General features: G+C 38.9%; 22 protein-coding genes across 57 annotated transcripts; 12 read left to right on the top strand and 10 right to left on the bottom strand.

Moving 5' to 3' along the window:
• Window positions 1-22,341: 22,341 nt before the first annotated feature.
• Window positions 22,342-27,422, bottom strand: tgif1 (TGFB-induced factor homeobox 1). 4 transcript variants are annotated; one of them, XM_026913479.3, is made up of 3 exons: window positions 27,074-27,422; window positions 25,281-25,510; window positions 22,342-23,950 (listed from the first exon to the last, which is right to left on the bottom strand). In XM_026913479.3, exons 1-3 carry the CDS (start codon window positions 27,087-27,089, stop codon window positions 23,456-23,458), a joined length of 741 nt encoding a protein of 246 aa, XP_026769280.3. In that variant the 5' UTR covers window positions 27,090-27,422; the 3' UTR covers window positions 22,342-23,455. The 4 variants fall into 4 exon arrangements, with proteins under 4 accessions (XP_026769280.3, XP_034162163.2, XP_034162150.2 ...); XM_034306272.2 differs by lacking the exon at window positions 27,074-27,422 and adding an exon at window positions 26,859-27,037; XM_034306259.2 differs by lacking the exon at window positions 27,074-27,422 and adding an exon at window positions 26,669-26,834.
• Window positions 27,423-72,699: 45,277 nt separating this feature from the next.
• LOC113526425 (OTU domain-containing protein 1) lies at window positions 72,700-75,004 on the bottom strand. Its single transcript, XM_026913449.3, has one exon. It carries the CDS (start codon window positions 74,809-74,811, stop codon window positions 73,519-73,521), a length of 1,293 nt encoding a protein of 430 aa, XP_026769250.1. The 5' UTR covers window positions 74,812-75,004; the 3' UTR covers window positions 72,700-73,518.
• A 30,000-nt stretch (window positions 75,005-105,004) lies between these two features.
• On the top strand, window positions 105,005-227,268 carry si:ch211-285f17.1 (sickle tail protein homolog). 18 transcript variants are annotated; one of them, XM_034307491.2, is made up of 22 exons: window positions 120,480-120,624; window positions 123,867-124,141; window positions 139,730-139,816; window positions 143,554-143,746; window positions 148,278-148,476; window positions 154,869-154,962; window positions 176,665-177,341; window positions 187,070-187,177; window positions 187,367-187,416; window positions 192,402-192,568; window positions 192,702-192,877; window positions 196,586-196,722; window positions 200,034-200,181; window positions 206,949-207,357; window positions 208,059-208,281; window positions 209,214-209,539; window positions 213,240-213,389; window positions 214,808-214,885; window positions 215,223-216,797; window positions 218,203-218,340; window positions 218,965-219,088; window positions 219,391-219,522. In XM_034307491.2, the coding sequence occupies exons 1-22, from the start codon at window positions 120,564-120,566 to the stop codon at window positions 219,393-219,395; spliced, it is 5,400 nt and encodes a 1,799-aa protein (XP_034163382.1). In that variant the 5' UTR covers window positions 120,480-120,563; the 3' UTR covers window positions 219,396-219,522. The 18 variants fall into 18 exon arrangements, with proteins under 18 accessions (XP_034163371.1, XP_034163382.1, XP_053092193.1 ...); XM_034307475.2 differs by lacking the exon at window positions 218,965-219,088 and adding an exon at window positions 223,818-225,114 and having other exon boundaries at window positions 120,481-120,624; window positions 219,391-219,924; XM_034307480.2 differs by lacking the exons at window positions 120,480-120,624; window positions 218,965-219,088 and adding an exon at window positions 105,005-105,219 and having other exon boundaries at window positions 219,391-220,739.
• Window positions 227,139-230,607, top strand: si:dkey-96n2.3 (uracil nucleotide/cysteinyl leukotriene receptor; the record flags this gene model as incomplete). The annotated part of the gene is made up of 1 exon (XM_053236257.1): window positions 227,139-230,607. A coding segment is annotated over one exon (468 nt), but the record flags the coding sequence as incomplete, so codon positions are not given.
• Window positions 230,608-231,356: 749 nt separating this feature from the next.
• On the top strand, window positions 231,357-268,781 carry nphp3 (nephronophthisis 3). 3 transcript variants are annotated; one of them, XM_026913837.3, is made up of 28 exons: window positions 231,357-231,506; window positions 232,408-232,791; window positions 233,061-233,186; window positions 233,567-233,717; window positions 235,103-235,255; window positions 236,244-236,377; window positions 236,465-236,625; window positions 236,966-237,143; window positions 238,965-239,039; window positions 243,583-243,738; window positions 247,166-247,269; window positions 247,557-247,671; window positions 248,192-248,335; window positions 249,413-249,510; window positions 250,790-250,892; window positions 251,001-251,083; window positions 251,270-251,408; window positions 252,084-252,248; window positions 253,351-253,445; window positions 253,670-253,792; window positions 254,663-254,852; window positions 259,216-259,457; window positions 260,306-260,381; window positions 260,549-260,676; window positions 262,458-262,698; window positions 265,299-265,424; window positions 265,625-265,740; window positions 266,027-268,781. In XM_026913837.3, the coding sequence occupies exons 2-28, from the start codon at window positions 232,468-232,470 to the stop codon at window positions 266,193-266,195; spliced, it is 3,915 nt and encodes a 1,304-aa protein (XP_026769638.1). In that variant the 5' UTR covers window positions 231,357-231,506; window positions 232,408-232,467; the 3' UTR covers window positions 266,196-268,781. The 3 variants fall into 3 exon arrangements, with proteins under 3 accessions (XP_026769638.1, XP_026769640.1, XP_026769639.1); XM_026913838.3 differs by lacking the exon at window positions 231,357-231,506 and adding an exon at window positions 231,514-231,650; XM_026913839.3 differs by lacking the exon at window positions 238,965-239,039.
• On the bottom strand, window positions 268,734-277,919 carry uba5 (ubiquitin-like modifier activating enzyme 5). Of its 3 annotated transcripts, none has more exons than XM_026913840.3 (12): window positions 277,591-277,919; window positions 277,437-277,482; window positions 277,255-277,344; window positions 276,114-276,223; window positions 275,790-275,876; window positions 275,577-275,661; window positions 274,294-274,398; window positions 273,891-274,018; window positions 271,100-271,235; window positions 270,856-270,931; window positions 269,661-269,767; window positions 268,734-269,333 (listed from the first exon to the last, which is right to left on the bottom strand). In XM_026913840.3, exons 1-12 carry the CDS (start codon window positions 277,746-277,748, stop codon window positions 269,250-269,252), a joined length of 1,212 nt encoding a protein of 403 aa, XP_026769641.1. In that variant the 5' UTR covers window positions 277,749-277,919; the 3' UTR covers window positions 268,734-269,249. The 3 variants fall into 3 exon arrangements, with proteins under 3 accessions (XP_026769641.1, XP_026769642.1, XP_053092223.1); XM_026913841.3 differs by having other exon boundaries at window positions 277,260-277,344; window positions 277,591-277,692; XM_053236248.1 differs by lacking the exons at window positions 277,255-277,344; window positions 277,437-277,482; window positions 277,591-277,919 and adding an exon at window positions 276,356-277,240.
• A 977-nt stretch (window positions 277,920-278,896) lies between these two features.
• On the top strand, window positions 278,897-293,742 carry sh3glb1a (SH3-domain GRB2-like endophilin B1a). Its single transcript, XM_053236255.1, has 9 exons — window positions 278,897-279,082; window positions 284,829-284,970; window positions 286,249-286,377; window positions 286,910-287,043; window positions 288,122-288,214; window positions 290,684-290,773; window positions 290,885-290,985; window positions 291,113-291,335; window positions 292,379-293,742. Exons 1-9 carry the CDS (start codon window positions 279,020-279,022, stop codon window positions 292,484-292,486), a joined length of 1,083 nt encoding a protein of 360 aa, XP_053092230.1. The 5' UTR covers window positions 278,897-279,019; the 3' UTR covers window positions 292,487-293,742.
• A 5,318-nt stretch (window positions 293,743-299,060) lies between these two features.
• Window positions 299,061-303,627, bottom strand: nrros (negative regulator of reactive oxygen species). The gene is made up of 3 exons (XM_026914457.3): window positions 303,084-303,627; window positions 302,079-302,175; window positions 299,061-301,818 (listed from the first exon to the last, which is right to left on the bottom strand). The coding sequence occupies exons 2-3, from the start codon at window positions 302,160-302,162 to the stop codon at window positions 299,863-299,865; spliced, it is 2,040 nt and encodes a 679-aa protein (XP_026770258.1). The 5' UTR covers window positions 302,163-302,175; window positions 303,084-303,627; the 3' UTR covers window positions 299,061-299,862.
• A 2,123-nt stretch (window positions 303,628-305,750) lies between these two features.
• fbxo45 (F-box protein 45) lies at window positions 305,751-313,507 on the bottom strand. The gene is made up of 3 exons (XM_026914382.3): window positions 310,875-313,507; window positions 309,335-309,691; window positions 305,751-306,652 (listed from the first exon to the last, which is right to left on the bottom strand). The coding sequence occupies exons 1-3, from the start codon at window positions 311,154-311,156 to the stop codon at window positions 306,467-306,469; spliced, it is 825 nt and encodes a 274-aa protein (XP_026770183.1). The 5' UTR covers window positions 311,157-313,507; the 3' UTR covers window positions 305,751-306,466.
• A 304-nt stretch (window positions 313,508-313,811) lies between these two features.
• rbis (ribosomal biogenesis factor) lies at window positions 313,812-315,274 on the bottom strand. Its single transcript, XM_026914383.3, has 4 exons — window positions 315,129-315,274; window positions 314,820-314,936; window positions 314,252-314,368; window positions 313,812-314,045 (listed from the first exon to the last, which is right to left on the bottom strand). Exons 2-4 carry the CDS (start codon window positions 314,928-314,930, stop codon window positions 313,977-313,979), a joined length of 297 nt encoding a protein of 98 aa, XP_026770184.1. The 5' UTR covers window positions 314,931-314,936; window positions 315,129-315,274; the 3' UTR covers window positions 313,812-313,976.
• Window positions 315,275-321,149: 5,875 nt separating this feature from the next.
• LOC113526888 (carbonic anhydrase 1) lies at window positions 321,150-324,889 on the top strand. Its single transcript, XM_053237316.1, has 7 exons — window positions 321,150-321,343; window positions 321,924-322,121; window positions 323,256-323,374; window positions 323,575-323,667; window positions 323,795-323,861; window positions 323,946-324,097; window positions 324,679-324,889. Exons 1-7 carry the CDS (start codon window positions 321,310-321,312, stop codon window positions 324,796-324,798), a joined length of 783 nt encoding a protein of 260 aa, XP_053093291.1. The 5' UTR covers window positions 321,150-321,309; the 3' UTR covers window positions 324,799-324,889.
• Window positions 324,890-361,405: 36,516 nt separating this feature from the next.
• Window positions 361,406-370,742, top strand: tomm40 (translocase of outer mitochondrial membrane 40 homolog (yeast)). Its single transcript, XM_026913676.3, has 10 exons — window positions 361,406-361,564; window positions 362,412-362,626; window positions 362,786-362,853; window positions 363,923-364,015; window positions 364,408-364,509; window positions 366,349-366,454; window positions 367,271-367,393; window positions 368,499-368,575; window positions 368,779-368,881; window positions 369,090-370,742. The coding sequence occupies exons 2-10, from the start codon at window positions 362,413-362,415 to the stop codon at window positions 369,227-369,229; spliced, it is 1,026 nt and encodes a 341-aa protein (XP_026769477.1). The 5' UTR covers window positions 361,406-361,564; window position 362,412; the 3' UTR covers window positions 369,230-370,742.
• A 107-nt stretch (window positions 370,743-370,849) lies between these two features.
• On the bottom strand, window positions 370,850-378,094 carry nsmce2 (NSE2 (MMS21) homolog, SMC5-SMC6 complex SUMO ligase). Of its 4 annotated transcripts, none has more exons than XM_026913681.3 (7): window positions 377,916-378,094; window positions 375,358-375,486; window positions 374,624-374,736; window positions 374,399-374,552; window positions 372,131-372,225; window positions 371,342-371,448; window positions 370,850-371,168 (listed from the first exon to the last, which is right to left on the bottom strand). In XM_026913681.3, exons 2-7 carry the CDS (start codon window positions 375,470-375,472, stop codon window positions 371,057-371,059), a joined length of 696 nt encoding a protein of 231 aa, XP_026769482.1. In that variant the 5' UTR covers window positions 375,473-375,486; window positions 377,916-378,094; the 3' UTR covers window positions 370,850-371,056. The 4 variants fall into 4 exon arrangements, with proteins under 4 accessions (XP_026769482.1, XP_026769483.1, XP_026769481.1 ...); XM_026913682.3 differs by having other exon boundaries at window positions 375,358-375,483; window positions 377,916-378,092; XM_026913680.3 differs by lacking the exon at window positions 377,916-378,094 and adding an exon at window positions 375,842-375,906.
• Window positions 377,943-388,272, top strand: derl1 (derlin 1). The gene is made up of 8 exons (XM_026913679.3): window positions 377,943-378,095; window positions 384,228-384,339; window positions 385,005-385,069; window positions 385,174-385,200; window positions 385,684-385,779; window positions 385,869-385,921; window positions 386,394-386,504; window positions 386,917-388,272. The coding sequence occupies exons 1-8, from the start codon at window positions 377,943-377,945 to the stop codon at window positions 387,056-387,058; spliced, it is 759 nt and encodes a 252-aa protein (XP_026769480.1). The 3' UTR covers window positions 387,059-388,272.
• Window positions 388,273-388,463: 191 nt separating this feature from the next.
• Window positions 388,464-405,175, bottom strand: zhx2a (zinc fingers and homeoboxes 2a). 3 transcript variants are annotated; one of them, XM_026913673.3, is made up of 4 exons: window positions 404,802-405,167; window positions 394,450-394,593; window positions 391,001-393,544; window positions 388,464-389,281 (listed from the first exon to the last, which is right to left on the bottom strand). In XM_026913673.3, exon 3 carries the CDS (start codon window positions 393,384-393,386, stop codon window positions 391,011-391,013), a length of 2,376 nt encoding a protein of 791 aa, XP_026769474.2. In that variant the 5' UTR covers window positions 393,387-393,544; window positions 394,450-394,593; window positions 404,802-405,167; the 3' UTR covers window positions 388,464-389,281; window positions 391,001-391,010. The 3 variants fall into 3 exon arrangements, with proteins under 3 accessions (XP_026769474.2, XP_026769475.2, XP_026769476.2); XM_026913675.3 differs by lacking the exon at window positions 388,464-389,281 and adding an exon at window positions 389,288-389,912 and having other exon boundaries at window positions 404,802-405,175; XM_026913674.3 differs by lacking the exon at window positions 394,450-394,593.
• Window positions 403,329-415,213, top strand: zgc:110410 (uncharacterized protein LOC553618 homolog). The gene is made up of 11 exons (XM_026913678.3): window positions 403,329-404,772; window positions 408,060-408,207; window positions 408,616-408,893; window positions 409,338-409,416; window positions 409,595-409,648; window positions 409,974-410,064; window positions 410,153-410,190; window positions 413,319-413,406; window positions 414,425-414,514; window positions 414,597-414,644; window positions 414,801-415,213. The coding sequence occupies exons 3-11, from the start codon at window positions 408,674-408,676 to the stop codon at window positions 414,948-414,950; spliced, it is 858 nt and encodes a 285-aa protein (XP_026769479.3). The 5' UTR covers window positions 403,329-404,772; window positions 408,060-408,207; window positions 408,616-408,673; the 3' UTR covers window positions 414,951-415,213.
• A 1,055-nt stretch (window positions 415,214-416,268) lies between these two features.
• fam8a1b (family with sequence similarity 8 member A1b) lies at window positions 416,269-423,810 on the top strand. Its single transcript, XM_026914091.3, has 5 exons — window positions 416,269-416,756; window positions 417,026-417,146; window positions 418,549-418,672; window positions 418,945-419,084; window positions 422,877-423,810. The coding sequence occupies exons 1-5, from the start codon at window positions 416,300-416,302 to the stop codon at window positions 423,019-423,021; spliced, it is 987 nt and encodes a 328-aa protein (XP_026769892.1). The 5' UTR covers window positions 416,269-416,299; the 3' UTR covers window positions 423,022-423,810.
• Window positions 423,811-435,097: 11,287 nt separating this feature from the next.
• Window positions 435,098-447,165, top strand: atxn1b (ataxin 1b). 4 transcript variants are annotated; one of them, XM_034307198.2, is made up of 4 exons: window positions 435,098-435,203; window positions 437,318-437,398; window positions 439,169-441,260; window positions 441,743-447,165. In XM_034307198.2, the coding sequence occupies exons 3-4, from the start codon at window positions 439,377-439,379 to the stop codon at window positions 442,289-442,291; spliced, it is 2,433 nt and encodes an 810-aa protein (XP_034163089.1). In that variant the 5' UTR covers window positions 435,098-435,203; window positions 437,318-437,398; window positions 439,169-439,376; the 3' UTR covers window positions 442,292-447,165. The 4 variants fall into 4 exon arrangements, with proteins under 4 accessions (XP_034163089.1, XP_034163096.1, XP_053092513.1 ...); XM_034307205.2 differs by lacking the exon at window positions 437,318-437,398 and having other exon boundaries at window positions 435,102-435,203; XM_053236538.1 differs by lacking the exon at window positions 435,098-435,203 and having other exon boundaries at window positions 437,064-437,398.
• A 3,867-nt stretch (window positions 447,166-451,032) lies between these two features.
• On the bottom strand, window positions 451,033-457,088 carry mylipb (myosin regulatory light chain interacting protein b). Its single transcript, XM_026913736.3, has 7 exons — window positions 456,937-457,088; window positions 456,251-456,441; window positions 454,851-455,036; window positions 454,200-454,397; window positions 453,931-454,095; window positions 452,765-453,143; window positions 451,033-451,307 (listed from the first exon to the last, which is right to left on the bottom strand). Exons 1-7 carry the CDS (start codon window positions 457,021-457,023, stop codon window positions 451,218-451,220), a joined length of 1,296 nt encoding a protein of 431 aa, XP_026769537.1. The 5' UTR covers window positions 457,024-457,088; the 3' UTR covers window positions 451,033-451,217.
• Window positions 457,089-457,377: 289 nt separating this feature from the next.
• On the top strand, window positions 457,378-478,819 carry dtnbp1a (dystrobrevin binding protein 1a). 3 transcript variants are annotated; one of them, XM_026913738.3, is made up of 10 exons: window positions 457,379-457,652; window positions 459,392-459,445; window positions 459,704-459,754; window positions 459,884-459,944; window positions 461,583-461,715; window positions 465,129-465,261; window positions 466,582-466,604; window positions 473,577-473,732; window positions 475,352-475,486; window positions 478,086-478,819. In XM_026913738.3, the coding sequence occupies exons 1-10, from the start codon at window positions 457,597-457,599 to the stop codon at window positions 478,388-478,390; spliced, it is 1,107 nt and encodes a 368-aa protein (XP_026769539.1). In that variant the 5' UTR covers window positions 457,379-457,596; the 3' UTR covers window positions 478,391-478,819. The 3 variants fall into 3 exon arrangements, with proteins under 3 accessions (XP_053093860.1, XP_026769539.1, XP_026769538.1); XM_026913737.3 differs by having other exon boundaries at window positions 457,380-457,652; window positions 475,340-475,486; XM_053237885.1 differs by lacking the exons at window positions 465,129-465,261; window positions 466,582-466,604 and having other exon boundaries at window positions 457,378-457,652; window positions 475,340-475,486.
• Window positions 478,820-478,963: 144 nt separating this feature from the next.
• On the bottom strand, window positions 478,964-539,934 carry jarid2a (jumonji, AT rich interactive domain 2a). 2 transcript variants are annotated; one of them, XM_053237882.1, is made up of 18 exons: window positions 538,952-539,934; window positions 522,819-522,942; window positions 517,375-517,510; window positions 513,350-513,519; window positions 509,156-509,359; window positions 506,399-506,547; window positions 504,476-505,526; window positions 498,672-499,147; window positions 498,450-498,542; window positions 498,134-498,252; window positions 493,277-493,347; window positions 492,907-493,021; window positions 491,178-491,283; window positions 490,991-491,092; window positions 490,635-490,765; window positions 484,688-484,871; window positions 483,642-483,749; window positions 478,964-482,436 (listed from the first exon to the last, which is right to left on the bottom strand). In XM_053237882.1, exons 1-18 carry the CDS (start codon window positions 538,994-538,996, stop codon window positions 482,263-482,265), a joined length of 3,558 nt encoding a protein of 1,185 aa, XP_053093857.1. In that variant the 5' UTR covers window positions 538,997-539,934; the 3' UTR covers window positions 478,964-482,262. The 2 variants fall into 2 exon arrangements, with proteins under 2 accessions (XP_053093857.1, XP_026769534.1); XM_026913733.3 differs by having other exon boundaries at window positions 490,910-491,092; window positions 538,952-539,933.
• A 9,387-nt stretch (window positions 539,935-549,321) lies between these two features.
• zgc:136493 (uncharacterized protein LOC692276 homolog) lies at window positions 549,322-576,060 on the top strand. The gene is made up of 6 exons (XM_026913407.3): window positions 549,322-549,447; window positions 565,677-566,071; window positions 566,156-566,327; window positions 566,765-566,943; window positions 575,119-575,215; window positions 575,327-576,060. The coding sequence occupies exons 2-6, from the start codon at window positions 565,702-565,704 to the stop codon at window positions 575,478-575,480; spliced, it is 972 nt and encodes a 323-aa protein (XP_026769208.2). The 5' UTR covers window positions 549,322-549,447; window positions 565,677-565,701; the 3' UTR covers window positions 575,481-576,060.
• The last annotated feature ends 656 nt before the right edge of the window (window positions 576,061-576,716 follow it).

The following is a 576,716-nucleotide window of genomic DNA, read 5'->3' as shown; positions in this document are numbered from 1 at the left end:
TTCCAGTCTGTGTGCTCATAACAGAACTGAGATTGCTGAGATTGCTTCCTCAGACCGGGTTCTCACCTGTTTCAGAACAGATTTGGCACATTTCAGAAGTGGTGTGTATGTTGGTATTAGCATAACAGAGATGTGGTCCGAGCACCCTAAGTGGGTGTGGGGTGCAGCCTTGTAAGCTGCAATGTTTGTAAGAATATTTGTGTAAACAATGTTTCTATAATAACAAGCCATGCACAAGGACTTGTTGTTAATAATATATAATAATGCTGGCTAATAATGAATGGATTTAACATTTAATTGATTTAACCTTTTAACAGATTTAAACCTTTTTTGTTATTAAACAAAGAAAAATTGTTGATATGGTGAAGCTTCCTGTAAAGAGAAACATTTACGGAAGGAGTTTCCGGGTGTCACTGCTTTATGACAGGGACCAAGTTTTCCTCCACAGGAAAGTATTTAAGACAAAGAAGTTTGCATTTTTCTTTTTTCTGGTAAAATGACAAGCTATATTTTTGTCTTATTAAAAAGACAGAAAAAAGAGAAGATGTTGATGAAATGGCTGGTTATAGCTGCTATAATGTAAGCAATAACAGGAACTAAATTGCCTCATGGACAACAACATCAAATGTAACTAGTCAAGTCAAGTCAAGTGGCTTTATTGTCATTTCACCCATATACAGCTAGTTAGTACACACTGAAATGAAACAACATTCCTCCAGGACCATGGTGCTACATAAAACAACACAGAACTACAAGAAACTACACATTTCTACATAAGTGCACGTGCAAACATATGTAAACAGTACAAGACAGTACAATGACTAACAAAACAGAACAATAGGCACAATGCAGGACAATGGGCATACAGTGCAGCGCCGACTAGTACACAGTTCTAGTAAGAAAGTGAATCTGATATGACGGTAGTGCAAAAGAGTAAAAATATAATAGGTTGCTGTAAATGGAAAAACATAACATACTATGACATAGTAGTCAGCAGATAAGCTTATACTATATATGGACATAGCAGTTATTGGAGTAGCAGCCAGGTAGGGAGTACAAGTAGTGACAAAAAATTATATACAATATTTTATAAATACTGTATCAGCAAAAATGAGAGTGGGATGGTGCTCAGCTCTGTGTGTGTGTGTGTATGTGTGTGTGTTGTCAGTCTAGTCTCTGAGTATTGAGGAGTCTGATGGCTTGGGGGAAGAAACTGTTGCACAGTCTGGCCCGTGAGGGCCCGAATGCTTCGGTACCGTTTTCCATTGACAAATTGCTGAGGTATAACAGGAATAAAACGCTTCAAGCCATGCTGTAGCCATGTGGTCCCACATGGGATTCATGTGGGCATGCCAAAGTGTGGGCTGCCTACAGAAAACCCACACTGGGCCATTTTGGGATTTGTATGGGTTAGCCCTTGCCCACACTTCCCAAAACTAAAGGACTAATGTGGGCATTTTTTGCTGGGTAAGCATATAGGGATTTGTGGAGAAAACTGTGTGTTTGAGCATATTTAAACATATTCTAAACATAGTTTTTCATAGTTTTTACTTTTTTGCACTTTATCAAATTTCACATTTTAATATAAATGATTACATTTGAAATGATTTTTCATCATAATATGTGAAAAATGTATTTTCACAGTAAGTCATGCATATCTCCTCTTGCTTGAAAAATGACTTTCTTGACTGCATGGAGCCTTGAAACACTCTAAAAAACATTTTAAACATGGCTTTGAGATCATGTATGAATTAGATCATATTTGATCTCTGCTAGCTTTCCACACACCATTTTTGATTATTGATATATTGTCTATTTATTATAATTTAATACATTTTAGTATAAACAATGATACTTGAAATAATTTTTCATCATAGTTCAATTAAATTTCATTTTTATAGCTCTTATAACAATGGACATTGTCACAAAGCAGATTGTGGAAGTGGGCCTGGCTGAGCACCAGCTGCGGACGGAGAGGAAGCAGGTTGAACGGGAAGGTAATGAGTGATGATTCTCACCTGTGTCTTATTACCATCAGTTATCTTATGTGTGTTTATTTGTGCTTTCAGTAATTGCCTGTACCTGAGAGAGCGAGAGCGAGAGCGAGAGAGAGAGAAATTGGCATAGCTACCCGGGCTTGCAAGACACACATGCATGCGTGAGCTTGACTCTTGAACCTGAATGGGTGTTAGCTGTGAGCTAATGATTGCCCCTTTTCTGTTCATTTGTTCTTTTTGGTTGAGTTTTTGGAAGTGCACTGAAAAGCACAGTGAAAATAAACATGAGCCCACACAATGTGAAACATAATGTGTTGGAAAGATCTTCAGTATAAGCATCAGGGTCATTGTTGATTTTCAGTAGAGCTTTATGTTTAGGTCTATAGTATCCAGAAGTATAATGAAGTTATCCACTGTAAAATGAAGGAGATACAGTTTTTGGCAAGTGCAATCAAGGGATTGTAGGTGGGGGGAGTGAATGACCATCGCTCTCTTCCACCCTCAATACCACAACTGAGGTGAGACCCTTGAGCAAGGCACCAAATCCTCAACTGCTCCCCGGGCGCCGCAGCAAAAAAAAAAAAGGCTGCCCACTGCTCCAGGTGTGTGTTCACGGTGTGTGTGTGTGTGTGTGTTCACTACTGTGTGTGCACTTGGTTGGGTTAAATGCAGAGCACAAATTCCGAGTATGGGTCACCATACTTGGCCACAAGTCACTTCACATCACTTCACTTCATTAGACTATCCAAGTAAGAACATCCACAATCATCTTTAGGGTGTCACAAAGCAGATGTCTTGAAGCGTTTTATTCCGTGTGGTACCATCCACAGCAAACTCATGGCACATTTTAGGCTATCCATGGGTCATTCTCAGCAGCAAGCAAGTGATTCTCAGGTCAAGAAGGCTCCAAGCAGAAGTAGAGTATCAGGATGGGCCAGGCAGGACCGGAAGACAGGCATCTCATTACACGTTACAACACATGTTACTGCACATGTTACTCAGCAGGAGTAAAATGTGTGGCTTAACAGAAAAAAGGGGGGAGAAAACACAGAGTATTAAGTATGTTCTTAACCTGTTATGCTTTAAGATGATGAATATGATACGCAGAGTATAAGCAGGGACTGCGGCAGGACTAGCTATGACAACATAACTAAAAGGGAGAGGCAGAAGATAACACAGACATGAGAGTGCCTGGGACATAAAGCAGCCAGCCCCTCCACCATCAACAAACTTGTGTGAACGCATGTGAGTTGGGGGTGACAGCTTCAAAACATCCCAGTTTAGAAAAACATTCTATGCCCATGAACCCTCCAGATCTGCTCCTTTACCTAAGAGAAAAACAATTAACAAAAGGCTTGACTAAACAGATTTTCAGTCTAGACTTGAAGACTGAGACTGTATCTGCATCCTGAACACTAACTGGAAGGCTGTTCCACAACTGTGGGGCTTCGTAAGAAAAAGCTCTAGCCCCTGCAGTCTATGTTATACGAGGTACCAACAAAAAGCCTGCAACTTTTGATTGAAGCAGGCATGGCAAATCATAAAAGACCAATGGTTCGCACAGGTACTGTGGTGCGTGACCATTCAGAGTTTCATAAGTAATTAGTAATATTTTAATAATCAATGTGAAATTATACTAATTGTTTACAAACCACTGAAAAACATCATTTCACAGCAAGACATGCATCTGCAGTCTCCTTTTGCTTGATTTTCTTGATGGCCTAGAGCGTTATATGCTCTAAATGGTGATATGCTCTAAATGGTGTTTTCAGCTGTTAAAAAATTATTTTTATGAATAAAAGCTTTCTACGCATCATTTTTGATATGTTAAAATTTTCACTTTATCAAATAATGCATTTTAGTGTAAACATCATTTTTCATCATAATATAAAAATTGTCTTTTCACAGTAAGAGACTCAACTGCATGTCTCCTCTTACTTAAAGTGACTTTCCTGATGCCTATAGCCTTGAAACACTCTAAATAGTGTTTTCTATGGTTAAGCACATACATTTGTGAGCCAACAATGCAATGCAAAAGCAGTCTCCCAACGCATTAAATATTCAGTGGGCAGAAGCCTTTAGTGTCATTGCATGCACACAGAAGGGTGCCTTTGGCTTCACTATACTGACAAGCTCAGTAATCCTGTGGTTATCAGTGGGGAGCCATTTGCTTCATCTCTTCAATGCCAAAAGCCAAATTCATTTACTGGCTTTATGGATGAACCTTGTGGATGGATGAACAAGCTTCCCTTTCATGAAAGATGATAATAATAAGCTTAATGGGAAATGAAAATGAATGGAATGTTCAACAAGCACATATGTGAGTAATGACTGGAAAATTCTTATGAATGCATGGAACCCATAAATAGTGGATGAATGAACAAAGCACAGTCACAACAAAGCACAATAAAGAAAAACACTTTTGTGAATTTCCATAAGTGTTGTTCTTTTGTTTAATTATGATATTTATCAGTAGGCAACAGTTTATTACTTGTAAAAGTCTCTTCTTCAACGTTATTTTTGGTGCACTGTCCTGTTGGCCGATCAAAACACATTCCCCAAGTTTATTCCTTGGGGAAGTCTCCTGTAGCTAAATTATATTCTCTGGCCTTCATATATTGTCAAATAAATTCGGGTTAGCATGCACATTTGCAGAGTGAGCCATTCAGTTACTCTGTCGGAAGTAATAACTGGAAAATTCTTATGAACTCATGGATGCAATTTGATAATATCTCTCTTTATGTACACTATATGGCCAAAAGTATGTGGACACCTGTGGACATTAATTGTGATTAGTCAGGTATCCACATACTTTTGGCCACATATGCATCTTTTACTTTCGGTACTTCTCTTTTGGTAGGCATCTTTTACAATCATGTTTGCCAATGAAATATATTTGTGTTATAATGAATAACTGCCATATGTTTTGTTTAAATTTTATTTTTACTTTTCTGCACAACCATTCACAAAGACAGTGGGATAGTGTTCCAGTGGGATAGTGTTGTATTTAAAGTCTATCCTGCTGCCATGTAAATGTTTATTTTATTTCATTTCATTTCATTTCATTTTATTTTATTTTATTTTATTTTATTTTATTTTATTTTATTTTATTTTATTTTATTTTATTTTATTTTATTTTATTTTATTTTATTTTATTTTATTTTATTTTATTTTACTTTACTTTACTTTACTTTACTTTACTTTATTTTTGGCCATATTCAGCTAAGCCCAAGATTGTCAGGGGTATTTTGTGAGAACCCGAAGGGCCGTAATCTAAGCCTTTCCATTTAAAAAATAAATAAATAAAAAAAATGTATTTAGCATATTTTATTAATTAACTCCAGTAACCAAGGCTCCGAAATTAGAACAGGAAGATTGTAGGATAAAGAAGAGCTAACAGAATATATTTATTTACTCCAGGACATGATAACAGTTATTATACTAGCTACCTATTTATTTACTCCAGTACATGATAACAGTTACTATATTAGCTACCAGCTGCTAGGGTGTGAAACAAGATCATGCGTTTTCCCTGCATATACACATCTGAAAGCTACTAGCCAGATAGATACAGTGTACAGAGATAGTGAGGTCAGAGCAGCTGAATGAGCCTACTGGAGGTTTAGGTGCGAGTTTGACTAATGCAAAAGAGAAGGTGCTAATTTTAAGCAGCGGTTCGGCACAAAGTTGTGAGCTCTTGAGAGTTCAAGTAGTTGCTGCGGTACGGTGAGAATTCTAATTAGTATGACATGTAAAGTAGAAGATACTGTGAGCCGATTCAACATTTTCTTCAGGTTGATGGTTTTTGTTTAAACTGTTTACCGGGAGGGGAGTATAAGGTGGGATCGGAGGGTAGGGTTTTTATCTTTTTATTTTTAAATAATAAACTAATAGTAAACTAATAGTCTAATAATAAACAAGTTGTTGTTTAACAAATTGCTTTTTTTTTTTAAACAAATTCTCTATATTCTTGATAAAATAACAGGCTTTGTGTGTGTGTGTGTGTGTGTGTGTGTGGCATGCATGTGCATGCACTGGATGGTTTAGGTTTTCACTGTGAGGGTTGGGTAAAGCTTAATTACACACTGTCTCTTGTTTTTTTCAGAAAGGATCCTCTGTGTGTGTCAGATATTTTGGGAGGATACTTTCCTTCTTGTCATGTATATCAATTTAATCTGAAAACATGAATTTATGTAAAGCTGCAATTTTGCACCTTTCATTTGCAGAAAAGCAAGTGTACAGGATGTTGCTTTGATAGAAATTTGAGTGAGGTATGTGAATACAAATAGATTTTTAACAATATAATTAAAGATAATTACTGCTAATCATTAAAATAGGATAGCAGCTCTCCTGCTATCATGCAGCCCTTCAGTAATAGCATTGTGGCTTGACAGAGAATTTTGGGTAATGACTATTGCAGGCCATTGTTGCAATGGCCCACTAGGGCACTGTGTGTGTGTATGTGTGAAGACAGCAAGTCATTACTGCTCTCCTGCTGAGCTTTCTGTTTGTCCCCTGCATTCCTGCCCACTTACCCCTTTGTGTGCATGATGTGCATCATGTGCATTTGTAACACTCATAAAAAAGATGTTGGGTTACACACCCTTCCACCAGGTCCTCTCCCTTCCCCCTGGAATGCAAGGGTTCAAGCCTGGAGACCCAAAGAATTAATGAGAGCATGTTTAGAAGAATTATGTTATTATTTGTAACAGTTAACAAATTCAAGTTATTATATAGAAGTACATTTTCATGATTATCTCTCTCTCTCTCTCGGTGTGTGTGTGTGTGTTCTGTAATCATAGAGGTATGCAGACATAAGCAAGTTCCAGCAGACAGGCTGAGTGAGTGAGTATGTGAAGTTGAACTCAAACACAAAGCCTTCATTTGAAGCCATTTTGTGTGTGTGTGTGTGTGTGTGTGTGTGAAAGAAAGGGTGAGCGTAAGAGGCTAAAACAAGCAGGTCGCACCTTGCCAAGCACACAGCAGCTGGACTGAACTGCCACTCAGCACCATGCCTTTCTCTCTCTCTCTCTCTCTCTCTCTCTCTTTTGATTTAATACTAGCTCAAGGGGAGGGGGATATCAGGAGGGCGGTCTACCATTCACACCCTCAGATTGGCTAGCCATTTGAAGCATTTAACAAAGATACTGTATGTTGGCTGAGAACCAAAAAAGGCTTTTCTTCATTCACTGACTACTTCTTTACTCTCGGCCTGCATCATGGTTCCTTCTGTTCTTGCTCTTTGAGAATAGCCACTTTTTGTTTTGTCTGAGACATAGGAGAAATTAATCAACATACATCAGCAAGTTTTATCATACGCCTCATAGTTTTGCAGGAATGTTTTATTCTGAATGATTTCTTTTGAAATTTGGCTAAATTTTATTGGTTTTGTGAATAATATAATATTTGGGAGTGATGTTTGTTAGGAAGGATAGTTATGAGTTACTTTGTACAAGAAGGAGGTCTTACAAGAAGAATAAACTGATGTAGAGAGTAAAATTAAACATTAGGGGCCATTTTCAAAAATAATCATATCTTACCATTAAGAGTTATCTTCTCACAAAACACATTCACAAAATTGCAGAGAGGAAACTTTTTTAAGGAATCCTAAACAAAGATTAAAAAACTCCATAATCTGCCAGTTAGGAGCTATTTTTAGCCATAAGATTATTTCAATTAATCAAAAGGATACAGTGTATGGGAATGGAAAAGTGTTCGGTCTGTTGTAGTGCTGGGCAATTTTCACTACATGGCCAAAAATATGTGGGTACCTGACCATCACTCCCATACGTGTGCTACATATGCTTTCTCCAAACTGTTGCCACAAAGTTAGAAGTACACAATTGTCTAGAATGTCTTTGTATGCTGTAGCATTACAATTTAGATTACAAATAAGAAATGTAAGATCAATTAAGTAATGACACTAAAGCATTACTGTGAGAAAATAAAAATGTATCAGAAACTTTCAACTGCTGTTTAAAGCTATTTAAATTTAGGAGGAATGGTGGTGATTTGCACAGTGCTTTATTATTCTACCTTTCCTCCACAGTAGCTGTAGGTCCAGTGTACTATTTCAAAATTACAGCTTTATACAGGGCAAAATTCATTTGGGGCTGGGCTCAAAATGAAGTACCCTAGCTAATGCAGTTCCCTAGCAATGCCACTAGTGTGGCAGCATGCATAATAATCACTAATGGACATTTACAGTCACGTCCATAAATAAAGGTAAAAAAGGCATCTTGTGGGGTCTGCCCTGCCTTCTACACATATAGAAATTGCATAATTCTGTATCTAGCTGCACAGGTGCATGGTCAGACAGAATTTATAGCACCAATTTTACTGTCTATTATTCTATCACTCATGAAATTCAGGCACTGTATGCACACATTCATCCACAATCCATCTACTGGCTTTTTTGAATTGAAATTCAATTTGTTGTAGTGCTGGGCAATTTTCACATTGAATTCAGTTAATTCAAACTAATGTTTTAACATGATTTTCAAAATTGAAAATTAAAGTTCTAACTGAGATTGTACATAGATATACATATTTAAATTTTAAATTTAAAAAAAATCCATAAATGCTATTTGCTATTTAAAATTTTAAACCAATATGAAAGAAAAACAGTCAAAAATTGGTAAACGCTGCCTCCTACAGCTGCCCCCAAACACTGAACGCAAAACAAACAAACAAAAAAAAAAAAAAAAAAAACACACCAAGATAGAGACAGGCATCACCTGGATTGAAAAGTCAGATGATCAGGTTTATGTGTAATATAATGCTGCATTTGATTTACCTTCCAAGTGGTACTTCGCTGGTGGGAAGTACGTCATTTTCAACCTCGGCACGTTCAACCAAAGTAGTGGAAAAAATGGATGCCCCATGTTTGTTTTTTGTTAGCAACAAGTTAGACAGCTAACTGTGATGAGTGATGTATATTTTCCTTCTCAAAGTGCTAAATGTAAAGTCAATGTTTTAGATTTAACAAGCGACTGTGTCTGTATGTTGACTCATCTATACTGCATGCACAATTATTAGGCAAGCCAGTATTATGATCTGATCATTATTTTTATGCATATTATCCAACTCTCAACCATATACACCTGAATGCTAACTGGATATAATTATTTTCAGGTGAGGTTTAATTGCTTAATAAGGGAGGGTGTGGCTTAAAGTGATTAACTGTTATTAGGCAGCTTCTGTACCTCAGGAAAACTGAGCAGAAAAAGAGATTTAAGTGAGACTGAAAGGTCCATTCAAATGTGAAGTTACCAGGAACCCGTTAGCCTCCAGCGCCACCATATTTCAGAACTGCAACCTTCCAGGAGTGTCCAGAAGTACAAGGTGTCAAGTGCTCAGAGACATGGCTAAGTTAAGGTAGGCTGAAACATGACCGCTACTGAATAAGACTCACAAGTTGAAGCATCATGACTAGACAAAAGATTTGCCTGAAGACTGATTTCTCAAAGGTTTTATGGACAGATGAAATGTCCATAAAACATAGTGACTCTAGGATCAGATGGGTGGGCCCATGGGTAGATCACTAATGGGCACAGAGTACCAGTTCGAGTGTGGCACCAGCAAAGTGGAGGAGGGGTACTGCTGTGGGCTGGTATCATTAATGATGAGCTAGTTGGATGTTTTCAGGTTGAAGACGGAATGAAAATCAACTCCCGAACCTACTGCTAGTTCCTAGAAGACACTTTCTTCAAGCAGTGGTGCAGAAAGACACCAGCAACATTCAGGAAGGCCATGGTCTTTATGCAGGACAATGCATACATCAGGGTACACCACTACTTGGCTAGCCAGCAAAGGCATCAAAGATGACAGAATGATGACTTGGCCCCTTACCTCATCTGACTTAAATCCTTTTGAGACCTTCTGGGCCAAGTGTGAGATTTACAGTGAGGGAAGACAATTCACAGCATTTGGGAGGGTGTGGTGGCTGCCTCAGATAAAATTATCATGAACAGGTCAAGAAACTGACAGATTCAATGGATGGAAGGCTCATGGCAGTTACTGAAAAGAATGGTGGCTTTATTCATAACTGTTTTTTGTTAATTGTTATATGTTAATTTAAGTTAGTTATTTGTTAAATATTAATATAAGACTGAAGAATAAACAAGTAATAAAAAGACAAATCTCATTTTTTTATTTGTTAAATATTCTTCTTTGATGTAAAATAAACATTTAGGATCAACTGATACCATTGTATGGTAAATCCTACAAACATGTAACCATTTCTTCTTGAGATATTTCACTAATGAGAAGATATGACAGACACACTGTGAGTCTGATAGCTTACAAGCACACAGACAGTGGTGATTCAAGGGTTAAGGTTGTGGATTACTTATCAGAAGCTCAGGGGTTCAAGCCCCAACACTGCCAAGCTGCCACTGTTGGGTCATTGGGCAAGCTCTTTAACCCTCTCTGTGATATTATGGCTGACACTATGCTCCGACCTCAACCTCCTAACAAGCTTGGCTATTTGAAAAATAGAATTTCACTGTACTCTAATGTGTCTGTTACAAATAAAGGCTTCTGATTGCTGGATGAACTGCTGGCAAAAATGGACCTTAGGTTCCTGAACATGAATGTGTATATAACATCTCTAGATGACATAGAGGAAGGAAGCTATTGAAGAAAAACTATTACAGACATTTGACTTTGCTGTGACCTTTACCCTGTTTGGATCAATTCACCCGCTGATTACAATGATAATTCCATATAAATCCTACAATCGGATATCGTGCTAAAGAGAATCTCAGCTGGATACATGGATGGACAGACTGACAACCCAAAAAAAGAATGCCTCCCCCACCTAGTGGGGAGGCATAAAAACGTACAATAACCTGGTTGCATAAGTGTGCACACTTTTTGTTTTATCATTTACTATTTTTTATCATTTTTATCTATGCTCAGAATTAACCAATCACATTCAAACTCAAGTAATTATCATACACTTGTCATCAATGCCGTGACCCCAAATAACCCCAAATAAAGATCAGCTGTTATTGGGGGATTTTCTTGACATCTTCTTGGTTTTCATCTGACTGCTGAAGCCATGGTCTACAAAGATCTTACTAAATCTTACCAATCTATTTTGGCACAAAAGCAGCTGGCCTTTTTAAGACTGCTGAAGATGAAGAAAAATTTCACCTTCCACCATGATAATGACCCACAGCACAAATCCAAGCCAAAGGAATGGCTTCAGAAGATGAAGATCAGCATTTTGGAATTGCCCAGTCAGAGCCCAGATCTAAATCCTATCAAAAACCTGTGAAATGACTTAAAGATGGCTGTGCACAGGTGATCCCTTTACGGTTTGATAGATTAGGAGCATTTTACAAGGAAGAGTAAGTTTTTTCTTTTCCCTATTTTCTGAAATGTTTCTGTTTGTTTTCCACTTAAATTTCATTGGTTGATATATCACATTAAAGGTGGAAAAAGATCTCACATGATTTGTCATGGTTTCATTTTTTACATCACAAAAACTTGCAATTTTAACAGGGGTGTGTAGAATTTTATAACCACTATAGTTTATATATTGTCTGTATTAAGTTAATACTTTCAGTTTTCTGCTCTTACTATTTTTAATTTTGTCATGAAAAATACTGAAAGTCATTGCTACTATATATTGCTTCCATAGTCAATGCTACTATATAATGGATATAAAAAGTCTACACACCCCTGATAAAATGGCAGGTTTATGTGATGTCAGAACTGTTTCCACCCTCAATGTGAAAATACAACATATAAAAATTAAGCAAAAAACAATCAGAAACATTTTAGGGAAAAATAGGAAAAATAAAGTTACAATAACCTGGTTGCATAAGTGTCCGACTGCTGAAGCCATGGTCTTCAGCAGTCGGACACTTACAACGCATGCATGGTATCTCACTTGTTGAAAGGTATCAATCAGGATAGGGCTATAAAAGAATTTCCAAAACATTAGCTGTACCATGGAACACCGTAAAGCCATTATCGACAAATAGAGAAAATGGATCACCACAGTGACATCACAAAACAGGACATCCCTCCAAAATTTACAAAAGGACACGACAAAAACTTACCAGAGAAGCTGCCAAGAGACCTACGGCAACATTAAAAGGAGCTACAGGAATATCTGACAAGTACTGATTACTCTCTGCATATAACAACAATCTTTCATATTCTTCATATGTCTGGGCTATGCGGTAGGGTGGCTAGATGGAAGCCCTTTCTCACAAAAAATATCTAAGCTGAACTAAATCACCCCAAACCGTGTAGCAAAATGTGTTAAGGTCTGATGAGACCAATTCCAAAAGGTATAAAAATTCCGTAATTCCAAAAGGTATGCTTGGTATAAAGCACATCACCAAAAAAACACCATACCCACGGTGCAGCATGGTGGTGGCAGCATCATGCTTTAGGACTGCTTTTCTTCAGCCAAAACTACGGGTTTTATCAAGGTGAAGGGAATCATGAATATCTACAAATATTAGTTGATTTTAGTGAAAAACCTTCAGGTGTCTGCTAGTAAGCTGAAGATGAAAAGGAATTTCACATTTCACCACAACAACGACCCAAAGCATACATCCAAATCAAGAAAGGAATGGCTTAACCAAAAGAAGATCAATGATTTTGAATAAACTAGCCAGAGCCCAGACTTGAATCCAACTAAAAATCAGTGGGGTGACCTGTAGTGGGCTGTGCACACGAGATGCCCTTACAATTTGACGGATATAGAATTGTTTTTGCAAGAAAGAGTGGGAAAATATTGCCAAGTCATGGTGTGCCATGCTGATAGATTCTTACCCATAAAGGCTGAGTGGTGTAATAAAATCAAAAGGTGCTTCAACGCAGTTTTACTTTAGGGATGTTGCACACTTATGCAACTAGGTTATTGTAAGTTTTTTATTTTTCCTATTTTTCCTTAGTGTCATTCTTCGACTTTTTATATCCATTGTACATTTGGTAATTGTGCTTCGGTGGTGGTCTAATAGTTAACTTTGCTATTGGATTAAATAAGAATCTAAGATTAATTTTGTTGACTTCTTTTAGGGTGGAGAGATATGCTGATCTAATAGCAGCAGAGCCTTTCAATACTTAAGTAAGGTCTCCTTCCCTATGGTTTGGAATACTGCCAGTTTAGTATTACAACATTTACTTTCTAATGTTTGAGTGGTCTGTTTTAAGGTGCAGGTATTATCATTATATGGTGCTAGTTTTTTCACCCTAATTATTATTCTTTTAAGAGGAGCTACATTATCTGTAGCAGAATGCTGACTCTAAGCATTCAGTAACCTGATCAAGTTCTGTGGGGTCAGAGGGTGAACCAATAAATCTGGCAAAAATTTCAAGCAAAACTATGTACAGTAGCTGATGTGATTGTAAGCTTAATGAAGTAGCATGGCGACATGCATTATATTATGACTAAGAAACATTTTAGATGAAATGAGGTAGTAAGCTGAGACCATTTCAGACTGGGGTAGTGTGACTGTGTTTTCTATATTTAACCCAAATCCAATTAAATTAAGGGTGTATCTATAATTATAAATGGGTTATATTCTGATTGACCCCTACTGAGTCTAAAATAGATACAGACACTGCTCTCTGCGTCTTGCAGATTAAAATGAATATTATATTGAAGTCCCCAGCAATTACTGCTTTTTCTACTGAAACAACCAGGTTCAAGAGGAAGTCTGCACATTCTTGTAGAAATTCAGTGACCTGTAAATACTAATTGGTGGTTATTAATTAGTAACTTATTTTTTTGTGGCTATGTTCATTATGATAGTAAAAGGTACTTCAAATGAGTTTAATTCATATCAAGATTTATGTGTAACACCTAAGGTATCATTATAAATTCTAAACCTCCTCTGCCTATTATAAATGAAGACAGTGCATATAGTTGTATCCAGGAGGGCTAGCTTCACTTAAGGTTATGTACACTTTGGTTTATTCCAGCTTTCTGTTAAACAAAATTACATCCCAGAGCTCTTATACTTTCATTTACAGTAAGCAGTTTAGTTGAAAGAGAGCTAATATTTAGCAGTCCTCCCATCAAATCAAAGGTACTGGCTGTGCATTTGGTATGATCTATGCTTATTTTAATTATATAAATAAAACAAAAACTCAAAAAGACTCAAGGCAGATAGCAGTCAGTTTAGTTTGTTCGTCTGCTGCCTGGTCCCATCTCTAGATTGTTAATTAGGCTTAATTATCAAATAATTAGGCTGTGATTGCTTGTAGGTTTCATGGGATGCTTCAAAAGTGCCTAATATATTTTAACACCCTTATCACTTTATTCTGGGAGTACAAACATTGCCTAGCTAGGCAACCTTCTCTCTAACACAGTATTTTAAGTATTTGAATACATACATTGAATACATAAAGACAGCTTGCAATATGTGTTTTAAATATTGGCTATTCCTTCCGTGTTGTCATACATCGCCACCTCCAAGACGACCCCACTCAAATATATAAATTCTGGACATTAATTTTAAATTTATCAGTTTATCCCAAGTGAGCAAGCCAGAGGTGACGGTGGCAAGGAAAATCTACCTGAGACGACATATGGAAGAAACCTTGAGATGAACCAGACCCACAAGGGAACCCATCCTCATCTGGATGACACCAGATAGATTATGAATAATTTCTCTTCTATAACAGTAATCTGTAAGTGTTTAAACAGGAACTCATGAGCTTATGAGCAACTTATGAGTATGAGCATCAGAGTCTGAATTCATAACTTAACTCAACGTTTTAACTTAAAGTCTTGCATTGAACTGAACAGTAACTGTTCAATGATTGAGACATGAGTGCAAATTGTTCTTAGTAATTGCAGTCCTTAGGCTATCCAAGGAAGAATATCCACAGCCATCTTTATGTTTTCTGTATGGTGCCATCCACAGTAATCTCATGTGGTTCTTTAGGCTCCATGTGGGGTCATCCTTATCAGCAGCATGTGATTTTCAAAATCTCTATCAAAATGCAGAACAGCACAGAATGAACACAAGATGCATACAATGGGCCAGGTAATGATTTTGGCTAATCCATGACCTTAGGTGCTGATGGTGAAGTAGCTAATTTCACTGAAGCAGCTAACACTCAAATCCATGTGCCAGCTAGTCAAAAAAGCATGGCCAGCAAACATGACCATCACTATAATCACAACCACCACCTCTAACATCATGCACATTTCATAGGACATGAGAGATAGAATGAGGAAATGTCTGTCCATGTCTTGACAAAAAAAAAAAAAACACACACACAACAAACTACACACACACTGGAAGAGATGCTAGTTTGGAAACAATGATGTAAGATTATAATAGCAAAACATTTGACTACAGTCTCTCTGTGGTAATGCAAACTATGGAAATTGTATATGCACATAGGATGCCAATGTGCAGACGCCAGAGCTGGTGGCTGTGATTGTGGTGATGAGGATGCTGGCCATGTTTTTCTCACTGAGCATTAGCTGCTTCAGTGGCCACCATCAGCACCTTCATGCATGAACTTAGTATGTGGCTGAAGTGCCACATACCATCGTTGGCATCCTTCAAGCAGTGGTGCCACTGTGGCAACGTGTGGATCACTTGTAAGTTGAGGGTGGTGAGTACAGAGTCAACTGCAGACCAGATGGCTCCCTGGCCTGAGGCAATGAATGTTGTGCAATGAATGTTGTGAATGTCTAGCTAGAGTATTACCTAAATAGTTACTAGCATCAAGTGCTTAACAACACCGAAGAAAACTAGCTATTTGAGAAGAACATAAATGCTTCAGGTGCGCTTAACTCATTTTGATTCGTCTTCAGTTTTCTTTACTCTTCTCTTCACTTCTCTTCTCTTTGCAGTCATGCCACAGGTATGGCAGATGACTGTGATTGGCTAAATGTTAAGGTGTGAAAGCATCCAATTTTTCCTGGGAATCTCAGGATGACCTTTGAATTTTGAATTTTATTTAATGTGATGTGTATATGTAAAACGTACACAATTCAAATTCATATTCACTTTCGTCATTTTCCAAATGCCATAGTTTTCACTATATTTCCACCCTAACTCTCTTTATAGGGTTTCTTTCACCCTATATCAGCATGAGCTACATATTTATTACCGGTTTTATTGCCATCACACATTGGTAGGAGATGGATGCAAGTGCAGAATCTTTTATTTAAAGTGCAACACACATGAACAAGGATAAAAACCACTTAACATAAACACAAACATACATGAGCATGGCATGGCTATAACAACACACAAAAGCGAAACTCGCTACAGCAGCTAGACCAAGAGTGCCATACAAACATAACATAAATACTACTGCTCATTTAACAATCAAGTGACATGAGTGTCGTGATCAGGTGAGATGCAGTGGCCGATGGGAATCATAGTCCTGCACCATTACAGTGGCCTCTGTTTTTGTCATATGCATTTTAGCATGTCATCAATTTGCTAACTAGTTTAAACTTATCTTCAAGCATCAGATAAAATGAGAAAGTGTGAGAGCATTCAGAAACAGCTTATCCAAAAACCAAGCCCAAACTCTAACAGTTAGACCAAGTCAAGAGTGGTAGACAAAGCAGTCTATTTAAATTGAAATTGAGTTTCAGGTAAATACACAATAACCACAAGCAACAAAATCAGATTAAGTTGCAATCCATTTAGTGCAAAGCTTGAACAAAGCTTGAACGTGCACACACTCTGCTCGAGAGTGCGTACTCAGAGGTTGCATGTTGGGGTCTATTTGACTTCCACATTAGGAGGGTTTCCTCTGTATTTTCTAGTTTCCTCTCACCTCATGAAAACATCCCAGTAGGTGGATTTAGTTATGCTAAATTGCTCCTAGGTATGCAATTAAATTGCTCCTAAATGTAGCCTGTGGTTAGTGAATATCTTCAGTATTATCAATATTTTAACTGTCATGCACAGCATAGCTACAAGGAACACTGTGTAGTGTAGTGTAAGTGTGCATGTATGCATGTATATATGTTTGTTTGTTTGTTTGTTTTGTTCGTTTGTTCACTTATTACATTACAGTTCTTTCTAATTATTCCCATAATTGCTGTTTTTCTCACTCATTTTACCTTTATACAATATAAGGGTATGTAATACCCTTATACTACTATAAGGGTATTACATAATAAGGCCAAATGTTTGTGGACACATGATCATAGCACCCATATGTGGGTCCTCCCCCAAACTGTTGCCAAAATATCTGAAGCACAAATTGTCTAGAATGTCTTTGTATGCATTTGTATGCATTAAAATTTCCCTTCACTGGAATTTAAGGGCCAGAAACATGTTGCAGCATGACAGTGCCCTTGTGCACAGAGCAAGGTCCATAAAGACATGGTTTGCCAAGAATGGAGTGGAAGAAATTGAGTGGCCTGCACAGAGCCCTGACCTCAACCCCACTGAACACATTTGGGATGAATTAGAATGCTGCCTATGTGGCAGGCCTCCTCACCCAACATCAGTGCCTGATCTCACTAATGCTTTTGTGGCTGAATGGGAAAATCCCCACAGCCACACTTTAAAAATCCAGTGGATTTTTAAGCCTGCCCTGAAGAGTGGAGGTTACTATAACACCATAGGAGGGGACTAAAATTTAATGGATTGTTCAACAAGCACATATGGATGTGATTGGTCAGGTGTCCACATACTTTTGACAGTAATAGTGTAAATCATGAGTATTTGAACATTAGAACAACCTTTTTCCTCTAAATTGAAATATTCTCCCCTGGTAAATAACATGACCAATATGTACATTTAAACTATGCACACAATCACTAATGGACACATAAAGGCTGAATAATCAATATTCCTGTAAATTAAATACTATGAATGAGTTACTAATTGTCATGTTTTAATTTTAGAATATTAAAAAATATTTTTTATTTTTTATTTTTTATTCCTAAAACTTTTTAGAACCTTAAACAGTAATTGTGAACATTATTTTTGCCATTTTCTGTTCCTTAAGCATTAATTACAAAGGTAGATTTTGTAATTACAAAATCATGAGTAGAGGTCATCATGATCTACTCATGCAGCAGCTGACCTTTGGGCACCAGAGAAGGTGCAACAGGCAATAATGCCATAGTAGGCTATGGCATTATTGCCTGTTGCACCTTCTCTGGTGCCCAAAGAAGGTGCTGGGTCATCAGCCAGGTACCACCGTTCAACAACATTTCACTCCTTTAGCCCTGGAACATCTCCTAGTGGCAGAGCAGTAGCAGGGACGTCTCCCTGCCACCCCCTGCAGCTAAGCCTTGGGACAGGTGTTACTACTCCAACACCTCTCCTTTTTCCTCACCCAGAGCCAAAAAGCTGCTCTTCTCTGCCTCTTCAGCCAGGTCTTTCAGGGCTTTATGCTGGTTTGTTCCAGTTACTCCCACATCTCTCAGAAGGTGAACAGCTGATGGTCCAAAAAACCTGCAGCATCCTACCAGCCTCCTATCCAGCCAGCCTCCTTGCACTCAGCAGCGAGATCTAAGTACTTCAACCTCTTCCTCTCAAAGGCAACTTCTACTCCCTCCTACCATGGAAGAGTTAGCTCAATGAGGAGCATGGTCTTGGTGCTGCTGGAACATATCACTATATCAGAGTGGAGACTTGTGTTGGTGATTTCACTGGGGAACTGGAGCTTCCTGCTGAGATCGACTCTCATTCTCCCGTCCTGGGTGAAAGGGATTGTCCTTGGTGGAACCCTTGTCATGGCGCTTGTGTTGCCCCCACCTTCTCAGAGAAATTGAATATGATGGCACACCGGTGGAGGATGACCTCTACTCATGATCTGTCTACACCTCTCCAGCACCTCAACACCTGTAGCTCCCATGGGAGAGTGCAAATTTGCAGCCAGACAACGTGTGCTGGAGGCTTGCGTTTGGGCTGCTGCAGAGGAAGCAGCGTTCTTCCTGGCCAAACAACTGGTGCATATTATACAGTCCAACATACTGAAAGGTCATATACTGCCATGTATTTTTTGTAAACAAAACCACTTTCTTTAAAAACATGCATGCAAAAAATTTACATATTTATGGAATATTTAAAATAAATATGAGAATAATTTTCATCCTTGAAAATATATATATATATATATATATATATATATATATTATTTTCAATTTACCAGGAACTCTGTTGTTGTCTTTGACCATATCCTGTGTTCGGGGTGTTAATGAAGTGACACACATACTTTTTTTTTAAATTACCCATCACCATGGGGAATACCAAAAAAACCTTTCAACACAGAAGATACAGATTGGTGTTGACCTGGGTGTTTGAAAAATATATATAGGCAGGTAAAAATACCATTAAGCACTACAGTTTGAAACAGTTGGAAATTTGCTAAAAAAAATTGGATATAATCCAATCCTATAATCATACCAGAGTAATTGTAAATTCAATTGAAATTGTGTGTTATTGTCTTTAGCCATGCACACCATCAGCATGTTTGAAGGAAAAAGTGGCATTAAGTCCCCAAACCTGCTGTGAAATATCTTGAATAATTGAATAGTTGCTCCTGTTTGGTGGTCCATGGTCTCTTATGTTGATTGATGGTATCATGACTAATAAGTACCAGGATAACTCCATACCTGGTTGCCTCTGCTAGGAGGTTCCAAAGAGAATCTTGAGTTCCTACTGCCATATCACTGAATAATGCCTTGTAAGTGGTAATTCACAGGTTGGAATGACATTTTTGTCTTTTTTTGTCTTTGTCTTTTGTTAGCATCAAGCTAGCTAGCTATGATCTGAAGTTGTGATCTGAAGCACCATTCAAGTACAAGTTGAAACACCTGTATTGCTGTTATTTTTTCTACAAGCTAATAATCTTTTTTTAATCTGCAGTCATTGTATGCAGAAACACAAACATTTTAAATCAACTGATTTTAACTGTTTTTTTAAGACAATTCCTGCATCAAGAAGAAATTGGGCATATTTTGAACATCAACATTCTTGATGAATTAAAAATTGACACAAGAAAAACTTGTTTATACACTTGCTTATACACTTATGAGCCAAAACATTAGTATGACCACTCAGTTGGAGTGAATAACATTGATTATCTCGTAACAGTGACGTCTAGGATATATTAGACAGTACGTGAACAGTCGGTTCTCGTAGCTGATGTGTTAGATGTCGGAGAAATCATTATTGGCCAGACAACTGGGTCGGAGCATTACCAAAACAGCGATGCTTGTGGGGTGCTCCCAGTGATATCACATGGACCGCTGGGTACGTGTGCGTCATTTACCTGGGGAAGTGATTGCACCAGGATGCACCTGTGGAAAGAGGATAATCTGGTGGAGGGAGTGTGATGCTGTGGGCAATGTTCAGCTGGGAAACCCTGGGGACAGGCATTCATGTGGACATCAATTTGACACGTGCCACCTACCTAAACATCTGTCTGTGCACTTGAACCTTTATGGAGTTTTGTGGGCGTCATTACATGCAAATCAGCTATGCTTTGCATGCGCTTAGTAATTTACGGATGATTGGCATTCATCAACAAACACCCCCAAGTATGAAGAAAATCAGCACTTCCGAAACTTTTGTACATCCGGCAGAAATTTTTAGCTCCATTTGGTTTACACACAACTTTACTAAAAGATTGATAAATGAGGCCCCAGATTAGTGTTTGCAAAAAGTTTTGTAACAACATCCTATAGACAGATGAGACCGATCAACTTGTATCAGAATGAAGGGAAGCAGAGAGTATGTAAAAGGGAAGGACCTGCTCATGATTCAATGAACTGAAGCATACTTTGAAAGCAAACCAAGACTTTTTTAAAGCAAAGAAGTGAAATGTTCTGCACTGGCCAAATTAGTCACCTGACCTGAATCCAATGCAATTTACCTAATGTAGGCAAAATTGAAGGCAAAACACCCAAAGAACAAACACAAAGTGAAGACAGCTACAGCAAAGGCCTAGCAGAGCATCACCAGGGAAGAAACCCAGTGTCTGTTGATGTCTATGGGTTCCAGACTTCAGGCAGTCATTGGCTGCAAAGGATTTGCGACCAAATATTAAAAAAGACAAATTAAATCATTATTATGTTACTTTGTCGAATTAATTTGGGTCCCTTATATAGGTGACTACATATACAAAGTGCTGTAATTCGTAAACTGTTCTTGATGTAAACACCCTCAGATTAAAGCTGAAAGTCTGGACTTTGAGGTGGTATTCATTATTTAATTTCAACTCCAATATCTTGCGGTAGACAGCTAAAAACAATGCCAATGAAAAACTTAAATAAAAACTGAAATAAAAAACTTTGTCAGTGTCCACATTTTTATGTACCTGACTTTATATTCAGCAAAATATCTCATTCAAAACTGTTGTATTCTGAGCTTTTTGAAATGTCTGACTGAAAGAGCAGCTGCCTACCAGAGAATTAATTAAATATCTATGGTAAACGTGTCTACTAATCTGCAGTCATTGTATGCAGAAACACACAGATGCCACTGTGTGTTCTATATGTCACTATATGTGCTATCATATACTGTTGTTGAGGTGAAAGGATATGCTCATGATCCAAAACATACAAGCTCACTGGTCAGGCATGGTGGAGGTAGTGTGGCTTGGGCTTGCATGGCTGCTTCTTATCTTTATTGATGATATAACACATGATGGTAGCACAGAATGAATTTAGAATAATGAACCAAAACACACCGCCAACACAAAAAAGGACTTTATCCGGGTAAAAAGTGGAAGCCAAGTCTTGCCAAGTCAATCACCAGACCTTAACCCAATTGAGCATGCATTTCACCTCCTGAAGAGGGAGAAAGCCCCCAAAACACACAACAACTGAAAGAAGCTGCAGTACAAGCCTGGAAAAGCATCACAAAGGAGAATGCAACAGTTTGGTGATGTCAGTGGGTTGCCAGCTTGATGCATTTATTGCAAGCAAGGTATATGCAAACAAATATTAAGTGCTACATACTTTTGCTCATCTAAAAATTGGGTGGTCTGCCACCAAAGGTGCCGAGTTGTTTAACACATCTAGATGTAAATATCAGGGAATGAAAGCTGAAATTCTGATCTATCACCTCATATTCACCTTTTGATCTCAAACCCAAATGTCTTCAATGTATAGAAAAAACAGAAGAATTGGCTTGTATAAGCCATTCCAATACTACATAGGGCCAGCCAGTAGAAGGATCTTATAAAACAACGATCTTATAAAACCTCCTCCAGGTAGTATTCATCCATAGCCTCAACTTTTAACTTAATTTGTAGCATTGTGTTAGCTGAGCACATACCCACTTCATTTGGAGTAATTCAGAGTATAACAAACCTTATTGAATACCAGTGTTTGCACATTTTTTTCCAACTCCAGCAAGGTAGAGTACCAAGATCATTTTGTAGAAAACAAAACTTTATTTAAACATGTGACCCCTATTTGCCACAACCATTGCACAATATAAAAGAGGACTCACATCTGTTAGGCACCATGTCACATGACTACGATGCATGAACACAAAGGTCCCAAAACCATCTGGAATTAATTCTGTCTTCCTCTGTTTTGGTGATGTAAAAACATTTTCCTTCTATCTGTGGATAGTGATGTCTTAACACAATAAAAAATAAAGGCACATTCCATACACGTAAATTATGTAGTGTTCATTCCTCAAGCTCACTAGGGTGTAAGATGTGTGGAGAGGGTACGGGTTGGGGCTTTTGGGGACAGCGTGAAGCAGGCAGTCTTTTAGGTGTATGTGTGTGTTTATGTTGGGAGGAGGGGCACATTCACTGGCCGTTTTTACACTGAGTGTTCTGAGAGAATCCCAGAATAAAGTTGTGCTACATCTGAATATGCCTCAAAAGAAAATGAAAATGAACAAACTAAACACATCATTCCAAAAAGAAGTTTTTTCTTTACACTATGAAACAAAATAAAAAAACTTAAGTACATGTATGTATGTATGACCTGGAACAGTAGTGATTACAGTACAATACAGAAACAGGGAGGAAGAAAGATGACCTGCCATATTGTGCAAAAATATTAGGCAGAATAAACTGCACAACTGTTCTCAAAAATGAGGCAGAGTGGGGGGGAAAAAAAAAAAAATCACAGAACCAAACCTCTGCAAAACTGCAATGGAAAAATGGAACTGAGAAGATGCAAGTCTCTCTTCTCAAAATGTACAAAATCTTTGTCTATGCATTTTTGGTCACCTGTGTGCAAAAAAGAAAGATATACATATATTTATATACACAAATGAAATACAAAAAGATGTGGACTGCCAAGGCACCTTAAAATGTGTACTGTACTAACAAATCCGCACCAATTGGATTTACATTTAGCAAAAATAGAAATGATTAGGACTTTACAATTCATCAACACGTTACATCCCCAACAAAGTCACATCCCTAATCTCCCTGCAAAGTACACTTAAAAGGGGTTAGGGGCCAGGAATGAAAGTTTATGAAACATATCAATGCTCCACCTATCCATCCATTTCCAGTATTTAAGCGAGCACTCGTTTAGCTTGCAGCTCCATCTCGGCAGCTCTCTTCAATGCCACGTCCACAAGCAGCTGGAAGCCGCTGAAGTCCTGTGCTGTGAGGTCAGGGGGTGTAGGTGGTGGTGTGTTGAATTCTGTGCCCAGTCCTGTGCCTGATGGGCAGCTGAAGACTGCCAACTCCGTGGTCCCTTCGATCTTTGTGCTTGCAGCTGTGATGGTGGTGTGGCAAATGACAGAGGGACGGGCCAGAGTGGGTGAAGGTGGCATTGTGGGTGATGCTGTTTTTCTCGGGTAACTGGTGGAGATAGTCATGCTGTCTGGGCAGGCAGGTGAGCAAGACTCATAGCTGTCATTTTTGGGTGAGTGTGAGCTGTCACTCATGCCCTCGGGCCCCTTGCTGGCACGGCGTGAAATGGTAAATTGGTTTGGGTCTTTACCATCCTTCCGTAGCATCTCTGGCAAGAGCCTTCGACGAGCATTAATGAACCAGTTACAGACCTGAGACAGAGCACAGCATGTTAGATTATGTAGATGAAGGTTTTCAGTCACTTAAGGTTTATGGTCTAACAGGATATACAAAATGTGCTAAGACTGGTGAGACTTAAAAAGAATGACATGAAAATTCAGTATTCCAAATATTTTTATAAGATTTCCAACTTCAGTTTTAGGTTCCTTCCAGTAAAAAGGTTCACTAGTGTTACATGTAGAAAACATGTTGGCAGACTGTTTTTACATGCAAACATACTGATTTAGAAAGCATTTTGTTTTTGACTTTTAAAATGGTGACGTTCTTTGTTGGGGCTGACATCCTGTTTTTTTTGTTTTTTTTTTTATAAAGCGGGTAGCTCAGCACAGTTCAATGTGTGAGACTGATGTTGAAGATAGAGGTTCAAGCAAATGCGAATGTGACTCTTCAAACACCCACAAATTGGACTTATGCACATGTCTCCCCTGAAAGCATGATTGTTAACTTGAGGCAGTAACAAAGTATTACCAAATTCTCAGCGACACAGTTTTCAGATAGAGGTTCTATGTTAATACAAGTTTGTATTCAGGTGAAAGTGAGCTACAACAATCTGACCTGACCTGTACAAGTATTACTTTTATAACACTAATAAGGTGGCACTTGAAATCAAGGAAACAGCACAAAACTAATCCTGTATATTAACAAGAATAATTTTCTGTTTCCTTATAGTTTAAGTGTTTATAGACAATCTTAATCAACAGTTATTAAAGTACAAACTTTACCCTCTATCTGTCTGAAAAAAAGAAAAAAAAAGAAAAAAAAAAACATATGAGCATGCATCCATGGCTCATCATGCTTTCAGTGGAGAAGCCATCCACTGTTAATGTGTGTGCTGTCTCTATTGTTTTGCAGACAGCTGTCTGAGTGTGGGGGAATTCCTAAATACTGGTCTTCTCTCTCTGTCTCACTGAGGTGGATGTGGAGGTGGTTATGCCACTGATCCTTTCAAACCCCCACCCCCTCCCCACACAAACATGAGCTAAGTAAAAACAGACTGCTGTCAGCTGATTGCCAGTCTGTGAAGCATGAACAGATTACTGATCAACGACACTGAAACTGCTGTAATTCCCCTTCATACTGAACACGCTCTAGTCCTGTTCTATTTTAAGGTTATTCTTAAATGAAACTTGGCAATCATGTCAAAGGAGGAAAACATATGACCGTTCATTAAAATGAAATGTTTAGACTAAACTTTACTGGAGATTATTATTTTGTGCAAGACTGTCTGCTACACACAGCTTGACAAAGATTGTTATTTTGTGTAGACTTGCTGCTACACTCTGCTTAGAAAAATTTATTTACCTGAAGTGTGGAAAGATGAGTCTGTTTTGATAGCAGTGCTTTTTCCTGTTCTGAAGGGTAGGCATTATATCGGTGTTCGTAAAGCCAATCTCTGAGAATCTGTACAGATTCTTTAGGCAGGTTGCCTCTCCTTTTTCTTTTGGCTGCAGATCCGCGACTCGAAGACAGATCCAGAGGGACATCAGTGTTATCCTCATCTTCTGTCTCACTGCCAGAAGTGACCAGCATACCTACACACCACAAAGAAACAAGTTCCACCAATTAAGTTTGTGCAAAATTATTGACATTCAACAGAAATGGAAAATTCTGGCCAGCTTGCTATGCGGCGCAAGTTTCAAAGAGCTTGCAAAGAGTTAACATGTGAGCTGCTGCTTGACGAATCTGCATAGGTGAAAGAAAAACTGTATATTTTTGTGCAGTGTGATGAATTAAGCAAGTAGTAACTATGTTGATTCAGTGTGTGGTGTGGTATGCGTTAGAAAGACAAAAGACTACCAGCCATCGTCCCCTCCCCCAATCCTAGTACAAACTCCCTCCAACTCCAAAATCACCATGACACACACACACTCAAGGTCTATATATCTGAATGTTTACGTGCATGTACAGCTGATCTGCCACATGTATGCTGTATCCGATCATGTGGAAAAGGACAGGCAAAGTTACAACGACTGTTATTAAACAATGTCAACAAAAACTTGTGTAGGAATAGCACACTAAAGATATGCTAAATACATACTGGCCAAGTTATTAACACATAATACTGTCTGACAGTGATGTTCTAGTATTAGGGTTACAGGTCTCATAAAAATTCAAATTTCACACAAAGCGAAAATATATATAAGTGCATGCACAAAGTGATTATGTTGGTCTCGGGAAAAAAATGCTATCTGCAAAATGACGGGACCAGCAAATCTATATAACTGAAGACAAGAAACATTATACCACATACTATAAGTAAGTAAAATCATTTTTCCTGGTCTTTGACGCGTTTATGGGAAAATGGCTCTGCTGACTTGGAAGTGAGACTCTGTAGAAGGGGGAGGGAGGACCTGTTGCAAATCTCGGTTGAACAAAAGAATGCAGCTTCTCACACTCTTAAGTTTTTCCCCCCACCTTTTTGCGGCGGGAATACTTTAAAACTGTTCTACTAGTGTAGCTTGACATGTTTTCGTTGAATCTCGTACAAATACTACGTTAAAAAACCGAGAAGACGAAATGTCTTTATTGTGTATGAGTAACACGAGGTCGGAGACGCGAAAGCGTAGCCTGAGGAAACCAAACTAAACTCAACAAAGGATCTCGGGAATTAATGCCACGCTGTTCCACATGTTCGCAAAAAAATTAATAATAGTAATAATAATAATAATAATAATACGAATCACGCTTACAGTTTTCATCAAACAATTACAAACCGTAGCTCTTCCGCTATACGCATTGCTTTTGAACTTTTGCCCAAATCCCTGAGAAAAAAAACTAAAGAGGAAACTATGTAAGTAGTGCGACTCGGAGAATGTCCTCAAAACTTAATAGGTCGACGCACAAAAGTATATTTGTGCAATGGTGGTTGTTAAATATTACATGCGCGCGAGTCAAACGAGGGAAGCGGATCGTTTTGACAGGGAACCAGCACATGGTGAGAGAAAACGGAGCTGTTTTGTCTGAAACGGAAACAATAGCGAACACGAGGCGCCGGGAAAAAAAGCCAATCGAACAACTTTGATTATGAATCTGTGTTCTGTACGGATACTGATAGGTTAGGCTAGAGCTCAGTTTTGATGAAAAACACTACATACCCTTTTTAGTCTTCATATCCGTAAAAAAAAAAATTGCCTATTCACGTCCTGTCGTGGCGTGCTGTCGAGTTTATTCCTAAAGTGGTGGTTTTTCCTTGCTAAATCCTCAAAGGTGTGGACTCCGTAATGCCATAGGTCGGTTCTCGGTCAAATAAGCGTTGTAATTCACTTGTGAGAGAGCTGACACCTTGTCATGAACCTGAGACAATGTGCTCCTCTGCTCTTGCCCGTGTGTGTGTTTGATCATGAAGCTGGGTGACAGCTATCTTTGACAGCTGCGTGACTCAGCCGTCCAAAGGTCCGCCCACAGAGCGGAGGGAAATCTTTCATCAGCGCGGAAAATCGGGCAAGAAAGAAACAGGCGAGGAATGAAAATCTTGTAAACTGTAACTGACGATTGTTTTTGTGATAATTAAATTGTTAAAGGTTTTGCCTTCTACGGCAGTGATGGTGTTTTTTTTTTCCTGTTGCGACAGGGAGCTGGAGCAACGGCAAAATGAGTTAGCATTCTGTATAGATAGAATTAAGACAAATTCCAGGAAAATTTTATGTATATTAATGGACTACCCCCCTCCCAACCAAGTGGTCTGCAGCAACCCAAGTCAATAATAAATTAAAGCATTGCTTCTGGGTTGCTAAAAAAAATCTTTTCGTTCCTATTATATGAAGGTAAAACAAGCCAGCGAATGAGTGCCATTTGAGAGACAACTTGTGCTTGTGACAGCGCTGAAAGTCTGTTCTGCTTCACAGCCCACTCTGTGAGGACCCATGTTCTTCCTGCTACAACGCAAAAACACGCCAAAAGACCGGTCTACAATTTCCCCTCAATAAACACGGCAAATGAGCCAATGGACGCATGAATCTGGAATGACTGACAGTTGTTGCACGTGTTTCTAACTAGCCTCCTGGAAGCCTCGCCCCCTTCTCCCATAGTAGATTATAATCTCATCTTGAATTGATTTTCTCGCTTGAAGGATGCGGCGCCTTCACTTCTGTCCCAGTACAAGGACGATGTTGTGAATTGATTAATTTGAAATAAAATCTATCAAAGTGTTGGACTTAGCTAACCTACGGCACTTATATCATCAGCTTACTATATTTATTAGGTATGCCGCTGAAAATTTTGACTGAAAAGAACTTTCAAATAGGCCTGTAAGGAAGTATTACATCTAACGCTTTGCAAAAAAATTTAAATGGTAATTCTAATTAAACAGTGACTAAAACGCTGTTTCTTTCCTTTGTGCTCCTGCCCCAGTCAACGCTCATACACGTTTGAGCAGAGCTAGGGCACAGATACTCAAAAAACTAAGTGGGCCTCACGGAGAAAAAATTTATATACGTCTGTGTAGTATACTAGGATACTAACATACATGCAGCTATAAACAAGCTTACATGCTTTGTGATTGTTTTATTTAAGTATAAATCAGCTGCATCAAAATATTGCATATTGCACTAAATTTATTTAGTGATTAATAAAATACATGTTAAACTGTGTAGTTTATTATGTAAGGAATGCAAAGGGTCAAGGGTCAAGGGTCCATCCTCTCTATTGCAATCTACAACAGGGAAGAAAGAAATACATGTGAAGAAAGAAATACATGTGATGCTATTAAGAGTGTCCTGACAAAACTGACATCTATGCTGGACCATGAGTCCCACCCCCTGCGGGACGTCCTGTCAGCTCTGGAGAGCAGCTTCAGTGACAGACTGCTGTAAAGGAGAGATTTCGTCGGTCTTTCCTTCCTGCTGCTGTAAGACTTTATAATGAACACTGCTGATTTATTTATTTATAAAATCTCAGTGCAGTATTTACACTCACATTTATGTGCAATATCAGTGTGCAATATTTTAATGTGCAATACCGTCACACTACTGGCAAGCTACACTGTTCTCAACCAACCTGTACTTATGTGTATATACCCCTCTCCTTTTTTTGTTTCGTGTTAGGATTTTTGCTTTTAGCACTATTTAAGCCATTTATGTACAGAATAGTTTTTAATCTACCTTGTTCTTGTGTGCATACTCTTTCTGTACTGTACCCCTGCTGTTCTTGTGTGCATACTCTTTCTGTACTGTACCCCTGCTGTTGCTAAATGCAATTTCCCCACTGCGGGACAAATAAAGGAATATCTTACTCTTACTCTTACTCTGATATAAAGACTTTTTCATGAATATACAGTATGAAGTACAGATAGTTTTATACAGACATCATTATCATTTTAGTATCAGTTAGATGCACATGCACACACGCACACACACAAACACACACAGACACACAATTGCAAACACTTTAAAATGTAATTCCTCAAGATTTCACTAATGTGGTATACAATTACTGTGATAATTACATATTTGCCCCCTTCTACTGCATCCATTAATGGACACATCATGTCCATCAAGAAACACAGGTCAGTTTTCAATTCAATTCAATTCAATTTTATTTGTATAGCGCTTTTAACAATGGACATTGTCACAAAGCAGCTTTACAGAAATAAATGGATTCACAAAAATATATTGTAAATATTTAAATTTATCACTGTGAATTTATCCCTAATGAGCAAGCCAGTGGCGACGGTGGCAAGGAAAAACTCCCCGAGATGATATGAGGAAGAAACCTTGAGAGGAACCAGGCTCAAAAGGGAACCCATCCTCATCTGGGTGCAACGGATAGTGCAATTATAAATAAATCCCTTCTATTGTGTACTATATGGACAAATAGTGCAATTGTGCAACCAATAAATTCATCACAGTATTTGCAAGAGGTCCGGCTGGTTAAAATCTATCCACTGTCCACTGATGGAGTCCTGAGTACGAAGCTGCTCGTGGCAACTGCAGCCCCAAAGCCACTACAGCAATCGCAGTCCCAAGCCATTACAGTACAGCTCCCCATATGTGATCCCCAAGCCATCTCCACAGCCCCCAGGTGGCACCATCCCCAGCAATCCAAACAGTTCTTCAGGCAGTCCATATGGGGCCACCCCCAGCAGCAGCGAGCGAACTCAACCGATGAGAACTCCAACCAGAAGTAGGGCATCAGGATGGGTCAGGCAGCGAGGAGGAGCAGAAGGGGTCAGGATCACTGGCATCACTGGCATCTCAGAAGTAGCATGTGTAGCTCGACAGAGAGTGAGGGAGAGAGAGAGATGGAGAGAAAGGAAGAGATTGTTAGGTGAGCTTTTGTCCTCTAATGGTTAAGCACGATGTACTTTGCATGCAGAGTGCAAGCAGGGACTCCGGCAAGACTAGCTATGACAGCATAACTGAAAGGGAGAGCCAGAAGCTAACACAGACATGAGGGCACCCTGGGACATAAGGCAGCCAGCCACTCCACCGTCGACAAACCTGAGTGAACGTGTGAGAGTGGGGGGGCGACAGCATCCAAACATCCCATTTCACCACAACACTCTATGCCTGTGAAACCCTCCAGACCTGCCCCTGTACCTAAGAAAACTATTCACAAAAGGCTTGACTAAACAAATATGTTTTCAGCCTAGACTTAAACACTGAGACTGTGTCTGAGCCCCGACCACTAAGTGGAAGGCTGTTCCATAACTGTGGGGCTTTGTATGAGAAAGCTCTACCCCCAGCTGTAGCCCGCATTATTCGAGGTACCAACAAATAGCCTGCATCTTTTGATCTGAGTAGGCGTGACGGATCATAAAAGACCAAAAGTTCGCTCAGGTACTGTGGCGCGAGACCATTTAGTGCTTTATAGGTCAATAGTAGTATTTTATAATCAATACGAAATTTGATTGGGAGCCAATGCAGTGTGGATAAGATAGGGGTGATGTGGTCATATCTTCTGGTTCTAGTAAGGACTCTCGCTGCTGCATTCTGGACTAACTGGAGCTTGTTTATGCATCTACTGGAACATCCAGACAGTAAGGCATTACAATAATCCAACCTAGAGGTAACAAAAGCATGAACTAATTTTTCTGCATCGTGTAGTGACAATATATTTCTTATTTTAGCAATATTTCTGAGATGAAAGAAAGCAATCCTAGTTATATTATCTACATGAGCTTCAAAAGAAAGACTAGAGTCGATAATCACACCAAGGTCTTTTACTGCTGCACATGATGAAACAGAAAGGTCATCCAGAGTTATTATGTAATCAGAAAGCTTACTTCTAGCTGCATGTGGTCCTAGTACAAGTACTTCTGTCTTGTCAGAATTAAGTAAGAGAAAGTTAATAAGCATCCAGTTTCTAATGTCTTTTACACATTCCTCAACTTTATTAAGCTGGTGTCTGTCATCTGGCTTTGCTGAAACATACAACTGTGTGTCATCAGCGTAACAGTGGAAGCTAATACCATGCTTACGAATAATTTTGCCCAGAGGTAGCATATATAAAGAAAAGAGCAGTGGGCCTAAAACAGAGCCTTGCGGAACACCAAACTTTACCTTAGCATGAGAAGAGAAGTCACCATTTACGTTTACAAACTGATAACGATCAGTCAAATAAGACCTGAGCCAGGAAAGGGCTGTTCCCTTAATGCCTACTACATTTTCTAGTCTATTGAGGAGAATAGCATGATCAATGGTATCAAAAGCTGCACTAAGGTCAAGCAGCACCAGCAAGGAGACACAACCCTGATCAGAGGCCAGTAGTAAGTCATTTACAACTTTTACCAGTGCTGTCTCTGTGCTATGATGAGGCCTAAATCCTGACTGATACATTTCATGAATGTTATTCCTATGTAAGTATGAGCATAGCTGCTGTGCTACAACCTTTTCAAGGACCTTGGAAATAAAGGGGAGGTTTGATATTGGCCTGTAGTTGGACAGTTGACAGGGATTGAGGTCAGGTTTTTTAATCAGGGGCTTGATAACTGCTAATTTAAAAGATTTAGGTACATAGCCAATGCTAAGGGAAGAATTGATTATCTTTAAAAGAGGTTTGATTGTTTCAGGAATTATCTGTTTGAGGAAACAAGTAGGTAAAGGATCTAGGTTGATGATTTTGATGATGAAATTAGTGAAATTAGTTCAGTCTCTTCAAGGGGACTAAAGCATTGTAGTTGTTTATCTAATATTATCATATTATCATCTACAGGGTTAGTTATAGAACTGTCCGGTTTTAAATTAATAGTCTGAATTTCTAGCCTGATATTTTCAATTTTACCATTGAAAAAATTCATGAAGTCATCGCTGCTATATAATGATTGTGTGCGTGTTTCTATTGTGGTCTTATTCCTAGTTAATTTTGCTACAGTATTAAATAAGAATCTAGGATTATTTCTGTTATCTTCAATTAGGGTGGAGAGATACATTGATCTAGCAGCACTAAGAGCTTTCTTATAGCTCAATAGGCTCTCCTTCCATGCTATTTGAAATACTACCAAGTTAGTTTGACGCCATTTACGTTCTAGTTTTCGAGTGGTCTGTTTTAAAGTTCGTGTGTGATCGCTATACCAGGGTGCTAGCTTTTTCTCCCTAATTATTTTTCTTTTAAGTGGAGCTACCTTATCTAGTGAGTTGCAGAACGTTGATTCTAAACATTCAGTTGCCTGGTCAAGTTCTTCGGGATCAGACGGTGATCCAATCATGGTTGATAAATCTGGGAGATTACTGATAAAACTCTGTGCAGTTGTTGACGTGAACGTACGTTTGACACGGTGACGTGGCAAGGTGCATATACTATGATTAATACACATTTTAAATGAGATGAGGTAATGATCTGAGATAGCTTCAGACTGTGGACATGAGACTATATTTTCTATATTTAATCCGAATGTTAGTATTAAATCAAGAGTGTGACCACCACTATGGGTGGGTCCTATTACATTCTGATTAACCCCTACAGAATCTAGAATGGACACAACTGCTGTTCTCAGAGGGTCATCTGGATTATCAAAATGAATATTAAAGTCTCCAACAATTAATGCCTTGTCTAAAGAAACAACCAGGTTAGAGATGAAATCCGCAAATTCACACAGGAATTCAGAATATGGCCCTGGGGGTCTGTAAATAATAATTACTGGAATCACCTGGGTAGACTTATTTTTAGTGGCTACGTATGTTATGTTAGAATAAAGAACTTCAAATGCGTTGAATTTATGACTAGGTTTTTGTGTGACGGCTAGATTATCATTATAAATGACTGCGACGCCTCCTCCTTTGCCAGTTAGACGGGGCTGATGTATGTAACTGTACCCGGGAGGACTAGCTTCATTTAATGCTACAAACTCGTTTGGTTTAATCCACGTTTCTGTTAAACACAGTACATCAAACTCCTGATCAGTAATGGTTTCATTAACAATAAGCGCTTTAGACGTAAGAGATCTAATATTCAACAGTCCTAGCTTCAGATCAACGGTGCTGGCTATGCATTCGGTATGGTTTAATTTTATGTTAATTAGATTACTAAAACAAACTGTCTGAGTATGTCTATAATTTTGTTTAGCTCGGGGAACAGACACAGTCTCAATACGGTGGAACCTAAGTGACGACTCAGTGCAGCTAGCAGACGGTCGGTTTAGCCTGCTTGTCTGCTCCCTGGCCTTGGCCCTGGATTGTCACCGATTAACTAGGCCTGTTCTGAGACTATGTGCTATGCTGCAAGAAATGAGAGCAGCACCTTCCCGAGTGGGATGGACACCGTCCCGCCCTAACAGGCCAGCCTTGCCCTCAAAGTTAGTCCAATTATCTATAAAGCCCACATTGTTTTCGGAGCACCACCTGGACATCCAGCAGTTCAGCGACCATAACCTGCTGTAAGCTACATCGCCATGCCGCATTGGGATGGGGCCAGAGCATACTACAGCATCGGACATCGCCTTCGCTAATTTACACACCTCTACCAAGTTAATCTTAGTAACCTCAGACTGATGAAGGCGTATATCATTAGCTCCTACATGAATAACTATCTTTGAGAACCTGTGCTTGCCTAAGACCCTAAGATTACCTGCTATGTCCGGCGCCCTGGCTCCCGGTATACACCTAACTAAAGCTGCTGGTGCCCCTAAAGGCCTAGCTAATTTCACGTGCCTTAAGATAGAGTCACCTATGACCAGAGCTCTTTCAGGTTTCTCAGCGGGTGCTTCACTGAGGAGAGCAAACCTGTTGGACACGTGAAGCGGAGAGGAGTGGTGCTCCTGTGGGCGAGCCTTAGCGTTAGCTTTGGCTTTGCGATTATGCCGCCGAGTCGTCACCCATTCGCCCCGCTGTGAGGGCTCTAATGCCGGAGTTGGGGGATTACTAACTCCGCCTAAGGCATCCAGACTTTCCCCTACAGAAACTACGCTGCTCTCACTCTCACTAACCCTCTCTAGAGACTGGATGCGCACCTCTAATGCAGCAATCTTCTCCGTCAGAGAGCTAACTAACATGCATTTATCACAAATAAAGTTAATACTAACGACGGAGGAAGAGTGACTAAACATCCTGCACTCAACACACTGAACAAGCTGAATGTTAGACATGTTGTTTAACGCACCTTAGTCGAAGATTTGTTGATATTATTGTAGACGGCGTGGATCCGGTGTGAATGGCCTCCGCTCGCTGTCTTGACAAAATACAAAAGCGCACTTCGAGAGAAAAAAAAAAAAAAAAATGAAAATACGGTAGAAGAGAACGTGAAAAATACAACAGATGAAAAACATTTTAAAAGTTTTACTGTCTAAGATCTGCTCAGTGGTGTTCCTGAAAAGAGATGTGTTTCCTGAAGTTATCAATCACCTTCCAATCTGGATGTAAAGCCAGTCGTAGAAATCAGGTGATACAAAGGGAGTTGATTATTTATGTACTGTGAGGAGGAAAACACATATGCACGATGAGCACATTTATAATCACCCTATAATGCAATAGATATAATCCAAATGAAACTCCTATTATGTACTACTAAATACAGTGTGTAAGAATATAGATAAAATTCGTAATTTAGACAACTATGATAATAACTCGACTTTTTACATTGACTTCTTTTTTACAGTTGATTTTTTTTTTTAAGGTGCCTTGCCCTTCTGGGCCACAGTAGTGTTAACAGTATAAAGTGCCTTTTTCATCGCGATTGGTGAATCTCACGCAGCCTTTGATGTATTTTGTAAAACAGAGATCTACTACCACTATATGTTGATAAAAGAAACAAAAGAAACAAAACCCCACCAAGAGTAATGCAGTTCATCTAACAGTACAAGATTCAATAATCATAGTGACACAGTAGGCTAATACAGTTAAAATATGTGATGGTTGTGCCTGAACTCTCTCTGTCAGTAAAGGGGTTTCTTGTGCTTGGCCAGGAGATGGCTAGAATGATGGAATGAAGACTCAGTAGCAGCTTTAGCTCTCTCAGTGGGTTTTGTGAAATGTGATTGCTGGGTGTTTAAAACCAGTTTTAACTCTTGAATTCTTTTCTCGTATTTCACTGGTGGGTGGGAATGAATCCTTGAATTTCAGATGGTAAGGGATGTGATGGCGGTGCAAATTACTCCTTTTCAACAACGCCAAAAGCCTGGTGACATATCAAGCAGATAGTCTTTTTTTAACCACTGTAAAAGCAAATTTATTTTCCCATTAGGCATGAAAATTATATATTTTCGCCTTCTTTCATTTCTCTGCCATAGTTTTCTGAACAGAGGTCTCTAATTGATAGTACACAGGGAAGTTATCAATGAAGTTAACGTTAGCTAGCTACATAGTGTAACAGCAGGTTGATGTGACGCAGCCGGAAACAGTTGTCTGCAAAGGTAACCTTATTTTGCAACTGAATTGGCCAGAATTTATGTTTTTCTTGGGCCACTTCCCCCCATAAAGTTGTACACCACCAATTACATATGCAGCGGTATTTCAATCTAGACAACCAGTGGATATTTAACCACTGCATGTTTTTAAAAATGTGTTGCGATCATGGAAATGTATTAGAAGACCATTTTTTAAAGAATCGTATCGTATCTATCTATCTTATGCTAGTGATCTTGAACAGGTGCTCAGTTTTATCTCTCAAACAACATGCCATAACCATGGAGATGTCTCGGTCCCTCAAACTGGCTGGCAACGAAAATTTTGCCCATTCAGGTTTTTCTACCCATTCAGGATCACTATAGTGTCCACAACGGTATAGTTACAGTTTTCTCAGTAGCCTTCTCAAGTGACAGACAGTAATATGGACTTTTGGGGTGGAATTTCATGTTTTTGGGGACACATGTTCCCACTGCTGTGATTGGTCACTCTCAACCAATTCCCTTACTTCCAACAGATCTTGATCTCATCCAATGTAAAATTCCCAAAATCAGACTTTTGCCATGTGGTTTAATATACACTGATCAGCCATAACATTAAAACCACCTTCGTAATATTGTGTAGGTCCCCCTTGTGCCACCAAAACAACTCTGACCTGTTGAGGCATGGACTCCACAAGACCACTGAAGGTGTGCTGTGGTATCTGGCACCAAGATGATTCTTTAAGTCCTGTAAGTTGGGAGGTAGGGCCTCCATGGACCGGACTTGTTTGTCCAGTTGATCCAACAGATGCATGATTGGCTTGAGTTCTGGGGAATTTGGAGGCCAAGTCAACACCTTGAACTCTGTGTCATGTTCCTCAAACCTTTCCTGAACAATATTTGCAGTGTGGCAGGGCTGAAAGAGGCCACTGCCATTAGGGAATACCGTTGCCATGAAGGAGTGTACTTGGTCTGCAGCGATGTTTAGGTAGGTGGTACATGTCAACCACCTGTCATCCACATGAGTGCCAGGACCCAGGGTTTCCCAGCAGAACATCATCCAGAGAAACACACCACCTCCTCCAGGTTGCCTTCTTCCCATAGTGCATCCTGGTGTATCCATAGTGCATCCTTGAATGGTTAAAATGTCAGATACCAAAGAGTGATCCGTGCGTTGACATCCTCCATGTGGTGGAGCCATTGAAGTGTGATCGGAACAGAGGGTAAAGGGGCACTCCAGAAGGTACTACCAGGGGGTTAGGACCGCACAGTTGATGGCCCACATTTTCTCTATCATGCTGTAATTACTCTCTCTTACCAAGAGCTTGTGGCTGATGTACAGCATGGGCGCACCTTCCCCTCCAAAACCTGGGACCAAATGGCCCCCAGCCCTCTGTCAGATTTGGCAGTCTGCAGAACAAAAGGGAGAGAAAAGACAGGAGAATGCAATAGCAGGCCCCTACACAAAATCCCTTTTATATGGCAAAACGCCCGTCCACATGACTCCATCCACTGGAACAGATCTGGCACTCCCTTTTCAGTGAGGTCAGTCAGAGGACTGGTGACATCCAAAAAATTAGGCACAAACCTACAATAGTAGCCAGCCAGCCCCAGGAAATGTCTCACCCCCTCTTGGTCTTGGATCTCAGGCAGGCCGCAATTGCTGCTGTCTTATCAATTTGGGGATGCACCTGCCCATGGCCCAAGTGGAAGCCCTGATACCATACCTCCACCTGTCCGGTTACGCACTTCTTTGGATTTGCTGTGTCAGGACAGCTCTCAGATCTTGTAAATGCCACTGCCAGTCATTACTGTAAATGATGATGTCATTTAAATAAGCAGCTGCATATGCATTGTGTAGTCAGAGTATTCTATCCATGAGACTTTGAAACATCACTGGGGCTCCAAACAAACCAAACAGAAGGGAATTGGTATAACAAATTGGTGTAACCCAAACAGAGTGGAAAAGGCCATTTTTTTCTCGGGATATTGCAGTCAAGGAAATCTGCCAGTACCCCTTGTTTAAATCCAGTACTGAACAAAAGCAAGCCGCACCTAACCAATCGAGCAGTTCATCAATGTGTGGCATGGGGTATGCATCCAAATTTAGACATTGTGTCGACTTTTCTAAAGTCCACACAAAAACTGTCCGACCCGTCACCTTGGGCACCAAGATCACCAGGCTGCATCATTGTGAATAAACTTACAAATCGTAGAGCTTTCTCTTACAAAGCCCCACAGTTATGGAACAGCCTTCCACTTAGTGGTCGGGGCTCAGACACAGTCTCAGTGTTTAAGTCTAGGCTGAAAACATATTTGTTTAGTCAAGCCTTTTGTGAATAGTTTTTTCTTAGGTACAGGGGCAGGTCTGGAGGGTTCACAGGCATAGAATGTTGTGGTGAACTGGGATGTTTGGATGCTGTCGCCCCCCCACTCTCGCGCATTCACTCAGGTTTGTCGATGGTGGAGTGGCTGGCTGCCTTATTTCCCAGGGTGCCCTCATGTCTGTGTTAGCTTCTGGCTCTCCTTTTTAGTTATGCTGTCATAGCTAGTTTTGCCGGAGTCCCTGCTTGTACTCTGCATGCAAAGTACATTGTCCTTAACCATTAGAGGACAAAAGCTTACCTAACGATCTCTCCCTCTCTCTCCATCTCTCTCTCTATCTCCCTCTCTCTCTCTCTGTCGAGCTACACATGCTACTTCTGAGATGCCAGTGATCCTGTCCCCTTCTGCTCTCTGGACCCATCCTGGTTGGAGATCTCATCGGTTGAGTTCGCTCGCTGCTGCTGGGGGTGGCCCCATATGGATGGCCTGAAGAACCATTTGGATTGCTGGGGATGGTGCCACCTGGGGGCTGTGGAGATGGCTTGGGGATCTCATATGGGGAGCTGTACTGTGATGGCTTGCTGTGGTGGCTTTGGGGCTGCTGTTGCCACGAGCACCTTCGTACTCAGGACTCCATCAGTGGACAGTGGATAGATTTTATCCAACCGGACTTCTTGCGAAAACTGTGATGAATTTACTGGTTGCACATTTTCACTATTTGTCCATATAGTACACAGTAATATAAAGGTTTTGTTTATAATTGCACTATCCTTTGCACCCAGATGAGGATGGGTTCCTTTTTGAGTCTGGTTCCTCTCAAGGTTTCTTCCTCATATTGTCTCAGGGAGTTTTTCCTTGCCACTGTTGCCTCTGGCTTGCTCATTAGGGATAAATTCACATATTTACAATATATTTTTTGAATCCATTTATTTCTGTAAAGCTGCTTTGTGAAAATGTCCATTGTAAAAAGTGCTATACAAATAAATAAAGTTGAACTGAATTGAATATTTTTAAGCGTTGGATTAAACCATATGACCAGTCCATCCTTTTGTGGATGGTAAACACTGGGGTAAATCGATTAATCTCTAATAAATCATACAGATCACAAAGGGTGTGTGACAAAGATATGGCCCTGGTCAGTCAGGAACTCTTTTATTATCCTTACTCAGGAGATAACACGGCAGAGTGCCTCTGCAACACTGTGTGCTGAGATGTTGCGAAGAGTCACGGCTTCGGGATATCGCGTTGCATAGTTCACTAGAACTAACACAAAGTGATGCCCTGATGCGGCCTGTTCTAATGGCCCAATGTGTTCCATGCCAATCCTTTCGAAGGGGACCTCAATCAATGGTAGTGGACACAATGGCATTTTTGGGGTGGCTGGCAGATTCACCAGTTGACATTCGCATCATGCCACACACCACCTGCGAACATTGCTGCAAATCTCAGCCAATAGAAATGGGCCATGAGATGCTTTAGTATTTTATCCTGCCCCAAATTCCCAGCCATGGGATTATAATGAGCCACATAGAACAGGAGTTCCCAACGGCTCTTTGGGACCAACAATTGAGATTGACAATTGAGTCATCTCCTTGGTTTGACTGTCCTGCATCACTCAATATATCCTATCCTTAATAACTGAAACTGGGTGGGTTAGTGCTGGATTTGTTGACCATCAATTACTTTCATTTGGTCGAAGTGTATCGTCGCACAACTGCTCCCAGGGGAAATCCCAGAGGGGAATCTCCATCAAGGGTGGAGCCCTCCCTACCCTCCGTGTCACCCTGACCCAGAGCTGACATCGACAGCCCCTGCACCACCTCCCCAGCTAACACTGTACATTCCACACCATGCCTCGCTACTGCAGGACCAATCCACAAATATTTCTCTTACTAACGCCTGAAACTCTGGCCAATTTGTCCCAAGAATTAATGAATGGGTGAGGTGAGGACTAACCGCCGCCTCCAATTTATTCTTTTACCCCCAGAATTTAATAATGACTCGCACCAGTGAATACTCGTGAACATCCCCGTGCACACGCCTCAGCTTCACCAATCGAGCAATTCCCAATGCCCCGCAATGAAACAGGCTTTAATGGATGTTGGTCTGATTACACCCTGAATCCACCAAGGCCTGATGGGTACTCCTTTGTATACTCACTGATACGTCGTATGTTCCTGCTTGATCGGGGGAGGCCTGTGGCATGTCAGGGATCCAGATCAGTGTTCCTGCTTCCATGAGGGAATGCCGATCCTGGAAATGCCTGGCTTCCCCGCTGCGCCAGCAAACCACCCCAGGCTTTGTCCTGGTCCTGGTGGGCATGGTAGGTTTTACCTGTCTGGAGAGAGAGGGAGCTAGGGGAGACATCAGAGAAGGGCGGGGGAGGAAATGTGGGGAGGGACTAATTCTTGGGACAAATTGGTCAGTGTTTCAGGCATTAGTAAGAGCAATGTTTGTGGATGGGTCCTGTGGTAGCATAGCATGGTGTGGAATGTGCATTGTGTTAGCTGGGGATGCAGTGTGGGGGCCGCCGAAATCAGCGCCGTGTCAGGGTGAGGCAGATGGTGGCGAGGGCTCCGCCCCTACACAGCTGGTTTCGGGGGCCCCGGCACCTCGGTTCTGGGGAGCTGGGACCAGGGGAGGTGTATGGAGAGGAGAGAGAGAGAGAGAGAAAGAGATAGAGACAAAAGGGAGAGACGCCTGGACCAGGGACCACCACCATGTGATCCTCCACCATCTGAAAGGCTTCATCCAGGGATGTGGGCTGGTGGCACTGGACCCACTCCACCACTCCTGTCTGGAGTCAACAATGAATTGCTCCAGTACCACCAGCTTGATGATCTGTTCCGTGTACCACCATCCTTCCTCCACCATCCTCCACCATCAACCACCGGCGACAGGAGTCCTTTAGCTTTTGCGCATAGGTGAAGTGGCAGCAAACCTTGGGGAGCTGCAGCAACCAGAAGTGTCGGTGGTGCTCCTCTGGTGTCCGGCCAACCAGCTGCAGGACCGACATCTTGATATTGAGATACTCCAGCTACATCCATGATGGCAGCTGCTAGGCAGAAAGCTGGCCTTCCCCTGATACCAAGGGGAGGATTGAGCAGCACACTCTAAAAGCTCCAAGAAGGCCCCAAGATTGATTGTGGATGAGGAAGGACATCTTGGTGAGTATCAGGGGTGGAACAGTGGCAGGGGACACAGCTGGAGATGTGGTGGGCTGCAGCAGCTGCTGCATAAGAGCTTTGAAGTTCTGCTGCTGCTCGTTGCATAGGTCAAGAAGCTCAAAGCTCTTGATATTGGGTTTGGTGGAGGCTGGCGAAGGACTGTATGATCTCATCAAGTGGGGAGGCTTCCATGGTGGAATCTGAGTCTTCCTAAATCCCAGGTTTTGCCACCACTGTAGAACCCCGGTGTGTAAGGGTGCAGAGGAAGACTCAGGAGACAGAGCTCTGGGCTCGCATTTATTTGCATCATGATTTTCAGTGCACCTTCAACAACTCAATCAAAAAAACAAACCAACTGAAGAGGAACCATCACTAGCTCACGGCTTTCGCCCTGTTCAAGTTCACGAGTTCAAGTTCATCAATCAGAAACAAGTGAGAATCATCACGCTGTTCGACCTGCCTCCTCTCCATCCGCAGCTGACACTCAGCCATGCCTCCTCTGCCACAGTAACCTTTATTTACAAAGCACTTTTTGAAACCAAAGGTTATAGTGGTTCACAACAAAAAGAGTAAAATAGGATAAACTAAATATAAAATATATAATAAAATAGAATAAGTAAAAGTAAAAAAAAAAGTATTTAAAATATACCATTAAAAGGTGGCCAGAAAAAGCAATGGTATAACAGATGAGTTTTAAGATGCTTTATAACAGGCACACATGTTAATTCTTACTAATTGGATCACATTCAACAGAATTTCATTGATTTATTTATTTTTTTTTCAAATTTACATTTTAGATTATAAGTTATTGACGTCTAACGGATGTTTTACTTTTGCAACAAAATTTTTTTATGAATTTTGATTGTAAACTTCAACAAGCGCATAGTTATTAAATTACAATCAATTATTCTTGGTATTTAGTCTCCCACAAACACTAGACAGGACGAGACCATGATTATCACCTTCTATAAGACCGTCACCTTCTATAAAAACAAACAAATATGACCAAATAAAATATACTACATATCCTACACACATACCTGGAAACTTTATTCTATTATTTTAGTAAAAAAGCACACAAAAGTTCAACCCATTGCCGCTCAGGTTGTGACCGTTCCTAGATTTTTTCTCTTTCTTTTTGTTAAAGGGGAAGTTCACCTTTTTTTTCCACATTAGAGCAGTTCTAAATATTTATTCACTGATTTCTAGTCACCTCAGACAGTTTTTATGTCAATACATGCAGTTTTACGATTTTTTTTTATTTTTCTCCATTAATGATTGTTTTGCTAAATTAATTACAATGAATATACAACTCTGAGTACGCTAGTTGTCGACGTCAATTTCCTCAAAACATAATTTTTAAAACATAAAAAAACAAAGACCTATTTGTCTGGATGTTCATTCATGATCAAGTCATAATAATACACTCATTCTGTCTAAACTAGTAACACAAGGAGCTCTTAATTGATTTTGATTAACAATTCACAACCCTGGCTGAGAAAATGATCTGAACCAGTTTTATTAGTAGAAGTAGTAGAACATCTTTTAGAAGTAAGAACCTCTACCAAAGGTTTCCTGTAGCTGCTGATAAGAATTTGCTCAGTGAGAAGGAATTTTAGGCCATTAGTTACTACAGCAATAGGGTGAGGGTCAATTGCATGAACAGTCCTTTTTCAGGTCAGCATCTAAAATAGGTTCAGACTATACTATGACTTGATCATCATAAAACATTAATTTTCTTATTTTTAAACCATGGGTTTTGGGTCATTGCCTTGTTGCATCACCCAACATTAAATAAGGTGATGGAGTTCTTGAAAGTTGGGTGATACAGCCCCAAACCATGATGCTCTGGACAAGTTGTTAGACCAGAGCTTTACATACATTTTAAAACTTAGACTATGAATGTTTAAATGGTGTACAAGGGTTTGTTTATCAGTTAGGTTGAATGGGTTTGTCTATTATAAATTACTTAGATGAAGCTCAGACAACATGTTATGAGTCATCCAGTAATCCAGAAATGTTTTAAAGGATTAACTTTCTTTAAACTTTTCTTTTCACTTTTCTTGCAACTGTACTTGGATACGAGTTGAGTAAGGAGATAAGGAGGTGATGGTAGAGCATGTCAAGTCAAGTCAAGTGGCTTTATTGTCATTTCATCCATATACAGCTAGTTAGAACACAATGAGACAACGTTTCTCCAGGACCATGGTGCTACATAAAAACAACACAGAACTATAAGAGACTATATATTTTTATATAAAGTGCATAAGCAGACGTGTGTAGACAGCACAGGAGAGTACAATAACTACCAAAACAGGACAATAGGCACAGTAAGATACAGTGCAGTGCAGACTATTACACAGTTCTACTAAGAAAGTGAATCAGATATGACAGTAGTGCAAAAGAGTAACAGTATAAGTGGCTGTAAATGTAGCAGCCAGGTAGAGAGTATAAACAATTATAAAGTACTTTATAAATATTGTAGCAGCAAAAAGGGAGATAGTGAATACAGAGATGTGCAAAAATTGCAAGAGAATGGGATGGTGTTCAGTTGTGTGTGTGTGTGTGTGTGTGTGTGTGTTGTCAGTCCAGTCTCTGAGTGCTGAGGGGTCTGATGGCTTGGGGGAACAAATTGTTGCACAGTCTGGCCGTGAGGGCCTGAATGCTTCGGTACCATTTACCAGATGGCAGGAGGGTGAAGAGATTGTGTGAGGGGTATGTGGGGTCATCCATAATGCTGGTGGCTTTGTGGATACAGTGTGTGGTGTAAATGTCTGTGATGGAGGGAAGAAAGACCCTGATGATCTTCTCTGCTGTCATTACTATCCGCTGCAGGGTCTTGCGATCTGAGAAGGTGCAATTTCCAAAACAGGCAGTGATGCAACTGCTCAGGATGCTCTTGATAGTCCCTCTGTAGAATATCATGACGATGGGGATGGGAGATGGGCTTTCCTCAGCCTTTGCAGAAAGTAGAGATGCTGCTGGGCTTTCTTGGTCTTGCAACTCCTCTCTGTATGCTGACTCATCGTTCTTGCTGATGAGACCCACCTCGCTCATGTCATCAGCGAACTTGATGATGAGTTCTTGATGATGATGAACTTGATGATGATGATGATGAATGATGAGATTCGAGCTGTGCATTGCTGCACAGCCGTGAGTCAGCAGAGTGAACAGCAGTAAACTGAGCACACAGCCCTGGGGGGCCCCAGTGCTCAGTGTGGTGGTGTTGAAGATGCTGTTCCCGATCCGGACTGACTGAGGTCTCCCAGTCAGGAAGTCCAGGATCCAGTTGCAGAGGGAGGTGTTCAGACCCAGCAGGTTCAGCTTTCCAATCAGATGCTGAGGAATGATTGTGTTGAATGCTGAATTGAAGTGTATGAACAGCATTCAAACAGAACACATGTCTTTTTTGTCCAAGTGGGTGAGGGCCAGATGGAGGGTGGTGGTGATGGCATCATCCGTTGAGTGGTTGGGATGAATTGCAGGTGATCCATTGATGGGGGCAGCAGGGTGTTGATGTGCCTCATGACGATCCTGTCGAAGCACTTCATGATGACGGTTGTGAGTGCAACGGGACAGTAGTCAGGGAGGCAGGATACTGAAGACTTCTTCAGTACGGGGACAATAGTGGTGGCCTTCAAGCATTTTGGAAAGACGACGCTACTCAGAGAGGTGCACTCTGCTAGGAATGTTGTCTGGTCCAGCAGTCTTCTGTGGGTTAACTCTGTGTAGAGTTTTCCTCACATCAGCCATGGTTAGACACAGCACCTGGTCATTGGGAGGAGGGGTGGTCTTCCTAGCTGTCACATCATTCCGCACCTCGAAACAAGCGTAGAAGTTGTTCAGCACATCTGGAAGGGAGGCATCACTATCACAGGCAGGTGGTGTTGTCCTGAAGTTGGTGATGGCCTGGATGCCCTGCTATATGTGCCGTGTGTCTCCGCTGTTCTTAGGGCCACCTTGTCGCCTGCTCTGAAGGCGGAGTCTCAGTTCCTCAGCAGTGCACACACCTCTGCAGTCATCCAAGGCTTTTGGTTGGAGCGTGTGGTGATGATCTTGGGGACAGTGACTTCATCAATGCACTTGCTGATAGCGAGGCAGAAATGTGCAAAATGTGCTCTTTATTTTCTAAGTGGAGGTTGGGGAAAAGTGGAGAAGGGAGTGGTGAAAGGTGGCATGAAGGTGGCAGTGAGAGGTTGTCCCGGTGTGTGTGGCGCAGTGAGCGAGCAGCAGCGGCACAGCGGCGGGACAGAGGATGCACGGCAGGCGCTCTGAGAGGATGGCGCGGTTGTCGCGCAGAGTGTGAGGCTCGTCTTCTCCACTTATATCTCGGTCTGCATAGATAAAAAAGGACAAAATTAGCGGCCATGTAGAGCTCACCTACCTCAACTCGAGAGCGGCCGCATGCTCCTTTTATATCCCTTGGTTTCCTCTGTGAGGGTAGATTTTGGCCGCTGCTTTTATTGGCTGCCAGACACACTGCATTAGGCTGCTCCGCCTTGCGGCCACGCTCACTCCGGCTGTCCAAAACAATGGGTGCTGAAGCGGTGTTGTCCTTTCAACACCCTGCCAGCAGTTGTGTGAGGAGCGGTGGAAAAATTATGTACGCGGGCCGCAGGCCCGCCGTCACACATGTATTCCTCCAAGTTGGCGAAGTCACCATCAGTTGCTGCTTCCCTGAACATGTGCCAGTCAGTGTGCTCAAAACAGTCCTGAAGAGCAGATGGCTCCTGCTGGCCAGGTTTTCACCTGCTTCAGAACCGGTTTGGAGCGTCTGATGAGTGGTCTGTATGCTGGGATTAGCATAGCGGAGATGTGGTCTGAGTAGCTGAGGTGGGGATGGGGCTCTGCCCGGTATGTGCTGGGGATGTTTGTGTAAACAAGGTCCAGTGCGTTAGCCCCTCTCGTTGCAAAGTCCACATGCCGATGAAATTTAGGAAGCACTGACTTGAGATTTGCATGGTTGAAATCTCTGGCAACAATAAACAGTCCGTCAGGGTGTGAATTTTGCAGTTCGCTAATAGCCCCAAACAGTTCACAGAGTGCCTCCTTGGCAATAGCACCGGGGGGAATGTGTTCTCCGATTATAAGGACAGGAGGCCTGGTTCCTTCAGCAAGTCAAGATTACATAGCTTCTCCAGCAAATCATTGTGCAAATTGGTTGCTGCATGGCTTCTGTACTTTATTAGTGTCTGGCGATGGTAGACATGGACACCAGTTGCTCCAATGTCCATGTGTCTTTAAAAAGTTGGGCTAAAAACAAAAATAGCACCATTTTGGATCCGGAGCGGCCGCCGCATGCTACTTCCGCACTGTAATCTTGGATCAATGGCTGTGCATGTAGTATTAAGGTGACGTAACATCTGGGAAGGGGGCAGATATATGCCGGTAAATGCACATATTTGAACATACAGGTTTAGCAATAGAAAAGTGTTCTGTATATAAACCATATTGCCAAAAGTATGTGGACACCTATGGGGTGGATTTAGGGCCTCCCAACCACAAGTATTTACCTTATTTCAAGAGCTAGGAAATCTTGGTTCACCTGTATTTGTCTTTAGCCTTTCCAACAGACTGTGCCAGTGTTCCATGTTTGTGATGTGTTCAGAAGACCTCTCATGCTGTTTTAAGTGAGCTGCAGAAATTCTCAGATGACTCTGTGGTGGTTGGGTGCATCAGAGATGGACAGGAAGAGGAGTATTGGGACCTAGTGAATAACTTTGTAATTTCACATTGAGGGTGGGAAAAAGTTCTGACATGATTTATCTTGAATTAATTTTTTTCATCACAAAAACCTGCCATTTTAACAGGGTGTGTATATATGTATATATATAATTTGTGTGTGTGTGTATGTGTGTAGGTCCACCTTGTGCCAAAATGATTTATCACACCCTACGAAAGGACAACCTATTTTCCTGCCCTGTTGTTTCCGCCCTGTTGGCTTTTCAAGTGACAAATGAATTCTTTCACGTTTTGCAAATGTAAATTACTGATTTTAACCCCGAAAATCTTTACAACCAACACGATGACGTTTTAGTGTCTGTTTCTTAATGCAGCTATCTAATCACTAGAAATCTAAAATTGTTTAGCTAGAATAATCATTAAATAATATAGGCTTGTTGATAAAATGGCAGCGAAGTGTTAGAAAATGATCTAGCTAATAATCTCGAGTTTGTAGCCTGACTAAACTAACAAAAATATTTATTATTTACTATTTACTTGTTGTTTACTTCTTGGCTATCTATGTTAACCAAAGAACCAAAAAGAGCTCCACTGCTTCGAATTTTTACTTTTTGCTATCATAGATAGCTCAGCAATTAACAGTAATTTCTCTCTAGCTAGATGTTAGCTACACCAGCGTATTCAACCAATAATGATGGAGACGAAGCTCGCAGCACAGACTGAAGCATGCACAAATGTTGCTAAGTTCATTGTAACTTGTTTTACATTGACAAGACAGTAGTTATGGGTATTACAAAGTACAAACTCCTGAAGATCACCCATTAAAGAAATCACAAGAAATTCAATCTGTTCGGTTTTATCTGAATTAGGCAGACAAGCTAGATAACATGCTTTTCAAAAAGAAACTGTTGTTTTTACTTACGAAGACTGAATTTCACAGTCTCCAGTGCTGCAGTTAATGCAACGTCTGACAATGTAACAGTAAATCTTTTGGAGCTCTCATTTCTACAGTGGAAATTCTGCCACCTGTTTTTTCCTCATGTTTTAGTGGTAAATGCACAGTTGACAACTGTAGTCACATGCTGACCCGAGATGCATTGTATTCTACAGTATTACAATGGAAAATCGATAAGCAGTGGTTTACTGTTGCATTTTACTGTAAAAATTACAGCAATTTGTTACAGCAATTTTAAAAACAACAGTTTCTTTTCAAAAAGCATGTTATCTAGCTTGTCTGCCTAATTCAGATAAAACCGAACAGATTGAAGTTCTTGTGATTCCTTTAATGGGTGAACTTCAGTAGTTTGTACTTTGTAATACCCATAACTACTGTCTTGTCAATGTAAAACAAGTTACAATGAACTTAGCAACATTTGTGCATGCTTCAGTCTGTGCTGCGAGCTTCGTCTCCAACATTATTGGTTGAATACGCTGGCGTAGCTAACATCTAGCTAGAGAGAAATAACTGTTAATTGCCGAGCTATCTATGATAGCAAAAAGTAAAAATTCGAAGCAGTGGAGCTCTTTTGGAGCTATTTTTGTTAGTTTAGTCAGGCTACAAACTCGAGGTTATTAGCTAGATCATTTTCTAACACTTCGCTGCCATTTTATCAACAAGCCTATATTATTCAATGTTTATTCTAGCTAAACAGTTTTAGATTTCTAGTGATTAGATAGCTGCATTAAGAAACAGACACTAAAACGTCATCGTGTTGGGTGTAAAGATTTTAGGGGATAAAATCAGTAATTTACATTTGCAAAACGTGAAAGAATTCATTTGTCACATGAAAAGCCAACAGGGTGGAAACAACAGGGCAGGAAAATAGGTTGTCCTTTCATAGGGTGTAATAAAACATTTATTCTAAAGTCCTCATTTGCCTCTCATATATCAAGAGCACACAGAAAAAGCTCAATTGAGCAGTTGCATGAAGCAGTGCTGATAAGCCCACATGAAAATGTTAGGGTTGCTGAGAGTCTTGGCACACCTTTAACTGAGAGTGAGATAGAATAGGTTTCACATGTGGATGAAGATCCTTTCTTTAAGAATTTTACATCTTTCTTTGAAACCTCAGGCAAAGCTGCTTTTGCCTGCATCAGTAATTCAGACCATTATTGAAGAATTTCCAAGTAATTCATGACCTTGGACAGTCCCAGGTATTTGCTAAGTTGACTGAGCAGTTGACACTACTTGGAATTGGTGACGCTACTATCAAAAAACCAAGGGAAAAAAAAGTTACCAAGGAACTTGAAAAAGATGATCTTCTTAAGGATTGTAATAGGGTTTTACAAACAGATCATCGTCGGAAGACCATGTTCAAAACAAGCTTTAACTATCCTGATCTAATGCCATGGAGTAAAAATGGCTATAGCCATAGAGCAGCACCCTACTCCTAGAGATCGTAGGGAGATGGTTTGAATAATCACAGATGTAGTGAGACTTATTGAGCTTAATCCTACAAGATCAGACTGCCTTACTGTTGCCAAAATGGTTGTAAAACAGCATCCAAAAAGCTTTGCAGACATTTAGAAGGATGGTACCAGAATTGGGAATGGATACGCCTCCCTTGTGAACCAGCGTGAAAACCCATGTTGAACACCTTAACTGAGAACACGTTACCATGACGCAGGAGATCTCTAGCTCTTCACCTAAACACAGAGCGAGAGGACCATTGGACCAATATGGTTGTGTCAGATGGTAGCCTGATTGTCCTCCAGGGGAAACTGAGGCAAGTCTAGAAAAAAGCAATAGGAAATGAAAGAATTGTATTCTCATGAGGGTCCAACAGGGGAGGAGAGAGATCACCTCACACAGCTTATAGAGATAACATACTGCATGCAGTGTAGGGCCATCAGTGCAAGCCCAGCACCATCAACAGTGGTCTTCTTCTTTTCACACAAAAGGGACTTTACAATCTCTTTAAGCTGACATTTCCATACTTGAAAAAGTGGATTTTGCAAATAAGAACAAAGGAAAGATGATTTTGCAGTTTTTCCAGCAAAAGTTAACACATGATGAAGTTAGGCACATCCATTCAAGGTTTGATGCCATTGAATCTACCATCTTAGAACCATGTGTGGTCTTCTTGCTATTGGCACACTTTAAAGGTGCTTATTTTACAAATTGATGTAATTGTTAATTTTATTTGATTTGATTACATTTTTAAAAATAAGATACATAAACTACTGCTTTCTGTTAATTTTTGTTTTTATTTCAGAATTTTGTGATCTTTGTCAATAATGTTCAACTTTTTTGTGTTTCATCCCACAGCTACACCTACAGATGTGGAGAGATCGATTTCTTTACCAGTCTCTACAAGACTGAAAATTCTAGTGTACTAATTTAGATCAGAACCTAGTCATGGCTGTGCATCTTTATTATCACAATTATTATTAGCACTGTCGTCACCACTATTGTTGTATTGTGATGTGAGTTGTTTTTTGTGAATATTCCATATAGGATCATTGGCACTGAGCATGCATTTTTAGTGCCAGTTAGGATCGTAACAGCCTTTTAACAGCCTCAAGGTGGTTGTGAGGAAAGTGGATGCAGTAATGAAGTAACTCTTTGTGTGTAATCCCCACTCGTACTAGCAACTGGAATTTTTTATGTTTAATGTTGAAATGTATTGTCTTCAACAAAGTTGAGGCTGGGTATAGAGGGTCATGTGGTGCTGTCTTCACAGCACAACTTTGTGGCAGGCCTGGCAGCTTATTTGCCACATTCTACAATTTCAACCTGGAATACCAAGATGAGGCCTGCTGCACTCTGGAATTTTTCCAAAAGTAAATTGTTTTAGAGTATAATATTACATTAATAACATGTTGCTTATACTTGTTGATATTTAATATGTTCATTTGAAAAAACAAACCTCATAAAGCTATATATATTATACAGTATATGGGGAACTATATATATTATAATTCACATCTATTTCTTGTATGATTTTACAGATGTTTTGTGGGCATCAATCCGACCACTGGCTCAAAGACATCCACTGACAAAGAAAAAGCACTCCATGAATACCAGTGTTCGCACTCTTCTAAGAAAGGTAATGTACTTTGACTGGCTGTCAGTTTAAGTGTTCTTGGAAGGTTGTGTCTACAATATAGTGAGTTGTACAATTGAGTTTCTCATGTGTTTTTGATGTTTTAATGAAGTTTCACTTATTTAATAAGGATTGCAGTGAGTTGTTTCCAAGGTCAAGATTTCATGTCTTTTAATTTATGAGTAAGTACTATGGGAATGGTGTTCCTGTAGTTCTTTTTTATGTTTTGACACTATGACACTATGACACATGTTTAATATGTACGTTTAGTTTAGTAGTGCCACTTTATAGGCAATGTTTAGTTATGGACAATGTTTAGTTTTGCTGGTTCAAAAAAATGTCTGTTACAATAGTATTTTAAGCCACTGATGGTCAAATGTAGCCCTGGAGTTTTGACAGGGTTTAATTCCAATCCTAATACAATTGATCCAGTTAATTAGGACCTTAAGGAGCGTCTTTAGCTATACAGTGGGTGTGTTAGAACTAATTTTTGCAGGGCAGTAGATGGGCAATAGATTTTCATTTTGCATCTGAGTAAACATAAATGATCCTTATAAAGTAAATATTTAAATAAAATATTTAAATAAATATTCTTTATTGGCAGCTTTGTGCCAGTAGTTTACTGTAAAATTGCAAGAAATCTTTTTACAGTGATAGTTAACTGATTTTATATACTTATTTAATGATAGTTAAGAAAGACACACATTGATAGATTTTATTTCACATTCACAATGAACTGAAAAAAATTCTGTCACTGTGACAGAAAGCAAAAGCACTGCATCAGTGATTTTTTCACAGGGAGAGCTCAAAACACCTGCACAACTGTCAGTCATTCTGGATTCACATATAGATTGGGTCATCTGCCCTTTTTATTAGAGAAAAAAGGTGACTGCTCTTATGGCATATTTTTGCATTTCACTGTTAAAACAAAGTAACAAAGAAAAGCAAGAGTGTGTGAGTGATGGCGAACACAAGGAGTAAAATGGCACAGATCTCTCACTCCAGTGTGTCACAACATGGTGTCAGAGTGCTACTTAATTAGTATACTATGAGCTCACGAAAAAAAAGTGGATGAAAATGGAAGCTTTTAGCATACCCATCCTGATTCTTCAGTCATCTTACTTCTTGTAAAACTGCAGTATTTTTGACCCTCCAGAAAGATTTACAACAATTCTTGGCGGAGTTGGCAGGATAGTGATGTTCTCCAATGTGCTGTGACGACCCAAATGACAGACATCATTATCAATAACATGAACATCATCTGAGTTGATCCAGTGATCCTGTTCCTGTGGTCCTGCGAAACATATGTCAGCATGGGTGAGTGAGTCATTCTATCAAAAAACTTGCTTGATACTTGAGTCGAAGTTTCTCAGTACCGCATGACTTGCATTGTCAATGAGTATTCAGGATCCTAAGGGTGTTGGAGAGTCTTCCTCACCAGTTTGTGAGTTATTTTCACTTTCTGAGAGGGAGCTAGGGCAAATATCAGACAAGTTGTGTGTAAAAAAAAAAAAGATTAAACTATGTAAAGAGCTTGGTATTCCAAAACAGACAGAGTGGAGTAGAGAGCAATGTTTTTCTGCTTTGAATAAACGTGCCAAGCATAAGATCTTGAGGCAGTGGTGCAGGTGTTTAGACAGTGGCATGCTTTCCTAACGCAAGATAGGGATGAGGAAGTTGCCACACTGGTGCAGGAATGTGCTAATCACAAACCTGCCACTATCTCCGCTCAAAAAAACTTCAGCTCCAGCACTCCAATAACTCTTTCCAAGCCAAGACTGAGGTTTTGGAAAAACAGACACTGCCTTTGACTAAAGCAAAGAAGCTGTATCCATCTCTTAAAAGCCTTAACAGCCAATCTAAAACACGGACTCCAGATTTGTGATCCTCTGATGATGATCCAAATGGCCCTGGCATAGATACGGCAACCATCGTGGCAGCCCCAATGGTAATTAAAGAGGCAAAATCAAAAAAGGACGAGGAGGCAAAAGTAACAATAAAAGAACATATACATTTTACTGTACACCACAAATAAACCAGAAACAACTTCAGGGTGGAGCAAGGCCAAAACAATAAAACAAAAAAAAAACCATTGTTTTTAGGAACTAACTTGCCTAAGAAAAGAAAATACAAAACAAAAGACAAGTCTCTTCCCTAAACTCCCTTAACAAAAACCGAGACAAAAACCAGTGAATATGTACTATATGTTGATATTTACAAAAACATACAGCAGTGTGACAATTTACAAATCTAGGCGGCAGACAGAAACCAAGGGACAGATCAAGCTCGTAGTCAGGATAGGTACAGTTCAAAACCAGAAATATAACAACAGAATCATGGAGCGTACTAACATGCATCAACAGTTCGAAGCTGGGGGCACTGGCTTTTTCTCGCCTCTAAATACTGTCGCCCATTGATGACATCATCTTGGGGCAACACAAGGCTAATGGAGCAGCAGCTGAGGCAGAGTAGGATGGCCCTGACTGGAGTCTGGAATGGACCAACCTGTACAAACTGAGCACACACATACACAAAAAACATACTCGCAAAACCTCATTGGTTGTAGCACACATAAATTTCAGTTCAGAATACAGAGACTTGAATGTGAAAATGCATGTGTCTGCTCTGCTGCAAACAACTGCTAATATGGTAAATGTTCAATCTGTACAGTGGGATGTGTGTTGGTATTGTCATAAGCAGGGGCATTAGAAGCATGTGTGCCATAAGAAAAATTGAGAAAAAAACCATTGAGAAAGCTGAGTGGGAAACGTAATCTGAAATCCAGAGCCTCTTAGCCTGACCCTTGGGCAGGGCTATCTTGCCAGAGGTGGTGGGGCAAATAATTAAGCTGGTACAGTGCGCCTCCCACCACCCACCTCCTCCTGCTGCACATTCTTTTTAGTCATGTCTGCTGTGAGAGCCTATCTGCAGCCAATTATGCATGAGCAGGATAATAGATTGTATGTGATAATCATTGTGAATAATTATGAACACAGCTTTTTGACTGACACTAGTGCACAAGTTTGGTCCTATGTAACTTGACATCTCTCTTATTTTAGGAGGGCTCGATGATCTCACAGCACCCAACATTACCCTGCAAAGGGCCAAGATAACCAATCCGTTATCATTAATGATGACTGCAATGTCTGATACACAAGATGAGAGTGTATTGAGTGACCATGATTGTGTGGTACTTTCACACTCACCATCTTTGAGCATTTCTGAGATTCCTATGGAAATTCCAGACATGATTTTGTTCACAGACGGTTCAGCTAAAATCCTAAACAGCCCGCGTTGCTGAACTTGTGGCTTTGACTAATGCCTACGTCCTAGCTACTGGTTGTACCAATACGATTTACACAGATTCACGATATTCCTTTATGGTTCACCGATTTTCTTCTACTTGGTGGAACCAAGTTCTGCGCATATGCATTCGACATTGTGCAACGCTGTGTTCTGTGCCAGGCTAACAACAAAGCAGTTCACACACAAGCACATGCAGGACCATTTAAACACTTGCAGGTTGAATACATTACCCTTGCCCTATGTCAAGGTAAAAGAGGTTTGCTGGTGGTGGTGGATAAGTTTTCAAGTTGGGTTGAAGCCTGTTCAACCAAAACAGGGATAGCCATGCACACGGCAAAATCACTGGTTAAGGATTTCTTCCCTCGCTGGAGAATTGCTGAATGCATTCATTCAGACCAGGGAACTCACTTTTCTGATCAAGTTGTGCATAAAGTCATGAGAATGTTGAATGTTCAATGGAAGCTTCACTGTCCATATAGGCCTCAGGCTTCTGGACAGGTCAAGTGTCAAAATCAGACTTTGAAACAGTGATTGTTGAAGTTACACCAGAGTGGGGTGTCGTGGGTGGATGTGTTGCCAGCTGTTTTGTGCAGTATTCAGTCCATACCCATGAGAGGGGTCAGTCTCAGTCCGTATGAGATCATTACGGGTCAACCGATGGCCCTACCAGGGACAATCACTCTAAGACAAGCAGATGTGCACCTTACATCTGATGAGATAATAACGTATTGTGAGCTAAGTCTATAAGCTCTGCGTAATGGTGTGTCCAAGAAGCGTAGACCTCAATCCAAAAGGGGAGACATGCTATCATACTGGGACAGGTGGTCATTATCAAAAACCACACCGCTGGTCTGTTAGGGGTGAAATGATAAGGCCCATTCCAATTCCTCTTAGTGACTGTGCAGTGCAGTGTTGTGCAGTGCAGTGTTTTGTCAGGGATGTAAGACTTGGATACATGCCTCACACTGTAAAGTGGTGTTATCGCCTAAATAGGGACAGTTTGGGTGGCTCTGAAAGGTGAGCTTTGAGAGGATCCCCAACATGCGATTAGTGCTCCTTACTCCTTTCAGTAGACAGGACCCAAGTTAGGCAGGGAAAGACAGTAACCCTTTACAGTGGTAGTTTCTAGGATATTTGATCCTAAAACCTCTGGTTAAAGTCTATATATGTTTTCAAATAAAGTTCTGGAGAGATTTAAAAATCTGGAAAAGGAAAAGAAAAACCTAAGTTGCTCCTGTGTCTGCCACAAGATACTGCTGTCTTTTGTGTGTGTGTTTCGTAGGAAAAACCAAGTGAGGCGTATTAGGAGTTTGTGTAGGTGCTATGAGAGAACCAAGACTCTACTACTGGATCCATTGTGTTTCCACTCACTCCTAATTGGCCCCACGCTGCGCCTCGATGCCGTGCTGAAGCAACACCCATCCATCCTCACCATCATCACACTACAAGAGACTGACTCTGACTCTATACTTTGAGCAGAACCTTCAAGCAGTATCACTGATTACAAATTAGTCAGAATCAATGGTCTCACATTATACAACAATACATACGTGGCCACTGCTGCATATCTATATCTATATCTAACACCACCTTAGTATATCACTTGCATCATCAAATGACCCTAGCCCTAGTGTTGAGTGTCTTACCTGTAGTCAAACTTTTTGAAGCAATTTCCTAGGTGCTGTCATTCCTAATTATAGTCATGGTTAGCCTTGATCAAATCTTTATATTATCTTAACAATGGGTTACCAGTGCAGTGGTAGGCCGTGAGTTTTGTACGGATATTTTCGACCCTACCATAAATTCGAGTAGGTACACTAAAGATCTAGATGAGTTGCATGACCTAGATGGCTCCTGGTGGTACTACAGCCATGAAATTCTACTGTGTTTTATGGTATTCTTTGTCATCCTTATGTCATGATTTGCTGTTGCTGCATATGTGTTTCTAATAGCATGAAACAGGCTCGGGTAGCAGAAACTACAGTTATGTTGACTCCCACTGTTAGGCCTGATGCCTACATTTAATATGACATTATTACTCTATGCTTGGTATGCGGATAGAAGGTTAAGACCTATCCGTATTTTTTGGATATGTAGACAGATTATCACTTGGCCAGTGGTTATAGTATGTAGAATTGTACAGAAAGTTAAAGGTTGCCTTAAGTATGGATGACTTACAAAAGGGGAATTGTGGGATTATTTCCTATTTTTCCCTGATTAGGTGATGATGATATATGATTTAATCATTTAAGATTAATTAGGTAATTTTTGCTTACTCCTGAGGCATATGTTTCTGTCCTTTGTTCACTCATAATATACTTATACTTACATAATATACTTATATACTTATCTGTTTTTTTGGGTCACAAGGTTATTGTCCCTGATTATGTTTTCTCTTATGTTTTCCTATTAGTCTTGGGTATTACCTATGTGGTCCTCAGTGTGTCCTTTGCACATACACATTAGTATAAAGCTGGCTGTGTCCAGCTTATGTTTAGAGTATATAGTGCCCAGGTTGTCTTTGCGTATGCAATAAACCATCTCTTTCATTATAACATGGCTCTTAGTCTCTTGATTCTTTAGTCATATTATTCAGATTCTTCAGTTTCTGGTGCAACTGCAGTATATTTGACCCTCCAGAAAGATTTACAACAATGCTAAGCTCATTTTTTTCTGGCCTGTTCCAGAGTAATAGAGGAGGAGCAGTGTAGCTTTCTCCTGCTGTGGATCAGGGATAATGGAAGGGACATAAGTTACACATGGACCTTAGCAGAGGCAGAAGTTAAAAATGTACTATGACGGCTTCATAAAGTACCTCAAGCGAACCCCATATTTGCTAGATACAAGTTTCATGAGAAGATGTAATGGAGTGGTGAGTCATTTGAGCACTTTGTAACTGAAATGAAAATGCTCATTAAAGACTATGGTTATGCAAACAGTGATGAAATGGTCCGGGACCATATAGTATTTGTGACAAAATCACCAAGAGTGCACAAAAAGTTACTTAGCTAGGGGCTGGAGATACCGCTAGCGGTGTTGAGCTAGCACAGACACAGCTAAAGGCTATGGGTAATGACAGCCATGAAATGTATGCAGTTCATCGTAAACCAGCAAAGCCACAAGCAACTAGATACGTTAAAGAGTACAAAAATACACAGAGAATGACAAACATTCCAAGATGACAAAGTATGTGGTGCTTGCGAAACAAGGACTCACATGGAAAAATACACAGGGTACAATGATGTACACACTGTTGAGGAAGGAAATGAGGACTTTGACAATAGTGAGCTGTATGTGGATAGTGTTAATGATGAGGAAAAATATGCAGAAAGTGTTTATACTGAAATTAGGCTGGGAGCACAGAAGAAAAAACTCGCATTCAAGCCAAACACAGGGGCCCAAGCCAATATTGTACCAGACAATGACTTTGCTTCACTCATGTCTAGCACACCAGTCATGACTGACAACCATAGACTCACTGGATATGGGGGGCAAACTTTAAAAGTAAGAGTGCAACCCAACCTAGGCTACAAGGTACAAGGCTATCAAGGCTACAAGGCTATCAGGGTGATGTATGCCATCACCTACTCCCCCATTGACAGGGAGAATGACATACTGGGTGAATCCCCAGATGTGTTCCAAGAGATTGCTGAGTTCCAGGGAAAGTGTAGCTTCAGTGTAGACCCCAGGGTAGCACCAGTCATTTGCCCGCTGCGGAAGGTTCCATTTGACTTCCAAGACTACTTCCAGAGGAGAGTATTCGAAACCTACGAGGGTCTTCAAGAAGTGGTGGTCAATGTGGATGATATCACTGTGTTTGGCAGGACCAAGAAGGACCACAATTGCAAACTCAGAGCCATGCTAAACAGGACCAAGGAGTAAGGGGTCAGACTGAAACTAGAGAAGTGTTGCATCTATGTGTCTAAGGTGAGCTACTTCAGACACAGGCTCACATCCAATGGTCTCAAACCAGACCCCCTGAAGGTAAAAGCCATCACTGGAAAACAATGTAGAGCTAGATACAATCCTAGGCATGATGAACAACCTGGCCAGATTAGGCCCAAACTGGCTGAGATGAGAGCACTCCTCAGACACATGCTCAAGAATGAGTTTGCATTTCATAAGAGGACATCACTGTGTAACCCGGGCCAATACTAACCCAAACAAAGAGGTGATACTAAGGGTGGATGTATCCAAAGTGATCTGGGTGCAGCTGTACTGCAAGAAGGTAGGAAAGTGGTGTATGTATCAATGCTGCTAAATAGCACAGAACAGAACTACACCCAAATAGAAAAAGAGCTGTATGTAGTACTGTTTGGATGCAAGCAATTCCATAAATACCTCTACGGACACTTGTGTGACCATGGAGACAGACCACAAGCCACTAGAGTTGATACTTCGCAAGCCACTAGCTGCTGCACCACCGCGTTTAGAGCAAGAGATATCATGTTTTGGCCAGGCGTGAGTGAACAAATTGAGACAAGAGTAGCGAAGTGTGAGATATGCCCAAGATACCTCAACGCTAACAGGACAGAGCCCATGCTCTCACAGACCATTCCAGAGAGCCCACGGCAGATTGTAGCAACAGATTTATTCTCCTGGAACTCTGAGAACTACTTCATCAGGTATTTAGAAAAAGTCATCAGTGACTTTTTCAGGGTCCACTGTCACTGATACGCCATTTCGAGCAAACATTGCTTTCATCTTGTGAATGATGGTGGTGGTGGTGATGTTGTGCAGGTGCTCTAGTTCAAAATATCTGCTGAGGTAGTCAGCTATGACTATGTAGTTCTCAGAGTTCCCTGGGCCCTTTTCTGTGAGCAAAAGAGCCCTTACTGTTACAGCTTGTGTGATTTCCAACAATTTGCAGAGGCATGGGCATTCAGGCACATGACTTTGAGCCCATACTACCCACACAGCAACCGTCTAGCTGAGAAGACAGTTCAGACAGGAAAGCGCATCCTCACAAAAGCCAGAGGGGACAAAAAGGACTCATATCTCAGCCTGCTGGAGTACAGAAGCACACCAATCAACAACCTCAATTGTCCAGCTCAACTACTGCTGAGCCATAGACTGCACTCCATCTTACCAGCAACACTGATACAGCTATAGCTTTAGGTAACCCTTCAGAATGCAGTGAGAGGTGCTCTCTTGCTTAGCATCCTGCTAGGCAATGTCCAGTCTCTGGAAAACAAGCTCGATGACCTCAGGGTCAGCGTTAAGTTCCAGAAGGACATTTGGGACTGCAACCTCCTCTGCTTCACCCAGACATGGCTGAACTCAGCGACACTGGACCACGCCATCCAGCCAGCCGAGCTCTTCTCAGTTGACCAGATGGACAGGACAATAGAGTCAGGGAAGTCAAGAGAAGGTGATGTGTGTCTGATGGTAAATAGCAGCTGGTGCAACAGCGCAAGCATTGTTCCTCTCACATGCTCCTGCAGTCCAAACATGGAGCTATAACGCAGGGCTTACCACTGGGAACATGGACGAGTACAAGGCTGCATCCCAGGACGTATGCAGAGTGGTAAAGGAGGCGAAGCGGTACTAAGTGTTCACCATAACACTCTATGCCTGTGAACCCTCTGCTCCTTTACCTAAGATTGACTAAACAAATATGTTTTCAGCATAGACTTAAACACTGCTTTATATCTCAATAGTAGTATTTTATAATCAATACGAAATTTGACTGGGAGCCAATGCAGTGTGGATAAGATAGGGGTGATTTGGTCATATCTTCTGGTTCTAGTAAAGACTCTTGCTGTTGCATTCTGGACTAACTAGACTAACCTACTGGAACATCCAGACAGCAAGGCATTACAATAGTCCAACCTAGAGGTAACAAGAGCATGAACTATTTTTTCTGCATCGTGTTGTGACATTATGTTTCTTATCTTAGCAATATTTCTGAGATGAAAGCAGGCTCTCCCATTAAAATTATCTACATGAGCTTCAAATTAAAGACTGGAGTCAATAATCACACCAAGGTCTTTTACTGCTGCACATGATGAAACAGAAAGGCCATCCAGAGTTATTACGTAATCAGAAAGCTTACTCCTAACTGCATGTGGTCCTAGTACAAGTACTTCTGTCTTGTCAGAATTAAGTAAAAGAAAGTTAATAAGCATTCAGTGAATAATGTCCTGTACACATTCCTCAATTTTAAGCTGGTGTCTGTCATCTGGCTTTGCTGAAACATAAAACTGTGTCATCAGCATAACGGTGGAAGCTAATACCATGTTTACGAATAATTTTGCCCAGAGGTAGCATATATGAAGAAAAGAGCAGTGGGCCTAAAGCAGAACCTTGCAGAACACCAAACTTTACCTTAGTATGCATAGAGAAGTCACCATTTACATCTACAAACTGATAACGATCAGTCAAATAAGACCTGAGCCAGGAGAGGGCCATTCCCTTAACGCCTACAACATTTTCTAGTCTATCAAGGAGAATAGTATGATCAATAGTATCAAAAGCTGCACTAAGTTCAAGCAACACAAGCAAAGAGTCACAATCCTGATCAAAGGCCAGTAGTAGGTCATTTACCACTTTAGCCAGCGATGCCTCTGTGCTATGATGAGGCCTAAATCCTGACTGATATGTTTCATGAATGTTATTCCTATGTAGGTATGATCACAACTGCTGTGTTACAAACTTTTCTAGGATCTTGGAGATAAAGGGGAGATTTGATATTAGCCTATATTTGGAGAGTTGACAGGGGTTGAGGTCAGGGGTTTAATAACAGCTAGTTTAAAAGATGTAGGTACATAGCCAGTGCTAAGGGAAGAATTGATTATTTTTAGAAGAGGTTCGATTGCTTCTGCAATTATCCATTTGAAGAAACACGTAGGTAAGGGATCTAGTATACCTGTTGATGCTTTTGATGAGGAAATTGGTGAAATTAGTTCGGTCTCTTGAAGGGAAGTAAAACATTCTAATCGTTGATCTGATGTTGTTATATTATTATCTACAGAGTTAGTTATAAAACTGTCTGGTTTTAAATTAATAGTCTAAATTAATTTTTTGCCTGATATTTTAAATTTTACCATTGAAAAATTCATGAAGTCATCACTGCTATATAATGATAGTGTGCATCTTTCTACTGTGGTCTTATTCCTAGTTAATTTTGCTACAGTATTAAAGAAGAATCTAGGATTGTTTTTGTCATCTTCAATTAGGGTGGGGAGATACATTGATTTAGCAGCACTAAGAGCTTTTCATCTCTAACCTGGTTGTTTCTTTAGACAAAGCATTAATTGTTGGAGACTATAATATTCATTTTGATAACCCAGAAGAGCCTCTAAGAACAGTTGTGTCCATTTTAGATTCAGTAGGGGTTAATCAGAATTTAATAGGACCCACTCATAGTGGTGGTCACACGGTTGATTTATTACTAATATTCAGAGGGAATATAGAAAATATAGTCACATTTCCACAGTCTGAAGCTATCACAGATCATTATCTCATCTCATTTAAAATGTGTCTTAATCATAATATATGCACCTTGCCATGCTACCACATCAAACGTACATTCACGTCAGCAACTGCACTGAGTTTTACCAGTAATCTCCCAGAGTTATCAACTATGATTGGATCGCCGTCTAATCCCGAAGAACTTGACCAGGCAACTGAATGCTTAGAATCAGCATGGTATGGTAGCTCCACTTAAAAGAGTAAATAGTATTATTTTCAATAATCTCAATTGAAAATAAAGACAGAGCTATACATTTGAATTACTCTTGTTGACAGTATAAAAAAAAAAAGTAGGAGTCAACTCAGTGTCAAAGTACTTTGTTTTTGTACTCTGTTGTTACCATTACAGAACACCTTTCATAAAATGAATTGATTATTGTTTTGTAAAAGAAAACATTAACATAAATACCAATCATCTACAGCTACCTACAGTTTTCTCTTTTTCTGTGATTTCCCACTTGGCAAATTCTTCCAATGAGTGGAGGCCTCTTCTCCCCAGCATCGGGCTTCACCCAGCCAGGGGGTTGATCTGTGGGGCTGCAGCTGGGTGTCACACAGTTAACCTCCTTATTATTGCACCACACGTCAGAAGAGGGCACTTAAGGGCTTTCGCAGATTAAAGAAACAGTAAAATTATATTATTCAGGGAGATGAACAAACAAACAAACAAAAAATAGGTATTAGCAGCAAGTTATAATCCATCATGGGTTGTTCATGTAGCTGTAGTTATGCTGCCTTCTGCACGTTATTCTCCTTTCAACAATCTGTTTGAAAGAATGGTTGGAGTTTATGTGTGTATGTCTTCACTCATCCCTCTGACTATGTGCTGCACCACACAACTTAATATAGAGCTAATGTGTGTTTGAAACAGAGAGGGAGCATTTGGACAGCAAGGCATGTTTGTTTTTGTGTGTGTGTGTGTGTATGTGTGAGTGAGTGAGACAGAGAGAGAGTTATGGAGTGAAATCTTAGCAGAACCTTAACCTGAATTTTTATGGTACCTGGTGGAGGACCAACCCAGTGGTGCTACCCTTTCTTGATAGTAAATCAAATTAAATGCCAATGTTACTTGTTTAATTAGCTGTCATTAAGAGAAAAGTAACTGCTTGATTTCTAGATGACATTTTGTTCAGTATACACAGCCTGGGCTGCTTTCGCATTGGCCATGGTCAAGCCATCTGCCGTATAAACCCAGGTCTTATAAATATATATATTTCGATTCAGTAACGGTCCACAAGAAAATTTTAATTTAGAACACAGATTTAAAATTCATTTGTTGGACTAGATTAGCACCTTTATCAGCACTGGGACTGGGACTGTCTGCAAGCAACGTTAAAAGGCAAGCCACTACCATAAAAGTGGAGTTCAAATTAAAGCTAAGATTCACACTGAAAATGTTCAGGTTTCAAGTTCTGCTTGTATTCATGGACATACAACTCATTTTAAAACATTAAATATTTTTTTGTTAAAATCAATCACATTTAGCAAGTGGAACTCAAGATGATTTGTATGTTTAAGTGAATGGTGTTGCACTTATTTACAATTTTAACCTGTAGAGGGTTGAGGGGCAGAGTTGTGACTTCAGCCAACTATTTGCATTAACAATCTAAAGTTGTGTTGTTTTTACCGGGTCAGAAAGTATTCAAAACAAAGGCAAGAAGCACGAGTCTGATAAGTATTCAAATACAGTACCTGTAATATCCACTCTGATTAGAGTTCACCTTAAAATAGTTTTAATCCTTTATTACCATCCTGTCATTTGACTTCCTTCTTAGACATCAGATGTAGTCTACTAGTTTAACTAATAGTCTTATTATTTCAAAATGCAGATAGTGTGCAATTAGGCAATATGTGGTGTGTGGAAAAAAAACTGACGTATTTCATAGATTGTGTGAGGGCTCGCCAGAGACACCACATACAGTCATGGGAAAAAGAAAGCAGACCCTCAATGTTTTTATTTAACTGCCAAAAGTTCTGCTTTTCTAGAGGTAGTCACAGTTCTTGATTAGCATTTCAGTAACACAATTATTCTCTTAATCATTGTGGAAGCAGGAAGGGTGTACTTACTTTTTTCTCACCTGGTTTCTGAATGTTGGTTTACTTTTTGGGGGAAAAAATGACTACATATTGAAATCTGTTGTGGTTTTTTTTTTTTGTCACCTGAGGTTATTTGTTTATTTATAGAAGCTGTTGAGACCCCGATAAATTGAAGTATAGAATTGAAGGAAGGTATACTTTCTTTTTCCCATGACTGTATGAAGAAAGAAGGGGGGAAATATTTTAATGGTTAAAAAAAAAAAAAAATCAGTTTCATACCAGCCTTTCCCTTTTACTGTAAAAAGCTCTAACCTTAACCCTTCTAAAATCTAATCCCTAACCGTAACCCTAATAGGGGTGTTACATTTCAGAAAGATCTGAAAATTTTGCTGGACATGCTATCAGTATCTATCAGTATCAGTGTCAATAAAATTGGAATCCTTTATGTGGCATTTCATTATAATGCCCATTTCAGTACATTGGACAACGACCATATATAAATGCGAAATTACATCTGAACAAACCACAAAGTTCTGGAGCAATATCCTTTAAACTGATGAGACCAAAGTCGAGATGTTTGGTCATCATGAACAGTGCCATGTTTGGTGAAAACCAAACACGGCATATCACCACAAACCTCATACCAACTGTCAAGTGTGGTGGGGGAGGGGGGGAAGATTTGGACGTGTTTTGCAGCCACAGGACAAGGGAAATTGCAGTCACTGAGACAATGATGAACTCCATTTTATACCAGAATATTCTTGAATCAAATGTTAGGCCATCTGTCCAGCAGCTTAAGCTGGGCTGAAATTGGTCATGCAACATGACAGTGATCCCAAGCACACCAGCCAATCGACATCCAAATGCCTAAAGAAGGAAAAAATGAAGGCGTTGGAATGGCCAGGCCAAAGTCAAGACCTCAACCCCAGTGAGATGCTGTGGTGGGATCTTAAGAGAGCTGTGCGTAAACAAATGCCCTCAAACATCGATGAACTGAAGCAATGTTGTAAAGAAGAGCACTTCTAAAATCTATCTCCTAACCATAACCCTAGTAGGGGTCTTGTATTTCAGAAAGATCAGAAAAGTTTGCTGGACATGCTATCAGAATCTATTATAACACTAGGATTGCACTTCCAGTGCGTGGCACCAATGACTATTGTCTCCTGAAATCCTGACAACACGCAGTTCCAAAATCCAATGGCACAACCGTACCACCATACAGCAGGGAAATGCTGCTGTGGGGAGCATGCACCCTGGGTCTGCCACCCCGGTTCTACCACCCCAATGTAAGAGTAGGACTTTGTCTCTGGAGCAATTTGAAACTTGGGGAATAGCTCTGGAGGGCAGTGGCTGACAATACAGTTCTGAAGATATAGGCCATGGAATTTGACATTTTTGTCCAAAAAAGCTCCATTTTGGGTAAAAATGATGCCAGCAGCACTACCATGGAGCTCACAGGCTTTGTGATGAAATATTCTTGAGAAAGTCCTGACTACTTTGCATATGTGAATTGAGATTTTTTCTATAAAGTGCTCTTGCCTCGGCTAGCTCATGTGCCTTGCCTCACTCAAGCTGAAAACTTAATGCCACCAGACCCTGGCAGGGGAATTTCAACATACAGTACTTTACACTGATTTTGGGCACTTTTCCCTAGACACAATAATCCAAATCTCCCTGCCTGACCTTTGGAGGGGACTTTTTTGGGGCAAATTAACTCCAGACCCAGGCATGGGAATTTCTACCTACTTTACCCCAATTTTGGGCAGTTTTCCCCAGAATAAAAAGAATAATGTATTGTTGGGACCGATATGGAAAATAATTTAAAATTTAATATCCCCACAACCAGCCAGGAGAATGTTACCAAATGTTACTATAGATTGATGCACCTCACCCCAGACACACCCCGGTTCCAACAAGCTCTCCCCCAAGGTTCTACAACCATGGTCTCATGTAATATTTTCCAAAGGAACTTCTCTGTGGGGTTCGGGAAACATTTACAAATTATTTTTGTCAGTAGGCAGTGCAAAGCCACAAAAATTTACCAGACTTTAGTCCACTCTGCCCTGGTTGGAACAAGACAGGCCACTCTACCTACTACAGAGCTACAAAAATTAAAGAAAAACCCACCTGACTTTTCCACATATCCTGCCAAATGCCCACTAGATGGTGCCACAAGAATGAACCATTTTTCTCAGCTGAAACGTATTCAGGTTCCTTTAAGCTTAAAATTGGGCCAAATAAATTATAGATATTGAACAAAATAAATTTTAAAAAAAACAATATATCATTATTTAGTTTAATTATTATTACCTTAAAAATAATTATTTGCAAGGCTATTATTTTATAATTATTTTATTTTTATTTAGCTCGCCAGACAGGGATCCCTTCTGCCTCCAGGCATGTCATCTTCAGGCCCACACACCCACAAATTGGGATAGTGCCTTAGCCTGCAGATGAAGAACTTGTCTGCTCACCCGAATGCCACACAGACTGTACCAAAATCATGCAGCACATCAAAGGAGTACAATAGGTTATATAGCCTTGCAAAACCCAGGCCATCAGGTGATAGGAGCTGACAGGACTTGTAGGTGGGCCACTTGCAGGTGGGCCACTTGCCTCTAGCTCCCAAAGGGAATGCACACCAAGCATGCTTTTCCTCTATCCTCCTGTCACATAGAACTGGGCTCTTCAGTGAAGTTACCATGACTGTGGTGTCAGTCGGGGAGCCAGTTCAATATTCCCTTTAGCACTGCACCATAGCCTCTCAAAATCCATTCTGCCCGCCTGTCACTGTCACTATTCTCCTTGTTAGCTCATCACTGGAGCTTAGCAGCTGGTACAGGTGTCTCACTTGGATAAATAGAATTAGACTGGCCAGCCATTGGATTCCCAAGCCATCATATCAGGGCCACAAGTAGGATAGCCCATCACAGGTTGACAGTGGAAGGTGTAGCCACACCATCACTGCTTTCCTGATTATTCCATCCAATGCCACTAGCATCATGCCCTTTGCCCCACAGTGACCCGCAAGGTATACTGGCCTAGACACTGCATAATCCTTAAGCATCCTGACCTCTTGCAATAACTTAAGGGAGGCACTGCCGGGTCTATTCACCTATAGACATAGTGGAGCACCCCTATCTGGTTTGGCTATCCCAATTCAGGAATTCATCTTTACACCCAGACATTTTTCCACCTCATTAGGACCAGTGAGGTGAATGGATTCCCCTTCAACTTGACACTCCCCACAGTTGCTGACTATGTAGGAGGCGCCTCCCTTTTTATCAGGAATCCGTGGCATTTACTGGGCTGAACACTAAGCCCAGTTTTATCAGAGAATGTGTCAAGAATCCTCAAGTTGTCATTCATGCCCACCCAGGAATGCTGATTAATACTAGATCATCCATGAAAGCCAATGTAGTAACACTACTACCTCCTACTGCATAGCCACTTCCAAGGTTTTCCAGGGCTTGGATTAGGGGATCCAAAGCCAGCTTGAAGAGTAATGAAGGCATTGGTTCTCCTTGCATCTAGATCTCATGACTTTGGGTGTTATGTGATTGATGAAGCACTCATTATCAGCTTCCTTCACTGAATGAAATTGACCCAGTCTGTTACAGCCAAAATACCCTTCCCTTTAAATGCTTCATAAATCTCTGACAGTGGGATTGGACAATGTGCGTTCTCCACCCTGTCCAGAAACATTTCAGCCAACTCAGCCTGGGTTCCTAGAGAACATCATCTGGTGACTCCTGTAGGTTGCCCATCTAGTAGCATAATGCCAATGGGAGGGGTTTCTGGACACTCAGCCCACCGTAACTGATTATTGTCTGGCTAACAAAGTTAACAAATGACCAGTTAACAAAGGTCATTGTTTCAGGAGGGGTTCCTCCCCATCCATACTGACCTGAATTGACCTTACATCAATCCCACATGCACAGATATCCTTTAAGGAGGTTTGCTTTCCAATGCTAGCCAGGTTCAACCTCCACCTAGGACATGGTGACAAATCCCCAGATATGCTTAATTCATTGGGGTTTTGTCTGTCAAGGATGAGCCCAACCCCTGACTCTCCCTCGTGACCTTGCAATAATGGTGGGAGCACAGTCCCAAGTTCCACCATAAGGCTTTGTGATGAAAACCCAACCCAAAATGTCCAGAGCCCCAGTGTAGACCCCCTTGTGGCTGAACAATGCTGAAGAAGAGGGCAAGGAGAGGAGACAGGGGGCACCCAATGCTTTCCATTGGGAGGCAGAGAAACAGGATGGCTGCTTCCCCAGCTGCAGCTTCAGCCCAGCCTGACCAACACAACCCTTAGACCCCATCCTTACCCCAAAGGTATGGATCTGACTTGCCGATGTCCCCTACCTACACTGTTCCAATGCCAGAGGCTGTTCAACTTGGAGACCTGCTGCCGATATGGGTATAGCCTGGTGTGAGATTTACACCCTCTCCCCACCAAGAGCTCACTGGATACTATTACCACCAAGGGCTCCACCTCGGCCCACACCTGAGGTTTCCGCGCCACTACAGCAGCTCTCTTTCATGCCATGGCTTAGGTCCAGAAATGGAAATGATTGTCAGTGAATGCCAGCTATGGGCCCAATGCTCCAGCTCCATCCATTTTCAAGGCTAGTTGATTCAGCAGGTGAGTCGTTACACACTCCTTAGCAGATTCCAACTTCCATGGCCACCGTCCTGCTGTCTATATCAACCAACACCTTTCATGGGGTCTGACGAACACTGGCATCAGGTGCCTTAGCCCAGTTCTGCTCACCAAACGTGGCCCACTGATCCAGGCCTGGCTCCAAGCAAGCAAGCCAAACTTTTTACCCATTTAATGTGTGATAATAAGGGACTGTGTGGACACAAACTGTTTACCTCTTAGCAGTTTCATGCCTTGTTGAAAACTCTCTTCAAAGTTCTTTTCAACTTTCCCTTATGGTACTTGTTCGCTATTAGTCTCATGCTGGTATTTAGCCTTAGATTGAGTTTACCACCCTCTTTGGGCTGCATACCCAAACAACCTGATTATGTGAAGTCCACACCACAGCGGTGCGAGGGCTGGTACTGTCCACTGTCCATGGGCTGAGCTTCCATCCCAGATAATGCGGCCCACAAAGGAATTCAGGATTTGGTGCTGGGCTCTTCCCTCTTTGCTTGCTGCTACTCATGGAATCCTGGTAAGTTTCTTTTCTTCTGCTTAGGAATATGCTTAAATTTAGCGAGTTGTCTCGATTTGAGGTCATGTTTGGAAAGTGTCTGCCCCCGAGTAAAAAGAGGGACTGGTCAAAAATATAGATACCCAGAACACATGCCCTGGTGCCGCAATGGAGCCCAGCTTCCCGTGTGCACAGGAAGCCAAAGTGGAAGAGCCACTGGCAGCCACACATGGACAGCCACCACTGGTCAGCGAAAATGTGGTCCCAAGAGGATTGAGCGTCTGTGTTTGGGAGGACAAAGCTGCACATGCCTGCAAGCCCCCAGCTGCAATCACACACAGGAGTCCGATCGATGGGAATAGAGGGATGGACCCAGGGCCGCAGAGCATGTTCAAGGTATTGATGATCAATGTGTCCTGCAATGCACATAGTTATCACAGCTGGCTGTGTACTTCATCAATGTACAAGCCGAATTTATATTTACATTTATGGAATTTGGCAGACGCCCTTATCCAGAGTGACTTACAGAAGTGCTTGAAGTTGCTGGTCTTCTTTCGGCTGTTCCCGTTAGGGGTTGCCACAGTGGATCACTGGATGGCATATTTGATTTGATTTGATCATGGTTGTTCATCGGATGCCCTTCCTGAAACAACCCGCCCCAGTTTTATCCAGGCTTGGGACGGGCACTGGGAGTGCACTGTCTTGTGCAACCTAAGTGGCTGGGGTTGGTTCCCTAGCCAGGAATCAAACCCGGGCCGCAGTGGTGAGAGCGCTGAAGCCTAACCACTGGTCCTCCAGCAACCCCACAGAAGTGCTTTGAAGTTTCTATCAGTGAATACATCCTCATACTGGTTCACTAGGTCAGGGACAAAGATCTAAAATTTATCAAAGATCAAAGATTTATCAGTCTAAAAACCCTGTTGTTATTTTTTAAATAACAAAGTGCTAATTTAAGTACTTCATGAAGAGATAGGACATTCAGCTTTAATATGAGGGTATTTACATCCACATCAGGTGAACAGTGTAGGAATTACAGCACATGTAATTGGACAACTGCCTGCTCAGCTGTTCCATGGCCAGGTGTGTGTTATTCCCTCATTATTTCACTTACAAGTAAGCAGATAAAAGTTCTAGGGTTTATTTCAAGTGTGGCATTTGCATTTGGAATCTCAAAATGAAATCCAAGGCGCTGTCACTGCCAGTGACGTAAGCCATCATTAGGCTGAAAATCTAAACAAACCCCTCAGAGAGATAGCAAAAAACATTAGGTGTGGTGAAATCAACTGTTAGGTACATTCATAAAAAGAAAGGATGCAGTGATGAGCTTAGGAACACAAAAAGGCCTAAAAGACCACAACTGAAAAGAAAACAATTTTGTTAGATGATAACAAAATGATAATCTGGTGAAGAAAAACCAGTTCACACCAGTTAGCCAGATCAAGGTGTATCTGTGTCAAAGTCAACAATCAAGAGAAGGATTCACCTAAAAACAAAGGCTTTACCACAAAATGTAAACCATTGATAAGCCCCAAAATAAGAAGACCAAATTAGAGTTTGCCAAAAACATCTTAAAAAGCCTATACAGTTCTGGAATAACATGTTATAAACAGATGACACAAAGGTCAACCTGCAAAGGTACAAAGGCACCTGAATGATGGGAAGAGAAGAGCATGAAGAAGGGAAGGACCTGCTCATCCGAACCTCATGAGGCTACCTCCATTTTATGGCACGAGTATGTATGACTGCCAGTGGAACTGGTTCCCTTGTATTTACTGATGACATGACTGCTGGCAAAAGCAGCAGAATTAATTCTGAAGTGTATAGGGCTATATTATCTGTTCAGATTCAGCCAAATGCTTCAGACAGAACTCACTGGATGGCACATCACAGTGCAGATGGACAATGACCCGAAGCATACTTTGAAAGCAACCCAAGACTTTTTTAGGCAAAGAAGTGTGGAATGTTCTGAAATGGCCAAGTTAATCACCTGATCTGAATCCAATTGAGCATTCATTTCCCTTGCTGAAGGCAAAACTGATGGCAATACGCCCCAACAGCAGCAGCAGGAACTGAAGACAGATGTAGTAAAAGGCCTTGCAGAGCATCACCGGGGAAGAAACCCACTGTCTGGCAATGTCTATGGGTTCCAGACATCAAGCTATCATTCACTGCATAGGATTTACAACCAAGTATTAAAAATGACAATTTAATTCATGATTGATAGTTTGCCCAATTACTTTTGTTCCCTAGAATGCCTAAATTAATGCTCAAAGTCTGTACTTTGAGCTCATTATTTAATTTCAACTCCAATATACTGTGGTAGACAGCTGAAATAACAAAAACTTTGTTAATGCCCAAATATTTATGAACCTGACTGTACTGACTATTATATTTATGTATTTAATGGTATTTCCTAGTTTTTGAGTATATTTACAAGGCCCCAAGCATAAATTTCAACATGGCATATTGAGGTTACTTCACCCTGTTACACAGTGGTGCTGGACTTAATACTGCTCCTTGCTCAAGTTGATATCACACCAGAAAAATTTACTTAATTCCAAGGTCAGAATATTTGGTAACTGAGACATGCCTCTGTTTTATACAAGCCTCTGTTTCACACAACTCTCTGAATAGCATTGAAGTCTGTAGTTACATGAGCAAAATCAATATTAACTTACTACAAAATCAACTCCTGTTCTTTGCTAGATTTTTAGGTGATGTACGTGGAATGTGGAAAACTTTAACTTTAGAGTTTATTACAATTCTTATATTTGTCATCATCATCCAGTCAGTAAGGTACAATATGAACAAGAGCACACTACCTTGTTTGCTACCAAGTTCTTTTTCATGGAAGGGGAAAAAGACAAGACAGTGGATTTGGGCACCCAAGTATTTTTTAAAACTTTTTAAAACATTACCCCCAAAACATACATCCCAAGGGCTAATAAAATTACAATTAAGATGATTTTATAGAGTATATACCAAACATCAGGATACAGAAGAAGCACCTAGAACCCTTTTAGAGCCAAGAGGATATTCTAAAAGATGTTTAAATATGGTAAGGCAAAAAATACATATGGTGTATAACAGTCATCAAAGATCACTCGACACTAACCCCAACCCCAACCTCACCACTAATTCTAATTCTTTGTACTCGAACCCTAACCATAAGCCTTCAAACTGGAATATCCATAAGAAGTGATTTTCATCACTTCAGGGCATTTGCACTGCAATTCACCCACTGCCCCCGAAATTAGGCCTGGAGCTCCTGCCAGCATGAACACACACCCACCAAACAACTGAACACTTCTCTTGTCATACAATAATGATCTTTTAACAAACAATATTATGCATCTGCATCTTTTAAGTAGATAGGTAAAGGTCATGCTTTCTCATCTAGGGTCCATATATTGAGTTGAGTTACACATATGTAGTGAGGAGTTAGTACCAAAGCAGGGTATATTCCCACCTCACGCCCAGTGTTCCCAGGATAGACTCTGGCTCTACCATGACCCAGACCAGGATAAAGCAGTTACTGAAAGTCAGTGAGTGAAATAAATACTTATAATTAAATTAATTAAATTGTTATTTGATTGGATTGTTATAACTCATTCAAAAGATCTCACTAACCACTAAACTATTGCAAAACCTAGTCACACAGCTTTAAGGGGCGTGAGACTATTTAAATATTTTAGCCTCAATATTTCTCTAGGAAAAACAAAACCACCACCCACTCCTAAAAAAGAGATTAACAACAAAATAAAATAGTATTGATTAAAAAAATGTATACTTTATTTTCAAGGACAAAATTACCTGGCCCTTTTTAAACTAGCTGATTTAAAATCTAACAGCTACAGAAAGCTCAGGCTATATATTATTCAATATGTAATATATACAGTGCATTATACCCTTTTTTCTAAAGAAATAAGAATAAGAAAATATGCAACAATGTAAAATTCTTCAGGTATTTACACAATGGCAATATTCATGCACTTACTCTGCATATTACACTCCTAATGTGCACTGCACTTAAATACATACATATAAAAACACCAGGCTAGAATAAATAAAGAAATAAAAAACACTTGAGGAATCAGAAGTGCAACCCATTAAAATCTATAAAAATACAGCATGAGGATAAGATAGCAGTACAGTATTCCACAGTAAAGGGCTTCTTTGTATCAGTGTCTCTGATCATGCAGAAATGCACTTCTTAAAAAAACAATTGTTAAAATTCCATTAAAATGCATCAAATCATAAATCAAAACATAAATCAACCCATAAATCACATCAATCCATTTAACCAGTCAGACTATGTCTTGTTTGACCAACATTTCTGGCAATAGCCCCATAACCAAACTTTGGTTTACAAAAAAAGGTGCCATGGCAATTTTATGTTGTACTTGGAAATAAATAGCCTGCAAAGCCTTTTCCAAAAAGTACTATATAGCTAACTATATAAAAATATCTACTTAGACAGCTATTTTCTAAAGATTTAGGTCATTTGAGCCATCAGTTTTTAAAATCAAAACACCATGGAACCAGCAATGCGTTGTACAAATTACAAAATTCTACAAAAAAAAAAGGTTACTGAAGTCCATTCTTCTCTATGTACATTTTGGACAGAGTAGCTGCCATGGACTTGGCAAGCTCCTCATCACGTTTTCGTTGCACCTGTGTGTGCAGGCACCAGTCATCATACTCTGGGTTGGGCAGGCAGCAGTCCAGCAGCACATCGTAATGACCATTACTCAGCCAACTCAACCAGATGGCTGGTTTTGTCAAGTCCTCCTCACCCAGATAGTGTATCATGGTGGAGACAGTGGGACTTGCTAGACTGCCTCCTGTGGTCAGGTAGATGTTTACATTCAGCATTTGGCTCATGGCCAGTAGCTCAGGGTAGCCAGCCCAGGCACCATCCTGTGCGGCATTGATTAGAAATTCACCCACATCACCTTCAATAATAGGACTGAACTCATCCAGGTGGTCAGCAATGTGATGCACTGTATGCTCTCTTAGCTCACTGTGCATTGACTGCTCACCATACGCTGCTTTTGACACTGCCCGGTAGAGGCAATTTCCATCTGGGATGATGTGAAAACGGTACTTCTTTCTCTCCTGGAGGTATTTGTTCTGTTTCTCCACCTCAGCCAGGTACTGGCTAACCTTCTCATTGAGGTCACTCCTGCTTGCAGGCTCCTGGAGCACATGCAGCTGCAACACTGGGTCCTCTGACATTTCATCTTCATCCTTCTGCCGACACTGCAGGTTACTTTGGTTTTTGAATACTTCAGAGGAGTTTTCCCATTTGCAAGTGAATGGAATGCTCTGTGAAAAACATTTTGTATTTTCAGCCTCCTCAGGGACATACACTAGCAGTTCTTCATTATGCACTCTACAATCATTTCTTCTTAACAAGCTATGGAAATTGAGTGAGTTGCTCTCAATTATCTCACTGTTATCCTTTAAAATGTCCGAACTGCTCCTTCTCTGCTTAGGAAGGTCACTGCTCAAATCGCCATCTGACAGATCAATCTTGCACTCTTTACACGGAACTCTATATGTATTTACAGCATCGCGGGTTGTGTGCAGATCCTTCATGATCTGAATAGGGACACATTTCTCCACACCATCCGGCCTTGTGATAACAATCTCCGCTTTGGACGTATAGAAAACGGGTCTCACTGAGGCCTCGTAGCACGAAAACGCAGGCATGTTCGCGTCTGTCCAGTTCTCCCTGCCTGAACTTTCTGCGCTGGTTTCCTTAACGGCGTTAAAACTCGATTCGAACTCTGTGTTGCCGCAACTCGCCGTAACAGTCACTTTAAATTTTCGCGACGAGCAGGGGTAGTGTGTTAGCGCGCTGCTGTACAACTGCATTTTGGGCGTCTTCCCTTTATACTACGCGTTAACGCAAGATGACAACACCTGCTAAAAATACTTTCCGTCATTCACAGTAGCAGAGTTGTGGGGCGCATTTCCGGGGCCTTGCTCTTCCCGCCGTCATCGATGAACCATTTCTCGCGTCAGTCACCGCTAAATTTAGAAGAAGGGAAAGAAACTGTGCTCTTCCACTCCGAAGAGGGACGCAGCACCAGGCCTAATGATGAGTGGCTATGGAACGCCAAAAGGGCCATAAACGTTTCAGAATGCGTCTTTTCATTTAAGACACATGCAAAAAACGCCAGGGGAGTTATATATATATGTATATATATATATACATATATATATATATATATATATATATATATATATACACACACATATATGTGCATATATATATATATATATATATATATATACACACACACACATATGTGCCTTTTAAACATCTTTTAATGTCCTTTAAACCCCTTTGCTCTTACAATAAACCCACTCTTCTGGGAAGGCTTTCCACACTTTTGGGTAGCTGTGGGGATTTGGCCATTCAGCCACAAGAGCACTAGTGAGGTCAGGCACTGATGTCAGATGAGGAGGCCTAGGACACAGTCAGAATTCCAGTTAAGTGGGATTGAGGTCATTGGTCTGTGCAGGCCACTCAAGTTCTTCCACGCCAAACTTGCCAAACCATGTCTTCATGGACCTTGTGTTGTATATACAGGGGCATTTTCATGCTGGAATATGTTTTAGCCCCTTAGTTCCAGTCAAGAAAATTTGTATACTACAGCACACAAAGACATCCTGTACAATTGTGTGCTTCCAACTTTGTGGTAACAGTTTGGGGAAGGTCCACATATGGGTGTGATGGTGTCCAAGAACCATTGGTCATATAGTCAATAAACACATATATCTAATTTGTATTTTCACTGGGCCACTGGCTCATGGCAGCCCTAGAAGGCTGCTTAAATTTGCCTAGTGCGAAGATCAGCCCTGTGTGTACCTGTAACAGTGAGGTGTTTTTGTGTGTAGCCTATACAGTGCCCTTTTGCATTCAGCTACAGAGGTATTTCTATTTCCTCATTGTTTGCACATCATACATTAATACTGGGAATGGAGCCCCCTAGAAGTTAAACCTCTGGCATCACTCTTGTTGCCAAGGATTGAAACAAAATCTTGGCCAGTGTTGTAAACATGCTTAATTTGAGTTGACTGATGTCACACAGCTGCAATGTGAAGTTCTGAACACCCATGCTATATTCAACCATGAATCATTCATCTGTTCTCTGATGTCATAAGGCTGCAGGCCTGTACACACATTAATAGGCTTCCCACACATATATAGACAATAGAGAATACAGAGACAATAGTAAAACAGACATAATTGAGCAAACACAATATCAAATTACCATATCTGTGCTTAAGTTGGTTTAGAAAATTGGACTTTTGTTTTGTCTGAAAAGGTACAGCATAAAATAAATATGGATAATGACGTAGTTACAAAAAAAGGATATGACCGTGCCTATTTAGTAGCATGTTTAGTATTACTGTGATGTCACCAATAGTCAAATTGTGAGAGATCTTGTCTGGGCCAGAAATATGAAAGTTAAAAATTTTCTAAATGTTTGTCATATTTAATTGCGGAACTCTTTCAACAAAAAGTTTTTGATGTTTAAAGGAAATAATTAAAAAGAAAGAAAGAAAGAAAAATTAAAATTATATCTGAAAAAAAAAAGGCAAAGAAAAATCATCATCTTCAAATCAAGTTCAGATTCTATGGATGCTAGTCTGTCTGTCTAATCATAGGTCCTCACCTTTTACCTCTGTTCTGAGGTGAGTCACGTTCCTAATTGGAAAATTTTACTGTCTGCTATGTGCTGTCTGTGGCTAGATACCCACTTTCTTACTTTTAAGTCTTAGAGAAGTTATATTCCATATAAGGTTAACTCTGTGCGATCATTTTGTTTTTCAGGGCAGGACTTTCTCATTCGTGGAAGAAGAGTAGCGTTTTGCTTTTTACTAACAGCCAGCTGTTCACTGCCAGCCCAAACTCGCGGATTCGTGACAAAGTCGTGCACATTCCGTTACCGTACGCCGGATTCACACGCCCTGCCAGCGTAAACTCGCACACCGACGTGGAACCTCAAAGGGGTCATACACGCCACAAAATACGTCTTGTCCTTTAATACACACGAGAAAACTCCACAACTACACGATTTTCACGCCTTATGAGGCATAAATAACGTTGCGCCATGGCGATAGGCATAAAACAATCAAATAAGCGTTGATCCCCAGAGTGATGCATTAAAAACACGTCAAATAGGCGTTAATCAGGTGACGTAAAATGTGTAAAACAGGGGTTAATCAAGCCTGAAGTTACACTTAAAAACATGTAAAATAGGCAATGTATTTAAACCTTTCTAACTGCCAGGGACTGTTTAATACTTAGATACCTCCTTGTGCATATGTGCACAAATGCCTAACCCTTACGACAAGTTTCTCAGACTGGTGTTTTTAATAACATTTCTCCTCGATGATGAAACTCACGGACTGCACAGGTAGTATACATGAACAATATAAGTGAGTATTTGCCTCTGTGTTTCATGTTTGCTTTGCAGTGTTTGCAATGTGATCACATTACTGGATACTGGAAACCCCCATTCATGAAATTACGTTATATGTGAATATAAAGTATGGGACTTTATATGGGCTCTAATTCAATATAATGGCCAGTTTAATCCTGAAGGAATGCACACTTTACTTTCACTTTTTTCTAATGGACTCCCAATAAAGACACAGTGTAAATAATGAAATATAAGTTAATGTAAATATTAACTGTAAATGTTAAATATAAATGTTAAATGTAGAACTTAAAAATTTCATTCATATGCACATTGACCCCGCCCTCTTGGAGTGGAGTCACTGGTAAAACACATCAATGATAGGATTGCCAGTTTACACAATATTGTGCTAGTTTTGGAACAAGGTTGACAATGTCCAAGTCCACAAGTCCACAGACACCAAGATCTTGTTTTAAAGCAAATAATCCAAATTAAATCAAATCACTTACTGCAAACATAGGGAAAATTTAAATGTAGACAATGTAGGCCTATCTACAATATACAGAAAAATTTGTTTTCAGATACATTCCAAAATTGATTCAGGACACTCATTTGGGATGTGATGCCCTCACTACAAGTGATAAATCCTGAAATTGGTCATTGCTATGAAACTACAGATGTACAGAAATATAGAAGTAAGAAATGTAAAAGTAGATAGTGCCTGTAGCTCTAGCTAGTCAGGTAGCCAGGTCAGCTACAACTAATGTGCTGATAATGCACTTGTCTATGTCTGTAATTTCATAGCAGAGACTAATTTCAGGATTTATACAGCTTGTAGCTGTAATCACTCAATTGTATCTACCTAAGAGTGTACCCGAGACCCGAGTTGAACTGGCTGATTTTATTGAACAGCACTTAAGCACTAGCGTGCACAGATTCAAATCACTGAGCATATTACAGTAGTGATGGCATCACAATCCCAAATTAGTGTCCTGAAGCTGCCAAAAAATCACCTCCAGCAGATTTTTTTTTTTTTTTTTTTTTAACAACACCCGCTAACTTGTTCCAGAGCATAATATGGGGTAAAACTGGTAAGCATTGCTGGTGCTGTGTTTTTCAAGTGAGCATTGTAACAAAAATTTAACTGCTCCATTTAACATTTAGACTTATATTTAATATTCAACATTTATGTTTAACATTTATATGCATATTTAACTTTGTAAAAGGTTGTTTTTTTTGTTTTTTTTTACATTTGAGGCAATTCTGACTAATTTTGATAGTGATTTATGTTAAACAGGGATTCCCAACTGGTGGCTGAAATTACATTAAATAAAATTATATATGTATATATATATATATATATGTATATATATATATATGTATATATATATATATATATATATATATATATATATATATATATATATATATATTGACTGACAAGAAGTTAATTGACCAGGTGTGGTCCATTCCCTTGATACGTCAAGACAAATGAAGCAGATAAAAGGTCTGGAGTTGATATCAGGTATTGAGTTGGAATTTGGCAGCTGTTCGACTGGAGCTACCAATATGAAGTCCAAGGAGATCTCATTGCAAGTGAAGGAGGCCATCATTAGGCTGAAAAAAAACCAACATAAATCTATGAGAGAGATAGCAAAAACCTTAGGTGTGGCCAAATCAACAGTTATGGATACATTCTTAAAAAGAAAGCACTGGTGAGCTCAACAACATCGAAAGGCCTGGAAGACCACGGAAGACAACTAAAGTGGATGATCGCAGAATCCTTTCCTTGGTGAAGAAAAACCCCTTCACAACATTGACAGAAGTCAAGAATACTCTGGAGAAGGTAAGCGTATCATTGTCAAAATCTACAATCAAGAGATGCCTTCATGAATGTAAATATGTAAAACAACAAGGTGCAAACCACTGGTAACATTCAAGAACAGGAAAGCCAGATTAGACTTTGCCAGAAAACATCTAAAAAAGCCTCCCATGTTCTGGAATAAGATTCTTTGGACTGATGAAACCAAGGTTAACTTGTACCAGAATGATGGGAAGAAGAGAAAAGTATGGCGAAAGAAAGGAACAGCTCATGATCCAAAGTATATCACATCATGTGTCAAACATGGTGGGGGCAGTGTTATGGCATGGGCATGTATGGCTGCCAATGAAACGGGATCACTGGTGTTTATTGATGAAGTGACTGCTGACAGAAGTAGCAAGATGAATTCTGAGGTGTATAGGGCTGTACTCTCTGCTCACATTCAGCCAAATGCTACAAACCTGATAGGATGCTGCTTCACAGTGCAGGTGGATAATGACCCTAAACATACTACGAAAGCAACTCAAGACTTTTTGAAGGCAAAGAAATGATCTCACCTGATCTCTACCCAATAGAGCATGCTTTTCACTTACTGAAGACAAGACTGAAGGAAGAAAGACCCACAAACAAGCAGCAACTGAAGGTGGCTGCAGTGAAGGCCTGGCAAAACATCTCCAGGGAGGAAACTCAGAATTTGAGTTTTGAAAACATGGGCTCCAGACTTCAGGCAGTCATTGACTGCAAAGGATTTTCATCCAAGTATTAAAATTTTGGTTATATTTACAATTATGTCACTTTGTCCAAATACCTTTGAACCCCTGAAAATGGAAGTACTTTGTTGAAAAGGGTAGTAATTCCTAAATGGTAAATTTTGTAGAATCTCTTATGACTTTTGTAGAATCTCTTATGACTGTATATATATATATATATATATATATATATATATATATATATATATATATATATATAAGATATATATATATATCGTATATATATATAGTATGTGTGTGTGTGTGTGTGTGTTTGTGCATATTAAACCCCTTGAATTAAAGCTGAAATCTTACACTTCAAACACATCTTGATTACTTCATTTCAAATCCATTCTGGTCGTGAACAGAAGCAAAATTACAAAACTTGTGTCACTGTCCAAATATCCCTGTTAAAATGGCAGGTTTTTGTGATGTAAAAAATGAAATCAATATAAATAATGTAAGAACTTTTTCCACCCTCAATGTGAAATTACAAAGTATAAAAATTAAGTGAAAAATAATCAGAATTATTTTAGGGAAAAATAAGAAAATGAAAAAACAATAACCTCTTTGCATAAGTGTGTACAACCTTTTATAATTGGTGAAGTGGCTGTGTTCAGAAAGAACCAATCACACGTAATCTTACGTACAACAGTAATTATCATACAGCTGTCAACAATGAAATTATTATGATTAGCCCCAAGTAAAGACTAGCTATTTTCATAGGATATTCTTGATTTCTTCTTGGTTTCATCTGACTGCTGAAGCCATGCTGTGCAAAGAGCTGACAAAGCCTGTATAGGGTCTCACTGTCAAAAGGAATCGATCAGGAGAGTGGTACAAAAAAATTTCCAAAACATTAAATGTACCTTGGAACACCATGAAGGCCATTATCAGCTAGTGGAGAAAATGGAGCACCACAAGAACAGGACGTCCCTCCAAAATTTACAAAAGGACAAGACAAAAAAATTTACCATGGAGGCTGCCAAGAGACCTACCGCAACAAAAGGAGCTGCAGGAATATCTGACAAGTACTTATTACTCTCTGCAAGTGACAACAATCTCTCATATTCTTCACATGTCTGGGCTATGTGGTAGGGTGGCTAGATGTAAGCCCTTTCTCACAAAAAACCCCAAACCTTGTAGCAAAATGTATTATGGTCTGATGAGACCAATTCCAAAAATTATAATAATTACATAATTCCAAAAGGTATGTTTGGTGCAAAAAAAAGCACATCAACAAAAGAACACCATACCCACTGTGAAGCATGATGGTGGCAGCATCTTTAGGGCTGACTTTCTTCAGCCAGAACTGCAGATTTTATCAAGGTGTTGGGAATCATGAATAGCTACAAATGTCATGCTGATAGACTCTTACCCAAAAAGACTGAGTGGTGTAATAAAATCAAATGTGCTTCAACAAAGTATTAGGGGTGTGCACACTTATGCAATTATTCTTCCTCTACCAACACTTATAGAGTGCAATGAAATTCCCAATGACCAATCAGAAATTCCCACTTATGAAGCCACCCTTCACCATCCACACCCAAGACCCATTGCAAAGCACTTTCATCCAAGTATTCTTTATATGTAACAGTTTTTCTAGGCATTCACAACTGTTTATCTAGCAAACTATTACTCAATTTCCAATTTTTTCTTGAGAAAAAGACATTTTGTTACAACTGTATTGTTACAACTGTAATAATATCACCAGCAGTGGGGGCACCAGCTTGGGACAAAGGTTCCTGGCACAGACAGGTAAAGGGAATGCAGTCAGCTACTCTGTATGAGACCACCTCTTTCTCAATCTTGACCATTGACTTGTCTATCTCCTGGTCCGTGAGCAGCTCCCCAAACATCTCAGCCAACACAGACCAAAAGTATGTGGACAGCTGACCATCACACCCACATGTGGGCCTTCCCCAAACTGTTGCCACAAAGGTGGAAGAACACAATTGTATAGAATGTCTTTTTATGCTGTAGCATTAAGATTTCCCTTCACTGGAACTAAGGGGCCCAAACCTGTTCCGGCAAGACAATGCCCCTGCGCACAAGGCGAGGTCCCGAAAGACATGGTTTGCTAGTTTGGTGTGGAAGAACTCGAGTGGCTTTCACAGAACCCTGACCTCAACCCCACTGAACAGTTTGGGGTTGAATTGGAATGCTGACTGTGCACCAGGTCTTCTTGCCCGACCTCACTAAGGCTTTTTTGGCTGAATAGGCACAAATCCCCACAGCCATGCTCCTAAATATAGTGGAAAGCCTTCCCAGAAGAATAGAGGTTATTAAAAATCACTGTGGTATAAGAGGAATAGTAACTCTGACATCCAAACTAAAAAACTTACTCAAAATACTAAATTTTATAGTTTGTTTGCCTGTTTCTTTTTTGTTTATCCAAATATTATTAGCAGCTGCAGCTTCATTTGCAGGTAAAGGAGTCCTGAAAGTTGGGCTGCTGCAGCACCGTCAACACCCCTGCTTCCTGCATCCTGCATATCTCTCAAGCATATCATCACTTAAATTCCCTTTATTTTGGAAAATCTTGGATAAGTTTGTGACCTGGGAGTTATAACTCCTGTGTTGTTTTCACTACATGGGCAGCTAAAAGAAGGCTACAGATTTTCTGATTCCTGCAAGCAGTAGAGAGATCTGGCTCACTTCTACTGCTTTCTAACTAGATTGATAATATGTGCTAAGAATTCTATGTATACCATTGACAGTAGTCACAGGTGATGGTGATGTCTTTAGCCCAATTTAGACTGAATCTGGGAATGGCTGTCTGAATGCTGCAGGTAGATTTTGCTGTGTTTGTGTCTGGTGGCTTTGTGTTTTTGTCTTGTTCCCCCAACCAATACAGAAGGGTGATGTGTGGACATGTTTGTGGTATATGGTATTCTTGGCGTACCATAACATTTCAGTCGGCTTTGTGTTTTTGTCTTGTTCCCCCAACCAATACAGAAGGGTGATGTGTGGACATGTTTGTGGTATATGGTATTCTTGGCATACCATAACATTTCAGTCCATCGCTCACTGGCTGTGAATGTTGTAACTCAATGGGAAGCCAAAGTGGTCCCATTAAGGGGCAGTCGGTGAGACCCTTGAGCAAGGCACCGAACCCCCAACTGCTCCCCGGGCGCCGCAGCAAAAAAGGCTGCCCACTGCTCCGGGTGTGTGTTCACGGTGTGTTGTGTGTTCACTACTGTGTGTGCACTTGGATGGGTTAAATGCAGAGCACAAATTCCGAGTATGGGTCACTTCACTTCACTTCATACACCAGACAAATAAAGACACTGGGGAAATCCTACAGTCTCTGCTTGCTGCTAACTGAAGACATTTCTGTTTTTGTGAACAAAGTAGATAATTTGTATAGCGCTTTTAACAATGGACATTGTCACAAAGCAGCTTTACAGAAATAAATGTATGGAAACAGGAAATGTGTGGAGTTGGGAAAAATTCTGTTTAAATGTCTTTAGCCTAGGTGTATGTAAACTTTTGGACTCAACTGTATTCTCTGCTCACTGCACTTCATACAAGAAGTCTTCAGTTTTTTTTTTTTTGGTATTCTACAGTGTTTATGCAGTTTTAATTGTATTTTTTTCTGCAGAATTTTATGCTAGCCTGCAGAGTATGAATTTAAAAATACAATATAACGCCACAAGAAAGAGCTTTACAGTATATTATCCCTTTCTACAGGGAAAAATTCTTCAGTTTAATGTTCCACATCTTTTAGGAAATTCGTTTTAAATGTAGTTTTATCTTTACTTTTATGTATAAGGTCTCCTCCAAAGGTATTGGAACAGCAAAGCCAATTCTATTGTTTTTGCTATACATTGAAGACATTTGGGTTTGAGATCAAAAGATGAATGAGACGACAGATCAGAACTTCAGTTTTCATTTCCTCATATTTACATCTAGATGCCTTAAACAACTTAGAACATGGCACCTTTTGTTTTAACCCAGCCATTTTTTTCAAGTGATCAAAAATATTGGAACATGTGACTTATATATGTTTCTCGCTGCCCAGGTGTGCCCTGCTAAATTGACTGTTTAAAGAATTAATAGCTCTGAATGTCCACTCTTGGTTTGAGCCCTAGGTTTCACCTGTGAAGAATGCTTTTGTTGTTAAAAAGCTGAGAAAAGCAGAAAATCTATCAGAGCCACTGCACAAGCATTGGGCATAGCCAATACAACAATTTGGAATATGCTGAAAAAGAAAGAACCCACTGGCGTGCTAATAACCAGACATCGAACAGGTTGGCCAAGGAAAACAACAGCAGTTGATGACAGAACATTGTGAGAACTATGAAGAAAAATGCAAGAACAACAGTTAGTGACCACCAACAACCTTAACAGGGCAAGGGTGTAGGTATCACAATCCACCATTCCAAGAAGACTTCAAGTGCAGAAATATAGAGGCCATACCACAAGATGCAAACCACTAATGAGCAGTAAGAAACACATGGCCAGATTGGAATTCACAAAGAAATACAGAGACGAGCTACTAAAGGTCTGGAACCAAGATTAAACTCTACCAAAGTGATGGAAAGGGCAAAGGATCTGCTCATGATCCAAAACATAGAAGCTCATCAGTCAATCATGATGGAGGTAGTGTTATGGCTTGGGCTTGCATGGCTGCTTCTGGAGTAACCTCACTAATCTTTATTGATGATGTAACTCATGATGGTAGCAGGAGAATGAATTTAGAGGTTTACAGGAACATGTCGTCTGCCAGTTTACAGAGAAATGCATCCAAATTAATCAGGAGGAACTTTATCATGCAGCAAGACAATGATCCAAAACACACTGTCAACACAACAGGACTTCATCAGGGTAAAAAGTGGAAGCGTTTAGTTTCACCAAGTCAATCACCAGACCTTAACCCAATTGAGCATGCATTTTACCTCCTGAAGAGGAGACTGAAGGGAGAAACCCCCCGAAACAAACAACAACTTAGTGATGTCAGTGAGTCGCAGACTTGATGCAGTTATTGCAGGCAAGGGATATGCAACAAAATATTAGGTGTTTTTAATTTACTTCAAGACTTATCTGTTCCTATACTTTTGCTCGCCTGAAAATTGGGTGGTCTGATACAAAAGGTTCTATGTTTTATGTTCAATAACACATCTAGATGTAAATACCAGGAAATAAAAACTGAAATCCTACACTTTCATCATATCCATCTTTTGATCTCAAACCCAAATGTCTTTGGTGTATAGGACAAACAAATGAATTGACCTTGCCATTCCAATAGTTTCAAGGGGACTGTAATTATTATGTTGAGTTTGCCTATAAAGTATGAACTGAGACAATTTAAAGAAAACAAAAAAATTTTAAACTTTTTTTTTCAGGCTTGTTTGTCAAAGGTTTAAGTATTTAAAAAAAAAAAAAAAAAAAAAGTACAGATTAATTTTTTTTGCCCCTAGAAAAAATTCAGGACGTCCTGAAAATATAGCAAAAACTTGATTTCATTAGAGGCTTGCTATGTAGGAGCTATGAATGACTTACTACTGGCCTCTGATCAGGGTTGTGTCTCCTTGCTGGTGCTGCTTGACCTTAGTGCAGCTTTTGATACCATCGATCATGCTATTCTCCTCAATAGACTAGAAAATGTAGTAGGCATTAAGGGAACAGCCCTTTCCTGGCTCAGGTCTTATTTGACTGATCGTTATCAGTTTGTAAACGTAAATGGTGACTTCTCATGCTAAGGTAAAGTTTGGTGTCCCGCAAGGCTCTGTTTTAGGCCCACAGCTCTTTTCTCTATATATGCTACCTCTGGGCAAAATTATCCGTAAGCATGGTATTAGCTTCCACTGTTACGCTGATGACACACAGTTGTATGTTTCAGCAAAGCCAGATGACAGACACCAGCTTAATAAAGTTGAGGAATGTGTAAAAGACATTAGAAACTGGACGCTTATTAACTTTCTCTTACTTAATTCTGACAAGACAGAAGTACTTGTACTAGGACCACAAGCAGCTAGAAGTAAGCTTTCTGATTACATAATAACTCTGGATGACCTTTCTGTTTCATCATGTGCAGCAGTAAAAGACCTTGGTGTGATTATCGACTCTAGTCTTTCTTTTGAAGCTCATGTAGATAATATAACTAGGATTGCTTTCTTTCATCTCAGAAATATTGTTAAAATAAGAAATATATTGTCACTACACGATGCAGAAAAATTAGTTCATGCTTTTGTTACCTCTAGATTGGATTATTGTAATGCCTTACTGTCTGGATGTTCCAGTAGATGCATAAACAAGCTCCAGTTAGTCCAGAATGCAGCAGCGAGAGTCCTTACTAGAACCAGAAGGTATGACTACATCACCCCTATCTTATCCACACTGCATTGGCTCCCAGTCAAATTTCATATTGATTATAAAATACTACTATTGACCTATAAAGCACTAAATTGTCTCGCGCCACAGTACCTGAGCGAACTTTTGGTCTTTTATGATCCGTCACGCCTACTCAGATCAAAAGGTGCAGGCTATTTGTTGGTACCTTGAATAATGCGGGCTACAGCTGGGGGTAGAGCTTTCTCTTACAAAGCCCCACAGTTAAGGAACAGCCTTCCACTTAGTGGTCTCAGTGTTTAAGTTGAGGCTGACAACATATTTGTTTAGTCAAGCCTTTTGTGAATAGTTTTCTTAGGTACAGGGGCAGGTCTGGAGGGTTTCACAGGCATAGAGTGTTGTGGTGAAATGGGATGTTTGGATGCTGTCGCCCCCCCACTCTCACACGTTCACTCAGGTTTGTCGACGGTGGAGTGGCTGGCTGCCTTATGTCCCAGGGTGCCCTCATGTCTGTGTTAGCTTCTGGCTCTCCCTTTCAGTTATGCTGTCATAGCTAGTCTTGCCGGAGTCCCTGCTTGCACTCTGCATGCAAAGTACATCGTGCTTAACCATTAGAGGACAAAAGCTCACCTAACAATCTCTTCCTTTCTCTCCATCTCTCTCTCTCCCTCACTCTCTGTCGAGCTACACATGCTACTTCTGAGATGCCAGTGATGCCAGTGATCCTGACCCCTTCTGCTCCTCCTCGCTGCCTGACCCATCCTGATGCCCTATTTCTGGTTGGAGTTCTCATCGGTTCAGTTCGCTCGCTGCTGCTGGGGATGGCCCCATATGGACTGCCTGAAGAACTGTTTGGATTGCTTGGGATGGTGCCACCTGGGGGCTGTGGAGAAGGCTTGGGGATCACATATGGGGAGCTGTACTGTAATGGCTTGGGACTGCGATTGCTGTAGTGGCTTTGGGGCTGCAGCTGCCACGAGCAGCTTCGTACTCAGGACTCCATCAGTGGACAGTGGATAGATTTTCAACCAGCCGGACTTCTTGCAAAAACTGTGATGAATTTATTGGTTGCACAATTGCACTATTTGTCCATATAGTACACGATAGAAGGGATTTATTTATAATCGCACTATCCGTTGCACCCAGATGAGGATGGGTTCCCTTTTTGAGCCTGGTTCCTCTCAAGGTTTCTTCCTCATATCATCTCGGGGAGTTTTTCCTTGCCACCGTCGCCACTGGCTTGCTCATTAGGGATAAATTCACAGTGATAAATTCAAATATTTACAGTATATTTTTGTGGATCCATTTATATCTGTAAAGCTGCTTTGTGACAATGTCCATTGTTAAAAGCGCTATACAAATAAAATTGAATTGAATTGAATGAAGGTGACCTGTTTAGCTGAGAAGCAACAGTAGCTCAACAACCCGTAACAACAATTTGTAATGAATGGTTAATGGATTTTAAATAATTGTAATCATTAATAATCGATGCTGATAGAGAAATATAAAATGGTAATCAGATTCAATTAATGTATGAGAGTGGCTGCATGGTTGCTATATCATAAAATTGTCTGCTAATCTCATGTCATCATGATATTTTCTGCAAGGTTTATGTTGTTGCTCCAAAACAAGTTGCAATATTATGCACCTTCTCTAGATTATACTGCACCTCTTTTTTGGGTTTTGTATTTAGTTCCTGTCATGCATAGTTTATTAAACGATATGTGTTCAGTTTTGATCCGAGTCTTGTCTCTGCCCCTGTCTTGTCATTAGTTTATTCTCCCTAATGCGTCATTATTGTTCTCACCTGGTTTCAGTTCATTCCTAATTTGTTTGTCTATTTAGCCCTTGTCTTTCATTGTTTTGATGTCACCTTCATGTTTATGTGCATTTCCGTGTTTCATCTTTCCCATGTTTTTTGTTTCTATAGTGTTCTAAGTTTCCTAGTTTTGACCCATGCCAGTTTTGTAATTATATATTATCCCTGTGTTATGCTGCCTGCCTATGAGTTGACCAATGCCACAAATTTACTATGACTAAGTTTTTTTGGATCTCTCTCATTAAACACCACATTGAGTTTACACACATGTCTTGCATCGCACTCACGCGCGACACAACCTCTTCGCTTGGACACACTTTCCGATTGTGTGATTTTTTTTTTTTTTGTGTGTTCCAATATACCACTGTATCTTGCTTCAAAATGAGTTGTACAATATTGTACACCTTGTCCAGATAATGCCAACTCTTAAGCCTTATTCACACCGGGCTCATTGTGTCATGTGTAGCATCCCATCAAGTGTCAATTTTAAAAATCTTTTCAGTTCACACCGTTGCAGCTAATTAAGGGACGAAACCTACTTATCTAAGCATATGCAAATGCCAACACCTGTCCAAAACTTTGCTAATAACACTTTTTTGGGTTGGACTGGAAATGAAGAGACGGGAGGCAGGCTGGGGACAACTCAAAAGGGGGCTCTTTATTTTTCCTTTTAATTTTCCTTCGCTTTTCAGCAATTTTATATCTATGGATATGCACACACATGCAATTTGATTAAACCACTCAACCAGGCCAGCCGTCTGAGGATGGTAAAAGCTGGTAAGAATCCTGCGGTCCCCTCTGGTAGCCAGGAGACGAACTGCTCCAGCACCACAAGGTCGATTATGTCTTCAGAGCCATGCAGGAGGGCCAGGTTTCAGCACCAGCGTGACATTCTTTCGGGTTGGACCAGAAATGAGGAGATGGGAATCGCCATCTTGACTGAATTTGCACTGATGTGCCACTATGGTCCTAGTGAAAAAAACTCCTGGGATATTGATCTGGTCAGTTAAGTAGCAGAGGGGGTTGTTAATCAGTTTCAGCTGCTTTGGTGTTAATGAAATTAACAACAGGTGCACTAGATGGGCGACATTGAGACGACCCCCAAAACAGGAATGGTGGAGGCCACTGACTTTTTTTCCCTACTCATCTTTTCTGACTGTTTTTCACTAGTTTTGCATTTGTCTAGGATCAGTGTCACTACTGGTAGCATGAGGCAATACCTGGACCCTACAGAGGTTGCACAGGCAGTCCAACTCCTCCAGGATGGCACATCAATACATCCCATTGCCAGAAGGTTTGTTGTCTCTCGCAGCACAGTCTCAAGAGCATGGAGGAGATTCCAGGAGACAGGCAGTTACTCTAGGAGAGCTGGACAGGGCCGTAAAAGATCCTTAATCCATCAGCAAGACCAGTATCTTTGTGCAAGGAGGAACAGGATGAGCACTGCCAGAGCCCTACAAAATGACCTCCAGCAGGCCATTGCTGTGAATGTCTCTGACCAAACAATCAGAAACAGACTTCATGAAGGTGGCCTGAGGGCCCGACGTCCTCTAGTGGGCCCTGTGCTCACTGCCCAGCACCGTGGAGCTCGATTGGCATTTGCCATTGAACACCAGAATTGGCAGGTCCGCCACTGGCGCCCTGTGCTTTTCACAGATGAGAGCAGGTTCACCCTGAGCACATGTGACAGACTTGAAAGGGTCTGGAGAAGTCGTGGAGAACGTTATGCTGCCTATAATATTGTTAAGCATGACCGGTTTGGTGGTGAGTCAGTGATGGTCTGGGGAGGCATATCCATGGAGGGACGCACACAAAGGGCTAGACAGTGGCACCCTGACTGCCATTAGGTATCGAGATGAAATCCTTGGACCCATTGTCAGACCCTACGCTGGTGCAGTGGGTCCTGGGTTCCTCCTGGTGCACAACAATGCCCGGCCTCATGTGGCAAGAGTATGCAGGCAGTTCCTGGAGGATGAAGGAATTGATACCATTGAATGGCCCCCACGCTTGCCTGACCTAAATCCAATAGAACACTTCTGGGACATTATGTTTCGGTCCATCCGACGGCACCAGGTTGCACCTCAGACTGTCCAGGAGCTCAGTGATGCCCTGGTCCAGATCTGGGAGGAAATACCCCAGGACACCATCCGTCGTCTCATTACGAGCATGCCCCGACATTGTCAGGCATGCATACAAGCATGTGGGGGCCATACAAACTACTGAGTACCATTTTATGTTGCTGCAATGAAATTTCAGCAAAATGGACTAGCCTGCTGCATCATTTTTTCACTTTGATTTTTTGGGGTGTCTTTGAATTCAGCCCTCTGTAGGTTGATAATTTTCATTTCCATTTGGCATCCTTTTGTTCCTAACACATTACCCAGTCCATATCAGTATAGATATCCAGCATGATATTTTTCCCCATTGAGATCTGATGTGTTTTCAAAGTGTTCCTTTAATTTTTTTGAGCAGTGTATATAAAATGCTAAATTGTGCAAATTATTTTTGCAAGTATATTGATTTGTTGTCAGAAACAGATTTTAGAGATTTGAGTCATGATTGACTGAGCTACGATTTGCTCTTCTTCTAGGCTTGGCTTTGCAAAAGAAGATCAGGAAGGGAGTTTTCCATGTCATGCTGAATCGGCCACAGCATCTGCAGATGAAGGTCTGGTCAGGGTTGTGTGCTGTGGTTGCATGGTTCTTATGCCTGTCTGTTGCCAGCCTTATGGTCAGTAGCTAGGGCAGACTCAATAATAGTGACCTCTGCTTGCTTGCGGACTTCAACATTGATGATGAAATCACTCCAGTGAATGTTGAAGATGGTATGGCGGCAGCACTAGTTTAAGCATTCGAGGAGTTGCAGGTGATATAATAATAATTATATAGTTATATAGTGGGGGGGGGGAGACCATGAAGTGCTTTGAAGGTGATGAGGAGAATTTTGTGTTGAATACGAAAACGAATGGGTAGCCACTGAAGTCTGTGTAGGACGGGAGTAATATGAGAGGATTTCTTAGAAAAACTAACCCTAGAAGAGAACCCTAGCTGCAGAGTTCTGGATATACTGGAGCTTATTTAATGTTGTGTTTGGTAGACCATAGAAAAGAGAATTACAGTAGTAGTGTCGAGAAGTGATGAAAGCATGAACCAATGTCTCAGCGTAATTGATATTTAAAAAGGGACGTAAATGAGCAATATTATGGAGGTGAAAGAAGGCAGATTTAGTGAGTGAAGAAATGTGAGGGGCAGGAAGGAGAGAGAGGAGTCAAAGATTATACCCAGGTTTTTAATGGTGGTGGAAGGTCAAACCAAAATCCCAGCAATGTTAACATTATCAGCACAGAAAGGAGCAACATTTTTTGGTGAACCGACAAGTAGTAGATCTGTTTTATCAGTGTTGAGTTTGAGAAAGTTACTGGTCATCCAATGCAATGGACGTTAAAGCCGTGATGACGGATAATGTTACCTAAAGGGAGCATATAGATGATGAAGAGTAAAGGCCCAAGAACAGAACCCTGAGGAACACCGTGAGAGACAGGAGTAGTAGAGGACTTAGCCTGGCGGACAGAGATGTAATGCTGATGGTCAGACAGGTAAGAAGTGAAGATAAGGCAGTTCCAGAAATACCAAGAGCAGAGAGTCGTGAGATTAGAATACTGAGAGAGGTAGTGTCAAAAGCAGAGGAAAGATCTAACAGAATTAAAATGCTAATGGAGCCAGAGTCAGTGGCCATAAGAAGGTCACCGACAACCTTAAGAAGAGCTGTCTCAGTGCTGTGAAGAGTGCGAAAACTGGACTGGAAACATTCATAGAGGTTATGAGATGACAAATATGACTGAAGTTGAGCAGCAACAACTTTTTCAAGTAGCTTTGAGAGAAGCAGAAGATTTGAAATTGGTCTGTAATTGGCCATATCAGAGGGGTCAAGGCCAGGTTTTTTTAACACTGGTGTGACAGCTGCAGTTTTTAATTCAAGAGGAACAACACCAGTGCTCAGAAGCTGAGAAAGTGAAATAGGCCAGTAAATAACAGGTGCAGAGTTTTTGAGTAGAGCAGTAGGAGCAGGATGACAAAGATGGATGGATTTTTTGAGTAGCTCAGAGATATAAGCAGGGGTTGGAGGGGTTGAAGTCATGTGAGTGGATAGGGGAGTTCATTGTTGGAAAGAGATTATATATGCGATTAATTTTATTGTAGAAGAAGTGTAAGAATGACTCACAGAGGTCTACTGAGTCACTCATGACAGGTGCAGGAGGGTTGGTGAGTTTACTGACTACAGAAAACAGTGTTTTAGGACGGGAGGATGCATTGGTAATGAGGGCAGAATAGCAACTGGAGCGTGCAGTATTTAAAGCAGATTTATATCGTTGAATATGGTCCTTGTATGCAATAAGATGCACGTTCAAACCAGTTTTCCTGTAAAGGCATTCAAGGCGATGACCAGTAGTTTTCAGTTTGCAAAGTGCAGGGGTAAACCAGGGAGATATATGTGAAGAAGGTATAAGTCTGCATTTAAGGGGGCGTGTATATTAAGGGCAGTAGAAATAGAGGAATTATATTTGGCAAGGATAGCAAGGGCACTAGTGTGTTCAGTAATGTCAGAAAGATATGTTTGTACAGATTCAGTAAACAGTAATGGATTAACAGAATTGAGGTTACGGAATGTTATGGTAGATTTCACCCTAAAGCGAAGGAGAGGCGTTTCACAGTTTAGTTCGACGAAGAGGTGATCAGAAAGTCCAATCAGAGAGCCAAGCACAAAAACATTACGTAGACCAGTAGTACAAACAAAATCAAGTGCGTCACCTTTAAAGTGTGTGGGAAAGTCAATATGCTGTACGAGATTGAAACATTCAAAAACTGACATGAGTCATGAGACATGATCTCAGGCTGACTTTGAAGAGCTGAGCAGTCTCTGCAATGTAGGATGTTATGTGCTGCATTGCTGTGTAGGCAATGAGGGTGGCATTATCAACGAATTCTTTCTGCTGTTGAATGCTTTAGATACATTTACCCCTTTGTTCTTGTACAAAGTGATGATGACTGTGTTGCAAAGATCCTGAGGAAATTTGACCTACTACCAGCAGCATGTGAAGAATTCATGAGGTTTGGTATGAAGTGCTGGGCCTCCATTTTCAAATCTCTGGTGGAATGCCATCAAAACCTGCTGCCTTTCCAGTCCTTAGCTGTTCTATTGCTTTAAAGGTCTCTTGTAGAGAAGGAACCTTGGTTGGTGCTGAAGAGGGTCTCAAAATATTGTCTGCACAGTGCAATGGTCTATGGACTTGTTGGGGCTTCACAGAAACCCCTGTAGTCACCATTGTCAGGGCAAATCTGAGTCCTCTCTGCGAGGTCTGTCCACCATTTATTCTGAATCTCTCGAAGCTTGCACTGAAGACTGCTGAATTTCTTCAAGCAAGGTGGCTGGGCCAGGTGAGCCTGGTGTGGTGATCTCTGCCCTGCCAATAGGTTTTAGGTCTCCTGGTTGTCATCATCAAACCAGTTTTGATTCTTCTTGGATGTGAGCCCAAGGACTTCTTTGGATATCTGCAAGATAGAGGCCTACAAGTGTTCCCATAGCTCTTCTAGGGGGAGTCTGTATGACAGCTGGGATCTTGAAAAATATGAATGAATTTGGAAAATATTGAAGAGTTTCTCAACCCTGACATTGTTCTCATTGATGTAGGAAGTTAATTATATAAAGCAACTTCTTGCAACATCTTAATATGTAGTAATTATTACTCAGACAATGGGTCTCCATTTATCAATTTTCTTAGTAAAGTTAATAAATATTTGTGTAAACCAAACCAAACAAAAATTTTCCACAGAATATACCAAAGTTTTTGTTTTCTTCATATTTGTGTGCATATGTTGATCACCTGTAAAGTGGAAAACACATTCCTGACAAAGCTCATTTGCATGTAATGCTGACAAAACTCCATAAAAGCTCAAGTGTACAGACAGCTGGGCACATGAAATGAATGATGATAGTAAAGGCTGAAAGGCAGAAGTGGAAAATATTTCAACTAACTTCTATAGCAATAAAGATATGTAATAATATTTAATATTAATAATAGTAAGTGAGCGCTAAATTTTCCTTCAGCTGAGGCATTTGTTTACGGATTATGGCTAAATAATTATTAAATAATTAGTTTTATTTGTCTTAATTTATGGGTTAATGTTGGCTTGTGAACTAGCATGTATTTATGCGTTTTTGATAGAGACTCCAAAGCACTTCTACAAGTTGCTCTAGATAAGGGCACCTGCGAAATGCTGTAAAAGTAATGCAAAACTAAGCAATTAAACCTTGGCAGTATAGACCAAGGTTTAATTGCTGTATACATTTATCAATGCAAATATTGTATTATTATACAATTATTTTAAGTGCACATCACTTATCTAAACCAATGGGAGTATATTCCTCTACTTTAGAAAAGGCTGGTCATAGTGCCAACGGGTCCTCATAGTCCATTAACAGTGTTAATGCTATGTAGCTTTTCTGCAGAATTCAGCATGACCAAGAGGGCTAGGGAAATTGTCAACAATCTATTGATGAATAATGATTTTATTGAGTCAAAAACAAAAACTGATTACACCAAGCATGTTTACTGATTTAGTCAAATATGGAAAAATTAAGAGCTTGTCTATGACTATGCTTGATAAAAATGTAATAATATATAATCTGGGTTTATAACTACATATTCAGGATTTACATTTACATATTCAAGATTTATAACTATATGTTCAGATTTATAAATATATATTCTGATTTACATTTATATATTCGGAGTTTTTACTATATATTCAGGATTTATAAATATATATTCCAATTTACATTTATATATTCACAATTTACATTTATATATTCAGAGTTATAACTATATATTCTGATTTACATTTATACATTCAGTATTATAACTTTATATTCAGGATTTATAAATATATATTCATTTTTTTAATATAATTATATATACAGGAGGGTTTTTCCATAAAGAATGAATTTGCATATGTAGCATTAAATAAGGCTAGTCCCCCTGGATACATTTATATACACTGCCCTCATCTAACTGGCACCGCTACACTCTAGATAATGTACCTCCACTTAAAAGAAAAATAATTAGAGAGAAACAAACTATCTCCCTGGTACAAGAATCACATGTGCACCTTAAAACATACCACTCGAAAATTAGAATGTAAATATCATCAAAGTAAATTGGTAGTGCTCCAAACAGCATGGAAGGAGCAGTTTAGCTATAGAAAGGCTCTTAGTGCTGCTAGATCTACATACTGTACCTCTCCAACTTGATAGAAGATAACAAAAAGAATCCTAGCTTCTTATTTAATACTGTAGCAAAGTTATTATTTACAAAATTTTTTCAGTGACAAAACTATTAGGCAGACTATTAATTTAGTCAGGTCCAAAAGTATTTGTAAACAATTTTTGTAATTTTGCCTGTGTACACTACCACAGTGGATTTGAAATGAAGCATTCAATATGGGATTGAAGTGTAGACTTTCAGCTTTAATTCAAGGGGTTTAACAAAAATATTGTATTAACTGTTTAGGAATAACAGCCATTTTTTACAGATTCCCTCCATTTTCACAGACTCAAGGCTCAAAGTCATTGGACAATTGACTAATAAGTAGATTAATGGCCAGGTGTGGCCTGATTCCTCATTATTTCACGACAGATTAAGGAGATAAAATGTCTAGAGTTGACTCCTAGTGTAGAATTGGCATTTGGTAGCTGTCCAAGGGTGGTTTCAATATGCAGTCCAAGGAGGTGTCGATGCAAGTGAAGGAGGCCATCATTAGGCTAAAAAAAACCCGAAAAACAAAAAAAACAAACAAACAAAAAAAAAAAACAGGCCTATCAGAGAGATAGCAGAAACTTTAGGACTGCCCAAATCAACAATTTGGTACATTCTTAAAAAGAAAGAAATGCACTGGTGAGCTCAGCAACACCAAAAGGCCTGGAAGGTCACAGAAGACAGCTAAAGTGGAAGATCGCAGAATTCTTTCCTTGTTGAAGATAAACTCCTTCACAACATCTAGCCAAGTCAAGAACACTCTGGAGGAGGTAGGCGTATCATTGTCAAAGTCTACACTCAAGAGACGCCTTCATGAATGTAAATACAGATGGTCCACCTCAAGATGCAAACCACTGGTAACACTCAAGAACAGAAAGGCCAGATTAGACTTTGCTTAAAGAAAAAAAACAAAAAAAAAAAAAACATGAGTTTTGATGCAAGATTAACTTGTACCAGAAGGGGATGGGAAGAGTATGGAGAAGGAACTGAAGGGCTCAAAGGGTCAAAATTGTTATTATTTTGTCTTCTGGGAAACATGTAAATATCTTATGTAGCTTCTGAAGGGCAGTACTAAATGAAAAAAATAAGATCTTTAAACAAAATAATATCAATTTACACAGATCATCCTGTTCAAAAGTTTATATCCCCTAGTTCTTAATTTAGTGTGTTGCCTTCTTGAGCATCACATTTTGCAGATTCTGCAAGGCATGTAAACCTATGACCCCAACTGTAACTCCTTTCAACTGGCAGTTAGCAGTCAAACCCCTGATTATAAAACCTGACCTTGACCCCTGTCAGCTGTCCAACTACAGGCCAATATTAAACCTCCCCTTTATCTCTAAGATCCTAGAAAATGTTGTAGCACAGCAGTTATTGCTCATCCCTACATAGGAATGATATTCATTAAATCTATCAGTCAGGATTGCTGAGACAGCTACTGGCCTCTGATCAGGGTTGTGTCTCCTTGCTTGTGTTGCCTGACCTTAGTGTAGCTTTTGGCACCATTGATAATATTATTCTCCTTAATACACTACGACATATTGTTGGAGTTAAGGGAATGGCTCTCTCCTGGCTCAGGTCTTACTTGACTGATTGTTATCAGTTTGTAGATGTAAATGGTGACTCCTCCATTTACATACATACTGAGGTAAAGTTTTGTACCCTTAGTTCCACAAGGTACTGTTTTAGGCTCACTGGTTTTTTATCTATACACCGATCAGCCATAACATTAACAACACTGACAGGTGAAGTGAATAACATTGATTATCTCGTTACAGTGGCACTTGTCAAGAGGTGGGATATATAGCAAATGAACAGTCAGTTCTCAAAATTTGATGTGTTGGAAGAAGGAAAAATGGGCATGAGATTTTGACAAGGGCCAAATTGTGATGGCTAGATGACTGGATAAAAGCATCTCCAAAATGACAGATCTCGTGGGTTTCCCCCGATATGCAGTGGTTAGGACCTGCCAAAAGTGGTACAAGGAAGGACCAGTGAAAGGGTCATGGGCATCCAAGGCTCAAGGCTCACTGATGTGCGTGGGGAGCAAAGACTAGCCCATCTGGTCCAAGCCCACAGAAAAGCTACACTGCTGAAAAAGTTGATTCAGGCTATGATAGAAAGTTGTCAGAGTGCCCAGGCTGACCCCTGTCCACCAAAGAAAGTGCCTAGTGACCATCAGAAATGGAACATGGAGCAATGGAAGAAGGTGGCCTTGTCTGATCAATCACAGTAGAAAAAAGGCAGATCTTGTGGGTTTTACTGGTATGCTGTGGTTAGTACCTAATAAAAGTGAGCATCAGAACTGGAACATGGAGCAATGGAACAAGGTAGCCTGATGAATCACATTTTCTTTTATATGGATGGCCGGGTGCACATGCATTGCTTACCTGGGGAAGAGATGCCACCAGGATGCACTAGAGGAAGAAGGTGAAAACCTGGCCAGCAGGAGCCATCTCTGCTCTTCAGGACTGTTTTGAACACACTGACTGGCACATGTTCAGGGAAGCGGCAACTGACGGCGACTTCACCAACTTGGAGGAATACGCGACATCAGTGACCAGCTACAGTCAGGTCCATAAATATTGGGACATCGACACAATTCTAACATTTTTGGCTCTATACACCACCACAGTGGATCAAATGAAACGAACAAGATGTGCTTTAACTGCAGACTGTCAGCTTTAATTTGAGGGTATTTGCATCCAAATCAGGTGAACGGTGTAGGAATTACAACAGTTTGCATATGTGCCTCCCACTTGTTAAGGGACCAAAAGTAATGGGACAGAATAATAATCATAAATCAAACTTTCACTTTTTAATACTTGGTTGCAAATCCTTTGCAGTCAATTACAGCCCGAAGTCTGGAACGCATAGACATCACCAGACAATAGGTTTCATCCCTGGTGATGCTCTGCCAGGCCTCTACTGCAACTGTTTTCAGTTCCTGCTTGTTCTTGAGGCATTTTCCCTTCAGTTTTGTCTTCAGCAAGTGAAATGCATGCTCAATCGGATTCAGGTCAGGTGATTGACTTGGCCATTGCATAACAGTCTACTTCTTTCCCTTCAAAAACTCTTTGGTTGCTTTTGCAGTATGCTTTGGGTCATTGTCCATCTGCACTGTGAAGCGCCGTCCAATGAGTTCTGAAGCATTTGGCTGAATATGAGCAGATAATATTGCCCGAAACACTTCAGAATTCATCCTGCTGCTTTTGTCAGCAGTCACATCATCAATAAATACAAGAGAACCAGTTCCATTGGCAGCCATACATGCCCATGCCATGACACTACTACCACCATGCTTCACTGATGAGGTGGTATGCTTAGGATCATGAGCAGTTCCATTCCTTCTCCATACTCTTCTCTTCCCATCACTCTGGTACAAGTTGATCTTGGTCTCCTCTGTCCATAGGATGTTGTTCCAGAACTGTGAAGGCTTTTTTAGATGTCGTTTGGCAAAGTCTAATCTGGCCTTCCTGTTTTTGAGGCTCACCAATGGTTTACATCTTGTGGTGAACCCTCTGTATTCACTCTGGTGAAGTCTTCTCTTGATTGTTGACTTTGACACACATACACCTACCTCCTGGAGAGTGTTCTTGATCTGGCCAACTGTTGTGAAGGGTGTTTTCTTCACCAGGGAAAGAATTCTTCGGTCATCCACCACAGTTGTTTTCCGTGGTCTTCCGGGTCTTTTGGTGTTGCTGAGCTCACCGGTGCATTCCTTCTTTTTAAGAATGTTCCAAACAGTTGTTTTGGCCACGCCTAATGTTTTTGCTATCTCTCTGATGGGTTTGTTTTGTTTTTTCAGCCTAATTGATGGCTTGCTTCACTGATAGTGACAGCTCTTTGGAGCTCATCTTGAGAGTTGACAGCAACAGATTCCAAATGCAAATAGCACACTTGAAATGAACTCTGGACCTTTTATCTGCTCATTGTAATTGGGATAATGAGGGAATAACACACACCTGGCCATGGAACAGCTGAGAAGCCAATTGGTCCGTTAACTTTTGGTCCGTTAACATTTGGGAGGCACATATGCAAACTGTTGTAATTCCTACACCGTTCACCTGATTTGGATGTAAATACCCTCAAATTAAAGCTGACAGTCTGCAGTTAAAGCACATCTTGTTTGTTTCATTTGAAATCCATTGTGGTGGTGTATAGAGCCAAAAATGTTAGAATTGTGTTGATGTCCCAATATTTATGGACCTGACTGTATATCAGCAAGTGCATTGATGACGTCACCGTCTCCAAGACCATCACCACATGCTTCAACCAGAAGCCGTGGATGACTGCAGAGGTGCGTGCGCTACTGAGGACCTGAGACTCTGCCTTCAGAGCAGGCGACAAGGCGGCCCTAAGAACAGAGAGGGCCAAACTGTCCCGGGCCATCAGAGAGGCAAAGCGCACACACGCTCAGAGAATCCACAGCCACTTCAAGGCCAGCAGAGACACGCGGCACATATGGCAGGGCATCCAGGCCATCACCAACTACAGGACAACATTGCCTGCCTGTGACAGTGATGCCTCCCTCCCAGATGCGCTGAATGACTTCTACGCTCGGTTTGAGGCACAGAATGGCGTGTCGACGAGGAAGACCACCCCTCCTCCCAATGACCAGGTGCTGCGTCTAACCACGGCTGATGTGAGGAAGACTCTACACAGAGTCAACCCGCGGAAGGCTGCTGGACCCTGCCAGGAATGCCACAACATTCCTGGCAGGGTGCTCAGAGGATGTGCAGACCAGCTGGTAGATGTCTTCAAGGACATCTTCAACACCTCCCTGAGCACCTCCCTGAGCAGCACCATTGTTCCGACATGCTTCAATGCCACCACCATCATCCCCGTGCCAAAGAAGTCTCCTGCCTCAAAGACTACCATCCCGTTGCACTCGCACCCATCATCATGAAGTGCTTCAACAGGCTCGTCATGAGGCACATATCAAGACCCTGCTGCCCCCCTCACTGGACCCCCTGCAATTCGCTTACCACCCCAACCGCTCAACAGATGACGCCATCACCACCACCCTCCATCTGGCCCTCACCCACCTGGACAATAAAGACACATATGTTCGAATGCTGCTCATAGACTTCAGTTCAGCATTCAACACAATCATTCCTCAGCACCTGATTGGAAAGCTGAACCTGTTGGGCCTGAACACCTCCCTCTATAACTGGATCCTGGACATCCTGACTGGGAGACCTCAGTCCGTCCGGATCGGGAACAGCATCTACCACACTGAGCACTGGAGCCCCCACAGGGCTGTGTGCTCAGTCCAATGCTGTTCACTCTGCTGACTCACAACTGTGTAGCAATGCACAGCTCGAATCACATCATCAAGTTCGCCGAGGACACGACCGTGGTGGGTCTCATCAGCAAGAACGACGAGTCAGCATAGAGAGAGGAGGTGCAGCGGCTAACGGACTGGTGCAGAGCTAACAACCTGTCTCTGAACATGGACAAAACTAAAGAGATGGTTGTTGACTTCAGAAGCGCACAGAATGACCACTCTCCGCTGAACATCGGCGGCTCCTCTGTGGAGATCATCAAGAGCAAGTTTCTTGGTGTTCACCTGGAGGAGAACCTCACCTTGTCGTTCAACACCAGTTCCATAATGAAGAAGGCCCAGCAGTGCCTGTACTTTCTGTGAAGGCTGAGGAAAGCACATCTCTCACCCCCCATCCTCACCATGTTCTACAGAGGGACTATCGAGAGCATCCTGAGCAGCTGCATCACTGCCTGGTTTGGGAATTGCACCATCTCGGATCGCAAGACCCTGCAGCGGATAGTGAGGACAGCAGAGAAGATCATCAGGGTCTCTCTTCCCTCCATCATGGACATTTACACTTCACACTGCATCTGCAAAGCCACCAGCATTGTGGATGACCCCACACACCCCTCTCACACACTCTTTACCCCCCTGCCGTCTGGTAAACGGTACCGAAGCATTCGGGCCCTCACGACCAGACTGTGCAATAGTTTCTTCCCCCATGCAATCAGACTCCTCAATACTCAGAAACTGGACTGAAGGAACACACACACACACACACACACACACACACAACTGAGCATCCTCCATCCTCTCTGCAATTTTTTTTGCAAGTATTTCCACATGTTTATGCTGCTACAATACTCATTATATTATACTGTGCATAGGCTGCTACTCTTATGTTTACACTTATGTTTACACTATTTCAGCTATTTGTATCATACTTTTGTACTATTTGCACTATTGTCACTAGGTTCACTTTTAAACAGAACTGTGTACTGGTCGGCGCTGCGCTGGGACTTACTATGCCCATTGTCTGTCCCAGTAGTCATTGTACTGTCTTGTACTATCTTGTGCTGTCTGCACATGTTTGCACTTGTGCACTTTATGTATAAATTATGTAGTCCCTTGTAGTTCTGTGTTGTTCTGTGTCATCTTACGTAGCACCTTGGTCCTGGAGAAACATTGTTTCATTTCACTATGTACTTGTATATGGCTGAAATGACAAACTCCACTTGAGATCTGTATCATCTCGACACAATCCTGTCTCTGAGCCCTGCAGGCAGTTCCTTTGACCTCATGGCTTGGTTTTTGCTCTGATTTGCATTTTCAGCTGCTAGACCTTATATAGACAGGTGTGCCTTTCCAAATCATGTCCAATTAATTGAATTTTCCCACAGGTGGGCTCCAATCAAAATGTAGAAACATCTCAATGGTGATCCAGAGAAATGGGATGCGCCTGAGCTAAATAACAAAGGGTCTGGGTACAAAGGGTCAATGTGATTTCAGTTGTTTCTTTTTAATAAATTTGCAAAGTTATCACAAATCTGGTTTTTGCTTTGTCATTATGGAGTATGGAGTGTAGATTGATGTGAAATTTTTTTTTACAGCATTTTAGCATAAGGCAGCATAAAAAAAGGGAAAAAAATGAAGGGGTCTTAACACTTTCTGAATGCACTGCGTGTTTCAGCAAAGCCAGAAGAGAGACACCAGATTAAAAAAGTTGAGGAAAGTTGAGCTTTCTGATTGCATAGTAACTCTATGCAATCAGAAAGCTCACTTCTGGCTGTCTTGGTCCTAGGTGGCCTTTCAGTTACATCATGTGCTGCAGTAAAAAGACTTGGCCATTGTATGATTATTGACTCCAGTCTCTCATTTGAAGCTCATGTAGATAATATTACTAGGACAGCCTTCTTTCATCTCAGAAATATTGCTATGATAAGAAATATAATGTCAATACATGATTCAGAAAAACTAGTTCATGCTTTTGTTATGTCCAGGTTGGATTATTGTACTGCCTTCCTGTCTGGATGTTCCAGTAGGTGCAAAAACAGGCTCCAGTTAGTCCGGAATGCAGCAGCCAGAGTCCTCACTAGAACCAGAAGATATGACCACATCACTCCTATCTTATCCACACTGCATTGGATCTCAGTAAAATTTCACATTGATTCTAAAATATAACTGAAGGACCGGGACCGCAAGACGTTTTGTCTAAATTCACATCTGGTGGCACTATAATTCAAAAATTGCAATTAGCACAAAGACTGCTCATAAATTTTGAACCATTCAACATCAGCTCAAGATTCTTGTGGACTCCCTGGAAGGTCCTGAGTGTTCTTTTGACATAAAGAATTTGCCAGGCAGGAGGTTGGGCATTTTGAAATTTAATAAAAACTGTTTTGTGTCTCTTCTTCTACAAAGTTTGTCCAATCGTCATGAAATTTGGATCATAGCATTGTGAGACCAATTCCAACAAAAATTATGCCAGTTTGAATTTTTTCAAAACAGTTTCTCTTCTTCTCCTACAAATTTTGTCCAATTATCACAAAATTTGGAAGACAGCATCAAGAGACCAACCCAAACTCGAATTTCTGATTTATGGGGCAGTGCATCCATGACATACAAACAACAAATTTGACAGTAAAGTTTGCCAAACAGAAAATCAGGGCATACAGTATATTGTCACTGCTCAGACTAAACTGTGTACTTGAGTAAAGGACCTTGCCCTACCTTGCTCTAAGAAGGTTTTTTTCTAAATTCACCTCTAGGGGCAATATAATTCACAAATTGATGAGGCCCTCCAGGCCTGCCTGATCCATCCAGATGCTCTACTTCTGCTTGGAGCCTCCTTCACCAAAGAATCTCTCGCTGCTGCTGAGGATGGCCCCAGCCTAAAGACGGAGTGAAAGCCATGAGTTTGCGACAGACCCTTTTCTGTTGATTTTTCCTTTTTTTGTTGCTGCGTCTTGAAAGTGCGATGGAAAGCACAGTGTGAATAAATGCGAGCCCGGAGCTCTGCTAAAATTCCGCCTGACTCCCGAGTTTCCCTCCACACCCTCACACACGGGGTTCTCCAAACTGCTTAAAATCATGATTCTTTATTCTCTTGACACTATGGCAGGTGTTGAGTGTTCTTGATGTAGGCTAATATATTTGTGATTTGCCAAACAGGATGTCATACATTGAGTTTTAACAAAAAGTATTTTTGCTTTTTCTCCTACAAATTTTGTCCAGTCAACACAAATTTGACTGGACAAAATGCCAAACAGTTCGTGAGGACACATCTTGGCAATGGTGTGATGTATTCAGATCAAACTTCGCAGGTGAGTAAAGATCCTAAAGCGGTTATGTCTAAATCCCTTAGTGTGCTATAAATCACAAATAAATAAAACTGCTCCTAGCTTTTAAGCCGTCCAACATCAAATCATGATTCTACTTCTGATGATTCTTTGTCGCATGCCGAGTGTTCTTTACACAATGAATTTTTGACGTGCAAGTCAGCCATTTTGAATTTTTTGCTTCTTCTCCTAGAACCTTTGTCTAATCTATGAAATTTGAACCACTGCATTGTCAGACCATGCTGAACAAAACATATCTCTCTGAATATTGATATTCAACACGGTTCATCGGTATAATGCAATGTGCCATCAAATTTACTATTTTGCTCTTGTGCAGAAAAGAAAGATGAACTTGGTCATTAGGAAAACCATTTTTTTCCTCTTCTGTTTTTTTCTCTTCCTTCACTGTTGATTACTGATGAATCATAGGATAAAGAGATGGTTAGGGTTCCCGTTAAGATAGGGATAGAGCTATGTAAGGGTTAGGGTTGAGGAAGTTTTAGGGTTAAGTTTGGGTCTGTTTGTATGATTTGTTTGTATTTGGATCCTTTAGGTGGCAGTTAGAGGGATGAGATGAAGAAAAAGAGCTATCGTGGTTCAGGGTTTTATGTGTTTTTGTGTTCCTGTGTCTCTGTTTGAAGTAGAGAGTTTAGGAAGAAATGAGAAACCAAAAAAATAGAAAACAACAATCAATCTCGTGCACACATGCACATTTCAGTACACTCAGGTCAGTTTGTTGAGATCATATACCCATGAAGGAGATCTGGCACTGCTTGTAATAGCAAACTGTGAGATTTTCTGAGAGCATTTGAAAGACACGCACACACAAGTTTCCTACACAGTTTAGATCAGAAAGCCCCCAGAAGAGGAAGTTCTAAACATGCTTTCCTTTACCTCTCTCTCCTTACTACACTTGGCTGCAGTATCCCTCTCTTATTCCACTCTATGTGAGGTGAACCAAGCACCAACAGAGGTACAAAACATTCAGGATGACACACACACACACACACACACGCTGCATGAGTAATATGTCTTGGCTGAACTAGGGAGAGAGGATTGATTTTAGCTTGTGTAAAGGGACTTTCCAGGAAGTGTATGTGTGAGAGAGAAGCATCAGTCCTCTCTCTTACTTTTCAGGAGGAAGAAAAGTTATTCGGCTGCAAAGAAAAGGAGTAGGAGAGTTTTTTGTCTCTTTTCATTCACACATGGATTGTATTGGATGTATAAGCTGACACAGGGCAGATAGGGTAAGTTATATCCACTATATGCTTTTCAACTCTATCCTCATAGATCATTGCAAACAAATTACATTTAAACATGTAAACATGTTCTTAATAGTGTTGGACACCCTGAGTAGGATTTGTCAGTTCTACTGTCTAGAGTGTAAGGAGGAGCGAGTCTTGTGAGTTTGTCTTGTGCAATGCCTGGCTGAGCTAAATATTCCATAATAATTGAACTATAATTTTTAAGTCAGGTCACATTCTGAAAGTTGTTTATGAAATCTCTGCTCAGAAAAGAAACTGCCATTCTACACAATTCTGTTTAAAACAGGGGTGTCAAATATATAAATATATATATATATATATATATATATATATATATATATATATATATATATATATATATAAAGAACTAAGAGAAACTATTAAAGTTTATGCAATATTAGATAATAACATTTATTATAATGATTATAATGACATTTTTAATGAATGCATTCCTTTGTTTAATTACATTTTATTGGATACCAGCTGCTGCGGTGAGAAACAGAATTAGCTAATTGGATGATGCATTTTCTGCTCGAAAGCTACTAGCCAGATAGCTACACTTTAAGCACAGAGATATGAAGGTGGGAGCAGGTGAAGTAGGCTGCTAGAGTTTACTGCAAAAGAAAAGTAGATCAGGATTTATAGTATTATTTTTATAGTATATTTTCAGGATTAAATCAGGATTTATTGTCTTATTTTTTATAGTATAAGGTGTAATTTCCCCTATTACTAACTTTATTTTCAGTGGGACTGTCATAAGGGTGTTTTTATGGCAAAATTATTACTATACAAAGATTATTAAATACGAAAGATTGTTTGATGGTAGATTGTGCCATAAATGATTAAACAAACAATTTCCTGTTATCACCGCCCCACTACTGTCTGGCATCCACCTGAAATGCGTCACACTCCCCAATTTAATTGTACAGCTCAGGAAAACAATCGTGATTTTATTTTGTATATTTCCTCATACAACCGAAATTAATTTCTGGTTAAGCCACTGCCAGCACAACACATGACGTCCTTCTGAATCGTTTTTAGACGTGAGTGTGATTTACATCAGCGCAGCGCACATGTCAGACCGCGGTCAAGCCAGACGCTGTAGAAAACGTAGTGCGCGTACAGTATATACGGCGGTTTATGATAACTACTCTTCGGATATTTTAAAAAGGGTACCGTTCGCTGGTTTAATGCTGCATTCGAGGCGAACCTGCAAACTGTAATTCCCCGCCTACAATCGGTAATTGCCACCGAAAACGCCCCCTCAGCTTGAAATTTCAACTAGTCAACTTGGGGTAGTCTTCTCAACTACCAGTTCCTTCCCCGTTTACGGAGTGACTTCAAGTCAACACTGCCACGTACACTGTGAACAGTGTAAAGTGCCCCTTCTCAGAATAAGAATAATTTAATTCGCCATATTAGGAATTTTTCTTGGTGTTTGGTAACAACACAATACATTCAACACACACACACATCACAGGCAAACAAAACACAATTACCATTCTAATATACAAATATTGCACCTAATATATTAATATTGCACCTAATATTGCATCTTAAGCGGAGATGGTAGGCTCAGTTGTAATTTACATTACAGTGGTGGTATAAAAAGCAGCTGGATGCAGTTTAGGGTGCATTAAACGGAGTGGAACAATTGTGATATGTAATAAATAATAGTAATGATATATAGTAATGACAATATGAATAAATAATATATTTAATAAATAATAATATACAGCACTATGTATTAAATATATTATTTATTCATACTGTCATTACTATATATATCATTACTATTATTTATTATCTATAGTAATGACAATATGAATAAATAATATATTTAATAAATAGTAATAAACAGTACAATATATTAATATTAAAAATAATAATATTTAACTTGTAATTTAATAATAATATTAATAATAAAATGCAAGTATCTATGCAACAATCAAGATGTGATCAAAGTGTAGACTTTCAGCTTTATTTTAAGAGGTTCTACAAAAATATGGCATTTACCATTTAAGAATTACAGCCATTTTAAGCAAAGTACTTCCATTTTCAGGGGCTCAAAGGTGTTTGGACAATTGACTGACAAGAAGATAATTGACCAGGTGCGGTCCATTCTCTCGTTACTTCAAGACAAATGAAGCAGATAAAAGGTCTGGAGTTGATATCAGGTATTGAGTTGGCATTTGGCAGCTGTTCGACTGGAGCTACCAATATGAAGTCCAAGGAGATCTCAATGCAAGTGATGGAGGCCATCATTAGGCTGAAAAAACAACATAAATCTATAAGAGAGATAGCAAAAACCTTAGGTGTGGCCAAATCAACAGTTGGGTACATTCTTAAAAAGAAAGAAAGCACTGGTGAGCTCAACAACATCGAAAGGCCTGGAAGACCACGGAAGACAACTAAAGTGGATGATCATAGAATCCTTTCCTTGGTGAAGAAAAACCCCTTCACAACATCAACAGAAGTCAAGAATAGTCTGGAGAAGGTAAGCGTATCATTGTCAAAATCTACAATCAAGAGACACCTTCATGAATGTAAATACAGAGGATTTACAACAAGGTGCAAACCACTGGTAACATTCAAGAACAGGAAAGCCAGATTAGACTTTGCCAGAAAACATCTAAAAAAGCTTCCCATGTTCTGATGATGAAACCAAGGTTAGCTTGTACCAGAATGATGGGAAGAGAAAAGTATGGCGAAAGAAAGGAACAGCTCATGATCCAAAGTATACCACATCATGTGTCAAACATGGTGGAGGCAGTGTTATGGCATGGGCATGTATGGCTGCCAATGGAACGGGCTCACTGGTGTTTATTGATGAAGTGACTGCTGACAAAAGTAGCAAGATGAATTCTGAGGTTTATAGGGCTATAATCTCTGCTCATATTCAGACAAATGCTACAAAACCGATAGGATGCCACTTCACAGTGCAGGTGGATAATGACCCTAAACATACTGCGAAAGCAACTCAAGACTTTTTGAAGGCAAAGAAATGGAATATTCTTCAATGGCCAAGTCAGTCACCTGATCTCAACCCAATAGAGCATGCTTTTCACTTACTGAAGACAAGACTGAAGGCAGAAAGACCCACAAACAAGCAGCAACTGAAGGTGGCTGCAGTGAAGGCCTGGCAAAGCATCTCCAGTGAGGAAACTCAGAATTTGGTGATGTCCATGGGCTCCAGACTTCAGGCAGTCATTGACTGCAAAGGATTTTCATCCAAGTATTAAAATTATGGTTATATTTACAATGTCACTTTGTCCAAATACCTTTGATCCCCTGAAAATGGAAGTACTTTGCTTAAAATGGCTGTAATTCCTAAATGGTAAATGCCATATTTTTGTGGAACCTCTTAAAATAAAACTGAAAGTCTACACTTCGATCACATCTTGATTGTTTTATTTCAAATCCATTGTGGTGGTGTATAAAGGCAAAAATCACAAAAACTCATTGTCCAAATACTTCCAGACCTAACTGTATATACAGACACAAATCTCACTCACGCTTTCTGACAAATTAATAGCAGTAGATTGAGTTGGGTGTTTTCTGGAAAGTTTCTTGCCCTGCTAACAACTTTCAAGGCCACTTCAGTCTGGCTTTTCTGCATTCAGTTCTCAATAGAAGGAAGCAGGAAAAGCTTGAGGAAGCACAAACAATGGCAACACCGCAGGACACATATCATGTTCGTGATATTTTCCTCATACACTGCTCAAGTGTTTAAACTAGCTTCCCTCCTGTGGCTTTTTCCTGACCAGAATGCTCAACAATGGTCCATTTTAGGCCTTCACTCTGATACTCTTGGAAAATTGGAAAATCACATAGCAGATCTCAATCATTCATTCATTCAGCTATATAATAATAATAATAATAATAATAATAATAAAATCCTGGGAATACAGGGAGCAAGGATGGAATATACCATGGAGACACATTTGCACACTCATTTGGCTGATATTTGATTTATTTATATTTGTTGTTAATATAATTGTTAAATAGGTATTCAAGTGCTTGTCATCTCAACTTACTCTGGTATTTATTTTTGAAGCATTTTTTTTTTTTCATTAACTGCTATGAATTATTCAGGACCTATGGTGAACGTGTGTAATAACTGAATCCATTAGCAAGCCTTGGGAGTTAGATAGAAACTGCTCAATTAAACAGATCACTTCTTTAGAAAGTTCTTTAACAACATAAAATAAATATCACATACTTCACTCATGTGATACTGCAGTGGCCCAGTTTAAACTGAAAACAGTATTGAATCAAACAATATAGAAATATAGCAAATAGTAACGGATATTATGCAATCTTCAGCTTAGAAAGCATTTCAGCCAGGTTTGCTCTGGGATGAGACCTGACAATGTATTCAGGCAAAGTGTGTGCTAAATCAAATAAAAAATTGTGATTTGGTAATAAAGAGTAGTAATTTGGATGGGAAATATGAATGGCAAAGTGTTTGGCTGTAGTCTGCATTACATCGCTGGCATGCTTTGACGCTGATGACATTGGCTTGCTGTGATGTGGCCTGGAGGAGATGAAGTCATAGACTGCAAATCAAATTTGTCCTTTAAAGCTTTTAGGCACATTCTCTCTCTTCCTCCGTCTCTCTCTTTTTGTCTTTCTGTCTCTCTCCCTTGCCTCTGTCATTGATCTTTCTCTTGTTATTTATTTTTTTTTTTGCTCTTGTTTTGATATGCTTTGGTTATTCTAAATCATGTCATTAGATACCTTGTTTCATAATTCTATTGCTTAAAAGGTCAATTCAATATACAAGCTATTTAGATAGCTCTGCAATTTAACTTTACTTTTTAATAGTTACCATAAGATCTGTGTAGGCTTAAAAGGTTGGCAGAACTGTATTAAAACAGTAGTTTAATTGGTTAATGTTGCTTGCCTAACACCAGAGGGAGCTAGTGTAGTGATGCCAACTTAGCAATTTTGTTGCTAGATTTAGCAAATTTTCAGACTACCCTGCAACTTTTTTTTTCCCAAAAAGAACCTAGCAACAAATTTAGCTACTTTTACAATTTATTTGGAAGTTTTGAAAAGTGCAGCTTTTGCAAAGTGACTCAAATGCTAAAATGCATGCATTTTCCCTCTAAATAACACAAAAACGATTTTCTCTGTCACACTTTCAGTCACAACACACGGTCTGTCTGCCTGGCTGCAAAAGTGCATTGTGAGTAATATCAGCAGTAGTGACGGCTCAGCTAGCTCAATAGCCAGGCACAGAGGCAGCAGCAGCAATCATTTTTGGCTGACTGCAGCTGTAGTAGCATGTGTTCAATGAGACAAACAATTTTTTTATGAATTAAGTGAAAATTAAGCTAGTCTTGAAAAAGGTTTTCAACATTTGATGTAAAGATATATGTATTTCTCTGGTGGTTTGTTTGCTAAACTTACTTGATACGTTTAAATAGTTCAACAACCACAGTTAAAACCCAATGAATAAAGTTGGTCACGAATGTTTGATCTCGAACAGAACTTACAATATCAATCAACATGTCTCAATCAAAATTGTACAGCCAGAAATATAGAAAAGATTGGGAGTCTGCACCTGAATTTAAAGGGTGGCTGAAGCCAGTAATTGGGGATGATTGTCAGGCATACTGCGCATACTGCAAATCAGATATGCTTGCAAAAATGTATGACATCAAAAAACATTGTGCTACAGCCAAGCAGAATTCAAGCATAAATCAAAACTGTACAACCCCGCAATGCAGTATACATTACCACAGTTGGTTATGAAGGTGGATAACTGCAAAACTGCAGAAGATACTATGGCAAAGGCATTGTTCGCTGCTAGCATGTGACCAATATAGGTATGGCATGCAAAGCTGCCTTTTCAGATTCTGTGGCAGCAACAAACTTCCAAGTGCACCATACCAAGTACACAGAAATGATTAGGGGAATACTGGCTCCTTATTTTCCTCAAAAGGGTAACTTTAGATGAGAAGTTCAGGCTCCTTTTGGATGAGTCAACTGAGGTCAGTGTCTCGAAATACCTAGGCGTGGTGATTTGATATTTCAGTGTTAAGAAAAGAACACTTGAGTCCACATTTCTTGGGGGGCGATGCCAGATCAATAGCAAAGGCAGTAGTTGAGTTTCTTGAGAAGTGTTACCTTAAAAAAGGTACTTAATCAGGGAAACCTACAACTGGTTTTCGATTTCCCCAAAATGGCAGGAGGCAGTGTATCCCACCATTAATTGTGGCCAGTAACCCCTGCAGATCACCAAAATGTGTGCCACACGTTGGCTATAGATTAAAAATGCTGTAACTAATATATTGAGCCAGCAGGAATAACTGAAACTCCACTTTGAGTTGACCAAGACCAGGGAGCACTGCTACATGGCAGATGTGCTGCATGTCATGTACATGGACAATACCAACTATGTCTACCTGACATTCTTGAAATCAATCCTGACTGACATACAAGTTGCAGTGAAATCATTAGAGGGAGCGTAAACAGATCCTGTCAAGCTTTTGGACAATCTAGTACACCACTTAACATCGGTTTGCAGCAGAGTAGTAAACCCTATGGCAAAAATTTATGTCCTGAAGGCTGCCATTGATGGACATCTCAGTCCATCACTATACCTTGGGTACCTTTTCAAGAGCACAGACTCCCAACTCAGTCTTGTGCCAGAGGACAAAAAGGTCATTCAGGGCAGTGCATCAACTACATTGTTGATTTAACCAAGGAGCTGCAAGCAAGGCTCCCAAACAACCTAGAAGCCTTGAGAAACATGGTCTTTTTCAGTGTTTAGGAAATGCTAAAGCACAATAAAGGCTCTGCTGAAATTATTAAAGTAGCTGAGCTACTGGGGTACCAGCCCCAAACAACTGACAAAATTGTTTCCCAATGGAGAAACGTCAATCTGTTTAGGTGGGACTCAACTGAAAATGCAGTCAAGTTTTGGAGTGACGTGAATAAGTACACGGACTCTTCCAGATCAAATCCATTTGAAGAACTGTTCAAAGCTGCACTCATTGCCCTCTTCTTGCCACACTCAGATGTGGAGGTTGAATGGCTCTTCAGCCAAATTAGTGTGGTCAAGTCAAACTTAAAAAAAATAGAATGTCACTGCACACTCTCATCTGCCTACTTCTGCTGCAGTATGGACTGAAGTTGGCTGGTGATACCTGTTACCAGCATAAACTACCAAGTGAAGCTCTGCACCAGTTTGGCACCACAGCAGCATACAGCTTTAAGGCCACTCCATCCTATTCCGCTGGTTCCAGCTCAGTGATAGTCCAGTTGGACAGTGAAAATGAAGAGGATTTCCTTGCCAATCTTTGATGCATCATATTTACATATGCAAAGAGTGGACTTTCTGGAACTGGAAGAGACACACAGCTGATGGTGGCAGTGTGGCACTGCAGTGTGAGTGAGAACATTGCCAATATCTGGAGGAAAAAATTGAGCAGCTAGCCAGCCAAGCAACACAACAGCCTGGAGAGAGCTGGAGATAGGTTCCTAGCATACACTTCATAATTTAGTTAAGTTGCTAACTTTAACTGTTCAGTAAGTTAGCATATATGATACACCTTGTTATTAGCTTGTACCTGTAATTGTTGATCAGTTAGGTAGCATGTTGACTATAACTACCAATACACTGCTTAAAACTAATTGCTCACAGTGTGTAGTTTTACTAATTAATAGGAAAATACATAAAATGTAGTTGATTAAATGGGTAATTTTTCAATAATTCAATGTGTTGTGTTTAAAAATAAAAATATCTGATAAAAAATGTTGTGTTTATATCACTTTTACAATTAAAAATATGTAATAATAAACAAACAAATCTAAACTAACAAATTTTTTATAATATTTTTTAAGAAATAAAAACTTTAATGAGCTCTAGGGAGGACTAGACTTTGTGTTCCACTCTCTTATGATTCTTTGATTACTTGGCTCACTAGTCTGTCTCACCCTATGAAAGGGACATTTCTGGACATGGATATGCTTATAAGGTTAATCTGTATGTGTGTACATTTGTATTTGGACTCCTACCTTCCCTTGTCTATAGGCAGTATTTGCATGGTGTACGCAAGCTGCTTTTTCTTTTTCTCCAGTAATAGCAGGTTTGAATGGAACGGTGGCTAGATATACTGTATTCACTAGTATAATTCAGACACAGAGTTACTAAAAGTTAAATCCTCTTGAGTGGGTGATCTTGGTTTGTGTTTGGCTCAAATTTTCTAACACAGAGCAAAAGTCACATTTTCTGTTTAAAACAAGGATTTTCCCACTACTTTAGTGATAGACTTATCTCTGTGATGTCACTAAATAGGCTCATTAACTGAAGTGCCATTTGTGCTTTCTTTGCTGCACAAATAAAACAGACTAAATGTAGTGATGTCCTGGAACAATTTTTGCTTTGATTTTTGCTTATGGAAAAGATGACTTTTGAATACCTGGTCAACTAGTCCCCCTAATTTATGGTATGAGGTCTGAAAAATGCCAATAACATTCACAAGTGTGATTTTAGATTCACGTGTGAAAAAAAGCACCTGTATATCACCTGTACAACTTCATGTGCACCTGTATAACAATATCTGCAAATACACACTGCCATGTTTCATGGGTATAAACCCTGTTTTGTGCATTAAGTCTGTGTCTTTGCATTGTTGATTTTCCTGTGTGGTTCTCTCAAAATACAAGACACAAATATTTTTGGCAGCGCTTTTCCACGCACTTGTGTAATCAGAAGGTGTCTGCTTCTTAAGCCAGGCAGAAGAACTCTGTTTTATGCTATCTACGCTTCAGATCAGCATACCAAACAACAACATAAGGCAGGGTTCCCAAACAAAATTGTTGGAGGGTTGCACAAGCCAGTGTACTCTCAGTGCCGGTCACAAGCCCAGAAATGGGGAGGGTTGCGTCAGGAAGGGCATCGGACGTAAAAATATGTGGAAAAATCCACACTTTATGGAAAATAATGGCCCTGCACAAAAGAGAGAGGTCTGGTTTATACTTTATGCATGACTTTGTGTGCACATGCAGAAGCAGCGGCAGGACGAGCTGCATTGTTCAGTCACTCACTGCATATCTTATGTGCATCCTGAAGATTTCAAAGCAACATTCACTATGGCATGTTAGAACCAAAACATCCTTGTCTGTCTGGTTTCCAAGTCGAACTGTAAAATGTTTACATTTTTTACAATATGCACTGCAATTGTAGGGAAAATTTAGCTCAATTAGATTAAGCTGATGTATTCTCCACCAAAATATGTAGGACATTAGCAGATCAGCTCAAAAGGGGAAATTTATAAACTTAATATTTTAATAGCTGATCAACTATTCGTCCAGCGATAAGTTGAAACAAGTGTATTTATTAATTGTGCATGGGATACTACCTCCGTGGCCACCGGCAATAATATCTTAAATATAGTGAAACACTATATTGAGAGCACACTAACAAGATCGGCAGTTTAAGGCAATAAATTTGAAGCACAGAGACACAAGACACTAGCCTTTAAACATCAGACGAGACTTTATTATACTAAGCTACTATACACATATACTAAACTACTACACACATATACTACACTACTACACACATATCCTAAACTACTACACACAACCAACACACACACAGACATACACATTCATACATGTAGGGATATGGAATGAGAAGAACCAGTGAGAATAATCAGAGAGTTGAGTTCTTAGACCTAAACCTGACAAATCATGAGATCCTGACCTGAGTGAACCATCAACATAAATCATCATTAATCGGTGAAAAGAGTTTTAGGTTTACTGCACCAGCTTAATGAAGTTGGGAGGTATCAATACTTGCTTTGCCTAGGTGGTGAATGGAAGGAGTTGGTGTGGGTCAGCAGGTTCTAGTCGGACCGGAGTTGGAGGGTGTTGGAGAAGTTGTTGATCGTCGCCGGAGAGGGAGGCTGGAGTCTGGAAGGCTGGGCGAAGGGTCGAGTCAAGCGAGGTTCGGTGATGCAAGTCTTGGAATCTTCTGGGGCAGGTTCTCTTCCTGTTCCAGTTTCAGCTCGAGCTCCAGCTCCAGCTCTGTTCTTTGCTCTTTGTTGTTGCGTTCCTGTGTTTCTGTGTTCCTCTGTGCCCGTCGTACTTGCTTGGGCATGCGGTTTTTATGTTAGTTTAGATGAGCCGGCCTCTTGAGGTCTTCAACCAACCGCAGGCCGGTTTGGAGATGATTGGAGAGTGGCTTGGCTGGCCCTCCAGCTAATTCGCAAGCGACCCCTCCCGGGGTGCCTCCTTTTTAATGCCCATGTAATGTGGTCTTATTTACCTTTAATGTTTATAATAAATGTATGATATGAGGTACTGAGAATTGCAAATCATCAACAGCTTCAGCACATGAAGACAAGCATGCAGATACCACACATGACATACATTAGCCATGGCCATTAGCTACTGGGTATAATGGCATGTTTACAGAAAGAAACAGACTTAATATTATACAATTCCATTAATAGTGGGGTTGTAATATAATGCTGGTTAGAGTACGTGATTTGGAGGTAACACTGGACTTCCCACCATGTGAGAAGTCGCCGTGGCTGAAGTGTAAGTTAACTCTTGCCCTCTGGTTTAATACAGGTTGTGGGAATGCATGTTCCCCATACAGATTTAACACAAACTCAACGATTATATGGAAATAAAATAAGGCAGATACAGAGAAAGAAAAGAACATTCTTAAAAATGGAGGAGTCTTTTTACTGGTTCAGTTGGGAACAAAGGTCACTTGAAGCTGAGTAGGGTGTAGTGTGATAAATCTCAACCAGTTCCCTAATCCAAACAAAAGGCATCTGTTAAGGGTGGTCAATTCGAGGTTGGTTCCACGGAGGAGTAATTTACACCCTTTTTTTGGGGTTTTCTGCATTCCGATGACCGTTATCATCCCTTAATGTTTTACGACCTGCCGTTGAGCCTAGATAGGCTGGAGCCATGAGAAGCAGCCTGTGATACCTTCAACCCTGCCCTGTGGTGGTTATTGGTGATGGTACTGACTGTTGTTTTCAGGGTTAATTTCACAGCACTCATAATGTTTCAGTCCTCAACTGCTGCTATAAGTCTGATGGTCAGGTGTCCATATATTTTTGGCATATAGTGTATATTATTGTATATGGGGGAAAGCTCATTTTCACCAGTACCAGGTAGCCCAGTTCCCTCTGTGGTCTAGTGTGAAAGAATGTGGTTTGGATGGAGCTTGCTGAATGAAACAGTGAACAAGATATATTAGTACAATAACAGTAGGGTAAGAATGCAATCTAACTGCAGCATTCTGCAGGAAAACACATTTCTATGTTCTCTTGTTCCAGAGTAAAACCTAGTAAAGAACTCCGCATTTTAACTTAACTTAGAATTGATGCATTACATCTGATTTGTTACAGAGAGAAGCTGAAAGCTGTGCAAAACCTGGAATTAGCAAGTATATCCAACTAACAATTGAGTAACATAAACCACTGACAACAATACATTCTATACATTAAAGCATGCATTTAACCAAAAAATATTCTAGAAGTGTTCAAGCGTTACAAATATGCTGGCTGGTCTTTTATTTGTGTATGTACTAATTTTTGTGACACCTTGTTTCATTGTATTATGGACAACATCACCAAAGATGATTTTTCAATGATTTGACAGACACTTTCCCAACAATGTATTGTCTGTACAAAATTACTGCTACAGGTGTCCAGTTCCTTAGGAGATTTCAAAAGACCCTTAGACCATGCTTGTCTCTGAAATCAAACATTTGGCTACTAAAGCATGGGAGACATAGTATGGAGGAGATACCCAAGTTTATGACAGAGGCAAAGTCCATGAGGTGTGCCATCTTCCACTACAAGTGCCAGTAACCGACTGCACTTTTCTAAATCAACAGAAAATGTCAGTAAGAACTGTTGAAAAGAAGTTCCAGGAAAGGAACTCTGCACTCCGATACCAAGAAGGAAAGAAAAGAAAGGGGTCTCTTCACTGGTGAAGGTACTTCTGAGGGTTCTGTGTTACCCCCTGGGTTTCCTGACACCTGAAAAGTCTCCATGTCTCCAATTTATTTATCTGAGGCCCTGTTCACACCAAGCATTAACATGTGTCCGTCAAGAACTAAATACAAGAGTAAACAGGGTCAAATGTGTCAAAGATGCATTGTGATCTGATAATTCAAACCACATTTGGAGGTGGGCTGGGATGCATATGGCCACATCACATTTGTAGTGTGAACACGAATGCATCTCAGTGCATCCCCAACAGCAACAAAAGACCAACTAATTGACTGCATCATTGCCTTAGCCAGAAACTATGTAATCAGAAAGTGTTTGGAAACTGCACTAAATGGTAGCGCCTTCTGCCACTAGGTTAATGGAGAAATGCTTTAACAGAAGAGACTAAAGAAGCTGCTTTTCATAGCTTCATTTGTCATCTCATCTCTCATTCATTTATAAGTTTCATTAGCAGACCACCAAACATTTGAAATGAGATATGATTTGTGGGACATTTCTGCCTGATAATAAATGCTGCATGACAGCCTTCCTCCAGCAGAAATGATGTATGAAATCTGATCACAAGTGGTCATTGAAGCCGCATTCATAATGGCAGGTGTGAACGGACACAGGAGGCACATGGGTTTCTTGGTGCAGGCAGAATATTTTGTCCATGAGACATTGAAACAGGGCCAGGGCTCCAAACAAACCAAAATGAAGCATGAAAAATTGCTGTAAAACAAAAAGAGTGGAAAAGGCTGCTTTTTTCTCTGGACTTTGGAGTCAAAGGAATCTGCCAATAATCACCGGTTAAATCCTGTGTTGAATAAAGGCTTTGGACCAACCCTTCAGCCTTAGGAACCAAGACAATGGGGCTGCCCCAACTGCTGTCGGACTCCTGGATTACTCCCATGATGAGCACAGCCATGAGTTCATCCTGAAATACATTCTTCTTGTGCTTATGTAAACTATAGCTGCAGCTATGTACAACCACAACCAGATGAGTCTCAATGTGGTGCTCTATTTAGTTTGTGTGATTGGGTAGAGGCAAAACATGTCGAAAAATTCCTCTTGTAACTTGGCAAGGGGAACTTGATTAATGGTAATTTGTCACAGAATGCATGGAGTCCCTAAAAATGAGTCCCCAAAATACAGTAAGTTTAGCCCGGAAATTTTATTAGGATGGACACAAGCAGATATTTGTACATCCTGCATGGAATCAGGCTTTAGTGGATTGAGGTCTGATTAAAACCCAAGTCCATCAAGGCCTGAATAATCACTGATATCGGGTACAGTCCAGATCAATCAGGGAAGGCCTGAGGCATGTCAGGGATCCATATGTGTCCCCTCTTCCATAAGAGAAAACTGGTCCTGGAAATGCCTGGCTTTCACACAGTGCCAACAAACCTGCTTGGGCTTCTTGAGGTTCTCCCTGTGTGGAGAGAGAGAGAGCATGGGGAGACAATGGGGAGAAAGAAGAGGGAGTAAAAGCAGGGTAAAAGCTGGGTCCCCGCCCAGGGAGCTGGAACAGGAGGGGGGGGGGGGGGGGGAGAGGGAGGGAGGGAGGGAGGGATAGAGAAGAGCCATCTGGATCAGACATCACCAACAGGTGGTTCTCTGCCAGCTAGATGGCTTGACTGAGGGATGCCCGGCCAGTGGCACTGGATCCACTCTGCTCTTCTTCCTGGGATTTGATGAACTGCTGCATGAAGATGAAAGGCCGGCCGAACTCCACGAGCTTCAGGGTCTGGAAGCTTCAGCAATGTTCCTCCAGGGTCTGACTGACCCACTGCAGTACTGCCTTCTTTGTGTTCTGGTACTCCAGCTGCATCCAAAATGGCAACTCCTGGGAAGCAAGCTGGGCTTCCCCTGACAACAATGGGAGAAGTCTGAAACTTCAGGTTCAAACTCAGGTTCAAGTGCTTGTGGTGTGTTGGCTCTGCCAGCCCCATCTCTCTCTAATTCACAGCTGTTCACTGCAAATAAGTCACTTTTCTTATCTACAGGTGTGGCTCAGGGTCAGACTACAGTAGAGTAGAGGTATACACAGAATTATTAAAGTCCCAGACGGAATTCTGAGCAATTTCCACCCTAATCCCACAATGATTGTTAAAGTCAAACAGTGCTAATGTGTTGAAAGGATCTTCAGTATAAGCATCAGAGTCATTTTCAGGGGAGAATTGTAGATTTTGGGACTGAGGACTGAAACTCATGGAGTGGCAAAAAGTTGAGCTGGTTTCAGATTTATGCAACTTAGAAGTGGCTGCTATATAGTGCTCACCAGTCATGACTCAAGAGAAATCACTGTTGTCTGACTGCAAATAGTGGTCTGTGAAGACACTTCTCCCAAGGCATGGACAAAAATTATATTCAAATTCAAAAAAGCAGTATTTGGTTCTTTATAATGTATCTAATTATCTAAAAGTAAGCTGGGTGTGGCTGAACTGCATTAAATTATTATAAACTGACAGCAGATGTGTTATTTTAATCACCCACCTAGGAGGTTAGGTAATATAAATAAAATAAATATATTTAAAATCCCACACTTTTATGATAAAAAGTTTCATTTATAAACCTTGTAGACAGACACACCTCTTAAGCAACATGTACACAAGCAGTGAGCTGAAGGCAGTGCATGCACCCATAAGACAAAATAAATGTGATACTGAAATGTTAATCAGTTTGAGTTTATATCTGACTGCACATTCCCACCTGCATGAACATAAAAACTGCCAACTCTTGGTTTTTACAAAGTGTAAAATGTCTACTGTGTATTAGTGTATGTGTATGAAATTCATTCATTCATTCATTTATTAACCAATTCATCTTCAGTAACCTCTTTATTCTTATCATGGCTGTGGTGGATCTGGTGCCTGTCCCAGGAACACTGGGAATATGCTGTTTCCTAAGTACATCAAAACATATAACAGAGAGAAAAATTTAAATAATGGGTATTTTTTTCATTAGTTATTTTCTCAGGCATTGTTTTTATGTGAATTTTAAATTTCTAAATAGAAAACCTGACATTGTTATCACATGAAAGTTGAAGAAAACATCCTGGATTAATCTCAGATACAAACACACAGACACACACGCAGAGAGAGAGAGAGAGAGAGAGAGAGAGAGAGAGAGAGATAGAGATTGGAGCTGCAAATAATCCAAATTACAAGTTGGCAGTGTGTGATTGCAAATGATCAAACATAGGGGGCCAAAGTAGGGTGAGCTTCAATGACACCTGTTGGTGAGGGGCTCTTGTTAAACCTGGCATCACCATCACTTTCTTTTAGCAGACCCTGGGAACACACACATACACCAGATCAGACTTTCAATCTGCTAAATTGTCTTGCTGAAATGGAACTAACTGACAAAAGAGGGGAAGTAGTGAACTGCAGAAGTAACTCGTCTGATGAAGGTAATGACTGCTAGAACATGAAGTAGCTTATATTGTAGCCACAAAGCTCTGTTGTTCCCATGGCACATATTTTCACTGGTTCACTTGGTCAACTGGCTTGAACTGGTGTGTGTGTGTGTTGTCTATAAATAGCACTAGGAACATGCTTGCTGTGCTATGACACTGACCTTAAAGTATTATCAAACACATTAACACTGTAATTACTGCTTACAGCTTTGCAGTTTTTGTAAAACCCCAAAACAGTAACAAGTACCTCAAATAAACAGTAACCCATGCTGGCCTAAATACAGTAGAAATGTGCTATATCTGATAATATTGGTATAAAGACCCTTCCTGACCTGAAATGCTGGATTGGTATCGGGCTGGATACAACGTAAATCTTGCATAGGAACATGGCTTGCAAGCTTCAAGACAAGCATTTATCCTTTGATTTTTCACATGACTTTTCACACAGCAGAAAAGAATTTGACAACAAATTAATTTTATTCCCTGTTTTTTTTTAATTACAAACAACCTAATACACTATACAATATTTCATTTGAACCTTCGTAAGAAATAGTATAATCCTTCCTTACAATACATTATAAGGAAGCATTCCTTCCTCTAAAATCCCTCAGGGATATTTATTAATTATTGTCATTCTCCATGAGAGTATAACCTTCAGCTGCCCTCTCTTAATTGTAGACTTTGACAATGATACACCTACTAAATGTTACAAAGGATTTTTTTCAGCAACGAAAGAATTCTGCAGTCATCCACTTTAGCTGTCTTCCATGGTCTTTCAGGCCTTCTGGTGTGCTGAGCTTGCCAGTGCATTCCTTCTTTTTAAGAATGTACCAAACTGTTTACTTGTACCAAACTGCCTCTCCTAAAATTTCTGCTCTCTCTCTGGTAGGTCTGTTTTTTGTTTTTTCAGCCTAATGATGGCCTCCTTCACTTGCATCAACACCTCTTTGGACTGCATATTGAGAGTTCCCATGAACAGCTACCAAATGCAAATTCAACACTTGGAGTCAACTCTAGACCTTTTATCTCCTTAATTTGTCATGAAATAAAAAGGAAACAAGCCACACCTTGCCATAAACCTGCTTTTCAATCAATTGTCCAATTACTTTTGAGCCTGTGAAAATGGAGAGACTATGTAAGAAATTCCTGTAATTCCTAAACTGTTAATACAATAATTTTGGTAAACCCCTTGAATTAAAGCTGAAAGGTCTATACTTCAATCACATCTTGATTGTTTCATTTTAGAATCCAGTGTGGTGGTGTACAGAGGGAAAATTACAAAAATTGTGCCACTGTCCAAATACTTATGAACCTGATGGTATTTGCCAGTCACTGGACAGTAGATATGCCGGAATTAATATATGGCTCTCAAAGAAGAAGAATGACATATCACACTGTGCTGATAGTTCGTGAAAAAACATTTCTTTACACATGTCTGTCATTTTATTTTGAATGTTGTCATTTTATTTTCTATGCAAGTTATGAATCATTTGATTGTTACACCCACATTGTCTACCTAAGATCACCTGCACACTAGCATAGCACAGCCACAAATGATAGATAGATAGATAGATAGATAGATAGATAGATAGATAACTTTAATAACTTTATTAATCCCAGAGGGAAATGGGTAAATAGGTAGAATTTTATACATTCTATATGAGACACTGTGTTGTTAAAGATACCACAATGCAAGAACAAAGTACAGTATACAGTCAGGTCCATCAGCATTTGGACATTGACAAAGTTATTGTTATTTAAGCTGTCTTGAATATTGATTATTGAACATTGATTTAAGTTGATATACAAAAGATGAATAATACCTCAATGTTTAGGAATTGCAGCACTTTTTTGTGTGGCTCCCCACTTTTTAAGGGACCAAAATTAACTGGACAATTGACGGTTCAGCTGTTTAATAGCCAGGTGTGTATTATACCCTCATTATTTCACTTACAAATTAAGCAGATAAAAGGTCTACAGTTTCAATTGTGGCATTTGCATTTGGAATCTGTTGCTGTTAACTCTCAAAATGAAGTCCAAAGAGCTGTCACTGCCAGTGAAGCAAGCTATTAGGCTGAAAAATCAAAACAAACAGCAAAAATATTAGGTGTGGCCAAATCAAGTATTTGGTACATTCTTAAAAAGAAAGAATGCACTAGTAAGCTCAGGAACACCAAAAGACAGTGGAAACAGCTGTGGTAGACGAAAGAATTCTTTCTCTGTTGAAGAAAAATCCCTTCGCAACAGTTGGCCAGATCAAGAACTGTGTCAAAGTCAACAATCAAGCCTTTACCAGAGTATGTACAGAGGGTTTACCACAAGATGTAAACCATTGATAAGCCTCAAAAACAGCAAGACCAGATTAGAATTTGCCAAAAACATCTAAAAAAAAAAAAAAAAAATTAAAAAAAAAAAAATAGATCTGGAACAACATCCTATGGACAGATGAGACAAAGGTCAACTTGTACTAGAATGATGGGAAGAGAAGAGTATGGAGAAGGGAAGGAACTGCTCATGATCCGAAGCATACCACCTCATATTATGGCATTGGCATGTATGGTTGCTAATTGAACTGGTTCCCTTATATTTATTGATGATGTTACTGCTGACAGAAGCAGCCAGATGAATTCTGATGTGCATAGGGCTATACTGTCTGCTCAGATTCAGGCAAATGCTTCAAAAGTCATTGGACGGCATTTCATTGCCCAGATGGAAAATGACCCAAAGCATACTTTGAAAGTAACACAAGACTTTTTAAGGCAGAGAAATGGAATGTTCTGCAATGTCCAAGTCAATCACCTGACCTGAATCCAACATGCTGACAGCAAAACTGAAGGAAAAATGCCCCAAGAACATGTAGGAATTAAAGAAAGCTGCAGTATATCCCTGGCAGAGCACAACCAGCAAACATTAAAAGTGATGTAATTCCTACACCATTCACCCTATTTGGATGTAAATACACTTAAAGTAAAGCTGAATTATATACGAATTATTTATTATTCATTCAACTTCAATATACTGTGGTAGACAGCTAAAATAATAACTTTGCCAATGTCCAAATAGATACATAGCTAAATTTATTACAGTCATAGAAAATTAAATAAAATAATAAGGAATGTGGCAGTGAGGAGTTTCAGTTCATGAACCATTCTTTCACTGCCATAAAAAATGTTCAACTACATAAACAAATCCCCTACAGATCTACTTCATTGTAATTTCCTTTCTCTTATTTCCAGAGCATCTAATGGACAATCTGAAGGTGACATTGCTTAAGGGCACTGAGCAACTCCAGAGCAAGCAGCCCTCGGGTAGCACTGTGTTGTGTGCCAAGGACGCCGGGCACTGCAAGTCAAGCCACATAGTGGGAGGGGCAAGGAGCTCACAGGAGATTCTGGCCATGCAGCCTTCAGACATGGACAAGAAGAGAGAGGCCTTCCTGGAGCACCTGAAGCAGAAGTACCCTCACCATGCCTCAGTCATCATGAGCCACCAGGAGAGACTTCGAGAGCAGGTCAAAGCCCAAAACACACACACACACACACACACACACACACACACACCACCTTATACCATGTTTCTCTTCTAGTAGCTCATCATCGTCTATCAGTAAGAACCTCTATGGATGAGCCCTGCAGGTATTGTAAATGCAGAGAAGTAGGGCAAGAGCTACATTTCGGAAATTAGGCTACTTATAGGAGCCTCTGTATTCATATATGACAATGACATGGCCAGAAATTAATTTCAGTGGGTGTTAGGAATATACTAAATGTAATGCCTGCAGGTTCTGTACAGTTATAGTGATAAATATGATTGTGTACATGTATTTTGGATGGATACCAGACAATAGTAGAAGTGATGGTGGTTTTCAGAATTAGTCATTTAATTATTTAAGGCAAAATCTTTAATAGGAACAGGAAATAAAATGACAGTTCCATTGAAAATTATTAGAACATTAAAGAACCTACTAGTAATAGGGGTAAATATACTATATGGCCAAAAATATATGACACCTGACCATCACACCCATATACTGTATGCTTATTGCAAACAGAGTTGGTCCCCTCTTTGCAGCTATAACAGCCTCCATTCTTCTGGGAAGGCTTTCCACTAGATTTTGGAACATGGCTCTGGGGTTTTTTATTCATTTAGCTACAAGAACTTTAGTGAGGTCAGGCACGGATGTCAAATGAGAAGGCCTAGGGCACAGTCGGCTTTCCAGTTCAGCCCAGAGGTGCTCAGTGTGGTTGAGGTCAGGTTTCTGTGAACGCCACTTCTGTGCAGGCTTCTGTGCAGACCACGCCAACCTTGGCAAACCATGTCTTCATGGAATTTGCTTTGTGCACAAGGGCATTGTCATGCTGGAAGATCTTTGAGTTAGGCCCTTTAGTTCCAGTGAAGGGAAATTGTACATCATACAAAAGTCAATCTAGACAATTGTGTGCTTCCAACTTTGTGGCAACAGTTTGGGAAAGGTTCACCTATAGGTGTGATGGTCAGATGTCCTCATACTTTTGGCCATATATTGTATTATTTATCTTATAAAACAACATCTGACCTTATTTTTCTCCTACTGCAGTAGACCTCCTGTACTATCCCAGAGTGCAGAGTGTAGCCAGCTGGCTTTCAAACAGAAACAGTAAAAATGCATGCTCCTGATTGGTTAATCGTGTTTCTCACCATAGCATTTGGTAGGCAATAAAATGTAATTAAACAAGCTAAGGGACACGTTTGTTTGACATTTGGGGAAGTTAAATATGGAGGAATCGTAACAATAACCTTGTTGAGTTTTCATGAATATCACTGTAGAGCAGTTACTGCAATTTGAATGCTAATCAGTAATCCACCTCCCTTAGCTACACCTTTGATAGGTGAGGAGTCAGGTGACTGGCAAATAAAGTGGGAGTGAAAAGGAAAGTGTTTGAAATAGAAGAGAGACTTTTTAAAGCTCTGAACTCCAATTGGTATAGCTATGTACAAAAACATGGATATTAGGCATTTTTCAAAACTTCACCGCATGCCCATGCAGGGTGGAAGAGGTTTATGTCTAAATTAGGTAGGAACTTAGTCAGTTAATTTTATCTTCTGTAACAAGTAATATTGTTACAGCTGTTTTCTGCTGTTATTGCAAACTGATATTATAGGAATCACCTGACTTCATTTAGTTATTTGGTTTGTAAGATTAACATGTGAGAGTAAAATATCAGTTTGCAATAACAGCAGAAAACAATGAAGTGTGAAATGTGGAGTTTTTAAATTAGACTGCTGAGGCCTAAAGAAGGACAGTATAGTAAAGAGTGAGCAGTTGAAGTTGAAGAGTGACAGTATAGCAAAGAGTGAGTACTCTTTGCTCAAACAAACTTTCACACAAACTTTCTTACGCACACTAGTGAACACACTCTTACACACATTGGGTCTGTGGAATGCTGTTTGGATTTCTCCAGGGTGGGTGTGTAAGGCCTGTTTCACACTGAACGCATGAGCGGAGCAGAATCAGTGTGTATTTTTTGCGCCCACTTTAACAGATTAGAGTATTCACACTGCACGCTGAGGCGGCGCGGCAGCGCGTAGCAGGAGCAGAGCGTAGCAGGAGCAGAGCAGAAGCAGCAGTGCCGCGATCGTTTTGGTGCCGAGTCAGTTTTAACTGCGCTGCTCATGCTGAATTAAAGAGACAGAGCATTGTTCCTGGTCAAAATAAACATGGGTTGACATGAAAAATTAACAATTTCACTGTAAAAGCATATAAGTGATGTCTACTGTATTTCACAGTCACCATTTGACTTTCAACACTGAAAAATATGAAAAATACCCCAAAACACTATTGCCAGGATTTTTTTGCCCAAACCCCAGAAGCATGTTTAAATGATTTAAACTACAAGTCTAGCTTAAGTTGAAGATTAATTTTATTATAAACTACATATACACAGCATGTTCCATGTCGACCAAAATCTCTTCATGTCCTTCTCTGAATGTGAATTTTCTTTCTTTTGTTTCCCACTAGCACAGAATATTTTGTGTTGGCTGCTGTTATTAAAACAATGCTATTCTACTACTTGCACTACATGGAAAACAAAGAGAACGAAAACAATGTGGATCAAACAAATCAAAGTTATATAAACTACATCAATAAGAGGTTTTCCTCCTAGATGTATTAACTTTAACACGGTTTGCATTTAAAATCAAAATGAAGTAATGCGCATTCTTGTATTTGCAGTACACAAGCCGTGATTCAGCTGCGCGATACAATCGCTACCATTGTGAAAGCGCATGCTGCTTCCGTGCTGCTTACACACTGCTCACGCTTCCAGTGTGAAACAAGCCTAAGACAGGGGTGACCAAAGTCCGGCTCTAAGGCCAAATACGGCCCATGGACAGATGCTAACTGGCCCGTGGCTTTTCTCTTAGAATGTATGATTAGGTGGCCTGCAGGCTAACACATTGCAATTTTTCCTTTCACCTGATGGTGGCAACAGACTGTGTTAACAGTTTGCTAAAATGCCTTTTTTTTTTTAAATCTCTGACTACACTTGCAAATGAATTTACAGAATGATATTTTGTCATGGCCGCAGACAAAAAGAGCAAAGTTAACAGTGAGAAGGTGTGATTTCAAAACAGCTGGAAACAACTAAGCATAGCAAACCTTTCGTGAATTCTTGTTTTGTTATTTTATGACTTCGTTTGTGATTATTATTTTGTTTTTGCTATATACTGAAGACATTTGGGTTTGAAATCCAAAGAAATTTTAGACGATAGATCAGAATTTCAGTTTCACTTCCTGATATTTTCATCCAGATATGTTAAAAGTTAGAACATGTCACCTTTGATGGCAGACCACCCAATTTTTAGGCGAGCAAAAGTATTGATTTTATAGTCTTTAAGTAAATTATAAAGTATAGTCTTTAAGTAAATTAAATTAAATAACACAATATTTGGTTGTATATCTCGTTTGCAATAACTGCATCAAGCTGTCGACCCACTGACCTCACCAACTTGCATTTTTGCTTTGTGATGCTTTTCCAGGCTTGATCTGTAGGTTCTTTCAGCTATTGTTTGTTTTGGGGGGTTTCTCCATTCAGTCTCCTCTTCAGGGGGTGAAATGTAAGTTAAATTGGCTTCAAGACTGATGATTGACTTGGCCAGTCTAAAAACCCTACTACTATACTAGTATTACTAGTTAGGATATGGACAATAATAAAATACTGTGTATAGATATGACTATATCTCTAATGATCTACAGGTCCAATATATGGTGCATTGGAACCCATGACTACTCCTCTGGGCCATAGCCCTTCCAGTTTACGAAGTGCTGGGTTCTACCTCTGACCTGGCAGTAGTCTAGGAGTTGCCCAACCATATAGGCTGGGGCTCCATCTATAAGATGTGGACCAGGTGGTTGGAATGGGGTGCCGTTTTAAGAAATGGTTTAAGGCGCAACACATGGAATGTGGGATGGATGCACATGGACTGGGGCAAGTGCAGCCATTAGGTCACTGGGTTTATGTGCCGGGCAATCTTAAAGAGCCCCACATAGCGCGGAGCCAGCAATTCTACGTACTGTATCGCAGGAGGTCTTTGGTGGGACAACGAGACCTGCTGACCTTGGTGGAAGGCCGACAATGTCACACAAACTGGACGGCTGCCGGGACCACAAGTTCACGCTCCTGCTCTGGAAGCATGGGCAGAGGGAACCCAAACTGGCACTCAAATGGCGACATGCCCAATGACGAATACCAGAGGGTATTATTCAATTCAATTTTATTTGCATGGCGTTTTTAACAAGGGACATTGTCACAAAGGATCTTTACAGAAATTCATTTTAAAAAAAAATTTAAAATTTAGAAACTTATCCCTAATAAGCAAGCCAGAGATGATGATGGCAACAAACAAACCGGACTCAAAAGGGAATGCATCCTCATCTGGGTGAGAATGGACAGTGCAATTATAAATAAATCCCTTCTACAACTGTGTACTACATAGTGTAATTGTGTAACCAGGAAATTCATTAGTTTTCACATGAAGTCTATTTTGCTGAAGTTATCAACTGTTCACTGATGGAGACTTGAGTGCAAAACTGTTCTTGGCAATTGCAGTCCTCGTAGCAAACTGTTCGTCCAGTCCAAAGCCATCTTCCTGGTTTTTAAATGGTACCATACACAGTAATCTCATGCGTCTTTAGGCTGTTCATGTGCAGCAGCGAGTGACTTCTAATTTTGTTTTTACAATATCTAGCCTTGCAATTGCCACAAATCATTATCAAAAAAACCGCATCACTTACACGTGAAGTCTGGCTATCAGCTGCCATCTCCTTACACTAATTAAGGCATAATGCGCAGTACACAACCAAAGCCAAAGTTATGCTTCTTGAGTCTAAGCATTGAGCAAAGCGTATTATGATTGGCTGGATTGAAAACTCACATCTGATTGGCTAAACAGAAATATATATATATTTTATATATATATGTATACACACACACACACACACACAGGAGCCTGGGAGGAAAGTTTCAATATAGGCACACGCAAATCCAAAGCGATATACACACGTGATGATTTACAAATGCAGATTCAATAATTAATTCATACACATAATTAATTCAATACACACTTGTGTATTTATGAATTGTTTTTGTGAATCGTATTTTGTGAATATGAATTAAGTTAGGAATTGGGGATTGCTGTTTGTGAATTAGCATTTGTGAATCGGATTTTATAAATGTATTCATTAGGGCCAGAACGCGTAACACTTCGCTATATCGCCACCATTAGGTCGATCGGGTTCATCTCTGTCGCCTGAGTAGCGGAAGGGAGTAAAAAGTTATTGAGCACTTCAGATTTTGGGCTAGTTTCAGCTTGTGGTAACTCTGCACACATGCGCGCGCGCGTTCCTCGCGAATTTTCCGGGAACAGGAATGAAAGCGACGGCATGGCGCATTAGTCTATACACGCGTCTGCAGCGGAAAAGAAAAGTTTAAATTCTTACTGAGGAAGGATCACCCGAGGAATTATTGTCAAGGTCGAGAGAAAAAGGGAAGGTATTGTGAAGATTTTACTTTTGCGTCTCTTTAATGCGGTGTCTGCGCTTTGTCTGGCTGGTAAACGGAGAAGAGGCGGATATTTGGAGCTTTTGTTGTAGCTGCTGTTGATAAAGTAACCCGAGAGCCGGTGTTTCTAAACGGACGTGGGAGAGGAGATTCAGCAAGCCACAGACTTGCTGTTTCCGTGCTGAGGGTGAACCGCATACAACCGCACATAATGTCAGAAATAACTCGGCATAACATGTTTCCATGCAACTTGTTGCTAATGGTCCAGGTTTCACGAAAACGAACCTTTATCTAACCAAACCGTACACTCCCATACTAAATAATATGTCAGAATAGTACGTTGCCGATGGCACCATATGGTCTCGTACTAAGTTAACATACTAAATTAGTAGCTTGCGGAAGTCTGCGGCCTAGGACGGGTCCATAAACTTCAGCTCTAGTGTGCCAAAGTGTGAGCGGCGTCTGTTTAGAATGCCTTTTCCTGCGCAGTTCCGGTAGGTAGATGAACAAGAGCTACGCTGCACATGATTTCTACTCAGTATGTCTTGTATCTTCTTTTTTTTTTTTTGTATCTCTCCCAACAAAAATAGGGTCAAAAGGTAAGGTTTCAAAGAAGTATAGCGCACCATGTTTTGTTTGCAGTTACAGGTACAGATGTTCCCCACTGACCATCGCATACATTTATCTGGATTTCACAAACATGCTACAAAATATATAAGTTTCGGTGGTCCAAACAATGTTTATTGTCAAATTATTGATGCATAAGAGGTCACCAAATTGAAAGCAAAACATGAAATGAAAAATAAACCCCTTGACCCTTTTTCTGATATGTACAGTACTGTCCAAGTCTTAGACACCCTATATTTTATACAACCTTTGTTATAGATTTTTATTTTATGACTTCTTCGTTATCGAGTCAGTACAAACAATGTTTTCCAAACACTAGTTTTCCAGCACAAAATTAAATGTTTTTGTATGTCAGTAAAGAAAGCAGAAAAATGTTTGTATGTCAGTAAAGAAAGCAGCATTATGTAAGAGGCCACTTCTCAGACAAAACTTACCAATTAATTTCCTTATAAAACTGCACAAATTGTGCCTATATAATATATATATATATATATATATATATATATATATATATATATATATATATATATATATATATATATATATATATTTTACAGAGAGAGAGAAAAGAGAGAAAGATAGATATATTTAAAGCAAAGGGACATCACACCAAATATTGTCTTTGTTTCATTTATTACTGTTTACTGCTCTTTATAGTGTTTTTTTTTTTAATGTAGATACATTTAATTTAATTATTTTTTGAAGGCATCTTTGGTCTCCAGCATTTCTTTGCATGTGACTATGACTTTTGCACAGTACTGTATATGGATTCAAAATGTGGATGTAGTTAATGCTCACAGTAGGGCTGAAATGATTCCTCAAATTAATCGAGTAAATTGACTGCAAAACTAATTGAAAATTACTCTGATTTTCCATGGCGTGAGCCCCATTCTTGTTATGTATTATGACAGTCAGACACACACATTTATTCAAAAATATACACCCTCTCCTACACAAAAAGGCTGCTCCCCCCTACACACACACACAAGACATTTGTGCATGTGCACCACACACTCCAAAATACATGCAGATGCAAAATGTAAGGTGGTGTAAGTGGCAGTTGGAGGTTAAAACGTGCCAATCTAAAGCTAAGGCATATTTACTTTTATTTGTATATATATATTTTTATTTATTTATGTTTCAGCATTTTAGCATTTCTACAAATAATTTTGTAATATGCCATTCATGAAATATAAATGTAAAAGGAAACATAGTAATTTGTATATTATTGGATTACTTATCACTTAAAGCAAATTTTTCTTATCTGATTATTTGATTAATTGACCAAATACTCAATTACGAAAGTAATCGATAGTTGAGCCTTAGTTCACAGAAGATGATGACATATAGCCTACCATAAATAAATAAAAAGCCATTAAGTACAGTGTTTAATATCCTTGCATTCTTTATATTTTTGCATTTAGCGCTCTGTAATGTTTGGCAGTTTGGGACATATAGCCCCAATTTCAGTGTAAGTATACTGTCAGTGCCTGGAATTGGTGATCATGGTGGTGTGCCTCAACTTGCATTAGTGACTCACGAGTGCAACAAATCTAAGATATAAACATGAGCAAAGTATTATGCATTCTTTGCCTACTATTGTATTATAAATAATAAGGAACATGTTGGTAATTCACTACTTGTCCAGTTTTGTGCACACAAAATGCAGCCAACACCTCAGGTGTACTGATTTAAAGTTACTTGAAATTCAGAAATATAAATTTTTGTATTTTTAGAGTAACCACGCTTCTTTCTTCCTTATCATGTGACATGCCACATAAATGCCAAATATTAACATGAGTTATTGAGGTCAAGCTGTGACTTCATGGCAGTTGACACATACAGTGATAGCTGCCTGTGTTGGCTTTCGGTACATACTGGTCTCGGTTTAAAATCATTACAAAAGTGAAGTACAAGTGCTGTCATGTACGCATGGTTGGAAACACCCATTAGGCACCCTTCCCCTCTGAAAAGCACCCTTGCCTCTGTTCTGTGAGGTTTCTTCATTGTTTCCAGGAGTCTGTTAACAGTGTGTGAATGTATATGTAAGAAGGCTTGAGGGTTATTTTGGGGTCATGCACTCTCCCTGTATGTGCCCAGCGGTCTAAACCAGTCTTATATGCATTTCAGAAGGCCAGTGATGCTCAGTTAAGCATGCTTTTATTTATATATAAATGTGTATATCACATTTGTCTGCTTACTATATCAAATTTCGAATTAGGAAATTAGACAGTTTAGTACCACTGTGATTATTAAATCAACTGCTAGATGTCTACCTTTGTACTAGTATATAGTCACATACTAATTATCATTGAAACTTCTTACTTGCTATTGCATTAGGAACATGAAAATGTTTTATGATAAAGTGGAGGATAAGAGGAAATCATGTAATTATTTCTGTTGTGGCTTCAGCAACTCTAATGACAACATTTAGTAGAAGATGGTAAAATATATATATTTTTTTTAAATAAAGATGAGTTTTTAGGGCTACAACTAACAATTATTTTGATAAATGAGGAATCTATTGATTGTTTTGTAAAGTACAGTGGCAGGAAAAAGTATGTGAACCCTTTGGAATTAGTTGGTTTTCTGCATTAATTGGTCATAAAATGTGATCTCCATCAAAGTCAGATCTGGGCTCTGACTGGGCCACTCCAAAAGGCATTTTTTTCTTTTTTGAAGCCATTCTGTAGTGGATTTACTTTGATGATCATTGTCCTGCTGCATCACCCAACCTCTACTGAGCTTCAGCTGGCGCACAACCAGCCTGATATTATTCTGTAGGATGTCTTGATAAACTTGGGAATTCATTCTTCCCTTGATGGTCATCGAAGATTTGTTTTTTCCCTCAAAGTGTTCCAGGCCCCGAAGCAGTAAAGCAGCCAAATCATGATGCTCCCTCCACCATACTTAACTGATGGGATGATGTTTTCATGTTGGTATGCGATGCCCTTTTTACAACATACGTGGTGCTGTGTGTTCTTCTCGAACAACCCAACCTTAGTTTCATCAGTCCACAAAACATATTCCCAGTAGCGTTGTGGAGTGTCAAGGTGGTCTTTGGGTTCTTTTTTTACCTAATTGAGAATTCTGTGGTGTGCCCTTTGAGTCATCTTTGCTGGATGGCCATTTATAGGGAGAGTAGCCAGAGTACTAAATCGTCTTCAATTATTGACAATTTGTTTAACAGTGGACAGGTGAATATCTAAGCTCTTTGAGATAACTTTGTAACCCTTTTCAGCCTTATGCAACTCAGCAATTCTTGATCGTAGGTCTTCTGAGATCTCTTTTTTGCAAGGCATGGTTCACATCAGCAGATGCTTCTTGTGAATTGCAAACTCAAAATGTTTGAGTGCTTTTTATAAGACAAAGTAGCTCTAACCCACACCACCAATTTCGTCTCATTAATTGCACTCCAGGTTTGCTTCCAACTCTAACTAGCTTTTATTGAAGTCATTAGGGTTTCACATACTTTTTTCCAACCTATACTGTGAATATGTGAATGTATTGTTCCTGTACATATATATCAATCAATCACAATACTATCATTTGTGTATTATTAGTTATAACAGATGGTCTTTGTTGATTACTGTAACTTAGATAAAGTTCAAACCAGATTTTAAGACAAATTTATACATAAATGCAGGTCATTCCAAAGGGTTCACATATATACTCTGGCAAGAAAAAAATGAAATACCTCAAATATTTATTTAAAAATATTTCTTTGCAACCTATCAATCAACTAGTACTGCTACAGAACTGTTAAATAAGCTTAATTAAATAGCATGTCACTAACTGCGGTACAGTATTGCTGACATTTTCTGTTCCAGCATGAGAATTGATACTATAGAGAATATCAAGTGCTTAAGCCTTCAATTACTATGCCTTCTCTGCTTTTCAAGTCCCCATTTGTTCCATTCTGACCAGACAGTTTCAAATAAATGCAAATTAAATATCTGTTGGCTTTCTCTCCAACTAAAACAATCCAATGCTAAATTTATTTTGCATGCTTTGTGCACGCGAAGCATTTTCAGTGTGTGGAATTGACTCCAGAGCCTTGGGGTTCACAGTTATTTTCAATGCCTGGAATCAGTTAATCAACTCTTTTTGGGATCGACTTTGATGTGAGTAGGATGGTAAAAATACTCACCGTCCACTTTAATAGGAGCACTTGTACACCTGCTCATTTTTGCTGTTATCCAATCAGCCAATCATGTGACAGCAGCAAAATACATAAAATCATACAGATAAAGGTCAAGAACTTTAGTTAATATTCACATCAAACATCAGAATGGGGAAAAAAGTGTGATCTCTGTAACTCTAACCGTGGTATGGTTGTTGGTGCCAGATGGGCTAGTTTGAGTATTTCAGAAACTGCTGATCTCCTGGGAATTTCACACACAACAGTCTTTAGAGTTTACAAAGAATGGTGCAAAAAACAAAGAACATTGAGTGAGCGATAGTTCTGTGGGTGGAAACGGCTTGTTAAGAGAGGTCAGAGGAAAATGGCCAGATTGGTTTGAGCTGCCAGGAAGGATCTAGTAACTCAAATAATCACTCTTTACAGCTGTGGTGAGCAGGAAAGCATCTCAGCATACACAAAACATTGAACCTTGAGGTGGGTGGGCTACAACAGCAGAAGACCACATTGGGTTCCACTCCAGTCAGCCAAGAACAAGAGTCTGTGGCTATCATGGGCACAGGCTCACAGAAACTGGACAGTTGAAGATTAGAAATTTTCCAGTCTTCAACTGTCCAGTTTTGGTGAGTCTGTGCCAGTGATAGCCAGCTGACAGCAGTTGAACTTGATGTGGTCTTCTGCTCTTGTAGCCTCAAGGTTTGATGTGTTGTGTGTTCTGAGATGATTTTCTGTTCACCACGGTTGTAAAGAGTGCTTATCTGAATGCTATAGACTTCTTGTCAGCTCAGACCAGTCATTCTCCTTTGATCTCTCATCAACAAGGTGTTTTAGCCTGTAGACCCTCCACACACAGGATGTACTTTTTGTTTTTTGCACCATTCTGTGTAAACTCTAGAGGTTGTATGTCAAAATCCCAGGAGCTCAGCGGTTTCTGAAATACTCAAACCAGCCAATCTGGTGAGAACAACCACGCACAATCAAAGTGACAGATCACATTTTTCCCCATTCTGATGTTTGCTTCATTAACTTGAAGCGCTTGACCTGTATCTGCATGATTTTATGCATTGCGCTGCTGCCACATGACTGATTAGATAACTGCATGAATGTACAGGTGTTCCTAATAAAGTGGATGGTGAGTGTATATTGCTTGATGAATTTTTCAATCAGATTTTACCGTCAATACAGTCAGGTTGATGGGCTACTCGGGTCTTTATGCAACCAGGTTGCATGCATAATTCTTTTTGTTTATAAACACCAAAGGGGTTTATACAGAACAGGATTCTCAGGACGCATACAAAGTTTGGGGCATGGTCATACATGGGGCAGAGCTAAGTTCAGTTAACAGTTTCTCAGGAACTGTAAGTCAGAGAGTTATAATTTGGTATACTGTGCCTCTATGCTAATCTGCAAGAAGGTTTTTGATGATGACCTGATTACTTAAAAAAAAAAAAAAAAAAAAAAAAAAAAAACAGCCAATCAAGTTTCAGCAGGTATTTGACAGGGTAGTGCTGCTCCACTGTTACAAAACCTCGATGGAAGGTCCCTCTATAGATCCGCTTGTAACTGATGCAAGTCGGGTTCAGGGGTTTCAGGGAGGGGGTATTATACATGTTTTTGCATGTAAAAACAAACATATGTCTTAAAGGGTGTAACACTGAGTTCACTATTCGATATTGAAAATTTTGGACAAAATTTTAATGGAGAAAATTATGACTAAAACGATTCCTTTTTTCTTTCTGAATCATAAACAATGCAAAATAATGTGCATTTTTGTCTGTATAAAACTGTAAATATATTTTAAAATTGCTACAAGTAGAGGTTAAATATTGTAAACAAAATGTACTACAGGTTCAGCATATATATATATATATATATATATATATATATATATATATATATATATATATATATATATATATATATATAATGTATGTATTTTTTTTTATAAATTCTCAAAATTTGATTGAATAAACAAAGTCTATGACCTATGAAATAGAGCTCCAAAGTTGACGAATATGCCTGAATTGTACAGCCTACAGCAATTCTACAGGGGCATTGCAGATCGTGTACGTGTGTTGGTCATTGTGATCCAGAACCCACCCATTTCTTAATGAAGGAACTGATCGTCCTCTCCATCAGTCTGAATGATGGAGACTTTGTAAACAGTCTGTGGCCACAACACCGAGGTAGCAATCCAAACTGTAGGCACTAGAGCTTATGGTTTGCTGGCAGCAAGGTCTTATTGATGATTTTAAGGCCCTTGATGATTTTCAGATTTATTATTTTGAACATGTATTGAAGCATTAAAACTGGAAATGTAATTTCTAGGTTGTATACAGCTGATAACTAGTGCAATTTGGCATGTTTGTTGCTGCTTTTTAGATTCTTGCTGTTTAGATTCTTCCCTTAAATTCAAATGTGGCTGCTAGTAGCACAGTGATAGCTACTGTAGTTTTAGCTGCTCTGAATTAAATATGCAGTCATGCTATTTTGTGTACATATGCCTGCATACTATTTTAGGAGGAAAACATCCATAATAGATTGTCGATCCAATAATAGAAGGGATTTATTTATAATTGCACTGTCCGTTGCACCCAGATGAGGATGGGTTCCCTTTTGAGCCTGGTTCCTCTCAAGGTTTCTTCCTCATATCATCTTGGGGAGTTTTTCCTTGCCATCATTGCCTCTGGCTTGCTCATAAATTCAGAGGGATAAATTCACATATTTACGATATATTTTTTGTGAATCCATTTATTTCTGTAAAGCTGCTTTGTGACAATGTCCATTGTTAAAAGCGCTATACAAATAAAATTGAATTGAATTGAATATTGTATTGTACTCTGACAATAGATGAGAGACAACTAATGGTGAAAACGTAGAGGTCTGGTCCTACTATCTCATGTATGTATTAGTGTTTACATCCCAACAAGAAGATACACAATATGCCCAAAAGTTTGTAAACACCTCACCATCACACTTTGAACATCCCATTCCAGATTTAGTACAACCCCCTCCTTTGCTGTTACAATAACCTCCACTCTTCTGGGAAGCCTTTCCACTAGATTTTGGAGTGTGGCTGTGGGGATTTGCCCATTCAGCCACAAAAACATTTGTGCAGTCAGGCATTGATGTCACGTGAGGAGGTCTGGGGTGCAGTCAGCATTCGAATTCATCCCAGAGGTGTTCAGTGGGGTTGAGGTCAGGGCTCTGTGCAGGACACTCAAGTTCTTCTACTCCAACCTTGGCAAATCCTGTCAACATGGACCTCGCTTTGTGCACAGGGGCATTGTCATGCTGGAACATGTTGGGCCCCTTAGTTCCAGTGAATGAAAATTGTAATTCTACATCATGCAACGACATCCTATTCCATTATGTGCGTCCAACTTTATGGAACAGATTGGGGAAGGCCCACATATGGGTGTGATGGTCAGGTGTCAGTACCACCTACTTAGATGTTGTTGTAGACCATGTACCCCCCTTCATGGCAATGGTATTCCCTAATAGCATTGGCCTCTTTCGACAGGATAATGCACCTTGCTACACTGCAAAAATAGTTCAGGAATGGTTTGAGGAACATGACAAAGAGTTCAAGGTGTTGACTTGGCCTTGACTTGTGCTCAACAAACAATTCTGATCCATGAAGGCCCCACCTTGAAACTTACAGGACTTAAAGGATCTGCTGCTAACATCTTGGTGCCAGATACCACAGCACACCTTCAGAGGTCTTAAAGAGTCCATGACTTGATGGGTTAGATCTGTTTTGGTGGCATAAAGGGGACCTACACAATATTAGGCAGGTGGTTTTAATGTTATGGCTGATCAATGTATGTATTATACAATAAAGTTGAATTGAACATGTAATTTATACATGCACTTCTTTATTACAGTCTAATTTGGAACAGATTTTTCTGCATTTTAAATATTCATGAGATTGTGATTTGTAAATATATTTATAAATTATTCTTTATATTTACTTTGACCTCATTAGAACTCACTAAGTTGTTCTTTGTGTCATCTGTCCATAGGAAGTTCATAAATTGTATAGGCTTTTTTGTACGTTTTTGGCAAATTCTAATTTCCTTGGTTCTTTGTCTACCATCTGCACAATCCTTCTGATCAACCTGGGGTTTTATTTCTTCTTGCGGCCACATCCTGGGAGTTTGGCTACAATCCCATGGACCTTATACTTTTTTAATAATATTTGCAACTGTAGTCACAGGAACATCAAACTGCTTGGAGATGGTCTTATAGCCTTTACCTTTAAGATAGCTGTCTACAATTTTCTTTCTGAGCTCCTTAGACAACACTCTCCTTTGCTTTCTCTGGTCCATGTTCAGCATGGTGCACACAATGATACCAACCTACACAGTGGCACGTTTTCTCTCTTTAAATAGGCTGTTTGGCTGTTACAAAGATTGAAGACACCTGTGACACTAATTAAGTTTAAACAATTAGTTTGAAACATGATTAGAATGTAATGATTTCTAATCTTTTTTAGGGGTACCAAGAAATCTGTCCAGGCTGTTAGATTATATTATCTTGGTAAAAATATAAATATTAGATTAGATTAGATTATCTTGGTAAAATAAACAATAAGTCATTTCTCTTCACAATTTTATTGGTTTAATCTATCACACACTATGGGCAGGCAGGTATATATGAGACTATTGCTTTTGGTTTAATCACTTTTCAAGAGCACTGAATCATTGTTTCAAAGAACTGTAAGGGTACCAACAAATTTGTCCTTTATGCTATAAGTTACTATCTATCGTATGTATAAAACTGCTCAAAAGGAGTTGCTAGACTCTCAACTACCAATTCCTTTTGAGCAGTTTTATACATACCTTTTGTCAACTGTGTTTGATACAGCAGGTGTTTGCCAAAGGGCTGATATTATTAGTCAGGTTTCAGTAAAAGTTCCTGCCCAATTATGTCTCGAAAGCCACACGGAAGACCTGAAACTAGCCAAATATTTTGGGCAACATCTTTGTGAAGTGTATGAGAGAGATAGCTGATGTGGCTGGGCTCATATGTGCATTGACTCTATGAACACACTCCTATTGACAACTGGTAAAATTAGGAAACATTTTTAACGGATACACTGAACACTGCTGAGTGGGTGAGTTTGTTTAAGAATTTGCTTGTATATCTCCTGTTGTCAAATTATGCTGGTGCTCATTAGAGAATTAGAATTATTAAATGGTTTGTTCATTCTGTCTTATGTTTGTTTTTTCAATAAACCATTTGCCCTCACACTCCTTCTTTCACTCTCTTTGTCTGTCTGTATCTGTAGTATTTGCAGGGGATGTTATCTTCGCTGCAGTGTGAACTTAACATTCAGAGATATCTGCTAAAAATTGAGTCACTCCATCAACCCAGAGTCAGTAATTGCTAGGGCAGTGAAGCACATGCACCCCAGTTAACCTTTGTGGGCATGTGTGGGTGTGTGTATCCATCCCAACCCATGATATGAAAGAAACCAATTCTTTGTTTGCCACGGGTGTGTGGATTGCCTGTTTCAGGGTCTGAAAATCTGAGTTGATCACCAAAAACAGTTTTTATTTTAGTAAACGTTATAAAATAATTTATTTAATAAGCCTATATGACTCAGTAATCAGATTTCTTCTAGTTTAGCCTCATGTTCTAGTGGTGAGATGTTAGCATCACTACTTCAAGTAGTATCAGGCAAATAGTAGAGATGCACTGATAGAAAATGAAATGATACACTATCTTGCACAATATATTTTTAATCTGATGAACAAAATTAAATTAAGCTCACCAGTTGCTCTCTAGTTGCTTTAATTGTAAATATTTATTTGGGAGTTTTTATGGTTGCAGAATTTTTTGTTGGAGCTGTCTTTAGTTTGATCTAAAGACAGAGGCATTCTTTTTCTTCTAACTGTTTCTGTTGCACACATGCCAATGTGTAAAAATGAAAGATATCAAATGAGCAATATACTAGTGTTGAATAACCTGATTATTGGGCTAAAATCTAGGTGTCTTCTTGAAATCAGCTTTAATACAATTTAAGATGATATTGTATGCCATTTACAGGCCACATGATTAATCTAGTAAATGCCGAAATAAGATAAAGATGAACTGATTTTTAGTTGAAATGATGACTGTTGTAGGTTGTGCACTCAGACATCATTATTTCAACTAAAAATCAATTCATCTTTAGTTGAAATAATGATTACTTTGTTGGTTGTGCACTCAGACCTTTTGCTCTGCTGTGTGTTTGGATGTTGCACTGATTATGATGCCTGAAGAATGGATGGTTGGGTTTTGCCTGTCTGTTGATGACTAATTGACATTTATGCTACTGTAAATGGTCTCATGATACATATGTATGGGTCATACTGTATCAACTCAACTAGAGGTCCCCAACTAAAAAATTTGGTAATTATTTTTTCTGGTGAGAGGAATACGTAAATGAAGATGAAAGCCAAAATGTTAAATGCCATGGATGAATATTTACTGAATAATCCACTACTCTGTAAGGGATGGGGGCTCAAAATGGCAATTTTCACCTGTGATTTTGAAGCAAAACCACAGATAATAAAAAATATCCTTAGAAAGGTTGCAGCATCATTATTTTATTTTTACACAGAGATAGGTAGGTCTGTTACTAACATCTGTTGACTTTAGCAATCCTTGTTGCATTATATGCCAATGGTGTGAGTCCAAAAATTGGACAAAGCACTCTTTTTTTTTTTTTTTTTTTCCCCCCCTTTCTTTTCTTTCCCCCAAAGTTGGCATGCATACAAGAAGTACTAAAGATATCTTAATATCCTTTTAATTTCTGGTTCTTAACAAACTTTTCTTTTGGTCTTCTTTTATAAGGCCCTATATGGTTCAATACTAGAGATATGGGGATCTCAAAGTGGCACCATGTGCAAATTTTTTAATTTTACCCATTTTCAATGGTCGAAAACCAAATGTGGGTCACTGTGTATAAAGGTGATAATTATTGTATTTAAAGAGGAATGTCTGAGGAATTGAAGAACAAATAATGCTGAAACTAGAAATGTACCTTTTATTTATTCACATAAAAAGCAATAATGTCAATATCTTTATTTTTGTGAGTCCAAAAATACACCGTTATTAAGAATAAGGAAATCATGGTTATTTAGCTGTTGTAATACCTTTATTTCACTTTTGGATTTCAGAAATATACATCTACAAAGCTCTGGAAGGCATCATTTATCCTTTGAATGTCTTCTTCCTCAAAGTGATACGGTCTAGCAATGGTGGTTAAAGGCACAGAAAGATGACATAGAATGTGGCTCACTGGTACATAGCACTCATCAGCACATCCTGGCCACATGAATGATGTGGAAGTTCTCACTTGGGCCATGAAGGACACAAGAACATCCTGTCTCTCATCATCACACTCTACAATGCTGCCAATATACCACTTCTCATCATGCATTGCAGCAATGTATTGTCAAGGCATATACTGCTTCATGTTGGGCAGATCTTCAGGAACCTGGACTAAAGTGCCATTGGTGTCAGTAGAAATTTGAAGTTGACCTTTTGCATCAGGTGTGAAACAGTGGAATCTTCTTCGCTATGGCAAAATGAAGTTCTTGAGCTTCTATCTTTTTCTCTGCTTGCTCCCTGGGAACATGTGATCCCTTTAATATGATTTTCAGCCCACTGGAACAATTGGTGGCTCACAATCATTTTCAGGAAGATCAAAAAGTTTAGTAAGTCCACATTTTCTGGTAAAACTCTGTGGTACTCATTGTCTTTACCCAGATGTATTCCAATGCTACAGTTGTCCATGGTGAGGTGTTGTGAAGATGTTTCAAAGTTTGATCATTGATTCTGTTAAATATACCCCTTAGCAGTGGATACTACTTGATCTAGCATGTCTTACAATGCTTCACATTTTATAACAAGAGGAAATTCTAATAACTAAACGATCCAGGTGAGGCAAATCTTGGTTTATTGAATACACCTGTATGGGGAGAGCTACCAAACTGCCCTAAGAGGCATGCACTTGCTTCAAACATGTAGCTATGATACAGCAGCTATGATACAGCAGAAGCAGTTAAAATGAACAAAATCCCTTGTTCCAAATTTCCCTGAAACTGATTCAAATATAGAATGTTATTATTGCACTATTGAGAGCAATTTAATGTGCCTCAAGTTGACCATATCAGTGTATTTTTGGCACTTGGATATTGTTAGAAATTGGTATGCAATTGATGGACGGAAACAAGATACTGTTCTAATTTCAACATTATTTGTTCTTCAGACATTTCTCTTGAAAAGACCAAAAGTATCAGCTGTATACAAAGTGACGTACATTTGGTTTTTGACCACTGAAAATATGTACACTTTAACAATTTACTAATGGAGCCTCGTTGAGATCCCCATATCTCTGGACTGAACCATACAGAGCCAAAAAAATACTAAAAGAATACTAAAAGAAAAGTTTGTTAAGAACTGAAATCTAAAAGGATATTAAGATATTTTTAATGCTTCTTGGGTTACAGGCACGCCAACTATGGTAAAAGAACACAAAAAGTGCTTTTTCCCGTTTTGAACAGTCACCATTGGTATATAAGTCACCAATGGCATATATATATATATATATATAAAATGTCAACAGATTTTACTAATAGACCTTGCTCTCTTTGTGTTAAAGTAAAATAATGATCTTTCTAAAGTCATTTTCCCCATCCTGTAATTTGGCTCCAAATCTCTGGAAAAAAATTAGACTTCCTTCTACAAAAGAATGGATTACTCGGTAAATATTGATCTATGGCAATTAATATTTTAGTTTTCATCACTATTTATGTTTGTCTTTCTTCAAAAATATAAATTAACAAAATCAAACATTTTAGACTGTGAAATTCTGAAAATTTGGTTGATTTGACACAGAATGACCTGTATTCCATTGTGTGTGTTTATTGTGAGTCCTGTGCATTTTCACATCAAATAGTTTTGGAATTAAATTAGTGTATGACATTTGTGATGAAAGATAAATTTGCTGTGGTGAACTGGATTGCTGAAGCGATGTCTGTCACACTGCTTCTAATAGAACATTTATTATTTATATTAAACTGTATTATTTCTATATGTGTCTTTCTCCATTGTTGCTTTCAGAACCGGCGTGCCAGGGCAGGTGTGGCGTGTTCAAGTCTAGTATTGCCACCAGATCTCAGGACACTGGTGTCTCTGGACTCTTTAGAGGTCATGTCGGAGTGTGAAGTGCCCACTGCCTTCACCCGTGGCTCCCGCTCCCGGGCCAGCCTACCTGTGGTGCGCTCTGCTAACCAGACCAAGGACCGCTCACTAGGTACATACATACATACATACATACATACATACATACACAGAGTCAGTCAAATTGTGTGATATGGCATTAATAGTTTGATTTGAAACACAGTCACTGCAGTCAGGTACTGGAAAATTATAGAGGCACATATTTGTAGAAAGTGCAGGACATTCAAATCAAATTGCAGCTTAAATACAGTCTTTGAATTACAGAGGGTTACATGAAAGTTGAAAGTATACATAATGTGTATGTGTACATTATTTATGCAGCAAATGTTCACTTTTCTCTGTCTCCTTCAAAATGATTTCTTGTGTGTGTGTGTTTTGATGCAAGTCATAAGGGTGAATGCAATTTTGTTATTTTCCATCCAGCCAGTAAGAGCAAAGGCTCTACTTATGCACACACAGGCACATATTACGGGTTAGAGCTAGTTTGTGGATAGGCACACACAAACACACGTATTTCCTCACTAATGTGCTGGTGCTCAAACACGCAAACTTTTCACACTCTTTCAGGTTTTTATCATCAGTGCTCAAAACACACCTACCTACCTTTTCCTTTCTCCACACACACACACACTTTGAAAGAGAAGCCTCCACTTGGCCCGAAAGCTCTGATTCGTTGGTTTAAATGAACAACAGCTGGAAAGAGACAGAGAGGGAGAGAAGGGGAGGGGAAGAAGGAAGTAGGGGGAGAGATTTCTTCTCTAAATAAAGCCTGTGAAAGAATATTGTGGTGAAACAGACATTGTGGAATTACAGAGCTTTAAACAGATAGAAGATGTGTTTTTTCTGCACTGCAAGACAGTAAGTGTGCTTTTCACTCTGTTCACTGAAGTTGAAGTTTGGATGTATGCGTCTTTTATGGAGATGCTGCCATTGTTTAGCTGTATGACTCTTTTAACTTTAATATGCTTTAGATTATTAAAAAACTTCAGCTGAATTTTGTTTGCTCTAATTATCGTCTATAGTAAGATGTTTGGAGGCAGAAATGTTCAGAAGTGTTTAACTTTTTGAAATACAGTTTTAAAGCATTGTGCTTGCTTTACAAAGAAAAAACTGTTAAGAGTGCAGAAACTGTAGACACTCTTGGATTTTCCACATTTTAAATAATATTATCTATTGTAGTATTGTTTAGCTGCTCTATGGAAAAGGTTTGTTCAGTTTCTGAGCTGTAGGGCATTTTTCACAGCATCTTTCTGTTTTAATTATTTAAAACTGTATTTTAGATGCGTCTGTGATAGGATCTGAAGTTAATCTTCTGATTTTTCATTTGGCTGTGTTGAACATTTGTTTCTCGTTTATAGAGGCAAGCACGAACACACTCGGGCTGCAGCCTACAGTCTTGCTGAATGGATTCATCTCTGAAATCTGTGTCTGCTAATCCAATTCAGAATTAAGTTGATGTTTCATATCTGGCATAATAGTGTACTGCTCATGATTCTGAGACTTTCAAAATTAGCATTTTTTTTTATTCCCCCCCAATTAGTTTAAATCATTTTTTGTATCACATCCAGAGTTTATTTTCTCTTTTTTGTTCTCTGGTTTTGTGGCTGGAGGACTCAAGTCCAGACTTGGACTCGAGTCTAGTCTTAAGGCACTTTCTGCATTGACTTGGACTTGTCTCGGGCTTGGTGACGGCTGTACTTGGACTTGTCTCGGTCTCTGGCATTGGTTTCGCCAAATATGGTCTTGACCGAGAGTTTGTAAAAATAATGTTTGTGGTGTTTTTTTCTCTTCATGTGCACAAATTTTGATATGCAGCGCTCCACTTATAAGGGGCCCCCCAAATTATTCAAAAACTATGAATACATATTATAGTTGATTTGCTTAATTGTATATCTGTTATATTTGGCTTTTGATTATTGGTTTGCATTTTGAAAATGGTGGGGAATGCAGGTACAGTGAAGACTTTTGATATTAGCTAGCTAATTTTCATAATGTCGGATAACAGATATGGATGCTGCCACTCCCATGCTTTACCGTTGGGATGGTTTTAATTCTTTGAATTAAAAGCCTCACCCTTTTTCCTCCATACATGGCACTGATAATTATGGCCAAACAGTTAAATTTTTGTTTCATCTGACCAAAGAACACTCCTTCAAAAGAATGGTGATCACTGGCAAACTTCTTTCTGGCTCTTTTATGCCGGACTTAGAGTAGGGGCTTCTTCCTTCTGCAACGGCCTTTCAGGCTATGGCAATGTTAGATGTATATATTTGGTGCCTGATGCCTCGAAATACTTTGTCTTTGTGATCAGTTGTTTGGACTTGTGGAGGTCCACAATTTTTTCTGAGATCTTGGCTGAGTTGTTTGTATTTTCCCATGTTATCAAGGGCAAAAAGGCACTGTCTCTCTAAAGGTAGGCCCTTTTACAGCCACAGCTCCCATTGACTCCTAATTTTGACATTTGCCCTATCTGTAGCTTCTAAAAGTCATTACATCAATTTCTGGAGTCTTCCAGACTGTTTAATGAGACAGTCAACTTGGTGTATGTAAACTTTACTAGTAAGCTGACTTACTAGAATTCTAATATAGTGACTTAAGTCTGAAATAAATCTGTCTGGAATTTGGAATGGGATGTTCAAAAAGCACATAATGGTGTGATGGTCAGGTGTCCACAAACTATTGGCTGTATAGTGTATAGTCAACAAAAAAAACCTGGAAAACTCTGGGGAACAAGCCGCACATACAGTGGCATTGCATAACGCTGAAACACTCATACTCTTTGGTGCCTTGTAATGATTTAATACCATGGTGAAATGTAAATATATAATAAATAATATAAATAAATAAAAAAACAAAGAAAGAATAAATAAGTTTGTTTCTTCAATGCACACATTTTATTATCCCCTTATATATGTTTTCTTTTCTTTCTGTCCTTAGTCTCGGATCAGCTCGATGTAAGACTCTAAGGCTGTCTTGTGATCCAAACAGTGGGCCTCATTTATCAGTCTCTTAGTAAAGTTATGTATAAATGTTTGCAAGCCAAGCCAAACCGAACCAAACATTTTTCACGGGATTCACAAAAGTTTCAGAAACGCTGATTTTCTTCATACTCGTACACGTATGTTGATCACGTGTAAAGTGCAAAGCCCAACACAGCTCATTTGCATTTTGTGATGCCCACAAAACTCCATGAAAGATAAAGCACACAGAGGACTGGAAATAAACAAAATGAATACTGAAAGAAAGAAATGGCAGAAAGGCAGAAGAGGATGATGTGGGCCAATTCTTCCATCAGCTAAGAGCCTCTGCTAAATGCTGTAAACATAATAAAAATAAGCATTTATAATTCACAGTACATTCCATATATAAAAATGTAGTTCATACAATACTTAGACTTCTTACGATTAGGATACAAAGGTTTTTCTGAAATTACAGGATTTACAAATAAATATGGAAATTTTCAGCTTGATGAGGCCCATTGTCATTGGGATTACTCTGTGTCTTTACTGTAAACATAATATGCCTGCTGCACAGCATCTTAGATGCAGCAGAAGCTTAAAAATCTACAAATTCAAAAAAAAACCTCAAAAACATAAATGTGGTTAAAATTGGATGTGCCAAATATATATTTTTAATTATTTATTGAGTAAGTAATTGAAGAAACACATTATTGGAAGAATAATATTGGCCAATCAAGAATGCTCACACTAAAAGCATAGATGCCACCTATACATTTGGGAAGAAGAAGAGAATTTTGTATTTTTTAATTACATTTTTATGTTCAGCCAACAAGGCAGAACGCAAAACAACGTTTGGTGTCATGTAATTCCAGGTAAGATTTGAGATTATTGATAAGTGTTAGCTATTTGATTCCATCCCTGTGTGTGTGTCTGTGTGTGTGTGAGAACAGGCCGATGCTATTACCTTAGAAGTAAATCAATTAAAATTGAGTAAAAAAGTAGTTAACTTGCCTTACATTGCACTGCTTTGCACCGTTTGCTACATGAAGAGACAGAACATCTGTTGTCAGGCAAAATGTTTTTGACAAACTCAGAAAAGCCAGCTGTCTGTGTGGGACGAACATATATAGTATATAGCTAGCTCACTTAACTGGAGGAGGAAAACATAGTGGTGGTCTGCAGAAGGAGCAAGTCTCACAAACACTGCTGGATTATTTGGAGTTGGCCTCCAGATAAATTACATTTTATCTGTCCATTCTAGTGGAGATTGTATAGACCCATGTTTTATACATTTATGGGCAGTGGTTTTCAAGTACTCAGATCATTTGAATTGTTGGCTACAGATGTATGTGCTGCCTCTTAAAATATTCACCCTCATTTAAGCAAATAGCACAAAGCCATCTCTTTCTCACAAACAGATTGGATCAAAATGAGTGGAAGCTCAATTTCGGATGTTTGTTCGAATTATTTGTGAATTTAGGGACATTGCAATGATTAAGAGCTGTCTTCTACTTACACTTCTGTTGAAGCAGAAATATAATGAGAAGTACTGTGCCCTTAAAAGCTTTAAAAATTAAATTTTGGGGAAATTGATTCTGAATCTCTCTCTCTCTCTCTCTCTCTCTCTTGCTCACTCTCTTTCAGGTGTTCTGTACCTGCAGTATGGTGATGACACAAAGCAAATCCAGATGCCCAATGAGATCACAACTGTAGACACGGTGCAAGCTTTGTTCGTCAGCGCCTTCCCACAGCAGCTCAGCATGAAAATGCTTGAGTCACCCAGCACAGCCATCTATGTCAAAGATGACATGAGAAACATGTACTATGAGCTGAGTGATGTCAGGTATGCAGTGTGTGTGTTATGGATGTAATCTTTTATTCTCCAATATTATGATTCTGTACCATAATAGTGAAATATGAAATACATTCAAGCCCATAAGTATTTGGACAGTGACGCAATTTTTGTAATTTTGCCTCTGTACACCACCACAGTGGATTTGAAATGAAGCAATAAAGATGTGATTGAAATGTAGACTTTCAGCTCTAATTCAAGTGGTTTAACAAAAATATTGGAATTACAGCCATTTTTTACATAGTCCCTTCATTTTCACAGGCTCAAACGTAATTGGATAAACAATCATAAATATTAAGTTTATGTTTAATACTTGGATGCAAATCCTTTGCAGTCAATGACTGCCTGAGGTCTGGAACCCATGGACAATTTGCCAGGCCTTTACTGCAGCCGCCTTCAGTTGCTGCTTGTTTATGGGTCTTTCTGCCTTCAGTTTGGTCTTCAGTAAGTGAAACGCATGCTCAATTGGGTTGAGGTCAGGTGACTGACTCAGCCATTTAAGAACATTCCATTTCTTTGGGTTGCTTTCGCAGTATGTTTTGGGTCATTATCCGTCTGTAGTATGAAGACCTGTCCTATCAGTTTTGCAGCATTTGACTGAACCTGAGCAGAAAGTATAGCTTTATACACTTAAGAATTCATCTTGCTACTTCTATTAGCAGTCACATCATCAATAAATACCAGTGACCAAGTTCCATTGGCAGCCATACATGCCCATGTCATAACATTGCCGCCACCATGTTTGACCGATGATGTGGTATGCCTTGAATCATGAGCCCTTTCTTTCCTTCTCCATATTCATCTCTTTCCATCATTCTGGTTCAAGTTAATCTTGCTTAAGAACTGGTGAGGCCTTTTTTTAGAAGGTGTTTCTGTTTTTTTTTTTTTTTGTTTTTTTTTTGTTTTGGTTTTTTTTGTTTTTTTTGTTTGTTTTTTGTTAAGCAAATTCTAATCTGGCCTTTCTGTTCTTGAGTGTTACCAGTGGTTTGCATTTTGAGGTAAATTGTCTGTATTTACATTCATGAAGGCGTCTCGTGATTGTAGACTTTGACAATGATACGCTAGAATGTTCTTGACTTGGCTAGATGTTGTGAAGGGTTTTTCTTCACCAAGGAAATAATCTGGTGGTCATCCACTTTAGTTGTCTTCTGTGGCCTTCCAAACCTTTTGTTATTGCTGAGCTTGTTAGTGCATTCCATCTTTTTAAGAATGTACACTTTGAATGGATGTACTCAACACTTAGAATCAACTCCAGACATTTTATGTCCTTAAATTGTTATGAAATGATGAGGAAACAGGCTACATCTGGCCATGAAAAATGCTTATCAGTCAACTGTCCAATTACTTTTGAGCCTGCGAAAATGGAGGGACTATGTAAAAAAAAAAAAAAATGGCTGCAATTCCTAAACGGTTAATGCAATATTTTTGTTTAACCCCTTGAATTAAAGCTAAAAGTCTACACTTCAATCCCATCTAGGTTGCTTCATTTCAAATCCATTTTGGTGGTGCACAGAGGAAAATTACAAAAATGTTGTCACTGTTTAAATACTTTTAACCTTATGCAATGCTTGTGCTTCTGTTGGTTCAAGTTAATTTTATTTGTATAGTGCTTTTTAACAAAAGACACTGTCACATAGCAACTGTACAGAATTCCAAATGTAAATTTGTGGGGGGTGGGGGCAGTTGGGGGTGGTTCCCAAACACAACCTGGAAGGCTGTTTCATTGCTGTTTGGCTTTGTAGGAAAAATCTCTGCCCCCTGATGTAGTCTTCATTATGCTAGTTACTGAAAAGGAATCTACACCTTTTAATTGAAGCTTGTGTGGTGGATCACAATCGTAAACCAAAATTTGCCCATGTACATTACTGTAGGGTGAGACCATGAAGTGCTTTATAGGTCTTTAGTGTTATTCTGTTATCAGTGAAATATATTACTGGAAGGGAGTGTAATGTGAATGAAATATGGGTAGTGTGGTCAAATTTTCTGGTTCTAGTAAGAATCCTGGCTTCTGCATTTTGGACTAACTGGGGCTTGTTTATGTAATGTTTCTGACATGGAAAAAAGATATGCAATAAGATCTTCTGTTAGTTTCAAACTAGAGATCATTAATCACACCAAGGTCTTTCACTGCTGCACATGATGCAACTAAAAGGCCATCCAGAGTTACTACATAATCAGCAAGCTTACTTCTAGCTGTCTGTGGTCCTCGTAGAGTACTTTTGTCTTGTCAGAATTAAGTAGGAGGAAGTTATTCAGCATCTAGTATCTATCTAATGTCTTAAACAGCAGCTTAATAAAGATGAGGAATGTGTAAGTCATCTGGTTTTGCTGAAACATATTGTATGCAAATGTCACCATTAACTCCAATGAGATTTTCTAGTCTGTCGACTCTACCTTTCTGAAGATGTCTTCAATATCTACAATGTTATGTGGTGGTGTTTAATGTCATCCTCTTTGCTGATTATAGACTGATAATATCGAACACCGAAATATCAAATATCAAAATATTGGGCTGTATGGGGTAAATGTATATAGTGTATATAGTGTATATATATTCTCATAACTCACTTTATTAGGAACACCTGTATGCCTGCACATTCATGCAGTTATCTAATCAGCCAATCATGTGTCAGCAGTGCAGTGCAAAAAACCATGCAAGTACAGGTCAAGAGCTTCAGTTAATATTCACATCAGACATCAGACAGAAAAATTGTGATCTCAGTGACTTTAACTGTGGTATGGTTGTTGGTGCCAGATGGGCTGCACTGAGTATATCAGGAACTGCTTGTGTGTGTGCGTGTACGTGTGTGACCTCTGAAGGTGTGCTGTGGAATCTGGCACCAAGCTTCTTTAAGTAGCAGATCCTTTAAGTCCTTTAAGTTGCGAGGTGGGGCCTTCATGGATCGGACTTGTTTGTTCTGCACATCCCACAGATGCTCGATTGGATTGAGATCTGGGGAATTTGGAAGCCATTTCTTGCCTCTACACCTTGAACTCTTTGTCATGTTCCTCAACCCATTCCTGAACATTTTTTGCAATGTGGCAGGGTGCATTATCCTGCTGAAACAGGCTATTGCCATTAGGCACTACCATTGCCATGAAGGGGTGTATTTGGTCTGCAACAATGTTTAGGTAGGTAGGTGGTACATAATACAAAGTAAAATCCACATAAATGCCAGGACCCAAGGTTTCCCAGCAGAACATTGCCCAGAGCATCACACTGCCGCCACCGGCTTGTCTTCATCCCATAATGCATCCTGGTGCCATTTCTTCCCTAGGTAAGTGACGCACACGCACCCGGCCGTCCACATAATGCAAAAGAAAACGTGATTCATCAGAACAGGCCACCTTCTTCCATTGCTCCACGGTTCTGATGCTCACGTGCCCATTGCAGGCACTTTTGGCGGTGGACAGGGGGTCAGCATGGGCACTCTGACCGGTCTGCTGCTATGCAGCAAGCTACGATGCACTGTGTGGTCTGACCGTCATAGCCAGCATGAACATTTTCAGCAATTTGTTATACAGTAGCTCTTCTGTGGTATCGCACCAGACGGGCTACCCTTCGCTCCCCATGCGATTCAGTGAGTCTTGAGTGCCCATGACCCTGTCGCCGGTTCACCGGTTGTCCTTCCTTGGACCACTTTTTGTAGGTACTAACCACTGCATACTGGGAACACCCCACAAGACCTGCCGTTTTGGAGACGCTCTGACCCAGCGTTCTAGCCATCACAATTTGGCCCTTGTCAAAGTTGCTCAGATCCTTATGCTTGCCCGATTTTTCCTGCTCCTAACACGCATACATTGAGAACTGACTGCTGTTTACTTGCTGCCTAATATATCCCACCCCTTGACAGGTGCCATTGTACCAAGATAATCAATGTTATTCATTTCACCTGTCGGTGGCTCTAATGTTATTGCTGATTAGTATGTGTATGTGTGTATGTGTATATATGTGTTTTTATATATATATATATATATATATATATAATATATATAATATATATAATATATATATACACACACACACACACACACATACTTCTAGCAGTATTGTGAGATCACTTATGGCTAAATTCCTTCTCTCAAATGTCCTTTATTAACGTACACAAGAAATGGGAGGTCAAAGTTCACCACTTCTCACTGTTCCATTTCCTGGGAGCTGGTTCAATCTAACGTTCTGATGAAGTGGTAATATGAACAAAGAGTTGAAAATGTTTTATCCCTGTGTTTTTACACAGACTGAGTTTTTTTGGGGGGGTTTTGGGCAATTGGTGAACCATTAATATGAAGAAATAACTATTGCAAATCTTTCACTTGCTAAAGTGCATATAAGACAGATTTGAATTAGCCATATTTGGTTTAATTTGTGGGAGGGGAAGGAATTAATATGTGAAAACCCAGTTGTCATGGCTTGTGTTTTTATGGTCACACTTCTTTACCATCATATACACATGCATGTGTAGCAGGAAATTTTAAAAAATTAAAATTAAAGCTGCACAACAGAGTTAGGATTGCAGCTGCTGCACGTAAATATCTCAACAGGCACAACACGCACGTCTCTTTAATCTTTGATAAGCTGGCAACCACCTCATGCCCTATATACACTATATTACCAAAAGTATTCGGTCACCCATCCAAATGATCAGAATCAGGTGTCCTAATCACTTGACCTGGCCACAGGTGTATAAAATCAAGCACTTAGGCATGCAGACTGTTTTTACAAACATTTGTGAAAGAATGGGCCGCTCTCAGGAGCTCAGTGAATTCCAGCGTGGAACTGTCATAGGATGCCACCTGTGCAACAAATCCAGTCGTGAAATTTCCTCGCTCCTAAATATTCCACAGTCAACTGTCAGCTTTATCATAACAAAATGGAAGAGTTTGGGAACAACAGCAACTCAGCCACGAAGTGGTAGGCCACGTAAACTGACGGAGAGGGGTCAGCGGATGCTGAAGCGCATAGTGCAAAGAGGTCGTCGACTTTCTTCACAGTCAATTGCTACAGAGCTCCAAACTTCACGTGACCTTCAGATTAGCCCAAGTACAGTACGCAGAGAGCTTCATGGAATGAGTTTCCATGGCCGAGCAGCTGCATCCAAGCCACACATCACCAAGTGCAATGCAAAGCGTCGGATGCAGTGGTGTAAAGCACGCCGCCACTGGACTCTAGAGCAGTGGAGACGCGTTCTCTGGAGTGATGAATCACGCTTTTCCATCTGGCAATCTGATGGACGAGTCTGGGTTTGGAGGTTGCCAGGAGAACGGTACATTTCGGACTGCATTGTGCCGAGTGTGAAATTTGGTGGAGGAGGAATTATGGGGTGGGGTTGTTTTTCAGGAGTTGGGCTTGGCCCCTTAGTTCCAGTGAAAGGAACTTTGAATGCTTCAGGATACCAAAACATTTTGGACAATTCCATGCTCCCAACCTTGTGGGAACAGTTTGGAGCGGGCCCCTTCCTCTTCCAACATGACTGTGCACCAGTGCACAAAGCAAGGTCCATAAAGACATGGATGACAGAGTCTGGTGTGGATGAACTTGACTGGCCTGCACAGAGTCCTGACCTGAACCCGATAGAACACCTTTGGGATGAACTAGAGCGGAGACTGAGAGCCAGGCCTTCTCGACCAACATCAGTGTGTGACCTCACCAATGCGCTTTTGGAAGAATGGTCAAAAATTCCTATAAACACACTCCTCAACCTTGTGGACAGCCTTCCCAGAAGAGTTGAAGCTGTAATAGCTGCAAAAGGTGGACCGACATCATATTGAACCCTATGGGTTAGGAATGGGATGGCACTTAAGTTCATATGTGAGTCAAGGCAGGTGACCGAATACTTTTGGTAATATAGTGTAGTAAGCTGAACTTTGAAATGCTCTCCCTTCTCTCTCTTTTTCTAATCATTGTGTGGTGATATTATATTATGGTCCCATGACTAGAACCTACCACATAATTACACACACACACACAAACATCCATCAGAAATTTGACACAGTCACATGATTGACAGTGAGAGTTTAGTGTGCTCTCTCTCTCTCTGAGATTGTAGTGGTAGTTCACTTCGTCACAAAGTTAATGTTAGAAAGATCAGAAAGACTACAAGCGCAGTCTCTAGTACACCCCGCAGAAGAGTCAGTAGAAGAACATTTTTTGCCCCGGGCTTTTTGGGGAAACTTAACTTATAGATTCCACACTCAACAAAGAGTCTACCATTTTGTCTCTCTGCTCTGTGCCTGATGGAATGTTGTCTCTCCTGTTGCCCTGCTTCTCTCCTCTTTCCCGTGGCTACGTTCAGGAGCCAAAATTATTATCGGCACACTCGACTATGGTCTGATGTTGATGTTTTGGAGGCATTTATGAACAGTTTAGATCTCTCCTTCTACAGGAGCATCACAGATCAGTCATGCCTGAAGGTTTACCACAAGGACCCAGCACACGCCTTCAGCCATGCAGCTCGGCCCAGTAATGGAGACCCCAGGGTGAGTGCTAACCTCAATCAAAATAACTTCATCAGGATACAAAGAGTGGCTCAGTGGTTGCTCATGTCCATCTGCTGTGGTCCAAAATCGAGATTGAATTGCTCTTATTAACTAAAAGCTATCATGATGATAATGCACAATTCATAAAAGTCTGTCCTAATTGAGTCAGTGTCTGGTTAATCATTAGGAGATGATAGCATTTAACATTGCAGCTTAATAAAGTATGTGTGAGGTCATGTGAAATATGTGGGTTTATATCAATTTAGAAAAAAATCAACTGGTATGTGAACAGGTTATTGAGGTGTATTTTAATTTCATACTCAGTGCATCCTCAAACAGCTAAATAATTTTCATTTGTTTTAACCAATGTGTCCTTTAATAACTATCAGCTTAGTAAGATGTAATATTTGATTTAGAAAAAAATACAAAGTTGTTGTTATTGGGCCTTTGGACCTACTATATTTATTTACAATACCTCCAATGGATTTCAGTTGACCTTCTGACCTTCCCATGATGCTGATAATTTTGATTAGAAATAAATAACATTTAACATTTGTAGATAACACATTGGGTTTTTAGGGGATTCTGGAACAAACATTTATTTTTTCAAGTTTATTATATGTCTTCTTTGTGTGAGATTCTCCCAGCAAATCTGTTTTTTTTTTCCATTGGATTTTGTTCACTTTTATTTCCACATTAATAGATGTTCTCTCTTTGCTCTCTCTGTAAAGAATTTGATTATCAGACTCCCCAAACATTTGTTACTTTGTTTCCTAAGTCTAATTTCAGGAGGATTGGTGTGGACCATGCGTGTCCTCATTCTGTGCTCAGAATAGAAGTCAGAGGCCATTCTCCTGCTTTATTCCTCATCATAATCCTCTCTAATCTCCCACAATGCTTGGGACCAATATAACCATTTCCTGGTGTGTATGTGTGTCTAATCTGCAGTGTGTGTCTAATCTGCAGTCTGGCTTTGACCACCATGCACTAATACCTGTTTGATTTGAATTTTGTCTTGCCTTATGTGTGTTGCTGAGGATTAAACTATTGTGCAAATATTTGTAGTTTTGTGTCTTTACAGCCAGTACTGGCAGCTCTGGTGTTTTCTTTGTTCAAATATCCCAGTTTGATAGGAAGCGGGGGTCAGAGTTCAGGGTCAGCCATTATACAGTGCCTCTGGAGCAGATAGGGTTAAGAGCTTTGCTCAAGGGCCCCAACAGTGGTGGCTTGGTGGCCACCATTACTAAGCCGAGAATAATCACACCAAGGTCTTTTACTGCTGCACATGATGAAACAGAAAGGCCATCCAGAGTCACTATGTAATCAGAAAGCTTACTTCTAACTGCATGTGGTCCTAGTACAAGTACTTCTGTCTTGTCAGAATTAAGTAAAAGAAAGTTAATAAGCATCCAGTGTCTGTCATCTCAACTTTATTAAGATGGTGTCTGTCATCTGGCTTTGCTTACACATAGAATTGTGTGTCATCAGTATAACAGTGGAAGCTAATACCATGTTTACAAATAATTTTGCCCAGAGGTAGCATATATAAAGAAGAGAGCAGTGGGCCTAAAACAGAACCTTTCAGAACACCAAACTTTACCTTAGTATGCATACAGAAGTCACCATTTACATCTACATACTGATAACAATCAGTCAAATAAGGCCTGAGCCAGGAGAGGGCCGTTCCCTTAATAGCTACAACATTTTCTAGTCTATCAAGGAGAATGGTATGATCAGTGGTATGAGTGGATCAGCTGCACTAAGGTCAAGCAGCACAAGCAAGGAGACACGACCCTGACCAGAGGCCAGTAGTAGGTCATTTACCTCTTTAACCGGCACTGTCTATGTGCTATGATGAGGCCTAAATCCTGACTGATGCATTTCATGAATGTTATTCCTATGTAAGTATGAGCCTAACTTCTGTGCTAGAAGCTCTTCTATGATCTTGGAGATAAAGGAGAGATTTGACATTGGCCTATAGTTGGACAATTGCCAGGGGTTGATGTCGGGTTTTTTAATCAGGGGTTTGATAACTGCTAGTTTAAAAGACTTAGGTACATAGCCAGTGCTAAGCAAAGAATTGATTATTTTTAGAAGAGGTTCAATTGCTTCTGGAATTGTCTGTAATTAAAGGAGAGCCTTCTCAGCTACAGGGTGCACGCTTTTTCTCTCCAATTATTTTTCTTTTAAGTGGAGCTACCTTATGTAGCGTGTAGCATGAAGAAGACTCTCCACAGGCCCAGTATAGAAAGCCTTCAGCACCCTGTGAAAGACCTTGAACCTGGCCAGATGTCGTAGATGGTAGAGACACTGGTGCGCCCTTGTCACAAAGCTATTTGTGTGTATTGTCCATGTTCTTTGAGGTGGACCCAAAGGTATTTAAACCTGCTCACCCTCTCGACTGTGGACCCGTTGATCAACAGGGGTGCTGTAGTTCCTCACCTGCTTCTTCCCATAGTCAGTAATCATTTCCTTAGTCTTGGTGACATTCAGGGAGAGATTATTTTGACACCATGTGGAGAGGATGTCCACTTCCTCTAAGTAGGCCTTCTCGTCATTGTTGGTGATGAGGCCTACCACCAGTTTTGTCTGCGAACTCCACCAGCTTGTTGGAGCTGTGTGTGACCGTGCAGTCACTGGTGTAGTGGGAGTAGAGCAAGGGGCTGATGATGCAGCCCTGAGGGGCTCCAGTGCTGAGGGTGAGCGTGGGAGAGGTGTGGTTTTCCATCCCGACCACCTGGGAACATCCAGTCAGGAAGTCCAGAATCCAGTGGCAAATGGAGGAGTTCGGTACCAGATTCTGGAGCAGAGGTGTGAGGGGAAGATGGTGTTAAACATGGAGCAGTAATCCAGCATCCGCATGTAATTTCCTTTCCTTTGGTCCAGGTGGGAGAGGACAGTGTGTAGGGTGTGACTGATGGCATCATCTGTGGACCTGTTGAACCAGTATGCAAACTGTAATGGGTCTAGGCAGCTGGGGAGGAGGGAGCAGATGTATTCTCTGACCAGCTTTTCAAAGCACTTCATCACAATTGAAGTGTGTGTTACAGGACAGTAGTCATTCAGGGAGGTGGGATGGGCGGTTTTGGGGACAGGAATATTGGTGGAGGACTGAAAACGTGGGGACAACATGTGAGGGAGAGGTTAAAAATGGTAGTAAAGACTGGTACTAGCTGGTCAGCACAGACTTTTAGCACACGTCCAGGGATGTTGTCCGCACTGCATGCTTTTCTGGTGTTAACTTTGTGTAGCAACTTCCTCACATCCAGTTCTGAAATGACCAGTCTTTCCTCTTCCCCAGCTTGACCTGATGGTTCATATGCATGGTTTTTCTGGTCTGTGCTGGTGCTGGTAACCTCAAACCGTAAATAGAAGTTGTTCAATTCGTTGGCTAGGGAGGCACTACCGTTATTAATGGTGGGGCTTGGGTTTGTTGTCTGTCACAGTTTGCATGCTCTGCCTGGAATCTGCCTGCTCAAACTGGGTCTCAATCTTGTCCCTGTATTTACTTTTAGCTTCCCTCACCGTTTTTCTCAGGTTGTAGGAAGCCACTATGTATTCGTCCATGTTGCCAGTCTGCAGCCCTGCGTTGTAGGCAGCTGTGCTTGCATTAAGAGCTTTCCACGCGGATCAGTCTACCCATGGCTTTTGATTGGGGAAACAGAACTGAGCACCGCTGCTGTAATCTCGCTGACGTCATCAGAGCTGTGCCAGAACATCTCCCTGTCTTCGTCCTCCAGCGCGGCTTGTAGCGTGGCTTGCGATTGTTCAGTCCAGCACCGCCCCTGCTGCATCACCGGATCTTCCCTCCGCAGCCTTTGTTTATATTTTGGGAGTAGTAAAATGGTGGTGTGGTCTGACTTACCAAGTGGTGGTGTTTTTATTGCCTTATAGCAGTCTCTGTGTTGTGTGCAACAGTGATCCAGTGTCCTTTCTCAACGTGTACTGTAGGTTATGTGCTGACAGAAATCCGGCATGACTTTTTTTCAAGTTAGCCTTGTTAGTCACTGGTAATTACCAGCGCTGCATCCAGGTGCAATGTTTTTGTAGGAGTCCAGCGTCCTTGTGCAGTGTCGATGAAGCAGTGTCTGTGTGTGCCTGAGTGTGCCCTGACATGTATCCGGTTCCTCACGTAGTCTCTTTTTCCTCGTCGTTGTCGCCGCCATCTCAGGAGAGTAAGTCCATTGTTTACCTGGCTCAGAGTGATCTCCAGAGGCCAGTCAGCATAGAAAATGAAAACAGGAATTAGAGTGGTGAGTAAAGTCTATTCCAATGTTGATTAAAGCTTGTTGGTCATATGTTATATGTCCGTGGGCTAACTCAATGATGGTGCAAAAAATAAGGTAAAAAAACAAGGTAAAATACACAAGTTGCAGTGTGGGTTGCGAGCACTAACATAGGCAGCCTCCCTTAGTGGCACCATCTTGTTACTACCAAATGCTACATACTTATTTGGTTTAATCCACGTTTCTGTTAAACACAGTACATTAAACTCCTGATCAGTAATAGTTTCATTAATAATAAGCACTTTAGACGTAAGAGATCTAATATTTAACAGTCCTAGCTTCAGATCAAAGGCTGTGCATGCGGTATGATTTAATTTTATGTTAATTGGGTTACTAAAACAAACTTTCTGAGTATTTCTACATTTATGTTTAGCTCGGGGAACAGACACAGTCTCAATATGTGGGAACCTAAGTGAAGACTCAGTGCAGCTACGTTACAAGAACTATGTCACAGGACCAATCACTGCTGGCAGGGAGAGTTCTTGATGACTCGTGAAACATGACGACAGCATCAAACAGAGGTCCTGGGCCTCTGGGCAGGTGGTCTCCAGGTAGTTAAGGCCTCAAGGGAGGCATTCCTTGGAGGAATGACAACGTACCCTGTGGAGGTGGGACAAGGTGGAGTGACATCATCCCCTGCAGAGTCCGGGTGGGGGACCTGGTGCAGTCAAGGGAACTGAGAGGGGAAAATGCATAGAGATATTGGTGTCGTGAGAGAGGCTAGACAGCTTACCAGGCTTTAATTTTTCAGTGTGAGAGTTCCTCGTGGGGCTCATGGATGGAGGTGCATCTTTAGGAGTGCCAAGAAGCACTGGTTTGTTGCTCCAGCAGGAAAGCCACCTGCCATCATTCCTTTGTGGTGTCAAGCACTTCAGACACTGATTCATTGCATCCTTAGTTGGCAAAGTTTTCTGTAATGTTTAATAATTGGAGTCAGGAAGCAAGTGTGTAAAATCCAGGAATCGTGGTAATGAAACATACCAGGGTTCTCGGTCCAGGCTGACAGGGCGATTACTAATTAATAATTTATAATATACCGCAGTAGACCTGTTAGTAAATTGGGATTCAGCAGTCTTAATGTTTTCTTTTACTTTTAACATACTTTTGTTGCAAAATAACAGGGCACTTTCGAAAGGTGTCCTGGTGTGGCTGTGGTTAAACTGTCTATCTTTGGCCACCATATCACCCAGCCCAGAGACAATAAATTGTTGGTCAGTTTGAATTTTGGGGAAAGCGCAATGCTCAATCATGACACCATTTTGTGATTCCTTGCTCAGTTTCTTTTGGTCTCCTTTCATTTTCATCTGTCAATGTGTTAGGAATGCTTTCCAGTTTAAAAAATGACAAACATCCCCCTTGTAAAATGGAAGATTATATACTGTATGTAAACATGGTTGTAGGACTGAATGTAAAACCACCATGCAGTTTACTATTGCCCCTCAGTCACAGAACCATGGTTATATATGTACATAACTTATCATTCTGTTTAATTTTGTTCTTACCCACCAGGGTAGATTCATTCTGTACTAGGCTCCCCTAGATTCAAGTTAGCATAAATGTCTTAACACCAAATCAATACATTAGTTATCATAAGTGTTGATAACACTTCCTGATAATATACTTCACCAGACAATAATAGATAGCACTCCTGATTAGTACTGATACCTTACCTTTCCTCCAGTGAGGAAGAGAATCACTCAAGTGCAATTGCTTTTCTCTATGCACTGAAAATGGCAGTTTGTACTAATTTCTTAGTACCAAATCTAGATTTCACTGTGTGTAAATGTTCTGTGGGGGATATTGAGGTTGGAGACAGAACATGACTTCAAGAAAATGTTTTACTAGTTTATGCACTCCCAGTAGTCTCCAGTGCACAGACAATGCGGCTATGCATCTTTAGGGTAGACCAGAAAGAGACACTTCTGTGTGTATACTCAGTTAACACCATAAGAGAATGTTCTACTTATTTGCATACAACTGGTGCTTAGATAAGAACACACCCTCTTAAAAGAATGTCTGACACTTTCAAGCAAAATGCAAGTATGCTGGGGTTGCCAGACTCATAATTTCAGGTTGTGTAATTTACTGTGCCACTTTTCATCTGGGACTATGGGTTCAGTCTTAGAGGAACCGTGTTCTGCTCATCTCAAATGGGGTTATAAGTAAACTGGATACATCGTCTGTAGGTATTCCAGATTTGCTGAGCAACCTACTTATAAATTGGCCAATAATCCCTATGCAGGAGTATGCACAGACCCTGGCATGACAGAGGATTCTAAGGTGACTTGCATATTGTTTGTGAATACCCAGTGACACAAACCCAAAGGGAAGGGCTATAAACTAGTAAAGGACAATGAAGTGGAGAAATTTCCTATATTTTATACAAATTAAAATGTGGATCTATGACCTCACCATTTGTGTTTGTTGACTGCTTCCATTATACTTGATATTCACAGTGGTCAGAATGGCAGATATTTTAAGAAAGTTTTAAGCTTCTTAGATCCAGAATGGGGGTTCTCTGCATGCCTTTTTGGAATCAGAATATATCTTGAAAATAACTCGGCCAAACGTGCTCTATCCCATGTACTGTGTGTATTGCCTATTTCTCTGTTGGGTACTGCAACAGAGAATAGCCAATTTGTGTGGGCCTCATGCCTCACATCAACAAAGAAACTTAAAAAGTAATGTATTTTCAGATACAATACCGAGATGCCTCTGTACTTTCAGTGTATCATACCTTGGAAGCGTGGTCATACCCTGGAATCTGATATAAACCATTTTAGTCTTCTTGCCCTGTGGAACTGTTGTGGCCCACTCTATACCCTGTGTCACTCCAGCCAACCACTGTTGTGATTTCTGAAAACCAAATTTGCAGGAATAATAATTTATTTTGTAATATTAAATTTATTTGTGCGTGTGTGATATTCCACATTGCCAAATGAGACACATTTGACTCATCCTTTACAGAGGAAACTTTCATTAATACATTCTATATGATCAGTTCAGAGAAATGACACTCAAACGAATATGAAAATGAATAGATTTGCATTTACTCACTAGTTTGCAGACATGCAATAGTAAGGTGAGCATTTATTTAATACATTCATTATTTATTTCCCCAGACCAAAGACTTGGACTTAATTTGACAGAGAACCATTTTATTAAATTATTGCAATAAATTATATTGTTGGTATTTCAGTTTTTCAGTTACAATATGTTCAAGCATTGTAGCCTGAATTGTATCATTTCTTGTATTTTCCCCATTTATGATTTAGATCACTGTTTAATATTATGTAATAGGTTAAAGAACCAAATATTAATGAAATTATGGATTATGACCAGTACTTACTGTAATTCAAAAATTTAAATTTTTTTTTTTGTTCATGTTGACCATCATTATGGGATGATGGAACACAACACAGTTTGAGTGACTCATTGGCACAACGTGAACTGTATACAATGCTACTACTTTAGTGGATCATCTACTCCATTGACAGCATACCTTTTCAGCAGTTGCTTGGTGTTCTTCTCTGGTTCTTATTGGAGTAGTATCTGCCTAATGACTCTCATTGGTGGAGACTCTTTTTCTATTTCCTCATGCCTCTTTGATGCACCCTGTTTGAATCATGTTTAGTGGTCATTCAGTTGTCTGAATGACCACTATGTTGCCAAAAGTTTGTGGACACTTGACCATCACACTCACTTGTCCTTTTTGAACATCTCATTCCAGATTTAGTCCCTCCTTTGCATTTATAATAACTTCCACTGTTCTGGATAGGTTTTCTGCTGAATTTTGGAGTGTGACTGTATTCATTCATGCACAAGAGCATTATTGAGGTCAGTCACTGATGTCGGGCAAGGAGGTGTGGCACACAGTCAGTTTTCCAACTCATCTCAGAAGTGTTCAGTGGGGTTGAGGTCAGGGCTCTGTGCAGGCCACTTGAGTTCTGCCACTCCAATCTTGGTAAACCATGTCTTCATAAACCTCTCTTTGTATATGGGACATTGTCATCCTGAAACAGGTTTGGGCCCCTTAGTTCCAGTGAAGGCATAATTCTTAATGCTATAGTGTACAAAGACATTCTAGAAAATTTTGTGGCAACAGTTTGCAGAAGACCCACATATGGGTGCAAAAGTCAGGCGTCCACATGCTTTTGGCCATATAATGTATGTTTATTTGTTTCATTTCCCCATACCCCATTATTCTTTAACATGTATGTAATTAATTAATTGGTGATATTTTAATATATTTTTTATATAAGCATAATCTTTCCTAATGTGTAAAAAACTGACCATACATGAGAATGATTAAGTAAAAGGACTTAAAGTAGAAGTAGCACTCTGACAAACTATGAAAGTGTGTGAAATGTCATTGCCCCTTTATGTAAAAGAAAGAACTTTGTGCCAGATTTAAATTTTCTCAGTTTTATTGACTCTTCATTAACATAGGCACACCCACTGACTTCACACTATGTAGACTGTAAAAGTTTACACTTGTGGTCTGGGTGTGCTTGGTGGAAAACGCAAACGCACGCACACACACACACACACACACACACACATACACACACACACACAAACACACATCTCACTCCCGATCAAATCAGATATGTTAACATAGGTTTAATAAGCACATCAGTTTTATCCCTGCATCTGTGCAGACATGCTGTGTGTATGTACTAAGGGCAGGGCCTGAATTTCGTTTTTTAACTGGAGGGGAACTCCCCCCTTACATGGGTCACATGGGGGGATTTAAAGATTATGGGAGGGGGGGGAGAATAAATTTTGACACATTGGGCTAAATTAATAATCTTCATTTATTTATGTCTACAGATTTTAATGTATGGTGGTTTTCAAAACAGCTTAATAACAAAATTTGTCAAGCTCTCCTCCAAATTGACATTTAAGAACTGTATTAAAACTATGTATTAATGCCTTTCAGAATCAGTGAATTTCATATATTCCAGTTTCAGTTCAATTTCTTTGTTTTTGTGAGTGAAGAAGAGATGTTTCAGCTTTCTAAGATACAGCCTAATTATTTTTTTCCTAATATTTAAGCGTTGTGAAATAATCTAGTCAGAGTGTCATTTTTTTTAAGAAAAAAAAAGCTCTCTAAGATTAACCATTTTAGTGAATTATGTTTATTTCAACATAAATTAAATAACAGTTAAGGAAAAATATATTTCATACCAAGCTATTGGCGTCTGCTCGCGGTTGAAACGTGGGTCGTTACATGAGAGATGATGAATATCAGTAAGCAGGAGACTATTTTTACATATTGTATTATGTTCATTCATGTTAACCTTCAATAAAACGTGCATTTTAAGACAGGGAGATGATGATTTACTCGCGCTTCGTTGCTGCTGTGTTGAGTCGGCAGGCGCGCTCTATCCGCTCACACACTATAAAGAGCAAAACAGCATTTAATGTTAGAATTTCGGGATTAAAATAATATAATTTGGAAGCCGATACTATCTTAAGCGCGTCACAAAGCCTTGTGTGAATAAGATGAGTGCGCCGCAGGCCACGGAGAGCACGCCGATGCGCTACAGGGCTCAACAGCAGTCAGAGATGGCCGGTGCAGCGCTGTTTGTGGAATTAAACTCTAAAATAGACAGACTGTTTGAACCAGGGATTTCTTTTTTCGCGTCTGTTGATGTATTTCATAATTTGATCTGAAATGAAGCAAATACGTTTGTGCGGAAACTTCTCGCATTATAAAAGTTAAACTTGTTGGAATGGTTTATTGCAATCCCCGCAATCCCGCGCCGAAATTCAAGCCCTGAAGGGAATATGATTGCAGGAGCAGAGCAGTAACTTTAGCACATAGAGACAGAGAGAATATGAGCACAGAAACCAAGAGTCTTTTAAACCATATTCAGGTCAAATCAAAACCATATGTTTTGATTTGACCTGAACCATGCAACCAGAACCATGTATTTGTAGTAAATATGACATTTTTGAATGTATGTTCAAAACTACTGTAGAATGGGGAAAGCTTTTATCTTTTCGTGTGTGTGTGTGTGTGTGTGTGTGTGTGTGTGTGTGTGTGTGTGTGTGTGTGTGAGGGGGAGAGAGAGAGAGACTGTCTAGTCAACATCTGGATATAATTCTTCCTTTCCACTGGGTCGTATATTTTCCGAAACTGCAGTTGGTGTTGCTTCAATTTGGTTTCAATTCAGGATGCTAGGATGTGATTATAAAATTATTCTTTATGCAACTTTTATACGTGGATCTCTGTTTGCCTAGGAAATATAAAATTGAGCATAAAGCATTTAAGTACTGAACATGTTTTAGGGAATATGACAGTCTTAACACATAGTCTTAATTTTTCCACTGTGTTCCTTGGTACTGTTGACATTTTTAATAAAGAGAACTGTGTGTCTTAGTAACTACATGTGTAAGTCCACACTCACAGAGCACTTTATTAGGAACACTATATTCATACTTGGTAGGGTCTCCCTTTGCTTTGTTCTCAAAACAGCCTCAGTTCCTTTGTGGCATGGATTGCATAAGATGCTGGAAATATTCCTGGTCCATGATGACATGATTGCATCACACAATTCCTGCAGATTTTTCAGGTGCACTTTCATGCTGCGAATCTCTCGTTTTACCACATCCCAAAATTGTTCTATTGGATTCAGATCTGGTGAGTGGGAAGGCCACTGAAGAACATTGAGCTCATTGTCATGTTCATGAATCCAGTTTGAGATGACTTTTGCTTTGTGATATGGGGCATTATCATGCTGGAAGTACCCAACAGAAGATGAGTAAATAGTGGCCATGAAGGACTGCACATGGTCAGCATCAACACTTAAATAGGCTGTGGCATGCAAGTGATGATTGATTGGTATTAATGGGCCCAAAGTGTACGAAGAAAACATTCCCTACACCCTTACACCACCTCCACCAGCCTGGACTATTGACACAAGGCAGGCTGGGTCCATGGATTCATGTCCTTCATGACAGAAGTGGAACCTCACGTGGTCTTCTGCAGTTGAAGCCCAGCCACCATAAATTTTGACACATTGGGCCAAATTAATAATCTTCATTTATTTATGTCTACAGATTTTAACGTATGGTGGTTTTCAAAACAGCTTAATAACAAAATTTGTCAAGCTCTCCTCCAAATTGACATTAAGAACTGTATTAAAACTATGTATTAATGCCTTTCAGAATCAGTGAATTTCATATATTCCAGTTTCAGTTCAATTTCTTTGTTTTTGTGAGTGAAGAAGAAATGTTTCAGCTTTCTAAGATGCAGCCTAATTATTTTTTTCCTAATATTTAAGCGTTGTGAAATAATCTAGTCAGAGTGTCAGATTTTTTTTTATTTTAAGAAAAAAAGCTCTCTAAGATTGAAAACCATTTTAGTGAATTATGTTCATTTCATTATTAAGGAAAAATATATTTCATACCAAGCTATTGGCGTCTGCTCGCGGTTGAAACGTGGGTCGTTACATGAGAGATGATGAATATCAGTAAGCAGGAGACTATTTTTACATATTGTATTATGTTCATTCATGTTAACCTTCAATAAAACGTGCATTTTAAGACAGGGAGATGATGATTTACTCGCGCTTTGTTGCTGCTGTGTTGAGTCGGCAGGCGCGCTCTATCCGCTCACACACTATAAAGAGCAAAACAGCATTTAATGTTAGAATTTCAGGATTAAAATAATATAATTTGGAAGCCGATACTATCTTAAGCGCGTCACAAAGCCTTGTGTGAATAAGATGAGTGCGCCGCAGGCCACGGAGAGCACGCCGATGCGCTACAGGGCTCAACAGCAGTCAGAGATGGCCGGTGCAGCGCTGTTTGTGGAATTAAACTCTAAAATAAAGACAGACTGTTTGAACCAGGGATTTCTTTTTTCGCATCTGCTGATGTATTTCGTAATTTGATCTGAGATGAAGCAAATACATTTGTGTGGAAACTTCTCGCATTATAAAAGGTAAACTTGTTGGAATGGTTTAAATTATGTGCAATCCCCGCAATCCCGCGCCGAAATTCAAGCCCTGAGTAAATTCATCACAGTTTTTGCAAGAAGTCCGGCTGGTTAAAATCTATCCGCTGTCCACTGATGGAGTCCTGAGTATGAAGGTGCTCGTGGCAACTGCAGCCCCAAAGCCACTACAGCAATCGCAGTCCCAAGCCATTACAGTACAGCTCCCCATATGTGATCCCCAAGCCATCTCCACAGCCCCCAGGTGGCACCATCCCCGGCAATCCAAATGGTTCTTCAGGCCGTCCATATGGGGCCACCCCCAGCAGCAGCAGCGCGCGATCTCAACCGATGAGAGCTCCAACCAGAAGTAGGGCATCAGGATGGGTTAGGCAGGTCCGGGGAGCAGAAGGGGTCAGGATCACCGGCATCTCAGAAGTAGCATGTGTAGCTCGACAGAGAGTGAGGGAGAGAGAGAGATGGAGAGAGAGGGAGAGATTGTCAGGTAAGCTTTTGTCCTCTAATGGTTAAGGACAATGTACTTTGTGTGCAGAGTGCAAACATGGACTGCGGCAAGACTAGCTATGACAGCATAACTGAAAGGGAGAGCCAGAAGCTAACACAGACATGAGGGCACCCTGGGACATAAGGCAGCCAGCCACTCCACCGTCAACAAACCTGAGTGAACACGTGAGAGTGGGGGGGCGACAGCATCCAAACATCCCAGTTCACCACAACACTCTATGCCTGTGAACCCTCCAGAACTGCTCCTTTACCTAAGAAAAAACTATTCACAAAAGGCTTGACTAAACAAATATGTTTTCAGCCTAGACTTAAACACTGTGACTGTGTCTGAGCCCCGAACACTAATTGGAAGGCTGTTCAATAACCGTGGGGCTTTGTAAGAGAAAGCTCTACCCCCAGCTGTAGCCCGCACTGTTCGAGGTACCAACAAATAACCTGCACCTTTTGGTCTAAGTAGGCGTGGCCGATCATAAAAGACCATAAATTCGCTCAGGTACTGTGGCGTGAGACCATTTAGTGCTTTATAGGTCAATAGTAGTATTTTATAATCAATACGAAATTTGACTGGGAGCCAGTGCAGTGTGTATAAGATAGGGGTGATGTGGTCATATCTTCTAATTCTAGTAAGGACTCTTGCTGCTGCATTCTGGACTAACTGGAGCTTGTTTATGCATCTACTGGAGCATCCAGACAGTAAGGTATTACAATAATCCAACCTAGAGGTAACAAAAGCATGAACTAATTTTTCTGCATCGTATAGTGACAATATATTTCTTATTTTAGCAATATTTCTGAGAGGAAAGAAAGCAATCCTAGTTATATTATCTACATAAGCTTCAAATGAAAAACTAGAATCGATATTCACACCAAGGTCTTTTACTGCTGCAAATGATGAAGCAGAAAGGCCATCCAGAGTCACTATGTAATCAGAAAGCTTACTTCTAACTGCATGTGGTCCTAGTACAAGTACTTCTGTCTTGTCAGAATTAAGTAAGAGAAAGTTAATAAACATCCAGTTTCTAATGCCTTTTACACATTCCTCAACTTTATTAAGCTGGTGTCTATCTTCTGGCTTTGCTGAAACGTACAACTGTGTGTCATCAGCGTAACAGTGGAAGCTAATACCATGTTTACGAATAATTTTGCCCAGAGGTAGCATATGTAAGAAAATAGCAGTGGGCCTAAAACAGAGCCTTGCGGGACACCAAACTTTACCTTAGTATGCGAAGAGAAGTCACCATTTACGTTTACAAACTGATAACGATCAGTCAAATAAGACCTGAGCCAGGAGAGGGCCGTTCCCTTAATGCCTACTGCATTTTCCAGTCTGTCGTGGAGAATCGCATGATCAGTGGTATCAAAAGCTGCACTAAGGTCAAGCAGCACAAGCAAGGAGACACGACCCTGACCAGAGGCCAGTAGTAAGCCATTTACCACTTTAACCAGTGCTGTCTCTGTGCTATGATGAGGCCTAAATCCTGACTGATACATTTCATGAATGTTATTCCAAAATCTCTGAGATAACATTTTTTCCCCCATTCTGATGGTTGATGTGAACATTACCCGAAGCTGCTGGCCCATATCTGCATGATTTTATGCATTGCACTGCTGCCACACCATTGGCTGATTAGATAATTGCATGAATGAGTAGGTGTACAGGTGTTCCTAGCAAAGTGCTCTGTAAATGTATATACAAAACTCCAAATACAACTGTTTTTTAATTAATACAGAATTTTTCAAGAGAGACTCAAGATCCGAGAATCAATTTTTTTTTCATCCCTATATATTGTAAATACTACTGGGTGTAGATTTTATGTCACTTTTAATGGCACTAAATATGTGTGTGCGTGTGTGTGTGTGTGTGTGTGTTTGCCTTATTGTATTACCTTGTTTGACAGTCTAGGAGGACACACCCATCCTTTTCTCAGGCGATATTGTTACCCTTAGTCCCATGGGACAAATTTATGTGACTAAATTTACTTCAATCCAGGCCAACCTTATTTTTGAGTTCTTCAATACATTGCCTCAAAGTAATTTTGCAGAGATCCAGGCCCTTAATGAGCCTTCCACATTGCAAGGTTATTATAATAACATACTGAATAGTAAGATTTGAAAAATGTTAAGTATTTAACCCTCATGTTCTCTTCTCTGCTTTGCATTGAACATCCCAGTGATTCTTGAGATTTGTATAGAAATGGAATACAATTATATACAGTCCATTTTAAAATAAACAACATTTCTTTATTAGCAAACATGTAACTAATTCACCTGCTGATAGCAGTGTATGTGTACAGATTTGAGTGTGTGTACAGAGACTGACGGAGACCAAAAGTACTTATTCCATTTCCTTTCAGGTGGAAAAAATCCCTATGGTTAAAAAAAAAAAAATCATGTTCCGTCGTTTTGTCTGGAACAAAGTTAAAGATTTAAGGTGTAGTTAACTTTGTGCTCTGCAGTGTTGCTGAGCTAAAGTGACCAGAGACATGGGCCTCACCTCTGCTGGGTGTGGTTCTGGTTCAGCATCTGACTCAGTGCTGAAATAAAGCCTTGATTGTTAGAAAAGAGAGCAGCACAATGAGTGATTGACTGTCTGACCTTTCAAAGAATACCATGAAAAAAGCTACAGGTCAAAAGGAGTTTTAGATTGTTTTTGCTTTTGTCTCTGGTTGGTGCTTAAGAACTTTCAACACAGATGTGAAATATAAACGTATCGGTCATTTATTTACATTCAATCCAATATATGTCTTTCTCTTATATAAAAAGTAGTGACCGTGTTTCATAGTTAAACGGTTCTAACATTATTTCCAAGTAACATGATGTACCAAAAATGTGATGAGTTGTATGTTTGTAATACAGTGCATTTATCATACTGTTCCACCTCAGTGTAGATTATGTGATCAAACCCATTATTTGATAGAATGATATTAATATTTCTCATATAAAAGTCATAAAGATTTTAAGCAGTTACCTGAATTCACATGTGTATATATGTCTTATTATGGTATTAAAGAATACTTTAATAATCTAGTACAAACAACAGTACATCATATTTAATGCCAGAACACAGACACACTGAGTATCGTTCCAGCTAGTTTTACCTTCAGGTATGTTAACACATTCTGCTAGTATCCCTGCTTACACGGTTATTCCTGTTGCTCCTCATTGCTGAGGCAACAGGAAGGAAACATGATTTTGTCTTTTACTAATGTTCTTAAGCATTCTGGGGAAGATTTGTAAAAATTAACAACCACAGTCTCATAGCAAATTTCTCTCTCCAAATATGGAGAAATGCTTGTGGCACTTCTCATTTGGTTGAGTCAGCATGGCTCAGTGTGTGTTGCCTGTGGAAGACTGCAGGAGTTAGAATCATTTATGTGGTGTCCCAGAACACATTTACCTACCCAGCATTCTCTCTCTCTCTCTCTCTCTGTCATTTCACATGTCTAACACACAAGTAACAATGTAGAGTGAGAAAGCCAGCACCAGAGTTCAAGAGCTGGTTTGATACTGGTTTGCTAGATCATGGACTAAGAATACCATCAGTTTAAAAACTGTTGGGGAGGTAATAAAGTAAAAAGCACACAGCCAACACTTTTTTTAAGTTCTAATTTAAGTACTTTAGAAAGAGTTACAGTGCTCTCCGCTAATATTGGCACCCTTGGTAAATATGAGCAAAGAAGGCTGTGAAAAGTTGTCTTCATTGTTTAACCTTTTGATCTTTTGTTAAAAAAATTCACAAAAATACTCTGCTCTCATGGATATCAAGCAATTGCAAACGCAAAGATTTATTTGCAAAAAAAAAAAAAAACTTTGTTAAATATATGTGTGACACAATTATTGGCACCCCTTTGAATTCATATGGAAAAATATAATTGAAGTATATTACCTTTTGATATTTTACATTTTTTAGTACACCTCGGTGACTAGGAACAGGAAATTGTTCAACCATGACTTCCTGTTTCACAGGGGTATAAATATGAGGTAACACATAGGCCAAATTCCCTTAGTCATTCAGCACAATGGGTAAGACCAATATAACTGTCATGTGCGGCAAAAGGTTGTTGAGCTTCATAAAAAGGGAAGTGGCTATAAGAAAATAGCAAAAGCATTGAAAATACCCATTTCCACCATCGGGGCAATAATTGAGTTCCAGTCAACTGGAAATGTTATGAATCAACCTGGAAGAGGACATGTGTCTATATTGTCTCAACGTACTGTGAAGAGGATGGTTTGAGTGGCCAAAAAATCTCCAAGGATCACAGCTGGAGAATTGCAGAAGTTAGTTATGTCTTGTGGTCAGAAAGTCTCCAAAACTACAATCCGACATCACCTACATCACCACAAGTTGTTTGGAAGGGTTTCAGGAAAAAAGTATCTACTCTCATCCAAAAACAAACTCAAGCATCTTCAGTTTGCCAGACGCTGTTGGAACTTCAAATGGGATCGGGTTCTATGGTCAGATGAAACCAAAATAGAGCTTTTGGCAGTAAACTCCAGAGGTGGGTTTGGCGCACACAGAGAGGTAGCCATATGGAAAAGTACCTCATGCCCACGGTTAAGTAATGTGGGGGCTTCCTAATGGAGGAATGGTCTCAGATCCTTTGCCATGTATTCTCCAACCTCATCAGGCATTATAGGAGAAGACTCAGAGCTGTTATCTTGGCAAAGGGAGGTAGCACAAAGTATTGACTAAAAGAGTGCCAATAATTGTGCCCCACAAATTATTATAATTTTTTTTTTTTTTTTTAAAAACCTGTGTTGTGTTTGCAATTGTTTGATGTCCATGAGAGCAGATTATTTTTGTGAATTTTTTTGAACAAAAGCTTAAAAGGTTAAACAATAAAGACAATTTTTCACAGCCTTCTTTGCTCATATTTACCAAGGGTGCCAATATTAGTGGAGGGCACTTTAGACATTGTTTGAGGACTGCCAGTGACTCAGCTATTCGGACATCTAGGGGAAGCTCATTCAACCACTTAGGTGCCAGAACAGAGAAGAGTTTTGATGCATGCCTTCCTTGCTTGCATCCCTGATAGATGGTGGGACCAGTCGAGCAGTGCTAGAGTTTACATGGCTCTTTAGGGAAATAAGTGCCTTGTGCAAACTTGTTTTTGCAGTAATGTGTGTTGAAACCTAAGCTTTTAAGAATGTGGTTTATAAAAGCAAATTCAAACTAAATTGATCTTCTTTACTGTTAGCTTCAGGTTATGTGGAACTTAATGTAGAATTTCGTGGTGGAAGACATATGTTGATAATTGTGTTTTAAAGCATCAAAATGTGTTGCACTGATTTATCTCCTGTCTGTAAGATTATTTATGTGGCCCCAAATGATGTGTAGTTAAAAGCTGAGATCATAGCCATTGAGATCTGATATCTGTATCATATTAAATATAAAAACATGGGGTTGGCAAATCCATGGCAGCATGAGTGACTGCCAAAAGCTACGAAGATGATTAATTTTTTAATTTTGTTATATTTTGTTTGATTTCATTAAAATGGATTAAATTTACTTTTTTGGCTATCAATCCACACAGTGGAATGACAAACTAAAACAAGGTTTTAAATTTTTTTTGCAATTTTATTAAAAATCAAAACTGAAATCTTTCATTTAGATAAACATTCAGATCCTTTATTCAGTGATTTGTTATAAGCAATTTTTGCAGCACTTACAGCTTTGAGTCTTCTTAGGTAAGTCTCTACAAGCTTTACACACCTAGATTTGGGCAGTTTCTCTCATTCTTCTTGGCAGATCATCTCATGCGCAATCAGGATGGATGGGGAATGTCTATGAACTGCAATCTTCAGATCTCTCCACAGATATTCTATAGGACTCATTTCTGGGCTTTAGCTGGGCCACTCAAGGACAGAGACTTCCAACACTGTTTTGTCTGTATACTTCAGATCATTGTGCTGAAAGGTGAAACTACACCCAGTCTGACATTGTGTGTCCTCTGGAGCAGGTTTTCTTCAAAGACCTTTCTGTGTTGGGCTTCATTCATCTTTCCCTCAATTCTGACCAGTCTCCCCATCCTTGCTGTCGAGAAACACCTGCACAGCATAATGCTTCCACCATGGTATTAGTTACTTAATGAGCAGTTAAGTTTTTGTCTCATCAGAGCAAAGAATCCTTTAATCCTTAAGTGCCTGCCATATGCCTTTTATTCAGGAGTGGCTTCCATCTACTCTACTGGGCTGATTGGTGGAGTATTTCTGCAGGTCCTGGAGGTTCCAAAATTCTTTGATTTGACAATGAAGGAACCCACTATGTTCCAGGTCTACACACGGAGGTCAACAAAAGTATACAGGAGATCCTTGAACCTTATGTCTTATCTTTTGAGCTGACATCCGCTGTTAATTGTGGGATCTTTCTAAGTCATATCCAATCAGTTGAATGTGCCACAGGGGGGACTCCAGTCAAGTAATAGAGACATCTCAAGATAATCAAAGCAAACAGGATGCACCTGAGTGCAATTTGGAGTTCTTTGCCAAGAGTGTGAATACTTAGCTAAATTGAATATTTCAGTTTTTGATTTTTTTTAATACATTTGCAAAACTTGCCCACTGTATGTTTCAAGCTTAGTATCCGAGTTCTCTTGGCATTATGTATTCCATGTGAATAGTGTACATTCCATGAAAGGTTCTGTAAACATTCTTGATACGGTTATGTCACTGTATATGCAACAATTTATCCCCAATCTTTAGTTTTTTAGATAACCCTTATGATCTGTTCCACTTAACAATTGATCCCATTGACCCTTTCATTTTAACCCATTCACTCCTAATCTCTTGATTTCTATAGCAATGCATCTATGAACAGTATTTTAAAATACTCCTTATATTATTTTGCCTTCAGTGATTAGTAATACTTATTACATACACCCATGAAAATACAGTCAGGCCCATACATATTTGGACATTGGCAAAATTGTTATTTGTTAATTGTTATTTTAACACAGTATATTGGAGTTAAAATGAAAAGATGAATATATAAGCACAAAGTACAGACTTTCATCTTTAATTTGAGGCTATGAAGATCCAAATCAGGAGAACTGAGTAGGAATTACAGCACTCTGTCACTGCTAGTGATGCAAGCCATCATTACGCTGAAAATCATCCCAGTTCACCACAACACTGTGCCCATGAACCCTCAAGATCTGCTCCTTTACCTAAGAAAAACTTCACTAAAGGCTTGACTAACCAAATATGTTTTCAGCCTAGACTTAAACACTGAGACTGTGTCTCAGTCCCAAACACTAATTGGAAGGCTGTTCCATAACTGAGGGGCTTTGTAAGTGAAAGCTCTGCCCCTTGTTGTAGCCAGTACTATTCGAATTACCAGCAAATAGCCTGCACTCAGTATCTGGTGATGTCTGTGGGTTCCAGACTATAGGCAGTAATTGACTGCAAAGTATTTGCAACCAAGTATTAAAAATTACATTTTAATTTATGATTGTTAGTTTGTTCAGTTACATTTGTTCCCATTAAAAAGGGAGCCACATATGAAAGTGCTGTAATTCCTACACCATTCACCTGATTTGTATGTAAATGTACTTAAAGCTGAAAGTCTGCTCTTTCACTTTTGGACCATATTCATTATTTAATTTAATTGTTAATGTCCAAATATTTATGGACCTGACTGCATATAAATAAATAAATCTCTTACAAGAATTGGATCCTCCTTATAGCAGATGTATGCACAGTTATGAGAGGTACAAAAATAGTCATAGTAATATTATAATGTAACATTAATGTGATCTTTTTTAAAATGATACCGTATGTTCATTAGAGAAAGTCATTTTAAGACATTTTAAATTTATTGAATGCTATTTACTAATTACCTCTTTTTATTGACCAGTGATTTTAGAAATGTTGCCATTTGTCAGATATAAGCTGATGTTCCATTAATTTGCTTGTCTTTCTAGATGTTGTGGGTAGCTGCATGCTCACGGGCCAATTTAGATCCATAGAGTTGTTATTATTACACCTAGTGGTCAAAATGGAAACTGCAACAAGCAGTAATAGAGGAATCATGCTGCCCCATGCTTGCTCTTTGTACATTTTCAGTAAAGGAGAAGCATCACACAGAACAGTTAATGGCAGGGTTGACAGAGGGCTAGTTTAAAAAATATTCTGTGCCCACTGAAGTCATGTTTTATAGCAGATAAATCTAATAAATTTCTGCCAAAAAAGATAAATTGTCAGTCTAGACAGTGTGTCTATGACGTACAGAACCATCGCTAGTGTCGGTACATAAGAAATTCATGCACACTATGGTGACCTTTTTCCCAACAAAAAGGTTGAGAAAAAGAAGAGAAACCGTGTCTCCGTGTTCTAGTGCTCAAATATTTTGGGTTAGTTTCAATTAATTTTTATGGTTTTGTGTGGAGATGCAGTTGGCTAGTTGGGTTGGAAATTTTGCTGAAACTTGGCAACCCTCGTTAATGATATTAGCTCTACTGTTTTTGTCTCAAACATAATGACATGGTGACAGGAAACAGACACAACAGGTGTCAAACAGTTGAACAAAGGTGTATCTAAAAATCTTCAGAATGAACTGCTAGAATGTATGCTGGATGACTATGTTGTTGACACTTGACTGTCTATTACCGTGTGCCTACTACTATAAAAAATTAACTAGGTAGTAATCTGTAGCATAAGTCAAGTGTGGTGGCCTTTTTACTTAATTGTGTTTGAGACTATGTCATTATTAATGTTGTCATGAGCCTGTACTGGAGAAAAGCATTAAAGTATTATTTTAGAAGAATCCAAAAGTTAAATGAAAGGAAAGTAAGAATGAAATGGCCTGGTGTACCCTGAACAAAACATAAGAGTTATACCAGCATTTAGCCAGCTGGAGACTTTTCTTATATACATTTGTTACTTGGGACAGCAATATTTCCAGCAAAGTAATGTTTTAATATGGAAATATCTTCTTTCTTCCCTCAGATGCACAGAGAGGCAATGTACACATGTCGAGATGCTCCTCCTCTGATACGTCAGACATCAAACAGCCCATCTATGCCCCCTACTCCCCACTTGATAACTGTTTTGCCGTCACGCATCCCTTTTGGGCCCCGCTCATCAGGGGGAGGATCCACCGTGCCTCGTGAGAGAGCAAGCCACCCACTGGCCACACCCGCTCGCTCAGCTTCACCATGCCCCAGTGCCATCCTTGAACGGCGTGATGTCAAGCCTGATGAAGATGTCTCTGCCAAAGGCATAGGGAGGGCAGGAGAGGGAATCTACAGTGATCCCTTTCTGTTACATCACCATGCTACACCATCAGAAACACTGGAACAAGGCTACCATCGCACTTCTATCCGTTCTTATGGCATTTCTGGAATCACTATGGAGCCATCAGAGCATCACTCGCTGTTTCGGCAGAAAAGTTGGAAGACTCCACCCCCGTCACCGCACAGGATGGGCGAGATGAGGATAATTGACATCCAGGCCAGCCAATCTCAAGGCACTTTGGGTCTTGAAAGATCTTCACCGGTCAGACAGTCATTTAGAAAGGAAGGGCCTATTGCTGTGGATAAGGTCAGGAATGCAGTGGGGTCCCCTGTGACGTCTGATCTTCAGGGTAATGGTCCGCAGGCACCGCCTGGTGAACCTCAGACACGGTAAGTGCCTTGGGGAGAAAAGAAGGATGGACCTGCGTACATATAACTCCTTAACATCATCATGCAATTAAGCATACTAAACCTGAATTAATGCTATAACTCAATATATTCTTCCACAACAAACTGTAGGGGAAATGGGTCTGTTTATACAGGAAGCACTAGAAATACAAGGTACATGCCAACATTATAGGTGCGTCACTGTAAATTGAATTGATCAGTCTCATAATCAGTCTCATTAAATCAGTCTCATAGAATATCCCCTTTTCATTTAAAAATTTTAATTAGAAATTAAAATAAACTTTCAATTAAGTCAGAAGGACTAAAACCTTAATTTTAGCAGAAAGCAATAATCAGTGACTTGGTTTCTGAAGGCTTAGTTCTGAATAGTTTGGCTTCTTGAATTATATCAAAGTAATAACCAAAAAAACAAAATGTTCAGTAAAAATGTGGTTAAAAAACAGAGATGTTAGTAAGCACAGAGTGAGATTGCTTGTAAAGATAGAAAGAGATCAGTGAGGGAAGGGAGATTCTTGGCTGTGTGTGCAATTCCCTTTGTTTAACAGAATGTTGATTTTAAAGGCAGTTTACAGATTCAAAATCAGAGCAGTTGAGACTATACACAACAATAGGAAACAATACTATCCTTTGCTGTCCACCTGTACACTTGATGGTTTGTGGACACCTGACCATCACAACCATATGTGCTTTCTGAAAATCCCATTCCAGATTTAGTCCCCCTTTGTTGTTATAATAACCTCCACTATACTGGGAAGGCTTTCCACTAGATTTTGGAGCATGGCTTTGGGGATTTGTGCTCACTAATGCTCTTGTGGCTGAATGAGGTCAGGCATTAATGTTGGTTGAGGGAAGTCTGGGGCACAGTTGGGATTCCAGTTCCAGAGGTATTCATTGGCGTTGTGATCAGGGCTCTATGCAGGCCTGTTGAGTTCTTTCACTCCAGCCATGGCAGACCATGTCTTCATGGACCTTGCTTTGTGCACATGGACATTGTCATACTGGAACAGGTTTGGACCCCTTAGTTACACTGAAAGGAAATTGTAATGTTATAGCATACAGAGACATTATATGTCTTTGTGACAGCAAATTGGGGAAGGCCCCTGTCTTCATGTATGTGTTCAGTTTGCAGTAGGTGGTTTACAATAACACTGGGAATCGCTGATGAACTTCCAAGTATTACAATAGCTGTCAAGTTTGACGATTTAAATGTCTGTCGGGAAAAGTGGTATCTGCAGCTATAATAGCAACAAAACTAAAGGGTGTTGTCTTGTAATATGTTTTCACCTATTTTGCATTTTATACGAGCCTTAATAACCTGCTGTCTGACTTCGGAGCAGAGCAACAAATCATCGTTCTCTGATGTATCTTAGCTTTTCTTTTCCATGCTGCTGAACAGATAAAGCAGTGAATGTGTTTGGTCTAAAAATGTGAATAGAGATTTAAATTAAGAAAAAGACAAACACGCAATGCTGTTTTGTAGCATTGATTGATATTACACTGACGAGTAATGTGATCCATTCTCTTGTTGTGGTCCCAGGGTTAGACCAGAGAGAAATGTGAGCTTTTGCTTTGTGGCCACATCGCACGGCAAGAGAATGAACTAAGACTGATGGATTCTTGTTGATGGTAGTGTGAGTGACATATTGGGTTGCATCTGAGTGACTTTGACAAGGGCCAAATTGTGATGGCTAGAGGAGTGGGTCAGAGGATCTCCAAAACGTCAGGTCTTGTGGGGTGTTCCCAGCATGCAGTGGGTAGTACCAACCAAAAGTGGTCCAAGGAAGGACAACCGGTGAACCGGCGACAGGGTCAAGGGCACTCAAGGCTCACTGATGCGCATAGGGAGCAAAAGCTAGCCCATATGGGACTGTGTAGCTGCAGACCAGTCAGAGTGCCCATGCTGACCACTGTCCACCATTGAAAGCTCAGCTGCAGTGGGCATGAGGGCATCAGAACTGGACCATGGAGCAACGGAAGAAGGTGGCCTGGTCTGATGAATCATGTTTTGTTTTACATCATTTGAACAGCTCAGTGCCTGTGCATCGCTTACCTGGGGAAGAGATGGCACCAGGATGCACTATGGGAAGAAGGCAAGCCAGCGGAGGCAGTCTGATGCTGTAGGCAAAGTTCTGCTGGGAAACCTTGGGTCCTGGCATTCATGTGGATGTTCCTTTGACACAGACGACCTACCTAAACATTGCTGACCAAGTACACCCCTTTATGGCAACGGTATTCCCTAATGGCAGTGGCCTGTTTCAGCAGGATAATGCGCCCTGTCACACTGCAAAAATAGTTCAGGAATGGTTTGAGGAACATCACAAAGAGTTCACGTGTTGACTTGGCCTCCAAATTCCCCAGATCTCAATCTGACCAAGCATCTGTGGGATGTGCAGGACAAACAAGTCTGATCCATGGAGGCCCCACCTCGCAACTTGCAGGACTTAAAGGATCTGCTGCTAACATATTGGTGCCAGATACCACAGCACACCTTCAGAGCTCTTGTGAAGTCCAAGCTCTGGGTCAGAGCTGTTTTGGTGGCGCAAGGGGGACCTACATAATATTAGGCATGTGTTTTTTTTCTTTTGTTTTTTTAAATTATTATTTTATTTATTTTTTTTATTATTATTTAACTTATTTTTTAGTCCAACTCTTTCTTACAAAGCATGCATGTTGTTCACATAAGGTACATAACATTCTGTTTTACTTATATGTTCACAAGGGAAGTATTATTTTATTCACCAAAAAAGAACAATACAAAAAAAAAAGAGAAGAATATATAAACAAAACATCAACAATGGATGGGATCTTGTGACACAAAAGGGATTACAAAAAGCAATATTTAAGTAATAACCAGCCTGTCTATTCAAAGCCAGTAAAAGTACTAAAATAGGACTTGCTTGCCAGAGGCCATTACCCCGAGTCCTCACCCAGTCCCTCCATTAAGGGTCTCCATTTCTACATAAACTCATTCATTTGAAGTTTTAAACCACAGTCTATTCTCAAGGGTAAAAAGGTCCTCATCTGTATTATGGCTGTTAATGATGAAAGCCGCCAAGGAAGATCATATGTATCTTTTGTATCTCCCTCAATTCCAAATAAGCCACTTCAGACCATTTTCCCAATTTACCCTTTTACTATCTTTTTTTCTTCACTAAGTGAAACAGCTGCTAAAGGAAATTGAGTGAAGTTGGGCTTTTCATTTTCTAGCCACCTAGTCCCACTATCATCACACAGCCATATGTAGGAAATTAGCTATTTAGATTAAACTGTCCGCATCCTCCACCAATATATATAGGGAAAACTAGCAGATCAGCTCAGAGAGGGAAATTTTGCAAGCTTAATATTGCAACAACTAATCGTCTAGTGGTAAGTGGAGATTAGTGTATTTATTGTAAGTGGAGATTAGTGTATTTATTAAGTCTGCATAAGATATTACCTCCATCGCCACCACTGTGGCCTCCATGGCCACGTTGCAGAAGAGCATTGATGAGTGAAAGAGTGGTTCTCGGCAGTGGTTCTCTGCAGGAGGCAGGAGTCTGAGGCTTTGCAGGAACCAGTTTTGATGCTGAGTCTCATAGCGAGCATGATCTCCTCGTGATGTTGAGGGGTGAAAACTTCTGGAGCTCTTGGCGACTCTTAATGGATGACTCAACTCCGCTCGACTCATCTCCTCTCCGATTACTCAATGACTCCCAATCGACTCTCCGTGGCGTCTAATCAACCAAGATATGTTAGTGTTGTAGGGTTTTAATCCTTTCTGGCTAGTCCAACCCCAAAATGTTTTCTCCAGTCAAATGTTGTCTTAGGGCTGAGTGTAAGCCATATTCTCTGCCTATGATGTTAATCAGTCTATTGTTTCTGCAGTCCTGTGGTTTCACACTTTCATGGAGTGTGGATCAAACTTTATATCCCAAATATTAACACATGTATATAATGACATTCTATCAAAATTTCATTGCTCTCGTCATTCAGAAAATTTTTCAATGAACACCTATAATAAATGCCTAACAAGCCATATATTGGTTGTTAATACACTGATCAACCATAATGATGCATAAATAATCTAAATAATCAAATGTGTAATGGCAACCTTGTGGCTATAAGCATGCTAAGTTAAAAAAAAAAAAAAAAAAAAAAGCATGGAAGAAAATAGGCAATTGCATTGTTAATGTATTAATTTCAAAATCATTGTCCCTACAGACTATATGGAGTGTTCTGATACAGTCTGTGGAATGTGAGAAGTCAAGAAAGAAGTCACCCCCCTTTTGGCCTTAGGTTATCAGATTTATGGCTGAGGGTTATTGGGTGTTATCCTTTGGACCAACCATCTGGTATTGGCCAATGGCCTAAATTTTGACAGGGTTCCTCTTGGGCTGAAATGGTCAATCCTCTGATCAATGATGTCCTAATGTTTGCCCTATTGTTCACTGGATAGCTGAGATTAGGCAGACCCTCCTCAGGGTCTGCTGAGTGTGGGTCCATTGTTTTATGGTTCCTGTGGCAAACTAAGTAGAGTTCTTGTGTAAAGTTTGGTCCAGGTTTCTGTGGTTTTGTTGCTGCCTGTTCACTTGCCTGTTCAGTCCTGCACATACTACCATGGCACTCAGTTGGGATGCTACACTATATTACCAAAAGTATTCGGTCACCTGCCTTGACTCACATATGAACTTAAGTGCCATCCCATTCCTAACCCATAGGGTTCAATATGATGTCGGTCCACCTTTTGCAGCTATTACAGCTTCAACTCTTCTGGGAAGGCTGTCCACAAGGTTGAGGAGTGTGTTTATAGGAATTTTTGACCATTTTTCCAAAAGCGCATTGGTGAGGTCACACACTGATGTTGGTCGAGAAGGCCTGGCCCTCAGTCTCCGCTCTAATTCATCCCAAAGGTGTTCTATCGGGTTCAGGTCAGGACTCTGTGCAGGCCAGTCAAGTTCATCCACACCAGACTCTGTCATCCATGTCTTTATGGACCTTGCTTTGTGCACTGGTGCACAGTCATGTTGGAAGAGGAAGGGGCCCGCTCCAAACTGTTCCCACAAGGTTGGGAGCATGGAATTGTCCAAAATGTTTTGGTATCCTGAAGCATTCAAAGTTCCTTTCACTGGAACTAAGGGGCCAAGCCCAACTCCTGAAAAACAACCCCACACCATAATTCCTCCTCCACCAAATTTCACACTCGGCACAATGCAGTCCGAAATGTACCGTTCTCCTGGCAACCTCCAAACCCAGACTCGTCCATCAGATTGCCAGATGGAAAAGCGTGATTCATCACTCCAGAGAACGCGTCTCCACTGCTCTAGAGTCCAGTGGCGGCGTGCTTTACACCACTGCTCGGCCATGGAAACCCATTCCATGAAGCTCTCTGCGTACTGTACTTGGGCTAATCTGAAGGTCACGTGAAGTTTGGAGCTCTGTAGCAATTGACTGTGAAGAAAGTCGACGACCTCTTTGCACTATGCGCTTCAGCATCCGCTGACCCCTCTCCGTCAGTTTACGTGGCCTACCACTTCGTGGCTGAGTTGCTGTTGTTCCCAAACTCTTCCATTTTGTTATGATAAAGCTGACAGTTGACTGTGGAATATTTAGGAGCGAGGAAATTTCACGACTGGATTTGTTGCACAGGTGGCATCCTATGACAGTTCCACGCTGGAATTCACTGAGCTCCTGAGAGCGGCCCATTCTTTCACAAATGTTTGTAAAAACAGTCTGCATGCCTAAGTGCTTGATTTTATACACCTGTGGCCAGGCCAAGTGATTAGGACACCTGATTCTGATCATTTGGATGGGTGACCGAATACTTTTGGTAATATAGTGTATCTGGTAGATTTTAAAATTCGCGAGCACCCACCCCCCTCGGGACTTTGGTATCTGTAATGTTTTATGCCGGCCTCTGTGACACCGCCTTTGCCAGAAAACCTAGAAATCAACCTATCTAACAAGAGAAACATAGACAAAAGGGGGAGACAATGGAAAAGCTTGGAAAGTTAAATCCTTGGTAAAATATTCATTCTTACCATTTCTATTCTGCCAGATGGTGAAAGAGGTAATATAGTCCATCTCTTTAAATCTGAGGTAATTTTATCTATTAATCTAACATAATTAAATTCATATAGCTTATTTAATTTTGGAGGTATAACTGTTTTCAAATACCTAATCCCTTATTTTGGCCATTTGAAAGAGAAAGAAGACTTTATCTGTGTCGTGGTAACGGTATTCATGGCTAAAGCTTCAGTTTTTCCCATGTTGATTTTATAAGCTGAATATTTGCCAAAGTGGTCTATACATTTCATTAATGTGGGGACTGAGTGTACTGGATTAGAAATGTATACAATTATGTCATCTACATATGATGACACCTTTATGTATCTGGTTTCCTACTTCTATTCCCTGGATATGAGGATTGTCTCTAATCAACTCAGCTAGTGGTTCTATGCAAAGAGCAAACAGAAGTAGTGATAAGGGGCACTTCTGTCTTGTTCCCTTTCATGTACAATGGGTTGAGACATACATCCATTGACCCTTACAATACCGTGGGAAGCAGATTAAAGCGGCCGTACCCAGTAGATGAAGTTAGGGCCCAAATCCAAATTTTTCTAACCATTTATGATCTGTATTGAGAAGAGATATGGGTCTATATCTGGCACAGTCAGCAGGGTCCTTTCCTTCTTTGTGACCAGTATTGTTCGTATCTAGATATTGTCCAAGTTCTGACTAAGTGTATATTTGAAATGCTGTCTGCCCTATCAATTAAGTGTTTAGCTGCCATATGTTTATCGATACATTTCCTCATATATCCCATACCACTGATATCGGCACATGATCTGACAATGTTATGTTATAAATGTTACATTCCAAAACTCTGTGTTTTTCATCTCCCTGTACAAAGAAATAGTCTATCCTAGAATATGAAGTGTGTGGATGGGAATAAAATGTATAGTCTTTGTCTACAGGGTGTAGATGTTTCCAGATGTCAATCACCCCTAATTCCAAACAATTGCTCTTCAAAGCCTTACTCACTAAAGGGAGGGGTTTTTGTGATGGAGGATTCCTATCCAGAGGAGAAAGCACACAATATCACCTCCATAAGCAGCTGATTTCTCATTAACCAGGCTAAATATTTTATTTATAAAGAGGGGATTTGTATCATTGGGCGCATATATGTTAAACAGTGATACCATAGCCCCAGATAAAGTGCCGTTAACCAAGATAAATCTTCCCACATTGTCCGCGAATTTTGAACATACATTGAATTGGATTGATTTATGACATAATACTGTCACCCCCTCCTTCGTCCTGAAGGGTGTGGGGAGAAAAACACCTGAGACCCCCATGATCCAGACAGTTTCTCATGTTCACTGTCAGACAGGTGCGTCTCCTGTAAATAAATAATTTGGCTATTTATTTGTTTAAGCTGATTGAGAAACTTCTTTCTTTTTATGGGGCTCTGCAGGCCCCTGATATTATAACTTACTATCTTAACTGTAATCATAATACAATGCCTTGAAACATTTATGTGTCCTTTGACTACAGAAGTTAGCCAAAACAAAAAAAGAGATATAACATCCCATCCTTTTGTATGCATACTATATCAAATAACCTTGAAAAAATTCTAATTGTATACAATGTTGAGCTTTCCCCCTTATAGATTTCCACAATATAGTTCCACCCAGTGGCTCCTCCCTGCTATGAACAGATACCCCACATAAAGTAAATGAAGCATGTAAGCAGTATTGTGGGAAGAGTTTGATGGAAAATCCAGGTCTTAAATTTAGCGGCCTGGACCTTCGACTGCATGATGTCAGTAACAGTCAGGTGAGTGGTCAGCATAGCCATTGCACACCTACCCACCTCACAATCTTTCCCCCTCCTGCCTCTCAAATCACCCGACAATGATCCTCGAGATCAAACTCATCCATATACTCGTCCTGTATACATAAACAAACATAAAAAATAGAAAGAATAAGCTGTGCTCCATTCTTCTGATGGCTGAACCATTACCTGGACTGCAAAATATACCCTTACATATTCATACAACAAAGTGTGAACATAATGACATTCATTACTGTTTAAGTGTGGAAAAACAATACAATCACATGTCTAAACCAAATTCTTCCCTTATTATTTACTAAATCCAAACCTCAATTCCCTCATGGAGATGATGACAAATTGAACATAACTTACAACTCACCCATGTTATCTCCTTTGAATGAGTGGTAAACTTAGCTGGCTTAAGGAGCCAGCGCTTTCATGTCCTTCAGTACTGCATGCGTGAGGCACCTGCCACCGGCCTGTCCTTGTGTCAACCATCCCACCTGGGTTAATTTCTTTTCCATCTGTTTGTTGTCGGAAAGATTTACAGTTATTCCCTGATGTTTCAGTTCTTCCTCGGCTTCCCACACAGAGTGAAAGGTCTTCTTGCCAGTATCTAAGAGCACTTTGAGCGATACGGGTTAGGGTGATCTAAACTTTGTGTCATTCTTTCAACTGTGTTTTGATGTCTCTGTATTCCTTGCACTTGTGTAGAATGTGCAGAGAATAATCATTATCCAGGGAGATAATGTTGTCTTCATGCTTTAGTCCTCTTTTGCTCCTTGCCTTGTACAAAATTTGTTGCTTGGTCAGAAAATGTAAGAACTTTACCACAATTGACCTAGGCAAGGCTTTAGAATCTTCTGGTGCCACAATAAGCGATCAACACCATGGTCTTGAGGGAGATCAATATGGTCCTTTAATAAACGGTCCACAAATTCAGTCGTATTCCTATCTCCATTGGTTCCTTCCTTAACTCCGTAAATACGGATGTTTGACCTACGTGAGCAGCTTCTCGCACTTTCCTTCCAATTGGCGCTGTCGTGTTAGCATGTATACGAGCAGTCTTTCCGATCTGTCGTTGCGATCTTCGGATGCATTTGTTTGCTCTGATTACTCAGTTCTTTTCTCGAGATCCTTAACCACCTCCTTGACTTCTTTCACCGACTCCTCTATTATCTCTAATTTTGTGTCTAATGTCTCGCCTCTTGGCTCTCATTTCAGTTAGCAGTTCAGCCACAACGAGGCACATGGCTTTAATGTTATGGCTGATCGGTATATTTAACTACATCCAAAATATATTTGTACAGGAATTGCATTGTGTCAAAGCATAGTGGACTTACATGATGGACTTACTACTGTGATGAGGACATCAAAAATAGTTCCACTGTTAACATTTTCACATGGATAAAATATTGAAATATTCTAAAGTAGTTTACAAAATATGCTAGCATATTTTTTCAATAACCAACTTGCCATGCAAAATCAAACTACTAACTATCTCCTAATTAAGTTTTTGCTTATTGCTGCCTACTAGTTAATAGGTGCCACTGCATCTCTTTAAACTGCAGCTCATGCAGTATTTTATACTTTTAGAGGAGAGGGCTAGCAGTCAAGGCCCACCTTCACACCCATACAGCAGGGACAGTTAGGGATGGCTATGGCATCTTTTGATCTTCAATCTCCTGACCTGCCGATAGGGTAAACAGTTAACTTTCAGTGGTTTATCATCAAACAAGACTGAAGACTGGCACAAGTCTCACTAACTAAATTAATGCTCACAGTGCAGCTGTTATTGTACTGTGAATTTTTATTACTGTTGCACCCTGTTGTGCATGCGTGCACATACACACAGTTAGTAGTGAGCATGTGCATCTGTGTTTCCTGTCTCTCTGCAGAGAGAGAATGAGGGCTATGGAGGAGCAGATAGCCAGTCTGACTGGCCTTGTGCAGCATGCACTACAAAAGGGTCCCAGCATTAACAGAGGTGACAGGGAGCATGCCAGGTAAGCAGGGCAATCTGGGTAGTGTAGTCTAGTATGAGTACCTTGCGTAACTACTACTTGTCAGCATGCACTGGCTGCTCACACTAATTCATGGAACTGTGTGAATATTTGTGCTTGTTCTCATGTAACCCAGTGTTATGTGGTGTTTTTGTATGTGTTTGTTATATGCTGTATTTCCTGTTATTTCAGTGACAGATCAGTGAAGTCGGGATCACCTGTACACAGCACATCAAGCACAGGTCAGAGATCTGTAGTTTTCATTTATTCTGTCTTGGGCTCTTTGTTTTCTGGGTTATTCTTTTTTCTCTTCATTTCTATATCTGGCTGACGCGCATTATAATGTAGAGCCCACCAACAGAAGGCATAAATGCATACCAACAATCTTCTCATACAAAAATGCAGTGTATCAGGTGTTATCCCACTCGCTATAGACAACACACACAGTGTAAGTTACCAAATAAACATGTACACAAAGTGGCATTTTCACTCTCATGCAAATATCTGGTTAAATCTACAACTGTGTTCCATATCTGCACTACTACATTTAATTTAACTTATTGTATTTTACATTTTGTGTGGGGTTTTTTTTTTTTGGGAATGAGCAGACTTGTACGTGTACGTATTGTATCTTGCTATTGACCATGCTGCTGTAACACAAGAATTTCCCTCATGGGATCAATAAAGTATATCAATCTATCTATCTATCTATATGTGCTGCCACAAGCATTGTGTACAAATATGACTCATAATGAATCCATTATTGGCAAACAGGTTTCAAGTATTTGTTTCAACACTAACACAATACCTGATTTTAGGTGTATTCATACGTGTGTAGCAATTTAATGCACATGCTTGGTTTATACAGGTACAGTGGTTTGCAATAGTATTCACCCCCTTAAACTTTTCCACAAGTTACAAGAACTAAAATGGATTTAATTGAGATTATATGTTATGAATTTATACAAAATAGCCCATAATACTGAAATAGGGGGAAAAATTAGTATAGGTTTCCAAATTATTTTAAAAAAATAAGAAATGTAAAAGCTGTGATTGCTGACGAGGTATTCAACCTGTTACTATGAAAACTTCAAAAAAAATAAATAAATAAATAAATAAATAAAATAAAATAATTGCCATCAGCATTTCACTTGTCGTGTGATCTCTGTATAAATACACCTGTTCTTGGAAGGCCATCCACCAAAAAAATATCAGTGACCAAGTGTAATTCTGAAGGAGCTGGAGCTCCTCAGCTCAGCTCATATAGAAGAAGCTGTTCACAGGACAACCGTAGCGTAGGCTTTATGCTAGAGTGGTGAGCATTATGCTAGACTGGAGACTCAGTAAACATGTGGACAAAGGTTCTCTAGACTGATGAGACCTTTTGGATGTAACTTTTTGGACTTAGCACATAGCACTTCTTTTGGTATAAATCCAACACTGTTCATCACACTGAGAACACAGTGATGGTAGCATTATGTTGAGTATTACTATTGGCCTCTTTCTGGGATATATGGGATATATGGGCTTTTTTTTAAATAATATTGTTTTTTTTAAATTGATACTTTTCCAGGCCTTTTTCCCTGAATTGTTTTGATAGTTCCTTGGTCTTCACAATGCTGTTTGTTTAGGTATGTTCCTGAGGCCTCTGAGTATATTTATATTGAGATCACCTGTGTACTCCACTCAATTAATTATGACTTCCAATGGCAATTTAATGAGGTAACAGGGGTTGAATGCTTATGCAATCACAAATTTTACTTTTTTTGTGTGTGAGTGTTTGTTTTTTGTAAATAATTTTGTGAATTATATTGATTATTTTTCTGGTCACTAAAATATTATGGGCTATTTTATGTAGATTCATGACATAAAATCTAAATTAAGTTTATTTCTTAGCATTACAAAATGTGGAAAAGCTTGAGAAGGTGAATACTTATGTAAGCCGCTGTAGTTCAAATAGCATTCAAGAAAACAAAAGTATTTTAGTTTCACAACTAGATTTAGAGCTATTTAATGTCAAATGCTTATGTCCTTGGTAACATTACACCATTATACTGAGCTGCACAACTTAAATTGGCTAGAAAATGAAAGTCGGAGAAAGTAGTTCAAACAACCTTTCCATAAGTTTACTGCAAGTTCAGTAAGAAATTGAAACATTTATACTTTGTTAAAAAAAAAAATAGCATTATATATGTATTATAATAACATTAGCTTTTAAAGTAGCAGCATTTCAAGGTGATCAGGACTTTTTTGTTCAACACTTTCAAGTAATAATCTCATTACTGCCAAATCTGTGCAGATGTATGTTAGACCTGAACACCTGAACTCAAAACTGACCTTGTTAGTTTATTTCCTTGCTCATGTAGCACATCAGTATAGTCTTCTTTTTTTTCAGTCGTCTTCTTTTGACATTGACTGTTGGCCACCTCTATACATTTATTACTGGGAAATATTTGTACGTAATCAAAATTCAAATTTATGCCATATTCTCCCTCTCTCTACCCCAGCTAGTATTGTTTCTCTCAGAAATAGATCATGTTATGAGGAACAAAGTCATAATGTGTTGTAATTTCAATTTGATGTTGTGTTCTTGATCTGTGTTATACTGGTATGGTCCAGTTATCCAGATGAAAGTGCTGGAAAAATGCTTGATTTTCACTTTCTAAAAACTGTATGAACCCCAAACATTAATTGTGATCAGTATTCCTTGTTTGTAGATATACAGGTTTCCACACCTTATTGCCTAAGGCAGTCTGTTATTTGTTGGCTACTTATCTTCTGGTAAGATAAATGTTACCCAACAGGCTGGACTGGACTGATCAGCAAACTTTTCCCTATATACACTGACTGTCCACTTTAATAGGAACACCTGTACACCTGCTCATTTATGCAGTTATCCAATCAGCCAGTCATGGGGCAGCAGCACAACGCATTAAATCATGCAGATACAGGTCAAGAGCTTCAGTTAATGTTCACACATCAGAACAGGGAAAATGTGATCTCTGTGACTTTAACCATGGCATGGTTGTTGGTGCTAGATGGGCTGTCCAGGTTGGTTGAGCCTGTGCCCATGATAGCCTCAGATTCCTGTTCTTGGCTGACAAGAGTGGAACCTGATGTGGTCTTCCACTGTTGTAACCCATCCATCACATGGTTCGATGTTTTGTGCATGCTGAGATGCTTTTTTGCTCACCAGAAAAGAGTGTTTTATATGAGTGTAAAGAGTGATTATAAGAGTTACTATATGCTATAGGCCATTTTCCTCTGACCTCTCTTATCAACAAGGCATTTCCACCCACAGAGCTGCCACTCACTCAATCTTTTTTGTTTTTTTTGCACCATTCTGTGTAAACTCTAGAGACTGTTGTATGTGAAAAGCCCAGGAGATCCGCTGTTTCTGGAATACTCAAACCAGCCCATCTAGCTCACCAGGCACCAACAACCATTAAAGTCACAGAGATCACATTTTTCCCCATTTTGATGTTTGATGTGAACATTAACTGAAGCTCTTGACCTATATCTGCGTGATGTTGTGCGTTGTGTTGCTGCCACACGATTGACTTATTTGAGCTGTTTAGAGCAGGTGTAAATGTGTTCCTGAACAGGTGTAAATGTGACGGGGACGGGACGAGCACCTCGGGAGAGAGAGCCGACCTCCCGTGTCCTCATTCTTGTCCCGACCAGAGCATGTGTCACAGTGTGTCTCATGATGGTAGCAGCAGAATGATTTCAGAAGCCTACAGAAACATTGTGTCTGCCAATTTACAGAGAAATGCAACCAATCTAATTGGGAGTAGCTTCATTATGAAGGAAGACAATGACCCAAAACACACTGCCAACATAACAAAGGACTTCATGAGAGTGAAAAGTGGAAACTTTTAGACTGGCCAAGTCAATGACCAGACTTAAACCCAAATGAGCAAGCATTTTAACCCCTGAAGAGGAGACTGAATGGAGAAACCCCCCAAAACAAACAACAACTGAAAGAAGCTGTGGTACAAGCCTGGAAAAGCATAACAAAAGATGTATGCAACAGTAGTGATGTCAGTGGGTCACCAGCTTGATGCAGTTATTGCAAGCAGGGGTTGTGCAACCAAATATTAAGGGTTATTTGCTTTAATTTACTTTAAGACTATCTGTTCCTATAATTTTGCTTACCTAAAAGTTGGGTGTTCTCAAGTTGTTTGACACATCTAGATGTAATTATCAGGAAATGAAAGCTGAAATTCTGATTTATTATAATATTCATCTTTTGATCTCAAACCCCAATATATGTGTGTGTGTGTGTGTGTGTGTGTGTGTATATATATATATATTGTGTGGGTGTGTATGTGTATACATACATATATGGTTCAAAATATGTGGACACCTGACCATCACAACCATATGTGGACCTTCCCCAAACTGTTGCCACAAAGATGGAAGCAAAAAAAAATTCAGTGTAACTAAGGGGCCCAAACCTGTTTCAGCATGACAATGCCCCTGTACACAAAGTAGTGCCCATAAAGACATGTGTAATGCTTCCCAGGTTCAGGTGGGGAATGAGGAAGCTGGAGGCAGGCTTGGAACAACTCAAAAGGCGCTTTATTCTTTCAGCGGCTTTATTATATAAATACATACACATGAACACACGCACACACGGCTCTGTCCTGGTTGTCTCTCTCTCTCCTTTTTATCCTTGCCGCCACTCACTGCAACAGAGAACGTTCATTAGTAGAATTCCCCGCAGGTGTGCATTCCTTACCACTCACCTTCTCTGGCTCCGCAGTCCATTCAGATAGTACCGGAGGTTGAGGACCACCCATTTGATGGCCAGATGCTCCTTCTCTCTCCGCTTCCACAACATGGTTTGCCAAGATTGTAGTGGAAGAATTTGAGTGGCCTGCACAGAGCCCTGACCTCAGCGCTACTGAACACTTGGGATGAATTGGAACACTGACTGTGCACTAGGCCTTCTTGCTCAACATCAGTGCCCGACCTCTCTAATGCTCTTGTGGCTGAATGAGCACAAATCCTCACAGTCACGTTTCAAAATCTAGTGCGAAGCCTTCCCAGAAGAAATGGAGGCTGTTATAGCAGCAAAAGGGGGGATCAACTTTGGAATGGGATGTTCAACAAGGACATAAGAGTCTGATGGTCAAGTGTCCACAAATTTTTGGAAATATGGTTTATATGTTTTTTGTGAGAATTAGGTCACTGATATTATGTTAAATCTGTATTTGATCAGTAGGTTCTTCTCCGGTGCTTGGAACCAAAATTGCCAAAGTCACAGCTGAGAGTAACTCCGTCCCAACTCCTCCCATTAGTACCATCCCTTTACAGGTGAACCTCCTACATTTCAGGAAGAACATCTCTGGGCTACGCCTCCAGTTGCAGCAGATGAGACAATTCCAGGTACTGTAAACAAGTGTCAATAAATAAATGGGCCAGTCATTTTGTACATACAAAGTGTGTGACATGCACTACACCTGTTCCGTGTTGTATTTGTGTTATCTTGTCTGTATCTGTGTGGGTGTGCCTTTTGCAGTTGCAGAATCAGGAGTACGTGCGTGTTCAGATTAAACAGGCAGAGCAGGAGATCAGTGCAAGGCTGGCTGAAGTGTTGAGACGACAGGAGGATCCTGCCCAGAGACAGCGAGCTCTGGTGGAGGAAGAGAGACAAAAATATCTCAGCATGGAGGAAACAGTTCTTACACAGTTAGGGTGAGGCAAAGAGCTCTGTTCAGTTGTACTCTGCCTACTGAGGAAGAAAGTGGTAGCAAAAGCACTAACCACAATGTTATAAAGTACAAAGGAAATTGATTTTATGCTTTATCATTTTTATCTTACAAAATTCAAAGTTTGGATTGTGGTGATACTGTGAATGAATGGACATAACAGACATCGGAATACATACTTAAGAAAATGCAGCCGAAGTTGATCCATGGAAATTGGTATAAATCTCTTCTCCTAACCAAATAAGGAAGTCAATCACCATTTATTTTGACAGTCTTTCTGAAATGTTGGAGGTTTACCTGTAAAGGGATGGTACTAATGGGAGGAGTGGGGTGTAGTTACTCTCAGGTGCACCGGAGAAGCGGAAAACATCAGTGACCAAACTCTCGCAATAAACATATGCACTATATGGCCAAAGTTTGTAAAACTAAATGGTATTTTGAATAGCTTGCGTGTGTGTGTGTCTGTGTACACATGTAGAGCAGAGGTCTCTTAAAGGAACAGTTCAGCTGAATGCAATCTACACAATTTCCCCTTAACAAAAATGTACCAAAACATGGTTGATATCCAGCTTTTTTTTTTTTTTTTTTTTTTCTCAATTTTTTTCACAATTTTTTTTTTTTTTTTTTAGTTTTGAACTGAATCACAAGACTAAAAACAAGACTAATGCAACTACGCTTGTTTAATGCTAACAATACTCAATACTCTTTGACAATCAGACATTCCTTGGCTCAGTGATTATCTGCCAGTGTAAATCAAACTATGCAGAAGAACTATGAGAAAGAAAGTGATTCTGAATTCAAAATGCCTGCTACTATTGTTTCTTTAGATATAAAAATTCATTTTGTCCATGTTTATGGATAACTGTTTCATACAGATTCAAGCAACCTGTTTTTAATCCTTTACATCTCATTGCTGTTTGAGGCAAGTGTTTGATGATTTAGCTTGCATACTGCTAAACTGGTGCTAATTACATTAGCCTTGTAACTCCAGTGCAAACTGAAGTTCAGACATCAAAGATGTCATGACTGACTGACTACATTTGGGGTATAGGGGAACCTGTGTACATTTCATAATTTAAAAAATACTATGCTCAGAAAGATACTTTTACACAGTCAGTCCTTAACCTCTATGCCATGCCATACAAAAGAATAGGCCAATAAGCCCTCAACACATTTTAATCATTAAATAGCGTTATTCAGGGAAGCGTAATACACTCAGCTGAAAGTGCTGTTTGCCATCTTCCACATGCGTGAGCTCACAGATGAGCTGTGAACTGTCACTCTGATTGACAGTGGGTATGCCATTCATTCCTTAGCATTGTCAGGATTCGAACTTGAAATCTGTAGCTCCACCAAGAAGCCAGAAGCTTTTATTTTAAATCTCTTTTGATTACAGTCACACATTCTATCAAGAAGTGGTTTACGTATCTGCAGTTATAAACATACCACCGAAATCGAAAACACTGGCTTGGGATTTAGAGCTTTGCAAAGCATGTTCCAGAGTGCTCAGGCCAGTGCGGAATTTAGCATGAAAACTCCCCTTGCTACATGAGCAAACATATATAGGTTGGCTGAGCTATTTGGGCTTTAAATATACTGCTACATGTGCACTGGGCAGTGTTCAGATGTTCTGCGAGTGTTTAAGCAGTGTTTAGAGACTACCACAAGCTTGCAAATATTACTTAACATGTATGTGAGGGCCCTCACTTTCATTTTAATAAAATTAAATCACACAGTGAGTCTGTAGTGAAATTGTTTGCACACCCTCTAGAGTGAAAAAAAAATGACATTGCAATTCCACACTGAAGGTCTGCATGTGTAAAACATTTGCAAGCCAATTTACTAACAAGGTCTAATGTCATCTTTTATGTCTGTGTTTGCCTTAATGAATGAGTAGTGTGCCTTAATGAATATGTGTCACCACCTAAAATGCAAAATACAATGAGGTGCCAATGCATATAGATTTAGCATTTACAAAGTGATGTAATAAGTCCCTTTTTTAAGTTCCCTCTGGAATTCCAAGTCCTCTTCTACCAGTTAATTCAGTGGGTATTTAAAATGGGGAGGTTTATCAGGTTATGTGATAGTATGTCAAAATGATCAGAAAGTTTCTTAAATAAATGCTAAATAGTACTGCAGTAAAGTTCTTTTTATGTAAGATTAATGGTTAATAATTAATGGTCCTCAGACTGAAAATTTGTTGTAGTGTAATGTGGCAGCACTAAGACAGGAAAGATGTATTGCAGTTGATGCCAAACTATCCTTTTTTTAATATCATAGAATTAATCAGTAATCAAATATTTTCAGCTACAATATAAGAAACACACAATAATGTCTGATTGAAAAACAACATTAATCTGGCTGTTCTGTTCCTTTGATCTCAAAAGTAAACTGGTACAGTGTAATATGTGGATTGTGAATATGAATAAACACACACATTAGTTTCTGTTTTTAGCTGATTACTCAGTGTTTACTCACACTATCTGCATAACATTTATTATACATTATTATTCTATTTAACTGTAATACTTTCAGAAGTAAGGCTATCTCTATAGCTGTAATGGTGCTGTTGGAGTGACTGATAACAGAATGAACAATTTCAGGCAATGAGTCAACCTCTGCCCATGGACCAGTATTGATACTTTATGTATGGGTTTTATATCTTGTGAGCTTTATTTGATAGCACATAATTTGATGGCACATTTTGACACGAAATGTCAGGGAATAATGTGTTAATTGTTTGTATCATCTCATGGCAAACTGTTTTCTTATCATGATTCATCACTAATCAGTTGAATCCAAATCTATTCAGTTCAGTTCACTGATGCAAGGGTGATATCTGGGAATAAGCTGTTTTTGGAAAATGCAATCTTTAGGGTATCACAGTAGGACCATCTACAGCTTCAGAAAGAGTTACCAGTGCAAAAGCTGCAAGCAGAAGTGCCAGGATGAATCAGGCAGATCTAGAGGGTGAGAGAAGTCACAGCAATAGAAGTGTTTCAAGATCAGGCACTGGCATCCCGTCAAACACCTGGAGTACATATATCACGTAACACAGACAAATCTCCTCTTTATACAATTAGATAGCTGTCCAAAGTGGAATTGGCATTAAATCACTCATCATTTACACTGTAGCTTATTAAATGTTGGGGGGTTGGCATTTATTCATTTTTGAGTTTTTGTTTTTTATAAAAATATTTTTTTGTAAACTGAATACAACACTGGTGTGATTTTGATTTGCATATGTCCTACTTAATACGCAATTCTGTTGGTTCATACTATGCAAATGGGACATGGGTGATCAATTTACAGCAATGGTACTGAATTCACGCATAAGATTTTCTCCTAGGATTTACCCCTACTCCTTGCTAAGAGTTCCTGTGACAACATTTATAACAATATTTTACTCCTAGCTTTTAAGTAAGATTTTTTTTCTGTCTTTAAGTAGATTTTTTAGGGGAATTGTCAGAAGCTTTATACATACCTTCCCAAGTTTTTGAAGTAAATGTGATTCTATTCATTTTTTTTTTTTATAAAATATCTCAAGTTATAAAAATGTGGGGACTGTAATATGGTGTAACTGATCAGATTTGCAGTATTTCTCTGCATTACTAAGACTTTCATATAATAAATTGTGATCATGATTCTCTGGCATCTGTGCTGATGTAAATAAAAGCATTAAACGTGTTTGCAGGGATCTGGAGCAATATGTAGAGTCTGTGAGAAGGGACTCAAGCTCAGCCACAGCTACGAGACCAATCACAATGAAAGAAGTAGAAGAAGGAGCGGTGGGCCTGAGAAAGATTGGAGAAAGTCTGGCAGCACTCAAAGGTAAAAGACTGTATTTCCGGGAAATGAGCATATACAAGTATGATTCACTACTGTTATAAAGAAATCCCAGTTGTTTGTCATGTGAAATATGCTTCAGGTTTTTTAAAACAAGGTATACATTTTAAAAGACAGACGTAACAGGTGAAAATCAAACTGCTAATGGTAAAAAAAAAAATGGTAGTTACTTATGTGACTGTGATTCTGTGAACCTAAGAATATAGTGTGCAACACATGGATATCACCTTGTGCTTGTGTTCATGCATGCTAACAACACTGTATTTGCAATAAATGCAGTCATGAATGGGCTCAAATGAGAAGATTTTGTTTAAGGCAGGGAGAGACGCTAAACCTCAGCTGATTGATTATGGTTGATGGTCATTACTGTACCAAACTGTATAGTCTGCTTGGACTAGCTTCATCTTTGAGCCAAGATACACATCTGCCAGCCAAGCATGCCTAGCTGACTTGGGCATTGCTGTGTAGTTTTGTGCAAGGAATGTTCCGGCATCTTTGAAATCTGAGGCAGGGAGCACGTCTTGAGCCCATCTCTGCCTTCCAAGAGATTTGACTGCATGAGCACAAGTTTTGTAGCTTGTGGTGCTTTTCCACTGGACAATGCTGCATGCTTTGACTCCTCAGATTACACATAATCACCCATGTTGTTATTGTTTCCACTACAAGTGAGCCATGCCATACTTAAGTAACCATGCTGTATTTGGGTGACCCAACCCAAGTGTAGAGAAGAAAATGTTGTGTGGAGATAAACAAGGACACTTTGATTTTTAGTTTGCTAGTATTTTTGGCCTGGTTTTAAGGTGTCATTGGGTTGCCTTTGACAGATTTGCACTTGTAATCAGATCACCCTAGACAGATGTCAATATCAAATGTGAATACGTCTCGATGCACTAGTGCAGACTGGTTGAAGTGTCTCCCAGAACATAGAGCTTGCAAACACTGTATAACATTAAGTAGACTTTGAACACTCTATGTTGCCATTGACCAGACTAGCCAAAATGTGTTAATGTGGTAAAACAAACCAAACACATTTTAAACAGTTCACCCAGAGGGTGATAAGACTGTAAAATAACTGTCATTTGCCATTTTAGACAAAATACTTCACCTTTCCATGTGTGCATCTCACCTCTTGGCAAAATACAGCAAATTATAAAGCATTTTCAAGAACAAATTTCAAGAACTTTCAAGAAATTTCAAGAATGTTAAAATCAACACACTGTTCACTATGAAATATCTGTTAAAAATGACACTAAACATGATATAAATAGAAATGATGCAAATACAAATGACAATTAGCTGTGAATCTAGCCCACATTTATGACTAAACTGCATTTGCAAGTTCCAAAGGGTGTCTGCTTCAGGATTTGAATAAAGTTATGTTCTGCAAACATATTTACATAAAAAAATGCCCCAACTCCCTATATATGTTAAGCAACTTCCCTTTAAAAAGCCCAGTAGCTTGTTCATGACATTGCTTGATGTGGACCATGTTAAAAGGTCTAAGAAGAACTGGTTTATTTGGGACTTTTATGAGTGTTTTGTCTAAAAATAAATAAGAAATAAAATGAGCCAGCCATCTCCAATACCACTTTGCTGAAGTTGAAGTCCCACTGTGCTGTTCAGCACAATCAAAGAAATGTGTATTCCACCTTATTCTGATTATGCTTTCCTGTCACTAGAGTTTCTGCAAATGCATAGTCAGGAGTAGCTCTACATGTATGCACATCCTCACATCCTCAAGAATACCTTGATAAGTCATATCAACAGCTTACCAAACACCAACGAACTAAAATACAGCCGCAAGCGGCAAGACTCTGCTGAGTAATTTGACACCAATTCTGGGAACATAGGCCAAAAAAATCCTAGGACTAGTTTGCAAAAATATATTTAGTATATTATGCAAATTGTCATAAATTTGAGTGGGCGTGGCTAAATGGTCCAAAAGGCAAATTTTTATGTGTTCTGTCAAAGGATTACAAGGAAAAAAGAATTTCACTATTAACCTAATTTTTTATTAACCTAATTTTTTTTACTTATGTTGTGTAGAAAAACCATGAACAGCACCCCCAGTGGCCAATTTGCATGAGTTGCATGGCTTACTAGTCTGTATGTGCTGTTCAAGTTTTGCGTGAAACCATGCAAGCAATCACGCGTTAGAGTTGTATGTGTAATGTGTCTCTCCCTCCTTAGAACCGATTAAAGTGGGGGCCATATTGTTTACAAATATCAATGTGCTTTTGATAATTATTGAGGTTCACAATCACCTGAGTATTTTGACATCAAGATTGTGAAGATCCTTGTGAAAATCCCAGGACCAGTTTGCAAAAGTATGTTTCACAAATTTTCACAAATTTCCATAGGCACCAAATGCTGCAAAATGCAATTATTTAGAGTTTGAGCAAACGAAACGATCTAAAAAATAATTTTTGCTGTACATCTATTTTCTAAGAGAGATGCTTGTTTTTGTGTACACAAACAAGATGACATAAGATAGTAGTGGTTCCCTACCTGAACTTTTCATTCAAGTTTCATGAAAATAGGTCAGTGTTAACCCTGATAAATGCCTGTGGAAAGCTGATTAGCTGATGGCGGCCATCAGCTCATCATCAAAGGTCCACTTACAGATCAGCCCAGCTATGCACTCTACTCTAATTTCAGCTAAATAGGACTTATGGTTCCTGAGAAACCGTATTCCTTTATTTGAACTTGGCCCAGTGTTGCCCCGCGTGTCTGGCAGCCATGTTTTTTAATTAGTTATGTCATCATCAAAAATCCACTTACAGATTAGCACATAGATGCAGCATAACCAAATTTCAGCTTAATGCGATTTACAGTTCCTGAGAAACAGTTATCTCACCAAAGCGCTGCCTCTGTGAATGACCACACCTCAAAATTTGCTTATGGCCTCAGAGTCTTGTCCTATATGAGCCTTAAGTTTCATGCAAATCCGTTCAAGCAATTAGGAGTTACAGCTGTGTGAGTAAATCAGACCCCGCCTCAATAGAATTGATTGATTTGCGGTGACCTTATTGGTTACGTGTCAACATGAATCATCATGTTATTTATAATTATTTAGGTTCACACTCTGCTGAGTAGTCTAGCACCAAATTTGTGAAGATAGGCCAGGTTAGATTTTGAATATTATGCTAATAATATTTAATGAGTAATCTAAAATTTGAGTGGCTGGAGCTAAATGAGGCTTTTTTTTTGTTGTCTTTCTATGACTTATGATGATTGTGATGATTCTATCTCTCTCTCTCTCTCGTGTGCGTGTATGGGTTGTGGATATTATTCAGGAGAGTTCCCAGCATTGCAAGGGCGAATGCGGGCTGTACTCAGAGTGGAGGTGGAGGCTGTGAAGTTTCTCAAAGAGGAGCCACACAAACTGGACAGCATGCTGAAGAGAGTCAAATCACTTACTGAAACTCTCAGCACTTTGCGAAGGTGCTCTTGTGTGTGTGTGTCTGTCTGTGTGTTTGTGTTGTGTGAAACTGTGAAGCTGATATGATGTGATACACTATATGGCCAAAAGTTTGTGGTCACCTGACCATCACACCCATACAGTGGATATAAAAAGTCTACACACCTTTGTTAAAATGGCAGGTTTTTGTGATGTAAAAACATAAAACAAGATAAATCATGTCAGATCTTTTTCTACCTTTATTGTGAAATTGCAACTGATAAAGTGAAAAACAATAAGAATAATTTTAGGAAAAGAAAAAAAAAAAAAGTACGATAACGTGGTTGCATAAGTGTGCACACCCCTAAACTAATGCTGAGTTGAAGCACCTTTAGATTTTATCACTGCATTCAATCTTTTTGGGTAAGAGTCAATCAGTTTTGCACATCTTGTCTTTGTACTATTTTGCCATTCTTCCTTGCAAAAGCATGTCAAATTGGCTGGGCGTCTCCTGTGCACAGCCCGTTTCAGGTCACCCCACAGATTTTTGAATGGATTTAGATCTGGACTCTGGCTGGACCTTGATCTTGTTTTGGTGAAGCCATTTTTTTTGTTGATTTGGAGATGTGCTTTGGGCTGTTGTCATGCTGAAAGGTGAAATTCCTCTTCATCTTAAATATTTTGGAAGAAGTCTTAAGGTTATGTACCAAAATTTACAGCTATTTGGACCTATTCATTATTCCCTCCACCCTGATTAAAGCCCCAGTTCCAGCTGAAGAAACGCAGCCCCAAAGCCCGATGCTGCCACCTCCATGCTTCACTGTGGGGATGATATTCTTTTGGTGATGTGCTGTGTTTTTTGCGCCAAACATATTTTTTGGTATTACGGCCAAATAGTTACGGCCAAAACTTTGGTGTCAACCGACCACAACACATTATTCCACATGGTTTTGGGAGATTGGATGTATTTTATTTTTGCAAATTTTATCCAGGCTTGGATTTTTATTTTTTATTTTTTTGGTTAAAAAAGGCTTCTGTCTTGCCACCCTACCATGTAGCTTTGATATATGACGAATTCGGGAGATTGTCACAAGTAGGGAGCAACCAGTACTTGCCAGAAATTGCTGCAATTTTTTTAATGTTGCTGTAGGCCTCTTGGTAGCCTCCTTGATCAGTTTTCTTCTGGTCCTCTCATCAGTTGAAAGGGAAAGTTCTTAGTAATGTCAGTGTTGTGCCATATTTTCTCCACTTGTTGATTATTGTCTTTACAGTGTTCCATGGTATATCCAATGCCTTGGAAATTTTTTGTAACCCTTTCCTGATTGATATTTTTCAACAGTGAGGTCCCGTACCTGCTATATATGGTCTTTGCAGCCATGGCTTTCCAGTTGGATGTTCCCAAGATGATGTCAGGAAGTTCCTATAGGAACAGCTGTACTTTATTTGGGGTTAATCAGCCACTTTAACTACTTTTCTTCAGCCAGAGGTACGGTTTTATCAAGGTGGAGGAAATCATGAATAGCTACAAATACCAGCTGAATTTAGTGCTAGTAAGCTGAAGATGAAAAGGAATTTCACCATTCAGCATGACAATGACCCAAAGCATACATCCAAATCAGCAAAGGAATGGCTTAATTTAAAGAAGATCAATGATTTTGAATGGCCTAGCCAGAGCCCAGACCTGAATCCAACTACAAATCTGTGGGGTGACATGAAGTGGGCTGTGGACAGGAGATGCCCTCACAATTTGATGGATCTAGAATGTTTTTGCAAGAAATAGTGGGAAAATATTGCCAAGTCAAGATGTGCCATGCTGATAGACTCTTACCCAAAAAGACTGGTGTAATAAAATCAAAAGGTGCTTCAACAAAGTATTAGGTTAGGGGTGTGCACACTTACGCAACTAGGTTATTGTAATTTTTTTATTTTTCTTTTTTTCCCTAAAATGTTTCTGATTGTTTTTCACTTTATTTGTATATTTGCAGCTGTACATTAAGGTGGGAAAAGATCTGACATGATTTATCTTGGTTTTTGTTTTTAAGCATTAATGAGGTCAGGCACTGATGTTGGGTGAGGAGGCCTGGTGTACACTTGGTGTTCCATTTTATCCCAAAGGTGTTCAATGGGGTTGAAGTCAGGGCTCTGGCAGGCCACTCAATTTCTTACACTCTAACCTTGGAAGACAATGTCTTTATGGACCTTACTTAGTGTTCGTGGGCATTGTCATTCTGGAACAGGTTTGGGCCCCTTAGTTCCAATGAAGGGTAATGCTACAGCATACAAAGACATCCTATAAAATTGTGTGCTTCCAAATTTGTGGTAACAGTTTGGAAAAGGCCCACATATGGGTGTAATGGTCAGGTGTCCACAAACTTTTATCCATATAGTGTATTTGATATGTACTCACCTCTTTAACTTTGTTCGGTTTGGTGGCTGTGTCTGTCTGTCTACATAATGACACATCTTGATCAAACCCTTATGTAGCTTCTTTGAAGGCTGGCATCTGATTTAATGTTACTGTAGTATATTTCAGATTATAAATAATTTCCTAACTTGATGACCCAGAATTTTAATTCAGTTCAATTTATTTGTATATTGCTTTTAACAGTGGACATTGTCACAAAGCAGCTTTACAGAAATATATAAATTCTGGATATAAATTTTCAACCAGAGGCAATGGAGACAAGGAAAAACTCTCTGAGACAATGTGAGGAAGAAACCTTGAGAGGAAACAGACTTAAAAGGGAAAACATCCTCTTCTGACTGATAGTGCAGTTATAAATAATGTCCCTTCTATAACTGTATACTATTTTGTCAAAAAGTGCAATTTTGTAACCAGGAACTTATGAGCTTATGAGCAACTTATGAATTTAAGCATCAGAGTTATTTCTGAATTCATTATAGTTTTACCATAAACTCTATTTTGTTATCAACTGTTCAATGATGGAGACTTGAGTGCAAAATCATTTGTAGCGATTGCAGTCCTAAGGCTATTGTAGAAATTACAGTCCTAAGCCATCAAAGCAAAACTGTTTGTAGCAATTACAGTCCTAAGCCATCATCATGGTTTCTAAGTGGTGCCATCCACAGTAATCACATTGATCTTTAGGCTGTCCATGTGGGGCCATCCTCAGCAGCAGCAAGTGGTTTTCAGGTGAAGAGAACTATAACCAGAAGTAGGGCATCAGGATTGATCACACAGGTCTGGAGAGCAGAAGGGGTCAGGATCACTGTTATCTTAGGAGTAGCATGTTAGCATATGTAGCTTGACAGAGAGAGAGAGAGAGAGAGAAACACGGATTATTAGGTATACTCATTGTCACGTTAACTTGTTAAAGACTCATAAATAAATACTCATTGGTAAAGACAATGTACATCGTGTGCAAACAGGGACACTGGCAAGCAGTGAGAGCCAGAAGGTAACACTCTATGTCCATGAACACTCCAGATCTGCTCCTTTACCTAAGAAAAAACTATTAACAAAAGGCTTGACTAAACAAATATGTTTCCAGCCTAGACTTTCCACTGAGACAGTGTCTGTGTCCTGAGCACTAATTGTAGGGCTGTTCCATGACTGTGGCGCTTTGTAAGAGAAAGCTCTGCTCCCTGCTGTAGCCTTCGAGGTACCAATAAAGAGCCTGCACCTTTTGATTGAAGTATGCGTGGCGGATCATAAAAGACCAGAAGTTCGCTCAGGTACTGTGGTGCAAGACCAATCAGTGCTTTATAGTTCAATAGAACTATTTCATAATCAATGCGAAATTTGATTGGGAGCCAATTCAGTGTGGATAAGATGGGGTGATGTGGTCATATCTTCAGCTTGTTTATGCACCTACTGGAACATCCAGATAGTAAGTCATTACAGTAATCCAACCTAGAGATAAAAAAGCATGAACTAGTTTTTCTGCATTGTGTAGTGACATTATCTTAGATGAAGGAAGGCCATCCTAGTAATAATATTTACATGAGTTTCAAATGAAAGACTCGCATCACTAATCACACCAAGGTCTATTACTGCTGCACACTATGAAACAGAAAGGCCATCCAGAGTTACTATGTAATCAGAAAGCTTACTTCTAGCTGCATGTGGTCCTAGTACAAGTACTTCTGTCTTGTCAGGATTAAGTAGAAGGAAGTTAATAAGCATCCAGTGTCTAATGTCCTTTACACAGTTCTCAACTTTATTAAGCTGATGTCTCTCATCTGGCTTTGCTGAAACATTCAACTGTGTGTCATCAGCATAACAGTGGAAGCAAATGCCGTGTTTATGAATAATTTTGCCCAGAGGTAGCATACATAAAGAAAAAAGCAGTGGGCCTAAAACAGAATCTTGTGGAACACCAAATTTTACCTTAGTATACATAGCGAAGTTACCATTTATGTCTACAACTGATAATGATCAGTCAAATAAAACTTTAGCCAGGAGAGAGCTGTTCCCTTAACTCCAATAGTATGATCATTGTTGTCAAAAGCTGCACTAAGGTCAACCAACACAAGCAGGGAGACACAACCCTGATCAGAGGTCAGTAGTAAGCCATTTACCACTGTAACCAGTGCTGTCTCTGTGCTATGATGAAACCTAAATCCTGACTGATAGAATATAATGTTGTTCCTATGTTGGTATGAGCATAACTGCTGTGCTACAACCTTTTCTAGGATCTTGGAGATAAAGGAGAGCTTTGATATTGGCCTAGAGTTGGACACTTGACAGGGGTGGAGGTCAGGTTCTTAAATCAGGATTATTTTTGTTATCTTCAATTAAGGTGGAGAGATACGTTGATGTGGCAGCCCTAAGAGATTTTCTGTAGCTCAGGAGGCTCTCCTTCCATGCTGTTTGAAATATTACCAGTTTAGTTTGATGCCATTTACGTTCTAATTTTCAAGTGGTCTGTTTTAAGGTGTGTGTGTGTGATTGTTATACAAAATGCTAGTTTTTTCTCTCTAATTATTTTTATTTTAAGTGGAGCTACATTATTTAAAGTATAACGGAATGTTGACTCTAAGCATTCAGTTGCTCGATTAGGTTCTGTGGGGTCAGACAGCAATCCAATCAAAGTTGATAACTCTTGGAGATTATTGATGAGATAATGATCTGAGATAGCTTCAGACTGTGGAGAGGAGATATGACTATATTTTCTATATTTAATCCAAATGTTAGTATTAGATCAAGAGTGTGCCCACCATTATAAGTGCTTCCTATTAAACCCTATTAAACATTCTGATTAAACCCTACTGAATCTAGAATGGACACAGCCACCTTTCTCAGAGGGTTTTCCTGGTTATCAAAACAAATATTAAAGTCACCAAAAATGAATGCTCTGTCTAAAGAAACAACCAGGTTTGAGATGAAATCTGCAGAATATGGCCCTGGAGTCGGTAGATGATAATTAGCAGAAATTGACTGGGTAGACTTATTTTTTGTGGCTACATGTGTTAGTATAAAGAACTTCAAATGTGTTGATTTTATGTCCAGGTTTTTGTGTGACGCCTAGATTATCATTAATCACCTCCTCGTCTGCCAGTTAGAGGAGGCTGATGTATATAACTTTATCCAGGAAGACTAGCTTTATTTAATGCTACGTACTCATTTGGTTTAATCCATATTTCTGTTAAACACAATACATTAAACTCCTGATCATTAATAGTTTCATTAACAATAAGCGAAATAGATGTAAGAGATCTAATATTTCTAGTAACAGTCCTAGCTTCAGATCAAAGGTGCTGGCTGTGCATTCAATATGACCTAATTTTATATTAATTAGGTTACTAAAACATACTGTCTGAGTATTTCTACATTTTTGTTTAGGTCAGGGAACCGACACAGTCTCAATATGGTGGAACCTGAGAGACGACTCAGTGCAGCTATCAGACAGTCGGTTTAACCTTCTCCCTGGCCTTGGCTCTAGATTGTCACCAATTAACTAAGCCTGTTCTGAGACTATGGGCTATGCTGCAAGAAATGAGAGCAGCACCTTCCTGAGTGGAATGAATACCTTCTCACCCTAACAGGCCAGCCTTGCCCTCAAAACTACTCCAATTATCTATAAAACCCACATTGTTTTTGGAGCACCACCTGGAATTTCACATCTCATAGACACAATCTCCTTGTACAAAAGCCCAGCTTCAGACTTCCCCCTTGTAAAAACGCTTGTAGTTTTCTTCTTTTTCAGCCAGGGTTGTTGTTGACTGTGTTCTATTTGTATTCCCTATTTTGCATTGAATCCTTGAGTTTGAAAAGATTTTATAAATAACCTGCTTGTGCATGCAATTATCAAGCCAATCATGTGGCAGCAGCACAATGCATAAAATCATGCAGATACAGGTCAAGAGCTTCAGTGAATTTTGACATGATACATCAGAATGGGGGAAATAATTTGATCTCAGTGACACTGACCATTGTTGCTGGTGCTAGATGGGCTGGTTTGAGTATTTCAGAAACTGCTGGTTTTTCACACAAATCAGGATCATTCAAACTTGATGATTGAAAATTTGAAAATCAGTAACAGCAACAGTTTCAGTAAGCCTGTGTCCTCTGTAGCCTCAGATAAATGTTTGTGCATGCACTGTGCCCTGCACTAAACTGGCATCCCATCTAGGATGTGTTCCCACCTCACGGCAGTGTTCCTGTTGCTCTCTGGGACCCTGACCAGGATAAAGAGATTACTGAAGATGAACTTAATGAATGAATTTTTTAATTAATTCTGGAGGTGAATGAGTGTCTCTTAAATCTGCTAGTAAGGAGCTACTTATAAGATTCTTTGTTAATATGGCCCTTTACTGTTTTAAACCTGTGTATATGTGTATTCTGTAGGTGTGCCACAGAGGGTTTACTGAAATCTTCAGATTCTGTCATTACCACAGTGGTGGATGAGGCAGAGCCAGTGCCTCCTGCTGATTTCCACAGCACAGTCACTCTGCTTGAGCCTCAAAGATCCTCTGTAAGTTCAGAGCTTGTCAACTCCCAGCCTCTTGTACCCCACTGTGTCCAGAGCTCTTTCTCAACCACTCCTGAGTTGCCTACAATGCAGACCAGCAACACGAGGCATGTTGAGATATACAGCTCACCTCAGCCAGAATACACACCACCACTGAACAGCAGCAGTGGAGTGGCTCTTAACATTTCCCGTTGTAATGGATCTTCCAGCAGTGGAGCTTCGAGCCTATATATCGAGGAGGTCATCAGTCACAGCAAGGCCAAAAACAGAGCCCCGTCCATTGAGGTGAGCTCCAAAGGAAATGTACATTAAGCAGCACATACCACAGATTTTCCTTATTGCAAAAATCAGGTGAATATAGGCTTGAAAATCCAGTGCTTAGTGCTCAGTTTTTTTAAATTTCGTTTTTAATGTTTTCTATTGTCTTATATTTGCCAAATTTTAATGTATTTTTTTTATTCAAAGACAATCATTTTAGTTTTTCTGTTTTGTAATACATTCTCTACCCAGTCCAACCTATTGTACATTACACAAAGCTATATATAAACAAACAACTTGTGAACAAACAAGTTTAAAGGTTTAATAACACATCAGTGGAAGATATGATTAAAATGTAATAAGGACCAAATTTGAAACTTGTAAACAAATCGTCAAATTTTAAAAGTACTTATTTTTGAAATTCTATACTTTCCTTGTAAGGGTGACTATTTCCTGTGGTGAAGATTCCAAGTGGGGGGGTTATAGATTATAGTCAACCCTCTAATAGTACACTTAATCATTTCTAATCTTAGATATAGAGTCAGGTCACTGAGCCATGCTCAGTGTTTTTGGTTTTTATATTCTGTTCACCACAGTTAAGTTCACCTTGATGAATTTCATGTAAATTTGATCTGTCTTACTCTCTCCCTGTCCTATGTTTTTTTCTTATTTTGTTGTCTTGATTTTGTGCTTTATTTAGTTTTCTCTGTCTGTCTGTCTCTGTCTAGGTGGCTGAGAAAGAGTTGGAAGAAAAGCGACAGAGCATGTGTCATTATGACAGGTGGAAGTTTGAGAAGATGCTGCAGGAAGCAGAATCCAACATGCTGAGAGGAATACCAGGCATGGAAGTTGCAGTTGAGGGTGGCATTATGCCAAGTCCTGCTGCAGCACCTCATTCTGCCACACAGGAGCGAGTGGAGAAACCCAAGGCTTCTGCACCCCCAACACAAGGTCAGAGGTCATTCTCTATGTACTTCTTACTTGCAGTCTTGCAGTCACACTAATACTCTTAGTGTGCTAAAAAGGAACAACTATTTTGTACTTAATATGCTTTCACTCAATAGTCCCCTCTGAGAGTGTTAGAACAGCAAGAAAATAAGTGTTATTTACTTCTGTTCAGTACCTTTGCTGACCTAAAACTGAGTGGTCTTGCCATGTTCTAAGTTGTTTAACAACTTTAAATATTAGGAAATGAAAGCTGAACTCACAAACTCAAATATCTTCAGCAAAAACAAAAGAATTGGCTGTGCTGTTCCAGTAATTTTGGAACTGTATGTATTTCATTTCCTGATGCATATAAGTGAAATTAAATTTTATATTTTAAAATATATTAATCTCTTTTATAATTATTACAGATACATTACTACTGAACAATTTCAAGTAAATTTTGTTAGCATGCATTAAGTGCCTTACTCTTTTTTTGGCAAAAATACACAATGCATGAAAAAAATATACACGTGTTTTTTACTAAATTAAACTACATTTTAACTGAAATTATATTTCACTGTAATGTATTTATTATTAAAAAAATTATAATTTTATTTCAACTATAGTCAGTTTACTTGCAAGTGTTTGAGATTAATATTCTTAACATATTTCAATTATATATCTGTTAGTATATTTAGAATATACAATATAGTTAAATTGTTAAATTGCTTTATTGTTAAAATAAAGTGTTTGCATTGTGAGGGGGACAAAAAAAGTAGCTGTAAAGGAGATTTGTCCATAGGTTGCTTCAGCAGAAAAATCCAGTTCTGTTATCTCAGAACTTACATGATTTCTTGAATGATGGCCAAGTATGATTTTTCCCTTTTGTCAGATTTTAACAGTCCTTATGTACCTATGTACTGTACTACATTATGATTGTATTGATTGTGTTGCAGAGTACAAGCAGTCTGATGTGCCCAGCTCTGAAAAGTCCGCTAAAACAGGACCTGATAAATCTCCAAAACCCCAACTTGAAAAGGCCACTAAAGCAGCAGCAGTGTTAAGTAAACCTGTAAAACCTAACCTGTCAATCAAAACAAGCTTGGAGAGACCACCAAAGTCTCAGGACAAAGCCACTAAAGCAAGTCAGAGCTCAGAGAAGGCCAACAAATCTCCCCCTCCACCTCCCCCACGCAGGAACTACATCAACAGCACAGGACCCACCACCACCTGCTCAGGAGAGGTCTTATACACCTGCAGGAAGGAGTCTGGATCTGCACAGGTTTTGTTTGTTTTTGTGTATGCATGTGCCCTGGTTTATATTCCGGTATCAGAGTATTTGTGAATCGGGAAGGCATCATGCATGATAACCACTTGTGTGTGCCTTCACACTTGCACATAACGTAGTGAACATGTCCACTAGGGAGCAGAAAATGAAAAAGTAAAATGGAAAAAAAAAAAGTCTCATGCTCCACTGCAGATGACTGGAGAGAAAAAGCAGATCAATACTTCTTACTTTCGCATTCTAAATGAATGATGGGTATTATTTAGGTCGACCAGAGAGGAACCAGTTTGGGATATTTCAGATTATTTCCAGAAAAAAAAAAATGAGTCTAAGATGGGCATGGATATTGCATATTAAATGAGAATATATAATAACCCCTCTTGCCTTCCATCAGAACAATAACCTGAATAAGTTGGAGGAACGCAAATTAAAGGGTTGTCACAACATAACAATTTGGGGTACGCAACCACAGACATATTAATTATTAATTTTAATACTGTTTAACCAAATTTGCAGTGATTAATGTGATAAGTACAACTAGGACTATTCATGCAGCAATATATTGTCAATATACTACACTTCTGTCAGATGATTATTTAAATGCTTGCTTTCTACTCATTCATATATCATCCTATTATTATTATCTTTTATTTTTAGATTTAAATTGTCTCTTGCTCGTTACATCATATATTTGACAGCAGAGAAAAAAAATTACATCTTCTTCTTAAAGCCAAGTGCTTGTATTTAAAGCCTATGGTCTAGATGCTACTGAAACACCCTGTCTACCTGAACTACTCAGGAATAATCTGGAATAAGAAAAACCTTCAGAGGTCCACGCAGGTGATTTGCATAATCTGTTTGGAGAGCAAAGGAAATTCACCTACCTGACTCTGAATACGGAGGACTTTTCATGCATAAATATTGATGTAACTTCAGTTGGACTTGACATGCTAACTCAGAATACAGTCCTAAATGTTGTATCACAGTTGTGCAGGTGTTTCCTTTAAGACTACATGAGAAGCACCTCCTCTAAAATGTTATTAATATGCGGCAATGATATGTTTACCAATGTGTCTGTATTACTCATCACTCTCAAGATTTACTGGAAAGTATGCTTTGTGTAAATGCATTTTTGTCCTGCCTGGACGCATGGCTTCTCCATATGAGGATTGGCAGACCTCTCAAAGGGGATGAACCTCATAACCAACTGCCAATCATTGAAATGGTTATGAACATGTTTGACATATCAAACGGAAATATCAGTGCCACTTAAACTAGCAGAGTGCTTGGAGCTGCAGTGGTCAGTCAGTTGAGTATCTTTAATATGTAACAGTTGTACACAGCTAGTATAGTTGAATTCATAGGTGTGTTAGCTAGCTAATTGTCACTTTAGCTAGCAACTTAGCTGCTTTTTGCTTCTTTCGAACTGATTTTGGGAAAGTGTTTTGATGCTCTTACTTAGGAGGAGAGACTGAGAATTAAACACCAGGGCAGACAAGTGCCCAAGATTGATTTAATTCAGAAGTCAGGGACAAGAACAGGTCCTTTCAGCTCTCTTGGTACAGTAAAGTTGGCTGGCTGACTGGTAGTTCATTGACCAAGTGCATGTACTGCTGGCCTTGTCTGTTTACAGACAGCCATGCTTCCCCTATTTAAAAAACTTTTCCACTCTGATAGCAGGGTATCTTGTTTCTGAGTAGAAGCAAATTTATCCACAGTAATAGTTACTTTTCTGTCAGTCTTTCAGAAGGATTAAATGTTAGAATATTCTCTATATTTGGAGAGAGCCTTTCTCAAAAATCTTTAAACTAACAAACTCATTGATTTTATGTTATGAGTTCATAGTTTCTCTAGCAGATGAGCACAAAAAGTCACACTGTGATGTGGTCACACCCCTCACCACCACAGTTTCAATTCCGCTTTCTTGATAACCTTTGAGACACAGCTTGTTAGTTTCCAAAGCCAGTTCATTAGACATGTTATACACATTTTGTCACCAACAACAAGCAATCATACGTAGCTGTTGAGCAGTGTGCTTCATGCCTTATAAGTACTGACCAGGAACTAAATTTATTACAATAAAATACAAGAAAAGTGAGAATTGCAGTTTATTATTTTGTTGCAGAAAGTATTAAAAAATGTAGAAAGAAAATGGTTGAAAGAATTGGAGGTAACAGATCATCTTCATTTTAATAGCCCAAGATGGAAAAAAGCACTTGTGTGCACATATGGTGAAGGATGTCAATGCAGGTCCAGAATGTCTATTTGTATTGTATGAGTGTGTAGAGCCTGGTGGGTGGGAAGGATTCAGGAGACATGCGGACTTTGACAGAGCTTTGGGCTCACTTATTTTTTCCAAATAGCACTTTTCAGCGAGATTTCAACACTCAATGGAAAAACTGAAATAAAACACTGTCCCAGTATTTCGGGGGTTCCTCAACGTTTTCCACACTCACTCTCCGGTGGGCATGTGTGTTATGTGTGACCTCTGTCAGCTCTATCCCCCCCTCTCTTTCTGTTTCACAGCGTTCACCTGCCCATGGCCCAAGTGGAAGCCCAGATACCGTACTTCCACCTGCCTAACTGCACACTTTTTTGGGTTTGCTGTAACTCCCACCCATCTCAAGGATCTCAGGACAGCTCTCAGATGTTGTAAATGCCACTGCCAATCATTAATATAAATCATTGTCATCTAAATAAGCAGCAACATATTCGCTGTGCAGGTGGAGTGTTCTGTCCATGAGATGATGAAATGTTGCTGGGGCTCCAGATAAACCAGATGGAAGGGTGACAAATTGGCATAACCCAAATGGAGTGGAAAAAGCTGTTTTTTTTCCTCAGAATATTGGAGTCAAGGGAATCTGCCTATATCACTTGGTTAAATCCAGTGTTAAATTAAAACAAGCTGTGCCTAACCAGTCGAGCAATTCATCAATGCATGGCATCGGGTATGTGTCAAATTTAGATACCGCATTGACTCTTCTAAAGTCCACACGGAACTGGACTGACCCGTCTGGCTTGGGCACCAAAACCACAGTGCTGTTCCAATCTTCCAGGTCTAGAATGTACTGAATTTTGTTCAGTCCCTCCTCCCAATGTCACATCTGTCCCCCTCTCTTTCCCGGATTCACAGCATTCTCTTTTTTTTTTGTCTCCTGTAAGGACAAACAAAGCACTCATAAGTAAACTGGTTGTGATCACACACAGGTGAGAATCATCACTCATTATCTGCTGATTCAACTCGCCTCCTCTTCGTCCACAGCTGATGCTCAACCATGTCCCTGCTACCACAGAGTGTAAAAAAAAAAAAAGCATGTTTACTACAGTGTTACTTAAAACATGACAGTCTTGTGAGCTTCACAACTGACTTGTGTGTCAGTTGCTGGTATATGTGCATGTATACATAGTCAGGTATATTTATTAATAAGATAACTGCCAGTTACCTGAAATATACTAACAGACAGCAATCCCTGGTTTGCGTGGGTCATTTGGCAATAGCTAAACTGTGCCATATGGTTTGCAGTTTTATTATTTTACAACCATCTTTTCATGCTTGACTAGGACTAATTGTGTGTTAGGGCAGGGACATTGTGTTAAATTATTTGTTTTAGGATTGTTTTTGGTTATGTCTTTCACTCTTACATTTATAATTCTGACAAGATGGTTGTTTAATGAATCATATTATTTTACTCTACAGGAAGGTGAAGTCGAGGCTCCAAATACAGCACCTCAGCAGAACACAAGGAGCTCTCCAGAGGTGAAGCCCAAGCAATGCACTCCTCTTCCTGTCACAGCTTCTGTCATTCTGCAAGAGAATGAGGGGGACAAGATCATGGCAGAACAGCAGGTGGGATATAATACACACACACACACACACACACACACACATACATATTACATATATATATATATATATATATATATATATATATATATATATATATATATATATATATATATATATAAAATTATAAGCCATAACATTAAAACCACTGACAGGTGACGTGAATAGGAAATGCTTCCATATACAGTACTGTGCAAAAGTCTTAGGCACATGCAAAGAAATGCTGTAGAGCAAAGATGCCTTCAAAAATAATGAAATTAAATGTTTCTACATAAAAAAAATACTATAAAGAGCAGTAAACCAATATTTGGTGTGACGATCCTTTCGTTTAAAAAAAAAAAAGTAGTAGTCTCAGGTGCAGTTTGTGCAGTTTTTATAAGGAAATGAGCTATACGTTTTACTGAGCATCTTGCAGAACCAGCCACAGTTCTTCTGGAGACTTTGACTGTCACACTTGCTTCTTATTTTTGCAGCAAAACCCAGCAGCTTTCATTATGTTTTTTGTCTGAAAAGTGTCTCTTATGTAATATGCTGCTTTCTTTACCGACATACAAACATTTTTCTGTAACATTTAATTTCGTGCTGGAAAACTAACGTTTGGAAATCTAAAATGTTTTTGTACTGAATCAGTAATGTAGAAGTCATAAAATAAAAATCTATAACAAAGTTTGTACTAAAAAAAAATAGGGTGCCCAAGACTTTTGCACAGCACTATATACACTATATTACCAAAAGTATTCGGTCACCCATCCAAATGATCAGAATCAGGTGTCCTAATCACTTGGCCTGGCCACAGGTGTATAAAATCAAGCACTTAGGCATGCAGACTGTTTTTACAAACATTTGTGAAAGAATGGGCCGATCTTCTCACCTGCTGCACGCCCTGCTGTAAGCCTTTTATTTATCTTCTGGGTTTATTGCCTTTTCTTTCCTCTGCATCTCTGCTCTTTTACTAAGTATTATTTTACTACATCTTCAGAGAGTATATTTGATATGATGGCTAAAATGTAAATTGTATGTAAGTTTTATAAAGGTGTAATACTTTTCAAGTTTAAAGATTTTGAGATTTCAGAGTTATTTTACAGTAACTACTATGAATCATCCAGTAACTATACTGAAATTAATAGGAGCGGTATATAGTTGACACTGAGAAATATGGGTCTGGAACTGTTGATGGGTCTTGGGAGTTTTAGGGGTTAATATAATTTCCCTTACCACCAGCTTTTAGAAAAGATCAGAAGAGAAATATATTGGAGTTATTGGATACATTAACTTAATGGTGGCAATAATTTATCTTCTCAAAATGATGCAAAATGAGCAGTTTTGACATGAAAAACATTGGTAAACTCTTAAGATATCACCAGGTAGATAATTTAGTGGAAGAGGCTGTGTGTGACATGTTATTCCTCATAAACCTCTAGCAGAATACAGAAATCCAGGAGAGCAAAGATCTGGTCATGGATGAAAATGGCAACAATACAGTACATCAAAATACAGGGGTGAGCATATACTTTACAACTGTATTTGTCATGTGTTCTTTTATCTTCCATTCAGTGTCAATAGGCAAAAAATTATAATCACAGATATGTGTACTTTAAAAGCGTATGTAGTGGTGGAATGTGTTCTTTCCAGTAAACATCCTATGTCACTATAATAGGTCAGATTTGTCAAGAATGTACTACTTATTTTAACTTTTTGCCTGTGTAAATTCAGCGGCAGTCCTTTTACTCATTATTATTACTAAAGTATTAGTATAATTAATAAAATACTTACAGGAGTATGAAGCTCCCTGTTAATACCTTCATTCTCTCTTTCTGTGACCTTTAAACCTTACAGGTCATCTATTACGTCACAGCACAGATCACCAAGGAGCCTCCAGAGGACTCAACTGACCACAGAGCTGCATCTCAGTCATCCCCATCACAGGTGTCACATGTAAATACTTATGAGAAATCCCAAAACAAGCTGCTGGTATCCTCAGATGGCCCAGACAACACTTGGAGCCTTCCTAGTGATCTACCGTATAAACCACTGACCTATTCAAATTCAATGAGGACAAAAGAACAAGGCCCAGGTAGCCCTACACAGGGGAAAGTCCATGTGGTCAAGGTTCCACAGGTGCAACTTAGCATAGAGGAGACAGTGGAGTCTCCAACAGCAATTTGTACACCGGTCTCACTGGGTGACCCTGACCTCATTCACTCCAAGGTACCTGCAAACCATGGTGAGTTGAGTTCAGCAAATCAGCAGAAGGTGTTTAGTTTGCCCAAGACTAGGGACAGCAAGTATGAAGAAGTGGAAGATGAAAGTGAGACTTTCCTCAGTCCTGACTTGCCAGGAGAAGAACCTCCTCCTCCTCCACCTGATAATATTGCCTTCATGATCACCAACACCAAAGTGCAGGCTTTGTCCACTGGAGAGTACCAGGAGCTTGTAAATGCCAAGAAAGGAAATGTGCAAACTGTGACTGTAGGCAGCAAACCACAGACTAAACATGGCACTGACATTTCTACTGTCTCTTGTAGCAATGGTTTCGGTGATACTGAAAATACTGAATTCAGCAAAAAACCTGTCATAATCATTTTTGATGAACCAATGGATATACGCTCAGCCTACAAACGCCTCTCCACTATTATTGAGTGTGAAGAGGAGCTGGAAAGAATGTTGGCTGAAGAAAGGATAGAGGAAGAAAGTGAGGAAACTGAAGATGAGGATACAAGAGGTGGGGGAGTACAGGTAGCACAAGATGGGGATAAGATGAATTCTGGGAAAGCACAAAATGGGGCAAACTCTGTTTTCTCATCATCACTGTTATCTGATGGGGGGACTATCACACAGGCCACTAGTGATGCCAAACAGGATGTTAAGAAGAAGTTCAAGCTTAAATTCCCTAAAAAGCAGTTGGCAGCTCTAACACAGGCCATCCGTACTGGTACTAAGACAGGCAAGAAGACCTTACAGGTGGTGGTGTATGAAGACGAAGAAGAATCAGATGGTACTATTAAACAACACAAAGAGACCAAGAGATTTGAAATTTCTTGCTCCAAGCAGGATAGCTCAAAATCAGAGTCTGTTGCCCAGGAACCTCATGGAAGGACAGAAGAGATTCGAAAGAGCACTTACAAGACACTTGATAGCCTTGAACAGACTATCAAACAGCTTGAGACCACAATCAGTGAAATGGGACCAAGGTCTTCTGATGACCTGCTGCCCACTGAATATTCTAAACCTCATGGCAGCCAGGGTGCCAAGGCTTCAGACAAAGTAGTTCCTCAGAAAACTTTGGTCACCAAACCTTCCAAATCCAGCAAGCACCCTAGCCTTCGGAAGAAGCCCAAACCACAGCTTCTTCCTCGGCCTCCTGTGATCACCACAACAGGCGTGTCTGTCACCCCAGCTCCTCCTCAGCAGGTCTCTCTCTAGCTCTAACCGCCTTGGTAGTGAGGACTATGGGTTTCTCCATCTCCTATTCCACACAGTAATCCCAATCTAACCAGTGGCTTTCACAGATCCCTAACCTCCTCTTCTCATTCAGAACAATTACTATGGGATCTCTACTTTTTAACCCTATATGTAAATATAATGTCTGTATATGTCTAGTCTGGTGTTTTGTGGGTGATTTTATGAGAGCCTACACAACTGCCTTCATATATTCACTGGAGAGTTTCTAACTTTGGGTTCAAGCAGCCAAAGAGATTACTCACAGACTAAGAAGCACATTCTCACTTTGTCTTTTTTCTGATTCTTTTAAATGGGCCCTAAGGTACAAGAACAAAACATTTTTCTGTTGGTGTAATGGTTTGCATGCATCTTTTCCTCTCCTGGGGCCATATTCACAAAGAATCTTAAGGGTAAAAGTAGCTTCTTACAGTTAGGGCTTTCCTCCTAGTGTGTTCAGTTTCCCTGTGACACAGCATGAGCAGTAATTTAATGTTTGGCTTCATGTGTCCTGGAGGAGGCAGGAGCTAGCCTTTACCCTCCCTGGTTGGTAGCTGTTGTGTGATAGGGGAGAGTTAGTTAGTGGGTGGGAATTGGGAAATGGCCAAATAGACAAAATGGGGTTTAAAAAAATGGGTGTGTTAATCCTAATATTCATTCAACGTCTCTTTTTAAACACTTTTTCCTGGTCACGGTCTACTTAGCCACATGAAAACTACAGTTATACAGTGAATATTGTCAATGGCATCCACAATAAATGGCCTCTGCATACTGCTGAAATCGAACGGTTGAATTGATCAGCCAGTCACTGTCAATATTCATTCAATGAACATGCATCATCCAAGATCAACCCTGCCTTTCCTCCTAGCATAGGAATTCATTAGTAACATATACTGTCTGCAGTTGTGAATGGTTTTTAAAGAGAAACTCTTAGTTAGGCTTACTGTCTGTGTGGAGTTTCCTCTAGGTTCACTGGCAAAACATGCATGTGTGTGTGTGTGTGTGTGTGTGTGTGTGTGTGTGTGTGTGTGTGTGTGTGTGTGTGTGTGTGTGTGTGTGTGTGTGTATGGTGCCCTGTGATGGGCTGGCATCCCATGCCTGTTGTTCCTTGGATAGGCTCCAGATCCACTGCAGGATGATCAGGATAAAGCAATTAATGAAAAAGAATGAATGAGTAACTCTTAGTTAGAAACTTAGTGGTAACACATGATTCTTTGTGAAATTGGCCCCTGATGTATATCCAATTAAATGTCATAGAATACCACAGAGATTTTATGCAGACATTGTTTCTCTTTTACAAACCCTCCAATACACCATATTTTGAGTTCCTTTATTTTTATTCCTGTTTTCTCCTGTTTGGTTTGAATCCCTCTTGCAGAATGTCAGCGTGGCCTCTCCTACTAGTCGGATGCCAGTGCCCATGTCTGCCAAGACCAGGCAGCAGCCGGGCACCTCAGACAGAGAGAGGGCAACAAAACAGCTAAAGCTGCCAGACTCACAGAGGCAGTATCGCCAGGTAGTCTTATAATAGGACCATTGGTCCACTCAGCCAGGGATCACAGATTTAGAGAATTTTTACATAAGAGTATGTATCTAATAGAACAAAGAGCTATAATAGGTATTTGAATAATGAAGAAAGACTTAAAAAGAGAAATTGGAACAACTGTCCATTGTGTGATCAACTCAGTGCTGACAGTCACGTTGGATAAGATCTTGATGACTGTGCTTTCATTGGCTGTGAAGGCATGTCACAACTGCAAGGCATGATGCATCTGTTATCTCATAACATAATTGAAAGCTTCTGCTTATTCATTCTGCTTGTGGCTTTGATGCTATGTAGGTGACAAGGACAAAAAAAACCAAACTTCCTTCAACCATTTCCTGAGTTGCTGTCACAGCTTATTCTCTTTCTTTTCTTACTCTGTTACCCCTTACCTATACTGTGCTTTGGATAGATGCTGCTTGAACTATTAACTAAAACATCATCATATGTCTTATATTTCACTTTTGCACCCAAACCTACATAACTGATCTCTAACACCACAAATATCGTTGTTTCTCATGACACAAATTTCCTTGCTAGCCAAGGTGCTCCTCCACTAAACCCAATATCAGACACTTTCCCCTGTTCACCTCTCAGGGTATGAGCCCCCTTTCCCAATTCCAGGACCAACCCCCTACTAAACTTCCACCACCCTCCGGAAACCTTCCCACAGTGCACCTCCTCCACACTTCTTGGAGCCTCTTCTGGTCTTGTATAACTGGTTGGTTTCTATCACACTTTGGATCACTCACTTCAAAATATGAATGTTCTGTCTTTCCCCTAATTTTCACTCTTAGCTTTCACTTACAGCCCTGATCAAAAGGATGATAATGTACTTATTTGTGTGTGTGTGTGTGTGTGTCTGTGACTTTCAGTTAGTTAATATATTTTCTGTCTCTGATTATCTGTGATAATTGACTGTTAACTCCAATTAGATTAATTTAAATGTGTTTGAACATCTTCACATCATCATGAGAAACCTTAGGTATGAAAATCCATGTTTTCTGACATCTTTGTTTACAGGCTAACGGAAGTGCTAAAAGATCTGGAGGAGATCCCAAATCCACTTCCCCTACAGTGCCTGCCTCTAAAATCCCTGCTTTTTCCTCTAGTGCAGGAAAAGGTGCTTCTCAGTCTGATGCTACTAACCCTGTTAACCACTGTGCTGTTCTATGTTCCACCACCTCCTCCCCCTCCTCCTCCTCTAAGTCTTCCATCCCCAACCCTCGCTCAATCCCCAACTCTTCCTCTCATATTCCCTCCCTTTCTAATGGTTCTCTTAAGCTTGCACAGTCCACTCACAACACTAAAAACCTGCACTTGTCCACACAGACCCAAAATGGACGATATTCCTCCTCTTCCTCTTCCCACTCTCCTCTGTCCCCCACCATGTTGTCACAGGTTTCAAAGAGTATCAGAACCATTCACACACCCAGCTTCATCAGTTACAGTCGGCCACATAATGGGAACGCTGGGAAATCAGCTATCCCCACAGCAACAAGCACGAAGGACGCTTCGTAGATTGCTCAGTTCATCATTTGCTTCTGTCTTAATGAGGTAGTCCTGCTCCTAATTTGTTCAAATACAATATACCTTTTTTCTTGTTTTGTTCTAATTATCTTGTGGTCACATAACATCCAGTTCTATATACTTTCAGTGTGTGTTCAATGTATATTGATTTTTTTTTTTTTTTCAGACTTATGGCTCTTGCTTATTCATACACTACTTTTTACTTTTTTTTGCATCCTCACTCCCTTTTAAGTGTTTGAATATTGAAATTTCTTGATATACTCATAAGTGACTGCTTAATAAGTGTGTTCCTAATAAATACAATATAAAACTGGATGTTCATATCATATTTTGATATGTTGAGCTTTTAGGCTTGACAGATGGTTGCAACAGTAGTGATGATTTGTCTGGTTTAAAGTACCAGTAGTGTACCTATAATTTTTTTCAATCAAATTGGCATTTTCAGTTCACTGCCAGTGTATTTCACATTTTATTAAATAAGTCAGTAGTGTTTATAACTGTTTGCCAGAGTTGTTTTCATTTTCCATCCTCGTTATTCAGAAGGAATGATGTAGGTTCCAGCAGAACCTACCTATATGAAATTCTCTAGTTTTACGGTAAGACTATTGCTTTTAAGTTAATCCCTGTATATACTAACTTCCATACTGCACCAAAGTTTATTTCTGCATCTTTCTGAATCCGTAGAGAAATCATGCAAGAGCCATGTAAGCGAATAACCATGTCTGCACAGAGTTTGTAAATAGATTTTTTTTTTTTTTTTTAGTTTGTGTAAGGCTTTAAAAACCAAACAGCTTAAACATATCTGTGGACAAGGCATTAAACATCTGCATGTTTGTCATCTGCATTGTCTCTTTTTTTATTTTGTTATAATTTTTCATGTGTTTTTAAACGATTATTAAACAATTTTTTATTTATTCAATTCTATAATTATTGGCACCATTTAAAAAATTAATCATTAACACCCAGAAACACCAAGATCAGTCACTGGCACACCATCAGGCATCAGGGCTAATGTGTAGCGAGGGAGTGAACAGCTTATTAGGTATGCTCTTGACCTATAGCAGTTTAGAAGGGTGTACAGTTAAGACCAAAAGTTTAAATCACTTAAAAGACTTTCAAACTCAGTTTTTAACAACTCTGCACATTTTGTTATATACACTCACTTTCCACTTTATTAGGAACATGTACACCTACACATTCATGCAGTTATTTAACCAGCCAGTCATCTAATCAGTTGTGTGGCAGCAGCACAATGCAAAAAATCATGCAGATACAAGTCAAGAGCTTCAGTTAATTTTAATTTAATGTTTAATATAATCACATCAAACGTCAGAATGAAGAAAAAGTGATATCTGTGACTTTGATCGTGGTATGGTTGTTGGTATCAAATGAGCTGGTTTGAGTATCCTGAAACTGCTGATCTGGGAATTTCACACACAACAGTCTAGAGTTTACACAGAATGGTGTGAAAAACAAAAAGCATTGAGTGAGTGACAGTTCTGTAGGTGGAAATGCCAAAACTGGTGTTTCAGCCTGCAGACCCTCCACTCGCAAGATGTTTTTTCGATGTGATGTGAACATTAACTGAAGCTCTTGACCTGTATCTGCATGATTTTATGCATTTTGCTGCTGCCACGTGATTGGCTGATTGGATACAGTTGGGGTCATAAGTTTACATACGCCTTGCAGAATCTGCAAAATAATAATTTAAAAAAAAAAAAAAAAAAAAAAAAAAAAAAATCATAAAAATTGCATTTTGCTACTGCTCTGAATAGTCTGTTTCACATAGCAGAAGTTTACATATAGTCCACAAGACACAGTAATAACTGAAATACACAAATGAACCAGGTCAAAAGTTTACATATGCTTGATTCATAACACTTTGTGTTGTTAACTGGATGATCAATGACTATTTTTATGTTTAGTGATAGTTGTTCATGAGTCCCTTGTTTGTCCTGAGCAGTTAAGTCCACTGTTCTTCAGAAAAATCCACCAGGTCCTGCATATTCTTTGGTTCTTCAGCATCTTCTGCATATTTGACCCCTTTCCAACAGTGTCTATATAATGTTGAGATCCATCTTTTCACACTTAGGACAACTGAAGGACTCATACACAACTACTACAAAAGGTGCAAACATTCACTGATGCTCAAGAAGGCAACACACTACATTAAGAGCCAGGGAGGTGTAAAATTTTTAAACAGGATGATCGGTGTCAGATGAGCAGATGTACAGGTGTTTCTATTAAGTGGACAGTGAGTGTATTTCCTGTGTTAATTCAGGTAAGTAGGGTGCCTGTTTTATTTCCAAAGGAGATCATTTTGAACTAATAGCTAAGAGACAGCTTTATTTCAGCTTTTATTTACTATATCAGATTTTCAGTGGGTCAAAATTTTACATACATTTAGTATTTGGTGGCATTGCCTTTAAATTGCTTGAACCTGAATCAAATGCTTGGCGCAGCTCCACAAGCATCTCACAATACTTTGCTGGAATTTTTGCTCATTCCTCCTGAGAGAACTGAAAGTGTGCAGGGCCCTATTGTTTTCCTAAGGATTATTATTATTATTATTATTATTATTATTATTATTATATAAAGGGTAGCACTAGTGTGGTGGGAGTGCTCTGCAGCACCCCCCTTTTACATGGTACATAAACTTGGTGCATATATCGGACATACTTGTATGTATATGTATGAAAACTAAGTAACACGCATTATTCTCATTGACCCGAACAACTTTTGCACTGACAATCATTAGCTCCACCAGGAAGTCGGCCATTTTGGATTTTGTGAAAAGTTCATGCGGTGAACTTTTAAATACTCCTCCAAGGGATTCACGTGATTGTGACCAAACTTGGTCAACATTATGCCAAGACATTGAAGATGCTAAAATGCGAAGGGATTTTTGCTATCTTGAACGGTTTCACCATGGCGATATTTATAGCAAAAAAGGGGAAACAGGAAGTGTCTCATATCTTCTGCATGCATTGAGTGATTTTGATGAAAGTTAAGCTGTATGTTTGGTCACAGGGGCTGATCACATGGATGTGGCTACTGTGAGTCACAGTCATAGCGCCACCAACTGGCAGCAAGAAGTGTGTGACTTTGCAATAATCCTCTTATATTTACCCGAATTGCCTCAAACTTTATCAGCATAATGTCAAGACATGGCTGATGAAAACTGTGAAAGGATTTTTGATATCTTAAATAGTCTTGCCATGGTAACCCATCAAACACTAATGCTCTTTTCAGGTGTTTTTGAGTTTCTTAGCATGCTTAAAATTTCATGAAAATCATCAGGCTGTTAGGCGTAGGCAAAGGCTAAGATATAAGCGAAGAGGGGGGCTCTGTAGTCTGTAGTGCCCCCTTTTGGTGGGGTCAGTTTTACCTACAGTCACCAAGCTCAGTACATATATTGTTCTCATCAAGCCGGAACTTTCACAATGACAGTATTTAGCTCCGCCCGACAGGAAGTAGGTCATTTTGGATTTAATGTGGATTTTTTGAAAATTGCAGGTCCCGAACTTTTAAAGACTCCTCCTAGGGCATTCATGAGATTGTCACCAAACTTGGTCAACATTATGCCAAGACATTGGAGATGCTAAATTTTGAACAGATTTTTGGTGAGGCAATAAATCTATGGCAAAAAAAGAGAAACGGTAAGTGTCTCATGTCTTCTGCATACGTTGAGTGATTTAGATCAAACTTGGGCTGTATGTTTGGTACTGAGGGCTGAGCACATGGATGTGACTATTGTGAGTCACGGTCATAGTGCCACCAACTGGCAGCATGTAGTGAAGAAACAGTCTTCTTATATTTACCCGAATTGCTTCACCCTTGATCAGAGTATTGTCGAGACACGGCTGATGTAAAATCATCACTGCCTGTAGCTAGCATTTTGTGTTTCTTTCTGCTTTCAGTAACGGCTGCAACTAGAGAGAGCAAGTGATCGAACTGGCAGAGGGCCTGCAACAGACACACATGCATGCCGAGGCGCTTGAACTTGAACGGAGCGACGGCCACGAGTTTGTGACTGACCCTTTTCTTTTCTTTTCTTTTTTAAATTTTTTTTTTTTAGTTTTTGAAAGTGCGCAGAAAAGTGTGGTTTGAATAAATGCGAGCCCGGAGCTCTGCTAGAATTCCGCCTGCCTCCCGAGGCTTTCTTCCCACCCTCACACACTGGATTCTACAGCCTTATTGTTTGGACATACTTTTTCAGTTCAGTCAACAAATTTTCTATGGAATTCAGGTCCAGTCTTTGTGATGGCCACTCCAATATGTTCACTTTGTCTTTAAGCCATTTTGTTAAAACTTTGGAGGTAGGATTAGGATGATTGTTCTGCTGGAAGGCCCAGTTACAAGTTTTAACTTTCTTACTGATGTCTTGAGGTTGCTTCAGTATTTACAGATAATCCTCCTTCCTCATGATGCTATCTATATTTTTAAGTGCAAGAGTCCCTTTCCAGGAAAAACACCCCTATAGCATGATGCTGCCATCTCCATGCTTTACAGTTGGGGTGGTGTTCTTCGGGTGGTGTTCTTCGGCCTTGCCCTTTTCCAGCCATACACAGTGCTGATCATTATGGCCAAAAAGTTAAATGTTTGTTTCATCCGACCTGAAAAACTACTCCAAAAGTCCGGTGATCACCATCAAAATTCAGTTTGGCCTTTTTATGCTGGTCTATGAATAGGGGCTTCTTCATTGCATGATAATCCTTCAGGTCATGGTGATTTTGGACTCTCTTAATGATGGATCTATGTAAATGCTTAAATGTTGAAAAAATTATCTGCAAATAGAACAAGAACATTTCAAGCTTGAAATGTAAAAAATAAGAAAAAAGGTCTAGAAATAGGTTTAATAATCTTCTATTTGGTTTATTGTAATATAATATTAAATACTAGATACATTTGACTATATTCAAGATATTTTCACTGTTTTTTTTTTTCCTTTTTATGTATTTAATGAATTCAGTCTGCACAACAGTCCCTGGGCTACTAGCTATATAACAGTCCCCCTTTTCCTGCAAATTTCCATCAGAGCTAGACTTTCTAAAGCTCCAGCTCTCACAGAGGCAGTTTCAATGGCCAGGTACTGGACCTGGTCCACTCATCCAGGGGACACACATTTAGAGAACATTTACACAAATGTATGTATCTAGAACAAAGAGTTAAATTTGGGCTTGAGTAATGAAGGAAGACTAACAAAGAGATCTCTAACATCACAAATTTCCTTAACAGCCAACATGCCCCTCTACTAAACCAATTTCAGACACTTTCCACTGTTTGTTTCTCAGGGAATGAATCCCTTTCCCCACAATCCCAGGATCAACCTCCTACTAAACACTGTAGTGATCCTTAATGAGTTCAGGCTTCACAAGAGTCCCTGCACTACTAATTGTAAAACAGCCCCCCTTTTCTGCAAATTTCCATATCATATGATTCAACTTTCACAATATTGGTTATGGGCCAATAATACATCATTCCATTTATCTAAGCTGAGAAGTGATCTGTTTGCAAGTACACATAAATGATATGTTAGTTTATTATATGGACATTCCACAGTGAAGCTGTATAAAAAGGCATATGCTCAGTGGTTTTAGTACATCATGTGAATAACCACAAGAGGAAGAAGGTAAACATAGCTAAAGAAGAGTCATTTGAGAAGCCTGCTGAAGCATTAGTCTAAAGAGCATTAGTCTATCAGAAATCACCATGAAAGAAGAATTATTCAACTTCTCAGTAAGTACCTAATTGCTGAAAGTACTGTCTTTTTCAATGAAATATTCTTAAAATTATAGAATTGTGGTTTTATGAAATGTCTCTGAATGAAACATCAGTATTTTAAATACAGAGGAATAGTGAAATGTATGTTTTAATTGGAAAGTACTGTATATGACACTACTGAAGCAATTCTTTTGTTCAGGAAAATGCTGTGAAAAATTAAGGCATGTTCTGAGTATGAACAGCAAACTTTATCATCAGCAAATAACTATAAGCATAAACAGTATAAATAGCTCTTTTACATTTCTAGTTTACTGTCAGATAATGGTGACATCCAAACATCCAAAGTATTGTTTAAACTTCTGTCCTCACTCAGCACCTGGGCACAAAGTTTTGTCTTATTTTATGTCGCTTTCATTAACTTAATGTAGGCAAATAGAATGTTGCTAATATTTTGAAGAGGGGAAAGTAGATGCTTCTGGCAGCTAATACATTCTAGAGTCCATTCTTAATAGTGGGCCAATTTTACATTTCTTTGTAAAATTTATCATTCATAAGACACCTCTAATGTAAATAATCAAAGTTAGAATGAAAAAAAATAAAGGTTGACATTTACAAAGGCATCTCAGATTGTTTGGGCTAGTTGTCTTGGCTCAGACTTTTGATATTTGATTAATGCTGGTTTAAATGCACAGACAATCAATTCACTTTTATTTACAAAGTCCTCACAAGAAACATAAAGAATTGTTGGAATTGTGAGATTCTATATTGAAATGCTGTGATTTTAAGATTATAGAGACCTAAAGTTGTAACCCTCTATAAGGTCAAAGCAGTCGCTTTTTTAATTAATAAAATTAATTAAAATATATGCAAAATATATTCAATGGCATGTAAATAACATTTAACTTTCAAGTCAGACAGAACCATAGAATTTCAAAGTCTTGATATACATTGATGCATACACTTCTATGTACAATCAACTGTCTCTTTTCCACCTCTCTCTCTGTCAGACTCAAAGTGAAGATACAAGTATGAATTTCTCAATGGCGAAACAAAATGGCATCTACTCAGCTGGGTCCCATGAAGAGAACATGTTCTTTGCCACCTTATACATAATTGTCTTCATTGTTTCTGTTCCGTGCAATGTGCTGGCTCTGTGGGTTTTCTTTCATAGCAAGAGTTCTTCCTCTTCCAAGGTGTTCCTGCTGAACCTGGCTATAGCTGACATGTGTTATGTTTTGGTGCTGCCCATGCGTGTGATTTATCATGCTTCTAACAGTGACTGGCCACTTGGGGAGGCATCTTGTCGCCTGGTGGGATTCCTGTTCTTTATAAATCTCTACTGCAGCATGTACCTCATAACTTGCATTGGCCTAGACCGCCTGTTGGCTATCAACCTGCCTCTGAAGTATCAATCCCTGAGAAGAAGTAAAAATGCTAAAGTGGTTTGTGCCATTTTGTGGGCATTGGTGACTTGTTCATTGGTGCCTGTGCTCTTCTCTCCCCAAACAGTGACTTTTTGGTCATCAGGGAGGAATGTGACTATTTGTAATCAGCTGTACTTGGAGAAAAGATCTTTAAAAGCCCTTGTGTCGACGGTGGTTGCATTTGCTGTTCCTCTGGTCTCTCTGACAGTGGCTTACATCCTCATTTATCGCAAGCTCAGATTGATGACATTTCACCAGAGGACATCTGTCCAAAGTAAGGCAGTCAGAATGATCCTGCTGACTCTGGCTACCTTCATAGTGGCCTTTGTGCCCTATCACGTGCACCGTTTCCTTTACATTGAGTGCCACAGACACGGCAAGTTATCCGATTTTGAAATTAGATCTTTGGCCTTTGGTAACCGCTTAACCTCTGCTCTCACATGTGTTAGTGGTATAATGGATCCGGTTATGTACTTCTTCCTGGCTCGTAATTACCAGAAGACTCTGCTTCATCTGTGTGGAAGAGCAACAAACAAAGACAGGCCACAGTCCACCACCTGAACTTAACCCTTTTTTCTCACTGTATTTTAAAGCTTACAAAGCTTACATTTAATATAATTTAAGTTAATGTAAGAAGTAATTGGATGCTATGGTCATTGTCATAAACAATTTAATAAGGAGTCACTGAAATGATTTTTTTAAACAAGACTGCCACAGCACTTTTGTGCAAAGGAGCACTCCCATTGTGATATACTGGCTTTTTGCACATTTGGCCTCATTTATTAATTAACTAAAAATGTCTACCAGATTTACAAAAGTTTGAGAAACACTCATTTGCTTTGTACTGGCATGTGTATGATCACCCATATTAGTGCAAATAAAACACATTTTTGTCACTGCTCATTTCCAATTAATAACGCCCATAAAACTCTATAAAAGTTAATGCTCACCGATTACCATGGTGAAAAAAATGGCAGAAAGGCAGAAGTGGAAGTTATTCTGCCTCACTTCTATGCCAATAAAATATTTAGCAGTGTAACAGATAGACAAATTACAGAAGATGTGAATTAGGTGTGAATTAAGTGAAGCGACAAGAAAATGGTGTCATGCACTAAATTTTCTGTCATGTAAGCCATTTGTTGACAGCTTATGTCTATGGCAGACAGACCGGCCTGTCATCCATTTATACAGTCGCACTTCTTTTGCATAACTGAATGATTAGTTTTATTTGTCTATTATTTCATATTCTTTAATTAATGCCAATAATATAAGATGACTGTTTTTTAAACATGACAGTATATTCCAAATATAAAATTGCAGTAAAGCAAATTACATGATATGAAGTTGATCAATCAAGGTTTACATTAGTCTTTTTACACGTAAATTTACATACCATCAGGAGCACAAGTAGGATACAAATTTTTTTCCGAAATTGCAGGATTTTCATGGATACCACATTTCTTGTGTAAATGCTCCTATGAACGATTTTTGCAAATAAATCCCTTCGTATTGTATGTGAATTGGAAACAGGGGCGGCATTGAATCTGTGTAACCAAACTGTTTGTTTTTTCTGTAAATATTGCTTCCCAAAACGTAAAAAAAAGCAGATTATTTTTTCTCATTTGTTTCTTGTGAATATATGTATTGGTCATATAATGCCATGTGTGGAAAAGCAGGAATGCTTTACTAGAAACCAAGTACATACAGTATGTGTAATGTTTGGCTTACATATGAATAAGTTTGGATTATATATGACTCATTTCATCACCAGTGGTTTAAAAGCCCATCTGACTCTGTGTTGATGCTGTATAAATATGATAACACTGTGTGTCAATTAAGGCATAGATCGATCTATGGGGTAAATTTTTTCATTTTGACACTGTTCTCTGAGCTAAACAAAAATGTAGAAATACTCAAAGTCTGTTTTAGTAATCTAATTAACCTATAATTGGATCATTCCAAAAGCACAGCCAGCACTTTTGATCTGTAGCTAGGACTAATAATTATTAGATATCTTACATCTAAAGCACTTATTGTAAATCGAACTCTTACTCATAAAGGATTTATTGTACTTTGTTTAACAGAATCTTGAGTGACAGAAAATGTTGTTTAACAGAAAATACATATATGTATATACAGCTGTATACATAGTCCTCATCTAACTAGCAGTGGAGTCATAGTTATTTGTAATGATACCCTAGAAATCTAAGAAATCCAGACTAAGAAATCTGGATATGAATTTAACTCCTTAACAGTACTTTTTACTAACAACAAATTTAGCCACAAAAAGATTTCCTCTCAGATAAGGTTATTTCTGTAGAAAAAGCAGTGGTTGTTGGAGAATTTAATATTCATTTTGATAATGTGCAAGACCCAAAGCCGTGTCTGTGTCTATTTTAGAGTCACTAGGCCTTACTTAGAATAAAAAAGGACCTGCTCATTACAGCAGACACACCTTTGATTTAATAGTGACATTTACATTCACCATCCACTTCAACAGAAACACCTGTAGACCTGTTCATTTATGCAGTTATCCACTCAGCCTATCATATGGCAGCAGCACAATGCATGCAGATACAGGTCAAGAGCTTCAGTTAATGTTCACATCAAACACTAGAATGGGGAAAAAGTGCGATCTTTGTGACTTTAACTGTGGCATGGATGTTGGTGCCAAATGGGTGGGTTTGAGTATTTCAGAAACTGCTGATCTCCTGGGATTTTCACACACAGCAGTATCAAGAGTTTACATAGTATGGTATTCCTATTAAAGTGGAGAGTGAATGTAGATTAAATGTAGAAAACATAGTCACACTTCCCCAGTCTAAAATGGTTTCAGATCACTACTTCATTTTAATTAAAATGTGTCTTAGTCATAATATATGCACTTTGCCATGCTACTGCATTATGCTTACAATCTTTTCAGCTACTGTATACCATTTTATTGAAGATTTATAGGCCTTGACTGGATTGCCCTCTGACCCACAAAACTTGATCAAGTGACTGAATGCTTAGAGTCAATGTTCTGCTACACTCTAGATAATGTAGCCCCACTTAAAAGAAAAATAATTCATGGAAAAAACTACCACCCTGGTATAACAATCACACTCACACATTAAAACAGACTACTCAAAAGTTAGAATGTATCAAACTAATTTGGTAGTATTCCAAATTACATGGAAGGAGAGACTTCTTAACTACAGAAAGGCTCTTACTACTGCTGGATCACCATATCTCACTCACTTACTCACAATAGCTGCTCAGTGTTGCAGTAGATCCAAAGTCTATCCTGGGATCACTGGGCATACTGGCCAGAAATACACCCTGGATGGTACACCAGTCCATGTCAGAGCACCATGCGCGCACACACACATTAACCCTTATAGGCAGTTTATCTTAGCCAATCAATCTACTGGCACGTTTCTGGGAGGTGGGAGGAAACCGAGCTCAGATTCAAACCTGGAACCCTGGAGCTATGAAGCAGCAGTGCTACCCACTGCGTCACTGTGCATCAGCATATTCTCTCTATACCTAATATTAAATTCAATTACATTATCACAAAGGAGCTTTACAGAATATGGATATGGATTTAGATTTATATCCCTATTGAGCAAGCCAGACACAGTGGCATGGAATGACTCCCTGAGACAACATGAGGAAGAAACCTTGAAAGGAACCAGACTCAAAAGGGAACCATCCTCTTCTGGGTCACAGCAAATCTAATCTTATATTCTTATTTAATACAGTAGCAGAGCTAACTAGGAATAAGACCACCACAATCACAAATACTAACAGTGTGTTGTGGTAGGCCTCTTTCACCTCCGGCTTGCTAACTAGGGATCTAACTCTTAATCCTGATTTCTGTGAAGCTGCTCTTTGACACTGATCATTGTCAAAAGCGCTATATAAATAAAATTGAATTTTCAATTTCATAGGATGTCTTGTTGAAAGGGCCCAAGCAATGTCAATCATTCATTTACTCTAAACATTCCTGTAGCAGAAAGAAAAAGAACACAGGAAATGCCTCGCCCTGTGGAGGGAACCGCAGTGCATGCGTGATGAAGCCACTCTGACCAGGACACATGAACCGACCGTTCCGGTTGGACTTACATTGCTGTTACATGCCACTTCCTCCAAACGACTGCCACTTAGGCAATTTCGAAAGACAGAATTAACATGCCACAAAAAGTGGAAGAAGAAAGGATAAATTTTAAATAGGTTTTAAAATTTCAATTTAATATACAGCACACTATAGTGGCTGAATAGTAGTGTAAGAAAACAGAGCCATCTGATATTCAGCCTGAGGTTCCGGGACGACACTAGTTTGTCCTCAGAGGAGATTCGTAGAGAAAGGCGTGCCCAGTTGCCCGGTTTATCCGGAAGAAGCGCATGACTGTTTACCGCTGAGCAAGATGAAACGTTGCATATGCTGTTTGTATGAAACTCAAGTGGTAAAATGTTAACGTAAGTTACTAATTAGAATCACCTTGTCGATATGTTTATTGTCATCTCGTATTCTCACTAGCAATTATTACTTGGGTGGAGTGTTTTGAGCACAGATTTTAAATAACGATAGTCCTCATCACCCTGAACAGCAGTAAAGGACAGGTATTTACTTGTTTTGCTCACCGGACTCTTGGCATTATTACAGTGGCATTATTGCACTGGAGTATGTATTTTTCTCGTCATATACTGTAACCTGTACACAGGCTCTTGTTTCCCTATACAGGGCACTGTTTGGATTAATTAAAGTAGTCCACTTTTGTGTCGTTTCTTTCCCTGTAACTTTTCCTCTAATTTATCTGGACAGATAAAGACAGATCTGGACAGCTCTTTAACCATGTGTACCATCTAAGATCCTCTCCGGGCTTAAGACTCAAATACTGTGGACTCAAATATTTTGTTAGAGCGACGAACTGTTTGTGGTGTTACCTTTAACCACTGGCAGTCACTGACATCGTCATTTAATAAAGTTAAACTTAGTGTAGTAAATAAAAAAAGACAATTCTACAAGATACATTCTGGAGACTGGCAGAACCAAATTCACATATTGCTAGTATATGCTGTCCTACTGTTAATGAGTTGGTGAAAAAAATTACCTAAAGTAAGTATTAATATAAATTTCAACAGTGTCCATGTTTCAATGATCAATAACAACTTGACATCAAGTTCCATATTTTGTTGTAACAATGCAGAGGATCATTCAATGCTTACATTTCTAGGTAAAATGTTTAAAATTAATATGCCATTTCTAGGTAAATGAGGTCTGTCATTTTTCTCATTGTGTCAGTGAGTCACTAAATACAATATGCAAGTGTCTGTCATTCTTTCATTCTTCATCTTGTTTCTCTTCCATCTCTATCAGCCGGACCAGTGATGCCACTAGGTGTCCCCAGGGTGCTAAATAGAGTTTCACAAGAGCATTATGGGTACAGCCTCATCTTTAGTAAGTCCCGGAGATGTGATTGAGGATGGGTACGGGGCTGAGGGTGGAGAAGCGTGTGAGATTCCTGTGGAAGTCAAGCCAAAAGCACGATTGGTACGCAGCTCATTCCGACGTGGCCCACGGGTCATCGGTGCCAGCTTCAAATCCACAGGCTCTGTGGAGCTGGAATACGCTGCTGAATATGAGCGTCTCCGGAAGGACTATGAGATCTTCCGTGTAAGCAAGAACAACGAGATAGCAGCCATGCAGAAGAAAGAGGCCAAGCTGGATGAGGAGAACAAGAGGCTACGTGCTGAGCTGCAGGTACCAGAACAGAACCAGATCTCAACTAATGTGTCTGTCACAGGTGTCAGTAATCATGATCAATTTAGTCTAATAGTATTAGCCCAAAGCTCCTTGACTCATTATGTGATCGTATAATACTTTTTACCTTTCGCTAGAGGAACATATTCGTGAACTGTTGAATATCAGAAGTGATGGAGCCCCTGAACTGGAGAAAAAGATTATAACACAGTCACTTTCTATTACAAGTTGTCTAAACCTCTATGTCCTCTATGTGCTGTGCTTGTCAGGCTTTGCAAAAGACCTACCAGAAGATTCTCAGAGAGAAAGAAAGTGCTTTGGAGGCAAAATACCAGGCCATGGAGAGAGCAGCCACCTTTGAACATGACCGAGACAAAGTGAAACGGCAATTTAAGGTGTGAAACTTCATCTGATCTGTGGTTTGCACTTTCACAGATACAAAGAGGATACAATTTCATTATCTGAAAACTATTAGCTCATGTTATTTATCTTTCTTTCTCAGTTCATATAATTGTGTCCCTCCCAATCAAGGTTCTCTGTCCAAAAAAACCCAATTATATTAAGGTATATTTTTATTCCCCAAAGTATAGCTGTGCTCATTAAGGTCCAGTTATGAACTCTAATGATGGTCCTCTAAATAGAGATACAAAAGGCCTTTAAAGATCTGTCAGGATACTATCCCAGTGACAAGCTACTATCAATCCTAGTTTAGTACACATTTTTTTTATCTGAGGGTGTTTATCGGAACCCCTTTCTCTTCTCACTTGAATAACAGATCTTCCGTGAGACCAAAGAAAAGGAAATTCAGGATTTGTTAAGGGCAAAGCGTGATCTGGAGTCCAAACTGCAGCAGCTGCAGGCTGCAGGTATCCAGCTGTACGAGCCTTTTGACTCCGACTCTGATGACAACAACACAAGTGTCACAAGTAAGATGTACTTATCTGTATAAGTGTGCTCCTGATCTTCCAATGTTGGGAACAATAAGTAGTTCAGATACACTAAGTATCGTGTCAGTGGAATGCTCATGAAGTTAAGCTTACTCAGTAATAAAGTACTTCAGAGGTTTAAAACATGTTTAAACTCAAGTAAATGTCCTGGGTTCGTTTCAGTTTTTTTTAGGTCGTTATGGAAAATCGATTAGGCTCAGATATGGAAATGTGGCAGTAGGTCTCTAATATATATCTAATATATATATCATTCGTTTATAAATTAAACATGAAGCACCAAGCTTAAACACTTATACAATCAGTATCATGTGGTATTCAGTGCCTGGCACAACTGCTGTCATATGACTCTGCTTTGTCTTAGTTTTCATGAGATGGACTAGGTGAAATCGAATGTAATGAACTGAACCGAAGAATTCTGGATGCAGACAAAATAGAACAAAGATAAATTACAGAAACAGAAGGGCCCCAGAGTGGTGAAACTGAAAAACGTTAATCCTATTGTCAGGATTTGAACTCACAATCTCCATATGATAGAGCAAATGTTTTTTCTGTTGCCCAACTGTGGAGCCCTTCCTTTTCTGCCAGAGACCTCCGTGGCCAGGAGCCAAGGGAGCAAAATTGGCCATGGAATCATGGTGGGAGGAATGGTATAGTCTCACTCCCCTGTCATTCAGAGTGACACTAGAAATACATGGGCATCCGTGAGCTCATGTATGCGAAAGAGGATGGATAGTGCTTTTCTCCACATGTGTAGTGCGGCCTGTGATGCAGCATGTACAGCAGTTTAAAAATATGTGGTTTATTGGCTTCACGTGTCTCGGAGGAAGTACGTGTTCACAAGCCTTCACGCTCCCTGGTTGGTACCTGTCGTATGGGAGAGCTGACTGGTGGCTGGGAATTTGCAGATGAGCAAATATCAAATGGGGAAAACTTAAAAAAAAAAAAAAAAAAGAACGCAGAAAACGGTTGTAAGGAAATATTATTTTGTATTCTTTCATTTCCAACGGTGGCTGTAACCAAAATGATTGCAAAATAATGTCAACTCCAAACACCTCAATTACAAAGTATATCACTACACTGAGCCAACTTTTTGCTTTGTTCATCAGAAAGAAAAGACGGGTATAATTGAAGACACCAGTTACACTGGGTTGCTTCATGTGTCTTTTATCTGCATTGTATCCTTATAAGAGTTTAACCCCTTTATTTACACCTGCATTTATGTGTGTATAGTGGAAACCTGTATATGATCCTGACACTCGACACAAAAAATCTAGGTGAAAATGGGCTATATAAATTTTTTCATTTGCTGGCTTTCAGTCTGTATATTTTTTTTCTTCCTCCTTACCCTATCTCTTTGACTCTAGCTGCAGGCACTCAGTGTGAGTACTGGAGTGGAGGCATTCTGGGTAGTGAGCCTTCCATGGGGAGTATGATGCAGCTGCAGCAGGGTCACAGAGGGCCTGAGTTTGCCCACAGTCTCATCGATGTGGAGGGGCCATTCGCCAATGTCAGCAGAGGTTAAAGTTCCTCATAGAACACCTAGGCTGTGATTTACTAAAGCTTTGTTTGCGTACAAATGCATGCCAACCTGATAACAGGGTCTGTGGATGATCAACCTTGTGTTTTTGCCTTAATGTATATGCAGTTTTGACCATTTCTACCTGTAGTTGCTTTGGATATGAATGAATTAAGTCAGTTTGCACAAATAAATACAACTGAAGGGCAGGTGTTAAATTAGTGAAAGCCTCTTTGCACAAGTTGAAGACAAAATAAAACCATGTACCAAGCCTAAATAATCAGAAAGTTTCAACATGATGACCTAATATTAGCATGGTAAAGTTGGTTATTAGATGTTTGCTGCATATGCCAAAAGCATTCAAAGAGAACCTGCGAAAAGATGTTCATTCACATATTCCTTAGTAGCCTAGTGATTTTATTTTATTAGGTTTTAGGCATGTCTCACTGCTTTTACTCAACATTATACTTACACATACATGGGGCTTGTTTCCATGTTACAGCAAGTCTTTGTGAGATACAAACTCGCTAGAACTATTAGGAGCAAATAGCACATGCAAAAAACTCCTTTACTTATTGTTTCCTCCCCCTACTTTGCATGTAATGTCATTTTTGGAATTAGTCTTGCAAATAACTTGCAACATGCCCCCAATTACATGCACAATGTATCTAATTGTACACTCGAATTAGTACTCATAATTTCAGCTCTTTATGTTAGGGTCTTTGGATCTTGTTGAAAGTCCCAGTTCTGTAATTAGTAAATGATGAGATGCAAGTCTTACTGCTAAGATGATTATATTCCAGTTGTGGCATCATTCAATAAAAGTAAAGTGCATTCCACAAAAAGGCATTCTTATATTGTTAACTTATATTATATTCTCCTAGGCCTGGAACATCTTAACCATAATTTAACCATCAACTAATCTTAATAATAGTGAGCAGATGTATTTAACTGAAGGCCATTACATTGACACTGAGCATGTATTTCAGATGATTGGGATGCAGCAGTGGCCAGTCTGCTTCAGGTTTCTCCCCATGTATCTCAGGCTTTATGGAGTAACACAGTCCGCTGTTACCTCATCTACACTCAAGAGACCAGAGCAGAACTCCAAGCCTTTTTACAAGTACACACATACACATTCACATACAACCCCCTACATTTCCAGGACAACTGAACATGGCATGACCTGTATTTTCTCTCTGTCTCTCAGACTCATTCTCCTGGTTTGAAGAGGTTTTGTGAGAATTTGGGCCATTTCTACTTAACTGTGTGTTTCCCCGAGGAAGAAGCTGCTCTGTACGCTACTGAACGCCAGCTGGAGCTTGAGAGGAGCTCAGTGTGTGTGCTGCTGCTCAAGTCCTCAGTGTCAAGGCAAGACACCACAGAAATATTGAAACGAAATGTGTAACTCCTTTGTGAGACTTTTGAAATTTCATTGCAGACAATGAGCTGGTTAATCAAATGGGTAATCAGACAAAGGCAACACTGTGTACATTTTCCACGGTAAACTTAACAATCACAAGCTGAAATGCTAATGCAGTCACTTTTACTGTAATCTCTGTGATTGCAGTCTCTAAATGTGGTGGAAAATTAATAAGAACTAGAACGCTAAGTTCTCTTGGTTCCCATTTGAGTCATTTCTTATTTTGCATGCTTAGTGTAAAAACATCCTTGTTGTTATTTGTGAATGTTGATGTTGTCCTTTTCTTAGTTGTGTAATGGAAGATGTGGAGGAGGCATTTGTACGCACTCCAGACTCTCATCCTTTGCTAGTTTATCTAAATACGGGAGAAAAGAAAGTAGAATTTGCGGGGGCTTCCTGTCTGAGCTCGGCCACTAGAGACCTGCTGGAGAAAGTTAACAATGCAGACAAGGCCGCTAAGGTTAAGGTAGGATACACTTCTGCTCACCCTTTCTACAATGCTTAGACAAAAATCCCACAATATAACCTATATATGTGTGTCATATCTGAAAACATAGTGGAAAATGTTGTAACATACTGCACCCTTTAGTAGTTCTAAACCCTGGACCCACAAACACACAAAAAAAAAAATGTAAGATGAGGTTGATGACCCTCTACCCCATTTTAGCACTAAGCCTGTGAAAACTTGGAGGTAGTCCAGAGGACTCCATCACTAAACAATAGCTGTACTGACATGACCTGTATTAGGTGTAACTAGGCCGCATTTTGTGTGGAAAACCTATGGGTTATAAATGAAACTGATGTACAATTTTAAATTCACAATTTAACCACTATGACAACATGCAAATTGTGCTTCTCCTGCTCATACATATGCATTTGAAAGAGAATCACACAAAAGGTGGTTAGTCAGCACAAAATGATTAGCAAGTGCCACTGTACTTTCAGTCCTAGAACTTCTACAAGTGAGATCAGTAGCTCTGTCTGGCTCATCACTTGCTGTTGGGACTGTCCACACAGCAGCCAGTTGTCCATATGCTTCATCAGCCTGTAAACTGATCTCATGCCAAAAGTTTCTACATATGTCTCTACAGCCAGTTTGCCTGCCTTGCTGCAAGATTCTATACATGCCTGTCACAGATGTTCAGGTCCCAAGCAATTTGGGTGGTGTCCCACTGTTCAGTTTCCTCAGGGCTTGGCAGAACAAGCAGCTCACTATCCAGCCCTGAAAAACACAACAGGTTGACAAAGTTTTAACAATTTATAAGTTATAATATAATGGGCTTGTGATGGTAATAAGATTAGTTACTCTGTGTCCACAGCACCCACGCTGCTACATGCCATCTCAAACAGCAGGCCACATGTCTTGTTCAGCAGCACAGTCAATCATGGCAAAAAAGTAAAAAGTCAAATGTTAGATTCCATCATATCTGACTGCAGATTTGACGATAACAAAATTAACAAAAAACAGGATTATAGGATTAGAGCACCTTACTGAAATTCCTCAACTAGTCGAGACAAGACAGGGCAATGAGAATACAAAAGAGGATGAGCATGGCATAGGAGCGATCTTTGATAGGCTACCCACAAGGGGTCTAGGTCATGACTTTGTGACTTGTATTCAGCAAGGAAACGAGCAAACAGGAAAACTCAACTAGTTCCAAAGGAAACCGCCCTAGTGATTGGGAATGTAAGGAAGTAAGTAGTCTAATTTTAGTTAGAATTTAAAACATTATAATTAAAATTTGTGGGAATCTGTACACCACAACAATGGATTTGAAAGCAATTATTCATAAACAACCAACAACTGGTTTTAAAAGCATGTGGCACAACTGAGCCTGTTTAAGTACAGTGTATAAATCCTAAAGGGCCTGTAAGGCCATTGGCCAATAGTTAAGTTTCATTAATTTTAATTAGTTTTAATTAATGAATTAGTTTTTAAGCAGTTAGGCCTAACAATATAAACTTATATTAAGTTTAAGCTCACAGTACCAACTTACACGGTGATGGATGGGTACTATGTTCAAAGTTGCTTTTAAAAATATGTTATCAGAGCTATAGGTCTGTGTACTGTTTTTTTTTTTTTTTTGCTCTATACACTATACAAATTAAATTTGATTCAGTTTAATTGAAGATGGCCTTTTTCTTGGTTAGCATTTCACTTTTTACAGATACTTCAAGAAATGTAATTTGTTTGAGTTTACCATTGCTTTCTGTTCTACTAATTCATTTATGCACTGACAGTGTATGCAGCATGTGTACATACTCAGAGATATGTTTTGATGTGCAGGTGGTGAACCATTCAGGCTCAGCAGAGGAGGGAGCAGCACTTATTTATGCTCAGCTAGAAAAGATTATAAAGCAGGTACACACACTCTCTGACAAATTAGGACAGAAATGTGGGGATTTAATGGAAATGTTTAATCACAGAGTGATGTCTGTTGGCATTACATTTATCTGAGGTTTTATAACAGGCAGTTTGCGTGTAATCTTCTGACAATCATACATACAATAAGTTATAGATGTTATAACTTTTAAGATGTTATAACTCTTCAGCTGCATTTATTTCTGTGTCTAACTATGACATTTAAAGCAGGGCTTTTCAGCATGAGGGCTATGCCTCCCAGTATTTTTTAAATGTATATGAGACAGTAGATTTGGGTCCATAAATGACACAATCTTCATAATTTTGCCTCTGTATACCACCACAATGGATTTGAAAGATGTGAAGATGTGTTTGAAGTGTAGACTATCAGCTTTAATTCAAGGTATTTAACAAAAATATTGCAGTAACTCAAAAGTGATAAACTCAAAACTGATCAGCCATTTCATGGCCAGAAGAGGACTGTTTCCTTGTTATTTCATGACAAATTAAGGAAATAAATGGTCTGGAGTTGATTCCAAATGCTGAATTTGCATTTGGTAGCTGTTCATTGGAACTCAATTTGCGGTCCAAATATGTGTCGATGCAAGTGAGCATCCAAATGAAGGAAGCCATCATTAGGCTGAAAAAACAAAACAGACCTATCAGAGAGATAGCAGAAACTTTAGAAGTGGCCAAATCAACAATATCATACATGCCTAAAAAGAAGGAATGCACTGGCGTGCTCAGCAACACCAAAAGGCCTGGAAGACCACAGAATACAACTAAAGTGGATGATCGCAGAATTATTTCCTTTGTAAAGTAAAACCGCTTCACAATATCTAGCCAAGTCAGGAACACTCTGGAGGACGTAGGCATATCTCTTCCTGTACTTATGCTCACCTTACAATTGGGTGGTCTGGTGGACAGAGGAGACTATTTTTCTCCCCTGAAAGTATTGGAATGGCAAGGCCATTTCTTTTGTTTTTGCTATACATTGAAAACATTTGGATTTGAGATCAAAATATGAATATAAGGTCAGAATTACAGCTTTCCTGATATTTACATCCAGATGTGTTAAAACAAATTAGAAGATGGCACCTTTGGTGTCAGACCACCCAATTTTTAGGTGAGCAAAAGTATAGGAAAAGAGAGTCTTTAAGTAAATTATGTAACTAACACTTAATATTTGGTTGCATATTCCTTGCTTGGTTGGTGACCCACCGACATCATCAAACTGCTGCATGCTTCTTTTGTGATGTTTTTCCAGGCTAGTACCACAGCTTCTTTCAGATATTGTTTGTTTTGGGGAGTTTCTTCTTTCACTCTCCTCTTCAGGAGGTGAAATGCCTGCTCAATTGGGTTAAGGTCTAGTGATTGACTTGGCCAATCTAAAACCTTCCACTTTTTTCCCTGATGAAGTCCTCTGTTGTGGTGACACTGTCTTTCTTTGCAAAATCCAATCTGGCCTTCCAGTTCTTACTGCTGATAAGTGGTTTACATCTTGTGATATGGCCTCTATATTTCTGCTCTCAAAGTGTTCTTCAAATGGTGTATTGTGATAACTTCTCTCCTGCCCTGTGGAGGTTGTTGGTGATGTAACTAACTGTTGTTTTGGGGCTTTTCTTCACAGCTCTCACAATGTTTTTGTCATCAACTGCTGTTGTTTTCTTTGTTTTCTGTGGTTTCTTCCCTTTTCGAGACATTCCAAATTGTTGTATTGGCAGTGTCCAGTGCAATGGCTCTGATTGATTTTCCCTCTTTTCTCAACTTCGACATGGCTTGCTTTTTTCCCCATATACAACTCTCTGGTCTTCATGTTGGTTCATCCTTTCTAACAACAAATACAGTCTTCACAGGTGAAACTCAGGGCTCAGACCAAGTGTAGATATTCAGAGCTATTAATTCATTAAACAATCAATCTAACAGGGCGTGCCTCGGCAACAAGAAACACCTGTCAGTCACATGTCATTCCAGTATTTTTGATCACTTGAAAAATGGGTGGGTTCACACAAAAAATGCCATTCTCCAAGTTGTTTAACGCATCTATATGTATATATCAGGAAATGAAAGCTAAAATTCTGATCTATCATCTCATATTTTTTATATCAAACCCAAATGTGTTCAGTATATAGCAAAAACAAATAAATTGGCTTTGCTTTCCAATACTTTCAGAGGGAGCTGTATATAAAGACAGTGGGCCTCATTTGTCAAGCTAGATATAAAAAATTTATTTGTAATTTCATAAGAACTTTGGGATTCATAAAAATCCTGTTAGTTCGAAAGAACATTTGTATCATAAGATCTCCTGTGTAAATTTAAGGAGACTCATTAATGTAAACCTTGATTGATTGGCTTCAAATCATATAATTGGCAAGGAGTTACTGCGATTTTTTATGTGGATTATGCTGTTAAGCTGAATATCTTATGTCTTTCGCTTACAGACACAAATTCAGTGTAAATTTTATGAAACCCAGTCATTTCATATTAATGGCATATTGTACCCATGTACTCGCTAGTGTCCTTATGACACATGCCCTCCTGCATTTCCAGTATGGTGTCAGGATGCATTGGTGCACAGGAGGCTGAAGAGCTTGTCGACTTCTGGTTCATAGTTGCCAAGACACTTAAAACAATTATAAACATAGCACCAGGTGTTAGGTGCTTGTTGTCAGTAATCACCTTGGATACAGTGTATTTTTTTTTCTTCATTTTTTCATGTCAAACCATTTTCATTTCACCTCACTTAATTCACACCTTAATTCACATTTTCTGTAATGTGTCTCCAGATTTTGGTCTTTTCAGGCGCTGTTACGCTGCTAACGCTGCTCTGTCACTTTAGTCATCATGTGATGCTTTCATGTCTCTTTAAGTTTTACCTTATGGATTTTTGTTGGGGGTGATACTGAATACAAATGTACTTTGCACTTTAAGGCTGATTGGCATTCATTAACATACGCACATGAGCATGGAGAAAATCAGCATTATCAAAACATTTGTAAATCTATTGGATATTTTTGTTTAGTTTGGCTTATGCAGACATTTGCGCACACACAAAAAAAATTGATAAATGAAGGTCCTGAGTGGCACAACAGAAAACAGAATAATAAATCACCCTCTCATTGAGAGATCATGAGTTTGAATCCCAACGATGCCACAGCCATCTGTGGCCAGGAGTCTAGAGAGCAAAGTTGCCCATGCTCTCTGGGCGGGAGTGGTGTCATTACTCTCTCACCTGTCAATCAGAGCAGAGTGTTATGCTGAGCAAAATGAGCAACAGTTCAAAAAAGATGTCAGGATAGCTTCATGTGTCTCAGAGGACGCACATGTTGGTAGCTGTCATATGTTAGAGGAGAGCTAGCTAGTGGGTGGGAATTGGCAAATGACCCCCAAAAACAAGATAAATGAGGTGCAGTGTATTTTGTGTACATTTATAAGTTATGTTTTTCTTTCATATAAATTCAGCAAATTTGATCATTACATTCATTTGAAAATGAAACCTCTAACTTCCATAGACTTCAACCATTGCCAGACAATGTTTCTATTGTGTTTTTTAATTTGCAGATATTGCTAAATCATTATTCAAGTCAGGAAGATTGCTTGGATTGATATCTATTAAGAGAAAGTGATGTATCTGTAGAAAGTCTACCAGTGATGTCATTCCAGGTATATGAGTTATATAGAAGAATGACAATAAAAACCCACTTAAATTGATGTCTTTATTTTCTCTGATTTTCAATTTTGACTGTGGTGCTAAACCTGTAGTTACATTTTTGTTCTCAATATTGTTCCATTTGTCGCTGGTTGTGTGGGTTGCAAGTTGGTAAAGGTTTGGAACTTCTGATGTAAACATAAAGACTTCATAACAAGGACACAGTTCTGCAGAGGAACAAAACAGTTTCACAGGATTTTTGGGGAAAACGTTTTTAAAACAAGTACAAAATTTTTCCTCAGACTAACTGATGAGAAAGTACTAATTAATTATTTATTAGATTTTGAGATTTTGAGCTTCATTAAATAATCACCGATCTGATTTTCTGTCAGCTGATCACTAATGGGGGTCCATATGTATTAGACCTAGAGCTGTAAACATGGTCCACTATACCCAGCAACCCATTGAAATAATGCGGTAATGTCTGGAATAAAGGTGACATTGTCCTCACTGGCATTGGGAAAAATAATGTGATGTAAATTTCACATTTCAGCTACAGACTTCCTTCACCCCTTCATCTAGTTCTTGTTCACTATTTTAGAGTCTTGGAAGAAAAGTAACTTGCCAAAGGAAAGTGAAATCAGATACACTAATGCTTTTTGTAGATGATTTTTTTTTTGTTTAAAATATTGTGTTTAGTTCTAGTTTAGTTTAGTGTTTATGTTTGGTGTTTTGGTTTTTGACCTTCTATTGGCCATTTCTTTTTTATATCTGTTAATTTAAAAATTGCCAGTTAACTATTTTTTTATTAGATTTTTAAGTTTAAATTAAAATCTATCTTTCTTATTTCTTTCTTTCTTTTTTCTGTGATTTCTTTTCTCTCTCTCTCTCTAGGAACTGTTGGGTTTGGAGCTAGAGGACAGCACAGGACTGGAGGACAGAGAAGAATCAGACTCTGGTGATGTGCTGTGGGATTTACATGATGAACAGGAGCAGACTGAGGCCTACCAGCACATTTGCAGTGCTTCACCTAGTCTCAGCTTTCAGAAGGTTTTTCTGTCCTTGCCTCCTCTCTCTCTCTCTCTCTTTCTGTCTCTGGCTCAAAGATGTTTTCCTTTGTGCCATAGCACAATTATTTTTAATTAATAAAATAATTATTTTATTAATTGTTTTATCAAGACATTATATATATATATATATATATATATATATATATATATATATATATATATATATATATATATATATATATATATATATATATATATATATATATAAAATATTCCGGACACACACACATATATATATATATATATATATATATATATATATATATATATATATATATATATATATATATATATATATATATATATATGTATGTATATATATATATATATGTATATGTGTGTGTATATATATACTGTCAGGTCCAGAAGTATTTGAACAATGACAGAGTTTTTGTGATTTTTGTCTTTATACACCACCACAATGGATCTGAAATAAAACAATCAAGATGTGATCAAAGTGTAGACTTTCAGCTTTATTTTAAGAGGTTCCACAAAAATATGGCATTTACCATTTAGGAATTACAGCCATTTTCAACAAAGTACCTCCATTTTCAGGGGCTCAAAGGTATTTGGACAAAGTGACATAATTATAAATATAACCATAATTTTAATACTTGGATGAAAATACTGCCTGAAGTCTTGAGCCCATGGACATCACCAAATTCTGAGTTTCCTCCCTGGAGATGCTTTGCCAGGCCTTCACTGCAGCCACCTTCAGTTGCTGCTTGTTTGTGGGTCTTTCTGCCTTCAGTCTTGTCTTCAGTAAGTGAAAAGCATGCTCTATTGGGTTGAGATCAGGCGTCTGACTTGGCCATTGAAGAATATTCCATTTCTTTGCCTTCAAAAAGTCTTGAGTTGCTTTCGCAGTGTGTTTAGCGTCATTATCCACCTGCACTGTGAAGCGGCATCCTATCAGTTTTGTAGCATTTGTCTGAATGTGAGCAGAGATTATAGCCCTATACACCTCAGAATTCATCTTGCTACTTCTGTCAGCAGTCACATCATCAATAAACACCAGTGAGCCCGTTCAATTTGCAGCCATACATGCCCATGCCATAACACTGCCTCCACCATGTTGGACACATGATGTGGTATACTTTGGATCATAAGCTGTTCCTTTCTTTCGCCATACTTTTCTCTTCCCATCATTCTGGTACAAGTTAATCTTGGTTTCATCAGTCCAAAGAATCTTATTCCAGAACATGGGAGGCTTTTTTAGATGTTTTCTGGCAAAGTCTAATCTGGCTTTACTGTTCTTGAATGTTACCAGTGGTTTGCACCTTGTTGTAAACCCTCTGTATTTACATTCATGAAGACGTCTCTTGATTGTAGATTTTGACAATGATACGCCTACCTTCTCCAGAGTATTCTTGACTTCCGTTGATGTTGTAAAGGGATTTTTCTTCACCAAGGAAAGGATTCTGCGATCCACCACTTTAGTTGTCTTCCGTGGTCTTCCAGGCCTTTTGATGTTATTGAGCTCACCAGTGCTTTCTTTTTAAGAATGTACCCAACTGTTGATTTGGCCACATTTAAGGTTTTTGCTATCTCTTATAGATTTATGTTGTTTTTTTATTGGTAGCTCCAGTCGAACAGCTGCCAAATGCCAACTCAATACCTGATATCAACTCCAGAACTTTTATCTGCTTCATTTGTCTTGAAGTAACGAGGGAATGGACCGCACCTGGTCAGTTAACGTCTTGTCAGTCAATTGTCCAAATACCTTTGAGCCCCTGAAACTGGAAGTACTTTGTTGAAAATGGCTGTAATTCCTAAATGGTAAATGCCATATTTTTGTGGAACCTCTTAAAATAAAGCTGAAAGTCTACACTTCGATCACATCTCAACTGTTTTATTTCAAATCCATTGTGGTGGTGTATAAAGGCAAAATCACAAAAACTCTGCCATTGTCCAAACACTTCCAGACCTGACTGTGTATATATGTGTGTGTGTGTGTGTGAGTGTGTGTATATATATACAAGCGGAATATATAATTGAATTGAAGAAAGGAAAAAAGAAAGATGAAAAGATGCCTGGGGTGTTGCTTGTATAATGAAGTGGGAAGAGAAGGGCCATTGTCCTCTAAATATTATTCATTTACACAACTAGTCATCTTGCTGCTTTTTTTAATTTTTTTTTTAAGTAATTCTTGAATATAACTGCAGTAGAATGAATTAATAATCACACACATAATGACTGTGCATGTTTTTAGATTTTAGTATAGATGCTACATTAGTGGAAGGGGTGAAAGTATCATATATTTGTTGATAAGGCAAAGCATAAACGTATGTATTAAAACCAACTTGGTTATTAGGAATGTAAATTGAAAATTACCTGGAACTTTAGTGTTATTTTTGTGGGCTCTGTGTAATTTTATCATTTAAGCAAGCTTTGGTCTGGCTTGTTTATTGTTTGGTGTGTATGATTTTTGTTACTTCCATTTCTGATAGCTATATGATTGGCTATTTCAAATTTGTCTCTGTTCTGAAGAATCTGCTGTGTCGGAAAACAGTTACAACGTGCTGACACATGAGATTCATTCCATTGATGTTAAATATTTTCAAATCAATTTAACTTTATTTATATAGCATTTTTTAAAATGGATATTGTCATAAAGCAGCTTTGCAAAAATACAGATGTACATTTAAATTTAGATCCCTAATAAGCAAACCAGAGGTTACAGCAGCAAGAAAGAACTCCCTGAGATGACTTGAGAAAGAATCCTTGAGAGGAACTCGAACCCATCCTCTTCTGGGTGACACCAGTGCATATATGAGTCATTGCTCATCCACAACTGTTTACTATAAAGCCAAACAGTGTTGAGTGTGTTCAAGGGATCCTAAAATGAATATCAGAGTCATTTTTTTTATTTAATTAGCGTTTTTTTCTTTAAGTCTATAGTATGAAGTTATCCACTGAAAAATGAATAAACATCTCCTTGCAGAAAACTTCACGATATCAATTATTATTAATTTTTATTTGTTAAAAACAACACATTTTATCCATTAATTATTAGTCTTAGATTATGTATATAGTTCCTGCAAATTGGGCTGTTACTGTAGAAACAATAATGTATTTCAAGAAGCGCATTAATATAAAAATATCATTTGAAATTATAGTCAGAATCAAGAATGAATCAACACCTGACAAATCAGATTTAAGAATTCAACATTGTAATTACAGAATGACCAATTTCAAATCACATTATTTTTTCCGACAGTGCCTATAATGTTATATTATATCCTATTTGCACTGCAGTTGAGCCAGAATGTAAACCAGACAAATGCCAGTTTTTTTCCTTACTCTTGGAGTCTTGGGGAACCCAAGAGAGCTAGAATAAAATGTGTCTATGTTTCACACTCTCCCTTCCCCCCCCCCCCCCCCCCCCCCACTCTGTCTCTTTGTAGTACATTGATGGTCTGAATGATATGGTTGCTGCTCCTCCCCCCACTCCTCCTTTACTAGTGTCAGGAGGACCAGGCTCGGGCAAATCTCTCCTTCTTGCTAAATGGTATTTACTACTGCAATTGAAACCAACAGCTCTAAAGTTAGTTTATATGTATATAGTTCCAACAGACTGTACTTATCTTACATATTGAGAGCAGGAAGTGTTTGTTTATTTATGCTTGAATATTCATTTGATTGCATTCAGCCTTTTTTGGGGATTGTTTTGAAGAAAGATGTCTTGGACTTAAATTGTTGTAATTGTAGAAGACATAAATTCTACAGCATGTTGGCTAGGTTGAACAATAAAAATTATTCCATTATCAGTTATAAAATGCTATAAATGTGTCTCAGGATAGAGCTACAGCAGAAGCGCTCCCCCAACACACTGATTCTCTATCACTTTGTGGGTCCTGCTCTATCCACAAGTGCAGAGCCCGTCCTCATCATCAAACGCCTCACTGTGAAGGTGAATACACCTGTGGCACTCACTGTAATTGTAAAAGCTCTCCAATATTGATATGACACTTCATAATGCAATTGTTTCATAGCAATTTATCGGTAATATAATTAATAGAAAACACATTATGCTATTCCTGTCATGTTAACTCATTATGTCACCACTATTGAAATTCAAATATAAAACAAGTATATAAAAATGTACTAATATAAAATATAACAAATATAAAACAAAAAAAAATATATAATGAATTTAGAATAAGTAAATCTAAGATGTTGTTATACCTAACTCCAGTTCACTATGAAAAGAAGAAAGAGGTCAAACCTGTTTCAACATCATTAGCTTAAACAAACTATGATACTCAATTTCATCTCGATGGACACTTGACATGCTAATAAGACTTACAAAATGATTATACATGCCTATACAGTACCTTAAGTTTCAGTTCAGGCTTACTTGTTATGCTGCTGAAAATATAAAGATGTAAATCAATGTAAGTCAATTTTTCTTTATTGGTCTTTTTTTCCAGCTTCTGCAGCATTTCTGGTCACTCTCAGGCTTGTCCATGGACCCCTGTAAGATCCTGGAGGAATTTCCTCGCTGGCTGGAGAGACTGTCCTCACGCCATCATGGCAACATTATTATTGTCATTGACTCCATTGACCAAATCCAGGTAGGTGTAAACATACAGGTGTATACATACACATACACATACACACACACACACACACACACACTCACACACACATTCAGCCATAACATCCCACAGATGCTCGATCGGATTGAGTTCTGGGGATTTTGGAGGCCAAGTCATCACCTTGAACTCTTTTTCATGTTCCTCAAACCATTCCTGAACAATTTTTGCAGTGTGGCAGGGTGTATTATCCTGAAAGAGGCCACTTCCATTAGAGAATACCATTGCCATGAAGGGGTGTATTTGGTCTGCAACAATGTTTATGTAGGTGTTACCTGTCAAAGTAACAAGTAACATTCCACATGAATGCCGGGACCCAAGATTTCCCAGCAGGACATTGCCCAGAGCATCTGCCTCTGGAGCTTGCTTTCTTCCCATGTGCACCCGGCCGTCCACATGATGTAAAAGAAAACGTGATACATCAGACCAGGCCACGTTCTTCCATTGCTCCATGGTCCAGTTTTGATGCTCACATGCTTATTGTAGGCACTTTCGGTGGTGGACAGGGGGCAGCATTGGCACTCTGCCTGGATTGCAGCTACGCAGCCCCATACACAGGAAGTATTGTGTGTATAGTGTGTTCTGACACTTTTCTATCATGGTCAGGATTAACTTTTTCAGCAATTTGTAGCTCTTCTGTGGGATCAGACCAGATGGGCTAGCCTTCACTCCCCACATGCATCAGTGAGCCTTGGGCACCCATGACCCTTTTGTTGGGTTACTGATTGTCCTTCCTTGGACCACTTTTGGTAGGTACTAACCACTGCATACCGGAAACACCACACAAGACCTGCCATTTTGGAGATGCTCTGTTCACCTAATATATCCCGATGCAATGCTATTCATTTCTCCTATCAGTGATGTTATGGCTGATTAGTGTGTGTGTGTGTGTGTGTATATATATATATATATATATATATATATATATATATATATATATATATATATATATAATATAAAATATAAGATGCAGAATAATTTCTGTAATGTTTCATGTATGTTGTGTTGTTTTTTTCATAAGGGTGATGTCTTGCTCTTGCTTGTTTTGTTTCCCAGAATGCAGAGCGACATATGAAGTGGCTGATTGATCCACTTCCTGCTAACGTCAGAGTTCTGGTGTCTGTCAATGTAGAGTCATGCCCACAGGCTTGGAGGTACACACACAAGACCACATTAGCCTAATGTGTGGCCTGGGGCTGATGAGTATGAGTATCAGTAGTAGTCCTTGGCACACCAGTGTCCAGTGGACTTAATCCAGTGACATTAGAGTTAAAATGCTCAGACAGTGTTTTAGAGCCCTGCTGTTAAACCTCTTTCTTGACATTTGGAAACACATCAAAACTGCCAAACTACAGTATAACTAGCCTACAGGTTTCCTGAGAGGACCAAAATTTATCTTAATTATTGTGTTTTCTGTATGAGTACTGATTATCTGTCCATAGTAGAGAATTTAAGACAACAATTGTTAATAAAATTAAAATTGTTTATTGTTTATTTATATATTTTTTAATCCATTCTTTATTTATTTGAAATTCATGTAATTTAAATGACACTACTGTTATATCATGGTGTTATGTAGTGGCCTTTCCTGAGGGGCATGGCCTGGTAGCCCACTAGCTTAACAACTTTACCAATAATATTGTTACCAAATGATATTTTACCAAAATGTAACTGGGACTGGAGGAGACTGGGAAGTTTAAAGAAGTGTTTTTGAAACATGTTTTTGATCAAACACTCATTCATTATTTTTCATCAAGCAGATGAGAAATAAGTGGAGTGTGCTTATCAATGTCAAAATATTTGTGGACCCTTACTAAATGTATCTTAAATGGAAGAGGAAGTATTTTTCACTGTCAGCATAAATCTAATCATGGCAGATCTGTCAGAGAATGTAATTATTGTTTTCAATGACAGAGAATGAGCTATTGATTGAAAGAAGCAACAACAGTAGCAGTCATTTAGATTTTTTTTCTATTACAATTTGCAATTCTGCACCGAAAGAGCAAGATTTCTGTGAGAATTGCACATATTTCCAAATCAATAGCAGATACCTCAATTTCATTTACTATTTTAGCTTGTGTTATAGGTGTGCATTCATACTTACACTGTGCGTATATTAATTTGCCATGTGGCCACGGTTTACTCTGCTTTCACCATTAAATCTGAGCAGAAGATTAGGGGCAGCAGCTGGCATAACATTGCAATTTAGAGAAATAATCCTGGTTTAACATCCACAGCAATTCAAGTCCTTAAGTATCTGAGAAATCTTAAATTTGCTATGATTCGATTTGTGAGCTGCTTATGTTCGGTTCATTAGCTTAGTTGTATGCACACACCACACACAAGCCACATTCCCAAAGAGAAACAGGAAACTTACAGAGAAGTTTTCTTCATATATGTGGAAAGACAAAGCAGTTTTCTTTCACTCTTCAGGCTGTGGCCCACTTTACACTTGGACCCTCTCAATCCACGAGAAGTGAAAAGTGTCCTCAACACAGTGTGTCTGAACACTGACATGAAACCCACAAAAGAGCAGGTGTGTGTATACTGTATTAGATATACAGTATGAATGTTGTACATTTAGCTGCCATGTCTCAGGATCATCATTGTGAATGCTGAGATTTCATTCATTGTTCTCTCACAGGAAAAGAAATTAGAAAGACACTGCCGTTCCGCTTCCACCTGCAGTGCACTGTACGTCTCACTCCTGGCCAGGCTCCTCACCTAGTGAGTGACAAACCCAGTTCAGTATATAAAGTCATTATGAGTGTGAGAAAGGTGCATTATAAAAGCATACAGTATAAATGGGATTATTATGTGTGTTCATGACATGTTAAGCCTTGACTGGCTTGCTGCATGTTACCTAAAATGATCCAGAAAAGCACACATTCTTCATCAAGTCCTGTTTCTTAGCACTAGATCATCCTGGACATTGGACAGAATGCTACATCAGAGTGTGTTATGTCAGGACACAGTGGCTTTGTACAGACTCAGCCTGAAGGTGGTACTGGATTCACTGAACGCAGACAGAGAGAGACATGTCATGAGAGAAGTGAGTTTACATCTTAACCTATATGAGAGTATACCACGATAGTGAATAATTAAAAACTCCTTTTAAACAACAGATACACCAAAAGTAGAATAGAATATTTCGAAGTAGTTATATCAAAGTAGCAGTTTATGGAGATTGTAAAAAAAAAAAAAAAAAAAAAAAAAAAAAAAATACTGTATCAATGCATCTATTATCTATCAATGCATCTGGTTTCTCTCTTGAAATATTTTACAGCATTACGCATTTAATTGAAGAAATTCATCAGTTCCAAACCTTTCTGATAAAAAACACTGTTGAATTCCTTAAAAATTATTTAGAATTTTGTTTTATTTGAATACACTTCAATATTAATCTGTATTTTTATACTAACCACAGGCTGAATAGATGTTAGTTGTAGTTCTAAACTTTGTGTTTGTATCACATAAAACATAGATGGTGAGAATTGTGTTTAAAAAACAGAAAAAGGATCCCATAACTGGCATGCATTTATATTGATCTTTGCATTTATATTTAGATTATATTACATCCCTACATAAAGGGCCACTTAGACTAAAAGGTTGTCTTATATATTTTAAACAATTGAATGTGACTTTTTTGCTCTAAAAAAAAAAATAGGTTATTTTCATTTGTCATATTATAGGCCTAATATGGTGCGTGTGTTCTTTTCTTCTGCAGTTATTGTGCCTGCTCTATGCCAGTCATAATGGCATTAGTGAATCTGAACTCTTGGATGTTTTTCCAGAGCTGCATTTCCCAGCGCTCTCCTCTCTGCTCTGCAGTCTGCAAAAACTCCTCATCATCACCTTCAGATGTGGCCTTGTCCGCTTTCAGCACCCGCAGGTCCTGTGTGTGTGTGTGTGTGTGTGTGTGTTAATAGTAATAATAATAATAATAATAATAATAATAATAATTGTCCTGAAGGTAGTGGTGCTGGATCTCCCTCACTTCTCACATCTCTGTGTGTTATATGCACTACAGGGTGTCCCAATGTCTCCATACATAGGGGACTATGTATGCCAGCACCACGTTGGTCGTGCCTTCATCAGTGGACATTTGTGGACGTCCACTTCTCAGTTGGGTCACAACACTTCCAGTCTTTTTTAATTAGTTAATAAGTTTGGCAACAGTCTCGTATGTGATGTGCTTGCCATGTTTCCTGTTAAAGTCCATCGCAACCTTCAGTCCATCAGCTTCCCAATCCAACCATGAGAATGATTTCAATATGTTCTTCTTTTATCAAAGGCATTCTTAAAGGCTATCTGAAAAAAAATATGTAAACTAAATATGAAAAATTTTGGAAGAAAAGTGTTAATTGTATGGAGACTATGTATGGAGACTTTTGGGACACCATCACTGTGGCCAAGGTGATGGGCATTTTTATCTACTTCCACTGTCTGTCTTATTGTCCTTCCTTGGACCACTTACGGTAGGTACTAACCACTGCATACCGGGAGCACCACACAAGACCTGCTGTTTTGGAGACGCTCTGACCCAGTTGTCTAGCCATCACAATTTGGCCAATGTTAAAGTCACTCAGATCCTCCCCATTTTTCCTGCTTCCAACACATCAAATTCGAGAACTGACTTTTCACATACTGCCTAATATATCCCACCCCTTGACAGGTGCAATTGTAATGAGATAATCAGTGTTGTTCACTTCACCCCTCAGTGGTTTTAATGCTATGGCTGATCGGTGTGAGTGTGTGTGTGTGTGTGTGTGTGTGCACGTATGTGTGTGTATGTGTGTTTGTATGTGTATATGTATGTATAAAATAACATTTTAAAGTTTTTGTGTTTAAAGTGGACATGTCAAAATGTTTGCAAAATGTCTGCCTTTGCAAAACCTTTTATGTTGGGGTATCAGGCTTATGGTTTTGCGTGTATGTGCGTGTGCGCGTCTGCACGTGTGCGCGTGTTTTATTTTTCTGTATACCATGTCCAGGCGTGTGAGGCTGTAATGCAGGAGTTCCTTGATGGAAGGAGATGTTGCTCGTTGTACAGAGAGAAACTCATTCAGTATTTTAACCAGAAGCTTAGGTCTGTATGTTGTACGCACACGTACACACACACGCACACATGCATAAATGGCAATGAGCATTAAATGACTAATAATAGCCAAAAGATACATGACATATTTTAAAACACAACATGAGGAGCCTTTGTGTGTGTGTGTGTGTGTGTGTGTGTGTGTGTGTGTGTGTGTGTGTGTGTGTGTGTGTGTGTGTGTGTGCGCGCGCGCGCGCACTCGTGCGTGTGTACAGTGAGAACAGAGTGACCTGGCGTGTTGCTGATGAGTTGCCATGGTTGCTGCAGCAGCAGGGGGACAAATGTAAACTACAGTTCAGTCTACTCAACCTGTTTGTCTCCCAGAATCTCTACAAGAGGTGCCACTTTCTTTTCTCCAGCTGTCATTCATTCATCAATATGTCCATTATTCTATCTATCCTTAGTCTGTCCATTGGTCTGTCCATTAATCTGTCCTATAGTCTGTTCATCAACATATTCAGCAGTCTGTTTGTCAATTTGACCATCAATCTGTCATTGATTAACCCATCGATTACTCCATCAAGCTTAGTCATTAGCCATCCTTCCTTACTTCATATTCATTTTTGTTCTCCCTGTCATTCTTCCAGCCTTCCTTTTTTCATACTTTTCCTGTCTGTCATTCTGTTGATCAATCTATGAATAAATGAATGAATGACACACAGACAGATAGACAGACATTTAAATTAATCTGTGTACCTCAAAACATCCAGAAACCAAGCATAACATTTTCAGGACTTCTGAACACCCAGGCTTCTATTTTCATGATCATGGCACAACCCCAAAAATAAACCATAACATTTCAGGGCTGTATGTTTTCATAAACCATGGGAGCTGATGTAGAGTGGTCAAAAATAATTTTAAAGATATTATGAAACTTGTTAACATCAGTGGTGGTCACTGAAATCTGGAGGATGGATGAAATTGCTGGGGTTATTTGTTAGGACGTTTTGTTTGATTCTAGGGATTCCAGGATTCAACATTTGTATTTGTATTTGTATTTGTACATTAGATTCCTTGTCTATTAGATAAGAGAAGGGTTTTCAGTGCAGCAACTAGTAGTATTGTATACTACTTATATTAAGCTTAGTATAAAAAGAAGTTTATGCTGTCTATGACAGTGTTGCAATCTGTAACGTGTTGTTTGACCGCTGAACTTATATATAGGCTAACATAATCTCTAACTTTTCACTGTATATGGTATTTGTCAGGGGTCATTTCGCAGAGCTGCTGGCATACTGGCAGTTTGTTGGGAAGGATAAAGTGTCCATGGCAGCTGAATATTGTGATGCTCTAAAGGAGTTTGAGCGGAATTGTGACAGTGAAGAAAGCATGTGCAGACTGGCCAACCTGTATGAGACCCTCGGCCGATTCCTTAATGACCTGGGTCTCCTCAGTCAGGTACACACAAGCACACACACACACAAGCACACACACACACACACACACACACACACACAAGTTTTTATATATTCACTTTCTATCTCTGTGCACAGGTTCACAAAAAAGCTGTTCAGGAGTGTGGTGTTGTGAATGGAAATTGTACTCGGTTACTAACATAACCTCGGTTCCCTGAGATACGGGAACGAGTACTGCGTTGCTAGACGCTATGGGGAAAACTCCTTTTTCTCCGATGACTGAAGCCTTTACAATCACGCAGTGAACCTGCACGGCCATTGGTTCGTGCAGTGCAATAAAGCGAACCAATGGCTCGGCAGTGGAACTGCACGCCTATGGCAAGGAAGCCCGCCAGGATGGGCGGAGCCATCTGGCTATATAAGCGGGCATAGCGCCATGGGATCTCAGGTCAAATCGATTGAAACGACGACTCTGAGTTATGCAACGTAATGGCACGGCCTGCGACGCAGTACTCATTCCCGTATCTCAGGGAACCGAGGTTACGTTAGTAACCGAGTACGTTCCCTTTCGATACTACACTCGTACTGCGTCGCTAGATGCTATGGGGAACCAATACAATCATGCCGTGCCATGAAAGTGGAACGATTGGCATGAACCGGCCTTGAGCAGTAAGGCGCTCAGAGGGACCAGTTTAAGAAGGGTGAAACCTGCAAGATGGCTGAACTCACCGAGGACAGCCCAGCCTAAGATAATCGTTCAAAAATAATCCTGTGTCGTCTCAGCACTTTTTAGAAAGGGCCAAGAACGCGCAAGGAATATGCCTGTCATAAACAGGCGTGTGCCCCTCAGGCAGATAGGATCCGAGGCCGAAACGTCCAGGCTATAGAACCTGGTGAACGTGGACGGCGAGGCTCAGCCGGCCGCCGCACAAATGTCTGCCATGGACACCCCCGCTAGACCATGCCCAAGACGAGGCCACGCCCGGAGTGGAATGGGCTCTAACTCCTATGGGGCTTTGGAGGCCCAGGGAGGAGTATGCCAGCGCAATAGCGTCAACTAGCCATCGAGAAATTCTCTGCTTTGTGACCGGAGACCCTTTGGTGCGGCCGCAAAAGCACACAAAGAGTTGTTCTGACTGGCTGAATGGAGCGGAACGCTCGATGTAAATTTTCAGTGCGACCTTGGAGTCGTTAGGCCCAAACACAAGGCAGGCAGGGCTCACCGAGAGCGCCTGTAAGTCACCTACTCGTTTAACCGATGTTAACGCCAGTAGCAGGGCGGTCTTTAATGATAGGGTTTTTAGGTCCACAGACTGTAGCGGCTCGAAAGGGGACCCTTTGAGGGCCCTCAGGACCGTGGGTAGGTCCCACGCAGGGACGGTAGGGGACCGGGGTGGATTAAGGCTCCTGGAACCCCTCAGGAAACGAAAAACTAGGTTGTTTCGGCCCACAGACTATCCTGCTATAGGAGCATGGGAAGCTGCTATAGCTGCCACATAGACCTTGAGCGTGGAGGGGGAGCGACCCTTGTCCAACAACTCTTGTAGAAAGGACAATATCACTGATATGTTGCAGGAAATAGAGTCTTCGCCGCGGTTGCGCACCAGGCAGAGAAGACCGACCATTTAAGGGCATAGAGGCATCTCGTGGACGGGGCTCTAGCCTGTGATATAGTATTTAGGACACTTTCAGGGAGATCTACTGATAGCTGCAGCTGAGATAGCTCCAAGAACCAAAGTTGGTTTCTCCAGAGCGGGGCCAATAGGAGGACTCTGTGTTTGTGGTCTCTGATTTGTCTGATTACCTGAGGGAACAGAGCGATCGGGGGGAAAGCATACAGGAGGAGGTTGGGCCAATCGTGGGCCAACGCATCCTTGCTCTTTGAAAAATCGGGCAGTGAGAGTTGTCTTTTGAGGCAAAGAGGTCGAACTCTGCCTTGCCAAGATTTTCTGAACCGTCCGAGATAGCATGTCTGCTCCTTGGTTCAGCACGCCAGGGACATGTGCTGCCCTCAACGACTGCAGATTGAGATGTGCCCACTCCAAGAGGCGTTTTACCATCTCGAAAAGGCGTTTCAAGGAGAGCCCGCCTTGGCAATTTATATAGGCGACCACTGTCATGCTGTCCGAGCGGACTAGCACGTGGTGCCCCTTCAGGTCCAGCAAGAAGGTCTGAAGGGCTCGACATACTGCCGTCATCTCGAGGCAGTTGATGTGTAGCCGACCTTCTGCAACCAACCAGGAGCCGAAGGCCGGTTTGCCCTCGCACAGAGCTCCCCAGCCCGTGTTGGAAGCATCCGTCGAGACAACCTTCCTTCTGTGAACAATGCCCTTGGGTACACCCTGCTTGAACCATTGGGCGTCCTTCCAGGGGGCCAGAGCTGCTACGCAGGCCTGGGTCACCCTGATACGAAGGCAACCGTGACGCCACGCACTTGGCGGCACTTGTGCTTTCGGCCAGTACTGAAGGGGTCTCATGCGAAGCAGGCCCAACCGTAGTACTGGTTATGCAGAGGCCATGAGGCCTAGCATCCTTTGAAACATTTTGAGGGGGCGAAGGGCTCCAATTTTGAAGGAGGCCGCGAGCTGCTGTGTGGCTAGCGCATGTTCTGGCGCGACTGCAACCCTCATGTGGGCTGAGTGGAAAACTGCCCCCAGGAACAAAGTTCGTTGGCTGGGGGACAGTGAGCTCTTGGTGAAATTGACCCTGAGTCCTAGGCACTCCAAGTGGCTGAGGAGGAGGGATCTGTGGGACATTAGCTTGGCCTCTGACTGGGCTAAGATGAGCCAGTCTTCGAGGTAATTCTGAATGCGGATTCCTTCCTGTCTCAGAGGGGAAAGAGCCGCATCTATGTACTTCGTAAAAGTGCCAGGGACAGTCCGGAGGGCAGGACCGTGTATTGATAAGCCACTCCCTCGAAGGCGAATCTCAAGAATCGTCTGTGCTGGAGGGCTACCTGGATGTGAAAGTATGCGTCCTTCAGATCCAGAGAAAAGAACCAGTCCCCTGGGTGTATTTGCGAGAGGATCTGATTTCAAAGTAGTCATCCTGAACAGCCGCTTCATGAGCACGCGGTTCAGGTGTCTGAGATCGAGTATGGACCGAAGGCCACCACCCTTTTTGGGGACGAGGAAGTAACGGCTGTAGAATCCTGACTCGTTCTGCACTGGCGGGACCATTTCTACGGCACCCTTCGCCAGTAGGGCCATCACCTCGGAGCGTAGGTCGTGAGCGTCCTTGCTCTGCACTAAGGTGGGAACCACACTGCTGAATCGCAGGGGTCTTCGAGCGAACCGGAGTGAGTATCCTCGTTTTATAATCCCAAAACCCAATCTGACACTCCGGGGATGGCCTGCCAGGCCTCTGCCCATGTGGCGAGGGGTTGGATTGGTTTGAGTGGCAGATCGCCGTGAGTGGACCTGACACAAGTGGAAGAGGAAATTTGCTCTCTTTTCTCGCTATAACAGCAGCTGCTTGTGCGGGCGCTTTCAGAACGGGCCCAGTGTCCACAATAGCATTTACAAACCCACTGCCACCGGCACCCGGAGCAGAACAGGGTGCTTGGGGGCATAACAGAGATCGTTTGGGGGTGGTCCGGCGATGGCGAGACTGCGCCCCCTCCTCTTCCTGTCTGGTAGATCAGGACGACGCCCGAGGCGCAGGATCAAGCGTCAGCTTGGGCCGGGGTCCTTGGTGTCTCATAAATGAGTGGCGTCTGGCTGAGTGGCAGCGCCGCGGAGGCTCAGGCTTTTGAGTAGGCAAGTAGCTCTTGTCTGCAGCGAGGCGTGTCAACGGCGAGTGGCTTCAAGTCTCATAGCTCAGCGGAGAGAAGATCTTCGTCGCTGAAGGAGAATTGATGTGAGATCCTATGGTGCTATGCCTGCTTATATTGCCAGATGGCTCCGCCCATCCTGGCGGGCTTCCTTGCCATAGGCACGTGCAGTTCCGCTGCCGAGCCATTGGTTCACTTTATTGCACTGCACGAACCAATGGCCGTGCAGTTTCACTGCGGAGTTTTCCCCATAGCGTCTAGCGACGCAGTACGAGTGTAGTATTGAAAGGGAACTTTAGTGAGCTTTCTGTTCAGCTGAAAACAGAAACCTCTACAGATATCTGCAAAATATTGCAATAATACCTGAATGCTTGACTGTATACTCAATACAGATAAGATTCTTTAAAGGCTGAAGGAAACAAAAAAAAATTCAATCCAGAATGATAGCAGACAGTAGCAGAAACATACAGTATGTCAGTTTGTTTAGGATGTTATCTTGTGGTTTTTGATTAATGTTTGTGTTCTTGAGGCACTCTTTTTTGTTGAACAAGTTGAAGGAAATCCACAATGATTACCATTGTCTTTCCCAATTTTTTGTGAATGTGCATGTGCGGTGTGTGGTTTTTTTTTCCAGGCAGTTGCACCCCTGCAGCGCTCTCTAGAGATTCGTGAGACAGCTCTGGATCCAGATCACCCCAGTGTGGCACAGTCACTGCACCAGTTGGCTGGAGTTTACGTCCACTGGAGGAAGTTCGGCAATGCAGAGCAACTGTACAAGCAGGCACTGGAGATCACTGAGAATGCATATGGAGCTGAGCATTCAAGTGTGGCAAGAGAACTCGACTCCCTCTCACTCCTGTACCAGAAACAAAACAAGTACATCCTTTGCTAAGAGCCACGTCCATTGACTAAGGAATAAAATACAACAGGGCATGCTGTTATGTGAAAATAACAGAGTGGTGATAAAATGGAATTTCTGTTTGTTTATTTTTTTTTATAAATTTATAGGTTGATTTTTTTTAAACACATCTCAAAGTGTTTTGTTCCTCTTTTGCCAATTTGCCACAGCAATTTGCCAAAATTTACAATTTTTCTTTTCTTTATTAAAGAATGACAACTTTTTAACCATTTATAGTTACATTTAATGATCTGGAACATCCATGAAAACAAGTTAGTTCCTGTTATCACTTACATTACAGCAGCTATAAACAGTCATTCCCTCACCAGTCTCTCTTTTTTCTCTCTTAAAATTAATAAGACAAAAAAAGGCAGCTTTATAATGCTGGAATGTCCTCTGTCCTGAAAATATTCCTGTGATGGAATGACTGTTACAAAGCACTGACACTTGAGACTCCTTCCAAAAATGTTCAGTTACAGAAAACTTCACCATATGAACAATTATGCATTTATATTTATTAAATAACATGTTATTAATCCATTTATTTTCATCTTACATTATGTATCCATCATGCAAGTCCCTGCGAATGAGCTGTTACTATAGAAACAATAACTTATTAGAATGACCATGTTAATACAAACCTGTGACTTTTCTTGCAGCCAGCATTATTGTCAGAGCTGCTGTTATAGAAAATTAATCAACACCTTCTGACCAGCCATATTTGAGAATCCAACAACACTGGGGTTTAAAATCTGTCTTTTCTAGATGCAGCCCTTATGTTTGACTTTTGCTAATTTTTTTATTTAATTGTGGTTTTCATTGTCAGATATGAGCAGGCTGAGAAACTGCATAAGAGATCAGTCAAAATCAGGCAGAAAATGGCTCGTCAAAAAGGCCACATGGTGAGAAAAGATTAATAATTCTTATTTTATTCTAAGCATTGCAGCTCCTGTCAGGATTTTTCTTGTCTGAATATAAGGGTTGTCTTTTATTCATTACACCCATTTGTCTGTGTATGTTTGTGTATATGATTGTGTGTGTGTAAAACTGTGTTTTTGTGTGTGCATAGTACGGGTTTACTCTACTGCGTCGCCGAGCGCTGCAGTTGGAAGAATTGACTCTCAGTAAAGACTCAGCCGACTGTGCCAAGACTCTCAATGAACTTGGTGTCCTCTACTACCTCCAGAACAACCTTGAGTCAGTAACTCCCTCTTTTGTTTACCTCCAAAATATGTCCACTTTCAGTGTGATGGGATTTTGTATACTAATCCCATCTTGTGCTGGTGGAAACCTGTGATGGTTTTTGCAATAAATGATGTAGCAGTAATATATTGTGGTCCTGTGGCTATATTCAAAACCACAAACGACTGTACTAACTAGTGCACCATGATACACCATAGGACTGTGGAAGCAGCTTATTATAGTGAACTAATTTTTCATATGTTTAGAGTATGATGCTGTTTTATATAATTTACAGACAAATCCACTTCTTATTCAGTGTAGAAGAATCAGTGTGCATCAAAAATGTTAAATGTGCATGAAAGAGAATCTCTCCTCTTTCTGAAGGTGGTGTTTCAGGTCAGTAGCGTAGTGAAGGAAATGTTTCTGAACATGATTTTGTATTATTCGGGTAGCACTATAATAGAAATATTGGGCTAGTTCAGTACATTTTTGCATTTATGATGAAATAATATGGGTTCCTTTTTATGCAGAAAGGTCCAAATGAATGAATCTGGTTCAGAGAATATTTTTTACACTGTTTTTTTAAAAAAAAAAAGTGCTCTAATTAAGAAATCAATGTGCTCTAATTAAGAAATTAATGTGCTCTAATTAAGAAATTTATTTAAGAATGCATAATTTTTAATTACTGATGACTGATAACAATGTAGTGTGACTTAGTACAGTTCTCCATGCATTATTATACCATTGCACTGTTGAATTCCCAATTCTGATTGGTCAGAAGGTGTTGAGTAATTTTTCAACAGTGGTTCTGACAGAAGTGCTGGCTGTAATTCAAATCACAGATTTATATTACTTTGCTCTTTCTAATAAATTATTGTTTCTATACAAACAACTTATATAGAGACGCTCCATATGAATGGATTTTAAAAACCATGTATAATTTTTAACATGGTGAAGCCTTCTGTGAGAGTAAATTTATTTAGCATTTTTGGAAGGAGCCTCTATTTTGAAAGGTGTCAGTGCTTTGTAGTGGTCAGAGGGAAGTCTCTTCCGCCACAGGAGGGTCTTCAGGATGAAGGGTTTTGCAGTTTCTCGGTAACATGACAAGCTGCATTTTTTTGTTTTATTAAGAGAAACTTCAAGAGAAAGAAAAAGAGGGGATGATGAGGGAATAACTGTTTATAGCTGTATAACCTCAGTGATAACAGGAACTAACTTGTTTGGATATGCCACAACATTAAGTGTAACTATAAACTGATAAAACATACCATCTGTTGTATGTTAATGAAAAAGGTGAATCATTTGCAAATGGTTGTGGTATAAGAGGAAGAAAACACTTCAGGGTGTGTTGTTGTAAAATAAGCAACTGCAGGGTGGTAATAGTAACTGCACTTCGTTTTGGACCACACCACCCTGTTATTGATTATTTTCTTACAGCAGCATGCCCCATTGTGTTTTATTCTTTTCGTGTCACTACCATTTTCAGGACAATATGTAAATACATATTTCAGTGAAGAATGATCTTTTTTGAAAAATATAATTTGCCAAAAAAAATTCAGGTTCATAATTTGCTAAAATAAAAATTTTAATGGACTTAAACCTGGACTCAAATTTTTGACTATACTGCGTTTAGTCACATTTGAGCAATATTGTTAAACTACTGTCTGTTAAAGGTTTCTACCTGCACTTTAAACTCATGTGGCTAAATGTGTGATCCTGTTATTTTGCTTTGTAATAAATCATTGGTTTGTAACAGTTCTTGGATTGTAACATGGATTTCTTGCATTGTGTTAAAGTGCAGCGAAGGTGTTCTTGATGCGTTCATTGGAGATGCGGCAGCGTGTGTTGGGCGCTGATCACCCGGACTGTGCACAGTCTCTGAATAACCTGGCTGCTCTGCACTGTGAGAGGAGGGATTACGAGAGCGCTGAGCAGCTGTATGAGAAAGCACTGGAAATCCGCAAACGAGCCCTCGCTCCAGACCACCCATCTCTAGCCTATACCCTCAAACATCTTGCCATGCTCTACAAACGCAGGGTGAGAGAGATACACAGACTGCAGCACTCTGTTTTTAGACCAGCTGAGAAATATAAGAAAAAAAATACATTATTTCTAGAGGCAGCTTGTGACTATAAATATGCTATGAGCATATTTTCTCTAAAAGTAAAATTTATAACATGGTCATTTTCTCTGATAAAGCCTACAAACTGACATAAAAATCAACAACAGGGTGGTGTGATTCGGTCCAGCACAAGGGTTGTTACTGTAACCCTGTAACCACCCCAGAGTTGATTACAACTCGAATTCCGAAAATGTTAGGACGTTTTTTAAATTTGAATGAAATGAAAACTAAAAGACTTTCAAATCACATGAGCCAATATTTTATTCACAATAGAACATAGATAACATAACAAATGTTTAAACTGAGAAATTATACACCTTTATCCACTAAATGAGCTCATTTCAAATTTGATGCCTGCTACAGGTCTCAAAAAAGTTGGCACGGGGGCAACAAAGGGCTGAAAAGGCAAGAAATTTTGAAAAGATTCAGCTGGGAGAACATCTAGCAACTAATTAAGTTAATTGACATTAGGTCTGTAACATGATTAGCTGTAAAAGGATGTCTTAGAGAAGCAGAGGCTCTCAGAAGTAAAGATGGGCAGAGGCTCTCCAATCTGTGAAAGAGTGCGTAAAAAGATTGTGGAATACTTTAAAAACAACGTTCCTCAACATCAAACTGCAAAGGCTTTGCAAATCTCATCATCTACAGTGCATAACATCATCAAAAGATTCAGAGAAACTGGAGAAATCTCTGTGCATAAGGGACAAGGCCGAAGACCTTTGTTGGATGCTCGTGGTCTTCGGGCCCTCAGACGACACTGCATCACTCATCGGCATGATTCCGTCATTGACATTACTAAATGGGCCCAGGAATACTTCCAGAAACCACTGTCAGTAAACACAATCCGCCATGCCATCTGCAGATGCCAACTAAAGCTCTATCACGCAAAAAGGAAGCCATATGTGAACATGGTCCAGAAGCACCGTCATGTCCTATGGGCCAAAGCTCATTTAAAATGTACTGTTTCAGAGTGGAAAAGTGTTCTATGGTCAGACATTCTTGTTGGTAATCACGGACGCCGTGTCCTCCGGGCTAAAGAGGAGGGAGACCCAGCGTGTTATCAGCGTTCAGTTCAAAAGCCAGCATATCTGATGGTATGGGGGTGCATAAGTGCATACGGTATGGGCAGCTTGCATGTTTTGGAAGGTACTATGAATGCTGAAAGGTGTATAAAAGTTTTAGAGCAACATATGCTCCCCTCCAGGCGACGTCTATTTCAGGGAAGGCCTTGTGTATTTCAGCAGGACAATGCAAAACCACATACTGCCGCTATTACAACAGTATGGCTTCGTAGTAGAAGAGTCCGGGTGCTGAATTGGCCTGCCTGCAGTCCAGATCTTTCACCTATAGAGAACATTTGGCATCATTAAACCAAAAATACGTCAAAGACGACCACAAACTCTTCAGCAGCCGGAAACCTATATTAGGCAAGAATGGGACCAAATTCCATCATCAAAACTCCAGAAACTCATAACCTCGATGCCCAGATGTCTTCAAACTGTTTTGAAAAGAAGAGGAGATGCTACACCAGGGCAAGCATGCCCCTATCCCAACTTTTTTGAGACCTGTAGCAGGCATCAAATTTGAAATGAGCTCATTTTGTGCATACAATTGTAAAATTTCTCAGTTTAAATATTTGTTATGTTATCTATATTCTATTCTGAATAAAAGATTGGCTCATGTGATTTGAAATTCTTTTAGTTTTCATTTTATTCAAATTTAAAAAACGTCCCAACATTTCCGGAATTCAGGTTGTAATAAGATTCCTGTAATAATGTAAGATTCTTTAAGTAGTAAGATTTTCCTGTAATAACACATTTTGAAGGGTTTTATTGAACTTATACCACAGCAATTTGCCAAGGATTACATTTTTAAACATTTTCTAACTGACCAAATCAGTTTGTAGGTATGGTTAATGTTGTGGACATGAAAACACCTATAAACAGCTATAAACAGTCATTCATGTACCAGCCACTTTTTGTCTCTTGATATTAATAAGAAAAAATGCAAGCTTTCAGGTTAGAGAAACCAAAATATAATAAACATCTCCTCACAGAAAACTTCAATATATCAACAATTACACAATTCAAAGTCTGTGTGAAAGTTGTAGACTATAGAACAAGCTCATTTATAATAATAAAAACCCTGCGATTTGCAGCCAGAACCACTGTCACAGCTGCTGTTAGAAAATTAATCAACAAATACTGACTGATCAGAATAAAGAATTCAACAGCACTGTGGTATAGTAATTAATATTGTATTATTAACACTACATTGGATGTGCGTATAAAAGGCAGCTGGAGGCAGATCTGATGCTGATTTTGCAGTACTGCAGGTTTCTCTCATATCCTAGCTACAGTTTTTTACAGTTACGTAATAGTTATTAGTACCTAGAAGAGTAACTCAGTCCAAAATTCAAAATGTGTGTATGTGTGTGTATGTGTGTGTATGTGTGTGTATGTGTGTGTATGTGTGTGTATGTGTGTGTATGTGTGTGTGTGTGAGCACCTTTTAGGGGAAGATGGAGAAGGCAGTGCCTCTCTATGAGTTGGCTCTTGAGATCCGAGAGAAGAGCTTTGGGCCCAAACACCCCAGTGTGGCTACAGCTCTTGTTAATCTCGGTGTGCTCTACTGCCAGCTGGTGAGACTGGAAACCACAACTGACACAGATTTCATGCCAAAAGAATAACTGAACTGTGGTATTAATACGTGTGCTGCTACTGTAGCTGATGTGATCTAGCAAGGATTCATGATTTAGTGAATAACTGGAACTTATTGACATATTTCATTCATTTATGCCAAGGTACCACTGTTTGGCATGTGTGTGTGTGTATATTGCAGAAGAAGCACAACGAGGCATTACCACTGTATGAGCGGGCTCTCAGAGTGTATGAGGATAGCCTTGGGCGACTGCACCCTCGAGTAGGAGAGACCCTAAAAAATCTGGCTGTGCTCAGGTTTGTTTTCTCTCATTTTACAATACAGAACAATTAAAATCCCTTGCAGGAAAGATCATGCACAGTAGTGAGGAGTATTAAACCCTATTTTCTCTTCACTGCAATGAATGTCTTAGTGACCATGGCCTCTTGGTCTCTTTTCATATTATTTGAACTGTGAAATATATAGATACAAAAAGACCTATTCACATGCTTTGGAAGACAGGGTGAAAAGATGGGAGTAATTATCTAAGGCTGTATTTTTGAATGAGTGACCTGAATCTGAATCTCTGAATCTCTTCCAAAGTTACGAGGAAGGGGATTTTGAGAAAGCCGCTGAGCTGTACAAACGAGCCATGGAGATCAAGGAGGCCGAAACGTCTTTGGTGTGTGAGAAAGCACCATCTCCTCACTCATCCAGCGGCGACACATTCAGCTTGCAAAGCCCCACCCTCCTACCTCACACCCCCAGGTGACCTCTGACACTTCCATCTGTCCTCTTAAAAAAACTGACTTGTGTAATACACCAAAGGAAAGTTCTGGTCCAAGCAATTACACCTGTGCCCTGTGGGGAAATAACACGTGAACTGAATGGTAATTTTTGTTACTTGTCATTTATTGGGCATTGTCAGTCCTGCTTACTGCTGTAGATAATACTATTTTAAAGTGTTATTTTTCAAAACCTTGGTATGCAGAGATGGTATTTTTTGGTTTCAGTTACCTTTAATGTAAAAAAACTGAATATGTGAGTGTAAATCAGCTTTAGAAAAACGATAGTGTTCTTGTGTACAGCAATACAATGTTAGTCTCAGTGCTACAGGTGAAAAGATCGTTAGGAAGTGAATGATAGTCTAGAACATAATGTGCCTTACAAAAAATCTAACATAGGAACATGTGCATAGATCTGTAACATTAAACTGGTGACATCTGAAGTTGTGCAACTCGTAAAGTTGTCAGAGCCATAAGTATACAAACAAAGCTGCTGCTTAGACCTGTTTGAAGTATGTATATGAAACATGGCAATCAGTTAATTATAAACATTTAACACAGTTCTAAATGGCTCTGAGTCTATGTAATAATGGAGAATCAACATACTTGTAAAGCCATTTATGCTTAAAATTCCACAAGATTTCCAGTAAGTCTTAAAAATAGCATGTATTATTTAGCATCTTATTGTAACGCAACTGAAGGATGTTTTGGTGTTATTTAAAACAAAAATTAGCAAACCACTTAAACTTTTTTTGTCATTTCCAGATGACATTTACATTCTTGCCTGATTGTGGCTTTTATGCAGGCTTTCAGACTTTCTCTACTTTTATTTTTTCTTTATTTAAAAATGCTAAATGTCAGAATACCCTGCCTTCTCATACATGCTATTTCCAGTGATAGATTTTAGAAAACTTTGAGTAATGTGTCACAATTCTCATACCTGAATACATTGTTAAAATGATGGTACACACATTTATCCTAATCCTTACATAGGACAAATGTGTGTTCTTGTTCAGTTATGACCCTACAGAGAAACTGCTACACTAACATCAACATTTTCTGCCATGAGAAAGAGAAGTCGTAAAATGTTACTTTTTGTGTTGGTATGTGTTTTGATATTTGTACTTTTGTTTTATAATGATAAGAGTACTTAAACACTACATTAATTATGTAAATTACATTTATTAATACAGTTTATAAAGATGACTGAATATTAAACAATATCTTTTTTAAATCAAAAATACATCATGAATTACTGAATTAACTTTCCTGTTAAACAACTTTCAGTGTCTAATGAGTCCTCCATCCTTAGGCATTACCAGTCTGAACACAGTGCCAGCTCATGCCTTTGGATAATCTTTATACGTAAATATCACATAAGATTAGGCTCATTAAGATAGCACTTTACTGATCCCAAGGGGAAATTAGTGTGTTCTAACAGCATACATAAAAGGCAAGGCACAAATACAAATAAGAAATAAAGTAAGTATAAAACGTTAAGGATAGAGTAAGAAAGTAAATAAATATTGAAAATATAGAAAAATAAAATTGCTGGAGGTGGAGGGGACTTTCTGGAAATCCACCACGAGCTCCTTTGTCTTCCTGGTGTTTAGTTGGCGATGGCTGCACTGACGCTGGTCGACAAAGCTGTTTGCCAGGCTTGTGTAGGCCACCTCCCTTCTCACACTAATACACCCCACAATAACAGTGTCATCAGAGAACAGTATTCTGTAGTAGGTCAGATACATTTATATTTATATAAATAAATTATATAATGTAAATAAATTAAATTTTAAAGTTTCATAAATTCAGCTGAGTTTTTGGTCTCAGTTTCCAGTCAGTGTTTATATAGCCTTAGTCTCGCATTTACTTCATTTACTGTAGTTTCAGCATTCGTAAATTGTGCAAATTTTGTTTCAAACTTACACAGCCAAATAAAATTCATATAATGGGCCAAGTGAACTCTAAAATACAAACTTCTGCAAGTAGTGATAAATATTCCTTTTTATAGTTATACTCTATATTACTTGAACCATCCAAAATACTGAAATGGATTATTATTGCTATGGAGGCAACTTTAATGCTTATGTACTCCAAAACCCAACAAATGGTCCAATGTAACAATAAGTGCAGTATTGCTGATGTTGAGTGTTACATGCCTTTTTGTTTCATCCCTGTTCACATACAATTCATGTACATTTTTGCACATGAAACATGGTGTATGTTTCAAACCTTTTTTAGTCATTTACAGTAGTTCAGAATGGAAGTATACCAGTTCCCAAGGATGCAAATATACAATTGACTGAGCTGCTTAAAGAACAGTCATGCTTACATGCATTTGCAGACCTTTAGTCTGCTGAAACCCTGAATTATACTGCTACCATTTTATAGTGAAAATACCGGATTTAAATTTAATGTCTGCAGGCAAACACTACACAATACAACTACAACTATTAGATCATGTGCAAGCATTAATAAAGTGAACTATTTAATGTGTGTGTACAATAAATGACAAAAACATATGATTGTGTATGATGTTCCCTTGAATGTCAATAAATAGTTTATTGAACAAATACTTTTATTGAACAATACTTTATTGATCTAGCTACGAGCTCAAAGATCTTTGAGCAATTGAAATGACAGAAAATGTCCAGTTCGAAAGATTTAACAGTGATGGAAAAAAACAAATCCTCACAATTCTCTGTGCTACTTCATTTTCAGCTGAGCAGTGAATGTTTAGCACTATGACTATAGAGAGCAAACAATAATGAAATCTCATTAATACACAGTTTTCATTTACAGTGTTTAAATAATCAACATCCCCATTTATCTTTCTAGCCAGGGTTTGGAAAATCTTGATGAATGGAGAAATCTTGGTCAGTGTGTGCCATTAGCTGCAGCTGTAATGTCTTTGTAAGTAAAGAGAAGATTCTTAACGTGAAAAGAATAAGACTGTATATAATGTCTTCATGTATTGTAGTGCCTCAGAACACAGTGAGAGGAGCTTGTGTCTGTATGCGAAATCAAGAGACAATCTGCCTTTACAACTTCTTCATATGAGCCATCAACTCCTCTAAACTCTGGTCTGTCTCCTCCACAGTCTCTCCTGAATTTATTTCTCTATCCTGAGGAAAATACAAAAGACATACATCAATGTTAAAATGTTTAGAGGAAGGCTGGTAGGCAGGGTCAGGAAGGGGGTTGGGGAGGATGGGGCAGGGTCGAGGGCAAATGGGTATGCAGGTTGGGGTGAACAAGGTTGGCAGGCTATGTGGGGGAGGGGTGATGGGTTCAGGGGGAGTCCTGTGAAGAATACTGCTTGTTACGGCAACCAACAGCATCATACAAGCAATAAATACAATCAGATAAAATATTTTAAACAAAAAGTACATTGTTATAATACATGTGAGATAATGATGGTACAAGATGAGGCATGCTCATGTTGCGTGTACCTTATTGGGGATGGTGTAGGCTACAGTTATGCCCTCTGGTAAATCTGGCTTTGGACCTGATGCATCCTGAAGCTCTGCCGCTGTGATCTCAGATACCAGCTCTATACCTAATCAGAGCACAGGTAGAACATGATTATACACAACAAACACCATACAGGATTTTATCTTCTGCTATGTGCTGTATTCTGTGGTCATTTTAACATGACACTGAATTATGTCTCTGACAAGAGCCTGAAGTAGATAGAAAGAAAGAAAGAAAGAAAGAAAAAGATTTTGGTTTTTACTAGATTGATAGACAGTTGAATTGCATCATATATCAGAGCACAATGGCCGAAAACTCTTAACAACTCATGTCATATGAGTTATAGTAAATTGATGACATATTTTTTTGTAGTTTGTTTTGAGAATGTCATTGTTGACTTGCCCTTGCTTGGTAGTGGTAGTTTTACCACATTAGTTTATCAAAAGAACTACAAAAAAATACTGTGTCATCAGTATACTATAACACACATGGTCTTGAAGAAACATTTTGTTCCGAGTTACAGAGGAATATGTACGAGTTATGTAGAGGAATGTATACGAGTTATATAGAGGACTGACAAAAATCCACTTGACTTCCCTATTCCCTGTGGAATTTTACCAGATTTTCAGTTGGGCAGAAAAAAAATTAGCTTGGTCCTAAGCTCCATCTCCACTGTGGGTTTAAATAAGCATAAGCATCTAGTAATCTCTGCCCCAATGGTTCCTGGTCTGTAGAGAAGTAGCTACACTGGAGCAGGAAGTAAAAGAAGGTTCCTGGAACCATATGCTTGGTTCCTCTGTTCCTGAAAAAACTCTTATGGTGAAAAAGTATCGCTTACAATTGGACTCGGTTCACTTTCTTGCTATTTATGTGAAATCATATAATAAAAACTGTTATTCTACCAACCTGAAAATCTGGTAAAATCTCACAGGGAACAGTGAAGTCAAGTGGATTTTTATTGTCAGTCCACTATATAACTTGTATACATTCCTCTATAACTCAGAACAAACTGTTTCTTCAAGACCATATTGCAACTCATAATGTAGTACTATAGTACACAGGACTACAAATACATGGCAGTGTGAGAGTGCAAAATATATAATGAATAAACAGGACAAAAAAGGTGAAAATAAACCTAAAATACACCACACTGTATGTGGGTTCTTCACTCACCCCAGTCATTTTCTTCATGCACTACTTTCTCTTCCTCCTCCGCTACTTCCTGTTTAGGACGCTCAGCTTCTTTTTTCTATTTAAAGAACATCATTGGAACTGGTGTTAGGTTCAAAGAATTTCACTCAAAAGTAGTGATGTTCTGTATGTTTGTGTGTGAGGGATTAAATGGGCTCCAATGAGGTTAATACTATAGATGACACCATCATGCCAATGACTGAGTGAAGAAAGAAGAGATGCTCACTATGTACTCCTCCTGTTGCCTCCTGCAGTGTCTGTCATCACACTGTGGGTTGGCTTTCATGGCCATAGTAGGGAAAAAGTCCTGCATGGCATTATAGCCCAGGTAAAAGCTCACTGTTCCAAACCCAAGCAGATACCTACAACACAGTGTCCATATATTTTTACTTAAACAATAACTGTAATTAAATAATTCAACCTGTTATTCAATAACCATCATATTAGACAATTATAATCAATCATGTTACTTCAGTATGTTTTTTCCAGCGATGATATGGTGTCAAGTCAGAGTGACCAATTCACATCTGCAGATATGACATGTCTATGATATGATGTACTGATCCAATGTACTTACAAAAGCCAAAACTCTGTGACCCAGAGTTTGCTTCTCTCTGGTTTGTATGTTACTTCCTACCATGTGTCTGCTGACCATAACATAAAATTAAGGCCTAAAAGCAAGAATTAGTGAGTAACTTTTGGGACAGAGCAAGAAGGAGGTAAGACACAAAGGCTGAATCACTTCTGAACATACAGAAAAATTAAGCTGACAGACAACCAGTCCTAAAATTTGAACCTCATTTAAAGTTGATGAATTTTTTACTTCTTACACAAATCTCCAGTTTCAATCTTCCTTTATTCATTTTTTCTATATTTACTTTTCTTTAAGATTAGATATGTAGGAGTAAAGCAAGTATGGTCAAAGCTGATACTGTAAAGAATATTTTGGTTTAAAAATTCTCACATATATTCAATGGCATGTAAATAACATATTTGTAATATTAACTAATATTGTAAAAAGTCAGAACTGTATCATTCCAATGTGTCTGTATGCAATTTAATGGCATTTTCCATGAAACTATGATCAGGGTTTTCAATCATATTAAGACATCATTTTTCAGGACTTTTCCAGGATTTTTTAATGACATACAGCTAGTGTGATTGCCAGGCATCATGCTCTTAGGCTGCAGCTTTAAGAACCAAAATGAAGTGTGTAGTATTTTGTAACCTAAATACCTTAATAACCTTCTGTCTGACTTCAGAGGAGAGTGACAAAACATCTTATGCTGCCAAACAGATAAAGCCATGAATGGCTTCACTCACAAAACATGAACGAAGTCTTAAATTAATTTAGTAAATTAATAATGACACCAAGTGTTGTTCATCAGGGTGATTTCACTATATATGCATGTGTTTTATATAATTTTATTAAAAATTTTTTAATGAGCTTAGTTACAGCTAATAACGTATGTTTATTTACAGTCCCTACTTCAGTTCTGCAAGCGTTCCTGTCCTTGTTAACGAGTAATTAAGCAAAAAAATAAAAATAATCTGACTAAATGCTAACACTAGTGATTGCAGCTACAGTCGAGATGCACACAATATGCGTTATGTATGTCTGATCACGCCCCTTCATTTCCCCCTCAAAGCCACACCATGTCGGATTTCCCGGCCTGAAATTGTGTCCCAGTCCGGCCCTGGCCACAGGTGATATTTTTGTCAATCAGCAATAGTTATGGGGCATGAAAAGAAAATGGTATGTTACACACGATCTCAGAAGCCTATTTTGACTAGTCACAATGCTAATTTTAGATAGATATAGAAAAAAAATAACTGAGACATCTTTAATGGAGATATCTTTATTTAGTACTCCATAAACTCAGTGGTGAAACTGAACCAGTCAATATGCAATTTTAAATAGTTTAAGAGTTTTGGCTAATCATAAATGAATTACAGATACACTCATATATACAGTATATATACACTATTATATATTTGTTTCTAAATTATTTTTAATTATTTTACAAAGTTAAATATTATTATTTTGAATATTATTACAAAATAGTAGTATTTGTTACTGTTTATTAAATATATTATTTAGTAATTGTCATTAATATATAGCATTGCTATTATTATTATTTTATTATATTATATTATTATATATCACAATTGTTCCACTCCATTTAATGCACGCTGAACTGCATTCAGCTGCTATTTCTACCTCCACTGTAATGTAAATTACAACTGAGCCTACCATTTCCACTTAAGGTGCAATACATGTATATTAGGATGGTAATTTTTTTTGTACATTTTGGATGCATCGTGTTGTGACCAAACACCAAGAAAACTTCCTAATACATGTAAATGTATATGGCAAATAAAATGATTCTGATTCTATATGGCCAAAGGGTTGTAGCACCTGACCATCACACCCATATGTGGACCTTCCCCAAACTGTTGCCACAAAGTTGGAAGCACACAATTGTATAGGATGTGTTTGTATGCTGTAGCATTACAATTTCCCTTCACTAGAATTAAAAGGCCCAAACAGGGTTCCAGCATGACAATGTTCCTGTGCACAAAGCAAGGTCCATGAAGACCTTGCTTTGTGCACAGCACTCTAAATTTGTTTACAGTTCACTCTAAACAAAAAAGTACAAGGTTTAAATAAGGAGCCTTTCAGACAAAAACTCACTTGTCCCTGTTTCCAAGATAAGCTCATTCTTGAAACTGCGTCTTTCAGTTCTTGGGCACATGCATACATTTTATGTCGCAGTGTGATTTTCCCCAAGGAACTGATCAGTCAGCATTCTCAATCTGCCGTTTACTTCGATCTTGAACAGCTAACATTCCAGGACAGCACAGGATTATCCTGGACATTTTACTTTTTCTCCCATTTTCCATGTGTTTTCCATGATTGGAAACTTAGTCAACAATTTTCCAGGTTTTCCAGGATACTTTGGATCCCTGTGTGATGTACAACCCCTAGCCTACCCTGAGCTGTGACTGGTTCTTACTTTAGGACATTCTGCACAAGGATCCCAGCAACGACGCCCATGGTGGTGGGTAAACTGGCAGCACACACTCCATCCCTCTTTAGAGTCTTCTCATCAATGTTTGCTGCCACTACCAGCGGAGGGGCACACTGCCAAGCAAAAGCAACTATATATAAACCATGTCAATCTCTCCAGGTCAAAGGAGGCACTTAAAATTTCAACATTAAATGACAGCATAAACATAGTCAATATGCTTCTCATCAGAAACGGGTGAGTAAATAAAGGTCACTGTTAAAATCAAAGTTTCACTGAATACTAGAGGAACGTAACGTTTTGCACAATTTTCTCCCATATGTTTGCCCTAAAATAACATACCAAATTCAACTCATCAGCTGCTTATTAAACAAGTAAATAGTGTACCTACAGCAAAGCATGCTGTTTGCCCTGGAATGATGAGTTGTATGTGTCCAGACACGGCATTCTCACTCACTCCAGACTCCATCCATGTCTGACCCAACTCATTACAAGCCTAGACAGGGAGTAAACACACAGCATTTTGGAAAAGGCATACCCAGATTCTACACAATTTAAGATAACAGGATTCAGCAAAAAAATAAATGTTCAAATGCAGTGGATCGGCCAAGACATGCTTGGTGCTAGACATTTCCTTCTTTAGTTTTGCCTGAAACTAAGTCTAATGCAGCTAACAAATAAGAAGAGAAATAATATCTATCCAAAAACACACCTGCTTCAAACTGCATACAGTTCAGATGCCACACAGACTCAGTGATATAGTTTAGGACAGTGTGACATAGTGTAATCTATAAACATTAACAAAACCATGTCACTGAATGCTGTAATGTTATGAGGGCAGCCATCTTTAACAACCAGAACTTAAAACATCCTTTATCTGAAACAATGTTACACTATATGGCCAAATGTTTGTGGATTTGTGACCATCACACCCATATATAGGCCTTCCTCAAACTGTTGCCAGAAAGTTGGAAGCACACAATTGTACAGAATGTCTTTGTATGCTGTAGCATTACAATTTCCCTTCACTGGAACTAAGTGGCCCAAACATGTTCCAGCATGACACGAACACATGGTTTGCCAAGGTTGGTGAGAAAAACTCAAGTGGCCTGCACAGACCACTGACCTCAACCCCACTGAAGATGTCTGGGATGAACTGGAACACCGACTGAGCCCCAAGCCTCAGTGCCTGACCTCACCAATTGCTCTTGTGGCTGAATGGGCAAATCCCCACAGCCACACTTTAAAAAATTTTTATGCCTTACTATTAATATTGTGGCTCTGGTTTGGATTCTACAGCAGAGAATACGGCTTCTTTCAGGAGTCTGCTAAAACCTCAGGGTTTATAAAGGATTATAAATCTCTTACCGGGGATTATAAATCAGAATGAAGACTGAATAATCCAGAAAACAACCCCTCATTCTGAGATGCTCAAGCAAACCTGTTACACCAACAGTGACGCAATAAATGAAGGAAGCATGTGTCTAATATAGGCCAGTTTTTTTGCAAATGAACATAATAGAGACGTGACTAAACAATCAGACTTCACTCACATTCAAACAGCACTGAAGAACTTATAACTCTTTGGGTTCAAGACTTAGTTACTGATGTGTTACTTATATGTAAATACAACAAAATTAGGCTTAATCTGAAATAAATAAATAAAATACCCACCGTGTTAATGGCCATTCGAGCTTCAAAATTATCCACACAACTCAACACCAAATCCACACACTTTCCTTCTTGAAGTCCACCATTACTGAAACACACACACAGACACACACGAATAAAAAGCAGGTGTGAGCAATACATTAAAATGAGAAATAATTACCTTTCAACGTAAAAAACATAAATGCAATTATGGCCAGTGGATCAGGACACATTCACCTGATGCGGTCCATGAAATGTGTGAAGTTGTCCATAGTGGTTATGTTGTAATTGTGCGTCTCAAATATAACATCTGGATTGATATTCCTGCCGGTCAATGAGAAGTGAGGATGAGTCACGTGACATTATTTTTTACCACATTAAATTTTATATCTAACTGGCTTCGGATATGATTGATTATGGTATGTCATGTTAACAATGTGTTCAGCTCTCATCTCTTCCTCCAGGTAAAGTGCATGTCATAATGCTGATGACAACTGATAAAAAGAAAAGCTGCAAACACTTCAAACACAGCCTTAAATAGGTCTTTTGTGTCTCCTTCACCTCAGTGTGTGCTCTGCTGCCTCCACTTTGCTGAGCCCTGCTTGATGCGGCTGGAAGAAGAGGCGGTTCATGTTGGCCAGCTCCACTTTGTCATAATCAAACAACAACAACTAGAGCAGGAAAAAACAAGCATACACACAGCAAAATAAAGCACATCTGCCCATTAATGGAGAGTAAAAAAGGAGGGGTTGCTTTCAGGATATTCAATTTCTCCTAAATACAATTATTCAGCTGATACCTGCCTTACTGGCTTCACTTTATTATGGCAACCTTCCATATAGCTGCACTCTGTAGACATACAATCAGTGATTATAGTCCATTTGTAGCTGTTCACAGCTTATCAGCACATCAGTGTGAAAGCTGGGTAGAGCAATAGTCCACCAACCAAAAATATCCAGCCAACACTGGTCTTCTGAGTGGTAAACATCCGCTTAGTGGCACTTCTCCAGGTGGAAACACCTTGTTGATGAGAGAGGTCAGAGGAGAATGGCCAGACCGGTTCATGGCAACAGAAAAGCTACATTAACTCATATAACCACTCCTTACAACTGTGGTGTGCAGAAAGGCAAATCAGGGCTACAACAGCAAAAGACCACTTTGGGTTTCATGAGTGTCAAAAACAGGAACTTGTGGGCACAGGCTCACCAGAACTGGACAAATGAAGATAACGTAACAGAAAAATGGCACCTGGTCTGATAAAGCTAGATTATTGCTGCAAAATGTAGATGGTAGGGTCAGAATTTGGTATCGACACCATGAATCCATGGACTCAACCTGCCATGTGTCAACAGTTCAGGCTGGTGTAATGGCGTGGGGAATGGTTTCTTGGCACACACTGGGCCCCTTAATCAAGCATCATTTAAATGCCACAGCCTACCTGAGTATTGTTGCCAACCCTGTGCATCCCTTTACCCATCTTATAATGGCTACTTCCAGCACGATACTGCGCCATGTCACAGAGCTGTCTCGAACTGCTTCTATCAACATGACAGTGAGTTCAGTGTACTTCAGTGGCTTCCCACATCAGTCACCACATCTGAATCCAATAGAACAGGAGATTCGCTCTCCTAGCCAGTGTGGTGTTCCTAAAAAAGAGGCCAGTGAGTGTATGTACCGTAATACAATGAGAAAATTGCATTACCTTACCAATGCCACATCTGGTGAGCATCTCTGCAGTGACGCTGCCCACCCCTCCCACTCCCACCACGGCCACAGCAAACGAGCGGATTTTCTACACACCAACACAAACACATGGTGATCAGCACAAACACACAGCATACACACACATTTTGATTTATATACACCAAAGTACACCTGCATTACCTCATAGTCTTCAACTATTCCCATGCGTTTCAATGCCATCAGCCGGCTGCGAGAAGATGAACACTTGATTAATTAATATTAGCTAATTCACTGATTAAGACCATACTGTACAGTAAGAATACAGAAACGACAGTTTATCTTGAAGTCCGCCTACCTATACGGGTTTGAATCCACCACTTCAGCGCTCATTTTATCAATCTTTGCTCTAAGCACTGGGTTTTGAAGATTCTCTTGGCTTCGCTGTTGTTTGCACTTTATTAGTTCGTTTTCTAATTCACGGATTCGTAGCTTCAGCTCTTCGACGGTGGCCATTGCTCCTGCAGATGAATACCGCTCAGTTCAACACACTTCAATTTTACCGGAAAGCCAAACTTACAAAATACAAACCAGTCTGAATGTACACGTCTACAATTGTACCATCAGCTGACACACGGTGTTCTACAATAACCGGACCGTGTGGAAACTAACACTTGCTGGTTAGTTCCGCCATCAGTCATGTTCAGACAAAAGTCTCAGTCCGTCTGTGAATAAGCCTCTGACTGGCTCACTAATGGCTTTAAGAGATAGCTGGGATGTAGGAATAGTTGTTTGGATACCTGACCCAGTATCCAATTTAGAAAAGAACATGGTCTCAGTGGTCAATAAGAGACACAAATCCTCAACAAAAAATTAGTATGCAGTCAAGATTGATTGTTTTTTAGGAAGTCTATAATTCTCTACACTGTCGTGACATTGTGAAACCATCTAATGCTTATAGAGTCCTCTGCATAGAAAGTGTGTTCTCTGCAAGTACTGCAGCAAATTAGTTCACATTAAATCACATATTTGAGAGGTTTATTACTCCTACGCAGTTCATGCAGATTTGAATCATATCCTGTTCAAGTTTATTTAAATAATCATTTTAGCACTGTAGCCTATATTCATCAAAATCCCTTAATAATGAGGAACTATAGAGCTATAGCTATATAGAGCAATAAAGTCAGTACAGCAATACCATTAAGTAGCCTACACAGTAATGTCATTCTGTTAGCTATAAATTTGAATCAAGGTCTTTTAGTGTTTTCAGTGGATAAATCTTTATCTTATCTTAGAGAAAAACACTGGACGTGGCAACTGAATTATACTGCTGTTGATATTGTTATTCAAGTGAGTGAATTCTGCTCAGTACATTTGCTTGATGGTTTTTTGTCTAGTGATCTTAGATTACTTTATAACCCGAAGATATTCCTTTATATAAAAGAATGATTCAGAACAGTAGCTGAAGTGTCCTGTATATACACGCAGGCGTTTTACACAACTTCCGCTCCAGATGGACAGGCGTGGAGCTGTGAGGGGGAATTTATAAGATATTTAAAGCATAACATTTATTATTTGTCGTTGTGAAACAGCAGTGATGTTTTTGTTACGCGCACCGCTCGCTCTCTGTGTGTGTGTGTGTGTGTGTGTGTGTGTAAAACAGTGAGAGGAGGAGCTTTTCCTCAGCCGGCGGTGATGTGTTGTGTGACAGCTGATACTGGTGTGTGTGTGTGTTTCGCAAGTGCCTCACTCACACAGTCTGTAGTTTTATGGTTCTGTAACACAGAATGGACTTCAGTGTTAAAAGACTGGCAGCGGACGCGGGGACTTTGCTGAGTCGGGCGGTACAGGTACAGTTCAGTGCTGACGCTTTGGCACAGTAATGTGTTAGCGTGTTTCTAGCTGTGGCGTGGACGACTGGGAGGGGTTCGATTAGCCCGTTAGCCAGCTAGCGACTACAGTACAGAACACAATAACACCACAGACTGTATTATTATGGTGCACAGAGTCAGCCTCAGGTCGGGCTGTGGTTGCACAACTAGAAAGCCTGCACAGTTCGCTAGTGTAGGTGTAAGTATTTTAAGAACCAACTAACCCTAGGTATACTTTCACAAAAGGACTCAGATTTCACGGGAAAATTGAATATTTCTGGACTTAATTCCATCGAGCATCATAAATAAACGACAGTGGTGTTATCCTTCTCAGTTTCATTAATTGTCTATAGTATAGACGCGAATAGGCTGAACTAGCTTGCCATCTTAGAAAAGTTTGGGACAGCACACTCAGCACATCCGCTGCCGCGTGCTCCTGCGAGCCACTGAGGTGTCGCTCGTGCACGAGTCGGCTCTTTGACCTGACTCTTTTAGGGTTTTTTTTATTATTATTATATTCTGGTTCTGTTCAAAGTATCGCAAACTTTAGACAACAATGGCAATGAGCTGTTTGGGAGTCGAAAGAGTCGGCTCTTGTTTGTGAGCTGATTCGAATGATCTGACTCATTGACAAGACCGGAAATCCCATCGCTAATGTGAGCGCTCTTTGTCCCGCCATGTCCCGGCAGTATGGAGTTTGGGGCGGGGTTACAGCCGTCACCCTGAAATCAGTCAAAGTCAGCCATCTTTAAGGAAGTACCAGTTCTGCACCCCTATGAATCACACAACAAGGATAGAAGAGGCTTTTAGATCAAGTGTATACAGCTGCTTCCTTCATGGAAGTCTAACCCTCTCCCTAACCCTTATTTTGGTGCAAGAAGCAAGCCTACGGTATAAATACTCCACTTTTCCCAAAAAGCAAATGACAATAAATGATACAATAATAAAAAGAAAAATACAAAATGAATGATTTTAATCTTAATAAAAAATGGGTACAAATAAAACCCTTGCATGGAAGTTGATTTATAATCAGGGAAGTCTAGGCTAAAATATCAGCATTTAAGCATGTGATGTACATGTGCAATATTGTTGTAATCAAGCATAATTACAGTGTTTAATCACTGTATAGCGGTTTGGGAACTTGTCATCAATGAGTAAATTCACTAAAGCCACTAAACTGGTGCTTCAGTAAGCAAAAATGTCTCATTTGGTAAAAATGTTTGTTCTTTGTTACTCTCTTCCTCATTTCCTTCTCTTGCAACCTTAAAGCTAAGAATCTTTTGGCTAAGAAGTGTGCAAGGGAAGCAAGGAAAGGAAACAAGGAGGTGCAATTAAAGGAATGAAAATTACCACTTATTATTACATACACTCACTGTCCACTTTAATAGGTATGCTGGCACATTCATCTAGTTATCTATTCAGCCAATCATGTGTCTGCAGCACAATGCATAAAATCATGCAGATACAGGGCAAGAGTTTCAGTTAATGTTCACATCAAACATCAGAATGGGGAAAAAGTGTAATCTCTGTGACTTTAACATGGCATGGTTGTTGGAGCCAGATGGGTGGGATGAGTATATCACAAACTGCCGATCTCCTGTGATTTTCACACACAACAGTCTCTAGAGTTTACACAGAATGGGGTGAAAAGCAGAGGGTCTGCAGGCTGAAACACCCTGTTGATGAGAGAGATCAGAGAAGAATGACCAGACTGGTTTGAGCTAACAGGAAATCAATAGGAACTCAAACAAATACTCTTTACAACCATGGTGAGGGGAAAAACATCTCAGAACACACAAAACATCAAACCTTGCGGTAGATGGGCTACAACAGCAGAAGACTACATCAGGTTCCACTCCTGTCAACCAAGAATCTGAGGCTATCATGGGCACAGACTCATCCAAACAGACAGCTGAAGACTGGAAAAACACCAGGTGATCTTTTTTCTAATCTGTCCAGTTTCTGTGAGCCTGTGCCCATGATAGCCACAGATTCTTGTTCTTGGCTGACAGGAGTGGAACCCAATGTGGCCTTCTGCTGTTGTAGCCCATCAACCTCAAGGTTCGATGTTTTGTGCATGATGTCTGTTCACCACGGTTGTAAAGAGTGACCATATGAGTTACTGTATCCTTCCTGGCAGCTTGAATCAAGCTGGCCATTTTCCTCTGACCTCTCTTATCAGCAAGGAGTTTCCACCCACAGAACTTCTGCTCACTCAGTGTTTTTTGTTTTTTCACACCATTCTGTGTAAACCCTAGAGACTGTTGTGTGTGAAAATCACAGGAAATCAGCAGTTTTTGAAATACTCAAACCAGCCCATTTGAGACCAACAATCATACTATGGTTAAAGTCACATTTTTCCCATTCTGATGTTTGATGTGAACATTAACTGAAGTTCTTGACCTACATCTGCATGACTTTATACATTGTGCTGCTGCCACATGATTGGCTGATTAGATAACTGCATGAATGAGCACAGGTGTTCCTATTAAAGTGGACAATGAGAGTATGTTACTAGCTCCCATGTGTATCCCTGCCTCGAGCTCGAGGGAGCAGCGAGGGGTCCTTGGGGAATGGGAAGTGTACTAACTGCAGCAGTGTGAATATTGCCCTCTGTTCCTTGCACCTTCAGCTCACCACTTGATGTGCACACTGTGTGCAACGCTTACCATGTAAGAGACGGGTCTGTCTACAACTAGATCTACAAATGAACCTTTTATTCATGAAAATGTGAATTTCAAATACATAGTTATTTTATTTATGTAACATAGCTACCAAGATAGGTGAATTAACAAACTGCCATAGATTTTTTTTTAATGAACTTCAGCTGCTACTTGCTTTAAACTCACCTTGAATATCAACAGTTTGGGAAACCTTCTGCCACATGTAAAGAATAGCTTTACATATGTGCAGTTTGGGGTCATACATTACAGAGAATCAAAATACTGATATAAATTACTTTTCATGCACGATTTCTTGGGAGAAATGTATGACAGGTGGATCTACCTATATGGATCATTATTTGCAGTTGGACAACAGCAGTTTGTCTTCATGAGTTATGATTGGTCAGCAGTACATGGTTGCTGCTTCTAATTTGGATAAAGCCTGGCCGGCACCAAGGTGCCACCTAATAGTTCCAGGGTCTCTTGTTCAATTCTGATATGTGTTGCGTGTCCATGGGGGTTTCCTCCGGGTACTCCAGTATCCTCCCACTGTCCAAAACAAATGAAACAAAGTCAATATTTGGTGTGACGATCCTTCGCTTTAAAAAAAAAAAGTAGTCTCAGATACAATTTGTGCAGTTTTATAAGGAAATGAGCTGTACGTTTTACTGAGCATCTTGCAGAAGCAGCCACAGTTCTTCTGGAGACTTTGACTGTCACACTTGCTTCTTATTTTTGCAGCAAACCCATCAGCCTTCATTATGTTTTTTGTCTGAAAAGTGGTCTCTTATGTAATATGCTGCTTTCTTTACTGACATACAAACACTTTTCTGTAACATTTAATTTCGTGCTGGAAAACTAACATTTTTCCATCAATATCATCAATAATGTAGAAGTCATAAAATAAAACAAATTTTGTACTAAAATTTGTATCTATAACAAAGTTTGTACTAAAAAAAAAGGGCGCCTAAGACTTTTGCACAGTACTGTAGATTTCACAGTCCTACAGAAAAGAAGGAAAGTAGATAATATACAGCCATTAGCTAGCTATCATACTGATTCAAATTAAGAGTGCATGCAGATATACACAGTTGGGCCAAACTTAAAGCAGAGTGACCAGACATTATTTCAGTCTATGCAGAAATGGTAGCATTAGTTTTAGCTTTGCCGTGGGTGGAAGGCAAGACATCTGGAAAAGTATTCATTTGTTCCGATTCGAACTCATGTCTGCAATAGTACATGTTTCATTGTCTTCATTGTTCATTTATAGCATTTTTGGCTTCATCTGCACTTTTGTTTCCCTGCACTCCCTGATGCACTGAAACAAACTAAACTTCACTTTATATCTAGACTGAACAATCTGTGTGTATATGTGCAAAGCTTCATTTCAAATATGAAGCAGGATATTTTAAAAGAAGCTTTACACATATATACACAGATTGTTGGTATTGACTGGATGTACTGAATCTACTGCAAGAAGAAATTACATAGCTGCAGAGCACTTTTTATTTTGATCTAGGACACATGGTAAGAATAAAATCAACATTAGACTGGGTCTTTAACGTCTCTACCCACAATCAGTTCAGTAGGTGGCAGTAAAAATTCTTTCGTTTAGATGTGAAGAAGAAGAAGAAAGCAGAACTTGAGCTCACAGTCACTGATCTGTCTATCATTTTTATGTTAAGCTGACAGAATTAACAGGTCTAAATTTTTAGTAACTTTAAGTTATTTTAGTTGTCTATTAGCCAACAAATTAGCTAATTAACGTCTTAGCAATGTAATACAATAAAGTAATCACTTGTTTAAAACCATATTGTAATGAATGGATGTGATTTGCACACAGTATAGTTTGTGCTGTTTGGTTTGTATTTTTTATTTTATTTACTTTTTATGTGACTCAAATCAGTAAATTGTTGAAATCTATTTTTCCCCACTACTGTACTTAGGCTTCTAAGCATTTTAAAAAAAATTTATATTTGTTTTTCTTTGATAAACATGTTACTAAAGCCCCAATCTCACCTTGTGTACCAACGAAACAGGCTGATGTCATTATAATTGCCCCACTCTCATTCCATTAATAACAGATTATACATTTATTGTTGCTTTTATTACATACTTCAAACTCTTTTTAATTTTTTTATGTAATAGTCATAAAAAAGTCACATAAACATGTAAAAGAATGTAAAAGTCATCTGAGATACTGTTTTCCCTGTTTTTATACACTTTATAAATCTTTATACACTTGAAAGAATAAACTAAGAGATAGTAATGAAATATGATTTGACAATGAATTGTAATGAATTTAGCTGTAAATAAGTGCCAGGTGAAGTTTGGTCCAGGCCACCTCACAGACATCATTCATAAATTTGCACACTGTTCATAAACCTAGTCAAACTGGAGCACACTGTATCTCAAAGAAATCATAACTTTAATATGTTCTCAAGCAGTTTGGTCAGTCATTGTTTATTTGTTTAGACAGTGTGGGGTTTTTCTTGCATGATAAATGTTTCTTCATTTTCTTCAGCGTAAAGGCTTTTACACACCTTTTGTATATGATGTACATTGCACCTTGGCCCTCTGAACTGGGGTTTGTTTAAAAACATGTTCTCTCATTTTAATTATTTCATTTTTCAGCTATTAACTTTGTTGTGTATTTCATGTTTCACTGAGATATTTTGACTATAATAGCAATATTTTTGTTTGCTTTTTTAAAATTACCAGTGCTAAAACAATGATACACTTTAAAAACATGGTGTGTTTAGTGATATAAGTCTGTGTTTGTGCATTTTTACATTCTGTGTGTCAAAGGAGGTCATTTTAACTAGTTTACAGCTTTGGCAATTAGGCAGGTAGATCGATAACTTCCTCATAAATACTGACATCCCTTATAGGTAATTTGCAGTTATGAATTGATTTTATTAATCTGCTAATATTGTTATTGAGATGATCATAAATGCTGTTGTTTTACTGATGGTTTTGTGATTAACTATACCTATTACTATAAGGAGCACAGGCAGGCAAATATTATCTGTATGTTTTATTTATGTGTTTTTCTTTACTAGTTCACAGAGGAAAAGCTGGGCCAGGCTGAGAAAACTGAGCTGGATGCACATTTGGAAAATCTTCTAACCAGAGCTGAATGCACCAAACACTGGACAGAGAAGATTTTGAAGCAAACAGAAGTGTTATTGCAGCCAAATCCAAGTGAGGTCTAATACTAATATTAGGGCTAATGTAATATTAGGCCTCGGAGAGCTTTTGGAAAAGTAGAATTCAAGGACACTGTTAGTTAAATAAGCAATACATAAACAGTGTACTTTGTGCTGTCTAGTACATAGCAAAAACAATTATTGCTGAATGTAATGAATAATATTTAGATTTATTAAACATAAACATTGCTGAAATACATATTACGCTTCAAATAAGTGTAACCATAAAATAGGTTTATTTAACATAAATATTTATTATACAATTATTATTCAGTTTTGAAAAATTGCTATTCTACATGTTAAAATCCAACAGGCTCGAAATAAACTGTGTATGAGTAGCTACAATTTCACTGAACCCAAACTCGCACAGATAAAACATCTGCCCTTTCCTCACTTAATATGTTTGCATTAGCATTACTTTACAAACAGTATTTTTTATATTATTTTTTTTTACAATGTATAAATATTTCTGAGTGCACTTTTTACAGAAAAATAAATTTCCTGTACGACTACTCTTAATAAAAAAAAAAAAAAACAGAAATAGGCCAAACTTAACTGTAAACAAGACAATAAACATCATTGACAATAGCTACTGAGTGACATGAATAAACTGAATGGAAAAAGCTTGACCTAACTGTAAACATGCTAAATTAACTAAAATGGTGGCAAGGAAATTGGGCTGCTGTTTATCCAAATGAAAGTGTAGACTCACACACTGATGTTGGGTGAGGAGGCCTGGGTTGCAGACCTCAACCCCACTGAACACATTTGGTATGAACTGGAATGCTGACTGCACCCACTCAAGTTCTTCTGCTCTACCTTTGGCAAACCATGTTATCATGGAGCTCACTTTGTCCACAGGGGCATTGTCATGCCGGAACATGTTTGGGCCTCTTAGTTCCACTGAAGGGAGATTGTAATGTACCAGTATACAAAGACATCCTATAAAATTGTTTGCTTCAGCTTTGTGGCAACAGTTTGTAGAAGAACCACATATCCACAAACCTGTCCACAAACCTTTGGCAATATAGTGTATATTACTGAAGGCTTTCTCAGAAGAACTAATTGGAACTGCATGATTACTGATGCACATTCACAGACATTTTCTCTCCAGTCTTTACATTTTAATCAGTGGCTATCAGAAGCTTTTATTTGGATGTTTGATATCTAAACACTGTATATGTGGATTATGCTCATCTTTGTATTTAATGTGGATAATGTTTTGCTTTTTTTGTCCTTTTTAATGTAGTTTCTACCTCAATTTGCTTTACAGACGTGCGGATAGAAGAATTTTTCTATGAGAAATTGGACAAAAAAGCCCCCACACGTATGAATAACCATGAGATGCTGGGCCAATCCATGATTGATTCTGGGAATGAGTTTGGACCTGGCACAGCCTACGGTTAGCATCTGATAGTAATTAGACTCTTCTGCAACACACAACACACAAAAAAAACCCACACAAAATTATTCAAAAAATGTAGCTATGTAGATATGGTTTTATTTTCATACTTTGAATTAGTGATGTGCAGATCAGCCATATTTCACTCCCAGCTCTAAATAGGATTCTTTGAAATGGAGCTGATTTACATTTTACTCAAAGTGACTTGCAAATTAAGCAAAATACTATGTAGTCTATTTGGACATTAAAAATATTGCTTAAAGGCCTAAAATGGATGCTGATCAATCTGGAATTTGAATTCAAACCTTCCAGTCACTAGTACTGTACTTTACAGCAACTTTAGACCTCCACTGTCCTAGTATTTATCTCCATCCCATCCAGATACATGTGCACAGTGAGGTGAAATGTCACACGTCCAGGAACATGACGCAACATAGACAGGGCTACATAAAGTCCAAAAATCCAACCGTCAATTTATAGTTCAGTTCTGAGTTTGATGTTTTTAGTGACAAAGCTGCCTGTGCGTCGATAGGAAATGCTCTGATGAAGTGTGGAGAGACAGAGAAGCAGATTGGAGGAGCTGAAAGAGAGTTTATCCAGAGTTCAGCTAGTAATTTCCTCACACCTTTCAGGAATTTTCTGGAGGGTGATTTCAAAACTATACTGGTAAGTTCAGTCTAAGTTTAGTTTTATGTTGTTTTGGTCCCAAAGGAAAGTTCAGCCTTGAATCCATGCCTTAGTGTAGTCAGTTCTTTTCACTATATTTTACAATGATTTAAAGCAGGCGTGTTTCTCAAAAGCCTACGTTAACAGAGATTTAATAAGTGAGATCTAAATACTATTTTACTGGCTCTGAGTCTTGAGAAAAACAGCATGTAAATAATCTCACAGTTAAGGTAAAGTCCAGAGGTAAATTCTTCAGCTGGCTTTCCACATTACTCAGCAGTGGGCTGTAGGTAAGCAACTGGTATTAGCAAATATACACGGAGAGGAAATCCACAGAGTTTAAAGAATGGGAAGCCACTTCTAAGTCACCATTCTTCACTCTTTGGAAGACTATACACTTAGATGATGTCCTCAGGAGTACTCCATGGCCACATGGCCGCAGTGAGTGGCATATGGATTCCTTGGTGGACTCAGCTACACATTGAGGCTGGATGTGCATATTAGAGTTGAGTGTCCTGTCCAGTGTACCTACAGCAGCCATAGTTCCAGTCACATGAAAATTTCTTTTATTTAACGCAAGCTGTCCTAGCTTTATTTTAAAAATGTAGCTGTGTCACTGAATGCATACTGAGACAGCATATTCCCATATGATTCATTATGACACCTAATGATTAGAGTGAATTAATTTAGTAAAGTAAAAAATGAGTTAAAAAGCAAAACCAACAAGCAAGCTCCAAAGGGAAAAAAGGGATTTCAACCCTAGATTTTTCTTAGATTTCTCAGGAAAGAAAAAGGCTGCCGTGACTGATTCATTATTTAAAGCATGGCATGAATTCAGCAGTCAGGTTTTACGGTGAGACTGTTTGAGAGAATGTATTCAGTAATTTCTAAAATGGAAAATCTTTTCTGAAATGCTCATATAGATGGTCATACATCATATTCCATAGATATGAATGACTGATATAGCACTTTAGAGTTTTGCAGTAACGATAAACATTGAATGATGAGCAGAGCCCAGAGAAACAAAAGTTTGAAGTGTTTTGTAACAATGTGATACTGGTGTTTTTCTTCACAATAGAAAGAACGCAAGTTGCTGCAAATCAAACGACTGGATCTTGATGCCGCCAAGACGAAGTTAAAGAAAGCCAAAATGGCTGAGGCAAGAGCTGCTGTGAGTTATTGTTCATTCCTATGAGTTAGTGTCTAAGGTTTCACATAGACATATGATGGTTAAATCAAATATGTTTTTCTTTTAGTGAATTAGCTTCACTAATTAAAGGTTATTAGATATTGCTATTAGGTAGGTTATTAGCATATTATTATGTGCTTCAATGGCTGCTTGGATTAGATTGGTAATAAGTAAGGAATAAAATAATTGGGGGTGTGCTGTTATAGAAAAATAATCAGCAACAGGGTGGTGTGATGTGGCTCAACACAAAGTGGAGTTTGTTACAGCCCTGATTATTTTCCCAAAACAGCAGTGTTTTATTCCTCTTATACCACAGCATCTTGCCATTGTAAATTTATTAATGAATGACACGTAATGGCTTTTACCCATAGTTTCATTTAATTTTGTGTTGAGTTAGTTCCTGTTATCACTTATAGCAGCATATTTCCATCACCAGCCTTTTATTTTTCCTTTCTTGAAGTTTATAAAACATGAAAACAGCTGGTCATTTTACTGAAAAACCACAAAAAGCACAATGTCCTCTGTCCTGAAGAATTTCCTGTTGCAGAAAAATTAATGGCTGTTACAAAGTGCTTACACCAAGACTCCTTTCCTAAATGTTAAATAAAGATCTACTTACAGATCAACAATTCAATGTTTTTCTTCGTTAAATAACAATTTTTAAATTATTTTTTTAATCCATTTATTTGTCTGATATTATGTCGAGTCTATTGTCTCTGTTCTACAGGTCCCTGTGAATGAGTTGTCACTATAGAAACAATATCGTATTGGAACAAGCACATTACAGCTGGCACTATTGTCATAGCCGCTGTGGTCTAGAAAATTAATCAACCCTTTCTGATCAACGAGAACTGGGAATTCAACAGTATTGTAGTGTAATAAAACCTAGCTCCAGGAAGGAATATCTATTATCACAGTCCTTTTTCTTCCCAGCTAGAATATTGAATCCTCTTCATTTGGTGGGTTTTTAATCTGCCTCTTTTTGTCTAGTTTATTCTAGACAATTCTAGAATTGTAGTTACAAATTTGTTGCATAGGTTTTTTTGTTTCCATCTAGCTTGAGGGTGTTAGGTTCCTCTTATATGCTGCTGATTAAGCTCATTTTAAAGTGAGTTGGTGAGTATAAGCAGTCAGCATGACTCTAGCTTCCTTTTACGTACTTTGCTTTTATGGCTTTAGAGGAGTTCCATGTTTGCTTAACAGCTCTAAGACATTTCAAAACTCTATACAGACTTGTGTAAAGCTTTTGGAAAAAGGAGTAGAAGCATCTTGTGAGGATGTTGTTCTCATGATTGGGACAGACCTGGGAAGGCACATCATACCCTACACACACACACACACACACACACACACACACACATGCTCTCTGTCTCTCTCTCTCTCTCTCTCTCCCACACACACACAGCAGCTGACCTATTGAGCAATTCCAGATCATATGATCAAGCCTCTTTTTCGTAGCAGCATTACAGTGATGCGATTCAGCAGTTCGTATTGGCCTGTACAGTGAGCAACTTCACAGAAATCCAGTTGCAGGGAACCTATCCTCTTCTGGGTGACACCAGATAGTGGGTGAAGGGGTTAATCATAACCCCTTCACAGTTGTATACTTGAGTAAGTCAGACAGTACTAAGTGTTTTTAAAGGATATTCAGTATGAGCATCATAGTCTTTTTGATTACAGCAGCAGTTTTTAGGTACAAGTCTACAGTATCCAGGTGAGATTATCCACTGAAGAAAGGGTGAGACTTGGGCATAAGATGTTTTTGGAAAGTGCAGTTTTTATAGTTTCAGTAACCATCAATAACCAGATGCCCCAAGCAGAAGTAGGGATGAATCAGTGAATCAGGCCTGTCTGAATCAGACACAGCCATCAGGCTGCAGGAGTACACGTATTTTGTGTGGGTGTGGATGTGGGTGTGTGTGAGAGAGTGAGAAAGTGAAAGAGTACATATTTACAATGGTATGCATTGGGATTAGAGTGCAAGCAGGGACTCTGTTAGGTTTAGCTATGACAGCACAATTTTAAAGGTAACACAGGCATGAGGACACGCTGGGACATAAAGCATCCCACCATTGCACTGTCAACAAACCACAGATGGTTCTCTCCTGAAGGAACAGCATTGAAAAGCTGGAGGGAGCAAAGCAAAGCAGTCCTCTGCCCTTATCGATGCTTCATATTCAGCAGCTGAAATTTATATCACTTTTACTAATTTTGTTACTTTTTTCAGATCTTCTTCAGATCTAAACTATAATCTTCCAAATGTTTAAAATCTTCTTAGTATCTGTCTGTTGCATTACTTTCCTTGTATCATGTATAGTGTAAAATATCACTATACATTTTAGGGACGGCATGGAGCCATTCTTTGTGCATTATCTAATATCACTGTGCCTGTATCTCTCTCTCTCTTTCTCTCTCTCTCTCTCTCTCTCTCTCTTTCTCTCTGTCTCTCAGGCTGAACAGGAGCTGAAGGTGACACAGAGTGAGTTTGACAGGCAAGCTGAGATAACCAGACTGCTGCTGGAAGGAGTCGGCAGTACACATGTGCGCACTGCACCTGACATGAATTTCTCATCCAAACACAAAAAACACATGTTCTGTATTGATCATTAGCATTTATTTTGTATGTCAGTGTTCCATGTGTATTTCTGTCAGGCTCACCACCTTCGCTGTCTGAATGACTTTGTTGAGGCTCAGACGACATATTACGCGCAGTGTTATCAGTATATGGTGGATCTGCAAAAACAGCTAGGAAGGTGCAAGTCACATTTCGTAAATCATTTTTAATATTTTTGTACCACAGTATGTTGAATTATCACATGGACAAATGGTCAGTTTTTAATTTTATATGACTCATTCCTGTACTCTTCCTTCCCATTACAGCTTCCCTTCCTCATTCTCTTCCAATAATAACCAGTGTTCAGCAGGGGCGGGAGCCAGTGTCTCTGTACCCACTCTGCCCGTTTCCACTGTTCCTTCTGCTAGTGCCAGACAGAGTCACCCTGGCTTCAGCGAGCTGTTGAGCTCAGGTGTGAGCCGCAAGGCACGGGTACTGTATGATTACGACGCTGCTGGCAGCAACGAGCTCTCCTTATTGGCCGATGAAGTGAGTGCTCATTGTTTGTCTAGATCACCACTATAATTAACCTGCGCCATCGTTCTGATTCACCTTGACCTAGAACAACATGTGAGATTTGTTGTAAAGTAGGAATGCTTTTCGGTAACAGCAGTACTCCACATATGAGATAGGCTTCAATTCAATTTTATTTGTACAGCACTTTTTAAAATTAGACATTGTCAGAAAGCAGTGTAGATCTAGGTATGTGCATTTAATAAAACAGGCTCTAAAATTTCAGTCAATTTCCAATATGTTAGAACATTTATTCAGACATAAAACATTAACTATTTTTCAACCAGGAAATATAATCCAGCAGTCTGTGGCACACGTTGTGAATGTAAGTTTGATCATAAATCAGCGTGTAAAGTCGGTCCTATACGCTGAGAGTAGTTAGTTTAAAATTAGTGCGGTGTAGAATTCAGTTGCACAACAGAGATGTAAATTATGTTGCAACTAGTAGTGTCTGAAGTGATCATAGATCAAAACTTGTGATTTATTTCTCCATCACTAACCAACAGAAGCATATTCAGACATAAACAGGAAATACTACATCCTTGATCGAGACATGTGGAGACGTTAGGAATCCTCCTAACAAAATACAAAGAAAACAAAATGTTTTTATAGGAGTAAATGCTATTCTTACTCTGTGCATGACGGCATTGTTCAGTTTGAATTGAATCACTGAGTAGGTTCATGTTTGGTAAACGTTGCACCTACTATAGGGTAGAAGTAAGTTTAAAGTTCTAACTTAAGGCTGTGTTAAAACTGTCACTTGGTGCAACCGTTAATTTTTAGTAGTAGAACATAGTGACCATTTATGGTCAGACTAGACTAACTTGTGTTCAGCTGGTGCAGCAGGCTGTAGGAACTCATATTTCAGTACTTGCGGTTGTTTATTCAAAATTTTTGATGAATAAAGATTGAACACACTTAGACCTTCAAGTTTTACTGAGACAATATTTACAGAGAATATGAAGCATTGAGTGTTGGGCCTACTATGAAGTGGTAATTGTGTGTGTTTTCTTCTTCAGGTGATTATTGTGAGCAGTGTCCCAGGCATGGATTCTGATTGGCTCATGGGAGAGCGCAGGAGCCAGAGGGGCAAAGTGCCAATCACATACCTAGAGCTGCTAAACTGAGTGGCAACATTTTAAAAAAAACAAAAAAAAAACCCACAAAATTCAAATGGGATTAAACCATATTCAATATGTATATGCAACTGTGCTGCTTCTGTGAGCTGCTTTCATGCCATCAGTATGTCATGGATAAGCTTATATAGCTTCAGCAAGGGAAGAGTGTCTCACCCAAGTCATTTCTGTTTACAAGCTGGTTAACGCATAAGTGCTTCTGATGTAATGTCATTATTGCCAACACTCTGTATTATAACTTAAAAGTGATAAGAAGAGCTTGCTTTTGTATTGAAATGTTACTTAACCCATGACTCACTTATATCGTACTAAAGTCTGTCACTTTATGAAAATTTACTTCAGCTAGCTGTGCCATTTCTTATTGGCAGGGATAGAAACTGAAATGATTTATTATATTGTGTGCTATCTGGTTTCTAATAGCCACAGTAGCCATGTGCCTCAGATATTATTTATCTTTTTATTTGTGAATTTTGAAAATGCCTTTGATTTTAGTACAGATTGTAAACCAGTGCATTTCAAAGACTGTTATTAGAAACAGATATACTCTAATTCTTTTTATTTCTAAAATAATTAGAACAGTTGTTCAGACATTTGTATAGAGAAAGAGAGAATAGGCAGTGTTCAGCACTTGACCATGGTTAGAGAAATCACATTTAATTGTGAGGTTCTGTACAGTTTACAGGTTGTTGTAAGGTGCAGCTCATTAACTTGATTTTATACACTTACTTCAAGTGTTGTGTGCCTTAAATACCGCTGTGCCTTTTTATCAAGCCATTTTTACTTTTTAGATTTGTAAAGCAGGTCTAATTATCAGAGGATGAGCATTAGGACTGTATAATATCCAGGCTGCAAAATGTTTTAGCTGCACAACCTGTTTGAATAAGTCCAAGTCTTAATATGATCACTTGTGTGAAATTGTTTGTTTTGATTTATGATTTAAAAGTTATAGCCAAGTAATTGACTCCAAAAATACAGCTGGGTCAAACCAAACACATTCTTAATTAATATGCTTGGTTTTAAGGCCATCTCAGAGGCAGTAACAGTGCACCAAACTGCATTTACTGATACAGTTGGTGGTTTCTTTTTCCCATCCTCCTGAGACAGCTTCAGAATACTTCAGAATATGGCTTCACCTAACTCGAGTTTCAGTTTCTGTATCATCCTGTCCCAGTCCACCATCTCAACTTGTCTCCTTAGAATTTGTCTGCCATTTTGCTTTATTGCAAATAAATACATTTTACATCCTTTACCATATGCATGCATGAATTGTAACTGTTTTGTGGGAGGACACAAGTGGTTAATTTGTCTTATCTCATTTCGTTTGACAGAGTATGTATATATATATATATATATATATATATATATATATATATATATATATATATATATATATATATATATATATATATATATATATATACAGTCAGGTCCATAAATATTGGGACAGTGACACAGTTTTGGTAATTTTGCCTCTGTAAACCACCACAGTGGATTTGAAATGAAGCAGTCAAGATGTGACTGAAGCGTAGACTTTCAGCTTTAATTCAAGGGGTTTAACAAAAATATTGCATTAACCGTTTAGGAATTACAGCCATCTTTTACAGAGTCCCTCCATTTTCACAGGCTCAAAAGTAATGGGACAATTGACTGAGAAGCAGTTTCATGGCCAGCTGTGGCCTGTTTGCTCTTATATCATGATAAATTAAGGAGATAAAAGGTCTGGAGCTGATTCCAAGTGTTGAATTTGCATTTGGTAGCTGTTCATGGGAACTCTCAATATGCCGTCCAAAGAGGTGTTGATGCAAGTGAAGGAGGCCATCATTAGGCTGAAAAACCAAAACAGACCTATCAGAGAGATAGCAGAAACTTTAGGAGGGCCAAATCAACAATTTGGTACATTCTTAAAAAGAAGGAATGCACTGGCGAGCTCAGCAACACCAAAAGGCCTGGGAGACCACAGAAAACAACTAAAGTGGATGATTGCAGAATTCTTTTCTTATTGAAGAACAACCCCTTCACAACATCTAGCCAAGTCAGGAACACTCTGGAGGAGGTAGGCCTATCATTGTCAAAGTCTACAATCAAGAGCCACCTTCATGAATGTAAATACAGACGGTTTACCTCAAGATGCAAACCGCCGGTAACACTCAAGAACACAAAGGCCAGATTAGACTTTGCTAAAAAACCTCTAAAACAAGCCTGACCAGTTCTGATGCAAGATTAACTTGTACCAGAATGATGGGAAGAGAAAAGTATGGAGAAGGAAAGGAAGGGCTTATGATCCAAAGCATACCACATCATCCGTCAAACATGTGGAGGCAGTGTTATGGCATGGGCATGTTTGGCTGCCAATGGAACTGGGTCACTGGTGTTTATTGATAATGTTCTTAAATGGCCGTGTCAGTCACCTGACCTCAACCCAACTGAGCTGCTTTTCACTTACTGAAGACAAATCTGAAGGGAGAAAGACCCACAAACAAGCAGCAACTGAAGATGGCTGCAGTAAAGACCTGGCAAATCATCTCAAGGGAGGAAACTCGGCATTTGGTGATGTCCATGGGGTCCAGACTTCAGGTAGTCATTGACTGCAAAGGATTTACCTCCAAGTAATAAAAATAATTTTAATATTTATGATTATATTATATTTGTCCCATTACTTTTGAGCCTGTGAAAATGGAGGAACTCTGTAAAAAATGGCTGTAATTCCTAAACAGTTAATGCAATATTTTTGTTAAACCCCTTGAATTAAAGCTGAAAGTCGATGCTTCAGTCACATCTTGACTGCTTCATTTCAAATCCACTGTGGTGGTGTACAGAGGCAAAATTACCAAAACTGTGTCACTGTCCCAATATTTATGGACCTGAGTGTGTGTGTGTATATATATATATATATATATATATATATATATATATATATATATATATATATATATATATATATATTCAATTCAATTTTATTTGTATAGCGCTTTTAACAATGGACATTGTCACAAAGCAGCTTTACAGAAATAAATGGATTCACAAAAATATATTGTAAATATTTGAATTTATCACTGTGAATTTATCCCTAATGAGCAAGCCAGTGGTGACGGTGGCAAGGAAAAACTCCCTGAGATGATATGAGGTAGAAACCTTGAGAGGATCTCAACCGATGAGAACTCCAACCAGAAGTAGGGCATCAGGATGAGTCAGGCAGCGAGGAGGAGCAGAAGGGGTCAGTGGCATCTCTGGCGTCTCAGAAGTAGCAATATATCATATATATATATATATATATATATATATATATATATATATATATATATAATGAAAAAAGTTGTAATTAAAAGATTCTGCCTTTTCAGGTGTGGTGTTTGAATTTCACTTTTTCAGTTGTACATGAATGGACCAGCAGAGGTCAGGCTTTTCATTTCGACATTTTATCGATGTTCTACAAATACTTTTTTTTTTAATGAGTTGCAGTGTTTTAGTCACAATATTATGAAGCAGTTCTCATTTTAGTGACATTTTAAAAGTGACTTGATTAATTAGCTAGTCGTTTCTTGTCAGAGTTTAACACTGGACTGATGTGGAATCATTCTATAATTCTGAAGTTGAGTGTTTCATGATTTGACTCATTTATGGACAGTTTTGTATAATTCGCCAGTGCCTTCACTACACTGTTGTCGGTGCACAGAGGGTTAAGTGGAAGTGGAGATGAGCATGCTGTTCACTTCCTGTGCTGTGGTTCTGCAAGCCGTCCGTTCTTGGTGTCCGTTACTCACTCTCACATGCTAAAGTAGAGCCATGTTCAGTTCCTTTCCGAAAATATGAATGTGAGTTCAGCCCTGGTCAGCTTCCGCTCCACCTGTTTTCTGTCTTCTGTGTCTGCTGTATGGATTAATCTAATGCTGTCTTTTATGGTTTGAATGTTGGATAGGTGTTGTATTGTCTTTGTGTTGTGATTATTTCTGCATTGTAGGCTTGGGGTCAAGTAAAATTTTGTTTGACTTTGACCTCAATAAATCTCAACAGACTGAAAATCAGCTCTTTGGTTATGCATACTGATTCCTACTGATCACTTTAGCGTGTTATAAACAGTTATAAAATAAAATTAATAATCAGCCGCATACTGTTTTAGTTTGCGGTGAAGGAAAATGTTAACTAACGCAAGAATTTGCAATCAAATGCAACATTAACTGTGCTAAATGCAGCTTGCAAACAGTTCTTTCAAATCTCGTGTCTCTTTTAGTACAGAAAACTCAAATCAGAACACTGAGTCAGTTTCAGTTTCACTAAAAGGAATGTTTCCTTTTGTTTGCTTTACTGTTTTTTTGTTGTTGTTGTTGTTGTTGTTATTTCATTTAATAAACATGTGAATTTCTGCCACTCTTGACTTCATGTGACACCATGTGAGAATCACAAACAAGAATTGTCAGAAGTTTCATAAAATCCTCCAACACTTAAACTATGTTATTAGGGTATAAAGAGAAACATTTGTCCACATTCTCTCCTCCCCATGATATAAACACTTTGAACTACTTTATAATCTTAAACTGGGTTTAGTTTGTAGGAAATTATGTCAGTGCCACAGAACCCAGTTTTTTTTTTTTTTTAAACTAAACCCAGATTATTAAGGGTTGAACCCTCATGGTGGCAGCTGTGGCCTTCCTCTGAGATCTCCAGTTTCTCTTTCTCACCGTGCTCAAACCACCATGACCCAGAGCATCACCACAGTGGTATTCTGGTTACGCTCTGGTTTAGCCTCCACACTCTGTTTTCAGTATGCTTCAAACATACAAGCAAAGGTTCCCATGCCTCAGGTCTTCATCCTTCATTCAGTCTCATTTGCCTCCATTTGCTTTTTTAGGCAAGTTAAGACAAAAACTTTAACATGGAATAATCCCAATGAGAAGTGGGTAAACAGTATTATGTGTTATGTTCTGTGGTCTGACCCCTTTAAGGCTGAACCTGACACTACAGCACCACTTTGGTCTCTGTGGATACTGGTCATGGCCACACAGGACCCCACCACTAAGATGGTTTCACAAGCATATATATATATGTATATATGTATATATATATATATATATATATATATATATATATATATATATATATATATATATATATATATATATATATATATTGCTCATACATATATATGTATGAGCAAAATATAATTTTTTCTGCATTTCTGCAATAGATGTTATCTACAGTATTTTGTCTCACCTTTTTCACTAATTCTAACTCTGCATTTAAATTTCCCAACCAAAGGAAATTTAGCCACATTTGCTGTTTGCGAAAACAAGGAACTAGCAATTGCTTTATGACAAACTTCAGGTGACCTTTTGGGTCTTCAGAGCAAGAAGAACTCTTCCACAATCTGACTAGTTTTGCAAGGGTTGTGTTTCTTTAATTCTTGAGGTATAAACTGCAAACTGCAAAGTTTTTGGTTTTGTGTATTGAGGAAAAAGAAAGTAAAAAGTAGCCATTTTGGTGATTTTGGGGAACAAAGCTTAATCCCACCTCCCCACCCCCAGTCTCTGAGACCTCAAATTGGGCAGTTGCTACATACTGCATCACAACAGGAAATTTCAGTTTCCTCTGCTGTTTTTGGTACTTTTGCAACACACAGTGCCTGGGCATCCAACAACCATGTGTATATGCGAACGCCACAGTGCTCCTCATGATAATCAAAAGGCGTGCAGTTTAAAAATTTGATGGAAAAACAAACCACAGTGTATGGTTTCATAAACTGAGTGACTCCCAGCTGACATTTTGTTTATTTGGGTTAACAGTCTGTATATATAGATAATATTAGTAAGATAATACAGCCTAATACAGGCTTAATGTGTGTGTGTATGTGTGTGTGTGTGTGTGTGTGTGTGTGTGTGTATGTGTATGTGTATATATATATATATATATATATATATATATATATATATATATATATATATACACTTTACATAATTCAATAGCTGAATGCATTAATTTTTAGGCTTTTAACTTAAAGGTGCTATTATTTTGTAAAATATCATCTAATACAGCAAAGATAAAGCACGATATAATACATTAGATCCCCTAAAGAAAATATTTTATATAGAGCCATATCTACACAAATGTAATTGCCCAGATCTAATGACTCAGAGCAAGTGGTTTCCTTCAGCTGTAGTTCTCATGACCTGGCACCACCTTTTAATAAAAAGACTGAGTTTGTGCTTCATGTATGTGTGCAATGCTTGTGTGTATCTTCAGTTCTTCAGACAGGTCAGGGTATATTAATGGGCTCCTAACATTTTTCTTTAATAACAGGCAGTAGGTCTGGTTGGGTTTTTGGTTTTATGAGAAAAAGAAAGCTAAAAAAGAAAGCTATATTGTAGAACTCTACACGCAACACAATCAGGGAACAACAACAACATGGCATCACTAAATTTACCAAAATGCTGCGGAAAATTGATAGAGAAATGCCTTTCTTTAAATATCCAGTGGCCAAACAAACATCACTAATTTTAAGTATTCTGCTGTGCTATCTATATCATCAATATTATCATTAAAATTATACTTACTCAAGGAAAATAACACAGTCTTAAGCAGGCATGTATGTGTTCAGATTTAATATATACATCATCTGAGGTCATGTACATACATTAATGAAATGATATTTCTGTTTTCAAATAACTCAGTGAAAGTCCACAACCCTGTTATCGGCTTTAAAAAACAATTATAACATGCCATAAGCTAAAGTGGTTGGAAACTGCTTTCATTGTGGCTTTAAATTAAAGCTTTACTCTCTTTTACTTAAACTAAGGCTGGAGCTGGCCCTAGAATATGGAAGCATATTTAGAAAAATGTATAATGTTAATGATGAACATTGTCAAATGTACATAGAAATACTGTGCCCCCCCCCCCCCCCCAACCTTTTTTTTGACCATAGCAGTATCTAAACAACGAAACATGAAAAGACAAGCTGAAACCAGAACTGCACTTCCTGAAAGTATTTGCAAGTGTAGTAAAAGAAAACAATAGCATTAAACCTGTTTTAATTCAATTAAGTGAACACTGAATCAGTCCATTCATTTCATGATTTGCAGCATTTCCCAACAAATAGTCTGTGATCATTACATTTAGTTTGTAACTAAAATTAAATCTGACCTTAATGAACTTTGCCTGTGCCAATGTTCTACGCAAAAACAAATCCTGTTCAGAGTCTCTAACCAAAGCTGGCAATCATGCACATCTGTATCCCATTTGCCAAAAAAAGACACTTGTAATTGTTTTATTACAAAAAAAAAAAAGAAAGAAAAAAAGGGTGACCTTTTTGGTCCTCAGATTAAAGTCAGATTTCAGCATCTGTAGATTTATTTGACCAGTTGTATTGTTGTGCATTTTTAATAGGTTGTGGGCTTCCAACATTTCTTTTTAATTACACGTGGCAGTAGCCTTGGTCTGAAAGTCAGGAAATAAATGACAGAGACACCCACCATGGACACACCAACGGATATAAATAGCAAAATGTACCAGAAAATAGATTCGTCTGTGCTTCTGCCCCCACAAAGAATGGAGTCAAAAAGACCAGCTTTTAGCCTCCGCTGGTGTAGGTCTACACATGTAACCTCTAAAAGATCAGCAACATGGAGGATTTTGGACTCCTCAAATGTCCTGTACCACTCTAACTGGCAGCAGTTGAAATAATTTCCATTTATATAAGCAATCTGCACTCGTTTAGCTAGCACAGAAGCATGTTCTGGTTTAAAAGTGGACAACATATTGTCCCTCAAGTCCAGGAGCTTCAAGTTCAGGGTCATTAGAGATTTAGGAAGCTCTGTTATTAAGTTTTTTGAGATGTTTAAAAATTTTAACTGTTTAAATGGAGAAAAGTTAAATTCCTGCAAACCTGTGTTGCTCAGGCCTAGGTGCTGTAGAGTCCCACTGAGACCTGATAAACAGTCTTGGCCAATATGCAGGTCTGGGTTGTTGGACAGGTCCAGGTATGTTAGTGGTGTGCCATCGAACGCTAACGGTGGAATATTGATCAAGTTGCATCCAGCAATGTGGAGCTGTTTTAATGAGGAATGATTTGTCCAAAGAGCACAGGCTGAAGAGTCTGAGTTACGTAACTCTTTAGGATGGCACAAACCGACTGTGTTATAACTGAGGTCCACAATGCTGAGGCTAGGGAAAGTAGTGAACAATCTAGAGGGAAGCTTCTGTATGTTGTTTAAGCTCAGGTTCAAATGTGTAAGGTTATTTAGTTCACTCACTGATCTGGAATGTGCATGCAGTTCAGTAAGTCTGTTGTTGCTCACATCCAGCTCATACACAGTTACAGGAAGATCTTCCCCTGTTAGATTCAGGGATTCTAAGCAGTTGCTCCTCATCCTCAGCCAGTAGAGATGAGGCATTTTCTGAAGAAACCCCTGAGGGAAGTATCTCACCTGGTTAACACTGAGATCCAGCAATTCCACAGAAGATATATCTCCATGAAGGTCATCACTCCAAAGTTCTGCTGTAACATTGCTTGCATTTCCACCCAAATTGTAGAACTCAACACTGTTGGTCCAGTTTGAAGAGGTGTTCTGTGAGAGATGACTGTAAAAGCCAATATGGTTATTGGGTAATAACAGTGTTTTAATGCAATTGTAGGTTGGAAGGAATGGAAAATACAGGAGCCGGTTATCAGACAAGTCCAGCGTCTCCAGCGCAAAGGTTTCTGTGAGGTTCTGATTAGTTATGAACCATTCAATGAGGTTGTGACTGGCATTTAGTACCACCAACTGGGTCATCTCAAACTTAACGAGGCATGGCAGAGAATTGAATGCCAAGTTAAGCCGTTTGAGCTTTTTTAAATGATCAAATGCGCCATCAATCTCAAACAAAATATTCCTTTCTAGATTCAGTTCTTTGAGCTGATGAAGATCTCTAAATGTGTACTCGTCCAATCTCAGTAGAACGTTCCCGGACAAATCCAGGAACTCAAGACTTGTGAGGTTCTGTAAGAGCTCAGAAACCATGTCCTCTGTGAACCCATTGCCAGAAAGATCCAGAATTCGTAGCCTGGTCAAAGAACCAAGAGACTGGGCAAACTGCTTGTGCTCGTTGTGAAGTTCATTGCCGGCAAAATTGAGGCTCTCTATCAGAGGTGAACTGGAGAACACTTGCTCATCTACTGCATTTAAAAGGCAGTTTGCACAGCTCAGTGTTTGAAGGTAAGGATACCTTGAGAGGCATCCATTCTGTAATTTTAAAATAATGTTCTGATTTAAAAAAAGCTCTTCTATTTGCTGTGGTAAGTTGCTGGGAACAGAAGAGAGTCGGAGGCTGTTACATATAGCCGTCCTTTGAGTCTGGAGAGAGAGAGAGAGAGAGAGAGAAAGAGAGAGAAAGAGAGAGAGAGAGAATTTACATTTATAATTCATAAATTACTTAAAGGACTTATTAATTACATAGAAGGCTATCTGTAGACAAACTATTAAAATACTCAGAGCACAGAGATGCATGTCTCATTCTGCATGTAAAAAAGTTATTTTTTAAATATGCTTCATTTGTTCTAACTTCTATAATCCAGCTGATGCTTTCTTTACATGTTTCTATACATGGTACTTACCAGTGTGCAGGGGGTATGAGGATGGCAAAGAGCTGGCAGTACAGCCACCAAGCCAAAGTAGAGAAGGACTCTGATGCCCGGCATCTTTTCATGCTCACTAAAGTGAACGTAAAAGAGTCTATTAGATTAATATGCAAAGAAAAAGTAGAAGTAAGTGCCAATCAAACCATGAAGACTGCATTACTATCAATCACAGCTTTAACAGATGACTTGTCACTATCTCATGGTCACTATTTTGTTTTAACAGTGTAGGTGACAAGTTATTGTGTATGCTTTATAGACATAAATAATAATGGTATTGAACAGTGTATCTGTGGCAATGAATAGAGTGGTGGGTCCCGGGTCCGGGTTTTCATGATTTAAAAAAAAAAGATTGTTACGCTGGTGGAAATCACAACCCACCATTATCAGAGTTATTATATTTAATATTTTCATAGTTATTAGCCGGTTTAATGGGTCACTTCAACTGAATGGGTTTAATCCAAACCTCAAAAACACACAGGCCTATAAATAATGTAAATTTGGACCTAATGTGGTCTGTGAATGGAAACTTATATAAATACATAAATAAATACATCATCACAATACGCTTTTAAATAATGAGAGTAATATGAAAAAATAAAAATAAAGTACTGAGGGGGTCTGTGGAATTTATTCTACAGTTAAAGGGGCTCCTGGATGCACAGACTCTTCAGACCCCCTGCTATAGATAAAGAATATTTATCGATTTATTTTTACATGACTAATGCAGTGGTTACGGAATAACGCCAGCAGTATCCGTTTCAGATTTAGTCAGATTTGTCACGTATAACATTAACGTTTATGCGAAACGGATATGAACGGACACGCTACGGTTTTTTTTTTACACGGATGGTGTTTGGGAGCAGTTTGGACAGAAAGCGTAATATAAAGCAACCTGGCAGCTGTAAGCCAACATCTACAAGGCAGCGTTTAGCTGGAGCTGAAGTGAATGGACAGAGTGCACAGAGCAGAGCTGCTTCTTACCGCGGCGGGGTGGTTGGTGTGCTCCTGCCCCACTGCACACCATCACTGCAGCACGAGCTGATGGAGAAGACTGAGCCGCTTCCTCGCCTCGGACTATCCAGTGTGCTCTGCTAGTGTGCAGAGAGCTCTATATGTATTTGCGGAAGCAAGAGAGCAACGGAAGCCAAAGTCACATGGAGAGCTGTCAAGATCGCGCAGTGAGATTCACAGTGCAAGCACACAGCTCCATCCCCATTTACACATGCAGCAATGCACTTCTGCTTCACTTACTGCTCTTTCTCCACGCTGTGGAGCAGATACAGCCACAGCACAAAGCTGCAAAGACACTTTAATAACAGCTGAAAAACTGGGCTTGTGTAAAAGTTGTTTGCTTTCTGTCCTGGATTGGGCTACAATTCTTCATTTCTGCAAGTGGTTAAATATCACACTACACTTTTGTGCAGAGTTCATATGCAAGTGCAAAGACACTAACAGAACAAAAGCTTTGACAATACACTCTTTCAGGTGCGATTGCTTTTAATTTTTTTGTTTTAAACTTTAGTCTTGTTTAACAGACCACACGAATCTTTGAAAGGAAACACGCCCATGTCAGCCACTACTGGTTTCACTCGTCAGATACTACTGAAGAGGAAACCGCTGAGAGCTCACACCCTTCCTGTCAAAAGCAAAAAGCCATCACTTTATGCTACAAGATAAAAACAGTTTTCTGGCACCTTCATGCACTGGTAGTCACACTTGAGCATCCGTGTGAAAACTCTGTCATTTATCCGCCTCTGCAAACGCCTAACACTACTGAGTGCATTTCATCTGTTAATGGATTTGAAGAGATCTGGACTTTAATCATCCTGATTTAGGGAATTGTATAAGCTTATTAGGTGTGTGATTTAAAAAGAACACATTTCACATTTTAAAAAAAGATTAATAAACAAACATATAGCCCACATATTCTGCTTAACCTCCTGGCCACTTGGAGTAATATTTCGTCATATCATTTAAAAAGGCCTTAAAGTAGGGAAGCCAAAGACGACAGAAAGCAGTTTAATAGTACACAATAACCAAACGAGACCATGGACAATAAAGATAAATACTTGTGCACTATTGCACTGAATGCTTCATCTCTGCCTTAGCTGTGTTACAAGTGAGTATAAGCACAGTTGTGATTTTTATTGCTGCAGAGATTTGAAATCCCTCATTACAGCTTTAGAAAACCTCTTTCTATTAGAAATACTAGGAAATTGGCAAACCATTGTAGTACTTGATGGAGCAAAAGTTCTTAATTAAACTCACTGTTTTAAGCCATAACCAAAGTATGGTGTTTATAAATTTTGTATAATAGTAGCTATGACAAGAGTGCTGGCTGCAAGGCAAACCACCTGAAGCTTGCTGCACTGATGGCATATGATTGACTGATTGGATAACTGCATAAATGAGAGCAGTGGTACAGGTGTTCCTATTAAAGTGGCTGGTCAGTACATATACTGTATATATATGGAATTTTATTCTAGTTTCCTTTAAGGATTTTTCCAGATCTTCTTCTGTGTGTTTTTTTAATAAAACTTTTGCAAAGGTTGTCATTCCTTAAATAAGGTACACTATATGGCCAAAAGTTTGTGGACACCTGACCATTGCACCCATATGTGATTGTTGAACATCCCATTCCAGATTTAGTCCCCTATTGCTGTTATAATAACCTCAACTCTTCTGGGAAGGCTTTACAGTAGATTTTGGAGCGTGGCTGTGGAAATTTGCCCATTCATGCACAAGAGCATTAGTGAGGTCAGGCACTGATGTTAGGTGAGAAGGCCCTGGAGGGCAGTCAGAATTCTAGTTCATCCCAAAGGTGTTCAGTGTCAGGACTCTGTGCAGGACACTCGAGTTCTTCCACTCCAACCTTCGCAAACCATGTCTTCATTGAGCTCACTTTGTGCACAGGGGCATTGTCATGCTGGAACATGTTTGCGCCCCTTAGTTCCAGTGAAGGGAAATTGTAATGATACAGCATACAAAGACATTCTATACAATTGTGTGCTTTTAGCTTTGTGACAACAGTTTGGGGAAGAACCACACGTGTGTGTGATGGTCAGGTGTTCACATACTATAGGCCATATAGTGTATTTTATCTAGTTACTTCAAATAAAGTGATTAGACCATGTTAGAGTTAGATTCAACTACTGTAATATTTATGTATAATAATATTTAACAGTTTTTTTTGCTAAATATTAAATCAAACACCATTAAATCAACATGGAATCTGGAATTGTAAAATATATTTTTATATATATTTTTTTAAATTCTATAACTCAATGGAACTTGTTCACATCCTCTTCCAGTTCTGTATTTAAAAAGTGAGTAGCAATCTCGCCCGTTTCATCACATTAACACAACCCTACATTTTTACCTACTTTTTAAGTTATCTTATTAAAAAGTGCTCAGGTTTTTTAAAAAATATAATACATTCCACCTCTCTTCAACCTCCTGTTGCTGTATGCGGAGTGCATTTGTGTGCATAAAGACTGTGTAGTTGGATTATTCGATAAATGTGCATTAGATACCCCCTTGTGGCAGTAAAAACACAACAACTCTGTCACCTTATATATTCCATCTAAATGTGATGGAATGTTTTTAAAAACAAAAAGAAAGAAATGGCAAAAAACTTTAAGCAGTTCGTACACTTTCACAGACTGGCACCTATATAGTTTATTTACCGGTCCCATAACCTCAGTGATACTGAGGATAAAACCTAATAAATTAATATCATACACTAGTACATCACAATTAAGTATTACAGTAACAGGACAATTTCTTTTGGATTTCCTGCACAAACACCAATGGCAACAGACAGCTTCAACTACACTGCATGCAAAGCACTAACTCTAGTGAAGCAGTCTTGCATTAAAGTTAAAAATGGTCAAGCTGTGTAGAGGTAATTGGAACATTGTTTTTGGCATGTCATTTGCCTACATAAGTGTTGTATTTGTGGTGCAGAGTAAAATTCTAAAACCATCCAGTTACTGTATAAATGCAATACTTACAGTCCCTCATCGCTGTAACATGTTATAAATGTATTCTGTGCCTGGGGTTAATGGTTCAAACCTGCCACTGAATCAGGCTGGATTAATTAACTATAAATGGGACATAGCCCAGTGTCTTTTCATAAATTACATTAAAATCAGTTTTAAAAACAATCGTCCTCAGCCATCCAGAGACTTCCTTAATCCACAGAGGCATGCTTTGGAGAGTCTCACCCATTATCCCGGTTTATAATCTGCACATTTCTGCCCAGAGGAATCGGCTCTCACACTGTGGACTGCTCAGAGTCATTATTATGCCGTCTGGATGTCTCCTTGGCATTTGGTTTTGTCAGCATGGCACTGAGATGCTCCTCAGCCGTCTAGAGGTTTTCCAAGATACACCATCGTGACTTCGGTGTTACCATAAACAGCTGAAACAGCTGGGAAGAGGCAGGTCTTGGGCAGCCCCCTGAACGCCACGCCGAGAAACTCGAACCCTCGCTCAAACGCCAGCGTCTTGTCATCCATGTCTAGAATCACCCGTATTCGCTCTCCTATCTGGAACATTGAAAAAGCAGAGCCATTAAGGTTTCAAAAGAATATTCAGTATAAAACTCCTATTCTTTGCAAGCAGTTTGAAGGGAACTGGTCAAGTCAAGTGAACACCTCTAAACCAGTGGTCAAGTGACCTAATGACTTGGGGCCTTCCTCCTTTTGAAATAAAAAAATAAAAATATATATTTACTTATATTAATAAATATAAAAATAAATAAATATATAAATATACATACACAGTGTATATATATATATATACACTGTATATATACACTATATACAGTATACAGTGCATTCAGAAAGCATTCAGACCACTTCATTTTTTTCACATTTTGTTATGTTGCAGCCTTATGCTAAAATTCTTTAAATTGTTTTTATTTTCACAACAATCTACACTCCATACCCCATAATGACAAAGCAAAAAACTGAATCTGAATACTTTCATAGTGTATATGGTGTGTGTGCGCGTGTGTGTATATAAAACAAACTACTAAATATTATATTGATTTATATGATATGATAAATATGCATATTGATTTTCCCCCTGATTAATCGATTAGTTGGATTTTTTTAAAACATAATAAATCACAAAAAATATTTATTTAAATTTTTTTTGCAGCATTTCAATCAGCTAACACTACTAACTCTTACTAGTCTTAATTAAATAACGTGTCACTAACTACAATACAATATTAGTGGCATTTATCAGATAATCTGTTACAGCATGAGAATATTATCAAGTGCTATCCAAATGAGACACTCACACTAACACAAGGTAATGGAATTCTGTACATTCTGTGCATTTCAAGCCCTGATTTGTTCAGTTCTGACAAGACAGTTTGAAATAAAGGCAAAATAAATATCTGCTGCCTTTCTTTCTAACTGAAACACTCCAATGTTAATTTTATTTTGTTTGCCATGTGTGTGCAGTGAATCATTTTCATTGTGTGGAACTGATGCTACTGGGTCAAAAAATAATTTAACTACTTACAAGCTAATTGACTAAAGTAGCTGCCCAACACTGCATAATGCACATGCTTCATGACATGAGTTGTGTTTTGAAATAAGAAAATATTTTCTGATAGGGCATGAAAGATAAATAAATATGATCATAAATGCGTGCTACAGCTAGAAAACCAGATAACGTGGTTAATAAGCATGATTCATTGCTCCTCCACTCTTTCTCACATTACCACAAATGATTACAAATTAAAAAAAAAATTATTACTCTTCTGAAAACACAAATTATGTCATGATACCAAAAGCATAGTGTAATATAAAGAGTTCCCATACTTTAGGAGGTTTTTCCTCAAATACGGAAATGAGGTTACGTTGCATGCCGCAGGGTGCTTCATAACACAGTCCATCTAATCAATGATGAAATTCATTGCCAGCTATTTTTATTATCTCAGAATGATTTTGTCAATGACTTGTTGCAGCCCTACTGGATAGCATAGTTAAATTTATTTTACAACATATATATGATTTATTATAATACCGAGAAACAGTATCACGTAATATTTATATGCCAAATGGCCAATGTAGTGCCTTCCTTAGAAACCAACTGAACATCATCCATGTCTGCATCTGTTTATTCAAGGATAGTGTCATTTTATCAAATCCCTGTTTTATTTCCTTAATTTACTCAGTTTACTCGACTCAATATTATTCATTATTATTCACTATGTGAGTTAAGCCAATTTTACACTGTACAATTCCAGCAGTCTTTTACGACTATTACTTGTCACACTGTACAAAGATGATCCCAATAAGAATTCTGTAACAGGCTGTGCAATAACGTGTTCTTCATGTCAGATTACACGATGATAGCTATGCGGCACAGAATGCGGCACAGATTTGTAGCTCTTCAACCAGAAAGCATAAAAACAGCTTCATGTTGTCAAAATAGTAAATAAATGAACAGAGCATTTGCAATAGCTCTATGAACAGAGCATTTCCGTGCTAATTAGTGAGTGTCATAGCAGCGGTCACATGCCGAAATTTTAAGCAAAGTTCTGGTAGTGTCAGAAAACGATGTCATCAGCTGTCTTTGGTCGTAGCTACACTAAATCAGCCACCAGTGAGTGTGTCACATTATACATTCTAAGAAAACCAATCTCAGCTCACGACCAAAGATTGTCCTTGACAATGTACGATTGTGCCTGCAACAGGAAAATCGGGCCGAACATTGTACAGTGGAAAACAGCTAAAAATAGAAAAGATTATTGATAATCGCGATATTTCAATAAGGAAACACTGTGATAATTACTTTAGATATCATTGCATATATCTTACCATCGTTCCTGAATGATCATTCTCCATCGTTATTAAAAGAAATCTTACTGGAAAACCCTATGGGTATTATAATAGGAACCCAGTCTGACTAGTAGCAACACTGCATCCCAGCTTCATAGTATGTTCTGATACTGTGTCCAGCAAACATTTCTGATCTTTCTGGAATGTAGCAAACTCAAATACTAAATCTGATAATTATTAGGGGGTTATTTTTTTCAACTATAAACAATAGTTCCTTGATTTGGGAACGACAATGTTTTGAAAGCTAGTTCCCTAGCTTACTCAGTCACAATAGATAGAAAGCTTTTGAGAAAGGTGCACAGAGCAATTGAAACTGCTTGCATAAATTACATCAATAACTGGCTCATGGCAGGAATTTTGCCAGCTTACCTGGTACTTGGGTGCGTTATTGCACTGTGGGAAGTTTCCATTGACTTCACCGTTGTGAAGCAGGTTATTATCAACAAGATTCCAGCCCCAGCTCTGATCATCGCTTCCAAGCAGTGCAACATAGCCCTGGCACTGCATGGGCGCTCTCTTGGTTGCGATGCCAATCACTGCCACTGTGCCTAGCGGCCCCTCCCACCAGATTTCCCAGGCATGTCTGCCCTCTGTGAAGCCAATTTTCGCACGAGCGCCATCAGTACTCTGCGCAATAGGGTTACGGTGGAGCGTGAATCCGTTTTTCTTAACGTACACGTTCCTGGAGCAGTCGTGGGAGCTCAGTGCATGCTGAAATGACTTCAACTGAGGAGACAACAGAAAGAAGAGAAAAACAGTGGTTTTTGGGCATCCGCTATATTACACTTCATTTATGCTTCAGAATGTTTCCTTTTTATTTAGATAGTGGTGGTTTGAAAATGGTGATTTCACTGTGGTCTCATTAACTAAGGTTTTCAACGTTTGTAAATGGAGTATACATATTGTATTAGGAACTATAACTTATTTTGCAACTTACTGAGACAGAGATAAATTGTCATCTTTGACTGGCATGAAATTTGGTTCTCCCCAGTGGAGCCAAAAAGCACTCTGGGACGAGACACACTAGCCCATGACTTATAAATTTACACATGCAGTTAATAAAAAGGTCTACATTTTAGCTGAGGAGAAGGAAACTTAATGGGCCCTGTTGCCTTATTAAATGAGTTAGTTCCAGCTCAAGCTGTAACATTATTTCAAGTATATGATAATTCACTGGGCCAGAATATATGAAAATATAACATCAATATTGCACAGCTATCTTAGGTATCATCAGTATTTCATGACACTGATTGACTTTAATGTTACTCTCAAGCACAGGCAGCTGAATGGACATTAATATTTTGTAACAAATGTTTCATTCTCTCTCATTTAACATGTTAAATAATATATTTTTAAAATATCACTTTTTAAAAATACTGTTAAAGAAAATGACTGTGGGTCTTCACTGTTTTTAAACGCACACACACGAAATGGTAGACAATTGCAGTGATTCAAATAAATTCCCAACTACATATCTTGTTCTATTACTGTAGTATAGGTGTGTGTCACAGGGAATTCGCTTAAATCGTCTCGAGGACGTGCTAGAATCATTAGATGTGTGTGTATAATCCAGTGACGTCGTGTATAAAACATTGTGTTATTGATTCTGTACTATTTACAAGTGACGTCATGAATAAGAGGTGAATTGCTGTGCGCTTCTCCAGCTTTATATCAGCGGTGCACTGTGTTTAATGTGTTTAAAAGCATGATATGTGTCCATGTCGCATTCTTTCTGACTTTAATATACATTTCATGCACACAGTTACTACAACACAGATATTACAAATCCGTGTAGCCTGAAAGCTAATATTTATTAAGCGACTTCTGGTCACATTATAGCCAGTTCATGCAGCACAGCAAGAGAATACGAATTAACAAATTCAAATCTGTTTGTGTTTTTATAGCTTACTTTTCCTTTGTAAGTGGCGAGGTTGCAGAGGATATCGGAGCGCAGCGCCTCTTCGCTGAGTAAGCGCGTGCACTGACTTCGCCACACCTCGCTATTTTCATCCGCCAAGCAGTTGTTCCAGTGCCAGCAAACCAGCGAGCATCGCATCAGGTCCGATAAATCCAAATAAGAGAAAATGTGCTCCAAAACGCGGCTCGGCAGCCGGCCGGCGACCCCCGAAGCCCCACATGCCGCGCCCGAGCCGCCAACGCTCCCGACAGCAGCAGCGGCCACGCCGGACATGTCGAGCTGGAGCTCCGCTGACAGGACTTGCTAATGCTAAGCGCCAATGCGCCGAACAGCAACCGGTCTCGAGCTACCGAAGCCGGTCAGGACCAAGCCTCGATTCCTGCAAGCATATTTGGGCTGGGAGCGGCTAACCGAAAACATCTAGTATGTTTGTAGGGAAAGCAGCAAATCTTGGTACCATTGTAAAGGTCCTGGTAGGGTGTACGCTAAAATACACTGCGTTCTAAAATATGGAAACAAAGTAATATATAAACTACAGATATTTTTATTTATACACAATTACAATTTTCTTAATAAAAACACATTTCTTTTACATACGCTGTTCGGAACTAATGCAACATTATTGTCTCTAATTATATTACATTCCTTTAAGGACCTGGTTAACGATGACGTCTATATTATTCGGGTCGTGCTTCTCCGACAGAGGGCGCACAAGAGGCTTAGACACTAACAGCCGCTGGCTACGTCCCAAACCGTATACTGTACTAAATAAATAGTAACCATGAATAACCATGCATGAGGTTTAAACATGTCTTGGACATTGTTACCAAGAGGAAAAATGCAGAAATATCTTTATTCTGTTATTTGTATCAGAGTAGACAAGAATAGCTGAAAGTACCTCTGAACAAAATAATACATGTACAAATTGTTTAATGGTTTTTAAGTGCCCAGTAATATACTAAAGAAATGATATAGAAACAACTCCTGCACCTTTACCCTCAGCATCTAGCCCTCTGCTAACTGATAGTAAACAGATTTATTGCATGTTGTCATGATTTAACAGTAGCCAAACCTGTCAAAACAAAGTTATATAGCCAGCTAACTTAGTATGCAGGTTTCAGTTTAGCACATCCTGTGGATAAAGAAGCCCTAAAGAGGAAAGCTCAGGCTTTGGAATCATATAGCCAACAGAACAAAGAAGAGCAGCCACACAGCACCAATATTTTACCGAGGGCCAAATCAACGCTCTGACGTTATCTGAAGGTCCACAGACCTGGTCAGAGCTGCAAGATCACTGGATCCTGATGACCATGTCGCAGACCCATTATTGACCCCCCAGCCTTCTCAGGGCTCAAAGCCTCACCAATTTCAGGCCTCGAAAAAGTTACCGCTTTGACCCAAGAAATTCATTCCTTCTTGGACAAAAGCGCTATCCAAAGAGTAGACCCCACCGTTTAGAACAAGTGGTTCTACTAATTTTATTTTCTTGTTCAGAAAAAAAGAATGGCTCCTGTCCTATTCTAGATCTTAGGGGACTAAATTCGTTCCTGAAAGTCCCCCCACTTTTGCTTGGTCAACCTCTGATTCTCATCACAGCAAAAGGGGCACAGACCCTGACCCACTGGAACCACAAAGCCTTTCTCACAAAAAGGGTATGCCTAGGAGCAGTCGCCCTTCTGAGAGATCACCTCCCTCACCAGATGGGTGGCAGTGTGGTATAACAGAGGCACAGGGGGCGTATGGACATGAAATGTGAGGTCAGAACACAGTAACCTGCGAGAATTGAGAGAAAAATTCAGGCAGACACAGGTGGACCTATTTTCCAACAGCGAGTGGCCTCCTTGTCGAATTTGGTTCTCCCCAGTGGAGCCAAATGGCACTCTGAGACAAGACTGACTGACCTCACAGCATACTATGTATATGTGTTTCCACCTCACTTGCTGATTCTGCCCACACTACCAGCAGCTTCACTATCTGCAAAACGGTGGGGGAACTGCATGCCTTGGCAATAAGATTACCCTCCTTGCACTGGTGGCTGGATGATTCAGGAGTTGCCAAACCCTGTGTTCCTGCCTAAGGTTATTTCACCCAAATGTGTGAACCAGGACCTTGCAGCATTCTACAAAGGTCAAACTGCAGAATGTTCGTTACTGTGACAATTATGCACCTTCCAGGTGTACCTTAGCAGCTGTTCGCTCATCAGACCAGTTATTGATCGGTCACATTGCAAAGACACAGGTTACCTTGTCCCCAGGGTAACACAGGTCATCACCACTGTCTACGAACGGGCTGGACACTCAGCCCCTACCCTGACGTCCCATGATGAGTGTAGCAAATAATACATCACTGTCACTTTGTGACTTTGTTGAAAGTCTCATGACATGTATGCATGCATACAAGAGGACTTTCAGGGGTTAGACACTGTGCTCATAGAACAACAGTTACATCTGTAACTAGCGTTCTGTAGACTCCATTGTATAAAGGCCTTAAAGTGTTGTTTAAAAAAAATCTTCACCATCTCAAGTGCCTTAACTTTAATACATTGAAGCTATATAAATTCCAGTTATCTCCATTGGAACTGTACACTTTATTTTTACTATCTTGAATTTCCAGTTTTGTGTTTATAAACATACCAAATGTCATAATTTCAAAACTGTACAAATGTCCATTTTAAAATTATCATGCTGATGATTCATACCCATTTTTGCATTTACTAAGCAGAACTTGTTCATTTTGTCATATTTTTCTTGGGACAATGACAAAAACACAGTCAAATTCCTGAAACCCACATTTTTTTTTTTATACAGACCAGTTAATCTAGCTGCCATTTACAAACATGACACAAAATGCTAATTCAGAAACTTTCTCCTTGTAAGGACCTGCCATTTAGGCTTGAATGTCAGTTGTTCTTGAATATAAAACCATACACATTGTTAACACATTTATTATATGAAATCTGACTCTTGAGATCATTTTCCTATATATGGCGTATTCATTTGATCCAGGCCTCATTTTCAATTAACTGGCTTCATAATGTGCATAATGTGTGCGGATCTTGCTCATATGACATATGTTTTGAAATAATATATGTTGTTAAAGTTGAGAGAAAAGTTGGGCAGCTCCATCCACATTCACTGATTCCTGTAGTTTCTCCCTTGAGATCTGTAAAACAAATTTTTAACAAACTTTCAATCAGCTATCATGATGTTTACATGACTGTAACTATACTGTCCTGTCTATATACCAAGACATTTAGTTCTGGAGACTGCTAAACTCTGCTGTGCCTTCCACAACTGCAGTCCTGATCAAACTATCAGATGTCACAAATGGAAAATAATATTGTGTAAAAGACATTGTAAACACATTACCAGTGTTTTTCCTGTAGATTCTTTAGCTGTAGATTTTGAAATACTCTTCATATCCCTCTGCACCTCAGAGAAAATCTGATTCAAGTTCTCCACTCTCTCTTTTTTCAGGGTGTTTATCTAGTCAAAAAGAGAGTGATATTTCAAATCCCATGTATCAATGCACAGCAAAAATGTCAGTTCACAAAAATCGCTTGTCAAAAATCCACAGAAAAAATGCAGTTGATACTGAAAATCCACTTTTCCACAGCCTAACACAAATCAGGTTTTCTGGGAAATAATTACATACATTTTAATAATTTTGTTTATACACAATTTATTTATTCTTTCTTGTTGTGATGATAAACACACTCTCAGGTATACCAGGTAGATGGTAACACACATATGCACTTAAGATACTATTGCTGCCGCTTAGTGACTAACATCTCACATTTATTCAATTAGTACTATTCTCTATGTGTTACTTTCCCTATTGCATTTACTGTTTTGATGTAATCTTGTCGGATAAATCATTTTAGACTTTTATGGCTAATAACACTTCTTGGACGTAGACTCTGGGAAAAGTGCTTACACGTTTTAATGAAGTCTTCACCGGCTTAGTTTTGGACTTGGGCTTGGACTGCTTGTTAGCCACCTGAAACACATTCTGCTGTTTTTTACCCTTCTGTTTATTTTTCGCCATGTTTTCCTGAAAAATTGTCGTTAGGAAAAAGAAACAGCGAAATGAGTCATATAGTAAACAGCCGGTTGTAGATGGCTAGCCGTGTAGCAGAAAGAGACTAGAGTGAAGCTGAACCGTTAGCCACAGAGGACCTGTCTACATGTCTACATAAACAAACATGCTTTGCAAAAGAAAAGTGTGAGAAACTTCAGCACTTACAGTAGATATCCTTCTTATACCGTCTCAGCACATGTATTTAGGGAAACGTTCCCTAAGCATCTTCTTCTTCTGCTTAGTGTGAGCTGGTGACTAAGAGCAAGGAGCGTTACTGCCACCTGCTGTAGCCAGTCAACTATAGACCAGTAAGCCTGCAGCCTTACAAAACTAAACAAACCTTTCACTCTTTTCCCTTCTTGTGTAAAAGATAAAATGGTTATTTATTCTCTCTTCATACAGATCTGTTATGTAAAGAATGAAACACGACCTGTCATATTAACAGTTTGGTAATCTATAAGGGGGTGGTGTGATGGAGCCATGGTGAGAAATGAAGTTACTGTTACTACCCCAAAGTTGATTATTTTTCTATAACACCCTGTCCTGTGTTTTATTCCTCTTATACCACAACAATTACAATTTTGTTATTACTCAAAGAATGACGCATCATACGTTATTATCTTATAGTTACATGTGCATGTTGTACCAGCCTCTCTTTTTTCCTCTTTCTTGAAGTTAATAAGTCAAAAAATATCATGTTACTGAGAAACCACAAACCGCTGACACTGGAGACTCTTTCCAAAAATGCCAAATAAATGTCTCCTCACATAAAACTTCACCATATCAATGATTGTTCATGCTTTTCTTTTGTTTGTGTGGAGTGTCCACCACACAGTTCCCTATGTTGGTTTCTACTACTATGGAAATGATGACATACAAGAACCAGCACATTAATATAAATGTTGCTGTTATAACTATTGTCAGAGCAATTGTTTATATAATATAATATTATATATATATATATATATATATATATATATATATATATATATATATATATATACACCGATCAGCCATAATATTAAAACATAAAAACCACCTGCCTAATATTATGTAGGTCCCCTTGTGCCACCAAAACAGCTCTGACCCATCGACACATGGACTCCACAAGACCTCTGAAGGTGTGCTGTGGTATCTGGCACCAAGACATTAGCAGCAGATCCAAGTCCTGTAAGTTGTGAGTTGGGGCCTCCATGGATCGGACTTGTTTGTCCAGCACATCCCACAGATTCTCGATTGGATTGAGATCTGGGGAATTTGGAGGCCAAGTCAACACCTTGAACTCATTGTCATGTTCGTCATTTTAACTCTGAACAATTTTTGCAGTTGCTGAAAGAGACCACTGTCATTAGGGAATACTGTTGCCATGAAGGGGGGTACTTGATCTGCAACAAAGTTTAGGTAGGTGGTACATGTCAAAGTAACATACACATGAATGCCAGAACCCAAGGTTTCCCTGCAGAACATTGCCCAGAGCATCACACTGCCTCTGCCTATTTTGCCTTCTTCCCATAATGCATCCTGGTGCCATCTCTTCCCCAGGTAAGTGACACACACGCACCCGGCCATCCACATGATGTAAAAGAAAACGTGATTAAACGTGATTCATCAGACCAGGCCACCTTCTTCCATTGCTCCACGGTCCAGTTCTGATGCTCACGTGCCCATTGTAGGTGCTTTTGGCGGTGAACAGGGGTCAACATGGGCACTCTGGCCTGTCTGCAGCTACGCAGCTCCATACGCAGCAAGCTGCAGTGCACTGTATGTTCTGACACCTTTCTATCATAACCAGCATTAACTTTTCAGCAATTTGTGCAACAGTATCTCTTCTGTGGGATTGGACCAGCTTTCACTCCCCATGCACATCAGTGAGCCTTGGGTGTCCATGACCCTGTCGCCGGTTCACCTGTTTTCCTTCCTTGGACCACTTTTGGTAGGTACTAACCACTGCATACTGGGAACACCCCACAAGACCTGCCATTTTGGAGACACTCTGACCCAGCCATCTAGCCATCACAATTTGGCCCTTGTCAAAGTCACTCAGATCCTTACGCTTGCCCATTTTTCCTGCTTCCAACACATCAACTTCGAGAACTAACTGTTCACTTGGTGCCTAATATTCCCCATATATATATATATATCCCCATATACACATATATATATATATATATATATATATATATATATATATATATATATGTGTGTGTGTGTTGTGTGTGTGTGTGTGTGTGTGTGTACAACAATCAGCCATAACATTAAAACCTCTGACAGGTGAAGTGAATAACATTGATTATCTCATTACAATAGCACCTGTCAAGGGGTGGGGAATATTAGGCACCAAGTGAACAGTTAGTTCTCGAAGTTGATGTGTTGGAAGCAGGAAAAATGGGCAAGCGTAAGGATCTGAGTGACTTTGACAAAGGCCAAATTGTGATGGCTAGATGGCTGGGTCAGAGTGTCTCCAAAATGGCAGGTCTTGTGGGGTGTTCCCAGTATGCAGTGGTTAGTACCTACCAAAAGTGGTCCAAGGAAGGAAAACAGGTGAACCGGCGACAGGGTCATGGTTTAAATTTTATTTAATATTTTTAATACTAATTATACATTTCATAGTGTTTTTATGCATTTTTACATTTATTCCAAAATAATAACTAAAGTAACATTTATTGCAGTAACAATTTGAACAATATTTTGGAAACACTTTACAATAAGGTTTCATTAGTTAACATTAGTTAACTACTTTAGTTAACATGAACTAAGAATGAACAATACTTCTACAGCATTTATTAATCTTATTTAATATTATTTTCAACATTTACTAATGCATTATTAAAATCAAACGTGATTGTTAACATTAGTTAATGCACTGTGAACTAACATGAACTAACAATGAACAGCTGTATTTTTATTCAAGTTATTTCAAGTTTTCATTTTTGACGTGACACAAAGCAGTGATATCTAAGCGGGTGAGTTGTTTACTTACTTTATAATTAGTCAGTAACGCCATCATTTTGTCCATTCGGCCGAGAGCTCGCACGAAAACAAGAGGGGGAATTTATCGAACGAACCTATCACATCCAATCATAACCAATCGCATCCAATCATAACCTATCACATCCAATTATAGCGCGATGGAGGCGTTGCCTCCTCTCACGTGACTTTCCCCCATTCATTCTCCATTACCCCGCACTAAACCCACGGCACGTTATGGGGTCTATGTTATAAGTCAATGGGCTGAGGGGAGGCAAGCCTTCGCTGTATAACTTTACCTGCGGGTGTCGCTGTTGGACAGTGTTACTTTATAAAAACGAGTGACTTTTATACTTTTGATGTCATTTTTAGTAATATTTGCGTCGTTTTATTTTTGCAATATCGATTATTTTCTCATCCAATTTTTTGAGGAGACACTGCCTCCCTTGCCTCCTCGGAGGAAACGCCCCTGATATATATATATAAATATGAGATCTGATACCTGTTTTGCCCTTGGGCATCCCAAGAGGAGAATTTATGGCCTGGTGCTTTACTTTTGACAACGTCCTTGAGAGTATGTTGCTGACATAGAGCAGCATACAGTTCTTCCCTCTCCTCCACAACCTGAGATAAATTTGAGGACAAAAATGCAGTATGTATTTTATATTTTTTAGTCCACAAGACTAAAGATAAAATGATGCCCTCAATCTGACCAGTCTAATGTATAAAATGAGACACACATTATGTGGCCAAAAATATGTGGTCACCTGACCTTCGAACTCTTCACCAAACTGTTGCCACTATGTTGGAAGCACACGATTGTACAGAATGTCTTTGTATGCTGTAGTATTAAGATTCCATTCAATTGAACTAAGGGGCCCAAACCTGTTCCAGCATGACAGTGCCCCTGTGCACAAAGCAAGATCCATGAAGACATGGTTTGCCAACGCTGGAGTGGAAGAACTCTATGCACAGAGCCCTGACTTCAACCCCACTGAACACCTTCGAGATGAATTGGAATGCCGACTGAACCCCAGGCCTTCTCACCCAACATCAGTGCCTGAGCTCACTAATGCTCTTGTGGCTGAATGAGCACAATTCCCCACAGCCACACTCCAAAACATAGTGAAAAGCCTTCTCAGAACAGCGGAGATTATTATATTACATTTACATTACAACATATGCCCTTATCCAGAACAACTTACAATTACATTTATACAGCAGAGCAGTTGAAGGTTAAGGGCCTTGCTCAAGGGCCCAGCAGTGGCAGCTTAGGATTTGTGCTGGGATTCGAACCCATAACCTCCTAATTGAAAGTCCAACATCTTAGAGATACTACTGTCATATAATAGCGAAGGGGAACTAAATCTGGAATGGGATGTTCAAAATGCACATGTGTGCAATGGTCAGATATCCACAATCTTTTGGCAATTTGGTGTACTTATTATTATTTAGAACATTCTATAGACTTCATTGTTTTGATTTGAAGTTAAGACAGTTTATTACTGTTTATGCTTATTTTGAAACCTTTTAATTCCACTGTTAGGCAGTTCAAGCATATATCTGTAAGTAATTATCAATACTGTTAATTTTGGAAGCTTAATATATAGTGATATTTACTCTATATTTTTTGTAATTGAATTGGTAAATGCTTTTAGATGGCTGATTTCTATATGGAAGAATGTATACTTGTCTGTATAACAAAATCTTAAGCCTTATTCTAATACTGATTGTGTATGAGTACGGACATTTTGTATTTATAGTAGGTAAACTATATGGCCAAAAGTATGTGGACACCTGACCATCACACCCATATGTGCTTGTTGTACGTCCCATTCCATAACCACAGCATTAATGTGAAGTTGGAACCCGTTTGCTGCTATAACAGCCTCCTCTTTTCTGGGAAGGCTTTCTACTAGATTGTGGAGCGTAGTTGCGGGGATTTGTGCTCCTTCAGCCACAAGAGCATTAGTGAGGTCAGGCACTGATATCAGATGAGGAGGCCTGGGGAGCAGTCAGTGTTCCACATCCCAAAGGTGTTCAGTGGGCTTGAGGACAGGGTTCGGTGCAGGACACTCATTTTCTTAAACATCATTCAGGACTTTATGGACTGCACTTTGTACACAGTAGCACAGTCATGCTAGAACAGATTTGGACTAGGCCAGTGAAGGGAAATTGTAATGCTACAGTAAAAAAGACATTCTAGACAATTGTGTGCTTCCAACCTTGTGACAACATTTTGTGGGAGGCTCATGTATGGGTGTGATGGCCAGGTGCCCACATACTTTTGTCTATATAGCTTATTTAAGAACGTGTTCTTTGTATGTTTAAGTTTTACTGTTATTCTTCATTAAAGGTTTTCAGCTGAACTTGACTTACTGGAGGAGACAGTTAAATATCAACTAAGCAGACATATAGTGAGGGCAATACTTCTGATCAGATGCAGCCTACTATAAATCTTTCACCATTTTACAGACTGTCTAAGTGTTAAAAGTTTACAAAGTTCCATAAACAAAACAAGTAAATCTAGTTTTGCAGTTCATAGATATGGGTTTAAATCATTCATTCCCACTTTCTATACTCTGTTTTAAACTATATTTAAAATTATCTGCTCTGGGAGCCTGTAGGTTCAAATGAAAGTGTTTGTAGGGTTGCACTGCAAAAAAAAAAGTGCTTCATGGTTTTAGTTACTGTCCACATACCCCACTCCTTACTGACAACGTGTTATTGGTTAGTTTATTTGTTAAAATGGGAAATTACGCACATTGCAAACGTCGAGAACTAACGTTTCGCTCCACCACCAGATGGCATTGATGACTGCTTTTGTCGAGTGGGTTACTGCTTAGTCTGTTCATTCACTGCAAAGCCATTTGACCCTTTATTTCACACTCAATGTGTCACTGACGAGTGTATTTATTCATGCGTTTGTTTTCCCCGTTTTCACTCTGTGAAACTCTAGGGCAGTTCTGCACATTTGAGGTCTCAACCAATGAACAGTAGAAATAGGCTAAGTGTGTAGTAACTAAAAGCTTAGTAAGGCTTATACAGCAAATGTTGACATTTTGACAAAAAGAACCACACAATATAAGCGCTTTAAAGGTCACAGACGGCACAGATACAGGACGAAGTGCATTATGGAGAGAGAGAGAGAGAGAGATGTGTCATCATCGATTACGCTAGTACCTCCTCCTCCGTGTGTGTGTGTGTGTGTGTGTGTGTGAGAGAGAGAGAGAAATCACACAGGCAAAACCACTCCAGTGAGAGGAACGGTGTTTAGGGATCGCTATATAAACCGCGGCGCGTCTCTTCTTGGTCACTGGCGCTTTACGCACTCAAGCCATCGCAAGCGGAGCAACCTCAACCCGATTAAACTGTGACAATGCCTCACAGATGGGGATACGGAGCGGATGACGGTAAGTCTCTATCAGCTCTCCATACCACTGACTTCACGGAAGAGTGAGGGAAGGAACGAATGGATGAATGAAAAATTCCCATGCACTGACAGCGCATCACGTTTCTGTGACCTTGTTCACGCACCACACGACACAGCAAAACCTCTCCACGTCGCATTCACACCCGCAGTGTTGAATTAAACTCTTGCAGTGCGGAATTCACATCCACAGTGCTGAATTCACTTCTGCAGTGCGGAATTCACATCCACAGTGCTGAATTCACTCCTGCAGTGCGGAATTCACATCCACAGTGCTGAATTCAGTCCTGCAGTGCAGAATTCACATCCACAGTGCTGAATTCAGTCCTGCAGTGCGGAATTCACATCCACAGTGCTGAATTCAGTCCTGCAGTGCGGAATTCACATCCACAGTGCTGAATTCAGTCCTGAAGGGCTGGAATAGTTTCACAGGGCTCGTTTTGTCCAAATGGATGTTATTTTATAAGACCATTTTCAACATTAGGAATTGTGCTGCGTGTGTTAATGATTTCACTGATGCTATACTGAGCTGATTCTTAATATTCCCTCATTTGTCATTGCAGGCCCGGACACATGGCATGAGAAGTTTCCGATAGCTAATGGACCCCGCCAGTCTCCCATTGACATTGTGACTGGTGAGGCTCAGTATGACCCTGAGCTCAGGCCACTCATACTGCGTTATGATCCATCAGTTTCGATGGACATCATCAACAGTGGCCACTCCGTCCAGGTCACTTTCGCAGATGACGAGGACACATCAAGTTAGTGCATAATTTTTTAGAACACTAGAAATGGCACCAAACTACAGTGTTATGTTAATAATGTTCATTTGACCCTAAATACCACCTATAGTATTGAGTTGTCACTTATATTGTTGAATTAAGACTTTTAGAGTGATTGATTTAGACCTGTAACTGTTGTAGTGACACTATAAGTATAGCATTTGTAGGTGTTAATTCGGTACAGTGAGAGTTAACTCAGTACTGTTGGTGTTAATTTGGCACTGGGGATTTTGCTGTGTGCCTTGATATGATGACATGCCTGATGGACCTTAGCAGCTTTGAACAATAGTCTAGAATGAGTTTTCCAAATGGAATATTTTGTTTTGTTTTTTGAAATCTGGACCATGAATGTATAAATTTACACACTGGATTGAAGAGTGGCCTGTGTTATTTTGCCCAAAATGATTATGTTTTTTGAATCATGTGAATATTGTGATTCATCAGATCGCCCTGACAAACACTTATCTTGAGTGTTTGAGCTCATTATATTAAATAAAACATTTAGTGGGTTCATTTGTATATTGTAGCATATTAAGATGTCAGTAAATTAAGATGTATCTGTAATCTAAGCTAACTGAAAAAACAGGATATTGCAGATCATGTGCAGTTATTCCTGTGTGTCTGCTGGCTTTGTGTAGTCATATTTTCCCAACACTCAAATGTCCTAATCGGGAAGTGTGTACAGAAAGGCTACACACAAAAAGGTCCTAGTGAACTTTTGACTCATACTCAGTTAAACATTAAACACTACACTTTATGCAAATGTGCCATTCTGTGGTGGAAGTGCGAACTGTTAGACACAAAGGTGTTGAGGAAAACAACATAATTTTAATGGACTATAATGTGTCACCCTGTTGCAGAGACACACACATAGTGTTATCTGGGTAAACAAATCACAACACTGAACATGCAAGAATGTGTGTTAGGGGATGGTAGAGGTGGTTGTATCATTCTCCATTCTCTTGAATTGGTTTTCCATAACTGTAGCTATTTGTAATTATGACAGAAATAACTTTATTTCACCAATCATGTGGGATTTTTTACAGATTCTTCTTGTCAAACATTAAATCATGGCCTGAAACTGTTTTTTGTGTTTTGTGCTTGCATCTTCAGCTCTGACAGGGGGGCCCATAACCGGCACCTACAGACTTAAACAGTTCCATTTTCACTGGGGATCTAGTGATGATAAGGGCTCAGAGCACACAGTTGATGGAAAACTGTACCCTGCTGAAGTATGTACCTTCTATATCCTAATTCACATCCTATTACACAAAATTAGATAACTCAGTAGAATTTGGGGCTTACATGCTGCATCTCTTTTGTCCATGTAGAATATATGCACAGTTTTAGAAATGATAAACTGTGGCAAGACCTAGACTACATTGTGGGTTTTGGTGCAAGTAAAGATGTGGGTTATTTCCATGTCTTCTAGCTTCATCTAGTTCACTGGAATACTACGTATCCCAACTTTGGAGAAGCTGCTAGCAAGTCTGATGGCCTCGCTGTGGTTGGAGTCTTCCTGGAGGTCCACACATATTAAAACTTTTTATTGCTTTATTCTTATTCTTATAATTTGTGATAAAAAACTGAGGCACAAAGAACATCTCTATTGTGTTTCAAGTGTGTTCATTTCTGTATTTTACGTTCAACAGATTGGTGATGAAAACCCTCAACTCCAGAAGGTTCTTGATGCACTGGATGTCATTAAAGCAAAGGCAGGTTTTCTTAAAATTCTTTGAGACTTTAAAGTTAAGGACTAATTTTGTAGATTAATCATGATTTTCTGACTTTCCTCCCAGGGAGCGCAGACTTCGTTTGCAGACTTTGACCCCACTATGCTGCTGCCTAGCACACTGGACTACTGGACATACGATGGCTCCTTGACCACGCCCCCACTGCTCGAGAGTGTTACATGGATTGTCTGCAAGAAGTCAATCAGTGCTAGCTCTGCACAGGTCCTGTCCATTTCTTTAACACATTATTCATAGAACATGTAACAGTGCTAGCTACTCACCATATACATATTGATATAAACAAATCAGCATGTTTCAAAATAATCCATAGCAGTTAGAAGCAAGGTTAGTTCCTGAATAAACCTTTGGTTGTATAATTATGCTCACTGGATTTTAACCAGACTGAACGCTGGCTTCATCTCAGAGCTTGAGTTGTTTGAACAATTCTAGACTATTTGGCTGACTCATTCTTTCAGTCTGCATTCTTCTTCATGTGATCTGCTGGTCTCTCAGGCGTAGAGGCCTGTTGCACCCTTGTGAAAGTTCACACTTCCCAGGGAAATGTTATGATGGCATGGTCTGACTTTTGCATTCTCATACTGGGAATATATTTAACTTTTATTTGCTGCTTTGGTTTTTTAAAAACTGATTATATTAGATACTACACAAAGAAGTCAATGGGATTTATGAATGTTTTTGTGAACATTACCATTCAGTACATGTATATTCCTAATCTAAGTGTATCTCACTATCTCTTATTTTATATCGTTTTTTTGTGTCTGTTTCTTTTTTATGGAAAACAGATGGAGAAATTCCGTGGCCTGCTCTTTTCGGCGGAGGGGGAGCCCGAGTGCTATATGGCGGATAACTACCGCCCACCACAGCCTCTGAAAGATCGTAAAGTCCGCACATCTTCCAAATGAGCTGCTCTTGGATTCTTAATCCTGCCCAAATCCTGTCATGTTGTTTTGTTTTCATATGAGAATAATATTTCCCTGCCATCTGGCAAGAACACTACTGAGTCTTTGCTTTTTTTTTTGCTCTCCACTTTTTATATATATAGTCGGAGGAAGATTAATTTGCTTCTGTATATTGTGGGTATGGTGCCTGGTCGATCACCAAAATCACCAACACATGCACACAAGCAAACCAAAAGTCCAACTCTATGCTGCAGGAATGTATTAAAAAGACAGTTTTTTAGTGAAGTGGGCCATCTGCCATGGTTACTGCCAGTAATCTCTCTCTGCCTGCTTCAGGATAATGGCAGCTTAGCAGAAACCACCACAAGATCTCTAAAAACATCTCTTTCACAGACATACCATACAGTGCAAGCCTTTCGGTCATGCAGTTTTCTAAGGAAATCACTGTTCCAGGTTTCTTGGAGAACTTGATACAGTTCTTCTTCTTCTTCTTGGTTTCTTACCTACTATGGTCCAAATAAGGAATCAAATAAAAAAATTCTCTGTAACACTGATTTTTTTTTTTTTTTGAAAAAAATGTAATCTTTTGAAATCTAATTTCTTTCTTTTCTACTGACACTAATGCAGTAGACACAAAACAGGCAATGTAAGACAAAATGTATATAAAATGTGTTGCCTAAAATATTTGCACAGTACTGTATATGTGTCATGGCATCACACCTACACTGAAACACATGTATGATATCTCCTCCCTCAGAGGAGATGTGTGGTGGTTAATGCTTGAGTGCTTGAGATTCTAATGCTAGAATCCTCAAAACAGAAGTTTGTTTTGCATTTGATGTCTTTTAGAGCAGCTTAGAATGAACTGTGATCTTTGTGTGAAAGCATATGTAGTGTATGTTCACTTCCCTAAAGATATCTAATGATTCACTAAAGATATCTAATGAACACATATTTGCTGCTGAAGGGAAGGGAAGGAAGGGCTAATGCAAAAAAAATATGCATACTATTTTACTACAGACCACAGTCAGCTCACTGAAACATGTTCATTCAGCAAAATATTATGTTTTTAAGGTTTCCTTCCTTTTCTCATTTTATCCCATGAAATGACAGGACCAGAGAATTTATGGTGATTAATTGAACTGAAAGTGTCAGATGTGTTGATTATATTAGATTTGCAATGTATGTGACTTACTACTATTTAGGATATGTTAGGACTACGTTATGCTAAATGCTAAATTATTAAAGATTTAAATTATTAAAGATTTTAATTAAATATGTTAAACATATATTAAATTATATGTTTTAATGTCAGTTTTGTGCACTAAAAAGCTAATAAAAAAAACCAAATGATGATGACTGTTCAGTCATAATAAAAAATGATATTTTTCTCTATAGTGAGTGTCTCAATGTTTTACGCTTTTATAAGGAGTAATTTGTTCATTCTAACCCTAGTCCTTGGTCTCTGCACTCCAGACTTTGAACACTTATTTCATGGTTGAATTTGGCAGGACTGATAGTGACTATGCAATGGGATTTGAGGAATAAGGCTGTCATTTTAGCTGCATTACAGTATACATTGCTATTGAAAGGTTTTTGAACACCTATTGCCACACATAAAACAAAGTATTACAGAATAGAAATTACATAAGGAAACCTAAACCTTTGTGGAAATTATTAACTCTTAGATCCTAATGAGTAATTTATTAAAGGCAGGTGCACTTGAAGGATAAACCCATTAAGCCTAAAAGATTCAATGACACTGCTGGTATTGACTGTAAAACATAAATATGTTGTGTGCCTAAAGTTTTTAATTAGAGTGATTTTGTCATTAGTGATTAGATCAGATTAGATTAGATTGCTTCAATACAATAAGTAATTTCTAACATTCCTCAATTAATTTAATAATACATTAAAAACATGTAATAATATACATTTCTTGATTCCCTTATGCCTAGTCATTGGTTATGTATTTTCACAATATAGATTATTTAAAATGAGGTAATTTAAACAAAAATGCTAAAATATAGGGTGTACAAAATTGTTTGACTGGCACCGTCATCTTCCTTCACATGCCCTCAGAACTGAACCAAATCCCAATGTTACCCCTTACCTTCAAATAGAATCTCAGGTCCTCATGTCCAAGTTTATCATAAGTCATTTCACCTACATCCAAGTGGACTTTGACAAGTCAAGTAACCCTGATGAAGTGATTACTGAATATAAATGAATGGTATGATGGTTCCATAAATCCCTGTGGCTACCACATTGAGTCCCACTCCTGTCAGCCAAGAAAAGGAATCTGAGGTTACAGTGGACACAGCTTCACTGAAACTGGATAGTTGAAGTTTGGAAAAATGTTACCTGGCCTGTGAATCTCGATTTCTGCTAAGATCAGCAACCATGGTTTTGTGTGTGTGTGTGTGTGTGTGTGTGTGTGTGTCTATGTGTGTTTGTGTGTGTGTGGAAATACAGTGTCCCTAGGGATTAATGGAACCATCTTACCATTCATATTGTGGACAATTATTTTTTTTGGCACACATTGGTCCCTTTAATACCAACTGAGCATTGTTTGACTGCCTCGGCCTATTTGAGCATTGTTGCCTCGGCCTATTTGAGCATTGTTGACCACATCCATTCCCTTTATGATGACAATTTACCCATCTTATAATGGCTACTTCCAGGATGATAATGCAGCATGTCACAAAGCACAGATCATCTCAAACTGGTTCTATGAACATGACAGCAAATTCGGTGTAGTTCCGCGGCCTCCTCAGTCACCAGTCATCAGTCACCAGTCACCATCAGTCACCAGTCACCAGTCATCCAAAAGAGCACCTTTGAAATGTAATAGAACAGAAGATTCACTGCATGAATATGCAGCTAGCAAATCTGCAGCAGTAATATAATGGAATGATGTCATCATGTACCAGAATCTCAAAGGGATGTTTCTAACACCTTGTGAAATATATGCCATGAAGAACTGAGGCTGTACTGAGAGCTGTTCTAATCATATGATAAAACCAGTCAGTGTAGAAGAAATCACAACCTCATCACATGATCTTCAGTCAAGCACCTATCCCCAAACTGTTTCCAATCACTTCCAAGATCCTTCTAAGTGCCAAGGTTTCCTACTGCATTGTTCATTGTTCTCAAGACATTAAATCCAACAACGAGAGTAGCCCATCTCACCACTGACCAGGAAGTCCACCTCTGTGGGGTTGAATGAGGGTGAAATGTTGCACTCATATAACTGGTTCTTTGACCTGTATATCAACACATTCCCTCATCCTCCCAGTGGCAAAGCAGCAGGTGAATGACTCATGTCCCTAAAACCATGTTCACAATCAGCAGCTGAGTACACCCTAGAGTTTTACATGTTAGCTGGTGAAAACAGATAGAATGAATCTGCACTCATTCTCTCATGAGCTGAAAAGGAGCATGGAAAGTTGACTTGAAGTTGATTTATTATTCCTGCCCAAGCACTGGATGAAAAAAACAGTGGGTGAGGTGTTCGGAACCTATCAAACTACTGAGCTATGCCTTCACAACCACAAGGAGATAAACTGTTCTGGTCACGGAATCCCCTAAAAACCCCAGTGGAGTTATTTGTTTTACCCTGGCTCCAATGTCAAAACCAATGAATATCATGGACTAAGCAGCCTGGTATCCTCATTGTCATGTGGACTGTCTGTCTAGTCCCACAGTCACCAGAGCCTTCATGTCTATAGAGACAACCAAGCACTTATGATACCTGAATGCTATGCTAAGTTCAAGGAAGTATTTTAAAAACACCGTAAACCAGGTTTGACATTCATAGTAGAGCTGGACACCTTCAAATGGGGGTGGGAGCTATATCTAAGAAAAAAAAATCACATCCACAGAAAGAAATTACCATTTTTATGCTGGTAACAGAAATTAATGTTGGCAAAAGGGAGCCACTAGCAGTAAAATTGACGCTGGAAGAATAGCGACATTGGCTGGAATAAGCCAAATGGTACTAACTATCCTCTCTCATGTTTGCTCAGCCTCCGTTAACCTCCGTTAATTGTACTGTAATACACTGAAAAATTATTGGAGTTAAATTTTCTCAGAAAAGGTGTGGTACCAATTTCCACACAAAAATCTTGAATTTAAATAAGCACATTTAAGTAAAGGTTTCATGATACCAAGGATTATTCTCACAAAAAACATTAAGAACCACAAATGACATCTTCTTTTCACACACATACACACCATACACCTGACTGAGAAACACAAAGAGGGTGAACCAATAAAACTTTTCCAAAACCCTCGACCTTTCAAAATATTTTATAATGTAATAGCCTTAGGCCTTAAAGGCAACATAAAACAAGAAATATTAAAAACAACCCATCCACAACACTCAAAATTAATTCAGTTTAAAGTTCTGTGAACGCATATACAAATCAAGTTCAAAAACTACACCCAGTTTAGTTCAAGTAAACATTATTTCTTTTTTCTAGTTCTGTGAGCACTTGCAAAATAATATTAAATTTAACCCATTAAAGTGAATAAAATATACACTTTGGGGGCACATATTTACATGAATGAATTTAGTACATTTAGTACATTACTTAAAGCAATTAAGTAATTCTAGTTGTTTGCTTTTTTTGTGTAAAAATCACAGATTGTTTTTGTCATATTTACTGAACCACTGAATCATTTTTTCAAGTGTATATATGTGACAAATAAAGGCTTCTTCTTCTCACCATAACTGCCATGAACAAGCTTGAAAGCACTGAGATATGGCCCATATGAAATTACAAACTGATCTGACTCACAAGCTAATGAAACTGGTTAGACCAATAATGTGCCTCTTACACAAAATGAGGAGATACCATGCTATACTATATTACATAAGAGCAGTGTCTGGTGAATTATACACATCATTCATCCAATTAATTTGGATCTGCTGCAGGGAGGTCAATAATCCTGGACAAGCTTAGCTTCATTATTAACCACAGGAGCCACATTTAGGGTCAGTGCTTCATTGTAACAGGATACTCATACAGATACATTTCCTGCAGCTGTGTGCATTATGCATTACATCCTTATGAAATACAAATGAGTTCTAAATAATGAAAGTAGCCAGCTAACATGAAGAATTTTCAGATAAACATGGCATGTCTCTTTGGGAATGAAGAGCCTACAGTCCAATGGTAGAGGTCACGCTGAAGGCCACAGAACTAGTTACAGTACAGTGTGACTGCAGGCACCAGGATTTATTTCTGTATACACATCAGGGACAGTCAGGAACCACAGGCTAAGATGTACATGTGCTTGCAGCTACTGGAGTCCTTGAGCACTAAAGTACAAATATACAATGTTTGTGGATTTATTTGCTGAACTGTTGGTTCTTTAAACAAAAGATATCAGTACCCAAATGTCTGCATTTTACAGAGCAGTGCATGTGTTTTTCAGTGACGTATCACAAATGTTCCCACATTATGGCAAAAACATTTCACTAAGCTCAGTTTGCTCTTCTGGGCCAAATATACCAGTGCACTTCTGGGCCAAATATACCAGTGCACCACAATTTGTCATGTGTCTTTGAATGAACAATAATTTAACCTTAGATATGAAGGTACAGCAAATGTTTTCCTTATCACTAAAGCCCAGATAAGAAATTAATTGGATGAAAGGTTTGTCCTTGTCCTTACTCATACAATGTCGTACAGCTTACAAGGCACATACAATGCAAAAGTTAAATAATATATAAGTTTAAAGGTGTCCTTTATGTTTGTACTACAAATGCATATAAACATTTATTAGTCCTAAATTCTAAGAATGTTATAATATATAATACCATGTGGTCATTAGTCATGATTATGTTGGCTCATCTAGTTCAAATAGAATTTTCTTTTTTTTTTTTCAGTATTTCACATTTTTCAAGCTGGTTGTTTTTACTCATAGTTACTCATATATTAACTTGCATAATCTGTGTAAGCCTAAGTTAAACTTTATGTTTAACCCATTTATCTAGCAACATAAGGAAATTTGTGTCAAACATCAGCTTAAATGTTATTATATATTAATCCCTGAGCATCCAAACAACCCTTTTCTCAAGACCCCAAGACATTTAGTGGATCTCAAAGGGTCCAGAGATTTAGTGGATCTCAAAGGGTCCATGTGCGTTATAAAAAAAAAAATCCCTGTGCTGATAGTGCCTTGAACTCAAACCTGCCTTAGTGCAATAGCTGCACAAGAAAGCACCCCACAAAAACAGTGCACAAAACTTAATTAGAGCAGTGCAGTTTTTTTTCATTTCTATGACTGGTGGGGCAATTTACTGCTGTGTCACCTGAGAGGCCACAATATTCCACACACACTATCCCACTAGATCATGTTTCAAATAGGTCACCCTACTTATCACTGCATTTATCCAAATGGAAGCTTAGCAAGGGCTCACAAATATATAACAAGAATTAGACCAGCAAAGACCATGGTTTGCTGAACATTGCTCACGTTTCTTGTCTCCAATTAGCTTACCTCTCTTGATCATTTGCTTTCTTATTTGTTTGTTTCTCTCCAGTAACCTTGAAAACTGTGCGTGATGAGGCTCTTAATGCACATGCTATGGATAGCAGCTGGCATTTCTGAGTGGGGTAAGGTTTCTCTGAACTCTGATCACATTTCCTGGCACTCAAAAGGTCATGCAGAGATGAACTGAGACATTCTTAACAAGGAGGTACAGCAATACAGAGTTTAACAAAACAAAAAACACATCTTTCTATGAAAACCTAATAAATATTAGCACTGCTAAACTCCATGGATTCATCAAGGGGTCCAGACTCACATTCCTCACTCTTATAACTACATCATTGGTGTTAGTTTCACTGTAGTCAATATGCATTAAGAAGAACAACTGAAAGTGATTAATACTATAATAAAGTTGAGTGGTATAGTGGCACACTGGGTAGCATTGTCCCCTAACTCTAGGGTCCTGGGTTTGATCCTGAGCTTGGCTTACTGTCTGTATGGATATTGTGTGTATTTCCTGTGCTCTAGTGGGCTTCCCTGGTTTTCTCCCTCTGTCTAAAAACAGGCAGGTAGGTGGACTGGCTACATGAGACTGCCCCTACTCGTGAATGAGAATGTGAACATGTGTGTGAAAATGGTGCCCTGCAGTGAACTGGCTTCCTATCTGGGGTGAAATCTCCCACCCAGTGTTGCTGTGATATGTTCCGGCTCCACATCAACCATGACCAGGATAAAGTGGTTACCAAAAATAAAGGAACGAGTAACCATTTTAGATTTTCTTATCATACAATTTCTTTACCATTTCCTACCATAGAGACTTATTGTCACACCCAAGAGGGTTTAATAAACACATCGGCTGATATTAAAAGTGAGTGAAGTGACTTGTGGCCAAGTATGGCGACCCATACTCGGAATTTGTGCTCTGCATTTAACCCATCCAAGCGCACACACAGAGTAGTGAACACACACACACACACCGTGAACACACACCCAGAGCCTTTTTTTGCTGCGGCCCCCGGGGAGTAGTTGGGGGTTTGGTGCCTTGCTCAAGGGTCTCACCTCAGTCGGGGTATTATTATTGAGGGTGAGAGAGAGCGCTGGTCATTCACTCCCCCCACCTACAATCCCTGCCAGAACCGAGACTCGAACCCACAATCTTCAGGTTCACCTTCGGGTTGCAAGTCTGACTCATTAGGCCACGACTGCCCCCAAAAGATGACCTCTATACCAATCAGCCTAAAAATGTTTCTAAAGACTCACGTGTAAGTGTGAATATTAAAGTATTAGTAGTTCTAGAAAGTGTTAAAGTTGCTAAAATTTCAATATAAGGGAATTTGTTTTAATGTTATTTGCTAATTAAAATTGCAGCAATGAGTGAAAGCATAAATTATAAAGCAAATTAGCACTAGAAATAAAATAATGATCCTACACCCTGGTTCCATTAACACCCTCAGTTTTTCCAGTTAATATCACACAAGCTATCAAAAGAATAGCACTATGTGGTGTGGAAGTGAATACACAAATGGATCAAGATTAATCTTCAATACCCCAAATACATTAGGTCCAGTGGACCTAAAATAGGGCTTATTAACCTTGTTTTTCAGGATTTTGTCAAAGGACAGTGCTGTCTGCATTTCTCAAGTAAAGCCAAAGAGAAACATTGGTTAAACTGTAGTTATTAACTGCCTGGTTTTTGAGGGTGGTACCTTCCATTGCACACAAAAATCATTGCTTGTGTATGGCTTATGGCCAGGAAACACCCTCTTTATCATACTGTACATGTAAAGTCCATTGCCATTGCCTGTTTCACACATTTTATCAAAACATATCTGGGTGATGAAGAAATGGAAAACATATGAGATACAGTACATTTATTAGCAGATAGTTAAAATTTAGAAAAGCACTGCTTTCCTATTTGACACTGGAGCAAAATTAACTTCAACACATCTGAATCTGTTGAATGCTGTCAACTGCAACTGAGCAAGAAGCCATACATGAGTGAGATCATGTGAAAAGGCCTCTCTGGACTTTTAGTGTGATGTGGTTAAACCTCATCATGGATTATACTCCTTGGGGCGGTTTCCCAGACAGGGTTTAAATTAAACCAGGAGTATGCCTTATCCCAGAATAGTTAATCAAGGAATTCTTCAACTCATCTTAAGTAACTTCCAGACTATCCTGAACTAAATTACACTAGACTAATTTTAAATCACATGTGCTACTGTGGATTAGTGAGATTGTGCTGTACTAAGGTTACTTCTAAAACCTGGAATGGATCGAGAAAATCATAAAATTCTGTGGAACTAGAAGTTAAAATTCACCCAAAAATAGGCAGAAAATGACAGGGACCATAAAACACACAAAAAACTGCAGCAACAACCCAATAAATTTCATCATTATTTCCTCTTTCGTGAAATTACTGGAATTACATTGCATTTATTATTCAGTGCAGGTATTGTGGAAGAGCATGAAGATAAATCTTTAAAAAAAAACAGCCTAAAGGGTGAAATGTAAGGCCAATGGGACATTTACAAAGAAAAGGCACTGATTAGTTAGATGACTGCCTGACAGGAATAATAGAGAGAAATAACCAGAGGAGGACCTTCTAGGCAAGGCTTCTTCAAACGGCTGGTGTAGCTGCAATCTTTCATTCCAGCAAAATAGGAGGCACACTTCATAGCTGATTAGAGACCCAGTTGAATTGATTAATCAAGTGGAATCAGGTGTGGGTCCTGCTTGGTTGGAATGAAAGCCAGACACACCAGCCCTTTGCGGATAAGATTAAGGACCACTGATCTAAACAGTTCAGATGAAAGATCAGGAACACCTACACTAGGAATATATAATTATACTCCTTTGTTTGAAATGCATTATTTCTCCAAAGGCACTAGAATAGCATTTTCCAGACAACAAATATTCACTCTAGTAGAGCCCTACTCGCTGACTGTGAGCCCTGTTATAAGGCCAGTGCTCAGGGGTTGTTGGTTGTAAGTAGAGTGGATGCACCTTGAACTGGCTTTAATTGAAAACCAGTTTTTGTAATTGCTGCATATTTATTGGAAATATAGGATCTATAAGGCCTATTACTCCTGCAAAGTTTCCACCTTGTATTTTGTACATGGCCTGGGATGAAGCATCAGGGAACCAGATGTAATAGCCCTTTATTTCAATTTAATTTTATTATATTTATTCTATTATTATATTATTATATTTAGTATATCACTTAATTTTATATATATATAAAAAGTCTTAGGCACATGCAAAGAAATGCTGTAGAGCAAAGATGCCAAAAATAATGAAATTAAATGTTTCTACATTAAAAAAAATACTGTAAAGAGCAGTAAACAGTAATAAATGAAACAAAGTCAATATTTGGTGTGACGATCCTTCGCTTAAAAAAAAATAGTAGTCTCAGGTACAATTTGAGCAGTTTTATAAGGAAATTATTAGTTTTACTGAGCATCTTGCAGAAGCAGCCACAGTTCTTCTGGAGACTTTGACTGTCAAACTTGATCTTATTTTTGCAGCAAAACGAGACGACATGAGAAAGAAACCTTCAGAGGAACCAGACTCCTCAACACTACTCGCCCACCATCCTCTAGGTGACACCGGATTTAAAATGGGATTATAGCTCATTACTCCTCTACAACTGTATATTATGAAGACAAACAGTACTAAATGTGTTGGAAAAGATGCTCAGTATGAGAATCACAGTCTTTATGGTTACAGCTTCAGATATTAGGTACAAATCTACTGTATCCAAGTGAAATCTTCCACTGAAGCAAGCAACTGTGAAGTACAAATCATTACAAGATCCATTTGAGGCCATTCACAAGCAGCAGAAAGCGGGTCATAACTGCAGAAGCTCCAGGTAGAAGTAGACCATCAGGATGAATCAGGTAGGTATAGAAGTTGAGAGGAGCCACAGCAGTAGAAGTGTGTTAAGATCTGGCACCGGCAACACATCAGGCAGCAGGCGGACATAGGAGATAAAATTCTTCAATCAGCAAAAAATATGCAAACAGCTACTGAGAATCTTGAGGGTAACTTTGTTGTGAAAAGTACTAAGGACGAGAAAGATGATGGTGAAAAAAAGCACGATCAATTAGAACTGCAATTAGAAAATACAGCTACAGCTGATATAAAACCTCACAATTTATGTTCTCATATGCCACAATATCATAATTGTACTATTGTGTAAATATGTTTCTGCTTATTGTCCAGCCCTTTGGTTTGTCTGCTTCATTGGTTTTATTAAAGCAAGAACCTTCATGACAAATATTTCCTGTCTAGAATCCTCAATCCTAGTCATGTATACATCTACTCACTTTCATGCTCACAGCTGCCTATTTCTGAACCTTTCTCATTTCCCTTAGATTGAATTTATTTTCATTTTTGGTCCATTCTCTTTTTTTCATCCACTGTTTTAGCTAAATTTTAATTTCTAGTTCCACAGAATTTTCTGCTTTTCACTCTCACTAATCTATACTAGCACAGGTTCAGTTTGTTTGATTTAGTTCATGGCTTCACAGTCTGGAAGTGTTTCAGAAACCCAATTTTAAGGCCTTCATTAACTACTCTTGATTAAGACCTACTTCTTATTTAAGCCCTATCCAGGAACTGTTCTATGATCTAACCTGTGGTTTGACAACATTTAGCAGTGGTGTAGTCTACGTGATATGCAGGTATACGCCGTATACCCACTAGAAAAGGTCAAGGATTTCTGTATACCCACTTTAAAAAGCGCAAGGATATGTAACAACATCGTATTGTGACAGAATTTTCACACTTTCATTCATAAATTAACCACGTCTGTCTTGCGAGGCGTTTGTTTGACTTGAAGCGGCGATGTGCAGACCAATTGGCTGCTTCAATTCGAACACTAATGATATATGGACTATTAAGGATTCCATAGCCTGCTGTGACCTGGATCTGACATCACCTACCAAGCTTGGCGGTCATTCTCGGCGCGAGTTTGAAATCAAGTTATGCAAACCAGTAAAGGATATATGAAACGAAAGCAGACTCAAATTACACTCTCCCAGTGCTTTCGTAAGCCTGTCCTTGAAGCTACTGCTGCTTCGTGTGACGAAACTGAAATGATCTCAGCGTTCTGGACACAGGCAACTGGCCATCAACAGCTGGCATACGGCATGGTAAGGCGCAAGTAGAATGACTGTGTAGGTGGTTCAATCTTTGTGAAGAGCAAGCAGTTAATGGTATGAGAGATTTCACTGAGCACACAGACAGTGAGCCTGAAAGCCTAAAACCACTCATACGATGCATGCAGACCATCCCTTGCAGCACTGCCGAGTGTGAAAGGGGCTTCAGTCTCATGAACAATGTATACACGGACAAAAGATCTACACCGTTGTTGTCTAATGTAAGTAATTTGATGGTGATCAGCATCAATGGGCCACCTGTAAGACTTTTTGAGCCAAGGAATTACATTACAACATAGTTGCCATCGCTCTGCTACGCAAGCAAGGAGGCAATGCACACCTCAGATGCCTGAGTACAAACATACCTGGAAAGTTTTGTAGATTACCAGGCACTTTTTGTGTCCTCCTAATTCAGTGCATAATAGTTTATAATATTCTGTGATGAATGAGTGTTGGTGATAGAACTGCACAAATGTTCATTGTTAATACTGCTACCCATAAGCCTAAGTTTTCCTTTATTGTTAATAATAGTTCCAACTTGCACCCCTAAATGTGCATTGAAAATTGCCAGCTGATAAAACCTGCTAAAAATAAATCAACATGTTGATAACACATAAGCAGTCTTTCAGAATGCTCTCAATTACATGTAGATGCATACAGTATGCATTAGTGAGTGTGGGGGTGTTGCTCTGGGATGGGTGAGTATGAGGCTGGGAGGGAAAAATCACAGTATACTCACTACAAAAAACTAGACTACACCACTGGCATTTAGCTAAGTCAAATGTAATGCAATTAGTTTTGCTCCGATGTCTGTTAAATAAATAAATAAATGAATGAATGAATGAATGTTTAGTTGATCCACTTGTATGGAGATATAATAAATAAATTTTATGATGTTTCTGCTGTAACAGGGCTATTGGTGGGCTGTAAGCAAAGCTCTGTTTGGTTTTGGCACTTCTCCCAGGACTTGCATCTGCTTTGGTAACATTTCCTTAAGTTTCATTACACGTTCCTACACAGGCACAACCTGCTGATTATTCCATTGTCTTACAAAGGTTTCAGAGGTCTTTAGGTACTTTCTCAGGCCACTTCCACGGTTAGCTCTCTTAATTTTCATTTACATTTATTCAGTTGGGAGATGCTTCTATGCAAAGTTAGTTATAACTGTGGCAGAATTCCATGCAAGCAAAGTTGTGTTAAAGGAGCCAGTGTCTGCTCCTCCAAAAGGCTTAATCAGTAAAATTCTTAATTTGCTGTAATGTCCATTGTGTGCTGGTTATGTTATAGCTTAGTCGTATGAACACAACACACACGGCGCACAATCGCTCAGCCTTGGCCCATTACACTACTTGAGATGGCTCTGCTGCAGAATTACAGTTTTCAAACATAATCGAGGCACATTGTTTTTGAAGCAGGTAGTATACAGTAGTTCAAATATACAGTAGTTTAATTAAAAACCATATCTGTTTTTTGTGTTTAGGTTTGTTCTGTTGTTCTTTTCTTTACAGCTTTGATTGATTTTGAATTTAGCTGAATGTAAAGAGTAATATGACATAATAGGACACCAGGGACTCATCCATTTCCAGCATTATTCCCTGGATTTTATTCACCAAGTCTATTTGGTACATGTGGTGTACTGTGTTTTCTAAAAGTTCCAAGATGGTGGCTAGGTATTTAGTGATATTATATTTCATAGAGTTGATGCTGGTAACAATACACCTGAGAGGGGCTCCTCATATGAGTATCTTTGGAAAGCCATAAAAGCATGGGATAGCCTTCCCTCTGTAAAGTCTGGGATATAGGCACTGGTTGATGGCAGTCCTTGCCCTTCTTCCTGTTGTAGCAGTTAGTGCAATCCCTTTTCAGTGTTTCTTATGTTCTGATATCGCTAAGTATTGCTGTGACGTTGATGAGATAGTCCAGTGTGTTAAGTACTATCAGGGAGGCAGGAAGGTGTTTTGCATTGGAAATGCTAGAATCTTTAAGCATTCATGTGGTATGTGCTGAAATTCATGTGCTGTCATGAAAAAGTGACAGTCAAATCATTTTTAAACAGAGAATGTGTGTTGATTACAATGATATATTATTATATTATTTCATATGTTACAACTTTAAAGAAAACATTGCAATGAGTATGCAGCAATACTAAACGTTATAAAAAAAAAGTCCACACATCTTACCTTAAAAAAAAACCTTACCTTAAGTTGATGGTAGCACTCCAAAGGTGGACTTGCGGTCCAACATACAAATCCAAAACTACTCAAAATATTAAATTTTACAGTTAAAAGTACGTCCTTATATGACGATGATAATTATTATTATCCATCCATTATCCATACTGCTTATCCTACACAGGGTCGCAGGGGACCCTGAAGCTTATCCCAGGGAGTTAAGGGCACAAGGCAGGGGACACCCTAAACGGGGTGCCAACCCATCACATTGCACAATCGCACACACACACACACACACACACACACACACACTCATGCACCCATTCACTCACTAAAGACAGTTGTTTCCAAGACATGTTTTTGGACTGGAGGAGGAAACTGGAGTACCAGGAGGAAACCCCCGAAGCACAAGGAGAACATGCGAACTCCGCACACACAGGGCAGAGGCGGGATTCGAACCCCCAACCCACTAACCACTAAGCCACCGTGCCCCACTATTATTATTATTATTATTATTATTATTATTAATATTAATTTTTAATTACTAAATAAGTAAATGAGGTCATCTATGTCAAACTAAAACAACTGCCTGTGATCATAATCTGCAACTCTACCCATCACCTATTTAAAGTACTAGTAAACTTTAAGTAAAGACTTAAAGTCATAGTATGCTTACTCTGGCAGTTTTAGGCCAAGTGTCACTTCCAGACCATGCTGCTATGTTTATATCTTGAGGTCACACACAGTGTTTATAATGAATGTTTGGTCAGATCAAACCACGGCAGATTTTCTTTACAGGAGATCACATCAAATTAACCCAAACTCTGGCATTATTTTATTAATTTGACATAAAATTGCATTACAATTCCATGATCTCGATTTATTATTGTGTGGTTTTATTAAGTTGTGTGCACGATTAACTGTCGACACCTGATATAAAAAAATTAAATGCTAAATAATACAGTGTGCTGGATCAAGTGCTATTTTATAAGCTTCTGCATAATGAGGATGAAATCCATATAATTAAACCAAATTAGATTAAAATAGATTAAACCCAATTAGATGTTTTTTCAATGCTTGCCATCTTCTCATTCATATGTCATGCTGTTAGTCTTTTATTTTCAGGTTTAAATTTTCTTTTGCTTTCATATTACATCATATTACATTTGACTGCAAAAAACAAACAAACAAATTTAAAAACTATTTCCATCAGTCTGCATTTTCTGTCCCTGTTTTTTTGGGGCTTTAGGGCAAGTTCTTGCATTTAAAAGGCTGTGGTCAAGAAGATATTGAAAAATCCTGTCTTGGACACTTCTATTCAAGGAAAATCTGGCAACTTTGGACGTGAAAAGAAAAAAGTGATTTGCATAATCTGATTGGGAGCAAAGAAAAGTGGTGTGTGTGACTCGTCTCTGAAAAACAGTATATGGTCCTCAGTCACCAAGAATTACTACTACTTCTACTAGATGTTCATCATGAAAGTTATCTCACTTAGAACACTTATAAAGCTTGACATAATGACTGTTTAAAAACAAATAAATATAAACAAGAACGCACAAACTATAGTTTGATTTTTCATGTATTGAAAACGGATGTTCCTATACATAAATTCATTGCCGTATGTATGCATAGCACAGCCTCTATCCTGCTTGGTGCAGTACTATCTATCAATGCAAATTAAAATAAGAGCAAGCACAAAGGCCCCTCAACAGACAGAAGTTACATAACAATGGTGCATTTAGTATTAACCCCAAGAGAGTCAAATAAAAGAAGTCAAACTTAGTGAAGTTACTTTAGTGTTGCGGAGAGTATCAAACACTTTATATTATAGTACACTGGTTAGCTTGATGTGTGCTTAACAAAACTAAGTCAATTAATTGAGTCAAAAGTTGCATTTAAATGAGAGTTTTATATAGAAACTCTCAGATGAACCAGTGTCATGCTTAAATTATTGCAAAATTAGGGAACTGTATGCATTACAGTTGTACTGTGAATTTCTCATGAGGACATTAATATCTTGACCTTTGTGTAACTTTGTGCTTTGACTTTAAACATAATACATTTTGACACAGAAGGTTATTTATTTTTCTGTTCCTGTCCCTCATGCAGGTGTTTCACATGTAAACTTATCAGGTTTTATTGGGTGGAGTTATGTGTAAAGCTGTTTGTCTTTGGGACATAACACCATACATACACCATTGCTCATTCTCAAGAATTCAATTCATTAAAAAGTTAGAAGAATTTAAGATTATGATGTGGGGCAGGTTTAATGTCCATTTCTCTTCATATGACTTAATTTGTACGAGAGCGAACAACATTTAAAAAAATCCTACAAATCAGGACAACTTCACAATATTTAATATTCAAAGTATTTTATTGAATATGAATCTATGGGTAAAGTAGAATAATTTACTGTAAATTAAAGGGATTTTTAAAAAATATGTTCTTCTAATTGATTTGGATTTTTCTGTCATATAAAACTATAATGCAATAACAAATATAACATACCAATTCTGCAGAAATACGTATAATTTAGTATAATGTATAATAGACATGTATAATCATAAGCTATAAATAACTAGCTTGTTTTGGCTTTTTTGTGATCATGCCATTTACCTCATTCTAGAAACGTCCCTTATTCCCCACGCTCATGAATCAGTGCATATCCACTAGTGTTGTCTGTTCTCCTAGTGGCCCTGATTTAAATCAGTTGAACAGACAGTGACAGTACATCCTAATCAGTAGAAGAGAGAAATCAAGAGAACCATTTGGCTTCAGTGGGTGGAATGGTTAAAAATGGTTAACATCCCCATGTCCCTGTAGTATAACTGATGATATATTTTAGGAATGGGCCTTTTTCCATAAGGAAGGAACATTGTCATTTTAGATGTCTGCATATTAGGAGATGATTAAAGTAAAATTGTTGATGAGTAATTATAGTAATATTGTTGGTGCATTGTTTAAGCAATGACCACTGGAAAAAGGATGACCACAGGACATCTGCTGCGCACTAGGCATCTAACACAATTCTATTATGCCTTTAAAACCAATGAATAAATTTTATACTGAAATACACAGAGCTTTAGTAATTTGGATTTGTTCCTTGAGCTGTACAGACATCAAATTAAATGGTAGTCAGATGTACCAGAATGTGTTTGTAGTTCAGAATCCCAAATTACTTTTATGATTCTTGGGGTTGTGTAAGAGAAGTATCTACAGGAGTTCCTTAGTGAATTTGAGAACTCTCTGGCATGCAGTATTGTACTTAAAAAAGATCAAGGGCAAATTCTCTTCCAAATTAACATGAGCCTCTCCATACTTCTCTTGCTCCCTTTGTCATAAATTTAGGACAGACCTCTGTTAATGAAGGAAACGATTTTATAAAAATAATAATAATAATAATAATAATAATAATAATAATAATAATAATAAATAAAAATAATATTATTTTATTTAAAGAACCCACATGAGTTAAATTGACAACAACAACTGAGATAGTGGATCTCAAAAACCTACATGCACAGAGAGGTGTGAAACTTTGACTATCATAACATGTTTCATAATTGGTCATGTAATAATCGTTGGTGAGTTTGCTAGCTTATCATAAAGAATTCACAAAGCCTCATGTTTTGATTTGGTCAGAATGACCACTTCATTTATTTTTTACTATTAGTGTAATGCAACTAAAAGATTATTAGTGCCATTTATTTGCTTGGCTTAATGTTTTGCACATTACACAGCACTACATTTAGATCACCTTTAATGAATGAATCTTGGGAATATCTGAAAGAAAAAAAGAAGATTAAACGTATTATATCATTACTTTGTATCTAAAATTATATAAGTATAATATTTATAATAATACTGTATATCTATAAATAATCTTGAAGTAAGTATGACACATATTACACTACTACCTGTTCACACACACACACACACACATTATCTGGTACTGCATTGAATAGCTCGATTGATTCTGATGGAAATAAGAGATCATGGTGCCATTAAGAGGAAGAGGAAGGGCAATCCAAAACATGTCAATTGTAGGAGCATTGTCCTGATATCTAATAAAGGGGTTCTTCACTCCAGTCCTTGGAACCTCCTGTTCTTCAGAGTTTAAGGTTTTCCCTACTGCTGACACACCTGAACAAACTGATCAACTAATTACTAAGCTCTTAATGAGCTAGGCCAGGTATGTGGAGAGTAGGAGAATTTCAAACTGTGCCAAGCAGGGGGTCCCCAGGCCTGGAGTTAGGAACCCCTAATCTAGTACCAGTTGGGCCAACATAGAGAATTTGGGTTGTTCCATGCTAAATTAACTAATGATAAATTTACACAGCCAGCTTGTATGTTATTTACTTTATTTTATTATTTTAATACTATTCCTGCCAACCTCACAATTAAGTTTCAAAAAATATACTTAAATTCAGTGAATTTGCCAACAACCAATACAACAGTAGTTGACATTACTGACATAGTTTAACCAAAAAATCTTTATCAAAATATTCCATTAATTTGTGAATTTGTGGATTTCATCTCTAACCTGGCTGGTTTGTCTTTTTTTAGACAAAGCATTAATTGTTGGAGACTTTAATATTCATTTTGATAACCCAGAAGTCCCTCTGAAAACAGCGGTTGTGTCCATTCCAGATTCAGTAGGGGTCAATCAGAATGTAATTGGACCCACTCATAATGGTGGTTACACTTTTGATATAATACTAAAATTCAGATTAAATGTAGAAAATATAGTCACGTTTCCGGAGTCTGAAGCTATCTCAGATCATTATCTCATTTAAGATGTGTCTTAATCATAATATATGCACTGTGTCACGCTACCCCGTCAAACGTACATTCATGTATATAAATTGGTAGTATTTCAAACAGCATAGTAGGAAAGCCTCCTGAGCTACAGAAAATGTATTAGTGCTGCTAGATCAATGTATCTCTCCACCCTAATTGAAGATAACAAAATTAATCCTACATTGATATTTAATACTGTAGCAAAAATGACTAGGAATAAGACCACAACAGAAACATGCACACAATGATTATATAGCAGTGATGACAATCAAACCTCTTCTAAAAATAATCAATTCTTCGCTTAGCACTGGCTATGTACATAAATCTTTCAGCTAGCAGTTATCAAACCCCTGATTAAAAAACCTGACCTCAACCCCTGTCAATTGTCTAACTATAGGCCAATATCAAACCTCCCCTTTATCTCCAAGATCCTAGACAAGATTGTAGCACAGCAGCTATGCTCATACTTACATAGGAGTAACATTCATTAAATATATCAGTCAGGATTTAGGCCTCATTATAGCACAGAGACAGCGCTGGTTAAAGTGGTAAATGACCTACTACTGGCTTCTGATCATGGTTGTGTCTCCTTGCTCGTGTTGCTTGACCTTAGTGCAGCTTTTGATTCCACTGATCACGCTATTCTCCTTGATAGATTAGAAAATGTTGTTGACGTTAAGAGAACGACCCTCTCCTGGCTCAGGTCTTATTGACTGATTGTTATCTGTTTGTAGATGTAAATGGTGTCCTCTCTACGCATACTAAGGTAAAGTTTGGGGTTCCGCAAGGTTCTGTTTTAGGCCCACTGCTCGTTTCTCTGGGCAAAATTATTTGTAAACATCGTATTAGCTTCCACTGTTATGCTGATGACACACAGTTGTATGTTTCAGCAAAGCCAAATGACAGACACCTGCTTAATAAAGGTGAGGAATGTGTAAAGGACATTAGACACTGGATGCTTATTAATGCCCTTTTACTTAATTCTGACAAGACAGAAGTACTTGTACTAGGACCACATGGAGCTAGGAGTAAGCTTTCTGATTACATAGCAACACTGCATGGCCTTTCTGTTTCTTCATGTACAGCAGTAAAGGATGTGATTGGTGTGATTATTGACTCTAGTCTTTCATTTGAAGCTCATGTAGATAATATTACTAGGATAGCCTTCTTTCATCTCAGAAATATTGCTAAGATAAGAAATATAATGTCACTGCACAATGCAGAAAAATTAGTTCATGCTTTTGTTAACTCCCCACGCCACTTCGATCAAAAGGTGCAGGCTATTTGTTAGTACCTCGAATAGTGAAGGCTACAGCAGGGGGTAGAGCTTTCTCTTACAAAGCCCCACAATTATGGAACAGCCTTCCAATTAGTGTACGGGACTCAGACACAGTCTCAGTGTTTAAGTCTAGGCTGAAAACGTATTTGTTTAGTCAAGCCTTTTGTGTATCATTTTTTCTTAGGTAAAGGAGGAGATCTGGATGGTCCACGGGTATTGTGGTGAACTGGGATATTTGGATGCTGTCGACCAGCCAAGATTACTTTCAGATTTTAAATTATTATGTGTTTATGATGGGACATGAGTTCTTTGATTAGCAGCATTGTCCACATCAGACTCTGTGTCATCAGCTAAGGTAAAAGTCACTCTCAGAGTTTAAACATGACCCACTCAACTGTCTGCTCTTACATCCAATATGAAATAATCAATGATTCATTCAGTCAGTACTGTTGACAAAATTTCTTGTTGTAATTAATGTCTTTATTAGGTGATTAAAACACTTTAAAACTTTGCCTGGTGTCATCTGCACAGACTGTATAAGTGCTCTTTTCTGTTTTGATGATCATGTGATTGAGCAAGGAGCATTGCAGACAATGTGACAACTGTTATTTCATTAGGTTTTTGCCCTTTTTGCTATGGAGTGTAAATATTCATAAACCTAATAAAATTGTGAGAGAAAGACACTTAGCTAGTGATCTTTATAGGCAGAGAGCCAAGGGAAGTAGAGACGTAAAGGTGTATTATTGGCAGAAAAACTCAATTTTGGTCAAACCCTGATTTTCCAGAATTTAGCCACTGTGGCATGCAGTGGGTTTTTGCAAAGTGACAGAACTTTGGATTTCATATTGAGAGTTAACAGCAATGGATTCCAAATGCAAATGCCACACTTGAACTCAACTCTAGAGCTTTTATCTGCATACTTGTAAGTTTGAACAGGATGCTCGGTGTAAACTGTTATTATTTTGTCTTTTGGGAAACATGTAAATATCTTATGTAGCTTCTGAAGAGCAGTACTAAATGAAAAAATAAGATCTTTAAAGAAAATAATAACAATTTACACCGATCATCCTGTTCAAATGTTTACACCCCCCCTGGCTCTTAATGTATCGTGTTGCCTTCTTGAGCATCAGTGAATGCTTCCACCTTTTGTAGTAGTTGTGTATGAGTCTCTCAGTTGTCCCCAGTGTGAAAAGATGGATATCCACATCAAATAGACACTGTTTGGAAAGGGGTCAAATATGCAGAAGATGCTGGAAAAGCAAAGATTGTGCAGTATCTGGAGGATTTTTTTCTGAGGAACAGCAGGCAGTTTAACTGCTCAGGACAAACAAGGGACTACAACTACTATCACAAAACATAAAAACAGTCATTGATCACCCAGGTAAAACACATAGTATTAAGAATCAAGCATATTTAAACTTTTGAACTGTTTTATTTACTGTGTTTTTTTTTATTATTAACATTTTGCAGATTCTGCAAGGTGTATGCAAACTTATGACTCCAATTGTATAAGCTTTTGAACACCAGATATGAGTCCAAATTGGTAAGACACACAAAAAATACACAAACACTACATTTCCTTTCTATCATGCTATAGAACATTCAGGATGTGCATATGCCTGACACAGCCACATGTCAAGCGAGATTTGATGATGCAAATGCATCACTGACTGTCAAGGCCTGTCAGCATTTTCCACAGCCTGCCATCTCTCCCCCAAGGCTCTCATCCATGAAGCTCCATGCCAGCTGCATATCTAAGGCCCAGCGTGGTTCAGGCCCAAAATAAAGCCTGACTTCAGGGTCCATACTGGGCTCTGTGGGCAAGGAAACAGCCCCAACCACACAACTTCTCTCACTGCAGGCATCCCGCTCTGGGACCAATAAGCATAGATGCACAAACACACCTGATTTTCCTCTCTACTGCACATAATTCACTTAGGGGCGGACTGTGGTAACACCACCATACCCCTGTATTTTTTTTTAGCATCTGTTTTGAACATCAGATGTCATACAATAATTTATTGGATTTGGATCAAAGTAATATTAGTATGCATTGTGTTACATTGCATTGCAACTATACCATAATTCAGCAAGCTAAAACTATTATTATTGCAATACATTATTATTATCACATGAAATGCTGCATACAGGAAAGAAAGTTTGCATGTAAATACTGCATTTCCTTAACACTTCAGCTAAAGACAAAAGTAGTTAAAGTTAGAATGATATGTACAGCCACTTGTAAGTTGGTTCCAGAGTCTTTAATGATCATTTGACTATGCAAATACTCCTTAAAATTGTACTGCCTCAGGTTCTGCCACTGTGAAAGCAGTGTAACTCTTCTCTGTGTTGAGAAGAGATATGACAGTAATTTTCCAACTTGTAGTGTGTGTATCCAGAAAGACACAGTGAACAATGTGTCCTTGTCGGAAATTGAATGAGTGACAATACCCAACACTTCAGTAGCTGTATTAGTGTTAGCTTCATGCATCTCTGTGTTTCTAATCTTCTGTAACCTAAGATACCTGCTTTAATAACTGGGCTTTTAGGGGCTTCAACTGCACTATTAAAACAGCTCTGCTCCCAACACTATTCTGTGATCAGAGTGATGCCTCCAAAAAATTTAAGTGAGGTGGCAGAACAGTACCAGCGAAAATCTTTTGGTGGACACCACAAAGAGTATCATAGTTATTATTTTATGTTATATTAAGGATTGGCTGCTGAAGAGCTCTAACTGTACTCATATGATACAAATTAGCTATCTAAGTTACCATGTTAACATGGCCAGACTAGCAGAGGGCCTGCATACACTGTAACATCATGGTAGTTTTTACAGTTCCTTTTTTTTTTTTTTTTTTTTTTTTTTTTTACTGATTCTGCACACTTTTCGCAACTACTATTTACCACGTAGTTTGCAACTACTTTTCACCATTCTGAACCAAAGGTGTCAAATTCTGGACAAATTCTGCATTTCAGCCACTGACCTGTTTCAAATAGTTAAAATTAAAATAAAAGCCAATATTCTCTTATTGAGACTGTGTATGAAATGCTGGAAATATAAACAGGTAACCAAACAGCATGAAAAATGTTGCCATATTAACCCAGATATTGGACTCATAGGTAAATAGCATGATCTTGTGCAGGTACAAAGTTTAGCCATTTTATAGAGTCTATAAACAAAGCTACAACTGCTATATTCATGATCCTCAGAAAACACTGGTGTTTTGTGTTCCTGGGATCATTTCTGTCAGAACAAATGTGGCCTGAATTTCCCGGGGTAAACAGCTCTGAAACACCATGACAAATAACCCACAATCGAACATGTTTTCCCACACCCGTCACCATCCATTGCCCCAGCTCAGTAAATTAAAGATTGATTAATTTTTCTCCAGGGTATAGAAATGTAGTCAGTGGAATAACCCAGTTCACTGAAGTGCTGCCTTAAATTTAACCCTGTAAACTGGGGCATCATATGTCCCTCCCCATTGTTCTAAGCTTTTATGTGTTTCTTAGCTAAAAAAAGCTCTTTTCATTGTAATCGTAAGTTTGTCTGTGAATAAACCTCACAGACAATGACAAGAAACCAATTCTTCCATCCACATCCGTATCCTGTCTTACTAAGCTCTTATGTGAAGCTATTCTGTCCATCTGGGTATTATTTTTGGAATGCAGTCTGAGCAGGAGCCCCAGGGCACAGGAAAGGCTCAGGAGAAGTTTATTTTCTCATTCAGGTGGGAAATACGGTCCTATCTACATGGGCTATCTCCTGCCACTGGCTCAGGTCACTAGTCCATGACTAATGCAAGCTGTCAAGAGACAGAGTCAGAGACGGATGCAGTTGCAGATGAACTTTTTATTAAAAAGACACTGGCAAACAATTCCAAAACTTGAACCAAAACCATAAACAGGGACAGGCAGAAAGTCAGGTGATCAGCAAACAGAGTCATATAGGCAAATACCAAATCTTAGCAACAAGGCAAGATCAAAAACCAAAACAGTGAGACACAATATGCAAGGCTTTGTAAGTCAGGTAAATGTACACTGAGCGCTACTTAATCACAGTCAAGCACTGATTCCAATGCAGGCACAAAAGCTACATTATTGTCCCATATATTTCATACAGAGTAACACAGGTTAGTCCTTATGTTACCTTATTTACAAATAAGTATAAAATGAAGACAATTCTGAAGAAAGTTCTGAATGAATACTGCAGACAACAGAACTTTGACGAAAGGAATGAAAGTCTGCTCTGGCTGGAAATTCAAGGCAGGCATGTTAACACCAACAGTGTGTGCTCATTTAGGAGGCAGCCCATTTAAAGAAGCAAGGGCGTTAGGTTCTGTGCAAGGGTCTGCTAAGTCTTGTTTTGTTTGAATTCCAGCCTGTAAGGAGTCACTCCTCCTTCTCCCCTTTTCTATTTTCATATTTTTAGTTTTACTTTAGTTTTTAATTAGATATTTACTAATTATATATCTTTTAATGTTCTAATGTTCTATTTACGTTTTTCTTGTATTAAATGCTATATCTTTTACCATTTATTCTTTTACTTTTATACTTTACTTAATTGTCATTTTGTAAAGCACTTCTTTTTGTATGAAAGCTGGTATATACTTAAAGATTGCTTTTATTATTATTATTACTATTATTATTATTATTATTATTATTATTATTATTATTATTCATAAAAAGATGCTAGGATGGGCCATATTGTATTGTGGATCACTGGCATATAAAAGAGCATGCTGAAATGACCAAGAAGGTGAGTAGTTAATGACTCTGAATGCTTTTACAGCAGTTTTCTTGGCTAAATAAATCAGAAGACAAGAAAATCAGCAAGAAGCCAGGGGAGGCAGCTGTTTCAGCTCTGCAGTCACTGTTGGCATACTCTGTGTACTGAGATACATTTCCAGACACTTGGCACTTGCTTCCTTGCAACCTAGGGCACAGAGGATCCGGAGCCTATCTCAGGAACACTGGGGGTTCTGAGGCTGTGCTGAGCAACCTTTCCAGACTCCTGTCATTACTCACTCCCCTCATTTGGCCCTGTCTTTTCCCTTGCTTCCTTTATGTTTCCCTGCTCTGCTGCAGTCTTTTTTCTATAAGTGCAGAGAATCTTTCATTGAGTTCTGTCAAAGAGACTCACACTAACAATCTCCGTTTACATTTGGAAGATGCTTTTATTTAATTTTATCAGTCTCAATTTTCTGATCAGTCCCCTACAGCCTTAACCACTGAGCCACGACTGCGGTCACCTTCATGACTTTCTGAATTGTTTTGTAGCTCCTGTTTGGCTCAGTGCAGCTCTGGTTCAGCCTCTGCACCTCCTGTTCATGATCACTTACACCAGCTCCTACAGTATGACGGTACAGCTCCTACAATATCATTAGCACAGCTATTTGTGCACTTTTATTTTTGTAACTCCTTCATGAGTTCTTGCTTCTGTTTTCTTAGCATTTCTAAACTATGTTTGTTTTCTTTAATCACCAGGATTTTTTTTTTTTTTGTTCAGACCAGTCATCTATTGCCTGATTAACAATTTCATAACACATTGCTCTATCTGCTGGTTTCTTTAAATGTATCTGCCTGTAATGACAATGTAGCTCCCCCTGTGTTACTTCGTACTTCATATTTATGTTCATACTGCACTTGGCCTGAAACAGTATCACAGCCAGCATGACTTTAAATCCAGCTACTCGCCACTGACCTACAAACATGATATCTTCAGATTTCTCTAAAAATAGCTCCTCCATCGAGCCTCCTGGAGTTCATTGCACACCTTCTCTGCAGTAGCAACCTTTAAGACAATTACCAAGTTATAATTTAATTACTAGCTAGTCCACACAGAGATTTTACCATCCACTGATTGCATTATGGACAGGTGCTGTCTTTCATACGGAATCAAACAGGTCAGATCAGACACTGTAGATTAAACAGAGGATGGTTTAAGGAAATTGTTACTGGGTATGTAACATGTCAGAGCAAGTTATCTGGGGAACTTCCTGGACAAACATTAGGAAGACAGGAACAGATATATTTTTGCTATGCTCATGAGGAGCATCACATAGGCTAGACTGATGTTCAACTGGTGTTCAAAAGACAGGTATTTTATTTGGTTTTGTCAGTATTTATTTAAACATGCTTTTGATTAAACACTACTATTTGGAATATCTTTTTCATTGTTTGGTATCAATGTTTTCAACACATGATCCATTGTTTTGCAGATGCATGATGAAGTAAAGTATTGTTGCCTAAAAAGATAACAGCATGGCAAAAAAAGGATGCTACTGGACAGATATACACACACATATGCACTTAGAGGGGCAGTGCTGAGGGTATTTCTCCCTTGATGTTAAAGAGCTCTCAGAGTCTTTGGGAGTTTTTCAAATTTCATGACGGAATCTGTTAGGCAGTCCAGCTGTGCCATTTATTCCACCATCCCAGAATCACAAGTAAAACTAATCTGGCTTTAGACTTGTTTTAACATTCAGTGTTAATATCACCATGTGCTGTTTATTCCTGGATCATAGTTATACGGGACATTGTGAAGACTAAAAATGGAACCCATCGTTTTCTGTGTGACACTGGATAATGGGATTATAAATCATTCAACAACTGTATATTACAAAGTCAAACAGTGCTAAATGTGTTGAAACGATGTTCAATATGAGCATCACATTGTTTAGAATTACAGTAGTCGTTATTTGGTACAAAGCTACTATATCCAGGTGAAATTATCCATTGAAGCTAGGGTGAGATTTGGGCATAAACTCTTTTCACAAAGTGCAAACCTTTAGGGGGTTTATGTTTAACCATAAACAACAGCACAGAGTGAGTCACAAGTGAAGAAATCACAAGTGGAGAGAGACGATAGATTGTTGAGGCTTGCCAGCAGTTATCTGATGTGATTTGGACTCCTGGCTCCTCCAGGACATGTTTACCCACATGTTTACACCATTACAGACCAGGTTCATTTATTACGGTTTATTAGAATCAGTTATGAAAATGGTGATATGCTGTATCAGTGTTTTCTGTGGCTTATCTCAGTTAATAATATGTTAAGCATGTTTGTAGCATAAATTTATTGCAAACGACTTGTTAAAGCTTGGCTTTAACCTTCTCCTTGATACAAAGCTATTAAAATAATAAAAGTGAAAGTAAATAGTGACATTTCACTTGACCATGCTTTAGGTTTTGGTTATTTATTCACATTTTGACCAAGAATAAGAAGAATTTCATTAATTATGCAAGGAAGAAAATGCAACAGGGTGTGCTCTTATATGAAAATAATTAACTGGGTGGTGTGATGCAAGCCAATGTCTTATAAAAGCACGTCCTAAAGTACTTTATTGCTCTTATCCTCCAGCAATTTCCTAACATTTTTTTATATATCAAAGAATGACACATCATACTTTATCTATTTGTAGTTACATTTAATGTTCTGGAACATTCCAGGCACAAGTTAGTTCCTGTTATTACTTACATTAAAGCAGCTATAAATATTTGTTATAGCTATCAAGCCCTTTATCTTGAAGTTAAGAATAAAAAAGCAGTTCGCTACCACAATGACTTCCATCCTGGTACAAACTGCTGACAAACTGCTAGAGTGCTGTGGTTCAATAAGTGGCATAATAAGAAGATACTTTTAATTCATAGCTGTTGTTTCACTTGATACACAGTGAGGGGAACTTATTCGGATAATTTTGTTTTTGTTATTTAATATTCTTTCAGTGCACTCAGTGAGTCCACTTCAACTCTACACACATAATGCCTTTTTTACTGCTTATAAGTATGAAAAAAGTTTAAAAAATTAAATATATATATATATATATATATATATATATATATATATATATATATTTATATATATATAATTTTTAAAACTTTTTTCATATTTATAAGCAGTAAAAAGGCATTATATATACATACATATACATACATACATATATATATATATATATATATATATATATATATATATATATATATATACAGTCAGGTTCAGAAGTATTTGGACAATATTGGAGTTTTTGTGATTTTGCTTTATATGCCACCACAATAGATTTGAAATAAAATGATCAAGATGTGATCAAAGTGTAGACTTTTAGCTTTATTTTAAGAGGTTCCACAAAAATATGGCATTTACCATTTAGGAATTACAGCCATTTTAAGCAAAGTACTTCCATTTTTGGGGGCTCAAAGGTATTTGGACAATTGGCTGACAAGACGTTAACTGACCAGGTGCGGTCCATTCCCTCGTTACTTCAAGACAAATGAAGCAGATAAAAGTTCTGGAGTTGATATCAGGTATTGAGTTGGCATTTGGCAGCTGTTCGACTGGAGCTACCAATATGAAGTCCAAGGAGATCTCAATACAAGTGAAGGAGGCCATCACTAGGATGAAAAAACAACATAAATCTATAAGTGAGATAGCAGAAACCTTAGGTGTGGCCAAATCAACAGTTGGGTACATTCTTAAAAAGAAAGAAAGCACTGGTAAGCTCAACAATATCGAAAGGCCTGGAAGACCACGGAAGACAACTAAAGTGGTGGATCGCAGAATCCTTTCCTTGGTGAAGAAAAACCCCTTCACACCATCAACGGAAGTCACGAATACTTTGGAGAAAGTAAGTGTATCATTGTCAAAATCTACAATCAAGAGACGCCTTCATGAATGTAAATACAGAGGGTTTACAACAAGGGTTTACAACAAGGTACCAGAATGATGGGAAGAGAAAAGTATGGCGAAAGAAAGGAACAGCTTATGATCCAAAGTATACCAGATCTTGTGTCAAACATGGTGGAGGCAGTGTTATGGCATGGGCATGTATGGCTGCCAATGGAACGGGCTCACTGGTGTTTATTGATGAAGTGACTGCTGACAGAAGTAGCAAGATGAATTCTGAGGTGTATAGGGCTATAATCTCTGCTCACATTCAGCCAAATGCTACAAAACTGATAGGACGCCGCTTCACAGTGCAGGTGGATAATGACGCTAAACATACTGCGAAAGCAACTCAAGACATTTTGAAGGCAAAGAAATGCAATATTCTTCAATGGCCAAGTCAGTCGCCTGATCTCAACCCAATAGAGCATGCTTTTCTCCAGGGAGGAGACTCAGAATTTGGTGATGTCCATGGGCTCCAGACTTCAAGCAGTCATTGACTGCAAAGGATTTTCATCCAAGTATTAAAATTATGGTTATATTTACAATTATGTCACTTTGTCCAAATACCTTTGAGCCCCTGAGAATGGAGGTACTTTGTTGAAAATGGCTGTAATTCCTAAATGGTAAATGCCATATTTTTATGGAACCTCTTAAAATAAAGCTGAAAGTCTACACTTCGATCACATTTTGATTGTTTTATTTCAAATCCATTGTGGTGGTGTATAAAGGCAAAATCACAAAAACTCTGTCATTGTTCAAATACTTGTGGACCTAACTGTGTATATATATATATATATATATATATATATATATATATATATATATATATATATATATATATATATATATATCGATTAGCCATAAAATTAAATTATGATTTATAATGATAATCTAGGCATCACACAAAAACCATAAATTCAACGCAAGTTTTTTATACTAACCTAACAAATGTAGCTACAAAATTAAGTCTACCCAGTCGATTCCACTAATTATTATTTACAGACCTTATTCTGAATTCCTTTGTGAATTTGCAGATTTCATCTCTAACCTAGTTGTTTCTTTAGACAAAGCATTAATTGGTGGAGACTTTAATATTCATTTTGATAACCCAAAAGAGAGAACCCTCTGAGAACAGCAGTTGTGTCCATTCTAGATTCAGTAGGTGTCAATCAAAATGTAATAGGACCCACTCATAATGGCCATCACACTCTTGATCTAATACTAACATTCAGATTAAATACACAAAATATAGTCACATTTATGCATTATCTCATCTCATTTAAGATGTGTCTTAATCATAATATATGCACCTTCCCATGCTACCGCGTCAAACATACCTTCGCATCAGCTACTGCACAGAGTTTTATCAATAATCTCCCAGAATTATCAACTATGAATGGATCACTGTCTAATCCCAAAGAATTTGATCAGGCAACTGAATGCTTAGAGTCAATATTCTGCTACATGCTAGATAATGTAGCTCCACTTAAAAGAAAAATAATTACAGAGAAAAAGCTAGCACCCTGGTATAACAATCACGCATGTACCTTAAAAGAGACCACTCGAAAATTAGAACGTAAATGTGTTGCTTGACCTTCGTGTAGCTTTTGATACCATTGATCATACTATTCTCCTCGATAGATTAGAAAATGTTGTAGGAGTTAAGGGAACAGCCCTCTCCTGGCTCAGGTCTTATTTGACTGATCGTTATCAGTTTGTAAATGGTGTCCTCTCTACGCATACTAAGTTAAAGTTTGGTGCTCCGCAAGGTTCTGTTTTAGGCCCACTGCTTTTTTCTTTATATATGCTACCTCTGGGCAAAATAATTTATTAGCTTCCACTGTTATGCTGATGACACACAGTTGTATGTTTCAGCAAAGCCAGATGACAGACACCAGCTTAATAAAGTTGAGGAATGTGTAAAGGACATTAGACACTGGATGTTTATTAATTTATTTTAGTTATTTTACTTCATTCTGACAAGACAGAACTTCAATTTAATTAAATTTTATTTGTGTAGCGCTTTCAACAATGGACATTGTCACAAAGCAGCTATACAGAAATAAATACATTAAAATTAAATTAAATCAAAGTAAATTGTAAATGTGTGAATTTATCCCTAATGAGCAAGCCAGAGGAGACGGTTGCAAGGAAAAACTGAGACGAAATGAGGAAGAAACCTTGAGAGGAACCAGACTCAAAAGGGAACCCATCCTCATCTGGGTGACAATAGATAGTGTGATTAATAATAAATACCTTCTGTAACTGCGTACTAAATGGGCAAATAGTGCAATTGTGCAACCAGTAAATTCATTACAGTTTTCACATGAAGTCTGGTTTGTTGAACCTATCCACTGTCCACTGATGGAGACCTGAGTGCAAAACTGCTTGGAAGAGCCGCACCCCCAAAACCACCACAGCAATCACAGTTCCAAGCCATCACAGTACAACTGCCCATATGAACTGCAATCCAAAGCCATCTCCACAGCCCCCAAGCGACACCATCCCCAGCAATCCCAATCATCTTCAGGCCCTCCATGTAACTCTGGATGGCCTTTCTGTTTCATCATGTTCTAGCAATCTCCCGGGTTTGGGCGAAAAAAAGGGAGCAGGAGAAAGGCTTGGCACAACTCAGTTTCTCAGTTTCTCTTCTGTTTTGCACAGTCTATTTCAGTTCCACACACATACACTCGCAATCGCACACGCACGGCTCTGTGCTGGATCGGGCTCTCTCTCACGAGGTGCTCGTCTCTTTCACTCTTATCCTCGGCCCAGCTAACTGCAACACAGAACACTCGTTAGTCAAATTCCCCACAGGTGTGCACTCCTTACCATTCACCTTCTCCAGCTCCGCCCTCCATTCACAAATCGGCACTTGACCACCCCCCGTTTCCACACGTGCAGCAGTAAAAGACCTTGGTGTGATTATTGGCTCCAGTCTTTCATTTGAAGCTCATGTAGATAATATTACTACGATAGCCTTCTTTCATCTCAGAAGTATTGCTAAGATAAGAAATGTAATGTCACTACACCATGAAGAAAAATTAGTTCATGTTTTTATTACTTCTAGGTTGGATTATTGTAATGCCTTACTGTCTGGATGTTCCAGTAGATGCATAAACAAGCTCCAGTTAGTCCAGAATGCAGCTGCAAGAGTCCTTACTAGAACCAGAAGATATGACCACATCACCCCTATCTTATCCACACTGCATTGGCTCCCAATCAGATTTCTCATTGATTATAAAATACTACTTGTGACCTATAAAGCACTGAATGGACTCACGCCACAGTACCTGAGCGAATTTTTGGTCTTTTATGATCTGCCTCGCCTACTTCGATCAAAAGGTGCAGGCTCTTTGTTGGTACCTCGAATAGTGAAGGCTACAGCAGGGGGAGAGATTTCTCTTACAAATCCCCACAGTTATGGAATAGCCTTCCAATTAGTGTTTAGGTCTAGGCTGAAAACATATTTGTTTAGTCAAGCCTTTAGTGAATAGTTTTTTCTTAGGTAAAGGAGCAGATCCGAAGGGTTCACAGGCATAGAGTGTTGTGGTGAAATGGGATGTTTGGATGGGGTCCCATGCTACACATGCTGCTCCTGAGATACCAGTGATGAGCACAACTCCTCTGCTAAAAAGAAGCAAAGACATGCACATCTAAAAGCATTTAGACAAATCAGAACTCTTATAGAATACTATACTCTGGTCAGAAGAAACAAAAATACAATTGTTCGCAATAATTCAGCTCATCATGTTTGAAGAAAGAAGTGTTGTGCATATGATCCCAAGAACACCATACCCACAGTGAAGTACAGAGATGGGAGCATCATGATATGGGGCTGCTTCTCTGCAAATGGTACTGGGCATTATATGTCATTAAAGGAAACATGAATGGAGTGATGTAACAGGACACATTAAAGGAAAACTTAACCTCATTGGCCAACAAACTGAATTTGTAGAGAAGATGGACATTTCACCAAGACAATGTCCCCAAACATATAGCCAAAATAACTCAACCTCCTGACTTGAATCCTATTGAAAATCCAACTGATTTTGAAATTGCAAGGCCACCAGAGAGGAATTAAAGATGATTTGCCAAGATGAATGCACCAAAATTGAACCACAATGTTGCGAAAACCTAAATACTTCCAAAGCTGTAATTGCCAGCAACAGCTTTGCAACAAAGCACTAATGCTGTTACTTTGTGGTGTCCAAATACTTTTCCCCATAACAATTATGTTTCTTACACATATATTTTTATGCTTATGAATACAGTGTTTTTTCATATTTAGAAGTACAAAACCAAAATACATTATGTGTGTAAATTTCGTGTGTGTAAAATGGATACGTGCACTGAAAGTATATTAAATAACAAAAACTAAAAAGTACTTAGTTCCACCACACTGTAATTATTAAATAAAACATTTCAATTGTGTATTGTGCTAATAAATATGTACAGAGTCACTGAAAGGAAACATTACAAAATATAATTACCTAGCTTTTTGCTGGCAATACCCAGCAGGATTATTATTTACCCATAATGCCAGTACTGACATGATACACTATATGACCAATGTTTGTGGACACCTGACCATAACACTTATATGTGCTTGTTGAACATCCCATTCCAGAATTAGTACCCCTCTGCTGTTATAATAACCTCCACTCTTCAGAGAAGTCATGCCACTAGGTTTTGGAGCATCACTGTGGGGATTTGTGCTCCTTCAGCCACAAGAGCAATAGTGAGGACACTGATATTCGGTGAAGAGGCCTGGGGTGCAGTCGGTGTTCCAGGTCATCCCAAAGTTGTTCAGTGGGATTGAAGTCAGGGCTCTGTGCAGACCATTCGAGCTCTTCCACTCCAAATTTGGTAAACAGTGTAATCATGGAGCTTGCTTTGTGCACAGGGGCATTGTCATGCTGGAACATGTTTGTGCCCCTTAGTTCCAGTGAAGGAAATCTTAATGCTACAGCATAAAGACATTTTATACAACTGTGTGCTTCCAACTTTTTGGCAACAGTTTGGGGAAGTCCATAAACTTTTGGTCATATAATCTATTTTATGTGCAAACCCTAAGGGAAGCCACATTAGAAATATGAAAGAGGTTTATGATTAAATGGTTTACAGAAGTATGATATTCAATGCCATGATAAAGGTGTGGCAAAGAAAGGACAAAAAATACATAATGCAGTCATAGCTGTCTCTGGGGCACTTAAGTATTCTTGCCTATTGTTAAGTAGCTATAATGTCAGTCCCTACAAGTCTATCAGAGTTTACACCAAATGAAGTAGTAATGATCACAACATACAATCTGAAATATTTGATGTTGACAGTTTGTTCATGTTGTTCACAAAAAAATTTTTTTTTGTTTCTTTTCCTTCTAAATTTGACTTTTTTTTGTTTCGGAATCCTTGTTAACACGAGGAAACTGTTCGCTGGCACAGTGCTGTTGTCCCTTGTGTTAAATTTACATACTTTAGAAGGAAACAAATAGGATTGCCAGAGTTTCACACAGTCATAATTCACAACCAGAAATAAATACTGCACTATAACAGGACCGTCAGTTTGATTTAAAACCCCCTTATCAAGTAATACAGTTTTTCATCCATAACTGATGCAATCATTTATCAAATAGAAAGATACTAAATGCTGTAAAATAAATCATTAACACATACAACCATAGTCCTAACAAAGTCCTATTCTGTACCTTAAATCAGTCTCTGTAATCATAAATGTGTAATATAAATCAAAAAGGGAGAAGCAGTACAATATGTATGAGATCGTAACACATTTTCTCACAGAAATGTAATGAGTGTATTTGTGCTATTTATGGCTTCCTCTTTGTAACTGTCTTGCTCAAGAACGGGGAAGGAAGTGTTCACTTAATCACAATCAGCTGACGAATGGCAACATACTTCCTGTTTCAGAAATGCCAGTGAACCAGTGAGGTGAAGCTTACCCCTGCACTGATGTAGGTTTAATCAACATGATCAGCGCTGGTTGAAGACATTTATTTAAGAAGAGGGCATGCCTTTAATACAATACTATTTCATTGGTTATCATTAATTAATTGGCCCAAAAGAAATGGTCCCCTTGGCCTCCTTGGTGTTAGTGAATGACAATGTTGCACATCATTGTGCATTTTTCATCTATTGTTCTCTGTCTCAGAGGACACTGCTAATGCAACAGTGTGTTTTTCAGTACTGTAGTCTAGCTTTGCTTTTCAATACTAGTGTAAAATTTTTATTCTTGTAGTAAGGTGTTGGGGCCAACACAAGCCACCAGAACAGCTTGAATGCATCTTGGGATAGACTGTACATGTCTTTATAACTGTACTATAGAGAAGAACACCGTCCTTAAAAAAGATATTCTCCCAGTTGGTGTTTTGATGATGGTGATGGAGAGTACTGTCTAACACTTCATTTCAAAATCTCCCAGAGGTGTTTAATTGGGTTGAGATCTGCTGAGTGTGAAGGCCATGGCATATGATCTACATCATTTACATCCTCATCAAATCACTCAGTGAGCTCTCATGACCTGTGGATGGGCACATTGTCATCCTGACACCACTCCTATTGGGACAGAAATGTTTAATCACAGAATAAAGATGATCAGTTAGAAGAACTTTGTATTGATGTGCAGTGATTTCTCTCTGTGGGGACAAGTGAACCTTTATGCCAGCAAAATGCCCTCATGTTGCATAACAGAGCCATTTTTTTCCCTTAAATTTGTCACCTATTTGCATCTATAGCTCTATTTCTGTTACTATTACTGTTCAATACTGCAGAATTCATGTTATTCTGCACATGTTATTCCAGGTTTTTAAATATATATTTTATCCTGCTAAAAACTGATACAAGATTACAGGGAAAAAAAATCAAATGCTACCTTAGATCTAGACAAAACGACATTAAACATAAATGACATGCGTACAGCTACTGACCTCTTGTGGTTAACACAACTGAAAGCGATCTGGACTCCTCGAGCAATCTGATGGGCTTCGTATTTTTGAATATGAGATATTTATTACAATAAATATTCTGTTTATTGTTATCTGCTCAAACATTCCGTTATCTGCTCAAACATTCCGTTATCTGCTCAAACATTCTGAACACTATGGTCTTCAAAGTGACCTCAAATCAGACATTATTAAATGATCATCCATTTGTTCTCAGCAAAGAAAAAAAAATCATGCGGGAGAGAAATGTTACTTTTTCTACATGTGGCAGTGTAGCAGTTGTTATTGTAAGTATTACAGCTTTGAGATACTCAGTAATTGATTTTTTCCCTACATTCAGTAGACCCAAACACTTAGTCAGCTGATAACAAATGGCTTCTGCATTTCCTAGACGCAGGACAAGTCTTAGCATCACTCAGATTTGGATCAACATTATTATAATTTATTTATGAATTCTGGGTTTGTTTGAGTTGTGCTCTGTTATTCAACAGACAGATTTCTTTCTTACTTTTTGACTCAGTGTGTCTCAGTGTGTCTTTTTAGAGCATGATGTTACATTAGCACTCAGGTCTTCACCTGGTTTGTTCTCTTACTGTTCAGCGTTTTGCAGTAAGTTTCTTTAATCTTTGTCTCATCCTTATGTTCACTAAGTCTCACTTTTCCCTCAGTAACTGATTTTAGCAATAAAGTATACTGCTTAGCACTGTCAGTCTTCTGTGTGCTTTACAGAGTCCCTCATTAAGTGTAAATGAAACAGAGATTTCAGTATTAAGTAGAAATGAAAGCTTTTGTGTAATTGCAGTTCACCACTTTCAGCTGCCTGAGCTTGTTTTTATAGATTTTTATTTTGAGCTACTCTGTTGTGGTTGTTACTTGTTAAAAGCATCTAAGGCTTTACTAAACGAATAACGTTCATTTTTTCAGCATGGGTTTAACATGGAATAACCGCAGAATACCCTTGAAGTGGAGTATTGAATGGTGGTGAATGGATGAGCGTTACGTCGCTTCCTGACTCCTGTTCTTCACCTCTTACCTCTGAAGGAAACTCAGCAGGGAACCAATCCCCGTACAGTTACAGTATTCTTCATCCAATCAGCTTGCAGTTGTAGCATGCTGTACCCAATCCCTTTCCAGAGCTTGACGAAGTGGGCGGGGCAAGACGTTGGTCTTGTAGGTTGTCCCACACATCCTACCGGTGCTTCATAGCCGTGTAACTGGACTGCATTCCACAACGTGAGTAGAGCACGAGGCCTTATGAAGTCGTTAAATCAATTAGTTTACGGATAGGCAGTGTTTTAGTGTTCTAAATGCTATTATAGGTGAGGTCAGGGAGGCTTAGTGCGGCACTATAGTTTTCCTCCACGACTAAAGGAAGTGTAGCTATTACCAAGTGTTAGCATATTGGCTATTTAACGTTAGCAATTTAGCTCACCTGCTGTCCTGCCAAGTGAACCGTGCACCAAGCATTTCTGTGTACTTTATTATCAACTGAGCTTTTGTCCTCTACTTGGTGTTGATTAAAGGAGGTTGTTGACAAAAAGCTGCTAGCTGCGTGTTATTTGTGTCCTTTGGTTGCATGGCTTGATACTTCAAAACTAGCACCAGACCTGACCTAGGTCAAGGGCCACTCTCCAAATGGCTACAACTGAAAACTTAGCTTACTACACAGAGTGTTTAAGCCTTGTATATTATATCTAATGTAGTTCACTTGTATAGGAAGTAAAGGCCATGAAAGATTCAGCCCATGGCACACCGAAATAATATGCCGTGTGATAAATTAGTTCAATTAAAATGATTTTATCTTTTGGGATTTGGTGTTAGTATTTGTGATTAGGTATTGTTGGCACCCACAGAATACAAAAAATAAAAGCATCAGACTAAATTTCATCTAAAACAAAACTAGTTTCTAAATATTTCTAACTAGTATTTGAAACTACATTTAGTTATTTAGACATTTTAATTTATATTGTATCAGTTTCATAGGATTTACTTGGAAGAGTGGTTCTCATCCTACAGCTTCAAGGAGTTTAATGTATTATTTCTATCATTAACCTGAATAGCTATAAATTGTGTGTCTCAGCATGGGCAGTGTGTTGGCTGCCACTTCCCCAAACCCCCCTGCTTCAGGCAGCAGCAGCAGCAGCAGCCAGGGGGGTCCAGGCCTGACGGTGCCTCCCGGTTTCACCATGCCCAGCATGCCGGCTTCTCTGGGCACCGGCGCACAGGCTGGCACTGACACAGAGCCCTCTCTCCCCAACCCAGGCACATTTGAGGAGTGCCATCGGAAATGCAAAGGTACTGAGGATGTTGATTCTTTGACCAGTTTTCGGTTGTATTTCACACACGGCCCATAAGTGCTGAAATAGCATTAAGAACAGTAAATCCAAAGGTCACACTGTTGAATGCTGAGTAGATACTGCCACTTTCTCACTGTGTCCTTTTTCTGACCTTCAGAGGTCTTCCCATTGCAGATGGAGGGTGTGCGACTGGTGGTCAACAAGGGTTTAAGTAATCACTTCCAGGTCAGTGTTAATGCTATCTCTTGAGTTATAAAATATGCTGTGAGAATTTCCTTATTACAACATTTACTCTGTATCATAGTTGTTTTAATACCTTCTCATGATACTGTATTGCAAAACTGTCTCATGTTCAGGAATCTAGTGTGATGATTGTTTACTAATAGTTGCTCGCTAGTTTCTCAGCATAGACAGACTACACAGCTAGACTTACGAGTGAACCAAAATGGCAAACTAACTAGCAAATTATATATCCTGTTTCACAGGTCACACTATTACTTTTACCAGAGTGGGCAAATCATAAACTCATTAGCTAGCTCACTGGGCAACGTGCTACCCAGTCCCATGCTATGCTTGCACCGAAACCCAGTTAATTAGGCTTAAAAGCAACTAACATAGTTTAACTCCATATAATGAGCTAACTATAGACTGTAGAAAATAAGTGAGTACTTGAATCACTGGGAAAGGTGACTTTATGATGTAGCCAGCTAAAGTATTTGTCTAACATTTCACCTATGAGTTCTCTCGCACACCTAAAGACGTTATTTGGATTCTTGATAATGTTCAGTGTAGAGTTTAAATGTGAGGTGACTGTGTTGTGCTAGTATTAGTTATAGTTTTTGTGCAGCACTATATTGTGTTGTGCTCAGTTTAATCAGAGTTTTCGCATCCCTTCATATTCCTGATTCTGGGAAGATTGTCTACCATCTATTCAAGCAAATTAATGTTTATTAAAAATGATTCCTTCCTACAGCCAGATCGCATCCTCGGTTTGTGTGTGTAGTGCAGCAGGTGCTAGGGTGTTGTGAAGTGTGTACCACAACATTCACAACACTAAGAATGATATGAACCAATTAGTGTGTTATGTTTAAACATGCATAAGAAGTGTTTTGAATGAAAGTCAGTAGGGGGTGTGATGATAATAATAATAATAATAATAATAATAATAATAATAATGACAATAATAACAGCAAGGTGAACTGATCATTGGCACATGCCAAGTAGTGAATGATCATTTCTCTTGATGCCTAAGAAAAGGAAGAAACACATGTGACCTCTGCCTTTGTTGCTACAGGTGAACCACACAATTACACTAAGCACCATGGGAGAATCTGGCTACAAGTTTTCAGCCACGTACGTTGGGAGCAAGCAGACTGGACCTGCTGAGGTGAGTGTTTTTACTTTAGTTATGTAATAAACTGTTTCAGAAAATTATTATTCTAATGGTGTTTCTCAAGAGCACCTCAGTATGTAACCTCTGCATTTGTCACGACATGTAACAAAATACTGGTGGTGTGATAAAATTGCCATATATTAACAAAATTGATTAGGTATAATTGATATAGTTAATTTTTAAAGCAGACCTTTTACAGGCCAACATTTTTTCCATACTGATCCATATCACAGTTGATTTTGTTTAGTCGTGGTTGAGGAAACCAACAATTCTGTCCATAATTAAGGTGCTATTAATTGTGCAGCACTATAGTTTTTTTATTTCTTATAAAGCAGAGACAGAAGTGTTGTGCAAAGTTCATATGTGCAATTCTTAATTTTTTATAGTCATTTCCAGTAATCGCTGGTGACATGGATAACACAGGCAGTCTCAATGCACAGTTTATCCACCAGCTGACCACACACGTACGCTCCAAAGTTGCTCTGCAGGTAAGTACTGCACACTGGAGGAATGCCTCAGCCAACACAAACACACTCATTTTGTAGTCTATTATTTATGCATGGAGTTTTATTACCTCCATAATAATAAAATGGAGTCAGTGAGATTTTCACATTTGTAAGTATTTGTACTCAAAGGCACAGTGTCAATTAAAGGATTGAGAAAAGTTAGCGGAAAGATAGCTTTCCCCCTTATATCATAAGACTTTGTCTCCACAGTTGGAACCTGAGCATTTACCACAAATATAACTGTGAATAAAAAATTTACAGGATAATCAATTTGACCCCCTGGGTCAACTACAACAAACCACAGAAAAAGACTTGAAACTAGCCAAAAATGTTTGCACTTAGGAAAAGGTACACACAGTTTTCTTCTGTTTTTTCAGCCTTTTCCTGGGAAACAAGTTAACAGTAGCATGAATTTATGATTAGCAGTATACAAACACAAATGTACAGAGCTGCATTTTTTTGTGCATTACTGCATGTATTGTCATCGCTCTTAAATGATCGTCCTCTGTTGTTATTAAAAGAAAATTTCCTGGAAAATCATAATGAAATGCTGCCCAGAAGCACTCTGAGTGCGTCCAGCTTTATGGAAGATTCCGATAGCGTGTCCAGCGATCTTTTCTGATCTTTCTGGAAACTAAACCTAATAAAGTATTTTTACATGGCTGTTTTTGTCAACTGTAAATAACAGTTTCTTGATTTGGGAAAGACATTGTTCTTTTGAAACATAGTTAGCTTTCTTATTCAGTCACATTTGATAGAAGATAGGAAGCTTGCCAGAAAGTTCCACAGGACATCTGGTTCAGCAGGTGAATGACATTATATAATAATAATAAGAAGAAGAAGAAGAAAAAGAATAAATAAATGTAAAGAAAATAAAATTGTAATAATTTGTGAATGAAAAAATTACTTCTTTTCCCAACAGCTCTGTGTCCAGAGCATAGTGATAGGGTTCACATTTAAAAAACAAACAAACAAATAAATCAACTATCTAGTATAGCCCATGGCCACTCCTGGTTTAAATAATTTTAAAAATAAATAAATAATCATCATCATTATTATTATTAAAAAAAGATAATAGTTTGAGCATTAAATAGCTACAGATACAGCTGCTGATACTGGCATTGTGTTACACCACTAAGAGGTGTGTTTGAGCCTAATTATACATAGATATATCTGTTCAAACCCAGATCCCACTGAACCCAAATACCGAGCTGGAAGAACTAAAGAATAAATTTGAATTAAACCTGACCAGTCAGGAAAAGAAAATGGTTTGCTGTTGAAATAGTAGAGGTGATTAATACCTCATATCCTACTGCATTGCTCAAATGAGTGCAAGGCACAGACAAGTGAAATGCTCTACTATTTCCATGTATAACTGACTGTATTAAAACCCATACATAAAGTATCAATACTGGTCCATAGGCGGAGGTTGACCCATTGCCTGAAATTGTTCAGCGTTAACTGTTATCAGTTTGTTATCAGTCACTCCAGCAGTGCCATTACAAGTATAGAGATGGCCTGGGACCCCACACTTCTTAAAGTATTACAGCTAAAGAGAATGCATAACATTTATTATGTATTAGATAATGCACGAGTAAACACTGAGTAAATAACTAAAAACAGAAAGACTTTATAACTAATATGTGCATTTATTCATATTCACAATCCACATACACTGTGCCATTTTATTTTTGAGTGTAGTTTAGTAGTATATTTACTGATTTATAAGAATATTTTGGAACATAAGAGCACAATGTGACTGAGCTGCTTTATACATAATTTAGACTGGTTTTCACTGGACTGAGACGTCTTGTGTTTCAGACACAGCAGCACAAGTTTGTGAACTGGCAGTGTGACGCAGAGTACCGTGGAGACGACTTCACTGCTGCTGTAACACTGGGAAATCCAGACGTTCTTGTTGGATCTGGTATTTTCTCTTTAGATTCCAATGAAATGAACTGATTAAGTATAATTAATTAAATAATTATTGATTAGGGCAGCATGGTGGTGCAGCAGGTAGTATTGACGCCTCACAGCTCCAGGGTCCTGGGTTTGATCCTTAGCTTGGGTTACTGTCTGTGTGGAGTTTGTGTGCGTGTTCTCGGCATATTCACGCGGGTTTCCCCTGGGTTCTCCGGGTTTCCGCCAAAAAATATGCAGGTAGGCGGATTGGCTGTGCTAAATTGCCCGTGTGTGTGTGTGTGTGTGTGTGGTGGACGACTGGGGTCCCATCCGTGTTAAATTCTCCCACCATGCACCCAGTGTTCACATTATAGGCTCCAGATCCACTGCAACCCTCGCCAGGATAAAGTTCTTACTGAAGATGAAAGAATGAATTACTGACTAGTTATCTCCTGAATTAGATGTTGCCAAAACAGCAATTTTAGGATGTTTTTTCACATACGCTGACTATTTCATTTGACCAGAACTAATATTGAGATACCTAACACCAAGTGTTATTTTTGAAATGCAAATCCCCACATTGTTTTTCAGTGAAGAGGGCACATTTTCTGCATGGACTAATGAAAGAATTGTTTGGTGTGCATTGCATTGTTCATTTTCCACAAAAAGAAGTAGAAAAATTGCAAACAAATAAGGTTTCCTCTTGGTATTGAATTAGTTATTTGGATTAAGATAAATATTACAGAATTATAAATAATAGCCCTAATCCCTAACCATGTGGGGACTGAATGAAGGAAAAGGGCAAGTGGATGTAACAGCATCTTCACGGTTTGTCTACTAGGGATTTTAGTGGCTCATTACCTTCAGTCTCTGTCGCCTGCCTTGGCTTTGGGGGGTGAGCTGGTGTACCACAGGAGACCTGGAGAGGAGGGTACGGTCACCTCATTCATGGGCAGATACACAGGTAAGAAACAGACACCACATATTTGGACATGATGGGTGAGTTGGGATGTCCAAACACTAACTTTAGTAAGGAATAAAACACTTTGGGACATGCTGTTATAGAAAAATAATCAACTTCATGGTGATTGGTGATTATTTTCAAATAACAGCATGCTCCTAAGTATATCATTCCTTAACTATATTGGATATAAAAAGTCTACATACCCCTGTTAAAATTCTAAGTTTTTGTGATGAAAAAATTATACCAAGATAAATCATGTCAGAACTTCTTTCACCCTCAGTGTGAAATTACAAAGTATAAAAATTAAGTGAAGTAGGGTGGAATTCCATAATTCCAATAGGTATGTTTGGCGCAAAAAAAAAAAATCACCAAAAGAACACACACCCACGGTGAAGCATGGTGGTGGCAGCATCATGCTTTAGGGCTGCATTTCTTCAGCCAGAACTGGGGTTTTTATCAAAGTGGAGGGAATCATGAATAGCTACAAATACCAATCGATTTTAGTGCAAAACCTCAATTTTAGTGCAAGATGAAAAGGAGTTTCAAATTTCAGCACAACAATGATCCAAAGCCTACATCCAAATCAACAAAGGGAAGGCTTAATCAAAAGAAAATCAGTGTTTTTGGATGGCCTATCCAAAGCCCAGACCTGAATCCAACTAAAAAATCTGTGGAGTGACCTGAAGCGGGCTGTGCACAGGAAATGCCCTTACAATTTGACAGATCTAGAATGTCTTTGCAAGAAAGAGTGGGAAAATATTGCCAAGTCAAGATGTGCCAAGCTGATAGACTCTTAACCAAAAAGTCTGAGTGGTGTAATATAATCACAAGTATTAGTTTAGGGGTGTGCACACTTATGCAAATAGGTTATTGTAAGTTTTTCTTTTTCTTTTCCCTATAAAAGTTTCTTACTGATTGATTCACTTTATTTGTATACTTTGCAATTGCACATTAATGGTGAGAAAAGATTGGATTTATCTTGAAGTCATTCTTTTACTTAACAAAAACCTGCCATTTTAACAGGGGCGTGTAGACTTTTTATATCCATTGTATAACATCCCCCAGGATCTATAGTGATTTTACAGGGTGCCTTTTTTCCTCTCAGGTAGCAATTACGTGGCCACACTAACTGTTGGAGGAGCAGGTGCTCATGCATCATACTACCACAAAGCCAATGATCAGGTAGCCTTTGATTTTATATCAGCTTTATTTACACAAACTCTGGCTCATTTTAATTGAATGCACCAATTTATCAGCCAGTGTAGTTACGGTAAAATATCCACACTTCTATAATGTTTATGTTCTGTAATAATAATTTCAGTTGTTTAATTTTATGAAGTGAATGAAACTTTTCTCTGAACATCACAAATGTTTTGTTTCTGCAGTTGCAAGTTGGGGTGGAGTTTGAGGCGAGTACACGCATGCAAGAAACAAGTGTGACTTTTGGCTATCAGGTGGACCTGCCCAAAGCTAATCTTCAATTTAAAGGTACTAATTAACATATAACTTCCTGTGAAAATCCTGTACACTAGGACAGTAATGAATACAAACATGATTGAGTTTAGTTTGTACTATAAACTAAAACTTTTTTTGTGTTTTATATTATTATGAATAATATAACTTTAGACACTGAAGAATTTGTAGATTTAGTAAAATGTAGTAAAAAAAAAAAAAACTTTCACATGAAATTCCGCAGGTTCGTTAGACAGTAACTGGGTTGTAGGGGCTACGCTGGAGAAGAAGCTGCTGCCGCTCCCATTGTCTCTGGCTCTTGGTGCCTTCCTGAACCATCGCAAAAACAAGTTTCAGTGCGGTTTTGGAGTTACTATTGGTTAGACTTGCACCAGGAGCAACAAATCGCAGCAGATCTGCATTTCAAGCAGACTTGGACTGGTGCAGAGAGACAGGGGGACATGGACCAACAACCAAACGGACTCAGATGCTCCCACAAGCACTGCGGTTAAACCTCACATGGATGCATGAGGACTACAAAAAATAAAAAATAAATCAGGCAAAAGTTACCGGCATTTCATATTTGCCGATCTAGTTCATGTGAAAAGAAACAGATTATAATCAGACATTAAAATATTTAGGGAAAAAAAACAGTTTCATGTTTACTGCCAAAATGGTGCATCCAGATTACGCAGAGATGCAATTTTCATGTGTGTCCCTGATGATTTCTAAAGTTTGTTAGACTCGACATCTGCATTTCAGTCACACGTGAAAGGGAAGCATTTAATCTGTCAGCCTTTTCACTTCTATTCACAAGAAAACAAGATATAGTTCCTACATCCCTCATTTATTAAAACTTAATTTACTTTCTGTCCCGGTCAAGATAAAAGCAGAGAATAAGCCGGTCCAATACCTCTCATCTCCAAGTCATAGTGCACTGCACTGTACTGTAATGCCACGACAGTTTCCGTGTCCCTTTGTCTCTAATTAGACAAAACTGTCAGAGCTTGGACCGGCCTTGGCCAAATTTATATGCTGGGTTCATATTCATAATCACACAAGTATTTTCAATACCAGGTTAAATCAGGAATTCCTTTTTAAAGTCACAAGTTGAATTTATTGTAATTACTGTAAATCATTGTAAGAGGCCGGAATGACAAGAAGAAAAAAAAATCTGCTTTGGTCATTTCATCCATCATGCTAAATGCATCGCTGGCAGACTGGTTTGTGTCACTTTTCCACCGGGTTTATACGCAGTGTTGGCATTACCGGTGTTTAAAGAGTTTCAGTCCAATTTACAGGTAAACCTTGGGAGCTCAGTCCCAACAGGAGACATGGTGAAGGGAAAAACTCCACTGGAGATTATTGTCTTGTCCTAATAAATTCTGCTTGCAAAATATTTATAGGTTTGATTTAAACTTTACAGAAAAAATAAGATATGGACACCCAAGGTGCTTGAATGAGCTACTGCAGTGGAATTGAGAAATTGTGTTTCCTAAAACACTCAATTTCCTCTAGTAGTTTGAATAATCAAGATAAACTGGGATACCTGGAAGGGTGCAGACAACCAATAAGATTTGCACTGTTTCACTATGAAATGTCACCAAAAAGTGAAGTATTTGTAGAACCCCTGATGGTGTGCTTCATCCAGGCTGCTGTGCATCAGATTTGTCTGTCTGCATGGAGTGTGTAACTATACTATAGTATTCACTTTCTCATGCAGTGATGTGATGATTTTGTAACATGGGGGAAAGACAACTTTCATGGCTGTTGTAATAGATTAATCATATTACAGTAACATTATATAGAATTAAAATCAGGCTCTGGTTTGAATTTTGTGAATGTGCAACCTATGCTGTTCAGATTTGAAATAAATAAAACAATATGAACAATGTTTTACAGGGATTAAAAATTACTGAAGTCCACAGTGAATAAAATCCCTGCATGCGTCATGTATGAATATGTATAGATCGATGAACCCGTATGACCGTGAAAGTACATATATTTAACATTTAATTTGTTTTATTTTTAGAAAAGCTAACAAGACACACATTTTATGATCCAAGAGAATTTAATTTACATTTTTTGCATTTGCTCAATGAGTGAAGTAATATCAAAACTCTCTCTCTCTCTCTCTCTCTTATATTCTCTCTCTCTCTTATATATATATATATATATAAAAATATGCATGCCTGAGTCCATGAGTCCAACTCAGCTCTTTCCACTCTGTCTTTTATGGTTCTGTATCATTCTTCTCATAACCAGGTCTAATTCCAAATCCGATGGCTTGACATCAGTGTTTCCACAGCCAACCACAGGACAGCTGATGGAATAAACAAGTCCAAGAAAAGGGAATGTTAGTGCTGCTTTTTGGTATACTGTAGAAACATTTCCATGTGTTACCTGCTACTAATTGAAAAGTTATTCCATGTAAGGTTTTTTTTTTGCAAAGGATAGGACTTTAACTGTAGCAGTTTAAAGTTTGCTTCAACTTACCGACATTTCTTCTTATTGTTTTGCTTTGTCTTAATGAGGGACAGAATGGCTTCTTTATCATAGTAATGCTGGCACTTCTTGTTTTTCACTGGATTGACCATTTCAACCTGTCAACAACAACGTACATATAATTAATCTTTATGTTCAGTACAAAATTAAACACTTCTTTTATAAAAGGAAAACCATGTAAAAAAAAAATTATTTAACTGATTGACTCTGCTCTGATAAACATAAATGATCATTAAAAAAAATTGTATGTCTATTACAGAGATTATGTTTTGGCCCTTCTCAACTGCGAGTACAATGTTACGTGTTATTTTTAAACACTTTAATCTTAAAAGGTTTAGTGTGATTTTAGTCCTGTCACATTCCGTCCCTTTCTTATTTAAAACACACCAACTGTAAGGAGGATCCTTAAGCATGTGTAGGGATTTTGTGCATCTTCCATGAATTTTCATTATCGGTTTAGCACTAATAACTAAGATGAAGATAAGATCGACTGGGGATTCCTGAGTTTACACCCACATTGCTGTTTAAAAAAAAAACAACACTATTGTGATTAAAACACATAAGTGTGATTCTGATGTCCAGCTTAAATTGCTCAGAACTTCACATTGCTCTCTTATTTCAGGGCTGAAAATATTAAGAGAAAGTATTCATTTTAAGATGAATATTTTACATTAATATTAATATATTAATAATATTAATAATATTAATAGCATACTGTTACAGCTAGACTGCATGCTGATTGGCTGAGACATCTAGGCTTTTATGGATGTGTTAATATACCTGGGTAAGAGGGCATGTGAAGTTCGTCTGGCTCTGTGTTACAGCAATGTCTTCATCCAGCTCCTCTTCCACACTGCCACATGCCATTTGATTTGCTACACGTGTAAATAACATGCACATATAAGTGTACAAGTACTGAATAAATATCTCAGATTAGTGTCAAGCCAGTCTGTCATACTTTTAGACACAAAATAAATACAGGGAGGTTTATCACCTTTTGGCTAAATAACACACTGGTTTCTGTCGTCATAATTATACCACAAAACTCACCATTTTTGTTATTTGACAATGCTGAATAAATAAACATGCAACATAATTCATTTTGACATTAGAACTTTTATATCCATTTATTACATCCTACTTTTTAACTTAGAGCTCTTTAAGTTGTTGTCAGTGCATCTCAAATCTCTAAACAGCTATTCATTATAATCATAATCACAATCAACCATTCAAGCTGCATTTGAGGATGAGTTAGTATGTGATGATTTTTATGTGTTAATACTTAACCTTGACAGAATAATATGAGAAAATCTGAAATAGTTACACCGTTAATTTCCTGCCATGGTATGGATACAGTCAGCTCCAGAACTACTGGCACCCTTGTTAAAGACGGGTTTTAAAAATGTAATGAAAAAAAAAATGCTTTAAAAAAAATGATTGAACATATTTTAACAAAACCACATGTCATAATTATTGACACCTCTTAGAAATTCACCATAGTCTTTGGGAGCACTTCATCCATGACTTGTCCCATTGGGGTATAAATATGTGGTGACACAGAGGCCAAATTCCCTCAGAATTCATCAACATGGGGAAATTTTTTTATGAAAACACCCAAAAAAATGTGTGCTTCTGATGTATAGCTTAAATCATCTAACCATAAAATATAAGTGCCTACAGTTTGCTAGGCAATACTGCAGCTTTGACTGGAGCTGTATTCTATGTTTAGACAAAAATAGAGGCTCTTTTTTTAAGCAGCAAACACTCAAGGTGCACTTGGTGTAAAAAGAAGGATGATTACACAGGATACAGAAAACAACCAAATCCCCACTGTATGGTGGAGGATCTGAGATGTTGTGGACCTGTTTTATCTCCAAAGGTCCTCTAACCCTAAGGTCCAAAGGGATACACAGCATCATGCAGTAGTACCAGGAGATTTTAAATGAAAATCAGGTTGCCTCTGCCAAGAGGTTACAACTGGGTTATGGCTGGGTCTTTCTACAGGACAATGATCTGAAACATATGTCCAAATCTATACAAATATGGTTCACTGACCACAAAATAAAGCAACTGACATGGCCATCCCAGTGCCATGATCTTAAAAACCACTGAAAACCTGTGGACCGAACTGAAGAGAAAAGCGAAGAGGCCACAAGAAAGAATGAAGGATCTGGAGAGACTCTTTACTGAGGACAGGTCTCAAGATTCCTGCTCTGCATTCTCCGACCTCTCAGGCATTATAGGAAGGTGTTATGTTGGCAAATGAAGGTTTCACAAAATATTATATCCAGAGGTTCCAATAATTGTCACGTTTGGTATTGTTACAAAGAATTAAAAAAAAAAAATTAATAATGAGGATCTGGGATGTTGCTGGGCTGTTTTATTTTCTTAGAATAAATACTTCGATTAAAGGTTCTCTCACATTTTTTGTGTAATATTAAACTAATTAACAACAAAGACATTGTTTCATAACCTTCGTAAGCCATGAATGCCGATAAAAACCAGAAAAAAAAGTGTAGTTCTACATTTTTATGAAATCAGTAGCAGAGAATCCTTAAGTTTGACCACATGTTCTGGTTCCAACACAGTCCTAACAACTTCAGTATTCACCCTATCATTCGGAGATCACGAGTTTGAACCTCAACAATTCCACAACCATCCGTGGCTGGGAGTCCAAGAGAACAAAACTGGCTGTGCACTCTGTGTGGGAGGGATGGCATACTGTCAATCACAGCAACACTGGCCAATCATGAGTGTCTGTGAGCTCATGCATGCAGAAGGGGACTGACAGAGCTTTTCTCCGGGTGTGTTACGCTGCCATGTGACGCAGCATGAGCAGCAGTTTGAAAAGATTCAGCTGACCAGCGTCAGGTGTCACAGAGGAAGCACATGTTAGCATTCGCCCACACCAGTAGATAGCTGTCGTGTAATAGGGGAAAACTGACTGATGGGTGGGAATTGGCCAAGACTAAATCCCCCTGAACCAGAAACTTAAGGGATTGAGCAAGAGGGAATCATCATATCACCTGCAGGAATAATAAGTATTACCTTGTTGCAGAGATTTCCTGATGCTGTCTCTGAAGGCTACCACTTTACAGTGTCTTTCAATGTCAGCATCCGAGACTGCAGCCGTGAGCTCAGTGAATCGCTCCTTTACAGAGTCTTTCAGCTTGAACATGGCGTGTGGAGGCTCATGTCTCACCTACAATACGTGGGAGCTCAGTGAGAAAACTGGAAAGCAACAGTGATGTCATATGGAGCAAATAAACTAACCTGAGCAATCATCTGTTCAACAGATTCCACAAAGCAGTTGATCTCTCTGTCCAGTTTGGCACATTCCAACATCATCTGCTCCAGTTTCTTCAGACCTGGACTGTCATCAGTAGCTGGAATAAAAAGTGTGGACAATATTAATACATTTTACTACTTATATATATTAGAATCTTTGATTATGAAATTTCTTCTGCTCAGTGAATTGTATGAAGCAGTCCCTACTGAAGACATATCAGACATATTATTCCACTTCCTAAAGGGACTTGGCCTAGTGGTTTTCATCAAACTTTTTTTCCCTATTTAAATAGGAAAGCGAGTTAACTTGTGAAAGCTAAGACACAGGTCTATAATCACAGGTTTATAATATTAGACTGCGCACATTATGTTCTATTGTAGCAACTAATTCATAGGTACTTGTATGACGGACGCTCCACAGGTCTAGTAATAAATGAGCCTTTTAACAAAGAAAAATGTATATATGAGGGCAACTGAGGGCACTGTATACAACTGTTACAATGTTAAGCGATAACAGACATTAAATGGAACTATAAACGGTTTAAAAAGTATGACGTGTTGTTCTTTAATAAGTAATAAATCGTTATTGTTGGTAAACTGCTGTAGTATAATAGGAATAAAACACTTTGTTGCCGCATCACACCACCCCGTCGCTGCTTATGTTCCTATAACAGCATGCCCCCAAAGGTTTATTCCTCACTTATTACTGCTCAAGTCACCTTGGGCTTCGACCAGATCCAGGGCGACTTCTGACACGATGTCCATTCCTGTGCTGATATCGCTCTGACACGTCTTCAGAGAGGACAGCTGGGGCTGAATGGAATTCAGGGACATCTCTCTGTAAACTGCTTCATTAAAAAAAAGAGACAGGTGAATACTATCGAAGGCGTTAAAGTAAAGCTACGTTCTAGGAGCACACTACTGTACTAAATAGCACGTGCACTACAAAAGGTACTCCTGTATGTGGACTACAGTTCTGTCGTACTGTTAAGTGTGCTAGTGCGCACTTTGTGCTATTAGCCTCTGAATTTGGTTTGTTTACAGGTTAGCAGCTAGCCAGCTAAGCTAACGTAAGTGGTTGTGAATTGATTATCCTATTGCACGGTTAAAAACGCAATAACACTATATCCATAATATTTCTTTCAAAATGTTATTAAAAACACCTAGAACTTTAAGAAATTTATTTAACTAGCGGCTCACTACCTCTCCAAAGTAACGCGCCACAAGAAAAGCTTCCGGGTTTTTGCGCGTGAAGTGAAGACAAAATAAAAGTCTCTAAAATTAGTTGTGAATTTTTTCAATTGTTACTACTACTACTACCAATAATAATAATAATAATAATAATAATAATAATAATAATAATAATAATAGGGGTGGTACAGCGGGTAGAATCTCACAGTTTCAAAAAAAAGTTGCCGAAAATGAATGAATGAATTAATAATTATATTATATTTTCTAGATTCAAGTATACTTACTTTTCCACAACAAGCATAAATTTGCTTTTTGCCCCTTAACTATTAAAGTACAACTGACCTCAAAATGTGCATTAAAAAGATCAAGTTCATGTTTATTTCAAATACAGAGCAAACATCATGCAGTGAAATTCTTAGGCTACAACAGCATGCTCCTACAGACAGCATCTACTATAAGGTCAAAAGTATGTGGACACCTGACCATCAGACCCACGTGTGGTTCTTCCCCAAAAAAGTTTGAAGCACACAATTGTACAGAATGTCTGCTGTATGCTGTAGTATTACAATTTCCTTTCCGGTAGGGGCCCTAAAGGGCCCAAACCTGTTCCAGCATGACAATGCCCCTGTGCACAAAGCGAGCTCCATGTTGACAGGATTTGCCAAGGTTGGAGTGGAAGAACTCGAGAGTCCTGCACAGAGCCCTGACCTCAACCCCACTGAACACCTTTGGGATGAACTGGAACGCTGACTGCTCCTCAGGCCTCCTCATCTGATATCAGTGCCTGACCTCACTAACGCTCCTGTTTCCCCACAGCCACGCTCCAGAATCTACTGTAAAGCCTTCCCAGAAGAGTGGAAGTGGAGGGACCAAATCCGGAATAAGATGTTCAAAAAGCACATGTGGGTGAGATGGTCAGGTGTCCACGAACATTTGGACATATAGTGTCTAAAGTGTAGTGTGAAGGGTATTGCTTAGAGGACTGGGTATTTCCCATGGAAGGTCAGAAAACAGCTAAACAACAAATGACTGCAAAGGCACCGAGTCAGTACAGAACCAGGCACAGGGACAGAACAGGGACTATGTATAGCAGAAAACAGTTTCTAGGATGGTACACAGATCGATCGCAGGACATCACACACACACTTGGCAATTTAGCATGTGACTCTCTGCCCATGGAGCCTAGTCTGCCAGGTAGACACACGACTACAAGGATTTTGCCTTAGCTAATGTTTGTGTTAGACACAATAATTGTGTTTATGGTATTATCTGACATGTTTGATTGTTTCATGTGTTCAATACATTGCTGAGAATATAAAGACATTGATACTAAAATCTCCCTTGTGTCTAACTGACAAACGCGAGCTAGCAGTTAGCTACACTGCTAACTAGATTAGCTAATGGCAGTAGCTGAGATGGAAGGGGAAAATGGAGTCGGTTCATTGTTGCATATTCTGGATATTTACACGTTTTGCCATTTTCTAAGAATAAATGTGTATTTGGTGAATACTAAAACATCAAACATATTATTGTACATATTTTATTTGATTAAATGGATATGCTTAGGGGTATTTATAAATTATAAGTCATTCGTTAATTCATCTTCAGTAACCGCTTCCCGTTGCTCAGGGTCGCTTCAGCGCTTCTCTGAAACACAGGGGCTTTTATCTTGACACTAACATGCAAAAGCAGAAAACCACAACTAGGACGTCTCAATTCACTTTATTTTTGTCCCCACTCGTGTTCCGACAATCTCCGCCTCCTACGCTGTGATTGGCTAAAGGCAGGAGCAGTACCCACGAGCAGCTTCCTAATTGGATATTTCCTTAAAGGCGTGTGAATTCGGTCCTATGAGCGAATCCCAGCAGCTGATGCGGGACTCTCGGGGCGCAGGAGGAGCGATATGCCAGAAAACGGGTGGGGAAAAGTAGCGTTTGGTGCGCTGCCACGTCATTGTAAATGGAGTCAAAGTAAGATTGAACCAAAATAGAAGATACCGAAACAGGATTTAGCAGCTGCGATTACACTCCACTGCGGCTGTACAGGGACTATTTATACCCAAATCAGGAGAAGTTATTAAATCCACCTGTCGGGCTCTGTGTCCTGTGGAGAGATGTCAGACCTCGGGGACTGGTTCAGAAGCATCCCGTTCATCACGCGCTACTGGTTCGCCGCTTCAGTCGCTGTGCCGCTGGTGGGGAAACTGGGCTTGATCAGTCCCGCACATCTCGTGCTGTGGCCGGAAGCGTTCTTTCATAAGTTCCAGGTGAGTTAAAGCAAACAGTTGATCAAGGTAAATATGATTAGAGTGTTAATAAGGCCGACAGGCCTCCTCTCATTACTGCGGTGAAGCGGCCACCGAAAAGCGCATAGATCCCGGCTGTATCCCAAATACCACTGTTCTCCACTACATAGTGCACTGGGTGGGGTGTGAATGAACTGCTATTGCTAATATATCAGACACGTAATAATGCCTTCTACGCCTCTACGTGTTGTTAGCAGACTCTGTGTAATTGGTCCAGAGCTCACTTTTTCTGCGACATATTTAGTGCACTATGTGTTTAACAGGGTTTAGGATCCAACCATAGCGAGTGCTTCCGGGTTCTGGGCTTCATATTACTCAGTGTTAGTTTCTGTTGAGTGAAATCGTGCTGAGTGGAAAAAAATAAAATAAAATAAAAAAAATAATAATAATAATAACCTGTCCAGGTTTCCATGAAAGATAGTAAATCTCGCGAGAAAACCTCACCATGAGAACAGCTCGAATGAGGAGCCACGAGTTTGTGTGAGAGTAAAACAGAGAGAGTATAAAAGCAGTAAGTACAGGCATAGAAAGAAGTGTAAGTTTGTTTTAACAGTGAAGGAGTGCACACACCACCGAGCTGCAGGTGGCGCCCTGCACACACCTTGTGCAGTGTGGACATCTGTGGACCCTGTGGCGAGAAATAACACGTATATAAATCTTTTTAACTTGTTTGTTTAGCATCAATCAGGGCGAAATCTCAAATGGCTCCCTGCTCCTTACACAAGTGTACTATACAGCAGTGTTGGGTCCATGACCAAGACCGAGTCATGACCAAGACCACAGCCAACAGAGTGTGAGTCAGGAGCCGGTATGACACGGCTTCAAGACCAGCACCACACATGGCCAAGTCCAGACGCTTAAATGTGTTAATTTGCTGGTTGTGGTAACTTCCTAACCCGACATGAAACCTCTGTTGAATTAACTAAAAGAACACACTTGTACAAATAGGTACACAGGACATACATAGGACATGTTAAACATAGCCCATTATAGCAAGCACTGAAGTGTGTTTTCCTAGTTATACAAAGGATTCTTTTTTCTTTTTCTTTTTTAAGAAATATAACAGGAAGCAGTATAACACATAAAGCCAGTTTCCTTTGATTCAAGCACACAATAGGTAGATAGAAATGCATTAAAAACTAGAACTTGTTTTGGCTCATACAACTTTCTGAGACCAAATACAGCTGTGCATTACAAGTACTTGTGCTATATGAACATAAGAGGATGATGAAAGATGGTCACTTGAAATGTATAGGAGCTGTTTAACTCCACATGCAGAGGTGGACATTTACATTTTGTACTGCAACTGGATTTGTTCATACAAACAATGTTATGGTCTCGGGTGGTCGAAAAAATATTTCGAGTCTTTGTAGGGCGAGACTGAGACAAGGCCGAGTAAAATTTCACCAGAGTTTATGACAAGACCAGTCTCAAGTACCTCAACACTACTATATAGGATATAGGTTTGGCTTCCCCTCACCTTCGTGTTCCGTATAATTTGCCTCTTTGCTCCCAAAAACCTGTCATTAGTGTACATATTTTCAGCTTTGAAAATTTTTTTTTTTTATTATAAATTTTGTGTCTTTCACGTAATTTAATAAGAGTTAACAGTAAGACTTTAAGTGTTCACACCAGCATTTGTTCTCCTGGACAAATGTTATTTTGGGCCCCGTGTCCACTCAGGGCCCTTGGAATAGTGCTCACCTCCACCTCCTCCCCTTTCCTTACTGCAGCCATGAATTTAGTGGCCTGTACCCAGTTTGCTTTTTTTTTTTTTTCCTGTCATTTTTCTTTCACTTCAGTTTCTAGAAGCTGTGTGGATATTTTCTTCTGCAACTGAAAGTTTCAAGTCAAAAACATTTGCATTAGATTTAAGTAGTCAGGCTGTGTGATGAAGACATTTTCAGAATATAGTACATGCTGACAAATACAAAGAACACAATAGACCAAAAAAGTAAAAACAGTAGTGCTACAGTTAAAACAGCAATACAAAACTGTTGGCTCTGACTCAAACTGTGTCATATGCTCTATATCTTTACACTATATACAACGTACATTGATGTTTGTAGAGATCATCCATAGATCACCATGTGATTTACATGCAGCCAGAGCAGCTGCTATGGCACACTGATGCTAACATGGTACCTGCTTTTTCTGCAGTGAATGATTTGGATTGAAAACAGAAGTCATCCCTGTGCTGCTTCAGAGCTGCTGTTGGGTCCTACGACAAGAACTTTAACCCTCAGCTCTTTGCTCAGATTGAATTCAGCCTCACTTTAAATTGCTTTGGATAAAACATCTGCCCAGTAAATACATGCAAATAGTGAATCAGTCAGGCAAAGCAAGAATTTCTTTAAAGCAGAGAATGTGTTAATAATGTCCAACAATATTTCCTATTTCATCATACAGAGCTGGTGTCCAAGCTGCGCTGCACTTGGTTTAACAAGCACGTCGTTTTCTGTTGAGAGACTATTAGATTTGTTTCTCCTCTCTCTCAGACTCATTCTCTTCCCATGCAGTCCTGTGGTGTGTGTTTTCTCTAACTCACTTTTCTCTGCACTGCAGGCTGCAGCTCAGCGCACAGAGATGTAGACCTTCAGGACAGGGTGGAGTGGTGTGAGGTGGTGAAGTGTATGATAACCAAACACACCAATACCACTGCCTTCACTATATCAGTTTACAGTGCAATATCAGTGTTATTAGGTTAGGGAAAGTGCCACAATATTTTTATAACAGGATTTTTAGCAGACAAAAGAATTTGGAGCAGAGATGGCAACTCGAGTTACGGGCTTGGAATCACACTTGAGTTGCACACTGACTGCCTTATGACTTGACTTGATGTTTTGGTCTTTATAAAAAACATGAACAAAAATCTAATAAATCTGGATAACCAAAAGTGTTCTGTTCTGATCCTCCTGTGTATGAGGCTGTCTGTTAGTTCTGTGATTGCCCTGTGCAGAATAAAGCATGAAGCAGTGCTGAGAGCTGCTGTTTTTATAGTGCGGATGGAGCCGAGTTAGAAAGACATTTTTGAAAATCTGTATCCTTGGTTAAAGAAGATTAGAAAAGCTATCTGAAATGTACAATTTCTAAAACTACATCCAAAACATGTTTCAAACAGAGATGTTCTGTTTATCCTCACAGATATGATTACTGCATGAAACATTAATACTGAAGTGTTGGTTATTGTTACTCATTCACTTTCTGACAGTGTGGCTACACAGACAACACATATTTGTTGGGCATATTACTGTAATAACACTTCTCACCACAGAGAAGCACACAGATGTGTAATGATAGAAATGATTAGCAATTAACAAAAATTATTATCCTGAACCAGGATAAAAACGTGAAAATAAAAGACCCTCCATGTCATAATGTTTGAGTCTGATACTCTTATATGGTGTTATGTTTCTGAGATATTAATTAGTAATGCAGTAAAACGTGAGATTAGACTTTATCCGCAATCCATTTTAAACAGTAGAAAGCATCTATCATAGGACAATCTAATGAGAGGAAATCAGTGCGTTTTCATGAGGAGTAGGGTATTATTTTGATTATTTCACAGGGGGTCCGGACTTTAAACATGGTTGGAAATGTATTGTATACTTTTAAAGGGTAAAAATGCCAATACCATTATGTGACAAGAAAACCTAGACTGCTGATAAAACATTTTGGAGTGTGTGATTAGAGTTTGTAATGTTTTATCCTGTAAAAGTATACAATACGTTTCCAACCAGAGCACATAGTGCATCACAGCGCGCAGAGCACATAGTGCATCACAGCGCGCAGAGCACATAGTGCATCACAGCGCGCAGAGCACATAGTGCATCACAGCGCGCAGAGCACATAGTGCATCACAGCGCGCAGAGCACATAGTGCATCACAGCGCGCAGAGCACATAGTGCATCACAGCGCGCAGAGCACATAGTGCATCACAGCGTAGCACAAGCATTTTCAGTCTGAGTCCGAGTGAACAGTTTTTTAATTCACTGTTAAAAGAGCTGCAGATGATGCATCTTGTTGTGGAATCTCCTGAGGACTTGTCCTTCCTGGAAGAGCAAAACAGGCGGCCAGTGTATTGCCATAGATCTACTTGATTAGGTCTCTCATTTCCAAGATCATCTGGAGGCTGAAGTTGTGGTCCACTCACACCTGATCCCCCGTGAACCAATGACAGCGGCAGGACTCCAGCCACAGGGCTAACGTTAATTTTAGTTAGGTAACTTATTCATCACCATACATTACTAGCTCCCAAAATTCCCAAACTGTGCAGCGTGCTTAACCTTTAACGTCGAGGGTAATCTTTAATCTCATAGTTATGTGCGAGATTTGATGGTCGACAGTCTTCCATCTAAATTAGGCTAAATCATAATAAAATTATGACCAAAACAGGTTTTATCAGTATAATCTCCAGTGTAAACACAAATGCAAAACACACGTTTTTTTCTTTTAAGTAGAAAATTCATTTTGTCAGATGAAGGGTGCAACATGGCATATGTGGGTGGGTACGGGCGAGGGGGCACGATTTGCGCCACAATTTGTTCTTTAGAAAATAGTCTGAACTGATTTATTGCAAATTTCAAACACTATCACAATATAACTATTGCAGATTTTGTTATAACAATATATAAAGAAACTATAATTGTCATAGCCCTACTTCACACTGAAGAGAAGTAAAGAAACTGAAGATGTACAGGGAAAAGGGTGGGGGAAGTGCCCGTTCTTTCCTGACCCATTTTCCATGCCAGGGAGTTACCAGGCTAAAACGAATGACTGAGCAGATGGATTTTGGCCAGTTAGATGTGCGGTGCAGTTGTAGCTCAGCAGTCAAGGCTCTCTTTTAGCCATCACAACGTTTGGAGTTCAAATTCCAGGATTACCAAAGAGTGCTTAACTGCTAAACTGGATACATGGAGCATTTCTGTCTGTCTTGTAAGCTGTATTTCCTTCTACAAAACGAATAATGAATAAAAGGTTCCTGTTTTATTCCTGGGAAATCAAAGTGGATGGTAACTAGAGCTAACCCTTTATCACACTATGCATGGTGGACAGTTTAGTGTGAGTGCCCATGTCAAATAGCAGCATGGTGTTTCTCTGTATGTAGCACACATTTAAATAACCTCTGTATGTATGATACACAGGTACTCTCCTACTTGTACATATACCATTCTGAATGAGAAATATGTACTGTATCCTAAACACTGGAGTTTAGATAGAAGAGTTCTTACTAGCAATAGAACATAATAAGAGTTGTGCTTATTAGCCTTCCTGTACTTTCCTAATAGCTGGCTAGGTAATCAGCTAATAAGTGGTTAGAAGAGGACACTCTTAAATAATGCCACTCATAAATAAGGCCATTTAGTGCCACTACACAGAGAGCACAGCGACTATAAAATATAACCTCTTACTTGATGTTGTAGATAATAGACAATCATTTGTGTGTTAAAACGGCTCATGGTTCATCGAGCCATTGAGACTACACTGATGTGGAAAATAATGACTGTAAAGTATTGTTACAGATGTGCCCTAGAATTGAGAACATTTCAATTCAATTTTATTTGTATAGTGCATTTAACAATGGACATTGTCACAAAGCAGCTTTATAGAAATATATAAATTCAAGATATAAATTTTAAATTCATGATTTATACCTAGTGAGCAAGCCAGAGGTGATGGTGGCAAGGAAAAACTCCCTGAGACGGTATGAGGCGGAAACCTTGTGAGGAACCAGACTCGAAAGGGAACCCATCCTCATCTGGGTGACACCGGATAGTGCGATTATAAACAAATCCCTTCTATAACTGTATACTATATGGTCAGAAAGTGCAGTTGTGTAACTAGGAAAATTCATTATAGTTTTCACATGAAGTCTATTTTGCTGAAGTTATCAGCTGCTCACTGATGGAGACTTGCAAAACTGTTCATGGGAATTGCAGTCCTAAGTATTAAGCCATCGTAGCAAAACTGTTCATATCAGTTGAAGTCCAAAATCCAAAGACATTTGAATGATGTGAATTTTAGAGTTTGGGACAAAGCTGTGAAGTCCAGTAACTTCATGGGTCACTAATCATTTGGACTGTCTTTCTGCAGATATGGAGACCGATATCTTCAACACTGTATTTCCCAGTTGGTCCAGGAACAGGTTTTCTATATATGGTCAATCTGTACTTCCTGTATCAGTACTCATCCCGACTGGAAACAGGTATGACTAACTGTACACCCTCCATGTAGCAGATCTACACCATGAATAACAGATCTAAATAAATGTTGATAGTTAATTAATAAGGATGAACAATAAGGGATGAAAAATGCTCATATTTTTCTATTAGACTAAAATAGTGATACAGTCAGAGCCAGTATCTGAAATGTTTAACTTAATGCATTGTCTTCAGTTCTTCAGTTATTTGCAGGGAAATTTGTCACAGATCAGTTTAGGAAGTAAATAAAATTAAAATCAATCTGTTACTAATTTAACATTTAGCTGTTTTAGCTGTAAAGAAACAAAAGATTATAAACACACATAAGTCAAATGATTTTTTGTTTAGAGAATCATGACACAAGGAATAGTGAAATAATTGTAAATGGTTGAAATAAACATTATGTGATTTTTCATTTGCATTCCACCAGGACATTGGCTGCAATATTTGAAAATTAATTGCTTTATTAAAAAAAAGTCTCATTTTTCAGCTTGCACAGGTCCACCATTCCTAATGTATGTTGTAAATGTAAGAAAAAGGAGTTAAATTAGTTGCAAACAAGTGAAAACAGCATGAATTTATTACATTACATTCCTTCCATCACACACACTTAAACGTCATTGCTTTATAAAGTCAGAACTGTTCCATTAAGCTCCTGTTCCTCCACTAGGGGCCTTTGATGGAAGACCAGCAGACTACGTGTATATGCTGCTTTTCAACTGGATTTGCATTGTTGTATCCTTTTCACTTTTGTGTGTGTGGAGGTTGCAAAAAATGTTGGTTAAATGTTGGGTTCTTGTTCTGGAATGGTTGCGATTGTCCTTATCTACATGATTTAGATAACAGGATTGATGATGGACATGCAGGTTAGTCGTCCGTTGTTTTATCGTTTATTATGTTATTATGTTAATTTCAGTACACATTAGGAGAGCTCAGCGTAAGTAATGGTGGAGTGCATTTCATCATTTTATGCCCTGTCTAGACTAAGCTCTCAGTTTTAAATGTTAAAAATTTGACATGCTTTTACATTTATAATCACACACGTGGTCTGACATACTGCTGGACAAATGAAATAAAGGAGTGTATGATGAGTGACTGTAGATAGACAAGTGCATCTTGGTTCAAATGTGAAATTCTACTTAATGTAAAAAATGGGATCTTATACAAGATCTGCTACAATCTGTCCTGGAAAGACGGGAGTGCTTATGGCTGCTTCATGTGCTTGGTTACAAATTTCAGAGCCTCATCTGCCTGTACAGCTGGCAAAAGAATAATCTATGTGTAGCTCAGGCTAAATTACAAATCCTCTAGATGAGGTAATAATTTAAAAAACATATTCTTTTTTCCAGCTCCTGATGATCCCATTGATCATGTCTGTGCTGTATGTATGGGCCCAAATAAATCGAGACATGATAGTGTCCTTCTGGTTTGGTACAAGATTCAAGGTAGAAATCCAATTTTGCAGATTCATTATCTCTTTGCACTCCATATAAATACCTTAAAGCATTCTGACACTTGTATCAAATGTTCGCAGGCCTGCTATCTCCCCTGGGTCATTCTGGGATTCAACTACATCATCGGTGGCTCGTAAGAACCTTCTTATTTTATTTTCTCATGGTGTAGAGTGTGTATTTTATAACATTTTGTCAGACAGGGTAATGCCACTTATGTTTCAGTGTTTAAGTGTCTTTTGTAGAAAGAAGGAGAAAAGAGGTTAATAAGGTTATTAGCTGTCACCACATTAACGGTCTTGTCCTTTGCTGGGGTCATCCTCACAGCCCCCCCTGTACAGAGTCAGCTGAAACATGGCTTCCTCTGTTTATGGAGTATATAGAAGACTCATATTTTATGCTGACTTCTGCAACTGATATTTGAATTATCACTGTACTTTAATTATAACAAATGTGAGTGCATGTATTTTGATTAGTGCAATAATGAAATCTATTGTTATATAATTATTTTGGAACAGTTTTAGATTTTTGTTGGTGAAAATCTAACAAATGATATCTGATCAATCTGAACGCTGTACACTAAGAGTTTTATCATAATCTCTCCTCAGTGTTGTGAATGAGCTGATTGGAAATTTAGTGGGCCATCTTTACTTCTTCCTCATGTTCAAATATCCCATGGACCTGGGCGGCAGATCCTTCCTGTCCACTCCACAGACCCTGTAAGCACACAGTCTGCATTTTCAGTCTCTATCAAAAACAGTATTCCATATTCACCAAGTTATCATTTACTTTTGCCAGTGATCTGATAAAGCTGTATAAACCTCAAAGACCTTCAAAGAAAGACTGTGTACTAAAAACTACAGATGTGCACTGGGAGGTGATCAGTTGAGATGGCCCTCCAGACTTTATTCTGCTACTCTTTTTATACTATTTCCTTTACATTATTTCCTTTACTGTACCACAGTGACACAATGATCATTACAACACATTTGTTCAGCATCTGCTGATGGTACACAACAGAGCATTCTGCTGTTGTTGTGCTTTAAGACACAACAAACACCTGTTACATTACATCTGTTTTGACTAAACAGTCTAGTCTAGAATACATTCAACAGCCTTGTTTTTCAACAGCTATCGGTGGTTTCCAAACCGACGTGGTGGGGTTTCTGGATTTGGCGTCCCACCCACCAGGAGACGCACTCCTCAGGAACAAGCAGGAGGAGGTGGTGGACGTCACAACTGGGGGCAAGGCTTTCGGCTCGGGGAAGATTGAGGATGTCCTCCTACTGAAGCCTCCATGGACTCTGATGCTCACCAGGCACATAATAAAACATTGATGCTGCAGAACACAAGTTTGCATATGTTTGGGCTTCGGTTCAGTTTCTGTATCTCTCCTTCCGACTACGAATGAAAAGAAGGTAGTCCTTCCAGAGCTCCTTCACACCATGTCAGCGTGTTTGTTTACTCTTTGTGATATTGTATGTCACACTGTAACTGGGTTTCTCACCATGCATGAGCAGCCCTGCAGAAAGAGGAGCCCGGGCAGTGTTTGTGTAAAGGAGATGATTTAGAGGTCTGAAATGTGTTTTTAAATCTAACACACTGTGGCAGTGTGTGATGGCTTCAGATTAGACACTTTTGTGGAATGCTTTAGTTTTCACTGTCCTGTTGATTGTTATGTACAGAATATTTACTTATTTTTCTTTGGACTAAGAAATTTGAAGATGTGCAAATCTTGTTTTAATCGCTTTTACTAGTAAATTTTTGTTCAAACTTGTTAAGTGTAACCTTTGTCCTAACACATCCTGTCACGTACAACACACGTGTCTAATGAGCTCTCCTATTAAACTAAACTTCATTACTGAAATTAAGACCACTTAAACTAGATTCAGCCTGTAGGTGTCAGTATAGCATATAAATTCTACCTCATAACTTGGTGGTAGAGAGTAAATTGAAATAAAACTACAACAAAGTGCCAAGTAAATAAAGTCTGATTATTTAAAACACTTGGATAGTCACACTTAAATGAATATGAACTATAAACCCTGACATAATGATTGCCTTAAACAACTACCAGGGCATTTTACAGCCACATTAAGCAGATAGTTAACAAAGCAAGCACTGAAATTCAATAATTAAGATATGAAGAGGCAGTACTGAAAGGTAATAGCCTGAAAGGCAAAAGGCTGTGGTTCAGTAGTTTCATGCTCCAACACTTATACTGAATAAATAATTCATTATCAAGCGTTTTGTAATGAGAAGGGAGTTTGAGTGTAGAAATGACAATGTACAGTGATGTGGCCTGGACTGTATTCTGTAGTTATCTAATTGAACAAGACAATGCAGCCTTTGGAAAAAGAGAATAATTTTAGAAAAAAAAAGAAGACTAAAATGATGCTTTAAAAACAATTCTCCATGGTGAACATGGTATGTGACTTGTATAAAGCAACAGGACGTTAAATAAAATGTTACTGCTGTTCAGTCTAACTATTGTACTGTTCTGTTTTTTTTTAAATAAATAGTTACAAGGTTAAGTGGTGGTTGGACGAATTGTTACATTGAAAAAAGTGCTTTATTTTAAGGCGGTTTTTGCTAAGCTGAAACAAAACCAAAAAAAAAAAAAAATAACACACTATGGATGTATAATGGGGTGTAAGTATATATCATAAAGAAAAAAATTCATTTCAATCGTTTGTTTTATTGAGTTACAGCAGACTGTTTTAAAGAAAGAGCAAGCATGATTCTTGATACCCATACAGTATTCCTGATACATGTCTGAACATGATGAGCAGAGTGGCAGGAGGGGACGAGATACACTGAGCTATCTTAAAGCAGACCACAGCTGAGACAGTGAAATGGAACTATACCTTAAATGCGAAAAAATGCAATTCTTCTGTGAGAGTAATATTGCAAAGATGAACTACAAATAAACATGATTTGTGCCTCACTGCATTGATTTCAGTTTGGATTATATCCATCATGTGCAGGCAATGCTTCTATGGTCCAAAGAAAAGTCCGTACTTTCACTTTGTTTGAGGAATGAGATCAAAAGAGCACCGCTTGTCTTTGTCCACTTCAAATATTAAGTGCCATAGTGACCAAACTTATCAGCAGGTCAATCAGTTTACCGTCCTTTCACAAGAAGGCCAAACGTTCCATCAGGAGCGTTAAGCAAAATGGCTTGGGGACATCTACAGTATTATAAATGTAACAAAACTCATCCTCAGAAAATTTTTACAAATCTGTCAAAAACATATTTACATGGGCTCTTCTGCTATAAAATAACAAACAAACAAAAATCCTCAAACACCTAAGTAGTAATAGTAGCATAGCAGTCTGACTTTGGCACTCCATGGTCAGTGCTAACACACACTCATAGTCCTTTTATTCCTCTGATGAGATCAGAGTCCAGGCATGAGATCATTGGTTCCAAGTATGTCAACGCAATTATTTTCCTTCCCACTTCAGGGTTAGTCATAGCAGACTAGTCTCTGTCCTGCAACAAAAACAAATCTACATTATAGTTTTAACAGAGATACTACATGGACATAATGATGACGTGTGTACTAGATCATTTAACTGGTAAATACCTTACAGAAATATGACAGTACATCATATTCAACCTGTCACTCGGCAGGCAAAGATGTTTTATTTCCTTCATAACATGGAGGTTTACATACTTAATTATCACACTTCATTTCACATATAGAATAATCACTGGTTATGTCCAGGAACGAATGAAAATGGAAAATGGGCAAGTGGGAATCAATGAAAATGGAAAGTGTTTTTGAAACTGCTTAAATTCTAAAGAATATTCTTTACTGAAGTATATTTGAGGGTAGACATTGCTAGCCTTGGCACCTGAAACAAGCAGATTATCAGTATTAATATACGAATCAGTTTTTCATTCACAGCTGTCCAGCGTTCACGCAGGTTCAGTAGGCTGTTAAAATAACCTGGAGTTTTTTCCTTCACTGAGCTCTTTTCTCAACAGGGAAAGAAAAAATCATTCATTATTCATTCATTAATCTTCAGTAAATGCTTAATTCCACTCAGGGTCACGGTGAATCCGGAGCCAATCCCAGTAACACTGGGTGCAAAGCTCTATTCCCTATTCCCTCTATTCCCTAAAACAAACAAACAAACAAACAAAACAACAAAGAAATGTATCAAATGAAATTATCATAACACACACCAATCAATTTATAAATTTCCTGTAAATGCTGTGGCGCTACTCTTTTCCAAGTCCCAACGCACACGTGGTACACAGTACACAGTCTACCTGTAGGAAGGAACTGTTTTTACTGGACTGTTTTTCCTCTTAATTTGCTTGAATGGATGCTAGACAATCTCTCCAGAATCAGGAATATGAAGGGACGTGGAAACCGTGACTAAACTGAGCAAAATACAGTACGGTGTAGCACAAAAACTATAACTAATAACTAGCACAACACACAGTCACCTCACATTTAAACACTTCATCAAGCAAAAATGAAGACCTAGCCAGGCTGAAAATCCTTAAGTGTGATGAGACTAAACCACAGGTCATAGATAAAATTTCAGCCAAACACTTTCTGTCTTTTTTGTTGAGGGGCGGAAAAACACGATGCTTCATCAGCAGAGACATTATGAGGAGAGGACAGTGACTGCAGCTAAATAAATTCATCTTTCCCAGACATTTGAGTACTAACTTATTTTCCAAATTCTATTAATTGCACACAATCAGCTCATTGTACTTCTGAGTTAAATTACCTGCAAAATGTTATCTAGCCATGTGGCCAGCTGTAGTCAGCAGCCATAGCTCACATTCAGTCAACTGCTAGGCTTCTTATTTCTGTTAGTTATTTTAGCTGGCTAGTATGTGGCAACACGGTAATGGTTTACCAGTACTATTCCTCAAACACTGAATGAACTGCAGCACTGGTTACCGGATTCCTGGACTTTAGTCATTACAAAAAGAGAAAATAAATAATAAAACCATTTGTGCATTTGACAGAGGTTTGGGGTAATTAAAACCTTCATGATCTACAGGTGTGTCATCTGATTTGTCATCTACCATATTACAAACTTGAAGCTTTTGCAAAAGATATTTACTTTGTATCGCTGCATGTTGAGGTGTTTCCAATAAATACAAAGTTAGAAATTAATATAACATCTGGAACCTTAAAATAGCACATAGTCGCACATTGAAAATGCATTGCAATGCTGGGCCTACCTTTCTTAGTTCATCCTGTCACTGTGTGTTCTGTGGTCAGAACCTCAAGTTCGGTGGTCACTCTCCGTGCCTCAGAGTCTTTTCTTTCATTCTCAGCTGCCACGGAAACTTTAACCCATCTCCCACTGTCCATAGTCACCAGTCCATGTTGGTCCTTGCTCCTGCTAATGTCCTGCATGTTGTGACCTAGCTTACTGGTAACCCAATTGACTATGTCCTGACTGACCAGTTTTGAACGCTCTGCCAGCTTGTCATCATCCTCTAGTTTTAGTAGCTTTGCCTCTGGGAAATTTCGCTGTAGAACACTGTGGGCTGGTTCTGGGCTCAGCAAGCTGTTCTGCCCATTGTGTTTTTTGTTGCTCAGATTCTCAAACTGCTCCATCCATTCCAAGGTTCCATTTCTTAGAGCAGATCGGTTATTCTTAAACCAGCGTACAATTTCTGTGCGAGGCAGTCCTGTCTGGAGTTCCAGTTCACTGTACTCCTCTGGTGATGGCCACTGTGTTTGTGAGAAAACCTCTTTTAGAAGGTAAAGAGACTTGCTGTCAATTTCAGGGCAAACAGAAGTTAGAAGAGGAAGGGGAGAGGACCTTGACCGACCTTCCTGCTCATGTATCCCATTCAGAGCTCCTCTGTCCAATCTTTTAAAGCCCATGGAGTTGAGAAAAGCTTGTTCAAGGTTATCTCGTAAAGCACGACGCTCCGTGAACCAGCCATCAATCTCCGTTTTGGAAATTCTAGTGTCAATCGCAAGGTTTTCAATCTCAGCCTGTGACGGAAAGCTTGTCCTCTGGAAACACTCCTCTAACATTTTCATTTGCTCTGAGGATTTTCCCTTAACCCATTCCAGAAGGGGAAACTTAGTGGCCACAGGTTTCTGAGGCTGGTTTTCCTTCATTGGAAGGTCAGCCTTTAATGGCAGTACAGTCTTATGGTTTCCAAGACGCTGATCACTGAACCACTTTTTAATCTCTCCCCAGGAAAGGCCAGTCATCTCAATAAGACGATACACTTCTTCATCATCAGGAAACTGGCACTGAGTATAGCTGGCTATCAGCTCTTTAATCTGACCTGGAGTTTTTTTGCAGTCTGAAGAAAGACTGGGTGTAGGAGAGGCAGATTTATTAGTCTGAACTGTTTGTATTATTGAAGGCCTCTTCACCTCTGGAGAAGCAACAGGGGACATGAGGGGCCTCTTAACAGCCTGTGCTGATTGATTTGAAACCGTTAGTGCAAGGGGACCAGAAGTTGCATTGGACCCATTGGCCACTGGTGTCAACACCAAGCCAGACTGTCCAAGAACTTGGCAAGGGACAGTCTGAATAAGGGATTGGGAGGCTTTTGTGGATTGGGTCAGCTGGGCAGGTAAGACAGTGAATGCTTGTTGAACAGACTGAATTGTTCCATTGAACATTTTCTTACGTGCTTCCTCAACCTCCTCTGGTGACCAGCTGATGCCTTGTTTTAGCCTTTGGGTTGTGAACCATACTTTGATTTGTTCTTCTGGGTGCTTTGATGCTGCAGTGAGCCATGAGAGCTCAGCTTGTGTAGGATATGGAAACTTATTAAAGGAAGTAATTAGAGTCAGGTTTCCATCAAGGGACGCATTGTATTTCGATGTGTTTAAAGGAACAGCAATTTTTGGCACTAAACTGTAGTTAGGTGGACGCTGCAGGGATGGCATTATGTGCGAGAGACCCTCTTTGAGTGTTGCATCTGGGATTATCACTGTTCCATTCACATTCACTGCAGTGATCTGTTTTTTGGATAATTCTGGGGTGAGCTTGTCTATTTGACTGTCTCCCAGAGGGCGCTTCCCATCAGTTTTTGGTTTCTTCACAGCCATGGATTTGCTTGAAGGGGAAAGGTCCTCTCCTGACTGAGGACTCCGTGCATCATAAATGGCTGCACAGTTTGAACTTTCAATTGTCTGCTCCAAGATGGTCTGACTGTTCAGTTTTATCCTCTTGAACTTGAAATTACTCTCTCCAGGATGGAATTTCTCATTGTGTTCAGTCAAGGTGTCAAACTTTTTTGTGTTAAAGTTGCAGACAGCACATAGATACAGAGGATTGAGAATGACATTAGGATGGTTGGAATCCACATGCTCTTTGAATTCATTAAGGTTCTGTGTGGAGAAGGTACAATATTTGCACTCATAGCCTCCCTGCACCTTCTTCTGTTGGCGAATTTCTGCCTCAGGCTTTTCTGGATCATTTATCTCTGGTATAGTGCTTACAACATTCCTCTTGTCAGTCCAGTCACTAGCAGGAACACATGAGGATCCATTCGCTACTGTACTGTCCACACAGTCATCTATATCCTGGTCCAACAAGTCATTTGGCCGAATCATACAAGGGGTGGTAGACTTTCTTCGACTGGCCATGACCTATTGTGGAACTGTGACAGTGCAACCTTGATGAGGGACTGTTAGTGAAAGCTGAATGGATCTCTGTCTGGGAACTTACTAGAGAATATTTCTGCTGACCATTAATGTCAGCTGCAATGGATGACTTCATGAGACTTCATCGCAGGCCACACAATCTAAATGAATGCAAAAGAAGAAAAAAATGCAACTTGAAAGAAATTCTTTAATACAACAGCTAGTTATTAATATACTAAAACATGCTTAATTTTACAATAGCCAGTAAAGTATTTTCTACCTACTTAAATCATCTGCTAATGTGAAAGTGTAAGTGATTCCCCTGTAAAATGTGAAGCCAGTCACCATGTCTGTCGACAGAAGCCATCTTCTAACAAACTTGGGTTGTTTCACAATTGTTCATTTACACAGTGGAGCCATTATCTCCTGATAGCAAGCTTAATTACACATTTCCTACTGGACACTGTTTTACAGAACCAGTTGGATTACAAAGAAAATGTAAACTCTTGAAGCCCCACCTTTTCAAAATTACATTTTGCCTAATTACAGTAAACTGAGATCTAAAGTAAACAAAACCACTGTAAATTTTCTCTAAACAGTCTACTTTCATCTGAAGGCATGCAAAACTACATTCTAATTTACAGACTATAAGCAATCTATACACAATATAGTGTTTTAGCTAAATAATAAAAACAGTCTTTTGGACTTTTTAAAAACAAACACAAACTTTCTATTCATATTCAGTTCACATTATGAGTGCAGAAAGGACTGTAATCACCACTCAGGACTCAAGCTACAGAGAAGTTCTTGATTCATATCAGGTTTGTCCTGTCATAGTCCGAGCAGGGCTTCATTAAAAATTAAGGCAGGCCTTATTTCCATGTTGTAGTTATAGCAACTTCATTGAGAGAGTTACATGCACTTGTGCTGCATCACAGCAGTGGATTAAGGATCCTTACATGTTTTAATTAGTGTGGAAAGAGATGCAATTGCCAGAGGCAGAAAAATATCTTCTGGCATGTCTGATTGGTTATCTAGTGTTAATCTTCCTCAGGCTTGCACTGACCTCAGTGTCTCAGTACAGTGGAGAGTGATGAAATATGCATGAGCCACAGTCCTCTCGTATCTCAACTTCAACTCACTCCAGCAGAACCAACCAGAAGCACATAAAAAGTACTGGCACCCCTTATTTGTTTTTAAGGCAGTTGACCTAAGGGCAAATAAAGATGATGTTATATAGGACATTTTATTAGATGGGTTTGGTCATACTTTAACTCTTTATATAGATCTCTGAGAAAAGCCATTTGGGTCACCAGGGTTGTTCTTTACAAAAGTTACATGCAACATTTGATTTGATCTCAGAATCAAGAGAGTTTTTCCACAAGAGCTTACACCAAAATACTGTCTTTTTACCTCAGAGAAAAGAAACAAGATATTAATCAAAATATGTATGCAAGAACAGTTAAGTTGCTGCAGTTTTAAATAGCATTTTCCTTTCGACTGCTTGCTCCTTTACTGTCTCACCTAAAAAGGATTAAAAATTTTGGTTAATCACTAATGTAATCTCGACAAAAAAACTGTCCCCAAAATTGCACAATGTGTGCACATGAGCAGACATACAGGCAGTCTCCCTGTACTATAATACTGATTCCTCTCCACTGCCTCTTTTAATATGCATATTTGACAAACAGTTGAATGAAATGTGACTGAGGCATATGTTACACAGAGGTGGCAGAGAGCACTAGAGAGAGGAAGATGAGCATTGTGTGCCTTTCCGCTGGCTGTGCTGCATCCTTCCATGGGAGGACGTAACTGTGTTACTGCTGTGTGAGGAGGCGGAGACAGCGTCTTGTTAATACTGTGCAGTGCAGCAGGGAAGGGGCTGAATTTGGGATTGAGGCAGAATTAATTTAAATCTCATCAGATGGGGCCTAGAAACCCTGCAGCACTGCACTGAAACTTGCTTCAGATGCAGAGCTGCTGATATACCAATACACAAAACTATTGGCTCAAGTTTGTTTGAGGTTTCATGCTTGTATGATGGGGTAAAATGCCTTCTAAAGGCAAAAAGTGACAGACGTGTGTGTTTTGATTCTTAGTGGAGACTGCTTAATAGATTCTGACAGCTGTTTCAAAGACATGAAAAATTCACTTGTCAAATGTGTGACAAAGCTCAAGATAACACAGTATGTGAAATGCATAAAATGTATTACACATAAACTGATCATAATGAAGTCATAATGATTCTCCTTCAGAAGTCAATGAACTTCTAATAATTAAGTTAAGCTTATTTATAAAGAGATCCAGTGCATGACATTAAAATAACTTCATAAAAATAACTTGAACCCTTTGCATACAGCCTGTAATGACATAGTGCCCAACTTTAAATTTGAACTTTTAGGTAGAAAGCCTTCAGAAGTTTATGTCTGCCAAGGTTTCCAGTTTTTTGGGGGGGTATCTTGAGACCAGGCTCGGAAAAAAAGAGAGAGGCCTCCTGGATTGCCATGGAAACGGCCCTAGGCACGAGGGTGGGAGGGTTTTTTTCTCACCAGAGGTCCAGATGAGGATCCGCATTATTCCGCATTCCTATTTTTGGCCAAGGCAATTTTTGCGGGTTAAAATCCACACACAGCAGATGTGTACAAAGCCATTTACACTGTTCTGTACAGAAACTACTGATCCTTAGACCTGCAATGATTGCCACTACCCTGTAGACAAACTGGTGATAATTACAATGATCAAATTAAAAATCAAAACAATCTGTTAAGAGTTTTTGGGTCACAAAACTAGTAATAAGCAAACAATTATTGTTACACATAACATCCATCAAAAAGCAGACCAATCCAACCCCATTTCTCAGCCTCATGCTTTAGCATCTAGTCATGTGCCCAACTGTCTGTTAGCCTTTACCAAAAACACAGTAACAGTGTAAAAACCCACACTAGGCCATCAAAATTATGTGTGCATCACAACTAAAGCATGTATTTAGTCATAGTCATGGTTTAGATGTCATTTAGCACCAACCCTCAGAGAAGCAGTCCTTACTGACTGCTTACACACAAACACCACCTCCATAGCACCATCTTTTGTTCTCTGAAGGCATGTTGCTTCATCCGAGTTAACAATCTTATGTTCTTTCATTTCAGTTGTTCCAAGCTGTTACTCCTAATATTCACCAAGCACAGGCCTTATCCAGACATTAAAACTTTATATTAATTTAACCCAAGCAGCACACTGAGTACCTTTAAAAACACAGCCATCTCCTACTATATTACAAAACAAACAGGTCATACCATATTATACTGAATTATATCACAATAGTTTTTTTTTTAAACACCACATTGAAATCCATATTTGTTCCATCATAATCCTGTACAATATATTTAAAATAAAGTGTGCGCAATGAATTTGTCATTTCAGCCTGACGCTCACGTTCTGCTGTTGTGGATGGTCACACATGGATACCTTAAAGAATACATTTCCCAAACAATTTACACCCAAAGTGGATAATCTCCCCTGGATACTGTAGACTCACACCTAAGAACTGCTGCTGTAATCATAAACACTTTATCCCAGGAGTCTTATTCATAATCTGCTCGTACTGAATATCTATTCAACACACTCTGTGCTGTTTGTCTTTATTCTTTTACAGCTGTGTACTCTAATGATTTGTAATCACACTATTCAGTGTCACCCAGGAGAAGATAAGTTTACTTTGAGTCTGGTTCCTCTCAAGGATTCTCCATAATGTCATTTCAGTGAGTTTCACCTTGCCAGTCGCCTCTGGATTTTTCACTAGGGATCTACATATATATCTGTATTTCTGCAAAACTGCTTTGTGACAATGTCTATTGTTAATTGTACTGTACAGTTACAAATTAATTGAATATGTAACTGCTGTACTAAAAAGTAAGGTAACTGTTGGTTTTTCAAGCAGAAGCCTCTGACATAGCCATGATGTTTATGGCTGCCATTTCAGTTGTGAAACGTGATCAGCTTTAAAAGTTTGGCATCACCTCTTTTGCTGCTTCAGTAAGCTGCTTCAGAAATGACAACTGGCAACAATTATGAAGGTGCGTGACAATATTACAGCATACTGTACATCTGTACCTTGAAAAAGAAAGCTGAAAAACAGCGGTAACATTAATGTTTGCTTTAATATTTCAAGGAAATATATACATGTGCTTTTCCAGCTGCAAAATCTCCTCAGTTGTTCCCCAAGAAAAAAATTCCTATAACTAGTAGGTTAATGTAGTTTTCAGCAGTCCTCTTACTGCTCTCTTAACTCTGGGTGTGCACAGCTTATTTCTTTCAAGAAAGCAGTGAAGACACACAGGTCAGTACGCAAGCAAATGATCTGTCTCCTGTTTTTATAACTTGAAATAATGCATCCACGCATTCATGCTGAGGTTTAAAACACACACACACACACATATATATATATATATATATATATATATATATGGATAGATAGATAGATAGATAGAACACCGCTTTCAAAACGCTGATTTTAAAGAAGGCCTTTGTTTACTGTATATTATCATGTAAAATGTTTCTCTTTTTTTTTTTTGAGCAAGTTATTAGCGAGCTAGTGTACTGGAGTAAACCTTCACTACTTCATTCCAGAGTCTCACAAGTAAGCAGCGTACTGTAGTGTAAACTTGCTGCTTTGAAACGTTTTGCCACTATGAAAGCAGCAGTTGTATTACAGAATTTACAGATATAAATAATGAATATTAATAATCATTGGAGGTCGGCTCCTGAGAAAGGCATTCCACAACAAATTATTTTTAAATGGAAAAAAAAAATAGTGACAAGATGTTCACAGTGGAAATATGTTGATGTGTGTTTCATAGACACCCAGGAATAAATCAATACGACACAGTACCTTCAGTGTGGTCCCACTCCTAAGCCATATGAGGCAGATTCACAAACAAATGTGTACAAATCATGTTCAAATAATTCCTCATTTGGCTTACATGTGTTAAGGCTGTTTCTAAAACTAGCTCAATGCTGAAATCACTGCTCTCATTTGCACTACAAATTCAGACATGTATATCTCCTTTATGTTTGTCCTACTCAGTGCTTGGAAGACCACAGTGGTATTAATCAAGCTTTTGCTGTTATCCAACTGTGAAGCTGAGTCACAGCATCCGAACGCTTGAATCTTACACACATTTAACACTCACATCTTATAAGCTACACTCAAGGCTATTAAAAACAAATGTCAAATGTAAAGCAAAAGAAATAACATCAGTCAAATTATTTGCTGGTGTGTTTTATTTATTTCTCCTTTATGTTTGTATCTAAACGTACATATGGAACTGTACAAATAGAAAGCAGTTGGTGCAAAGTCTTTTTACAAGGACAGCGTGTATCAAGGATTTTTTTTTTTAATTTAAAACCTCGCGTATGTCCCATCCTGACTGCCAGTTAGAACGATGCAGACTTACAGCATAAGAAAACTTGTGTACAAAAAATAACTTGTCTACAAAAACATTACAACATACTCATGAAAATGTTTCAATGGTGGCAAAAGCCAGCCCTGAGTGTGAGACTGTCAGTAATTTAGCTGGGTGACTGATACGCGCCATAGCCAATCACAGGGCTAGGAGGGGAAAAAAAAGAAATCACAAACAGATGTACAAGAACACTAGAGATTAAGCTTGTGGATTTCTGCAAACACAATGGTGCATTCATAATGTAACACTTACAGTGACCAAAACGGGACTGCTACTAAGCACAAATTCCTATTTTTACATATCCAATATTCCTGTGTGATGAGTTTCTTGTCAAGCAGGGCTGAGGTGAGGTGGTGTGTGAGGTTAGGAGTATTTTGCTCTTTGCTAACCAAGTAGTGCGCACACCAAGACTCACCATGCATTAGCTGCAAGCTATTCAACAGTTTATTTTTCCAGATGCAGTTTTGTGAAGTTTGTGAAATTTGGGACAAAAGGCAAAGGAACACCCTAATCATTGTATCATGGTGTATCTATCTCACCTAAAAAAACACCGTGCAGTATTTTTTATGTTTTAGCACAGTGTATTCAATCTTACAACAAGAGACGCTTCTTGCCATGACTCGTACAGTGGTTTGTCTCAGTGGTTGAGCGTTGACAGATAATCATCAAACAGGGTCAATTTTGAGTTTGATTAAACTTTAATGATAACTATAAAGGGTGAAATCCAAAGCAGCTCATGCTTTTCTGGCTCGTCATCTCTCTGCACCCAACTAACTGTGTGGTGGTTCAGTAAGGATGCAGTTAAATTACTGAGTTAAAGGTCCCATAAGTTAACTCACAGCCTTGAGTGGATGTTGTGAAACTGAGTATAAATCTGAAATGTGAAGGTGTGTGCTGGGTGTATTGAGTTTAAAAGGCCAAAAAAGTGTGTGTGTGTGTGTGTGTGTGTCTCTGCTCTAAAAAACCATTACATAGTATTGACACCAAGCAATTCCATTCCCATAAACACAGGAAACATCTCCAAAGAATAACTTCATAATGGCCGAGGTCCTGCTAAAAGTGACATTTAATTGTTCATTAGCCGCTGTTTTCAGAAAGAAAAATAGCCTGGGTTGCCAGCACGGTGTCACTGGAATTCATATCTCTCCTGGGTTCCCTCGCCTCTCCACAGTTTTCAGTTTTGTGTTTCTGCTCTAACACACCTGACTGCACATGTGAACGTCTTCACACTACCCAGATGTGGCTCAGATGTGAGTGTTAAGTTTATACACACACACACACACACATACATTATATATATATATATATATATATATATATATATATATATATATATATATATTTGTACACACACACACACACACACACACACTTGGTGTGAGCCTGTAGTGTTAAACTAAATCTTTTAAATAAGAAAGACACCAGTCAGGGACAACCTCCTCCGGGGAACAGGGTTTGTGATCTAGTACAGGTCCAGAAGCTTTTGCTTCTCCACTGCTGTTCTTTCAATGTTTAAGGTTCTATGTCCTACATATTCACATTATAGTTTAACAAAACACTGTATGTTATACAGGCTTATAAAAATCACACTATTATAACTTTTCTAATTAAATACATTCAGTCCATAAAGTATGTACGCTAAATGTGACATTCTGTGAGTGCAATTTCCAACAGGTCATCAGGGTCCCTCTTTTTCTGTGTCTGAATCTCAAGTGGAATTGATCGAAAACATATCACACTGCCCAGGCCTGAGAACACCATTATTTTATTTCCACAAGTAGTGAGCATATATTATTCAGCTTAACTGTGTGTTGGAGGGGGTTCCAATAAAAGCTAGTGGAACTGTGCCTCAATGTCACAAAGGCTGAAAATCAATCAAAATCAACAAAAGGCACCACATCTTTATAAAATGGGACTGCTTGAAGAGGAACTTGCATTGAGAACCAGCAACAAAATCACATTGTGGAAACTGGCAATGCAGAACTATGACCAGAACCCGACGCTATGTTCATATGAGGATAAACATGACTGGCATTCACAAACGTCTGTCACTGGCCTGGCTAAAAATGAAAAACAAATAAATTTGTAGCATGAATATATCAAAGGATATATACTGCCCCTGGATTCACTGTGTGTTGTGCTTTGGCAGGATGTTGGTTTGTCAGACAACGCCCAACTCTATACATTTATGGACAGAAAGCAGACTTAGCAGAATAGCCTTCACAACAAAAGCAACCAACAGGCATTAATCAAACAGACAAGAAGAAGAATAACCTAGCTGATAGGAATATTACATATTTTATGAAGAATGTTAGTCAGTGCTTTGCCTGCTTGACTACTCTGGTTTATAATTACCTTGTAATTAAAGTGTATTTACTTTTAGTCAGTACAAATTGCCCATGAGCATTTGGAAAGTAAATATTTCCATAAAAATTCTCGTGAACCCAAAGATACAGTGAACACATCTGCATAACAGTACATCTGTTCAAATCTATTAGCTTATATCTTGGCAGAATCTAAAGGCTGATTAAACAAAAAAATGACATCGCATACCCCCATCCTGTAAAAACGGTGTGCTGGAAGTTTAGTGGAAGATGCTTATTTTGAACTCCCACATTATTTTTTTTCACATTACAGTAAAGAACTGAATGAAAACTGTTATGATTAGAGATGCACCAAACTGTCGCCTCTTGACCATCTGTTTTTTTCTTTTTCTTAAAATATGCAATTGGAGATCAATTATCATAATGAAGACATCAAATCTGGCAGCCAAACGGGGCAACAACAGATGCCTTAATAATATGCTCAGTAGCAGCACACAAGCTTTGATATGGATGAAGATCTCTTTGGGAAAACAAATATTTATGTGCCAACAGCAATTACTGATATATTGAACAAATATTAGCTTATCACTATGTATAAACTACACCCATTTATACACAGTATACGCATGTTAAAATAAATCCACAGTACAAAGAAAATACGCTGTGAGTAACAGCTAAAACTTTTCATGCATTGCAGCAAACACAGGAAATGCAGTAAGACTATGCATTTTAACAGAGAGTAAACTACACCATAACATATTCTGATAATATTTAGACTTACTACTATACAGAATCCCTTCTGACAGCAGTTCTCAAACTTTCTACATCCAGGGACACCTCTAACTGTAAAAAAAAAAAAAACCCTGACTACATATTTATATAATATAAATATAATCCATCTATTTAAATATTAGGTGTAAAGTAATATTTTGTCTATTTATCAGAGCCATATAGGTTTTTAAAATGTTGAACAGTCCACTCACAGAGCACATTTTTTTTTTTTTAATTAAAATTGTCAGTTTAAGAACCATGGCTTTGTGAGAATTATGCTGGTGGTTTGTGATGTGGTGCTGTTTTAAGAAACAATTATGGCTCAAATGTGTCCATCTACATCAGAAAAGAAAAACTACTATCAGGACAAAGCATTCCTACTGATTGACACAAAAACATCACACTGACCACAGAACCAGTACCAAGTGAGAAGCTACGAGTGAAATTTAACAGGGGACACCACGGGCAATGGGAAATTCTGCATAAAGAAATACTCTCAGATCCCAGGATGTGTGCCCTTACCTAATCCAACACTAAGACAGAGGTATCCTACATGTATAACATACCAGACAGTAACATAAATACAAGGCTGTCAATAACCACAGTCGTGCACTAAAATATATAATTTTTGTATGGTTTCCTGTTGTTGAGGTTGGAAAGCCTTTTATAAGGTTTTGTTATGCATACTTGCTCATGTTAATTGAAAGCTCTGTAGCTCTAAGTGGGATGATGTATTATTCCACAAACACCAAAAAGCAGGACATTAACATCACCAAAAACTCTCTAACATAAAATGTGCAATGAATGCGTGATAAGAAGCTATAACATGTTGCTCTTCTTTAATTCTATGACACACAAGTGAGAAAGCGGGACTGTATAATGTCTTCTAAAGTGAACCTTAATGGCTGAATCCATCTAACTTTCTTTGCAGAGATGAACACATGAACAGAACATTTACAGCCTTCAGTAGTGAGTACTAATAAATTAAGTGAGGCAAGACACCCTCACAATGAACCTTTCCATTCAGTGAAGTCATCACCACCAGCAGCAGAAAAAAATACAGCTCTGAAAGGAGCCCAGCCCACGGCTATGACATCATCGCCTCTGCTCGCTTAGTCACCGACGGCCCGGGCAGCAAAACCGCCTCCTCAGTGACGTCAGTGCTCTAGCACCGACGCAGGCAGCCATTTTGAATCCAGCCAGTCACCTGGCACAAAAAGCATTTGGTGCCAGAGCTAGTGAAGCTGAATCAGGGTCTAATATTTATATATCTATATACTGTGCAGAAGCAGCAACACTTTTTCAAACTTGATTTTATATTACTGATAAAATGTTCGGACAGAACTCCAGACAGAACTTTTACTGGTGTTGCTGACCTCAAGGCCTATTTATAGTCTATAGTTTGAACCAAATATACACAAGGTATCCTTCAAAGTTGTCCTTTGAAAAGACCTGGATTGCTCTTAGAATACTCAGAAATTATTTTTTCACACTCCGAACAAAACCAGACAAAAAGGAACTGCATTTTGTGGCAAGATAATCCTAATAATGACTTTAAAATAATACAGCTGATTAACTGTGCTATTCAATTAAATTATATCAGCTGGAAGAAAATGATTCTAATGATCATGTTACTGATCATTAAGCACACACACAGATCTGAGATGTGTTTCTGTGTGTTTTATGGCTGTGATTCTCTCAAGGCCAGTACTGAAGCCTCTTCAACTTACCAGCCATCAACTCTGAACTTGAATAAGGAGCGTTAAAGAGGGGATAAACAGGATCTTAACCTGCCAGAAGATAACACTTAACACATCAGGCAGCAGTCTTCTTAATCATCCACCACACGCGTCAAAGCCCTGCTGGTGTTCTACACCCCATACCTGAGGACTTTTTTAATGAAAGCTTTTGTAATAGCATTCCCAGACTGAGGTGTCCATGTGGCTTAACTATGACATGACTCGAACAGGATGATTCAATTCTCTGAGCAATTCATCTACGAAAAGATTTTCATAAAAACACTCCCAAAACTTCTAAGATATATGAAGGCTAAAGTTAATGTGTGGACTTATTTCACATTAGAAAGGATGCCCATGGGAGCAAGTAAGATGATCTGACCAAACAGCATAATCTTTTAAGATAATGCGTTTAATAAAATGCCCTCCCGGAACACTGACCCAAGCCGGAATTAAGTTTGCGGTTCATGTAATTGTCATTTTCCGGGGAAAAAGTGTCAGAAATGTTGAGCGCAGTGCTGCAGTGTGAGCTGGAGAGGAGAAGAGGCGTCACCTGCCTACATCACAGCCAAATCAGAGGAGCTATTCAGCCATTCCTCAACTACTCCTGCGATGTTTACTCGGTCCCTGCGCCCCAATAAACACCAGCCGGCGCGAAATCACCCGGACCTCGGTTCTAAACCGGCAGAGCAGACGGACGACACCAGCCCGTGCTCCAGCGTGAACGCCATGTCGACACTGGGAGCCATATTCTGCTGTTTATTTCGACGTCGGAGTGAAGACACGTTCACGCGCACATTCGCCCCCTTTAAATGGCTTTTAAGCAAAGCTCTGGGTTCAGCTAATGTTTAAATCTCAGCCTGGACCCGTTTATTTAAATCAGCGTTATCGGGACAGTAGCGTGGGCTTGTTTTTCCGTTAGCCACTCTGTACAATATGGATATGGCAAACAAAGTTCAATGGATAAGTTAAGACATTAAATCGACTAGGAGTTATGGTTTAGGCCACGGCAGGCTGTCCGCTCAGCTAACTAGTTAGCAAACGCATACATAACAGTTATAACTTTTTAGGTTAGGTTTGCTCATTTGAGTCTCTGGTGAGTGTTTATTTCAGCTGTTTTCTTACCTGTTCACGGCGTAGGGCAAGCCGCGAGGCGACAGCATAGATCCAAAAGTGTGTTACTTTTCCGAGTGATGTGCAAATACAGGAGCTGTGAAAACGTAAAGATTCTAACCGAACCCTATAGACAACAGCCGAAAAAAATGCGCGAGCGCAGGGGGTGCGACGCCAAAAGCCACGTGATTGCACACGTCAGAGGCCGCGTTTGCATACGCTAGAAGAAGCGCCTCCATGCCGTCGTTTAGACACGGCGGAAAAGTCAAAGTTTCACAAAGTACAAGTCGCTGGAAGCCAGCAAATCCTGTCAGTCAGTGGCAAGCGGCCTTCCTTCGCTGAGACGACTGAAGCTCTGCTGTTTTAGGTTATAGGTCATTGAATATTAAGCACTTTGCGAAAAGCCAATGATAATATCTCTCTCTCTCTCTCTCTCTCTCTCTCTGTCTCTCTCTCAGTTCAGTGACCGTTACAGCAGTTACAGTATTGCTAAAGCATGGAAATGACAAAGAAATGTAATACAAATATCAGTAAAAAAAAAGAGAACAAATAGAGCAAAACAATTAGACATAATCACTCAGTGTAAAGATCTCTCTCTCTCTCCAGCTGTTTACGCTGAATACATTTTGTTCTCTGGACAAACCACTGGGTCTGTTTACATATAACTGCATTTCCACTTAGCTAATGAATAACTGAATATGCAGGCCTATTCTCTTAATTGTGAAAGGGTTACATTTTAAAATAACAATTGTTCATTCATAATACATGGTGTGAATTGATTAACATTCGTCAGACCTTAGGATCAGTATCCTACCCTATAACCAACAAATATTCTTTACAAATCTGCATTCTGTCGTAAGAAATAGTAGTAATGCGCATGGCTTTAGGTAAATATGTGCACTATTTAGGGCTACTGATTAGTACAACAGTTTGCACAAGTTTGCAGTAGTTTACAGCATTTACACCATTTTACAGCAATTTACAGTAGTTTACAGCAGTTCACGGCAGTTTACAGCAGTTTGCACCAGTTTACAGCAATTTACACCATTTACAGTAGTTTACAGCAGTGTACAGTATTGCTGATTTAGTTGTATAGCGCTTGTTGCCCTCTACTGGATATTTTTTGTAGTGAAATTGCACATTGCATGGAGACAGAAAAATCTGACATCTTATTTGATTGACCTACTTTCTTTACAGTTAACAGAAGGATGACTGATTCCAAGCTAGTGAAAATGTCATAAAGATGATTTTCTCCATTACTGAAGAAAACGTGTCATCTCTGTCTCTTTGATCGTGGCATAGATGCTGGTACCAGAAGCGTGCTTTGAGTATTTCAAAAACTGCTGATCTCCTGGGAATTTCACACAAAATAGTCTCTAGAGTTTACACAGAATGTTGCAAAAAACAAAAAAGCACTGAGTGAGCGACAGTTCTGCAGGTGGAAACGCCTAGTTGATAAGAGAGGTCAGAGGAAAATGGCCACTTTGGTTCGAGCTGCTAGAAAGGATATAATAACTCAAATAATCACTCTTTACAACCATGATGAGCAGAAAAGAATCTCAGCATGCACAAAATATCAAACCTGTTGTAGCCTACCCACCTCAAGTATTGATGTGTTGTGCATTCTGAGATGTTTTTCTCCTCACCATGGTTGTAAAGAGTGCTTATTTGAGTTACTATAGACTTCCTGTCAGCTCAAACCAGTCTGGTAATTCTCCTCTAATCTCTCTCATCTACAAGGTGTTTCAGCCTGCAGACCCTCCACTCACAGGATGTTTTTTGTTTTTTTCACCATTCTGTGTAAACTCTAGAGACTGTTGTGTGTGAATCCCAGGAGATCAGTTGCTGCTGCACACTCAAACCAGCCCTTCTGGCACCAACAACCATGTCACAGTTAAAGTCACAGAGATCACATTTTTCCCCATTCTGATGTTTGATGTGAACATTAACTGAAGCTCTTGACCTGTTTCTGCATGATTTTATGCATTCTGCTGCTGCCACATGATTGGCTGATTGGATAATTGCATAAATGAGCAGGTGTACAGGTGTTCCTATTAAAGTGACCAGTGAGTATATTTTGAGTTGAACATTTGCAATTAAACCACTGTATGACCTTGGAGAAATAAGTCAGGGTATGTATAAGAAATCATATGACCTTACTTTATAGACCTTTCTATAAAGCAGGTGAGGCTGGATGGAATTATTATTTATTTATTTTTACAAATCTTTTAAGATGGATTATTTTGGATTTTTGTAGAATAAAGTGAGACAGCACCACCAACAATCATAAGAAAAATATACAGAATAGCATGAAAAAGCAAGGCTGGGGGTGATCTATTTTGCGTCAGGTGATTACACAGAATGAATCACCACCTAGATTTGATCTCCATTTAGGCTGATATTTTTTAGCCATAACACGTCATCAGCAGTGATTGAAATGGCGCATGTAAAATAGTGTCATGGGTATAAACATTATTTTATTTTTTCCCCAAAAATGCCTTTGGGGGAGAAGCTAAAAGTAGAAAGACTAAGCACACATTATCAATCAGAGTACAAATTACACAAAAGGACAGATAAGAGAACTGTAAGTTTAGTGTTTTATTTATTTTTCTGTATATCATGTTTGATATTCAGAGGAAATGCATGAAGCCAGTAGAACATTATAATGCATTGCTCAACTCTAATAGTTTTATTGTTAAGCCATTGATAGATTTTAGCTCTAATATCATGACCAGTCATCACTGATTGTAAGTAATAAAAGTTGTGGACAACGGATAAAGAAACAGACAAATAGACAGCATGGTTGCTACACAGCAAAACTCAACACTGTAGGTTAATTCAGCACTGTGAGTGTTAATTCAACATTGTCAGTATTAATAAGACTACTGTATATTATATGGGCACCCAGAAAAATGGTAGTGTATTTTGTCAGGTTACAAATACTGGGGTGAGACCATCAGGGGTGCCTTTATTGTCCTTTTACTTAGACGTAAAGGACGTTGTACTTTTAAACATGTTTAAACTCTATAATTGGACTTTAATGACCACTGGTGAGGGCCACTGCACATTTGAACATACATTATGTGTACCCTGTGGAAGTAAATGTACCAGTAGAGTACTTCTTTTTCATACAGAGTGTTAAGGCAGAACTGTTGATTTATAACACTGAATGTGAAAGTACTTCACTGTAAATGTTAAGTCATAACTGTACTGTACATGTTTATGTAATGCGGGTGTTGATTTAACACTGTATATGTTTGTATAATGCAGGTGTTAATTTCATGTGGAACGGACCTTAAATATTGATTGGCTCCCATAGCCTGAACCGAGTATCCCTGGATACAAAGCTATTGAGGGTAGACTTTGCCCTGCATGTAGCATTTATGGAACAGAGCTGCTCTGAAGCCGAGAGAGAAAGGTAAGATAGACATGAATTAAGCTAAACATCTACATAATAACAAAACATGTATTAGACTATGCCTTTGTGAAACATGCACATTGTATTTATGTAACTATCAGAATAATTGTATGATTAACATACTTAATTTGATTTTGTTTAGTGTATTTTCCTTCTTTAATTCAGTTTCATAAAATTTGATCCAGTTCCAGCTATATATAACTAAGATACTAAATTGTCAGAAATCAAAGTGCTGAATGAAATAAAACTCAATTAAATGAAACTGGTGAATGTGTTTAGTGTATGTTTGTGTGTCTATGTACATCTGTAACAGTCACTGTTTGAACAAAACAAGGAGGATTGTAATGTGAAATATGCATGACTATTAACAAATCACTCATGTTCTGTTTTCCATTCTCCTTTATTTAGTTAAATAAACTGTTATCAAGTTCCCATTATCGAGAGCTCCTTGGTTACCCAGACTTACATGGAGAGGCCGGCGGTGGTTAACGGAGATCAGCTTCCCCCTCCTTACAACCCCACATACCCCCAACCCTACACCCATGGAGCCAGGAATTTCGGGGAGGCAGGAATTTCTACAGTCACTCAATGTAGTAATAATGTAGGAACAGCAGACGGCATGCCCCCAGAATACACACAGTGCTTTGAGGATGTTAACTGCTTCTCTGAAGCTTCCGTCAGACGAGGTGTGTTTATCTGTGTGCTCTGTGTTAATAAACTGAATCTGTTCATAACACTGTACCATTTCACTAAAGCAGTTCACATGTCCTTAGGTAAATGATAGTGCCAGTTATAAATAGGTCAACCAATTTCTTTAGAATTATTACAGTATTATTATTATTATTTCATATTAGTGAAATTATTATTTCATATTAGTGAAAATAAAATATCTGTAAAAACAGATTAAATAAAAGACTTTCCAGTAGTGGGTGCAGATATTTGGGCCTATAAAACTGTAGACATTAACGTGTTTATGGTCTAGGAAGTGAAAATTTAATAATTATATGTTGTGTTCAGCAGCTTTTTAAATCTACTCCTTTCTTATATTTCATAATCAAAAAAGGCATGGTCAAATACATTTTCCATCCTCACTCTCAGTAGTTGACTGTGGTTTATAACTTTATCTTCAGGTTTCATCAGAAAGGTGTACCTCACCCTTATGGTTCAGTTGCTGATAACAGTTGGAATAATCTGTGCATTCCTCTATTGGTAAGTAACAAGCTGTACAGGTTAATCATTTGAGTACTCACTCATAAATTATTATATTATCCCAAATGTAAAATTCTCATACCAGGCTTTTAATATCAGCAATCCTGATATTAAAGTCTAAGAATTTAAATATGATTCTCTAGTTATGCTTAAGGTCACTTTTGTCCCCTTTTGACAGGGAGACCCTGAAAAGTTGGGTTATACGCACCAGTTGGTTTGCCTACACCATGATGTAAGTGTTCTACATTGCTTAAATGTTTGTGGGTTTATAGATAAGGAATCATACGTAATATTGACGCCAGAGAGCCCTAAATAATTTAGTATACTGGACCATGACTAAGGGAGCAAAATTACACTGAATATACCTCCACGCATCTGTGCCATCCTTAAAGATTAAAGATTGTGTTGTACCTTAACAGTCCCATTTTCAGTATATGGAACCAGAAATGCATAGTTGTTTCACCTCTGACCAGTCAGTTCTCCCTGTCACAAGACAGGTCAACACAGGTGTGTGTGTGTGTGTGTGTGTATGCATGTGTGTATGTGCTTTCCAATAGGGGGACAACACTAGTTCTTGTCATTGTGCTTTCCTGCTGTGGTGATGTGCGGCGAAAGGTTCCCGTGAACTTCTTCTTTCTTGGGCTGTTTGTAAGTAGACATCAGGCTGCCCCATGTTTGAGAAAACACTGATTACGCACAAGGTATTGTGGTTTTTAACTGATCTATTCTCAAACAGACTGTTGCAGAGGGTATGCTGCTTGGATCAGTAACTGTGTAAGTAAGATGCTTACAGATTACATATAAAATCTACTTTTAGGCTACACACTCTGATCCACAAGTCATCAAGAGATGTTCTTCTTTCATTATTTGTAAAAACCTACTACAAAATCGGTAACTCAGTGGTAACTCTGCAGGGACTAAGCTGGAACAAATGAGTAGTTCTTCATTATCACTTATCTTATTCCTATTAACTACTAAGTACTACTAGTTAATTACTCAAGAGTCTTAAGCAGTAATTACTGGGTGTTATATTTCTCCTGCATAACTATTAAGTATTGCACTTTTATAATAACTACTGATTAAAGAATTTCCACTGTTCCACATCATAATCACAACTACAACACAGTAACACTTCAGTTATTAGTAAAGAGTTTCACTTTATTATTTATACTCAAAACATATTTACTGTATGTATACAACTTTCAGCTGTTATAATGGTACAAAGCAGGGCTGTGAAGTTAATTAGGAAGTTACATTCTCATTACTGAAAAAAAATATAATAATAACAATAATAATAATAATAATAATAAACTGAACAAACATTAACATTAGCACACTGTTTGCTCGTATTACATAAAACAGTGAAGGTGAAAAAACTGTCGCTCTTTTAAACAAAGAAAATGATGAGAAGGCATTTTTATCATTTACATTATGCAGTGTATGTGGCAACCCACAGAAAAAGGGCAACTCTACTAAGCCCATATCAAAATTCTTTACAGCGTATGTGTAATATCAGTTTTATGACATATACACTGTTCGTATTTTATATTTGATTATAAAAATTATATATTAATACATATACATCCAAAACTTGTATATGCTACTTGCTATTTCTTGTATATAATTGTTGTTACTTGTATAACTGTTATTACTTGCCATTACTTGTATATAGCTAGTCAAGTTACCAAAAAAGCCACAAACCTCTGTCCTGCGGCAGAAAATACTGACTGTTACAAAGCGTTGACACTCGAGACTCCTTCATAAATGTTAAATAAAAGTCTCCTTACAGAAAGTTTCATCATATCAATGATTATTTTTTAAGAAAGAAAAAAGTGTAAAGTGTAATAATATGCCTTAGATGACGTGGCACGTCCGAGCATATACAGTCAGGTCCGGAAGTATTTGGACAATGACAGAGTTTTTGTGATTTTGCCTTTATACACCACCACAATGGATTTGAAATAAAACAGTTGGGATGTGATCGAAGTGTAGACTTTCAGCTTTATTTTAAGAGGTTCCACAAAAATACGGCATTTACCATTTAGGAATTACAGCCATTTTAAGCAAAGTACTTCCATTTTCAGGGGCTCAAAGGTATTTGGACAATTGACTGACAAGACGTTAACTGACCAGGTGCGGTCCATTCCCTCGTTACTTCAAGACAAATGAAGCAGATAAAAGATCTGGAGTTGATATCAGGTATTGAGTTGGCATTTGGCAGCTGTTCAACTGGAGCTACCAGTATGAAGTCCAAGGAGATCTCAATGCAAGTGAAGGAGGCCATCATTAGGCTGAAAAAAAAAACAACATAAATCTATGAGAGAGATAGCAAAAACCTTAGGTGTGGCCAAATCAACAGTTGGGTACATTCTTAAAAAGAAAGAAAGCACTGGTGAGCTCAACAACATCGAAAGGTCTGGAAGACCACAGAAGACAGCTAAAGTGGATGATCACAGAATCCTTTCCTTGGTGAAGAAAAACCCCTTCACAACATCAACAGAAGTCAAGAATACTCTGGAGAAGGTCCAGATTTATCATCAAAATCTACAATCAAGAGACGTCTTCATGAATGTAAATGCAGAGGGTTTACAACAAGGTGCAAACCACTGGTAACATTCAAGAACAGTAAAGCCAGATTAGACTTTGCCAGAAAACATCTAAAAAAGCCTCCCATGTTCTGGAATAAGATTCTTTGGACTGATGAAAGCAAGATTAACTTGTACCAGAATGATGGGAAGAGAAAAGTATGGCGAAAGAAAGGAACAGCTCATGATCCAAAGTATACCACATCATGTGTCGAACATGGTGGAGGAAGTGTTATGGCATGGGCATGTATGGCTGCCAATGGAACGGGCTCACTGGTGTTTATTGATGAAGTGACTGCTGACAGAAGTAGCAAGATGAATTCTGAGGTGTATAGGGCTATAATCTCTGCTCACATTCAGACAAATGCTACAAAACTGATAGGATGCCGCTTCACAGTGCAGGTGGATAATGACGCTAAACATACTGCGAAAGCAACTCAAGACTTTTTGAAGGCAAAGAAATGGAATATTCTTAAATGGCCAAGTCAGTCGCCTGATCTCAACCCAATAGAGCATGCTTTTCACTTACTGAAGACAAGACTGAAGGCAGAAAGACCCACAAACAAGCAGCAACTGAAGGTGGCTGCAGTGAAGGCCTGGCAAAGCATCTCCAGGGAGGAAACTCAGAATTTGGTGATGTCCATGGGCTCAAGACTTCAGGCAGTCATTGACTGCAAAGGATTTTCATCTAAGTATTAAAATTATGGTTATATTTACAATTATGTCACTTTGTCCAAATACCTTTGAGCCCCTGAAAATGGAGGTACTTTGTTGAAAATGGCTGTAATTCCTAAATGGTAAATGCCATATTTTTGTGGAACCTCTTAAAATAAAGCTGAAAGTCTACACTTCGATCACATCTTGATTGTTTTATTTCAAATCCATTGTGGTGGTGTATAAAGACAAAATCACAAAAACTCTGTCATTGTCCAAATACTTCCGAACCTGACTCTAAGTCCCTGTGTAAGTTACTATGGAAATGATAATGTATTGGATGAGCACATTAATATAAAACTATGAACTGAATTACAGCTGGCACTATTGTCAGAGCTGCTTTCATAGAAAATTAATCAACATCTTCTGACCATTTCAGATTTGGGAATTCAACTGCACTGTGGCATAATGACCAGTATATGACATTAATCTAGATTAGTACTCTGTGGTTTTCTATGTGGATTATCTTTGCATGTATAACAACTGCTTTTGATAAAATAGATTTTTGTGGAGCCAACTGTAGGGTATTTATACTATACAGACTCTTCATAAGGAGACTTATAGTATAAAGAAAGGCAGAACTGATGAATGTGTGGGTTTTAGGTTCTTTAATGCAGAGGCTGTTCTATGGGCAGTAGGAGCCACTGCCTTGGTGTCCTTTGGTCTGAGTGTATTTGCAATGCAGTCTAAGGTCAGTAACATGGCAATATAAAAAGTCCAATCAAAAAGTTATAATACTTCTCATTTACTTTCACAGATTTTAAGTTTATGAATGTGATTATTACATGCTGACCCCCTTAAAGGAATCTGCTCCTGCTGCTTTTGTATGCCAGCTGGACATTTTCAGCTGCCTTCTTTATTATGTATAATGTGACCTTTTTTCACAAAATGTCTTTTCTGTCCATCTCTTTTATCAGGAAAACAAAAAAATATGTCTACCTTAATAGGCTTTTCTCAACACTGGTATAACGTATGGAGTAATGGATTGATCCTGGGAAAGATGAATAGTTTTACTTTGTCTATACCTCAAAAAAAAAAAATGCAATGCATTGGACAGATACTTGTACTTCTTAATTTTCTAGTTTTTGCTATTACTGAATTACAGATTATTACTGCCTTAGTATGCTATATGATTAATGTGCAAAGAAAGTTGAGACAAAATTGAGACATTAATTTCCCCTTATTGTGAACTCAACCCATTTATAGAGAGTCAACTAGAGTAAACTAGAGATTATAAAGTTAGACACTTCAAGATTAACAAAAAAAATAAATCAAAAAATCAAAAACAAAGAGAAACAAAATAGATAAACTGCTTTCAGTAATGGTATACACAGTATATTGTGAGAAGGACATGAAAAATAGTTAGAATAGTTATATCATTACCCTTAAGCTATAGATAATGATGTCATGAACATTATTTCTAATTGTGAGAACTACTGAAGGCGAAAAGCAATTCTCTTACAATTTCTTGTAATTTTGTAAGGGGCTGTGAATATTGAATAGCTCATGTTGGAAAACCAGGATCTCTGATAATCACCTCTAAAGCATTGTTGTAGCATTGTAATGTTGAGGTTTTTTTTGTTTGTTTTTTTTTTTTTTGATTGGGACAAATATGTATGTGCACATTTTTATACAGAGCTCATGACTACATGACATTTTTTAGGACATTTAATAATTGTTCCAGCTTGTCCAAACTCTTTTGCTTATAGTGGGACTTCACAACCATCAGTGGAAGCCTTTGGGTACTATGCTGGACTCTGTTCTCGTTTGGGTTACTCTGTGCTATCATGAGATCCCAGGTAAACAATATGACTGACATGGAAAATGAATGATAAGTTCTTCATATTTTATTTTGTCTTTATTTTACTTTACTTTCAACAGTTTCTATACATTGCTTATGCATCAGTGGGAACACTGGTCTTCTCTGTCGTAAGTAATTGTCTATATTTACTCTTATGGAGCTTGTTTTGACTGTATATACAGCGTATTACTTGTCATACATTATTACACTGAGTGAGTAAAGGCATGTAGGAACTATTTTAATTACTAACACAAATCTCTCACATCTCTGTTTCTCTCTCCTAGTACCTGGTGATGGATACACAGCTAATGCTGGGTGGGAAACACAAATACACCATCAGTGCAGAGGAATACATTTTTGCTGCACTGAACCTCTACCTAGACATTGTAACAATTTTCTTGATGATACTTCAGCTGATCGGGCTGTGCCGTTAATGCAAATGATAATTTACCAAAAAGTCCAAAAACAATGTTTATCAAAATCCCTGCACTCTACATCCTGCATTCTACATCCACTCTTATTGCATTCTGCAATACTCTGATTATGTATTTATTTTCACACAGAAAACTTCATATTTATGAAATTACATATAAATACATATACTTACACTGATCCTGGACTATATGGTACCTTGTAACTCAGGGATTTTTGTTGATGCATAATAAACCAATAAATGTGTGGCATGATTTATTTTGGAAAATTATTCACACACAGCAATAATAAATAAAAATAAATAAATAAGTGAGAATATAATTATTATACATTCAAAGCCTTTTATACCATATTACTTATAGGCTATATGACAGATATGCTGAAGTCTCAATTTCCAAATATTCTTGCCTGGATACATATTCATATAGTAGTCTTTATGAGTTATGATGTCTTTTTTTATTATTTTTATTTTATTTATTTATTTTTTACATTTTTAATGTAAATCAAGTAAAATTGTTTTATTCTATTGGAAGATCATTTTCAAGCATAATGTATTCTATATATTTAGCATTGCTGCCTGACAGCTCCAGGCCCCTGGTTCGATCATGAGCACGGGTTACTGTCTGTGTTCTGGGTGGAGTTTGTGGACATGTTCTCGTCGTGTCACCAGTGTGTGCATGTGTGTGTGCGTGGTGCTGGGCGATGGACTGGTGACCCATCCAGCATTGTGAGTGAATGATTTAAAAACAAAAACAAAACAAACAAACAAAAGCAAAAATGGCAATGGAATAAGACAATTTTATTTTATTTAAAAAAGAAACTCTAGAAATGTATTTGATAATATTATAATTATTCCAGAGTAGGCTAATCTAATTTGCCATATGCATTCACTTGCCAAGTTTTTTTTTTTTTTTCCAATTTACTTATATAATATCATAAAATCCTACTATACAAATTGACATTTTAAGATATGATAGGATTTAGGCATTCATGCTGTTTCTGTGCCCTGGGCAATTCATATTCAGGATCTTTCCCTGGCATCATAGACCATATTCAGTATTATATTTTATGTAAGTTTCTAGGAAAATTGTGTAGTGTTGATAGCTTATAGCTGCTCTATGGCGTCCTCTGTGTGCTTGTAGCAGTACTACAGCAAGTCCAAAAATCATTACCGTATTACTTAGTATAGAGGTTTCCATAGGCTGAATTCCAAATAGCACGCTACTCCCTCTCTACGTACACTACACTGGATTAGGAAGTAATGGCTACTGCGCCCTATGTAGTGCACTATGTTCCCTGTCGGGAGCCGTTTAGGACTCAGCCGCGGAACCCTGGCGATAACAGGCTCGTCATGGCGGACTGTGACGGAGGAGTACACGACCTGGAGAAAACTGGTCCCATACACCGCACTGGGACTGATAACGGGAAGGAGATGAATACCATTTCCAGATCCGGTTCACAGACTGTCTCTAACTTAATCACCAAATCACAATATTGTGAAAAGCTGCAGGAGTGGATGTGGCAGTATTACTGTGGATATGTGCACTGGCAGAGCTGGGCGACTGGCTTTCCTTCTCCTGCCTGCTTTCCAACACAAGCAGCGAGTCCCAGCCTGAGAGCGCCAGCATGGGGGGCGGATGTGCCGAACCCGCACCTGCGCACCTGGACCACTCATTCATCTGCTGTCCCTTTTTCTTCATTTCCGTCCTTTCCAGTCCCCACTGCCACTACGCCTGCTAATAACGCGAGTGAAGGACAGCTAGAGATTAATGACCCTAGGCAGACTGTTCCTGTCCCCCAGCAGCCAGGTACTGCAGCAAGCTGCTCACTTCCTGAGCTCAGAAATATCATACACGTTTACATCATGTTACATCATCTCTTTTGGGCAGCCCCTGGGGCTCAGTAGACTAGTAATAGACGCACAGCTCTCTAACTGGGTCTAAACTGGGACTGAAATAAAATTTAACTGAATGTTTTTTTTTTAAAAAGTGCTCATGTAACATGATGTAAATGTTTATGCTTTGTATACCTGTACCTGTGCTGTTCCTGTAATTCCTATGCTGTGGATTTGATTTAGGTCAGGAATATTTTATTCCCTCTCCACTCCACCGCTTCCTGGCTGAGATGGTGGACTTCTTCATCCTCTTCTTCATCAAAGCAACCATCATCCTAAGCATAATGCACCTGAGTGGAATGAAGTGAGTTGGGTCCATGTGCTAAGTGTTTGTAATGGAGAAGGTTCATTTCATTCAACTATCAAATTTTCTACTAAGTTTATATATATATATATTAAGACAGAGAGAGAGAGAGAGAGAGAGTATTTTCCCGAGTTTGTCACAATGGTTATGGGCATTGTATACCAGCATGAGATGATAGCTGACTCCATCTCTGTCCCAAATGGTGCCCTAAACTACTGGTGTGCATGAGTATTCAAATACCTGCTTAAAATTTTGAGGTGCCAGTAGTGTTCGAATGCTAAACTCACAATTCCGGTACACTTTATGGCCTCTAACTGCACGAGAACGTATATAAAAATGTCTGAATATTTTAGGCAGAAAGCAACACGATCACTGGTGTGCATCAGGACTAAAAAAGTCTTGGGGAGCAGGTGACCATCATATTATTAGAAACCTGCATTGCTGCTGTGATCACCTGAAGTCTGTTAACCTAATCAAATTTTCACTCCTCTGCTGTGGCAGTTAGAATTTTAATGAAGAAATGTTGAGCTGTTAATCAAGTTGACTGTAACATGAAGCTTTGGTTGCATGTGTAAATCATTTCTCTGTTTCATGTCTGAAACACATAAACATTTGTGTTCCCAGGAAAAAGGGAGGAAATCGCAGTGCTAAATTATAATTATGTACACTACAATAAATACTCCCACTCCTAGTGGTTAACTGAATAATCACGAACTCTAGCGGATATTAAAATGAGGCAGAAGGAATATCACTATCCTAAACCCAGTGGTCTTCTTGTCTCATGCACAAGTCCTCAACAGTACATGAATTAAAAATATATAGGAAGGTATTCTAGATATAGTTAACAAACTATTAGGCTGCAGCGTTCAATTTTCTTTTTTGAACCAGTAGAAACCCACAGTTTGCCATAGCTAATGGCCGACTCTGTGACATTCAGTTTTTTAGCCTTGTCAGTCACAAACAGCAACTCGGAAAATGAAGCTACATGTTCTGCCACAGTAGAGGTGGCCCACTGGTCTTCTGTACACAAGAAGAAAACAGAAGCTGTAGATGTCTGTAAATTCTGTAGTAAAACCCGTAGTAGTTTAAAATTAACCGATTTTTAAAATGAGCTTTTGCCAAATTTAACATATCAGCATATCTAAAAGAGAAAACTGCTATGTGCTGAGAATCCATAAATGAGTCTTTGCATTTAAATACATGGTCTGAAATGTTAACATTCTGAATATTTTAAAATGTCTGTCTTGTTGATGTCACAACTGTTTTTTTTTTTTTAATTTTTTTTTTTAATTTATAAATATAGATGTTCAAAGAACTGGGTACAGCATAAAGTGCAAATACTTTACAGAACTTCTTGATTGCTGGCATGCTCATGGCACACTGTATCTGTTGATGTTTTTAGGGACATATCGAAATTTGCCATGCACTTCATTGTGGAAGAAATAGATGAAGATACATCAATGGAGGAACTGCAGAAAATGATGCTTGTGGCTCTTGTGTACCGGATATTGGTGTGCTTCTATGAGGTCAGCTTGAATACACAGATCTAATAAAGAGTGAAGTAAATTTGTTGTCTCTGTGGACTATTGAACATGTGGCAAGACATGTGCAAGTATTAAAGTTTAATACTGTGATAATTATCTAACATCTTATCAGTCTACCATTAAACCAGTTATCACTGTCATTACTAGAACGGTATTAATATGATACCACTTTGCCACAATAGTAATACCATTCTTGTTGAATATGGTAATGTATACTAAATTATCCACATGCCTGTATGCCACACACTGTTTAGATTATATGTATTTGGGGAGCTGGTGGAGCCACTCCAGGGAAATTTCTGTTTGGCCTGCAAGTGGTCACGTGTGACACTTCTGTCCTGGTGCAGCCCAACCGAGTGCGTGTGGTGCCTGCGACTGACATCAGTCTGTCAGCGTAAGTTCTGATGTTTCTTTAAATATACAGGGTGTAGGATCTTTTTTATTTATTAAAAGTATCTTAAAAAAAACATGATTGTTGTGTCAGGGGACAAAAATATTCTACACTCACCAGCCACTTCAATAGAAACACATGTACCCCTACCCATTCATGCAGTTATCCTCTCAGCCAATCATCAGCAGCAGTGAAATGCAAAAACATGCAGATGCAGGTTAAGAGCTGCAGTTAATATTTACATCAAAGATCAGAATGGGGAAAAACTGTAATCTCAGTGACTTTGACCTTCACAAAAACTGGTCAGATGAAGACTGGAAAAAGAGCAGGAGAGGTTTTTCCAATATTCAGCTGTCCAGTTTTGGTGAACCTGTGCCCACTGTAGCCTCAGATTCCTGTTCTTGGCTGACAGGAGTGGAACCTGATGTAGTTTTCTGCTGTTGTAGCCCATCTTCCTGAAAGTTCCATATGTTGTCTTTTCAATTCAGTTAAGTTTTATTTGTATAGGGCTTTTAACAATGACACTGTCACAAATGAGCTTTACAGAAATATATAAATTCAGGATATAATTGTTAAATTTATGAATTTATACCTAATGAGCAGGCCAGAGGCGACGAGACAATATGAGGAAGAAACCTGGAGAGGAACCAGACTCAAAAGGGAACCCATCCTCATCTAGGTTTATGGCATGTCTTTTTCCAAATCAAGTAGAGGAAAAAATTATGGAATCACTCAATGTTGAGGAAAAAATTATGGAATCAATTTTTAATTTCCATTTCTAAAACAAATACTGGGACAAGTCTAAAAATGCTAATAAGTCAGCAGTTAAAAGGGAGTGCTTACACACTTTAATGGGCTGTTGGACTTGGCTAATTGAAAGGAAACATGGCTCCAATGAGAGAGTTGTCAGTTGAAACAATGGAAAGGATTATAAAACTCCTTCAACAAGGAATTTCAACATGGAGTGTGGCCAAAGAAGTTGGTTGCTCCCAGTCAGCTGTGTCTAAAATTTGTTGCAAGTATAAACTTAATGGGAAGGTTATGAAATATACAGGCAGACTAAGGAACAGTCTGGATCTCAAAGCATCAGGATAGAAAACTCAAAGCACTATGCCTTGAAAATAGAAAATGCACAACAAAACAAATGAAAAACAAATGGGCGGAAACAGGAGTCAATGTTTGTGACAGAACTGTAAGAAACCGGCTGAATGAAATGAGATTTATATATAGAAAAGCCAAAAGAAAACCAGCACTAACACCAAAACAGAAGAAAACAAGGTTACAGGGGGCTAAGGAGAAGCAATCATGGAGTGTGGATGATTGGATGAAAGTGAAATTCAGTGATGAATCGTGAATCTGCATTGGCCAAGGAGATGATGCTGGAACTTTTGTCTGGTGCCGTTCTAACAAAACATATAAAGATGACTGCCTGAACCAATCAAATTTCCCAACTCATTTATGATATTGGGTTGCATGTCAGGTAAAGGACCAGGGGAGATGGCAGTCATTACCTCAGCAGTCAATGCACAGTTGTACAGTGAAATTTTGTGGTTTATGGTGGAATTTATGGTGGAAACTGGTCCATGTTAAGGCTCCAACCCTGCACCCCGCAGCTGACAGATCACCATGTTTGTACAGAGTGGTTATTTCACTTATTGTAGTTACTTCCTGCAGCTTGAACCAGTCTTGCCATTCTCCACTGACCTTTCTCATCAACAAGGTGTTTCCACCCTCAGAACTGTTACATTCACAGCAAAAACTCGTAACTCCCAATTTCTGAACTCTGACTCAACTCCGAGTTCAGTGACGTCAAACTGACATGGCTCCTCACAGCATGAACAGTAAACAACATAGCACTTCTTAGCTTTAAATGAGTTAAACTGTATATACAAGTATTTGCTTTAGATCAATCAACATAAAGACATATACTTGTTAAATCTATAACACTGACTGTACAGCTTTGTGTTTTGAGGAGGAAACCCGTCACAATTAGCTGGCTAGCTCGTTGCTAACAAATGACAAACATGGATGATTCCATGCTTTTTCCCATTTTGTAGCTCAAACTAACAAGAGGTCGAAAATGACATAATTCTGAGTTCTGACTTCCCACTTCAGAGGTAAGTCGAATGCAGAATATGCCAGAAAGAATATAGTAACTCAAATAATCACTGTTTACATCAGTAGTGAGCAGAAAAGGACCTTATTTTGAGATTTCCTGTTAGCTCAAACCAGTCTGGTCATTCTCCTCTAATCTCTCTCATCAACAAGGTGTTTCAGCCTGCAGACCATATGCTCACAGGATGTTTTTTGTTTTTTGCACCATTCTGTGTAACCTCTAGAGACTGTTGTGTGTGAAAATCCTGGGAGATCAGCAGTTTCTGAAATACTGACACCAACAACAATGCCATGGTCAAAGCCAAAAATTTTTCTCCATTCTGAAATTTGATGTGAACATTAACTGAAGCGCTTCACCTGTATGATTTTATGCATTGCACTACTGCTACATGATTTGCAGATTGGATAATTGCAAGAATGAGCAGGTGTACAAGTGTTTCTAATAAAGTGGCTGATGATCGAACAATCGGATGTTTCTGATGTTCTGGGGGTATGTTGATTGGGGAATGGGGTATGGAGGGGGTGTTGGAGAGAGTAAATAAACTAAACAGGTGTCAGAGCATGAGAGTTCTAATATGATAATACAGGAGGAAAATAGATTCAGAAGTGATATTTTTTCTTTCTTTCTGAACAGGTAAGACATCTGTTTGTTCTCTAATTTGGTGGGAAGTTAGTGAATGAAAGATGGATAGATGGTAGTCAGCTGAATTATCCACATTTTGGAATTTTTGTAACAGTTTAGCTAGAAAATCCTAGCTACTAATGCAAGGTGTTTGTGTATTTCTTCTATATTTTTTATTTCAAATTTGGTTACATCAGATGAGATTGAGTGATTCTGATCAGAAATTCTGACTTACAGATGAATGACAAAGGAAAAACCCGAATAAATGAGTGGAGAGAGATACCTGCCAAAAGAGTACAGATGCTGCATCATATAAATAAGCAATTACATTTCTATGTATTCACCTGGCAGATGGTTTTATCCACACTGACCTGAGCTGAGCAGGTTTGAAGGACCTTGCTCAAGGACCCAACAGTGGCAGCTTGGTGTTACTGCGATTCGAACTAATAACCTTCTGCTCAGTAATCCAGAGCCATCACTGGCCAGTTAACATCTTACCGAGATCTGTGATGTGTAAAATGCTGTGCAGGCCCAGTTGACATTTGGATCTAGATGGCAAGAGCAAGAAAAAAGATATCTAAGAGGGTTCATAAATAAGGCACAGAGCAGGAAGGTATCAGGAGCTTCAGTCACAAACACTGTTCAAGTGGCTGTGCTTCAGTAGGAACAGTGACATTCTGACAGTAACAGTAAAGTCACATTCTGCTTTTAGATCTGTGGGTTGATCTAAATTGGTAAATAGGGTTGGAAATTGTGCTCAAAAGTACACATTCAGTGGCTATCATGCTTGTGCATTAGTGTAATATGCAAGGAAAAACAGAAGAGCATAATCATCTCATGTTGTTCAGTATGCAAAAGGTTTGTTTAGATTAGTGAACTATTGCTTTTTCACAATAAGAAACCTTAAATTATATCAATTTCATGCTGTTTTCACTGCATTCTCCAGTGTGCATTTAATTCAGTCAATTTATTCTGCCTGCACAGATCCTTTTAATATTCTAACTATTAGCTTGAAGGTTTGTGTAATCCATTGTATTATTATATCTCTCTTCTCTTAGGTCAACCATCCGAGCCCTAAACAAAAATTTCTCCATTGCATTTTTTTTCCCGGCGTTTATCACGCTGCTCTTTTTCCAGCACAACAGAACTGTGTATGATATTGTGGCAGGGACTATAGTGGTGAAGAGAAACAGGCTCAGGTGATATGTGTGGATCTTACCTGCTGAGAAAACAACTCCATATGAAGAACTGATCCACCGGGTCACCGGAAAGAGAGAGAATGAGGAAAACTTCCGAGCGGTCGAACAGAGAACTGTTTGACATCAAGTATTTTTCACTCCAGGTACACAGAGGGAGCTTTTGAATGATTTGCTGCAGCGAGTGATTTTTTTTTTTTTTTTGCCACTTGGCATATACAACGTGAATTTTTTGTTTTTTCAAGAATTTCATAACATGCAGTGGAATGAGTAACATGCATATTCCAGTAAGTTTAAGTTTTCTTTGCTAATTACTGTATTTAGAATGTTCTGTGTCTGATTTGAATATCAGCAGAATTTAAACTGGAATAAATGCACTCAAAATGAGCAAGTCAGTCACAATTATCTAAAGGTTTATCGCCCTGAAAGACAGAATAATAATAATTATTAATAATAATAATTTAGGGTTTTTTTTTGGATTTTTTTTGTCACTTCCTTTCTTAAGTAATATATATATATATATATAATTACACACACACACACACACACACACACACTGGACTAATGACTAATTATTGTATGTATAATTTTTTTTTAAATCTCCATTAATACTTCGAATGGCCTCATCCTAGAGCTGAACAATTCAGATCAAGGCCTTTGTCATAGTAATTTGGCAAAACATCATTCATTAAAAATAACAAAGTTCCTCATTTATTTTACTCAATTTATTTTAGGTGGCTGTGCCTTTATTGTGCCTTTAATATAAATGTGCTAATAAATTTCTCCAGTATGTAAATTATGATGTTGTGTATCATTATATTAATCTTGATTTGAGCTCTCCTGAGTTTTGCAGTGATGCCTGGAATTGTGAAAGTCATCCAAATGTTTTGCAAGTTTAAATGACTGTGAAAAGTCAATACACTACTGTTACACAAATATTCTCAGGCAACTATAACAAGATGACAACATTGAAAGGATATTAGGCAAACACAAACAGCCACAGGGAGACTGGAACACACACTTTGTCATTAGGATTACTGTTGTTTTTTTTTTTTAAATTTATGCAACTATCAACAACATACATAATCACATACTAACACAAAAGACAATACTGCTCATGCCAGCAGAGAAGTAAAAGCTATGCAGTTGATATCACTTGTCGAAAATGTGGTCTTTTCACCAACAGTACCAAAGATGGCTGTTAGAGTGTTTGGACTAACATTTTTGATAAATATCTTAGAATAAGACTCAGACAAACTTGAATAAGACCAGAAAAACAGTCTAGGACAAAACCAAAGCATATGGGCAATTCTACCAGGGGATTGCTTGCATCTTGAACAAGTGTGCTCAATAGAGCAGTATTGTCATTATTATTGTTATGAGTATTTTTTAAAAATCTGTTTCCCTATTGATATACTATAATTTACACTTCTGCACTCTTTTTACATAATACTTAGATAGTTTCTTTTGTAACCATACAGGTTTCATGTGAAGTGAAATATCACATAACAGCATATAAATGGAAACCCCCCAAAAAGCTGGCACCTTCTGACAGTCATGCTACCACTGTTTGTTTTACCCTCCAGGAAATGATGATATTTTTACAGAAAGCTGAATATTTACTGTGTAATTCAGATAATTAATTGTATTATTTCCTTACATGTTATCATCCTTGTATTTTCCTCATCACTGAATAACCTTGCTTTAATTATATACATTACATCTTTAACTCGGTGAATGTTTAAAACTCTACAGCACGGGTGTCAAACTCAGATTCTGCTTGGCCTACATCTGTATTTTTGCGACTCTATGAACGGCCATAAAATTAAGAGATTCCCTATTATTATTATTATTATTATTATTATTATTATTATTCCATCAGTTAACACTAATAACCTAGCCTCTACAAGTAGAAAAGGACATTTCTAGGAAAGAGAATGGAATGCAGTATTAGGTGATGACATATCTTTTATCTGATTAAAGTTTTTAAATTTGTATTTGGGGTTTGTATTTGTAATTTGTGTTAGCTGTTTCAATTAATATATTAATACAAGTTGCTGCTGTGGGGATGTCTATGGAGAAGATTCTGTGAGAGATAGAAAAGCAATCATGGGGGATAACATGAAATACAATACACAGGCTATATTGCATTTCATTAAGAACATGAGGACAACCTGCCACCCTGAATAGCAAGACCTTCACTGCACTGAAAAACAATCGGCAAAGGATCACTTTTTCAAAATTAAATGATTGCGTGTCAGAAGTGAATATTATCCACCATTCAAACCAATCCATGCAACTGCATTGTACACTACAGTATATTGTAAAAGTTTGTGGACACCCGACTAATCACACAGGTCGGGGACTGATGTCAGGTGAGAAGTTCAGGTGGGGTTGAGGTCAGAGCTCTGTGCAGGTCACGTGAGTTCTTCCACTCCAACCTTGGCAAACCATGTCTACACAGAGCTAGCTTTGTGCACAAGGGCATTGTCATGCAGGAACAGGTTTGGGCCCCTTAGTGCAACAACATACAAAGACATTTTAGACAATTGTGTGCTTCCAGCTTTGTTCTCAGAAACAGTTCTGGGAAGGCCCACATATGGGTGTGATGGTGAGGTGTCCACTTACTTTTGGCCACTATTTAAGTGAGATTTAGTTTGTGTGAAATACAATACACAAACCATATTTCTTTTTCATTACAGAAAACGTTACACAATGAAAAGCAAAACCTTCCTTGCATTGCTCTTTTGTCACTTTATTTCTTAAGTGAAAAACAATCAGAATGGGCTTGTTTTTTAAACTGAAACGCTGACTTAAGTCAGAAGTGAATGCATTGCCCATCACTCTGCTGCGCGCGAGGTACTAGTGCCACACTATAACTCAACTGCTGTCCAATCACAGCCCTCCGCTGTGCTCGGGGGCGTGGCTGTAATCCGGAGATGGAAGTAGGGCCTCTTTCTTTATTCCTACTGCACTGAACCTTTAATCATCACACTTGTCATTGTCAATGTCAATGATTACTAAAACATGACAAAAGTGTTCATATGATTAAGGACTTCCAGCTCACAACAGGACTTATACTCTCAGCCATGTTGTATATTCAGACATCAAAAAGATATTTGTGCTCAATATAAAAACAATAAAACACTAATGAACGAGGCAGAACACTGTGAATGCGACAGAGTAATATCGCCATCTGCTGGATGTTTCAGTTAAGTACGTTATTCAAAACACACTACAAGAGGAGTAGTGAGCTACATTACAAGAGGAGTAGTGAAGGGAGTAGTGAACATTTATCAGTGAAATTCCTGCCTTGGTTTAGGACAGCATCATGCCGTTAATTGAGCGGCTGTGCTGTGTGGTATTTTATTTACACGCCTGCGTTTTCTGTCACAGTGTCTCCAAAAGCAAGCAGAGATTCAGAATGATGCAGGAATGATGCAGGAATCCTCTCCATAGTGGGCTACACTATAACATACCCTACACAGTGCACCTGAATCACCAGTAGATGGAGTAAGAATGCTAAATATTCTCTTTATTGACTGAATTTATCCAGTTCACAATATTCATTACAGCTGCTGGCTTTCTGGAATAGAAGAGTCAAAGTGACAGAAGCAGTAGGATATAATGTGGCACATCAGATTGTGTAACTTCTTAACTGAGATTGATGGAAAAGCAGTAATGTCACAGCCTGGGCTTCATGACAATGTTTCACCTTATATAATTATATAATCTCATATAAGATAATTAAAAAAAAGAAACTTGTATTTTTTTTTACACATTATACAAGTTTTACACATTATACAGTCAAGATACAAATCTCAGCCCCGCCCTACCTGAAACTTCCCAGCCTATAGGTATGAACGATCCATACACTTGTGAAGGCTACGTTTAGAAAAATATTGTTGCTGCAATGTTATGTGTATTTTAATGCTGTCCTCTATTAAACCAAAACTTTGTAGGCATATAACATGTACAACAAAACATAATATTGGGTTGTACAGTTGTACAGTCATCTTAATGTTTCACATGTTGTTATATATTTGTTATATATATAATGTGACGTATTATTGTTTTGGGTTTTATCAACATTGAAAGCAAAGCTGACAGGGACAGATGGTTCTCTCTCATAAACAGACCCTGACTCCCCACAGACCTCCCTCTCTCTCTCTCTCTCTCTCTCTCTCAATTTGGTGAGCAGAGCTCAGTCCTTCACAACCTGCCACGTCTTCATCTGACATCTGACATGGGTCCGTTAAGTCCCCAGTACCATGACATTTGACAGGAAACAAGTTCATGTTTTGGGTTTATAATCCTTAAAAAAAAACAAGAAAAGCTTTATTGGTTGGATGTCTGATTGTGCTTTGAATAATAAGAAAAGCAGGACAGATTCCAAACTAAGCAAGCAAACTCACAAGGCCTGTTGCTTTTAAGCTTTATGAGGCCAGTAATATTCCCTGTTCCCTGGTTTTCATCTAGTTCCTCATGTGTGTTTGGAAATATTTGTATCCTCTCCCATTTTCTATGTGGGAATCTCCCTCTATGTATTCTGTCTTCACAACTTGCATTTGTATTTCAGCCCCAGCAGCAGTGGCAGCTAGGCATGTGTATGAAATACATGCATGTAGTAGTAGTAGTAGTAGTAGTAGCAGTAGTAGTGAGTGAGTGAGTGCGTGTGTGTCTGTATCTGTGTGTGTGCATGCACACAAACTAGTGCATATTTATATATGTGTGTGCCAGTGGCCGTGAGAGAATAAAAAGCCATCAGAAAGGAAGGACAGAGTCAGGCTGTGTTGTCAAGGGCTCCCTCTGAACAAGCTCATTGGCTCATTGTGCAGCAGTCCTGCATTAATTGATGATGCATTTGGCTTGTTGTAGTAATGATGTCATCTGCAGCCAATACAAGACCATAGTGACTGTGATTGGAGCATCCTGATTGGCTATTTAGAGAAAAGGGGAGGAGGTATTGTTTTCCATCAGCCCACTCTCCTATACTCTATGTGAAAGGATGGAAGGAGCATGTTCTCACAAATCATAGATGAATATTCTGTGATTATGTCTGAACAAAAGCAACAGAACCTCCTCACACACCATGTTAATCCATTATAGGGTGGTTTGTTTCAAGCTTTGATTCATCCCAATAGTGTTTTGTGTTTTTAGTAACATGAGACTTCAGCATATGGCCTCATAATATTGATTTATAAGCCATGTTTAATGGTCTGCAGTCCAGCAGTCCTGAAATCCTTCTGCACTGTAGTGCAGGAAAAGCTGCATTTGCATCAGTCCTGGTCACACCTGTGCAGTTTTGCTTAATATATTCTGTTCTCAGTGCTGTTCTGTTTTACTTTGAAGGCCTATTTATTTGAAATTTATTTATTTGAATCCCCCTACATGTGAAGGAGCATTGTGCCCTACACCCAGGGTGTATTCCTGCCTCACACCCAGTGTTCTGGACATTTTGTCAGGGTCACGGTGGATCTGGAGCCTATCCCAGGGACGCTAGGCATGAGTCACGAATACACCCTGGATGGGACTCCAGTCTCATGCACACACTCATACACGCTTAGGGGCAACTTAGCTAATCCATCTACAAGCATGTTTTTGGGAGGTAGGGGGAAACCTGTGACCCTGTCCAATCAGGTGTAAGGTTCCCACCAGCACTACCCACCAGCAACTGCTACTGTGGAGCCTATGACTATACGCTTGGTATAGTGTAGTGCCAGACACTGATTTATGTAAAGGTGACAAAAAAAAAGTGAAGTCAGATGTAGAGGCTTTGAGATGCAATCCTGCGCTCATACATAACATACATGTCTATATAACATGACAAATAATATAGTAAATGTTAGCTTTATGAGTTTACCTTTAAAATGATGTAAAACCTATATTTCCTATTAGCTTTCATTTATTAATCATACTCTTTTTGTGGGAAGAATTTCTTTAAGAGAGCAGAAAGAATTTCATGACCACAGCTTCAGTACTGTCTTATCATCGACTGCATGCTTATATTCTGATTTCACAAAGCTCCCACATGCCTAGGGATTTGATTCATACAGTCCTTGAGGCTTTATTTCTTGTAGTGAGCTATTAGAAGCTGTAATTAGTTGGCTGCTCCTGCAGCAGGTGAGTGGAGTCTGTACTTTTAATTAAGAGGAGATTCATTGCAAATGAAAGGAGAAGATTACACTCCCTGAAGACACTAGCTTGGCAATGAAGTGAAAGCTCCACATCCATTCCATAACTGGATTTTTGTAAGCTATGCATTGGCATTATTTACAATTGCAGTAAATTGTAGTAAATAGTTACTTTTCTGGTATATAGTGCACAGATAGGTGTTAAACCTGCTGGGCATTGATACCTGTCACACCTTCATGCCTGTCACGCCTTTGGGAAAATTGCCGGGCCATCAGCTGGGGTCAACCATTCATTGTTTCGCCCCGTTCACCCCAGACACCACCACCATCACCAACAACAACAACACAACAACAGCATCCACAACACTACCACCACCAATAACAGCACATACAATACCACCACCGACAACAGCACCCACACCACCAACAACTGCACCCACAAGAGTGATATGTATGTGGTGTAACACCATCACTATCAATACCAACAACAGCACCAACACCAACAACAACAGCATCCACAACACTACCACCCACAACAACAGCACATACAATACCACCACCGACAACAGCACCCACACCACCAACAACAACACCATCACTATCAATACCAACAACAGCACCAACACCAACAACAACAGCACCACCAATAACACCAACAGCAACACCAACAGCAATACCAGAAACACCAACACCAACACCAACAACACCCACTACATGATCACTAACAACACCAACAACACCAACACCAACACCACCAACAACATCACATACAATACCACCACCAACAACAGCACCAACACCTACAACAACAGCACCACCAATAACACCAACAGCAACACCAACAACAATACCAAAAACACCAACACCAACACCACCAACAACAGCACCCACAACACTACCACCCACAACAACAGCACATACAATACCACCACCTACAACAGCACCCACAACACCACCAACAACAGCACCACCAACACCACCAATAACACCAACAGCAACACCAACAACAATACCAAAAACAACAACAGCACTCACACCACCACCAACACCAACAACACCCACTACATGATCACTAACAACACCAACAACAGCAACACCACCAACAACAATACCAAAAACAACAACAGCACTCACACCACCACCACCAACAACACCAAAAACAACATCACCCATAACAGCACCGACAACAACAACAAAATGACAAATACCATTTTAATCTTAACACCATATTAATCTTGGAATGCCTCTTGAAGATGTATTTCAGAATGCAATGAGCATCAAGTCATGGAAGCCCTGTCCTGCATCTGTACCATCTTCTCCAGTGTGCATCTCATCATTGATTAGTACAAAGATTCATTTTTCCTCCCTCAAGTCAAAGGAGGTGGCTATATTTTATCAGTTTCAAAGCACTGTCAAATATGAAGGCTGTACTAAGTGTGTCATTTATTCAGTGATTGTAAGTTAACTTTATCCTGGCCAGGGTCACAGTGGATCCAGAGCCTCTGGCAGAAAAACACCCTGGATGGGGTGCCAGGCTCCCCAAACAACACTGTGAACAAAAAATTGTTGAATAATATAGCACTTAGTGAGGCAGCAAAAGATGAAGTCACACACAGTTGTGCCACTCTAGCTTTCCACTTTGGCATTAAAGACAGGAAAGTGGCACTTTGGATTTGCCTACAGTGTGTACCAAACACACCACAGTTCTCTTCCTTTCCAGCACTGGTGCATAACCATATGTTTCTGATTATGCAGTGTGTTACTGTGAAAAATAGAGCACAAAAGAAAAATAAAATTGTAAAAAAAAAAAAAAAGCAAAAAGTGTTACACTTTCTGAGCACGGATCAACTGTATAATCATTTACACTGTTGTAAATTACCTGTAGTCAAGTAGCAAAATAATTTGGACATGGGTGTGATATAAATGTTTAAAGGCAACCATATTTCAGCTGGTTTTAGGAAAAATGATTGGAAGTCCAAAGAGCAAGAACATTTTTCTTGAATTTCATATGAATGAATGGTTAGGACTGCTGACCTCATCTTTTGTCAAAATTTCCCAAAAATTAAGATTACATAATTTCCACAACCCCAAAATTGTAAATGAAGATGTGTTTGACATTATAAGTTTGCTTCTTTGCTTTTTTACTGTAGCTAATAAGTAAAGGTTGTTCATGCCACCAATTCAAAGTGCATGCCTATAATTTAACTTTCATTTTTGGCTGAGCTATCACTTTAACCATTATTGGCCCTTACACATTTGTAGGCAATGTTGGTATTTGTGAATGAACAAGAAGCCTTTCTAAGACTATGTCTATAGGTCTCCATTTTGGAATCCCCTAACCAGTCTGGATTCAGTGTAATTCAGTGTTGTTATCCCTGAGTGCATTTGATGAGTGTAACATGTGGAGGACCACTGTGTTGCAGGAGATTGTGGTAGATTGGTTAAGTCAATATTTTTGTTTTCCTTTTCTTTTAATCCCCTTCTGCTTCTTGGGTTGCATTCTTACAGCACCATGCGTAAGCAAGGCAAGGCTATTTTTGGGATGAATGGAGCTCTTGGCTCTGATAGACATGGGAAAATGTTTTAGCTGTGAACAACCAGGCCTGTCCGTTGCTGTGGTCAGGCTTGTTTATCAGAAGGAATCCAGTCTTTCATCATTTTTACAGAGAGCAAAGATTGCAACAGTTTAGCTCCAGGAGTTCCACATAGGAAACCATTTGCAAATAATTGAGATTTCTGACATTCAAATAAAAATAATGTGTTGGTTCTACATTCTGAAACATGTTGTCAGTGAAATTGTTTTCCGAAACATTTAATTTGTATAAGTCTCTTCAAATATTATTATATACTTATGAATGTTGGTACAATATAATAACATATTTCTCCTTATGCATTTTGTTGACACGAACGTCACCAAAAACTTTCAGTGGCCATAATTTATTTCTATCTCAAATAATAAATTGCTCAACAACAGGGAAAACAGAAAAATGCACAGAATCACCTACATTATTGCCATCATCAAGAAATCCAGATTCTATCAATGTGCATAATAGAACGCCCCAACCCCACATGCCCTGCCCCTTGCCTGGTGTCACATGACCTGTATTTGCGTACTGGAACATGATAGGCTTTTATATTTTATCATATAATAACATTACACTGTGACATGTTCACTATGTTCAGGAGTCCCATCCAGGGTGTACTCACACCCAGGTATAGGATCTAAACTTACTGTGAACCTTACCAGGATAAAGAGCATTAACTCTAATTGCATTTTCAGCATTCTCTGCTTCTTTAAAGAATGCCCCAGAGCCTCTGCAGGGACAATCTACACACTCAAATTCAGTCTGACAAGTGGACTTATTTGGACTTAGATACTTTAACCCTTTCTTTGATATTACCAGCAAGACTCTTGTTTAGATGTGATTGTGTTCAAGAAAAGAATTGGCATAGAACTTCAGTATATTTTTCACCCATGAAAGGTTTATTTAAAATGTTGAGCTATGAATGCTACTACTGTACACTGTAGCAAAGAGTCCATGGCATAAGGGTCAGTGATAAACAGCTGTGTTTGCTCTTGCTCAAGCTCTTCAAAAGACAACCTGAGGAAATTGTTTAACAGTGAGATATTTTCCTACTGACCCCACCTGTGCTCTGGGTTTACAGGGCCTGCTGTACCCATTACAGAGAGCCTTATTCTCACTGGAATTTTTTTACAGTGTCCTGCAAGCTTCTGGAACTCAGCCATACAGACTCACAACTAAACACATCACCTCCTGACTGCCATGTGCATACATGAGCATGCACACATCCAAGTGTGTGTGCAGTCACACAACCAAACATGCATGCAGACAGACTCACATAAACGAATGCACAGTTTTAAAGAAACCCCATGTTCCTTAATGCATAGCAGTCGACCTGTGTTACCTTGGCAACCTGGGTTTCGTATTCTCTGCACACACCAATGTTCATTCAGAATTAGACTGATATTTTCTCTCCTTCTCCTTTTATTTCCCTTTCTCTCACTCTCTCTCTCTCTTATAAACACACATATTTCTGGACTTCAGTGACTTATTTTTATTTATTTTTTGTTTACCAAAGGTGACTGATGCAACATCTACTTCATGAATGCAAACATTTCAGCAAGTTTGATTTATTGATTATGTACTACATACAGGCATCATCACCTGTGCAACTGAGTTTTCTCTATATGGACATGGCCATTACTTTTTAACCAGCATCTTTTTAACTAATAAATGAACAAATTAAGCTAGAATTAACTGAGTGTCTGTGAAAATCTATTCACATCTATTCATACTGACCATGTCATCCCTGTTTTTTTCTGAGAGCCACCTAATGTCAAAATAATAAAGAATGTAATCTGTGAAGTTGCCTGTAAAGGAGGTCAGTTGCCTGGGTTGTTTTGAATCTGTAGTATTAGTAAACCAAAGCAACAGGACTTGTATTATCACCTTAAAGATATTTCACAGAACTGTTCAGTAAACCGTTGAAGTCCATTGTATGAACTATCTACAGGATCCTTTACCCCGACTTACTAAAACTAGACACAAACTCTTGTTAATTACTTTAAGATATTTTATTTCACAAATTTATCTCTCTGTGTTTCTATTTTTGCATTTATCATGGAATCCATCAGCGTCCATCAGTGAGCACCATGCTTATGTAGAACCTGGTAGCCAGAAAATAAAGGAGTGCCTCAAAGATGTGCGTTATGGCCTTTGCTGTTTTTGATTTAATGCTTAAATTACAATACATCAATTTAATCAAGTGCTAGGCAAAGTTACCAAAATGGCAGTTATCAGTATAAGGAGTCCACCAAATTTAATTAAATTAGTATATTAGTTTAACTGTTGTCAGTTAAATTAATCTGAATCTTAATCTTTTCACACTATAATGTTGTTATTACAAAGTAATAAATGCAAACTCCATAAATGCATACATTATGTTAACATTTCACTGTGTGAAAGATGTGTCTTTCACCAACCACACACCAAAACCAAAGGTAGTTTTCCACACTGGCCTGCAATATATATTTTTTGCCCAGTTTTAAAGCAGTGCTGATAGGGCACTCTAACCAGCAAGTAACAGTATAACGATTTCTTGTGAGGATCTTAGAAAGACATGCTGGTGGCTAGCAGATTAAACTGAAATGTTTTCTTTATTGGCCCATTCTTTATTCTTTATTGGAGTGCTGAGAGCTAGGAGAAAATAAAAACAGCAATAAATAACTAAACAGGTCTCAAGGAAAAAGACTTTTTCTTACATTCCTAAGTTTTATTCAGGTTATTTTTCTCCTTTTCAGCAAAGCAGTTCATCTCATATTAGGTATTTAGTCTCCAAAAACTAGAGTTTTCTGGTCAAGTTGGAAGGTAAGAGTATGGGGTTGATTAAGACACCCTCTCCCTAACTTTAGTAACTACAGTTCAAATTTTATATACCATTTTCTAGTAAATTATTATACACTTGTGAACACCTTTCTCACCCATATGTAGAAAATTTTGAAAAGAAGGACTTGCCAAACTTAGGAAGTAAAACATATAGTAAAATGTTCTGAAGTAATGTGCTACCTCTACAAAGTTTGTTTAGCTTCTTAACCCTTCATCAAGATAAAGAACTTTTTTATTTACAGATAGTTTGTTTCACACATGATCAATTGGTTTTATTAAATGACTCAATATTTCAAATTTAATGAACACTGAGTGTAACATTCTTTGAAAGTTGACTGTGTTACATTAAGGACATTGTAATTATAATCTTTGTTTGCATAAAAGTATCCAATCAAATCTTTTCCCTCCTTTCACATTCTTTACGCTTGTGTTCTGTCCACACCTGTGCTGCTGAGGCCCAAGCCTTCTCAGGCCTTCTTTCTACATGTCTGAACATGTTGGGGCATGTCTCAGGGTTTTTACATGAATAATGTGAGGCACTATTTGAGACACTTTTGGCAGTGTAGTGTGAGTAACAGGTGCAGAGGAAGAACCATGTGAGGATATGCTATTTTCTACTGGAAAGCACCACATCTGGTCGCATCACAGTGAGTACATGCATGGTGCTTTGTGTGTACAGTTATATTTGTATATTTAAGCAGGATCTAATATTGTACTACAGTGATGTGCCCTTGGTAACTGGTGGTTTTGTGCTTCTTGTTTACTCTTTGCCAGTTATGTATTTGCTTGTCATTGCCTGTGGGTGCAAACACTGAATACAGGCTCTCATTAATGATTTATGTTTTTAATAACTGTAAATAGCAGACCATGTGTGCACCATGCTTAACTCATATGGTTTCATTTGACTTTTAACCCCATGTTAACAGCCATGCAAAGGTCAGTGATGCATATTATCTTCTAGAGTGCTTTGGCTATTTAAATGCTATTTGATTGGTTAATCTGCAAACTGCATTTTTACATTTATATTTCTCTAAAATATAAACATGAGAATGCACTAGTGAAAGAGTCTCTAGTTTAATGAAGCACTGTTTTGTGAAAGCAGGGTCTCACACACACACACACAGAGAGAGAGAGAGAGAGAGAGAGAGAGAGAGAGAGAAATTCACTTCTCCCCCACCCCAGTGACTGCTTGGGTACAATATCCTCTCCAAACAGAGTAACGTAGCAACCCTGCCAAAACCCCTTCTTCTATTAAGAGGAGTGGAGCTATCAAAGGTTGTCAGTCAGCATGGCTTTGTAGGCTTTAGGCACTGAGCCCTTGAAGCTGAAAGCACAGATTGTCACACACTCACTCTGTCTGAGTTCAGTTTATCACACATTGACCCTGGTGGTTCTTTTGGTGCCCCTATGAATGTAGTTAGAAGCAGTTATTTAGCTTTTACAGTGAGATTACATAGAGTCTAGTATATACACTATAAAAAGGTGGACTATAAATTTTACAGTAATTTTCTAGAAACAAGGCTGTCAATAAAGTGATCCAAAAAATTACAAATGTAAACATATTTACAGTGAAGTAAACTTAAAACACATAATCCACTATGTTTGCCTGACACTTTTAAAGTGAACAACTTACAATTGGTGCAGGACACAACTGAGCTGAAGAGTCTTGCTCAAGGAACCAACTGTAGAAGTTTAGCACTGCTGGGACTTGAGCACACAGCCTTCTTATCTGTAAGTTAAAGCCTTAACCACTGAGCCACCACAACTATCTCAGCTTGCTGGCATTGATTAAACAATGTCTATCTAAATAAATCTAAACTGCCCAACACAGCACCAACACCACCAACCACCAAATTAGCGCCAGCTCAGTTATGTTGTGTTGTGTTTTAAAAGTGTTAAATGTGTTATATTTTAGAGACAGAATTGTTCTACAGATATTGTTCACCATTATTATACTCCTGTTAGTGTTTGTCAAAATCTTTGTAATCTTTGTATGCGAGTATTTAATCTTTATGAAAACCTCCATTGGTTGGTTCTTCTCAGCTTTGTGTGTGTATGTGTGTGTCTGGATAAAAATATGATGACTACATGTGATGCCAGGTGGAAGGGCCTAGTGTGGTGACATGGTAGCTCCCTAATAGCAGGTGCATAAGAGGTTAAACCAGGACAGTCCTCAGAGCACAGCGGCATGCAAATAGAATTCATTTCAGGGTTGATTTATGTAGTAACATCAAACCTGACTGTACTTTGGGAGATAGGAAATTCTTTTCACACTGAGGAAAACTTAATTAGGCCACAAACGCAAAGGAAAAACTGCAGTAGCTCAGTATGTTGAGTGTGTGTACGTTTGTGTGCATACGTGTGTAATCCTTTACAGAGAGCATGTATTTTTGCTCATCCTTCTGTGAGTACTAGGCTTCTTGCTTTTGCCTCCTCCTTCCCTGCGTAATTCTCCCTCTCCCCTTCTGTCTTTCCCTCTTTCCCTCCCTCCCTCCCTGTGAGTGTAGCTTGGGCGTTGTGCCAAGTGGAGTGTGTTTTTTGAATGAATACCTGATGAGGCTGCTGAGGCTGACTGGGGGAGGAGGAGCTGCATTCAGTAGAGCACTGAGCATGTGTGTGTGTGTGTAGAGTGAGAGAGAGAGAGAGATTGGGAGTGAGGCAGTGTGTTTGCCTTGCATAACATACACCGTACCTCTTGTACGCAAGGGCTTCATGTGAGACAGCCCAGACAAGGGGACTTCCTTTATGCTTACTCCTCTAGGGCCACTGCAGAAGGGAGGAGAGGAGAAGAGGAGGCAAGAGGAGAGGACAGGAGAGCAAGGGACAAACATAGGATATGGAGGTAAATATATGAAGAGAGGATTGTGGATCTGACTTTGTATCTGTGTTAAACCCGGACAAAGGATGGATAGTGAGGAATAGGGTGCTTTGCACTCACATACTACACTGTGCACGGCACAAGAGAGAGTCAGAGTGAGGGAGCTGTTTTCTCCACTATCCAGAGGTAAGGCTCCTGACAAAGGAATCTTCATCATGACACCCTATAATGCTGTCTAGTTTTACTCGAGTGCTGGCGTAGTCCATGCAGGAATTCTCTAAGGAAAGATTAGATACATTTTCACATTTTATATTTGCGTACATTTTGCTGAATGTGTGCATTAGCATTTTGTGCATACTTTCCTCACTGAGAGAGTGAGCGATATATATATATAGAGAGAGAGAGAGGGAGAGAGAGAGAATATGTTCAGAACAGCAGTCTGTAGTCATTGTAAAGCAGCAACAGCACTGTTTGGATTCATGTCTAGCTTAGGACTCCCCAGCCCGCCTCTTAAAGGGGCAGGTACCTTTATGAAAGGGTGGAAACGTGCAGAGAATTGTTGCTTAAGGGCATTGTCTGGCAAAAAGCAACAAACACTTCCAATTTTCCATGACTATTATGAACAGGTTTTTTTTGCAGTGTTTGGTTCGAATGTGGTCGAGGTCATACTGAAGTGTAGTACTTGATTCCACTTTGTCTGCTCATTTCGGGATGACATCATGTTTTAGGTCCCCGTGAGTGTAACATTGTTAGATCTTGACATTCAATATATATAAGATGTATGCAGTATGCAAAAATCAGATAAATGCCACCAACACAGAATAAGGTACTTTATCATGTGTTATGGTGAAATTGCGGAATAAGTCATTTGCATATGAATTTACATAGTTAAAACTGTGCTTTGGCCTTTGGCTTGTCACTATGTGTTCATCTGTGTGATGTTTAAAGCGTGCGTGTGTGTGTGTGTGTGTGTGTGGAGGATAGAGGGGTGTGAAGGAGTTACGTTGGGGGCCCAGGCAAGCTATCTGCAACAGGGCAGCAGTGTGCGATGTCTGATGTAGTCAGAGCTGGAGTGATACTGCAGTGCGAATCTCTCCGTCGTGGTGACCAGCCTAATTGTGTGTATTTATATGTGTGAAAGTACATGTGTGTGTGGGTGTGTGTGTGTGTGTTTGTGTGAGTGAGAGAGAGAGAGAGAGAGAGAGCAGAAATGAGTGAGCAAGATACGGTTTAAATCAATGCAGTTAACATCTGGGAAAGACACAACATTGGGATAGAAATGTAAAAGTACAACTGATACAAAATAATATAGAAATATATAAGGGATATATTTGGTAGTAATGGAAGTTTTCTTAACTTCATGAAAAGACAAAAAGTTAATTGGATTTTATAAAAGAGAGTTGGTTCAAGGGTGTTGAAAACTGCCATAAAATGACCATATGGCATACTGTAGGCTTACATAGTAATGTGTCAAACATTCACACATAGTACATATACTTCTTTGCAACAGTGCTCATGCAATTATATGCTTGCTGTGTGTGTGTTGTGTATGTTCATCATTAAAATATATGCACAGTTTTCAAAAATGATTAGTGTTTAGACCACAAAGTGCTCTGGCTGTGTGTAAAGAAGGATTTCAGCAGTTCTTGGCTCCTGCTATGTTTATATCTTTCTAATGTACAATGAGAAACACTATGTTTAGTTTTACTTTTTTTCCAGTGAAGGCTGAAGGGGAAGTAGGCTGTCAGGTTCAAAGTGAGCATTTATGATTTTGTGATTTTGTTTCTGATCAAGTTGCAGCAGTAAGGGGGACAATTCCAGATGATTCCAAGTGAAGACTTCAGTAACAGCAACAAGCTCCTGTGGCTAACCTGATTATAACACAAAATATAAAACGAACATTTTTTTTAGAGTAATGGACTTCTTGAAACTGAAGACCAACTAAAAACAAGCCCAAACCCATCCAGTGTAATAGCACATAAGAGTCAAAGCGTGAAAGATCATGAAGTCCAACCAGGAGCGTAGTAATGAGTGCCTGCCTCCAAAGAAGAGAGAGATCCTGGCATTTGAGGAGCGGCAGGTGCTGGTAGCATCAACTGTAAATGAGAGCCAAAGTGGTGAGAACCTGGCATGGCTTGCTAGTGTAGCCAGCATGGCCAGCATGGCCACTGTTCCTAACCTAGTTCCTTCACAGAGCAACAGTACTGAAGCTAGCTGCCCAACACCATCAACCAAAGCCCTGACTATAGTGACAGAGTACCCACTTTCCACCTCTGCCTCCAGCTCTTTGTCATCATTTACAAGCTCCACACCTGCAGGAAGTCTCTCTGGAACAACCACAATAACAGCGAACCCGGCTGTCCTCTCCACCAACCTTCCTCAAGCAGCAGGACCCATCCAGTCCACCCAGCTGCCACCTAATTTACAAATCATTGGACCCTACACCAGTTATATCTCCTCCCAGATAGTACCTGCTGCAGCAAGTCCAACCCAGCCACGCAGACCCACCCAGGAGGTTTATGCTACCACAGCTGTCATCCCACAAGCTTCTAATGGAAACCCACAGAAGCAGCATGTGATTTCATCCTTACCTAATGTAGCTCACACTACCAGCCAGTGCATGCAGGTAGAGGGCACCCCAGTTGGCTTGCCAGTGATTTCCCCAACTTCACAAGTACCCCTTCAACTTCACACTCATTCAACTGTTCTTGCCCCTCATGGCCTGACTCTTGCTCCCTCTCAGGTGCTTGTGCATTATGCTGATGGCCTCATCACAAAACAACCTGACTCCCAAAGCAGAGATCTGCAGAATGGTGCTCTGGGAGAGGTCACAGTGGTCAAACACACCACCAGCATTGTGAAGGGAATGTCTAACAAACCAGAAAGTGATGATGGGCAAAGGCAGCTTCAGAACCTGGGTCTCCCGGCCCAAACTCAGGTCTTGCTCCCTGCTGACTATGCTGCTCATGACAGTGCAGGTCTTCAGACATCAGTCATGCTAGTTTCAAGCAACCACCTGATGGCCAATAATAGCACTGAGCTTCAGAGCACCCAGGATAAAGAGCACACATCTCTGGCTCGAGTTGAGAGAACAAGACTATCTGTGGGGAAGCCAGTCACTAGAGTTTCTTCCCTTTCTGTCCCATCGTCAGACAGCATGGCAGCATCTCTTGCTCCAACTGTCTCCCCTCACACTGTCCTGCATACATCTCCATCTGCCCCTACCCAAGAGCTTTCTGCAAACCTTTTCTCAAGCACACAGCTGCCTATTATTGGATACATTACTAGTACATCTGGGGCGCCCCAGCAAGCTGTGGCCAGTTACCATAGCAACCTCCCACAACATCTAGTGATCTCAGGCAGTCCTTCCCTCCTTATTCCCGTGAGTGCTGGCAACATCAACACATCATCTACTGAGTCAGAGGTTACTCGCTGCTCCATCCCCACCATTTCTTCTGCCAATGTACCGACAGTAGCCACAGGTCTGCCTCAGGCCTACATCACTGCAGCCACGCCTACTATTACAACCTCCATCCTCCCTAATGGCAAAGAGGTCACAGGGCCTGAGGAACATAATGCTGCAACTGGTGTACAGTGTTCCACACAGGTGCAACTTCCTGTGCTTTCAGCAACACCCACAAGCCCACAGAATGCACCCCTATCTCCATCATCAGCCCTGCCTCCATACTTCATGAAGGGCTCCATCATCCAGCTGGCAGATGGAGAGCTTAAGAGGGTGGAGGACCTAAGGACAGAGGACTTCCTACAGAGTGCAGAAGTGAGCAGAGAACTAAAAATTGACTCAAGCACAGTTGAACGGATAGACTCCAGCAGAACACCTGATGCAGTTATCATACAGTTCTCAGTTGGGGAACACAAAGCACAGGTGAATTTTATATTATTTTTGGTTTTTTTTTTCATAGCCATCATTTCCTATAATTTTGTAGGCTACTTTTCTGGGTCTAAAGCATGCAAACATTTTGTTGCAAATTTGACCCTTCCTCACTTTTTCACTGCATTGATATGTAGTTGTGCCAGTTGTTATATTTGTGCCAATGAACTGACATTGTACTGAAACTTTGATGTACTTGACATGTAGTTACCAGACTGAATTCAACATATATCATTTCTACAAACAAATAATTCATTATATGTATTAAATAGCTATTCTCAATAAAACTATCACTGAACTACTTACACTGTGTAATTATAATAATATAGTTATAATGAACTAATTATTTTCCTGACATAAACAATGATTGTTATTTTGGGCAATAATACATTTGTTCTTAAGAGTATTTATATCTGACTTAAGAGTATTGAACATGTATTTATTGTAGGTCCTGCTCATGTTTCTCTTCTCTGTAGGTATGTGTCGAGGTGCTGGTAGAGTATCCTTTCTTCGTGTTTGGGCAGGGATGGTCATCCTGCTGTCCAGACCGCACTACCCAGTTGCTGGCTCTGTCATGTGCCAAACTTTCTGTTGGTGATGTCTGCATCTCCCTCACCCTAAAGAGCTTGAGGAATGGTGCATTAAGAAAAGACCAAAGCTTTGGTCCTGTGAAGAACCATAATAACACTCATCATAAAGCAGCCAAGACCAGTGCACTGACTGGAGAGCCACAGGCTCAGAGGGAGGATCACAAAGATGCAAACATTTTTGGATTAGAAGGGGAACAAAAGTTTGAAGGTCATGGGCTAAAGAGTCCTAATTCTGGTAATGGTGTGATCACCTCAAAGACTGGAGAGGGGAAAGCTCATGGTGCAGGGAGTCGCAAGAGGAGGTGGTCTGCCCCAGAGAGAGGAGAGATAGGGAGGTCACAGGCAAATGACCACCCTGAAACTCTGCCTAAACTTTCCTTCCTTTCACAGGAGCTAAAGGTCAGCATTGAGGGAAGGTCCAGTATGGGCACCTGAGGTACCTTGTGAGCCAACAAAAAAGGAGGACATCTTTGATTTTCTAGGCAAATAATCTTCTAAACCAAGGATCATTGTGGTTTATTCGGTAACTTGTGGTTACTTGGCTGTCAACTGTTCCAAAACCATGTGTGTTCTTCACTGGGCAAACGAGTTGCAGCAGTACAAGAATAACAGGATTATTATGGTTATCTTCTCATGGCTTATTTTAGTTACTGTAACAGGAGCAACTATTGTCTGACAGTATTTACAGGATACGTTTTTGTAATAAAACAAACAAATAATTTCTGGAATTTGTCCTGGGGCATCCATATAAATATGCGGGGGTACTTATTTTTGTAGTTAATCCTGCCATTATCTGTTTTTGGCACTTTGTCTACGTTCATGTAAATTGTAGCATAATTGTATTTCAGTCATAATCAGTGAGTCAGACACATATAGACCAGTAGGGTGGAGAGATTGGTCAATAGTTTGACTTGCTGTGACAAATTTTCCCCATAAATATTATTTAAAGGTACATTGTTAAGATCCACTATACTTTATGAAGATAATCTATGTCAGTTATGATAAATATTGCTATATAATTAGAATGAAAAACTACCATAAAAAGTGAGATAACATTGTCAATTAACAATGACCATTCTGTCTGTTACTGATAGAGAAGGATTAATTAGGAGTCCTATGTGTGATTTTAAGATATTACGTTTCAGATGAATGAATTTTGTTAACCAAACATGGTCCAATTATTGGGACAAAACTGGACTATATCACTGAATGTTGAGGATTATACATATTTTTTACCAATATTTTAATTAAAGACACCAGAATTTAATTAGTCAAAACGTATAGATATGCAATATTATGATTATTCACATACCTCAAACATGACACAAGGCTGTTTCAGGTTCTGTTCAGGATCTGGGATCTTTAAAACCATGTCCAAAATCCATGTTCATGTTCATGTTCACAGTGGATATGTGCAGGTGAATTCTCACTCAGCCTTTGAATATTAGCACTTTACTGAAGGCAATGGATGATTAAAACCCTCACCTCTGCTTTGTTGCCTAAGCAACTGCCATTTGCACAATGTCAATTTTAGAATGATGTTAGCTGTCCTGTGTGTTTTAACTGCATTTAAAACAAATTACAACCATCACATTGATGCATTTTTTTAAATCCATTTGAAATCCAGTTGGAGTCTGTAAAAGCATTGTGTTATTAAAATTCTTGTGTTGTAATTTAAGCAACTGGATTTCTGTGTATAAAATTACATACAAATGTGTAATATATTGTGTATATACAATGTACAATATATTCTGTTTAGGAATATATTGATAACATATAACAGTATATTCCATTTCCATAGGGGTAGTGACTCTCTCTAGAGGCTTTTGGGTAACACCTTATTATAAGGTCCACAAATAAGCACATACTGATATGTGTATTTCATTATGATTAATTAATACATTCATTAGTTAATGCACTAATCATTAGCACATGTATGAAGTTTATACATTATGCCAGCCTCATATATGAACCGTTCATATATGAACAACCATTAAAAATGGTAATAGTTAAGTATTAATATCTTGTCAACTCATTCTGTTAATTATTATCATGCATTATTAATAATTATTTACATATTGAAGGGTGTGTTTGGAACAGTGTAGGTTAACCCAAATTATTGGCTATAAGGTAAGGTTTAGACCCACTATTGTTTACCAGCACCCATAATTCTAAAGTAAACCTTTTTTTTTTTTTGCGTTGTTAATTGCAAATAGGTGTCTCAGGCATGTATCATTTTCTAAATAATCTCCCTTTTGTTCAATGCAGGTGTTCCAGCACTTAACAAGTGTCCAGTTTCCTCTAGAAAAAAATCTTCCTGTTTCATGTGCAAAACCAGGGTTTTCATTTTACAAACCCTCATCCGTATTGGTAACATATTTTCAACTGTGGTTTGAAACAAAAGTGTGTAATGCTACAGTGCTTGAGTGGATCAAAGTCCTATGAGATCGTCACACATTTTTATAACATTATGCCGGTAAAGTGGCTTGATTCTGATAATTGCAAAAAGTTGCTTCAATAATCTGAAGTTTTGGTTAACCCACACTGTGTACACAAAGACCATTAATAATGTAAGTTATCTTTATTAATGCTGTAAGTCATGGTTTTAATTAAAATAAGTTAACAAGATGTTAATACTGAACAATTATGATTATTAATGGCAGATCATACAGTATTAATTCATCGTTATGAAAGCATTAGTACATATATTACCTGCTTATTTGTGGACCTTATAGTAAAGTGTTTCTGGCTATTGTGCTGTTTGGGGCTCTTTAAATGATTTAAGTGGCCCATAATCACCTACAAGAAGTGTACGAGTCAGTCTAACAGTTCAGAGAGCAGGTCACTGAGAAGTCATCAGCTTGAACAAATGTGTAATGTGTGTAATTTAGGTGAAATAATAAAACTCATGTGTTTTTCTTATATAGTGTGCTGTGTAGTGGGCCAACCACACAGTTGCCAAAATGTTTCATGTTTGAGAATCTCATATTTTATTTTTAGTAACTAAATACTCTGTTAAGACTTAGCTAGGTGTGTTGTCTGCCGCAAAGGCACAATGTACAACACACACGGTTTTACTGGCTGTTTAATACAAGAGAGCCCTACTATGATGACAAAGCTATACTTTGTATACCAGTAATTCAATTTTTTGCTATTTGCACAAGTAGAAATATTAAAGTAGGTTTACAGAATGTATGTCTTTGCATTATCTCTGTGATTTGTCTTTATTTTCTTTGAATAAGTTAGTTGGTGGACTTATCACTAATTATGGTTTGCAAATCCCTCTGTAAGAGTGTGTGAGTAAACCAAAATGTCATCTACATGTGTTTATATGTGGAGGTAAAAGTGAGTGTGATACTATGTGTGTAGGTTATAATGAGAGAAAGCAACCTTAAATATTAGTTGGGGAAGCAATGCATGATTGCACATTTCGGGTAGAGTCTACGCACTTTCTAAAATCTGTGTGTGTGTGTGTGTGTGTGTGTGTGTATGATTTTGTGTGTGTGTATGTGTGTGTGAGAGAGAGACAGAGAGAGAGAGAGAGAGAGAGAGAGAGCAAAAGATTAGCACATAGAAAAATTGTATATGGGAGAGATGGTTACTTTATGGTCATGCGTTGTTTAAGTGTCTTATAAGTATGAAACTAGCATTAAACACATTCCTAAACAATGGAACGGAATTTCAGTTTTCTTTGTTATTGCAGTTAAAGGATTGGTGCTATGACATTAGAATAGAAGCCAGCTACATCGAAGTCTGTCTCTAGTCTCTTATATGTTTTTTCTCTTTTATTAGATGTATGGCCTAAATATTTTATTTGATGTTACTTGTGTGGACTGTATCTATTATCCTGAGTAGTTCAACAAAACATATCCTGGTCTCAGTGTACTACTGTAAATGCTTGTAATATTTCACATTTCAACCTGTCCAACAGCAATTCAGTGCACACCCACAGGGCATGCAACTTTAATACTAACGTGGAACTTGTTTTATTTTATTTATTTCTTTTTTTTTTGTAATCATTTTAAGGATATATTTCTGTATAATATTTGTGTGTAATTCCTTGTAGAGCTTGCATGAAAAGCCTTGACAATGAAGCAGTGTCCATTAATCATTTTGCAATGCCAAAAGCATTTCAGCAGTGATTTTACATACCAACTTACCACGTACTGATACCACATACTGATTTCATGTTGAGATTATGCCATTGGTTCAACAGACATATAATCACAAAGAATTCATCTGGACAAAAACCTTGAAAAAGGATGCTAAAGTACTGAATTCTAAGCAAGACAGTTGACTTTTCACCACAAATCCACATACATCATGCTCAGGTGAAGAGACTGGTCCAATGATTTATTGCCATATTTCCATTACCATCCAATAATACACATCATACAGACATTGCAATGTCCACTTTTGCCTTTCTGACAGGAACTGGTGTTCACATTACAAATTCAGAAGGACTCTGTGTGGTATACATAATAGGTGTGGAAAATGTATAAACACTTTTGTCGTGTTTTCATGATTGGATGCATGAAGACATTTCTCTTGGTTTTAGTTTCTAATGCTTGCAATGACCGGGAAAAGCCTCAAGCAATAGCACCATGTCACACTAAGGGCAGAAAACAGAAAGCTGTCCATTAGACTACTGGAGTCAGACAGCTGTACAAGTCATCACCAGGCCGTGGCACTCTTCCTGCCTTCACCAGAGCTCTCACTGGTTCACTCAGACTTACTCACTATCGCCTCCTGCTGGACAAAACATCCTTTGGGCAACTGTTATATCTTTATAGTATCTATATTTATTCATTTTCTTACCAAACCATTGATTTTTCTGGATTTTGAATACAGCAGTTTAAGAAAGTGCTGAGGGTAGATCCTTCAGTTCACCATGTAAAACCTCAAAACATAAAAAAAAAGAATTTTTCTTTTCGAAAATAAAAGCAATGTAGTAAACTATTACTATTTGTGTGGCTAGTGTAGCTGTGTAAAAGTTTTTTTCTCATTCTTCTGACCTATTTATTTTGTAACCAACAAAAAGCAAATAAGACAGAATTAAACCTCAGATGTTGTTGTGGTGTATCGCTGTAAATGATGCATCCAAGACTGTTCAGTGGATTCAGTGCTCCCTTTGGTTTGGTGGTGCTTGAGACTTTTTTTTTTTTTTTAATAAATAGACTATTATTTGATTTAAAGGAAATATAAAGAAATGTGGGACTCATTTTTTTATATGTCTGATTTAGAAATTACTTGTTGTACAGTACACATTTAATGTCCCTGTATACTCCAATAAAATTCTGTGCAAGTTTTATTTGGCTTTTTTTTTTTACTTGGAATTCTGCATGTAGACATTAATTGCAAATAACCTTTTAAACTTTTTGAACAGAAATAACAGAAACAGTCTATGTAAACTTTTAAGCCACAAGGGGGCACATCTGCCATTTTAATACTGATACAACAAATTCTGTAGTAACAAACATTTAAAATGAAGCAATTTCCTTCTAACGTGCTAAAACCATAAAGTTCTCTAATTAACAAAATGTGTAAATGCACTAATTTCACTCTAATTTCAGTGAAACATGGGTGCATTGTATTGAACACCTATTAGGCAAATATTTTGGAACTTGTTTTAGTATTGATGTATTAACGTATTAACATTAAATGACACTGTTCTCTTGACATGCTTGAGACTTTCATGTTTTTTCTATATCTAACACAGCTCAGTAATCATGTGATGAATTGTGTCATGTTTGCCCACAGAAAAAAAACAGTATGCTCTATACCCAAATAACCAGGCATATTAACACAAGCATAGCTACATACTATAAGCAGTGCAGTGTCCAAACACGTGTTCCACCACAGGAGGGCAGAACCTTCAGCTCAAGCCTCAGAGGTCCATCTACAAGTGAATTCTGAACAAATGGTATGCAGAAGCAATAAAATGAGTCAATCTATGATCCACTTATCATTGGAAGTGATGATATCCTCTGATATTATCAATTCCAAAGTGATTCAGTATATTTACCCCAGTACTTTCACCAGTTCACGCCTCTGCACCTACACATACTACTACGAGGCATGACCCGATATAGACGAAGTTATACTGAGAAGTTAAACACACGTACTTTACCCACCTGCAGTGTAAGACAATGACCTTTGCTTTTTAGTGACACAATTTGAGTGCAAGAAAAAGCCCTACTGAGACATTGACCTTCTAACAGAAGCTGTCTAAGATAAGACTTATATCATCCATTTATACACACACTGTATGAACGAGCAGCTGACCCGAGTACTTTGTGAGTGTAGATCTGATTCACACCAGCTATGGTTGAGGGATAAAATGTAAAGCTGGAAGAGTGCAGTGACCTTTGAGCAAGGTTTGTGAGCACTCTAAAGCATGATGATTTGTACAGCATATGCTTTCTGCATGGAGAACACTGTGTGCTATCTTACTTTATTTTCCACAGGAGCATCAAATATTACATGTTCAACCAGTCTCATTCTCAATCATAAATTCTAACAATTTAAAGTCCTCCAAAAGTGAAAAAGGAAAAATTTGCATTTAAAGATCAGAATTTAAAGATTCTGACTCAACTGAAAGACACCAACACACTGATTACCTAAATCAACAGCTAATTGTTGGTTTAATTTTGCATTTAATTTAATATGTAATAAGGAAAATATAATATTAATTAATTAATTCATTCATTCATTTTCTTTCCACTTTTCCTGGTGGGGGTTGTGGTGACAGCAGGCTGAGAAGGACAGTCCAGACTTCTCTATACCTGGCCACAGTTTCTAGCTCTTGCTGGGGGATCCCCAGACGTTCCCAGATCAACTGTGAGATATAATCTCTTCAGCACGTCCTGGGTCTGCCCTGGGGTCTCTGTCTACTGGGACATGCCTGATATTGCTCTAGCAGGATCCTACCAGGGGGCATCTTTGTAAGTTGCCCAAACGGGCTCCTCTCAATTTGGAGGAGCAGCGGCTCTACTCTGAATTGCTGAGCTGCTCACCCTGTCACAGAGAGTAGACCTGAGGAGGAGCCTCATTTCTCCACCTGTAGTCATGAACTTATTCTTTCCGTCACTACCCACAGCTCATGGCCATAGGTGAGGATAATGACGTAGACCGATCAGTACACAGAGAAAATATAATAGATAATATTAATATGACTGCAAAAACAATGTCTGTATTTATATTCATAGCTTACAGCCGTTTTTGCTGCTGTGGTTGTTCACCTGGCAACTTTTTTTTCTGCATGATCTTTGCAGAAGGCCTAGGCAATTTTAGAAAGGCAATTTTAGAAATTCTGTTTAGAAACAGAATGAACATCATTCACTCGAGAACACTGTGTGAAGAAGCAGGAAGAACTGGAAAAGTAGGCAATGTTACTGCCTCACAGGTCCAGGGTCCTGGATTTGATCTTTCATTCTCCGTGCAAATTCTATTTCCCACATACTGTATATTTCATGTGATCATCCCTTAAACTGAGATGTAATACTCTATATACAGTTCTATATACAGTTTATGTCTGATTACTTTGTTTTTATGCCTCTGCCACTGAATGGGGGAGACATAATATTATTGGGTTGTTCATCTCTCTGAGATTCTCGTTGTCACGATACCTCAAGGAGTGGTTGAATGTTAGTAAGATTTATATGGAATTATTATTGTAACCAGCAAATGAACCGATTATTTTGGAAATGGACCCCAAACAGGGTCAAGGTCACAGCAAGGTTAAATGTCTGAAATAGTTTTTCTTCAATAACTTCCTTCCTGTTCGTTATACAAAGAAGAACTCAAGACCCATTTTCATTGCTGTCTACAATTTTTGCCATCAATCCATCCATCCATCCGTGTGTCCATCCATCCGTGTGTCCATCCATCGGTGTGTACGGGCATACATCCAAGATTCTCGTTAGTGTGATGTCTCAAGAACAAGTGGCTGAATGTTTGTAGGATTGATATGGAATTATCATTGTAACCAGCAGATAAATAGATAAGATTAGATTCTGGAATTGATCCAAACAGGAAACAAAAAGTATTGATCCAAACAAGAAACAAAAAGTATTGAATGAAAATTGGGGAGATTCTTTAGAAATCTTCTAAATCAGTGTCAGTGAAATATAAAGCTTTGTAGAGCAGCACTGTATAATCATCAGTTAACACTTCTGAGGATCAACTTGTCAAATAATAAAGAAATTGTTAAAAGTAAATATGCTACACATAAGGGTATTTGGCATAAATCCCAATGTTTAGAGAAGGTAAGAACTGAAAACAATGACTGAAGCATTGAAAAGAATAAATGAAAGGGGGATATTCTGTAGGAAAAACTATTTGCCCCACACTTCTACAGCATAAACAGAATTTGATAGCAGTGTCCAGTAGAATTTGAAAATAAAGGGATAAGCCCTATACAAGTAAAATGGCATGTACAAAAATACCTAAAGTCAGTCACCAAAAATAAAACTCTTCGTAAATGCACAACACAGTGAGGGTTACTACAACGCATAACATGATGATAAACACAGTAGTGAGCTAAATTCAAAGAAAAGCAGATATATAAAACAGGCAGTTTTTCCTTGCCACCGGCTTGCTCATTAGGGAGACATCTATAAATTTAAAATCCATATCCTGAATTTGTATATTTCTGTAAAGTTGCTTTTTGACAATGACCACTGTTTAAAACACTATACGAATAAAAATAAAATTGAATTGAATTGAATTGAATATTCGCTGCCTCACTGAATGACACCCTGTGGGACAATATTTGTCAATATATTAGGGACTTAAAATCTTTTATGATTGCAGCAAATACAAGGACTTCTCTGAACACTGAAGACTGTAAAATTTGTAAAATTCTAAGCCATTAAAAATACATAAGCTTTTTATATACGTGATTTTATTTCAAAAATTCTATAAGAATAATTAAAAATGCATAAAGAATGCTGACCATGGAGTGTTTATCATAAAGTTTTTTGTTTAAAAAATGTAATAAAAATGCATTATAATCTGCTGCATTAATCAGGTAAGTCAGTATTTCATTAATTAAGACTTTAAGATGAAACAAATAGATACAAAAATATATTATTGTATTATTTGTAAAAAATGTATTATTTTTTCTCACTTTGAGGAAAAAATAATAGCATTACGTTGTATGTAACATCAAGAAATGACAGTGAGATGGTGTTTAATTTCTCATATCACAGATATGAGCAGCAACATGTCTCCACAGATCACTAACATGTGTTTCAGGCTTAACAGTCTGCACTGGCTGAGACGAAGAATGCTTGATCGATGAGTGTACTGGTCTTGCCATTGCTTCTCTAACCCTCTGGCATATCTCTGTGTCCACTGCTCACCTGTCCACATGGTTCAGCAGACTGGCACAAGTAGACAAGTAGACATGCTGAACACAGTCAATCTCCGAACGACACACTGGACAGCACTGAGGGGAGACAACATCATAAACATTATTAACAACATGCTGAAAACAAGGTAATGATTGGTTATTGAATAGAAGGACAAAAGTAAAAAGTACACTATATGGCCAAAAGGTGCACTGGCGCGAGTCTGTGGGTCTACATTCTAGTTCATCCCAAAAGTATTCAGTGGGGCTGAGGTCAGTGCTCTTGGTAAACCATGTCTTCATGGACCTTGCTTTGCACAGGAACATTGCCATGCTGGAACATGTTTGGGCCTCTTAGTTCTAGTGAAGGTAAATTGTAATGCTACAGCATACAAAGACATAGTATACAACTGTGTGCTTCCAATTTTGTGGCAACAGTTTGGGGAAGAACCACATGGGTGTGATGAGCAGGTGTCCACAAACTTTTGGTCATATAGTGTAGGTCTATATGAAAGTTGCTTCCCTAATGGAATGGCAGTTTAAAATCTACATGATAATAATATTGCGCTATTGATTGATTGTCAAAGCTTTAAGGCTCAGTACCTTAAAACCGTAGAATGCTTGAATAACCCTGATTTCTCCTGACTAGTTGTCAACCTTGACCCATTACAGTAGATTAAATGAGCTGATGGTCATGCAGTAGGAGGCCATTAACCTTCAGTCACCAATAATCTGTGCCTCAGTACTACCTGATCCTTCACATTCAGAGCATGTAAAAGGTAACCAGCGGTTAAGCAAACCCTATAGTGTGTGTGTGTACTAAGTAGGTGACTTCACTGCTCACTGGATGCCTGTGAGCTCTATGTGACACTGAGCATCTATTTACTTTACTGACTGATAAAACTTACAGCAGATCAGTTCACCACTGCACCGCTCAGGTTTGAGTCTGGTTCATTACGTGACAATGCTGAGTAAAACGCTAAGAATTTTGATTTAAAAAAATCTATTTTGTTCTCTCTAGGTTTGATGCAGCACCTAAAAACATGACATCTTGGTTAATATGTAGAGCATGTGTAATAGTTTTATATTTTATGTTATTTGTTTTATTTCTTAGTTTATGCCAGATCAGGTTTTTTTTTTATATATAAAAAGCTAATTTCTATTTTTTGGCCCAGATTTTTGGACCCAATTTAGACCTGTGCTATTAAACAATATTTCATACATATACACACACACACAAATATATATATATATATATATATATATATATATATATATATATATATATATATATATATATATATATATATATATATATATACAGGAAACATTTGTTAATATACTGTTAAAAGCAGCTATGGTTATCAGCATAGTTAAATAAACAAAGCATAAATACAGCTAAGTAGCCAGCTTCGTTTTTAATTAAATTAGTGATTTTATTGAAGTTCAGAAGTTAGCAAGTGATTATAAATGTGCACAGCATGCTAGAAGTGCTGGAGTATCACATAAAAGGGTTCTGAATTAGACTATGCATAACATTCATTAGTTTCATTCACCTGAAGCTGGTCAGCACAGCGTTGACAGCAGACCATGTGACCACAAGGGCGGAAGGCTGTATTGATCTCCCTGTCACAGCACAGCGCACAAGTCAGAGCCTCCTGTAGTCTCTGGAGTTTGACCCGTAGCGCATAAGTCTCCCTGCAGCCCTCACAAGAGCCTTCCTCTTCCTCTGTAGACATCTGCCTGACTGGAGAAAGAGCGGAGGACTTGAACAGGGTGCGTCGAGCTCGGTCATACGCCTCCTTGGATGTGCGCTGGACATCAAAGATATACTTCTTCCCCACATCAACGCTTTCATTGAGGAAGAGGGATGCCAGGTGAGCCTTAAAATCACGACTGTACTGCATCATCACGGTGCTGGTCACTGTGTCGCACCTGAAGGTGTCAAATAAATGTGACTGCATGCATCCAACAACAGCATGTTAATGACACAAGGCTCTATGTGAAGGTTTTTTTGCAGAAACTGTTATACCACTAACATTTCACCGCTATAGATATCATGAAGCAGCACATACTTTAATATATGATATAAGAGCTTTCAAGAACAAACACAGCAGTGACAAATCATCTATCAGTGTTCTGATAAACTTTTGGCTTCATTTTTATTGACATTACACGATCAAACAACATTTTTTTTAATTCTTTCAAATATATTTGAACATGATCTAACTGGTTCAGGAAAAGTCCTAATGGGACAAACACATTTAAAGAAATAAATGCGACATGCAACATGCAAGGCTCTCTGGCTGCAAAGTTTTGAGAACCTGCTGAAAAACTACTAACTAAAAACTACTAATTCTGAAAGCTAAGATTTTCTTCTGTATTATGTTCTAAGTATTTCTAAAACATAGTTGAACTGGCATCAAATAATGTCATCCCAAAAAATGCAAAAAAGTCTTAAGCAGCTATACTGAAAAGCTATAGTATAATTGGGTTTTACAATTGAAAAAAAGTCCTAGCTATCAAAATACCTGCATTTACATTATAATTTGGTACAACTTGAATGTAAAATTGAGCATAACTGTCAATTTCCCTGCAGGATAAGGAACAAAGTAAGGTAGACCCCATATTACTGATATTTTAATTTTACAGGGAAAAAAGCACAGGGTTTTCCACAGTAGAAAACACTCATCTCAGCATTAGAAATGAAAAGCCTTGTCACCTGTAGAAGGCGTGGATCTCAGTAATGGCCCGGTAAAGTCCACTAGCAGCATTAGTGCTGATGAATTTAAACAGGAGTATAAGGTTTTCTCCACTGTCCTTGGAGATGGTCACATACACATGCTTCCCAGACTGTGTGGCCATCTGAATGGCTGAATATATAAATCTGCAAGGAATTAAAAGCTATCTATTTAATATATCCGGTACAGACACATATTTGATGTTAAATCCTGAGTATTACCCTGTTGATCCGTTTCCCTCCAGCTTTACCTGTTAACAGGTGTGAAGTCCTGTTTGCAGATGAACAGCCCCTCACGTCCCACCCCAATGCCCACTTTATACCCCTCATCATCCCGTGCCCAGTGCCACTCCATGCCGTAGTTCTCCAGAGATGACACTAACTGCAGGGCTTGGTACTCCGCCGAAGCCTGACTTGTGCCACGGAGCTCTTTGTGCCTCGCAATGATGCTGCCAAAGCAGAATGTTATAGATTAGAACACATTTGAGCATTCGCAAAAGAAAAAAAAAAAACAGGCCTTTTTTTTATACTTTGCGTGTGAATTTATTTGGAATGAGCTAAATGCCTGTGAGGTTTGTTAGTCCAGTCATTCTGAATGCTTTGTAGCAGGAAACTGAACTGGGGACCCTGAGCTGTGAGACACTGCCATCCATCTTCCCACTAGTAGATTATTTTAATGGAAATAAATATAATAAAACAAAGAAGTAGTATACAGTCTCAAAGCACTGAGATGCAATAGTGTTCTTTTGCTATCTTTTTTTTTTTTCATTTCTTTTCCGGCCCTATATATAACTGTCATTTAACCTGAAAACTGATCTAACTGAACGAAGTAATGGTCAATCTTCCATGTTGTGCGAGTGTATACAGTAATTAATGGTGTGTTGGTTCGACCTGAGCTTTACCTGTTCGTGGTGCTCGGGTCTGATTCCTGTCCACAGATCTGTGTATAGAAATACTTGGCTGTGTTCCGATTGTAATCGCCAAATTCTGCCTGGGACAAAAGGGCACAAAATTCCACCACCTGCTCCGGGTCCAACCTCAGGCTTCCTCGCACAAGGTCCTCCTTCACATGCATCAGGAACAAATGCCTTTGTGGAAATAGTGCATACATATAGTAGGTTATAAAGTTAGAATTAAACAACAAGTGTAAACAAACAAACGGTGTAAAATGCGGAATGCATTAGCATTGATTCTACTAGCAAAACAAAAATAGGTATTCCATACCAAGTCAGATTAGAAAGTACAGTAAATTTAAGCAAAGAAAACAGCATTCCAACCTTGTCCTCTTCTACCCGTATTTAAAAGCAAAATGCTTTCCCACTTATTTCTGTAGTACACTCTCATATAGTGGTGCTCATTAGAAATCAAAATATTTATTTGCACAACATAATTTAACACATGTATTTGCTCAAATGGTTAGATAAAATGCTCTCAGTATTATAAAATCAATTTTGCTGTATGTGGCTGTCATACAATAAACAATTAAAAAATAATACAGAATTGAGAATGATGTTATAATAAAGTGAATATGTACACTGCCTCACATTTTGAAAGTGGTCATCTAATCTTGAGAAATTGCTAATAATACACTGCAATTATCTGTCATTTAATAATTATTTTTCCCTCACCAAATACTAAACATAATAAATATTGTTTAAAATTTTAAAACTAGGTTGCACAAGTTCTTAGTGAATAAAATAAACATGTTAAATGAAATATGATGGGTAATCTCAAGTGTTTAAACAGTTCTACAGAATCCCAAGCCCTCCTTTTAAGTCATTCAGTGACATAGTTAAGTCATAAACAGTGCCTGAACAAATCAGTAAGTTATTCTGCCATGAAATAATTACATAATCGAACAAATGAAATTACTCGTCGCATTTCCAAACCAAAATAGGAAGGAAAATAGAGATGTTTCACATGAGGGAACTTTAGGGGTTACACTTGGTTAGTGAGAGGGTCACAGTGTGTGGGGTCGCTCACCATGACACAGGTCATTAAAACTTTAACTATCTAGACACTGAGACTGTAAGTTAAAACTGCACCATGCACATTCACATTATTCCCATTATCACAAAGAAGTGTTCCCAGTAAAGTCTACTTCATCAGGGTCATGACAATAATAAAACTTCCAGTCAATACCTTCACTTACCTTACCAAACCTGCTGCTAGTACAAATCTCATTTTGAGAGCAAGTGGATTTAACTGACATGCAGGTAAAGAATGTGTCAAAAAACAGTGTATTTATGCATAAAACAAACAGTCTGATCCTACAGGTGGGTGAACTGAGATTCAGATTCACCTCGTCTGCTCTTGCAGTATGAGGTGTGGCTCTACAAAGAACTTCACACGCAGCTTCAGTCTGCACAGGGATATGTTGTCCACTTGCTGAGAGATTCGGTTTCTTAGATTTAACCAAAGGCTCTCCCCCTTACTTCCAGTGAACTGCAGTCCAAAATAGTCCACCTCAATGATTCCTAGTCTCTCACACACCTGAAACATAACATTAGGTTATATCATGTGTTCGATGTGTACTATAGCCCAGCTGTAATCTGAAATGAAATGGTCGTGACTTTAGGTGCAGCATGTTCCTGGGGTTTTAAACACCTCACTTCATAGGAAGAGAAACAGTCAAACAGTCAAACAGTCAAAAGGACGATTAACACAAACTGTGCATAGAAAAAGATGGACAGTAAGTCTCTAACTGTGTACTTATTTCATGTCAGTTATATGTATGTATACAAACACACACACACACACACACATATTATATATATATATATATATATATATATATATACACACACACACATACATAGGTTGAGCTGCCATGTATATTCATCTATATTCGCCTATATTCAACCTTCTGCTACTGAAACTAACAGCTGAGTGCTGAACATGTTCCTAACTAATAAAACTCATGTATTAGTTCTTCAAGCTGCAGAATGAGGTGTATATAAATAATGATCAGTGGTCTTAGCTTCTTACTTTATTGAGACAGTCCTCTCCATTTGCTTTGGGATCAATCTCCACCTCCATAACGACTGAATCAGGCCGAGTTACGTGACAATACATGCTGAAACCTCCCTGCACGTTCCCTGTACAGTATGTTCCACTACTGAATCTCAAGACGGGTGTCTATGCAGCTCCGTGCCACAGGCCACGCCCACTTCCTCTGTCATGACACCAATCACTGTTTGCTTCACTAAGGGGCGTGAACTTGATACCCGGAAGTGGGCATATGAACGATGTCTCCTCGCATTACTTCCGTACCTACCCGTATTTAGACAAATCCCTCCCTCTATGCTAGCATTTGCTACCTCCTGAACTCTGACAGTTTAATATCCAATCATATAACTTAACTATGCCGCTTCTGCAGTGCTAGCCAATCAGAGCACAGAATGAAGAGTTGGTAGGAATACGGGTCGGAGGTAAACAACTGCTGTGTCCTAGCGTTGATGTGACAGAAGTGACAGTCGGATGTTTTGATATGGTGCAGAGGAACTTTAATGTTTTAGTGGTCTGATTTGGAGCAGGATGGTAGGAGTTCTGTATTGTTAAGGTGAACTTCTGTCATGGATTATAAACAGTAGCAGTACGCTAACACTGCCCAGCTGTAGTGATTGTTAAACCGATAAGAGGTGAGAGATGTTTGAGAATTTCAGAGAGAAACTGCAGAGTGTGCAGCAAGACTTTACATCCGGGTATGTACAGAAATCCACTAACACACTCAGCATCTCGCCTTTTCTTACTTCTAAACATGCTCGCATTAAGTCGTTTCTCTGAATCCGGGCTAAGCTTTAAGGAAGCATTTCCTCAGTGTTGAAGGTTCCGCCTAGTGTGTAGTGTAGTGTAGTGTGTAGTGTACGGTTTGGGACGTAGCCTCGGAGTTTGCTAGTTGATAACATGGCTAGCTGCTCAGTGCACACTCCTCAGGCAGGCTAGCTAATGGGCTTTATGCTTGTTTTAGTGAGTAAAAGGTGCTCATACTGCACATATTATCAGCTGAGAAAAATGAGCCAGTTAATACAGTGACATTTCTCAGTGTATGCTAGCTAGCTCAATGCTAACTGCATTCCACAGCATTGTGACTGTCATGTGATCGACTGGAGCAAGGGCACTTTTGTTTTCATCACATCTTACTAGTCAAGGCACACGTTATTCCTTATATTTTTAACCAGATAAACTGTCAAATTATATTCGTGGCATAAATGAAACTATTGATAAACAGCACAGGCAACACCATATAGATATTAATAGGTATACAGAGATATAAAATTAGGATTAGAGGCTGTTTTGCATGTTACTAGGAAATATAACGTAGAACTGCACACAAACTAGAGCAGTTAGAGGAACTAAGATATAATCAAGGAAGATAAACTAATATCAACACTATAGTGAAGCAATCATGTTCCAAATCCACTGTTGTTTTTAACATGCTCTGAACAAATGCCCTTGGCTGTCTAAAGCCGGTTTTACACTATGTGATTAATAATCATATAAAAGACTGCTGTACTTTTCACACTGTACGAGATGATCCCATTATTCTATAACAGACTGTATGATAACGCGTCCTCCACATCAGCTTTTACGCTGAAGATCCTCTAACGATAGACCTGCGATTAAAGAAAATGACTATGTTACTGCTTACATCATCAGTCAGTGCGATCCAGACTCATGGAGAAAACATAAGGAGTAGAAGTAGCATAAGCATTCTTCAAACCAGTCTTTTTTTTCTGTCTGTTGGCATGTTTTGTGTACGTTTTGCTATTGTCACTACCATATTGAATTTTGTGTAATTCTATGCTGTAGAATTGAGAGCACAGCATTGAGAGCACTGGCATTTTAATCCAGAATTCTTTTACAATTTTTGTTTGCAACAGCAAGAGAATCATACAGTGTAAAGTCGGCTTTAAAAGCCACTCGTGTCGTTTGTTACATGACTCACTGGAAGGCAGAGGGGTCAGGACAATGCCTATGATCCAACACATTTTATTTTTCAAAATGGAAAATATAAGAAATCAGGCTGTTTGTAAGTGCAAAAAAATTGAACATTTCCTTTCAAATCTGGCTTTATTTAGCCAGCTACTCCATCTATACATGACAGCTGACATAACTTCAGGACTTATCTTGCAATGTAGGTTACAAGGGTAATGATTACCACACAGTTGAGCTGGAAGGGTGCCTGTCTAGAAGCAGACTTTAGCTATTGCTAAGGAAAAGTACCACTAGCTATCCACTAACTATCCACTAACTATCCAAAGAGCCTTTCGTGAACCCTTTTTCAGAGTGGACTCTGACAGTACCACATCACTCGTACTCATTTCTGAGTCAGCAAGAGTATCTTAAGAACAAGGCTGAAATACAAGTCTAATTTTTTATTTTTTTTTTTTAATCTTACGCGCATGACCTGCAACATCTTGTGTGTTTTCAACCCTTTCAGAATTAAGACCTTGAGTGACAAGTCCAAGGAGGCCAAAGTGAAGAAGAAACAGAGGTACGTACATGTTAATAAATAGCTAATAAAATGTTGTTGCAATATCACAAATTCATACTAACTAAATGGACATACAGAAGAATTAAAAATAATCTGCCAGCAGTACAGTGGAAAAATCAAAGGTCTATTTTGTCAAAAGCAGTCATAATTTAATGCATTTAATGGATGATTATTTTGTTGATTTTTTTCCAGTATGTTGTTGTCTTGAATGAATTTTGTTAATTACATTTGGTCTGATATGTGCTGTCTGTCTCTTAGAAGAGAAGAATATCTTCCTCAGTACTCCGCTGGACTGGAGTTGTTGAATCGGTATGTGTTATGCAAAGAATACACTCACCTTCATGAACTGTTAAGTGTATCATCATCATCTTCTTCCAAAGCAGTACATGATTTGAATTTGTTCCCTTATTTAAGAAAAAAAAAACTTTTGTCCTCTAGATATGAGGAAACCTGGGTGACGCTGCACAAACGAACCAAAGAATGTGCCAAAGCTGCAGAAGTGAGTAGATAGTTGGTTTATTTTTTTTAGTGTCTAATGCTGACACGTCTATCATGCTATTATAGGAAGATAAGCAGAGTTAGCTTAGAATTTTTACTAACTAATTAATTTTTATTAATTAACAGTTGTTCCCTCAGCAACAGCATCTCTTTTTTCACGGATAGTCATGCTACTGAGAAATCTCAGACTCGAAAAGCCTTCTGTCCTGAAGACTTTCCTGTATATGAAAACTTAAAAGAACATCTTTACTCTAGACACTAGAGACTCCTAAAATGTTACGTCAACGTCTTTTCAAAGAAAATGTCACCATATAAATGATTACACACATTTTTAAATCCATTTACATAGAGCCGTACAAGTCCCTGTGTCAGTCTGTTAACCTTATAGACCTTCTGCCTGATCAGAATCAAACTGACTACACAGTGGTATAAAGTATGTTCTCTCAGGGAGTTCTTGTCATCTCAGGGAGTTTTTCTTTGCCATTGTCACCTCTGACTTGCTCATTAGGGATCTAAATCTAAATCCATGTTTCGATTTCCGTAAAGCTGCTTTGTGACAATGTCTACTGTTAAAAGCACTATATAAATATAATACAATTGAATCAAATATAATATATCACCAAGTTAGGAGATATAAAGATATAAAATATAAGATATGCACAGAGTTCAGTAGTTCCTGGCTGCACTGGTACAGTATCATGCATGAGGTCGAGGTACTCCTCTATAATATTATTATAGTATAGCTACAGGTAAGTAAGGTTTAAGTGAAAAACAAACATATATCAAAACAGAGTTTAAGAATTGAAACACATTCTTTAAAGTAACTACAAAAATCTGAAATGTAACCTGTAATGTAAATGCAAAAATCTGAAATTGAACCTGTACAACCTGTGTTTAATAATAACTACATCAAACCTATACACCACAGACATCACTGCCTTCATTTGTTTCTTTCTATGTTTTTCTGTGCCCATTTTCAATTTGGTTATGTTGGTCTCAAACTTTATTATTAAAATTGCAGTGTATATATGTAGTCTTGACTGGCTTGAATGACTTGAATGACTGGCTTTAATTTCCCATTGTTTTAAATATCCCAGATTTTCCGTATTATCTGTAGTATTCAGAGGTTATTGAAAGCTTTTATAGATGGTTCCCATTACAGTCAGTTTATCTGCATCTCAGTCTGACACAGTGCACACTGGGAATGGCAGCAGGTTGTGAGCTTGATGTCCTGATGATGAATTCAAATGGAAATGCTAAACCCAGAAAGTGATATTTCTCACACTACTAATGCCCAGAAATAAAACACACACACTTTGTGGTTTGCTTCGCGTTGTTCCTTTTGTTTTTCATGTTGCGCAATGAACTAAAAATTTCATTAAATTTTCAGTTTTTTTTCTCAAGATGTGCCATTTGTAATAATCTAGTAATTTACTATGTTACAGAAAAAAATACATTTACAGTAGATGAATATAGTAAAAACAAGGCACATTAATGGAGCTACAAATAATAGAATTCTTTATTTTATAACACTGTGTTTGAGTACTGTAGTGCGTACAGTAGTGTATTTAACACTGATGCATGGATACCAGTTACTGTATTCATCACTATACACTGTACAATCATATGTACTCATCAGGCGGTGGATGGAGAAGTGGTGATGCTTTCAGCTCACTGGGAGAGGAGAAGAGGGGCCCTGCTCGAGCTGCAGGAACAGTTACAGCAGATTCCAACCTTCCTCACAGACCTGGAGTCCATCACTGCTCGAGTCGGTGAGACAGACACAGAAAACACGCAGCTCACATTCATGTACTCATGTCAAGCAAGATATTAGTTCTGGCAGCTTTACCTAATGTTCCCGCTCTTCTTCAAGCTCTCAGTATTACATGTGGTCTGATGTCATACGTTTGCTGTAATTTTTTATTTTTTTTAAATAACATTCCCTGACATTTGACAGCACCTCGGTTTTAAGTGCCTAACCTGATATTGTTTAATACAAACTTACATTTACAGCCACCTGTCTGACAAAGTAATAGAAAAAAATAGACAAGACAAAAAATAGTGTTGATTTGCTCATCAAACACTTTAAGAAAAAACACACTTTGAAAGAACAGGAATGAATACATGGGAGAGAAAAAATGTCAAAGGAGACATGAGTGGTGGATCTGGCACAGATGTGCAGTTTGAACAGTAATAAATAATGAAGTGCTGATGTGTTGTTCATGCTGTGTATGAATTTTAATGAATTTTTATACAAACTAATACATACTGATGCTTTGTGTATGTGGGTGTGATAGCATGTTCATATAACTCTAAGTTATTCTTTTATGGGCATTAAATTGTCAGCTAGCATATATATATATATATATATATATATATATATATATATATATATATATATATAGCTTGTAGTTGATTAATGCAAGTCAACAAATTACATACACATTATATTAGCTAGTTAAATGACTTATGAATTGTGGCTATCTTCAGATGTCACAGACAAATGTCACAGGCAAACGTAAGACTTGGTCAGAAAACAGTTGTGTGTGGAACTTATCCAGAGAGCAGGACTGTGGAGTTTCTTTTGATAAGAAGGACATGCTGCTTTAAAACAAATGTGCTCCCTTTTGCCATATTTGCCATATGAGTGACACAGTTGTTATATTGATAAAAATGCTGCCTGCAGTAGGAGACTTCCTCCTGAACTGAACTAGTGGGTACTATATTTTGAAACATGTATGATGGAAATACTGTATATAGCTGTACTTTGTATAAACCAGTTACTGGAATGAGCCTAATGCTATTTAAATCTTGATGCTAAGACTATTAGTTTAATCAGTTATGTTGTTGTACCAGGCCAGAAAGACTATTACTCATCCATCAGCAGTTTAGAGATGTGTTGTGCATTCTTTGTAACATACTTCTGCCACCTCGTGAGCCTCTCTGACACCAGAGGAATTGTGCTTTGGTGGAACAGCATGATCACCTTGAGTAACCTTGCAGAACAGCTGCTCAGTAATATATGAAGGCACTAAGTGGGAACGCCTGTGGAGTGCCATCTGCTAGCGCTCGCAGCTAAAGGAGGTTCATATTTACTCCCTCAAGCTCATTCTGTCAGTTAGCGACAGGTTCTCACGATCATTTCCAGCAGAATGTGTTGCAGGCAACAGATCATGATGTTGTTAATGCTGTAGGTTACAGCCTGTCCGATGTGGGAGATAAACCGAATACAGCAACACGCAGGACTGACTTACTAGCCTCCTTATTTAAACATCCACATATTGGTTATCTCTCACTTATTTTACAGTTACAATTCAATAATGAAACACTGAATAATGTAAGGCCATCCCCGGTACAATCCTGAGCTTGGGCTACTGTCTGTGTGGAGTTTCGTGGAGTTCTCCCTGTGTTTGTGTGGATTTCCTCTGGGTTCTCTGGTTTCCTCCCACCTCCCAAAAACATGGTAGTAGGTGGATCGGCTAGTCCAAACTCATCGGTGTGGATGAGTGTGTGAATGTGTGTTTGAATGGTAGTCTGTGATGGACTGGCATCCCATCCATGGTGTATTTCCTCCTCACATCCAGTGTTCCCGGGATAGGCTCTGGATCCACCGTAACCCTGATTAGGTTACCCTTACTGAAGATAAATGTATGAATGAATGAACACTGTAAACGAGAGCATATGAAGCATAAAAGGTAGTTTATATTTACTTACTCTGTGTGTGCGTGTGTGTGTGAGAACATTATGCTCCTATTTTATTGTCATCCTTGGCATAAACAGCCTAGGGATTGAGATACAGAACACTGAAAAGGAATGATGGTATCTTAAAGAAAATGCTTTTTCAACTTGTTAGATTTGTGGTAGTTGGACTGAACTCTGGGATTTTCACAGTTGTCCGGAATCACGGTGTTAAATTCCAGCATCCACATGTGAAATTACAGTTTCAGATTTTTTCGTGCCCTAGGGTGTAGAAGATCGTACAACTATGAAATCTTTCTCTTGTGTTCTTTTGCTAAAAATACCTTGTGAAAACAGAAATGGATTTTTATTATATTGCAAAACATGTCTTCTCATCCTGATCAGTGCTGGCTGTAAAAGGAATTTTAATTAGTAACTTCAAATCATGGTTTTTCAAAACTGGTGTCTGAGCGCAGTCCTTAGTGTTATTCCAGCTGGTTCAGCTTATCAGCTAATTATTTAGCCCTTGTTTAGTTTACATGTAAGTTTCCTAGAGCAGAAAACAAAACTCATAAATTACACACTACTAATATATTTTTATTTTTAAAACAACTTAATTGGCTTCCCTCCTGTAATTGCAATTAATATAATCTCAAGTCTCAGTCAAAACATTTGCATGGGCAGGGTGTTACTACTGGTGTGACTTAAACGTTTCTGTCATGTCATGTACATATTATCTTTTAAGTACAAAGGACTTTTTCAAGATGAGCCACTTGGTGGCACTGAATAGCTTTGCTGACCTTTCATGAAACACTGAAAAAATGAGCAGATTTATAATTTTGCTTCATTTTATATTCAACACTACAGACACAGTCCTTTGTGCTTAAGAGATCAGCAACAGATGAAACTGACGTATTAGCACAGGAACATATGCAGCATATACACAAGAGCATACAATATACAGTTCAATTCACTTCATTTTTTAAAGCAGTACCAATGGCCACATGTTTTTTTGTCAACAAGCTGAGCTAAAGTGTGTTAACATGAAGTGGGTCCTAACTTTGAATGATCGGCATTACTTTTGTGGTAAAAAGATCTTTGCACATACACCATGCCATGTACTATATGTAGAACATATTCCAGTAAAGACAGTGCAGTGTCACAAACACCAAGACTGAACACCAAAACAGAATGGACAGACTGAACGCCCAAACAGGACGCTCAGACTGAACACCAAAACAGAATGGACAGACTGAATGCCCAGACTTAAGACTCAAACTGAATGGCCAGACTGAATGCCCAAGCTGAACGGCCAAAGCAAAGGTTCATAGTTGACCAGGATGAGTAAATGGTAAGTGGAGAAAGGATTTCACTTGTTTCATGGTGATAGTGTGAGTTTTTAGCTTTTAACAAAAAAAGTTTTTAGTTTTAGTTATTAACAAAAAAAGGTGGCTAAAAGGAGGCAGAAGGAACTGAACTCTGTAAAACCATCTTGTCTTTGCTACAGCTCAGCTCGAGTCCAACTTTGAGGAGATGGAAAGTCATCTGACATACTTAGAGAATCTATGTGGTCAGTGTGAGCTGCAACGCTTCAAACATTTTCAGATTCTACAGCTGGAGAACTACAAGAAGAAGAAGAGGTGATTACATTACTATCTAACATCTTTCTGTCTCTCACATGTCTCCTTATTCCTGAATAGCTGTGGTCAATAAGGACACCAGCAGCTAAGCTCTAGAATGATTCTGTGTTTTCTTTTTGTTTGTTTTTTTTTTTAGTTTTTTTTTTTTTTTTTTTTGATCGAGTCTTGATTCTTGGGTTAAGCAAACACATTTGGATCGATTGCACTTTCTCTGAGTATAATGGAGAAATCTCCTTTGTGTTATGACTGAAGTAATAAAAGTGCTTGACTAACACTAGTATAGTATATTATTATAACTTCATATTTGTCTTGAATTCACTTCAAAATTTCAGCAAAGGCCAAATTCAAGCTGTCAGAGTTTACTGTACTCTATATTCTAAATGTGTATTATATTCTGAATTTATATAATTGAAGGTTTTTTTATCATATAATTTCATCTAGATATTCTGGATGGTGCGTTATCTGATCCTCAGTTAGGTTTTTCTATTTCTAAATTAGTGCATTTCCCTGAAGGGTCCTGAGTAATTCTTTCCTCTTCTCTCATTCTCATCTTCCTTCTTCTCCCTATTGAATCCTTTTTTCAGATCTTTTACAGATGGCAAAGTAGGTATAATGGAAGTGCAATGAAGAGATGGTTAGGAAGGAAACGCTGCAGCATTTCTCATGAAAAGCAGAACGCTATTAAATCTTGTTGGTTCACAGATAAAGGATCTGTAGTTACCCACATGGCGCACTGCAAGCATGTTTTTGTTTTTTTTTTAATTTCAGATCACGTTTGGCTCTGGAGTTGATTCTTTTTATACATGTATTATAACCTCAGTATTTGACAGTATCAGAATGATTGAAACCAATCATTTGTAATAGTATCAGCTGCAGTAAACGTTGTGTATTTACACTGACACTGTCCATTTTTATGGACTAAAATAAGCTTCTGGAACATTAAGCTTCTGAAATCTCTATATATAGTGTGTGTAATGTGTAATGCACTGTATGTTTGTACTCTGTTGATGGCATCTTTTATTTCTCTCAATGTTTAATATTTAGCAGGACTGAAATGGTATGAAAAGAATCACAGCATACTAACCACGCAACCTACTATTGCAGTTCTCTTTTTTTATCAGCAGTTCAATTAAAAACTACTTGGTTAGGGGGAAATGCTAAAATAATTATTTGTAAAACAGACTTGCTAGAGTCTGGTATCATATAAGGGACATGCTGAACATAACAGTATAACCGTTTCAGATGACCATATCACAGTGTCCTGCCAGTCCAGTATATCCTCACACCTTTTTTTTTTAATGTTTTTTTTATATTTTGTAGGAAAGAACTGGAATCTCTTAAAGGTAAGAAACTAATATTTGAATTTATTACTCATTCTGCAGTGTCAAATAATGTACTTTTTTTTTTTGGTTTGTTTTTTTTGGTCTTATTTTGATCACGGTAAATCCTCAGGGCCATACAGACAGTCTACACATTTGTTCTGTCCCCTGTTCTGTCCCCTGTTCTGTCCCCTGTTCTGTCCCCTACACAAATACACAAATGTGTAGGACTGCTTTGAGAACAACTGCATTAATACACTTAATTCTTCTGCTCTTTACTGATCAGTGTTTTGTTATCAATAAAACTGGTAGAGGTTTAGGTATGAACAAACTTGTGTGTTAGATAGAGGGCCTGTCTGTGTATTTGTCCTCTGATTTTGTCATTTCTCATTTACCTCCTGGACCTCATTTACTGCTCCACAGTGAGGAGAGCTGTGTGGTAATTAGCTGCTAATTAACCTCGCTGAGCAAGTGATGTGCCACTGATTGGGGTGATCTCTGTTCATCTTTTTTATGGGGTGATCTCTGTTCATCTTTTGACATTTTATGCAATTATCTCCATGTTATACTGACATCCCAGGATAAGTTCATAAATTTGATCTTTTTATAAAAGTGTAAGATGTTGCAAGAAATGCAACAATGGGGTTTGAAAAGATGCTGTGGCAGAATTTTCAGCTGATTTTAAAGTCAATCTTATGATTAAATCTCTTGACAGGAATTATTTTGAACTGCTCAAATGGTCAGTGTAGGAGTTTTACTGAATTCTTTAAGAAACGGAGAGACGGCATAGGTTTTTGGGCTGCTTCCAATTTGAAAATATGAAAAAAGCTGGATTTTTGATTAGGATTAATGTGTAGTTACTTCTGTACCTTTTTTTGTTGTCTATGACATTTTTGGTAACTGCCACATAAAGAAGTTATCATGAAATATATATTGGGTGTACAAAATTTTAAATATATATATATATATATATATATATATATATATATATATATATATATATATATATATATATATATATATATATATATATATATATAAAATGGGTTTAAAACCTATTTCTACATTGTAAGGAAATATAATGACTGCAATAGTGGTTGTAGTGGTGGTGATGTGATCATATAGTCAGAACATTTAAATGCAGGCAGTGTGGTTATGTGAACTCAGTGCTAATTTCTGGTGGACTTTTATAGCAAACTCGATCATGTGAGAACTTGGAGGAAAAACTAACATTCTCTCCAACTGCTATCTGCTGATTACTGCCAGTAATCAGTGTCAAAATGTTAATGTTCTCTAAATAGAACAATGCATCCTTTAGAGAGGGCATAAATGCTGTTATTGACCTAAAAAAAAAAAAAGAGTTTTAACACTCACATGTTCCTTTTCTGAGTCTCTTGGCTGCACTGGCTAAATTCCTTCAAACAGATTGCATAACAGGTCATCACATAGAATGGATTATATGTGAAATAGTTTTTCTGTACTGTGTGAAAACAGTCTTGGCTACAGATTTGCAAAATATGACTCAGCAATTGGTATTCATTGGAATCTTTAAAACATTCTTTTCTTGTGCCAGTGTCTTAGATTGTAAAGATAATCATTTGTTTCAGTATTATAATTGTAGTAGAGCATAAGGTGCTCAGTAAGTCGAATTAAGTTGATAGCAAGATGTGCTTTCCACCCCCTTAGAGCTGTGAATGGTACATTCCAAGCTTGCTTCTCCTTTAGCACTGTGTCCCTGAGCAGGAGATGCTTCAGCATCACACAGAGCACGTGTGGGTGCATGCATGCATGGGTGTGTGAGCGATCTTCAGATTGGCTGTACATGCTGTAAAAGGTGCGAAGAGATGCAGGTTTAACCTTTTCTCTTCTTGAGCTCCACTCTCCACTCATCTTCACACACCAGAGACCGGGGCATGTGCACGCCTGGATCTGTGGACGACAGTAAGAGGAAATTGTGTTCCAAAACCTTTTTGTTTGTTTCGCTGTGGATGTAGTTTAGCTGCCATGGTGATGAGGACCAGTCTGGCAGCATTGTTGAAATGATCTTATTCTTTAAGAAGACTCTGTGAGTCGCAGATGCATTGTTGTTTGTCAGATCGATGCTTGAGAGCCCTTTGAGCTTTGGTGAAAGTGATGAAAGGTTTAGTTGTGGCTTTGGGGCTGGAGTCCAGCACATTGGAGGTGGCCATGCTGGTCTTTGCAAACAAGTCTGTTTTGGCTCTCATGTAAAGAACCCGTGCTGTTCTGTTCAGCTGCTGTTTACTGACTTCTTGAAAGATAGTGTGTGTGTGTGTATGTGTGTGTGTGTGTGTGTGTGTGTGTGTGTGTGTATATATGTATATATATATATATATATATATATATATATATATATATATATATATATATATATATATATATATATATATATGGGTTTGCCAGATGCAATATAATTATGCTTTTTGAATAGCTTTGTAAATACATTACTTGTTTTTTTTTTTGTCAACTGCAAGATACTAAATGACAATTTTGCTAGTTATTTGTAGTAGAAGGGATGTTAAATATAAAATCCAAAATCAGAACTTTCTTTTCTGCTGTCTTTTTGTCATATATCTGATCTTTGGACCAAGGATTAAAGGATGAAAGGATTTAGTCTTGCACTTGAAGGTTAAATGTTTCATACTACTGGATAGAGGGAAGGATACACCTGTCAGGAAACAATTATATGTAAATAGTTGGATCATGTTCTAGTGATGCATTTGAGTCAGGATAGTGGCAATATGATGAGGTTTAGCCTGCCGCTTATGAAGAAATAATCTATACTTTTATGCTTCTATTCAGGTTTTTGGGTTTAAAGCCCTGATTACCAAGTTCTGCAAATGCTGTAGCAAGGAAACCATTTCTTTTATGGTTTTTGTCTTCTGGCTGGAAAATCAGGATAAACCAGATGGCATAATTGAAGAAAAATATGTACACTGTCTGTGCAAATCATGCAACCTATGGATTTTGGAGTCAAGGAAAAAAGTCAAGGAAAGAATCTCTGGTACCTTTCGCATATGGCAATACTGACTGCTAAATACTTCCATTCCTCAAGGGTTCTCCAGGAGCTGGACAAAATAACAGAAACAAATAACAATACACAGTATTGATATCAAAGATCTAATAAGCAGTAGGGCCACATTTTGCCTGTAGAACAGCTTTAATCCTTCTTGTAATGCTCCTGTACAAGTCCTGAGTGATTGTGGTGGCATTGTTCAAGAAGGAAAGCAAGTTCTTTGAAAGATTAAGGAGGTGAATATCTACTTTGCACTCCAGAACATCCCAAAAAAAGTTTACATGATGTTTACGTTTCCATGGAAGGTGCTTGACTTCATCATGGTGTTCATCTAACCACTGAATAGTTTTAGCAGTGCATGTGGGGACATCATCATTCTCCCTGAATAGAGGAACATCAACATTTTTCACCATAGGCTACACTTGGTCCTGTTAAATTGCCTCATATTTGTTGCTTGTAATACAAAGTTGTACAAAGTAATTACTGGACATAATGATTTCCAGGAGACAGCTGTCCAAAACATTATGGACTCCTACTGTACGTAACAGTTGGCAGGAGACCTTGTAGGTTGAACGCAACCTTTGGCTTCCTCCAAAAATAAATCCATCCAAAATGGAAATTCTTTTTTCTATTGCTCAGGTGTTCAGATTCTGTGCTCCTCACACCAGGTTATGCTTCATTATGCATTGTCCTTGGGCATTCACAAGCTTTCCTGTAACGTTTTTATGACCAATGCAACTGCAGTTTGGGCACACACTGTTTGGCTTCATGCCTCATGTGGCTGTGAAATCTCACATACCATAGTGCTAATCATCAGACGTTTTATAGCTGATGCATGCTGCTAGTTGGCAGTCATCCTAATATTTATTCACCTGTACAGCTGTGTTTGTAATTATGATGTAGTCACATTAAAGTCAAGGTCATTTTTCATGTGTTGAAGAGGGACTTCTGTCTCTTCACTAAGATGGTGCATTAGCAGTTTGTGCTACTCTCATTAAGATAAGCTATTAACCTAAGTGGCTTTGCCTCTGCAGTTACCAATCACTCTAGTGCCCTTCCACTGATTAGCAGTGAGGAGACTATGCAGGATTGTTTCTTCTCTGACAAAGCATACATGTTGCTCATGGACTGAGGTAGTGTGTCTGATGGATGCGACTGCAGCGTATCGTTAATCATTATTGCAGTTTTGGCCTTTTCTAAACTGATAGTTCAGGGTGCTGCAACATGCAAATGACCTCTCTGACCACAATCACTGTTTATAATTGTGTATTATGAGCATCCTAACCAACCTTAGCCATGTTTTTCTTGTTTTTTTGATGAATCACAGCACGAATGATCCAACTAAGAATGATCCAATAAAAAAATTCAGGCCTGTTTTCAGCCATGCCAAATCAAGATTTCATCAGTGTGTTTTTAATAGGTTGCAAGGCACATTGCAATGACAGTGTGTAGAAATTTTCACTATATCTTGTCCTTATCATGTGCCCCTGCTGTTGGATAATTTACTATTCAGCAGTTCTGTCTCACTCTCTGGTTTCCATTCTCTGTGTGCTCAGAGTGTGATGAATGTGACGATCGTGCCTGAGGGTCACGCCATGCCTTCATACATCATTAGCCTCCAGAGCGCAAAGAAAATGAAACAATAGACAAGTAGACTGTGTCGATTCTGATTAGTTTTGACTTTACAGTACAGTCTGTAAGGAACTGGAAATCATTTTGTTGTTTTGAGGTAATGGCATGAGGGTGATCTAAAATTGTGGCAGTGCTATAAGGATAATGCTACACTTTACTGGTTTTAAAAGTCCATAGGGAATCTAGCTTGTACTACCATGTGTGACCTATTTTATTGATGAACCAGTTATATCTACACTGTTTTAATAATCTACTGATGACTACAGGTGATTTCTCTTTACAAGTCTTTTTTTAATGCAAGCAGTTTCCCTCTAAGCAATTAAAGTAATGTGTTTGAGCTGCTGTTGCATTTCAAACCTAATTTATTGTTCTCCTGTTTAGAGATGTGACATCAGCAGATGCAGTCACGTCAATAAATATTTAGTATTTACATCCAAAATGTAGGAATTACAGCACGTTTTATATTTGGCTGCCCACAGTGTTTTCTAGTGAACTTACTTGGTTGTCATTTCCCAAAATATAAAGAAATTAGTGATTTAAACTAAAAAGCATTGTGCGAGCACCCAATACGCTGCCATGTTAACGAACATGGCCTTTGTCCTGTGAGCTTCATATCTAACCGGCACCTCTCACCTATATGAGAGTAAAAACGGCTAACTCCTGGGACTTTTGTGTTGGGTCCTGTTTTATTGTTGGTCCTCTAGTATTGTTTATTGTTTCATACTTTGAAACAATAATTAAGAGGTTAAAGTACAGAATGTCAGCTTTAATGTAGAAGATTTACTAATAGGAATTCAGTTCTTTTTATATGTTAAAACATTTATTTAGCTGACTAGAAATATAACTGTGGAGCAAAATTAAAAAAAAAAAAAAACAGTCCCACACTCTCTCCACACTTCACAAAAAAGTGATATTCAAGTGACATTGTTTTATTAAAGAAAGAAAGAAAAAAGTAGTTTTACAAAATGTTCAGTCGTCTGTAGAATGAGCTTCATCTATTTTCAGACTAACGATGTTTAGCTTTGGTTACCATCTACTCACTGTTACTTGAGTCTCCATGTGAAATCACCATAAAGATTAAATTGGACACTAGAGACTACGTATGCATCAGTTACAATAGAGGACACTATCTAAGACACTGGAATTTTTTTCTAAAACTTTCTAGGGAGGCATTTTCACATTTTCCCAATGTGAACACTATACATATGTAATATAATGTATATAATATATGTAGAAAGGCATATCCTGCACATTGCCTGAGGCCTAAACAGAAGTCATGAGTAAATTATGAGTGTAAATGAAGCAAGGGAAAAGGGACGAACTTGATGCTGCTACAAAATATTGCCTCACCAATAAACCAGAACCGATGATCTAAACAGCCAGCCTGAGAAGCAGCTGATGTCTGAACTGCTAGAAAAGGCTCTTTGCACAGTTATAGATGGTCGTGGATGTGAACGCATCCTGTGCAGTTGTAGATGTGAACTACATGAAGAAGGACAGAGCTGAGGTATACATATTGTAGAACTAATACTTTCCGTTATTTTAGAACATCAGATCTGCAGCTGCATGACCTACTTTTTGAACATTTGCAAATAGCTTTTGCAAATTTGTTATAAATGCAAAGATTTGCATGCTTTGTAAAATTAAAATATTGTGTATATACCTTGTCTTTCTAGTTGATAGTTGACCTAACGGTAGCAGCAGATATTTTGCCCATCCCTATGGTTTGTACCATGTTTGATTACAGGATGTTTGTAGGAGTCCTAGCTTTAGCGCCTACCTCACATTGCCTACACACAGACTAGAGACGATGCCACTTTAGTAACAAAGGCATGCTTCCTGCCATTCAGTGGAGTGAGCTCTCTTCCTGTTGGAGATAAAGAAGATAAAGAAGCGCAGTCGGTAACACATACTGCACATGCTCACACATGCACATTCACACATTCTGAGCCAGTATTCATCTTTCAGCTTTCTGCAGGAGGAGCTGCTTTCAGTGCAGAGTTGCTTAAATTCATCTGCAGGCTTTCCTTTTTCTTCGTGCATTACAGTTGGGGTTGTGATCTCTGCAGGAAATAGCAGTAGGGTACACAACACTCTTCACAGGAGAACTCAGGACAATAACTGACAAAAGGGTTGGCATATCATTTGACATTTTACTCCATTTTGATTGGGTTTCATGTAAAGGTGAACTAATACCACATATCTGTTTCAGTTTCCTGAGTGCAGAAACTCATTTTTGCTTCCCCACCTTCTTTTTCTGTTCTCTCTCTCTCTCTCTCTCTCTCTCCATTTCTCTCTCTCCCTCCCTCTTTCACTGTTCTTCATGCTAGCCGAGTTGGATGCTGAACACGCCCAGAAGGTCTTGGAGATGGAACATGCACAGCAAGTGAAGCTAAAGGAGAGACAAAAGTATTTCGAAGAAGCATTTCAACAAGACATGGAGCAATATCTGTCTACTGGCTACTTACAGATCACTGACAGGAGAGGTGAGACACTCACATGGTCTATCTGCTCTGCACTCGTTTCTCACACTGACTGCTTTTTACCCTCTTGTACTGAAGAGATTTGGGAATTATAGAGACTTTAATTGTGAGCTAATGCTGTAGCCTGTCTTCCAGTAGTAATGGCACCCATTCTGAAAGAGCAAAGACAATGATCTATGTGTACATACAATATACTACAGAGTATAAAGTGCTATGCACTTCCCTGCTTAAATATTAAAGAGTGGTAATGCTGTGTTAAGTGGGAACATAATGGAGCTCCAATCACAATGTAGTACTGTTTAAATTTACTGTCTCATCTTTCCTATCTCTTGTTTCCTGTCTCGTGCTGCTATCCTGCTCTCTTTGAGGTAAGCTAGAGCTTCACCTCGCCTCCTCCTGCCTGTGCTGCTTCATGCATATGTAGTTGACTTTATTGTGGTGTTTGCCATGTAAGCCTCATCTATACCGACTCAGTGAAGTGTACATATAGATGAAGACAATTGTAATCAGGAGATCTATATTTCTATAGATTTAAAGGGATATTCCCGTGATCTCTATTCACAGCATCTGTAGCATATGTGTGGATACCACTAACAAGAATTTTTTTTTGCTTATTTATTCCTAACTCACTTCAAACGGAAGTGCAAGGACTGTTGTTGAATTCTGTCCCCACTTAAAATGTGCCCCTGTATAGTTATAATGTAATTTAAAAGCTACAACTGTTCTAAAAAGCTCTCACGCTTTGGGATGAGACAGATATGAGAGAAAGTCTTACCAGAGCTGTTCTTATGTAGTTGTAGCCAACTTTCCAACACAGGAGCAGTACAGCAGTAGTTAGGGGTGTAACAATCGGATGATTTGGTTTGATGCATCGATATAAAACGTAATGACTGAAATGAATCAAGGCACATCAATTACTATCGATTAAAATTTATTGAAATTTGATTACTATTTATTATGATTGATTACAAATGAATTATTTTCCAAAAAAAGGAGGATAATTTGTGTGTAAAAATATTCAATCATATTTTTAGTGTGTAAATAATAAGCTAGCAAGGTGATTTGCCTATAACTTAAAATAGTCCTACTCTACATCATCATTCACAAATTAACCCGGATTCTGACTGAAGTTGGTCACATATCGATCAGAGGGACTAAATCAAATCATATCATATTGTATCGTAGCAGATTCAGCGGTATCATCAAATATCAAATCGTTGCCTTAAGAATTGAAATTGTATCGTATTGTATCAAGCTCTGCTTATCATCCCTTATGCCTAAATCCTGATCCACAATCCCTCATACCTGAGTGCCCTCAGTGCGTTCCTGTCTCTAACATCCTCTAATTTTTCTAATTTCATTCTAAAGTCCAAATGCCCCTTTCATCCATTAACACTCACAACACAGTCTAGCACGTCTTTCACCTGTCTTCATCACTCAACTAGTACTAGTAATTTTTTTAGATACGATACATTTTATTTATTGTAATTTGTGTGGATTTTAATTCCTGTTAAGTGATTGTGTCTTTCATTACTGCTTTCTGAAGATGGACTTAAAGACCAAAAAGGCTTAAAGAACTGGTGTGTGTGTGTGTGTGTGTTCCTGGGCAGCATGTCCAATAGGCAGCATGTCCTCTATGGAGGTGAACGTAGATATGTTGGAGCAGATGGATCTTACAGACGTGTCTGACCATGAGGCTCTGGATGTTTTCCTCAATTCTGGTGGTGATGAGAACAGTTCTGTGTCTGCAGTCAGAGGTAATATTAGCCCTAATGCTTAAGGTGTCTGTACTAAAGTCTGTGTTTCTTGCTATAATAACTTTTTACGCCTCTGGAGGGTTTGCTTTAGCCATTTGAATGACCTGCTAGTTAATCAGTAATTCTTAATTCTTACTTGCCCAAATACTATTAATTGTACAAGCATCTTAACAGGTATAATTAATCTCTTTTGATGTAACACTATACATTTGTAGAATATATACCAATCAGCCATAACATTAAAACCACTGACAGGTGAAGTGAATAAAATTGATTATCTCATTACAATGGCACCTGTCAAGGGCTGGGATATATTAGGCAGCAAGTGAACAGTGAGTTCTCAAAGTTGATGTGTTGGAAGCAGAAAAAATGGGCACGTGTAAGGATCTGAGCGACTTTGACAAGGGCCAAATTGTGATGGCTAGACAACTGGATCAGAGCATCTCCAAAATGGCAGGTCTTTTGAGGTGTTCCCGGTATGCAGTGGTTAGTACCTACCAAAAGTGGTCCAAGGAAGGACAACAGGTGAACCGGCGACAGGGTCATGGGCGCCCAAGGCTCATCGATGCACGTGGGGAGCGAAGGCTGGTCCATCTGGTCTGATCCCACAGAAGAACTATTATAGCACAAATTGCTGAAAAGTTAAAGCTGGCTATGATAGAAAGGTGTCAGAACACAGAGTGCATCTCAGCTTGCCGCGTATGGAGCTACATAGCTGCAGACCGGACAGAGTGCCCATGCTGACCCCTGTTCACCACCGAAAGCACCTACAATGGACACGTGAGCATCAGAACTGGACGATAGAGCAATGGTAGAAGGTGTCCTGGTCTGATGAATCTTTTACTTTTACATTATGTGAATGACCGGGTGCGTGTGCAATGCTTACAAGAGATGGGAAGAGAAGGCAACCCGGTGGAGCACTGGGCAAGCCGGTGGAGCACTGGGCAATGTTCAATGTAATATTTTTTAAATATATTATAAAATCTATTTGATCTATATTACGGTATCTATGAAAAAAGCATTACAGATGTGCATTGGCTCTGGGATCTCATGGAACAAAAAAGTCACAGGAGATTTTCACTCTAATGCAGGCGGACAGAAATGAAGACAGACAGTGGCGTAATGCTAAATTGCGAGGATTAATGAGGGGTGGGGGATGGGGGGACTATATCATCTAAAAATGTCACTGATGGGTTGTTGTCTGCTTTTTTTGTACATTTATAAATTTTCGATAATATTTGTGGTCCAGTTACACCATAATTACATTTCAGATTTCTTTTTTTTGCGTCCTACACCCCGCTGTGCGTGCCTTGCTTGCCCCTTCCCTATGCCACTAAATACAGGCCATGTTCATGGTCATTAACACTGGAGCATATTTTATGCAGTGTATTCATTCATCTTAAGTAACTCCTTTATTCTGGTCAGGGTCTCTATGGTTTAAATCACAAATCTGTTGATATTTTATAAAATACAACCAATTCAGTTATTAGAATTAGAAATTTTGCAGACAGTTACAAAAATAATAACTGCAAAATAATAACTAAAAAATACAGACTTCTAATAGACATACAATTCAATTCAAAAGCTTTATTGTCTACCCCAAATAGGGTAGAAAAAATTGTCTTTAGACAAAAAGCTCAACACACAAACAATACAAATAATCATCACAACACTTTACATTACATACATCACTTCACAACTATAATAATACATAAAAAATTCATTTTAAGATCCTATTTAAAATACCAATCGCAGTTGGGATAAAGGTCTTCTTATACTTGGCCCTTTTCACTAAAGGCACTTTGTACCTTCTACCAGAGGGAAGTAACTGGAAGGAACTATACAGGGGATGAGAAGAATCTCCCACAATAACAGAGGCCTTCCTTTTTAATGCCACAGTAAAGAGATCCGTGAGAGGTGTTTGTCTCTCACCAATTATTTTACTCGCCACATTTATAATCCTTAAAAGTTTGTTTTTGCTTTTAACAGAAGGAGAGTTAAACCAGGATACAATATTAAAAGTAAGAACAGATTCGATAAGTGATTTATATACAACCATCAAAATGTCCTTTTCAATGTTAAAACTCCTCAGTTTTCTCAATAAGCCTAAACGTTGATAAGCCTTTTTAAAAACATTGTCTGAATGCTTATCAAATGAAAATTGGGAGTCAATCTCTGTACCTAAATATTTAAAAGATCCCACCTGTTCAACTTCCTCTCTGTTAACTAAGGTTCACAAAGTGCTCATACATTGTTAGCCCCGCAACACATTTCTTTATTTTAATATTAAGCTGCAAAGAACTCTCCTCTGTCCAAACTGCGATAAAATTAACAAAATTGAGGTAAGTATCTAATGACCGAATATCCTTTACAACACACTCACAGGTGCACACTTGCTTGAGGTTCCTTGAGAGAGCAATTCAGAAATGATTAAAGACTAAATTAGCATTTTGTTTCGTTTTTACACTAATTTTTAAACACTGTTACTTCACCTTGTAACTCACAGGTCAAAATAGCCTGAACTTGTCTGTATAATTAGGACAAACATAATCAGGTCATTTAAAAGTGAAGTGTATATTAATGTTGTATTGTGGTGCAGCTTCAGATGCTGAGATCAGCCTGAAGGTTCCCACCCACACAGAACTGAGACAGAATGTCTCATCTGTATCGTCCTCCTGTACGGACTCATTCAGTGGTGTTACTGAGGGACCAGACGAGGAGGAGGACGAGGCCAGCGATGAGAGCAGTGACGCCGGATACTCGCCCCTGGTTCAGCGCGATGAGGAGGAGGTGCAGGCTGACACGACCCTTGTGGGCCTCCTAGACAATGAAGAGGGACTTAAAAACTCAGACGACAGTGACACAGGCACCCTAATGCCCTCAGAGGAAAGGAAAAAGAAGTGAAAATCTGCTCAGACTGCTGAACCAGTGACAGTGCAGCCTGGAGTTGAGTGGTCCGAACATGAGGTGGAGCTTTGAGGTGCTCTGACTGTCTCACTTTAGAGAACAATCTTCCTGCTTTGTTTTTCTCAGCACTGTGACTTTGCTAAAGAAATACTGTTCATTGTATCACACATCTAAGTATTATATACAAAGCCTGCAGCATCTCAAAGAAAAAATCTATACCTAGTATTAAACCTACTCATAATGATTCCATGTGCACACAGTGAGATGTGAACTTTTGAGCTCATTTTTGCAGTTTAATGGCATTTATTTCAGGATCATACAAACTACATCAAATCTGAAGATGAATGCATTTAGGGCTTTGATGAGTTTTGATCAAATTCTTTCTTGTGTTTCTCACCTCTTGAATAAAATAGCTGTCAATGTTTAGATGATTGGTGTTGAATGCAGAGGTTTGTACAGCACTGCTAGACTCTGGAAAGAGATGAAGTCAGTCATGGAAACTTGAGTGATAGGAAAGCAGAGAGAAATTAAGAAATAAATGAGAACTAACAGCCAGTTCTTTTTACAGATCCATTATGTCGTTTACAAACTGGATGGCAACATGAAGACTCAGCAGAAAGCCTGAGCAATGGTATCCAGTGTTTATAAATACAGAGTTGCCAACATTATGGTTTAGCTGTAGCATTTATGATTTTTGACTCCTTGCCACAGCTATAGGTTTTTCAGCTAAAGCAGTGGTCAGAGCAAATGTGAGTAAAATTGTCCTGCTGGAAAAGCTGAAGGGGAAAGGCACTGGATATGAAAGATGAATAATTGACTACACTTGCACTGCAGCTGTAAACAGTTTATGTGCAGCTGGACTGCAGAATGGATAGGCACTTTAATTTTTTAAAAGTTATATAAAGTATGCTTATACACACCGCTGGCTTCTTGTAAAATCCTATCATTTCTGCACATTGCAGTTAAATATCAGTTCATCCACTATGTGTTTCATTTATACTGTTAGCATTGAGCTGTCCCATCCACCGCCAATATGCTAGAGTTTTTGTGGTAATTTTCTTCTTCTCTTCCTGCTAGGATTGAAATGAAAATAGGCATACAATAATAAAAAAATTTCACCTACAGTATATGGTCACAAGTTTGTGGACACCTGACCACCTGCTTTTTAAAGCTCTCATTCCAGATTTAGTCCCTCTTTGCTGTTATAATAACCTCCACTCATCTGAGAAGGCTTTCCACCAGATTTTGGAGCATGGCTGTAGGGATTTACGCTTTCTGCTACAAGAGCATTAGTGAGGTCAGGCACTGATGTCAGGCGTGTTCCAATTAATTCCAAAGGCATTCAGTGGGGTTGAGGCGCACAGGGGCATTGTCAGGCTGGAACAGGGTTGGGCCTCTTAGTTCCAGTGAAGGGAATTTGTAATGCTACAGCATACAAAGACATTCTATATAACTCTTCCAGCTTTGTGGCAACAGTTTGGTGAAGACCCACATATGGGTTTGATGGTCAGGTGTCCATATACTGTTGGCCATATACTGCATATAGCTAACTAACTATAAAATTACATACATATACCTGCCTGCTTAATTCCTCTAGTTATATTGTATTTCACAATGGAAATTACCTCTGGCAATAAACATTATGGTTTCAAACAGTAAAACCATAATCAAACCATAAAGATATTGTTAGCAGTGAGGCAGACAGTAAACCCCCATCTGTAAATGTATTCTCCAGCTGGTCTAATCAAAGTGAACGTCCTGTCTGTCTCACTTTTACAGAACATTCAGTGTGGGACTTATGCAGGCAATGTTGCATAGTAATGTGTTAAAAACACCATGTACAACAGTAGATTTATTCTGCCTTCTGAATGGCAATGACTTTGCTGCCTAAACTGAATATAAACATGAGGAGACTGAGGGTATTTTGCAGTGTCTATAAATATGTCATATAATCAATTATCAACACAACTTAGATTCAGGGTCAACTCCAGTTCTGTCTAGCTCTAGTGTAATACTGTTTAAAAGTGTGTAAAAGCTAGATGATTGATGATGATTGATGATGATGATGATGATTATTATTATTATTATTATTACTATTATTATTGAGCACACTCACAAACATATTAGACATAAAAACATAACAGTTTTGAAGGATTGACAGTGATTTGTTTATTACAACAAAATTATACAAACCTGAAAAGTAAAAAAGGCCAGTAACCAAAACAACACTAGAAGATTGAAGACTGAGAATCAACGCTTATAAATAAAAAGTAAGCCAAGCAAGAATTTTACGGTAGAAAACAGGGAAAAGTGATCGAAAACATTTTAAGGCCATAAAAAAGTTTACAACCACATTTGTTTGGAAACACTGTTCAGTTATACTATGCTCAAACACCAGTCTTTTTGAAGAGGAGGACAACTAGGCAGGACTACGGGACTTCATTACAGTCAGTGCATTATGGTAAGCTACTACATGGTAAAAGATTTTTTTCCCTTTGAATAAAAAAGTAAAGCTAAAAAACTAGGGCTCACCACTATTACGTACTTATTCAGTGATTAAGCAGCACTTTCTTTTCATATGTTACAACAGCAACCCTGTGAACATCTAAACTCATAGAGACGAAGAAAGCAACAGGGGAATAAGGCTTTTTCTTCATCTTGGTTTCCTCATCCAAACTCTTATACACCTTTCTCTCAAAAGGCTTTATTTTAGGTGACAGAATTTATTGGCATATAAACATTTTGAGACATTTGCATTAGACTCTAATGTTATAATATTTATTCTATGTAAACAAAAGCATATTCTCTGTAAAGGAGGGAGTATTCTACATGGTAAAGGGGGACACTAATCACCAATCACAAAGACTGAACCAGAGGAACAAGACTTAATGGTGAAAAGGGAAAGTGCTTCTTTAACTATTTCAATAGCTCTAATTGCTTAAAATATAGGTACAAACTACTCTGGGCATCACTCTCAATATAGCTTTTATCAAAGTAGCTTATTTCAGATTGAATTTCGTTTGGAAAAAGGCCTCAAAATGTGCTTTGAAAATGAGTCCAAATGCATTAGCAAGACCTTTGAGTTGCCCAGCAGAAAATGTGCAGTAAAAAAATCCACTAACAAGATCAGAATCACACGCCTTCATATACCACAGGGAGAAAAAAAGTGTTTTATATGTGTATATATATATATATATATATATATATATATATATATATATATATATATATATATATATATATATATATATATATCTCAGTATTTCAGGCTGCTAATAACTATTGTTTATTGTATCTGACATTAAAGGGGGCTTGATCATACATGTTGGTCTTTGACCTTAAATAAAACTATCCACATGGGTGAGCGCAAGAGAAACAGCCTGGAAGGCCTTATGGAAGATTTGACACTACAGCACCAGTTCAACACAAATGGTACAGTATAGGATATATTCATATTTATGTATATTTATATTTAAATTGAACGCTGAAACAACTCAAAAATACTCTAAAAAAACCGCAATCTCCGTACTAGTGCAAAAAGATTTCTGTGTGATCGGGCTCCTCAGTCTCACTCAGATGTCCCCAACAACTGCTTTCCTTACTACTTAGTGTGTGTGTGTGTGTGTGTGTGTGTGTTTACTTCCCATACATTCAGTTCATTTTAATGCCTCCTGCTAGTAACTATGCATACCTGGTATAAAAGTGCCCCGTAACAACATCATGTTACACTTTTAACTGTGTTTTTAGTATCTTGCCGCCATGATGGTACAAACGTAGTAGGGACATGCCAAGTGAAATGGAACTGGAGTGAACTGGAGCGCCAGCACGAATTGTGACGTCAGGAACGAGGGAATGGTTTAACAGTTTGGTCAAGACAGTTTGGTGTTTTTCGAGGCAGAGCGTGAGAGCGAGGCCTGGTTTGGGCTCTTGTTTCGGGGACTTCGTTTTGCTGGTGGCATACTGGGATAAGCCGCTTTCCGCTTATCCCCAGCCCTTTCAGATGTTTTCCCGCACACCTGATTTACCAAACTGCTGAGTTGCTCCTGCAGTAAAAGAGAAAGTACAGACAGTGTATTTGACGTAAAGTTCAGTGTGATGGGAGGTGAATGCAGCACACTATGTCTACTTTTCCTAATACTGTTAATGTATCATAAACCAGGGGTGGACAACTCACTAGCCCAGGTGCCGCAGCCTGTGTGTCCGGGCTATTTGTTTTTATTTCTTAGTTGGCTTCGAGAAGGCGGTTACCCATCTACCAACCAAAGGAAGAAAAAAATGCCCTTTTGACTTTCACAAGCCAATTAATATTGGATATGTATGTAATGTAACACATTCCAATTGCTTCGTATTTCATGGTGGAGTGAGACACTAACAGTGTGCACTACTCACTGACTGCTGCTTCCACTGTCGAGCCCTTGAACAAAGCCCTTAACCCTCTCTAAAAAAAAAAATAAAATAAAAAATACGATTTCACTGTACTGAGCATGTATATGTCATAATAAAGGCTTTCTCTTCTCTCTTCTCTTCCTAACTATTTTTACTAATTTAAAAAAAACTGACTAACACACTTAGGCAACACACTGGGATGTGGCAACAGTGGTGAATCTGAGCAAAATACTGAACAGTGCACTGCAAAACCGTCATACACCTCAACTTACAGCATGTCAGTGACGATAGTAATCAGGACAGGATGAGGACTATGGCTGTACAGAATCTTCTGCTCCTCAACACTGTGAGCATTTACTTATTTCCATTAGTCTGCATTAATGCATTTAACTAGATAACTTGCTCGCCATACTTAAATTCCAATTCCATTTTCCAAATTCCATTTAAGTATGGTTAAATTACATTAACCTGTAAGTTAGCCGGTAACCAAGACATGAGACTGGGCAGCTCACTGGAGCATTTACTTGCCTGATGGGATAGCTAATGGATTTACGATTTGTCCACTCCTGACATCCAAACTCACTCTGTGCATCAATATAATCATTTTCATCAATCCAGTCATTATTAAAGCCCATTTTAGCCTGACTTTGGCTGCTTTAAGTATGTTTTGGATCTCAGGAATTGAGAAATGTTAAGAATAACACAAAACATGAAATTCACAAACATGATCATTATCACGTCTTCATGTACTACTGGGTGTTATCAGTAAACCACGAGTCAGTTCATTAATAATAAAAATAATTAATACGTATTTATTTCTGTACTATCACAGGCGAACAGTATTACATACCAGTAGACATACCTCAGTGTAACGAAACATCATTTTCAGACCTCGAGGGGACCTGCGCTTCTGAATGTAGCGAAGAGCGCACTCCAGACAGAACACTACATTATCACTTTCATGAACCACCTGGTTTGGAAAAAAAAAAAAAAAATCATGAGTATGGATAACGTGTGACAAAGCTGAAGCAGAGAGCACAGACTTCATTCTGGAAATTATTCTGGAGACAGGCCTAACTAGGCATCTCATAACTATAGCTGGACATAACTATGCCTGAGCTTTAGAAGATGCTGCAAGCCCAAAGTGCTGCACACTTTAGCATTTTCTCTGAACACTTGGACTCTCCCCCTAGATATCATCATCTCCCTTTGTGAGTTCAATAGCCTGGTTTATGCTTCTGAGAACTGAACTGTCCTGCAGAAAACCTGGAATGTTCATGGCTTGTTCAGAACAGCATGAGCTTTTTGGCTTTTTGCAGATAAAGTGGTAAACAGGTGACAAGCATACATTGTAGTGTTGTCTGGTTAAACTTCAACAAATATGAGGATGTTGCAGTTTGAGGAACACCTCACCTGAGGAACACGATCTAAATATTTATAGCTAAGAAATAAACAGCTATTAAACAGTTACTTGCTAACCAGACTCTCTTTTTTCTCTCCCTTGATTTCAATAAGACAAAAAAAACTACTTATCATGGAACTGAGAAACCAGAAGGAGCTAAATCTGCCCTGAAGACTTTCCTGTGTTGGGAAACTTACTGACTGTTACAAAGGTCTGACATCTGAGACTCTGTCCATAAATGTTAAATAAACACACAGTAGCAGAGTCGCTGCAGAGCTGGCCACCGTGATCACACACTTCTGTTTCAGAGAGCCCAAATTGCCTCAGCTCTCCCTCCCTGAAGTACTTTTTCCAACATTCCATAGGCTTCTAAAGCCTGTTCAAAAGGAAGCTTAAATCAGCCTTCACAGCTAAAAGAAATGCTCTTAGGTGATGTAATGTTGCCCTCAATGACTATTTCTTCCTAGAAAGATCCTGCTGAGCTGGTATATAATATGCAAACTCACCATGGAGAGGTAGCAGAGGTGCTGGCACACCTGGCAGCGTCGGTCAGCCATGTCTTCGCTCAGCCTGGTGCGGTGCGTTTTCTTCCTCTCTGTGGGAAACTGGCCATCAGGCTGGTTTCCATAACGGGCAGAAAGCCTGAGACCGGCATTAAAAAGCTGCCGCCGCTGGCTAATCTCTGTGTCCCTGTTTATAGAAAAACAGAAGAGACAGAGAAGAGAGAAGCTCACTTTTAGCACTTACTGTCATCAGGAAATGGAGGAATGATAAGCTTTTAATCAAACACATTAATGACACTGATTTATAGTGTAAATGCTATAGGGAACACTGCATGAATGATGAATCTTGTCACTGCATTTATGTGGAATTGGAGATGCCACAGAGACTGCATTTCATAGTTTTTTTTTTTTCCCCCCGCATGGAATATATATTTGTGGGGTAGTCTGGGAAAACCTGCAAAGAATGTCCTGCTTTTATCAAGTTGTTGGATAAACTGCATGCCATAGTGTACAAAAGCCTGATATGTTCAGTTTGTAATCAGACACCAGCTATGAAAATTTTTGCATTGCTCCTGCACTCTAAGTTTTAAAATGTGTGAAGGACCTAATAAAAAGATTTTTAGCCAACAGACCTCACTGAATGAATCATTGATTATTTCACCACCGATGTAAGAGTAGCCAAGTGAAGAAAAATTAAAAAAAAAAAAGTAACATTAAGTAAAACACCACTTTTCAGACATAACATAACGAAGTCTGTCAGGTTTTACCTGAAAAAACAGAGGAACTATGGCAGATTCTCCATGATGCTCAGAAAAACTTACCAACCAATTTCCTTATGTGTACCTGAGACTATACTGATACATTTTTTAGGGCCCAAGCACTGAAAGTGCATAGGGCCCTATTGTTTTCTTAAGGATTGTTTGTTTGTTTATTTATTTATTTATTCAAGGTTTCGGGGGCTTTTGGGGCCCTTAACATGCTCAAAAACTAATGAAATTTTGCATGTCATAGTCGTCGGCCACTAGGCCCCGGCAAAGGGTAGCACATGGGTGTGATAGGTACATGGTAGAGGTCTTCACGGGTCCACTTGGATCCGAAAACCCGAGGTCCAACCCGAGACCCGAGCGGGATCGGGTCCAAAACTTCGACGAGTGCCTCGGGCACGGGTCAGGTTCGGTATTAGTTGCCTCGGGTCTCAGGTAATTTAAAATAAATGTGCTTTTTCCAAATGGACCCGATCAGACCTGATCCCTTTAACGGAGTGTCTATTTACAATAAACAGCCCACCTTGTTGAGGCTTTTTGCACCCTGCGAACCAATGTCTGGTTGTGATAGACAACAATACAAAAGACGTCATACGCGTATTGGCGTAGTGCGTAAGGCGCGTGACATCAACTTTTGACGCGACCGACCGAGTTACCTTCCTTCTTTTGCCGAACTCGTTCTTCTCCCTTTTCCCATCACATAGGCTATCAGATCAGAAAGGTGTTTATTTTTAATATAAATGAACGAACTATTCAAAAAGAGGAAATAAAGTGCCTCACGGGTATTTAATAATAAAGTGTTTATTAGGTTTAAGGGGAAGGTGTATATAGAGGGCTTTTGTCCCAAATAATTTACACTCAATATGTTATTATTGCATACTGTTTTTTAATGTACTACAATACTGAGGTGCAAATACTGTATCTGCACTAAGCAATGTATTTACAGCCTATTGCAAAGAAAATATTGGCATTTGACGTCAATGCCGTTTACATTCTGGTCCAGTCGGGTTCGAAAATAAATGCCGTCGGGTTGGACTCAGGTCTAATTTCATCGGGTCTGTCTCAGGTCGGGTTTTTCTTTTAAAAAATTAATTTATGCACGTTGGGTTCGGGTAAGAAGTGATTCGGGTTGGGTATGGATTTTAGGACCAGAGAAGACCTCTAGTACATGATACATAAACTTGGTGCATATATCGTATATACTTGCACATAGATGTATGAAACTAAGTACACACTTTCTTCTCATCGACTCAATCAACTTTCTCATTGACAATCATTAGCTCCGCCCAACAGGAAGTCTGCCATTTTGGATTTTGTGAAAAGTGCACAACCTGAAACAAATTCAACAACAGGCAAGGAGGAGGCGGGAACCAAGTGAACTCAAACGTAACGTTTAATCATCAAATCACGTTTAAACAGAACATAAACAAAACATAAAACACGCGTGCATCTCTCTCTCCCCCTTGGCGTCTCCAGCCACTCTTTTATCCCTCTCTCCCACTGATTAGCCAACTAATGTGTATCCTCACAGCCTGGCCCCTCCCTCCTGCTTGTCACACTAACCTAACAGATCAGCGGAAAAACAAGTTATTCTACAGCGCTCGCTTCACTATGCACTCACTGGGCGACGATGGCACTGTAATGCTTGGGCCCGTTATCATTGCTTGTAGCTATATTTCTTATTATTATTAGGGGGCCAAGCACCGAATATGCAGAGGCACCCTTTTGTTATAGATATGGACAAATTTGTTGGTACCCCTCCACGAAAAAAGAAGAACCCACAATTTTCTCTGAAATAACTTGAAACTGACAAAAGTAATTGGCATCCATCCTTGTTTATTCCATATTTTTTAAAAAATCAGACTTTGCTTTTGATTTTTGATTCAACAGAATATTTTAAATGATAAAACAAATGAAAATGTCATGGACAAAAATGATGGGACCCTTAACCTAATATTTTGTTGCACAACCTTTAGAGTATCTGTAGCTCTCGGTGAGACTTCTGCACCTGGCAACAGGTAGTTTGTCCCACTCTTCCTGAGCAAACTGCTCCAGCTGTCTCAGGTTTGAAGTTTGCCTTCTCCAGACTGCATGTTTCAGCTCCACTGATTCCATAGATGTTCAATAGGATTCAGATCAGGGCTCATAGAAGGCCACTTCAGAATAGTCCAATGTTTTGTTCTTAGCCATTCTTGGATGCTTTTAGCTGTGGGTTTTGGGTCTTTATCCTGTCGGAGGAACCATGACTTGCAACTGAGACAGCTTTCTGACACTGGGCAGTATGTTTCATTCCAGAATGCCTTGATAGTCTTGAGATTTTATTGTACCCTGCACAGATTCAAGGCACCCCATGCCAGATGCAGCAAATTAGCCACATGACTGAGCCTCCTCCATGTTTCATAGTAGGTATGGTGTTCTTTTCTTTGAAAGCTTCATTTTTCATCTGTGAACATAGAGCTGATGTGGCAAAGGACATTCTGCCAGAAGCATTATGGCTTGTCAAAATAAAATTCCAGTCTGGACTTTTTCTGTCAACAGTAGAGTCTGTCAACAGTAGAGTCCTCCTGGATCTTCCACTGTGCCCACTGTCGCTCAACAAGACACTGATGTACCTTGACCTTGGAGTTCAGCTTGTATCTCTTTGGAAGTTTTCCTTGGCTCTTTGTCTACCTTTTGCACTATCCTTCTGTTCAATCTGGGAATGATTTTCCTCTTGCAGCCACGTCCAGGGAGATTGGCTACAGTCCCATGGACCATAACTTCTTAATAGTATTGACAAATGTAGTCACAGGAACATCAAGCTACTTTGAGATGGTCTTATAGCCTATACCTTTAACATGCTTGTCAATAATTTTCTTTCTGATCTCCTCAGACAACAGTCTCCTTTGCTTTCTCTTGTCCATGTTCAATGTGGTATACATGATGATACCAAACAGCAGAGTGACTACTTCTCCAATGAAAATAGGCTGAATGACTGATTACAAGACTGAAGGCATGTGTGATACTAATTAAAGAAAACTGTTAGCTTGAAATATGATAATATATAATCTGAATATTTATAATCTTTACTAGAGGTACCAACAAATCTGTCCAGGACATTTTAGAATATCTTTGTAGAATAAGCAATAATTTATCTCTTTTCACACTTTCTTTGCTTTACTCTATGACATACCAAAGTTGTGCAGGTATACATGAGACAATTGCTTTTAATTTCATCGCTTTTCAGGAGGAATGAAGCATTGTTTCAATGTGCTGTAAGGGTACCAACAAATTTGTCCATGTCTGTATATGTTTTTTATTATTATTATTCTGCTTCTTCTTCTTCTGGATAGGGTGTCTATGGCAGCCCATAGAACCGTCTAGTAAAAAGTTGTGAAAGCGCCACTGGCAAGTCTCACCAAAGTTATCAAAAGAATTTTGAATATTGCAAATGACTTGTCCGTAATCTGATGGCGAAGCCGCCAAACAGGAAGTGAGGCTATAGATCAGCAATAACTTTGTGCACTGAAACAAAACTTGGTAGGCATCTTCAGGACCATGAGCCGAGGCTATGCAACGAATTTCATGCCCGCGCCACCTACTGGTCAAAAGTTACAATGACATGCTAAAAATTTTCTTCCAAATTTTGTCCAATCTTCACCACATTCAGCTCACATCATCTTGAGACCTGTCTGAACAAAAGTTATCAATTGAATTTTGATATTCAAACCCATTCTCCTGTGATGCGCTGGCAAATGCAAAAAACAGGATGTGAGGGTGTATCTAAGCAATGCATATACATATCATCACGAAACTTGATAAGTATCATCAGGACCATGCCCTGAATGTACCCAAGACGTTTTGTGACCTTGTGGTCAAGAACTGTAACTACTTTCATTTTTTTCCTTATATCATTTGAAGAGTTTGTAATAAATTCACAGTTCAATTTTCCTATAATTCCCTGGCGTATGCAGAAGTGAACACACAACAACATCTAAAATTCAAGTGTACTTCCTGCCAAACAGCTAACTGCCATTTTTGCTACTCCTCCTCCAAATTTTGTCCAATCTTCACCAAATTTGGCTCACATCATCTTGACACCTGTCTGAACAATGCTGCAGCAATTCCACCCTGCTGCCCATTTGTTAATCTAGACCTTTCCTCCTACAGTCAGAGAATTCCACCAGTGTCTGTGGTCAAAACATACACATCATGAGTGAAACTACAAATCACTCTCGAATCCCTTTGCCTAAAGTTATGGCTCTGCTTTCCTGTGATTGCTTAGGCAACAATTGTAGCGTGTCTTTGAATGTGTGGCTCACCGAGTCTGGGTACTTGGCTCCTAAAAATGCTGCTTGCAGCTTTATTTATTTATTTATTACAAGGTTCAGTGCATGCAGTGAACTTTTAAATACTCTTCCTAGAGGATTCATGTGATTGTCACTTGGTCAACATTATGCCAAGACATTGAGGATGCTAAATTGTGAAAGGATTTTTGATATCTTGAACAGTTTCGCCATGGCGAGGCAATAAATTTATGATCAAAAAATGGTACCAGGAAGTGTCTGATATCTTCTGCATGCATTGAGTGATTTAGATCAAACTTGAGCTATATGTTTGGTCACAGGGGCTGATCACATAGATGTGGCTATTTTGAGTCACGGACATAGCGCCACCAGCTGGCAGCAGGAAGTGTGTGGCTTACAACAGACTTTTAAATAGTCTTCGTATATTTACCCAATTCGCTTCAAACTTGGTCAGAGTAATGTCGAGACATGGCTGATGTAAAATTGTAAAAGGATTCTTGATATAAATAAATTATTGACTTAAATAGTGTTGCCGTGGTAACGCATTAAACTTTAATATTCTTTTCTTTGTATATTCAGGTGTTTTGAGGCTCTTAGCATGCTTAAAATTTCATGAAAGTCAGCACACACGTCAGAGTTGGCAGCCGTTAGGCGTAGGCAAAAGGTGTGGAGGGGGCTCTCTGTAGCGCCCCCTTTTGACTAAAATGATTAGAAGATTAGTTTATTACTGATTACTGCTATTTATAGTAGATTTTATGTATAGAAAACATTTACTTTCATTATTTTTAAAGGGAATTAAATTATTTTTTACAGCATTTCTTTATATGTGCCTAAGACTTTGCACAATATTGTATACATAGTAGAAAATTAAAAGTTTCCTGGGCTGACACTTTAACCCACCTGAGATCTACAACAAGTGAGGAAGCTGCATTCAGAAGATGTTTGTTTTCCTGTCTGGGTTCAGACATGACGATCTGGCAGAGCAGTTTCTCTGTGGAAAACGGTTCCTCTATGCGCCTTCTCTTCAAGTCCTGCAGAGGAAAAAAAAATCACAAAATGGCGAGGCAGAAAAAGCAGGACGTCATTCACACCCACATAAAAAAGGGGGGAAACTAGAATAACTTGGCTTACTTGCTAAAAGCTGTTCTCTTTTCCTCTTTAAGAGAGACACTCACCTTCGCTGCCTCATAGCCCAACTTCATCCACTCAGCTGTGGCAAAATGCACTGTCTCAGACACACTATAGCCACAACACACCTTGGACACGAAGGTCCCAGGGAAACACACCATGAACTGGCCACTCTGCTGCACCGTCCGGTGCACCTTCACCCCTTCTCGACGTAGCACCTCTGGAGAGATCTGTGTTAAGAAAGATATTATCAGATTGTTAACAGTTCACCACAATGTTCTCTTCTCTTCAGTAAAAATATAATCACCATCTTACCATAATGTTCTTCTCCAGCATCTCGAGCCCGGGGGTTCCATTGGCCTGCAGCAGTGTGTGAACTACTTTGTCAAGTTTTGACATCTCATCGGCAGGAATACAGTACCTGCAAAAGACATCGCTAGTGATCATTAACATGTACAAATGTATGTGCATCAGCTCTACCTATTGCTGAGACCAGATAGTCAAATGTTTTTCTTCACATATTTTCCACATTTTTTTCCTCCAACTGAATTTTCGACTGCATAGCAGTGATGAGAATAAGAATCCTTAATTTCATTCTTCATGATGGGATTTCATCTGTCATTCTTTCATGCTCCAAAAGTATTGAAACAGCAAGGCCAATTCTTTGGTTTTTGCTAAACACAGGGGACATTTGCATTTGTCTGAGGATACAAGATGACAGATCAGAATTTCAGATTTCATTTCCTGATATTTACATCTAGATGTGTTAAACTTGTGTTAGACTTAAAGTACATTAATTTAACTAACACTTAATATTTGGTTGCATATCCTTTGCTTGCAATAACTGCATCAAGCCGGTGACCGACTGACATCACCAAACTGTTCTTTCTTCTGTTTGTTTTGGGGGGTTGCTTTCCGTCAGTCTCCTCTTCAGGAGGTGAAATGCATGCTCAATTGGGTTAACATCTAGTGATTGACTTGGCCAGTTTAAAACCTTCCACTTTTTTACCCCTGATGAAGTCCTTTGTTGTTGTGTTCGCAGTGTGTTTTGGGTCATTGTCTTGCTGCAAGATGAAGCTCCTCACAATTACATTGCATGCATTTCTCTGTAAATTGGCAGAAAGACTTCTGAATTCATTCTGCTATTACCAACATGAGTTACATCATCAACAAAGATTAGTGAGCCCATTCCAGAAGCAGCCATGCAAGCCCAAGCCATGACACAACCTACCACCATGCTTGACCCATGAGCTTGTATGTTTTGGATCATGAGCAGATCCTTTCTTTCTCCACAGTGGATTGTGGTACCTTCACCCCCTGCCCTGTGGAGACTGTTGTCTGGAGATGACACTGACTGTTGTTTTTGGGTTTTTCAGTTCTCACAATATTTCTATCATCTACATGATCTAGTGTGTCATATTAACCTCAAAACACAAATGTCTTTAGTGTATAGCCCCAAAAATTGTCACAAGAATTGGCCTTGCCGTTCCAATACTTTCAGAGGGTATTGTGTAAAACACATTTTTTAAACACAATTTACAGCCAGATGTCAACATAAACATACGACAGCTGTAATTCTGCAACCATAAGAAAAGCCTTTTCTTATGTCAAAATATTGACTGATGAAAGAGAAACTGATGCACCCAGGGGTAATGGGGGAAAAAGTCATGACCTGTTTAGCAGGAGCTTCAGGTGTCATGTAACCTCAACTGTTCATTAGAACAGATCGATTTATAACATTACTTAAATGCATGTCCAAACTGCTCTCAGACAGAGAACAACAAATAATAATCACTAATTTTGATTAATAATGGTATATTGTATAGCATTTTTTTAAATTTGTAATTATTATGTGATAAATTACATGACCAGTAACTGTAAGCTGTAAAAATGGGGAAAACTCAGGCAGTTCTGGGCAGCTTCTTTCCACACCCACTGCAAAGAAGGTGGTGGGTGCAAGAACTTCACACCAGTGGAGAAAGAGAGATATTTAAATGAAACAAACAAACAAAAAGCTAAAAATATGAGGTCTTTAAGCACTTACCAAATGCAATCAGCACCAGTGTGTAGATAATCTATGTATGGAAGGCTGTTCTGGTCCCTGGACCAACATGAGGTAGAAAACACCATGCCTATATTCAGCCAGGGGATGGTCACTCCTGCTTACAAACATAAACAACTAATCAGCACACAATCTATTAGATTCTGCTAGTGATTTACTGTAGTTGTATGCCCTTATATACTCTAAAAACATTACTCATGGAAAAGAATGATGAAAACATATCTTAGAAGACAAAAATGTAAAACTAGAACATGATTTTAGTGACAATGCTTACTGTAAAGAGACCAACATTGTAAATTAAAGTACTAAAGAGATTTGAAATGTGTTAAATGGTCAGGAAAATCAGTCTAACCTGGCACAGCACCAAGGTGACGCAAGATGGATCCTGAGTTATTGGAAAGCACAGTAAGATTCCATCCATGCCTGGCAAAGTGAAAAGTGTTGAGTATGAAATACGTTATGAAATAAATAACATGACAGAAACCTTTCTACAAAAGTATTAAGATCACTCCAGGTGATCAAGGACTACAGAGCCAACATATTTACTTGATGGAAGGTAAAGCAAGAAATCATATTAACATGCATGTTTTTATATCAATACAAGTATCGGTCATCTATTTTACAATTAAGCTACAATTAATAAGCCTACCAAGAATGCCATATACAGAAATTAAATGTAGATGTATCCTGCAGCAAGACAACAACGTAAAACATACAGTAAAAATCAACAAATACAGCCAGGTCCATAAGTATTTGGACAGTGACACAATTTTCGTAATTTTGCCTCTGTACAACCACCACAATGGATTTGAAATCAAGCAATCAAGATATGATAAAAGTGTTGACTTTCAGCTTTAATTCAAGGGATTTAACAAAAATATTGCATTAACTGTTCATTAACTTTTTTTTTTCCTTCTTACAGAGTCCCTCCATTTTCACAGGCTCAAACATAATTGGATAAACTAACAATCATAAATATTAGGATTATTTTTTAATACTTGGATGCAAATCCTTTTCAATCAATGACTGCCTGAAGTCTGTAACCCATGGACATCATGAGTTTCCTCCCTTGAGGTAATCTGACATTCAAGAACATCTAATTTCTTTGCCTTAAGAAGCTCTTCAGTTGCGTTCATGGTATGTTTTGGGTCATTATCCATCTGTACTGTGAACCGCCGTCCTATCGGTTTTGCAGCACTTGACTGAATCTTAGCAGAAAGTATAACTCTATACGCTTCAGAATTCATCCTGCTACTTCTACCAGCAATCACATCATCATTAAACACCAGTGACCCAGTTCCATTGGTAGCCATACATGCCCATGCCATAACATGTTTGACAGATGATGTGGTATGCTTTGGATCATGAGCCTTTCCTTTCCTTTTCCATCCTCTTCTCTTCCCATCATTCTGGTACAAGGTATTCTTCCATCAGGACAAAACTTTTTATTTTTTTTTTTAGAGTTTTTTTTTAAGCAAAGTCTAATATGGCCTTTCTGTTCTTGAGTGTTACCAGTGGTTTGCATCTTGAGGTAAACCATATGTATTTACATTCATGAAGGCATCTCTTGATTGTAGACTTTGACAATGATAAACCTACCTTCTCCAGAGTGTTCTTGACTTGGCTAGATGTTAGGTTTTTCTTCAACAAGGAAAGAATTCTGCAATCATCCACTTTAGTTGTTTTCCGTGGCCTTCCAGGCCTTTTGGTTTTGCTGAGCTCGCCAGTGCTTTCCTTCTCTTTAAGAATGAACCAAATTGTTGATTTGGCCACTTCTTAAGCTTTTGCTATCTCCCCGATAGTTCTGTTTTTTTTTCAGCCTAATGATGGCCTCCTTCACTTGCATCAACACCTCTTTGGACCGCCTATTGAGAATTCCCATGAACAGCTACCAAATGCCAATTCAACGCATCAAATCAACTCCAAAACTTTTGAAATGTGAAACTGCTTATCAGTTACCTAACCCCAATTACTTTCAAGCCTGTGAAAATGGAGGGACTATGTAAAAAAATGGCTGCAATTCCTGGAGGGTTAATGGAATATTTTTGTTAAACCCCTTAAATTAAAGTTTGTGTCAAAAAAAATGGTGTCACTGTCCAAATACTTATGGACCTGACTGTATATCTTGAATTAGTCCTTTTCAAAAGAACCAAATGTTGTGAACTGCCAAAGCAGTTTCCTTTGGATCTAGTGGAGTATCCCCATTTGGTCATTTCTGTGCTAAGTACAAATAGCAAAGTCATGACCACAATCTGTTGTGTGTAGCCTATAAACGGTCCTTGCCTCTTTCTCTGGCATTGCACAGCTGTAACGAGGAGTGAAGCAAGCAGCAGGTATGGCAGAGGAGCCCACTGTGAACTCAGCACCAGGAACAGAAGTGGGCAGAAGACTTGGCTGTAAAAGGAGTAAGACCTTTTACTGTGCTGGAATCCAATAAAGAACAGCTGGCAGCGGGCACTGGCCAATAGCAAGAGCTGTTTGCAACACTGCAACAGCACACTGAAGTATGGAGCCCAGGGGTGCCTAATACGGCTGTGTCACATAAAGGACAGAACCTGACAGTGGCTGCATTTCATTCTCTGAACTTGATGACCACGTCAGCAGAGAGTGCTGGTAGCTCACCACTGAAGCAGTCTGAAGATCAGAGTGCAAAACAGGATCACAGCATAGCACTGACACTGAATAGACTGAAAACTGGTGTTAAGGCTGCCTGAAAAGTGAAAGCTGGACCCTCCATCCAGTATATTTTTACAAGTGATTAATCCATGTCGTTGTATATGCACCCATGCTAGGGCTATTCAACAGTGTACCAATTTCAGTAATGGGGCTCATATGTGCATTCCAAGCTAGACAGTACAGACAGTACTTTAAGCTACGGAGTCATATCGACAGGGTGCGAATCACTGGCTCAAATGCCATTGTTGGGTCCATCCCTCAGTGGTGCCATATCCAAGCCAACTGGTTATACTCATTGCGGAAGTGCTGTTTCTACTACAATAAAAATCATACATGGAACAGAAAGATTGACTGTGTTTTTTCAGAGATATTTTCTGACTGCAAAAAAGTAGGTGGAATACGCCCCATTTTAGCTCAAAGAGACTAAAATATCTAAAACAACTAGTTCTATATGCTACATATACCAGATGTGATGCAAGCCATGAACAAACATGATTGATTCATAACCACATATCAATTCAGGTTCTTCCCTTTGGGTTTCGGTGATCACAAAATATGTGAGAACTGCCATAGAGGTCCTGCAATGCCTGTGCCTGTCCTGTACATCCCTATCTGGTCGATTGGCTGCTGTGCAAACAGTCCCAACAACTCCTGAAAGGCCCTGAGCATGCACTTTCTGCTTCAAGGTATGGTCTTACGTGTTCTCCCTTAGGGGATGTGGTAAAACCTCAAAGCGAAAAGAAGCTGAAAAAAATGAGACATCAGCATATCAACATCTTTGAATCTTTGGTTAGTATTACAACATTTTCAGTAACCCCTAAAAAAGTCCCATTTACCAATGTGGACCGACAATACCCCTGTGGTGTTATACATCAACCACCAGGGTGGCATAAATCACAAGTGATTTTAGTGGGTGAACAAGCTCTGGAAGTATGGCAGGTGTGGCTCCTGTTTGGAATGAAAACTTTTGCAGTTAAGATTGAAGACCCCGGGAATACAATATCAGCACACTGAATAATTCTCAGAGGTGCCAACATTGCTTACAAGAAAATCCAAGCAGCCAGAGAGAGAAAAAAAAAAACAGAAATCTATCACAAAAAAACTAGTTCACGTCCGTGGACAAGACGGCTACATGCTAACGGCATAAAAAAAAAAAAAAAAAACAGGCAAATATGCATCCCTTGTCCTTTGTAGTTTAGGGATTTTGCTTGTCAGCCAGTTGAATTTTATTCATGTATTGGCTGTTTTAGCTGAAAAGCATAGTGTTCAGGTGTGCTTTTACACATGCTACTCCTGAGATATCTGTGATCCTGCGGGGGATTAGTGCTGCTTGGGGCTTTGGACTGTGGTTATATGGGCAGTTGTACTGTGATGGCTTGGGACTGCGATTGCTGTGGGGCTGCGGTTGCCACAAGCAGTTCCTGCAGTCTTTGGGGCTGAGGTTGCCACAAGCAGTTTTGCACTCAGGTCTCCATCAGTGGACAGTGAATAGGTTCAACAAAACAGACTTCATGCGAAAACTGTAACTTCCTGGTTACACAATTGCACTATTTGTCCATATAGATGGGATTTATGTATAATTGCACTATCCATTGTCACCCATATGAGGATGGGTTTAGAGTCTGGTTCCTCTCAAGGTTTCTTCCTCATATCGTCTCAGGGAGTTTTTCCTTGCCACCCTCGCCTCTGGCTTGCTCATTAAACTGCTCTGGCGGTCCTCCACTCAGTCGAAGAACCACGGTTACATACACTATATGGCCAAAAGTTTGTGGACACCTGACCATGACACCTGTATGTGCTTGTTAACCATCTCATTCCAGATTTACTCCACCTTTGCTGTTATAATAACCTCCACTCTTCTGAGAAGGCATTTCACTAGAGTTTGGAATGTGTCTGTGGGGATTTGTGCTCATTCAGCCAAAAGAGTATTAGTTAGGTCAGGCACTGATGCTGGGTGAGGAGGCCTGGGGTGCAGTCGGGATTCCAGTTCATCCCAAAGTTGTTCAGTAGGGTTGAGGTCAATGGTTCTGTGTAGACCAATCTAGTTCTTCCACACCAACCTTGGCAAACCATGTTTTCTTGGAGCTCATTTTTTGCACAGGGGCACTGTCATGGTGGAACATGTTTGGGCCCCTTAGTTCCAGTGAAGGGAATCTGTAATGCTACAGCATACAAAAGAAATTGTATACAATTGTGCGCTTCCAACTTTCTGGAAATAGTTTGGGGAAAGTCCACATATAGGTGTGAAGCCTACACACCTGTGATTCAGGTGTCCAGAAACTTTTGGTCAAATAGTGTATGTAACCTTCCATTTTACTATCATTTTCATTCCTTTCATTATCACAAGGAACATCACACTAAATGTCTTGTTGGTATAAAATGTTTTTGTCATCATCTCCTTTTCCTACTGGTATGCAAACTTCTGCAGGCAACTGTAAGTGTATTTAGGATTTTTTTAATACAAAAATTTCTAAACAGTAATACTTAAACAATAGTTTTGATATCGTATAACATAATTGATACAGGGTCTTACTTTGAAAATGGCTCAGACTTGCTCACAGGAAATCCACTCCCATGAGTCTTTGTATCCACTCGCCCACAGTGCACTGCAACATGGCATTCTTTTTCTTCTACAAGTCTCCAGTACTCTTGCTACAGAAAGACAGAAAAAGAGTATGGAGAAAAATTGAGAAGTTAAACAGAATTCTTGCCAATAAGGGGAAAAGAAAAGGGTTCCTCAGAAATAGTGTGCTTATGTGTAAAAGCCCTTCAGTTAAAAAAGGAAAACCTTTGGTAAGCTTCTGCTGGGTCAAAACCTTTTGGATTCATGAAGGTGGAAAAGAACATACCTCTACTTCAGCTGTGTCTGGCTCCCGGCTGAAACACATATTCATGGTATTCCTTGCTGCCCGGTAGAAAGTTGTTAGAGAGAACGATTTCCCCTGCATATAAAAAAACAGACTGAAAATGCCCTGTACAGTTGCAGTTGAAATGCCTGAATGCAAAACACATTTCACATACTATTAAAAAAAATTGAGAGTCATGGACAAAAAAAAGCACAGAGTCTGCACCTTGTATATGCATTTGTGCAGATCGGTCAGTATGCCACCTTCTTCTTTTCTCTCCTGCCGTCCCTGGCGGCTATTCCTGGCCATGGGGTCAAGCTCTCTGAGGCGTTCTCGTACACCACTCCGGTGAAGAGCACCATTCACCAGGCCATTCTTGGGTTCGCAGCGTGGTAGGAGCAGTGCAGCATGTTGCAATATGTCTGCCTGTCCCTCCAGGGGCCCGTTTCTCCTCTCCAGGCTCTCCTTCTCAGCCAGCACTTCCTTCTCTAATTGAGCTCGCTGTGCCAGAGACAATGAGTCATAAGAGAGCAGGTATTGGCAGTAAGCCTCCTGCAGCTTGGCGAGCCGGTCCTGTGCAGAGCGTGGGATGCCCAGCAGGTCAGCGAGACGGCCCCACGTCTTCAGGTCTGTCACCTGCTGCATGCCACCCAAGTCATTCAGGAGCTGAAAGAATCGGGCTAAGTCCAATTCACAGCCACCTATTAAAGAAACAGTAAATAGGAATGATTCTTCTTTTTTTTTTTTTAACTGCTATCGCTGCTTCAGACTGACTCATTTTGAATCTTTAGTAAATGTAAACCAATACTAAAAATTACTTTTCCCATTATAGGGAAGAAACCCCTGCTGTCACAAGTAATTGTCTATCTATGAGACAAACTCCTCTTCCAAACCATGAGATTACAACAAGGTAGTTTTATTAAAATTGGTATCAGGATCTGCAGACATCAGACATTCAAATAAACAATTAGAATCTGAAAGTCTTATTAACTGGAAGAACAGGATGAACCTGACCAACTATAGGATTGGCCAAGAGCTGGGTCAAACAAATTATGAAATGTAGAATTACCACACCAGGTAGAAGACCATCCAGAAAATTGGAACTTTAAATGGTTAATCTTTCAAAGAATTTCAAGGTGGGCTGCTTAACACTGGCTATCCCGTATTCTGGATTTATGAGCCCAGATATGCCTGATCAACAAAATCATCTTTAAACCACCATGGCCTGGCATGTTTACCCTACCATCCAACCTCGTCAGAGAAGAACGCAGGGAAGGAGAGTCACACTTATATGAAAACTCCTTGGTTCAGTGACCATTCTCCATGATCAAACTTTATGAAAACCTTATACAAACCAGTGCAGGAGATGTGCATTACACATTCTGCTGACAATAAATAGAATACTAGAAATAGTAAGAGACATAAGAACTTGAGCTTGGCATTATGAGACAAACACTGAGATGGATATGGAGAACAGAAGTGAACCATATTTATAATTTTGGTCAAATTATGGGACTAATCCTATTGGTAAATGGAATTTAGCAAAAGCCAAATGAGTTTCTCATTTGATGGATGGATGGAAAACAGTGCTAAAAGGAACTCTCCTATTCAGCACTGATTCCCCTTCTGTTCATAGAAGCTGAGCACATAAGGTTTGTGAATACAGCAAAAGGAAGAATATTTAAGGACCCACAGTAGGTGGGCCCCAAACAAATCCATGATGATCCAATCCCAATGACTTTGTCAGGGTAGATGCTAGTTAAACATAGGACCTATATCATAAACCAAACTAGAAATATTTAACATTTCTTACAGCAAGTGTGCCAAGGGTGAGGTTGATACTTATGCACATCTGCTGCAAGACACATACAATGTAGATGTATGCCTGCTTGACATGCCAAGTTCTGCTACACTGCTACACTACATATACGTGAAGAATGAGAAGCAGAGCACTATATGAAAGTTTAACAGATAGCAGGACATACAGGGCTTAAAAAAGCAGGGTCTAGAGAGACAAAGCAAAGAACTCCACTAATTAAATGGTTCAGAATCATGGAGAAATTGGAGATGTTCATGTAAATCGAAAACCCTGCAACTGAAACCCATCATGTACCAAAGACAAATGCCACCCCCTGCTGTCCTAACCTAGTGAAAGAAAGACGAAATATGAACACTTACAAATATCTGAATTCACAATAACTCTACAGCAATTATCACTACATTAAATAATGTCAGTTTGTCAAAAAGAGGTTTAAACGCCACACAGTGAAGATACGAGAGGATCCAAAAGCTGATCATAGGGTAAGCATGAAATATGATAGATTGGTACTGTCAAATAAAATTTACACCCATGTTGTTATAAAAATGGCTAAATAATGAACATGGTTAAGGCATAAAAGCAGAAGACTTTTGAAGACTTTATGATTTTAAGATATTTTTCAACTTTAGATTTTTCTATGCTTTTAAACAATATTTTGGTATTCAACTTGTAACGTATTCAGGAAATACACGTAAATAACAATAAATACGAATTAATTTACAAAGTTTTAGTAGAAGTGATACTTTTCTTCAATCAGAGTGGCCAGGTGAACCAACCAATAAAAAAACCGAACTGATTCTTCCTTTTGTTCTTTATTGTTATGAGTAGCCATAGGGCCCATTATGGGTCATGTTGGAGTGGCACTGAGAGGCTGCCAGGTGGTTTTGTAAAGCTGAATGTTCTCAACTGACTACAGGTGGCCAGATTGAGCTGGCACACTGGCCTTGGCTCCAGTAGTGTCTGATTCTGGTATGGGCTATACAAACAGGGCGACCTAAGAGCTAGTAAGAGAACTCATTTATACAGAACTCACAAGGTCACACTGCATAATGAGAAAGACAGAAATATAGGTCATATTCATAAGAACAGGAAGCCAGAAGAGACTGTTCATGTAACATATCCATAAAGATGAAGGACAATGACAGACTACAGTGAATCAACTACCTTTTCAAAAAATAAATGTCTCAAACTAACAAAGTAGTTATCCTCAATGTTTTGCAAACTCAAAAGTCTAGTACAGTATGATCATCCAGTGATAGTAGATAATCCAGTGTGCTCTTTGTGTAAATTGGACATCATAAACCATGAGTCTTGACTAAGAAATAGTTTGAAGACACACCCTGTGTTTCAATATTGTTTGCTTGGCATGCTTGTCGACTTGCTTTTGCCACTACCTAGAGTGGTAAATGACCTACTACTGGCCCCTGATCAGGGTTGTGTCTCCTTGCATGTGTTGCTTGACCTTAGTGCAGCTTTTGATATCATTGATCATGCTATTCTCCTTGATAGACTAGAAAATGTTGTAGGTGTTAAGTGAACGGCCCTCTCCTGGCTCAGGACTTATTTGACTGATTGTTATCAGTTTGTAGATGTAAATGATGTCCTCTCTATGCATACTAAGGTAAAGTTTGGTGTTCCGCAAGGTTCTGTTTTAGGCCCACTGCTCTTTTCTTTATATATGTTACCACCGGGCAAAATTACTTGTGTTAAATTAAATTAAATTAAACATGGTATTAGCTTCCACAGTTATGCTGATGACACTCAGTTGTATGTTTCAGCAAAGCCAGTGTAAAGGACATTAGACAATGGATGCTTATTAATGTTCTTTTACTTAATTCTGGCAAGACAGACGTACTTGTACTAGGACCACATGTGGCTAAAAATAATAATAACTCTGGATGGCCTTTCTGTTTCATCATGTGCAGCAGTAAAAGACCTTGGTGTGATTACTGACTCCTTTCACTTGAAGCTCATGTAGATAATATCACCAGGATAGATTTCTTTCAGAAATCTGAAATCTCAGAAATGTTGCTAAGATAAGAAATATATTGTCACTACATGATGCAGAAAAATTAGTTCATGCTTTTGTTACCTCTAGGTGGGATTATTGTAATGCCTTACTGTCTGGCTGTTCCAGTAGGTGCATAAACAAGCTCCAATTAGTTCAGAATGCAGCAGCGAGAATCCTTACTAGAACCAGAAGATATGACCACATCACTCCTATCTTATCCACACTGCATTGGCTCCCAATCAGATTTCGTATTGATTATAAAATACTACTATTGACCTATAAAGCACTGAATGGTCTTGCGTCTCAGTACCCGAGCAAACTTTTGGTCTTTTATGATCTGCCATGCCTATTTTGTTCAAATGGTGCAGGCTATTTGTTGGTACCTCGAATAGTGAAGGCTACAGCAGCAGCTACACATGCTGCTCCTGAGATACCAGTGATCCTGACCCCTTCTGCTCTCTGGACCTGCCTGATCCATCCTGATGCCCTACTTCTGGTTGGAGATCACTTGCTGCAGCTGGGGGTGGCCCCATATGAACGGCCTGAAGATCATCGGGATTGCTGGGGATGGTGCCGCTTGGGGGCCATAAAGATGGCTTGGGGATCTCATATGGGGAGTTATACTGTGATGGCTGCGATTGCTGCGGTGGCTTTGGGGCTGTGGTTGCAACAAGCAGTTTTGCACTCAGGTCTCCATCAGTGGACAGGTTCAACAAACCACACTTCATGTAAAAACTGTAATGAATTTACTGGTTGCACAATTGCACTATTTGTCCATGTAGTACACAGTTATAGAAGAGATGTACTTATAATTGCACTATCCATTGTCAACCAGATGAGGATGGGTTCCCTTTTGAGTCTGGCTCCTCTTAGGGTTTCTTCCTCATATCATCTCAGGGAGTTTTTCCTTGCCACCATCGCCTCTGGCTTGCTCATTAGGGATAAATTCAGACATTTACAATTTATTTAGATTTAATTTGAATGTATTTATTTCTGTAAAGCTGCTTCGTAACAATGTCCATTGTTAAAAGGGCTATACAAATAAAATTTAATTTAATTGATTTACCTCTTGGTAGAATTCCTGCCATTATCTTAAGGGCCTTTTAAATCTTTTTCAAAGTGAAGTTTGTTAAATGAGCCCTTGGAGCCAGTGGATCAAGTCCACATAACTCTATAATTAAGGAGCAGAGATTGCTTAAGAGACATTGCAATCAGATGCAATTTCCTCTGCACAACAACAATAACAAATCATCTGTTCCTATGTAGAAATAAAATTAGTTTCACACACATGATTTATGTTACTCTGCTTGTTGGTTATTAAGCTGATATACATAGTTCTGAGAAACTAGTGCAAGTAGCCAACAAACTGCCAGGGACAAGAGTTTTCCTGTTGAAAAATAAACCCTTTCATCCCTTGTACTCCAAATAACTACTCAAAGTCTTCAGGAGCAGGACAACAAAGCAGTGCAATGCAGCACCTGCTTGGATGGGTCCACATTTTTGTGGCAGCCTGGGTAAACACTTCACATGGCCAAATTTTAATACATACATTTTATAACATTTTATACAATTCAAAGCTCAGAAAACTACAGGCTTTCCTGAAATATCTCTTTCCTCTATGTATCTCCGCCAAGAGTAAAGTTATAAAGTCTTCAAGTTTTAAACTTTGTTATCCCCAAAACTGAAAAGAGAAAAAAATGCATTTAAAGATTTTATATTGACTGTGGGCCAGGAGCATCACAGACATTTTTACAGCGGGTATTTAAGTACAAACTGAAATGATTAGGCTTATGTCCATTTCACTACAGCATACTGCTATCCAACAACTTGATAAAGCCTGACGTTCCTTCTATGAGGAGGACTGTTTTTACCACTGCGTGTTAAACTGTCTCTTTCCCAATTTTCAGAGGAAGGTGGCCAAGGCAAAATATTTCCACACTGTTTTGGTGAAATTTATTAATGAGTTCTAAAGGTCTGGTATAAAGTATGGTATATAAACCAATTTTGGCTTTTTGGGTGTTTGCCAGATTTCAGCCACAATGACAGACCACCATCCATTTGTTAAAAGGCATTTATGGTGGACCACATGCCCATTTACTCATTTGACTGCTATGCTATTTGAGTGACATGCCCTTTTTGAAAAACTGCTAAACTGTACTAAAGCAAGATTGAACACATCATTCCACTGTGCATCCATACCGATTAATGGTGGCTCCTCCATATTGATGCCTTGAGTACGCAGGTGTTTCCTGATGCAGGCAAGCCGTTGCACGTTAGGGCCCCATCGTCGGCCCAGCTTGTGCACATGTTGTACATGTGAGACAAAACGCATCTCCTCTTTCAACTTGCACTCAGGCCGCCACCCAGCTGGTGGAACCACCCGAAAGAGACCAAAGGGCTCGGCCTGCTCACGTACCAGCTCCACATACGGCAAAGGGTCGTGGAATTCACGTGGGCTTGGATGGAACACAGGAACCTCTGTCATCTCCGGTACGCTGCCACACTTGCCTCGCTCCTTATCCTGAGCAACTTTGGGCTCTGCTGGTTTGGGAGATTTGGCTATGTTAAGTGAGTCACCGGGGTCAGTAGGATTGTTTGTTTTGATAGGCTCGCTGGGTCTCAGAGGCTTGGCTGGTTTGGCAATTGTGGCTGGTTTCAGGACGTCCCTGTGGTGATGATGAGCTGAGGTAGCGGAGCTGCTCTTGCCCCGAGTTGTGGCTTTACACTGCGTCCGTTTGACAAGCGGTAACTTCCCAGCAGAGGCTCTTTTGGGTCTCTGGGATCCTGTCACTCGCAGTTCCATTGTTCCTTTATGCAAGGTCTTTTGAGCAGCTCTCCTGCTCCGTGTATCCAGAGGAATGACCTGCACCTTGACCCTTTTGACCTCCACTTCATTCCCTGCTTGGTTCGGTTTAACCACCGCCATCTCCAGCTGCCTCTTCGATTGTCGCAGTCCACTGCGTCTGACTGTGGCTGACGGTGGCAACTGTTTTTGTGTCCTGCTGCGACCAGTTTGGGCTTTTCCTGAGTTATTGTGCTGAAGGTGTGTGTTGGTGTGTTGTGAACTCAAGTGCCGCCTCTGGGCACTTAGCTCTAGCTTCGCCTCTTTCAACAGTCTGGCTTTGGTGTAGGTCACGTGGCCCTTGGGGTATTTCACAGATTTGGTCAGGGGAAGTGGTGGCAAATCTTCCTTCCGTGCCTTCCGACTGTTAGCTGAAGCGGCTCGCTGGGGTCTGGTCACTTTATGGGGCTGGTGAGGAAAAAAGAAAGTGCAAGCATGCTGATTGTGTCATTTGTAAAATAGTAAAATTAACAGTGCTAAATTAATTTTTGGTTCTGTCACCAAAATATGTTATTAACACTTCAGTTAACTCATAGGCTGAAAAGCAAACAAAGTTGGTTATTTGGAAAACAATCCATATATTGACCAGTTTTAGTAAGAGAGAAGCCACATTTCCCCACTAGAGGGCTTACTAAAGGCCTTGCTGCCCCTCTTTCTTGAGTGTGTGCACATCTACTGTGATTGTTCAGCCTGCAAATGTGTGAGTGGTGGGGGGAGGGGAAGACACTATGTCACCCAAACCTTGCCATCCACCAGCCCAATCATTACCCACACAACCTGTCAAAGTAGTTTATGACACTCAACAGCGAACACTGTGCTTTTGTCTAGCTTTTATCTAGCATGACTAGCTCCAGTGCACTAAATGTGTGTGAGGGGAGGGGGAGGCAGAGGGGGAGGTCGAGGGGGAGGAGGAGGAGGAGGGGAGCGGGGAGGAGGATTAGGCAGAGATGTGATGACATCAAGTGTTGCTGTAGGCCTGCTTTAGGCTGTTACTGTGAACTACAAATACTTATGTTTATACAGAAAATGGCTATGCAAAATGGCTATTTGTCCATTTTATACAGGCAATTTATATGATTTAAGGCACTCTCCTTCCATTTCTTCCCATCCCTCATGGTCTAGTGTGAGTGAGAAAATACCTACAAAGTAGTATCATCTCTTTCAGTCTAACACCTGTACTACACATGCATACACCATGTATAATAGCACATATTTTAGAAACTTTTTACTATGGTTAAATGCACATCAAAATTCATACATTATTTATAGGCAACTTTTACCTGCTGTTTGTGTTCCAGTGCAGGTTTGCTGGGCCGTAGATTGTGTGTGCTTGAAGCTCTGGTTGTTTCTGAACCTCTCTCTCTGTCTTTCCCCCTGACCCTCAGGCTTCTCTCCCGTTCCCCATTTGGCCGGGAATGCCCATTAAACACTGGCACACAGGGACAGACACAACAATATGTCAGGAGGAAGAGCCTTCACTTTGCCAAAGAGCATTTTAGCACAGCAGTTAAAATGACTGAGTGAAATCGACTGAAACAGACAGACAGACAGAATGACTGAATGACTGATGGACAGACTGATAGACAGGCTGACTAACAGAGACTAGTTCGGTTAAAGCAGTAGAACAAAAGACAGTGCATGAAAGAAGAGTAATACTCTTACAAAGTAGCTACAATAGAATATAATCTATAGATATACAATATAATATACATATAGAAGTATAGAAATAAAAAGTATAAAGTACTTTAGTCAGCCCTATTCAGGTATTTTGTCAGCCTCACTGTATCATGTTTTTGCAGATATTGCTCAACATAGGATTGACATGTTTACTCAACATATTCCCATTGGTTCCTGACTTTTCGGACACCCTTTTTGGGCAAATTTATAAACACAACACAAAAGTCACAGTATTCTATTCAAAACAGAGACTCAGTACTGATTCAGAATACTGATTTGGGGAGTTATATGAGCTCAATCAGTGACAACATTACAATCACTTCTGAGATCAGAGGGTGACGTGGTACTTGGTAATGTTTCTCTAAAGAATCTATGTGTTATGCTAGCTAACATCAGAGAAGACCAAAATAGTTTTGATTGTTATGGTATATTTTTTGAAAGATTTAGCTGAGAATATTACAATGCAAATCAAGATAATGAAACCTAACTTGTGTTATCTTACTAGCAGTTAGCCCCCAGCTAGTTATTTGTGGAATAGTTGATTCCAAATGGTGTATTCATGTATATTCATAATTATGCCCTTTTTAATGAGGGCAAAGGTGTAGAGATGTTCATGTTTTTTCCCCTTAGGTATTAAATAATTAAATAATCAAATAAAATTCAATCAATAAATAAATAAGAAGTTTATGATTTTAAATGGGTTATAATGTCTTGTGCAGGGATATTTTAACACAAAAAGAGAAAATCACTCAGAATTCTACCCACTTTTAGTAGTTTCCAACCGTCATTTAAACATGTCCTATAACTGACCTCAAAAAACTTACCCAGTTAAAATACTGACATGCCTTTTGGTATCACTTTTCTAAATGAAAGCTGCACTCTAACTTCTCCTGGGACCAACTTATCACCTACACTATCTGGTTTTCAGCCAACAATGCACATAAAAGTCATATCTGGATCAGTGGCTTATTGAAAACATGAGAAGGGAAAAGGGCTGCCATTTCTTTATGAAGCACTGCGGCACTAAACTGTCAATTTCATTATGTTTCACACAGCACTGCCTTTCAGAGCCCAGTTTCACATGCAGGTACAGTGTGCAGTGTGGCGATGATGAGAGCAACACTCTTTCCAGCACAGGATGAGGAAAGGGTCCTGTCTCAAAACTAATTTAAAGCAGCCTGAAATGGAAATTATAAATATCTAGCTATGAGAATTAAATTATTACTGCTGCATAGGATGGATGTAAAGTAAGTGGTCGGAACCATGTGAGATTAACGTGTCCATGTGAACAGATTCGCGTGTGTGGAGCTCGTATGACATGTACAGTGTGTGAAGGAGGATCAGGTGACCACTGTGTCGGATTACAAGGCTGATTGTGCTGAGTGGGCAACAGAGTCTAGTTACATGTAGGAGATAGAAATGGTGCACATGAATATGGAGTGAAACAAACTCTAGTCTTTACATTCAGTTTACATTCGCTCCAGATAATATTTACCCAAGAGCAGATACAGTATTCATATCATCCATATGGTAATCACATGACTCTTGTACTCCTAAAATAATAAGCTTTTTTTTTAACTAAAGAAAATAATTGAATGCTCAAAAAATGTACCTGTACATTATGCTCCTGCTTCCTGTGTTTCCTTATGTTTACTGATTTGTTTGTTTTTGAATAAATTGCATTATTGTTGTGCAATTTGAGGCCATCATCACTATACAGAGGAGTTCCCTAATTACATCTCCAGTTGCCCCTCTCTCACTTCTCTTATTCCCTTTCCTTTCTTTTGGATGTAGAACAAGCCTCTTGTATGCAACAGCCAATGAAGTGTAAAATGTAGAAATTTGCTAAATAAATAGATCAAGATTATTATTCAATTCAATTCAATTATTATGCCTTCCAAAAACATGTAGATTATAGAGTATCTGTTAATGTTATTGTAATTTGTTATTTCCCAGCTCTGTAATTTCACAATTACTTTAGACTGGATTTTATAGTGTTATACTGGCTAGTGACATAACGGACAACGCGTCTGCATGCAGCAAGTGCAGCAAGTCTCAGTAAATATGAACTCCCTGTGCTACATGGCCAGGGAAATGTGGGATCTCTGACAGAGTGCTGTGTAAAGACACACATCATTAACTGCATGGTGAGAGGGAAAGCAGAGCCATAATTCACCTGCCCAAAGCTGTGACATGGAAAGCAAATGTCTGATCTGTTTATTATGGACCTGCAATAATGTACTTTCTACTCTGATGGTTTTTCTTATGAGAACAAAAAACACAACATACATAGTCAAATAGAAATAAACAGTATGAGAGAAAAAAAAAACAGCCAGGGTGCCCTGACGGGCTGAAAGTACCATTTCCATTTGTGATGACTCTGCTAGGAGCTTTAGTCTTGCGTGGAGTGACCTGACAGTAAGCTGTAATGTTACTAGCAGACGGTTTCTTTCGTTCATTCTCCTCTTCTTCTTCTACTTCTTCTTCTTCTTCCTCTTCATCAGCGTCTTCATCATCGTGCGCACTCCCAAAGTACTTCATATTATTGGGCAATGCAGCAGAACCTGGACCAGAAGAAGAGAGAAAGCACACAGAGGTGAGGTTCAAGCAGAGGTAAAATTAGTGCTTGTGTGCCAAAGAGACAAAAATAAATGACAGCCTACATCTAGGGGCGAAAACAAATAAGGCCATTGTTATTCATGCAGTTTTATCAGTAGGTATTTGATTGCCACCTACATAAAACAGAAAAAAAAAATAAAAATCTGGTAATAATATGTATTGCATATTTCAATATGGGTACTGCTGTGATTAACAGGCAAGTGTTAATGCTGCAGTGCCATAACATGTGCTTTACCATTGTAAAGAAGTGGGCATGCTGATAAAGTTATTATTTGCGATGTTTAACACACACAGCATTATTACTGAACACTTTATACTGTCACTACTCCACTGATATGTGCTCCATTCAGCTACATATGAAGAATTTTTGCTCAGAATTTGCTCACCCTAAGATAACTGTCTATCTGCTTCAGCCCTATTTGAGTTTATAAACTGCCAGAAACTGTCCCTCTGGTTCAATTTAACCAGGTAATGTATTTAAAAAAATAGCCTCATAGGCAGTGTATGTAACTTACAGTAAGGCAGTTATGTACAGACAGGTTTAATAGTTAATTAACCCTGTTTAAAAAGGGTTAATTCTATAAAGCTGTGTTTTCTGTGTCATGTATCAGAACATAATTGCTACTTTTGCTTCATTTGCTATTTGGTTTGGTTTGGATTCACACTGCACTGGCTGAAGGGTGTGTAGGGCTTAAAACATTCTAATAAAACTCTTTCATTCTTCAGTCAGAAATATGATTGAAAAAATGCAAAAACACAAAAACAGGGCTGAACAAGTGATTATATAAATAATAAATAATTAAATAACTAGTTTAAACTAGCTTTTTCTTTATTGCTTCCAGCATTTATTTTATTATTATGTTCATCAATCCAAATATCCAGAACACATGACATTTCTGCGGTGCTTCAGCTCTGTCCATTGGCTTAGTCTGTGCTTCACAGTTCAGCAGCTCGCATCTACAAAAAAAAAAAATAAATTCTGCCCACAACCCAACATACATGTCATGTGTGGTTGACTTCCTCCCTTGGGTCAATTCAAGGTCGAATCACTTTTTCACTGCTAATCAATCTGAGATACACACACTGAGGGGGAAACACACCTGAGCTAGATTCAAACACACTAAACACTACAGAAGCACCCTAAAAGATCATGTGTACAGCATGGTATAGCTGATGATATATGTTTAAGGGAGTTTTAAATGTTGTTGCTGCTGCTGCTGCTGTACCTTTCTGGTTAATATGCTGTGGAAGAGATACAGGTAAACATATTTCTTTTTAATTCAAATACTGTGATATTGTTAACAACATAAACTGTGATGAAAGCGACAGTTCTCATGATTTCACCAATTTTGCAGTGGATGCATGCCACATACCTAAAAATTTTTTCATTGAAACTGACTATCAGGAGCAACTGCTGCTCTGTTTAATGTCAATTGATCAAGCACTGCCATGTAACATCTTGCAGCTCCATCTTTTACTCTGCTTTTCTTTTCCAGTCCTAGCCTGAGGCCAAAGACAGCATAGAGGGGTCAACAGTGGAGACAGCAAAATGGCCTCAGTCTCTCTTCATCCACGCTGCCCCTAATCCTTCCTGAAGGCTCTGGAGCTCATAATCGAGTGGCTGTTCTGAAGCTCTACACATGTCCTCAATAGCCATTTATGTGAGGGGGTCACAGAGTGCGTGCAACCAGGGCAGTGAGCTATAGCATGTGATTGTCTGTGTGGGAAGAAAGCCGTTCTGATAAAAGTGGGGAAGGAAGTGGATGTGAGATGGACCAGACCAAAGACCAAATCCCAGTGCCCTCAATTCAATCTGTCTACAATATATCCAGTAATGTCAAATCTATGGGAAGTCATATAGATTTGCGCTATATTGTTTGAAGAACTCCTCGCTTTTTACACTTTCTACCCCACATATCTGGGTATGCTGGGAAACATTTTAGTTTGTCCTGTTCAGGTTAAGCCATTCAAAATCATTTCTCTCCCACTACAGAAAGAAACATTATGTGGTTTCTCAGGTTGGTAGGACACTACCGCTGGTTTTCGCATTTTTTTCAGTGCTGAAGTCGACCATTTACTGGAGCTTAAAAGTGCAGCCAAAGCTGTCTGGTCTTTTAGCTGCTGGTTGGCATTTAAAAATGTGACATTTCAGTAAGTCTCAGACCCTGTTCTTATTTTGAACGATGATTAAAACTGCAGGTGGATGTCAGTAATGTTGGGAAGATGGCTGTCCTCCTGCAGCCTGACCATGCTTTGAGTTTCTTTTTCTAAGGAATTTCCCTCCTGTCAATTAAACATGTTGTGAAGAATAAACATTGCCGCTAATTTAGCCATTGAGTTTCAGCATGCCTGCCGTGGTCTATACAGTTCATAATCCTTTTTACACCTTTCATTTTCCAAATCGGAGATTAATTTGACGGGGTGTGTGTGTGTGTGTGTGTGTGTGTGTGTGCACGCGCGCTTCCATATATTTTTGCCATTTCTTATTAAATTCTTGGCGCAGGAGGTGGTGCTTTCTTATTACTTTTTTTTTTTTACATTGCATCACTTATCACTACTTATCCCCTAATGCTTCTTTATAGTGTTTTACTATTATTATTATTATTATTATTATTATTATTATTATTATTATTCGGCTTATAATTATCATTACATTTGCTTTGGTTCCTTGTTTACGTTAAGGTTAATTTGAGGGAATAAACATTAAGATCTTTCACAAGATATGTGTCCCTCATTTGCCGATTCCATCCTCACTTGCCGATAACCCAGAATGCATCCACCAATTACAGATTATAGATCAACAATCATCTTAAAATATTATAGTGAATCCAGCATTTTCCTTAAACTATACTTTCTTTAACTATAAGCTCTGTGTTGAAACACATGCACTGTAATCTGCTCTGCATACTAACCACATAGTAACAGGGGATAAGAAATGATGAAGAGTAATGACACTGGGAAAGATGGTTTCATTTACATCCTTTATGAACAGAAATTCATTAACCCACTTTCCCCTTTGTCAATAGCACAAGACAGGTCTAATCAGTCTGCTCTGTGTCTTTACACACCTCACTGGTGTATGTGTGTAAGGAGATAATTTAATTTTAGTCTGCCATGTTTGCTCTGGATTGAAATGTCTACTGTGGCAGGAATGTAGGAGAATGATGGAGAATGGAAAAAGGTGACAATGCCACATTACAGCTGTAACTAATACTCTGTGGGGGAAAAGGTACCATCCAGCGGAACACTTGTTCTATGTATAACACTACAAAGACTTTTTCCCCTAACACAGACGTCCAACTAGAACCCATTTAGGCAGCTAAGAAAACTTGAGGAACCCCTTTTTTTGTAAGAGTGTAAAGTAAAATTGAAGCTGTGTTCTGCTGAAGAGGTTTAAGGTCAACATTTTAAAGTAGGTAAAAATTCCATTCAAAATCCTCAGAATTCACAGGATATGTAAAACTCACATGGCGGGATTCCAATCCCATTTCTAACTCAACTCCAATAAAGACAAATTGACCCAGACATGACCCAGAATTCTCTGGACCAGCTATAGAAAAGGCAATAAGTTATAAAAAAAATTGAGTGTTTCTAAGAAGAATGTCATTCCAGTACCTTCACCGCTAGAATAATCAGATAAGCCACAAAAATAAACCACTCTCTATTGGGGTTTCGAGATGGAGAGAACTGAGGTTAAACAGATTTAGAAGCCATAGCTCAACGCTCAGCGGTTTCTGCCAGAATGACAGTAGCAGTCACTGCACATCTGGGACTGCAGCCAGCACACAGCACTGTCAACAAACAAGCGGCAATGAAATCTGTTAGCCACCATCCAGCGTTAGCAAATGGCTGTCTCTAGAAGTATGGCAGCAGTTTTCTTTATGCTGCTGTTCTTTTGTCCATCCTGACTTGTTCCCTTGTCCATAGTGACTTACCTCTTAGACAGAGGAAGGTGAGAAAGTCCTCTGTTTTGGGTTTGCACTTGGTGAGATCACTGAGAGGAAGGCTAGGACTGGGTGGTATGGCCTCAAGGAGTTTAACTGGAGTGGCATGAGGAGAGCTCGGCTGAGATTGGGCAAATTTTCTCTGTGCTTGCAGCCTTGGTCTGGAAAAAAATAAGAGATGTGCATTTTCAAAATCTGAAATCAAGATCAGTGTTTCAACATTTTGTGAGTAATTCAAGCTGGAACACTAGGCAATTTAATATGTATCAGCATTGAATAAATCCATGTGATTCGTGTACAGTAAGTATATAACTGAATAATGCTCTCTGTCTCTCTATATACGTGTGTCTATGTGTGGGTGTGTTTTCTAAAGCTGCCAATTCATGGGGCTTTCCAGGCCTTTTAAGTACTGCTTATCTATGATCTTACCAGGTTTCATAATATGTCAGCCTGTCTCTAAAATATGTACTGGCATTTTGGCCAAGGTCTAGGGTAATTCTGTGTTTTGTGAAATCTGTGTAAGATCTGTGCTTTCTAGGAATAAGAGGAATAATATACTTCAATAGCTTTTTAACATGTCCCATCTGTGTGATCAGAGTGTTATATATAGTGCTGTGTAGAGGAAGTACTGAGAATGATGCTCGAGATTATCTTAACATTATTGTGGAAATTACTGTTGGAAATCACCAAAACAATATTTTGCCAATATAATCACTATTATAACACAGAAATGTTTAAATTCATGGTTACTAGTTAGCTTGATAGGAAACAAACAAATTAACTATATATTTTAGGCTCTGCTGAGTGGCACAACATAAAAGCGTTTGTCCTGTCCTCAGGAGATTGAAGCCGGGAGCAAAGGGAGCAGAACTGGCCGTGCTCACTGGGTGGGAGGGATGGCATTCTCTCTCTCCCCTGTCAATCACAGCAACAGTAGGAAATTGTGGGTGTCTGTGAACTCATGTACGCAGAAGAGAGTAGATAGCACTTTGCGAACGTGTTAGGCTGCCCCGTGATGCAGCATGAGCAGCAGTTAGAAAAAATGTGGCAAAATTTGTGACAAAATTGATTTTTAACTTTGCTCCAATTATTAACAGGTCAGTGTATCAAAAGCTGTATATATAATGTGAAGCATATGCGATGACCTTTAATTGAATCCCATTTCACTGAGAAATGCACCGAGTTAAGACAGTATATCAAAATTTAACCTGCCATTTTTAAACGGGCAGCCACAAACCTGAACTTGGCACTGCAAGTTTCTGCAGCAGCACTGATAGCACCACTTAATTATAATCACATAATGAAACTATCAGCAATCCTTGCCAGCTTATCTTGCTTACACCAGCTTTAAAGAGTTTCAGACAGTAAGAGTGGTGTAATCACAGGGAGACAGAATAAAAAAGCTTGTTTCCAAGATCTCAGTCACACAACTTTAATAAAATTGAGAGATATTTCTGTTCGTACAGCTCAAAGTCAAATACTCAATTCAATTCAATTTTATTTGTACAGTGCTTTTAACAATGGACATTGTCACAAGGCAGCTTTACAGAAATATATAAATTCCAGATGTTAATTTTAAATTTATAGATTTATCCCTAATAAGCAGGCCAGTGGTGACAGTGGTCAGGAAAAACTCCCTGAGACAACATCAGGAAAAAAACTCATATCCAGACTCAAAAGGGAATCCATCCTCATCTGGTTGAGCTCTAATACTGAATCCCAGTTAGAACAGCGCAGACTCTCTTCCTTTTCAAAAACATCTGAGTATTTAATTTGAAATCTTATTTCACAACAAAACACAGGTAACACTGTTAATCATTTCATTGATCATTCTGATAGCAAGATCACGTCATTTATCATTCTGATAGCTATATCCATTGTGCTGCCAATGCCTGCGTTACAGCGTTACAGCTTGAAACAGCTTAGTGCAGTGTACTTCAAGATACATATTCACACATTCATAAGCACTGCATAAATGTTTTAGAAAGTAAAGCTGGAGAATTTAGGAAAGGCTTATGTCAAATCTAGTGACGTGACATTAGAGGTTTTATGTGACTTTATATGAAAGAGAGAAGAGGGAACTGCCTTTAATATCATTATGAGTCGACTGTTCAAGACCGTAATTTTTTTATCTTGTAATTTATGAGCACATTTGTGAAATTTTAAGAAAGTTGTAAAATGTATGTTTTACTGTGCTTCATAACTGATATAACTGTGCTTCATAACTGCATGTTATTAATGCAAATGTGATTACAGTTTTATTTTGATGTCATTAAAATTATTCCTTTAATAAATAAGTTGTACTGCAATTATTCTTCATAACGTCAAATACAAATTGACCACCCACGCTTCAGTTCCATTCTCCTATTAAAAAAGTAAACAGAACAGCAAATACAATTCCAAAAAGATAAGATAATACTTGATGGATGTGCTGTTAGTAAAGACAAAACAATAACTTTCAGGACAATGTTAAAAAAGACTGATACTACAGTCTCAAACAGTGGACCTATAAGAAAAAATAATGTCTTCTCTATTTCATGTAAAAACAAAGTGTTATACTTCATAAAAACATCTATGTAATCTCCCTGGTTTAGACCTCAGCTCTATAAAATGGTTATGCTTATGGATGCATTATGATGACCCAATGTCAGGGTCCTTCAAATAAAATGTTACTGAATATTCTTTGTTGATTTTTTCCCCAAAGCTACCAACAAAACATATTTTCTTACAGCCTTCCCTAAATTTCTCCTGGTACGTTTAACCCTTTAAAAATAAGTCTACTCAGTTTAGAAACCTTTATGGCAAATTTCACTTAACTCGCTGCTGCTGGGGGTGGCCCACGCGGACAGCCTGAAGATCAGTGGGATTGCTGGGGATGGTGCCACTTGGGGGCCATAAAGATGTCTTGGGGATCTCATATGGAGAGTTGTAGTGTGAAGGCTTGGGACTGTGATTGCCACGAGCAGCTCTGTACTCAGGACTCCATCAGTGGGCAGTGGATAGGTTTAACAAACCGGACTTCTTGTGAAAACTCTGATGAATTCACTGGCTGCATAATCGCACTATTTGTCCATATAGTACACAGATATAGAAGGGATTTATTTATAATTGCACTATCTGTTAGCACCCAGATGAGGATGGGTTCCCTTTTAAGTCTGGTTCCTCTCAAGGTTTGTTCCTCATATCGTCTTAGGGAGTTTTTCCTTGCCACCGTCGCCTCTAGCTTCCTCATTAGGGATTAATTCACATATTTACAATTTATTTTGGTTTAATTTAATTTGAATCTATTTATTTCTGTAAAGCTGCTTTGTGACAATGTCCATTGTTAAAAGCGCTATACAAATAAAATTGAATTGAATTGAATTATGATACACCAGTCATATATGTGATGACCCGTTCAGTAATGTTGCACAGCTTACACACCTCAGAACTTGCAGAGTCTGATCAGTAGTGCTGGTGTATATTACAGGGCAATTACCTGCATAGGGAACTGGAAACAACTACATAAAAACCCCTCATGTTCTATTCACTGCTTTGCAATGGATTGCACACTTGCCCCAAGTTCTCTAATTTTATAACAATAAAATTTATTTTTAAATTTATTTTATTATCTCACTGGAGATATATGAAGTGTGATTGTGTGCCTATGTAGTTCATCAAATATCTGGCAGTAGAGGCACTGAGGGGGAGTATGTGAATTAAGAGCCCAGTACAAAAGTGTCAGTGCTCAGGCAATTATCCAGTGCTGCTCCGCTTAATGAACAGCGGATGTTTTAGAGACATGAGAGCATGAGCAGCCCTGTTTCTCTCCTGTGAATACACATGCCGATTCCGGCTTCCATTAACCTTCAGCTGAGGATGAAAGCCTGTAGAGCTGGAGTAGCTAGAATGTGAAATAGTTGAGTGCGATCAGTGCAATGGAATGCAGAGACCCCTACTCAGCTTGAGGGCTCACCAGTTCTGTTGTGGTGCTGATGAAAAACATTAGAAATGAAAGATTGAAACATCGTACTCACCTCTTTCTCACGGGTCCTTCTCCTGAGAATTCACTGTCAGTCTGAGCTGAGCGTCGAGGCCTTTCCGCCTTGCAGCTGCTCGCAAAAAGTCCTGTTTTCACTCCTGACCCATTGAGATGTCCATTCACAAAGGAACCTGAGATAAAAAAGATTAGGTTAGACAGTCATCAGAATAATATTCTGTTAATAATACATTAACTCACAAATGCAACAAAAAAAGCATTCAGCTTATTGTCAGATCACGAATTTGAATCCCAACAACGCCATAGCCGTGCATGGCCAGGAGTCGGAGAAACCAAATTAGCCCTGCTCTCTGCCAAGGTTTCTAAGTGTAAACAAGGCATTACTTGCCCTGTTGATCAGTATAACCCTAGCGAATTGTGCGGAAGAGGGTATTAGACACTACTCTGAGTGTGTACAGCTGCCCTGTGATGTTGCATGAGGAGCTGTCTGAAAAGTTGTGATGGCATCTGTGATGGTGTCAGAGGAAGCATGTGATAGACTTCATCCTCCCCTGTTGGTAGCTGTGGTGTGATATGGGGAGAACTAGCTGTTGGGTGAGAGTTGAAAATGACCAAATTGGGAGAAAATAGTGTAAAGATAGCTACACTTTATACCCCAATTGTTGTTATGTTTGCCAGCCCCCCTAGTCTCAGCCTTAGATGCTCTACCCACAAACCATGGAGGGTCTGTCATAGTTTTGCACACTTTTCTGGCCACAACCTTCGGAACATTGAAGGTCGAAATCTTACTGGCTCTCTGTACTTCCATGCACCGGTTCACAGCTGGAAAACAATTTTTGACCATGGCAACATAATGTGCTTTTTGGAGAAAGACATAATCACTGGACTGAAAAAAGTTATTAAAGAGTTTTGTATGAAGAATTTAGCGGTGAGTAAATGAGATCGGGCTATGGGAAAAGGTCTGTGGTCTCACATCCACCATGTTAGTAGAATTGCTTCTTGCACAGTGATTTTAAACCCCAGCAATTATGCTGGGCCTCATACTTACACCAGCACCATATAACTACCATGTCAGTGTCACTGCTGTGCTGAGATTTAACCACACCCCAAATAACAGCTGCTTAGTGGTGGTCCTCTGGTTGTCCTTCTACAAAATAATCTATATGGTATATTTACAGTGTAGCTACACAGTGTCCCTAATAAACTTGCCACTGAGTGTATATGTCCGTTTCTACAGACCTGACTTCTTAATAAAAAATTCATGACAAGAGTTTAAATTTTTTTGCGCATGCTTGGAAATAAAAAAGCGCTGGGTTTGTATAACTTTTCACCTTCAGTTATGTGACACTTGTCACTTCCATTACTCAAGGCCTACATTAAAGCTATTGTAATTTATGCAGTGACATGTCAAGTACTGTCTACACTGAGGGCCTCTACTAAAAACTAAAACTTTTTGTGATCTCCTTATCTGAAGAAAACTGAGCTTTAGGAATGCACATTTAGGAATGCGTTTTGCTCATGCACTTTAAAATTTAGCAAAAAATAACAAGAGATTATTATCTGTGGTACTGTGGAATAATTGGTGACAATGCTTGAGAGGGGAACTAAAATTACACTCCCTACCTAGGAATCAAGTGACCCTGAAAAGCAGCTAACATTTATGAACTCACCAAAAGCACACAAGCAAACAAACAAACAGACAAGCCATCTCACACATTTTTAATACATCTGTTTGCATTCCTCAAATTTATTTCCCACTTATTAATTAGTTACTCATCATGATTAGATTATTATGTGACACGGTGTGACCTCCACGCTATACAGTTGAGACTTCACTCTGCTATATCTGAGTCAACATTAAAAGCAACTTCAAATACATTTCTTAGACACACCAAACACACCATACACACCAAAAAGTTTTATGGGGGAATGAGAATTTATCTTCGTGAAGTCTCGTCTGAAAAACTGTCATTTCTAATACATTGTTGCAAATCTTTTCAAGTCAGTGACTTGAAATTAACTCTATACCTTTTATCTGCTTACTTGGAATAATGAGGGAATAACTCGCACATGGCCATGGAACAGCTGAGCAGCCAATTGTCAGTTTACTTTTGATCCCTTAAAAAAGGGGGGACCACATATAAAAAGTGATATAATTTCTACACTGTTCACTCAATTTGGATGTAAATAGCCTCGAATTATTGCTGAAAGTCTGCACTTTAAGGTCATTATTTAATGTATTATTTAATTATTAATTAGTAGGCCTCCAATTTCTGGGTCTCAAAAGTATTTGGACAAACTAACAAGCAGAAAATTAAATTGTCATTTTAATACTTTGTTGCAAATCCTTCATAGTCAATGACTGCCTGAAGTCTGGAACCCATAAATATCACCAGATGCTGAATTTCTTCCCTGATGATGCTCTGCCAGGCCTTTACTGTAGCTGTCTTCAGTTCCTGCTTCTTGTTGGGGCAATGCATTTTGAAGCATTTGACTGAATCTGAGCAGATAATATTGCCCTAACCACTTCAGAATTCATCTTGCTGCTTTTGTCAGCTGTCGCATCATCAATAAATACAAAGGAGCCAGTTCCACTTGCAGCCATACATGTCCATGCCATAACACTACCTCCACCATGCTTCACAAATGAGGTGGTATGCTTCCAATCATGAGCGGTTCCTTCCTTTCTGCATACTCTTCTCTTCCCATCATTCTGATATAAGTTGATCTTTGTCTCATCTGTCCGTAGGATGTTGTTCCAGAACTGTATATTCTTTTCTAGTTGCTTGATCTGGCCAACTGTTGTTAAGGGGTTTTTCTTCACCAGGGAAAGAATTCTTCTGCCATCCACCACAGTTGTTTTCTGTGGTATTTCTGGCCTTTTGGTGTTCCTGAACTCAACAGTGAGTTCTTTCTCTTTAAGCATGTACCAAATAATTGATTTTGCCACACTTAATGTTTGTTATCTCTCTGATGGATCTGTTTTGATCTTTCAGCCTAATGATGGCTTGCTTCACTGGCAGGGACAGCTGTTTCATATTTCAGGATTTCATATTTAGAGTTAACAGCAACAGATTCCAAATGCAAATTCCACACATGAAATCAACTCTAGACCTTTTATCTGCTTACTTTTAAGTGAAATAATGAGAACATAACACACACCTGGCCATGGAACAGCTGAGCAGCCAATTATCCAATTACTTTTGGTCCCATAAATATAGGGGACCACATAAAAAAGTGCTGCAATTCCTACAGTGCTCACTCAAATTGGATGTAAATAGCCTCATATACAATAACTTATAAAGTTATAATAAAAATAATTGTCAATGTCCTAAAATTTATAGACTTGAAGTACACTGCAGTTATTTCCCATACACATACGTTTAATAACAAATATAATTATTTTTTAAAAAAAGGCATGAATGACATGTTATTCATAACAGAACCAAAAATATTGCAGAAATGTACTTTAGTCACCAAACCTGTTTCACATATGCTAAAGTAATTCTGGCCCTGCTTCTACTGATCAGGGCCAGTAAATAAACAGACCAATGTCATGTCAGGATGGACAGGAGACTACTGGCAAGGGAAAAAACAAGCAGTTAAAAAAATTCACAAGATTTTATCTTAATTTTCCTATTCAAAGCAAGTGGCCTACTTATATCAACTCTGTATAATCACTGATTAGCTTCATTTATTTTCTAACTGAATCTTTGGTATTAGTGTAGCTGACACATGAATATGGCTTTGCTCATGTCGATCCCCTCATGATCTGGATTGTAACCACTGGAATTGTCTAAATAAAGACACTTTGAACTCACATCCTACTGACACTGACACACACATATGGAGTTGGAAAACTGTAAAAGAAGTGATGTAATTCAGTGAAAGCATAATAACCAATATGCGTGCATGCCGCGTTGAGGATAACAGCACACACAGCTGACTTCACTCATTAAACCGCAGTGACTCGGGTAGAACGTAATGCAGCCCAAGCACATGAAATCCACAAGAGGGAATTATTCAGTCTATAAGTTACTCCACTAACACATACACAGCCCAATCACAACAGAACAATATAATTGTATAATATAAATAATATAAATGTAGCACTGCGTGGCTAGGAAAATAAAGAATAAAGAGGACTGCATGATGTCTTGCGTGTGTCCTTTTGGGATTTGTCTCTTCCAGGATAACAATGTCCTCATCCACGGGGCATGAGGGTCACTGAATGGTTTGATGAGAATAACAATATGTACACCATATGTTATAACCTTCACAGTCACCAGATCTCAACTCAATTGAACACCTACAGAACATTTTGAAGCAATGTGTTAGACAGCGTTCTCCACCATCATCCTCAAAACACCAATGAAGAATGGTGTTCATCACTTCATTCCAAGGCACATTGAATATGTTCTAATGGCTTGTGGTGGCCCAACATCTTACTAATACACTTTATGTTTTTCCTTTGATTTTTTTTTTCCTTTGACCTGTCTGCAGGTTATTTTCTCATTAAACACTGAGTGTGTCCCAATTATGCCAGCCAGATATGCCAGATATCACAAATTACAAAGTAGCAGCAGAGTATTGCATTACAAATTTCAAATGCTACAAAAATGCAGATTTGTTTGTAATGATTACAGAATGCAGTTTGTATAATGTTGGTATTGGTAATCATGCAAAAATACAATTCTAACACCATTACGTGAATTGAAGTCTTCCAAAAATAACGAAAATTTTTAATATTTGTTCAAATGTAGTGAAATTTACTTTGCCAATTTTATTTCACTCACTTCTTCCACATGCTATTAAATACATTATTTAATATTTATCCTTTAAACAAGGTATATCAAAAGATTAAAGGCTTAGTGTAGTGGTCTGAACTGGAACGTATTTAAATTTTAAACTATTGTGATGTTTTGGGAATATATATTCTACTATTATATGTACAGGATATGGGAAACGATGACAAAAATTTATGGTGAACAAATACTCTCCAACATGCTTGGAGAGAGCAGGGAATGTCAGTTTTTGGAGCTTCAGAATAGTGTGAGGTGTGTTGTTCATTTGGTGGGAAAGGCTTCTCTCCTCAACCACAAAAGATCATAGTAAGAATACAATTCAATTTTGTGTGCAATATTTACTTACAGCAAAATGTCACACAATACACAATTAAGTGTTTTTAAAGTGGGATTACTTGTAGTATTAAAATTACAGGTATGTGTTTTAAGAAGATTTTTAATGTGTATCACACATTAAAATACATAATATCAATGAATATTTGTTTTGCAAAACAGGGATTTGCAGGATTATATATTCTAAGAATGAAAAAGAGTTTAGGTTAGATCTTAAGGCAAAACAAACTGGTTGTTTGACAAGCTGTTAAGAAGTGCAACTCCCAGGAGCAATGTTTTTATCTGGATTTCAATTGAACAGGGTTTTGCTGTTAAAAGAGAATAAGAAAGGAGGAATACTTACGCTTTATTATTCCTGTTCCATTGTCAACACGGCTCTTCTGAGCTCTCTTGAACTCTTTGAGCGAGAGATAGAGCACTCGGCGCACGACTCGCTCCTCTGACCAGGGAATCCCGTCGTTATCATCCTGCAATAAAAAACAGAAACAACATTAACTCCTTCAACTCCCAAACCTGGTGTCAGGTCCACACTTCTCACTTTCACAGGTACACATATTCCTCACTACAGTTCTGTAGTTTCCTGAATAATTCATAGTAGTTACTGAATAATATGCTTGAAGATAAATAACTGAATAATAACCTGGGATTTTAATGGGTTAAATTTAAAAATGCAAGCCATACACACCTAAGCTAAGAACCTTAACTGTCAAGTCAAGTATACCAACATATAAGGTGGGAAATTTTTTGTGTTTCCAGGATCATGGTCCAACACAGAAAATAAAACAGAGACACAAAGTGCAAAAAGTGGGACAGTGTACAAAATTATGTACAGAACTGTAAATGTATTTCATGTATAATTTGTTCTGCCTGTAACATTTGGAATGAAAAAATACAATGACATCATAGGACTGATAATAATAATAATAATAATAATAATAATAATAATAATAATAATAGCAGAGAAGACATTTAAAACTGGCTTAAGGAGTGCATTAGTCTGATTCTGGTATGCGGGGGAAGAGCATTCCTGAGTTGGAGTGTCAAACAACTGAAAACCCGAGCCCCAACAGCAGACAGACAAAAAAAAGAGGCCAGCAGATGCTGAGAAAGACAAGCAAAAGAGAGATTGGGAAGAAGTGGGGTAGGAAAGGATGTCAGAGAGGTAAGGGAAGGCCAGTCATTGGAGTGCCTTGAAGATTCAAGAATTTTATAATCTAAATGAGCCTTGATGGGAAGCCAGTGAAGATTTTTAAGAACGGGGTAATATTAGGATGAAGAGAGGGTAATGAGGCAAGCAGCAGCATTCTGGACCAATTTAGTTTTTTTAGTAAGCTTGAAGGAATGCCAGAGGTAATGGAATTACAATAATCTAGATGGGAAGTGACCAAGGCATGAAGAAGTAATTCTGTATTAGACCGAGAGTGAATGGAGTCTGGAGATAATGCACAGGTAGGCAGAATGTATAATGTAGGCAGACCTGATATAGGGCTCAACAGACTTTTTACAATGGAGGAAGGGAAAACAGTTGTGCTGGAGACTGAAGTGTTTTAAATAAGTGTGTGTGTGTGTGTGTGTGTGTGTGTGTGTGTGTGCGCTAGAGAGTAAAAGTTATATACCATATTTTTGAATGAATAGAATTGAAAGGGGAGTATCAAAGCTGAGCGAAGGCTGAGAAGAATTAGAATAGTCAGGAATCCAGAGATCATTAGTAATCTTAACCAGTGCACTTTCTGTACTGTGAAGGGAATGATAGCCTGAAGGGTTCAAAGAGGAGGTTGGAGTTCAGATGTAGTTGCTATGACAACATGTTGAAGAACATAAAATGGAAGATTGGAATTAGGATGGTTGAGAAAAAGGGAATGTTAATCCAGTGGCATGGGGCAGAGTGGAGCAGGCGATGGATTACACCAATAACAGATTGGTGTGAGTGAGGAATGAAGATGGATGAAGTGATACATCCACCTTAACACTTTTCAGTAAGTTTTCTAAGAGTGGGAAAAAAAAATTTGGTTATGTTTTTCTAAATTTTGTAACTCCTTCATTTTTAAGTAATAGGCAGGTTTGGCAGTGGCTAATGCATTCTTGTACTGAGAGAGATAGGACAGGATTGTAATGGGACAGGATTGAAGTAACAGCATTAATAAAATCTTTGTGATTTGAGGAGTGCAGGGGTGTTTGGATTTGGAGAAATTGACCGAGACGTTAAACATGACAACCTTATGGTCAGGGAAGGGAAACCGTAGTCAGGTTGGAGAGATGGGGCAGTGAAGTACTAGTGCAAACATGGTCTAGTGTGTGGCTCGTGGAGTCAGGTGGAGAATGTACATGCTGAGAAATGTCAAAAGATTGCAGAAGTGGCAGGAAGTCAGCAGCCAATAGGCAAGTAGTTGAATCAACATAGATACTGAAACCACCAATGAGTAACACATTTGGAGATGGAGCACAGACAGCTGTTGAATAAGCTGATACGTCCAAAAGCAAACAGAACTATATTTGTGAGGATGGTAGATAATAGAAAAATGTGAGGTTCAACACTACTAAAGAATTTTACAAACGGGAATTCAAAAAAAGGAGGGCATAGATAAGTTAACTGTGTTTGGCGAAAAGGTCAGATTGATACAAATCTGCTACCACTCCAATTTTACGTGAGCTAATTGATTTATACAGATACTAGAAACTGGGTGGAATGCCCTGATTAAATGTGCAAAGTCATTAGGTTGTTGCCAGGTCTCAGTCAAATAAAATGTTCAGATAAGAATCACAAATAAGCTTATTAATGAGACGTGATTTGCTGCTTAGTGAGCCCACACTGAACAACGCTACTGTTACTGAAGGAGTGATCTGAGAAGCAGATACAGGAATAGGATGCCACAGATCCACCAGCTGGATGGTATGGACAGCATTTGCCAGTCCATTGATGTTGGTGTTAGAGGTGAGGACACTTTTTAAATCTCAATCCCACCTACTCCTGCACTTATTATTTTTGTTTACACTTGTACGTGATATTTTCTACCAAACATATGTGGTTTGTACTTAATGAATGAATGAGCCATGCAGCACTGTGCAAGCACCCAATGCACTCCCATGTTAACGTGCACTTTCCTTATACCACAAGCTTAATATCTGACCACCTGCATAAAAGCAAAAACCACCCACTCTTGCGACCTTTTTGTTGGATCACAGAGCATCCCAATCCTGATTCACACCTCTACCTGGAGTTTCAATGAGAGATATTACTTCATGGCGACTCCTTTTCAAACAGCTTGTAAAATTCCATTGCCCCAGGGTAATCAAAGATCATTAGTAACCTTAACCAGTGTAGTTTCAGTACTGTGATGTGAACAGAAGCTAGATTGAATGGTATTTGTCCATTTTCTTCATGTGAGGACAAAAAACACATAGCAACTAAGAATAACCAAGATCTTATTATATTGTTTTCACTTGGACAATGATTTTGCTTTATGTCTTAGCCAATAAGATTAACTCCAGTGGATCAGGGCTGGAGGATGTGGTGTCAGTGACAAAAAGCAGAGGAGTGGCTATGGTAGAAGAGCTTTGTAATATAAACAGAAGGAGGGAAGCACAGTGTAATGGCTGCTCTATAAATAGTGCAGTTAGTGTAGTTAGTGCACAGTGTTCGAAAGCAACACAGAACCAGAAGGCTCTTTATTACTGTACTCACTGACTGCTACCATAAAACATCTCCTCTGTGTAATCTCAACATTCCTCATCCATGAGCTGACGTGCCAAAGCTATATACTCACTGCCGCTCAAGCGTTACCTTGTGTCTGTTTCTACTTTGTGTTTACAATTTTTACAATATTCCCCTGTGTATACACTCCTGAGCAAAAAAATGGCAAAATATTAAGCTGCATCAGGTGTGGCAGATAACCAAATAATTACTAGTCTTTTAAGAAAAAAAAAACCATCCCAGAAGATATTTTTGGAGAATTTTGTGCACCAGACATGTGTTAGTTTGAATTTTAATCATGATCATGATTTTACCTTCTTGCATACAAGAAGACTATATAAGTGAATTTCCCTGTTTCTAGCTTTTCCCCAAACAGTTCACTGCAGCAAAATTAAACCAGCAAATGGTGGCACAGGAGCTCTCAGGAGTGCATTTGTTTAATTCTTGCTAATTTTCTGACCAATGATTTGTTGTTAAGACCATTAAAAGCTTAATATTTGCCATTTTGGGCTTGGCCCATTTTTTTGCCCAGGAGTGTACAGTTTTGCTCTTTGTGTTGTCCCCATTTGCAGTGTGCGATCGCTGAGCTCATCCACCGTGAACCACAGAGTGTTTAAACCAATTAGAGGTTTCTTCCTATCACCATCTCAGGGAGTTTTTCCTTGCCACCGTCGCCCTGCTTGCTCATCAGAGACGTCTCACACACACACACTTCACTTTACTTTTGTTTGTGTAAAGTTGCTTTGAGACAATGACCTTTGTAAAAAAGCACTATACAAATAAAAATGAATTGAATGAATTGAATTAGAGCACCACAAAAATGGCTGAAATGACAATCCCGGTTAATTTACTTAATACTGATTATCAAAATTATTCATATGTAGGACAAATACTGCCTAGAAATGTCTTATTAAAATTATTCGCGTGTATCTTCTAAACAAAATTAGAATTCGCAATTTGTTAGGAGTTGTAGGACTTTAAGACTTTCAGGACTTAGTACAGAGCAACAGAGGCATCCTACTCAGCACATATTTCAAAGTGTTTCCTCAGCTGAGAGCCTTGATCCACTAATGATTTTAATATTTACACAGAAATATATAACATTTTGCAATCACTCAGCAACATAGGAAACTGGTAAACTGGTGGTAAAGTGTTATAAAATGGTTTTGATGTTGGATTACAGTCAAACTGAAGACACATGTCTTCATGTCTTCCACACACAAGATGCATGGAATGACCAGGTGTATATAGGTAATGGATAGAGTTAACGGTTCATATATTGTCCGTTCTCTATGAATACAAGTCTGGCAGTTACCCTGGCCCAGCATCAAGAAATCAAACGTTTGAACACCTATGCCATATCACACTACACTAATTTAAAAAGACAAGAGGTAATACTGGGGAAATACTGTGTCCCACTTTCAGTAACCGCTTTATCCCAATCAGGGTCGTGGTGGATCTGGACCTTACGTGGGGAAAACTGGGCATGAGGCGGGAATACACCCTGGAACGGGATGCCAGTCCATTGCAAGGCACCATGCACATACACGTACACTCAATCTTTAACACCTAGAGGCAATTTTTCTTACCTACTGGCACACTTTTGGGAGGTGGGAGGAAATCAGACAACCCAGAGGAAACCCCCATAGACACAAGAAGAACATCATGACAGAAACTCCACACAGACAGTAAGCTGAGCTCAGGATAGAACTGGAGATCCTGGAGCTAACCATACTACCAATTACTACTCATTACAACTGTGTTTTATTATTGTATTTTACTGAGGGTAATATCAGATTATAGTTAGCCAACTCATAAAATAGCTTGCGTTTCATACAAATAGGATTTCAGCATCAGAGTCGCAATTTTAGTATTGTTAAATAAAGTATTGTTATATTCTCAGTAGGGATGTCAAAGTTAACATGTTAGTAATGAGTTAACACAAGCTCCTTTTAATGCCATTTTTTATGCCATTAATGCAGGTTTTGATGACCCTTTCTGTCACCCATAGTTTAGTAATCCACAACCAGCAGTTGGCATACTAATTGTTATTGTTATAACAAGTGTGTCTGCGGTGGATGATGGATACAGGACAAAGTCTTTTGAATGGCAGGTTCAGTTACAAATCCTTCTCAGATGGGACTATCGATAAGACCAAAGTTATTTGCTGCCGATGTGAACCAAGTTGCCACCAGAGTACAACAAGTCTTAAATAACATTTACAAGCTAAGCATGCCAGTGTTAACACCTGCCCTGGCTTGTGGTAGACCACGCTCATTAGTGTGCAAAGGAAATCCATGGACAAAACAAGAAGCATCAAGCTAACAGCAGCTATACCAAAATGGCTGGCTACAGTTTGCAGGCCAGTTAACATTGTGGAGCACAAGGGCCTGCGTGACAATTTGGATCACACCCAATGACTGTACATATGGGGGGCCACCATCGTGTCAAGAATAGATGACCTGTGCGAAGATGGGAGAGCAAAGGTAGCCGACAGCCTATAGAATCCTATAGCCTAACTTTGGTATCTAAGAGTAGGCCTACTATTTCTGTAATTTTCTTTCTTATACTCCCTTTCCACGGTTTCCTGCTGTCTTTATTTATTGTTTGTTTATCATTTATTTCGAATAATCCTCTTTTGATACCATATGGCACAGGGGATGTATTTGTTAGCTTTTATTTTTCCTCCATTTCAGGTTGGACACAATTACTTTGTGTTATTTGCTTGAGAAGTGTGAGGGATCCAGGAAGTTACCTTTATTCTATAAAGAAAACTGGTAAAAGCTGGACCTGGGTGGGTTCCTGGAATATCTTTGTTTTTTATTCATTGGGCTTGAGTTTGCCATGAGTTATAATTTGATTTTGTGTAATGGTTAGGCAAATGCTGTACCTTTGAAGGTTTCTGAACAATCTTTGGCATTGTTTTTATGTTAATAAATACATACATTTGTGCAAAGCAGACATCTTTTCCACTCCATTGTTTATGACACCTGAAAAAAATCTCCATTTAGGGTAAATTTTGAACAGTCTGATTAATTTGTGCTTAATCACGATAAACTACAGGCAATCATCCAATTAATTGTGACTTTTTTTAAATTTAATTGATTGACAGCCCTAACGCACACTGATAAATTTACCAGTAGAAATACCAGTCAAATAGATCATCAATCAACAATCAGTTACAACAATCACAGTGTTATAAGCATTTCCTAAGTTAGCTAGGTGACTCGTTTAGCATAGATGTGCTCAGCTAATAGTCTCCAGTTAAGAGATCATAGTAATTTTGTAATTTGCATATCATCTGCAAATTGGACCATGATAGGATCAAGCCATAAAGCCCATTTTGTGAGCTCACAAACTGAAGCTTTCTAAGAGAACTTCCAAAACATTTAAAAGTATAAATCATGTGTTTGAGTGCAGTGGCACGTTAAAGATTATGCTTTATGTCGATGTGTATGCTTTGTACCTAAAAATATGCATGTGTGTAACAGACCAGAGTGATGTGTGGCAGTGTGCCTCAATACTTAGGAAAATCACCCCAAGCCATTACCTAGGAGAGTCCCTATGACTATGATTCCTGTACATAGGCTTTGGGTTGCTGATCAGATGCACTATGTTGGCAGAGACTCTTACCTAGCAGTGAAGACAGATTGGTGCAGGTCAAGCCAAGAAATTGCAGCCCCCTCACACAGTACCACAACAATAGAAAGCTTCTTCATCGGTACGTCTCACACACACTCTTACAGACTCATCCTAACCCATGTCTCTCACCCACATCTGATATATATTTTGGACAGAGGCAGGTATGCACAGTGCGTGGGTGGGTGTGTATGTGTGGGTGGTGCCATACTTGAAATTTGAAATAATCTAAGCCTAGTCTTCTAGTGATAGGTTTTTAAAAATATATATTTACAGGACTTTTAAACAATAAATACAGACTTTTTACATAAATAATTATATTTATGATGTAATACATCATGACTAATTAGGCAAGCTGGCTCTTTACATTTGCCACTCCATCAAGGACACCCATCATTACTGTCAAAGTAAATCCCACCTCCTTCAGTTTGACTGGCTCACTCAGACAAACTGACAATGATGAGTGGGATTGCACTTTCTTAAAATGTCAGATTATTTTCCTCTTTACTGTGCTCTGAGCAACAGCATTAATTGAATTATAGTCCCCTCCGAAAGTATTGGAACGGCAAGGCCAAGTCTTTCGTTTTTGCTGTACACTGAAGACGTTTAGGTTTGAGATCAAAAGATGATGATAGATCAGAATTTCAGCTTTCATTTCTAGACATTTACATTTAGAAGTGTTACACAACTTAGAACATGGCACCTTTGGTGGCAGACAAAAGTACAAAAGTATTGCAACACAACCTTAAAGTAAATTATATAACGCTTAATCTTTGGTTGCATATCCCTTGCTTTGCTTGCAACAAGCCGGCAAACCACTGATCGACTGTTCCATTCTTTTTTTTGTGAAGCTTTTCCAGGCTTGTACCACAGGCTTGTTTCTTTCAGTTGTTGTATGTTTTGTGGGGTTTCTCCTTTCAGTCTCCTCTTCCGGAGGTGAAATGCATGTTCAATTGGGTTAAGGTCTGGTGATTGACTTGGCCAGTTTAAAACCTTCCACTTTTTTCCCCTTCCTGATGAAGTCCTTTGTTGTGTTGGCAGTGTGTTTTGGGTCATTGTCTTGCTGCATGATGAAGTTCCTCACAATTACATTGCATGCATTTCTCTGTAAAATGGCAGACATAATGTTCCTGTAGACTTCTGAATTCATTCTCTGCTACCATCATGAGTTACATCATCAATAAAGATTAGTGAGCCCATTCCAGAAGCAGCCATGCAAGCCCAAGCCATGACACTACCTCCACCGTGCTTGTCTGATGAGCTTGTATGTTTTGGATCATGAGGAGATTCTTTCTTTCTCCACACTTTGATCTTTCCATCACTTTAGTAGAGGCTAATCCTGGTTCCATAACCTTTGTGGCTCATCTCTGTCTTTCATTGAACTCCAGTCTAGCTTTCTGATTCTTACTACTGATGAGTGTTTGCATCTTTTGGTATGTCCTTTATATTTCTGCTCTTTAAATCTTCTTTGAATGCTGGATTGTGATACCTTCACTCCTGCCCTGTGGAGTTTGTTGGTGATGTCACTGACTGCTGTTTTTGGGTTTCACAATGCTTTTGTCATGAACTGTTCCATGTCTAGCTGTTAGTACACCAATTGTTTCTTTCTTATGAAGGACATTCCAAATTGTTGTACTGGCTATGCCCAATACTTGTGCAAGGGCTCTGCATGATTTTCTCTCTTTTCTTAACTTCAACATGGCTTGCTTTTCTCCCATAGCCAACTCTCTGGTGTTCATGTTGGTTTATCCTTTTTAACAACAAAGTTGTTGTTAAAGTTGTGCAGTCTTCACAGCAAAATCCAGGGCTCAACCAAATGTAGACATTTCAGAGCTATTAATTGTTTAAACAACCACTCTAACAGGACTCACCTGGGCAACAAGAAACAGCCGTCAGTCACGTGTTCCAATATTTTTGATCATTTGAAAAATGGGTGGGTTCAAACAAAAGCTGCCATGTTCTAAATTGTTTAACATTTCTATATGTACGTATCAGGAAATGAAAGCTCTGATCTATTGTCATATATTCATCTTTTGACCTCAAACACAAATATTTTTAGTGTATAGCAAAAACAAAAGAACTGGCCTTGCCATTCCAATATTTTCAGATGGGACTGTATGTCCATGTTTACAATGGTTACAGACTTGAATGTCAACTCTCTAGTGTGTTAAGCAGCCTTCAGATAGCACTCTCAATGCATATCTAGTGTTGGTTATGCTGGTCTTCAGCAAATCTAAACTGAGTGTGTGATGTATGGTGAAACTGTCCTGGCAAAGGCTTGGAGAGGCAGCACAATATATTTGTAAATACACTGTATGGCAAAAGGTTTGTGGACAAATGACCATTACAGCTATATGTGGGCCTTCCACACTGTTGCCCCAAAGTTGAAAGCACCCTTTCACTGGAACTAAGAGGCCCAAAACCAGCATGACAATGCCCCTGTGCACAACAAAGACATGGTTTGCCAAGGTTGGTGTGGAAGAACCCGAGTGGCATACACAGAGCCCCTACCTCAACCCCACTGAACACCTTTAGGATGAATCGGAATGCTGACCGCACCCCAGACCTTCTCACCCGACATCAGTACCTGACCTCACTAATGCTCCTGTGGCTAAATGAGCAAATCCTCACAGCTATGTTCCAAAATCTAGTGGAAAGCCTTCCCAGAAGAGTGGAGGTTATTATAACAGCAAAGGGGGACTAAATCTGGAATGGGATGTTCCAAAAGGACATATGGGTGTGAGGGTCATGTGTCCACAAACTTTTGGCCATATAGTGTATATCAATTCACTCCTGTACTCCACTTCTTTAATTTGAGGTGCAGATCTAAAGCTACCAGTCTAAGTAATATCATGAAGTATAGACTAATCCCTCATCAGAATCAGGAACCGGGGGCAGGAGAGGACAAAAAGAATGGTGCCCCTTTTTAGGCACGTTTAATGCTCTACTAAGTCAGAACTAAACCAGCAAAAACAAAAAGTGCAATTCATCAGACCCATCAGACACAGCAGGCCAAGACAAGCATTTTTATAACTGTAAGAGCTTTTTTCAGCAGACATAGTAACAACACATTAGGGTCTACATTTGACAACAAAATAAGATAGAGCATAAAGCACAGAAAGTATACACATCTGCATCATTGAGTAGTATGACAAAATAATATAAATGTTGTGGTATATAGTAGCATTACGATGCACTTTTCTAAGTAGTGTCATTACTGTCAGGTGTCAGTGCTAACTCTGGCACTCTGTTAGCCAAATCTCAGCAAAATGATATATTGTGAGTAGGTGTGTAAAGAAAAAAACATCAATTTACAAGCCTAGATCCAGTTCAAATCAAAATGGAAAATGGTTAAAATCGATATTGCTGTCAAAAATCATTCCACGCAACAATCAATGTACACTCCCAGATTCATGAATGGACACACGAGTGTGGAAGAGCGTGACACACAACCAAGTACATCAGTTTCAACAAAAGCACAGCAATGTACAAAACATATAACACTGCCATAAAATATAGCTCCTGTATTTTTTCACTTTCTTGACGTTAATAAGTCCTGAAGACTTTCACATGGCAGAAAACTTCATTTTACCTGTTCTGAATTATGTTAGACCAAGCCTGAATTTAATCTTGTGTTTAATACAGTGTGTGAAAATATCTTCCAGTTTTGTGATATTTTTGCTGTATCGCCCACCGCTAACCATTTTTCTAGCAATTTAAGATTTATCTATATGTACTAAAAAGCTACTTTTCAATGACAATGTAATACAATAACAAATTACTGTTATCAGAGACATTCACTAGGTCATAATATCTTAATGATAAAAGCACATGGTGTGTTGTCACTAAATCACACTTCATATAAGTTATATACACTTTTTTGTCATTTCAGTGACACCAAGGATTTGCAAGCATGTGCCGCATTAATGAATCACATTGACTATGTGGTGTGGACAGGCAATCACCAAGAGTGTAAGAGTATAAGAGTGTATAAGAGTGTTGCTTTGCCTCTTTCACTTTACGTGGACAGTGACTGTTTACATTGCAAACATTCTCATTAATCCAAATGAATTCACTTTGAATGAAGAGTTTGTGTCCCCTAATCTCACAACTCGGAGAAGTCGATGTAAATACATGTCACACACAATTTGGTCCAGCATTACATGCAAGCAAGGAGCAGCTAGGATCAGTATTACCATGACAATGACAGCATAAATCCTGCCACAGCTAAATGGTCAATTAGCTTACATTAGTTCAGCATACTAGCTGAAATTTCAACCTGAAATTTCAACATTTTCAAGTCTTAAATGATGTCCATCTCAGCACAATGTCTTCCAAATGTCCTTTGTAAAAAGACAAGAAAAAGAAGGAATTGTGACCGAATCATTTTCTCAGTTTGCTCAGCATTCAATATTCATGTGATATTCACATGACATTCAGCAATGATGCACCGATTGTTAAAAATGCCAGAAAATATACACATTGCCCATCAGGAAGGCAGGTATAGGCCCTTTATAATCATTTAAAGACACATATATATATATATATATATATAGGCCGCATTAATGAATCATTAATATATATATATATATATATATATATATATATATATATATATATATATATATATATATATATATATATATATGTATACATACATGAAATAGGTGCTTTTAAAAATGTTTTCACCATGTATATTTTGTTAGAACAATCTTGCTCAGTGTCTGGTGAATTTCCAAATCTGAGGCAACTTTGTTTTTTATTCATTCATCTTCAGTAAGTGCTTTATCTTAATCAGGGTCATAGTGGATCTGGAGTCTATCCCAGGAACATTGGGCATGAAGCAGAAATGCACTATGCACTTTTTTTTATTGTGGTTAATAAACATGTTTTTGGGAGGTGGGAGATAACTGGACAACCCAGAGGAAACCGATGCAGACACACAGCCAGTAACCTGAGCTCTGGGGAACCTGAAGCTGTAAGGTGACAAAACTACCCTCTGCACCACCATGCTCCCTGAGCCAAATTTACAGGGCTGGATTCACATCTCAAATCTTCCTTGAAATGCTACTGCCCATCCAAACACAATTAATTTTAATAGATTAAAATGTGTAATAAGCTTTGATTTCCCATAGGACGTTGTTTTGCACCAACAGCATTAGTCAGCCTGTGACTCGTTACTTCTCATTATTTCTCAATTGTGAAAGTAATCAGGTATAAAGCTTTACATTGTTACTATTCATAAATTTAATGGATTACCTAAGAAATTTAATTTGGATTAGCCTTAAATCGCTTTACACTATGCGAACTGAGGTCTATACATGAACATTTTTCAATCTGATTGAGCTATCAGTGGAATTATTAGGCTGCAGGCATACATAGCTACTGTGTGTCCATGCTTACAAAACGAGGGTTTCATAAACGAGGGTTTCATCCGAGATTTAACTCCCTACACATGATTTCTCAAAAGTATTTTGTAGGATATTTCAGTATTTTATATGTAAGCATATAAATGCGCTGATAGGATAAACATGTTTATTCTGAGGTAAAAACTGTGTCAGATTTGGTGAATGAGGTTCTGGATGTGCACGGAAACATAAAAAATTAAGACTTCTGTTTGTCTACAAAGTTATACATGGCTAATTAATTAAACGGTCACTACACTGGAACACATTAAACTTTAATCTTTAATGCATTACAGACAAATTTCCATCATAGTCTGCAAGTGTTTTCAGTTTACACGTCCACAAAGCTCTCTGCATTTTTTTTTTATTTAACATGAATGACCAAAAGTTAAGTAAAATGCTCCTCTGCTTGAGTTGCTCAAGGGAGCATTAATTTTTTTTTTCAGTGATCGCAAACAGAAAACAGCAGAATGTATACACGAAGACAAGTTGTATATTTGAAATACAGCATTCTTGCTATAGCTCAAATGGAGAGCTAACATGCAGAAGCGCACAGCAAATCTTACAACTCTTTTACCCAGCAGGATTGTTTTAACAAAAGTGGTCATGCTGCAAGGTGTAGTCAGACATGACCATAAAATGCACTAAATCTCTCCAACAAATTCCATGTCAGCAGTTACAAATGGGTTGTGACTGATAAATTAGGCTGCAAACAACACAATGCAGCAGTGTCTGGAGCGCATACCTTCATGACATACAAGAGTCTCAATGAACAAATGACAGTGGTATGAGTATACTACCATACAGTCAAATATGACCTATAAAAAGTGACTTGCTATGATAGTGTCATGTAGTTATACTAGTTAATTACATATACATACATACATTATATATATATCAGCTAGTTTTGCCTTCTACAGCTTCAAATGCTGATGAATGATTTCCACGTGTCACAACTAATGAAAGTCTTCTGTACCATTTCTCAACATTTTTGTGTACTACTCTGCAATATTTACTACTTCTACATTGTCTGTTTATCTATAGAAGGGATCAGGAGATTATATAATAACAGAAAAGACATACCCAGCTACTGTGTGAGAAAAAAGCTGAATCTCAAAATCAACGACTAACTGATGATCATCTGACCAAAAATCAGACCAGGTAATGGCTGGACTCAATCAATGACTAAGCATATTCTTTTTGGGTAAGCGCAAGTCATGATCCTAACCCTAAACAAATTCTCATTGTTCAAATAATAGATACTTCCAAATGTCTATGCATATGTATTATAAAAGTTATAAAATGTCAGCTTTACACATATTCATTTTCAATTTATTTTATTATTTTTTTTATATTCCTACAAGTAACTACACTGCACTTTACCTGGATTATAGGGTTCTGACATTTTGGCTTTTAAATTCAAAAACACTTAGGGCAATTAATGTGGTTGCTCCTAAATAATAATCAAAAAACCTAATTTGCTATTATTTTATAAAAACATTCTTTGGACTCTTCTAAACTGTGTGCTAACACTAGCTAGATGACAAATTAATAGTACATAGCATGTTTTATACACTGCATGTAAGTAAGCACAAGTTAGCAAGCTAAATTAAACCATGGGAATGACATCTGGCAATCTGCACACACAAATATGGTTGTTAATCAGGACACTAATTAAATTGCTAGCTGCTGATTAAAAGAGGCATCTAACATACATTGGGAAATGTCGGGGCAGCCGTTGTGTTGGTCCAGATTTATAGTATTGGCAAAAAAGGACAACTGTCTTATGCTGGCTTCATCTTTGGAGGAGAAATAATGTCCATATATGTTGGCTAGCTAGTGAACTGCCTTCTGAATGGAACACTGGAGTAGTAAAGAATTCATCTGTGCAGAATATTGCAATATATCACAATACACCTTACACCCGAATGTTATCGCAAGCCTATTTCTAAACTCTGTGAGAAGATATGACAGACCACCTATTATGTGCTGACAGAGGTCCGAGTAGTGCTGAGGAGTTGTCCATATCCTTACACTAAGTTTGTCACCCAGACAGACAAAGCAAACATTGAGAGCCTTATGTGTTGTTGTTGTGTGTGCGTGCCACTTGAGCTGCCAGTTGTGTGCTGATAAGACCGACACTGACAGGCTCATTTATATGACTACATGGTCAGCAGCAGCTGGCTCAGGCTCACTGCGCTCCCACAAATTAGACTTTATGACCAGCTGAACTCACTGGGGTGAACACACAAAGAGGCAATACCATTTTCACAGCCAGCCCAGTTTTTACCACCAGGCCGTCTTTGTAACTGTATTGCAAAAACAGGCAAAAGACAAGCTGTGCAGTGTAAGTATATCCAACTGTCTCAATATACAACAGGTCTTATGAGCCATACAGACTCCTTATCAGAGCTGAATTAGGTTTACCAGCTGTTAATTGGCCTGCATCTTTTAAAGGCTTCCTGAGTACACCAAAACAAAGCTAGTGATCCTTTGTGACCACGTGTGTCATGGTTTATCTTACATAACTTACCAAATATCTGGAATCAATCTTTATATCTGAAGTGAGCAGGCATGAGGTGTTAATCGGTTATACAATGTACAACATTTTTTGTTATCTGGGACACTTTAAAGTCACCACCTCAGCAGCTGAGCTAGGTGGAGGAAGAGGGTGCTTGAGTAGGTGGCATTATGGGACACAAGTATTTACTATTCACAAAGCAGCATTAAAAAGCCAGCTGTCTTCTTACACGGAAAAGTGTAGTGCTTTTTTAAAATGTTCTTAAGACTGTCAAACCACTACAGCCATTAAAAGCCACGATTTGTTCAACGTACAGTTTTTTAGCCATCCACCTACACTACATTTAGATTAACAAAGGCAGAAATGATAAGTTTGTTTATTGTGTCCATAATTATTTTTAAAATATTATTCTTCAGTTCCATGCTTGCACACGGCGTGTTTAAACTGTGTGTATTAAATAATCCTCATGGCATCCCGGATGCATTGTAGGGTTGGTTGCACGGTGCTGGTAATCCTGATGCTGGAAAACCAATCACTTCACATGTTAGTGTGTCTTCTTCTCTAACACACTGGATTAACCCTTAATGAGCTTTAATGCTTTAAAACATTACAATGTACTGACTCCAGGAGCAAGCGTCTCAATAAAAACCTCTGCTTTGAAAGGATTAACATTAAAAGGCCCATCACTACAGACAATCACTTTTAGTGAGTTCGTTACAAGAAATAGACGATAAATAATAAACAAATCGCTTCAAGCTGCGGAACCCGGAAACAGCACGCGCAGAGTGTGACTTCACAACCGCATAAATATTAGGTCAGAATTAACTATTCAGTAGAGCAGCTCGGGTTTTAACCCAAAAGCAGCGACAGAAAACATCCATGAATACTAAGGCGAATGCCATGGCATATTGTTCAGACGTATTCGTCTTATACTGTAGTATGCGGTTGTGTAGGGCACGCGCGCGCACACACCGCAATATTTGGGTCAACTGCGAGACCCACACTCTGCCAATCTGTCGTTATATTCAACCAAAATCAAGACTCTTATCTGTGTATTGAGCCCGAAGCAGTCATTAAGGAAACCCACTAGTCTTTAACATGAAGGATTGATTACTGATATGATTTGTGCTGCAATATTAATCCTCTGAAAGGCTTTGCAGTGTGCCATAACAGGGACAAGGACAAAACGATTCAGCGTTTTATATATAGGCTACACTTACAAATTTCTTCTGAATGATATTTCTCTTCGGCCTTTCCGTGCTCATCTTGCTCTCTTCAAATGAATTCGTTAAGCGATCAGACAGTGAACATTAATTTTGATGAACCCCTTGTCGTTCCTAACACGTGATGATTTAAATCCCTGGTAAGCAATATGTCGAGGTAGACAGGCAATGTTATCCCGGCCGATTGCTGGATTAGTCTCTGTTCTTCTTGCGATCGAACAGTCGCAAGGGGAGAATCCCAAATTTAAATATCCATGGCGACTAAAAAGGGGGATCAATGCAGAAATCCACGTAAAATCCACGGAAAGCTTTTGGAGTGTCTCTTTTCCATTTGTTTAAAAAACGTCTCGTCAGTCCTCGAAGCAGCGCCACATTTCTCGTGGTCAAAACACAAAGCCAGTGTTCGGCCTCAGCCTTCGCATTTGGCGGCGTATCGTTGGGTTTTTACATGCTGCGGGTGTTGGAGACACGAAAAGGCCGAATATAAAGTCGGGAATTGCGGTTTTCCTGTTCTTCCTCTCGCGCATATTGTGTAAACTCGACGGCCCCGATGCTGCCGCGACCTGCTGGCGTCTTTTCTTCTGCGCCTCAGTCCTATAGCGCGCCGCCGCCATCTTCAGCGCCAAATTTAAACGGACATTCATGTCAGTTGTCACGTACGGGCCTCTTTATTACTGTTTAAGCATTTTTAGACAGAATTTAGCCTATATCATCTTAGCTGAAACTCTTAAATATACTCTTTCGGGCACAGAAAACTTCATGTCGAAGAATTTTGTAGCAAATGAAATAATGTTCATTGGCACTAAAGATGAATTAAATTTTGCATGTTGCCTTAGTTTTTATATTCTACAGTGAAATAATTTTGGAATAAATTTTGGTTCATCTTAGATATAGTACTCTTAACAATAAATAAGGATATATTTGAAGTTGGTGCTTCTAGTCAAATAGGCTGAATCGCAGTTGTCTTCCTCTGGGGCAGCATGTAGAGTGTAGAAGCCTTCAAAGTCATCAGAGTCATCCTGTACACAGGGAGCCATCTGGGATTCTGCCTTGTGCCAAGGAGACCTAGAATGTCTCCACTGTGAAGCTATAAATGGATCCTAGTTGTACATATAGTTCACTATTAGGTATTTAGGATTAGATCACAGTCACTTCAAAAACCTAACCAAAATAAAAAACAGAAACTTAAAGCTGCTGTAGGCTACAGTGGATATAAAAAGTCTACACACCCCTGTTAAAATGGCAGGTTTTTTGATGTAAAAAAAAAAAATGAAAGCAAGATAAATCATGTCAGAACTTCCACCTTCAATGTAAAAATGAAACATAAAAATTGTGAAAAACAATCAGAAACATTTTAGGGAAAAATAAGAAAAATAAAAACTTACAATAACCTGGTTGCATAAGTGTACACATCCCTAAACTAATACATTATTGAAGCACCTTTTGATTTTATTACACCACTCAGTCTTTTTGGTTAAGAGTCTATCAGCGTGGCACATCTTAACTTGGTGATATTTTCCCACTCTTTCTTACAATAATGTTCTTGATCCGTCAAATTGTGAGGGCATCTCCTGTGCACAGCCCACTACAGGTCACCCCACAGATTTTTAGTTGGATTCAGGTCTGGGCTCTGGCTAGTTTAAAATCAAAATCATTGATCTTCTTTTGGTTAAGCCATTCCTTTGTTGATTTGGATGTTTCAGTCATTGTCATGCTGAAAAGTGAAATTCCTTTTCATCTGCAGCTTACTAGCAGACACCTGAAGGTTTTGCACTAAAAGCAACTGGTATTGGTAGCGATTCATGTTTCCTTCCACCTTGATAAAAAAAAAAAAAAAACAGTTCTGGCTGGAGAAAAGCAGCCCTAAAGCATGATGCTGCCACTACTATGCTTCACCAAGGGTATGTGTTCTTTTGGTGATGATTTTGCACCAAACATACCTTTTGGAATTGGACTCATCAGACCATAACACATTTTGCCACATAGTATGGGGTGATTTAGTTGAGCTTCTATGTTTTTTGTGAGAAAGGGCTTCGGCCACCCTACCCCATAGCCCAGACATCTGAAGAATTCAAGAGATTGTTGTCACATGCAGAGAGTAATCAGTACTTGTCAGATGTTCCTGCAGCTCCTTTAATGTTGCTGTAGGTCTCTTGGCAGCCTGTCTGGTAAATATTTTGTCTTGTCCTTTGGTAAATTTTGGAGGTACGTTCTGTTCTTGGTAATGTCACTGTGGTACCCCATTTTCTCCACTTGTTGATGATGGCCTTCACAGTGTTCCATGGTATATCTAATGTTTTGGAAGTTCTTTTATACCCCTCTCCTGATCGATTCCTTTCGACAATGAGACACCATACAGGCTTTGTAAGCTCCCTGCAGACCATGGCTTCAGCAGTCAGATGAAACCAAGAAGATGTCAAGAAAATCCTACAGAAACAGCTGGTCTTCATTTGGGGTTAATCAGAATCATTTCACTGATGACAGCTGTATGATAATTACTTTTAACTTTTAACATGATATTGAATGTGATTGGTTCATTCTGAACAAAGCCACATCCCCAATTATAAAAGGGAGTGCACACTTATGCAACAGGTTAATGAAACTTCTTTATTTTTTCTATTTTTCCCTAAAATATTTATTCCCTGACTTTTTCCACTTAATTTTTATACATTGTAATTTCATATTGAGGGAGGAAAAAGTTCTGACATGAACTTTATCTTGGTTTAATTTTTTTTACATCATAAAAACCTGCCATTTTAACAGGAATGTGTAGACGTTTTATAGCCATTGTATGTGTGTGTTTAACTTCCAACAAAACAAGCCAAAGGAGACCCCTTTTCCACACCCGTTCTCTAAAGCCTGCTAAAGAAATGCAGGCCCACAGAGAAATGGTAAGAAAAAATGGAAAAGGATAGGAGCAAGCAGTTACACGTCTGATTCCAGAACAAGAAACAACATTGTATATACAGTCAGGTCCATAAGTATTTGGACAGTGACACAATTTTTGGAATTTTGCCTCTGTACACCACCACAATGGCAAAAAATGCTGTAATTCTTAAATGGATAACGCAATATTTTTGTTTAACCCCTTGAATTAAAGCTGAAAGTCTACACTTCAATTACGTTGATTGCTTCATTTCAAATCCATTGTGGTGGTGTACAGGACAAAATTACAAAAATCACTGTCCAAATACTTATGAACCTGACTGTAACTATATATATATATATATATATATATATATATATATATATATATATATATATATACATACATACATACACACACACACACCGATCAGTCATAACATTAAAACCACCTGCCTAATATTGTGTAGGTCCCGCTTGTGCCGCCAAAACAGCTCTGACCCATTGAGGCATGGAATATACGAGACCTCCGAAGTTGTGCTGTGGTATTTCGCATTGAGACTTTAGCAGCAGATCCTTTAAGTCCTGTAAGTTGCGAGGTGAGGCCTCCATGGATCGGACTTGTTTGTCTAACACATCCCACTGATGCTCGATCAGAATGAGATCTGGGGAATTTGGAGGGCAAGTCAACACATTGAACTCTTTTTCATGTTCCTCAACCATTCCTGAACAATTTTTGCAGTGTGACAGGGCGCATTATCCTGCAGAAAGAGGCCACTGTCATTAGGGAATACCATTGCCATGAAGGGGTGTACTTGCGCTGCAACAATGTTTAGGTAGGTGGTATGTGTAAAAGTAACATCCACATGAATGCCAGGACCCAAAGTTTCCCAGCAGAACATTGCCCAGAGCATCACATTGCCTCTGCTGTCTTGCCTTCTTCCCATAGTGCATCCTGGTGCCATCTCTTCCCCAGGCGTACATGCACCCGGCCGCCCACATGATGTAAAAGAAAGCGTGATTCATCAGACCAGACCACCTTCTTCCATTGCACCATGGTCCAGTTCTGATGCTCACGTGTCCATTGTAGGCACTCTCAGGGGTGAACAGGGGTCAACATGGGCATTCGGCATGTGTCTGCGGCTACGCAGCCCCATACGCAAGAAGCTGCGATGCACTGTGTGTTCTGACACCTCTCTATCATAGCCAGCATTAACTTTTTCAACAATGGGATCGGACTAGAGGGGCTAGCCCTCGCTCCCCACGCGCATCAGTGTCAATGTCAGTTTATTTATTAAAAACAACAACAGTTGACCAATGTGCTGTACAATGAAAACAAATCTGAGCCTTGGGTGCCCATGACCCTGTCTTCGGTTCACTGGTTGTCCTTCCTTGGACCACTGCATCCTGGGAACACCCCAGAAGACCTGCCGTTTTGGAGATGCCCTGACCCAGTCGTCTAGTCATCACAATCTGGCCCTTGTCAAAGTCACTCAGATCCTTACACTTGCCCATTTTTCCTGCTTCCAGAACTGACCGTTCATTTGCTGCCTAATATATCCCACCCCTTGACAGGTGTCATTGTAATGAGATAATCAATGTTCTTCACTTCACTCTGTGTGTATGCGTGTGTGTGTATATGATTTAGCTGCACTACATCCAAGTACAAAGGACAGCTATGATAGCTACACAGCTAGTGGTGTTTTGTCTAGCTATAACAGAATACCAAAAAAAAAAAAATTGCCCACTCCAACAGCAGAGATAAGCTGGGCACAAAATTGCTAATCCCTGTTTTACTGTTCATACAGTTTGGTAGCCTGAAGCAAATATTTAATCTTGCAAAATATTTTTTAAATATTTTGTAGTATGTGTGAAGTTATGTAAGATAATGTAGATATGTAGATTTAATTTAGATTTAGATTTGTAATTGTGTACCACTGACTTATATTTTCTGGTATGTTTATCTTAAAGTCACAGTAGCTACAGTTAGCTTTAATTAATACTAGGTTAGTTAGTACATTTAATGACAATGTCATCCTGAAGATACTTTTTACTTATTGATTCATAGAAACTATATGTCATTACACTTGACTGTAAATTGTAAAGTAATGTGTATTTAGAAACAGGATTTCTTTGGATCTCTACACTGGTTTATTAATATTAGACTATTATTATGGTTATGTTTATATAGTTAGTTAAAAGTCTTTTTTCTTTTACATATTTAATAGTCAGTCAGCATTTTTACAATCCATAGGAATTGTACTTTTATATATAATCAAAATAAATTTTTCAGGTTTTTGCAACAGAGCAAGTTATGCTTTTTTGTTGGAATGAATATACAACAATCCATAATCAGAAACAGATTTGCTTTATATCTGTACACCATAATGTATGTCCGAGAGTGAAAAATACAGCTTTACATTCTGAAAAAATCAATTAAGAATTCCCTTTCACAGAACCTCATGTTTGTGGAGGAGTGGAGCTCACAGAATGTTAGAAAATGGTGGTGAGTTCTGGGAAAAAAAAGGTATAAAAAACAGATTATTTCTTCATTATCCTTTTGTTGTATAAAGATTATTTTGTCGTATGAAGATTATGCAGTACGGTTGTAGCAAGCAGGTCCTAAACCATTTAATATACATTCAGTAAGAAAACTATATATTAAAATATATTTTAGATACTAGCCTGATTCTGTCACTCAGAAGAGGATGGAGTTTGCTTCCTCTCAGATTTCTCCCATAGCTTCAAGTCAAAAGAGACACTGTAAATAATTTTCAGACATACCAAACAACACCGTTTCAGCCACAGATATAAAATTCAAAATTCCTGATGAATTGGTAAGACTCAACTAAATCCGATGCAACATCAGGAAACATACTGTGTATACCCTCAACATTTGACTTATTTAAGCTAATTCATTACCGAAACATTACACATTTATCAGTTGTTATTGGTGAAATCTGTCTTTATTTCAGCAAAAGTATGTGTTTTTGTAGTCCTTTATCATCTCTTTCTGTGCTATTGAAAGATTAATCATGTCTCCTGTCTGCCTTTCTGCAAGTGAGACATGGAGAAACGTTATCGTTCCACTGGGGCCTGAGGGCAAATGGGCTGCTTTAATTGGAACTGGGTTAAAAATAACCCAGAGAGAATCAGAGCTATAGCGTAGCTCAAGTACCCGTTTCATTACAGCACAGGCTGTGGGTCAGGAAGTGCCAAGGACAGGAAAAGCACACTGGGAGCACCTGGCACAACCTGTGTGACCTGTGATGTGAAAGGTGCCATAGTATAAACACTCAGATCTAATTCCTACAAGTACACATACATACTGTATATGTAGCGATGAAATACAAATCAGGCATAGAACTGAGCAGTTGAGGATTAACATCCTTGTTCAAGGGCCGAAACTTTTTTCTGTGGTAGTATTGGGATTTGTATATTTCTGGCATTTGGCAGACACTCTTATCCAGAGCAACTTACATTTTATCTCATTAATACAACTGAGCAGTTGAGGGTTAAGAGCTTTGCTCAGTAGCCCAGCAGTGGCAGCTTGGCAGTGCTGGAGTTTGAACTCAAGACCTTCTGATTAGTGGGCCACCATCTTAACCACTGAGCTTCCACTGCCCCCTGGGATTTAAACTCACAATCTCTTTTTTACACAAATCTGTTTGTCATTTTAATGAGATTTATTTATGTAATAATAGATCTATGTAATGGATCAATGTATATAATCTATCATCTATTATGTAGTATATTTGTAGCACAGCACTGTTGTTCAGTTGTTCAGAAGGTGCCATTAGTTCTATAGTAACAAAGTATACAGGGACTTGTATGACAGACACTCCACATAAGCAGATTTTTTTTTTTTTTTTTTTTGAAAAGACGGGTCTGTGAGGAGACAATTATTTATGGAAGGAATTTCCAGTGTCAGCACTTTTGTAATATTCAGAAGTAAATCTATAACTTGAGGTTTTCAGGATGGAGGGATTTACTTTTGTAACATTCAGAAGTAAATCTATAACTTAATGTTTTCAGGATGGAGGGATTTACTTTTGTAACATTCAGAAGTAAATCTATAACTTGAGGTTTTCAGGATAGAGGGATTTACTTTTGTAACATTCAGAAGTAAATCTATAACTTAATGTTTTCAGGATGGAGAGATTTGGGGTTTCGGGTTTCTCTATAACATGACAAACTGATTTTGTTTTTGTCTTATTAATTTTAGGAAAAAAAAAAATTTGGTGAGGGAATGATTGTAGCTGATATAATGTAAGTGAACTAACGTTTTTGTGGATGTTCCACAACATTAAATGTAAATATAAATAAATAAAATGTATGACTTGCCCTTTAATTAATAAAAAAAAGGTAATCATTGGTAATCCCATTAATTATTATTTTTTCTATACCAACGTGCTCTGTGGTATTCCTTACTTAATAGATATATAGTAGATAAAGCAATTTAATGAAGTAAGGTTAAAGCCATTCATTTAGCAATAAATTAATTCTGGTTTTGGACCCGGAGTCACATTGAACTTAAAGATTCACTCTTAACGATTGAGATTGAGAAGCATATCTCCAGAAAGAATGTAAGAGAACAAAAACATGCAGAAAGAATCTAAGATAATTTAATAGTACTCAGGTCATTTAAACTAGTAGTACTAATCTAAAATTTGATGATATTTGTATCACAATGCTTTTCGAAAACCCCTGATCTATGTATTTCAGAAAATTGTGATTTTCTTAAGAATGAATTTACCTTTCTACGAAAGTATCATCTTCACTTAGTAAATCAGAAAAATTGTGCTATAAAGTGAACACTCTATATGAATGGGTTGGATGTACTAGGTTTGCCAGCAGGACCGGATGGACTCAGGATGTTCAGGCTGAAAGCACAAAGCTCGAGTCCTTTGAAGCAGGCCAATCTGAGACACCCGCCGACTCACATTATGCTTCATTTTCCCCACAGACTTACAGGATTTTGTAAAACCTTACAAATGTAGATTAAATATTCTTGTATCACTTGAAACTTTAAATTTCCTGTACCTATGCAATGTAACATCTATCTTAAGGACAGCACCAAATAATATTGATATACACACTCTCTGTGGAATTGACGAGGCAGATGGTGGATACAGGAAAGTGAAACATCACAGCAGGCTACTAGCATTAATTCTATCCAAGATTCTACAGGATTCACTGCTTGGCTTTGTCCATGTTTGTATATTTAGATTATTAGTCTCTAAGGACAACTCTCTTAGGACAAAAATGTAACTTATTCCAGCAAAGGCATTTTGTGTGTTAGATTTCAAAGAAGAATACTATGTGTATGTTGAGATTTTAATACGTAGTTTGCACCTTAAAAAAGGTTTACACCTCTCTTTCTGAATGTGATCTGAATATTTTCTATTGATTATAACTAATAGCTTTCTAACTTAAATGCCTTTGCCTTAAATCCTCTGAGCATCAGTTGGATCCTCCCAGTTTTAACAGTCCCTTCTCCTTCTTTTATATGTCCATACACACAAGTTGAGATGATTGAGCTGGAAGACCAGTGCTGGTAGAAAGGAGGTTTCTGAATTACCTCTACATCATAGATAAGTTGTTTTATTTAATTATTTGTTTATTTTTAAATAAAACAAAAGTAAGGAAAATCTCAGCCATTTAGTGGCTGAATAAGTCAAGTAAGAAGCTGGAGAATAACTTCTCAGCTGTCAGTCAGTGTCTACCCGTCTGACCAGCTCAGCCTGTGTTGTTGGAGCTGGTATCTTCTCATATCAAGCTGGATTTTTCAGCAGGGATTTCATTTTTAATGAGGTTACACTACTTTACACTGAGCCGCACCTGCATTCAGAGTTCAGTTCCATGCACAACTGAGCACACTGAGTTCAGATAATCAGTCCACTGACTTTATAATCCTCCATCCTCCTTTTTTTTTTTTTTTTTTTTTTTTTTTTTTTTTTTTTTAATGACTGCATTGTATCCCTATGGCGCCTCTTCACGCCCATCTGAGGGACTACATCCTGAATAGTCTAATCTTCCCTATTACGTGTCCTCTGCTACTGTATTACATACTAGTTTACATTCCAACCTGTGAGTTACAGTTTAATAAAGTGAACTTTAATCTTCGTCAGATGTGACTGATTAACAGCTCCAGTGGGAAAGTGGCAGGAGCTTCAGGAGACTCGATGGAGAAATTTTTGATTGTAGGAATTACACATGTAAAACTACATCCACTACAATAGAGCCAATTATTCCCATCAACTACAGCAACTACACTGAAAAAGTTTTGTTCTTAATTAATTTTATTTTAGCAAAAAATTAAAAATATTTAAAAAATTAAATCGACTATTGGATTCTAGGTGGTACACATGTAGAACCACATGCACTATGATACAGTCTATCGTTTCTATCACCTACAACAACTAGATTTAAAAGCTCAGTGTTTTATTTTAATGATTTTTTTTATTTAAGCTAAAAAGTAAAAGAATTAAAAACAAATAACTTTTTAATTGTAGGAGTTACACATGTAAAGGTACAGGGAATACATTACAGTCTATTATCCATATTACCTACAGCAACTAGATTTTGAAAATGTGTTTTTATTTGAATTATTTTTTATTTTGTCCATAAAAGAAAAATATTTAAAAAATCAATAACTTTTTTACATGGTTACACATGTAAAAACCAATGCAAATATACTATCATACAGGAGTATTATTTCTGTCAACTAGATTTTTAAATAATCAACGTTTTTTTTTTTAATCTTGTTTTTTTACTTTGGCAAAAAAAGATAAATAACTAAAACCAATAGCTTTTTGATTGTAGGAGTTCTAAACCTTCTAAAACCAAAGGAAATACATTTTAAAGTATTGTCTAATCCTATACTGTAGCTGAAAGGAATAATTGGGTGCAGTGTAATGCATTTGGATTCACATGTGTAATTACTACCATTAAAAAGTTACTGAGTTTTCAATTATTCTTCTTTCATGAAAAAACACTTATTTTAAAAATTGAGATGTAATCATAGGAATAGGAGTAATAGAATACAATGTAGTACATTTGGTTATGTGTAAATTTTAAATGTATGATTTTACAGCTGTAAAATAAAAACAACAATGACTTTTTAAAATCTAGTTGCTTTATTTCATAGGAATAATAGAATGTAATGTAGTGCGTTTGGGTTTGTATGTGTAACTCCTACAATGATCTAAAGAAAATGCTTGTATTGACAGTATAACTCATTTAAAGGCAAGACGTGCTACTTTGTTTACTTCTGATGCTGTGCACAGCTCTGTTGATTTGCCTTCACTTAGTAAACTGGAAAGGAACTCTAGTTGAGAAGACTACCCCAAACTGAGTAGTAATTTCAAGCTGAGGGGGCGTTTTCTTTGCCTTTTCCTGGTTTCGAGATTGGGAATTACAAGTTCCAACCTGTAGTAGTACGCAGCATTATAATCTTGGAGGAATTTTACATAGATGCCCATGTCATGCACTTTTTAGACGGTCCCTTACTCGTTCCATCTATATAAAGCGCCAGAGACCGGCGTTACGGAAGCGTTGGCCTCATCGAGCTCTCACGGGAACGAGGCGAGGAGTATCATTGTACTTGGATCTCTGTCGACTCCAAAGTAAGAAATTCATTTTTGTGCGTTTATTTCTTGAGAAATAGAAGAGAGAATCTCGAATGTGTAGCGAATGTCCAATATAAAACTAACTTTATCGTTTTTACCCACCATTGTGTTGATGTGAAGTGAAACACGAGTCAACGATTGCACCATATCCTCTGTTACACCAAATCCGAAACAACACTCCATTACTCAGGCATGGCATTGTATTCAATACGCTACATGTACTAGATACAAGATACAGATACTAGATACAGCATATAAAAGTCAATATTAGTTGTATCTTTCCAAGTGTCAACAATTAATCGAGATTTATTTACAAAGATTAATTGTCAGTTATAGTTAGTGAGGATCAGGTCCTGTCTTTCAGAATAATCATGCACAATGATATTAACTCAGTGTAGTGTTTAGGCAATGAGAGCTGTGGTCCTGTAGTATCAAAGTCTAGCACAGTTTGATGATTTCCCTGTTTCAATACATTACATGCAGTTGAGGTAAAAGTTTATATACACCTAGGCTAAAGACATTCAAACTAAACTTTTCTCAACTCCACACATTACATTTTACCATGCATTTCTTTTAAGTCAATTAGGGTATCTGCTTTATTTTTATAAGAGGTCATTAATCAATAATAATAACTAAGAGACAGACTTATTTTTTTTGCTTTTATTTACTATTCAAAATTTTACATGCACTTTGTTAGTATTTGGTGCCATTGCATTTTAATTGCCTGAGCTGGAGACACTAGGGGTAGCTTTCCACAAGCATCTCACAATACTTTGCTGGAATTTTTGCCCATTCCTCCTGACAGAACTGGTAACTCAGTCAGGTTTGTGGACCTACTTGCTCAGACTTGCTTTTTCAGTTTAGTCCACAATATTTTTTTTTTTTTTAAAAATGAGATTCATGTCAGGGCTTTGTGATGGCCAGCCCAATACTTTAAGCCATTTTGATACAGTTTTGGAGATACAATTAGGATCATATATTTTCTGAAGTGCACCAGACCCTTTTCTAGCAAAACTCCCCATAATCTATCTCTTAATGTTGGTAAGACTAAAGTGACGATTGTCGACTTCAAGAGGACCCAAGTAGACTACTCACCACTGCACATCACCGGAACAACTGTGGAGAGAGTAAAAAGCTCCAAGTTTCTTGGTGTGCACAGGATGGAGGACCTCTCCTGGACTCTCAACAGGCACAAAGGCTCAGGACTCCACTTCCCTGTGGAGGCTGAAAAGAACCAACCTCACCACATTCTACAGAGGGATGATGGAGAGCGTCCTGATCAGTTGTCTCACTGTGTGCCACGGGAACTGCAGTCTCCGATCTCAAGACCCTACAGTGGATTGTGAGAACAGCTGATGTAACTTATAACAACCGCTGCATCCACAAAGCCACCAGCATTGCAGATGATCCTTCTCACTCATCCCATGGTCTCTTCATCCTCCTGCCACCTGGCAGAAGGTACAGGAGCATGTGTGTCACCACCAGCAGACTCTGCAACAGTTTCTTCCCTGAGACAGTCAGATAACTCAATATCCTGCTGCTTCCCAACACACACCTTGGCTAGTCAAGCACATAGCCCAGTATGATTCAAACAATGCACACCTGCACTTTACAAAGCTGCATCAGACACTTTATATTTATGGAACTCTTTTTGCTTCTGCTGTACTTATTGCTGCTACATTGCTCAATAGTTTATAGTTACAGCCCATGTTCTGTGTATTTATTGCACAGTGTATTTGTTGTTCTGTGTATATTGTACATTTTTGTCCTGCATTTGTCTCACACTTGAAAGTGTTGTGTATTTGCACTTTATGTAGTATTGCATACTGTTATGTGTTGTACCATAGTTCTGGATAAATGACAGTTCATTCCAATGTATACAAGCTATATAGATGAATTACAATAAAATCCCACTTGACTTGATAACATGATGCAGCCACCCTCATTCTTCACAGTAGAGATGGTGTTCTTCTGATTACAAGCCTCATCCGTTTTCCTCCATACATAGCATTGATCATTATCGACAAACAGTTAATTTTTGTTTCATCAGAGAACACACCTCCAAAAGGCTGTTGATTACCTGCAAACTTCAGTCGGCAATCTTGGAGTAGGGGTTTTTGCTTGTGCAACAGCCTGAAGGCTATGGCCATGTAAGAGTCTCCTAATGGTGAATGTAGTGAATCCAATTAATTAGTTCTAGCTAGCTAATTTTACTGTTGTTCAGAAAGCTAATTTAACAGTTGGCTTGTGGTTATTAATGATGCTGCTCGATCTGTTAATGGTTTATGGCTCGATTCAATCCACTGTGTATGCGAAAAAAGGTCAAATGTTACGAGTGCCACAGTTAAAGTACAAATTCTATACTAACTTTTATCATAACAAAAAAGTCACAATGTTAAAAAGTGTGTTATTATGGATAGTATTGAGTGTGGTGGTCTAAACCTCTGTTTTCCTTCCTTGGAAAATACATTTCATCTAGCCCTACTTAATATGGAATATTATTTCCAATTTTGTATTCAGAGGGGATGGTCACCAGTCTTTTTATTATGTAATTACAACGGCTCAAAACTACCAATCAAGCTACCTAATTTCCATAAACAAACTTTTTATGTAGATTTTTTAAAAATATGTTGCTGTAATTGATGCTCTTAATATACATATGGTGTACGAGTTCGAGTACGAGTCATAAAGCATAAACAAAAAACTAGTGTGCATGTGTGGTGTTTAAACTATAATGTTTCTTTCTTTATCAATATTTTTGGCCTATTGTTTTTCTGTTTTTTCACTTTCCCTTCTGCCATATTTTCATTTTTTCACAGAACGCTTTTTCTTTTTTTTTTTTTCAAAAACAGTGAGCTGAGGCCATTCTGGATCTGTTTAACATAATCTTAACTAATTTTCGACTAAGGTATGTTAAACACTCAATATGGTTAGTAGTAGCTTTATTTGTGCTAAGTGTATGTTAGTTGGTTCTCTTAAGCTAATGCTAAGGCTCGCCCACAGGAGCACTCCTCTCCACTTCAAATGGCCAAAAGGTTTGCTGTCCTCAGTGAAGCACTCGCTGAGAAACCTGAAAGAGCACTGGTTATAGGAGACTCTATCTTAAGGCACGTGAAATTAGCAAGGTTTTTAGGGGCACCAGCAGCTTTTAGTTAGGTGTATACCGGGAGCCAGGGCACCAGACATAGCAGGAAATCTTAGGGTCTTAGGCAAGCACAGGTTTTAGATAGGGTTGTTTGTTTTCGGAGCACCACCGAAAAAAAATGTCTGCTTTATAGATAATTGGAGTAGTTCTGCCTGTTAGTGCAGACCAGTGTCCATCCCACTCGGGAAGGTGCTGTTCTCATTTCTTGCAGCATAGCACATAGTCTCAGAACAGGCCTAGTTAATCTGTGACAATCCAGAGCCAAGGCCAGGGAGCAGAAAAGCAGGCTAAACCGACCATCTGCTAGCTACACTGAGTCGTCATTTAAGTTCCAGAGTATTGAGACTGTGTCGAGCTAAACAGAAATGTAGAAATACTCAAAAGTTTGTTTTAGTAACTTAATTAACATAAAATAAAATCATACTGAATGCACGGCCAGCACCTTTGATCTGAAGCTAAGACTGTTAAATATTAGATCTCTTACGTCTAAAGCGCTTATTGTTAATGAAACTATTACTGATCAGGAGTTTGATGTACTGTGTTTAACAAACATAGATTAAACTAAATAAATATGTAGCATTAAATGAAGCTAGTCCTCCCGGATACAGTTATATACATCAGCCCCATTTAACTGGCAGAGGAGGAGGTGTCACCCTTGTGTATAATGAATAATCTAGGCGTCACACAAAAACCTAAATTCAATGCGTTTGAAGTTGTTTATACTAACCTAACAAATGTAGCCACAAAAAATAAGTCTACCCAGTCTATTCCGCTAATTATTATTTACAGGCCCCCAGGGCCATATTCTGAACTACTTTGTGAATTTGTGGATTTCATCTCTAACCTGGTTGTTTCTTTACAAAGCATTAATTGTTGGAGACATTAATATTCATTTTGATAACCCAGAAGACCCTCTAAGAACAGCGGTTGTGTCCATTCTAGATTCAGTAGGGGTCAATCAGAATGTAGTAGGACCCACTCATAATGGTGGTCACACTCTGGTCTAATTGATCTAATACTAAAATTTGGATTAAATATAGAAAATATAGTCACACTTTCTCAGTCTGAAGCTCTCATAGACCATTATCTGTGAGAAAATGTGTTTTAATCGTAATATATGCACATTGCCGTGCTGTAGTGTCAAACGTACATTCATGTCAGCTACTGCAGAGTTTTATCAATAATCTCCCAGAGGTACAAACTATTATTGGATCACCGTCTGATCCCAAAGAACTTGACCAGGCAACTGAATGCTTAGAGTCAATATTCTGCTACATGCTACATTCTGCTACAAGGTAGCTCCACTTAAAAATAAAACAATAAATAAATAAATAAATAAAAATTAGAGAGAAAAAGCTAGCACCCATCTTCTAAAGACAGACTTTCATTATCTCAGTGAACTTTGCAAAGTCTTGCATGTGTTATGTTCTGCAAATCTAAACGATAATCTGATTGGTCAGATTCTAAGCTTGCAAACGGTTGGGGAATGAGGGATGTGAACATTGCCTGGTCTTTTCCAATCTTCAACTTCCTCAAACTTCTTCAGTTTCAGTGAGCCTGTGCCCATTTTAGCCTCAGATTCCTGTTATTGGCTCACAGGAGTGGAATCTGATGTGGTCTCCTGCTGTTATTGTTCAAAGAGCATGGAAGGAGAGCCTTCTGAGCTACAGAAAAGCTCTTAGTGATGCTAGATCAATGTATCTCTCCACCCTAATTGAAGATAACAAAAATAATCCTAGATTCTTATTTAATACTGTAGCAAAATTAACTAGGAGTAAGACCACAACAGAAACATGCACACAATCATTATATAGCAGCAATGACTTCATTCATAGCACAGAGACGGCGCTAGTTAAAGTGGTAAATGATCTACCACTGGCCTCTGCACAGGGTTGTGACTCCTTGCTTATGTTGCTTGACCTTAGTGCAGCTTTTGATACCACTGATCATACTATTCTCCTTGAAAGACTATGAAATGTTGGCATTAACGGAACGGCCCTCTCCTGGCTCAGGTCTTATTGACTGATTGTTATCTGTTTGTAGATATAAATGGTGAATTCTCTACACATACTGAGGTAAAGTTCGGTGTTCTGCAAGGTTCTGTTTTAGGCCCACTGCTCCTGTGGGCAAAATTATTCATAAACATGGTATTAGCGTCCACTGTTATGCTGATGACACACAATTGTATATTTCAGCAAAGCCAGATGACAGACACCACCTTAATAAAGTTGAGGAATGTGTAAAGGACAAAAATTCAATTCACTTTCATTTGTATAGCGCTTTTAACAATGGACATTGTCACAAAGCAGCTTTACAGAAATAAATGGATTAAAAAAAAACATATTGTAAATATGTGACTTTATCCCTAATGAGCAATCCAGAGGTGATGGTGGCAAGGAAAAACTCCCTGAGACAATATGAGGAAGAAACCTTGAGAGGAACCAGACTCAAAAGGGAACTCATCCTCATCTGGGTGCTAACGGATAGTGCAATTATAAATAAATCCCTTCTATTATTGTGTACTATATGGACAAATAGTGCAAATGTGCAACCAGTAAATTCATCAGTTTTCGCAAGAAGTCTGGTTGGTTAAAATCTATCCACTGTTTACTGATGAAGTCCTGAGTACAAAGGTAGAGAGAGAGGGAAAGATTGTTAGGTAAGCTTTTGTCCTCTAATGGTTAAGGACAATGTACTTTGTGTGCAGAGTGCAAGCAGGGACTCTGGCAAAACTAGCTATGACAGCATAACTAAAAGGGAGAGCCAGAAGCTAACACAGATATGAGGGCACCCTGGGACATAAGGCAGCCAGCCACTCCACTGTTGACAAACCTGAGTGAACAATAACACTGGATGCTTATTAACTTTCTTTTTCTTAATTCTTTCAAGACAGAAGTACTTGTAATAGGACCACATGTGGCTAGAAGTAAGCTTTCTGATTACATAGTAACTCTGGATGGCCCTTCTGTTTCATCATGTGCAGCAGTAAAAGACCTTTGTGTGATTATTGACTCCAGTGTTTCATTTGAAGCTCATGTAGATAATATCACTAGGACAGCCTTCTTTCATCTCAGACATATTGCTAAGATAAGAAATGTAATGTCACTACACAATGCAGAAAAATTAGCATATGCTTCGTTACCGCAAGCTTGGATTATTGTAATGCCTTACTGCCTGGATGTTCCAGTAGGTGCATAAACAAGCTCCAGTTAGTCCAGAATGCATCAGCGAGAGTCCTTACTAGAACCAGAAGATATGACCACATCACCCCTATCTTATCCACACTGCATTGGCTCCCAATCAAATTTTGTATTGATTATAAAATACTACTACTGACCTATAAAGCACTGAATGGTCTCGTGCCACAGTACAATACTTGAGTGAACTTTTGATCTTTTATGATCTGCTATGCCTACTTTAATCAAAAGGTGCAGGCTATTTGTTGGTTCCTCGAATAGTGAAGGCAACAGCAGGGGGTAGAACTTTCTCTTACAAAGCCCCACAGTTATGGAACAGCCTTCCAATTAGTGTTTGGGGCTCAGACACAGTCTCAGTGTTTAAGTCTAGGCTGAAAACATATTTGTTTAGACAAGCCTTTTGTGAATAGTTTTTTTTCTTAGGTAAAGGAGCAGATCTGGAGGTTTCCCAGGAACAGAGTGTTGTGGTGAACTGAGATGTTCCTCTCTCTCTCTCTCGCTCTCTTTCTCTCTCTCTCTCTCTCTCTCTCTCTCTCTCTCTCTGTTGAGCTACACATGCTGCTCCTGAGATACCAGTGATCCTGACCCCTTCTGCTCTGTGGACCTGCCTGCTCCATCCTGATGCCCTACTTCTGGTTGGAGTTCTCATCAATTGGAAATCACTCGCTGCTGCTGAGGATGACCCCACATGAACAGCCTGAAGATCATTGAGATTACTGGTGATGGTACTACTTAAACTGTGAAGATGGCTTTGGACCATCTTTGGACCATTCAGGTCAACATTTATGCTATGATGGCTTAGGACTATAATTGCTATGATAGTTTTAGGACTGCAATTGCCACAAACAGTTTTGCACTCAAGGCTCCATCAGTGAACAGTGGATAAGGTCAACAAAATAGACTTCATGTGAAAACTGTAGTGAATTTCCTGGTTACACAATTGCACTATTTGTCCATGTAGTACACAGTTATAGAAGGGATTTATTTATAATTGCACTATCCATTGTTACTCAGAAGAAGATGAGTTCCCTTTTGAGTTTGGTTCCTCTCAATTTTTATTCCTTTTTCACCCCTGGATTGCTCATGAGGGATAAAATCATGCATTTAAAGTTTATATCCTGAATGTATTTATTTCTGTAAAGCTGCTTTGTGACAGTGTCCATTGTTAAAAGTGCTATACAAATAAAGTTGAATTGAATTGAAAAATTAACAGCTATTCCCCATAATGCATTGGGGGCATGCTGGATTTCTTATACATTTTCTAAATGTATGTAGCCATGAAATCTATAAAATTGCATTTATTTTTTTTAGACAACCTACTCGTAAAACTGTCAAACCATTTTTGTTTTACTGCAACTGTTATTTCATGCAACTGTGTCTCTACTTCATCGTGAGTGAAGTTCATCTTTTTAAATCTTTTGACTTGCCCCAGGTCATCCACAGAAAGCAGTGTCATGCCCAGGCTACTGAGCTATATAAGCCACGGGTTCCTTAACATGGGGTTACTGGATTTATAAATGAGATTCTGAGAGAAACTCACAATTGTCTATGTTTTATTAAATTATTTTACAAATTAATAGTAGAAATATCAAATAAGGATTTTGTGTGCTAATATTTTTAAAGGGAGCCGGATTCACACAAGCCATAGGGTAAATGTTATTTTAGTCTTTTCAGCGTACTGACATGCTGCACTAGTATAGTTCAGCAATAAAAATGGACAAACTTCCCTGTCCATCTGCTTCTTCTAAACAGTGTTGTGTCTCAAATTGTATACTTATGCACTATTCTAGACTTATTGAGCACTAACACTAACTGGATTTCCTATTACAGTTATTTTTTTCAATTTTGAAAACCTCTCACAGACTTCTGGATTTTCTGGATTAGTAAATAACTTTGAATTTAAGGTCAAAGTTTTAAATTTGAGACACAGCTCATTACAGCAGTCACAATGACAGTGGAACATTTTAAGGGTGACCGAGCTTATCAGTTTAACATTACTGTTCATAAAGTGGGTAAACATTTTACAGTTTTTCTTAGATCTTCTTGAGATCAAAAGATGAATATAAGATGATAGATCAGAATTTAGATAGATAGATAGCATTTATTGTCATTGTATTACTACAACGAGATGAATGGAATGACGGGTCACATCTTCCCCCTATAAGGAGAGAAGAGGTCCTTAAAGCAGCCATGCGAGGCGCTAACGTCCTCTCTCATCCGTGATAGAAGAACATTAACAGAACAGTCAAAGCAATAAACAAAGTCACAAACACATACGACATCATACAATGGAGCAGTTACGTGAGGGGTCTTTTTTGTTGGTTACAGTACGGGAGGGTGGGGGGGGGGCAAGAGATTAGAAAAAAAGAGGAAAATGTGACACTGAGGCAGTCCTTGACTAGGGCAGAGTATTTACAAAAACAGTGTGTACTAGCTGAATTTGATATGGTGTGCTTTGGGGAGCTGTTGTTATCACAGCTGTGTGTCTTTGGAGTGTCCGGTGCAGATCAGAGTCAAAACAAAGCATATTCTGCAATGAAGGTCCTCTGGGAGAACGAAAAATTAGCCGGGGAGGAAAATGGACAAATATAATCAAGCAAATCTAAGAACTCAGGAGATCGTACAATTTAGTCGGGCACCTGGTTCTGCATGGCCCCCAACTTTATGTCCCCTTGCAGGGCCGTGAGACCCCTAGTCATCTCCTCCTGGCGCGTGACCATGATTGCGGACTGGGTCGCGTTGGATTTACACAGTTCCGAAAACATATTCGTGATGGTATCCAAGCGTCGGGGGATGTCCACGGATTGTAGATGGTACAGTTCCTCAATCTGTGTCACCTTCTGATGTAATGCCCTCACCTGGTCAGCAACGGCTCCACAATGGTGTGTGATGACAGCTGACAGCTTGGGGGATTCTTTATTGGCTGCCTGCTTTCCAATTTGTCGATAGATCAGGAACATCCCCAGGCCAATCATCAGGACACCTGCTATCAAAAATCCAAATATGTAGACATCTTTGACGTCTTCTAGGCACAGAGATGCCAGACAGACGATGTTCCACTTGTTCCAAGAGTCCATCGTGTATCCAGCAGCAAAAGTCCCGTCCGGACATGTCGGCTCTCCCAAACCAGCATTCCTTCGTGAAAGGATTGTATCAATTGCGTTGAGGGACCAGCTTATCAATTCCATAATTTAGGATTCGAGAAGCTTCACCAGCAGAAGGAAAAATAGAGACGAGACGGGAGAGGCACACAGACACAGCAGAGAGAGGAAAAAATGCGACCGCCTACAGTGAGAGTCAGAGAGAGTTTCAGCTTTCAGTTCCTGCTATTTGCACCTAGATGTGTTAAACAACTTAGATCATGGCACCGTGGGTGGCAGACCACCCAATTTTTAGGTGAGCAAAATTATATAACACTTACTATTTGATTGCATGTCCCTTGCTTGCAATAATTGCATAACACTGGTGACCCACTGTCATCACCAAACTGTTGCAATCTTCTTTTGTGATACTTTTCCAGGCTTGTACCGCAGCTTGTTTTGTTTGTTTTTGGGGTTTCTCCTTTCAGTCTCCTTTTCAGGAGGTGAAGTGCATGCTCAACTGGGTTAAGGTCTGGTGATTGACTTGGCCAGTTTAAAACCTTCCACTTTTTGCCCTGATAAAGTCCTTTGTTGTGTTGGCAGCGTGTTTTGGGTCATTGTCTTGCTGCATGAAGTTCCTTACAATTAGACTGGATACTTTTCTCTGTAAATTGGCAGACATGACGATTCTGTAGACTTCTGAATTTCTTTCTGCTGCTACCATCATGAGTTATATCTTCAATAAAGATTAGTGAGCCTGTTCCAGAAGTAAGCCCAAGCCATGACATAACCTCCACCGTGCTTGACCAATGAGCTTGTATGTTTTGGATCATGAGCAGATCCTTTCTTTCTCCATCACTTTGGCAAAGGTCAGTCTTGGTCTCAAGAGTCTTTAAAACTCTGTTCCAGAACTTTTGTGACTCATCTCTGTATTACCTTGCGAATTCCAATCTGGCCCTCTGATTCTGACTGCTGATGAGAGGTTTGCATCTTGTGGTTGTTCCTCTTTCAGCTGCTCCTGTTAGGGGCTGCCACAGCGGTTTTTGGGTTTTGCTTCACAGCTCTGTTTGTCAACTGCTGTTGTCTTCCTTGGCCAACCTGTTTGATGTCCGGTTATTAGTACACCAGTGGTTTGTGTCTTTTTCAGGACATTCCAAATTGTTGTATTGGCTATGCCCAATGCTTGTGCAATGGCTCTGATTGATTTTCCCTCTTTTCAGAGTGGCTTGCTTTTTTCCAAAGACAGCTCTCTGTTCATGTTGGTTTGTCCTTTTTAACAACAAACAAATGCAGTCTACACAGGTGAAACCCAGGTCTCAAACCAAGAGTAGACATTCAGAGCTAGTAAACAATCAATCTTACCAGGCACACCTGGACAGCAAAAAACACTGGTCAGTCACATGTTCCACTATTTTTTGATCACTTGAGGTGCCATGTTCTAAGGTATTTATCACATCTAGATGTAAATATCAGGAAATGAAAGCTGAAATTCTACCAAAAAATCACCATCTCATATTCATCTTTTGATCTCAAATGTCTTCAGTATACAGGAAAAAAAAGAATGGGGGGGAAAAAAAACCTCAAAGCTCAAGGGTTCCCGGTTTGATCTTGAGCTCAAGTTGCTGTCTGCATCCCATCTAAGGAGTATTCAGACTGCGTCACTTCCTGTTTTCGAATTGTTTTGCCGGGAGTTTCTTGCCTGCATCGGCGCCTTAACTATACTGTTTCTTTCTTTTTTTAAATCAATAATATTGCGCTATCGTCTGGATGCCTTAGGCGGAGTTAGTAATCCCCCAACTCTGGCATTAGAGCCCTCGCAGCGGGGCGAATGGGTGACGACTCGGTGGCATAATCGCAAAGCTAACGCTAAGGCTCACCCACAGGAGCACCACTCCTCTCCGCTTCACATGTCCAACAGGTTTGCTCTCCTCAGTGAAGCACCCACTGAGAAACCTGAAAGAGCTCTGGTTATAGGTGACTCTATCTTGTGGCACGTGAAATTAGCTAGGCCTTTAGGGCTACCAGCAGCTTTTGTTAGGTGTATACCGGGAGCCAGGGCGCCGGACATAACAGGTAATCTTAGGGTCTTGGGCAAGCACAGTTTCTCAAAGATAGTTATTCATGTAGGAGCTAATGATATATACGCCTTCGTCAGTCTGAGGTTACTAAGAGTAACTTGGTAGAGGTGTGTAAATTAGCGAAGGCGATGTCCGATGCTGTAGTATGCTCTGGCCCCATCCCAATGCGGTGTGGCGATGTAGCTTACAGCAGGTTATGGTCGCTGAACTGCTGGATGTCCAGGTGGTGCTCCGAAAACAAACAATGTAGGCTTTATAGATAATTGGACTAACTTTGAGGGCAAGGCTGGCCTGTTAGGGCGGGATGGTATCCATCCCACTTGGGAAGGTGCTGCTCTCATTTCTTGCAGCATAGCACATAGTCTCAGAACAGGCCTAGTTCGGTGACAATCCAGGGCCGAGGCAAGGGAGCAGACAAGCAGGCTAAACCGACCATCTGCTAGCTGCACTGAGTCATCACTTAGGTTCCACCGTATTGAGACTGTGTCTGTTCCCCGAGCTAAACAAAATTATAGGCATACTCAGTTTGTTTTAGTAACTTAATTAACATAAAATTAAACCAAACCGAATGCATAGCCAGCACCGCTGATCAGAAGCTAGGACTGTTGAATATTAGATCTCTTACGTCTAAAGCGCTTATTGTTAATGAAACCATTACTGATCAGGAGTTTGATGCACTGTGTTTAACAGAAACGTGGATTAAACCAAACGAGTTTGTAGCATTAAATGAAGCTAGCCGTCCCAGGTACAGTTACATACATCAGCCCCGTCTAACTGGCAGAGGAGGAGGCGTCGCAGTCATTCATAATGATAATCTAGACGTCACACAAAAACCTAGTCATAAATTCAACGCATTTGAAGTTCCTTATTCTAACATAACATACGTAGCCACTAAAAATAGGTCTACCCAGGTGATTCCTGTAATTATTATTTACAGACCCCCACGGCCATATTCGGAATTCCTATGTGAATTTGCGGATTTCATCTCTAACCTGGTTGTTTCTTTAGACAAGGCATTAATTGTTGGAGACTTTAATATTCATTTTGATAATCCAGATGACCCTCTGAGAACAGCAGTTGTGTCCATTCTAGATTCTGTAGGGGTTAATCAGAATGTAATAGGACCCACCCATAGTGGTGGTCACACTCTTGATTTAATACTAACATTCGGATTAAATATAGAAAATATAGTCTCATGTCCACAGTCTGAAGCTATTTCAGATCATTACCTCATCTCATTTAAAATGTGTATTAATTATAGTATATGCACCTTGCCACGTCACCATGTCAAACGTACGTTCACGTCAACAACTGCACAGAGTTTTATCAGTAATCTCCCAGATTTATCAACCATGATTGGATCACCGTCTGATCCCAAAGAACTTGACCAGGCAATTGAATCAAGCTTTGAATCAACGTTCTGCAACTCGCTAGATAAGGTAGCTCCACTTAAAAGAAAAATAATTAGGGAGAAAAAGCTAGCACCCTGGTATAGCGATCACACACGAACAGACCACTCGAAAACTAGAACGTAAATGGCGTCAAACTAACTTGGTAGCATTTCAAATAGTATGGAAGGAGAGCCTTTTGAGCTATAAGAAAGCTCTTAGTGCTGCTAGATCAATGTATCTCTCCACCCTAATTGAAGATAACAGAAATAATCCTAGATTCTTATTTAATACTGTAGCAAAATTAACTAGGAATAAGACCACAATAGAAACACGCACACAATCATTATATAGTAGCGATGACTTCATGAATTTTTTTCAATGGTAAGATTGAAAATATCAGGCTAGAAATTCAGACTATTAATTTAAAACCAGACAGTTCTATAACTAACCCTGTAGAGGATAATATGATAATATTAGATAAACAACTACAACGCTTTACTCCCCTTGAAGAGACTGAACTAATTTCACTAATTTCATCATCAAAATCATTAACCTGTATGCTAGATCCTTTACCTACTTGTTTCCTCAAACAGATAATTCCTGAAACAATCAGACCTCTTTTAAAGGTAATCAGTTCTTCCCTTAGCATTGGCTATGTACCTAAATCTCTTAAATTAGCAGTTATCAATCGCCTGATTAAAAAAACCTGACCTTGACCCCTGTCAGCTGTCTAACTATAGACCAATATCAAACCTCCCCTTTACTTCCAAGGTCCTAGAAAAGGTTGTAGCACAGCAGCTATGCTCATACTTACATAGGAATAACATTCATGAAATATATCAGTCAGGATTTAGGCCTCATCATAGCACAGAGACAGCACTGGTAAAAGTTGTAAATGACTTACTACTGGCCTCTGATCAGGGTTGTGTCTCCTTAATTGTGCTGCTTGACCTTAGTGCAGCTTTTGATACCATTGATCATGCTATTCTCCTCGATAGACTAGAAAATGTAGTAGGCATTAAGGGAACAGCCCTTTCCTGGCTCACGTCTTATTTGACTGATCGTTATCAGTTTGTAAACGTAAATGGTGACTTCTCTTCTCATACTAAGGTAACGTTTGGTGTCCCGCAAGGCTCTGTTTTAGACCCACTGCTCTTTTCTCTATATATGCTACCTCTGGGTAAAATTATCCGTAAGCATGGTATTAGCTTCCACTGTTACGCTGATGACACACAGGTGTATGTTTCGGCAAAGCCAGACGACAGACACCAGCTTAATAAAGTTGAGGAATGTGTAAAAGACATTAGAAACTGGATGCTTATTAACTTTCTCTTACTTAATTCTGACAAGACAGAAGTACTTGTACTAGAACCACATGCAGCTAGAAGTACTCTGGATGACCTCTGGATAACTCTGGATGACCTTTCTGTTTCATCATGTGCAGCAGTAAAAGACCTTGGTGTGATTATCGACTCTAGTCTTTCTTTTGAAGCTCATGTAGATAATATCACTAGGACAGCCTTCTTTCATCTCAGAAATATTGCTAAAATAAGAAATATATTGTCACTACACGATGCAGAAAAATTAGTTCATGCTTTTGTTACCTCTAGGTTGGATTATTGTAATGCCTTACTGTCTGGATGGTCCAGTAGATGCATAAACAAGCTCCAGTTAGTCCAGAATGCAGCAGCGAGAGTCCTTACTAGAACCAGAAGATATGACCACATCACCCCTATCTTATTCACACTGCATTGGCTCCCAATCAAATTTCGTATTGATTATAAAATACTACTATTGACCTATAAAGCACTAAATGGTCTCGCGCCACAGTACCAGAGCGAACTTTTGGTCTTTTATGATCCGCCATGCCTACTCCGATCAAAAGGTGCAGGCTATTTGTTGGTACCTCGAATAATGCGGGCTACAGCTGGGGGTAGAGCTTTCTCTTACAAAGCCCCACAGTTATGGAACAGCCTTCCAATTAGTGTTCGGGGCTCAGACACAGTCTCAGTGTTTAAGTCTAGGCTGAAAACACATTTGTTTAGTCAAGCCTTTTGTGAATAGTTTTCTTGGGTACAGGGGCAGGTCTGGAGGGTTTCACAGGCATAGAGTGTTGTGGTGAACTGGGATGTTTGGATGGTGTCGCCCCCCCCACTCTCACACGTTCAGTCAGGTTTGTCGACGGTGGAGTGGCTGGCTGCCTTATGTCCCAGGGTGCCCTCATGTCTGTGTTAGCTTCTGGCTCTCCCTTTTAGTTATGCTGTCATAGCTAGTCTTGCCGGAGTCCCTGCTTGCACTCTGCATGCAAAGTACATCATGCTTAACCATTAGAGGACAAAAGCTCACCTAACAATCTCTTCCTTTCTCTCCATCTCTCTCTCTCCCTCACTCTCTGTCGAGCTACACATGCTACTTCTGAGATGCCAGTGATGCCAATGATCCTGACCCCTTCTGCTCCTCCTCGCTGCCTGACACATCCTGATGCCCTACTTCTGGTTGGAGTTCTCATCGGTTGAGATCACTCGCTGCTGCTGGGGGGTGGCCCCATATGGATTGCCTGAAGAACTGTTTGGATTGCTGGGGATGGCGCCACCTGGGGGCTGTGGAGATAGCATGGGGATCACATATGGGAAGCTATACTGTAATGGCTTGGGACTGCGATTGCTGTAGTGGCTTTGGGGCTGCAGTTGCCACGAGCAGCTTCGTACTCAGGACTCCATCAGTGGACAGTGGATAGATTTTAACCAGCTGGACTTCTTGCAAAAACTGTGATGAATTTATTGGTTGCACAATCGCACTATTTGTCCATATAGTACACAATAATAGAAGGGATTTATTTATAATCGCACTATCCGTTGCACCCAGATGAGGATGGGTTCCCTTTTGAGCCTGGTTCCTCTCAAAGTTTCTTCCTCATATCATCTCGGGGAGTTTTTCCTTGCCACCGTCGCCACTGGCTTGCTCGTTAGGGATAAATTCACAGTGATAAATTCAAATATTTACAATATATTTTTGTGAATCCATTTATTTCTGTAAAGCTGCTTTGTGACAATGTCCATTGTTAAAAGCGCTATACAAATAAAATTGAATTGAAATTGAATTGAATTATTCACACCCATTGTTTCCAGGACAGGCTCCTGATCCACCACGACCCTGACTAGGATAAAGTGGTTATGGAAAATGAATGAATGTATTAAATGTCTATCTGACCACTAGCCAGCATTTTTTAATTAGTTACATTCACAAAACTTCGCCTTTGTCTTGTACTGTGCTGCATACTTCATTCCTTATTTCTTAACAAAGGAAGTAAATCCATGAATTACTGTCTGTTACAGTATTTGGCCTCCATCTGCACAGATTATGGAGAAACCCTGCATATTGACCACTATGCTCGGACCAAAGGGTATCTACAGTTGTTTTAAACCCTGCATTGAGAAGCATTTCACAATAATCAGTTATGAGGAGTTTGTTGAAAGAAAGGAACATTTTGCAGGAAAGATCCGGGCCATCTTTGTTTGGGGTTTAAACTTAAAGGTCAATAAGGAACTTTTACAAGCATTACCCAAACTTCAGGTTGTTGTGAATGGTGGTGTAGGAGTGGACCACCTAGACATACCGCTCATGAAGAGTTTTGGAGTGAAGGTGTGCAACACTCCCTACATAGTTGACAATGCCACAGCGGACATTGGGATGGCATTGATGTTGGCATCAGCAAGGAGAGTTCTTGAAGGTGAGGATCATTCATATTTTCAGCTTTGTACACTTATTATATGAATACCTCCTCTTACGAATTGCTGTTTTATTTATCATGCAGGACATAACTTTTCGAAATACCATGAATCAGAATACATGCCAGAGTCGTCTTTGGGCACTGATGTCAGTAGTGCCACCTTGGGTATCATTGGTATGGGGAGAATCGGATTTAAGGTTGCCAGAAGGGCTCAAAGTTTTGACATGCGAATCCTCTATCACAATAGGAATAGAAGGTAAGGACTCCCATATGTTGTACTAGACTGCAGTTCAAACTATTGAATCAGACATCTCTGGATTTATCTTTATAGCAATAATAATTGTCTTTCTTAATTCAAGATGGAATTAAACCACGCTCTTGCCATCTGTAGGCATTATGTTTGGGTTAGAATGTGTAGCAGAACATATAAATTATAAAAAATGATAATAACCTTACATGAGAGACATTAAAATACATTTTAATGTATGTTTAACATTGAAATACACATTAAAGTCACATCTGTTTTCAAGTTTGTTACATGATATTTTTCTATAAGAGGTTTTAAAATAATATGAATAATGCACTTTCTGTCTGAGGAAACAATATGCATTGTGCACTATTTCAGTAAAACCAAGCATTGTTTCTATACTGGATTAGTTTTATTTTTTAAATCTGATTTCTTGGTAATTACAGGATTGAGGAAGATGAGAGGGCTGTGGGTGCTGTGTATTGTGAGAAAATGGAAGAACTGCTGCAGAAGTCTGACTTTGTAATGATTGTGGTCAGTCTGTCTCCTCAGACACACAAGCTGATTGGCGCTAAAGAACTCGCCATGATGAAGCCCAGCAGTACCCTCATTAACATCAGCAGAGGTAAAGGCATAGTGTAGTTCTCTCAAAATAAATATCTGTCATGCATTTAAACATAAATGGATAGCCAGACTTTCATTTTAAAATTTTATTCCTTTCCTTTGTTTAGTTCTTATATTGGTCTTTTTTCAATACATCACTAGGATGTAGTCTTGTCCAGGAGGAGATGTCATCAGGTGGTGCCCAACTTTCCTCAATGTTTCGACCCTGAACCATAACATTCTACAGACTGTGGGTCAGCATTAGTGGCCAAATCACTGCACCTCTCCTCTTGGCTTTCAGCTCATGTCTTTCCTTCTGTGCCAGAGCCAAAAGAAGCTCTTTCTGCAGCTTCTTCCAGCCTCTGGGCTGCTGTTTTTTGGTCACAGCCTCTTAATCCCATTCTAGTCAGCAGTTCCATACTGATTGTGCACGGAATCCCAGACAGCCCATTTCCACTGGAAACAGCCAGGTCCGCCAGCCTTTGTCCTTGGTGTCATTGACAAGGTGTTGGTACTTGCTGATTTTTCCATGCCATTGCTTCTTCACAGCCCTCCACCCATAGTACAGACAACTCCACTCTGATGATTTTCTTCCTTTCCATTGACCACATGTGGCCTGAGGGTAGTGACCAGTACAACTTCTGGGAACTGGAGCTTCCTTCTCAGGTTGACTCTCATCCTCCATTCATTGTCTGACTTCAGTAGGCTTGGCCTGGCTGCACTTTGTGCTGATGGCCTCACTCCCTCCTTAAAGAAGGTGATGGTGTGTGAAATGCTTTGTCTTGATGTTTCTTCTGCTTATCTTGCACAAGGATGTCTGTGAGCATTGAGAGCATTTTGTCATGACACCATCTGTACCTTCTTTGTATCAGTGCTGTCTTACAACATGATAGGATGTGTGCCATGGTTCCTCTCCTATCACACAGCTTGCACAGTATTACCTCCTGTGCAGGTTTACTGGGTTTGGAAGGGTATTATAGACCACTCTCAGCATGAAAGAGATGCAGAATGACTCCAGCTTCCACAGATCAGTCCATGGGATGTTTCTTTTAGGGAGCTCCCACCTTGTCCTTAAGGATCCAGCTCAACACCTCTGGCTCTACTTTCTTTCTCTTCAAAGTTCCTCACTTCTGTCTGGACCATGGTTCTTCATTTCCTTGGATTGGCTTTTGCCCACTTCTGTAAGTGTGACGTTCTGAGTCCTTGTCTTCCAGTGCAAGGGTGTCCAATTATGTCTCTCAAATTGAGGGAACACTTTGTCTTCTGTATCATGGTGTTGGCTGCCCACTTCAGCCCAGACTTTGTTGTTATGCTGGCCTCCCTGACATGACCTTCTCTGGTGTAGTTTCTATAATGGTCAGCCTGCACTTTTCTACTTTGAACTGCTCCACCAGAGAGGACAGGGGGAGCAGTAGCTGGCCAGATCTTATTGATGGTGAAGCTCGGAGGGATTCCCAGCCCCCTGTGAAGGTGCTTGTTGATTTTCCTCACCATCAACAAGCACCATTTTCCGCACCCCCTGATTGTTGGCTGTTGGACTACTAGGGAAGTTCTTGGTCCTCTGGTTTGTTTTCCAGCTGCTGTAATAATCAGGTTCATTCCCACTAGGAACAGTATGGGGGAAATTGTACATCCAGTTACAGTACCTTTTTCAATGTAGTGCCATTTAATGGTGAAGTTGGTTGTTTACAGTGACAACATAATATCCTAATGTCTTTGAAATAACTGGTAATCATCTTTCTGATGTGGTCTAGGTTGTGGTAGTGGTTCATTGCTACTTGGATCAGATCATGAGGGATGGAACAATAGGCGTTGGCTAGGTCTAGCCAGACAACTGTAAGGTCACCCTTCTTTTCCTTAACTTTCGTTAAGGAAGCCTGGGATTCTGCACTTTAGGATTGAGGTGTCTATATATCCATTTTTAGTCATGTACTGTGTCATTCTTTTGGCCAGAAATGAGGAAAGTATCCTCCCTGTCATACTTAGGAGGGAGATGATCCCAAACTGTAGTACTTTGGGGCACTTTTTGTGTACTTTGTAGGATGTACCACTGGGGCTTGAGCAAGAGGCTGATCTTAAGTGATTTACCACTTCTTAGATCTTCTTCAAGGTTGGCTTCTTGGTATTGCGGTCTGTTGTTGGATCTAAGGCGATACTCCTAGACAAGCTGCTGAAGGTCTCCTTTATGAACTCCTCCGCCTACTCCTCATTAACTTCCCAGACAGAGCCCTGTCACCACTTTTTGCTTCTTTTCCTCATCCCCTCTGCTCTCCTCACTCCCCGGTGCCTTCTTTCTCCTCAGCTTCAGCAGTTTTTTTGATAACCACCTGTTCAGGATCTTGATTTCCTTACTCAACCATTGGATTTCCTTTTCTCTTCTGTTTGTTTGCTCTTCCTGACTGACTTTATTTTACCTTTTTGTCTCCACCCCAAAGGGTTCTCTTAAAAAGTTGTAGGTGATGGTTGATAAGAGTATCCACTTTTATTTCTGCTGTTCTTGCTAATGTTGCCTCAAGAATTGCATACAGATCCTTGTGAAATCTTGACCCATTCTGTGGTGTTCATTTTGTGCCAAAGGATTTGTTCCCTAGTAAATTGGGGTGGGTTTTTGGAGAAGAAGTAGCTGCAGAGAGATTTCCAGTACTGTGGTGCATCACAGTGTGGCCGCAGCACACTTGGACCTTGCCTGGTGTAGCCCCTTTGCATTCTTGCACATTTTCCCACAATGGCACTTGGCTTCCCATGCCTCCCCAGTTAAAGGTGCATTCACACTAGCAAACGGCAGACGACCGTTCATTTTCTATGTACGTGAATGACACAAAGCTGCGATTTCAGCTACAATGTGATAACCGAAATGCTAGTTGAGATTTTCCCAATTTGCAAATCAGCAAATTATGTCAAGTGACAAATCCAAAGCAATGGCTTGAATGATTACTCAGACCAACCATATAGCCTGCACGGTACAACATTTTCTCATTCCCCCGCTCACTTTAGTTTCTGAGTACTGCTCGAGTCTGAAAAAAGGAATAAAATGTAAAACTGTTTTTATTTTATCCTGTCATATATAACATATCAGTAGACATGTATATAGACATTACAAAGAAAAATTGAGCTTGGAAGAAAATAGCAAAAATCAAGTATTTAAGTAAATTTAAGTAACAAAATCTGTCACTATCAAAGATCCGGCATTAAGACAGCAAAACATCTATCATGTTTATCTAACACATTTGATCATGTTTGTTATTTAATCAGTGACAGCTAAAATAGAAAGAGAGAAGTGTAAACATGCGTGTACGCTAATAAAATTGTAACCGTACAATGCTTGTTTCTATATTTTATATAATGTTAAAATTACAGAACCTGCTTGGCTCCATCTTTGCCCTGATAACCTGGCTTGTTTTCAAATGTTATGATGTTATGTTGGCAAATGTTATGTTATGTTGTTATGATGGAAAGTTATGTTGGCAAATGTGACAAGGAGGAGGGAGGGGCCAGGCTGGAGGACACATGCCTGGCACTGAGTTGTCTAATCAGTGGGAGAGAGTGATAAAGGAGCAGCTGGAGATGCCTGAGGAGGAGAGAGAGACACACACATTTTATGTTTGTGCTATGTTTGTGGATTCTGTTATGTTTGAATTCTGATTATTATTAAAACTTTACGTTGGAGTTCAGTCGGTTCCCGCCTCCTCCTTGCCTATCCGTGAATTTTGTTACATTGGTGCTGAAACCCAGGAGGGAGGAGGGACGCACTGTCAGAGAGCCCTCACTGCTGTGGGAGGATCGCGAGGCCGAGGAAGTGTGGTGCTGGAGCAGCTGCCAGAGGATGGAGGAGCAGCTGCCAGAGGACGGAGGAGTCGCTGCCGACCACATGAAAAGGGGAGGAGCAGCTGCTGTCTGTTTGAGAAGGGGAGGAGTCGCTGCTGTCCGCCTGAAAAGAACAGGCGTGCGTCTCTCTCTCCCCCTCAGGCGTGATGAGACACTGATGAGACAACTCGGTGCCAGGCGTGCATCTTTACATCCCTCCTCCTCATCACAGCAAACTTTCCTTTTCTAGCACCACTTTATATGTGAAGGATTCACTGGGTTTAAATGTAAAACTGGTATCTGCAGTGCAAAAATGACTGGAGTAAAAGTTTGTATTGTTTCAGCATACCTACTGTACAGTAACAGTCTGCTCACAGGATATTTTTGGGGTTTTTTTTGCACCATTATGTGTAAATTCTAGAGACTGTTGTCTGTGAAATTCCCAGGAGATCAGCAGTTTCTGAAATACTCAAGCTAGCCCATCTGGCACCAACAACTGTGGCACAGTTAAAGTCACAGAGCTCACATTGTTTCACCCATTCTCATGATTGATATGAAAATTAACTGAAGTTCTTGACCTGTATCTACTTGATTTTATGCATTCAATGCCATATCATTGAATGATTGGATAACTGCATAAATGAGCAGATTTAGAGGGGTTCCTTTTAAAGTGACAGGTGAGTATATATTGAATTGTCATTGAATTAATACTTCCCACAATTTCTTCAAGTGATAAAGGCAATTCAAGATTTTTGCAGGTTTCTTTATTGATTTTAGGAATTTCTGTATCCTTTAAAAATCTGTCCATTTCTGTCATTTGGAGGTTGAGATTTATAAAGTTTAGAACACTAAGCTATAAATGTATTGTTTATTACTGAAGAACAGGTTGTAAGATGGCCTAATTGATTAAGAATTTGTGGAATCAGCCATGATGTTGCTTGTTGTCTAAGGTGATTGGCAAGGAGGTGACCAGCTCTGAATTAATCGATTCTTGAGAAAGCCTGATGCAACTAAGAAAAATAAGAATAGGCTTTAGCACTCGGATTAAAGAACCTCCTCATGTCAACACAACCACTTTCACTCAAATATTTTGAGCACATTAGCCATTTTAGAAGGGGTGGCTGAAACAGACTTAAACAGGTCAAGCTGTGGATAAATTACACAGTTTTGTAACTTTGAGGCCAGGGTAACATTTTCTTGCTGTAGCTTCATTAGCTTTTACTCCATCTTTGTAAGCACATCGCTATGGGTGGGAAATGTAGTTTCTATAATGAAGAATTTCTGACTGTGATTCCACTGCTACTTTGATAGAGTTCACAGTTTTTTAAATTGACCTTAGTGAGTTCTTAGTGAATTCTGCTCTCTGCTGGAAAATCCTGAAGGAGAATGTCCGGTCATCAGTCTGTTATCTGAAGCTCAAGTGCAGTTGGGTTATGCAGCAAGACGATGAACCAAAGAAGAAGAGAAGTCCATTTCTGAATAGCTAAAAAGAAAAAAAAATTAAGGTTTTGGAGTGGCTTAGGCAAAGTCCTGACTTGACCCCCATTGAGATGCGAAACTGGACCTTAAATGGGCAGTGAATGCTCAAAAGCCCCCCAGTGTGGCTGAATTAAAGCAATTCTGCAAAGAAGAGTGGGCCAGAATTCCTCTACACCAATGTGAAAGAGCGATATCCAATTATCAGCAGCTTTTGGTTGCAGTTGTTTCTGCTAAAATTGGCCCAAATATTCAAAAATATGCACATATTCACTTGGATGCAAATCAATTATGCATTTTTTCCCCTTGAAATGAACAAATGTCACTTTTTCTTTATTAAAGATTTGATAAATTGTATAGTAATTGCAACAAAAAATATATAGTCAGGTATTTGGACAGTGACACAATTTCCATAATTTTGCCTCTGTACACCACCACAGTGGATTTGAAATGAACCAATCAAGATGTGATTGAAGTGTAGACTTTCAGCTTTAGTTCAAGGGGTTTAACAAAAACCATTTTTTACATAGTCCCTCAATTTTCACAAGCTCAAAAGTAATTGGACAAACTAAAATAATCATAAATATTAGGATTATTTTTAATACTTGGATGCAAATCCTGTGCAGTCAATGACTGCCTGTAATCTGGAACCCATGGACATTACCAAATGCTGAGTTTCCTCCCTTGAGATGTTTTGCCAGGCCTTTACTGCATCCGCCTTCAGTTGCTGCATGTTTGTGGGTCTTTCTGCCTTCAGTTTTGTGTTCACTAAGGGAAAAGCATGCTCAGCTTGGGCTGAGGTCAGGTGACTGACTCGGCCATTTAAGAACACTCCATTTCCAAGCCCTTGGGTTGCTTTCGCTGTATGTTTTCAGTCATTATCCATCTGTACTGTGAAGCGCTGTCCTATCAGTTTTGCAGCGTTTGACTGAATCTGAGCAGAAAGTATAGCTCTGTACACTTCAGAATTCCTGCTATAAGCAGTCACATCATCAATAAACACCAGTGACCCAGTTCCATTGGCAGCCATAAATGCCCATGCCATAAACTGCCTCCACATGTTTGACAGATGATGTGGTATGCTTTAGATCATGAGCCCTTCCTCTCCTTCTCCACACTAGAGGACCGCATAGTGAGAGTTCCCATGAACAGCTACTAAATGCAAATTCAACACTTGGAATCAACTCCAGACCTTTTATTACCATTAATTTGACATGAAATAAGGATGAAACTGCTTATCAGGCAGTTGTCCAGTTACTTTTAAGTGTGTGAAAATGGAGGTACTATAAAAATATGGCTGTAATTCCTAAATGATTAATGCAGTATATTTGTTTAACCCCTTGAATTAAAGCTGAAAGTCTACACTTCAATCATGTCTTGAATGCTTCATTTCAAATCCATTGCGGTGGCATAGAGAGGCAAAATTATGAAACTTGTGTCACTGTCTAAATACTTATGGACCTGACTGTATACATTAAAAAAAAGCTTTTGATGCTGGTTAAAACAAATACTCTAATTTGGTCTTTGGTCTTCAGTATTATTCTAAAATGTGAGAAATAGTAAGAATAAAGAAAACCTTTGTATGAGTGTCCAAATTTTCAAATGTAGTGTATAAATGTGATATTGTTCTAATCTACTTCCCATTTCATGTTCATAGTGGTGTCCAGCATACATTACATCAAATGTGTCCTTTTTAAGAAGGTCTCTAGCAAACTTCAGATATGCATGTATGTTCTTTTTCAGGACTACAGGCATTCCTGTATTCCTGACCATAATTGCGGCATGACATGGATGTGGTAACGTAAACAAGATACTTAGATACTTTTACACATTCTAGTTAGTGTGCAGGGTGTTTTTGATATGACGCTCTATCCCCTGGCAGACTGCCAAAGAATTGAAACTTCCTCTTCTCTTTTTATTATGATGGTGGAGGCATTATATTTTTGGGTTGTCTATCTGCCCATGCAGCCATCTGCACATTTCTGGTTAGTGCGATATGTCAAGAACAAGTGGTTGAACGTTTGTAGGACACTGGTACTGAGGCATACTGGTGTTGAGTTCTTGTGAAAGTCTGTGTACTGTGGATTGACTGACTTGCAGTTTCATTGAAAAAGGGGCCTAGTAGAAAAAACTCTGTCTGCTTGAAGCGCAGACATTTATTTTGTAGTTTGCCATTCCAGGTTACTTTTCCTGAATGCTGTGTTGAATGCATATTTAAAGGAATTTTTGTGCAGAAAGCTGTAGGCTGTTTTTTTTCCTGCTTATTATGTAATAAAATGTAATTATTTATGTAAGGTATGTGCCAAGAATCACATACATCACTGTTAAACATACATTCTTAACATGGGCACACTAAAACTGTTGACATTGCTGAATTTCATTGAGGATCCTATAAATCTGTTCTTTGGTCAACAGTTCTATAAGAAAATGAAAAACATACTTGATACAGGTCATTATGACCAAGATTATTGAGGAATCATTTTTAGTAATATAGTAATTGTTTAGTCCAATATCATGATAATACCAGAAACTTGGAAAAAAAGAAAACTAGACAATTCTCTTTCATTTATTGATTAATTTATTAATTGATGCATTCATTCACCCACCAAGCAATTTATCCTCGTCAGGGTCAGGGAGGATCCTGAGACTATCATGGAAATACTGGGTGCAGGAATACACCCTGAATGGCAATTATTGTGATAAATATTGGTTAATACCTTATATATGTAGGCTTTTTCATGTGATGTTCAAAAAGAGACAATTCATAAGCCTGTTAATGTTTGAAAGTACAGCAATATATACAGTGTCAAAGATAAAAAAAACCAAAGTTAACATGCAAAAAAAAAAAAAAAATACATTGTATATGACATGCAAGATAAATACCTTTGAGTTTTTTTTTTTTTTTTTTTTTTTTAAGGTTTGGTTGTTGACCAAGATGCTTTGGTTGATGCTCTCCAAAGGAAAGTCATAAAAGCTGCAGCTCTGGATGTCACATACCCCGAGCCTCTTCCAAAGTACAGTCCATTTTCCTTAATTGGCTACTTCATATCAGAGATAAGACATAATAAGTGAATAAAATGTACAAATCTAATTGTCTGTATTGGTTATATTGTTCATTGTTACAGAGATCACCCTTTATTGTCATTTCCGAACGTCATTGTCCTACCACACATGGGTACACACACTGTGGACACCTCTCGGATCATGGTGGAGAGAATGGTGGCCAATGCCCTGGCAGTTCTGAATGGGGAGCAACCTCCAGATGAAGTGAAGATATAGATCACACCTACCTGTGTCACCCCCCTCAATTTTAAGCCCAGCTTTAGAGCTATACTTAATTAATTAGCATTTCATATACAGTAAATAGGGCCAGTGGTAAACACTGTAGAACTCTGTGGGTGTAAGTTTTGCATCATATTTTTCTTTCAAAGGAATTAAATATTGCAAAATTGTGACAGTTTTAACTATTTTCTGATCTGATTTTATCAAAATTGCAAAAAATCTGAAAGCAGTTAGATGCCAGAAAACTTTCAGTAAATCAGTATATATTTTTGTGTATTGCAAATTAGTCATTGTCAGTGTATCACATTGAATGTCAGTAAAATGTTCAGTAAAAGGGCACAACATTTCCAACACTGATTAAAAATGTGCTCAGTTTCTCTGCTCCTTGAATAATACAAGAAGGTATTTTGCTGTTGGTGTAAGAGCATAAATTGTCAAGGCAAATGATCTTGATTTTGCCTAATCCTTGTGTTTGGAATGGAAAACACTGGATCTACATTACAGAGTTTCTGCTGAGAGATTTGCGTCCAGGAATAATAAAGTTTACCAGACAAACTGGAAAAAATCCAGTCATCAATCCATCTCATTTCGGTGTTTATTTTGCACTGTAATGTTTTGGACTATGCATAGTATATGCGATATAATAATAACAAAACAATCAAGTCAAATGAAAGATAAAAGTTTATTTATTACATTTTCTTTCCCTCGCTATTCAAAATAACAAACGGCAGTCATGGAATTAATGTCTAATAAAACATTCAAAACAAAAACAGGTCACAGCAAAACATAAAACTGCGGTTTGCCACGTATATTTTTGTTACAAAGAAATATTAAAAATAATGAAATCCAGCTTCTCCAAAAATATGAATCATGTTTTTAAGAGTCTGATAAATAATCACTCAACCAGGCCATCTGTTTGTGGATGGTAAACACTGGTCCAAATCAGTTTAATCCCCAATAACAGTTCGTGAGGTGTATGTGACATAAATGCAGTGATTTGGTCAGTCAGAATCTCTTTTGGGATGCCAACTCAGGAGATTATTTTGAAGAGTGCCTCCGCAACACTGAGTGCTAAGATGTTGCAATGAGGCATGGCTTTTGAAAATCACATTGCATAATCCGAACTCCGTTCTAATGGACGCACAAGGTCCATCACCATTCTTTCAAAGGTTACCTCAATTGATGGAATGGCACAAAGGCTCTTTTGGGGTGGCTGGACGAGTCACTAGCTGA

This window comes from Pangasianodon hypophthalmus, chromosome 1 (genome assembly GCF_027358585.1).
Source record: "Pangasianodon hypophthalmus isolate fPanHyp1 chromosome 1, fPanHyp1.pri, whole genome shotgun sequence".
Lineage (NCBI taxonomy): Eukaryota > Metazoa > Chordata > Actinopteri > Siluriformes > Pangasiidae > Pangasianodon > Pangasianodon hypophthalmus.
This window is presented reverse-complemented; position numbering and strand designations above follow the sequence as displayed.

What these genes read in the sequence shown, in the direction of transcription:
- si:ch211-285f17.1 (XM_034307475.2), top strand. Translation starts at nt 120,564, where the DNA reads ATGGAACTAACTGACAAAAGAGGGGAAGTAGTGAACTGCAGAAGTAAC. An exon ending in CCCCAGCTCCTCCTCAGCAG is followed by an intron (nt 216,798 to 218,202) that starts GTCTCTCTCTAG and finishes TCCCTCTTGCAG; the next exon opens with AATGTCAGCGTGGCCTCTCC. An exon ending in CACAGAGGCAGTATCGCCAG is followed by an intron (nt 218,341 to 219,390) that starts GTAGTCTTATAA and finishes CTTTGTTTACAG; the next exon opens with GCTAACGGAAGTGCTAAAAG.
- derl1 (XM_026913679.3), top strand. Translation starts at nt 377,943, where the DNA reads ATGTCAGACCTCGGGGACTGGTTCAGAAGCATCCCGTTCATCACGCGC. An exon ending in GATTGATGATGGACATGCAG is followed by an intron (nt 385,201 to 385,683) that starts GTTAGTCGTCCG and finishes TCTTTTTTCCAG; the next exon opens with CTCCTGATGATCCCATTGAT. An exon ending in CTGTCCACTCCACAGACCCT is followed by an intron (nt 386,505 to 386,916) that starts GTAAGCACACAG and finishes GTTTTTCAACAG; the next exon opens with CTATCGGTGGTTTCCAAACC.
- fbxo45 (XM_026914382.3), bottom strand. Translation starts at nt 311,156, where the DNA reads ATGTCCGGCGTGGCCGCTGCTGCTGTCGGGAGCGTTGGCGGCTCGGGC. An exon ending in TCGCCACTTACAAAGGAAAA is followed by an intron (nt 309,692 to 310,874) that starts GTAAGCTATAAA and finishes TTGTCTCCTCAG; the next exon opens with TTGAAGTCATTTCAGCATGC. An exon ending in ATAACGCACCCAAGTACCAG is followed by an intron (nt 306,653 to 309,334) that starts GTAAGCTGGCAA and finishes TCAATGTTCCAG; the next exon opens with ATAGGAGAGCGAATACGGGT.
- LOC113526425 (XM_026913449.3), bottom strand. Translation starts at nt 74,811, where the DNA reads ATGCAGTTGTACAGCAGCGCGCTAACACACTACCCCTGCTCGTCGCGA.
- nrros (XM_026914457.3), bottom strand. Translation starts at nt 302,162, where the DNA reads ATGCCGGGCATCAGAGTCCTTCTCTACTTTGGCTTGGTGGCTGTACTG. An exon ending in CTCATACCCCCTGCACACTG is followed by an intron (nt 301,819 to 302,078) that starts GTAAGTACCATG and finishes CTCTCTCTCCAG; the next exon opens with ACTCAAAGGACGGCTATATG.
- sh3glb1a (XM_053236255.1), top strand. Translation starts at nt 279,020, where the DNA reads ATGGACTTCAGTGTTAAAAGACTGGCAGCGGACGCGGGGACTTTGCTG. An exon ending in GTGATTTCAAAACTATACTG is followed by an intron (nt 287,044 to 288,121) that starts GTAAGTTCAGTC and finishes TCTTCACAATAG; the next exon opens with AAAGAACGCAAGTTGCTGCA. An exon ending in TCTCCTTATTGGCCGATGAA is followed by an intron (nt 291,336 to 292,378) that starts GTGAGTGCTCAT and finishes TTTCTTCTTCAG; the next exon opens with GTGATTATTGTGAGCAGTGT.
- zgc:136493 (XM_026913407.3), top strand. Translation starts at nt 565,702, where the DNA reads ATGGAGAAACCCTGCATATTGACCACTATGCTCGGACCAAAGGGTATC. An exon ending in AGCAAGGAGAGTTCTTGAAG is followed by an intron (nt 566,072 to 566,155) that starts GTGAGGATCATT and finishes TTTATCATGCAG; the next exon opens with GACATAACTTTTCGAAATAC. An exon ending in TATCACAATAGGAATAGAAG is followed by an intron (nt 566,328 to 566,764) that starts GTAAGGACTCCC and finishes TGGTAATTACAG; the next exon opens with GATTGAGGAAGATGAGAGGG.
- zhx2a (XM_026913675.3), bottom strand. Translation starts at nt 393,386, where the DNA reads ATGGCCAGTCGAAGAAAGTCTACCACCCCTTGTATGATTCGGCCAAAT.
- uba5 (XM_026913840.3), bottom strand. Translation starts at nt 277,748, where the DNA reads ATGGCCACCGTCGAAGAGCTGAAGCTACGAATCCGTGAATTAGAAAAC. An exon ending in GAATAGTTGAAGACTATGAG is followed by an intron (nt 277,345 to 277,436) that starts GTAATGCAGGTG and finishes GTTGGTGTGTAG; the next exon opens with AAAATCCGCTCGTTTGCTGT. An exon ending in GGCAACAGGAGGAGTACATA is followed by an intron (nt 270,932 to 271,099) that starts GTGAGCATCTCT and finishes TTCTTTAAATAG; the next exon opens with AAAAAAGAAGCTGAGCGTCC.
- nphp3 (XM_026913837.3), top strand. Translation starts at nt 232,468, where the DNA reads ATGGGTACAGCCTCATCTTTAGTAAGTCCCGGAGATGTGATTGAGGAT. An exon ending in CCATGCTCTACAAACGCAGG is followed by an intron (nt 262,699 to 265,298) that starts GTGAGAGAGATA and finishes AGCACCTTTTAG; the next exon opens with GGGAAGATGGAGAAGGCAGT. An exon ending in AAAAATCTGGCTGTGCTCAG is followed by an intron (nt 265,741 to 266,026) that starts GTTTGTTTTCTC and finishes TCTCTTCCAAAG; the next exon opens with TTACGAGGAAGGGGATTTTG.
- dtnbp1a (XM_026913737.3), top strand. Translation starts at nt 457,597, where the DNA reads ATGTTTGAGAATTTCAGAGAGAAACTGCAGAGTGTGCAGCAAGACTTT. An exon ending in AGAACTGGAATCTCTTAAAG is followed by an intron (nt 466,605 to 473,576) that starts GTAAGAAACTAA and finishes TCTTCATGCTAG; the next exon opens with CCGAGTTGGATGCTGAACAC. An exon ending in TTCTGTGTCTGCAGTCAGAG is followed by an intron (nt 475,487 to 478,085) that starts GTAATATTAGCC and finishes ATTGTGGTGCAG; the next exon opens with CTTCAGATGCTGAGATCAGC.
- jarid2a (XM_026913733.3), bottom strand. Translation starts at nt 538,996, where the DNA reads ATGAGCACGGAAAGGCCGAAGAGAAATATCATTCAGAAGAAATTT. An exon ending in AGTCATCACAAATGGAAATG is followed by an intron (nt 506,548 to 509,155) that starts GTACTTTCAGCC and finishes CCTGTGTGCCAG; the next exon opens with TGTTTAATGGGCATTCCCGG. An exon ending in TCACCTTGGTGCTGTGCCAG is followed by an intron (nt 493,022 to 493,276) that starts GTTAGACTGATT and finishes GTTTGTAAGCAG; the next exon opens with GAGTGACCATCCCCTGGCTG.
- mylipb (XM_026913736.3), bottom strand. Translation starts at nt 457,023, where the DNA reads ATGTATTGTCACGTAACTCGGCCTGATTCAGTCGTTATGGAGGTGGAG. An exon ending in ATACTGCAAGAGCAGACGAG is followed by an intron (nt 455,037 to 456,250) that starts GTGAATCTGAAT and finishes ATTTCCACAAAG; the next exon opens with GCATTTGTTCCTGATGCATG. An exon ending in GAGATCCACGCCTTCTACAG is followed by an intron (nt 453,144 to 453,930) that starts GTGACAAGGCTT and finishes TGACACCTTCAG; the next exon opens with GTGCGACACAGTGACCAGCA.
- LOC113526888 (XM_053237316.1), top strand. Translation starts at nt 321,310, where the DNA reads ATGCCTCACAGATGGGGATACGGAGCGGATGACG. An exon ending in GGGATACGGAGCGGATGACG is followed by an intron (nt 321,344 to 321,923) that starts GTAAGTCTCTAT and finishes TTGTCATTGCAG; the next exon opens with GCCCGGACACATGGCATGAG. An exon ending in GAAAACTGTACCCTGCTGAA is followed by an intron (nt 323,375 to 323,574) that starts GTATGTACCTTC and finishes CATGTCTTCTAG; the next exon opens with CTTCATCTAGTTCACTGGAA.
- atxn1b (XM_034307198.2), top strand. Translation starts at nt 439,377, where the DNA reads ATGAAGTCCAACCAGGAGCGTAGTAATGAGTGCCTGCCTCCAAAGAAG. An exon ending in TTGGGGAACACAAAGCACAG is followed by an intron (nt 441,261 to 441,742) that starts GTGAATTTTATA and finishes TCTTCTCTGTAG; the next exon opens with GTATGTGTCGAGGTGCTGGT.
- fam8a1b (XM_026914091.3), top strand. Translation starts at nt 416,300, where the DNA reads ATGGCGGACTGTGACGGAGGAGTACACGACCTGGAGAAAACTGGTCCC. An exon ending in ATGCACCTGAGTGGAATGAA is followed by an intron (nt 417,147 to 418,548) that starts GTGAGTTGGGTC and finishes TGATGTTTTTAG; the next exon opens with GGACATATCGAAATTTGCCA. An exon ending in ACTGACATCAGTCTGTCAGC is followed by an intron (nt 419,085 to 422,876) that starts GTAAGTTCTGAT and finishes CTCTTCTCTTAG; the next exon opens with GTCAACCATCCGAGCCCTAA.
- tgif1 (XM_034306196.2), bottom strand. An exon ending in CTCATCTTTCCACACTTCAG is followed by an intron (nt 23,951 to 25,280) that starts GTAAATAAATTT and finishes GCTCTGTCTCAG; the next exon opens with GTCTGTAACTGGTTCATTAA.
- rbis (XM_026914383.3), bottom strand. Translation starts at nt 314,930, where the DNA reads ATGGCGAAAAATAAACAGAAGGGTAAAAAACAGCAGAATGTGTTTCAG. An exon ending in TGAAGACTTCATTAAAACGT is followed by an intron (nt 314,369 to 314,819) that starts GTAAGCACTTTT and finishes CTTTTTGACTAG; the next exon opens with ATAAACACCCTGAAAAAAGA. An exon ending in AATCTACAGGAAAAACACTG is followed by an intron (nt 314,046 to 314,251) that starts GTAATGTGTTTA and finishes TTTGTTTTACAG; the next exon opens with ATCTCAAGGGAGAAACTACA.
- nsmce2 (XM_026913681.3), bottom strand. Translation starts at nt 375,472, where the DNA reads ATGTCCCTGAATTCCATTCAGCCCCAGCTGTCCTCTCTGAAGACGTGT. An exon ending in GGATCTGGTCGAAGCCCAAG is followed by an intron (nt 374,737 to 375,357) that starts GTGACTTGAGCA and finishes TTTTTATTCCAG; the next exon opens with CTACTGATGACAGTCCAGGT. An exon ending in CAGGAAATCTCTGCAACAAG is followed by an intron (nt 372,226 to 374,398) that starts GTAATACTTATT and finishes TTACACGTGTAG; the next exon opens with CAAATCAAATGGCATGTGGC.
- zgc:110410 (XM_026913678.3), top strand. Translation starts at nt 408,674, where the DNA reads ATGGAGAGGCCGGCGGTGGTTAACGGAGATCAGCTTCCCCCTCCTTAC. An exon ending in TGAAGCTTCCGTCAGACGAG is followed by an intron (nt 408,894 to 409,337) that starts GTGTGTTTATCT and finishes CTTTATCTTCAG; the next exon opens with GTTTCATCAGAAAGGTGTAC. An exon ending in GTGCTATCATGAGATCCCAG is followed by an intron (nt 414,515 to 414,596) that starts GTAAACAATATG and finishes TACTTTCAACAG; the next exon opens with TTTCTATACATTGCTTATGC.
- tomm40 (XM_026913676.3), top strand. Translation starts at nt 362,413, where the DNA reads ATGGGCAGTGTGTTGGCTGCCACTTCCCCAAACCCCCCTGCTTCAGGC. An exon ending in GCTCCAAAGTTGCTCTGCAG is followed by an intron (nt 364,510 to 366,348) that starts GTAAGTACTGCA and finishes CTTGTGTTTCAG; the next exon opens with ACACAGCAGCACAAGTTTGT. An exon ending in AGACGTTCTTGTTGGATCTG is followed by an intron (nt 366,455 to 367,270) that starts GTATTTTCTCTT and finishes TTTGTCTACTAG; the next exon opens with GGATTTTAGTGGCTCATTAC.